General features: G+C 35.8%; 4 protein-coding genes and 1 long non-coding RNA gene across 7 annotated transcripts; all 5 read right to left on the bottom strand.

Moving 5' to 3' along the window:
- Window positions 1–65,437: 65,437 nt before the first annotated feature.
- LOC138710451 (uncharacterized) lies at window positions 65,438–72,555 on the bottom strand. Its single transcript, XR_011335242.1, has 2 exons — window positions 70,927–72,555; window positions 65,438–66,827 (listed from the first exon to the last, which is right to left on the bottom strand). It is a non-coding gene; the product is annotated as an uncharacterized lncRNA (long non-coding RNA).
- A 10,050-nt stretch (window positions 72,556–82,605) lies between these two features.
- Window positions 82,606–145,923, bottom strand: SA1 (stromal antigen). 2 transcript variants are annotated; one of them, XM_069841348.1, is made up of 22 exons: window positions 145,837–145,923; window positions 136,476–136,667; window positions 136,043–136,302; window positions 133,518–133,684; window positions 130,037–130,210; window positions 126,097–126,301; window positions 119,558–119,783; window positions 117,916–118,069; window positions 115,765–115,913; window positions 111,366–111,588; window positions 104,676–104,894; window positions 103,170–103,352; window positions 102,159–102,371; window positions 101,475–101,636; window positions 98,272–98,460; window positions 97,757–97,910; window positions 96,042–96,175; window positions 95,790–95,960; window positions 93,888–94,096; window positions 91,150–91,313; window positions 86,614–86,677; window positions 82,606–83,998 (listed from the first exon to the last, which is right to left on the bottom strand). In XM_069841348.1, exons 2-22 carry the CDS (start codon window positions 136,643–136,645, stop codon window positions 83,992–83,994), a joined length of 3,597 nt encoding a protein of 1,198 aa, XP_069697449.1. In that variant the 5' UTR covers window positions 136,646–136,667; window positions 145,837–145,923; the 3' UTR covers window positions 82,606–83,991. The 2 variants fall into 2 exon arrangements, with proteins under 2 accessions (XP_069697449.1, XP_069697450.1); XM_069841349.1 differs by having other exon boundaries at window positions 83,860–83,998; window positions 86,614–86,674.
- Window positions 145,924–154,983: 9,060 nt separating this feature from the next.
- LanA (laminin subunit alpha) lies at window positions 154,984–430,587 on the bottom strand. Of its 2 annotated transcripts, none has more exons than XM_069841346.1 (54): window positions 430,320–430,587; window positions 370,663–370,809; window positions 350,309–350,436; window positions 331,306–331,414; window positions 328,291–328,461; window positions 326,253–326,466; window positions 324,349–324,558; window positions 323,454–323,726; window positions 320,071–320,208; window positions 316,984–317,256; window positions 310,841–310,975; window positions 310,383–310,547; window positions 309,386–309,544; window positions 305,093–305,349; window positions 301,155–301,430; window positions 299,391–299,600; window positions 296,140–296,445; window positions 293,755–293,907; window positions 289,006–289,183; window positions 288,767–288,924; window positions 284,546–284,702; window positions 279,993–280,229; window positions 278,616–278,778; window positions 275,351–275,471; window positions 270,192–270,356; window positions 269,165–269,408; window positions 263,147–263,384; window positions 257,965–258,193; window positions 256,409–256,536; window positions 253,924–254,048; window positions 250,965–251,138; window positions 247,651–247,781; window positions 244,022–244,172; window positions 236,532–236,758; window positions 227,858–228,025; window positions 226,606–226,815; window positions 221,177–221,692; window positions 218,749–219,092; window positions 213,137–213,332; window positions 206,506–206,672; window positions 204,756–205,070; window positions 203,413–203,697; window positions 195,496–195,706; window positions 193,559–193,723; window positions 193,234–193,401; window positions 188,438–188,757; window positions 179,843–180,087; window positions 179,228–179,338; window positions 177,207–177,362; window positions 171,008–171,174; window positions 168,615–168,860; window positions 160,352–160,505; window positions 159,350–159,577; window positions 154,984–156,094 (listed from the first exon to the last, which is right to left on the bottom strand). In XM_069841346.1, exons 1-54 carry the CDS (start codon window positions 430,530–430,532, stop codon window positions 155,820–155,822), a joined length of 11,010 nt encoding a protein of 3,669 aa, XP_069697447.1. In that variant the 5' UTR covers window positions 430,533–430,587; the 3' UTR covers window positions 154,984–155,819. The 2 variants fall into 2 exon arrangements, with proteins under 2 accessions (XP_069697447.1, XP_069697448.1); XM_069841347.1 differs by having other exon boundaries at window positions 155,680–156,094; window positions 177,207–177,359.
- A 15,737-nt stretch (window positions 430,588–446,324) lies between these two features.
- Window positions 446,325–500,560, bottom strand: LOC138710447 (solute carrier family 66 member 3). Its single transcript, XM_069841345.1, has 4 exons — window positions 500,010–500,560; window positions 472,041–472,263; window positions 456,811–456,931; window positions 446,325–448,407 (listed from the first exon to the last, which is right to left on the bottom strand). Exons 1-4 carry the CDS (start codon window positions 500,156–500,158, stop codon window positions 448,280–448,282), a joined length of 621 nt encoding a protein of 206 aa, XP_069697446.1. The 5' UTR covers window positions 500,159–500,560; the 3' UTR covers window positions 446,325–448,279.
- A 13,225-nt stretch (window positions 500,561–513,785) lies between these two features.
- Window positions 513,786–562,960, bottom strand: LOC138710446 (uncharacterized). The gene is made up of 10 exons (XM_069841344.1): window positions 561,475–562,960; window positions 558,396–558,614; window positions 552,571–552,886; window positions 541,756–542,153; window positions 537,173–537,343; window positions 534,581–534,686; window positions 532,592–532,756; window positions 528,802–529,084; window positions 526,221–526,416; window positions 513,786–518,529 (listed from the first exon to the last, which is right to left on the bottom strand). Exons 1-10 carry the CDS (start codon window positions 562,338–562,340, stop codon window positions 518,217–518,219), a joined length of 3,033 nt encoding a protein of 1,010 aa, XP_069697445.1. The 5' UTR covers window positions 562,341–562,960; the 3' UTR covers window positions 513,786–518,216.
- Window positions 562,961–563,555: the final 595 nt, after the last annotated feature.

Raw genomic sequence — 563,555 nt, 5'->3', positions numbered from 1 at the left:
TTCCTTCAACAAATGCATTTATTAATTAAATATCTCCATATTAACGTTAAGACTTCATTATACTCATATTTAACATCTAATAAAATTGTGTTCCATTATGTTTACGATTACAACTGGCTGTTTCTCTCTAGAATGCAAGGGGACGAATCCATTGCATGCGTCAATTCTGCTGTATGGATGCCTTCTGTGACTTCATTAAATTCATATTCAAATCTCAGTATCCTCGATATTGATTAATTCATATGAATATTATCCAGGCTACTTTTGACTAGGTGAAAAGAGAATTTTGTGTTCAGAAGGTACCCAGCTACTCTAATTCAACTAGTTAGGTCAGAGTTTTCAGCCACACCCAACACTCGAAATCGAATGAAGAGTTTCAGCACTCAACTCTACCCTGACGCATGCCGATAGATTCAGTGAAGAGGTCGTATTTATAGTTTAACAATAATTCAATTAGTAATCGTGATTAAACGTCTTATTTCATTCCAGTTATATTTCTGTGTATTTTATCATGCTCGTTTTACAATGTTCTACCCAATTACACTTCACTGTATACCAGTAATATTAGACGTTTGATTTTAAGACATTAAGTTGATAATTCACAAAATTTGGAAGAATTATTACAGACCTCTCCACTATACTGCTTTATGTCCGCCTCTGGCTGAACCACATGGTTGCCAAGTCTCATACAGCCTGTCGATGCACTGCGCTACCAATGCAACCCCGCACATTGGCACGTCTTACAACTAACATCCTGACAAATAGTGTGTGCCTAACAACCTGACATAACGACGCGCGGGAAGGAAAAACCACAACACAAACAAAACAATGCAGTACAATACTACGTCCTTAATTGTGCAGTGACATCTCTAATCAGGCCAGCCAACTTGACGCTTAAGAACTAAAAACCCTAAGCGGAACTACAACCACCTTGCAGTGATGGTTCGCGAATTTCTCTGAATGGTTCAGCCAGTGACCCTTACTGATCATAAAGCAGCAGAAAGTGACAAAGTGTGCAACCCTACTATTCGTGGAGATCTCGCAGGGGATCCTTTTCAATTGGGCTGCAGTTGAAACTGGTGGTCAGTAGTCCACTTGAGGTCTTTGCGATGGATCCTGAAAATAAATCAGTAGACATTTACCTATTCGATTATCAATGTCGTAAACTGCTTCCTAATGGTGAGAAACTAATTTCATACGTCATATTACCGCACTTTTAAACATACAGCTACAATAAGCTCCGTATCATTAGTGAATCTTATTTTTTTTTAAGATATTTCAGATTTATCCATGTAATTTTGTACTTATTGGATCCTAGACCTAGAATCTTAGAATTTATAGAAAAAATTAGTAAAGAAATGCCCTCCAATTCAAGAAAACTGTTGAAAATTTAAAAATTTATATTAAGCACTTGGTTATTGGTGAATATTTAAGCTATTATGCAATTGTAATTTTAAAATTATTGTGTTGAATCCACCCCTGAGCACGAAATCACTTTCAGGGGAATGCTAGAATTTTTGCATATTTTTTTTTAGTTAAAAACTAAACATGAATTAATATTACATTAAGTAACCGAAAATATTTTAAAGGAAAATTTTAAGCAAAATTAATATCTGAATACAAAGGTAATTTGCTAGGAGACGTTGCATATAGACCACTTTTACACTAAACCTAACCTTAATTTTTCCTTAATCTGTGACAAGTTACGTTAGGTTAGTGTTTTAGTATACGTTGTATATACTAAGGTTAGGTTTAGTGTAAACGTGGTCTATATGCAACGACGTCTTCTATCATATTACCAAAACACAACACTAGTTAAGTGCAAACTTCTATGTCCTAAGCGCAAGAATCTTCAGAACTGCAACAAAACAAGTTTTCTGTATATCTGAACTTCTAAATTATGTTTCAGCATGGCTCAAAGTTAAATCAGAAATTTATTTTGCTTTCTTTTGTTCACATATAAAGCAAATTTAATATAGGCTACAACAGCTTTACTACTGCATTCCTGAAATATTGGTTTTCAAGACTTTAAATGTTTTGCATTTACACCAATTATATATTTTGAGAGTTTTAAAAGAGCAGTGTTCGGAAATATAAAACGGAGCTTACTTGGGAATCTTCAGTTTTCCTGTTCAGAGTTCAGGATCTGTAGTAAGGCCTACACATCGCTTGAAGTTTTCAGGCTGTCAGTTTCAGGATCTATGATGCATATCCTAGAAGAGAGGTCAAAGAGCGGTTAGCGAGATACTGGTAAATCTGTACCAAACGTTTGTCAATATAACATATCGAGGATCAGCAAGAGATTAAGTTTCGTTTTTGGAGGTTCCTGGCTTGCCCCACATTATGCGTTCTCTGGTAGGCATACCAAAAACCTGAACCCAAACCTAACTTGTCACTCATCCTCTACAATGTCCACTATATTGACAAACTTTTTCTACCAATATGTTTGTAATTTTGTATCATGAATCCATGAGTGTGTAGCGATATCTTACCTCAATCATCCTATCAGTTTTTCAATCAGCAGGTCCGATATTGTTAATCTCAGGAGCATGCTGGATATGTTTGCCGTCAGGGTTGCTAATATAAATTTCGACTAACATTCGAGACCGCGTACATTGTGCTAACATTTCAATCTACCGTAAATCTTATTCCAAACAAGAGTTAGAGTTAATTCAACGAAATAAAGGTAATTTATCAACTTCACCTTTCCACCAGATTTTACATAAAAATGAAGCTAGCAATAAAGTTCTGGTTTTCTTCTCAGGTCTCAACACTTCACGAAAGTTTCAATAACTGAAATACTAACAAACTGCTTCTCTTAGTACTAGTAATTTAACACTGAGTGAACAGATTTTATTATTTTTTTTCGCAATTATCGTTGGCACTATTACGAAGATCTAAATTTTGTGTATGAACTAGGTTCGAGTCAATTAGACCAACATTTAAATATTCTTGAAACCTGATCCTTTCAATTAATATTGAAATTAGTAATAAGCTTATCAAGTGCCAATCTATGATTTATATACCGGTACTACTAAGTTAGAAAGTTCGAGAATTCAACACAAATCTCTAACAAGTGAAAGGTTCCCGTATAAACCAACTCATGATTTCATAATTCAGAGACTGCCATTACTACAGCAAAATTTTGAATTTCGTTTGCTACAGAGTTCCACATATACCTGTATTCTTTATGATCTGAAAGTCAAAATCCAGGAAATTAACAATGAATAGAACGATTTTAAATCACATTCAATGCCTGATACTTCATCTGTTCAAAATGTGCGCCAGCGATTATTAAATGGGTTAATTGCATTGTATCATTTGAGAGCAGATCAACCATCCACCTTAGATCATAGAACTACAGACTAGGAGACAAAGTACTGCAACTACATTAATGTTACAACCAAAGCTACAACAAACAAAACACCAAAGACAATAAGAAATCATTAGTCCCTCTAAGTGTACTTTGATGAAGTATAAACATCGAATGTGATTCAGTGTCAAACCACATTTTATTGGCACTCAAATGGAAAATTTTGAAATTAAACGCTAGCAAATTGTTACTTCGCAAGTTTCATTGCTACGTAGGAGAATAACAGAAGTTCCAGTCGCAGCTCTGATTACATATTCATCGAATGAAAACTTAGTAACACATGGAATTAAACTTTGCAATTTCGTAGTAAATGCTGCGTTTTATGAAGTTAAACTAACGGCGTAATAATATTTAGTGAAAATTTATTTCAAGAAACTAAGATATAGAGACTGGTGTATAAATTTACAGCGGTTGTTCTGGAAAGTTCGTATGTTTTTTTCCTTGTCAAATTTATATATATTCCTGTTGAATGGGAATTTACTTTCAACTTAATGAGAAGAATTCTAGACAACCACATTTAAAATATCGAAAGAACGTATGTTTACAAAATATGTATCCTAATACCACGCTAAAATTTTGCATCTTATGTAGCTATCACATAAATTAATTAATTTTAAAAAATCAGAAGCAATTTATGAACTTTCAAAAAGGCACAAATACCCGAACAGCAAATATATCTCGCTCCGAAGTCTCTAGATCACAGACTAACTGGTTCTTCGGATCTCACGAACTTAATGCCACGAGCTAAAAACCTGGACTGAACGATCAGTGCCGAAGGCAGTGTCCACCTGGATATCATTCCGATTACGATGTTCAATTTGTATAATGTCACGTGATTTTCAACTAATCCTCTTGCTCGATGTATTCATATAAAATATGTTACTTGTCTTAGTTAATGTTTAATCGTAAATTAAACTTATTAATTATTTCAAATTATAAATAATAAATATTTCATATACAGATTGATGTTATTCTTCATAAATAAACCAAATATTAGAACCAGCTTTCTCGACAGTAACGCCCTTTGAAATTACTGCGTGTTAAGTGTGTACTACACATTTTTCTAAATATGAATTCTTGACGTATTGCCACTGTTCATGAATGTTTAAACGTTTCCAGTCACTTTTATTGTATTTAATAATCTTGTAGAAACATTTCACTAGTTGTTAATTTCTTCTACCATTCTTTATTATATCCACATGAAGGAAATACAATAATGCCGCTAATTATGTCACAGACAAATATCAAGAACATAAGAACTACAGTCTTCATAATCTAATTTTAAAAACAAAAACATTTAATTTATTATTATTATTATTATTATTATTATTATTATTATTATTATTATTGTTGTCAGGTTTAACATTATCCTACGCCCATTTTCAGGATGCTATAGCCTTCCTCCATTCTTCTACATTCTCTCATATGCCATCTTCCAATCCCCTTTCTCTTATTATTCTAATTATTGCTTGTGTCCATGACAATTTTGGTCTTCCCCTCTTCCTTTTTCCCAATGGAATTAATTCATACATTTTCTTCAGCAATCTATTTTCTGTCATCCTCTTCATATGACCAAACCACCGTAATTGTTTTGTTTTAATAATTATTATAGCTTACTGTACAAGCGATATATTCCTAATTTTGTCCTTCCTTGATACTCTTGCAGATCTCTTCCAGAAATCCATCTCTGTAGAATGTAGTTTTTAGACTGTCCTTGAGTTTAAAATAATGTAGGCCTATTTACTTTATATAGCCTATGTAAAGACACGCGGAGAAAATTATTCATGTTTGGGAACCATGTTTCAAGATTTTCCGTCTTCCAAAATGCGTTTTATAATCCAACAGCATTTTTCATAATCTAATCGTGGTTGAAGCCTTACATAATTATGAAACATATGAATGTCCTAAATTATTGTCATGCGACGATTAATAATTAATAATAATAATAATAATAATAATAATAATAATAATAATAATAATAATAATAATAATAATAATTAGGGCTTATAAATTTTAGTTATCATATTTTATATAGAATAAAAAGATATTAGTCCCGCAACGTTTTTGCGTGGTTTAACTCAACATGCCTTGGACTAGCGTTCCGGAATGAACGGTGGTTCGAGTCCTCATGTGGAAAGAAATTTTCTTATACCAGTTTATGAGACCGGTGCCCACCCAGTATCATGGCGAATTTGGGGAGCTACGATAGGTAATGAGATCCCGTTACGAAACCAGCTGTAACGGCTGGGAAGACCATAGTGCTGTCAACACATCATCCCGTCCTCTGTGGATATTTATTTACATCTACTGAGGCATGTGAACCTGAGATCAGTCGGTTTGGACCATCTATGGGCTTTCGTGCCTCGTATTATTACATTATTTAATACCCTCGCAGTGTTCATTAAGGTAGGATGTGTTTATATTTTTTACTGAATGACAGATGCAGAATCTGAGTTCTGTATCGTCTCTAACACAAGTGAAAGCAAACAACGGGGAACCTCGTTACTAGTGTTACTCTCATTGTCCTTTGTGATTATGGATTCGTTGCGTAGTTGAGAAACTTTGGGTATCTTTCCATCTTTGACACGGTGTAAGAAAACAAATGTATCAAACAGTAATAAAATAGTTCTGTAACTACGTGGAGATACCATGAATAAGTGATTATTGTTGTTGTTTAGTCAACTGTCCGAAGACAGATCTGAACTTCTTATGTGGTACCAACATGGCATCATTTATGAGGCAACTAGGCCAGGAGATAATGGGGTAGGCTGGCCAGTTCCTTTCCCCCTACATTGCATACATCGCCGACTAGCTACATATTACGCTGGTCAGACTTCAGATGCATATCATGTAAATGTTTTTCCTCTGACATATATCATCAAGTGAGATGTACTGCCTGATAACAGATGTATGTACGTATCAGCCTAGAATATATATGTAACAGATAACTCATCGCTATGTTAAAATCGGCAGTACTTTGAAGAGAACAACCGCCAGGATCGCCACCCGTCCGCCGTAAACGAACACGAGATGGCAGTACAGTCGCTAATGCAATTCAAATGGAAATTATGACGTAACTTCTTATGTAACAACTAGATGGCAGCGTAGTAAACCTGACAAAAGTTAACGTCAAAGCCTATAAAGCCGACCTATCTGTTACATTATGATCTAGGGTATCAGCCAGAACCTCAACAAGAGTTTTATTATTATTATTATTATTATTATTATTATTATTATTATTATTATTATTATTATTATTATTATTATTATTATTATTTTCTCGTTGGTAACTCTCTAGCATCAAGAAGACGCTTTATGGTTACGCTAACAGATGGAGTTATTTGTCAACAATGTGACGCTGAAACGTGTGTTCAGGTTACTGTCCAGCGACAGTCCTGATGTATTTTATATTTTTGATGATTGGTTAATTGATATTAACCCGGCACACTCACAATCACACTCACATTCATAGAAATTTCCACACTCTAGGCACCTAGGTAATTTTTCTTCTTCAAGAAAAATTCACCGAGAGCCGAGCCCGGGAATCGAACCCGCAGCCAGCACGCTAACCAACAGACCACGGAGACAGTCTATTATTATTATTATTATTATTATTATTATTATTATTATTATTATTATTCGGTCAGAGGATTTCTGAATATGCCTTTTTGTATTACAAGAGAAAATATACATCAGAATATGTTCACAAAATGCAATTTTTATACTGAAATAGGAAAGCATGCATGCAATGTAAATAAATCTTAAAATATGCAATCATATGCACTATAACAAGTATGAACTGAATGATTACAGTAGACTCTTCTAAGTTCGACTGAACAGAATTGAAACTTCAGTCTAATAAGGGTAGTAGGTGTGGCAGTTGAAATGAATACAAATTCTTATTTGTTATCCATCAACGAATACAGTAGTGTACTTGCATTTCCTACCCGCCCCGAGACTTCGTATGCGCTTCTAGTACCACAGTGGGTTTCGACAGTTCCGTCTTACACACTGCACAATTCTCAAATAGAGACAGAAGAGTTCATTAATTTAAAATCAGTGATTAAATATAGATGTCCTAATCAATACAACATTCCGTTTTGCTATAACAAAAGTATCACTACAGTACAAGACACAGAACCAATTCCCATTCAAATGGCGAACCCATTTCTTAGTGCCCGTATAGGAGCGTGTCTAATTCTCCCACGTAAGCAGTCGAACTATGGGATGTCGAACTTAAGAGCTTCCACTGTACTATTGGCATGATAATCGAAGAAAACCATATTTCCATAATTACATTAGTTTGCATGCAATATGCATTTGCATATTATAAATCCGGGTTCTATTAATAAATAACTAAGCCATAAAGATTAGTGAACCAAATAATAGAAGGTATCTAATTTGGCCCAAAATATCACTTTGCCCAATTTAGGTAAAAATGTCCTGTTTCTGGCGTAAATGTCCTGTAAGTCGTTTGACAGTCGGAACACAAAAATTCAGATTTCTGGTACTGACTCATTATTAGTGAAAAAATGTGTCGTTCACCAATACCAGCATGGAAAACTTGCTGAGTTATAGCTAATCAATCATCCATATTGGAAAGATTTTGCAGAAGAGCAGCAGAGTACGGCCTTCAACTTCAAAAGAAGCCTACAAAACTGTAAATTATTTTACAATAATAATACTAATAATAATAATAATAATAATAATAATAATAATAATTATTATTATTATTATTATTATTATTATTATTATTATTATTATTATTATTAACTAATTCGCAATATAAATATGAATCATAATAATGAATGGATGAATGAATGAATGAATGAATGCATAAATCTGCATGTTACTATAGCATATACCAAAGGTCTCCAAAAAGCGTATCGTCATTCATGCTCTCGATGCTGCCCGCCGAACACAGTGTGCTGTAAGGCTAGAGAAGGGGGAGAGACTCGTACCTCAACAGATGGGAGCGGTCAGTGGGGGATCGCGGCAACGGTCTGCTTAGGTTTACAAATAATAACATCAAAAGAATAAGAAATATCATACGTTTGTATATTATTTTGACATACTATGAAGCTTCTGCTGCTATTGACACAAGTCATTGCAAATTCAACCTCTTCTGTTCTATGGTGCCTTTCAGTGCCTGGAAAAGATCTTCTCCAGTCGTATTTTGTAATTACATCTACAAGACATTCAGACACAGTAAAATGTTCATTAACTCCTCGGATGAAATTGGCTAGGTGAGCTTTGTCATTTCTATCTGTGCTTTTGTCCAATGCAAGTGAGTAAGCTACAAACTGGTTAATTGTGGTTTCGACTTCAGATTCAATTACATTTACAATCTTGAAATTCGTTCTCTGAACTGTAATTGTAAACAATTTAATTTTCTTAAACTTTGACTTTGTTCTGGACACAGTATTTTAGTAACGTCCTGTAGGCACGATTTTACAAATGATGCTTCTGTAAAGAGCTTAATTAATTTTCCAATATTCCAAGCTAGAACATAGCTAGCAAGAAGCTTTTTTTGTTTAAGTCTGAGGACACATGTGTGATTTGTGTTTGTATTTTATTATTTTATATTTATCAAAATATTTGTAGGCCTACGCACTTCACCTAAAATTAAACGAAAAACTACATGTTTGTCATGAGGAACTGAGTGTAAACGTTTTGTAATATACTGATTATTATGTATTACCAACTGTTATACAGATAGCCCCAAAATAAATTATTTTCACTTGTCCAACATGCCTGTAATTGTATGATATTCTTTGTGAAGAGTCGAGTATTGTCGTCGCATGTTGAATTTTAACACACCCTTAAGAATTTTCAAACAAATTAAGCATTTCACATTCTCCCCACTAACACAAAATATTTCTTTTCCCTTTCATCCTTGAATGTACTACGTCCATGATTAGAAGACATTGTGAAACGATGGAACACTCCGACCAACACAATGATAATGGCAGTCCGCCACTGCTCTTCGTTTGCGCATAAACACTGAGTACAGTACAGGTGGAGATGGGTGAGACGGAGCGCGCTCATAACGTATTGGCTTCGGTTCCGTTCAGGGGCTTACTCGCGAGTACGGTTTTGGAGACGTCTGATTTAGACTCTTAATGCAGGCATGGAGGGGAGGACTGTTGTGGATGTGTGGATGCTAATATTCACTCACCCCACAACGCTGGGCTCTGAACTGCTCGTTGTTTACACTGTGTTCCGTAGTAGTAGGAGTAAGGGACGTCAGTGGCGCGCTGGCTATTGCAGTACACATGTCATAAGTTTTATAATAAAAATATCACATGTCAATTACTTATCAGCTTTTTAAAAGAAGGTCTTTATAGTTCAAAAATGTACTAGTCCTGATAATTAATACATCATAGTATTAAATTAAACAGAGTTCAATACTGAATTATGAGGACAGTCACTTCCGTGATGGAGATCGCCTACATCTCTGATTATTTATAACAAGTCTTTCTAAGGTAAATTAACATTTAAGTATCATTCACAACAAAAGTTAAGACAAAGTTAGAAGTTAAACTAAAAAAAAATAATAATTCAAGAATAATGTTGTCATTCACAATAAAATCTAACGTAGATAATAAACAATGAAAAAATATAACAGAAGACTAGCGGAATGGGTATGTGCGGGAACAGTTCAACTAAATTTGACATATACGATATAGGTCTATTCTTTTAAATAAATGCATATCATAGTTACGTTCATTCAGGTTGAAATTCTATTGTAATTGTTTTCCAGATATTTTCCTTCAATTGTACTTCTTTATATGAATAAAATTGTGCTCTTTTTTTGTCGTAGGACATTATGCCGTTGAAGTAAAATTATCCACTTTTCGTCAAATGACGTCATTTTCTCAACGCAGATTTTTCATCCGTGATTGGATCTCTCTGATTAATTACACTAAAAATTATACGTGAAAGCCTGAAGTTTACACGATCGTAAAATGTCTATTTTTTCTGCAATTCTTCGAGTAATATATTTATTGTGAATGTCTTCATTAATAATATTTTCCGTATAAGCTTTGAAGCTAACATTTTCATTTTAATGACCTTGAACACTTGAAAATTGACAGAAAATGGTTTGTTAGACGATAAAGTCTACATCTTTTAAAAAAATTCTTCACAGACATAACCACCATTCATCCAAAAAATTTAGCGATGGGGAAAGTTTCACTGGGTACAATTCCTTGCCTTATTATACGGGGACATCATTTTATTTGTTCTTCAATTTTTATTGTACCTGACTTTTGAATGTACTTCACTCCCACCCCTTCTATTAATGAAGTTCAACTGTCCTCCATAAAGATCCAAGACCGCATATACAGTCATAGTAGCCTTACGGTCATAGTAAACAGTACGTTCCAAAAATATGTTCGCGTTTTCCAGTGACGAAAGAGCTTTTAATATTGCATAATTTTCCATTTGCCTACGTCGCATCCCGGTTTCCCCCACTGCTTCTATTCGCCTCTCTATAAATGCTAGTGGCTGGGCTGTCTTAACTCTTTTCTGGGAACATTAATTTCTGTTAGGAATTGGACGTCTACGTAATATTATACCCATACAATTGTTGAAAATAACTTAAATAAAAGGGCCTTGTTAAGTAATTAACTGTCACGTGATTTCCTCCCTTTCCACGACGCTGCGACGTAACCACTTGGACGGACAGTAGATAGCATGTCTGAGTAATTTTATCTTTTCGGATCGGGCAGAAGTGAAGATTGAATTTACAGTACGTAAGGTCTCTTTTATAGAGTAGGTACAGAATTACTTCAACATGAGTTACTGATACGAAGTACGAACCTGGTAATTTGAATTACGTACAATAATCTATAGTGCGATAATATGCACATTAGAATTGAAGCCTGTATCGAAATGAAGGGCCACCATTTTCAAAAATGTGTTCAAATATCCATATTATGATTATTTATTTTTCAATTTAACTTCATTCTCTATATTGTACGCTAATGTGTTGTAGACAGTATAATATACACTGCATAATGAATACAACCGCATGGAAAGCTCAGTTCGTGAGTAAAAACACTCACTGTTAATACTGTACTGTATTTTGATTAAACAAAAACCTAATGAAAATTATCAAACTCAAAATCGCGATATTTCCTAGTTTCCGTAATTGGATGAACTACTTTTCTTCCCTCCTACACCTAGTAAAGTGATTTGTTTGTATATTACGCCAGTATCATCGAACTCCAGTCGTGGAAGGGCGTAGCAAACGGCGTTGATCCAGAAGTATATTAATATTAAAAATGTTAGTAAAAATAAAATGATGTCCCTGTATAAAAGTAGGCCTAAAGGAAATAAAATGCAATGTAATGTAAATCCTGAAAGTAGCAATAAAGTTCAATAATTTTTTTCACGATATTTCCCTTCGCTTCTTTCTTTTTTTCTTTCATTCTTACTTCGATTTATTTCATACTAACACCGACATATTGTCATCGGTGAATGGGATATAATTGACGGGGTGAGAATGATATAGTGGGCCTAAACCACACAGACAAGATTTTACAGGAGAGCTTATTGAAGCTCTGGGTGCTATGCATAGACATTTTGCTAGCCCGAGCTACGAGCGTGCTAAACTAGCCCTGGCTATCGACTGATTACTTGTACAGGATTCATATCATATCATATCGCTAACACAGGTTTATGAATACGAAAAACTTCAGTTCGCTGATCATCCACCGGAAGCCCGCGTTAAGAATGTCTATGAATATGGCCCCAGAGTCCAATGCTATTAGATGCGGTATCATAATTTCTTCGGCGTATACTTACGTCATTTGTTGAATAATTTTTTCATATTTTCCTAGCAGCTTCCTCATATACATACAGTACTCTTGCGATGGTGACTAGTAATTTCGAGCTAGAGCTCTTTTATGCCCGCTGCGCGCGCGCGGAGCTCTTTTACCTGTAAACATTGCTAAAGGATGTACAGATCTTAGAACACAGCGCATCATGACGGAACGGAAGCGCTTAAAGCTTTCAAGGAAGAGTGGAAGATACAATATTTATGCTTCGAACATGGTGATGAAGTCCAGTGTTTTTTGTGTAAAAAAATATCATTTGCAAAAAAAGCTACATAAAACGGCATTATGAGACGCAACATGAAAAAAATATAGGCATTATTCAGGAGAAGAGAGAAATACAGTAAATTGAATTCGGAATTGATATCGAAGGTAAATTAATTTACATTTAGGTCAGTAGATTGTATCTAGATTCCTTTTATTTCTTTATTTTAAATGTATTGTTCATGTTTCATTTGTTGCTTGTTTCTGGATATTTACTTTTATTAGACTACGTGTTTCTTTAATTTAGAAATAATATTTTATCTTTGATTGCACTTTAACTTATACTATTACTAAACTCAAAAAAGCTAATTCACTTTTATTCCAATAACTATTTTCAAGATTTTGAGCAAATATGAACTAAACATTTTGAAAACTTTGATGCAAGGAGCTTTTTAGTAACGCCAATATAAAATATACTTAAAAATATAATTTCAAAACTATTAGACCTAATTGCACCAAATTTTGTACAGATTATATTATTATAGATCTGTTTATATAGTTTAAATATCACAAATTTTGGCCGAAAATTGTGGAAGTTTTAAAAATCATACATATACCCTTAAATGATTGACCCCAAAAATTACGATGGTTCTCAATATCTTAATTTAATCAATTTGTTTTTTCGTGTTACGTACATCTCACAAATCACTCTAAGAAAACTCATTACATAATCACGACTGGAGAGTAAGGACTACATTTTCACAATCACATAATCAATATACTCTATTTCAATCAATATTGTCATTATTATTTTTTCAACAAATACTCAAAAGTACTTAGAGATCACACATGTCGAGCAGGTAGACCCTATTAGTTTCTCCTAAGCAATGAAGTGAAGTATTTACATAATAAATAATTGCTTTTAACAAGAAAATGGTTTACATACAATTAACTTTTCCTATTTCTCTTTTTGTTCCTAAAAAACCCTTCCCTTTGCGATTTGTTTATAAATGTACATGTATATTAAACAATTGAATAATTTAATAATTTCAAGGGAAAAATTGTTCCGGGGCCGGGTATCGATCCCGGGACCTCTGGTTGAACGTACCAGCGCTCTACCAACTGAGCTACCCGGGAACTCCACCCGACACCGTCCCAACTTTTCCCTTTATATCCACACAGCTCGCGTGGGCTGACGAAACGCCAGAGACCCACATCGAGTGCACACAATCTCTGTGTGACTTGGAATTGTGGTTTTCTGTTAACGTACACAGTGACGTATATATTATGCAATTTAATTAAAATTAGGCTGTAGAGTTTATTTTAAATTTTACAATATTTTGTTTAACGTGAAATGAGCAGTATTCATTCTCCGTTCTCTAATACAGTTTAAACACAAAAATGAAAATATATATCATACATGCTTTTCCTACGAGTTTAAAAGCAATGGAACGGTGGGCCTCTGTTTACTTTGAATAGTTGGTATAAATAATAAGTAAACAAAACTTAAACAATTAAGTTTTACCCTACCGTCGAAAGTATGATAGGGTCGATTGTCTCTTGGGTGAGGTGGTACAAAAGAAAACACTCCACATAAATAATCAACTATTTGCTTACATTTATTAATTAACACTTCTGGAAATTGGAAAATGAACAAAAAGTCTGCAGTAGAAATACAGTCACCGATATTTCACCAATGCATCGAAACTGGCTTGCCACTAAAGGTCACTGAACTGGCATTCACCATTACACACACTAGTAACACCATCTATACCCACAGATTGTAAGTATAAGTAACTTGCCAGACAAGTCCAAACTTGTCGAAAGTGGCAGAAAGCACTAATACAAAACCAAACATAACCAATGTGATATATACTTGACGAATGCCAGCTTATTCATGAATTATCTAATACTTTATATGAAATCAAATATACTACTACTAGTCAAAAGAAACTTACAATTACTGATGTATAAAAACCCGTTATGATTCCTGGTAGGACAGTCTCGAAACCAAACAACAATGGTCTCTCTTCAACTCTCACGCCTCCATAATCACACAGCATACCACACCACAGCTCGGCCACGTTTCTGCCTGTAGTAAGGCACAATCCTCGATCGAGCCCCGACTACAGCAGTACACATCCCTGCCCGGACTGGGTTATCCGTGATCCCATCACAGATAGTCGCTAAACAAAAACCCTCAGCTCTCCACGGCTGCCACACAACCATACTCTTCGAGCGTCTCCCCCAAACTGCACCGCGTCAAGGGTCCCCGTCAGGATAACCGACGCTAATTAATAATTAATGTGAATAGGACCAATGAAAATCTAAAACCATGTCACGTGATAACTTAAATTCGCTCCTTATACGTGAGAAATAAGAGACCATGAATGGCGGAAAGAAAACAAGCTATCTATAAAAGGAAGAAAGAGACCTAAAATGGCGGAATAGAATGCCTTTTATGAGAAGTAAGGGCAACTAACAACAACAAAATGACATAAATAAGGAAGAAAAAAGAAAAGAAAGAAAGAAATACAGAGTGCCGAAACTAAAACGGCACAGATTCCCCCCCCCCTCCGAAACCGGCGCAGTTCCTCAACAGCGCCAAGCTCTCGTCTAACAACACAGCGTGGACTAGTGAACGTCAAAGGAACAACACCCGGACATGTCCCACAACATGTCCCGGGTTTCTGCACCTTCCAGGCGCACAACCAGCACTGACGCCACTGCTGTAAAATCCAGACGGCCGCACGTAAATGGTCTAGATCACCTGTGTTCGCGGGCTGAGCCGGGACCCCACCGTACTCCCCCACGACCCACCTGACCTTTCAGCATGACTACAGTCCGTCGTAGTTAGCCAAAGCAACCAATCTCCACCGATCCTCGGACCTCTGGGTTGTAAACATAGCTCGCTTTCACACATGGCGTAGCCGGGCAAAATAATCCACACATGGCGTAATGAGGGAAAATGATCCACACACTAGCTGTAACCCTCAAAAAGGAACAGAAAAGGAGAAGAAGAAAAAGGAAAGAAAAGAAAGTAGAAAGAAAGGAACATCACAAAGGAGAGGAGAATAGAAGAGAAAAAGATTAATAATATAAGGAGCGAAAAGGAAAATGAATACATAACTCCGCGAGTGAACGGCCCTAAAAATAATAAACCCGAGCGGGGATAGTACTTAAATGCAAACCTAGAGTGAAATACATACGTAATAATACAGAACAAGGAAAGAATAAATGTACATCAATACATAAATGTGAACGGAATATTCAAAACTCGAAAGTGAGCGAAAAGTTAATGAACAATACAACAATGTAAGTAATGCTTTTTCACTTGCTTTAACAGTATTCAGTCCTCATTTCACTGCCTATACACGATACAACAATGTAAATAATCCTCCTTCACTTGCTTTAACAGTTTTCAGTCTCGTTTCACTGCCTATACACGGTACAACAATGTAAATAATCCTCCTTCACTTGCTTTAATAGTTTTCAGTCCTCATTTCACTGCCTAAACACGATACAACAATGTAAATAATCCTCCTTCACTTGCTTTAACAGTTTTCAGTCCTCATTTCACTGCCTATACACGATACAACAATGTAAATAATCCTCCTTCACATGCTTTAACAGTTTTCAGTCCTCATTTCACTGCCTATACACGATACAACAATGTAAATAATCCTCCTTCACTTGCTTTAACAGTTTTCAGTCCTCATTTCACTGCCTAAACACGATACAACAATGTAAATAATCCTCCTTCACATGCTTTAACAGTTTTCAGTCCTCATTTCACTGCCTATACACGATACAACAATGTAAATAATCCTCCTTCACATGCTTTAACAGTTTTCAGTCCTCATTTCACTGCCTATACACGATACAACAATGTAAATAATCCTCCTTCACTTGCTTTAACAGTTTTCAGTCCTCATTTCACTGCCTATACACGATACAACAATGTAAATAATCCTCCTTCGCTTGCTTTAACAGTTTTCAGTCCTCATTTCACTGCCTAAACACGATACAACAATGTAAATAATCCTCCTTCACTTGCTTTAATAGTTTTCAGTCCTCATTTCACTGCCTATACACGATACAACAATGTAAATAATCCTCCTTCACATGCTTTAACAGTTTTCAGTCCTCATTTCACTGCCTATACACGATACAACAATGTAAATAATCCTCCTTCACTTGCTTTAACAGTTTTCAGTCCTCATTTCACTGCCTAAACACGATACAACAATGTAAATAATCCTCCTTCACATGCTTTAACAGTTTTCAGTCCTCATTTTACTGCCTATACACGATACAACAATGTAAATAATCCTCCTTCACATGCTTTAACAGTTTTCAGTCCTCATTTCACTGCCTATACACGATACAACAATGTAAATAATCCTCCTTCACTTGCTTTAACAGTTTTCAGTCCTCATTTCACTGCCTATACACGATACAACAATGTAAATAATCCTCCTTCGCTTGCTTTAACAGTTTTCAGTCCTCATTTCACTGCCTAAACACGATACAACAATGTAAATAATCCTCCTTCACTTGCTTTAATAGTTTTCAGTCCTCATTTCACTGCCTATACACGATACAACAATGTAAATAATCCTCCTTCACATGCTTTAACAGTTTTCAGTCCTCATTTCACTGCCTATACACGATATAACAATGTAAATAATCCTCCTTCACTTGCTTTAACAGTTTTCAGTCCTCATTTCACTGCCTATACACGATATAACAATGTAAATAATCCTCCTTCACTTGCTTTAACAGTTTTCAGTCCTCATTTCACTGCCTATACACGATACAACAATGTAAATAATCCTCCTTCACTTGCTTTAACAGTTTTCAGTCCTCATTTCACTGCCTATACACGATATAACAATGTAAATAATCCTCCTTCACTTGCTTTAACAGTTTTCAGTCCTCATTTCACTGCCTATACACGATACAACAATGTAAATAATCCTCCTTCACTTGCTTTAACAGTTTTCAGTCCTCATTTCACTGCCTATACACGATATAACAATGTAAATAATCCTCCTTCACTTGCTTTAACAGTTTTGAGTCCTCATTTCACTGCCTATACACGATACAACAATGTAAATAATCCTCCTTCACTTGCTTTAACAGTTTTCAGTCCTCATTTCACTGCCTATACACGATATAACAATGTAAATAATCCTCCTTCACTTGCTTTAACAGTTTTCAGTCCTCATTTCACTGCCTATACACGATACAACAATGTAAATAATCCTCCTTCACATGCTTTAACAGTTTTCAGTCCTCATTTCACTGCCTATACACGATATAACAATGTAAATAATCCTCCTTCACTTGCTTTAACAGTTTTCAGTCCTCATTTCACTGCCTATACACGATACAACAATGTAAATAATCCTCCTTCACATGCTTTAACAGTTTTCAGTCCTCGTTTCACTGCCTAGCTTAGTAAGTTTTGCAAGCTTTTGTTCTTCTTTTCTTGCAGCTTTACCTAATGCATAGCAGTTTTAACACACGTTAACTTTATAGAAAAGTCGTCTGTCACTACTAAGTCTCTTGGACGACGATCCTGATCAGTCCACAACACCAACGTCTGTAATATCGGAACGCCCTTCGCCGCTACCGAGTCTCTCGAACGACGAATCCGACCAGACCATCACACACACAAAAAAAAACCCTTTTCCCTTTACAAAACCTCAGGGAAAAAGGTGTCCATTTTAGATAGCCTCTTACTTCATGCATGGACTACAGGGGGGGGGGGTTATTCTTTCATCACCCGAGCCCTCCACGGGTTTGGTGTCCAGGGGAAAAACAGCTAACCATGTGGCTGGTGGCGCGCACCCCCCACTTTCTTAAGCTGAGAAACGTGGGCACGGAGGGGGTCTCCCTGAGGACCACACAATTTAACCGTAACCGGAGAATCGAAGGATGAGATGCGGAAAGGCCCCCTATATCTATATGCTAATTTGCCTGAAAAACCTTTAGCACGATTACTAATAGGGTGATCCTGTAAATACACCTCATCCCCTACCACAAAATGGACTTGTAGACGAGAGCGATTATACATATCTGCTCTATTCTGATAACCCAATCGAAGATTGCGCTTAGCTTTATTCCACAAGCGTCGCAAAGAAATCGGATCAGGGGAGTCTGGCAACAGTTCGTTGAGAGACCACAAGTTACTAAGAGGAGAGTTGGGAGCATACCCCATCATTAAAGCAAACGATACCTGCTTGTGGGCTTCATGACGTGCAGTATTAAAAGCGAATTGTAACCAAAACAACTGAGAATCCCACAAAACCTGTTTCTCTGCATGAAAAGCAATCAAAGCCGACCGCAAATTCCTATTAACTCTTTCAGCCTGAGATGGATTAGGGTAATGTGGGACAGTAGTAATATGAGAAATACCAGCATCAAAACAAAACCTTTTAAATTCTCTAGACACAAACTGAGGGCCATTATCAGAAACCAAAAACACCGGGCAACCAAAGGAAGCAATAATACTCTTCAATACAGTTAGTAAGCCTCTCGTAGTAGCTTCCCAGAGGGGAAATAATCAACAAAATTTAGAAAAAGCATCGACCACCGTCAAAATATACGTATTGCCTATCTTAGAGCGAGGAAAACTACCCACAAAATTAACGAATAACTTCTGCATAGGGCGATCCGCCAAAGATGAAGCAAGTTGGCCATATTTAGTTCTCAAAGCCGTTTTACTCAAACCACAAATTTTGCACGCCTTAACATATTGAGAGACTTGGTTACCCATACCTTTCCAAGTGAACTGTTCCCTGATTTTACTCAAAGTTTTATAAATGCCCAAATGTCCCCCAGGGAGTGAATCATGGTAATATTTCAAAACGGCGGGGACTAATTCATTGGGTACTACGACCTTCGGCTTCTGATCACTTTTAGTGGCATAGCAAAGAATGTCCTCCCTCAACTCATGAGGTGTCATATCATCTCCTTGCTGAATACGTTCACAAATTGGTCCAAGTTCAGGATCGCGGCGTTGAGCCTCCTTAACACCTTGAAACAAAAAGGGCACTTCACATAACACCGGAAGTACTACAAGAGGAGCACTCTGTACCGGCGGAACAATACTGCCCTGTTCGTCAAACATCCTGGATAGGGTATCAGCCACCACATTTTGCGTCCCCCTAACATGTTCAACGGTAAAACGGAACGCGGAAATCTCAAAGCCCATCTGGCCAAACAGCCAGACTTACGCGGGCGAGCCAAAACCCAACTCAAAGCTTGGTTATCAATCTGCAAAATAAACTGGCTATGTTCCAAATACATCCCAAACTTTTCAACCCCGAATAACACAGCCAAGGCTTCTAATTCGTACACCGACTACTTTCTTTCCTGATCAGACAAGGTACGAGAAGCATAGGCGACCGCACGCAACCCCTCCTCAGAATCCTGCAACAATACGGCGGCTACTGCACTACCGCACGCATCCGTCTGTAAAACAAATGTCTTACGAAAATCTGCCATAGCCAATACCGGGGAACTAGCAATAGCTTGCTTAAGAGACTGAAAGGCAACCTGCTGTTCGTGATCCCAACGAAATTTGGCTCCTTTTTTACTTAGCCGATTCAAAGGCTCCGCCAATTCAGAAAACTTGGGAATAAACTTAGAAAAAAATACCATACCCACAAAACGAGCAACAGCCTTAACATTCTTGGAGGGAGGAAAATCCCTAATAGCCAAGGTACGTTCAGGATCGATCATAACACCCTCTTGCTTGACCAAATGTCCAAGAAATTTTAAGGTGCTTGCAGGAAAAATCACCTTAGAAGGCTTAACCGTAAGACCAGCCGACCTAAGTCTATCCAACACTTCCCTGACATGACATAAATGCTCGTCAAAAAATATTTAAATTTAACATCGGAAAAGATAGAGTCCAGTAAACGTGCTAATACTTGAGCACCCGTAGCAATCCAAAAGGTACCCTACAAAACTCATATAAGTTCCAATCAGTAGCAAAGGCTGTATAACGGCATGACTCTTCCTTAAGCGGAATCTGATGGTAGGCACTATTAAGGTCAAAAGTAGTAAAGTATTTGGCCCCGCTAAATCAATGAAAAGCAGCATGTATGTCAGGAAGGGGAACCGATTCAATACTCATCTTACTATTAAGTAACCGAAAATCAACAACAGGCCTGAAATCTCCTTCCTTTTTCGGAACCAAAAATACAGGCGACGAGTAGTTGGATTTGGAAAGACGAATGATCCCCTTACTCAGCATTTCTTGAATCTTCTCCTTCATACACTGCATACGCGGTGGGGAAAGGCGATAAGGATGTAGGCGAACAGGTTCATAATCTTGCAGAATAATTTCATGTTCGATCATGGTGGTCAAGCCCAAATGATTACAAACACATCGGGAAATTCTGCGACAAGTTGGCGTAACTGATCATCCTGGTCATGCCTTAAATGACCCAAATCAACCTCTTGACTGTTCACTTCATACAACTGGAAAAAAGGGTCAGCAGATGTCCCAACTGGAAGAAGATTGGGTACCTTTAACTGACTAGTAAAAGGGAATTTGTCTAACGGGGAGAACTTAAAATAAAACTCCTCCCGAGAAATATCCACCATAAGCCCCGTCTTCGCCATGAAATCAGTACCAAAGATGGCGGGGCAAATCAAATCTTCGACTACCCAAAAGTTAAATTTCCAAACGAACTGTCCAATCTGTACTCTCAACATAACACGGCCACATACAGAAAATGACTGGGAAATATCTGAGAACAATTTCATGTCTCCAGGAATAATCTCCCATCCCTTCTTACGCGCTAATTCCGAGCTAACTAAAGAAACAACACTGCCTGTGTCCAACAACACCTCCACGAGCTCTTTGCCTAACTGAACAATGGTAACCGGGCATTGGCCATGAGCAGAGGCACATATTCCACGAGACACCATCGCGAGCGAGAAATTTTTTCGTTTCTATATATATATATATATATATATATATATATATATATATATATATAATTTTAATGTACCGAAGTACATATGATATTTCCATGCAGATATTCTGCGTCATCATACGATGACAGAGTAATGACGTGATTTAAGACGGGGCTTATTCCGTCGGATTCCGGCCAACTAGTCACTCATAACGAGTGCACCTCAGCACATATGTGGACTTCAGTCCTACGTTCATAGACATCTATGACGTAGTGGAGAGGGCGGTCACTAGAGGGAACCCAAGAGTTGGAACTTATATATATTATTTTAATGTACCGAAGTACATATGATATTTCCATGCAGATATTCTGCGTCATCATACGATGACAGAGTAATGACGTGATTTAAGACGGCGCTTATTCCGTCGGATTCCGGCCAACTAGTCACTCATAACGAGTGCACCTCAGCACATATGTGGACTTCAGTCCTACGTTCATAGACATCTATGACGTAGTGGAGAGGGCGGTCACTAGAGGGAACCCAAGAGTTGGAACTTAAACTGAGATGATTCTGTTCTACGCCGGGGTGGGTATCCGGTTGTGGCTTAGTGGATAAAGCATCAGCACGTACACCTGAAAACCCGGGTTCAAATCCCGGCGCCGGAGAGAATTTTTCTCCGTTCCATTACTCTTTCATCGTTTTACGTTTATGCTTACTCGGGTTTTTAAAACCCGGTCTTAGTGATTGCGATGAAGTAGCAGAATTTTCACCGTACGCTGACTCTGCGCACCACGACCCCGTTGACCACACTCGCGAGCAAAGTGACCTACCTTTTACAAGCAAAACACCTATTGACTTGTTCAGAGCCGGATGATCTATCTGAGGTGGCTTCCACCAAGATACGACCATCCAATATCCCATGGCTCCGCACACATAGAGCATCTAACTGAATAAAATTCTGCGGGCGGTCGACCGCCAGGTATTGAGCCCTGACCTCAGGATCGCGAGCACCCAATAACACAGCATCAACTATTTGCTTTTCAGAAAGCCCCGCCACAAAAACCTTTTCAATGACCTTCAATTCTTCAGCGTATTCTAGTAGAGTCTCCGTATCACTTTGTTTACGGTAAAAATATTCCCCAAAAAGACGATGGCGGGACTTATCAGGTATAAACTCCCTCAAAATACTCTGGTGGAAATCGTGTAAGGACTTTTCCTCTTCAATGGCTGTCAAAACTCTATTAGTTAACACGCCGTCCACGAAAGGAAAAAAAAAATCTAATAATGAAACTCCGACACTGAGCTACCCCGAACAGCACCGGATCGAACCTTCCTCCTTCAATGTTTCCCTTTGTGGCCTGACTCCAAGTTAGGCATATATGTTGACGTTTATGTCCAATGTCAACTCCCATTATATTAGGGGCGCACTCAGCTGAGTGACTTGTTTGGCCGGGATTCCGCAGTTATATGCCCTGCTACCTGTGAGAATATTATGGATTTATTAATTTGTCCTCCAGAATAATATCTGTAATATTGAAAATTAATATTTGAGGAGAAAAATTCGCTCCGGCGCCGGGGATCGAACCGGGCCCTTGGTTCTACGTACCAAGCGCTCTGACCACTGAGCTACGCCGAATTCAATCCATAGCACCGGATAGAACCTTCCTCCTTCAATGTTTCCCTTTGTGGCCTGACTCCAAGTTAGGCATATATGTTGACGTTTATGTCCAATGTCAACTGCCATTATACTAGGGGCGTAGCTCATTTTTCTCCTCAAATATTAATTGTCAATATTACAGATATTATTTTGTAGGACAAGTGAATAAATCCATAATATTCTTTTCTTAACGCTCAGAATTTGCTTGAAGCTCACTGCACTTCCACTATAACACACTGCACACCCATTATAAATCACTTGAGATTCATTATGTTTCTCTGCTTACTCACTGTACTTGTAAAATAACAAAATAGTGTCCATAATATACTACCGTCTGTTAGTAAAGTCCTTAAGCCTATTTTTAAATAAGTTTTTGGTTATTATCAAAGTCTTTTGAACTCGTAAATCTGCAGGTAGAGCATTCCAGTCCTTGATAGTACGATTGAGAAAAGAAAACTTTCCAAGCTTCCATAATGTAGCGCCATTGTTTCGCTGTAATAGTAATCTTAAAGGAAAGAAACTAAATATAGAACTTCACAGTTTCTTCAACATGAATCAATTGTAATATATTTTACAGCTTGGGCTACGAAAGAATGATGATGTTTCCGTTTCCGATCATTCACCCAGTGAACACCAAAGTGATGAAGACCACATCAGTCCTCTGCTGTCCTCCGACGATGACAGTCAAGATTACTCGGAGATAGAAAGCATGGATAGCGCTGACTACGATCGAGAACCATCCCTCGAAGAAGTAAAAGCAATGTTGGAAACATCACAAAAAAATACATTAGTGTAAAAAAACAGGCTGCAGAACAAGAATGCTACATTAAAACCTTACAGGAGGAAGTCAACAGGCAAATAAAACTATCCGACAAACTGTTTGCAGTGATAAAGAAAGACAAAGACGAAATTGCCACCTTAAAATCCCGTATAGAAAAACTGCAACAGGTAAGCACTGTCAATAAGGGACAAGTACACACGCACATTTTCTTTAGTTTAAGCACTGAAACCCTCTTTCTGCATTATTGAAGCACTCATAGTATCGTTAAACGCATTTTAAGAAATTAAACATTGATGTAGATTGAATTACAAGGAAGATTTTGTTAGTTTGTACCTGTCCTGTTCTGGAAAATAAGCAAATTCATTACAGTTAGTTCTATATTCTTATTTTTTGGCTTTCGACTATGCAGTAATAATTTACTGTAGATCTAATATTTAAAGGAGAGGAAAGAATGAAGATAGAAAATATCTCTGCTCTAGAGTTTTGTAGTTGTATTTAGACTCATTACGTTTGTAAACAGTAGTAAAATAATTTATTGTTTGTCATTAGCGACTCTCAGTTGTTATAAGTCACCTTTACATTTTGTTTTACTACCTACATTAGGATAGAGGTGTAATGTCCTCTTATTAGGTGTTGATAACATGTCAATAGAGAATAGAAACAGAACAGAAAAACTGTACTGTGATTAGTGGCTGCTTGTGGATTTTATTCTGGGAAAGCTCAAACATAGAAATTAAAACAAACTAGGAACAGTGACAACTCTGTTAACCATATAGCAAAGTAAGGCCAACCTTATTACTTACTTGTAGTGGAACTTCTGCCTCCGGTGCTTTTCACTAACGAACTACACCACATTCCTGTTGAACTCTGGGTTACATACCATGTTATTCTCAATAGATAATATTCCTAAAGCTGTTAGCCTGTCCTCCATCATATAATTTCTTGAAAACAGAGAAGTCGCAAACACATACGAACCCAGTTATCTCTATAAAATAGTGACGGAAACTAACGTAGTAAAACCGTTTAAAGTAGTTCTCATGAGTTGTTGAAATTGCTATAACATTCAAACTGTGCAAATGAGATCATCACTACTATAAACCTTTATTTCCAAAATTGTCAGCATCACCAGATTCACCAGACTTAGCATGCACCTAGGTGAAAGAATCATACAGTGAGAGTGAGAGTAGCCTAAGACAAAAAGTGTCTAAGTTATTCGACCAGCAATGTTTGAAGTTAGTTCCTCACTGAGTTCTATGTCAGATGAAAAAAGACAGATTTGAAGATCATGATTCCATTTTAGGTTAAGGAAGGAAATGTTGGATACTATTTACACATTTTAGGTAACAAATAGAACGCAGCGCCCACGAAATGTTTATGAGACTTAGTACTTTCATAAATTGTGAATGTTTTTATCAAAGTGTGTTAATTTTAGTGGTATCATCAAACCATTCATAAATATTGTCAAAAGTTGTCAAATGTGCCTCTAATTTATTTCTGGGAACTGAAATTTAAAAATTGTTTAAGTCAGAAAGTTTTTGATTTCCAGTCACGAATTATGTTTTTGAATTATAAAAGTCTAATTTTTTTCCTGGCTTATTTTAAATCTTTGTGAATTGCCCACAGTCTCATTTTCACAGCATGATGCCTGGATTTCCAGATGTGAACCGTCCACTTGAGAGGACAAGATGACTAAAAGGACCTCTTTCATTTAATTACCTAAATTTATTATTGAAGAGACTACAACAGAAAAATGTTATAATGAGGAACCATCTTGAATGTTTTTCACTTAAATTAAGTGTATTTTTAACAGAATCCATTTCGAAAGATATCATGAAGAGCAACCATTTTGAATCATTTCACTGAAATTATAAATTTTATATGAAATGAAACAACAATTTCTTTGTTATTTTGTGTGAAATAACTGAAAAAGTTGTTTTTTCTTGTTATACACAAATTTATTTGTCATTTTTTTGCAAATTATGCACGTTTTTGCCTTGCAGCCAATATATTTTTGCTTCATCCTTCTTCTTTCACATCTTGAAAGACAGGCAAATGATTCAATCCATCATATCGCACATCCGCTATTGGCCTCAGATCGAATAAGTGGGTCGGGTATTGTATGTGAGCTTAAATGCACAGATAAATAGTATTACTACTGTTATTATTATTATTATTATTATTATTATTATTATTATTATTATTATTATTATTATTATTATTATTATTAATTTTTTATTATTATTGTTATTGCCCCTGCTAATACTACTCATCCATACTTACAAAATACAAAGTGGAGTAAGATGCAAGTAAGACAACTAACATTTTAAGAAGAAAAAATAAAAAAGCAGTGCGCTCTGAGGGAACAGAAAGGCCTTCAATAATTACCGAGGTAAACGTTTTTTGAATGCCAGCAGGCGCGGCTCGTCTTTAGGTTCACTAGTTCACTGAACCCCCTGTTTCTTGAAGCCACTCATTCTCTTCATAATTAAGAGTAACTATAGAAAGAAACTGCTGGATGTTCGGCTTCTTTTGGTTAGACCGTTAGAGCATAAGTGAGTTATAGCCAGTGAAGTCGGGCGAAATAGTTGCATCTGGGGGTTCATGCTCAGACAAGAACCAGCTAGACCTTTTAAAACAGCCTGCGGCAGTGGGAACACGCTAAGAAGTACGCAGTTGTCGCCAACGAAATCTGTGGCTCCAACACTGTCCTTCTCTGTCACTCACATTACCCTCGTCTGTCATTCACACTTCTCTCTCTAAAGCAAGAGGGCTATCCAGCTTGCCTAAATAGAACAAGTTTCTCTTCTGTTAACAGTTTAGAAGGGATGAGTGCGGGGGAGGACTAGCTCATGAATTTGTAAGAAATGTTGTTTTTAGCGAAGCACTGAAGCAGTTATACAACATTGTATTCCCGCGGCGCGAACTTCTGTATAAGTACCTACCGATACTAATAGTGAAACCAATGTTATTGTAAATACGTTTTACGTAAGAAAGTGTGTTTCTAGCAATAATAAAACGTGTGATTTGTAATGGTGGAAAATAGCGTTATATGCTTTACGTAAGGACGTTGTGCGTTTTTAACTAGGCCTATAATAAAAACTTGTGATTTGTAATGGCTGAAAATAGTGTTAATGTTCTCCAGACAACAAACTTTTCAACTCTTCCATTAGAAAAGAAACTTGAAATAAAGGCTCTGGGAGGACCACTTCCACTTTTATCAATTTCTCAGGATCGATCATGTAAGGGGTAAATCATTTCGTAGAGTGTTCAGGCTTCAAATTTATGAACGAAATAACTGGATCTGTGGATGTGAAGTGACAAACAAATTGTTCTGTTTCCCGTGTTTCCTCTTTGCTAAGAAAGTGATGCTAGTTGGGTTAAAACAGGAGTGTGTGATTTAAGTCATCTCACTCAAAAAATTAAAAAAAAACACGAAGAATATGTGGTTCATAAGAATGAAACATTGGACATGGATAAATATATAATATGATGCGAAACTTACTGAGTTTCTCGTAACACATACTAGAGGCGCTGTTGTAGAATTTGATCTTGCTGCCATCTGTTTGTGGGAGGGGCGTTATTACATCTAGCAGCGCACCAAGTAGCGAAAAGAGTAATTACTCCATGCATTTAGCAGCGCAGCTGGTGACGAAAATGTTAAACTGTGCAGAAAGTATTCCCTCCCACCCTCATCGATATTCAAAACTAACCCAATTTAAAATAAAACATTTACATTTTTATTCCTCACAGCAACTTCTACTGAAAATTCTTACCGGAGCCAACAGGAAGCTAAAAGATACTATCTATTTTACACTACCCGATTAAAATATAACCAGACAGAGACAAAAAATAAAGCAAAAGGTTAGACAATTGGGATTGTATTCTTTGGGTATTTATTGCACAGCACAATGGAAAAGTCTGCAAGAACTACTTAGATAGTTCAATTTATTACATTACTCAACAACACTATTTTTACAACGTCCATAAACATCACTGTTTAACATACACTGCTTATACACACACGTATCACCTTATGTTCACTTATCAGCAATTTTCAGTCCGCCATATCTGGTTCTCGACTCCTCGACTCTCCCGTACAGCAATATCTCGAACGGATAAATAGAGAACTCTGGGTAATGTACCCAACACGTAGTTCTAATGTTCACCATCTACGTCGTTGGGCGCTGATCACCTTATTTCAGACCCCCAAATCCAGATGGTGCTGACCGCAGTTTCGCATCCTATTATATATTTATCCATGCATTGGATCTGTCATTGCTTGGAAAAACAGATATCAGGGAACAACTCGACACTGCGTTCAGGAGAAATATTGAAAGTCATAATGACGTGGTGAGAAAAAATCGGTATGTGTTATTGAAAATTATCGATTGTTTCATTTTTTGTGGTGAATTTGAATTAGCACTGCTAGAACATGATGAAAAAACATCATCATCAAACCCGGAGATCTTTAGAGGTTTAATCAATTTCACATCTGGGTTACAAATCACATTTTGGCAGCAAATCTTTTTGACTCGAAACACTTTCCAAATTATAATAAAATGTTCGCCGAGAAAAATCTGAAATCTGTACTAGAAACATATCCATTTCTTAAATTATAACAACTGAAATCTGAGTTGCAAGTGATCTATATGAGAAATGACTTCAGAAATGTGTCCGGTGTCGTTGGTCTTTTGCAATTCCTCATCAAAAATAACGTGGTAGTGTCACTCAGTGAAGTGTCGAAGCGCCTGAAAATAATAGCAACAGTACCTATGTCTACCTCGGAAGCAGAAAGATGTTTTTCTACATTAAAGCGGGTGAAAACGTTTCTTCGAAATACGATGGAGGAAGAACGTCTAACGACCTTAGCAATGCTATCCATTGAAAAATCCATGGTTACGGATTGTGTGGATTTCAACGAGAGAGTGATCAACATATTTTCAACAAACATTCAACAGCAACATCATCCTCTTCCGAATTACGGGTTAGGTGAGTATTTGATTCTTACAGTTTGATTTTATGTTTATTTTTTTCTGAAAACGAGTTCATGTACACGAAAACAGTAATGCTATAAATTAACGTCGTAACTTATTTATGAATACCGATATTCAATATGTGAACCCCCAACATCAAATCTCACGAGCCGCTACTGAATGCCAAGTATAAAATTTATGCCTAAATAATAAAAAGATGATTGAATATTGTATCATTAGTACTAACCAACGAAATATAGCATGGATTCGAGAAGAGGAAGATCTTGCTCCGATTTTGTGTTTATTCTAAAGCAAATAATACAGAAAAGAAGACAATGTACATGCTATTTGTCGATTATGTGACAGTGGGTCTATGTCTAGAAATTCGTTTATCTCGTCAATTTCATTTACTTCTGCAGTATTGGTTGTCCACAAATTCTTATGGAATTCCAGCCTTATTTGACCCGTATATTACTAATATTCGTCATGTCCTCGTCTTCTTTATTCAGCTGTTTCATAGCTTTACATGCTATACTTGAATTTCCATATATCTATATCTTATATATGAAAATCAATGTGTCTATGTATGTTTGTATGTACTCAATACAAATCTAGACGCTTTGACCGATATTTGCCAAAGTTTGCACATTTAACCTTCATAATCCGGAGAAGAACATGGGCTACATTAAAATTGTACAGATGGACGTTAAATTATTGAAAACACTAAAAATTAGAAATAAATACGCCGTGTATAATATTAAAATGGTCGATTCAACAGTCAATTGTCTTTTATTAACGTCATTCTGTCACCTCTTCTTCTGCAATGTTTTATTGAAATATTAAATTAAAATTACGTAATTATGAGAGACGATCTCTTGATTGAATGTATGATGTGGCAATAATATACAATATAATATGGCACAATACACAGTTTTGTTTAATATTGAAGAATTCAAAATCAAACATAATAGGCAGCAAACATGAACTGCCGCTACTTCATAACTCGTAAATTCAACCTCCTCCAGTACATAGCCGTCAGCAGCGTAGTAGTAAGGTAGAAGACTTTAGTGTAGGGGGACCCAGGTTCGAACCTAGCTTAAATTGACTTTTTTTATTTTGATAATTTATTTACATAATTTTAAATACGTCATTTTATTTTAACTCGATATAAAGGTGGTTTTATGACATAAATAATAAATCCGCAAGTCAATTATTCCTTATGTTCTTACCTCTTCTTTCGTTGCTATTCGTAGCGGTAAAGTTAAAGACTTTGGTATATTCCAACCCGGGTTCGAACTTGAGATTAATTTCTTTTTATTATTATTTTGATAATTTATTTACATTATTTTAGATACTTACTTACGTACTTACTTACTTACTTACTTACTGGCTTTTAAGGAACCCGGAGGTTCATTGCCGCCCTCACATAAGCCCGCCATTGGTCCCTATCCTGAGCAAGATTAATCCAGTCTCTACCATCATATCCCACCTCCCTCAAATCCATTTTAATATTATCTTCCCATCTACGTCTCGGCCTCCCCAAAGGTCTTTTTCCCTCCGGCCTCCCAACTAACACTCTATATGGATTTCTGGATTCGCCCATACGTGCTACATGTCCTGCTCATCTCAAACGTCTGAATTTTATGTTCCTACTTATGTCAGGTGAAGAATACAATGCGTGCAGCTCTGCATTGTGCAACTTCCTCCATTCTCCTGTAACTTCATCCCTCTTAGCCCCAAATATTTTCCTAAGAACCTTATTCTCAAACACCCTTAATCTCTGTTTCTCTCTCAAAGTGAGAGTCCAAGTTTCACAACCATACAGAACAACCGGTAATATAACTGTTTTATAAATTCTAACTTTCAGATTTTTTTACAGAAGACTAGATGACACAAGCTTCTCAACCGAATAATAACACGCATTTCCCATATTTATTCTGTGTTTTATTTCCTCCCGAGTGTCATTTATATTTGTTACTGTTGCTCCAAGATATTTGAATTTTTCCACCTATTCGAAAGATAAATCTCCAATTTTTATATTTCCATTTCGTACAATATTCTGGTCACGAGACATAATCATATACTTAGTCTTTTCGGGATTTACTTCCAACCCTATCACTTTACTTGCTTCAACTAGAATTTCCGCGTTTTCCCTTATCGTTTGTGGAGTTTCTCCTAGCATATTCACGTCATCCGCATAGACAATAAGCTGATGTAACCCATTCAATTACAAACCCTGTCTATTATCCTGAACTTTCCTAATGGCATATTCTAGAGCGAAGTTAAAAAGTGACGGTGATAGTGCATCTCCCTGCTTTAGCCCGCAGTGAATTGGAAAAGCATCAGATAGAAACTGAGCTATACGGACTCTGCTGTAAGTTTCACTAAGACACATTTTAATTAATCGGACTGGTTCCTTGGGAATACCAAATTCAATAAGAATATTATATAAAACTTCTACATTATTTTAGATACGTTATTTTATTTTAATCCGAAATAAAGAGAGTTTTACTACGTAAATAATAAATCCGAAAGCCAATTTTATTCTTCCTTATTTCTGTTGTATTCAGCACCGACTTTTATGAAGCCGTGACAAAAATAACACAATTAAATAACATTGTTGATATATTATGAAAGGCAAAATCTAGAAAATTGATACAGTAAGTAGCTATTATACAATGCAGGACCATATTATGAGTTTCTCAATACAGTTGTATGCAGGCTGTGTTTTATCCAATTGAATTCTTGAATTCTTTGAAATCGAATTAACATTGCCATACGAAATCCACGTATAACAAATTGGAAGTCTATTACATGTAGTTGGCCATGTGTAATAAATTAGTAGGCCTTTTAAAAAAGAAGATTATCTACTGATTATTGCTAACTAATGTGTGATGGTATTGATCTTCAAATAATGGATTAGTATACTAGAGAAAAGAAGATTTTATGTACTGAACTGTATGGAAACATTTATTTAAGAGAGGTAAGAGACTTATTTGCTGGACTCTTTCCTAGTAGAAGAGTTTCATCTAATAATACGACCAGACTTGTGTCAACTTAATGATATGGTTAAATTAAAATTACGCAAATGAGGGACGATCTCTTGGTTGAATGTGTCATGTAGTATGAATATACAATATAATATGGCATAAAACACATTTTTGTTTAATATTTAAGAATTAAAAATTAAACATAATAGGCAGCAAACATGAAAGCATTCATAGCACGTAATTCAACCGCTTTACTATATAACCCTCTGTAGCGTAGTGGTAAAGTGAAAGGCTTTGGTGTATCCAAGCCGGGTTGGAACCTGTGACAATTTTTTTTATTATTTTGACTATTACACTCTTACTACGTCATACTACTTTTGACCAATAAAACGGTACGAAAGGACGTATTTCAACCAATCATGGCTGCTTATCGCACAATTTTATCGCGTCCCTAGCATTTGTTTAATTTTATCGCGTCCCTAGCATTTGTTTAATTTTATCGCGTCCCTAGCATTTGTTTCTTTGTTTGCCAACATTTGAAACTGCGCTGGTCTGGACGTCAAAAATATATATAAAATTACAAAACGCTCCAGTCGATGCACAGCAGTTTCAAATATGACTTGCATTGGCATTCAAGAACAAGAATTAATAAAAATCACTGATCATACCTATGCATCTTCTGAAATCCGATTTACAAATAAATGAAGAGCACCATTCGGAAATCCTGAATAAGTTGAATACACCATGTAGGCCTAAATCAACGAGTTCCAATTCTATCATGCACACGTCCAATATAACATCAATTGAACCACCAACCACATTCAAATTTGAAAATTGTACATTCAATAATTATTCCTTTTAAAATTATTCATTCGGAAATCCTGAATAAGTTGAATACACCATGTAGGCCTAAATCAACGAGTTCCACTTCTATTACGCACACGTCCAATATAACATCAATTGAACCACCAACCACATTCAAATTTGAAAATTGTACATTCAATAATTATTCCTTTTAAAATTATTCATGTTTATTTTTTATGTCATCGTCGTTAATTAAAACTTTTCTAACACTTGTGTATATTAGTTAGGTTATGTTATAGCTTCTGCTCTGAGAGGATAAAAAGAATTTCTGCTACATGATATTATGGATAGTCACGTATCAGAGATTGTTTAATATTAAGATTTATTGAATAGTAATCATTACAGTGTCTGTATAAAGACACTACTGCCATCTAGCATGCATCTAGCGTAATATTTGTAATGTTGAGATGGTACAATAATACATTTGAAGACAGTTGTATTTTCGTAAGTCAATTAATATTTTATTGTATTGGAGTACTTCGTTACTTCTAATCTTTATATACTTCCTTCTAATCTTGTAATAGTCAATTAAATCCCACTCGAGTTTTGATTTTCTCTAGATAAATCAAAACGTCTAGTGAGATTACTGTTGATAATTTAGTAAGTAACATTATTTTAGATACATTATTTTATTTTAATCCGAAGTAAAGGCGGTTATACTACATAGATAATAAATCCGTAAGTCAATTTTTCCTTATTTCTGTTGTGTTCATCACCGAATTTCATGACGCCATGGAAAAACTGACACAAAATTAAATAACATTGTTGATATATTATGAAAGGCAAAATCTAGAAAATTAATACAGTAAGTAGCTATTACACAGTGCAGGACCATATTATGAGTTTCTCAATACAGTTGTATGCAGGCTGGAATTCTTGAATTCTTTAAAGCCGAATTAACATTGCCATAAGAAATCCATGTATAACAAATTGACAGTTTAATTTCATGTAGCTGGCCATGTGTAATAAATTAGTAGGCCTTTTAGAAAAGAAGACGATCTACAGATTATTGTTAACTAAAATTCTGCATGGTGGTACTGATATTAAAATAGTGGATTATTATACTAGAGAAAAGAAGATTTATTTTATTGAACTGTATGGAAACATTTCTTTAAGAGAGGTAAGAGACCTATTTGCTGCACTCTTTCCTGGTAGAAGAGTTTCATCTCACAATACGATCAGACTTGTGTAAAGTTAATAATATGGTTAATTGTTCTTTATTTGTGTCTTTGACAAAAAAATCTTCAACATTAAATACACAACTGAAATTATAGTAGTAACACCATGATTTTGAATCGCCTAACCTAAAACTGATAATATGTTGTCAAAGGATTATGTATGATAAGTCGGCAGTATTCAATAGACAGTCTTCTTTTCTACAAGGCTTACTAATTTATTACACATACACATGACCAGCTACATAAAATTCCACTTTTAATTTTTTATACATGAATTTCTTATGGCAATGTTAATTCCCTATGTACTATAGTTTGAAATAGACATGGTATATATTTATCAGTGGCGGGTACTTGACTGTTCGTCATATATACATACGAAGTCAGCAGTGTAGACCAATTAAGCGACAAGAGTTTTCTAGCCTAATATTTCTTATAACGTTCATTTATTTCTTTTACCAAAAACTTTAGAAATAGCACTTAAAAGGAATAAAAATATAGCATTGATTTTAGATCCCACCATTCACTTCGAAAGGAACACCACCCAGGCGGAGGAAGTAAATGTTGATAAAAAGGCTTTGTACGAATCCTGTATGCCATTCCTGTCAGAAAAATATAAAATTTCAATTAATCAATGGATTGTGAGAGGCCTCCTATTTGAAGCAAGAGGTACCCTACCAAAATTCACCGGTGGTGTCCTTCTAAAGTCTAAAAATTAATTTCTATGAAATTCAAAACTTCTAATTAAAATTCTTAAAGATTATGTCCAAATAATAAATTACCACTTATATGTAAAGTTAAAGTAATTTTTCTTTCATTTGTTAATAACACTGTATTAATTTTAATCTTAATCTTCAAATTTGTTTGTAAATTTACTCGTGTTATTGTATTATTGCATTTTAGATCCTTGTGGTCGCACCCAGTGGAGGACAGACGATTTATTAAAAAAAAAAAACTCTCTATCTCTCTCTCTCTCCCTCTCTCTCTCTTTTTCCCCTCCTCCTCCCCCTCCCCCTTCCTCTCCCTCTCTCTCTCATAAATTAATCGTGTGGTTATCATTGGACTTTGACTTTTATATACATATTAGACTACGTGGAGGACATTAATCGTGTGGATTATATTGGACTTTGACTGTTACTTATTGGATATCACATACAGTTGGCTATGGTCATTGATAGTAGTCTATTAGCAATGAGCCAACTTTGAAAATTCTAATCAAATGGCTCAAAAAAGCGGAAATCTATAGGTAAAATCAATTTGAATTAAAAAAAATAAACTACGGCGGGCATTCGAGACTCCAGAACAGCGGGAAACCCGACTAGACCAAATGCGAGAAGCCACTAAATCTAGAGCGACAGAAACCCTGGAGCAACGGGAGACCCGACTACAGAAAATACGAGCTTCAGCCAGTACATCTAGGGCGACGGAGACTCTGGAGCAACGGCAGACTCGACTACACAAAATGCGAGCTACAGCCAGTACGTCTAGGGCGACGGAAATTCTGGAGCAATGGGAGACCCGACTGCAGCAAATGCGAGCTACAGAGACTACGTCTAGGGCGAAGGAAACTCTGGAGCAACATAATACCAGACTCGAGGATAAACGGATCTGATCTGTCGAAGCCAGGCGAGTATTTAGACATGCTGACTTAATGTTAGAGGCTTTTCATTATGATCCGGTTTTAGATTACCAAAATCATCCTAAAGTTACTATTGGAAAAATTGATAAAATATGTAGTTACTGCTCAGCTAAAAAATTTAGAAGTGAACCTCCAGGAATGTGCTGCAGCAATGGTAAAGTTAGGCTTCCACCTCTGGTTTTTCCGCCGAATGAATTTCTGTCGTACATGTGTGGGACTACAGCTGAATCGAAACATTTCCTGCAAAACATTAGAAGATATAACTCAGGTTTTCAGATGACATCTTTCGGCGCAACTTCTATAGTTGAAGAAACAGGTTTCATGCCCACTTTCAAAGTTCAAGGCCAAATTTACCACAAAGCTGGTTCGATTCTTCCTGTACCAGATGAAAATCCCAAGTTTTTACAGATTTATTTTATGAGGGATGAAAAACTTGAAGCAGACCGACGATGTGACAATATTCCTGGTACAGTACGGGATATTGTTTTAAATATACAGAAGATTTTACACGAACATAATTACCTGATTTTAATGTTTAAAACAGCACTGGAGCGAATGCCGACAGATGAATATAAGGTCGTCATTCGCGCGGACAAGGGACCAGCAGGCGAACATGAACGTCGCTTCAATGCTCCTCAAATTAGTAAAGTAGCCATTGTAATGGTAGGCAACGAGTCCGATCGACGAGATATAATTATTCAGCGGCGCGGTAGGGGACTGCAATGGATTGCGGAAACACAGCGCTCTTACGACGCTCTGCAGTACCCGTTGATATTCTTTCGAGAAGAGGATGGATACCATTTTAACATCATGCGAACTGACCCTACTACAGGTAGAGCTACTCATAAGAAAGTTTCTGCTATGGACTTCTACGCATACAGAATAATGATAAGAGAAGGATCGCCTAACCACATCCTAAACTGCCGTCAGCTTTCCCATCAATTTATCGTCGATATGTACGCCAAAATTGAAAGTGAGCGACTTCTCTACATACGGCTGAACCAGATGAAACTTCGAGTGGATGAGTATATTCACTTAAGCGATGCCGTAGCCAACGATGGAAATGTTGCACATATTGGCAAGATGGTAATTCTACCTGCCACTTTCACAGGAAGCCCAAGACACATGCATGAATATGCTCAAGATGCAATGACATACGTTCGAACGTATGGGCGTCCCGACCTTTTCATCACGTTCACATGTAATCCAATTTGGCCTGAGATTAAAGACGAACTCATATTCGGTCAGGCACCGATTGATCGACATGATTTAACAGCAAGGGTTTTCAAACAAAACCTGATAAAGTTGACAGATGTCTTAACAAAGAGCCATATCTTTGGGAACTGTCTGTGTTGGATGTACTCCATTGAGTGGCAAAAGAGAGGTCTGCCTCACGCTCATATACTGCTATGGCTGAAGAAAAAAATCCGCCCAACACAGATCGACAGCGTTATTTCTGCTGAGTTCCCTAGCCCAGAGCAAGATCCCAATCTGTTCGAGGTAGTGAAAAAGAACATGATCCACGGGCCGTGTGGACAGCTCAACCATAACGCAGTATGTATGAAGGATGGGAAGTGCACCAAAAAATATCCCAGAGATTTAATCAGGGAAATCCAGTCTGGTGATGATGGATATCCTCGGTACAGGAGACGAGCACCGACCGACGGAGGATTCACTGCCACACTGATAATGAAAGGCAACACAGAAGTCGAAGTGGACAATAAATGGGCTGTTCCTTACTCTCCACTACTTTCAAAGATGTTCCAGGCTCACATCAACGTAGAATATTGCAACTCGATAAAATCAATCAAGCACATATGTAAATATGTATACAAGGGTAGCGATATGGCTGTGTTCGGACTGGCCAATGAAAACAAAATGGACGAAATTACACAATATCACATTAGTGAATCTCAAGTGATTTATAATGGGTGTGCAGATTCATATTGCGCGTTAACATGTCACCCAAATAATTGTGTCAGTAATATCTTTAACTCTACGCATACGATTCCCACCCTCGTAGCTCAGAATGCTCGTATGAAGAAGTCCTAGTTATCAGTGCATTTGCTATATTCCCTAGTGATGCAGAAATCACCTTGAAATACCTTTAATTTTTCCAATACATACAGTACCGGTAGGCTCTACCTTCAACATAAGAAATCGTCGATAGAGGGGGTAATAGCACAGCCAGCAAAGGGACCCCACCACAGTAAGCTATGGAAATAAGTGGGTGTAAAACAGAGTCACTTGGATCATTGACATCCCGACATTGTGCATTAGTGCATTGTACTATGTTGTAAATACCTAAAAGTAAGTTATATTTAAACTCCAAACTTTTTTGGGGAGCGCAGGTTGATAATGTTACGGGTAAAATGTGGAGGACACTTCACTTTATTATGAGAATCTTGAAAAAGGCTAGCCTCAAATCGATGGAAATAGCATATCTAACGTTAGTGCGACCATTAATGGAATACGGAACTACATGTTGGGATCCCTATGGAATATATCAGATAAATTCCTTACAAAGAATCTAGTATAGGGCAGCTAAATTTGTTAAAGGTAAAAGAGGGGACGGGACTGAAACGATAAAAGAACTTAAATGGAAAACAGAAGTAGAAAAACTAGAATAACACCATTGTACACAGCACACCTAAGACAAAAAGCATGGGTAGACATAACGGCTCGGTTAGAGAAGCCAACGTACTATGATAGGAACGATCATGAGTTTAAAATCAATTGTAGGAAACAGAAAACGGATGTAGGTAAATTCTCATTTTTAAATCGAACTATAAATGATTGGAATGACCTATTTGCAACGATCTTTAAGGCATGTCCTTCATTAAGGAGATTTAAAAATAAATTAAATAGTTGAGTACAAAGTGCAAATTAAAAAAAGAGACGTTACATTACATGTTACTTAAGGTAACATCTTAATCTTGCTCAGGATAGGGACCAATGGCGGGCTTATGTGAGGGCGGCAATGAACCTCCGGGTTCCTTAAAACCCAATAAGTAAGACAAGTAATTAATGTGGATTCTTTATGTTATGGAGGACCCAGTATTGTGCTATGAATGCTGAGGAAAACTCACAGATTGTCGGCTTAGGCAGAAAGTAGAGTGTGAAAGAAGCTAGATAAAGAGATTATGTTTTAGATATAACTAAAGATCTATATTTTCTTTGATCCTGAATGAGAGCCTAGATCATACATACTTGGGTTGGATAAAAAGTAATGGCAACAGTTCGATATTTCTGACATGGCTTTATTCACAGGAGTACAACATTTACGTACCTTCTATATAGTCGCCCCCCTTATTTATTACCTTTTGCCAAATGTTTGGAAAGCGTCGTACACCATCAGCGCGTCCATCTTTGTTGATGTTCCATATTGACCACCCTAAAGCACGGATAAGTTCATCTCTGGTATTGTACCAGGTCCCTCGCAGTGGTTCTTTCACTTTGGTGAAAAGATCATAATCGCATGGATCATATCGGGTGAGTACGGTGGATGTTCCAGTAGTCCGCGTTTTCCTTCTGCCTTGGAGGTACAGCGTGGTGCAGTATTACCCCATCAATGTTATACACCACAATGAACATCTCCTTCACAGCACTTTGTGTAGGGCGCACTTTCTTTGGACGAGGAGAACCAGGATGCTTCCATTCATTTGATTGGCGTTTCAAGTTTGGTTCATACCAGCGAGTCCAGGTTTCATCCATAGCGACGATTCGTCCAAGAAAGTCGTCACCTTTCCTTTGGTACCGGTGCAACAAGGCCTTCCCGGAACGCTTTAACCCATCGTGCCACTGTGCGATATGGCAACGTGCATCGGCACATGCTTCACGCAGTCCCTGAAAACATTCTTGTGCACTACGACTTCGTGCCATTTCAATTTTGATCCAGAAACGTTGCTCTAGTTTTGTAAGCATGGTCTTAGGGCGCTCGCACTATCCCTATGAAAGTGAACGTTCTACACACTGCAGTAGATAGCTACTGTCACCGCTGGCTGCACTAATTCATCTAACAGTCCTTGTTCATGTCCACACAGCTGGCAGCTTTCGAACGCACCATCGTCACGTGACAGCAGTGTTGCCATTACTTTTTATCCAACCTATGTATATGGTCTAGGATGAGAGCGACAATTTTAACGCTGAGGTATAAAGATGGCTCGAGTCCAGAATGCAGAATTTCGCTACTATGTTTCTCTGCTTACTCACTGTACTTGTAAAATAACAAAATAGTGTCCATAATATACTACCGTCTGTTAGTAAAGTCCTTAAGCCTATTTTTAAATAAGTTTTTGGTTATTATCAAAGTCTTTTGAACTCGTAAATCTACAGGTAGAGCATTCCAGTCCCTGATAGCACGATTGAGGAAAGAAAACTTTCCAAGCTTCCATAATGTAGCACCATTGTTTCGCTGTAATAGTAAACTTAAAGGAAAGAAACTAAATCTAGAACTTCACAGTTTCTTCAACATGAATAAATTGTAATATATTTTACAGCTTGGGCTACGAAAGAATGATGATGGTTCCGTTTCCGATCATGCACCCAGGGAACACCAAAGTGATGAAGACCACATCAGTCCTCTGCCGTCCTCCGTCAATGACAGTCAAGATTACTAGGAGATAGAAAGCATGGATAGCGTCGACTACAATCGAGAACCATCCCTCGAAGAAGTAAAAGCAATGTTGGAAACATCACAAAAAAATGCATTAGTGTAAAAAAACAGGCTGCATAACAAGAATGCTACATAAAAACCTTACAGGAGGAAGTCAACAGGCAAATAAAACTATCCGACAAACTGTTTGCAGTGATAAAGAAAGACAAAAGACGAAATTGCCGCCTTAAAATCCCGTATAGAAAAACTGCAACAGGTAAGCACTGTCAATAAGGGACAAGTAAACACGCACATTTTCTTTATTTTAAGCACTGAAACTCTCTTTCTGCATTATTGTAGCACTTATAGTATCGTTAAACGCATTTTAAGAAATTAAACATTGATGTAGATTGAATTACAAGGAAGATTTTGTTAGTTTGTACCTGTCCTGTTCTGGAAAATAAGCAAATTCATTACAGTTAGTTCTATATTCTTATTTTTTGGCTTTCCACTATGCTGTAATAATTTACTGTAGGTCTAATATTTAAAGAAGAAGAAAGAATGAAGATAGAAAATATCTCTGCCTTAGATTTTGTAGTTGTATTTACGTTTGTAAACAGTAGTAAAATAATTTATTGTTTGTCATTAGCGACTCTCAAGTGTTATCAGTCACGTTTACATTTTGTTTTACTACCTACATTAGGTCTTGATAACATGACAATAGAGAATATAAACAGAACAGAAAAACTGTACTGTGATTACTGGCTGCTTGAGGATTTTATTCTGGGAAAGCTCAAACATAGAAATTAAAACAAACTAGGAACAGTGACAAATCTGTATATCCATATAGCAAAGTAAGTGTCAACCTTATTACTAACTTGTAGTGGAACTTCTGCCTCCGGTGCTTTTCACTAACGAACTACACCACATTCCTGTTGAACTCTGGGTTACATACAGCGGCGGATTTTCAGCGGAGGCAGAGCCTCCCCTAATATTTTACCAGAACACAATATGGCAGTAATAATTTCAGGTGAATTAAGATCACAGACAAGTTACAGCAAATGACGAACTTTTTTCTTTTATATTAATTTTATTATTCACTACGACTAAGATGTAAGTTACGTAAAGTCGACCACATTCAGTTGGTGATGCCCGCTCACTATATTGTAGATAATACAAATAATTCGTACTGAAAAATAACAGATAGCGCTGTAACCTGTATAGTCGACATCTAGCAGCCTGCTGTGTCTATTCGAGAGCGGGAGAAAGGAGTCGGCTACCTGACGCTACTCCCCGGTAACCATGACAACAGCAGTTCAACCAATAAGATAGCTGGTTAGAAGAGTATTTAAACTTAACTAGAACGCGCGAGGGGAGCCGATTTGGAGACGTCCTACCCACCGCTGACAAGTGTACTGGTTATGGTTTCGGCTGTATTGGGAAGCTCTCTCTCTTTCTCTGTTCTTGGTTTTAGAAAATTGAGTCACGTTTTCTCTCCCTACGTAAAAGTTTTCATTTACGTTGTTAGATTTTCTCTTGTTTGCGGGTGTTCTTGTTATTTTATTCTTTTGTGTTACAAGATGTATTTACTTATACATTATTTTAAATATATCGAGAGTTTAGAAATAAATCCAGATTTGTCTCTAGCTTCTTCTAGTAGCAGTTATTCAGTATGTTGTGACCTATTTGATTGGTTTGCGAAGAAAGAGGAACATCAAGTTAATTTGCTGTAAAATTAGACTATGTAATACTAATGAGCAAGCCCCGGATTTTTAGGTTCGAATCAATTTTGTTGCAATCTCGTTACTCTCGAAATATTGCTTTTCTTATTCGTTTTATGTAGCAAAGAGTAACATTCTTAAATTCAGTATGATCTAAAAGACCTAATTCGTAGGTTAGGACTTAGAGTGTCCTAAAGAGAGGCAATCTTTACCAAGCCGTTGTAATATATTAACAGTATGTTGTTTATTTTCATTCTTTTCCCGTAAAATCATATAAATTCCTAAACATAAGATTTAAAATCCTAAAACATAAATTGGCAAACCTAATTTTAATTTCCTAAAATCTATAAATTCTGCGCTTGACGTCACAGGCCGTATATTTTTATATTCGCATCTTGGCCTCCTCAACTTTCAAACCTACCATCCGCTACTGTTACATACCATGTTATTCTCAATAGATAAAATTCCTAAAGCTGTTAGCCTGTCCTCCATCATACAATTTCTTGAAAACAGAGAAGTAGCAAACACATACGAACCCAGTTATCTCTATAAAATAGTGACGGAAACTAATGTAGTAAAACCGTTTAAAGCAGTTCTCATGAGTTGTTGAAATTGCTATAACATTCAAACTGTGCCAGATGAGATCATCACTACTATAAACCTTTATTTCCAAAATTGTCAGCATCACCAGATTCACCAGACTTAGCATGCACCTAGGTGAAAGAATCATACAGTGAGTGTGAGAGTAGCCTAAGACAAAAAGTGTCTAAGTTATTCGACCAGCAATGTTTGAAGTTAGTTCCTCACTGAGGTCTATGTCAGATGAAAAAAAGATAGATTTGAAGACCATGATTCCATATTAGGTTAAAGAAGGAAATATGGAATGCACATTTTAGGTAACAAATAGAACGCGCAGCCCCTACGATATGTTTATGAGACTTAGTAGCCTACTTTTATAAATTTTGAATGTTTTTATCTCAGTGTGTTAATTTTAGTGGTATCATCAAACCAATGATTAAGATTGTCAAAGGGGTATCTGTCGGATACAGGGGGGAGAGCCATTAATCCTTCCCATTGAAGGCTTTAAGGAACCAACCTGGACAAATACCCAATGTCCCATCCCTACCTTCCCGTGGTGCAGCTGTTAGTAAGCATAATTTTACGAGCTGAACTAAAGGGAGGGGCTACTCATCCATTAGCACTGGTCAGCTTGATGAGTTAATGACTGAATTTGGTATAATTTTCCTCTATCCAATACCTAATTCCCTCTTTACCCTTTCCTATCCATTCCTCTGACTGAGCTCTTACTTTCTTCGACCCCAACGGCATTAGAGCATTCGAGGCCTAGGGGTTCATTTCACTTTCCTTCCTCCTCTTTCTACTTTTCTGTTCCTAGTGCTGACCTGCTATGGCACTAAAATCGTCCTCCAGTGGCTTAAGGAGGGAAAGCTGGTGATCAACAAGATCTCCCAGCTAGGTCCAATGGACCCGTCGACCAACAGCAGGTGTGGTCCTCCAGACATTCTGGGGGTTGTGAGTGAATGAAGTAGCCACCAAAACGTTAAAATATGGTGTTCACTTAAATCGGCTACAACTTGCTATTTTCACTCCAATATGAAATGAGTACCATTAAGGTAAAATTATCCGGAGGTAAAATAGTCCTCCAATCGGATCTCCGGGCGGGGACTACTTTAATGGTACAGAATCAACTAAACATCTTACAATGGAATGCTGGCGGTATAACATCAGCTAAGAAGACTGAACTAGCCAATATACTCTCAGATAATAATGTAGATATCTTCCTTATTCAAGAAGCAAACCTTAATGCTGACCAATTAAAATATTTTGATTTTAAAGGTTTTAATATGAAACTGTTACCCAAAGGTAGACAGATCAGTAGTGGAATTCTCGTAGGTATATCAAAGAAATTAATTACAAATTTTCAAATCATAAAAGAAATGGATAATCAAGACAAATTAGAATTAATAAGAATTGAAGTATGCAAAAATCAACAACATTTCAAAATCTACAGTGCCTATAACCCATCTAATAATCCTCTTGATCTAACTTTGTTTGATATACAAACTAAAACTATCATAATTGGTGACTTTAACACCCACTCCCAACTTTGGGGCTACAATAATGTAAACCAACCTGAAAAAATGATCATGGACCTTCTAAATACTACAACCGCAGAACTTGTCTACAGAAAAGAAGACTTTTCATACATTATTCTGGTTCTGGTACAAATCCAGACTTGTTACTAGTAACATCAGATATCCATCACGAAACCAAGAAAAAAATAATTGAACACTCTGGATCTGGCCATAGAGTCATCATTGCTTCTATCCATCTCCACCAAAACCGACGAAAAGAACCTTACAATAATAAAACAACATGGAATTTTAAGAAAGCAGATTGGAAACTATTTACTACAGAACTAGATGAACACCTCAAGCTCAACACACCACTAATGGAATATACAAACTCAAATAGATTGAACAAATATTTCTGTGAATCTATTCTTAAAATTGCAAAAAAGCACATTCCACGAGGGAAACCAAAAAAATACACCCCATTCTGGACACAAAACCTGAATTTATTGAAACAAGATAGAGATAAAGCAAGAACCAAAGCAGAACATAGCAAAACACCAGAAGATACTCAAGATTAGAGGAAGAAGACTGCCATTCTTAAAAAAGCAATCATAACAGCAAAAAAGAACAGTTTTAATAAATTTATTGAAAATATTAATTACAGAACTGACAGCGCTAAAACACATAAATTTCTGAAGAATATTTCCAATACACAGGAAAATACTAGCCAACCTATTATTCATAATAACAAAACGCTAACAGATAGTAGAGATATAGCAAACGCATTTAATAAACACTACTCAAACTCTCACAGATTACATTCCAATATCAAAAAAACTGACAAATTTATCAAAAGAGAATTACATAAAAATAATAAGAACAATATTACTAGCAATATCACAAAACCTGAAATATTTCATCAAAATTTTACTCCCAAAGAATTAACTATAGCTATACAAAATTTAAAAACCAAAAAATCTCCTGGCCCCGACAACATTCATTCTGAATTGTTTAAACATATGGGGGAAAAAGCCAAGTCTGTACTTTTATCCCTTTTCAATTTATCATGGAACACCTCAATTCCTGCAGCTTGGAAAAAAGCAATCATTGTACCAATTCACAAAAAAGGAAAACCTGCTCATAATGTTAATAGTAATCGACCAATACCACTATTAAGCATGATAGCAAAAACCATGGAGTCCATGATCTCCAACAGATTAACTTGGTATTTAGAATCTCAAAATCTTTTATCACCAAGAAAAGCCGGCTTTCAACAACTACACTCTACTAATGAACAAGTCATACGCCTCGGCCAAGAAATAAAAGATAGTTTTAACTAGAAAGAAGATACCTTGGCAATATTTATTGACTTTCGGTTAGCATATGACTCTGTTTGGAGAAATAAATCATTACTAAAACTCCAAAAATTAGGTATCTCCAGCAATATGTTCAGATGGATATCAGAATTCCTTAATCAGAGATTCATTGCCACTAAATTCAATAACTCACTTTCTAGTTACAGACAAACATATCAAGGTCTACCTCAGGGCGCTGTCCTCAGCACAACTTTATTCAATATTTATATAAATTACTTACTTACTTACATACTGGCTTTTAAGGAACCCGGAGGTTCATTGCCGCCCTCACATAAGCCCGCCATTGGTCCCTATCCTGAGCAAGATTAATCCATTCTCTATCATCATATCCCACCTCCCTCAAATCCATTTTAATATTATCTTCCCACCTACGTCTCGGCCTCCCTAAAGGTCTTTTTCCCCTCCGTCCTCCCAAGTAACACTCTATATGGATTTCTGGATTCGCCCATACGTGCTACATGCCCTGCCCATCTCAAATGTCTGGATTTACGCCCATACGTGCTACATGCCCTGCCCATCTCAAATGTCTGGATTTAATGTTCCTAATTATGTCAGGTGAAGAATACAATGTTTGCAGTTCTGTGTTGTGTAACTTTCTCCATTCTCCTGTAACGTCATCCCTCTTAGCCCCAAATATTTTCCTAAGCACCTTATTCTCAAACACCCTTAACCTATGTTCCTCTCTCAAAGTGAGAGTCCAAGTTTCATAGTTTCAAAACCATAAAGAACAACCAGTAATGTAACTGTTTTATAAATTCTAACTTTCAGATTTTTTGACAGCAGACTGGATGATAAAAGCTTTTCAACCGAATAATAACAGGCATTTCCCATATTTATTCTGTGTTTCATTTCCTCCCGAGTATCATTTATATTTGTTACTGTTGCTCCAAGATATTTGAACTTCTCCACCTCTTCAAAAGATAAATTTCCAATTCTTATATTTCCATTTCGTTCAATATTCTGGTCACGAGACATAATCATATACTTTGTCTTTTCGGGATTTACTTCCAAACCTATCTCTCTACTTGCTTCAAGTAAAATTCCCGTATTTTCCCTAATCGTTTGTGGATTTTCTCCTAACATATTCACGTCATCCGCATAGACAAGCAGCTGATGTAACCCATTCAATTCTAAACCCTCTCTGTTATCCTGAACTTTCCTAATGGCATACTCTAGAGCAAAGTTAAAAAGTAAAGGTGTTAGTGCATCTCCTTGTTTTAGCCCACATTGAATTGGAAAAGCATCTGACAGAAACTGACCTATACAAACTCTGCTGTACATTTCACTGAGACACATTTTAATTAATCGAACTAGTTTCTTGGGAATACCAAATTCAATAAGAATATCATATAAAACTTCTCTCTTAACCGAGTCATATGCCTTTTTGAAATCTATGAATAACTGATGTACTGTACCCTTATACTCCCATTTTTTCTCCATTATCTGTCGAATACAATACAGTGTCAAATTACAGCATTACCGTAAAATGGGGTGAATAGGATCAGTGGGGGGGGAATAGGATCAAAACTTTATTCTTGGTTATAAAGTTTGTTATAAACTGCAATTGAGCGGGAAGACAGTCATTGCTTACTAGAACAATAATAGTAACCAATGACTGTGATCCCGCTCAAGTACAGTTTATAACAAACTTTATAACGAAGAATAAAGTTTTGATCCTATTCCCCCCCCCCACCACTGATCCTATTCACCCCATTTTACGGTATGCATTATTACGGTATTTCTCGTAGGAAAATTGTTTGTAATTTTTATATTTTCGCCATGAAATTTACGACATTTCATGCAGGGCACATGCCCAGGTGCCATTAAGATAATGGAAGAACACTGCAGGAATTCGCTGTGGTTAAATAGAACCAAAGAGCTGTGATTTCTGATAATTGGAGTGATCGTAATTTTCAAGCCAGCAAGTCGATGTTGGGTCTTATAATAGAGCCAGTATGATAATTTTACATGAGTCGTAGTTTTCTGGATGTCTTCTGTACTATGTCGACTGATATGTGTCAAGGAGTTCATATCTGTCTAAGCAGTCAATGAGTTATGTGTGAGCTATTCTCTCTGATGCCTTCGACAAAGCAGGTAGCATGTTAATTAGTGGATAGACTTTGGAGGTTGTAGGCATTTTAACTTTGGATATCTGGAGTACAAAGTTAGTCTGGATGTCAAAAATGTGTATCGTGTTGTGACTTCACAGAATATCACAGGACATTGTGCGTGAGGAAGGTGTTATTCGTGTGTTGTATTGGTTGAAATATCGTGACTGTGAGAAATTGTTATAGCTAATTTAGGCATCACACTTGCATAGTACTCTTTTCCTCCATATAGCATTATGGTGTATATGTACGATTATAAGATGGAAACCATTCATCATCTCGCGCTTTTGTTTCCTTGTAGTCCCTAATTAGTAATCTTGGAAGGAAGAAACTAAATAATTATAGTACTACCGATTCTTCAATGTGAATTGTAAATTCCTTTACAGTTCCTAAATCCACCCTGTTTGCATATGCCATTTCCATACATCTGAGATAAGCCCGCCGCCCCCGCCAGCTGCCAGTCTCCAGTCGTCAGCACCAGCCACCAGCCAGCCGTCGTCTGCCGCCAGCCGCCCATCGCCCACTTCCCACTGCCAGCCGCCTGCGACAGCGCCCCTGAATTGGAGTTCCTGTGATCCCGACAAGAGAATAAGTCCCCTCTATTGAATTCATAGTAAAAATTATGACTGTTTGACCTTAATCACAGCAACAATTTAATATCAATTTCACTTTAATATTCATTCTACACTAACACAGTACTTAATAAAAGTTGTTAAAATGTTTGTTTTATTTAACGACCCTCGCAACTGCAGTGGTTATATCAGCGTCACCGGATGTGCCGGAATTTTGTCCCACAGGAGTTCTTTTACATGCCAGTCAATCTACTTACATGAGCCTGTCGCATTTAAGCACACTTAAATGCCATCCACCTGGCCCAGGATCGAACCCGCAACCTTGGGCATAGAAGGCCAGCGCTATACCAACTCGCCAACCAGGTCGACATTAAAAGTTCAGAGTAAAGAAGGTAAACTTGTGATTACTAAACGAAGCAGTAAAGCAAGTGAACAGCTTCAAAAACCTGGGTGTAGGGGAGAGGGAGGTAGGTTAGCTCAAATTTTACGTTTCATTTTTTTACTGTAATTTGCATAGCATTTTATGAAATCCTCAAAGATGGTCGTTCTGCATGGGCCTTTGACTATGTGGAAGGAAGTTTGAATTTAGTTTTCACCACGATTTAAATTAGAAATTTTGTAATATTTTGAAACGTGCAGATTGAGTCAACTTACCTCGCCCTGGAGGCATGTTGACACATGGTGTGGGGTAAATTGTTAAATGAGAGCAAATTGCATAAAAAATTATTACTTTTTTAGTTTAGAATGTATTTTTTTTTACACTGGCAAATGTTTCAATATCATGAACATACATAAGATATAACCATGGAGTTAAACGTTCAGACAAAAGAACTGAATGCTATAAAAACAAGACAGACAAATTAATTTTGAACTTGTAAAAGACTATGGTATATATCGTATTGTTTTATTCAGAAATATCTGAGAAGCATTTTAAGCAAACAAAGTTCCCGTTTCCATCTGGACACACTTTAAATTTTATGGAAAGTGCTGGATTTGCAGTAAAATACCTGTCATTTGGCAGAACACTATGTAAGTTATATTAACTCAGATTACGTCCTGCTGATAGGCAAAGTAGATATTCACGTGAAGACAATAAGAGGAAGACAGTTGACGAAATTTAACATGGAGAAACTGAAGAATGTAAAGGAAAGAAGAAAATTTGAAGCAAATTTTCACGAGAAAATTGCTGCATTAGAATCCACATTTAAGAACAGTAATGAGTACTGGAGACATCTAAAGAGATGTATACAGACAACAGGAGAAGAAGCAATAGATACAGAGAAGGTATGAGAATTAAGACACCTTGTGTCACAGGGAATATGTTGGAGAAAATGGAATAAAGGAGAAAATGAAAAAACATACACACAGAAGGTAGAGGGAACTAAATAACGAACTAAGAAGAGAAACTGATAAGGCGAAGGAAAAAAGATGAAAGAAAAATGTGAAGAAACTGGGGATCTAGACACGAAAGGAAGATGTGATGTAATGTACCGAGAAGTAAAATGTTTGGTCTTCATAACTAAGAACAGGAAATCTAAAAAAAAAAAGAAATAGAAGAAAAAAATTTAAAATATTATATTGTCATCTCTGAACACCTTTTCTAATATACATTTTTTTTTTCCTCAGTAAAAGAGATATCAGATCTTAAAGGAAAGAGAAAATCAAGAATGCCTCTCCCATGCAGACATTCCATGCTTCATGACGGAAGCATTCATATTACAAACTATTATTATCTATACATTATCAATCACAATTTTTCATCACACATTTTGAACGTTAATACATTCAACATATAGCATACACTTATAACAAATTAAGCGACTTCTTCCATCAGGGACAACACTATTCAGTACTGACCCAGAGGATCCTGGTGTTCCCTCTTGGTTAGGTATTTGTGGGTTATGCTGTTCAATACTTGTGTCCGAATAGAACTATTGTAGGCCTACCAATACTTAATTGAATCTTCGTTGCGTGGTTTGCGTCGACTGCTGTAATGTGTGAGCCGGCACACTGAAGATCATGGCTTCATTAAAGATCGGACATCCTCTCTCCTTTCTTCGTGGAAGTTTTCTTCTTGTGAACTTTCTTCCCGTGCAGGTACCGTAGGCTACACATTAAATGAGAAAGATTTCATCCATCGAAATAAAGTTAGGAAATGATCTCAGGATGGAGGCAGCATTCCCTCGCTGAACTGCTATTCCAATGCGTTGATGAAGGAAATTGATACATCTAGGATCGCCGGTATGAGACAATAGGCCTGTACCAATTTGGGTCAGTAGATCTTTAGCGTCTCTACACCACGGACCAAAGATCTCAACTGCAAAAGCGACGAAGATGTAATTTGATGTTAAATGTTCATATTTGCGTCGTTTAGCATGATAAGAGGATTCAGCAGCAGATCCGGCACAATTGACAGAAGATTTTAAATGGGAAAGGGCTAATGTATCTACACATGTAAAATCCCAGATGAGTGATTTACCTTTGGACCAAGGAATTAATGTCAAGCCGTCAGGTCGTTTACCATCCGACTGGCTAATACCAGATGGTTCAAGAAGAGTTGGAATGTCACAGGAGGTTAAAGATCTACTAATGATGTTGTTAATAGCAGAATGCTTAGGAATGTGACCTTTACTTCTGGCACAGCTTAACCTCCTCTGTCCTTAGGTATCATATATGATACCTCAGCTCTTTATTCATTTGTCATTCGTTATGTGCGTATATAGATCCGTGACCTGAGGTATCATATTCTATACCATCTGCGCTCTCTGCCTATCATTTGTTTTTGTTAATTTTTCTAGCCACTAGATGTCACCAGCTGATTGAATTTATCATTTCGTCTAGTCAGCAGCATGGCGGAGAAAAGCAAAGGTAATTGTTGATTTGTTACATGTTAAATGAAAGAACTTTATTTGTTGATACATTCTTACATATTAACAATTCACCTAATAATAATAGAAACATTGTTAGTCTTTTCAGATAGGCGTACAACACTGTTTTTTATGAGGTATCATTGGTGATACCTTCGGTCACTAGCATGACTTTTTATAAATCCCATTACTATAATTTTGTGTAGTAGATATGCGTGATATCTGCTATTCCATGCTTGTATAATTCAAAATATCATTCTTTACAATATAGTAATCTTCACTATGTGCTCTATATCATTATGAGAATGTGAGGTTATGTTTGATTTATTTTAGCCTTGACTACGAACGAAATAACTGAACTTGTCAACAACATCAATCCCAATGATTCTGACTTTGAGATTGAGGACGAAGAAGACAATGATGAAGATATCATAATTCCTAGACCTCCAACTCCTGTGATCGATGAAAGTTCATCTGATTCTGAAGATGAGTCGCTAACTCTTGCGGAGATACAACGAAGGGCCGTTATTTGGAGGCACAAAAATGTGTAAGTTGTTAGAAATTGTGACTAAACATATCTACAGCTACAAATAGAGGGAAATGGAAATAAGTATTATATTCTTATAAAATTTTGTTTTTTGTTCTTTTTTTTTTTTTTTTTTTTTTTTTTTTTTTTTAGATTCCAGTCGCCATTGACTTTTGAGAATGTTTCATCACCTGAGCTATCAGAAGTAAAGGATCCTTTCGAGTACTTCAGTAAGCACCTGCGACCTTCATTTTTTGATGAAATGGCGCATTCACAAATTTGAAGCATGTATCTCTAACCGGGAAATCTCTAAACTGCACTGGACGAGACATTAGAAAGTTTTGGGGCGTTAGTATTGTAGCTGTGCTCTTGGGGTTCCCAAGACTAAGGATGTGTTGGGAGAGCAGAACCCGCTGGTAGCAGAAAATATGGCCAGAGATAGATTTTATTTGCTTCGCAGAAGTATTAAGGTTGTTGATGACAACGCTGTTCCTCAGGATCAAAAGCAGGACAGTTTTTGGAAGGTGAGACCAATGTTAAACAGTATTAGAGATGCATGTCTACAACATCGCAGAACTAAAAATGTTTCAGTCGATGAACAGATGATTCCATTTCACGGACATGTGCGCATGCGCCAATATATCAAAGGAAAGCCACATCCTGTGGGATTGAAGAATTTTGTTTTGTCAACCCCTTCTGGCCTACCTCTTGACTTCATGATGTATGAAGGAAAAGGAAAGGAAATATATTCAGAGAAAAGCACTGTTCCAGAAAAGCTTGATGTGGGTGGGCGAGTTGTTCTGAAACTTGCAGATTCTTTGCCACCTGGGTCGTCTATTTTCATAGATAGTTATTTTACGTCTGTTGAGATACTTGATTGCTTGATCCTAAGAAACATTTCGGCAACTGGAACTATAATGGTTAGTCGTGTACCAAAAAAGGTTCAATTAAAAATGACACTGATATGAAGAAAGAAGGTAGGAGTAGCTACGATCAAGTGGTGAGAAATGATGACAAACTAGCTCTCCTCAAGTGGTTTGACAATAGGGCCATTTTTCTGGCATCAACAGAATTCGGCGTGGAACCAGTAGAAGACTGTAAGCGCTGGTCAAAAAAGGATAAGGCTTACATTCAAATTCCTCACCCTGCAACAGTGAAGATGTACAATTCATACATGGGGGGAGTTGATCTCTTGGATAGGGTGTTGGGAAAGTATGCCATGAGAGGGAGGACAAAAAAATGGACAATTCGTGTCATTCATCATTTCTTTGATTTTGCTATTGCAGCAGCCTGGCTTGAATACAGGCAGGCTGCTATGGAATCTGGTTGGGCAAAAAAAGATATTTTATCCTATTTCGGTTTGAGGTGGCAGAAAAACTGATATATTTTGATGGAAAGAACGTAGCCATTCATGATGAATTAGACGAACAGGAAGATGAAGAGGAAAAGGAGGATGAAGAAGACAGTGATGGATCTTCCAGAAGGAAGCGTCCTAGAACACCAAAAGCTTTACCACCCAGGGCTGCTAGATTGGACCAGGCCTTACATTTACCACAGATGACGAATAAAGAACAAACAAATAAGTCGAAATGTTGAGCTCCTGGTTGTAAGTCTTTGACATTTGTCAGATGCACAGAATGCAAAATGTTTTTGTGTTTTACAACAGAACGGAACTGTTTCTTGGAATTTCATAAAAAATGATTTCTAACATTTCGTTTTTTGTATGTATGGGACATGCAACCACTTATGCATATATACTAAACTATTTTTGGACTACTTATAAATTTATATCATCATGAATATTGAGAATTTGACTATATTGTATTTTGTAATACATATTTTGTTTATTTTTATATATAATTAATTATGATAATAAATATATCTAAATGTTCAATTGTATTAAAGTCTGCAATAATGTATTCTACATTTTTTTTTTTCAGTATTTGTAAGCAATTTGTATGCATTTTTGTAAAATAAATAAAAGTAAATGGATTCAAAATAGTGTCCTGTAGTTAACCAAAAAGTCCTCATAAAATCCTGAGGTATCATATATGATACCTAGCATAAAACAAGATCAGAGATCGTGACAAAAATTCTGACTGGTAAAAGTTTGTATTTGTATCACCAAAAACCCAATAAATGATATTTAAACACTTTTATAATTGTAAACTTGTCTCGGGACTGAAGAGGTTAAGGCATTATGTCCAAAGGAATCCACGATCCCTCCGCATATACATTGGTGTACATGGCAAATTTTGCAGCCTCATACTGCTGTGCAATTAAGTGAAACGTACAGAACAAACATTCTCAAACATACCGGGTAATCAAGAAGTGAGAAAAAATCGTGAAATTATTTTTTAAAAATATTGATTGTATCAAATTTTGTGGCCAATATGAACTTCCCCTTAGGGGACATGATGAAAAAACGATTCGAAGAACCCTGATGTGTTTCGTGGGTTGCTACAGTTCTTGAGTAATCTAAACGAGCCTCTCAAAAATCATTTGGAACATGCCACTGTTTAAGGTTATTCTAAGACAATTCAGATTGAACTAGTGGATTGTAAGTTGAGTGTCTGCCGATCTGAAATTCAGACTGAAATCGATAGTACCGGTATTAGTTTTTCTTAGGGATTAGCAAATGGTCCCACAGACATCTCCCAACTAAGTCAGGAAGTTTTGGTTTTTCGATATGTAGTGCATTTATTTTTGTCCTATACTTATTAGTAATGGTATCAAGAAGTGAAATTTGTATGTACCGAAATCTACTGCAGCTCTCCCAATCCACAAGATCACGAGCCGCCACTGCTAATATGTGTAGAAATATAGGAAGAACTTCCTGCTGCGGATGGGGTAATATCCAGCGAATAATCTTCTGATGTATGACATCTCGAAACGTGGGTATTGAAGCCTCGATGAATAAAAGATTTACCACATAAATTACAAGTCACTGAAGAAGTGTTAGTAGATTCAGAAGGAGTAGACAGAGGGATGTTGATTGACATCACTGATAAATTAAAGTAAAACGCGTAAATAAACTAAACGAAAACGGAATGAAATTAATTAGTTAATAATTGTAAGCACTGTTGCTATGTAAAATCAACAAGTCTGTAAAGTCACTAGAAAACACACTGAATTTCTTGAATATTCACATGATAAAAAACATTCCTAATACATACATGAAGAAACAAAATAAGTAAGTCTTCAGATAATCAAGAGTTAATCCAGTTAAGGATATTGATCACATAATAATAAACGTTTGAAATGAAAGAGAAAACAAAGCACACATTATTAAATCATGGCCTTCTAGATAAATAATATCTGATTTTATATGATTTATTCTCACACGAAACTCTCATTCAACGGATGAAATTAAATACGGTAATTTGCAAACCGAATTATTTACGCAAATAATAATAGGTCTATTTTATTATTATAAAATACAGCAATAAGGCATTATTATCTTTCCTTGTAATGAAGTTCAAAAACAAACTGATATCTATCACGGCATACTAAATTCTATTGCCAACTTCTCATAGCGGAAATAAGTAACAACAATACTTAACCTCAAAAGTAAGATAAGCTGAAATGTTACATCGCCTTACACATACTTCCGTAATATACTATTGTCGAGTACTAAATAATGAAGAAGGTGAGCAAATCATAATGTTATCAACTTACAGTACAGTTACAGCAATTATAACAAACGAGTACCTATATGAACATTTGTGGAGCATAACTCAGCTTGATGAAGTATTAATATAATAATTTTCAGTTGTATTTTCTGTCAAGTCTCAAAGCTTTGGCTTCTTCCCGGATTCGATCTGGCGGGCGTGTGCCTCACGTCATTCCATTCATCCTGTTTCCGCGTCACTTTCCGCACGTTTTCTCCAAGGTTTCATCCTCCTGTCTAAATGTCCGGGGTTCCTATCTTCGCGCACGTTTAACAGACATCTTGTCGGAAGTCAAACCGCTCGCTCACTCTTCGAAATCTTTTCTTGGTTAGCTATACTCAAAGCCTCCTCGTTCCTAGAAGACAGCTCGGTTTCTTGCTAGTTACGAGCTTAGTCGCCGAAGCAGAGTCATTTCCAGACAACCGATACAATGATAGACTTATTCCAACACAAAATGGAAATCGATAAATAACTTCGTTTGTACCATTTTAGGTGTTATATGAACTTCAAAATCTTTCAGCTCAGTGCAAGATTGCGGACTAGAGATGAACAACGAGCGAGAATGCAAGACTAACAGCGCCCGCAAAGCCAAAAACCCGCACGACAGTATTGCCTGTCGTTGATTGCTTGTAATCAAACGTTCAAAACATTGGGATTTGGGAATGATCAACTCTAGAACGTCAAGCAGCCTTCAATCGCCACAGTTGTTTATACCAAACTGAACTTTTATCTGTTTTGGCAACTTTTTATATGTAGGTATAAACAACCAAGTAGCCTATTTGAAACGTCATCTCTACCTTTCAGAGATTTACTGATGACTTGTTAAACAACAGTATGCAGATTTTCAGTGTGATTTATTTCCCAAAAGTCTGGATTTGTTCAATTAAAAATTTTGTTTCCAAACTACATTCTTCATCTGGTTCATTTACTTTGGCAGTTCTGTATTTTTGTTCGTTTTAATGTTGAAAGTGAACTACCGGTGTCTTCTACTTTCAGACATTATTATTATTATTATTATTATTATTATTATTATTATTATTATTAGTAGTAGTAGTAGTAGTAGTAGTAGTAGTAGTAGTAGTAGTAGTATTATTGTTAGTAGTAGTAGTAGTATTAGTAGTAGTAGTAGTAGTAGTATTAGTAGTAGTAGTAGATTGTCTATATCGCACCACTTTAGTATTTATAATTGTTATTGAACAATACAGTTTTTATTTTGTGCATTCCTTTACAGAGATACATTCCCAGAACATTTACCTTTGATGTAAAAAAGAATCCTTGAATTTGATTTAATATTTTTTAATTAAAATGACATCTTCGAAACACATGTCAATGGTGCCATTTAGGCAACTAGTTTCCTAAATAGCACCTGCGGTTTCTTAAATCGCGCCTCTTTATCTGCAGGGAACAGGATGAAGGAACGCTTTTAATATTGAACATATTGAAGAGTATTTGAATGAATAATGTAATAAATGCAAATTACAAGTTTATTGAAATTAATGAAAGAGAGTAACGCATCTTCAAATGAAATTGAAAAAATAGAGCGTAAATTACGTAACATTTAAACTTTCTGAATGCGTTTTTTATTGTTATACATTTGCCATGTGCTTCACCAGGCAGTTCAGACTGTAAACTGCGTCACCTTTTCTCCACGATTATCTCGAAGCCACCTAAGAACTGCTTCATGATATAGCTGTCTGAAATTATTTGAAGATAGAAGCATCTAAAGGCTGAGTCTATGAGTATTATGACGAGGAAGCTGAAACAGGAGCATACCATTTTCCCGAGATAATCTAGCTTCTACATTTTTGGAATGGGTCGTATAGGTGGACATATAGAAGCAGCACTTTTTTCTATGGCAGGTTTGAATGACAAATAAAATATTTGAGCTATTCGACAAATAGTTCACTGTTGATGTAACCTGACTCAGAGCAAACAAATAACGATCCTGGAGGAACACCAGCTGATAATGAAGGATGCACTGTTTGACGTTTAAAAATTATCACAGTTGGCACAAAATACTTGGTGCGCTTGTAAAACACACACTTGTTGTATTAACGCTCTTTTCACCACTTGATATCGCACCCACCTGATGCATTCCTAGTTCAGTTAAAATTTTTGGGGCCTTCTTTTGTACGGTTAGAATTGCTACAGTTGCTCATATCGCACCGGTGCGAATTAGGGACCTACAAAGTGGTGCGAATTGAGAAACTACGCCATAAGTTATTATTTCCTTCATTCCAGCCTATAATCACCACATGTTCGAAAATCCTACGAAGTTAAATGTTCTTTAATACCCCTTTAAACGAATATCTTAAGATTATGGATTCCTTTGCATACAAATCCGTTATTTAGTTACAAAATGTTAGCTAAATATACATCCACCTGAGCGATTATATTAGATACACTATCACCACGCTGCTGACACAAAGAAGTGACAGAAATCAAGTGACATGGTGGAAGTTCATATGGTATATTGTAACAGTACCACTAGATGCCACACTATTATAGTAACTTGTTTTAAACTAGCAGTGGTGCGATTTAGGAAGCGGTGCGATTTATGCTACTCTACCCCAGTAGTATTAGTAGTAGTATTAGTAGTAGTAGTATTAATAGTGGTAGTAGTAGTATTAGTAGTAGTAGTAGTATTAGTACTATTAGTAGTATTAGTAGTAGTAGTAGTATTAGTAGTAGTAGTAGTAGTAGTATTAGTAGTAGTAGTATTAATAGTGGTAGTAGTAGTATTAGTAGTAGTAGTAGTATTAGTAGTATTAGTACTATTAGTAGTATTAGTAGTAGTAGTAGTATTAGTAGTAGTATTAGTAGTAGTATTAGTAGTAGTAGTATTAATAATGGTAGTAGTAGTAGTAGTATTAGTACTATTAGTAGTATTAGTAGTAGTAGTATTAGTAGTAGTAGTATTAGTATTAGTATTAGTAGTAGTATTAGTAGTATTAATAGTAGTAGTAGTAGTAGTAATAGTATTAGTAGTAGTATTAGTAGTAGTAATAGTATTAGTAGTATCATTAAACTAGTATAGTTCTTAGTTTGTCTTGCCTTAAGACAATCAGTAGCGTTATTCAATACTTTCGAGGAAAAGAGTATGATTAAAATCATTTGTAATGGCGAAATATTCTACTATAAATGGTTAATTATTACTGCTGAATATTGACACATATTACGATTTGCATTACTTAGGATAAAACACACGCAGCAATGCGATTTTAATGTTGCGCGTGCCGAGTTTAGTGTAACGTACTCCCCTCATCCTTCAAGCCAAATCAAATATTATTACATCATTACGAGTAATAAATAAATAATAATTACTACTTGTGATAAGGTACAACTATCACCATAACGGTGTACCGAAGATTTTTCTTTATGTTTTCATTAAACTGACATGTCATGAGTGACGGCAGAAAATACCTCAAGGAAGCGACATTATTAAAAGAGAAATGGGGATCGGGGAGAGCAGATGCGCATGTGCCTATGGGCAAAAAAAAAAAAAAAAAAAAAAAATTGTCCCTGAGAATCCTGAGATATTTGTTTATGATTTGGGAAATTGTCAAATGCGGAAACAATTTCTAATCATATATATTGCTTACTAACTTCCTAATTTAATTTAATTCTAACTCCTAATTTAAAAACTGTTTACACTAAAATATCACATCATTTGCTATTACTATCCACTACAGATTAACCAGGATGCCTATTTATTTCACCACTGCCAGGCGTGCAAGAAAAATCGCACAATTGTACTAATCATGTATTGTGACTGCTGTTTTCATTAGTAAAAATCATAACACTTCAACGTCAATACATTTTTAAGAAAAGAAAGGGAAAAGTTAGGCCCACTTACAAATGATTAAATTATGAATTCAGGGAAATGGAAGATAATACAGTACCGGTACCTTAATTCACTGAAACTTAATAATAATAATAATAATAATAATAATAATAATAATAATAATAATAATAATAAATACGTGAAAGCGTAGACTATAATGTTCATGTAAAATGTTTTAAGTTTCTTTCATTATTTCCGAAATGTTACGGTGTATGAATTGAACAACAGGAAGGTAGTGCCTTTATAATATTATGTAGGCCTAATATCTTTTAATGCCAAGAATGACAGCCATTCATTTTAATATAATTGAGACGTGTAAATTTTTAAATTACGTCTATTGACCATAAAATATTGTACGTAGCATTTAATAAGCAACGGCGAGTCCTTTAAATGTCTCAAATGTCAATGTAATTATTTAAGTGTTCTGCTATGAATCTCTAGAACCGAACAGCGCTCCGAGCAGCGGAATTGGCATTACGAGGGAACCACGTTAGACCCGTATTTCAAGCGCTATGCGCCAGCTTGTATAATCTCGCCCCTGATAATCTCATAAGCAACGGTATCCACACAATACGTCCTTAATCATTGCTTTGGTTTTAGTTACAAATACTACTGCTACTGCAGCTGGTACCTACTACAACTACAAATATTAGTCATAAACGTAACATTTTTATATCATTATTAAATATTCAGAGGAACAGATGCATTATAGGGGCCACCCATCACACATTATGCGCAAAAAAGGTCAGCGGAAGTAATGGTTCGATTAGCGTTTTTAGCCTTCGATATTCGATAAGCATTAAATGCTACCAAATTAAAAAATTGAATAAAATAATTAAACATCTTGTTACTACTCATGTGATTGTAGTTACTTTGTATTATATTTTTGGTCCAGGGAAAATACATTTTACTATTACCGCCGTTATTTCCATTTTGAAGTAGACTACAAGTCAACAATATAAAACTGACGTTAATTTAGAAGTTGGCAACATATTTTATGTCGATTATAACAACAATACATATCGATAGTAGCAATCATACCATTCAACCAATAAGGAGATTGGCCCCTATAATGCATCTGTGCCTATTCAGAATATAGAGTATTCGGACCTTTAAATTGCAGTACAGCGCTTATGGAGTGCGTTGTTGCGACGTCAACTGCAGAAGAGTGCGTGCAAGAATGGCTTATGTGGAATGTCTCTCACACACACATAATTGCGCGCAAGAGTGGCTTATGCGGAACGTCACAACACATTAAATATCTAAAAATTGAAGTTAAATCCAGACTGACATTTACCCAAGATTCATTTATGTAAATTATAGGTTTATTTTGTGCCCTTAAACGTTTTATCTTCCGTAAGTATCTGTGCCTCCAAGTAATACTTCATTGGTTTCGATGAAAGCAGCTTTATTATATTTTCTTAGGTAACGGAAGCCTATGTCAGGCAAGAAATGATACAACGTAGTTCTGAAAAATTGTGGCAAAGAATCGTCTTCACTTACCTTTGTCAGAATTACGTTCAGTGTCGGAGGTATGTTTGCAAATAAAAGAGAATGAACCACTCGACGTACCCAGTCTGTACAATAGTATCATATTTAATTTTTCTCGTGATTTTCTTATGTCCTTCCTTTTTTTGTTTTCTCTTGGAGAGAGTTCGCAAAGGACCCTGTTTTAGTTCCTTCCTGATAGCATATATTGTCGCTTTAGCAGTTTCTCTAACCAAGCTACTCACATTCATTGTCTTTAAAAAAAAAAATTGTCCAGGACGTTCATAACAATGCTGCGTTCCTTCCCCCTAACCTTATTTATGGAACGTTTCTTCTTAATTTCAGAACGAAACAGGATATCCACTCTTTCCTGAATCACCCTAGAACTAAATGAGCTACAGACTTGGGGTTTGTTTTAAAAATAACTTCCATCTTCGAAGGACATTTCTCCCGCTTTGACCCCTTGTAACAGTCAACACCAAAAATGTTTTCTGCTGGCTGAACTTTTCATGTTTTTGTGTAAAAATTTCTGACTATTACTGAAAAGAAAGACATTCTGCATTTTCTTATCATTCAAATGTATATTTTGACTTACGTATGTGGAGAGTGAATGTTTCTTTACAAAGAGGAAAAAGAAAAAGTTTCTAACGGATTTGATATAGGATTTATGACGTGATAAGTTTCGTGCACCGAAGATTTTGCATGTGGGGTAAATTTTCATTATATTGTCATTTTAACCCTTAATTACTATACAAGATATTTTTCATTAACGCCAACAAATGCAACTTCAAATTCTGTACGTAATTATATATTCATGTGTTTTTATAGATTACTATATACTTTACGGAAATGTGGCAACCTCGTTTGATTAGAAAAGGATGGCGCTTATGATGAAATTCATGAGAAGAAAAGAGATAGCGCTTATGATGAAATTCATGAGAAGGAAAGAGACGAATAGATTTCATTCTCTGCTCTATTGCAATTTAAGGTCCGAATACTCTATAAATAAAAGTTAAGTGATAGTGTTTCTGAAAATGCGTCACTTTACATCAGTACTAAGAAAATGCCGTAGCTCAATCGGAATTCAGATGTCAACGTCTCAGGTTCAAATCTTCGTCACTCCTTTTCATTTTATTGCATTACAGCTTAGTATAATGTAGCAATATAAGAAGAAAATGCTAATACTCGTATTATGCAAACCTAACATTATAATTTATATTATTTATATATCTAAAGAAGGATAACAGAATACAAATATAACTTGAATATTATTTATATCGCAAAATAACGTAACAGAATATAAATGATAACTTGAATATTATTTAATATTATTATTTATATCGGTAAAGAACGATAACTTGAATATTATTTATATTGCTAAAGAACAGGAACAGAACATAAATAACTTGTATATTATTTACATCGCTAAAGAACGATAACATAATATAAATGATAACTTGAATATTATTTATATTGCTAAAGAACGGGAATATAATATAAATGATAACTTGAATATTATTTATATCGCTAAAGAACGATAACAGAATATAAATGATAACTTTAATATTATTTATAACGCTAAAGAACGATAACAGAATATAAATGATAACTTGAATATTATTTATATCACTAAAGAACGATAACAAAATACAAATGATAACTTGAATATTATTTATACTGCTAACGAATTATAAAAAAATAAAATTATAACTTAAACAAGGAACTGACAACCTTCGAATCATTAAGCGAGCACTTTATCGCTGCTCTACGAGACGCAAATATCGAATGACTCCTGCTTAAACACCATAGTTCCGAAACTGCTTCAAGTATGCATCTACAAGCCATTCATTGTGTAACATCACCGTGATCAGAAGTAGACTTTGAATATATTCACTGTTCACGAGTGCGGTCACTTTTTTTTTTGACAGCTGTACATCCGTTAAGTAGGCAACACTACGACGATCTAGGCCTTCAAAGCCCATAAGGCTAATCAATCTGGTTTAGGCTATATGATCTGGGTTATTACTTAGCTCTTATTTTTAAGAAAAAAAATATATAATATTCTTAATGGTTTAGTAAAGTAGGCCTATTCCAATTTTGCTACGGAAATTTGATTAAAAACGTACAATCTTATTCCAATGCAAGCCATTTCTATCATTTACTTTGTAAGTAAGATTTTCTTTATTGTGCATTCAGAAACCCAAATCATATGAAGCTCCTGTTATCTCTAAATAATTTCGGTGTACTTCTGGTGTAATCAAGCATAATTTTCCAAGGATAAATAAATATACAACTAGCACAAACCTAGATTTTCCAGGGCACATAAAACTATTTATAGACCTTACCAAGATTTTGTGGAGCTTATTTTTAATTAGTTTTTACATAATTTAATATTAATTTGGCTTCAAAATGTCAAGTAAATATGTTAACAGTGTTTCTAACTTTTGTTATAAATATGTGTATAGTGAAGTAACTTTTACATCTCAGAAGCGTGAAATTACTTTATTAATAATTATTTCAGTTGTAAAATAGATCAGGATAAACCCTGGTCACTACACATTTCCTATAATTTGTGTGCAGTAAATCTCCGTGGTCGGCTCAATGGTTAATGCCTTTCGTCATTCCCATGATATGGCGAGCACCTGCTAATCACGTGATTGTTATTTTAGCATGGTGCCTCCTCTTCAACATGGAAAGAGAAAGCAGATCATCTACAATCTAATACGAGTATAATAATGGCACACGGAGATGATCTGCGTCGTTCTATCCTACCAAAACATTGCGTACTAGAGCCAGACGAAGACATGAGTCACTGCAAGCACTTCCTCTTCATCAGAAGAAGAATACATTTTCAATATATACACAACAAGGCATTCAAGTTTAAAAAAAAAACCAACCACAACACATTCAAAAATGCTGTTTTCATATTGAGATTTTGCACCACCCGCTCATACTACTGTACTGCTGTGTGTCTGCGCATCCCACATGTACATGTGTGCGATGTCTCATGATCGCAACCTGCTGCAATTTCCAGCAATGTCCTCCCCTCTGTGATAGTCTGTATTCTGTGTGACAAAGCCTTTAATCAGCAGTGAAAGTAGTAAGTGTTGAGAGCTAGTGAAACAAATAGGTTATTTTTATAGTATGTTTTCGAGAGAAAATGAAAATATTAATGTATTTAAAACACATATAGTGGTTTTGTAACTACTTTGAAGAGCATTTCAAATGCCTAAGGATGTGATTGTAGTTACTTACTGGATTTTAAGGAACCCGGAGGTTCATTGCCCCCCTCACATAAGCCCGCCATTGGTCCCTATCCTGAGCAAGATTAATCCATTCTCTATCATAATATCCCACCTCCCTCAAATCCATTTTAATATTATCTTCCCACCTACGTCTCGGCCTCCCTAAAGGTCTTTTTCCCTCTGGCCTCCCAACTAACACTCTATGTGCATTTCTGAATTCGCACATATGTGCTACATGCCCTGCCCATCTCAAACGTCTGGGTTTAATGTTCCCAATTATGTCAGGTGAAGAATACAATGCGTGCAGTTCTGTGTTGTGTAACTTTCTCCATTCTCCTGTAACTTTATCTCTCTTAGCCCCAAATATTTTCCTAAGCACCTTATTCTCAAACACCCTTAATCTATGTTCCTCTCTAAAAGTGACAGTCCAAGTTTCACAACCATACAGAACAACCGGTAATATAACTGTTTTATAAATTCTAACTTTCAGATTTTTTGACAGCAGACTGGATGATAAAAGCTTCTCAACCGAATAATAACAGGCATTTCCCATATTTATTCTGTGTTTAATTTCCTCCCGAGTATCATTTATATTTGTTACTGTTGCTCCAAGATATTTGAACTTCTCCACCTCTTCAAAACATAAATTTCCAATTTTTATATTTCCATTTCGTACAATATTCTCGTCACGAGGCATAATCATATACTTTGTCTTTTCGGGATTTACTTCCAAACCTATCTCTTTACTTACTTCCAGTAAAATTCCCGTCTTTTACCTTATCGTTTGTGGATTTTCTCCTAACATATTCACGTCATCCGCACAGACACACAGCTGATGTAACCCGTTCAATTCCAAACCCTCTCTGTTATCCTGGACTTTCCTAATGGCATACTCTACAAAAAAGTTAAAAACTAAAGGTGATAGTGCATCTCCTTGCTTTAGCCCGCAGTGAATTGGAAACGCATCTGCATGTGTGATGGTAGTTAGAATTTATAAAACAGTTATATTACCGGTTGTTCTGTATGGTTGTGAAACTTGGACTCTCACTTTGAGAGAGGAACAGATATTAAAGGTGTTTGAGAATAAGGTTCTTAGAAAAATATTTGCAACTAACTGTAAGAGGTATGAAGTTACAGGAGAAAGGAGAAAGTTACACAATGCAGAACTGCACGCATTGTATTCTTCACCTGACATAATTAGGAACATTAAATCCAGATGTTTGAGATGGGCAGGGCATGTAGCACGTATGGGCAAATCCAGAAATGCATATAGAGTGTTAGTTGAGAGGCCGGAGGGAAAAAGACCTTTGAGGAAGCTGAGACGTAGATGGGAAGATAATATTAAAATGGATTTGAGGGATTTGGGATATGACGATAGAGACTGGATTAATCTTGGTCAGGACAGGGACCAATGGCGGGCTTATGTGAGGGCGGCAATGAACCTCCAGGTTCCTTGAAAGCGATAAGTAAGTAAGAGTGTGATGGTAATTTAAGAGAAAAAGAAGTGTCACTTGTGCCACATTTTAAGTACTGTCCTGTCACACCCTGCAATGTTGAAAGATCCTTTTTAGCATACAAAATTATTTTTACAGTCAAACATAGACTATAGAAAGTTTAGAAAAAAAATTGGATGTTTATTGTAACTCAAATTGTGGGAAATGAAAGTCTGTGATAGATTAATTTGTAAGGACATAATAGCAATTAATGACACAGTATTTTAACAGTTTCGTTTTTGCTCTTATTTTAACTGTGATACATACTCCAAAATCAATGCACGATTGTTTGGTGAGCCAATTCAGGAATTTTTGTGGCACGTTTTTATTGTTTTACCACTTTTTGTAGCATGGGTGCATGCATATTTTGATAGATTCTGCAAAATGAACATTCTCAATCTAGTAATGAGAATACACATAGAGTTCTTGACACTCATTTATTGTGTATACATAAACAATGACATATAATAATGTTGTACATGCACACATTTTTGTATATAACAAAATAACTTTAGCTGATTATTTAATACAAAATGAAAACATTAATTTTCTATGTTATTTTTAGTATTTAATGCAACAGTTATTGCCATTACTGTTGTTTTACTACATCAGCTTTCTAGTCTGATGCAATCTCGTCTGAAAAAACTTAAAATGTAAGCCTACAATTTCTACTAACATTAAATTTCAATTAATGTACAGTGTCATATATAACAGAACAAATTTTGGAGTCTACAATTATATGAAGGGTTCAGAGCCATAGTAGGCCAAGCGCCATTTATTAAAAACGGAGAGAGCAAGGTTAAAGTTAAGTGAATACCATAGTTTAATGAAGATTGACATATCATTTAGTCTTAATGTGTATACCTTATTTTACTTGCTATATGTTTCCATTGAATTATGATAATAACTTCATTTTAACCCTTGTTTTCTATGGTTTTAGTAAATGGCGCTTGGCCCACTATGGTTCTGAACCCTACATACAATATGGTTTCAGAATGCATATGGCGTCATTTGTACCATTCTCTTTGGATAGATAACCATCATTTTGACAGATCAGAGTAATACTATCTTAACTAGCAGCGCCAATAATGGTAGTTACAATAGTATTGCTCTGAACTGTTGATTTCAAAGATTCTGAAGACTTCTATAATGAAAAAAATGGAACTGGACTGAGAGTGTTAGATATATATTAAAAGGCGTAGGTATAATTGCCTCGTACGAGAGTGACAACAGGATTAACATATTATTCTACTGATTTTAATTGTTAATATTTAATTGACATATAATTTTATGTAAGTCACACTGCAACTTAAAATGCTGTAAATATTAGTCTTAATGTGAAATAGGTACAAAATTCATTGTCATGCAATTTAATTCTATATACTAGTAAAATGGAATTCATCTTTGGGAATGAAAATGAATTTATATGTTGAACATCAAAATCTTGGTTTCCTTTGCACAGATTTGATCATAACAAGGCGAAAATTATGATAAACCAAGAATGCATGTGCAGAATGATTACCTAATATCACAGACTTGTATCAAGATCAGTACACGCACTAAATTTCGACTTTTGTGAGATAAATGATGGCTGATCTCTCTCCCCATATATGTGTGTACTGGTTAGAAAGCTATGCTGTTGCTTTCTACTTAGATTAATTTCGTGTTCCAGTAGAGAAGAAAGACTTGAGCTCCACTCCTCTATTACAGGTTCTTCAAGTATCGATGGTGATGAGGAAGGTCTCTTTCTGGGAGCAGATCTCTTTTTCTTCACAGTATGCACATCCAACTTACTGCAAAATCCAGTAACAGCATAAGATATGAACTCAAACTTCTTGTATCATGTAATACATGCTTCATTTATGTCATAATGCTGATTCCATTCCCAAGCTTTTTATGATAATACACTAAACAGTCAGAAGTAACAGAAGCTTTTGATTATGTCAGTATAGCGCAATACACATCAGAATAAAAAACTGCACTCATTCACTACGAAATGGACAAAAATCTCGCTTTTCCTGGGGGAAAAAGAACCCGAATCTCGAGATTGGTGGCATGCTATGCTACCACCTCAGCCACAACAGAGACAGTTTATTCACTATTTGATATTAAATGTCATAGAGAACAGTAGCAGCCAGTGATCAAAATCCTCAGTGAGGCCAGATGCAACTAGTTTAAGTGCCTCCGATAGGAAATGTTTATTTACGATTATTATTATTATTATTATTAGTCTATTATTATTATTATTACTATTAATGAAAAATGATAAGTTCACTCACCAAATAAGCTGTTATGCTGTGAGTTTCAGTGTGATGAAGCAACCCATATTATGTGTTGAAAATCCCCTTTCTTTTCTTTTTTTCCCTTGACAGCAACAAACAAGGCCAACAGAGAAGTTTATTTTACACCACATTACCACTTAACCATTTATGTTGCCCATACCAGAATGCAATAGAAACTCGCGTTTTAAGATTATCTGTCAGAAAAATTGTCAGCGATGTCGTAGGTATCTCAGTAGGATCTCTCTTTATTTAAAACTTCCTGTCTTTCAATATTATTTCTTCTCGAAAAGGACACTCTAACAATGAATTAACTACACCAGCATTATTTCTCGCATTTGTTTCTGTTTATATTTTCCCGAAATACATAACAACATTGGCCCAGATTCACTACTGTACTACAAAGTACATTAGTACAACACCCTCGCTTGAGTCAAACTAAGGCATAAGAGGAGAGAATAGTGTTGGTCTCTGCCTGCCAAAGAGATGGAATTTTTATTATTTACGGCCTATTTAGGAAGACAAGTCACCATTGCTATTCCCACCCCACTCTAACCTTGAGGAAGGCCCATGGGAGGAGTGAAAGCTGGCCAGGCCACGAGGCCAGACGAATTGTGCCTCAGCTACAACGTTTTAAGCGGAAGCTCAAAGCCCGCGAAAATACAGGAAATGCAGAAACCAGACCCGGCACGAGCGATTCTGGCCTCAGGAACAAATTTTACTGCAAAACAGATCTATATATATCACAAGCTAGACCCGGCACGAGTGATCCTGGCCTCAGGAGCAAATTTTACTGCAAATAGATCTATATACATCACAAAGTTTTCAAATGCTTCTACAGCGATATATACTTCATTCAAATAACTAATACATTATATAAAAACACAAAATTTGATTTTAGTTAAGCCAAGTGACTGAGGCCTGGCCTCGCTTGCCTCAGTCAATCAGCCACCACTGACAGAGAACCACTGAAGGAAATTTGGTAAGAGAAATTAAGGGGATTATACAGGCCCTGTTAAGTGACACTTGACTGTTTGCAATTGCATTGCCAGCTTCTGTCATACAGTTCATAAGAAAGTCTCAAAAGAATCTCTTAAATAGTCACTCATCATTACCACTACTGTAATTTTTATGACAATGATAATTAAAACAAAATACTATCTTAACTTAAAAACATTGTACAGGAAGTGTTACAGGTATATCATTTGGGGTTTTCTAGGTGAAAGCAAATCACCTTCTCCTACGTTTTTCGTCTTGTACAATTCCAGTCTCTCTCAAATTTATAACATGATTATGCATTGTGGCACAACTAAAAACTCTGATGCCTGAAAAATTCTCTAGAAACTTCCTTTATTGAGCAGAGTTAGGAAGCACCCGAGAAACACATAAACATTCATTGCTGTATAGTAAACCGAGAAACACCCATTCCAATAACAAAAACATCAGAAAAGAAAGTCCTTCTTGAACTGATTGTTAGACTCAATAGGGAACTCCATTCCCTTCCTTAATGTTTAAACAAGCTCAATTCTCTTATGTTTATTCTTTGTTATCTTACTCAGTCTACACTGCGTGAGGCACGTAAGTGAAACTCATAAGAGCTGCGTGTGTACCTACCTAAGTGCCACTTAGCAGTAAGAAATAAAACACACACCAGTTTATATATTAATATAGTACTGGTACATATATTAAAAGTCACCTTGCATGCTGATGTGGTTACAATGTTTGTAGATTCGAAGTTCATGGGAATGAACCTACCTGAGGGCGATAAGAAATTCTTAACATGGTTTCCTTCATTATGAAATCCAGGAACTCTTGTTTATTTATGACACATAAAATAACTTTATTCCTGAATAATCAAATTCAAACCTCAATTTAATTATCATTTCTGATTAAAGCTAAAATTTGTTAGTCATTATCCTCGCCTTTTATTCTGCCATTTGGGGTAATGAACTTCGTCTCAAGGTGCGTACACACTTAGGAAACAAACAACGAACAAACGACAACGAATGCATTCGATGATTGAAATCGGAACATGTGTACATCGCAGCAAAGGCAAACTGATCGTTTGGTTTGCCTTCGGAAGTGATCCATCGCTTGTCGGTACATCAAAGGAAGTTGGTATTCATTGTGGGCGGGATTTGCCACTAGTCTGTAGTTCATAGCAGAACACAGCGCTTAGTTCAATTTCACCAACAGGATGTCGAAACTGGAGTGGACGAAAGACGCTGTTATAAAGCTTATTAATACATATAGGGAGCAGGAAAGTTTATGGAATCCCAAGCATCCTACTTACCTCAATAAAGTAAGAAAACATGATGTTTGTGAAGCTATTGGAAAGATGTTCAGCTGCAAGGTAGGCGAGTCAAACACGTGCAAAATTTGAAAATGATTTTTATTTATTTTCAGTGGATACATATTCGTTGTTTATTGTAGGGAGCAGAAGTCAAAAAGAAAATTGAGTCCCTACTGACATCATTCCGAAGGGAAAGACAAAAAGATCTGGAATGGGGAGTGATGAAGTGGAACTTGGTTCACCTATAAACATGTCGTTCCTTTTGGACAAATTCACGCCCAGAAAAAACAAAGTTCCAACCTTGTGCACACAAAATAAATTATTGGCACTGAAAAGTGCCTTTTTGTAAGCACGATGTGCATTCGACAAACACAGACAAATCTCTCTTTTTAGTACGGTATTTTAAGATAATTATTGTCAGTAAAGTATCCATATATTGAAACTTTCCCCTGTCTTGCAGTCATACCTTAACAAAATCTTCCAGTTCAATTATTATAGCTGTACATACTTCTGGAACAATCCTGGTAATCAGCTGTTTCGACACTTTGAATAAATATATTAAACTTGTATACGAATCTCCTGTAGCGAGATATCGAAGTGTTAATGCTAGCCTTTCCTAAATAGGTACAGTATTGCTTCTCGCCAGCCTGTGTCTTTCTTGGAAATTTTGGGCCCTATTTTGCACAGTAATATTTCGAAGTCTGTTTCTGAAATGCGACAGAACTTGTGAAACTGTCCCGATTCCATTTGACATAAATCATGAAGTCAGTGCCTCTATATTGATTGTGACTTTCGTAGAGTGGCGTCTGCCACCATCACCTTTTGGTTTTTTAACTTTCTTTTTGTTAAACTGCCTATAATAACAATGGCTGCACTTGCTATAATAATTATATCTTTGTCTGCCATTATTGCGAATAATCAGCGAACGTGAATGCTTTCTGACCATTTGCTGATGATTTGTACATTGTTCGAAACAGTAAACGAACAACTAAGTTTCGCTTCATCATTCGTTCGCTAAGTGTGTACACACCTTTATAGATATCCTTACTTCAGACATGAAATTCAACATTACACTATCTGGTTCTAACCAGCGAAGTTCTACTTGATGAAACCAATCACTCAATCATATTTACAATATGTACAGGGTACAGAAATTTGGATATTGAAATTGATAAAAATAGAAGACTATGAAATACGTTGAAGTCCTCCTCTATTTGCATACAGCATTATTAATAGAAAATGAAGTATTAATTGAACACAATTGATATCATGGTTTTCTGAATCATGGACACATAAATTACAATACTGTAATAAACTTACGTTCGTCTGCTTGGTATTGCTACCCTCTTATTTCGCAAGGTCCTCTTCAATGACGATCTTTCGGAAGTTTGTTTCCTATCAAGACAATATTATTACAAACAGTAAACATTATTACAAGATAAGATTGTAACAATTGTAAAACAGTCATTTTTCGTTAATATTTTTCTGTCTTAAGAGAAATTTATTTGCTACACACTGCAAAAAATTATTTCCAAAAGTTATAACTGACATTTTTAATGCTACAACATTACCTACATTTTCAGTCACTATTGCCTATTATAATATTTATTAAGAACAGTCATGGATGTGATTAAAATTACTTTTACCTTACAAATTACTCTTAAGTTTAGTGCTTACGCAAACAGTTGTTTGTTTGTGTGTGTGTGTGTGTGTGTGTGTGTGTGTGTGTGTGTGTGTGTGTGTGTGTGTGTGTGTGTGTGTGTGTGTGTGTGTGTGTGTGTGTGTGTGTGTGCGTGAGTTGATAACTTACAGACAATATATAAAATTAAACACTTGTTTCAACATGTCCTGAATTGCCATTCATGAAAGATGGCTGTCATACTACATATTAAATGATCACGACTGTAAGGCCCGGTACACACGAGCGGAATGTCTGCAGAACGGCAGCCGCATGGCAGCCACAACATTGAAGCCATATGAGCAGATGAAAGATGGACGGAAGGAATTGAGGTGGTCACAATGCAGTAGGAGAGACTGGGGATGTTCAATACACATGGACAAAAAATTAATATTATGGCCTTAAATATGCTTCCTGTAGCTTTCTTTACACAGCTACTTAGTTACACACAGCTTATTGACAGTGGCGTAGCATGAAATTTTGAGCAGGGAAAGCTAACTCAAGTGTCTTTCATGTATGAGGAAACATATTACAAAAATATAAATTCAAAATAAATAGTAGTCTATGTCAAGTCAGCAGTCCGAAGATTGGTTGGAACCTCATAAGTAACACCAATAAGGCATGTCTTAAATGGTACGGTAGTAAACTATGATTTCATGGTTTACACATACCTCTAAGAAATAGACACATACAGTATGTATAATTTAGCATTCGCTCATTCCCTATTATATTTAGAGAAATCACAATATTAACGGTCAGTAGATACAGGGTTAGTAAAATTACGTCAATCAACGTTAAAATCTTTATCAAAAGATTATTTTTGACTACATAAATTAGTGTCAGGAACTGTTATTTCACTCATTATTTATTATATCAGCCAAAGTGCACACTAACTTCAACTGAACACAACTCACGAAAGGGATAACTCGGAAGCTAAATTCTTTCCAATGCCAAAGCTAGCTTCTTGCGAGCCTTGCGACCAGGGTAGTTTAGTTAGAAAGGGATGGGAAATCTGTGGGGTGGGTTATACAGAAGAATGCGTGAAAGAAACGAGTTTGTGGAGGGGATTGGAAGCTGGTGTGTGCAGGCTTCATGTTTGCTGCTGCATCACAAACCATCCTGAGCTGCCGCATCACAACATTTAACGTGCACATATAAATTGTATTAAAATTAATAAATAATTTTGTTCATAAGCTGCAGGTTTATTATGGACTTATTAACTGGGGAAGTTGAGCTTTTTAGCTTACATTGACACTACGCCACTGCTTACTGATAACCAGGGAACGGATTTATATGGACTAAAAATATATGAAATATGTAAATATATATGTAGTTATTTTTACCAAAATATGGAATTAAATACGGATTTTTACCAAAATATGGAATTAAATATGGACTTAAAATTATAAAAAAATGACTATGTACGTTAAATATTGGTACATTTTAATCAAACTAAACAAAAAATATAATGGACGTACCTTATCTTCCAATGTAGTTTCAACAAAACACAATTTTTATTGTCTGTTACCATAACAATAGGTTACAAACATTTCTTTCAAGTGCTGAAAAGTGAATCTTCTTCTATTGTCTCTGAGGATAGATTTATACTGACTAAAAGAGCGTTCGACGTCACAAGAAGTAACTGGTACATAATTCAATTTCACAATGTCTGCTGGAGATAAGTCCAAGTTAATCTTCACTGTTGATTCACCACTCATCACAGCAAGAACCTTTTGTAGTTCTTCATATCCAGGGTTTTTTGAAAGTACAGTGTCCACCTTAGCTCTTACTGCATCTGCAACTTTACCTCTACCACGATTCAGTTGTTCCACAGTACTATTTATAATTTCAAAACTTTCAGATAGTGAAAGGTGCCTATTTTGGAGACTTTTGAGCGTTTTTATGATGCATGAAAATGTATGCTGAATGTGAGCTAAGTCATTCTTCACACTTATGTCACAGGTAACTGTTTTCGCAGTATCAATTGAGACTGCATCTTCAGAGTCCAATGCAAGGAGAACATTGTTAATAGAGTCTATATGTTCGGCATAATATTCAACTGCTTCTAGCCATGTACCCCATCTAGTTAAAATTGGCTTGGGTGGCATTGGAATTTCAGGGTACATTTCTTTCAACACGTTAACTCTACTGGGAGCTTTGAGAAATACTTTTTTCACTGATGAAATCAACAAATCTACTTTAGGGAAATTGTCTCTGACCACTTCTGCCACACGATGAAATGCATGCGCCACACAAGTAAAATGAGTCAATTTAGGATATACAACAGATAATGCTTGTCCAGCTTTGACCATATAAGGGGCAGCATCGCTAATAAAGAATAACACATTATCGTACATAATACCCTTTGGCCACAGGATACCCATAGCTTCATTGAACAGTTTAACTATAGTTTTGTTATTGCACTTTTCTAGAACATCACAATGTAAAAGAATTCGTTCAGAATATTGTTCACTTAACAAACCGATAACTACATTACCAACAAGTCTACCTTCTTTGTCGGGAGTCTCATCAATGGAAACCCAAATTGAACTATCTTTAATTTCATCTCTTATCTTCTGTATTGTCTCATCGTAGATGGATGGAGCATACGTCTTCCTAAGTGTTGACTCATCCGGGATTGTATGTTGAGTATATTTTTCAAGGAATTCCCTGAAGACCTTATTCTTTAGTTTGTAGAGAGGAATATCAGCAGAGATGAGAGAACGGCACAGGTCGATGTTAAACTCAGATCTTACATTCGATGTTGTTGGTTGTGTTAAAAACAATTGTCTCTGCTTGGAATTTAGTTGTTTGTTGGCCTGATGTTTACTAGTTGTAATGTGTTGTTGCACCAGGAACTTTTGTGTAGATGATACTGCACACTGACACAAATTACAAAATAATATTTTATTGTCAGTTGATAAACCATCTTCTTTAAATTCTGAAATGTAACTTGTTAGTTTTGATTTTAAATTGACTGAATGACGTACTTTTGGCATATTTACCGTCTTTATAGTATGATTTACAAAACTGAACCTATGTGTACTCTGACTGGCATTTAACTGTTGAGCTGCACAACTGAAGTCTGTTAAAAATTTTAAATTAAATTAATACAGTTTTGTAACTTACTTTCCCATTGTTGATAGGACTGCTAATTTTCAAATAACTCTGATGTTAAAGGGATTACTGAACATGTGTTTAAATCTCTATTGTTGAAATGTATTTTTAAAAGTTAATGGAATTTTGTTTTGTTTTATTGTTAAACCTAATATAATATGGACTGTTTTATATGAAATATGGAAAATATATGGAAATTAACGAAAATATGTACTAAACTCTAAAATATGGAAAAATATGGAAAATAAAAGTAGGATTTTTCAACCCTACACATTGTGAAACATAAAGATAATGCAAAATATAAATTATATTAGCTTTATAAGTAAATATGTATTTACATATAAATCCTTTCCCTGCTGATAACATTAACAAAATACACAATTTAAAAACTTTTTTTTGAACACACAAAAAACAATCAACCTGTATGCAAAGTGTATCAGTCCTCCCTATCATGGAAATATATGATAGTTATTTTATACTCAAATTTCACAAAATTTAAGTGAGATTTTGGTTTACAATGCTAATGATCCATTTTGAAAAGGCATTTCAAAGTTGTACAATGGATTATCATTAACATTTTTGCTAAAGCTAATCAAAATACATTTATCATCTTACATCTATTCCACAGAGTCCTTCGAAACTCCCATTAAAATAAAATAAAATAGCATTTTCATTTTTATCTATAAATGTAGGTGTGAAAGTACAGTATCAATTTGAGAACTGTTAATCACAGAAATATCATCATTTGTGGCGATTTAAATTTTCTGCTACTATCATGTCATGCGAATTTCACAGTCCATCCTTCTACAGGTCCTAACCTAACTGTAAAATGAATCCAAGAAGTCTAGAATTTTTTTTTTTTTTTTTTTTTTTTTGCATGAAACTACGACTGAATCTTCAAATTGTTCTTCAGTTTCTTCCACAGTCATCATCACTCCTATCAGACCTCATTGACGCAATGTCCTCATCTGAACTTGTCATATTTTTCTAGAAAATTTTAGCCAATGATCTAATCAATTTCTTTTTCTTTTCCTGATCAGTTTCAACATCATTCTCTCTTCACCCACTCTTTCCAACACAGCTTCATTTCTTATTTTGTCTGTCCATTTCACACTCCATTCTTCTCCATATCCTCATTTCAAATGCTTTAGTCATTCTCTTCACTTCATCGTAATGTCCATGTTTCTGCTCCATACAATGCCATACTCCACACAAAGCACTTCACTAGTCTCTTATTTCTTTTTCCAGCGTTCCGCATAAGAAGCTTCTTTTTCTAATAAAAGCTTCCTTTGCTATTGCTATCCTCCTTTTGTCTTTCTGGCAGCAGCTCAGAAGGTAGGCTACACCCAAAGTATTTGAAGCTGTCCACTTCTCTACTGCCTCATTTAGTATTCGTACGTTTAACTTCTTTATTTTTCTTCTGACAATCATGATCTGCGTCTGTTTGTAGGAGGGGTAATGAATGCAAATGCAGTTTCACACAGATGACTGATATACATATCACATATCCCCTGTTCACTTGTATCATGCGTCCCCATGCAACACACTAACATTATACTCTTACTCGGAAAGGAATTAGGACAATCAAGGTGTCATGGCTGCTGGACATAATTACTTAAAGGTATGTAGACTGCAATCCCACAAAATGATTACTGGTAAATCTTACTCATATTATTGAAAAATGATGAGGAATATTTTACATAATACTTACTTTGATCGGTCAGGATTGTAATTCTAACTCTAGATCAAATTTTTCAACTCCATACTTGCTACAAATGACAATAAACCACCAAAAGGAAGTTATTATTATTATAACATACGAATCATAGAACAATAATGTCAACGATTGGGCCAAAATTTATCATGTATCATATATCCCCAGTGTCCCCTATTAGTGTACTTCGAAATGCAATTATTGGTGAGAAGAAGAAAGATAAAGTCATTGAGTACATCAATAATCAGCAGCCCTTTATTATAAGGAACTTTTTGTGTGTTGTTTAACGAGTTGCGCGAGGACAAATCATTTGTTTGAATTACTTCAGAAAGTCATTTCCCAGCTTCAATGAATTGTATCTTATTCTGAAACATGTCTTCAGAAAGAATATATTAACTTAGGACTGGTTATACCTCCAATAGAAATGCTTTCTATAACACTTAGGTAACAGAATGTCAATAGTTGTATGCATTTAATTGTTAAATGAAACTGTAATAACCAGTAAGTAATAAGTGCATTTCATTTTGTATTCACTTTGGAAGAGTTTTCCGAAAATAATCATATTAATACTGAGGGTGCCAAAAAAATGTATACACACTTCAAGCAAAGAAAAAAGTATGCTAACATAACAAAGCTGAATTCACACAAACAGAAAATGATGAGCACTAATCATCTTAGACTTTTACAGTTACAACAGTTGCTCAAAATGCCCACCATGGACATCGACACACTTCTGAGCACGTTGAACTACTGTTTGAGCAACGTTTGCGAAAGTGTCCTCAGCGATTGCAGCACATGCCATTTCAATTTCTTCCCGAAGTGCTGCCAGTGTAGCTGGTTTTCTACTGTATACAACATTCTTAAGAATCCCCCATAGACAGTGAGGGAAATGGGAAAAAACCAGAGGCGTTATGCTACCCCAAGATTTTCCCCTGGCATACGATTTAAAAAAAGACATACCCCTCCTTTACAACATACACATATGTGATGTATACAATAAATTGTTTCATGCAGTCAATAACGCAAATCTTTGAAGCTTACGAACACTTTAAATTTATTAATAAAATAATTTCAAGTTACTTCAGTTATTTGCTGGATTATTTTGCAATGTCCACTGAGACTTATCATTTAAAATAATGTTAAAGCTTCAAAGTGCCTTACTTAATTATAAATAAAAAGTGCAACAACAAAAGTGACATAGTCACTAAATTGGCAACAATGACCTCCATAAGCTACAGACCACAGCCTTCTATAATTGAAATACTACCGTTGTAAGCGTTCCAGAAGTTGACTTATCAAATGAACGTGTCTAAATACATGTTGAATACAGTTCCTGAAGGCTCTGGTTTAGATTTACGAAGCAAACAGATAATACTCTTTGTTGTGAAGAAATGTTTAAACAAATTTTTACAGATCACATTTTTTTATGTCATTTTTCACTAACGGTATGTCTTCTGGCTGTAGAAACTAGTGGTGGTATGTATACCATCTCATTTCCCTCACTGCTCATAGGTAAAAGTCCAATGGAGTTAGATCCGGAGATCACGGTAGAAACTCAATCAAACCTCTTCGTCCTATCCACTGCCCTGGAAGATTGTCATCAAGGTACGCACGTACATCTCGGTGGTAATGTGGTGGTGCACCATCCTGTAAAATTCCTCATTTCCATAGAGTGTACGAATGTCAGGTAAGACGGATGTGCGTAACATGTTCAGGTACACTTGGCCAGTTGCTGTTCCATCGAAAAAGAATGGTCCAATTAGACCCATAGATGACACAAACATTAATTCCAGGTAAATTAACAGCCTTTTCCACAAAAACATGTGGATTGTTTGCACACCAGTAGATACAGTTATGCCAGTTAACAGTTCCGTTCAACTTAAATTGTGCCTCGTCGGACCAAACAACTTTCCCTACGAAGGCCTCATCCTTTTGCACCATGTTCCGAAACCACTCACAGTACTGCATTCTCCAAACAGGGTCATCTTCATTTAATGCATGCAAAAGTCTTGGGATGAAAACTTTCAACTTTGCTATTTTAATAATACAACGTACCCTGGTTCTGCTAATCTCAGTCTCATGTGCACATTGCTTTGTAGATTTCCGCGGTGAGCACTCAAAACATTCCAAAACCATAGCCGAGGACGCGGGGCTTGTTGATGTGCGAGATCTCTGAGATCTACCCTTGTAAACATCGCATACGGTATCGTGAGTCTCAAATGTCACGAATGCGTGCAATTGTTAATCGCATTGGTGGTTCTGTTCTGTACTCACATCTCCATTGCCAATGAACTTCAACAACATTCTCGTTCTCCAATACCACTTCACAATTGCTTTCCACTGTTCAAATCTTGGCTCCATTTTGTTGTTGTTGTTGATTGACCTGTCGTGCAGCAATGCTAGCATAAAGAATGTAAGTCTCATCTGTTTACAGACATCATACTACACATTACTGTTGTTTTTCGGTCCAACTTTGAAATATATTAGATATCTCCTGTCAGAGTATGTATACATTTTTTGGTACCCCTCTGTATTTACTGCTTATGTTTTATTTTCAGGAACTGAAAAGTTATCGCTTTTTATTAAACGGTGTATAGAGAAATGAATGAAGTATAACAGAAAATGTAATAAATTAAAATAATTTGTGTATTATGCGGGAAATATGTGACAAGCACTACTTACTAGCAGATTTCCTTTCTGCATCGGAATGTCCCATGCAATTTGAAAAAGTACACAACAAATTTCATACCATGCTGAACATCTTTTATTTCTGTCTTTGTACTCTTCATTTCGAATGTCCCAAATATGTGGCCTTTTCTCAATCTCCATCAGAAACATCTCAACACCAACTTTCTCTACATACGTATCACCAATTAAATCCAAGTACAATGCACAATGCACCACCACATGTTAGAAACTTGCAACAGCCAGTACTACAATAATACACGTCTGGGCCGTGTCAATGGCTCAAGTGCTACAGCACTGGTCTTCCATCAAGGCAACACGGGTTCGATCCCCAGCTGGGTCGTGGACAAAACAGATGTTGCAGAGGGTTTTTCTCGGAGTACTTCTGTTTCCCTCTATCATTTCATCAACACTCTCCACCTCTCCTTCATCTAACATCTGCATTAGTAAAAATAGGTTGGGGTGAATTCTTGGGAGTAGTAAGACCTATGGATGAAAGATTACTGACCATACTATGTTCTGTACCTGAAAATAATGTACAGTTAGTTCTTTCAACCCTCTTGCAATACACATTGTCGTTATTGTTAATCTTCAATTTTCGCCAATAAGAAATATTTAATGAAATGTGGTAAATTTTAAATTTAAATTATGGTTTATTTACCGACGCTCGCAACTGCAGAGGTTATATCTGAAATGTGGTGGCATTTTTGTATTTTTAACAGTGAGAAAAATGAGGGAATTAGGAAGACCAATAATATTTTTGAAGGAAATTATTTTTAGTGTAGTTCTGTATTTTGTGTTCATATATTGTTTTAGTTAAAATTGATTTTGTAAACTTAGTTCTGGAACGTTCTATACAGCAGTCCGCTTTGAAGTGGTCAGACCATTTGAAATTTCAGTTGAAAGTTTGCTTCTGTATAAAAGCAGAGTATAGTCATGGATTTGAAAAGAAATTCCTGAGGAAGTATTCATTATGAAGTACTATTTGCGAAATCTTCTGAAACATTTATTATTTCTTGAAAATATTTGTACAGTCAACAGCACCTCTTCACACATGCACACAAACCCTGTCTCATCTTTATTTGAGAATCAATCTGTTACAATATTACTCATAATGAGCTTATCTCAAGAGCTCACCTGCTTACATGGTAGCACAAAAATAATTTTACTTATATAAAAAAGTGAGGAATATAAATTACATAAGTTGTCCAGATATTGCAAATTGATAGTTATTTATTTACAAAAAAGAAATAAATAATGAATACTTCTTAATGTAAACTATTCGAAAATGAGACACACACGTTTTCATCATTCCAACTTTAAAAATTGGTCTGAGAAGAGAAAATGCTCATAAAAGAGATCACGAACAATTAATTCTGCCCCTTCCTATACCAACTGTTTCAATTCTTTTGTTGGAAATATGGTCACTACATGTATGATGTTAATTGCAAAGTCCATATACACTCAATCATCTACTAGACTTAGGAGAAAATTACCGTATTTACTAGCTTATTAGATTCCTTGCATATAAGACCCCTTCTCTACTTTAAGAGCAAAATGTAAACATATAAATACAAATATATATATGAGCTATTCCATCTCAAATCGACCGAAATATAAAGAAAATTGACCTTGCAATTTTTAAATACAATGAAACTTTTTCTGTCCGTAGATAACAGTGATACAATGCTTTGTGCAAAGTTTGAGGCATCAGAACTTCATAGTGTTTAAATTTAAAATATTTAAATTTATCATATTTTCATAAAATTAGCAACTTTAAACTGTTGTAGCTCCGAAACCCTTTCACTCAATGATCAAAATCATGGTTTATTTTGATGCTGAGAAATTAAAGTTTATATTGACATATAAACAGATTTTCTTACTTATTATGGAAATGGATACATTTAGATTTTTCCTCATTTAGACGCCTTTGCCAATGAAAAAATATTTTTAAAATATATAGTTAGATTCCGCATTGAAAGTACAAATAAACACACATTTTTACTGGTGGTACGTTGATAAGAAAGTATTGAAAATATCAAATAAAGAAAATAATTAGTACGCGCGTGAACTAACCAGCTGACTGTGAGGCGGGAGATAGCCGAGGGAAGCAAGGCCAGGAGACATAAACACGTGATGTGTCGTCTAGCAGCCATGGCTATGCTAGCTTTATCACAGGTTTTCATAAACACAGGAGTAAAATGACAAAAGAAAGAAGACTGCATCCAAACATTTACTAATCAAATGTTGCTATTTCTTGCAGAGAACTTCTACGCCCCCTTCTGTAGAAGAATATGTTTTAGTTTAGTTTGGGGATACTTTTTCTGATATATTTTCTTCTTTTTTACGCCAATCACAGTGAGTGTCTCGTTTAAAGTAGTGAGGTTGTCTTGTCAACACATTCCGTTTCACTCTTACCTGATTCTTCATTATTACTGTTGCTGTTATTACCATTACTCTCAACTTGAACACTACAAGTTGGCTGAACATTTTTTTCTATGACTTCTCTTGAGTGAACTGCGTTATCTAAAGAATGTGACTTATTTACTTTCAATCTGCAATATGTATATAATCAAATTATGTTTTGGTACTTTTCAGGTACGCCAAATTTTTCTGCAACCAAACGGGATACTTTCCGAAGCCCCTTAACATTGATCCTTTTGTGACACGTAAGTTGAGGGGGACTGAAGTAGTGGTCACCTGAGTAAGATTTGTCCTCCATTTTAAGCAACCTGTGAAATAAATTTTGTTACAATATGGAAAATGTTTATATTATGGAAGCGCTCACGAAACACACGCATTTAACTCAATAATTTGATCGATATTGTTTTGAAATACTTTATCTTACCATAATGGTTTCACAAATATGCCTTAACGAATAACTTATAATAATAAATATAAACTTGAAAAATACTGGGTCACAACACTTGCACTCATAAAATGCACACGCAACTTGGCTACTTTTGCTCGCGTACTGGAGACTAAACATGTCACACCGTTGTCTCAGAGGGTGGCATGACTTCTTCTCCCAACGCTCGCTTATCTTCAGCTCTCGACCAGTGTGTGCGGTACTGCGCCGTTCAAGTCCAGGCGTGTGAAAATAATTTATTTAATACCCTCGAAACTTATTGCCGTACTACTAAGCAAACAATGCCGAATCCCTCCTAATAATGCAAGGTTTTTTTTTTCAATATTTTTTTTACATTTTTACAAATGGGCAAAAAGCCTAAAAGTAAGTAAAATCAGATTATCTGTCTCTCTGTATACAATAAAAATAAGACTTACTTAACCTACTAAATGTCAGCTTCAAAATAAGCTCCATTTCAATGTTCTGCAGTAAATGGTTCCAGAGTTCTGAGCACTGAAAGAGGCTTATTTTTCTAAAATATGCTAAATTTGTCACTCAACAATATGCAAACCATTTGACTTTCGATAGTATATTTTTGCAAATGCACTCTCCTCAGCACCTTGTATAAATAGGGAAAAAATTAGAGTATAAAAAAATGCGAGGTTTTTTACTGATCGATTTCATATGGAATAGCCCATATATTAGACCTCTCCGACATATGTGCAATACAAGGCTCCAGGTTCTGAATTCCTTCCTAAGACTCTTGCACAGTAGTGTACATTATCAACTACAAATGCTCATGGAAAGATTGCATGGTAAAACCAACTTCTGAAATCATTCTCTGTCCAATTTTCCCGTTACTTCTTCAATTGTCTCTGCTCTGACAAAGAGGAACAATTCCTCGATCTATCACCTACTGTACTCTTTGTCCTGTTAGTTCTTCCATTGTCACAGCATAGAGAGAGAGAGAGACAATTCTCTTTCTTCTTCTACTGATGGTATTGGTTTCTGAGTACTGTGCTTCATAAGTCAACCATTCAGAGAACGAGATCAGTATCAGTTGCAAATGTAAAAATGAGCAACAACGACCTAGTTATTCTGAGTTATTTAAACTAAACGTGAATGACTTTGCGGAGAAAATGTATTGGCATTTTTAAATTAATTTCTGTTTAGGCCTACCATTACATAACTTTAAAAACTTAATTTCCTTACTGTCTTTTTAATACATGGACATTTAGGACCTCCTGTACTTTTTGCATAAAAATAGGAAAAAGAGGGGTCTAATATTATGCGAGTAAATATGGTAGTTATCAAACTGCTAAAATTTAAATAATTACATTACTATCAAATTATAAAAAAAAAAACTGTTTTCTGAAACATAAGTGTTTACCCTAACCTGATACATTTAAATAATGGGAATACTAGCAAGTAAATTTTTATCAAAATCTCATTGCCTGCATAATGATGACATCAATAATACAAAGTAACAATGACTAGTAAAGTTCACTAGTTTATGGAAAAAGAAAAAAAATCAAAATCAGTAATCTTACATGTTTATCTGCTAATTTAAAAACCGAGTTTCATAAATATTGTATCAACATTCATCTTTGCAGCACTGACATTCTATATTCGACTACAAGAAACGTAAAAAATATAATTAGCAAATATAACAAGCCTAACATGTACTGTGACACAAAATATATACAAGATAGAAATGTGGTAAATATTACAGGTCACTGATTACACCATCAGGAGAAAAATTATTCACCAAATGATCTGGCAAAATAAAATTCAATTTTATACTGAGCACTCCATTAAATGAGGACTGAGGAAATGAGTACTCACCTTACTTATGCAAATGGTTTCAAAAGGATCAAACAGGAAGATTGAGGTGGCAGGAGAATCTTTCAAATGCAAGAGCAAGGTCCTCAAAGAAGTTAACCTTGTGTGTACCAAAGCATAATACACATACAATACCAGGTTACAGATCTAATGCTAAAGAATAGGAAGATGGAGATAGCAGGAGCATCTTTCAAAGGTAGGAGCATGTTCCTTATAAGAAGTTAATCCTGTGTAAACAAGACATAATGCTAAGGAGCATATTCATTTTCAAACCTTAAACACTGGACATTTGAGGTGGGATAACCAAAGTAGTGCCATTTCATAGAACAGCTTAGGATACTGAAAGGAAGTAAGATCTTTAGGAATTTTGGTACAAAGTGTTTTCACACTTGCTTCATATCTTGAATTCAATCCCTCTGGAATATGTACGAAAAGGCAATCTCCATAGCAAACGTTGGTAGGAGGCTGCAGTTATCTGATGACCGGAACAAAACATTACGTCTAGTAACTGGAAGAAAACACACAAGCAGCCCATTAATTACACATTCCTATCCCAGTTGTTTCTTTATTAACTGCAGTATTCAATCCATGAATTTAAACTGCAAACAAATGTAATATGGCTTCAGACTTTTTGTAATTTTTGTTAAAACGACGTTCGATATTTTAAAAGATAAAAATTAATCAGTATCCCCTACCATCCTTCTGGATACTGAAGACTACATATCTATATATATAATTTGAACTGGTAATGGAAATTACGGGAAAATGGCTGAACAGATTTTAACGAATGACCGTCATTTTGAAGCTTGGCATCCAAGGATTTTCAGAGAAATAGTAACTTTCAATGAAGCATTAGTTTTCCTACATAATTTTCCTATTTTCTAAAATCCATCTTTCGTCAAGTTTGAGAACTATCAGAATAAAACAAAACAAACACTACGATAAACAATAGGCTATTACACGAAGGCCATGACCTGCAGGATTGCTGACATATTTAGAGTTCAAATTCAATTGGTTATTTGAAATTTCAAGACTTGCTAAAAATAATTTACAGGTCCGATTTTGCAGTGTGTAATTTTCTGAGTACAGGTATGTATTGGATATTAAAATCTACAAAACGTGAAGTGATTTGATGACATTATTTCCATTAGAAATGAAATATTATTATAGTTAATGCCATGATGTGACTATTCTTCATTAATTATACATATTAAACCTATTATAATGATATGAAAGTGAAACGTTTTGGGGTTATATAAGTAGATGTAGATCTTGATATTTTCTATAATTTACTGAGTGGTGGCTACAAAACTTACGTAAGATAATATTGTTAATAAAAATCAAATTTTTATAGTTATTAATCAAGTGGGGTTGGGTGTTTTTCATATACTTAATGATGGTGTGGTGTAGATATTTATATGCGTCATGCTCTTCAGTATTGGCTCGAGAGAGCGCAAAAATTACAGTTCCTAAGGAAAGACCAAAAGGTATTACTTACTGATAAAATAAGAGACCTACAAACTTACAATCCACAATAACCTGAAATAGCTATTGCTTTACTCCCACATGAAAAACCCACTGATCGTCCTGACATTGTTACTTGCGTTTTCGCGTTGAAACTCAGAACCTAAGGTGGATAGGTTCAAGAAAAAGTATCTGGCATAAAAAATTATTCAGAAGGAGTATGTTTCATTATTATGGAAGCAAATAACTTTCAAAATGTCTGGTATTCTTCATTGAAAATAAATCTGGAAATTTTTTATTTGAATGTCTAATGAACTTAGTTTGTAGCATTTGCTGCACAAGCCACTAGTTTTTACATATTTACAGTTCCTCGCACTATACTAATTTTCGTGAAGTTAATAATTACGACTATAGAATATTAGTGTGATAAAACAACATTTTGGAACTACATTATGTCTCTTTTCAACATTTTCTATTATATTTCCCAACTTCAGATGCATAATAGCTTCTCTAACAATACATATGATGAAAACTTATCACTCTCATCCACCAACAGCAGAGCAAGATGCAAGATGTCATCACATCAGATTGTATGGATAGCAAAATATATTCACTATAATGAATTTCATTATAGCAACTAGAATAAACTAAGTAATAATAATATTTCACTATATTGAATTAAATTATTAACTTTTGTATAGCAGTTTAATTTCAGAGAGGTAATAATTTATGTTATTGCAAATTCCAGTTGTTACCTACAATTGTATGATATGATAAAGTTTCTATCAATGTTAAAATGTACAATTAACTATCAACTGCACAAGACCCATTTAGTTAACATAATTTACAATCTAAAACTTCTATATTCTTAAATATCAACACTAAAACAGCAGTGCATCATGTCACAAAGGTAGAAATATCCAACATTTCAGAGCAGGTTACCTGTTTCATCATAAAAGAAGAGTCTGACTAAACAATAAATAGCTTTTGCCTTCTCTGATACATAGCTCTCGAATGTCGGATATTCTAAGAAATCCATAAATTTCGTATCACATTGATCAAGGACCCTTAAGACATACTTAAGGGTCCATTACACAGCGTAATACTACATGACTTGGTTTTCTTATTAGGAGTTCATAAATATTTTTCTTAATTATATAGTATGCAGTAATAATAGTAATGTTCTGAAAGTTTGGGCAATTTTATAGTTTATGTTGATAAATAATATTGTTGTAGTCAAGAAAATAAACATACACACCTCCCTTATCTTAACATTTGATAGCACCAACTTATACACTACTTCCAAATTACAAGGAAAAAACTCCCTCTCCCCCTCCCTCTCTGGATACTTAGTTCTTTTTTAGCCATATCAGAGATGTCGTAAAATAGTCATGCATGAACCTTAATTGTAAGAGATAGATTTCGAAAATATGCAAATCTCTTTTAAAATCTGAATAACTCAAAAACCATTTGATCATAATGAAACTTACATGCAAGAATACTTATAGAAAGGGGATGAAGTATCCAAAATATAAATTTCACCCATCACATCCCCTTAACCGAAAAACAGTTTTAATAGTTTATGGGGAAAGGTACACTTGTATAAATGCAATATGTATTTCAATAATAATAAGAATACTACAACAATATTACACTTACCCTGTATTGAACTCCTGATCTGATGTAGCCTCTTCAACTTCTTCACCTTGTTCCTCCTCTTCTGCTGTAACAAGGAAAATGTCTTTGCTTGAAAGAAGGGCAGCAACATAAGACAAAAATACAAAGAGAAAATTTACAAAACACAAACTAATACTATATCTGAATGGGAAATTGTGACGAGGGATCTAAGTCACTAAAGTGGTCATTTGGAATTAAACATATTTCTATATTCAATGAGGCTAGTTCTATATTTCAGTGATAAAAGTGGCCTCTGTGAGCCTTTCTATCAATTTAAGATACATTTACGTGGTTTTCCAGGTTTTGTGTAAAAAGGGAGCTGAGTCAATGTGCTATTCCTTAATCCATATCCTCTGTATTCTTGATAAGTTTCACAATCTTCACTCCTATGTTGGGGTCATTCATACTGCTCAGTGACAGGGTTCCAAAGAATTGGAGTTCCTTTCTTTCTAAGATCTCACATTCAAACCATGTTTTGCTATTTGCACAGTCTACAAATGAGATCTCCTTGAAAGAGCTACGCAGTTTATGGATGCTTCCTGAAATGGACTGACTGTCTAGTAATTAATGCAATGATTTATTTATTTACTTACATATTTATTTATTTACTTACTTATTTATTTATTTATTTAGTTATTTATTTATTTAATTAGTTACTTATTTATTTACTTACTTATTTACTTACTTATCAGTTATTTATTTATTTATTTATTTGTCTATAAGAGGACAAAGCCCCAATTACAATAGACAGTACAGATATGTTTAAAAAAACATAAAATTGCATATAACATGAAAAAAGAGATAAAACGGATACAAATGCAAGATACGAGTGTAATTACAAATTAAAAATTAAAAATGAAAAAAAAAAAAAAAAAGCAAATAGATACTACCTAAATAAAAGACACAGATATAGATATAAATGAAAAATAAGAAATAAAAATAAATTAAAAAGGGTTAAGTATATATACCATAGTCAAAAATGTGTGTGTGTTTATCTAATGCTCTGGATTTAACAATGAAGTCATCATCCTTCTTGCTTCCCAATATTTTGATGGAAGGTCCACAGATGTCCTAAGAGTTTCACAATTAGCCAGGTGCTCCATCTCCATGTCCTCTTCTCTGGTGCACATTAAGCATTTAAGTGAATTTAGTACACCAATACGATGGAGATATTTACTGAGGCAATCATGACCAGTAATCAATCTACACATGGCCACGGCAGATTTTCGAGGTAGATCAGGAATTAGTTTTGGATCTTTGAATGATTCTTTCCATTTTGAATTTTGATGTTTTGCCTGTTCGCTGTTACTCATTCTTTTTTTGACTCGTTTTATTGATTCATATGGGAACTTGAAATTTGTTTTTAAGTTGATTTTAGTTCCTTTCTTTGTTAACATATCTGCTTTCTCGTTACCGTTCAGTCCACAGTAGGCCGGGATCCATTGGAAGACCACTTTTTTATTTAGCATTTAAATTTGTTTTACCATGCAATGAATTTCTTTTACTTTTTCCATTTTAGGGGATGTAGTTGAGCTGATGAACTGGATTGCAGCTTTGGAGTCAGACAGGATGACTATGTTTTTGCACTGGTTTAGCCAAACAAATACATTTTGAAGTGATGTATAAATGGCTTCAACTTCGCCATCAAAATTTGTTGTGTACTTGCCAACATTTTTATAAAGCGAAAAGTATTGACAAGTAGCTCCTGCTCCAGCTCCTTCATTTGATCCATGAGAGATCCATCAGTGTAAATGTACAACCAGTCCTTTTGTGGATATTTTCTATTCATTGTTTGTAGGGCAATGGCTTTTGCTACTTTTGGATTTATATCCTTTTTGTTGAAGACTTAATGTAGCTATAATTGGCAAATTACAGAGTAAATATAACACTATGTTAATAAATTCAATATACAGTATTATATAGTAGGCCTAATAGGCTTAATTTATTTATTTAAGAAATTCACTACTGCAGAACATGTGTTCCAATTAGTAGGATATCTGATTATAACTATAACTACCATGCAACATGAATTTAACATATCATGAATCTATTGCTGTATATAACTTTTTCTTGTACATATTGTACGATAACGAAAAATCTAAATCCTCTTTATTTGATAGATGATTGTAATTTCGAAGCATTAATAAAAGTGGAGACATTTTATGAGATTGTGTTTTTGATGTCTGTAAATAAAAGGGAGATCGCTTTCTCAAATTTAGATTTAAATTTATGTTTTCTTCTGTTCAGATGAGAACTTGATTGAGACTTTTGATAAGAGTTTTGCCAAGAATAGTTTATCACTTTTTACTCCTTTTTTCACTAATTTGTCTGCTTTTACATTTCCTTCTATGTTCTGATGGCCTGGCATCCATTATAACTCCACTGTCAGATCCTGTAGAAATTTGAAGACATTCTCACACCAGCTTGGAACTGAATTGGATGTAGTCAAGTGCTTTAAGGGCAGCTTGAATGTCTGAGACTGACCTTTGTAGTCTTCTTCAACTCCCCTTTGGGCACAGGCCAGGATTGCACATTTCTCTGTCTGAAAGACAGTACAATATCTACCTAAACTGAAGAAAAGATTTGTCTTTGGAGATATACTGCGTATTCTTGATCTGCAATGGTCCCTTACACATGAAGCAGTAAGGTGTCACTGGATTGTTTCTGATTTCTGTCTGCTTGACCAGTCTGTTCATGATCCCATTTGAATCTTGAAAGCTCGTTCAAAGCAGTATTCTGTTTCTGATCCCATTTCTAATTCAACACAGCATCCTGAATCAAGTCCACACCAGTGGAGTAACAGTCAGCGCGTCTGGCCGTGAAACCAGGTGGCCCGGGTTCGAATCCTAGTTGGGGCAAGTTACCTGGTTGAGGTTTTTTCTGGGGTTTTCCTCAACCCAAAACGAGCAAATGCTGGGTAACTATCAGTGCTGGACCCCGGACTCATTTCACCGCCATTATTACCTTCAATTCATTCAGACACTAAATAACCTAGATGTTGATACAGCATCATAAAATAACCCAATAAAACAAATAAATCCTGAATCAAGCTGTGACCAAAGCTACAAAGACCCTTTTTTTCAGTTGTCCATGTGAATCAGTCGATAGGCTGCTAGTTTAGCCTCTGCTTTAAGGAATATATGTAGCAATGGTAATCCAAGTAGCCAAGTAGGATGATCATGCCGAAGAGTGAATGTATCTTTGACTGCTCAGGCTGGTACGCTAGATTCTACAAAAAATCGACAATCTCACTCAAAACACAACATAAACTCCGTCAAGAGAGAATGCAATAAAATATCAAATTAGATGGTTTTAGAGTCTGGCCATCGAAATATTTACAAGTTATGTAATAAATGCATAGTCAAAAATAATTTACTTCTTATTAGACTTCATTGGAAAATTCACAGAAAATAATTATTAATAACATTAGCAGATTGTAAAAATGTACCTGAATCAAACATTTTGAAAAGAGCAGTTCTCTTTAATCAGAGGCAAAACATAAAAATGGTGTATGGAGACAAACTGTTTCAAGGTTATTTATTAATTTGTTAATGAACATAGCAGGCAAAGCCCAATTACAATATTCAAGACTGACGAAGTAATTTATAAAACATAAACAAGGAAAAGGAAACTTACTCTTATTAAAAACTGAAAAGTAATGTCTACAAGGGTATGTCTACTATTTTTTTTCGTCGCTATGAATATAGTTAAAAATATTAGTGATAGTACATTGTATTCAGTGAACTTTCTGCTTTCAGTGACGCAAGTTTCTTATCTCTGACAATAGAGAGCTCTGAGTTATAGCCTGAAACATGGCGGCGTGTACCAGCACAATGTCGGTGTGTCTGAAGCAGTGTGCTGTGATCGAGTTTTAACAGCAGAAAATATGCCCCAATAGACATTCATTGGAGATTGAAGACTGTTTATCATGATCAATGCGTTCACATCAGTACTGTGCGACATTTGTCTGCTCGTGCTTATCCTCGCCACTTCCTTTCCTCCCCATCATCCTTTCCTCATCATCCCGTTTCTGGATTTTCAGATCACTCTACAGGCGACCTCCCGGAACTACTGGCTCTCTCGATCGGCCTCCATGGAATGTAGCAAAACGACGTTGGATGGCTTCTGCAATGAGCACCCGAGGCGGACCTACTCGGTGGAGGAGTTTCGCCTCGGACCAACAGGGGCCTTGGGGGAAGTTGCCGAAGCAGGAATGATATATGGATTTCTGTTGGCTGTACGGACCGGTCATTAGGGAGTCATGTGGTTGAGTTGGTGCGCGTAGGGGATCTATGGCACACAACTCCATTCCATATCGAGGGTTAGCGCAATAGATATCAACAGGTTGCTGGGCCATCAGTGCCCCGCCCTCAGTTAAATTCCATTCCATTTCATTCCATTCCAAGTTATAAGATCCAATGCTTGAATGATAACGCTAATGAAGAGAAAGAATGACAGAAGAAACATCTCATTAATACAAAAGAAAACTTTCAAAACAATTTTATTTGATAGTTTTACCTGCATATTCCTTCTTTTTGCGACTATAAGCTCTCTTGGAAGTAACAGGTGGTTGGTCAGTCTCTCCATGCACCAGACTGTTACGATACATAAGCAAAGGCTGCCAGTCCTCACCACGACTAGACGGCATACCAGCAGCAATGCGACGGTCCAGGAAAGTTAAGCTGTCAAAGATTCGTAATTCAAATAAAAAATCAACTCCCAAAAATGTACTAGCATTCATACACTATGCACATACATTACATACATACAAACATACATATATACACTCATCGAAAGAAAAAAATGACCAGTTTAAAGATGTCTTCATGCTGGTCATGTGGTAGAGTTGTACTAAAATTCTGCAGCATACCATCTTTATGATTCTGCCTACTGTTTTCCCTCTCATATACTTTTAGAGCGAACTTAATACTGTTCTAATGTTATCTGTTTCTAATTTAGATACTGATATACACCATAAGCACAAACAGTTTCGACATTTTCCTCTACAATATAATTACTACAAATATTTTATTTTACTTAGACTCCTGTAACCTTCACAAGAAAGAGACAAATCTCGCTAACTTTTAAAGGTGCTCACTATGATTGCACCATATGACACGACACCAGTCGATGCAGTGATGAAACTCTTCCCATACTCTTCTCGGCATAGCATCATCATCAATGTTGTCAACAGTCCTGGTAATCCACAGCCTCAACTCAGCAAGATTGTGTGGTAAGAGTGAAACAAACATGGCTTCTTTTATGTAGCCCCATTTGTTGCTTTCTATGTAAGTGGGACAGTGAAAGCTCACCAAGTGACAATGGACTTTCACAACGATTTTTCCCCCATACGTTCCATTTTAAATAAAAAAAATCTCCCTATAAATTTCTTCATTTGGAGAAGGCCTAGTCTGAGATATGGATTTTCAAAATAATTGCTTAATACTCATATAAATCTATATCTCCATTGCCATCATGAAGAAGAAAATGTTTAAGGCCTAAAATGTTTATGCATTGCCCTAAAAATCAGCAAAGCTTATGAAAACTCAGCTCTTCAAGTGATTTCAAGAAGTATACTTTCCATCTGTCAGTGATCATAGCATTCTTTTGGCAGACTCATGGACCAGTTACCGAGATAGACAGAAAGAATAATTCCAGAAGGTAAAACGATGGAAGTGTTAACAATTCCAAAGCACACAGCTCCGACTGTTCAGCCTCTTGACGATTATGGCTTTAGGTCTTGGAAAAAATTCATTCAGAAGTTCTCTGATAGTATTTTGTTACTGCATCAGATAGATAATGTGATAAAACTGCAGTCCTTAACGCATAATAAGCTTTCATCTCCTAGATATATAAATATGTTTAAATATGGCTGGTATAAAGTCGGGTACCTGGACAACAAACCTGATTTGTCACTCCTATAGAATTCTATTTTCACGTTGATGTGCAGAACTGCTCTAAAGCTGACTGTGAGAAACTTATTTTTCTGAAATGTTCGTGGTACAAAGTTCCACTGTGTTTTGAGTATTTATGCAATTTCGAGTAATTTCAGGTGTGTTTACATTTCCATAATTTCTTCATAGACTATTCTATAGTCATTTTCATGAATATTACCGGCATGTATCTGATGTCATTTTCATAACTTATATTATTTAAGAAGATTTTAACAGTACAGTATGCAGCTAGATTAGATTTATTGCCTAATATATCTAGCACAACAGAGCACTGTTTGCATTAGCTGTTATAGCTCTGTATTGAAGAATTTGAAAAAATCTTATCTAGAAAACTAGGCTTTCTCTGGATGTAGAAATTTATAGGGAGGTTTCTTATTTCAAATGGAACGTATGGGGGAACAATAGTTGTGAAAATTCATTATCACCTGGTGAGCCTTCCTTGTTAACCTTGGGGTGATGTCAACACCAATCTCATCCAAATGTTGATTCCACTCCTCATCGCTCTTTTCTTGATGTCACTACCTCTATCTTCACTCGTCTACTCGGTCTTCCCAGGGGACTGGCTAAGAAGGAACTGTCTCCTGAAGGATGCACTGGAAGGAATGGTGAAAGTAAAGAAGTTCAGAGGAGAAGAAAATATCAGATGACAGAAAACATTAAGATACACAGATTGTATATGGAGACTAAGAGGAAGGCAGAAAATAGGGAAGATTGGAGAATGTTGAGTTTGCAGTGAAAACCTATTCTTGGGGAGAAAACTATGAATGAATGAATGAATGAATGAATGAACGAACGAACGAATGAATGAATGAATCTGTCAAGTCAAATTATAAATTTATGAAGCACTGTTTCTTATGATAACATACTTAACTGATTTATTAATATTTAATTGCAGAAGAATATAATATTAAATAAAAGAATTTTTTTTAATTAAAGATGTACAATACTTACTATCCCACACATAGTTTGGTAACCACCGAATTAATGTTAATGTTATGGTTTATTTAACGACACTCGCAACTGCAGAGGTTATATCAGCGCCGCCGGATGTGCCAGAATTTTGTTCCGCAGGAGTTCTTTTACATGCCAGTAAATCTACTGACATGAACCTGTCGCATTTAAGCACACTACTGAATTAAAACCAGTCATGGTACATAGAGGTCTGACTTCTGAACAAAACTTGAGAAAATATGCTTTCAAAAATATACTTGTCAAACACTTTGAGCAACTACACATAATACACAGATTTTCCTTATTCTGTTCTGATAAAAATAGTATAATTGTAAGTTGAAATATACTTACACAACTCGCTTGTCCTGCTTCAGTAATTTGTTAGTAAACTCAGTCAATATCTCGAGGAAAGGTAAATTTGGTGGTGGGCCTGTAGGGTCTTCACTGTTTTCCAACGGATTCACTGAGAATAGTATACCTTCTCTGTGCAATGCTGTGATGGCTTCACGATTCTTTACTGCATCCAAGCCAAACGAAAGAGCAAACCTCTTCGCCAGTTCCTGCATCATCCAATTAATTTCTTTAAGTATTCATAAATATTTCAGATGTTGCAATATCACTTTTCACTTCATAAACTCGCTAATGTAACAGTCAATTTAAAAACACTTTTCTCAAAATGAATTAAGATAAGAATGAGAAAGATGTGATGGTGTTGGTGGTCCTGCAGCAGCAGGAGTAGTAACAGTAGTAGTAGGAATAGTAACTGTAGTAGTAGGAATAGTAACAGTAGTAGTAGGAATAGTAACTGTAGTAGAGTAGTGGTACCAAAGAATACAACAATAATCACATTAGCTGCTTGACTATGCGGATGACGTGAATATATTAGGAGAAAATCCACAAATGATTAGGGAAAACACAGGAATTTTACTTGAAGCAAGTAAAGAGATAGGTTTGGAAGTAAATCCCGAAAAGACAAAGTATATGATTATGTCTCATGACGAGAATATTCTACGAAATGGAAATATAAAAATAAGAAATGTATCTTTTGAAGAGGTGGAAAAATTTAAATATCCAGTAATAAATATAAATGATACTAGGGAGGAAATTAAACACAGAATAAATATGGGAAATGCCTGTTATTATTCGGTTGAGAAGCTTTTATCATCCAGTCTGCTGTCAAAAAATTTGAAAGTTAGAATTTATAAAACAGTTATATTACCAGTTGTTTTTTATGGCTGTGAAACATGGACTCTCACTTTAAGAGAGGAACATAGGTTAAGGGTGTTTGAGAATAAGGTGCTTAGAAAAATATTTGGGGCTAGGAGGGATGAAGTTACAGGAGAATGGAGAAAATTACACAACTCAGAACTGCATGCATTGTATTCATCACCTGACATAATTAGGAACATTAAATCCAGACATTTGAGATGGGCAGGGCATGTAGCACGTATGGGCGAATCCAGAAATGCATATAGTGTGTTAGTTGGGAGGCTGGAGGGAAAAAGACCTTTGGGGAGGTCGAGACGTAGATGGGAAGATAATATTGAGATGGATTTGAGAAAGGTGGGATATGATGGTGGAGACTGGATTGATCTTGCTCAGGATAGGGACCAATGGCAGGCTTATGTGAGGGCGGCAGTGAACCTCCGGGTTCCTTAAAAGCCAGTAAGTAAGTAAGTAAGTAAGTATTAAACACAATGTGTACAATTTTCTGCCTTTTTTATTTTTTTCTGGAGATCTGGCTTGGCACCTTGCAGAGTGAGGGTGACTGTGGAGTGACGACGACGGTGGTGGTGAGAGGAAACCTGAGAAAACCGAAAAAACCCCACGCACCTGCTTTGTTCACCACAAATTCCTTCACGGCCCAGACAGAGAGGCTAACCACTCAGTCATGGTCGAGGTTAATACTCTGCTTAAAAGACGTTGTGAATTTCTTATTTCGCACCATTAGCTGAATCTGCATTAAATCTTGATTCAAATATGTATTACTGGTATTCTTGGTGCATATTATGAACTCACTGTTCCTTTTCCAAAATATATTTCGTTTTACTGTGTTTTGGTAATTTTTCAAGTCTCCTGCAGAGGTAGCAGTAGCAGTAACTCGAGTAGAATTAACAACATATTTAATAATATTGGCAGCCGTGGTGACAGCAGCAGCAGACCGAAGTTGGAGATGAATAAATGTATTAAGTTTTCATTATACAACTTCAGGTTATTTCTGAATATTTCTCAACTAAACGTAATAAAGCTCACCTTCAGACTGATGAAATCTTCACTCTGTCTGTTGATTCGAGTTCCATCTCTCTGCAGTTCTCGGAACAACATAGTCAAGCTGATTGCCATGGTCCTTGCACAATTTGTCTTGTTAATTTCTCGAGCTTTGCCCAATGTTGCCTTGATGATATCCCCATAATCGTTGTAATACTGTAAATAATAAGACTATTATCATCAGTATATCAGCTATATGAAGAACTGAACTATCTTTGGACAGACAGAGAAACTGACCTTTACATAGTGTTTGAATACATCAGCAGCCACTTTGGTTGGCATCATGTTGTACACAATCAGTTTGCAAAATGATGCCAAGAAATTTCTTCGTTTGTGAAGTTCCTCTATCTTGGAATGTTCATCTTGATCGTCTATAAAACATGAGTGTTATTAACTACTACGACCATCACCACCACCATCACTGCCAATCCTGAAGGTCATTAGCTCTCAAACAAGTTTCTACTGTTCAGTAATATCTTTCACAATTCTCCTACATTTATGCTTCCTAACATCCTGCTTAATGCTAACGAGTTATCTTCTTTTTTTGGGGGTGAAAGGGAAGAAAAAGAGGCAAATTCCTTTTCTCTCAGACTTTCTATACACCAAATCCATAACTCCAAAGCAGCTATTCTATCAATAGTCTCTAAACACACACCTTCATCTCAAACAGCAGAAATAACAAAATGCTCTCTCAATTAATAACACTCAATAAAAGAATTGTATTCCAATGGATACCATCCCATTGTGGAATCCTGGGAAACGAGAATGCGGATGCTTTAGCAAAGAAGGGCAGCACTGCTACTTATAGACCTGTTACTAAATCTACGTATTACTCTGTGAAAAGATTTATTAAATCTACATACTTAGACTTCAATAATAGTAATATGCGTTACAAGAGCGGTATGTTGAAGTTTTCATGTTCGAGGAAAAGTTTGAAAAAGCGAAACGTAGTTGAACGTTTTTAATTTCCGAGAATTGAAAGAAAACATACCGCTCGTGTATTGTACATTATTTTGTGCGAAGATCGTTTATTACATACCTGAAAGAGGAATTTCTAATTAGTTGCAATGAAATCTCCATCTTGGTTTCTGTCTTTTTTTTTTCCCTAGTCTAAGATGATTCTGGAATCTTGTTGATTTTTTCACGGCTTCCTTAATGTTACTTGCATCACGAATGCAGTAACTTTAGTGGAGTGTAGAGTTTACTTAATTTTTGCAAATATTTAAAAACAATAATTAACAGTGCAATTTAGGTGAAATTGCAGTGTAAGTTTCCAATTTATAATTATTACTATACTGGACGTCTCTAAAAATAATATGTTAAAAGCCTAAAGCAGTAAAATCAATATGTCACTTAAGAGGAAAATTGTTATGTGTGTTAGGTTGGGAATATTGAATGTGGAATTTTAGACTTTCCGCGGATTGGTTTTGTGTGGAAACCAAGCAAATATGCACGATCTCGCACAAACAAATTTTGATAACACAATCTCAAAGGAAAAAATGGAACTCCCTGCATCATAATCCACAGTTAATTCCCGATTTACCACGAAAATCGTCTGTAGCTGCATTTAGATTGGCAACAGGCCTTGATTGTTTGGCCAAACACCTGCATAGAATTGAAATAAATCAGTCCCCTAACTGCCCATTGTGCAACTCAAACCAAGAAATGGATTCGGAACACCTCAAAATCTGTGCTTCAGTGGCTGACCATGATAATATCTTTGAAAAATATTAGAGTGCCAAAGGTCAAATGAATTTATTGTCAAACGCCTGGCATTAGAAAACAACAACTTTGATCAAAATCCCTTTCTTAGTGTTGAGAAATAATGAATCGAGCTTGTAAAGATATCATGTAAACATATGCTTAAACCCAACATATTTAAATTTAAAAACAATTAATGATTTGTATTTGTGGAGATGTTAGCTGATTCATATAATTTACAACATACACACCATCATCTTCCATGATGAATACATAATTCTGAATAAAGTCATTGAGCTGCATCTGAAGTCCACGATCTGCTTCATAGACCAATTCAGCCAGCTGAGCATTGCTGCCTAGTTGGTCACTGAACACCACAAGAAGATCACACATTGTCAGGTATGCCTGAAATAAAAAGAATGTTTCCATAACATATATAGTAAGTGTAATACGACAAGGCTGAAAACTTACTCCTACCTGCAATTCCAGTTGCAAGTGTTCACTGAATGCAAGGAATATAAACTGAAAGTCATAGCTTTAGTGGAGATCCACTGTAATTACCTTTACTGTCAAGGATACAGTATGTTAACGGGATACATACTATTTCATACATTACCTATCTTTTAATGCAGAATTCTTAAAAATTAAAAAGTAATTTATATTTCTATAAGCAGGAAGAAACAATATCTTATTTGTAAGTAAATATCTTAGAAAAGATCTCAATAACCGGACAGAACGTAGAACAAAGCATTTTACTGTTACTCACTTCTTCCATGTATGTTTGGTTATGGCCAGACATCAGTATTTCTTTCATTGTGTCCATGAACTTGTCCAATCTTATCTTTAGTTGTTGTAACTGGAAAGACCCATTTGCTCCACTTTCCATCACCTCTTCCAAGTGGTGCAAGTCCCACAGAATTGCAAAGAAACCTGCTGATATGCAGTACCGCACTGCCTGAAAATTAGTATAAATTCTAGAACAATAATGAATCACATATGTATAGATAGCACAAATAAAGAAGGTAGCATTCAATTACAGTGTCTTACTATTCAGTTGGAAGCATCAAGTTAGCATTCTGGCTACTCATCAAGAAGTCCAAGTATTAGTGAGATTAAATTTAGACTACCACCATCTATTAGGTAAACTTTATTTATAATAATAATCCGTGGCACTACAGCCCGTGAAGGGTCTAGACCGACCAGTCGGCTGCTGGTCTCACGCCCACATGTCGAAGCAGAGGTGGACGATCATCCAACCAGTATGGAGGTATCGTGTGGTTAGCATGATGATCCCCCCAGCCATTATAGCTGGCATTCACAACTGGATTTCGCTACCTATCATAGCTATCCAAGTGCATCACGATGCTGGGTGAGCACCGGTCGCATACACTGGCCAAAATTTCATGAGAAAATTTCTTCCCCCATGAGGACTCGAATCAGTGCGTATTCAGTGACGCGAGTCCTAGGCAGGATGCTCGAACCCACGACTTGAGATTAAGAGAAACTTTATTTATAGAGGCAAAAAGTGAATTTCTGATCTATCAAATAACTTCAATGAATAACTAAATTTTCACTAACTTTTTATTATGTATGTACAGGAAACAATCTTGTAAATATAGGTCTATCTTAGACAAAGATGCAAAAAAAAAAAAATTTAATAAAAACAGAACATGTTTATTAAGTTGAAAAAAATAATACGAAGCATTTTGGCACACTTCATATGAAAACAAAATGCCTTTTCTTCATTACTTGTGCCAGTCCATTTTAACTGCCCCTGTTAAGCCTACCTCTACTGAGTCTAATGGAAACATGGCTATCATTTTCTCCAAATGGTAACACCACTTTGAATGACTTTAGATGACTGAAAAGTAATACAGTAAAACATTTTTACATGTTTCACACTTATACATTTTTTCTCCAGTCCCGGCAAAATTCCTATACTTTCCATGTGAATTTATTTTAGTCATATGTTTTACATTTATATGGTTTTTACATTACACAATCGTATTTTAATTCTCAGAAGAGATTGTGCCGGCAGGCCAGAACATTCACGCACGTCTGGGGAGGAAGGAGGCACGTGGGAAGGAGGGTCTGGCGGAGTGAGGCGCAGGACGTCGGGGAAGTTGTGTGCACATCTAGTGCGAAGGGAAGGTGCGGTATGGTGCGGAGCAGGGGGGAATCTGGAAGTTTCGCAAAGCCACCCGAAGACCGATTGTTGTAGAAGCTACGAGACATAGTACATTCGAGAAAGTGTGATTTAGTAAATAAAAAGGGGCACGCAAGTAAGCCGCGAGTTCAGTCTGTGAGTAGCGAGAACAAAGCAAGTTCAGTTTCAGTTGAGCCAGTCTAGTTAGTCAGCTGCGAGAAAGCTAGACTATCCAGTGGAAGTCTTGGGTTCGAAGTACAGTGAACTTAAGTGAGTACTGTGACAGCGTCCAGGTGAGGGCAACGCGTCCAGAAGTCTTGGGTTCGAAGTACAGTGGCAGCATCCAGGTGAGGGCAACGTGTCCAGAAGTCTTGAGTTCGAAGTGCAGTGGACTGTTATCTGGAAGTCTTAGGTTCGACGTACCATGAACTTGAGTGAGTGGGCTAGAAGAACTAGCCAAGGCGAACGAACTGTGAACTGAGAACTGACAGTTTTGTTTGTACATAGTGCTTTGTGAACATTAGTTGAAATTAGGAGTATATTGTTGTTCTTCTCAATAATAAACGTGAATAGTCATTGTCGTTCTGTGGAGTGCAATAACGACTACTGTGTTGCAGTGTTGAGTGGAATACCCATTGTTGACGGGTGTGATTAAAGAAGTAAAAAACCACATTGTTGTTTGAATTAAAAGTTACAATATGAAATGTTCTAAATCTATTTTGCTCGAAATTAGATTTGTCGTAAAAATGTAAGAACGCAAAAATACAGCATGTTGCTTAGATTCATCACACACTAATAGAATTTGAAGACATGTGTAAAAGATATGTACCACATTTTCAGCACAAATACGCAACGAAGACTAAGGAATAATGTAATTTGATAACTCAGCAGCCAAGTGGCCTGTCACAGTGTACAAATAAACATAGGCCTAACGATTTTGATATTCACGTTTCTCCATCCACAGTTTAACTGGCCTTATTAATACTAGTTGGTTTTTTCCACAAGCGGAAATTCTCTCTGGGTTAAATTTGAATGGAGCTGTGCTGTGCTAATGATAAAATCAAATTACTGAAGTTCTACTGAAAGCAAAGAGATCAGTAAAGTGATTTTCATGCTCAAATTTAAAACTTTCCTTCATGACTTACATCTTTAATTACTAACTTTTTTCACAATTTACAATATTTATATAACGATTTTTTTAACGAAATGTAATAGTTTTATTTACCGATTTTGTTGTTGTTTAGTTAACAATCCGAAGACAGGTCTGAACCTCATAAGTGATACCAATAAGGCATTTCTTATGAAGACACTAAGCCAGGAGATAATGGGATAATGTATTTTATTCACTATTTTATGGTGTCCCTAACAATAATAATCATCTCTGAAATCACCAGCTATGAATCTGGCTGCCATTTTGCTTTATTAGGCCTACTAATCACTATCTTCAACAGCAGGAATATGACTGGTTAGAGATTATCGTGGTTAACCTCTTGTTTAAGTCCTAACCAAGAACGATGTACCATAAACATGCCTAACCAGGACTTAAATGGCAATTTTAACTGGTGGTACACTAATTGATGTTCATGCACATGGCCAATAAACTTGTAGTTAAGCTGCACAGGGGAAGGGGATGTCAATGGAACACATTGGGTTTCCTTGGAAGATTTTGAAGCTTTCATAGGTTCCGTGTAATAAAATAGTTTGAGAACCACTGCTTTAGACCGCAAACACGACAATTTACAAACTGCATTAATAACAATTATGTTAGAAAAATTAAAAGTCAAAACAAAATAACAAGAAAATATAAAATAACAGCTACTCACCTCCTCAGGCAACGTTTTATTGCCATCTTTGGCATCACTTATATCCTTAAAGATGGAGTCCCAAATGCCCCAATTACCCAGATTATGACAGTTATAGAAAGTGGCCACTTTCTTCAAGCTGTAGACCACATTGAACGTTTCATCTTCATCAGGGGTTTCCTCCTGAATAACAATAAAATTACTATTACTACACAAGGCAGGAAAACAGCATATGAAAATAACACACTAACTTGCTAATATAAGAATATTGACACTCTTGATATGGATGACCACGATAGCATTGCAACCATCATGGCAGATGAGGACAATTCTGCAGATACAACTGAAAAAGATAAAGATTTCAAACCCTCCACATCTGAAACTGAGCCTTTAAGCAGTAATGTGAGTAAATATTACTACTTTGCATTAACTTAGGTGCATGTCTACCAGCACGCTAATGTTTATTTCTTGGAACTGTACATGACCTTGCCCTTTCCTCCTCTCTCCTTGCGGTCCTAGGCTTCATTCATAACAAAATGTCAATCCTCCAAGCTAACTGCACTTAGAAAACGAACGAGTAATAATTATGGCAATTTTCTAAAGTTGTGGAAAATACTGGCATATCAAAGCAATGTTGATTAAAAAAAAAAAGGAGGGCGCAGAAAATTAGTTCATTATGAAACTTAAAAACAGTGAAAAACTCACCCCTTCAATTAGAGATCGCCACTCATCCACTGCTTCCTTGTACTTATTGACAACCATGTCAATGAGAGTTGAACGAGCCACATCGCAGCGAGTGAATATGGCATTCCCATCAGTACACAGCAGTTCTAGAGTCTTCGCGCATGTCTCCAGCACGTCTGTGTCATGATGCTTTTCCACAATTGACGACATCTTTTTCAACAAGAGATCCAGATTCTGTAATAAAAGTACATTATAATGAAAAATGTATCAATTGCAGGCTACCGGATGTTTACAGAACAAGGAGTTAAGTAAGTAATAATGTTAACTTAACACAGCTGCAAGTATGTGTAACAATTTAGAAAATTATTGCAAGAAATTAGTTTATTGTAAATGTATTAGGGCCTAATGGTAAAAAAGCAGTCCAGAACTATAAAGAAAATGTGAGTAAAAAACTCATTTGCAACTCAACTCAAAACTCAATTTGCAGGACAAAAGAGGCGAATAATAAAATACGGGGGGGGGGGGGGGAGTTGTTATGAATACAATGGAATCTCGATGCATCGTTCCCATCGTTGTTTTCTTGCTTTTTTTGTCCGCTTTTTTTGGTCCCGGAAATAGCCCCATACAAATAACATTGTTTTTCCCTGGTTCCATAGTTTCTCGAACTATCGTTTTATTGCATCATTCATTGAGAAACTGTGAACAGTATATCTTAAGTGGATTGTGGCAGTGATCACGTCCGAGATTTAAATATCTCACGTGTCTCCTGGGTAAAATTCTTTCCAGAGCAAACAAAATGATGACTAAAATAAGTTGTCTATTACCAAACAGGTACCAGAGATGTTGAAAACGTCTATTTCCATGAAAATCTCGAAAAAACCTCTTTATACTTAGTATAACGAGAAAGTAAAAGTATACACAAGATATATATGAGCATAAAACGAATGGAAAATAATGAAAATATAAAAGCATGTAAAAGCACACAAATCTTAACTCCAGCATTTCACACAACTGTTAGTATAAATACTGTACCGTTTCTTGTCTAGATGTTGTGTAGATATCCAATTCAAAATACTGAGGAATGGAAAGCAGGTTTGCCAATTTCTCAGGATCAGCCCGGTATTTATCCAACATAGCAGGTAAAGTCTGGATGTAATGCTCAGTGAGCCGCAGTTTGTCATCCTGTACTTGCTTTATTTCTTTGGCAGACAGAATCTAGACAAGGAATAAACTGTTGTAAATAATTTATCAGGTAATATGATTTTATTTATGAGATTTGGTACCAAAGTAAATCCTTGAATAATTTCGAGGGAAAAATTGTTCCGGGGCCGGGTATCGAACCCGGGACCTTTGGTTAAACGTACCAACGCTCTCCCACTGAGCTACCCGGGAACTCTACCCGACATCGATCCAATTTTTTCCCTCTATATCCACAGACCTCAAAGTGGGCTGACAACAGTCAAGCAACCAACATTTGAGTGCACACTAACTCTGTGTGACTTTAAATTGTGGTTTTCTGTTACATACAGTGACGTGTATTATGCAAATTAAGCTTTCAGGAATAACTCCCTGCAAAGTTAATTTGAATAATTTCGAGGGAAAAATTGTTCCGGGGCCGGGTATCGAACCCAGGACCTTTGGTTAAACGTACCAACGCTCTCCCACTGAGCTACCCGGGAACTCTACCAGACACCGATCCAATTTTTCCCTCTATATCCACAGACCTCAAAGTGGGCTGACAACAGTCAAGCAACCAACATTTGAGTGCACACTAACTCTGTGTGACTTTAAATTGTGGTTTTCTGTTATGTACAGTGACGTGTATTATGCAAATTAAGCTTTCAGGAATAACTCCCTGTAAAGTTAATTTGAATAATTTCGAGGGAAAAATTGTTCCGGGTAGCTCAGTGGGAGAGCATTGGTACGTTTAACCAAAGGTCCCGGGTTCGATACCTGGCCCCGGAACAATTTTTCTCTCGAAATTATTCAAATTAACTTTACAGGGAGTTATTCCTGAAAGCTTAATTTGCAAAGTAAATCCTTGTTTTTTTTTTTTTTTCTTTATTTAAAATGTGGTGCCACATAATATTGTGAGTTTGACTGGTGGCCAATAGACATCTTTATAGTTTCACAATACAGAGTGACAATACAATATTTCATGTAAGTGTAGTAGTGAATGTTTTTGATATTAGTACAAAAAAGGGCTATGATTGAATTCCTTACCATACAAAAAAGGGCTATGACTGAATTCCTTACCACAGAAAGAAACAGTCTGATATCTTTATAAAAGATTCAGGAATATTTCATGCAAATGCCACAATTTTAGCAATTTAAGTTTTTAGAAAAAAATAAGAGGCCTTACTATGGTACCAACCTACGTGACTTCATCAATAACAAATCCAAATAACAATGGAAAGACGTTTCTCTAAGACTCTAAAATGTTACAAAGTAGCTGACAATCATTTCCTGACAATAGTGATGAATTATAACAAGAATCAAATGTCTGACTCCTTTACACTGAAATTTAATCAACCCTACCTTACGAGTAGGTCCACGGCCCACAGGTGGTTCCCCTGTTGCAGCCTGACGAATGCAACAGACCATAATCTCTATCAGACTAGTCTCCTGTCGATCATCTAAAGCTTCCTCTGAAGGTCCTGGCTCCTCCAGTAACAGATCAGTCATGCACTCCCAATCCTTCATCATCTCATTTGACTCAATGAGGGAATCCACCAGATATGCTCCGTGTTCATGAAGCTATCAGAAAATATTAATAAATTGTTGAATCAATTTAAGAATTTATACACAGTAAAATCTCTTTTTCAACGAACCTCTGTGGGACTACTTAAATGCAGGCTGTTCTTGAAGGAGAGTTTCACTTAATACAAGCAAGACACAACGGAGAGTAGAAACTGAAACAACGTTAGAATTCTAAACTTTTCATTAAATGAAAGTCTTCAAATTGTTTATTCAAGACTATAATTAATCTCTGATTAGTTTTCATGAACAATTCAAGACTTGTTTTAAGTTTCAGTAGGATTCTATTTAGATTTTGTAAATACAAATTGGATCTGATAGCTATTTTATTTCAGTAGACCCACAGAGTTAATCAAAAATATAAATGCAATCAGACAATATGAAAGTCTAAATTTGGTCCATTTTGTGCCATTTGACATGAAATGACTATCATGTCATTCCAGTGTCTATTCTGGTTACATGAATTATTTATAAACTATATAAAAAAAACTTGATATACAGCATGCTAGAACATGGCTACTAGCTGCACGAGACATCCAATTTGATGAGGACATTGACTGGTTTTCTTTCTGCAGTATATATTGACTACACCCCAACTCTGGCTACTAGCAACAGGCATCTAATTATTTAATTATTTATTTAATTCTAATTATTTAAGTTTAATAATAATAATAATAATAATATTTATTAATTCTATACACTTGAGCTACATTAGGCATTGCAGCCCGAAAGAGCAGAAGCTCGTGCTCGGGCGCAGTTCAGATCAGTTATACAAAATATATCACAAAATTACGAGAGTTCATTGAGCACAATCACATTAATAAATGGTAAAATACATACAGCATGTAATAACAGGGTCTATATACAAACAGAAAATACAGAAGTACATAAATATTAGAATAACAATTTTTAACTCAATTAGCTTAAACAATTAAATAATTAATCTGATTTGTTTCTTAAATCTATGTGTGTTAAGTGTACTTGACCAACTGACAGCAGTGACCAGAGACCTTTTGAACAAGACAAGGGATGCAGCACGACTGAAGAATTATAAATTTGTATGGACAAGAGACGGTAAGATATTTGCAAGAAAAGATGAAGCCAGCCCCGTGAGTAAAATCACTAATGTTGACGATGTAAATAATTTGTAAATACTATTATGTCGCTAACCACGTTTAATTATACAATATAATTGACTTAAAAATGGCTAGTAATACTATATTAAATGAAATCCATCAGTGCAAATTTAATAACAATAATAACACAATGGTTTTTAACGATTTACTTCACTGCAATGAGTATATTATTACCAATATTCTATCAGATCTTAAAATATTTCACTTAAACATTCGTAGCATCAACAAAAATTTTTCCGAACTCTGTGTTTTACTTAATAATTTTTCCTTTTACTTTGATATTATAGTTCTAACTGAAACCTGGCTTGATCATGACTCTGGCTATGATATTAATGGTTATAAAAAATTTGTTAAAAGTAATAAGTATAATAAATGTGATGGTATAGTTGTATATTTTAAGGAAAACATCGTAGTGTCTTTAAGTGATATTGACATTTCCCATTGCAACGCTATACATTTTCAATTAACACTTATTAATGATACTCTTGTTAACCTAACTGCAATTTACAGATCTCCAAAACTATGCAAAAATGAATTTCTGAAAAATTTTGAAAGCTTCTTGTCAATATACAAAGATTTAAACAACCATGTTATTCTGGGTGACATAAACATTCAAATTTTAGAAAATAGATTAGATAATTTTGGCAACACGTATTTAAATATCATGCATGAATATGAATACGTGAAATACTTAAATTCCATTACTCGTCCATCATCCAATTCATGTCTTGACCATATTTTCCTAAAAACGGGAAATAACTTAAATTTTATACCTGGAGTATATGCAAGCGCAATAACAGATCATTATATGACTTTTGCATTGTTGTCAATCAGTAATAAAAGTATTAGCAGAGAAGCCACTGAACCTTCGGACAATTATAAGCTAATTATAAACCATAAAAGCCTAATATCAAATATTAATAATATTAATTGGGAATCTATATTCTACAATGAAGACGCAGATACATGTTTCGATAATTTTTATAAAATACTCTGTAACCTAATTTGTAAATATTCTAATCATGTCCCTCTCAAATTCTCAAGTAAGTACAAAAAAATGAAACCTTGGATTACCACAGGTATTGTTAAATCAATACGATCTAGGGATAAGTTAGCTAAGCAAGTTAAACGAGACCCACAAAACAATGTTTTATTAAATTACTACAGAAAATATAGAAATATTCTCACTAATGTAATAAGAAATCAGAGAATCAAATATTATTCTGAAAAATTTAGCAAAAATAAAAATAATCCAAAGCAATTTTGGAAGACCATAAACGAAGCTACTGACACCCAATGTAATAAAAATAGTATATTAAAGACAATTATATGTCGAAATGGAAAAACAATTGAAAATAAGGAAACTATCGCAAATGAATTTAACGATCATTTTACTAATGTAAGTCATGACATCATATCTAATATAAAAAAGAAAGTATTTGGTACTCATCACTATAAGCTTTATAATAAAAGTATATCATCTATGTTTATGTTTCCTGTAAACGAATGTGAAATCATTAATATTGTAAACAGTTTAAAAAATAATGTGGCTCCTGGTATTGATGATATTACAACAAATACCCTGAAACTTATTATCGAAGCTATTTCTAAACCACTTGCCTTTATATTTAATTTGTGCATATCTCAAGGTGTATTTCCCTCAGCCCTAAAACATGCTGTGGTGATACCAATTCACAAGTCTGGTGACAAAAATAATCTTAATAATTACAGACCCATTTCACTATTACCCAGTCTCTCTAAGGTATTTGAAAAATGTATAAAAACACGGTTAATAACATTTTTAGAAAAAAAATAAACTACTAAATGATAATCAATTTGGTTTCAGAAAAAATTTGTGCACTGATGATGCTATTATGGCAGTTACCTCAAAAATAATTCAACAATTAGATGTAGGAAATAAATGTCTAGGAATTTTTCTAGACTTACAAAAAGCTTTCGATACGGTCAATCACAGTATACTTTTGAATAAAATGGATAGATTAGGAATTAATGGAATTGCTTTAAAATTATTTAAATCTTACTTAAGTAACAGAACTCAAGCAACTAAAATAAATGATCACCTTAGTAAATCACGTAACATTGATATAGGTGTACCTCAGGGGACGATTTTAGGTCCTGTTTTGTTTTTGATATATATCAACGATTTACTTAAAATTGACATTGAGAAATATTCTGGTACTCTGTATTCTTATGCTGATGATACTGTGGTTATATTTAGCGGTTCGAGTTGGAATGAAACTTATCAAAATTCTAACATTGGTATTAATATTATTAAAGAATGGCTGGATGCTCACTTACTTTCTTTGAACGTTTCTAAAACAAAATTAATACCATTTTCATTAACATCACATGGCCTTGAGCAACTAGAAATAAATAATAATATAAGTATAACTATACATGATTGTAACCTACCTACTTGCTCATGTAACGCTTTGAGTATATCCTCACAAGTTAAATATTTAGGCATTATTATTGACCAACATTTAAAATGGGACAAGCATATCTCCTTTCTGTGTAACAGATTGCGTAGAACAATCCACAAATTTTCCATTCTACGCTCTTATTTACCTGTTTATGTTCTGCGTACTGTGTACTTAGCTCTGTTTCAATCAATAATTCAGTATGGTATTTTAGGTTGGGGAGGAATGGCAAAATCGACTCTCCGTCCTTTAAATCTGCTCCAAAAAAGAATTATCAAAATTTGTCTATATAAACCTTTTGATTACCCAACAAAATTAATTTTTCAGGAATTTGGCGTATCAAATCTAGAACAAATTTATAAACAAAAATTGCTGATTTACTTCCATAAAAACCACAATAAATTTAAATTTGATCCTCATGAATACCAGATGAGACAAAACTACAGTTTCTTTCTAAATACTCCCAAATGCCACACAACTGCTGGATTAAAACACAGCAGAAATTTTGGACCCAAAATATATAATACATTAATTAGAGCTTACAGGCATCTATAATGGACACGATCAAAATACCCCTCATTTCTCGTGAAAAACAACAACTGAATAGACTACAGTGGACTATAGTGGACTTTATCTTGTCAGCAAACAGCTGGATACATTAAGAAGATTGACTGATCGGAGTATTCTGTTTGTCCTTCATTCTACTATCACCTCATGAAGAGGTGCTCCATCTTGCCAGCCAACCATTACAAACACTCTCATACACAATAGGGATTTCACATCTGAAGAGCCACATACGCTGGAAACCGAGATAGAACATACAAGAAAGAAACAGGAAAAGCTAGACAAGTCTTGGATGTTGGACTTCTACAATACAAGTCTCACACTCATGCACAAAGCTAACACTGTGGTCAAAAGGAAGAAGGTAAATACAATAATTGAGAAGGAAAGAAAGAGAAAAAAAACTAGACAGGTCTCTAACTCGGGACCTCTACATTATCAGTCTCATTTCCACATTGAGAAAACATTGCAACCTGACAGAAGCAAGCAGAAACAAACACATCAACTAGAAAGGTAGCAGAACACAACCTTTCCTACCAGTAACTCAACAAAGTTAGAATGTCGTATAATTTGGATTTACTATATTCATTTTTATACAATTAATTTCCACTTGAAACAATATAATCAAAATCTGTGATCTGTCGTAAAAATTGGTATGATGGAGGTATTAAGAGAAATGTTATCAGTTATAGAGTAACGCCATTAAATATGAGGTTCATGGATTCACACTGGCCAAAGACAATGATTCATAATATAACTAAAATTCTTAACTACAGCTTCCTTCAGAAGGTTAGGAAAGCTGGAAGGCCTATGATGTAGATGTACAGAACACAAAGTAAGCCTATCTCTGGATGAAAAGGTTCTCTGTCACTTCTCACTCAAGTCAAAATCCAGTCCTCCTAGTCATTATTCATCCTTATCAATCTATAATCAGAATTAATGAATTTCATCTTAAGGTGCGTACACACTTAGCGAACGAACAATGAACAAACGACAAACGAATACATTCGATAATTGAAATCGGAACATATGTACGTCGCAGCAAATGCAAACTGATGTTTGGTTTGCCTTCGGAAGTGATCCGTCGCTTGTTGGTACATCAAAGGAATTTGGTATTCGTTGTGGACGGGATTTGCCACTAGTTTGTAGTTTGTAGCAGAACGCAGCGCTTAGTTCAATTTCATCAACAGGATGTTGAAACTGGAGTGGACGGAAGACGCTGTTATAAATCTTATTAATGCATATAGGGAGCAGGAAACTTTATGGAATCCCAAAAACATGTTTGGGAAGCTACTGGAAAGATGTTCAGCTCCAGGTAGGCAAGTCAAACACGTGCAAAATTTGAAAATTATTTTTGGTTATTTATTTTTAGTGGATGCATATTTGTTGTTTATTGTAGGGAGAAGAAGTCAAAAAGAAAATTGAGCCCCTACTGACATCATTCCGGAGAGAAAGACAGAAGTCCACAAAAAGATCTGGAATGGGGAGTGATGAAGTGTATGAGTCAACTTGGTTCGTGTATAAACATATGTCGTTTCTTTTGGACAAATTCACGCCCAGAAAAAACAAAGTTCCAACCTTGTGCACACAAAATAAATTATTGGCATTGAAAAGTATTATTATTAGTATTTTAAGACAATTATTGTCAGTGAGGTATCTGTATATTGAAACTTTCCCCCATCTTGCAGTCGTACCTTAATAAAATCTTTCAGTTCCTCAATTATAGCTGTACATAGCCTACTTCTGGAAGAATCCTGGTAGTTAGCTGTTTCGACACTTTGAAAACTATATTAAACTTGTATACGAATCTCCTGTAGAGAGATATCGAAATGTTAATGCTATTCATTCCTGAATAGGTGTTGCTTCTCACCAGCCTGTGTCTTTCTTAGAAATTTTTGGCCTTATTTTGCACAGTAATATTTCGAAGTCTGTTTCTGAAATGCAACAGAAGTTGAGAAACTGTTCCGATTCCATTCGACGTAAATCATGCAGCAAATCAGTGCGTCTATATTGATTGCGACTTTCGTAGAGTGGCGTCTGCCACCATCGCTTTTTTTCTTTAACTTTCTTTTCATTAAACTGCCTATAATAACAGCGGCTGCACTTGCTATAATTATATTTTTGTCTGCCATTATTACGGATAATCAGCGAACGTGAATGTATTCTGACCATTTGCTGATGATTTGTATGTTATTCCAAACAGCGAACAAACAACGAAGTTTCACTTCATCATTCGTTCATTGTTCGTTCGCTAAGTGTGACGCACCTTTACACATACACAATAGAATTCTTCACTTCCAGACACGACCAACGAACATACATGTCCTGCCTACCTCAGACTCGATGAAGAACTGCACCAAATCACGAATGAGTGGAGTATTGGGCAGCCGCTTCTTTCCTCGCTTGGTTCGAATGCCTGCAACTGCTTCTTCATCTGGCACAAAGAGACGTTCATTCAAGAATTCACCTGCCGCCTGTGCCACAGCTCGATGAGAGGAGTACACCAGTTCGTACACATGTTCACAGTCTTTATCTGTTAGAATGTCTCTATGATGCCTGGTAAAATTAAAAGTATTCAATTACAAGGAATTCAAGTCATAATGCACTCAGTGAGGCAATGGACCATAAGCATGGCAGACCTCGATAAGGTTAACGATGACACAGAACAGTGACGTCAAACTCCATATTCCACTGAACCAGGTGGTAACATTAACAAACTCTCACAGATGGCTGTGTAATATGAGGTTAGGTTATTTTGCGATGCTCTATCAACAGCTTAGGTTATTTAGCGTCTGAATGAGATGAAGATGATAATGCCAGTGAAATGAGTCCGGGGTCCAGCACCGAAAATTACCCAGCATTTGCTCATATTGGGTTGAGAGAAAACCCCGGAAAAAATCTTAACCAGGTAACTTGGCCCAACCGGGAATCGAACCCGGGCCACCTGGTTTCGCAGCTAGACGCACTAACCATTACTCCACAGGTGTTGACTGAGTAATATGAGGAAGTAATGTCAGTGTACTGCATAGTGCTACCATTTAAATGAAGCTCGTATTTATGGAGAAATACTAATGCGAAGTATCTCGATTTCATAAATATTCATTACAATATGAAGAATAAACCACAGTCTTACAATACTTAAGATATAGCCATGGACAAAGAAAACAGGATGCGAAATTGCGATCAGCACCATCTATTTCAACAGGAAAAAGTAACAAGGCCAGTGTCCAATGTTGTAGGTGGTGAACATTAGAATTACATCATGTTAAAATTCCGGAAGAAATATGTAGAAAAATTAAGGCAAATATAAAAGTATTATATGTATGTATATGCAGTATATGTTAAACAATGATGTTTACGGACCTTAGATGATTGTTAAAATAGTATTGTTACATATATTGTAAAACAGTGGACAGTAAAAGACAATTTCAATTATTTAACCACTATTGGTTTTCTTTTCTATCCATTTTAGTTGTATTTTAATAAGTTATATTTTAGAAAGTAGTGTAAAAATACAAGTTAGAATTTATAAAATAGTTATGTTACCGGTTGTTCTGTATGGTTCTGAAACTTGGACTCTCACTTTGAGAGAGGAACAGAGGTTAAGGGTGTTCGAGAATAAGGTGCTTAGGAAAATATTTGGGGCTAAGAGGGATGAAGTTACAGGAGAATGGAGAAAGTTACACAACACAGAACTGGACACATAGGAAATGCGTAATTGATAATTGTTGACCGAAACAACACATGGCAGCACAAGAAGAAAGAAAAACACGCTGTTTCCGCTATTTCACTTGTCATTAAGCCATTGTCGGATATAAGTAAATTGTGTTAAATGATCTGAATGTTGAATTTTCAAGTCTATGTGAATTCTGCAGCACTTGGAGGATTATTTAGGTTACGGTGAATCCACAGGAACGGAGCGTAGTAAGAGTACAGCTTGCTTTCAGACGGAATTTTCATTGAAGCACCTACTGACAAAACGATTCTGAAGTGGTATAGAGATTTGTAGCATATGTGATAAAAGGAAAGGTCATTCAGGGAAACGGCCTGTCAGTGCGGAAACTGTAGAACAGGTGTGGGAGGCATTTGTACATAGTCCTCGATAGCTAGATAGTCTGTGGGTAGAGCTAGCCTGTAGTTAAACTTTCTAAATCCACCGTTTCCAAGGTCCTACGTTCTCGTCTGCGATTTCACCCCTACAAACTGCAATTAGTGCATAAGTTGAAACCTGATGACCATGCAAAAGACACGTTTTCTGTGAACATTTATTGACACTAATGATGGAGTGGGAATATCGCCTTGATGTCTGCAACATGACACATGGAGCACACATCGAGTGTCTTTTGAGGTAGTACAAAAATTTTTTAGTTTCTCTTTCTAATGATACCAGTTTCGTATAAATTCGGCAACTGACAGCGATGCTATAGCAGTTTATAACCTCAGAATGGTTCTGCGGACACACTGTACTTTGATTTAGGCTTAGGTCTATATTATACTTTAAATTACGTCAATATACAGTTCAGCTTTAGGCTTATATCATACTTAAAAGTATGTTAATATCTATTTTATTACAAAAACTTAATAATTATAATGATTTTACAGTTAGCTACATATGAAAGTCAAGGGAACTATAATTATTAAAGAGGACAGAAAATATCTATTTATATTTAGACTTAGGCCTATATTGTATTTAAAATTATGTCAATATCTATTTTATTATAGCATACTTATGATAAAACCTAATAATATAAAATGATTTTACATATGAAAGTTAAGGGAACTATAATTATTATCAAAAGGAGGGACAAAGAGAGTTAAGAACGTTGGCAAAGAGTATATTTATTTATTTATTTATTTATTTATTTATTTATTTATTTATTTATTTATGTCTATAACAGGGCAAAGCCCCAATTACAATAGACAGTACAGATTTGTTTAAAAAAAACATAGAATTGCATATAACATGAAAAAAGAGATAAAACAGAAACAAATGCAAGATACAAATGTAATTACAAATTAAAAATTAAAAATGAAAAAAAAAAAAAACAAAAAAAAACAAATAGATAATAAAAAACACAAATATAGATATAAATGAAAAATATCAAATAAAAATAAATTAAAAAGAGTTAAGTATAGATATCATAGCCAAAAATGTAAAATGTAGCTATAATTGGCAAATTACAGAGTAAATATAACACTATGTTAATAAATTCAGTATTCAGTATTATACAGTAGGACTAATAGGCTTAATTTATTTATTTAAGAAATTCACTACTACAGAACATGTGTTCCAATTAGTAGGATATCTGAATATAACTATAACTAACATGCAACTAGAATTTAACATATGAGCCGTTCAGAGCAAAGGTGGTGTAAGTCAAAATTGGATAATGAGGTTTAAAGTAAAATTCTGTAAAATACAGCGCAAAGTAGCAATTAATATGTCGTTCTTGGTATCCACTGAGTACTAACAGTTTAAATAAAGTGAATATTAATTGTTATTTTGCGCTGTATTTTACAGAATGTGTACTTCAACCCTCATTACCCATTCTTGACTTACACCACTTCTGCTCTGAACGGCTCATATCATGAAACTATTGCTGTATATAACTTTTTCTCGTACATATTGTACGATAACGAGAAATCTAAATCCTGTTTATTTGATAGATGATTGTAAGTTCGAAGCATTAATAAAAGTGGAGACATTTTATGAATTGTGTTTTTGATGTCTGTAAATAAAAGAGAGATCGCTTTCTCAAATTTCATTTACCAATATTGAAACTAATTAGCTGTAGAAGATCAGGGTTGTCTATTAAACCATTTATGGTTTTGAACAAATACATTTGTTGTGCTCTTATCCTGAGACTACTGAGAGATGGTACATTAAATTCAACCAGCATGGATTCATAAGATTGAAATATGTTGTAACATGAATGTTTTTTCATATATAGCAGTTTTAGAATTTTATTCTGTACTCTCTCTAGAATGACCGAGTGCGAGTGATAGTGAGGGTTCCAAACTATAGATGCGTATTAAACTATTATATATTTTTAAGACAGTTTCAACATTACTGAAATCTTTTGAGTTTCTGTAGATGAAACCTACCAGTTCGAAGGCTCTATTTGCAATTGTTTTATATGTGTTAAAAAGGATAGGTCATGAGAGATTACCACCTACTGGCAAATTACTTGAAAAAGGCATCAAATCACGTAGTTTCAAAATATCAGGCATACAAGTTACGAAAAGGAGGACATTTCTTGATTTTTTTTTAAATCCACCCGGACCCCGGACAAAGGTCTAAAAAGGAGAACATGTCCAGATAAAAGAGGACGTCTGGTCACCCTAGATATGGACTATGAGAAAGACAACAGTAACTACTATTATAATGACTACAACAAGGACAAAGACGAAGACAAGGACAGCAAGATCCACGACAAGAATCGCGACACGGACCACGACAATTGGAGAGTGCGCATATAAAAAAGAACCAATCACGATTGCAGTGGTACCATGCATTATTGTTTAAAAACTTGAATTTAAAAACATAAGCAGTGCATCCAATCTTACGATCTTTAAAATGAGATGCATTTATTATGCAGGGAATTTTTTTTTTTTAATTTTAACGCGAAAAATTGGGGTGCGTCCATTACGCAAGGGCATCCATTACATGAGTAAATACAGTATAACAAAACTTTTATTTTCTGAATTATAAACTTTTTAAATGATACATACTTCAAGATGCTGATAACTAGACGGACAGCCTGTACTGCTACGTCATACTCTTTATCCAGTGTCATGGCAACAATTCGGTCCTTGAACTTGCTGGTGAAGAGTTCCAACTTGCCTTTCAACTCTTCACTTGCATACAGAGGCTGAAGGGCCTGCATCATAAAAATTAATATACAAAATATTAGTACATTTTAACTCAGTATTCCATTAGAAGGGGGATGATTCCGATAATTTCTAGGTATTTTTAAAATATTCTCGAAAATACAACAAATCATTTGAAACTGTGAATACTTCTTTCTTTGATCCGGTCGAAATTACTGTAAACAAATAATATTATCAACAATCATTATAATTCTCGCAACACTCCAAAAAGATTAAGAATAAAAACTTATTACATAAAAATAAAACAAAAATTGATAAAAAATGAACAATTATAATAAACTAAAAGAAAAAAGTAATAAAAAAGAAAGTCATTACTTAAGTTATTACTGTCTTCATAATAATCCCCCTTGTTATCTCATCCTAACTTCGATATTGAGCTAATACCCATCTGTCAAAAATTAAATTATCTACAAGTGCAAAAACGTCAGTCAATTTGTTGATCGGTCATCGGTCTGTTTGTCTGCCCATGGTAATGTTTGTAGAAGTGGAGATAGTCTATTTTCCTTCTGGCTTCTCATTAGCTGTGTTGGAATATCATTGGATCTTCGGCATGACTTGTGGAAATAAGGCAATTGTAGATCGTTATTCTTGAATAAGTTCATGTTATGTAAATGTCAAAGAAACAAAACCACAGTATCTGGAGGCCATGGTGAAGCTAAGAAAGTTATTCTTGAATAAGTTCATGTTATATAAATGTCAAAGAAACAAAACCACAGTATCTGGAGGCCATGGTGAAGCTAAGAAAGTTATTCTTGAATAAGTTCATGTTATGTAAATGTCAAAGAAACAAAACCACAGCCTCATGGTAAAGTGAATAATCTTATTCTTGTTTAAGTTTATGTTATGTAAATCTCAAAGAAACACATGATTTGAAAATAACTCTTGAATAATAAATTAAGAGAACAAGCAATAGTGTGTAACGAATAGTAAAGAAACAATCAGGAGAAAGATGAACACAATAAAGTTGCATCGAAAATTTATACATCATTTGCTAATAAAAAAATTTTAGATGACAAAAATGTAGTGGTATGAACTCTTTCTACATTGACATCTAACATTCTTGAGACGAACTATCATCATAAAAATCAATCACTGTACAAAAATTCGTTAACACTACTCTGAAATACTTCATTCTTCTAACCTCTATAAAATAATTTCACTCAATTTCATAAGTTTTAGTTAAATTATGAAATTTCCTCATATTTATTTCCTTGTACTATATTAGAAACATCAATTTTCTCTATGTTTCTGCATCTATTCTTATAAGATCCTAAGTTACAATTTATGTCTGACTAATTGATGTGATTAAGCTGTCAAAATTGCAAGTCACTGGCACTTCCACTGTCTTTACAGTCTGATTTATACAAGCTGAAGTCTACTTTTGTTCCTAAACAAAATACTGTAAGAGGTACACTTATTTTCAAATATACATTCGCCTCTTCCATTTTATATTTCAATGACCGAATCTGCGAAGATATCTTTGTATACATATCAACTTTTTCATTTGCATTTGTAGGCACAAAAATTAACAGGTTGCAACATATCTTTGATTAAACTATAATTGGCATTCTGAAAATGAACAAAAATCAGTTTCATTTGGTCGTGCCTTATATATTAAACGAGAATAATCATTTTGATGACATGATGTGTGGGTCCGATAAGCTCTTTTGCAATAATTGAATAGGTATGTCGATCAAATTGCTTATCAAAATCACAATGCTATAATTAGCAAAATATTACAACATTTACAGTGTTAAATGTTTTCGGCACAAACTGCCATCAACTGAACACGTAACAATACAAGAATATGAATATTTCTGTCTGCCCATTTGTAGATGGCAGTTTATGCCGAAAATGTTTAACACTGTAAATGTTGTAATATTTTGCTAATTATAGCATTGTGGGTCTGATAAGCAATTTGACGGACATACCAATTCAATTACTGAGAATAATCATGTTAAATGTACACTTCAGCGATAGCATATATCTTACCTGCAAGCATTTAAGACGAACTTCTCCCACTTTGTCATGAAGAGTCCAACCGATGTATTTCAAATACGAGTCATCAAGAAAATTCTGATGAAATTTCTTCATCCATACACCAATTTCAGCCATACAAATTGCTCGAATCTCAGGCAGGGTGTCCCTAAATATCAATACAAACATCTTTGTTAATTCATAGATAATTTCATGTTACATTGATGTACTCAGGCCTACAGTGATGCAATATTTACAATTTTATCAAGGTTAATTATTTTATTTTGTCACATAATTTTTCTCTGCGTGAATTTTGACGAGAATAAATGGGGGGGAGACTTTAATCTTGATTATTTCTACTCATTTCGTCTCCAAAAATATTCTCATCCTGTCTGCTTATCAGTACTATCAGCTTAAATGCAATACATTAAAGATGGAAGTGATATGGTCCTAATTTTTTTTTCACTGTGTACAGCTTTCTGTGTTATTCAGGTGTGAAGTTAAAATGAAATATTTTATAAATAAAATATAAAATGGCATGCCGCAAACTGCAAGGAGTACAAAATATTTCATTTAACACTACTGACATTAAATGAAATTTTTGTCACCTATTCTGTTGGTGAATAATCTTAATGAAAATCTCATTTTCTGTATAAATTTCATCGAAATTCACTCATTAAACACTACTAAAGTTTACTAAATATACTAAATTTAATTTCTAACACTATACTATAATACTGTACTGTATATCACAGTACATTATTAATTTAATTGGACTAGGAGCCATCCATCAGAAGTCTTGAAATTTAGCTTAGCTTATCTAATTTCTCTGCCAGTTCAAGGGTTTGCTTTGTGGAATAGGTCCAGAAATTGGCATGGTCTTTGAAAGGGCGTGAAGAATCCACTCCCACAACAGTTCATTTATTTTTATGTATCCAGTTGTTTTCTGTTTCCTTTTCATGTCACCATTATTGATCTCAAGCCATTCACTCATGATACGCCCTTTATTTTTCCAAGTTTTCCTTACACTTGAATTTTCCACAACTGAATTTCAACATTATTTCCCATACACTTTGTTTCTATTTTCCTTTAACTCGATAACATTTACTTCATCACTTAATGATATTGCCATATTTTTAAGCAACTTTTTTATCACGAAACCACTACACACGCATTCTGCCCAGCTATGACAGTATACGGGTGTGAAGCATTGAAAATCTTTGAAGGGACTTGTCTGCCTAGTCAACAGGATAATAAAATTTATGACCACCAACACATCCTCGCACCCTTTAAAATTTTGCAAAGAAAACTTGTTTTTATCTTAGTGACTACATATTTCATAAATTCCTTGAAAGCATAAACTATTTCAGAATATAGTTTACAATAAAGTAGTGTGTCCAAAATATTATTTCCATTTTGAACAGTAGCAGACAGTTTCTGTTTCTGCATTGGACAGTTTCCCCCCCCCCCCCCAGGAAAAATTACACATAATATATACGAATTTCGTAAGGAACAATAAATTGTTCCAAAATAGACAGGATTCCGGATTATTCAGGTTCTGTTATTATTTGTTGTAACATTAGAGACTTTGTTCTTATGTATTTTATATCAAAGAGTCAGTTTGAGTTTAAAAACTTTACAATTATGTGCATCTCACCTGTATCTATGCACAAACACAGATTTAAACATGTAAGTGAGCATGTTCTTTATCTCGTCCATGTTTTCTTCCAGTTCTTGTCTCTTAGACATGAGTGATTCTAGGCGGTCGCTGGCTCTCTTATCTCTTGCTTTCTGTCTTTCAGCCTCATACTGTCTCTGAGTGTTATCCAAGTTGACAGACACAGTTAACGCCACATCCACCAAAGCCGTCATCAACTTCATTGCTGCCAAATGTTAAAAAAAAAACGCAACAAATATCAGTACTTTACATAGATAAATGAGATTTTTGAATATATGATGTACAAGTACTTTCTTATACAACTGAAGAACTTAACTGACAAACATCACAAGTTCAAAATTTACTACATTTGACTTTTTACCTGACATATGTTATGTTTTGCATTGACTACCATCCTACAAAAAAGAATTTCGCAAGTCCAGCTCCAAGTCTGTGTTTCTGAGTCATACAAATATTTCAATACTCTTATATTGCAAGCCTTTATAGTATCTTTCCTCTCCTGAAAAATTTAATTCGGTGGACTTGGAATGTTTGTCAATTCGTCTTCAAATAACAAACGAATGGTTGTCCCACTCTGTTTTCAAACGTAATTGTCATAAACTTCATAGCTGTCAATTATTAAAACAGTGTGTGTGGTGACATTATACAACAAATTTTGGACTGCACTATAATAGAAATAATTTACTAAAGCTGAAACTAATATCAAGATCTCTATCTTAAAATCTGCTACCTTAATGAGAACAAATTTTAAAAGTAAAAAGAGACTGATCTCCATTTTCATTTTCACATTTATCATACCAATTCTTACATATACGTACGTACATACATACATACATATTTTATATCTATATTTATATATAATAAAACTTCATTTTAACATTCCTGCTTTTAAGAAATCCCTATTTAAAAGTTATAACTTCAAATGACTCAGGAGAAGTACCATAAAAGCAATGTAATTGATTTCTGCTTTTAAGGAAAATTCACTTTAAAGGAACATATTTCAATCGACCTGCTAATACATATCCTGTTTTAGTAAAATTGTGAACCTATTTCAAACGTTTGTAATTGAATATTTTGAATATTATGGTCACACCAGGTGTGGCACTAGCAGCATTACACTCCAATCAATAGTATGCACCAACATCTCGATTGGGTGTTTGCATACCAAAAAAATTGTAAATTTAATCAAATTACTTACTTACAAATGGCTTTTAGAGAACCCGAAGGTTCACTCTCACCCTCACATGAGTCCACCATTGGTCCCTATCCTGAGCAAGATTAATCCAGTCCCTAACATCATATCCCACCTCCTTCAAATCCATTTTAATATTATCTCCCATCTACGTCTTGGCCTCCCCAAAGATTTTTTTCCCTCAGGTCTTCCAACTAACACTCTATACGCATTTCTGGATTCACCCATAAGTGCTGCAAGCCCTGCCCATCTCAAACGTCTGGATTTAATGTTCATAATTATGTCAGGTGAAGAATACAATATGTACAGTTCTGCGTTGTGTAACTTTCTCCATTCTCCCTCTTAGCCTCAAATATTTTCCTAAGCCCCTTACTCTCGAACACCCTTAACATCTGTTCCTCCCTCAAAGCATGAGCACTGAGTAGCAATAGGGATAATAATTCTACGTACTGGCTGCCTTTACCCCAAAGAAATGCTCCTTATACTCATTTCTGTTAGGGCTGAGTGAGCCAGAAGGCCATAGTGCAACAGGAATGATTAGCTCAATGCAGAAAATCAATAAAATCACTGAGAATCGAACCCGCGACCTTCCAGCTTGCAGTGCAATGTCTTATCTCACTTTTTATTTTACTTATTGCATTGCACAGATCTTACATCAGCATTGTAGCTTTGAAATGTGGAACAAATCAAAAGATATACATTGAGTAGAAGGTATGAGAATACAGAAATTTTGTTAATTCTGTTCTGACCCTTTCCTCCAGGCCTTTCAAAGCTTTAAAAATATTATGCAGTGCATGAATACCATAATTATTACAACTGAGACTAACAGGATGTCGATGGAGATCTGAGTGTCTTGTATTAATATTATGAATGTTTTGATTACTAGTACTAAATATATCTTGGTTTTTAATGTAAAACATTATTAGGGAAAGAATGTACTCACAAGGCAAAGTAGAAAAACTGAGCACTATTATGTGTACAAAATTTGATCACACTGTTTTAACAACATTGAATGCTAGTTTATTTGCTCTATTAAATCATTAATTTATTAGATTTAACACTTTATTAGGAGTCTTTATAAAGTGAACGTATTGTTTACTTAAAATATAAGCACTTGTATCATCTAAAAATAAGATTACTTGGAATAAATTATTTATGGTTGAGGCTAAATCATTAATATGAGGGTCACTACGAAAAGTTTTGAGATATGCCAAAATTATCACAAATAAAATCATTCTGACTGATGCATTTTCTCGAAGTATTCAGCACGACACTATATGCATTTTCACATTCTTGGAAATCACTTTTCAAAGCACTCCTGACATTAATTTTCTTCAAGGACTGTGAGCTCACTTTGTACATTGTAACAACTACTTCAGAACTGGAAAACCTTCTTCTGCACATGCAGTTTTTCACTGTCAAGAAAAGAAAACAATCGCAAGGAGCCAGGGCATGCCTGTAGGGAGAATGAGTCACGAGTTTCACCTCTGTGAACTCCTGGAAGTAGATGGTAACATTGGGCAGATGCGTTGCAATGATGGAGGAGGATTCCTCAGTCCCATTCTTGGCAGTCGTTCAGAAGTTTCTCGAAAATTTTCGGTAGGCAAATTATGGTGTACCAATTAGTGGTAACAGTAGTTTGGTCCTCAAGAAGCACAGTTGCCACATGGCCACTTTTGAAGAAAAAGGTGGCCACCATTTTCTTGCCAACACGTAGAGGCCACTTCAATTTTGTTGATGAAGTGTCATTTGGAAAGATCCACACTGCAACTGATGTTCAGTCTCGGAGTCAAATTGGTAAATCCAGGTTTTGTCACCAGTGACAATGTCAGAAACTTGTCTAGAGCTGGCTCAGTCGAACTTTGCCAGCATTTTTTCGCACTATTCAACATGGGTGAGGTACCCATCAGGACGAAACCTTCCTGATGCAAAGATTATCGTGCAGGATTTTCGACACTGTCGGTGATCCAATCTGCAAGGTTGCTTCAATGTCTTTCAATGTCATGCACACAATTGTTTTTGTAGAATATTTCTTCCACAGCAGAAATACTTTCTTCAATTACTGCATTGCTGGAAACTCAATCCTCTCGTCTTTCAGCGCAGTCCTGCCCCTTCTAAATTCTTGAAACCATCAAGAAAAAATTGTTGCACAGAAAGGAGCAATGGCATATGCAGAATTTTGTCGGGGGGGGGGGGGGGGGGTATTATTAAAATTGTTTACAATTTACATGATCGGTAGTTTAAATTTTATGTTTTATTATTATTATTATTATTATTATTATTATTATTATTATTATTATTAATATGTCACGGTACATTTATTCATATTATACTATGTTCTAATACAACATACTCGTGAATATCCTTACAAAATCTTTGAAATGTAACTTTTTCACAGCCATCCAATTTTTAACAAACTTTAACTTCTGTATAATTTTCTGTAATAAAAAATGCTTGTGTCATTATTACACTTACACAATAATCTCATATATATAGTCAATAGTTGTTTCTACATGATAGGTAAGACACTTTACGTAACAGGAAAATCCATGGAAACAATAAAATACATTGAAATAAATTTAATTAAACACAATAATGCAACATGGAACTCACCAAGGATCAAGAATGAAACTATCATGATGAATATATTGAAGGAGGTGTAGGAGGACTATGCCTTATGTCGATGTAGATTTTGTTACTCTGACAGTGAAAAATTAGAGACGGGGAAACGATTATGGATAAAAAAATACTCAAGTGTAAATATGTAGTTTTTTTTTTAGGTTAAAGGAGAAGTCCAAAACCCAGTACCCCACCCCTTTGCCTATGCCCCTTGAAAGAAGCAAGGTCCACACACTTTTAAAATCGTACAAAATAATCGCTCAAAAGTATGTATGTATTTATTAACACTACAATTGGGTATACACCTGGTGGCAGTGATATATAATATACAATAATAACATTACAATAATTATATTCATAAAAATAATTACAGCAATATAATTAAATTGATGCAATAAACCTAGTACTATAAATAAAAATTATGCTATAATAACGCCTACAATACGCGAAAGTAAATCTAACTTATAAGCACTTCTATTAAACCCAACTATTACCAACTTAAGTAATTACATATCACCTTAATTAATTACATATCAACTTAATTACATATAATCTTAATTAAATACATATCAACTTAATTAATTACATGACACAATTTAGATAATTACACTGCACCTACAATTACATTTTCAGTCTAATCTTCTCAACCTTTCTTAAAATGTATTGTTTTGTATTGTAAAGTGTTCTCTTTATAACTCCATTTCAGCAACTGAGATAGCATGCACAGGGTTATTTTTCCTCATCTTGCTTGAATACGAGGTAATAAGAGGATCGCTACCTGCTACCAGTTTACTCACAGAGGATGAAGCTACCCCATGTTTGAATTCATTTATGTGTATCAGCTTTTACTTTCAAGTATCTCAAAACTTTCATAGTGACCTCTGTATAAACTAGAAACAATAATGGACCTAAAATTTATCCCTGGGGAGCTCCGTGTGTAATATCTCTAAATTCTGAGTGGTTAACTTTGTGACTACAGTAAAATCCCTCGTATCTGGCATCCAAATAATTGGCAATACCAAAACAACAACAAAAAATAGTCATTCATGCAAAAGGGAAGAGCTGTACGAAGATGTGAGTGGTTTTCGTGGATCACACATGCCACATATTGTGTTTACTCTTTACATTGTTCACGCGTGAAAACAGACAGAAACCCCTGTTATGTCCCTGAAGTAGATTGGGTAGCATCGGTAAGCTGTCACTTGGACCTTGCAAAACAATGTGTAGAGACAATATCTTTAAATTTACCACTTGAACTCGCCTGTTTCGAAGGGGTGTTGGATGAGTCTAAATAGGAAAGTGTGAAATTCTCTGTTCCTACAGCGCGTAAAAGTTTCAGTTGAGTGATAGATAATATCATGGCTATTACTGCTAAATGCTGCTGTTGCACAATGAATTCTGCAAAACGCAAGCAAAATGTTCTTATGCTCAAATCAATGAGTGCCACCCCTGATTACATACGCTACTTCGTCTTCATAGTTGCGACATTGGCTATACTGCTTTTCACGTCACATGACTCACAAACTGTCATTAGGTTACGAAAACTTTTAGTATTTTTTACACTATTATGTATTACTATAATTATGAAGTGATGAATGTACATTACTGTATTCAGTACTAAAAATTAACACTGTATGTATTTAAAAATTTTGTTTTTAAATATCTATACGAAAATTACTAAATTTCAACATGGAAAAAATGTTTGTGCAGTACAGTGTGTCTTTACATAACCTATAAATGTATTTTCCAATTATCCAGCAAAATCAGTTATCCAACACTGGCTTTATCCCACAGTTGCTGGGTACGAGGAATTCTACTGTATCTGGTATATTTATTTCCATTTTTTTTTTATTTATTAAGTAAGATGTAAACCAACCTAAGGTCTCAATCTTAATACCATAAAACTTCAATTTATCAATATATTGTGATCTACATAGTCAAATCCTGTAACTGAATCACAAAATATGCACTTAATATGTAATTAAAGAATTACGTACTTCATCTACAACTTGTAAATTCAAATTTCCCTAAAAATTAATATATTGTTGGATTCCGAGTAATAATATATCTATTATACATTCATATATAACTTTCTCAAACACCTGAAAATTTTTTGTTAATAATGATATGGGTCTATACGAAATAATTAGCAACAGTAGATTTATATTCGTTTTTGTATACCGGTTTTACAATTGAGTATTTGAGTCCTTCTGGGAAAATACCACATTACAATAACAAATTGCATAAATAACTTGGAGGGGAAATTTTCAGAACAGGCTTTTAGAACTTTACTTGGTATTTCACATCTAGGGGATTTTTTTTAGACGTTTTATCACATACACAATTTTTGCTGCAATAGTTAGAATAAATTTGAGACCTGGAAATTCAGTGTTAATGTACCTAGCTAATTGTGAAATCTTTTGCACAATCTTGAATATTTAAGTTGTCAATAATATTTACATAGGTTATTAAAGGAATTCTTTCGTGGAACAGAAAGATATAACTCCATATTTTACATCATCTTTCACCAGTAATTTGTAACATACAACATCATACCTTTGTGGAATTTGCCCCAGTTTTAGGATTCTGATTCTCTTTTTACCATAACATGTTTATTTCTTGGTTTATTACTTATGGGTTTAGTTACGAATTCTCTTCTTTTATGTAGTAATATAAATAATCTTCAACCAAAGTAACATTCACTTACCTGCAAGTGTAGCAGTATGTCTGAATGCCCGAACTTGAGAGTCAGACAAGCCAGTGAGCAGAGAAATAACATTGTCCATTAGATACTGATCATAGATTATTGAATACTGGCATTGTTTTACCAAGATTTGTACAAAATCGCAGAAGTTGTTGCGGAACTTTTTCCAAGTCTGACCTGTCATGATGAGAGGATACTCTCCACTTTCCTACAACAGGAGAAAAACTGAATGTTATAAAAAAACACACACATCCTATTACAGTGCCAAATTATTCATACAAACACAATTTCAAATCAAAATTCGAAAGAAATTTCAAGAAATCAGTGATAATAAATCTTGGTTAGTATTGCTTACCGAAAAAGAACATTCATCCCTCCTCTGGCAAACTAGCGAAAGTGACAAATTAGTGACCCTGCACTTAAGATCTATATTTTCACTTTTGCTAGTTTGCCAGAGGAGGGACGATATAGCTACCTAATTCTCGACATGATTCAGTAGCAAAAATTTCGAATGCTAACTGGCCATGACTGCTTAGCAGCACACTGTTTAAAATTGGAATTTTTCGTTCACCAAAAGGCATCTTGTGTAACCTAGAAGACTCTTGATGAATCAAGAACATCTATGAAAATGTCCAGCTCTGGCATCACATCTTCTGGATTTGGACTCTAAATTATACTGCGAATCTAAAAGGCGAATGGAGAACTTCAAAGTGCCTGGGCAATAGATATTACTACTACTACATATCTTATTTCAATATGCTGAGGTAGTAGTGGATGTCTGAAATTAATGCTTCGAAGTAAATGGAGAATCAGGGAGCAAAAGAGATGTAGAGGAGGAGAATAAGAGCAGGACTAAGGTAAATTAGAGAAAGTAAGAAGAAATAGAAAAAGAGCACAAATAAGAATAAATAAATCCTAACTGTAATTTTTCATATGATTCATATAATTACGAACTTCTCTAACAGCAACTGTTTGTTAATATAACTATCCTGGGAAAAAAAAGACATGCTGTAACAATTTATTATACAAAGAGATCCAATTCATAATTTCAGATTGGTTATAGCCACATCAAAGCAAATAAGAAGAAAACAATCCTAACTATAATTTTTCACGTGATTCATATAATTACAAACTTCTGTAACTAAAACTGTTTGTTAGTACAAGGAAAAAAAAAAAAACCAATACTGTAACAATTCAAAGAGACCCAATTCATAATTTGAGATCTGTTACAGCACATATCAAAGCTATAAGTTATCGGCACTTGCATCACTTGCTCCCATTATCAGCTGATAAGTAGCATATGATCATAGTCAAACTAACACAATGGCAAGCACAGTATTAGGCACATTTTTAGTAGAAACTTATTCACAGAATAAAACTGTAAAACATGTTAAAAAGTGCAGTCGTAAGTTCAATCACAGATATCCAGAATCTTTCATACCAACAAAATCATATAGTCACGCATTTATTCAAAAGTAGCATAATAAGGGTTGTGTTAAAAAAAAAATCAAGAAGTTTACTGGCAGCAGAAAAGTCTGTTGGTATGAATGCAAGATTATCCTCCTATACTATACTTCACACATGATTATGATATAAGATGTATATGCAGAGACCTAAAGTATGGTATATTGTATATCTACCAAAAACACAGTGCACACTGCTGCAGTTAAGCAGCATGGAAGAAAATACGAGCCTATTATGAAATCACTGGCTATGCCTGCCCACATGTTCACTGAAAATCTTACTTAATGGCTCCTCACAAATGCAGTGCAGGGATTTGCATCAGCCCATGCATGACTATTCCAACAATTAACATTCCATCTCTAATTCAACATGTTTCATCAGTGAAAAACACATAGACCTATGCAGGAAAGTGAGGGCAGTCCACACAGTGCTGCAGTAACCATTGACTGAACACGACGCAAGGAACGAAGTCAACAGGAGTCAAAGCAAGAACTTTCTGTGGATTGTAGGCGTGCAGCTACTGTTCCTGTAGTACTTACCAAACAGTACTATGCACGGCACAGTACACGTGCTACTGCTCAAGTGCTTATTGAAGGCTGGGACCACTAATAGCAGACAAATACAAGCTTGATTTTATGTTATTCTTCTTCTTCTTCTTCTTCCTTTCAAGTATTAGGCCAAATGGCCTGTTACGATCTCACAGTTGAATTTTCAATCCAGCACTTCTTTGGACGACTGAGAGATCTCTTCCCGTTTGGACGATAGTGGAGCATGACTTTTGAGATTCTATCTCTACGCATGCGATGCAGATGATTTATCCAGTTGTTATGATAATGTTTTACGTGATTAATTACAGATTCTAGTTGTAATTCTTCCATTACATCTTCATTGCGTTTGTGATCCCATTTCGTATATCCCGCTGTAAATCTCATAAATTTCATTTCATTAGCCGTTATTCTTTCGTGTTTCTTCCTGAATGTCCATGCCTTACTGCCGTAACAAAGTACAGGTCTCGCCAATGTCTTGTAAAGACGAATTCGAGTATGCCTTTGTACTAGGGAAGGTTTCATAATGTTGTTAATTATTCCCATTGTTTTGGTGTATTTAGAAATTTTCTGTGAAATGTCTACTTCATCGAAAAAAGATAATGTATATCCAAGATATGTAAAATAATTTATCCTTTCTAATAGTTTTGAATCTAAACATATTTTGCTAAGCACAGGGTATTTTCCTCAGAAAGCCATAATTTTAGTTTTTTCTTTATTGATTTTCATATCATATTTAATTCCAATTTTGTTCAAATTAAAAATTGAACGTTGTGATTCATCTTCTGAGGGTGCCACCAGAGCTAAATCGTCTGCAAAAAGTAATGAATCTAGCTATAAATGTCTATTGAGTTGTATATATCCAAGAGGCAATTGTTTCCATTCTCTAATAATTTGATTCATATATATATATATATATAATAAATAGCAACGGTGAAAGGCCGCGGCTTGTCTTACTCCTGTATGAATTTCTGTCCAATGCAATAATTTATTGTCACACCTTACTGCAATTAGATTTGTTTTATAGATATCATATATGTTTGCTATAAGTTGTGGAACATGGTCTGTGGCTAATACATTTAATAATTTATTTCTGTTCACCCTATCAAATGCCTTTTCCAAATCAATGAAAGCAATATGTGTTTCTAAGTTGAATTCCCGGTGCTTTTCCATCAATAATTTTAATGTAAAATATCCATCGCAACATGATCTTCCTTTTCGGAAGCCATTTTGTTGATTTTATGTTATTACTGACTAATATTTAAATGTACTTTAAAAGCTTTTATAAGAAAAGGACAAAATTAAATTTTTATTAAAATTACAAGAAGGAAACTAATGGCACTATCTCATTCAAAACAGTACATGAATGGGTTATTTATGAAAGGGCCTAAGTCTTGAATACTAAATTGTTAGCAATTTAAGAAAAACTGCTTACAGGGTGAAATTTTGAAATTAAGGCTGAAATAAAAATTGTATCATAAATTCTACTAAGCATTAGAGTGTGAAACTTAGTCCTCTTCATATCTAAATCGATGTATCTATACCCAAAGAGCAGTTATTACATTACAAACTCATTTTCACAAAATTAGCGACTTAGGCCCTTTCATAAATAACCCATTCACATATAGTCAGCAAACTAAATAAAGATTTGGCAAAATTTAATTGGAACTCTTACCTATGTTAAAATGCGCATTTGTTAGTTTTCATCTCAATCTATTACCCTTTCATAGCCAGCAATGGTTTATATCATACAGGTATTATCAACACAAAAATGGAACTCTTCATATCACAAAGCCCAAGTTTAACATGAACATTTTGAAACAACAGAAGTGTCATTTCTTTCCGCAAATTCCATTACACATTAACTACTTTGCATAAATTAAAAAACTGAAACTAGACATAATGTTCAAAATTCACTACCAGTAATTACCTACCTCATCAAATTCTTCTGTCATCTTTCTTATAATAGCGGCATGTTCCATCGATGCCTGCATAGAAGATGTGATTTTTCCTTTACATCCAGAAGCATTGATAAAGAACTGCATGAGTGACAGAAGGGCTGCATCTCGATTCACTTTATAACTCTCAATCCAATCGTCCACAACAGCCTGCGACATAAAAACATAACATAATAAATTCAAGTATTGTGAACACAGATTTTAAAAATATAATTTACATCTGCAATTCATTGACAGTGACAGTCGCAACAGCAGCAGCAGCAACAAATTTCTCTGTCATTTTTCTTATATTAGCCACATATTCTATCGATGCCTGCAGAGAAGATGTGATTTTTTCCATTACATCCAGATGTATTGGATTAATGACAAAAGGACTGCATCTCAATTCACTTTGTAACTCTCAATCCAATCATCCACAACCAGCCACATAAAAACATATTAACATATAGATTCAGAAGCTGTGAACAGAAATTTCAAAACTGTAATTGACATTTGCAATTAATTGCTGCCACTTGCCAACTGATCCAGACATATGGCATATTGTAAACCAGTGAGTAGACTCAGAAAGAGATAGGAAATCAGTAATTTCACTAAAAAAAATTAATACAATCAGTACAGATCAAAGACTTACAGGCTTACACCTTGAAATGGACAAATGATGAAGATAACGATGATGATAATGTTGTTCAGTCAACTGTCAGAAGACAGTGAGATGTACTGCTTGATAGCAGATGTACATATCAGCCAGAACCTTCATCGGAGATGATGTGAAAATTAAAAAATTTAATTCACCTCATAGTAAGTCAACGGAAAAAGAGTTCGAGGCAGAAGAAGATATTAGATGATAGACGACATTAAGATACATGGATCATATGTGGAGACAAAGACGAAGACAGAAAATAGGAAAGATTGGAGAAAGCTGAGTTTCCAGTGAAAAACCTGTCCTTGGTAGAACGCTAAGAATGAAATAAATAGTAACATCAGACCTGAAGACTTACTGCCAACCTACGTATGGGATTCATTTATGATTACTAGCTTTGTGGAACATTTGTTATAGGAATAACAAGGAAATGCACTATGGATCAGAATTCAAATCTAGCGGGAAAAAATTAATTTTCATCTGGAATGTTTTCTGTTACAAACAGTATTGCAATCATATCGCAAATTGTGAAATTGCTTGCATTACATCTCAATAATTTTTCATTTCTCAGCTTTTGGAAATTGTTGCTGTTCAGTCAACTGTCCGAAGACAGGTCTGAACCTCACAAGGGTTATCGAGAAGGTATCACTTATGAGGCGACTAGGCCAGGAGATAATGGGGTAGTGTAACCAGTTCCTTTCCCTCTCCATCGCATACATCGCCGATTAGCTACATATTACACTAATCAGACTTCAGATGCATACAAACAATTGTTCTTCCTCTGACACACATCGACAAGTGAGTTGTACTGCCTGATAATAGATGTACATATCAGTCAGAACCTCAATCAGAGAATTTTTGGACATTACAAAATTAAACCAATTTTTAAGAAATTTCGAATATGAAATTATAAAAAATATTTCCATCTTTTCTCACTAGATCTAGATGTAACTCTCGTCATTATCACCACTGTCATCATGGTGGTCACTGTCCTCATACTCTTCCTCCTCCTGCTCGTCCTCCTAGTCTTCAACAACTATGTGTTGAGGTGCACAGAGAACTGTTGGTTCATTAGTAGTAGAGTTGTGGGATTTAATTGATTAATCTGATGGATTAATCGATCAATTTCTATTGTAAGATTAACTGATCAAAAACATTTAATTGAACAATCAAGTCGATTAAAATTAATCAGTTGTACTTGATATTATTATTTTGTTAATGCAAACTCAGAGTAAAAATTCCGACAATTTCGTCTCTCAGAAATTGCTTACTTCAAACATGATAAAACCGTTATTTTGTAACTGAAAAGCAGGTAGCAGGTAGCATAGGGCAAATCCTTGCACAGATATGAGGACAGTGACCTGGTCTACCCCTATCGCAAGTTGAAACATGATGCGAAACCCTTATTAAGTTTGTCAGCTCATCTTCCTAGCATATGAAATACATACTTTTGCGGATTTCGTCCCCCTCATCCCTTAGCCATGGTTACATTGTGTGCAAGTGAGAGAGTAACTATCTTCTTCTCTTTCTCAAATTTTGTAACCAGATTACAATAGAGGCCAGTCTGCTGTTCTGTTAGTTTCTTTACTGAGTTTCTAAATCAAACTTGTGTGTTTAGTTTGCTAAAGAAAAAAAATCAGATTTCTGCAGTCTGTGAAAAAAGTGAAAACTCCATTATGTCATAGGCCTATGAGAATTTGAGAAGTAAGATCGGTGAAATGTTTGGATTTAAATTGAACGATCATGGAGAAGTGCTTGACAGAAAAAAAAATTTCGTGTTTAGTGATGCAGGAAATATTGTTACTAAATGTAGAGCAGCACTTAATTCGGAACATTTGAATGCACTCACATGTTTAAAACCGTGGATAAAAAAACTCTCCCTCTCCCTTCCCCCCTCCTCTCTCCCTCTCCCCCCTCTCTCAATCTCTCTCTCCCTCCCTCCCTCAAATGTACTAACATAACTATCTTACGTAGCAGGAAATCATCACCAATACCCTATGTGCAATCACAATTCGGGATTTTAAGGAAATGAAGGACTGTGCGAGATATGTTCTACATTCATTAACACACAATCAATGACAGCTCTGAACTGCACACTGCAGGGAACTCATTAAGACCGCTGAAAATATATCCAACATCTTGAGTTCGACTATTACAGATGACAAGTGTTTCCAATATAACTCTGAAGCAAAATGAAGTGTGGAGCGGATATTAGCAATATCTCCACAAACAACCAACAAATTCAATCAAGAAAGATCAAACAATATTCATGAATGTCTACAATAATAAAGAAAATGTGAACAGAGTTCATGCCCAGTTACTGCTGCCTACTATCTGAACAGTCTGAAATGTTGCTCCAGAGAATCTGTCGTGTATGCCTAACTTGGGGAACAGTTTATTCCCATTGCATCACAAGCTAGCCACAAGGCTCTCATACTCAGGGAGATTTTGGCCATCAGAAAAATTTATGTAGTCCTGCAGGCATTGAATTCATTGGCCATATGACTACTTTTTAACTACAAAACTCAAAGCATGACTGAAATGGTTGTTAGCTTTATGATGAAGACATTATTCAAAGGGCACAGCCTGCTACTATTCTTTCTAGTCACTTCATGATCATGTATGCAGTGCGTAAGTGCAACAGGAAGCCACTTTGCATGAACTATGCTCTCACAAATGGAATCTTTTCTTTCCAACTTCAGTCCTGTTTTCCAATTTCCACACTGTGTACAATAATATTAAATACCAGTATATGAAATGGGCAAATAAACGATATAGTCTACAAAAGAAAAGAAGTGAAAATTGCAAAACACAAACCTGTAACGACACTTTCCCCTGTCTAATGATATAGTACAAACTGTTCTCATCCTCAGCCATTAATTCCGAAATGGGCTTCCTGCCTGGACGACGTTTCTTAGGCTCTTCTACTGCCAAGCCACCTCGGCGAGTGGTAACTATTGTAGTTGTAATTGGTGCGGGAGTGGCTGAAACATAAATATGTTACATCAAACCATTTTACTCACAGATACAAACTGCCTGCTACTTTCTACTCAACCCAGTTCTTGTTTTATATCTAAACATAAACTTAAATTTGTCGTAAGTAATTCATGGAAATCTTTGAAAATCCTACGATTCTTAGCTGAAGTAGTTCACAACTTTAGGTATGAATTTAGATATAGTTATTGTTATTTCGAACTAGAAACTGATGAGAATATATGGCCTGCACCGATCTTTCGATATAATTTTTTTTTGCAAAGAAAATCATCAAGAATTAGGAGAAAATCATCACCTGCTGCAATTTTAGAAAGCTTTCAATAAATTGCCTCAATTTTCTCGAAAAAAAAATTAATTTAATGTACAGTTCCAGAAACAAAAAAAAAAAAAAAAAGACTCTATTCTTGAAGCTTCTTACAGAGCATGATTCACACCACAATGCTTTAGTAACAGTTTTCAATCCAGTATTATATGAATAATATTACAGGAAGGTATTTCACAACTAATGCAAAAATCACGAAATTAATCTGGAAATAAGATCAAATTAATGCCTAAGAGTCATTATGTAGCAAACACAAACTAGTACGACAACTCTAATTATGACAATTCACCAAAAAACATTCTGACAGTTCTGTGTTCGCATGCTTGCTCGCATATTACAAAGTTCAGACTTCAGATACTGTTGAGAGATGAGTTTTTTTTTTAATTAATTATGCAGGTTAATTTTGTTTACCATCATTCTGTTTTATTGCACAATTTATAAATAAAATAAAAGACAAACATATCCCACACAGTACAACATTTGCAACTTTCGACATAACCTATACACAAACAAACCCATAAAAGATATACTACAGATACTAGAACAAATGCTCAAAAACAACACACCACAAGAACACTTTAAAGAAATCATACAAATCACAGACATAATCACAAAACAGAACTACTTCACATACAATAACAAATATTACACTCAAATCGAAGGCCTACCCATGGGATCACCCATTTCCAGCATACTAGCAGAAATATTCTTACACCACATAGAACAGACATACATACTGAACAAAGACAACAACAAACACGCAGACAACATCATATATTGGCACAGATACGTAGATGACATACTAATACTATACAAAGGAAATAAAAGACAAATCCAAAACCTACATCAACACATAAACAAAAGACACCCAAAGCTACACTACACATTAGAAATTGAAAACAACAAATCCATAAATTTTCTAGACATCACAATAACAAAAGTAAACAACAAACACACATTCAAAGTATACAGAAAACCCACAACAACTACACACATACAACACAAACAAGCTGCATTCCGAACAATGGTACACAGACTACTCAACATACCAATGAACCACCATGATTACAAAGAAGAGCTAAACACAATCAAATACATAGCACCCTAACATAATAACCAACATAATACGTAAGACAAAACATAACCACAAAAGACATAAGAATACAACACAAGCACAAGAACACAAAAAATACATGACACTAACATACGAAAACAAAAACACACACAAAAACATCTCAACACACAAACAAACAAATACAACCACACAGAAGTATACAAACTCAAATGTAACACTTGCAACAACTTCTACATAGGTCAGACAGGCAGATCATTTCAAACACGTTACAAAGAACACATCACAGCCATAACAAAATTACAAAACACCTCCACATATGCAGAACACATCACAAATGCTAACTACACCTACAGAGACATCAACACAGACATGGAAATACTACACATCCAACCAAAAAGCCAGAAATTAAACACACTAGAACAATATGAAATATACAGACACACAAAAACACACTCCAATGAAATTCTCAACACACAACTCAATTTCAGAACACACACACTCTTTGACTCCTCCTTACACCACACGAACACACCCCCACAGGAAACAAAACAAGAGGCATCAAGACCAGCAACGACCAGTTCTGAAGATGACCCATAAATAGGTCGAAACATGTAAACAAGGTATGTTAGAATTTAACACAAGAAAGTCTTATCATACATATTCCGAAGTGATACAGTGTTAAAAGTTGTGTAATCAAGATGTATAATTTATAAATATTAACTTACAATTAAGAATAAATCAATTTTCATTTCAACTTTTCAAATCCCTTTCGCGTTATGATAACAATGTAAAATAAATTTCAGTAACTGCCACGTGTGTACCACTGCTTTGTAACACTGAGCATGTACAATACTTTGAATCTGGAATTTAAACAATTCAGGCAGGTCATTATTTTTCTGGAACTGTATATACTGGTACATTGAAAGTAAGTATTACAGCTACAGTGCAAACCTGGAGGAGGGGGAGGAGCAGCAGCTGCTGCCGCAGCTCGAACACGTGCACGTGTCACACGAGCACGAGTCACCATGTTGGCAGGTGTGGGTGGTTGGTCGTATTGGCCTGTTTGTTCATAACTAGGAAGTGTCTGCTGTTGCTGCTGCAGCTCGAACTGTTGTGTCTGCTGTGCTTGTTGTTCATATAACTGCTGCTGTTGGAATGCCTGCCCTGCTGCTGCTGCTTCAGCATATTCATTTCCAGTATACATGTCCGATCTGCAATCACATGAATAGCCACACTAAAGGCTTGCTCCAATCAGCTGTGTCATTACAGGTTAACGCCAATGTGCTTGAACTTCTGTTCAAAATGTAGTAACCATGAGCTACGAAACAATTAAAAAGTAATCGTGGTAAAAATATAATTATACACAAAGAATATTTTGACTCACCCTGTATGAAGAGGAGTGGCAGGCTGATTACTGTAAGGAGTATAGGGTGTATATGGTTCTTGTAACTCAGTTCCACTTCCATCCATCGGTGTCATCGGAGTCATTGGCGACTCATACTCAGGAGGCGGTGGCTCATCCATCCGTATCCTTTTCCCTCCTCGCCGCTGCATTGTGACTATTTGATCCACTTATCTATAAAAAATAAAAGTATCACATTATAAATTATAACGCAAAGTTCTCTTCTTTACAACACCTCATAAAATCCTCTATGTATAAGAATATAAAAGATAAATTCGTGCACCAAAGAAATGTAAAAATTAAATTTTATCAATAATAAAAACAGCACCAATTTCGTAAAGAAGCACGAAAATGACGATAAAAGATCCTCACTCAAAACAAAAAAAATGAATCTATGACATTCCTGCCAGTTGTTTCGACCCAACAGGTCTTCTAATGAAGTCTAGGTTATTGAACATTATTAATAAATTAATCTTATTGATTGCTCCACACTCAAAATCATCTCAATAGTTAGGCCTACACAAAAATCTATGAATTGGAGCATGCAACTTGTAAACAGCGTACTGATGTGTTAAGTGGCAGATAAGGCCAGTAACGATATAAAAACAAAATGCTGACAATACTTTGTTAACAATCTTAACTATCACAAGTCAACACACAGTCCAAAATCTGCTTTCTCTAGTCAATGTGATTCATTTATCTATTGTTGTATTATAATATTGTATTTGCAGGGGGTTCGATCAATGACCCTATCACTTCAATTCTTCAGATCGTTTGTGCTACCCCTATATATTAATCTCTCAGCCATCCTGACCTCTTGAAGAACACATAATGTCCTTGAGGGAGACTTACCTACTGTTAGATTTCGGAGATTTATGAATCAGGCCTATCCTTATACTGCTTGTTTGAGGCCTGTATAAATATGCAGGAGATCTATTTCAAGAAAGATTACTAAGATTTCTAAACAGAATATATCTGACTGCCACTTTACCGGAAGAATGGAAAAATAGTATAATTATTCCCATATATAAAACAGGAGATAAACAATGTTGAAAACTATAGAGGGATTAGTATCCTCAACACATGTTATAAGATATTTAGTAGGATTTTAAATGAAAAATTAAAAAAACATGCTGAAACTTTCCTTCTGGAGTGTCAAAATGGCTTTAGAAAAGGCAGATCATGTGTAGATCCATTATTTAGTATCAAACTATTGTTGGAAAAAAGAAGAGAATTTAATTTAGAAACCCATATAGCTTTTATTGATTTTGTGAAAGCTTTTGATAAAGTCCGAAGAGACCTTTTATTCGACATATTACAAGAAAAAAATATTCCAAATTTGCTATTACAAAATACAATAGAAATCTACACAGACAGCAAAATAAGTGTCAAAATAAATAACTGTATATCCGAAAGAAAATTAGTTAATAATGGAGTTCGACAAGGTTGTCCACTATCACCAACTTTATTTAATATTTATATAAATGAAATTATTTTAAAATGGAACCAAATCTACACATCAGGAATCAAAATAACCAGTGCTCTAACATTAAATACCTTACTCTATGCCGATGATCAAGTCACAATTTCCAATTCAGAGGATAATTTACAAAGAGGATTGTATACATTAAATAAAATATTAAAAGATTTTGGGATGGAAATTTCAGCACAAAAATCAAAAGTAATGGCATTTTTAGGACAAGACCCAGTGAGAAGTAAGATAATACACAATAACCAATGCCTCGAACAAGTGCAAAATTTCAATTATCTGGGTTGTGAAATATCTTATCAAAATGAAAAAGATGTGAACAAGAAAATTACCAAATTTACACAAATTCTAGGAATAATAAACAATACATTAAAAGCTAAATTAGTACAAAAATCTACAAGAATAAAAATATATAATACACTAGCATTACCCACCCTTCTATACGGAAGCGAGATTTGGACATTAAAGAAAAAAGACATGAACAGAATCAAAGCAAAGGAAATGAAATTTTTCAGGAGGACAGCAGGATATACTCTTTTAGACCGAAAAAGGAATGAAGAAATTTTAGAACAATTAGAAGTAGAGTCAGTAGAAGAAAAAATCAGCAGATATAAATTCAATTGGCTAGATCATGTAAGAAGAATGGAAAATTCAAGAATCCCAAAAATTATGATGCAATATAAACCTAGAGGACATCGTCGACCAGGAAGACCGTTCAGAAGACTGCTAGATGGGGCCGAAACAGGTCTACAGAGGCCTAATTCGTGAAGGATGATGATGATGATGATGATGATGATGATGATGATGAATCAGGCCTACAAACCCACATCCACTCTCGTATACTTGGTTGCATTCTTAAATTTTAATGCATATAAATCTGATGTCTGGTAATTACAATGACCAGCATAAAAAAGGTAACACAATTTAATACTACATTTAAACATTTTCCCACTGTTCCTACCATATTCTTATTAAGAGCAGTATTTTCTTCTCCAGTTAATGGGATTTCCTTTATCAGAGAGTGGTTTAAGACAATTTCACCAGCCATCACAGCAACAGACTGTTCTGTGTAATAAATGTTGATCTTCCAGCAATAAAGTTTATGACTTGTTAACAATTTCGTTTTTTTAAGTTTCTAGGTACCCCCAGGAACAAGCATAAAAAGAAAAATATCCCTCAAGGACAAATACTATCTGTGACCAAAGTCTGAAGGGATCGCCATGTCACTACTGTAAAGGTATAAAAGGTATCCCCGTCACACGCCATAAAGGCACTAGGGGATGTGGAGGTAGAGCCCCATGCTTTCCATGACCTCGGCACCACGTTCTGACTGCCTTTTACCCCTGGGAAAGATCCAGTACTCAATTTTATAGGAGGCTGAGTGATCCTTACGGCCGTTCTGAAAGTTTGGCAATGAGAAAAATCCCGTCACCACTTGGGATAGAACCCTGAACCTTCCAGTCCGTAGCCAGCTGCTGTGACTACTGTAGAACATGAAATTCAAGGCAATATAGTCTCTGTCAGTGAGAACAATAACAAAAAGACTAGTTAAATCAGATCTCATCTCTACAAAACCAAACAACGATCTCTTACTGACACAGCAACATCAAGATAGAGTAGCATTGGTGGCTTATTCTCTTCACTGAGGAGTCAAGATTCAGTCTAATACCACTTGATGGAAAAGAGCGGTTATAATGTAAAACTAGAGACCATTATTCCTCTTGTATCAAGACAGCAGGTCACTAATACTCTTCTGTTCACAGTGATGTTAATGAGAGAAAAGACATTTCCAATGTTGATATATTATCAGCAGGAAATCACTGTCTGATCTTCTAGAAATAGGGTCTGCCTCCATCAGTCTTCTTCGTATTGATCAAAATAATTAACATTAAAGGTTCGTTGAATTCTAGTAAAGATGCGGTATGACCAAGAGACAATATTTGTTCGATTGATACTGTATTTGACACACATTCATTAAGGGTGGTATTCATAGACATTTCGCAGCACGCGCTACGAGCGTACTAAGCTAGCCCCTGCTATCCACTGGTTACTAGTACAGAATTCAAATCATATCCTATCGCTAACACTGGTTTATGAATACGAAAAACGCTGATAATATACCGAAAACCTGCGCTAAAAATGTCTATGAATACGGCCCTAAAAGTTAAAAAAAACTTGCAGCCCTCAAATTAACACTTTCAAATAATTAGTGAAATGCTGAATTCTCCGTCTTTTGAGTTTACCAATACAAACAGAACACTTGGAATACCATGTAATGTAGGCTACCGGTACTGGGATATATAACAAATTCAAGTGAAAAAAAAAAAAATCCGAAAAAACTCAGAATATGAAATTTGCTATAAAACGACGCAATAGTAATAATTCGCGAATGTGTTCATATTTCGCTATTAGAACTCTATTTCGCGATTTGTCGCGATTGTTTTATCCACAATTTATTAATCAAAGACATTTAATTCGTAAATATTAGTAAAAATCTATTAAAATATCCAAAAGTCGCTACCGCTAGATAGCATCATGGGTATTAACAGCAACAAACCTAGACGTCATTGTGATGTGTATGTATACATTGACGCTTGCAGTAGTCCTTTGTTTATTGCTTGGCAAACATGTCGTTTTCCCAAGAGCAATGAGTTTTCATTGTTGAACATTATTTTTCCAGTCGTTCTTATGCACATGTTGCAGACGAATTTTATAGGAATTATCCGGATATGGCAGTGCCTAACAGTTCGACCATAACGAGATTAATCGCGTGTTTTATGGAATGTAGATCAGAGCTTCTTGACAATGATGAACGTGATTGTTGGTCCCGGCAGGACAATAACACATGTCACACATCTAATGAAACCATACAGTTTTTGCGCGAGTTTTTTGGTGAGCGTATCATTTCTCAAATATTATGGCCCCCACGTTCCCCCGATTTGACGTCCCCAGATTTCTTCCTGTGGAGTTATCTTAAAGGATGGGTATACAAAAACAGGCTGCACACTCTGAAGGGACTAAAGAGGAACATAACAATGGAGATTAATAACATCATCATACGCGTGCTCAAAAAAGTGGCCACAAATATCGTAGAAAGAGTTTGTACATGCATTACTGAATGGGGCTGCCATTTTCAGCATATGCTGTGAAAAATGATGTAATTCTTGTGAAAACTGATAGAAGCAAACTTAATAAATTCAACTTTATAAATACATGTGAATGTATTAAGATGTGCGCGACTTTTGAATCGCTCTGTATTTTGTCGTGATTTTCGTGATCTCCATAAATACCCATCCCTGCTCATCAGTAATTGGAGCTATGAAATCTGAAGATATAGAACAATATGTTAACCTTCAAAATTGACATTGGTATTCCAGTACCTTCTTTATATTTTTTAAATACTGTAATATTTTACGACTATATGATTATGTCTCGTGATCAGAACATTGTACGAAATGAAAATATAAAAATAGGAAATTTATCCTTTGAAGAGACTGAAACACTCAAATATCTTGGAGCAACAGTAACAAATATAAATGACACTCGGAACGAAATTAAATGCAGAATGCATATGGGAAATTCGGTTATTATTCGGTTGAGAAGTTTTTGTGATCCAGTCTGCTCTCAAAAAACTCAAAGTTAGAACTTACAACAGTTATATTACCAGTTGTTCTGTACAGTTGTAAAACTTGAACTCTCACTTTGAGAGAGGAACAGGGGTTAAGGGTGTTCGACAATAAGGTGCTTAGGAAAATATTTAGGACTAAGAGGGATGAAGTTACAGGCAAATGGAGAAAGTTACACAACGCAGAACTGCATGCATTGTAATCTTTACCTGACATAATTAGGAACATTAAATCCAGACGTTTGAGATGGGCAGGGATGTAGCACATATGGGGGGAATCCAGAAATGCATAGTGTTGGGAGGCTGGGGGAAAAAGACCTTTGGGGAGGCCGAGAAATAGATGGGAGGATAATATTAAAATGGATTTGAGGGAAGTGAAATATGATAGTAAAGACCAGGGTTGGCATGTTTAAAACAAAACGTTTTAAACAAAGTGTTCAAAATTGTTTAAAACAGTATCTGTTGGTGAAAACATTTTAAATGCAACGTTTAACACTAATATGAAGATATTAATTTTTAAGCCAACAGAATCCTCTGTTATGTTTATTATTTATTTCTCCATTAGTAATAAACAATGTTCAAAATTATATCATCAAAACATAGCCTATCCATTTTTTTTTCTTACAATTTATTTCTCTCGTTTTCTAGTTGTTTTATTTTATCCTACTTGTTTACAATATAAAATCATGTTTGCCTTCTATTCAGGCCTTCATAAAATGTACAGTTATGAATTTACAGTCGTGCTCCTGACTTTATGGAGCCAAACTTTAACTTTTTCCTAAACAAATATTATTACTAATAAGGAATTCTTGTAGGATATATATTTAGTGCAAACAATCTCAATACTGATATCTGCATGTGGGCCTATTATTTGAAGCAGGTTTTGTTATACAGTAAAACCCCGATAAGACACTGTTCAAGGGACCGGGTGTAAAACGCGTATTAACTGGGACCACGTCATGAAAGGTAATACAGTATTACTCCATTATGGAATTACTGTACTGTACATCAAAGATATTTACAATATGTACTGTACTTAATTCTTTCAGAAAAAAAAAAGCCATTTATAGTTGTTTGCCGTGTGCATGTTCTCCAAGTCCTCATGTTTACCACACTTCAGTTTCTGCACTTACATCCTTCCAATGTCACAGCTGTAGTGATTGAGTCGCGATTTTTTTATTATCGTTCTTAATGTCGATGATGGGATTTCTAATGCATCAGAGAGTTGTTTCTGAGCAAGAGTACTGTTCTCATCGTACTTTCGTAAGATTTCCAATTTTTCCGACACAGAAAAGGCTTTTCGTTTAACACTCTTTGAAATCACATTCACAGGCACTTCAATACACAAAAGAACAACAAACTGTCCAGCAAAAATTTCCAGAATTTTATTGAGGCCGAGTGAGCAATGTTGTTTTAGAGAAAAGGTTAGCAAGAGGGTGAGGTATTGTAACTGTATGTAGGCTTTAACCACACAGATAAGGAGTCGAGTAAGAGAGCGTAACATGAGGATGGGATATACTAAGGTACGAAGTATGAAGGATTAAATGCGCAGGTAAAGGGTCGAATACCAATACTTTTCAGGTTAATGGCACCAGTGAGTTCATTGCTGAAAATTACATCGAAAATATTCCACAAAAACAGTGTATTATGCGGGACTTAAGCTCAACAAACAGGGTATTTTATAAAGGCGTTATATATGAAATATGCAGGGACTGGACAAAAAAAAAATGTATTACACGGAATAGCGTAATAAGCAGGCGCATCTTATCGAGGTTTTACTGTATTTATAAGAAATCTACTGAAAAAGAATTTTAAGATGTTTAAATTATAAAATATTCTAGTTTCTTTTTTTTTTTTACTTTTATACAAATTTTGCCTAAAATTTCAAAATGAAAAACTGAGCTATAAAATAAAATTTTGAAAGTACATCACAGGGTACTAATTTTTCCTCTTGTACCACTATTAAACCACCAAACACCACTTCTACTTCATGAAATGTTTTGATTGTTGAGTGCACGAAAAAGACATGCAAGTTTGGCAACCTTCTCTTCGATCATGATCGTTTGCTCACTAATTGATAGTCAACAGCGACAATATATGAAAGCTGAAATCTGGATATTCAGTTTGATCGGAAATGTGGCTTTGTGTTTCTGTTGTGTGATTCAAGTAATTAATGGTAAATCCAAAGTAATCGGTGTCTTAATTATGCTGTCTAAAAATTTAGGAAAGTGAAATTCTGATGATGAGGAACCTCCATTAAAAAAAATTGTCGAATTAAGAAACGAACAACATAATACATACTCGAGAACACCTGCACTACGTCTGCAAGGTCAACAAGTAAGCAAGCAGGTTTGCGGCAAATGAATGGGGGCTCACTCATAGGAAAAATCCCATGCTGCAGTGGAAAGCATAACTGGTCGCACTGTATAAGGCATAAAAAAAGCCTAAACTAACCTAACCTGTCACAGATTCGTATATGCAAGACATAGTATGAGTGAACATTAGTGTGAAACTTTCGTAATGTCGCCAAAGTTATGTTGGTATGAGAGGTGAGCCACTTGAAGATGCATAAGCGAAGTGGGAAGGGAACTACCTCAGCGTTCATTTAACTCATAGCAGTGCCATATTGTATTCCAGGGAAATACTCGTCTTTTACAAAAACACTCGTAAAAAATAAGAAGTGGCGATGATATGCTAAATATTTAATAAATCCTAACTTCTCAATAATCTAAGGCCTATCTCCTCATCAAATCTTACATAACCTTGACACACAGTAAAATCCCATCCTGTCACTAACCTATATCATCAAACCCTACCTAACATTCTTGACAGTAATCAATCTCATAAATTTATGTATTAACTCAAATCTCAAAAAGAAATAATAAAATTGCAATAACTTATCCACATAAAATTCATAAATATAATTGCTACAAAACACCACTACTTAACTAAAAACAACAAAATCACAAACAATGCACCTATTCCAGGTACATAGAACAGAGATAATTACCCCGGTAGCACACTAATATTAATATAAAGCACATAATAAAGCAAAACGATTGCTTCTGTGGGTCAGTATACTGGCTTCCAGATCTGGAGGTCCCAGATTCGATTCCCAGACTCAGCTCACGAGAAATATCCCTTAAAGAAGAAAAGCTCCCTGGGCGTCTAGAGTCTAGAAATTTGTGTGAATGTGAGTGTGATTGCGAGTGTACCGGGTTATTATCCTCAAATATAAAAACACAATATACCAGAACTGCCGCTCAGTTAATATGCTTAGGCTATGAGAGTGTGTTAGCACTGATTTAGCACTGATTCACACCATAACTAATGTGAACGAAAGATTCAAGTAATAGTCCTAAAATATAGGCTAAATGAAATTACTAGCCAGTTATATATGCAATGGAGGTGAAAAGAAACTGGTCACCCTACCCAATTATCTCCTTAGTTGCCTCATGAGTGAAGCCTTATTTGTGTCACTTATAAGGTTCCAACCTGTCTTCCCACAGTTGACTAAACAAGAAGGCAATATTTGGTAAGTGATAATAGCAGCTTTGGCGTTGTATTATTGGTCCAGGGAAAATAACTCGAGTCTTTTACAAACACTCGCAGCAGCTATAATTATTTAACGCTTTGACTAAGTTAACCAAATGTAAAATGTGACTAACAATCGATTGCCACGGTGATAGAGTTAGGCCTACATTAGTTTTATTAATATTGGAGTGCAAGAGATCAAATGACTTTATTGTCAAACGCCTGGCATTAGAAAACAACAAGCATTACTTTTATTTTCTGCATTAAGCCTAATTACCAGAAGAGGGCCAATCTTCAATGTTGTCCCACATCACACACGGGACTGACTGATTCAAGTTTCTTTATGGGTTAAATTTACGAAGGGACAGCTAAGTGACATTAAGCTGAGGTATGTGATAAGGTTAGTGGGTTAGTTGAGGGGGTTAAACGAGCGTTGAGGGAATTATTTAAGTGATATGAGGCCGAGGAATTGTATAGTGTAGGGAAATACCGTTCACCCCAGAAGAATCTACTACTTACAACAGTATTACTGATGTTTCAGGCGTACATGTCGCGATCATGTCACTTCCAGTCGTTGTTTATCAAACAGCATATAAAATTAAAGGTTCCACCCCAGTACACCAAGTGCGCGTCACCCCCCCCCCGAATCTAACAGAACCCCCAAAACTTAAAGCATTCAAATTAAGCATAGTTACCTGATAACGAATATTAAATCAGAACTGATATCACTTTACATTTCTCCCACAAACAACTCTACACCATTACCGCTTAAACTGTCAGAGTTGCCAGTGAATGAAAGCAAAATTTCCCTATATCCTATTCAGAATTTTCCCCAAAATTAGGATTATAGCACAGTCTAATAGATACAGTCACGCAACTCATACGTATAAAATATGCCAACATTTCACAGCTGGCGCGACAGTAGCCCTCTAGCGGCAGGCAAGTTAAAAGTGTGCGCACGACATATGATAACACATCAGAAAACGGGTTTTGCGTAATTTATTTTATATTTTTATGCTATACAATAAGTGTATATGGTTCTTATTAATTCTACTTTAGAATCCTGGAAGAATTTCACACGCAGTTAATCTACAAGTTTCAGAAGCTGGGAATAAACGTAATTCTTTCGGCTCCTTACAACTGAATCATGGCCCTGATCACGTATCATAGTTTGAAATAATATAATTGTTCGTTGCTTGGTCGGTTAATTCAATTCATTCCTAAATATATTTATGAATCATTTGAACTTTGTATTTCCTGTGAGAAGAGTAAAAATTAGTAGCTTCAAAATTCTAGGGAATATCTCGTAAGGTACATCGCGTGGTGAACTCCTCTCCCTATTTCCTGAGAAATTAACGATTTTGCATACCGCAAATTGGGGTAAACTCGGCCGCTGAGGTAAACTTTAAAATATAGAAATGGGGAGGATTTAAACATTAATATGAAGTTCATTATTTTTACATTTCTTAAGAACCGGTATTTCCTTTATTATTTTGAGTCACAAATAGTGCTGATGTTATGGTTTACATTTTTATGGCAAGTTTACCGCATTTTACATTACAGTTCCATTTTTCACACATAATGCCTAATTTTAACATATCCTACCTACAGTATATAATACGTAATTTACATGCACTTACTGTTAATATGACGTAGGTGAGAACAAATAAATGAACACACAATTTTGTTGAAAAAATTGTAACTTCAACTCAGAAAATGTAGGCCTAATTTTATTTTCAGAGCAGAAGTGGTGTAAGTCAAAAATGGGTAATGAGGGGTTAAAGTAAACATTCTGTAAAACACAGTGCAAAGCGGCAGTTAATATTGAATGTATTTAAACTATTAATAGTCAGTGAATAGCACGAAGGATATATTAATTGCTACTTTGCGCTGTATTTTACAGAATTTTTACTTTAAACCTCATTACCTGATTTTCACTTGCACACTTCTGCACTGAATGGCTCAAATAATCACTGGGAATGTAAAATCAACACCAATAACAGTCATGCAAATTATTACAGAAAATATTGCTTTTTATATTAAATTTAAAATAGCTCTTTTATTTCTTGAGAACTTAATACGTCTGCCATATGAATCTACACCAACACATCAGAAATTTATCGACACAGTCTGGATTTATTCAAAAAGTGAATATTTTGCAAAAGGATTACTATACTCCATGAATTCTTGCAAAATTAACACCATGATACCTACTTGAATGCTATATAACATTCAACTTTTGAAAAATATAAAAAAAAAAACACGAATACAATAATTATGGAATTACTTGCATTAAAAACTGTAGATAGGAATGGTTACACATTTACACATATGATCTCTGCAAAACAATAATATACTGTAACAGGTAATTACTTTGTTTTTATTTAAACTGTCCTTCCTGACATACAAATAGGTAACTGATAAGTAATAAAATAATGTTTTATAGAACACAATACGTAGGCTACGTACAACGTGGATTATTGGTTATGACTGGGTTATGGTTTTCTCTTGGTCTTTAAGGAATCTGAAGAACGACAAATTCGGAGATTTAAACTTGTTGTTATTGCAATTTTCGTCATTGCACACATTGCCTTTATTCCGACGCATGATTAAAACTTTATTATAACATCTCGCATCCCTTTAAAGCACGTGGTGGCTTGCCTGCCGCTTGGGCGCTAGTGTCGCGAACGTTGGCAAAAAAAGTGTTGAAGTTGCGCGACTGTATATATTAGGCTGTGATTATAAAGTGGCCAAGTTGACGAGAGGCTCGGGGCAGGATCATCGTATAGCAATACACTTTTTGATTCTTTTCCTCCCTTTCTCATATATGTTGCCTACCCCCTAGATCATAGATCTAGGTGCCTACGAAAATATATTACAAATTATTATTGAACTATTTAGAATAACCTTTCAACACAAAGGTAAAGTACGGTGAGTAAATAAATAATTCAGTACATAGGATTTATTTGTCTATGCATAGGATCGTGATTTTGCATGTGGTGATATCTGGTAACAGTTGGCAACACTTACAAGGCGGCAATATTTACTGTTTGGGAACTGTGATGTGACTCTCACCATAGTTAGTGTTAACAAAACCAGTACTATCATTACTGGTCATAGGTTCGAAACTTGCTTCCTGTCAATGTCAGGTTTATGTCATTCAAAATTTTCCGCTAAACTGGAGAATTAGCACGGTAGCTTTCAACCGTGCCGTTACGTTTACCACGAAATTTAACTAAATACACAATGTCGCCAACATAAGAACATGATATGTGTGGCGTCGTTAGGAGAATTTTTTTTCTCTCTCTACTCCTTCGTTTTGAACATTACTGAGAGATAGCACCACTGTTAGCTGTATTTGCGTAAATATTGCGATGCGAGTAGATTATGTGGCTTATCTGAGAGGCTCGGGACAAAAACAGTTTTGCTGTAGCGCATGCGCGGATCTCGTGCAGTGGGAGCGTGATCCTTACTTGAATTTATTTTCGCGTGTACATTGCAGATCAAATGAAGAAGATCCTTTCTTGCTACGGTTACACATCTTGCATATACGAAAGTTAGGTTTGGTTAGTTTAGGTTTTTATTAACCAAGTCCGCGCATGTGCAGGCAAGAATTGTGCCTTTCTGTCCTTTTCTTCTGGAAATGTTTCACTGTGTAAAGTGTCCATTTTATCTCGAACTAAAATATCTGTCGCATTTTCTTTTGTTTCATCACGGCCGAATTGATGTATCTCTTTGGTATCAATGTTTCTAGTCGGTCATGCCCTTTATGATAGTTTTTGTTTCATAATATTGATAAATAATAATATAATGAAAGTGGTGAATATTTTCATGGTCCCTAAAATTTCTTTTTGTAAGAGGCTAGTTATTTTTCTCTAGGTCACAAATAAAACGGCAATGCAGTCATAATTACGTACTTGACACTTTGGCGAACATTAACCGGACATTTACTTTCAGTCATTTGAATGATATTCCGTGAAACACACCTTTTTTTGTTCTTCATTTCATTGTGATAACCTACTTTAAGATCTTACTACATCTGCATTTTCTTTTAATGCATTCAAAACACAGCCAATATACTACATAAACTTGTACTTGACTAATGGAGTGATTTATTTAAGAACATTCACTACCACCATTTCGACTGTCTTTTGTTTGACATGGCTCAATACGGCCCGGTTACTAGTGGCCAGTGAGTAAAGTCAACTACCAACATTGCTCTACCATGCATATTATCCAGTTGTTCCAAATTTTTCTCAACCAGCTAGAGACAAAAGTAGCCAACATAATTAGTATCAAGTGATTGGTCATTAGACTGTTCTCTAAAAACACTCCCATTCATTGTCCTAAGATAGCCACTGTTAAAGTAGGGGATATAAAATACCAAATGAAGTAATTTTGACTCATAGATTTTAATTATTCTAGGTATAACTGACTTGAACAATATGTTCCAGAGAATTAAAAAGAAATATTCTGTGTTACAAACAAAGCTGCGTCTGTGACTCTCTGCAGTCTTCCAGCCAAGCAGCCATATTTGATCCCTGACCTGGTCCTGATGGAATTTGTGGTGAATAAAGCAACACTGTGGAGGATTTTCTTCAGTGTACTCTATCACTCTACCAACACTCTCCACCTTCCTCTCATTTCATATATCATCTGCAATATTATAAAACAGGTTGGAATGAAGTCTTGGGGTTAGTACAGATCTTCAATGCTGAGACAGGGTTTAAGAATTTGGGACCTCGTTCTGTCAGAACTGAGCAGGATGGCTCGTCTGTTAGCATTGGATGCACGAGTCTTACCCAGGTCACCCATTGAACTTGGAAATTTCTTACCATATATAGGAAACACAATGGGCCAATTAGTGCCTAGATGCATGAGTCCTGTTCTGTATGCGGCCCTCGAGAAAACATGCCAAGTACACATCAACAATATGCTAAATTTGACAGTGTTGGTTTAGACGAACATACAAACAGAATTGGATTCATAAGATATAGACGGCCTGTCCACTTCCTTATACTATGGTCTAACCACACAGCATTGCCATTTTTAAATGAATATGTGAAAGTTGCACAACATATTTTATCAAAATGAAATGTTACTGAATTTTCCATGTGCACTCAGGAGGCCCTTTCTCCTATGGGATTCTTAGTCTTCCACATAGATGTCCAATTGTAACTCGTACAAGATAACCCTTGGCGTCAGCAAACTGCAGCACATATTCTTTAAGGTGGTTTTTCCTCTTTTATATGGAAAGTTGTTGACCTTAGCAAAGCATACTTGACGTGCAATATTTCCTGGTTCTATAGGCATTTGGACACCCATGTTGTTGTTATCTAATGGCAGGCATTTGACAGTAAAGTCATTTGATCTCTTGCACTCCAATATTTTTCAAAGATATTATCATGACCAGCCACTGAAGCACAGATTTTGAGGTGTTCCGAATCCATTTTTTGATTTGAATTGCACAATGGGCAGTTAGGGGACCGATATATTCCAATTATTCTATGCAGGTGCTTGGCCAAACAGTCATGGCCTGTTGCCAATCTAAATGCAGCTACAGACGATTTGCGTGGTAAATCGGAAATTAACTGTGGATTATGATGCACAGAGTTCCATTTTTTCCTTTGAGATTGTGTTATCAAATTTTGTTTGTTGAAGTCTAGGTATGTAGATTTAATAAATCTTTTCACAGAGTAATACGTAGATTTAGTAACAGGTCTGCCCTTCTTTGCTAAAGCATTCTCGTTTCCCAGGATTCCACAATGGGATGGTATCCATTGGAATACAATTCTTTCATTGAGTGTTATTAATTGAGAGAGCATTTTAGTTATTTCTGCTGTTTGAGATGAAGGTATGTGTCTAGAGACTACTGATAGAATAGCTGCTTTGGAGTCTGACAATATAACTGCATTCTTAAATTTATTGATGTGGCATAGAAGATTCCTGAGACTTTCATTTATTGCAATGATTTCTCCATCAAAACTTGTTGTTCCATATCCAAGAGATCTATAAAGTGAGAAGAGACAGCACGTGACACCTGCACCTGCACCTTGTTCCCTGGAGATCAAGGATCCATCGGTGTATAAATGAAGCCAGTTTTGTGGAGGGTACCTAATATTAATTGTCTCTAAAGACAATTGTTTCATTATTTCAGTGTTTACTTCTGATTTCAGTATATCTTCTGTTAAATTTAGATTATACCCATTCTATATTTAACAGAGTTAAAGGGTTTGGTTTAAGTTGTAAATTTTCTTTTAAATTTGGGATATTGATTTTCTGTTTTAATTCTTGAACCACGGATATGAAACTTTTTTGAGTTTTTAATCTACAGAGAGGACTGTATGAATGCCAATTGTTTCCTGGTAATCTGATAAATTTTTCATATTGGATCAGTGCTTTTTCTTCTATTGCCATTTTGATGTTGTTAATATTAGTGAGGAATCTCATAGAATCTATTGGAGTTGTTTTGATTCCATCAGTAATGAGCCTGAGAGCTTGGTTTTGAGCATGTTCTATTTCGTTTATGAAAGGTGAAGTAAATAAAATTTCTCCACAGTATGCCAGCACTGGCTGTATAAATATTTTGCATGTAGTGTTCAAAGTATTTCTAGAGCATCCCCATTTATTTTCTGCTAGTCTTTTCAGAAGGGAGAATCTTTTACGAGCTTTTTCCGAAATTTACACTTTAATGTAGAGTATGGTATACTTCGATGTCAATAGTTTGCAAATTTTTTATACAGTATAACCCCGTTAATGTGTTTATCAAGGGACTGTGGTCTTCAAGCGTAATTACGGGACTGTGTTATAGACAGAAATGATTTATGAAATGGGGAAAAGATTTAGATACCACTTCATAGGAACATATTTTATTGTGCATAAGTTATAGTGCAAAATGAAAATAAGAGCTCATTCGAAATGAAAATATCTTTGGTTGTTTGCTGTTCACTTCATACACTGCTAGGAGCAACACTAATGTATTTTCGAAACTGATACAAGGGCTTCGTTTGGTGTGGGGACACTTTCATCCACAGATTCAATTTCCTCATAACTATCTTCATCTTGGACAGTAGTGGCAGCATCCACAACCATGTCGTCAACACTGAGGATTTCTCAGGTCACTAGACCTTTGTCAACTGACACAAAATCCTCTATGTTAACTTTCGTTCGGTGTGGGGACACTTTCCTCTGCAGATTCAATTTCCTCATCACTGTCTTCATCTTGGCCGGTAGTGGTAGCATGATCCACAATCATGTCGTCAATATCGCGGATTTCTGAGGTCACTAGACCATTGTCAACTGACACAAAATCCTCCTTGTTAACTTTCGTTTGGAGTGGGGACACTTTCCTCTGCAGATTCAATTTCCTCATCACTATCTTCATCTTGGCCAGTAGTGGTGGTATGATTTGCAATCATGTCGTCAACATCGCGGATTTCTGAGGTCACTAGACCATTGTCAACTGACACAAAATCCTCCTTGTTAACTTTCGTTTGGAGTGGGGACACTTTCCTCTGCAGATTCAATTTCCTCATCACTATCTTCATCTTGGCCAGTAGTGGTAGTATGATTTGCAATCATGTCGTCAACATCGCGGATTTCTGAGGTCACTAGACCATTGTCAACTGACACAAAATCCTCCTTGTTAACTTTCGTTTGGAGTGGGGACACTTTCCTCTGCAGATTCAATTTCCTCATCACTATCTTCATCTTGGCCAGTAGTGGTAGTATGATTTGCAATCATGTCGTCAACATCGCGGATTTCTGAGGTCACTAGACCATTGTCAACTGACACAAAATCCTCTATGTTAACTTTCGTTTGGTGTGGGGACACTTTCCTCTGCAGATTCAATTTCCTCATCACTATCTTCATTTTGGCCAGTAGTGGTAGTATGATTTGCAATCATGTCGTCAACATCGCGGATTTCTGAGGTCACTAGATCATTGTCAACTGACACAAAATCCTCTATGTTAACTTTCGTTTGGTGTGGGGACACTTTCCTCTGCAGATTCAATTTCCTCATCACTATCTTCATCTTGGCCAGTAGTGGTAGTATGATTTGCAATCATGTCGTCAACATCGCGGATTTCTGAGGTCACTAGATCATTGTCAACTGACACATAATCCTCCATGTTAACTTCACCCAACTTCTCCTGTACAGCAGCCCAATCCTCGTCATCATCCATGACGAAAGGGGCATTCATCTCACAGGTTGTTATCCCATTTTGCACTGCAAACTTACTGCACATTCCACAGAATTCAAAGGATACTAAATTTTACAGAAATGACAGGGATGTACTGACAGGGAGCCTTTTGAGTATTAAAATGCTTTCATACAAAGGAAAGTACCAGTAAGTGCAATTCTGGCAGTGCCTATTGGAGGGTTCTTTCAGGTAGAAGGTGAAATTTATTTCTTGTACTCGTGGTGCAGTGACCCTCAGTATAGTCTCAGCACCGCATTTTTTCACCATGTGTTTAAAACATTACAAGTTTCGCAATTTAAGCTTATATGGAATTTTTTACTCATTTCCGATCCAAAAAAAATCACTAATGGCCTTTTGTGGTAAATACCCAATACCAAGCAAAATTTGTTTAAATAACACAATTTTGGAAAGAGTTAATGAGTTTAATTATTTAGGATATAAACTTTCTTTTGTTGAAAATTTGGATTTATCAGAGAAAATTGTAAAATTCAACAAATCAATGGGCATCATTAATAGAGTTTTAAAACATTCATTACTACAAAAATCAACTTGTACTCGTCTTTATCAAATAATAGCTCGAACAGTCTTATGTTATGGGAGTGAAGCGTGGACTATAAGGACAAAAGATGAAAGCAGACTAACAGCTTGCGAGATGAGATTCATGCACCAAACAGCTGGCTACACTAAATGGAATCGAAAGAAAAAAGAAGATATCCTTCAAGAACTTAATGTGTCATCAATACTGGACTATATCTTCAGATATCAGTTAAAATGGAAGAAACACGTCTCAAGAATGGTTTCATCCAGGATCCCTAAGGCAATAAATGAAGTATCGTCCAAATGGGAAATGGTCACTTGGTCGACCTATGAAAAGATGGCAAGAAAATCGCTTTTTTCAGGCCGTAACAGTTCTTTTGGGACTAGTACTTGACAGGATGTTGATGATGATTATGATGATGATGAAAAAAATCACTACAAGCGAGACTTGGAAGTGTTACGAGAGAGCAAAATGATGCAGGATTTTATATGGAATGACCAGTGACTGTAAAAAAAGAGTGTAATGAACGGGATATTGTTATAAATGGGAGCATATTAACGAGGTTTTACTGTATTTCCAAATTGTACAAGAGAGTCAGAATATCACATGAGGAAGTATATATTTCCACAATAGGTGACTACAAATAACTGAACATAGATGTTAACAGATTCAAGAAACAAAGCATTAAAAGAATGTATTCCAGACATACAGTAACAAAGCATTTGTACAAACATGAGAACGTTCCTTTTGCACTATTAATAATTAGGTACAGTATTGAAGTTATGATAAGAAAATACAATGGAGATTGAATGACAAAGTACAAAAATACAATATAGCAATAATAATAATCGAATTGCTTTAATACTTAAAATAGCAAGTTCTACATTAAAAAAGCCTACATTTTACGAGCTAAATACAGTTTTTGGTTTCTTGCGACTGGAATTAAAAAAGTCAAATCAGAATTTACAGTACACAATAAAGGTTGTCATTTTGAGCTTCTCTTCTTTCTGTAAAATGGTTTTTATTTCAATCAATCTGAACTAAATTCAGTGATAGAAAATGATTGAAACACTTGTGTTTAACTCAAATATTAACACACATATAAATGTGACGCAATAAAAATAATGTTTATTTCCGCACTTTCCCCCATCTGGCATTTACAGTACCTACGAAGCTGTCTTCGCCAATACTTTCAATTACCAAATTAAATACAAACAGAATGATGTCCATGTAACATACAATACTGAAGACAGAAAATAATTGCTTTCCAGTGAGTTATGAAATAATTTATTTTTGTGGTTTTTTTTTTATTTTTGGTTAACAATATCTTCTTTTATTATGTTACAGTGTCCAGTTACTGCTATAGTACAAACTCATATCACAATAGGAATAAATGTAACTTTTTTGTATTTTACTAGAATGAACTTAACTAATGAATAAAGAACTCTAACGCAATGACCTTTAAAGGAAGAAGAAAATGAGTTTAATAAGCACATAAATATGCAGGTTGTTCTGAAATTTCGTGTTACATTTTACAATCTAAGCACGCAAAGAGAAGAAAGTCAATGTCAGTACGTTAAATAGCATGATAGGCTATAATGGTAACTTGTGAAGTGTTATTTCAGAAAGAATTCGAACATTTTTTAACGAATTTTAATATAGTACAGTGATTTAGAACTGATGTTAAGTGACGCAAAAATAAACTATATTATGACTTGCATGATACATAAAGATGTCACACTTGAGGTATCCACACATGAAATAAAAAAGTTGTAGCTACAGCAATACTGTTCTAGGTAAGTACTTCTAGAGTATGAAAGAACAAAAATAAATTACTTCATAATCAAAATTATCTCAGAAGTAGAATGTGAAATATTCGTTGTCTCTGGTGATAATGACGTTAAATGACAACCTTTTTGCAATGTTATTCTAAGCCTATGTTGTTGGACAGACGCTGACTTTCACATCACCACGTGCATGAGAAGCGTCCAGCTTCTCACGAACTTCATTAATCATGAAATTGCGAATACAACCCACATAGAATTCTCTTGTCTGTAATCCACGGAGTCGTCGTTCAGGAAGAGTTCTATTGTAGTTACCAACAATGAGAGCATCGCGAGTGTCAGTTGATGACGAACCAGGAATACCAATGCCCGGGTCAACTGATGATTTATCTACTGACAGCGTTACTACATTCTTTGATTTCACAGCTGAAAACATGAAAAACATATGATAGAATACGATATACAATAACAGATACAGTAGCGTGCAATTTAATCCGAACACGACATATTTTTACATTTTCTGTCATTGTTGGCCTCACAGCTGCTCATACCGCTTTAATTGACATCTGTAGTACGTGTAATTCCATTGTTGAAGGTCTGTCATTTTTTTTATAATATGTGACATTTTGCCTGTCGTTTTGTACTTATAAGCATTTCAGTTGTGTTGAAGACTTAATACTGCAATCCTGTGTACATTCTGTCGTCTTCACAAATGGATACAACTCCACGAAAACGGTCTAAAATTATAACATTAGCAGAGCATTCTTCTATGACACTGAGGCAAATTGCTGCAGAATTTCACATCGGTTTGGCTACTGTTAATTCGATCATAAAACGATACAGGGAGACTGGATCCATCACACCCCAGAAAAAAGGAAACTGTGGCCGGAAAAGGAAGACTTCACGTGCAGATGATCGTTTAATTGTCAGGAAAAGTAAATTAAATCCTAGACTAACTGCTATTGACTTAACCCGCGAGTTAATGGCTACCACTGGGGCGAATATTCACGTCACAACAGTGCGGCGTAGGCTTTTGGAAGCTGGACGAAGGGCTTGTAAGCCTATTAAGAAGCAACTGCTAACCCCTGTTATGTGCAAAAAACGCTTAATGTGGGCAAAATTACATCAACACTGGACAGTGAATGACTGGAAAAATGTACTTTTTTCCGATGAGTCTCATTTCGAGGTACACGGCCACCGTGTTTCTTACGTACGGAAAGGATCCGAAAAAGTAACAGCAGCTCATCTCCAAAAAGCACCCAAATACCCCCCTAAAGTAATGTTTTGGGGTTGTTTTACACATGAAGGGCCTGGAGCATTAATACCTATCAAGGGAATGATGAATTCTGACAAATATATTCACTTATTGGAAACCAGAATCGTACCCCAGCTGCAAAAATCATTTCCGGATGGCAGAGGTGTGTTCCAACAAGACCTGGCACCATGCCATACATCTCGAAAAACTACAGAATTCTTCAACAAGAAGAATATTCAGGTACCCCCTGGCCAGGCAACTCACCCGACATCAACCCCATTGAGAACTTGTGGTCAATTTGCAAAAGAAGAATGCAAAAAATGGATTGTTCTACAAAGGAGAAAATGATTTCTGCCCTCATTGGTGTATGGTTTCACGATGAAGAAATGAAGAATATTTGTGGGAAATTAGTGGAATCCATGCCAAATCGTCTCAGAGCTGTTATTAGGAACAAGGGAGGCCACATAGATTACTGAGGTATGTCTTAGATCCTTTTTTTTTTTATCCCGTTTGAGTGTTTTTGCATAAGTAATTACGTTGTTCGGATTAATTTGCACGCTACTGTATATCTGTGTGTGTTTGTGTGTAGATTACATCAGAAAGTACTGTACAGTGAAACTTCCCAATAGTGGGCACCTCCGGGGAAAAATTAAATCTCCATTATTGAGAAGTGTCCGCTATTTAGAAAATCTTTAGTATGTATACAGTACATTAACATTTCTCACACATATTCAACACTATATTTTACAGTATAGTACAGTAGACAGTGTATTGTTTACAATATTCATCCAGAGAGAAATCGCATCAGTAAATGTTTTGTAAATGAAATAAAAATCAGTCACTGTACAATTTACCTTACACAAAGAAATCTAGAATTGCATTCACAGTGTATGATTTTAAAATAACATCCTTGTTTTTCATAATTTCACTAACCTGAGTTTTTCCCACATTAAACTTTGTGGCCAGCTCACGAACACTTAATTTCTCCTTCTCACTATGCTTCACAATATCCACTTTCTCTTTTAGTGACAAACGTTTACGTTTTTGTGACATTCTTAATGTGACTGTACTTCTGAACACTCAAACTAAGAAAGTACGGACTGCTCACGTTCAGTATCATAATTGACAACTGTACTGCTTACCTTCAATAAAGTACAAGAACGTTTAAATGCACGATAATGATTGTTGCAAAGAATTCTGTTAGAATTCCATTTAATTTACAACCGTCTGGATGATAAAAGTTTCTCAACCGAATAATAACAGGCATTTCCCATATTTATTCTGTTTTTAATTTCCTTCCGAGTATTATTTATATTTGTTACTGTTGCTCCCAGGTATTTGAATTTTTCCACTTCTTCAAAAGAAAAATTTCCAATTTTTATATTTCCATATCGTACAATATTCTCGTCACGAGACTTAATCATATACTTTGTCTTTTTGGGATTTATTTCCACACCTATCTCTTTACTTGCTTGAAGTAAAATTCCCGTGTTTTCCCTAATCATTTGTGGATTTTCTCCTAATATATTCACGACTTCAATAGCACTACCATATTAAAAATATAATTTTATATATAAAATATGGAACGAAAGTCATATTTTCATATTCTGTTTGTAAAAATAAGGTTGTTAATAAGAATTAGGCTTCTGGGTAATCCACCGTGTCCTGGAACTTGACATTTCCAACATGTCGGAACTACATACAGGTTCCATCATCAGGGCATATAAATAAGACCAAAGGGTCGTCTACTCTGTTGGGATCATTACGCAAGGCCAATCCAGTCGACTGAACTAATCCAGATTAGCCTGGCATAAAGAGTAGGCAACTTCTGTAATCTTATCTATGGTGATGAAAAAGAAAGAAGATTAAGGCAGTGATATTATTATTGCAATAATGGTGGTGATGGTGGTGGTGGTGGTGGTGGTGGTGGTTGTGGTGGTGGTGGTAGTGGTGGTCAGTAGGAGAAGGAGAACAACAATGAAACAAGTAATGAAAACTGTAGTTCATTTATTAAACAAAGTAATATTATATTAAATAATTTAAAAAATCGGCCTGGGTGGCACAGTCGGTATAGTGCTGGCCTTTGTGCTCGAGATTGCGGTTTCGATCCCAGCCCAGGTCAATAGCATTTAAGTGTGTTTAAATGTGATAGGCTCATGTCAGTAGATTTTCTGGCATGTAAAAGAAGTCCTATGGGACAAAGTTCTGGCACACTGGCGACGCTGATATAATCTCAGCAGTTGCGAGCATCGTTAAATAAAACATAATTTTTATAATTTTAAAATAGTATCACTATTCCTGCAGGGATTAGGTATTACGTCCGGTAGCTTGTTACAGTTTCCTGCCAGCAGTTTCTTAATAATTTAAGGGCTGTGCATGTTCTCAGTATAAATAATTAAGTCTCTAACTTAAAATACTTTGAATACCTTGTATAGTGTGCCAATTGCCATCACAGAAGTAGTGTTCATGTGGAGGTGTAAATTGGGCTGAAATAGCACCCTTCCCATTGTCTACACTGAACTTCATTACACCATTCACCATCTGCAGCAGTAGAAAGTCGCGTTTGCCATGTACTGACAGTAAAACTCCTGAAGTTTTTCGAGGTTTGATATCCATCATGATATCAATTGAAACACCCACTCTGAAGTTTGGACCTGTAAGGCGAAGAAATGCAAGTAGTACAATTGTAAGAATAATACAATGCCTTTTATGTCAGTTACAGTTGCAAATCACATCATGATACAGTGGTGAAGAAAATATAACAGAATCTGGATCTTGGACATTTGGATTCTGATCCTGAAATGAACAGAGAAATCAACTTTAAACTTCTTCCTACGTACTTCTATTTTAAAATAACACTATTTCCCTTAGGATTATTTCCAGCACGGTATTTCGAAATACTGAGAAGTACTCTCGTGATAATGAGATGCAAATTAAAACTTCGGAATATGTATGGTAAGACTTTCCTGTGTTAAATTTCAACATATCTCGTTTACATGTTTCGACCTATTTATGGGTCATCTTCAGAACTGGTCGTTGTTGGTCTTGGCGGGTGTATTCCTGTGGTATTGTGTAGAGTCAAAGAGTGTGTGTGTTTTGAAACTGAGTTGTGTGTTGAGAATTTCAATGCGGTGTGTTTTTGTGTGTCTGTATATTTCATATTGTTCTAGTATGTTTAGTTTCTGGTTTTTTGGTTGGATGTGTAGTATTTCCATGTCTGTGTTGATGTCTCTGTAGGTGTGGTTAGCATTTGTGATGTGTTCTGCATATGTGGAGGTGTCTTGTAATTTTGTTATGGCTGTGATGTAAACAAGGTACGTTAGAATTTAACACAAGACAGTCTTATCATACATATTCCGAGTGATACAGTGTTAAAAGTTGTGTAATCTAGATGTATAACTGTTTGTATCGTAACACTTAATACTTACTAGCAACGATGTGCCCTCCTGTGTGTGGGAAGAACACACCAGGTTCCACTTTATCGGAGCATGGAATAACACCCACAGAACGTAATAGATCAGTCAGTGGCTTTCCATTTAAGGCAATATTTCGCAGACAACCTTCAAATGAGGTGTTCACATTCTGTAAGAAAATTTTACAGACAAGTTAGAAAAATAAATACACTGAAGTAACGAAGTAAAAACTAAGACTATACTGGTGCTTTTCTTATTTGTTGTGAATTTTTTAAAAAGAAGAGTTAAATAGTATTTAGGATACACTTAGAAGTAAGTTTGTTTAGTACTGTGCCTAGTAAGTTGAATTTTCTTATTTATTTTATTATTGTGCCTTACTAACAGAATTATCTGTAATTAAACATTACATAATCCTATGTGTCTATATATTGGAGTTGTCTCATAAGATTGTTCTTTTTTATCGTAAGTTTCATCTATTCCGCCTGAAGACACTCTACCCTCTGTACAGCCGCTTCCACCGTATATAGTCCATACTACAGAACGTCCATATGATAAAACCTCCATAAGGTCAAAATGTCCATATTGTCAAAATGTCCATATGGTGAAAATGTCCATGTACTAAATGTCCATACGACAGAAAGATCATATGATAAAACATTCGTAAGGTGAAAATGTCCATAGTGTCAAACGTCCATAATGTCCAAGTTCAAAGGAAAATTCTGCTTGAATAGAACACAATAAATTTTATTCCATAACTCGTACAAATAAGTTATTAATCATCGGGAACAGGAGCCCCACTTTTAAGATGGTAACCGATACTTTTAAGGTAGCTATATGAGAATTTCTCCATTTTCTTTGTGCCTGTTGTAGTTTCTCATAATCTGAAGAATTTGTCTTTGATTCGTCAAATACATTTTATTCACCGGCTCTTTAATTTGTGTATGCCCCCCTCTTGCTTGCAATATTTGTCTCCAAATTTCATTTCCTTCATGCTTTAGGCACTGTATAAATCGCCAAATGGATGGATGATGTCCAGTCGATGCTCTCCCTCTTGCCTTAACACAGTTCAAGATGCACTCTACTTCTATACCTGCTTCATCGGCACTGTAAATGCTTATCTGTGCCATCCCGCAAAACCCAAATGTTATCCAGGTTGCTGTTAGTTATCATTGCAGCATTACAAATTTTCTTTCCCTGCATCACCAATATATTTTTGTCCTATCTCTATTAAAGTCATGACGTTGGTACAGGTACCCACGAAAAGAAAGAAGTGGCTTACTCTTCTGTGATGGCACTAACTGAGGATTTCGTTCCATCTTCAAAAATTTCAGTTCTGGTTAGTTTTGTACTTGAAAATTTTTACATAGATTACTATAACTACTTGAACAATGGATATAGTGTACATTATGAAGCTATGGACATTATGACTCTGGACATCAGAGTGAAGTGGATATTATAGAACTATGAACATTTTGACTCTGGACAATTTAACATGGACATTTTCAACGTGGACATTATTTCATGGACATTATAATCCTGGACTTTATGTCTGGTAACGTACAGCCAAATTATCATAGCTGCCCAAACACCTTGCGACATAGGGCTCAACAACCAGGTCCACTATTGGATACATCAGTACGTGTTTGTGATTGACGTTGGATGCATATGATGGAATTGTGGATGTTTACAAAAAAATAACATGGAAGGCAAAAAGGAACATTTTCGGCATTTTATGCAGCTTTATTATCGTGAGGGGAGAACCATCTCACAAACCAAATGAAAAAATTTGTGCTGTTTACGGAGAATATGGAGTGATGGATCAGGCATGTCAAAAGTGGAGCTGGAAATTTCTCCCTACAAAACAAACCTTTACCTCTGATTGAGGTTCTGGCTGATATTGATGCTATCAACTGGTCAGGTCGTAAAATTCGTAAACACTTAAGAAATGACGCATTCCAAACTTGGACAAACCATACCTTGCGTGGTAAAGGGATTATTGTTTATAGTGATCTCCCCAAGGCTAACTCATGGGTAAGCAATCGAAAGGGCCTATCTTCCTCAGAATGGACCAATGCTTTAAAAATGTCAAGCAATATTTTGGCGGTTCGTGCAATACCGGGCAGAACTCTAAGCACAACCCACTGCCGTCATCCAGACTGTAGTGAGCTTGAAACACTTGAACACGTGCTTGGACAATGCCCTAAAGGCGAGCTGCTGATCAATGCTAGGCATCATCGTGTACGACATGCTTTGGTGACATCGTTAAAAACTTTAAATTGGGCGATTCATGAGGAAGTACAGTGTGTATCATCAGATGGTGCTTTCAGATGGGCAGACATTATTGCTATTAATGGACGCTTAAAACGGGCTCTTGTTGTTGACCCTACTATCCATTTCGAAAGGAACCTAAATCAAGCCACCGAAGTTGATATTGAGAAGAAGTCCATATATGAACCTTGTCTGCCGTATCTTTCTCAAAAGTACAACGTCCCTCTTAAACAATGGTCTGTCATTGGTTTGCTGTTTGGCAGTAGAAGTTCTATTACAAAATTCACATGGAATTATCTTAAGGAACTTCACATTCCTTTTGATTATGTAATGTCTATTCTTATAAATATTATCAAGGATTCCCTTCAAATATTACATCATCATCTCTATTTCAATTAATCCACTTATATTTGCCTTAAACAATTAACTTTCTTTTTTCTTTAATGTATCACATCACATTATATTGTACATGTTTATTGCATTCAGGACCCTTGTGGTCACTCAAATTCTTTGAGCTGATGTCTATGATTTAGAAAATATATTATCAGGCAGTACATCTCACTTGACGATATGTGTCAGAGGAAGAACAATTGTTTGTATGCATGTGAAGTCTGATTAGTGAAATATGTAGCTACTCGGCGATGTATGCATTGGAGGGGGAAAGGAACTGGCCACCCTACCCATTATCTCCTGGCCTAGTTGCCTCATGAGTGATGCCTTATTGATGTAACTTATGAGGTTCAAACCTGTCTTCGGACAGTTGACTAAACAACAAAAAGACAAACCTCGCACTGGACGACCTGTGATTACAGACTGGAAAGAATAAAGGATATTATTTGGATGAAAACTCGAGAGATGGCAAAGGAGCTGAACTTATCTCATATTAGTGTAGTGTGGCATTTGAAGAAACTTGGTTACGTAAATCTTGGTGATATATGGATTCTGCACGAACTGAGTGAAGAGAATTTGGTTCAGCACATATCCATCTATGATTCCTTAATGCAGAGCTGGGCATCAAGAGCGAATTCTGCTCTCTCACGGGGAGCCATATGACTTCTCTTCAAACCCTTTCTTCCCCGTCAAACACCGCGCAGCATTGATGCTATGACAGATGAATATTAAGCGTCCTTGTTTAGAGTTTGGATTCACTCCCAATGCCTAGCCCTGCCTTAATGGGACGCTATCAAAATGATCCTTTTCTGAAACAGCTGATCACAGGAGATGAAAAGTGGATTATGTACGACACGACCAAAAGAGAAAATCATGGCGCAAAAAAGGGGAACCACCATTACCAGTTCCTAAACCTGAGCTTTATCCAAGGAAGGTTATGATATGCATTTGGTGGGATTGGAAAGAAATTCTGTATGACGAATTTCTTCCTACTGGTGAAAAATACTGTTCTCAGTTGAATGTAGCCATTGAAGAGAAAAGACCGGAATTGGCAAATAGTGGTGGAGTCGTCTTTCAGCACGACAATGGCAGATCACATACTTCTATGGCGACGCATCAAAAAGTTGTGGAATTCTGACTGGGATGTATTATCTCTATTCTCTAGACACTGCTTTTCTGACTTTATCTATTCAGATCCCTGCAGAATTTCCTTAATGGCGAACGCCTCACTTCCTTGGAATGCTGCAGACTCAACAAGGAACAGTTCATCAACCAGAAAATCGTCAAATTTAGGAAAAATGGAATTTATAAGCTTCCAGAAAATTGGGTATATACTGCCTATAATAATGGTTCATACTGTACAAAATAAAGTTTGTTTACAAAACTTTACTGTCTTCTCTGCTTTCAAAGACCTTGTGTTTAATGTTTTGTAAATAAGTTTCACATTGTATCACAGATTGCTCGGCAACTTCTCTGTTGTAGCTGTGCTGGGTTAGTGGTTGAAACGTAACAAAGCAAATGCATTTATAAGACAACCCCAATACATGTAATTGCGCGCGCGCGCGCGCGCGCGCGCGCGCACACGCACACGCACGCACGCACGCACGCACGCACGCACGCACGCACGCACGCACGCACGCACGCACGCACGCACGCACGCACGCACGCACGCACGCACGCACGCACGCACGCACGCACGCACGCACGCACGCACGCACGCACACACACACACACACACACACACACACACACACACACACACACACACACACACACACACACACACACACACACACACACACACACACACACACACACACACACACACACACACACACACACACACACACACACACACACACACACACACACACACACACACACACACACACACACACACACACACACACACACACACACACACACACACACACACACACACACACACACACACACACACACACACACACACACACACACACACACACACACACACACACACACACACACACACACACACACACACACACACACACACACACACACACACACACACACACACACACACACACACACACACACACACACACACACACACACACACACACACACACACACACACACACACACACACACACACACACACACACACACACACACACACACACACACACACACACACACACACACACACACACACACACACACACACACACACACACACACACACACACACACACACACACACACACACACACACACACACACACACACACACACACACACACACACACACACACACACACACACACACACACACACACACACACACACACACACACACACACACACACACACACACACACACACACACACACACACACACACACACACACACACACACACACACACACACACACACACACACACACACACACACACACACACACACACACACACACACACACACACACACACACACACACACACACACACACACACACACACACACACACACACACACACACACACACACACACACACACACACACACACACACACACACACACACACACACACACACACACACACACACACACACACACACACACACACACACACACACACACACACACACACACACACACACACACACACACACACACACACACACACACACACACACACACACACACACACACACACACACACACACACACACACACACACACACACACACACACACACACACACACACACACACACACACACACACACACACACACACACACACACACACACACACACACACACACACACACACACACACACACACACACACACACACACACACACACACACACACACACACACACACACACACACACACACACACACACACACACACACACACACACACACACACACACACACACACACACACACACACACACACACACACACACACACACACACACACACACACACACACACACACACACACACACACACACACACACACACACACACACACACACACACACACACACACACACACACACACACACACACACACACACACACACACACACACACACACACACACACACACACACACACACACACACACACACACACACACACACACACACACACACACACACACACACACACACACACACACACACACACACACACACACACACACACACACACACACACACACACACACACACACACACACACACACACACACACACACACACACACACACACACACACACACACACACACACACACACACACACACACACACACACACACACACACACACACACACACACACACACACACACACACACACACACACACACACACACACACACACACACACACACACACACACACACACACACACACACACACACACACACACACACACACACACACACACACACACACACACACACACACACACACACACACACACACACACACACACACACACACACACACACACACACACACACACACACACACACACACACACACACACACACACACACACACACACACACACACACACACACACACACACACACACAGAAATATGTTGTTGTTTTCTCATGCCAGGCATTTGACAATAAAGTCATTTGACCTCTTGCACTCCAATATTTTTTAAAGATATTGTCATGGTCAGTCACTGAAGCATAGATTTTGGGCAAGTTGTAGCCGATTGTACTGTCCTGGATAGAACAGTGGCTCAGAGCCATTTGTGTAATTGAGGACCGTTTTTGCAAAACTTGCTAACTGCAAAATTTGCAAAATTGGGATTTTGATGGATTCGTTAACATAAGGCAGGCCTCTACATGATGTTCAAAGCGTCTTAGTGAAATTGGGTTATTTCTCTTCATTGTAGTGTGTCAAAGTGTGATCGTTTTTTCAAAACTTGCTTTCTCCTATTAGTAAGACATACAGCAAAACTTGCTTACTATAGTGTTTTGTCTCTCCTGTAAAATTTAGTTTTTTCAGTTAGCAAGTTTTGCAAAAACGGTCCTCAATTACTCGTAAGAAATAATAAAAAGTGAAAATTGTATACGTAATCTTTGCTTTCCACCTGCATGTTATCTGTTTTAAGGTCAGGATAGCTCAGTCAATGAAACACCTAGGTAAGGACTGGAAGAGAAGGAAAATAATTTTGCCCTTTGTCATAACTTCCAGAATGCTTCTGAGATTCATTCTACTTACATGAAATGAACAATGAGGTTCGCTTTCAGAGGAAAATCGTAAAACAGCGAACACTAAGCTCTGCCCACGACCCCTTTCCACTTTTCCCCTACAAGCTCACCACACTCTCTAGCAGGAAACAGTGGAAATAGTGGTTTGGGGTGGGGTGACATCTAGTGGAGGAAAGTGGAACAGAAAGATTGAATGCGGCATCTACGAAGCAAAAGACGAACTTCGTTCTGTTTCTCTCTGTCTCTCTCTCTCTCTCTTTTTCCAGCCTCTCCTTCTCTCTTCCTTGCTTGATGTCTCTTTTTTTTTTTTTTTTTCTTATGACTTTGCAGAGGGCAGTATTCGATCTATTGATCTTCCTAACAAAACGCACGCACGCTTTTTGGTCACGCTTTAGACCTCTCGGCTACCGAGATTATGAATCTATTTATGTTCAAGGGAACTGCCATAACGTATTGCAGAAATGCAATGTGGCACGGGGGACAATGACCGAATAGAGTGGGTAGAAAGTGGCGGGCTTGTGAATTTAGCTTGGTAGGGGTTGACTGCGGGAGTGGCATAAGTGTTAACGCATCTGGTAGAGCTTCATTGTGTCCGTGTCCAGCTTCGAGTACAGACGGAACCACGTGTAGTGATGAACAGTCACATGGCGGGTCCTGATTACAGCAAACGAGGCTCTGGTGACTATTGTGTTACTTCGAGGACAGTGCACAGTTAACAGATGAGTGTTGTTTTATTCAAAGTATGTGTTAGCTTGAGGAAAAAACTTATATATGAAACATAAATATGAAATACGTGCGAGGCGGTAGGCAGTGATCCACCAGTGTTGTTTTATTCAAAGTATGTGTTAGTTCGAGGAAAAAACGTAGTGTCTAATGCACATTACATGTGGTTGTTGTCTAATGCAAATAAATTTGGTTGTATTGTGTTGTGTTGTAAAATATGAAATACGTGCGAGGCGGTAGGCAGTGATCCACCGAAGTGGGGTAGACAGTACAGAGCGAGAGCAGGCGAGCGAAGTGCCGAGCAGCAAGGGTGGGGATAACTTCCCCTACTGCCGTTCACTGTTTTACGATTTATCCACTTTCAGAAAAAAAAAACAGTAGTGAGATAGTTCACCCACTAATACCAAGGGAATTCTATCTACTGCCACTCTTTGAGTCCTCTTTGTCTGTAATTTCAACTATTACAGTAACATGATGCCTTAACTCTGCTATTCCAATGACCAACTTCACAATGTCTTAGGTAGCCAGTGTAGGAGGCTAGATTAAGTCACAAAAATGTAGAATTTCCTTATTTCTCGCATGATTATCAATTACAAGAGTGCTCCTATTATATTAATGACAAAGTATTTTGGACATATCACTGTTCTTAATACCCTTACCTTAACATTGAACTTTGCTTCGCCTGATACATTCGGTGAAATACCACCAATGTAATATGGTGATACTATGTTTATTGATTTTGTAGCACCTTTAGAAGAGCCTTCCCCCACAATATTTTTATCAATAATAAGTTTTCCAGAAGTGTGCATTCGATTGAAAGTAACTGAGTGCCATTGTCCATCATTGTAAGTATCTTCACTCATCATTGTTGACGATCCTGAACCACAGTTAAATCCATAGTGTACCTGAAATATAACAAAATTAATAGAGAAATACTTCAAACAAGCAAACTGATGCACAAATGTAATTTATACAGCGTGTCTCTGTCAAATGTTTTTCGTCCGCTCAGCAGCTTTCATATGCATAGCAACGGTACACGTACCAGCCATGCAGTACAAATGACAAGATGTTACTCACAGCAGCCTTTACATTGACAACCAAACGTAAATGTCCTGCAGCACATCTATACAAAATAAGCATTTACATATCCAAGAAGTACACCATTTGCAAGGGAAAAGACACCTTGATGACACCTTCTAAGACGCAAAAAAAATTTAATCAAGACCTCCTTAACCTACTTACAACTCAAGCTGGTTCTCAAAACCATCAGTCTACAAACACAGCCAGGAAATTAAAATGAAATAGACAATATAAAATCAGTTTCGACAATTTTTATAGACTTATAGCTACTTATGATTCAGTCTAGAATGTAAACTACTAGATGAAATGCAGAAGATAGGTATAAAAGGTACGAAACATGCTCAAACTGTTCAACAAGTTCAAAGATTTTATGCCAACAGATATGAAGATGTAATACTGGTAGGCCTGTCCAATTTCAAATAACCAAGAAAAGGCCTAGGCTATTCCAAGGTACTGTGTTTAGAATGATCAATATAATTATTCATAAAAATGCAATGAAATTCACAAGGAAAGTGAAAACAAAAATGGAATCTTCCACTTAAAGAGAAGAATCCTGGCCCAAACTGACCCAAAACTAACACCGCTACAGTATTCAGACTATATACTGGTACAGGTCACGATTGCTTGGCTTCACATCTACACAAACTAACATTTATATCTCTCTGAACTGTATACTCTATAGTCAACACGACTCATTGATGGATAGAATGATAACATTTACTACAGTGCAGAGCAATTTGCAGCACAGACCTGTCTACGTGCTAACAGGATGCAAAAAAAAAAAAAAAGAGTTCCGGTCCTTTTTTTTTTTTCAAAATTCAGTTCACTGTGCAGTGATAAAGCATTTCCCACATAACTCAAAAACTATCCAACATTCTGTGATGAAATTTTTTGTGTGTATTTATGCATGTCATATCTACAATATGATGCAAGATCACTTCTCTACCTTTGATAGTTTGTCTGATAAAAAATAAATTCATTTAAAAAAGAAAATGGTCAAATATCAGTATTTTCTTCTAACACAAAAAAAATATATATATTATTTATTAAGGAATGTAGTTGAAAGATCATGACATTGTAAACATGAGATTCAGCAATAAAATACAAGAGAGAGAACATGAAAAAGTTAACAAGTTTATGAGTTATGAGGGAAATGCTTCATCACTGCACAGTGAACTGCCAACATTTTGAATTTTGTACAAGATACAGTAATGGAGGAAAAAAATGTTGAATATTTCCAAAAATTTTATTGCTGTAAGCTGCACCTAACCCCTTAAGAGCCTTATATTGCGATGCTCGAAAGCAAGTGACATGATCAGCAACTGTCTAATTATATTCGTACTTGTATATAAACAAAAACGATCTCAGGAATCATTAAGACAAAATTGCCCACATATAAAATTCAGTTTTATAGAATTATTTTTATTAAATCATATTTTGTCATTAGGAAATTTGGAGAAATAGATGTACTGTATACGGCGTGTCTTTTATCTACAATTAAAACTATTATAATAGGTATTTGATAGATAGCCAAATTAGGAAACAACGCAGTTTTTAGTTCAATATTTTTGTATGAGTCTTGTTGGGTAATGGATCTGTTTTGTGATCCACTTTTACATTAATTTCAGTAAACTTCAAATTCCAATAATTATGTAATAACATTGTAAAGTATATTACAAGAATCCTTTCTTTCACTTTAATTTAAAAAGAATCTCAATATTTAACATACCGGTAATACGAACTTACTAATAAAAGTTCACAAATCCTTTTCAACTTCAGAGGCAACGCTTTCGATGTCAACCAAAAAACTACAAAGTAATTAAATGAATTCAGAAGATGACTGATATAACATCGAAACTAGTCAATCAGGTAAAATAACACCATAATTTAAATATTAATACAGTGAAGTTGTTATTTATTTAATATAAATAACTTAATAGTTCATCAGTAAATAAATTAAAACCATACATACCTTGCCTTGCTTCATATACAAAGCTATGAAGTCAATATGACGTTCATCACCTACATAAAATATTATGCCTTCCTCAGAGGAAGTCTTGAAATCAAGTGAGAAATCATATCTCATTCTAATGCGGCCTGAGTTAGCTGTGTACTCTTGTCGGCTTCCGAAAACCGTTCCTTCAACAGAAATATATAAATTATATTAGCATTCAGTGATTTATAATAATAAAATATTAATTTTGAAACTTTCATCTACAGTACAAGAAAATCTGACAATGCTAACACAATATGTTCTATTGTTTGTAATACTTCACACAGTAATGATATTACACACAAAATCCATTACAATATTCTGATAAAGGACATTTTTATTTATTAAAAAGTTGATAATTTCAAGAAGTAAGAGTCAGTAAGCAATGCTTTTGTTTTGTCTCCTGCTGTTGGTCAAGTATGAGAATGTTTGAACACTAATAAAATTGTCTTTCTGCTATTGTCTTACCATTTTTCAGTGATTTTATTGGTTTATAAACTAGCTAGCAGTGGCGAAGCTCTTAAGAAGCTTTTAAGGCTTAGCCTAACCAAAAAAAATTTGAGTAATTATTCCTAGTAAGAGTAGGTCTATAAGTTCGTAATAACAATCTATCGTAACACTTGGTTGCACTCCAATCCTTCCATATATTAAGTTCACTGTTGGTAGTCATTCCAGTATGGAGAGAGTAGTGCAAGCTGCAAGGCTTGTGACAAAAGCCTCTAAAGGTATGGTTACGACTTGCTAGCTTGAGAGAGGACCGGGGAAGGGATATCGATTCGTTACTATACAACTCCGTATGAAATGAGGCTAGTCTTTCATCACAATATTACGTTGTGCTATATTGGTATTCTCTGAAAGCGCTGTATTGTTGAGTTTAGTTTACTCAAAAGTGCATGCATGTGTGTGTTACATATTCATTTTGCATAAAATGGCTCATACCGAGACAACATTGAGATCATTATTGTAGAATTAAAAGAGAAACCATTTTCAAGTTGGACAGATGAAACAAAATAGGGTTACAAAGGGAGGAGATCGATATAATTTCTGTCAATGATATATATTTTCTCACTCAGATTTGTGTGAGATTTCAATAAACATGTTTAGTTCAGTCTCAGATAATAACCATATCTGTAATGCCTAGTACTTTTTAAAATGTACTGTTCATAATATTTACAATCCAACTCCAGAACCCAAAAAGTCCACTAGGGCTTATACCTCGAGGAGGAGGAGGAGGAGGAGAAGAAATTGCTTACAATGTAACCTACAATATCATTGTATGAAATACAGGGTGTCCGGGAAAGACCTGATGAAAAAGAAGTAATTATATATCTGAAACTATTACAATTATTACCTCAATGTTTTCACAATTAGAAATAGTAACTCAATAAGTTTTGTTACGTAGCAGCATGTTACGCGTGTGTGCATACCATTGCGCGAGGAGAAAACGAGAAAAAGCTCGTTCTGCACAGCGTATGTAGTCAGTCTTGCTCTGAGAGCTAGGAATGCAAATTGTGCGTGTATCAAGTGAACAACCGAACAATGCTTACCACAGTAGAGGAAGCAGAATGCGTTTTATGGCTGGCTGAACTTAAGTCAGTCAGCGTGTACAACGTCGTTTCCAAATGGACAAGAGCTCACAGTGACAGGAGACACATACCTGGATATTCTGCGAAATTACGCTGTCCTACAACTACCACCAGAAACAGTGTTTCAACAGGACGGAGGAAACCCCCCCCCCACACTATGCTAACCATGTGCGCGCTTTTCTCGATGACACATCCCCTGACTGTTGGATTGGAAGAGGTGGGCCTATGTCATGGCCACCACGGTCGCCGGACATGACCACACTGAATTTCTTTCTGTGGGATTTCGTGAAAGACGAAGTGTATCGTACTCCTGTGACCGTTATTGCAGACTTACGTGGCCGAATTTACGAAGCAATAAGACTAGTCACATTGGAGATGCTTTTGCGTGTGTGGCAGGAGATTGAGTATCACCTGGACATAGCCCGGGCCACAAATGGTGCCCATATAGAGGTACATTAAAACTTACTGTGTTTCTCTTTGTTAATGTGTAAACATCACGACAATAAATGCAATAGTTTCACAGATATAGTTATTTCTTTTTCATCAGGTCTTTCTCGGACACCCTGTATTCGACAAAAAAATCCTCAACCATATCCGTGGGTGTAACAAATCATTTTCATAATCACAATTTAAGTAGGGTCTATTTAGTGAAAATACTGAACATCATAGCGATACCAGAAATTACAGAATTGATTTTATTTCGTAAATAAATGCAATCAGAGTGAAGTACGGAATATTATATTCAGTAATAATAACTGATTACGAGTCAAAAGGTTTTGGATGGATTAATTACGTCTAAATATAAATCCCACAAGGGTAGCTGCCCTTCAGTAAGGGTTGCCAAAACACATAGCATACTAAGCCCATAAAAATAGAAATTTGTATTATTCATATTATTATTATTATTATTATTATTATTATTATTATTATTATTATTATTATTATTATTACTACTACTACTACTACTACTACTACTACTACTATTATTACTACTTTCAAAAGGAAGCTATCCTTGGGAAGGTAAGTTCATTCAATAATTATTAATAATCAAATACAATATAAAGTAATTTAGATGAACAGGTGATTACGTAAAATCTGAACAGAATAGTTCATTATGTCTATAGCAATAATTTTCCAAATTTTTAAAGGAATTCCAAAAGACTTAAAGACTTAAAACAGTGAACTGAGAATTTCCTTCTACAAAATATGAATGTGTACGTACATGTACATTAAAATTATTCATACATCCTTCATGGCATTTGTATAAATAAGAAATTTATTTTTAGCTTGCAAAATTTCTATAATATATGAATAAAGGTGTGGTAACACATCACTACTTTTGCAGCGACATAGTACAAAATACTGTGCAATTTGCATACTGTAATCTGTGAACAACAGTGCAACTCGGAAAACAGTGGCTACCAAACAAGTTGTTAGCAACTTTTTCATGTTGCGACATGTGAATTAGGTTCTCTGGATTGCAGCCACAACATTTTTATAATAGTTTTGTTGAATTTTTTGGAGCAGTTGAAAACAGTGTTGCCAACCAAATGTCACAATAATAATTTATATTGTTTCTATACACGCATATTAATGTCACGCCATCATGTTTACGAGAATGAGCTATTTGGTATTAACAAATACATTCAACAATCAATACTGATATGGAAAACTGCAGTTAAGCTGTGACTGCAAAAGTGGTGCCTTGTGTGTGAACTGACTTGCAACCATCTGTCGCAACTTTTGCAGCTCTTCATTTGCGCAGCACGAAAAGTAGCACACTGCATGCCACCTTTTACTTGTGTGAACACAAAGCGTAAATTTTTCAACTGCAGTAGAAAATCTTAGTAAGCATAATGATAGAGATATATAGTCAATATAATGTAATATAATCTAATTTTTATTTAGAGTTCAGTCTAAATGACATATCATAGTTTAAAATCAATAACACTTACAAAAGTAAATGATCATTGTATATTATAAGATTGAAATGCAAACGTTTTCGCCCTTGGGCATCATCAGACATTTGACTCACAATATCTTATACAATTTTTACTATATATTAGCTGTGAAATATGTAACAGGTAATTTATGTACATTAATAAACAACTATTTGCATGGTTAACTCTATGGTAAGTAACAATCTGAAAATTTAAATGAATGCAGATATTAAAATTATATGTGATAAAATTGTAACTAAAATGTAATATTGGTCTTATATTTCTTAATTATAAAATTGTAATCATTAAAACAACATAATAAAATCATATGATTCCTCTTAAACTTCATAATAGGCCAATATACTTCTTTTAGTTGAATGTTTGTAGTGCGAGATTGATCTCACTGTTTTGGCAATCCATCCAATAGTGGAATCGATTCTGTAATATAATTATTATGAGCAAATATTACTAATATTTGAATATATTAGTAATATAATTATTATGAGCAAATATTACTAATATTTAAATATATTAGTAATATAATTATTATGAGCAAATATTACTAATATTTGAATATATTAGTAATATAATTATTATGAGCAAATATTACTAATATTTGAATATATTAGTAATATTTGCTCATAATAATTATATTACAGAATCGATTCCCCTATTGGATGGATTGCCAAAACAGTGAGATCAATACTCGCACTACAAACATTCAACTAACAGAAATATATTGGCCTATTATGAAGTTTAAGAGGAATCATATGATTTTATTATGTTGTTTTAATGATCACAATTTTATAATTAAGAAATATAAGACCAATATTACATTTTAATTACAATTTTATCACATATAATTTTAATATCTGCATTCATTTAAATTTTCAGATTGTTACTTACCATAGAGTTAACCATGCAAATAGTTGTTTATTAATGTACACAAGATTGTAAACATAAATTACCTGGTACGTATTTCACAGCTAATATATAGTAAAAATTGTATAAGATATTGTGAGTCAAATGTCTGATGATGCCCAAGGGCGAAAACGTTTGCATTTCAATGTTATAATAAACAATGATCACTTAATTTTGTAAGTGTTATTGATTTTAAACCATGATACGTCATTTAGACTGAACTCTAAATAAAAATTAGATTATATTGCAGTAGAAAAGCTGTGCAGAAAAAGTAGTGATGTGTAACCGTACCTTAAATTACTTCATGTCATACACAAACTACGAGGGTCAGTCAAATGAAAACGAGAAAGAATTTTTTCTCTGCAGAGGAATTTTATTTCTCAAAATAATCTTCACCCACCAGTGTTTAGGCACTTATCCCACCTGCTCACCAGATTTTTGATACCTTGTTCATAAAAGTCTTTTGGCTGCTGGTGACACCACTGCTGCACTGTCTCAATCACGTAACCATCCGCTGCAAACTGGTGCCTTTCACTTTTGAGCTTGCCGAAAATCTAGAAGTCGCAAGGTGACAGGTCAGGGCTTTAAGGGGGATGTTCGAGCACTTCCCAGCATAGGTCCCGAATTGTGTCCATGGTGTGCCGAGCTGTGTGTGGTAGCGCACTGTCATGTAACAAAATGACACCTTCATGAAAATGTCCAGGTCGCTTGTTTTTGATGGCACAAAGCAATTCAGTATGGAGGATTTCGGAGTATTGAGTGGAAGTGACAGATTCTCCCTCTCCATGAAGTGGCAGAGTAATGGACCCTCTGAGTCATAGAACAGCATGAGCATCACGTTGCCTGTGGATGTGAAATTTCTGAACTTTTTTGGGCATGGTGATGTGTCATGCTTCCACTGCATGCTATGTCGCTTGCTCTGTGGTTTGTAGTGCTTGCACCATGTTTCATTCACTGTCACAATACGTTCCAAGAAAGCCTGCCCCTCCTGTTCATAATGCATCAGATGTTGCAAACTCAGTCCCATTCGCTGTTGTTTCTGCTCACCTGTGAGACATTTTGGTACCCACTTTATGGTACTTCAATCGGTCGTGGATTATTGTGTATGCAGATCCATGATTGATATTGAGGTTTTGAGCCACTTCGTCCACTGTACACCTCCGATCTGCCCACATGAGATTGTCTGTTGCAACAACATTTTCTTCCTTGATGACCGTGCGGAACTGGTCAGGGCGTGGGTCATCCTCCAATGATGTTTGCCCTTGTTGGTATCGCTTTGTCCACTCATACATTCGGACGCGTGACATGTAGTTATCCACGTACACCTTCTTCATACGGCGATAAATTTCATTTGGTGAAACGCCTTCAGTGGCTAGAAACTGCACCACACTACGCTGAGAAAACTTGGACGCTTCCATTACTGTGAACGTCATCTTCTTCTTGCTGCTGCGCATGCAGATTGATTAACCTTGGGCAATACAGCTCTCAATCAGTATATCAACTCCAAAACTTTCCCCTATGGCAGCGCAGCCGATTTCTCATTTTCATTTGACTGACTCTTGTACAATTTCCAAAGCTGTAATTGAACATTGCTTTGCAAGCCATTAAATGGAGACAGTTTATTCCCTTCTGCACTACATTAATGGAGAAATGATATATTACAAATATGATCTTTCGTTACATATTCATCATAAGAAAACAATACCTATTATAAAGAAGCAAGTTACATACCAAATCTAAAACCATCTGCTGAGGAAACTTCAGTATCATTGACTGGCTCCAATGGCAGGAGGCATCTTTCTGCTGGTGTGGGTGCAGGAGTTGGAAGAGTTGGAGGAGGTGGAGTTATTTCTTCTTCTGGCTCTGGCTTTTCAACTTCATGCTCTTCTGAGGAAAAAAAAAATTTGCAATATATAATTAACATACCATACCACGAAGTTAAATCTGTGTCCATGAGAAGCTAGCAGTTGGCTCTCGTCGAGTGTAGACGTGTTCCTCCTTCATGTCTGTTGTACTGAATTGTAAGCATTGTAAATTAAAAGTGGTCAGTGCAGTGAAATGTAAGAAATGTTCAAGTTCTTTTCATATTAACTGTGCAAAAAAATGTGCTAATGTGTCTATTACTGGATGATTCTACTGTAATATGTTGCGACATTACTGGTAATAGAAACAGCAGTTAATTGAACTGTGAGTATAGTGGTTTGTGTGATGCTTTAAATGATCTTGTCGATAGTAATAACAATGTTGACATTTGTATTGTTCAATACTTATTGTCTCAAAAGGACTGTGTAATAGACGAAAATAACGTTACGTGATAAAATAATGTTACTGAAGCAACATGTGACCGTGCTAACAAATTGTATCAACTGTAAGGTGCTGCCATGCAGAGGGTTACTCACCCACTCAAGCAGGAGTCGGATGCGGCTGGCCGATGCCTTACTTGAACCAACTAAGGTTTACAAACCTACTATTATACAAAATTTGAGATAGTGCCGCAAGAAGCATAAAGAAGAAAATACAAGAGGTTTTTCAATTGTAGTTTTTTCAACAAAAATTAATGTTTCTATACCTGACCTCAGTCTTTATATAAGCTAAAACAGACATCTCTTCTAGCCGACCACTAGTCTGAGATTGCTCTTTTACATTTCCAAGGGCTGTCAAATGTGTTTGCAATATCTAACAGTGGTGACATAAAGCAGTAAAAAACATACAATATCTGAGGTAACTAAAAAAGGCACGTGATTCTTTATATGACTCTACTGTATGCTGTACTGCCAAATGCGATGAATGTGCTGAACAAGGGACATAAAATGCACAAGAAGAAATATTTTTATCCTGTGCCTGTAGCCCACTATACACTTCGGTCTAATTATCAGCATTATAATAACACTATAAAGGTATCTCTGTTATAGGCCACAGGTCAGCAAGAGGTTAATGCTCACCTTTGCAGACAATTAGCATTAGTAGCAGTTAGGATTGATCGAACCTGTAACTTTCCAACTTGAAACACAACACACAACCACAGCACTACCACGCACTCCGTATATAAAATTAATTTACGAGCCACTCGCTTTTCATGTGTAATATCTGACTTTTAACATCCGCCAGATTAAGTATAAAAGATCAGTTTTGCTGTCCCTAAAAATCTGCCGCCCCAGGCCATGCACAAATACGCCCCTGCCTCTGACATACTCATATGTTTGGTTAAAATGTTTGTCATTGCAACTTCAATAGTCTGAACGGAATCAAGGCAGCATTACTGGGTGAGTGGATACAATCCAACTAGGAGAGGGACCCTTGTGGTCAGCATGCCATGATGCATGGAAGCCGTCTTCATCATCATAAGTGATAAGACTCAATATCAGCGCAAGGTAAATGCACAGTGACAGTATGAAAAGTTTCAGTGACATAATCGTGTGTTAAGGCCCCAATAACTAAAAATGCATTCCTTGAAATTTGCAAAAAATCACAGATTTAGAATTTAAGACAATTGCAAGCATAAACAATTTTTATAACGGGAATAACGTGCCCAGGGCACATGCTAACTTTGTTTCATGTTAAGTTATTGGGTACCAGTAATCTAAAAATAAGGTTTAAGATAAAAATATTAGACTACATTAAAAAAAATTAGTGATCACTTCTTGTTGGCCAGTGTATTTCCTCAATTTTAATTTTCCACAAAATTTAATTCATATTTGTATCATGGAAATTTGTATTTTCTTTCCATCGGTGCAATCAAATATTACATATACCTGGTGTTTCTGGACGAACAACTGGAGTTTCCTCCACTGGAACACTTGAAGTTGGTTGTGGTTCTGGTTCTGGTATAATAGGCAAATCATCTATCTTGGGAATTGTTGGGGCTGAAATTAAATACGATTATATTATTTATTTTAATCAATACGGAATCAACCTAAAGAAATAAACTAGTATCTACAATATAAGTGATATAACTGTTAACAGGAAAATGTTTCCTGTGTGCATTTCTTTCCACAAAAGGTAACATTCAAAAAGCCATGTTACATAATCCGCTTAGTACAACTCTAATATACCGGTAATGTGATATCACAGTCTAGTATATACAGTCACGAAGCTCAATACGTAGTAAATATGCATCCATAGATAGTTGCTCACCACTAGGATCGCTACTATTGCCCCATTACAGACAATGCGAAATAATACCGGCACAGTCTATTGTTCCTAGCACCCTCAAAACTCAAGCTTCGTGACTGTATACTGGTATACTAGACTGTGGTAAGATCAAGTCCATAAATCTATATTTTATGCCACAAGAATTCAAATGAACGTAACTATTTAATATTACAAAATAAATAATTCAATGCCAGTCACTAAACTGAGACACATACCTGAAGATCTGCTTGGTGCTACAGTTGCCTGATCAGCCGAAGGACATTTTCCTAGAATTGCACCTCTTCTATCTGTTGCATTGGCAAAGTTAATAAATACTCCATTAACAGTGGCGTCCCCTAAACAGCCAATAAATGGATTCGTAGTAGCTACAGTGCCTGGGGCTGCTGTATGTTCATCTGGTAAGCCACCAAAGTAGTAATTACCATACATGAAGTGAAGTGTTTGTGGCTCTGCATCAGACCTATGCAAACATGAAACGTATAAAGTGAGTTTAGTGAATATCGCAATAAAGTCATCAGTTTAAATTTAAAATCTGCACTCGCATTGAAAAATCACAATTCACCAGTGTCAGAATAGAAAAATTTTACTTTCGCCAGGTCACTTTTCTCAAGCACGAAAGTCTGCTCTTATGAATATGCCAGTATGTCAAAGTATCAAACAGTTATCAACATGGACATGACAGAAATTTAGCTTGCACAAACATACCGCAGTTAATATTAAACAACATAGAGATCCTTTGTAGACAAAACTCATGTGTGACAAATTCACATAATTGCAAACACTTCTGGAAAAAAGCTGTAACTGACTTCTTACTTATAGCACGGGCATATTTTATGGTCTATTATTTTCATTATACTTACTTACAAATGGCTTTTAGAGAACCCAGAGGTTCATTGTCACTCACACATAAGCCTGCCATCGATCCCTATCCTGAGCAAGATTAATCCAGTTTCTACCATCACATGCCACTTCCTTCAAATCTAATTTAATATTGTTCTCTCATCTACGTCTCGGCTTCTTCAAAGGTCTTTTTCCCTCAGATCTCTCAACTAACACTCTATATGCATTTCTGGATTCATCATATGTGCTACATGCCCTGCCCATCACAAACACCTAGATTTATTATTCCTAATTATGTTAGGTGACGAATACAATGAATGCAGTTCTGTGTTGTGTAACTTCATCCCTCTTAGCGCCAAATATTTTCATACACACCTTATTCTCAAATACCCTTAACCTCTGTTCCTCTCTCAAAGTGAGAGTCCAAGTTTCACAACCATACAGAACAACTGGTAATATATATATATTCTTTCAGTTTTTTAAAGCAGACTGGTTGACAAAAGCTTCTCAACCGAACAATAGCAGGTATTTCCCATATTTATTCTGCATTTAATTTCCTCTCGAGTGTCATTTACATTTGTTTTTTATTTTAGTAGGTTATTTTACGACGCTTTATCAACATCTGAGGTTATTTAGCATCTGAATGAGATGAAGGTGATAATGCCGGTGAAATGAGTCCGGGGTCCAACACCGAAAGTTACCCAGCATTTGCTCATATTGGGTTGAGGGAAAACCCCGGAAAAAACCTCAACCAGGTAACTTGCCCCGACTGGGAATCGAACCCGGGCCACCTGGTTTCGCGGCCAGACGCGCTGACCGTTACTCCACAGGTGTGGACTTTACATTTGTTACTGTTGCTCTAATGTATTTGAATTTTTCCACCTCTTCAAAAAATAAATTTTCAATTTTTATATTTCCATTTCGTATTATGTTCTGGTCACAAGACATAACCATATATATTGGTTATTGCTGTTATTATTATTACCAGTATTGTATTTCATTTGTATTCTTGTATTCATCTGTTTTTATATTTTATGTCAAATATTATTTTATTTTATGTCTATTGCAACAAACTGTTGCTCATGACATTAATAAACGATTGAGTGATTGATTGATTGAATAGACGTCAGATGTATTGTGCTGGAATGTGGATTAAGTAGTTTCCCTTATAAAACATAACATTACAGTTTCTTCTGTTATTAATGAATGGGTTCAATGGCTCATAGTGTTCTTGTATACTTTCGATATCGACCTTCAGCTTTCTATGTGAAAATGTCGCTGTTTCAATTGCTCCATGTTGTTACCTACAATAATAAAAGAATGATACATTGATCGACTGATCGATAAATTGATTTAGTAATTAAAACATGGTTCCAACAGATCCCCGTAATATGCAGAACAACCACTCAGTAAGGAGAAATTTCACTTGGATTGAGCATACCTTAAATATTAACCTATTGGATCAGAATTTCACACACATTAGTTTTAAGTCAGGGATAATAGACTGGAGGGGTGGGAAGGACGTATTTTAAAACTTAAAAAATAGGGACCACTCTAATATATATATATATATAGAGGTTCAGGGTCGGTTTAAGAAATTTTGGGACCCTCTGCAAGGTTTTATTATGGGGCTTCCACGTTTTACTTCAGATCAATCTAACCCAACTTATTCTTTTTTTCTCTCTCTCTCTTGTGCAGAGGAGGGACTCGAAGGCTTACACAGCAGTCTGAGACTTATTGTGTTTACCACTCCTATTCTGTGATTGGGTAGCCAAATGACTGCGCTCTTGTACAAGTACAGCATGCTGCACCGTAAACTTAACCCAGGCTATTGTATGGGTGATGATGATATATGAATTAATGATGGTGAAATGAGTCCGAGGTCCAATGCCTGAAGTTACCCAGCAATTCTGCTTCAATTGGTTGAGGGAAAACCACGGAAAAAACCCCAACCAGGTAATTTGTCCCAACCAGGATTTGAACCCGGACCTGCTCGTTTCATAGCCAGACATGCTGACCATTACTCCACAGTGGTGCACTAATCTATTCTTAGTCCAGAATGTTCAGATTATTACACAATATGCCACCAGTAATTTAGTCTCAGAAACTATATTTTAGGCACTAAGGTAATATTGTTGTACCTACATCAGTAATTATTACAATGGCATAGATTTCCTCAGTGAAACGGGATACAAACATATCAAATCCAACACATTCCTAATATTCAAAGTAAATTATTTCTATTAAAGAAATCTCAAAAGACTAGTCTACTCTCATTAAATCAAAATTACAAAATACTAATTACAGCATGCAGAATTTGAAAAGAGCAAAAGAAAGAGCTAAATCCAGCTTAGCATATTTCATGCATTTTGTACTTTCTTACTTTTAGAATCTTATGTTGCAAATTTGGGAATATAAAGCGTAGCCTGAATTATTCTTAAAAATTATTTTTAAGCAATTTACATAAAATTTGTATCATATATACATACACATATACCATTACAAAATTTATAAAATGAAGTTTATATTCTTTTTTAGCTTTTTTGAATTTTAGGAAATTACCGGTACTCATTTCAATCAGCAAACATCTTCAGTAACTTAATCAATGCCCAGGAACATGCTCCCTGTCTTTCCGCAGCTATTACAGAAAGGACCTTTTAGTCGTTCCTCACTCATAAAAGATCTCAAGTAACTTCAGCTTAGAAAAGCTCTGTTCTGCAGAAGCTACTCTCAATGCAACTGTCACATTTGGGAAAATGTCTTCCAAATGCTATGAAGTACCAGTACTGTTAGATAACTGTTGATATTTTGTGATGACATGGGGAATAGCACTTCCATTTCATTAGCAAAGATCTGATGCCCTTATATTTTCTGACTTTTGTTTCGTGTCTTTAAGAGCATCTGTAAGAGCATATGCTGGTCTTCCTTATTTCTTGTCAAATTTTAATGTCACAAATAACACTCAACATATCACAGCAATGACTTAGCTGTCAAAAAAAAAAAAAAAAAAAAACGTTCGTGCCTACGAGCTATCAATCCTAGCCTCCCATCTGGTTTCAGAATGAGTTTTCAGTGTCAAGTGTACAGTCTTAGAAAAAAGTTTTGTGGCACAGATACTTTATAAGTCCCAGAAAGGAGGCAATTTATATGATTAAAGAATGAGCAACCTGGTTCACAAGAGAAGAACTAGTTAAAATTAGTTTTGTTTCGTTGTATGTCTGATCATGCGCACTGCCTCCTTTCTGGGACTTGCTGTATAAAGTATGTGACAAAACTTTTTTCTAAGACTGTACACGAGTAGTCTGAATATTCCAGCACTTCACAGATGCAGAAAATAAAATGAACATTCTTTATACTACACCAAATAAATTTAGTACAAATACTGAAGATTCAGCTGCATCACAAACAACAGAGCTCATATTTTGAGCACAGCAAGATATACAGGATCTGGCAAAACAAATATCTGACTTTTTAGGCTGGCAGTAACTGTGGCAAATATGGTCACGCAGTAGCAGTAGGATTGAGAATGAACGCCATTATTGATGCCATTTCAGTAGCAATGGATCCATGGAAAGCATCACACGGGCATTTGCCATGGAGATGTTTTTCAAAACAAATGATTCAGTAGTTCTTATGCAGCATAGGTTCCGACAACATTTCAATGTGGATAGACATGAGTAGGGCTAGGATTTTGATGACCTATAAATCATGAAAAAATGTCCTAAAAACAATGCATTTATGACCTAAAATCTTAAAAAAAAAAAATGCCCTTAAAATTAATCTTACATAATTGGCTTAGTATGAAAAGAGGTTTTATACTACTTAATATTTAGACTAACAATTAAATTAAATTCTAGTACTAACATTTAAGTTTATTGAATTTTACACAATTTTTCTAAGTAGTACACTTTAATTAATTATTTTACCTGATGTAGTTCCATGTAGTCCACCACAAGGCCATTTTTATCCAGAACTAGCAGGTATAGAGGAGTCTATATTGAAGAGGTTATTTGCAGATGATATAGTTTTATGGACTTCCGGATCTTACAGACATAGAGACAAAATTCAAAATTCTGCTCTAAAAGCTCTAAATCAACTACATGAATGGAATACATCAAATTTGATGACACTCAATTTAAGCAAAAGTAACTACCAAATATTTTCACTCGGTAAAAAAGAAAGAGAATTCAATATCCTATACAATGGCCAACACCTTCCTAGGACTTATGAATCCAAATATCTTGGAGTTATTTTCGATAGTATGTTAACATGGAGCAACCATTTGAAATACATTTCTGAAAAAGCTCGTAAAAGATTCTCCCTTCTAAAAAGACTAGCTGGAAAGAAATGGGGATGCTCTAGGAATACTTTGAACACTACATACAAAATGTTTATACAGCCAGTGCTAACATACTGCGGAGAAATTTTAATTACTCCACCTTTCATAAACGACATGAATATGTTCAAAACCAAGCTCTCAGACTCATTACTGGTGGAATCAAAACAACGCCAATAGATTCTATGAGATTCCTCACTAATATTAACAGCATCAAAATGACAATAGAAGAAAAAGCACTGATTCAATATGAAAAACTTATCAGATTACCAGGTAACAATTGGCATTCATACAGTCCTCTTTGTAGATTGAAAACTCAAAAAAGTTTCATATTCATTGTTCAAGAATTAAAACAGAAAATCAATATCCCGAATTTAAAAGAAAACTTACAAATTAAACCAAACCCTTTAACTCTATTAAATATAGAATATAATCTAAATTTAACAGAAGAAATCCTGAAATCAGAAGTAAACACTGAAATACTGAAACAATTGTCTTTAGAGACAATTAATATTAGGTACCCTCCACAAAACTGGCTTCATTTATACACCGACGGATCCTTGATCTCCAGAGAACAAGGTGCCGGTGCAGGTGTTACGTGCTGTCTCTTCTCACTTTATAGATCTCTTGGATATGGAACAACAAGTTTTGATGGTGAAATCATTGCAATAAGTGAATGTCTCAGGAATCTTCTATGCCACATCAATAAATTTAGGAATGCAGTTATATTGTCAGACTCCAAAGCAGCTATTCTATCAGTAGTCTTTAGACACACACCTTCATCTCAAACAGCAGAAATAACTAAAATGCTCTCTCAATTAATAACACTCAATGAAAGAATTGTATTCCAATGGATACCATCCCATTGTGGAATCCTGGGAAACGAGAATGCGGATGCTTTAGCAAAGAAGGCCAGACCTGTTACTAAATCTACGTATTACTCTGTGAAAAGATTTATTAAATCTACATACTTAGACTTCAACAAACAAAATTTGATAACTCAATCCCAAGGGAAAAAATGGAACTCTCTGCATCAAAATCCACAGTTAATTCCCGATTTACCACGAAAATCGTCTGTAGCTGCATTTAGATTGGCAACAGGCCATGATTGTTTGGCCAAACACCTGCATAGAATTGGAATATATCAGTCCCCTAACTGCCCATTGTGCAACTCAAACCAAGAAATGGATTCGGAACACCTCAAAATCTGTGCTTCAGTGGCTAGTCATGATAATATCTTTGAAAAATATTGGAGTGCAAGAGGTCAAATGACTTTATTGTCAAATGCCTGGCATTAGAAAACGAAAACAACAACAACAACAACAACATATTGAAGAGGTGGTTGGACTGATCCATTACATGGGGTGTACTACGTTAAAATGGCAATATTTGTGTAGAAAAACGATTAAAATGTTATACAAAATGATGGGAATAAATGGATAAAATATGTAGAGAAAATATCAAAGGAAATAAACATTATTGTACATTAAAAAGCCTACATTCTAAGATTATTTTACATTAATGGGATTTATGGCCAAAATTAAATGAAAATGCCTAAAAATAACCGAATAAAACAAAAAATGCTCTTATGAGTTGAAACAGGCAAAAAGTGCAAAGAAATGCCCTAACAAATGTGTCTTAAAACACTCAGTTTATCACATAACATATAAATACTAAAGTAGCTATGTTTCTGGCTTAATAGAAAAAAAGATTAAATTTCATCAAAATCCTAGCCCTAGACATAAGCGAGTTCCCAGCCATAACACAATTTACTGTGGGTAAACAATTTCAGAACGACTTCTTCAGCATCAAATTATAAATCAAAAGGATGGACAAACACCGTTCTTATGCCAGAGACATGGTAGGCAGGGCAGTGCTGAACTTCAGAGTCATGCTCCAGGAGTGCATTAGAAAAAACGCACGTCATTTGAAGGGTTAATTTTCAAAATCTCATTTCGTTCTTTTGCATCAGTAAATGGCAATAATGCCTCTTTTCGAATAAAGAATAAAAACCAACGTACATTAAAATAGAACTGTTTTGTCTTATTTCAAAAACCATCAGATTTTTTTGCCAGACCCTGTATAACGAGCTCTTTGGTTTTCTTGAAGAGTACGAACTTGTATTCCACTCTTTCTTTCCCTTTCATGTCGCTTCCATTGTTTTATGCCAGGAAGACAGTTTCAGCGGGAAATTCAACCTGTTTTTACTGATAATGCTTTTGCAGGAGGATTATGAAGGTGCCCGCCGCAGCTGCTGGGGCTCTTAAACAAACCCTGTATAGGTCATAAAGTTTACGTCAATCTTGCCCAATGCCTCACTCTCCCCAGCCCTTGTTATAATTTGAAGTTGGCACCACTGATGGTGAAAACAATAACTAGCACAGTTGTAAAGTGATATGAACGAGAAATAGTTTTGATTGAACTCTCTCACTCGGAAACAGAGTGAATTTATCCGTTTTAACTTTTCATCACAGGATCCACAGCACTTAATTTCCTAAGAATTAAACTGGAATAACCAAGTAACCCATATTACCAAAAAAGTGCTTTCCATACTACATTTCTTAAACAGCATTCGAAAATTCCTCCCGCTATCACTCAAGAAAATACTAGTGGAAACACTAGTAATGCCCCACTTCGATTATTATGATTTTCTACTGACTGACCTCAATGTCAATCAGTCGCAAAAATTACAACGTGTTCATAATTATTGTGTTCGCTTCGTCTGCGATGTCCGTCATGCTGACCACATTACCCCATTCTTCCAAACTCTAAACTGGCTATGGCTTAACGAACGTAGAAATTTTCATTCTCTTGTTCTCCTTTTCCAAGTCCTTCACACCTCTACACCTACCTGCCTTGCCTCCCGTTTCAGTTACCTGTCATCATATCATAATCTCTTCACACGCACGCAAAATAGCCGCATACTAGCCATACCAACACATAAGAAATCATCGTATTCATCATCATATACAATCTCGCTCTCATGCTTGTGGAATACCCTACCCAGTGACATCAAAGACTGTCGGAATTTAGTAGCGTTCAAAAGCAAACTTATTAAGCATTTTCTTACTGTGTAGGGTAGGTTTAATTTTTACTTAATTAATAAAAAAAAAGTTTCTCTCTTCTTAACTTTTACAATAAACTGTCTAGCTTTTATTAATCAGTTAATCTTTTAATACTTTGATTTTTATTATATTTGTAAATTTAATATTAATTGTAATTATAATTGTAATTGTATTCTTAATATTGTAGTTGTAATCCCCTGATAGAGGGGAAGAGAAGGCCTGATGGCCTTATCTCTACCAAGTTAAATAAATAAATAAACAAACAAACAAACAAACAAACAAACAAATAAACAAATAAATAAATACATAAATAAATAAAATGTAACGTCAAGTCTGGGGTACCTAACCATAAAGAATGACTTTGATATTCTTTCTGCATTCTGAACTTTGCACTTAATTACTCGAATAACGTGAGAGAATGATGAAATTCAGAGAAATCTTCAGTCAGACATATTCCATGATGATAGATCACTCTTTTCTTTTTATTTTACATTAAAAGCTACAGAGAATAAGTATGGCTGTGTATAATTAATATGGACTGACATTATACTACATTTTATTTGGCTTACCTGACTGTATCATAATCATCTATATCAAGGCGTAGCCCTGTACTCTCGTGGGTAGCACTGACTACGTGCCATTGGTTGTCATTATAGCGCAAGGAGTCACTGGTCACAAGCTCCTCTCCCTGACTGCGCATCACTAGGCCTCCATCGATCAGAGCCAGGGATACCGCAGCCTTACCATGTCGGTCCGCTCCATAGAACAACAGACCTGAGCTAGCAACAGTCTTGAACTTGAGATTGAGTTGCAGGAAGTTGTCAGCTGACCCGTTAGGCCATCTCACATACCCTGGTTCAGCTGCATCGAAAGCAACTGAGCTGGCAAACTGTTGAGCGGAAGAAAATTTTACTTTATGATTTAGAAAGAATTCTATTAATCATAAAGAAATAAAAGAACAAATATTTTGTTTATTTCAAATATTGAATAGATTACAAGTTTTAGGAAAAGAAAATCGTAATTCTAATATATAAATATATTGGAAGACCAAACATCAATCTCACAGATGTGTCGTAAGTATCATAAAATCTTCAGAAAAGAAAAAAATGAAATCATACTGAATATTTTGTCTTACTTTTTTTCTAGATTTTACTCAATTTCACTTTTATAGAGCCAACCATTTGTTTAGTCCATGTTGAATCTTTCGTACACCACTTTTAACACTTGAATATAAATAATTGATTAAATGGCGATCTTACTCGTGTTAATTATGTAAGCATGTGTGGCTTACAGCTGTTTCGGTGCTACTTGACACCATCCTCAGAGTCTACTAGATCTTGGCGCTATCTCAACTTCGCTGCCTGCTGTGTGGGTGTGTTCGTGTGATGAAGAATTGTGTCAAATAGTGTGTGTGTTCTGAAATTGATCTGTGTGTTGAGAATTTGATTAGGGTGTGTTTTAGTGTGTCTGTATATTTCATATTGTTCTAGTGTGTTGCGTTTTTGGTTTTTGGGTTGTATGTGTAGGATTTCCATGTCTGAATTTATGTTACTGTATGTGTGGTTAGCATTAGTTATGTGTTCGGCATATGTAGATGTATTGTAGATCATTACAAACTCGATACAAAGAACACATTAAAGCAATAACCAGAGGGTACAATACATCTACATATGCCGAACACATAACTAATGCTAACCACACATACAATAACATAAATTCAGACATGGAAATCCTACACATACAACCCAAAAACCAAAAACTCAACACACTAGAACAATATGAAATATGTTGTTGTTTTCTAATGTCAGGCGTTTGACAATAAAGTCATTTGACCTCTTGCACTCCAATATTTTTCAAAGATATTATCATGACTAGCCACTGAAGCACAGATTTTGAGGTGTTCCGAATCCATTTCTTGGTTTGAGTTGCACACGTTAAATGGCAAGTTGTAGCCGATTTAAGTGAACACCATATTTTAACGTTTTGGTGGCTACTTCATTCACACACAACCCCCAGAATGTCTGGAGGACCACACCTGCTGCTGTTGGTCGATGGGTCCATTGGACCTAGCTGGGAGATCTTGTTGATCACCAGCTTTCCCTCCTTAAGCCACTGGAGGACGATTTTAGTGCCATAGCAGGTCAGCACTAGGAACAGAAAAGTAGAAAGAGGAGGAAGGAAAGGGAAATGAACCCCTAGGCCTCGAATGCTCTAATGCCGTTGGGGTCGAAGAAAGTAAGAGTTCAGTCAGAGGACTGGATAGGAAAGAGTAAAGAGGGAATTAGGTATTGGATAGAGGAAAATTATACCAAATTCAGTCATTAACTCATCAAGCTGACCAGTGCTAATGGATGAGTAGCCCCACCCTTTAGTTCAGCTCGTAAAATTATGCTTACTAACAGCTGCACCACGGGAAGGTAGGGATGGGACATTGGATATTTGTTCAGGTTGGTTCCTTAAAGCCTTCAATGGGAAGGATTAATGGCTCTCCTCCCTGTATCCGACAGATACCCTTTTGCAGCCACAATATGAAATATACAGACACACTAAAACACACCCTAATCAAATTCTCAACACACAGATCAATTTCAGAACACACACACTATTTGACACAACTCTTCATCACACAAACACACCCACACAACAGGCAGCGAAGTTGAGATAGCGCCGAGATCTAGTAGACTCTGAGGATGGTGTCAAGTAGCACCGAAACAGCTGTAAGCCACACATGCTTACATAATTAACACGAGTAAGATCGCCATTTAATCAATTATTTACATTTGTTTGGCTCCGCTCCCATTAGAGAATGGTGGCAGCATCAGGTAGCTGCGTACACCAAAACATGGCCTACTCAAGGTCAGCATAATCACGTACACTACACAGGACTGATTAGTCAGTGCAGTGCTATTGCATTTAGTATTCAAATTTAACTTCTCTACGTGTATGTGCTGTTTGAGTCATGACCTACCAGAATAAAGAATTTTCATTTGTTTTAACTTTATAAAAAAACAATCACCTGCTCAGTACCATAGAGAAAACAGTTCGTAAAATAGTGAACAAAGTACAGACTACAGGATGAGTATTGGACAAGAAATAAAATCAGACGTCACATTATAACAGAGGAAAATCTTCATGATACTGGTGCTTGATTACAACAATTGACACAAAAATCTCTCTCTTAAGCTGCTCAATAAGTGGGATCAGGTATACTGTATATTGGCACAGTCCACTACAAAATTACTGAAATTTCACTTATGAAAGATTACTAAAGTGCAAGCCTTATACCCCAGGGACAGGGGCGGTTCCTCGGGTATTTTTTTATATAATCTTAAAAATGCGTATTTATTAGGCATAATATTAAGTTACTTGCCTTCCCGTGGTGTCCCCTGGAAGCAAATTTGCCGCAAATTGAGTACAACTATAGGCGTAAGAAGCAGCAGTACAAGAAAAAAAACTGCTCTTCTTAGAGCAAAAAAAAAAAAAGGAAGAACAACCAACATCTTGCAGTGGAATGCTGGAGGATTATCAACAGCTACAGTAACAGAATCGATGAACGAAGCTGTAAAACATGACATAGACGTTTTTATAATTAATGAAGCGAACATTAGCCCACAGAACGAACAATTTATCAATCACACCTGGATACAACCAACACATGTTATACAAATCCAGACAAACAGCCGGTGGAATCCTTGTTGGAAGCAAAACAAACCTCACCACCAGTGGCGTATACTGGTTAAAGGGTTTGGGCTACCGCTGACCCTATTATTACACAAAATATATCTAACAATTACTTTAATTTTAATTACTATGGTAAAACTAATAATACAAAATTATTACATTATGTTATATTATAAACTTTTTCTTTTGTAATTTCCTTGGGCTACCCCCGGTAGCCCGCAAAATACGCCCCTGCTCACCACAAATTTTTCAGTTATGAAGAGAATGAATGAACATGATACATCTGAAATAGTAAAAATTAATGTATGGAAAGAGAACTACCATTCAAAAATCTATGGCATATATAGTCCACCAGATAAACATATGAATTTAGATCTCCCAGATTTAACTCATAATACAGTAATAGTGGGAGATTTTAATGCAGCTTCTCCAGATTGGGGCTATGCATATAAAAATAACCCAGGTAAAATAGCAGAAGAATTTTTAGCATCCAATGCTGTAGAAATACTATTCATCCAACAAGATGCACAAACATATCTTCATTGTAATGGGGATGGAATAAATCCTGACCTAGCCATTGTTTCAACAAACCTAATGAATATCTCAACCCGCAACGTAGGAGACATGGGAACAGAATACAGAGCAGTCATTACGAAGGTCATAAGAACACACATCAATGCACCTAAAGAAAACAAAACCACATGGAACTTCAAAAAAGCAAACAGGGAGAAATATAAAACGGAAATAGAGGCAGACATTAAAAGATTAAAAATTGAAGGCAAACCAAGAGACGAACTAAGAAATCTTACCAACATAACAATGAGACGGGAAAAGGCTAATGTACCTAGAGTAGAATGTAAAAACTACAAGTCTTTTTGGAACACAGAACAGAACTTGATACAATAAAAACAGAAAGAAACAGATTAAGGAAAGTAGTATATATATATATATATATATATATATATATATATATATATATATATATATAACATGTAATTACATAGGAATGACTCCTGTTTCCATCTTCCATTCTGTTCAGTAATGAAACCAATTTTTACGTTAATGGCCAAGTCAATAAGCAAAATTGGTGGTACTGGAGTGACACCAACCCCAATTGGATGGATCCATAAAATGCAGAGAGTATGAAAGTTGATGGTTTGGTGTGGCATATGGAAATAACAATAATTGTTGGTAATTTCATTGCTGAAAGACACAAGGAAATGCTTGAAGAGAATGTTTTCCTGAATGTTATGAATGAATAAGGGAATTTACCCGACACATTTCAACAAGACGGTGCTCCACCAAATGCATTCGTGGTTAACAGTTTCCAGAAAGGTGATTAAGTCGTTGAGGTTCTGTTGAATAACCACCATGGTCGCCAGACCTAACACCTCAGATTTTTACTTGTGGGGGACCACCATGTATGCTGAGAAAATTAACAGCATGAACCACCTCAAAGAAGGATCATATATCTCTTTATATATACGTATATAAATCTCACAATTATGTAGACATGAAGTTACAGAATCTTAAGAAAAGAAGAAATAACATAATACCTATTATTAGTAGCACGAGTTTCATTGTATGATACAGAGCATTTAATTATATAGGCCAACAATACTTTATAGCATGATAATAAATTAATAACGATTTTAATTCAAACATATGAGTAAGAAGAACAAACCTGTGCCGGACAACCAGGAGTCACTCCAAATGCTTCCACGTTCTGACTTAAATCAACTGGTGTTCCATCAATGTATACATTATCAATACAGCCCTCGAATCCAATATTTGTGACAGGTTTAAATGGCTGCTGTCCTGGATATCCACCCACATAAATATGCTCTGACACCTGGAAAATAAATACATAAATAAACAGACAGACAGAGACATATAGACAGACAGATAAATAAGTAACTAAGTAAGTAACTAAATATATGAATAAATAAATTATAATACACAAATATATGCAATAGCAATATTGTAAATTCTTGGAGATGACTACTGACCTGCAATTGTGTTGCCGTCCCAGGTGCAACGTCTTGGAACTCTTGCACATCATCAATTTTGAGAGCACCTCTCTCTTTCTCACGTCCAGCATCTACTCTGTGCCAATTTCCATCATTGTAAGTATTGTGAGATATTATTTCCAGCTTTCCATGACCGAGGTTATACTGTAATAAAGAATCATTGATTATTTCACAAATTATAAAACTAGTCAGCGTAAATTTATTGTTTTGTTTATTGACGGGCTACATTACAGACATGTACTGAAACTACAGATATTTTACATAGTTCGTAACTGTCTTAACAACATTTTAATATCTTCAGTTAAAAGGTTTAATAATATTTTAATAAAAATGTAACAAAATGAAATATATTGTTAAAAGTACCTATTGTATTTACTGATTGCTGTACATCTTAAAACAGATCTAACTTCAGGTCTATTTTAAAAAAGGTTCAAATTAACTCTAGACGGATACAAGCCTTAGGCTTATTGTGTGACGAATTTAGTTAAAGCATTCCGTGAATCCAGCAATTTTGAGGTCATAAAGTTTTTCTTTTTAAGTACCGGTAATGTCTAAACCCACTTATCCTACTTATTTATGAAATATGTAAAATTAACTATTTATTTAATATTTAGAAAATTTGCATGTCCACAGATGTGAAAGGATGATCTTAGCAAACTCAAAATCTCGGACTTCAATAGCAATGATCTTGCCAATATATTAAACAATAACGAAAACAATTTGCTTCCAATACAATATGGCTGGCCAGTAATAACCAAGGCGTGGAACAGTCACTCTTCTGCATTCTAGCGGTTTTTCTATAGGCCTACAGTAATAAATTTGTCCACCAACGTGGACGTTAGATTAGGTACCTATTTGATTAAATTAGACCTACATATTAATTTATATTTGAAATATTGTAAAATAGTTATAATAATATTCAGTGATAAGTTATTTCTCAAAAAAGGAAATGTGTCTTATACACCAGCAAATACAGTAAATATTCTTATTAAACACTTCCCAATGCAAGACTTCTAGAGTCTAACCTCAAATATATTCACCACAAACTTTGAATTCTGAGCAGTAGATAGTTCTACAGGATAACTCCACCACGATACTGTCCCCCCACCCCCCTTAACTTCATATATTATATGGAGGATTCGAAGCCACAACTTTGACTTCAAACAATATAAAGTTATCGTAACTATTGTGTACACAATGGCTGGCGAATTATAAATGTACGGTACCTGAAATAACAAGATACTTACCAGCACATAACAATTTTAAATTTTTGGATACCGGTATTAGATAAAATTAATTGAAACCAGCTTTGTAATATTACATTTTTAAGTAAACAAATTGTGGAAAATTTAAGCTATCCCATAACAATAATAAAAAATAGTTTGTAAGTGCAAAGCTAACTTTTATTTCTTGATCTAATTATTAGTTAATTAAATTTGCAAGTAAAATATGCTCCCTTTCTTACTATATAAATGACTACTTTATATCTTGAAATGAATGCAGGGAGCTAAGTAAGTGTATACCTCTGTTGAAATATCTCTATTCTGTTAATTTCGTTACAGTCATAATACCGTAACATAAGTTATATTTAGATATTTTGCTAGTTTTTTGTCGTACACTTCAAATATTCTGAAATGAAGAACTACAACCTCATTTGATACTTCGATGTGTTCTGAGTAACAAATCCTCTCACTGAGTCGCTCAATTTTACGTTCCTGAACTTAAGTATGATGTGTAGACAACACTTATAACTTATGTTTGATCAATTAATTAAGTACCATCATCATACAATGGTCTTTCTACCATGTCTTTATACTATTTAGAAATTCTGTAAAACTGACTGTATAAGAAATTGATTACTAGTACAATGTATTTTAGAGACGTTCCATAAATAAATTTCTAACTCAGTAATATACCTGGTATACAACATTTCCTTCTCGCAACTCCACTGACAGAAATGTGCGTCCTTTACCAGCGAGGAACAGTAATCCATTAGGTGATGTAGTCTTGAATGATAATTGCACGGAAGAGCGTTCACGCATGCTGTACTGTTTGCTGCTCACAATGGCATAACCATTACCATCAAAACGATATCCTGTGCTGGGTTGCAAATTAACCAAATTATCCCTGCAAACAAGAAATTAACATCACACATGGAGTTTCGTTTGTCCCTACATTTTTTAAGTACCAGTATGACAACATTTTAAAATACTTTTACCGATGCTTTATCTTATAAATTCTTTTGTGAGAACTAGCAACATTTAATTTGTTCCTATGAAGTTTTCGCTTCCTTAAATATACTTATAAATACATAAATATTATCCATCTTGATTACACAACTTTTAACACTGTATCACTTCGGAATATGTATGATAAGACTTTCTTGTGTTAAATTTTAACGTACCTTGTTTACATGTTTCGACCTATTTATGGGTCATCTTCAGAATATTATCATTAATTTACTTATATTTTCTTCCCACCACTTTTATTTTGTTTTTTTTTTATCATTATTTATTTCGCATCTGTTTTCAGCTCAAATGATTATTAAGATACAGTATGAGGTTCATACTATTTTACTGAGGAATGCATTGCAGTTCTGCTTACAGGTTGAAGATAAGACAGTGATTATGAAAAACTGGTGGAATAATGGCAGGGGAACATTAAAATCTGCCAAACATCACCTATGTTTGGATAAGCTTCAGGGCTTCTACCGCATTGTCTTGGTGTTATTGGCTGACGTTTCGACCGCTGTGTTGTGGCCATCTTCAGAGCAGTTGTTGGATAAGGAAATAGTCTACCAGTACTTATATATATATATATATACACATAGTAGTCTCGATTGGGGGGGGGGGGTACTTGCTGTGATAGGTCGTAGGTTCTCCTTCTGGCATCTGATTGGTCCTACGTGGTCCAATCCGGTTGAGGTCTGTATGAAGGGGAGTATTCATATAACACCAAGACAACGCGGTAGAAGCCCTGAAGCTTATCCACACACCATGTACACCAGCCGCGGAAGCCTATGCGAACAATCACCTATGTTTACTTAGACTCTCTGAGACTTGACCCTGGGTCTCCAAGTGGAAAGTCGATCTCTAGCAGCTTTAGTTAACAGTTGGCCCACTTTTTTAAAAACTAAAATGAAGATATATTACATCAAAATTCTTCGTAAGTATTTTAAATGTAGCATCAATATCACCATGGCATGGCGCGTCCTCAGGTTGCGGATAGAGGAGACGGCCTCCAGATATGGAGGGTAGCTGCGAATATATTGAATAAGCAGTCATGGACAGCCGATAAGGGGTGGTCCTCCAGCTTGGGGGTTGGGCGAAGGGCTAACAACCCATCACCGTAAAAAAACAGCTTGTTACGAAACCTAACAGTAAGAAAACAGACGTTTGAGATGGGCAGGACATGTAGCACGTATGGGCGAATCCAGAAATGCATATAGAGTGTTAGTTGGGAGGCCGGAGGGCAAAAGACCTTTGGGGAGGCCGAGACGTAGATGGGAAGATAATATTAAAATGGATTTGAGGGAGGTAGGATATGATGGTAGAGACTGGATTAATCTTGCTCAGGATAGGGACCAATGGCGGGCTTATGTGAGGGCGGCAATGAACCACCGGGTTCCTTAAAAGCAAGTAAGTAAGTAAGCATCAGTAATATATGCCTCTGATGTGACAATGAATATATTATAACTATTAAAATTCGTTCAAGCAAGGTGGCTCAGTGATAAACACTGGACTCACATTCGGAAGGTTCAGAGTTCAAATTCCTGGGACGGCCATTTTAATAGTTTTTTTAGTGATTTCCTCGATCATTAAATTAATTAGGAGTCTGTTATTTAAAAGGTAGATGCCAGACTAAGGTTACTAGATTATTTTAATTAAATGTAAGACACAATGGCTAAAAATTTAGGACACTGCACCAAAATATAGGACACTGTGTGATAATACAGGAAAATTGAAAATACAATTAAAAGGTATACAGGGTGATTCACGAGGAAAGGTAAAAAATTTAGTACCGCTATACAATATCTTAGGCCATTTTGAGTGAAAAAATTCATATGAACTTAGGTCCATTTTCGAACGATGGCAGACCTAGATGCATTTTTTTTGGTAAAACGTCTTGTCCCAATGTGAATCAGACGTTACCATATGCTGCTGACGTGAGATATGAGACAAGGTCACAGATCGCAATGAATGACGTAACATTGGAATCTGCATTGTGAGCGACGTGGATAAGTTCATTCACCTCACAAACTGGGTGATGGGGCATTACAAATGTCCAATGTAATGGCACAGATCCCGCGCATAACACAAATACACTATCTCTTATCAGCTCACAGCAGTTCAGTCTTCTACTTACAGTACCGGTACAGTATTATACAGGTTCAGTTATCGAAGTTAAGTTGTGTTTTTCAAGATGCCTTCTAAATTTTCGACTGCAGAATACGCCGATATTGTGTATGTTTATGGAAGTTCCTTGTGTGCCATCGCTGAATATGAATGACACTTTCTGAACAGAAGAGTACCATATCGAAGAGTATTTACTGTCTATGGGATTGGATGAAAGACTTGGTATGCCAAAGGAAAGTGAAAACGAGAGAGGCGCTAATCAAAAGTATTTTGGTTGCTGCACACCACATAAAGAACAGCCACGTGCAACTCTTCCGAGTAACTAGCGCGATTCACGACTGAGCGCAACAATGTATTAAAGCAGAAGAAGGTACCTTTGAAAATGTGCGAAAACATCTACCCCGACATCTAGAATATTAGGTATATATGCATGAATATAAACTTTAAATTTGTCCTTTATCTGTCTCTAAAGGCGAGTTAGTACAATGAAATCCCAGAAGTGTTTGTGAAATCAAAGAGCCAGATCTCCGTAACTGTTCGAAAACGGACCCATATTCATATGAACTTTTTGACTCAGAATGACTTCAGAATTCACATCCCAAATTTTTTAACTTTCCTCGTGAATCACCCTGTACGGTATATCATAAAATACATATTATATTTTCTTAAAATATTCAAACACAAAGAATAACAACTATGAATGAACCTAATCAATTGTACTTCTCTTAAAAACTAATGTTATGCAAAACAACAGGTTTCTTTGAAATGTAATAATGAAACTGCACAACTGAAGTTTTAAAATTTAGTCGTGTTAAAATAACAATAGGATGTCAGACTTCATTATAAAAAATCCCGTTATATTAATTTCATTAATTTAGGGAGACTCGCAATGACTTGTACAGTATCACCAGACACTCTACGGGACATGTGGGGAATAGCAGGTGAGCAAAAATTAAAGTTAGGATACGCTATTTGGTAATGAAAAATAGAACTTTCTTTTATGTGCCTCTTCCCTCTCCTTCTCGCTCCTTCTCTCTTCCTCTCACTCTCTCTTTCTCTGCCTCCTTATTACTTCGCCGAAGGTTGGTTTCGATCTGATGAACCTGCCTACTGGACATGCTAACAGTAAATGAGCTGCATGCTAAGCATCTGAGCTAACAAGACGAGATGCGAGATGAGGGAAAATGATTCTACTTAAGTTCACTGTACTGTGCACCAGAGAAGAGGACATGGAGATGGAGCACCTGGCTAATTGTGAAACTCTTAGGACATTTGTGGACCTTCCATCAAAATATTGGGAAGCAAGAAGGATGATGACTTCATTGTTAAATCCAGAGCATCACACACGCGCACGCGCACGCACGCACGCACGCACGCACACACACACACACACACACACACACACACACACACACACACACACACACACACACACACACACACACACACACACACTTAAGTTCACTGTGGAATGACGAGAAATGGCAGGGAAATCTTCCATTGTCTGTTGGTTCGTAAGGGTGGGGGTGAAAAGAGAAAATAAATGCACGTCACATACCACATCCCAGTTTCTGTGACAACGTGGTTCAGTAATTCCGAACTAACAATTATTAGTTGTGTGTTTATTTTACGAAGTATTATTTTAGTAGGTGTCCAATAAAACCCCTACTATTTGTGCTGTTATTTTACTGGGGATGTGTCCAATGTACATTTATACTTGTGCCATAATTTTGCGTACGTCTTTATATTACGAAGTGTGGATGTGTCGAATGCACATCACTAGTCTTTATTTTATTTAATGATGTTCTCGGTCGCTGGGTATGAGTGGGGAACCGGTACAGTAGCGGCGAGAGTGTAGATAAGTGGAACCAGCAACAGCCATTGCGTATGTACCATAATTTATCGTAATAATTCGGCAGCCCATAAATATATTTAAATATTATTTTATAAGCTTTGCAGTGGAGCCAACTTATATGGCCCTGCGGGGCCCAAACCCCCAATAAGTTGTTTATTATTATTATTATTATTATTATTATTATTATTATTATTATTATTATTATTATTATTATTAATGATATTTATTTTACCTTATAACTCAAGTTTTTGAGCCCACATAATGTTTTCCAAAAGTTGGCGCCACTAAAGCTTTGCAATAGAAACATAGGCATGTGTTGCTGGAGGACAGAGCTGGTGCTCTGTGTTCATTTCTCTCTGTTGTAAACATGTATACTTTTTTTCTAAAGCATCACTGAATTTATATTTTCTTTTTTGCATCTTGATGCAAGTATTACAACTGAACCAATACTCATAAGTTTTGTGCTTCAGTACTCTGCAATGGTCAAAAGGCAGTGAACCAGTACCGGTACAGTGTTTGCATTTTTGTCCACTCGAACATGCTTCGCACGACCATTGCACTACTGCATATTTTTTACTTACTGCCATGATAGCAAAGACTTTGAATGACTATGATCTTTGATGATAGTCATGTTGAATTGTAGCTAATTTCGTTCTTTCCCGAGTCACTAATGTTAAAAATGTTATGTTTTATTTAACGACGCTCGCAACTGACGAGGTTATATCAGCGTCACCTGTGTTCCGAAATTTTGTCCGCAAGAATTTTTTTACATGTCAGTAAATCTACTGATATGAGCCTGTTGCATTTAAGCACACTTAAATGCCATCGACCTGGCCCTGGATCGAACCCGCGACCTCGGGCATAGTCGAGTCACTAATCCATTTTAATACTGATGAATGTATGTTTCTCAAATGTATGATATTAAAGATTTTTCAGAAATTCCCCCCGGACATCGGACAGAAGGTTAAAAAGCAGGGCATGTCCGGGATTTTCTGGACGTCTGGTAACCCTATGCCAGATTGGTTCCATTTGCACTACAAAAACATAGGCCTACAGATAATATTTCCTAACTGACTGTATTTGATGTACTGGTCGACAGATGGCAGCAATCTAATGTATCAATAACAATGTACCACTCCAAACAGAGTCAAGTCGTGAAATGACCTAAGAGTTAAAGTGACTATAAATAAAACCTAAGATAAAAAAAAAATTCTACCAATGGAAGTATAGATGAGATGTAGGAATAAATTACTGTAAAATAATACAAGTCAGAATATTTGTTTTTAATCTGACACTTCTGTTTAAAATCTTACAATACTTAAACTCTGAAGTTTATGCAAAGTATAGGTACAGATATTTCATGTTGAATCTTTCGTACACTACTTTTAACACTTGAATATAAATATTTGATTAAATGGCCGTTTAATCAAATATTTACAGATATTTATCACGTCTTCGTTAAAAGAAGGTCAGCAGTTGTTATTGCGCTCGTACTAATTTTACTCAAGCCTGTCCACTTTCAGTTCGTAGCCAACTTAACACAAAAAAACTCTTTATTTTTTTGTGAAAGGAAAAATACACATTCTTCAAAGTAAGTTATTCACGTTTTTTGCGGTTTTTAATAATGAATATTATGTACGTAGGTCTATTTACTATCAAGTTCTAGCATCCTGTCTTTTAAGTAGGCCTAACTGTACTGTATAAGATTTCAGTATTTTCGTTGTTGTTGTTGTTTTTTTTTTTTTTTCATTGATACAACACACTACCGGTATTCCTAACATTTGAGTTTTAGATGTGTCTGGATCTCACTGATTCTAGCAATATCTGAAAATAAATGTAGGAACGAAGTAAAAATTCGCGCAACATCAATCCAAAGTCTCATGGGACTAGTTTATAATGGTACCCCAAAAAATAAAAGACCTCAATACCCACAAAATCAGAGGCCCATCAGTCTCTTATCAACAGCTGGCAAGATTTTTGAATGGGTAATATTAAACGCAGAATCGACTAACAACTCATTAAGCTGTAAGTCTGGCAGAGATAATAACGAAAACATTCAACTTGGGAGCTATCTTTCTAGACATAGCAAAAGTTTAAGATTCAGTTTGACACACAGAATTGGTTTTCCGACAATTACTGGACTTCCAGATGTCACTGTAAAGATTATTGTTTCCTATTTGCCAGGCAGAACATATCAAATAAAAGAAGGATTAGTCTGTTCAAAACCCTTGACATGAAAGCTGGCATCCCACAAGACTCTGAACTTGGTCTGCTTCTGTACAATATTTACTGTACGCAGTAAATTTATCAACATATAGCTTAATGTTTAAAAGACGAAAACAGTATGTTTCACACAAATGTCGCTAAAAAGAGTTTCCCAGTTATATATTTATGATCGTGTTTTGCAGAACAGAAAAACCACCAAATATCCAGGTGTAATCTTAGACAGAAAGTTAAACTGACAGAAACATTTCCGGTACCTACAGGTATTCTAAAGGTAAGGCCATGGGTCGAACAGTACATTTCCCCCTGCTCAAATCTGGAGCAATATCAATAAATCACAAATTGTTGCTTTATAGATCCTTGAACCTTACAATATTAACATATGCTGCTCCAGCATGGGCGAAGCCTTTACAAGTTGCCCAGATGACTTTGATGGCTCTGATTGGTACACTGATTCACGAAGACCTAGAGGTTAAATATCTGTCTGTAATTTTGAAAAACCTTATACAGAAATTCTACTCACGTCTTGACAAGAGTCCCAATCCCATAGTGTGGCAAATTGGACAATATACTGGTACCGGTAATGTAAATCAATTTGTAAAATACAGGACTCCAAAAATGGCTCTGAATCCCTGAAATTGATCATTGTTCTAAGTATGTGTGTTTAATTATTATTGTACAAATGTACGGGTATTTTTATATTGTGTTTATGTAGATGTTTTATAAATGTGTTAATTTTATATATTGTATCTATTATGCCATTATATCTTGTTTTCAGTGTATTTTAAGTTTTTGTTCTCCTAATTTGTTAGGCGAATAATGTAATAATTTATGTAAAAATAACAATTATTGTACGCTATAGTCAGAAATTTTTAATATTCCATGCTATGTCTAATATTATAAGAATAATAAAAAAGGTACTCATTAGTATAGCAGATGCCGTGACTTCACTGTCCTATGTGTATCTTATCACCACAGGTTTCGTGTAGTTGGCTAAGACTAAAACTCGTACCTACTACTAAGAAGTTTTCCAGTATAATGTAAAAGGAATTAAATAAATTACTATGAAACATGAGCGTCTTGTAAAAGTTCTGTATGATTTCAAGGATATTTTTTTTTTAATTTACAGTTAAAAATAGATAAAACAATGCTAGAAATTTGTGAAAAATAAGTAGATTAAAATTACAAAAAATCAATGAAGTTCTTTGCTGAATATTATATATCGAAACAGATTACGATATTTAGATACTCGTACTGCTATTCGTTATTTTATTTGCAATATAATGTTCTATTAATCAGCTGTACAACTCTTTTTAAGGCCTCTTAGTGTTCAACTTTGTTTACTTCTGTGACAAACCTGCCCAGAATATTTCTTTTAAAAAATCAGTTCTAAGACTCACCTTTCTATAGCACCATTTTCATTGTTCTCTGCATCGACAAAGTTCCATAACGAAACAGGAGTGTTGCCTACAACCAGGTCTTCCATTTCTCCTTCAAATGATTGATACTTGACATCGGGCTGCATAGCGAAAGTCGTTGGATAACCCCCAACAAACAGCTTAGACAATTCTTGATCCAAATTGAAGATAGAAGTTGTTCCAGGCAGGATCATCTCATTGACGTGTCTCTTCTCTCTGCCATCAGCCACTTCTTCCCGAATAATCAGCTTGACACTCTTTCCTGTCCTGTATATAAACCAAACTGAAAACTAGTTCGCACACTTAATTTGAGATAGTTACTTCCAATGCTGTTCATGAAGCCCTATTACTGAGAACTGGAACATGGAACATGGCAAAATCTAAACCCGTGAAGGAATACTACTTCCAAAGGAAATAGTAATATGATTATTTTGTTGTTGAAGACGAAAGAATTGCTTGTTTACTGTGTCCCATCCAATTCATCTCCACTCGTCATTTCAATATTAAACTACATTTCAACAAAGTCCATATTAAGAATTATGGAATGCACAAACTTTCGGGTAAGTTCATTATTACGAACTGTATATTGATTATTTATTTATATAACTTACTGTAAAATTAAGGACGTCACTCGTTGTGTTCATTTTGAATTGAAATTAATAGTGACTTTCAAGGTTCATTACTTAAATGCTATAAATTTATGTTTCCGTAGGTGATGATAGGAGGAAAGTTTTCGAAAATATAAAACAGATTAGGTGCAAAGAAATCTCAAAGAAACTACCGACAGGAAATCTAGCATAATTGTAAAACTTGAAACGAGATAATGCATTACCGGTATAAAAACAATGAATTTATTACAATCCTTTTTGAAAATTACATGCCACCACTGATGGACCTTTGATGACACGGAAGTCAATCATCCCCAATAGAAGTGGAGTGAGGCTGACGTCATATTTCCCCTTCTTACGAGTTCTGCAGGCCTGGTCTAACATATCAGTAATGAATTTTGCCTTAAAGGCATTTCGAACTCAACACTACCAGGCTTGCAGAATTAAGTGACTTTTTTGTGGAACATAACTCGAGACAATGGCAACCAACACCATCAGACATATAGAACAACTTAAGAACATAGGTCTACTTAAAAATAGCAGCTCTCATTTAAAAGTAATAAACTTTCTGATGATAAGTATTACTGTACCATTTTTTACTCATTTCTCTGAAATTTTGGAGTGATAAAATTAAACTAAAAATTAAAATATAACAAGACATCTAAAATAGCTTAAACTCACCATTCTTATGTTCAAGAGCTATTTTGGTCCACTTACCTTTCAATAATTGCTTGATACCATATATTATCTGATACCAGTTTGTCACTGTTAATTCTCTGTGTGCCCGATCCAAGATCAATTGTAAGAACTGGATAGCCATTTTCAATTTCAAGTGCCATGAAGTCGTCACTGCGGACTCTGCGCATTTTTCGGTGTGTACCAAGCTCATTGCCGAGATACAACAAAAAGCCATAGCGCTGACTTGTCTTGAAATAGACAGAAACCTTAGTAGATGTCGCCAATTGTGAAAGGCTCTCTGGATTACGCAATTCTAGTGATGTATTTTGCGCAAATGTGACGCCCACTTTGATCCTGAAAAAACAGAATCACTGTTATTTACTTACTTATCATGTGAGAGCAGAATCACCACAAAGGGGTGGCAAATGCATAGGGGCCTGAAATACCCGCTATTAATAAAAAAAACCTATTCGGAATCTAATACTAATTCATTAATAACTGTAATAAATTACACTTGAATGAATTATCTTAGAAACTCACTTGGCCTTTGCTGACTATGAAAAAGCTTTTGATTATGTACGCTGGCAGATAATGTATAGAAGAGGGTATCCTAATCATTTCATAAACATATTGAAAAGTATCTACAGAAACACGACAATTAGCATTAATACTGGACACGGGAAATATAGCAAGGATATTTCAATTAATCAAGATGTAAGACAAAGCTGTAGTATTTCACCAAGTTTGTTTTTAATATATATGGACGACATTGTTAGAGAATGGAACAGTAGATCACCTAATGGTATTAAAATCACTCTTAATTTTAATATTAAGACGATGCTATTTGCAGATGACCAGGTTTTGATAAATAAAAGTGAAGATGATCTACTGTAACAGCAGTACTAGTAGTTATGTTGTATGGATCAGAGACATGGACTCTCACAAGCAATGCCAGAAAGAAATTGCAAGCATCTGAAATGAAGTTTCTAAGATTGGTCAAGGGTTGCATTTGGCTAGATAGAATTAAGAATGACGATATAAGAAGCAAATTAAATGTGGTATCACTGGAAGAAAATATTCGTAATTTTAGAGAGCAGTGGATTGAACATCTAGAGAGAATGGATAGCAACCGAATTCAAAAGACGAATAGGCTATTAACATATAGACCAAAAGGAAAAAGAGACCAAGGAAGACCAAGGAAACGTTGGAAGGGGTCACTGTGAAAAGCTGGAACAGGCTTCAAGCCTAATCCCTGAAGTGAAGAAGAAGAAGAAGAAGAAGAAGAAGAAGAAGAAGAAGAAGAAGAAGAAGAAGAAGAAGAAGAAGAAGAATTATCTCTTAACATTTTCAACTTTTGTACAACAGAATATCATTTTTCTCCCTTTCAGCTTTCACCCAGTGTCCCACATTTGTTTATTACCTATCATTTCTTCCCTTGTCATAGTATACTACAGCATAGAGTCATCCAAATCCAATCTATAAGATCAGGTGTGTGTACTAAGTGAGATGTAAGGTGGGCGAACTCACATGTATGGAGGCTCAGTGTTATCATGCCCTTGCCCAATAATTATTCATAACCCCTTACATCAGCTCTGAGAAAACAATTTATATAACCTTATGATGTGAAATAACAGAAAATTGTTTTCTGTATTAATTGATAAGTTGTTGACTGAAATTATAAAACTATTCACTATTATAGGTATATTAATATATTGAGTTTTATACGCCACTTCAATAGATATTTTTCTCACTTTTAACATTAACGTACTGTACATGTTGTTATTCTTACCTGTTTGCCACATCTCTGGCCATAGAAATTTTTTGTCTGAGGGCCTCTATCTGCGCTTTGATGTCACCACCTGTTGTATCTAATTCATTTTTTCGATTACTAAGGTGGTCAATCAAATTCTCTATGTCCGGTCTGACACTGTTCACTCGCTGGAGATTGTTGGTAGCCTGGAATATAAATTTATCCATAATTAAGTATTCAGAAGCATGACACAGATATTATGTCTTGTTTTCAGGGCAGTGATACTGCGATTTGCAAGCATTTAAGTGTTCCTATTTTAAAGATCAACTTGTAGTTTCAAAATCTGAGTACTCCATATAAAATATGACGAAAACTAAATAAAAATAGTTTCCAGGCCTGAATGTAGGCCTATAGGTACTTTATTTTGTTCACAACCATGTAGTTTCGCTTTATTTAGCACACAGAAATTTCGTCCATTCTTTTTCGTCCATAGACAATCCGTCCATTTTTAATATTGTCCTTTAACATTATAAGTCCACAAATATTTTGTTTACTTTCTTCGGTCCATAGATTTATGCCCATTTTTTAAAAGTCGATTTAAAGTTTTATTCACTTTTTTTTTTTTTTTTTTCAAAAAATTAACTAAAATACATAATTGCAAATAATGGAGAATAATTTTATTTTTGTATGAACCTTGTATTCTTTTTTTTTTATTTTATTAATTGAAGTAATACAAAGTTTATACAGAAATATTAATAGATATTACGAATGCAATCAGTAACAAAGCTAAAATTAATCAAGGCATGAAACAAGGCTGCCCATTATCATCAGCACTTTTAACACACACACACGCACGCACGCACGCACGCACGCACACACACACACACACACACACACACCTGCCTTTATTATCTTACGGTGCTCCAGTATGGATCGAAAGTCTCCAGAAACAATCGAATCGGATGAAATTAATAAGGGTCCAGCGGTTAATAAATCTGAAAATCGCGAAAGCATTCAGAACAACATCTACGGAAGCACTCTGCATGATAACAGGCATGACACCTATTATAATCAAATTACAGGAGATAGCCAAAGCCTACAATGTCCTAAAAAGAAAAGAAAATGTCAACGTGGATACTGTGCTACCACTAAAGGAATGACCTCATCCAGCAAATTTCAATGGCACAGAGGATGTCGTCGATCTGCAAAAGATTACGCTCTGGAAATATATCCTGATGGCAGCAAGTCCAAGGATGGAGTTGGCTCAGGAATCGTGGTGCTACTCGATGGTCAGATATCTCAACAATTACAATACAAGCTTGATGACAAATGCTCTAACAATCATGCGGAACAACTTGCAATCCTGAAGGCACTAGAAACAGTACCAGAAATGCAACAGAACTTCAATTCTCCTAAAACTCTAGCTTTATATACTGACAGCAAAATTACACTAGACTCGCTAAAAAATACCAGTAATCACAACAGCTTAATAGAAAATATCAGGCAGATATTGAGCTATCTGAAAAGCAACAACTGAACGGTAGCATTCTCGTGGGTCAAGGCTCACATCGGTATATATGGCAATGAATTAGCAAACCATCTTGCTAAACAAGCTGCCAGAAGTGACGAGCCCGTATCCTTCAACAAGATGCCGAAGACCGAAGTACTGAAGACACTACGAGAAGAGAGCATGAGGAGTTGGGAACGAGAATGGCGAGCTACAAATAACGGAGCTGTAACAAAGAAGTACTTTCCACGCATCGCAGAGAGACTAGTTATGAAAATTCCAATTACATCGGGACTCACAACCATGGTCACAGGACACGGAAGAATAAGGGCCTACTTCTATAGATTCCAAATAACACCAGATGCAACTTGTCCCTGTGAAGGAGGAGATCAAACCGTCGGCCATCTTCTGCTCGAATGTTCCAAATACAATATGGAAAGGCAAACACTGCGGAGAAACATAATAACCAAGTGAGGAATTTGGCCACCAGTTAAAAGAGACCTAACAAAAAAAATTCTTAAAAGACTTTTGCAAATTTGTGAATTTGATTGACTTTAATTCAATTGACATCACAAACAATTAAAGCAGAATAGAACACATAGTAGTAATAAGCATATATCTGTACATAGCAGGGGCGGCTCTACAATAAGAACTGCAGAGTTGCAGAACCGCCATTTAAATGGACCTGAAAAAATTAAAATGTAAAACGTGCTTTTATGTAATCTAGTTCATTGTTTCATTTATTTTTCCAATTCATTCTCCTTAGATTCGAGATTTTACTGTCTGTAGGAGCCTTGAACTGCTCGAGAATTTTAGCTGTAGTGTACTTTTCGGATCTGTGATTGGCAGTTCCTGAAGCTCAACGTAGGGTAGTCGGCAGCAGAAAACTGGTTTTCTTCACCGTCCCATAAGACTGCATTAGAGCTGCAACCGAAACAGCTCTCTCCGAAAATACAAAAGAACCGTCAACACCCTCATCTCTTTATGACCTGCGTTAGAACACACAGGCCTGGACTACTGTATATCATTACAGTTCCAGTGTGTTAAGTACTGTGAGTGGTGTGATGTGATTAATCAGTGTGTCTAAGGAAATATTTTATATTAAAAATGAATGAAATGAACACCTAATCGACCAACCTTTTTCGAAATTAAAAGAGAAATTGCATGTTAACTTAGGAAATTTGGACGTCCTGCACAAAATTTAAATATTGAAATTTCTGGAAAGAGTCGAGGAAATCATGTAGCCTATTAGTAATTTTAATACCGAAATGTGTAATGGCAACGATTGGTTTTTTGCTGCGCTCATGAAAACGCTTTCTGTATTCTGTTTAGAGGAGAAAATACATGGACAAACACCGGAGCGAAGGATTTAGTTAATTTGACTTAAAAAACTAGAAAAGCTTGTGGGGCACATCTCCACTACGTGACTAGTTGTACCAGGTGGGAGAGGTGTAGCGCATGGATGGTTGGAGTACATTTCAGGTGCATAGTCAACTTCGAGAAGGGGTTGTAATTACACACGCGCGCGCGCGCGCGCACGCACGCACGCACGCACGCACGCACGCACGCACACACACACACACAAAAAATACTGGTAGAGGGGAAGAGAAGGCCTGATGGCCTTATCTCTACCAGGTTAAATAAATAAATAAATTATATATATATATATATATATATATATATATATATATATATATAGACTCACATGCAAACATTCTCATGGGGGCAAATAAAAAAGATAACTTTTTTCTTCCACCATGTTATTGATGTCAAAACAAGTGCTTATTCAAATTTTGGCCACTTGAATGCAATTACGGGGTTTGCGGTTTCCATGCTAGTAGAAGCCAATGTGTGCTATATGCCAGGACTTTGAAGGAGGCATAAAATTGTAGCATTAACAAACAATACCTTTTCCCATTTAAGCATATACAACATCATCATCATCATCATCATCATCATCATCATCATCATCATCCAAATAAGTATAAGGCCCAAGGTCTGTTACGGTCTCAGTGAGTCATTCTGGGTCCACTTTTTTTTTATGTTGGACAGCCCAAAGATCTTTAAGCATAAGTGAAGAATTCTAAAGACATTACAATGGCACATTTACTTACTCCATTTATAAAAACAACATAATATAATCAGTTCCACTCCTTCAGTAAAAATGGAAATAGAGCATGTGAAATAGATCATGGTGATGTGAAAATCGTGATATGTGTAAGAAGTCCATTGTGTCACATATCAAGATACACATCTCCATAGTCAGGTACAAAGTGAATGAGATGAAACACCACCGCAGTTCAAGGAAACCTAGTTAGTGGCAAGAATGTACACTGTACAGAGGTCCCCAAAAAATTGCCGGCTGGAGTTTTGTAAATCTCAGAAATGTGGATATGTGCATGCACAGGAATGCCTGAGCTGAGTACACAAGAGAATATGTTTTTAAAGGCTTATGTCTTAAGAGTTTCTATGTGCACTAATAAGGGATAAATCATTTCTTTCCAACACTCTGTATTGTAACAAAGATGAATAGTGGTTTTTTAAAATATCAATATACTGCTTGTTATGGTAGATTCGAAATGCCCCCTGCAGTAAACATACTTACTTAGGCAAATGCCCACAAGGCTACAGAGTAGCTCAGTAGCAGAGCTTCAGCTCTATAATCTTTTCGTCATGATTACCATTGGCTATTAATGGAGAAAAATTCGTTCCGCCACCGGGAATCGAACCCAGGGCCCCCAGTTCCATGCACTGGGCGCTCTAACCACTGAGCTACATCGAGGTTCAATCCATAGCACCGGATCGAATCTTTCTCCTTTGGTATTTTTCCTTAGTGGCCTTACTCCATGTTGTTAAAATGTTATGTTTTATTTAACGACGCTCGCAACTGCAGAGGTTATATCAGGGTCGCTGGATGTGCCGGAATTTTGTCCCGCAGGAGTTCTTTTACATGCCAGTAAATCTACTGACATGAGCCTGTCGCATTTAAGCACACTTAAATGCCATCGACCTGGCCCGGGATCGAACCCGCAACCTTGGGCATAGAAGGCCAGCGCTATACCAACTTGCCAACCAGGTCGACTTACTCCACGTTCAAAATATATATTGACACATATATTAAGTCAACAGTCATTCATCACACATGGAGCACACTCATATGAGTGACTTGGTGGCCGAGACTCCATAGTATATATGCACTGTTGGACGAATGATCTACGTAAAGATTAATTTTGGTCCTACAGAATTATCTGTTATGGTTACCATTGGTTAAAATGAAGAAAAATTCGCTTGGTGCCAGGGATTGAATCCGGGACCCCCAGTTCTATGCACTGGGCACTCTAACCATTGAGCTACGCTGAGGCTCAATCCACAGCAATGGATCAAATCTATCTCCTTTGGTATTTGATACGGCGATAACAAACTTACCTGGAAAACTCATATTTCCAAATTGATCAATAGAATAACTAGCTGTTTAAATCTACTGAAGTACTGTACTTGGAAGCAAATGAGGATGCTACAGGTCAACCTTGAATCTAACATATAAGATGTGCATACATCCTGTCATGACATACCAGTACTGATCTTAAGTATTGATAACTGCAATTGACCAAAACCTGAATGAACTAGAATTAGTCATAATCAGGCGCCTATTTTATCACTGGGATGAAGACCATATCCATTGATGCTACTTTTTACTTTTTATTGCAGGAAAAGTGTTATAGAAGAAAAGTCTTTAGTTCTCTATAAGAAACTTTTAAGATTGCCAAATAACATATATTGGATTGGAATATGTATGAAAATACTAAAAGTAACCTTAAGACCGAGGTATGTACAGACACAGAAACAAAATTTGGGCCACCTGAATTTTCCAACTTCCAGTTATAACTGAGCATGCGCAGTATGCTATAACTGGAACTTGTGAAATTCAGGTGGCCCAAATTTAGTTTCTGAGTCTGTAAAAAAGCCTCCATTGAAAAAAATGCCAGGTAATCTCTCACCCTCACCAAACAATCTGACTTCAGTACTCATCTCAATAACAATATATAGAAGAAATATTTTAGTTTTTCTTTAGGTACAAGTACTTTCCAAAAATTAAATCTTTTGTTTATTTTCTTACTGCACATACATACAAGTGTATGTAGCCTATAATGTTGATTTAAAAAAAAAAAAACCTGAAAATGTAGGTCCAGTATTAACAGATCAAAGTATTAAAATGGTCCATAAATAATGTAAAATAAAAATATGCAAGATGGACTAAAATATGCCTGGATATCATGATATAACGGATGAAACATAAAATGGACGATTTTTAAGAGTGGACATACTGGTAAATACTGTAAATGAATAAAACTGTTGTGGACATAAAATTCATGTGGACTACAATCACAAGTGGACGTAAATACTGTGGATGGAATATCACTGGACAATCTGTTTGAGAATCTAAAAATAGTATATACGGGTAATCATATGTGGTCTAAAACAGTTTATTCTTTGCAATGAAGTTTTACATGTATGTACATGTGAAAACATATGAATACGCTCATTAACATACTTGTTTCCTCTGCATAAGTTCGAAATTTTTATGTTCTATTGTTCCCAATGTTTTCTTTTGCAGAAATTTAATTAGGCTACTGTTGCTGGTTCTCTCAGTTTTATTCACTGCTCACTCAGTACCTGTATGAAATAAGAGAGAGAACTGTCTCCTCAAAACTAATACCAATATCCATGAAATTTGTGATGTTTTGTGGATACTTGAAGTTAATAAATAAAATTATCTCTGGAGCTTAGTAAAGTTAAACAGGAAATGTTGTGTAACAGTGGCGTGCAATATTAAATGCTAATACAATTTTTCACGAAATGGTGCAGAATTTAAAAAATGGATGATATTTAGTTATTATGGATTGGAGTTCACAATTCCCATTAGCACATATTTCTTATGAAGTATATTTGTCATGTTTGTGATACTGAAAACATAACGTTAATGTCCAGTCGAAAATATTGGGTATTACAGCAACAGGCTTTTTTTTAGACAACGAATCACATGTTTTAGTAGAAATACATGCTTACAATACAGTCTCATATAAATAAAAAAAACTCCAAGTTTGTGTTGGAAATGTTACAAAATTAAATACTCATAAAAGGAAATGCTCTTAGTCTGTTTACCTGAAATGTCAGCTTACTGGTATCTTCCACTTCTCTGGGAAGTTTGTGAGCCTGCTCTACTTGTTTCGGCAGATCCAATAATATATCTCGAATATTGTTCAAAGCAGACTGTGCAATCTGATCTGCATCATCAGACTGACCCATTGCTTCCTGTGCCTCTGGAGCCTGAGATTCATATGGTATTCTCTGCAGAGCTCTAAATGAGAAAATTGAAATTGTACTTTAGATTGCTTAAACTTCTGTAATAGTTTTATTAATATAGGTACAATTAAGAAACCTTGGGTCACAAGGAAAATGTTACAGAAGATGTAAGAAAGGAGAAAATGGGAAAACATGAACATAGAAGAAAGTTGAAGAAACTACAAGAAACTAAACAACGAACTAAGAAAAAAAACTGATATGGCGAAGGAAGGCTGGATGAAAGAGAAGTGTAAAGAAATAGAGGATCTAGAGAGAAAAAGAAGATATGACTTAATGTACCGCGAAGTAGAATGTTTAGACTTCACAAACAAGAACAGGAAATCCATATGGTTGATAGAAGACGAAATTGGAAATGAAATAACAGACAAACCAGGAACACTGAACACATGACCGAAACATGTAGAAGAGTTATACGAGACAGGGAATCGTCCAGATGACTTAGCTATAGAAGACGAAGCAACTGTATCAGAAGACGAAAAAGGATTTTCGATTTTAAGGAAGAAGTTTAACTAGCACTTGGGGAAATGAAGAATGGGAAAGCAGCAGGAGTTGATGGAATCCCCACTGAATTAGTGAAATGCTTGGGTGAAGACAAGAAGGAAATTGTATCATTATGTAACGAAGTATGTGAAAAAGGTGAATGGCCTTAAGATTTTATGGAGACAGTGTTACTTCCAATACCGAAGAAAAATAATGCCAAAAAATGTAAACAGTTCAGAACTATTAGACACATTGCACTCGGTGAAGATTTTCCTGCGAATACTGAATCAGCATTTATATTCTAAGATGGAAGGAGAGTTCAAAGAAGAGCACTTTGGCTTCAGGAAGGGAAAAGGTACGAGAGATGCAATTGGACTGCTAAGAACAATTGGTGAAAGATACTTAGAGAAGAATAAAGAAGTGTATATAATATTTGTGGACTTAGAAAAGGCTTTTGACAGAGTCGATTAGAATAAACTGATGGAGGTCCTAAAGAAAATTGGTGTGGATTGGAAAGCGAGAAGGCTGTTCAGTAATCTTTATATGAAACAACGAATCAAAGTCAGGAAAGGAGAAGAAATGTCAGAAGGAAGTGAAATAGGGAGAACAGTATGAGAAGAATGCTCTTTATCATCTACCCTGTTCAACATCTACTTGAAGGATTTAATGAAGAACTTTTCAGAATATGGAAGAGGTGATAGTAGGAGGAAGAATAAAGTACATGAAATTTGCTTATGATATAGCATTGTTAGCAGAAGAGGAAACGATACTAAGTGATTTGCTACTGGAGCTAAATGACAGCTGTGAGCAGTATTGGATGAAGATACTGTAAATGCCAAGAAGACGAATATTATGATTATTGGAAGAAAAATAAAGAAGGTAAACATGCGTATTCTAATACTTGAGATGTACTATAAGTAGTAACATGAGCTGCTGCCAGGAAGTCAAAAGGAGGTTAGTAGTGGAAAAGGAAGCTTTTAATAGGAAAAGAAGCATCTTCTGAGGACCCCTGAAAAAAGAACTAAGGAAGAGACTTGTGAAGTGACTTGTGACTTGTATGAAGTGTAGCATTGTATAGGGCAAATACATGGACATTACGGCGAAGTGAAGAGAAGCGACCAGAAGCATTTGAAATGTGAATGTGGAGAAGAATGAAGCATGTGAAACGAACAGACAGAATAAGAAATGAAGCTGGAAAGAGTGCGTGAATTCAGAATGATGCTGAAACTGATCAGGAAGAGACCAAGGGATTGGTTGGGTCATTGGCAGAGAAGAAACTGCCTACTGGTGAATGGGAGAAGAGTTTGGGGCAGAAGAAACTATCATATGATAGACGATATTAAGATATATGGATTATATGCGGAGGCTAAGAGAAAAGCAGAAAATAAGAAAGATTGGAGAATGCTGAGTTTGCAGTGAAAGACCTGCATTTGCGCAGAAAACTATGAATGAATAAGATGTTCTCAACAAGATATGTATGAAATTGTAGTAGGTGAATCAGTAAATATGGTGAAGTATCAGTAGAACAGAGAAAAATTCTCTCCAGCACTGGGACTTGAACCTGGATTTCCAGCTTTACATGCTGGCACTTTATGCACGAAGCCACACCGGATTCAAGTTCTAATGCCGGATTAAATCCCCTCATTTTAAGTTCTATCTACTGTGTTTCCCTTTGTTGGCCTACCCTCGTGTGCCGTGTGTATGTGACAGTAGACACAGTGTCCAACCACAAGTACAGAGGTGCACTCATTACGAGTGACTAAGTGGCCGGGGTCTGACGAAACTTGGCACCATCTTGAATCACAAAGCATGTAAAGCTGGAAACCCGGGTTCGAGTCCCGGTGCCGAGAGAATTTTTCTCCATTCTACTGATATTTCACAGTATGGATATGCAGAATTACTGCACTGAAACTCATATGTATTTCGGTACATCATAGCAATACAACCAGTAAATTTTTAGCAGTGATACTGGCGGTAATGATCTTGAAAATGGTGATTGCAGCAGCATCAACAATAGCAGCAGTGATGGAGAAAGATCGAAGAAAGCAAAGTTTCGTTATACTGTCATATGACATCATTTTTGTCTGCCATTGCACTTGTAGAGCCACAACTGAGGCTTTGGCAATTGTGTGCGAGAAGTCAAAGTGTAGTTGTATGTTTGTGTTGGTGCATTTGTATTTAATAATCACTAAGCGTAAAATAATCCAGTTTAGACATTCTATTGAATAAAGAGTGATTAAGTACACTTCCAGAAACAAAACATAACCGATTTTGATGGCTAAATGTCTGGACTTGAGTACAGTTGGTATATAAAATTTATATATTTTCTTTCATTACCATATTATTGTTTTTAGATGTCTCTATGTGTTAAAAACAAACCAGATGGAATGGTAGGTAAGGTATGTTAAGATAAAGGTACCCCTGGGCACTGTGCAGCATATGGTAAAGCTCACATGCATTCTTGACCTTGGCATGAGGAGAATGTGATATCGTCAAAACGAAGCTCCAATCGCCTCTTTCCTTTTGAAAGGACTGGTGCTCAATTTGATAAGATGCTGGTGCACTCTGTAGCCATTCTGGAAGTTATGGTCACGAGAAAAATACTGCCACCACCCAGGTACACAACTGGAATCTCTGAGTCATTAGTTCACTGCTCTATCAACTGAGCTATATACTATGGCTGCAAAAAGGGTATCTGTCAGATACAGGGGGAGAGCCATTAATCCTTCCCATTGAAGGCTTTAAGAAATCAATCTGAACAAATACCCAGTGTCCCATCCCTACCTTCCCATGGTGTAGCTGTTAGTAAGCATAATTTTACAAGTTGAACTAAAGGGAGGGGCTACTCATCAATTAGCACTGGTCAGCTTGATGAGTTAATGACTGATTTGGTATAATTTTCCTCTATTCAATACCTAATTCCCTCTTTACCCTTTCCTATCCAGTTCTCTGACTGAACTCTTACTTTCTTCGACCCTGACAGCATTAGACATTCGAGGCCTAGGGGTTCATTTCACTTTTCTTCCTCCTCTTTCTACTTTTCTGTTCCTAGTGCTGACCTGCTATGGCACTAAAATCGTCCTCCAGTGGCTTAAGGAGGGAAAGTTGGTGATCAACAAGATCTCCCAGCTAGGTCCAATGGACCTGTCGACCAACAGTAGGTGTGGTCCTCCAGACATCCTAGGGGTTGTGTGTGAATGAAGTAGCCACCAAAACGTTAAAATATGGTGTTCACTTAAACCGGCTACAACTTGCCATTTAACATATTGGAGTGCATTAGAAAACAACAACAACAACATATACTACGATTTCAGATGCAATTCTGTCAACATGCAATTCCTTTTGAGACAATTAAATAAAGTTTGAACTGAAATACAAACATTTAATATGAAAAATACTCTTTATAACGAGCAAAAAGTTTACCAAGCACATTCTCACACTTATAAGAAGAATACAAAGACAGCATATTTCACATGTTATGATAAATCAGCCAGTCAATCAATGCGGAGTACAACACAATTCGGTCACTTCTGTACTTCGTCAATGATGTCCCTAACCATTTTCATAATTTCTCTTATTCTTGCGTTTGCTACTTTATCCATTCTTGTTCTTCTGCAACATCTTCTTAAAAAAATCCATTTCAGTAGCCAAACGTTTCTTCTTAAGTCTCTGCTTTACGCCCCATACTTCTGCGCTATATACACTCTAGACCTTGCTTTTGTATATTTGTTTCTTTGTACTTTTCTGTATGCATTTCTCCCATAAAATACAGGGTTATTCAAAAAGAAAGAGCAGATTTCAAATATTTATTTTAAACAAACTACAAACAGTAGAAACACTCGCCGCACACCATTGGATAGAGGAAGGTTTAAAGTTTTACAGTCCATGAGGTTGCAAGCACTCAACATGCGCATCAAACATCAAAATGGTGGTCCATTTCTTGCCACACAAGAATCAACTGGTCCCTAATTATGGAATTCACGGTTCCAACAATTCGATATCGTAGATCTTGAAGAGTAGCAGGGAGGTGTGGTACAAACACCCTGTCTTTTATGCACCTCACAGATAAAAATCACAGGGGTAAGGTCGGGGAGCCACACACGATGAACACGATCTTCTCCACCTCTTCCAATCCAAAATCCTGGAATGGTGTCATTCGGATAATAATCCACTAAAAAAAAGTTCATACATTTTCTTTACAGAAACGGCGCAAAAAACATTCAACTTTGGTGAGTTCTTGCATGTTCAACGACTACGCAAGGATTTTCAGTCCCTCAAATTCGGACTGGCGAATAACTGTGGTGGACAGGTCGTTGCTGTTTCCGCTTTGGTTATGACCTCGGATCGAGCATTGCGTGTAACCAAACGTTAAAAAAAAAAAAAATTGAATCTTCCTCTATCCATTGGTGTGCGGTAAATGCTTCTAGTGTTTATACTTCGTTTAAAATAAATATTTGAAATCTGCTCTTTCTTTTTGAATAGCCCTATAGAATTTAAACATCTTGTCAAACTTCTGCCTTTATTTATTTTGTTTCCTATTTCTTCATTAATACTGCCATCTTTATTAATTACAACACCTAAATATTCGCATTTTTCCACTCCTTTTATTTCTTCATATTCTAACTGAAGATTATTTATTGTTAAAGTTTATAACATGATATAATAGGATCCCATTACATCTCAAATTAGTTAGCTGATGATACTAAAACGATTGGTCTTAGAACTCTTGCAAATCTTGTTAGACATGTAGCCTAGTAAGTGGGTATGAGTGTGATAAAGAGAACAAACAGAGGAAGACAAGAGAATTAGAACCACAACAAAAAAACGGATACAGTACAAAAACTATTAAGAAAAAAAGGACAAGAACACAACAAGAATAAGAATTAAAATAATAAAACTATGTAACCATAGCAAAAAGAATTTAATCTTACCTATTAATTCGTTTGTCACCCTCATCGCTCTTGAGGTTCATCTGTCGTACCTCTTCTACACTATCTCTAGCTTTCTCAAGATGAGGCATTAGTTCCCTTTGGGCCTGGTCCAACGTGCCTCGCGCATTTTGAAGTAATTCAGAAGAGCGAGCTTCAGATTCACCTGTACGAACATCCAGCCCTTGTGACAGATCAGTGGCATTCTCAGCAGCATTTCCTGCATCTTGGGCAGCCGCAAGGGCCTCCTCAATGGCGGTCACAATATTGCTATATGCATTGGCTGCATCAATAGCATTACCTGAAGAGCTATTAGATTCTTTGAACAGGTCTTCCAATTCTCTGGCCTGAAAAAGATTAATGACTCATTTATAAAATAAAAAGCAATACCACAGTTCGGTACTGTCCACATAAAAGTACTAATTTCTTCATTTGCTCTTTTTATCAACGCAAAAATGAACTATACAGTATTACTCCTTTTCACAGTTAAAACTATTAAGCTTAGGTAAGCGAGTAGGTAACTATTGGCTACAAGAGAATAAGTTCAAATCTGGATACAAGGAAGGGATGAATAGAGATAGATCAAAGCTAATTCAGCCCGTTGAAAATCTTTGTTTTATTTTCTTGGACAATTATTCACTTTCATTTTATGTGAATCATCATGGACTAATCATTAAATCTGCCATCAAAACTGATACAGTGTATGTTTCCCTCAATAAAAACCCTTATACAAAACTCTGTGTTTGTCAGAATTCCTTTACAATTTTTACTTTTCTTATATAAAAAAACCTTCACTGAGACAATTTATCAACTACTACCTAATTTAATATTGCACAGAATAACCAAAATTATAGGTATTCAGAATTGCAAGACACTTGACAAAGAAAACTTTCACTTTCTCTTGAATATTGGGTCTTTCCCTGGGTTGAAAGGTGGTCAGAGCATGTTGCTGACCACACCACCTCATGCTAGTGCCGCGGTTATGTAAGGATAGAGCTCTAGATCCATGCCCTCCATGTGTCTTCATGACGTATAAAGGGCATACCTTTACTTTCAGTGTATTTAAGTAATCCTCGTTTATAGAGTCGCTATCATGCTTGCCACTAGACCCCAGGTTCAAATCTGACTGAGTGTGATGAATTTTTCAGATCAAGGCTTCTTTTGGAGGAGGAGTGAAGCTAGATATCATGTTGTGTAGTTTCATATCCATGGTTCAAGAATTAAAACAGAAAATCAATATCCCGAATTTAAAAGAAAACTTACAAATTAAACCAAACCCTTTAACTCTATTAAATATAGAGTATAATCTAAATTTAACAGAAGAAATACTGAAATCAGAAGTAAACACTGAACAGACAATTAATATTAGGTACCCTCCACAAAACTGGCTTCATTTATACACCGACAGATCCTTGATCTCCAGAGAACAAGGTGCCGGTGCAGGTGTTACGTGCTGTTTCTTCTCACTTTATAGATCTCTTGGATATGGAACAACAAGTTTTGATGGAGAAATCATTGCAATAAGTGAAAGTCTCAGGAATCTTCTACATCACATCAATAAATTTAAGAATGCAGTTATATTGTCAGACTCCAAAGCAGCTATTCTATCAATAGTCTCTAAACATACACAGCAGAAATAACTAGAATGCTCTCTCAATTAATATCACTCAATAAAAGAATTGTATTCCAATGGATACCATCCCATTGTGGAATCCTGGGAAACGAGAATGCGGATGCACTAGCAAAGAAGGGCAGCACTGCTACTTACAGACCTGTTACTAAATCTACATATTACTCCGTGAAAAGATTTATTAAATCTACATACTTAGACTTCAACAAACAAAATTTGATAACACAATCTCAAGGGAAAAAATGAAACTCTCTGCATCATAATCCACAGTTAATTCCCGATTTACCACGAAAATAGTCTGTAGCTGCATTTAGATTGGCAACAGGCCATGACTGTTTGGCCAAACACCTGCATAGACTTGGAATATATCAGTCCCCTAACTGCCCATTGTGAAACTCAAACCAAGAAATGGATTCGGAACACCTCAAAATCTGTGCTTCATTGGCTGACTATGATAATATCTTTGAAAAATATTGGAGTGCAAGAGGTCAAATGACTTTATTGTCATACGCCTGGCATTAGAAAACAACAACAACAGATTTACAACACAGGTGTAATTTGGCAACCATTTTTCGCCTAAGAAACACATGTGCCTGCAAGTATGTCAGACTTTAGAGAAGTAGAAGATTCTAGCACTGATGTGAAGGTTCTGAAGATTTCTATAAAAATTCTAAAAATTTGTAAGTTATAGATATCAGATATCTAGTGACATACAAAAAAACAAAAGGCTGAATTGAATCTTAATCTTCATCTACACAGAATTTGTTACAAAAATAGCAGAATAATAAACACAGCACTCACCTTGTTTTCAAGCTTCTGGGCATGTTCATCAGCTTTCCGTACAGACTTCTGCACCTCATAGAGCTCCAACTGATTTGTCTCCAATGTCTCGTTTAGCCTATCTCTTGCTCCTTGTCCTTGCTGTGCTTCTTGAAACAATTTGTCATATCCATCCCTTGAATCTCCGAGCAGTGAAGAAGCATTCTTGAGAAGTTCCTTAGCTTCTTCCAAAGTGTGATTTGCGTCAAGTGTAAGATTCTTCACTTTATCAACTGTATTTACGACCTTGGAATTGTTGTTGGCAACATTTAGTATCTGGGCTTCATTGGCTTTATTAATGGCACTTGTAGTATGATTACGCAGATCTTCCAGTTTGTCATCGAAGGACTCAATTTTAACACGAAGGTCCTCGAAAGCTTTACTCTGATTATGGACAGGAACAGAGAAGCTGCGCATCTTGGCAAGAAGACTATTAGCCTTGTCGAGCTCCAATTCAGCCTCGGTTTGTCTAATTGAGAAGTCTCTCTTTTGTATTTCCTGCAAACATTGATATTCATATTTATTTCAATAGTTATGATTTAACATTACCGGTACTGGTAACATCTTCACATTCACATAATATTTATATTTTAATAATGATATTATAATACAATTATTTACAGAATTTTTCCCATTTTTAAGGTATTTTGATCGCAACTCTTAATTGTGAGATGTGGTGTGAAACTTAATAACTAGCATTTTGTCATATAGTGAAATACCGGTAATTATAATACAGTCTTCGTCATCAAAGTAAAAGAAAGTTTGCCACAAACAGGTTATGGATATGATGAAATGGTAAATAAAGTTCTGAAAGCTTTTTTAGAAATAATTTCTCCTCCTTTGAGCTATTTATGCAATTTGTCAATAAAATATGATATTTTCCCAGAAAGACTCAAATGCCCATCAGTAAAACATATGTACAAAAAGGGAGATAATTCTACTATTGCTAATTAGGACATAGCCATATCACTTTCAACAGCATTTTCAAAAGTGTTTGAGAAAGTTATATAATAACTTATATCATTTGGAATTTAACAGCAGAGCAGTTTGAAATGCAGCTCAGATTAGTGGATGAAGTACTGAAATTACATGTTGAAGGAATATTTTGTGATTTAACTGTGTAGATAACAAGCAAGATATACCGGTAATGATATAATATGATATGATTTAGTACAATCACATTGTACACTGTATATGTTAAATGATTGATTAAATGGCAAACTTACTAGTGTTAAATTATATAAGCTCGTGTGGCTTACAGCTGTTTCGGTGTATCCTTCACACCATCATCAGAGCCTACTAGATCCCGGCGTCATCTCGATATCACTGCCTGTTGTAGGGGTGCGTTTGCGTGTTGAAAAGTGGAGTCGAATAGTGTGTGTGTTCTGAAATTGATTTGTGTGTTGAGGATTTGATTAGGGTGTGTTTTAGTATGTCTGTATATTTCATATTGTTCTAGTGTGTTGAGTTTTCGGTTTTTGGGTTGTATGTGTAGGATTTCCATGTCTGTATTTATGTTATTGTATGTATGGTTAGCATTAGTTATGTGTTCGGCATGTGTAGATGTATTGTGTCCTCTGGTTATTGCTTTAATGTGTTCTTTGTAGCGTGTTTGGAATGATCTACCTGTCTGTCCAACGTAGAACTTGTCGCAACTATTACATGTGAGTTTGTATACACCTGTGTGGTTGTATTTATTTGTTTGTGTTGCTTGTGTGTTGAGATGTCTTTGTAGTGTGTTTTCTGTTCTGTATGCTATGTTGCATTTTTGCTTTCTGAATGAAGATGCGATCTTATGTGTGCTTTTGTTTTCGTATGTTAGTGTGATGTATTTCTTGAGTTCTTGTGTTTGTGTTGTGTTTTGTGTGTTTGTTAAGTTTTTGTTTTGTCTTTCTTATGATGTTGTCTATTATGTTTGGATTGTATCCGTTTTCTTGTGCTACGTATTTGATTGTGTTCACTTCTTCATTGTAGTGTTGTTGGCTCATGGGTATGTTGAGTAATCTGTGTACCATTGGCAGTGATGTCGAGATGACGCCGGGATCTAGTAGGCTCTGATGATGGTGTGAAGGATATACCGAAACAGCTGTAAGCCACACGAGCTTATATAATTTAACACTAGTAAGTTTGCCATTTAATCAGTCATTTATATTTAAGTGTTAAAAGTAGTGTACGCAAGATTCAAGATGTATATGTTCAATTATGTTTAATGTATTTAATAGTTACTTACATGTAAATTTATATATATATATATATATATATATATATATATATATATAAATTTACATATATATATATATATGTATATAAATTTACATGCCATTAATATATATATATATATATATATATATATATATATATATATATTAATGGCTTGTGCAGCAAATGCTGTAGACTAAGTTAATTAGAAGTTTAAATAATGATTTTTCAGATTTATTTTCCAGTAGAATCCCATATATTCTGAGAGTTACTTGCTTCCATAATAATGAAACATGCTCCATGAAAGATGTAACATTGAAAGTAACATAATAACTCAATGAAGTGTAAGCTTGTCAAAAATATATCTTTTTAAAAAAACTTCACTCTGAATGGATTTTATGCCTAATGCTTTTTCTTAGACATATCAATCTTCATTTCTTTGAGTTTCAATGCGAAAAGGCAAGCAATAATGTCAAGATGATCAGCGGTTTTTTTTTCATGTGGGATTAAAGTAGTAGCTATTTCAGATCATTGCGTATTGTTCGACAGAATGTGACATTTTGGAATATATTAGATACCAGTGAATGCTGGACATCATTTTGGCCACGTTAAAATGTTAGCATAATATTATGTTCAATCAATGACGTATTTATTGGCCATAAGCTCGTAAAGAGTTTTATTGTTACTCGCTAAAGATCAGAGATGTAAGTCATTTATGTATTATCCCACATATTTTCAACAGTAAAGGCTGTTGTGGGCAATCCACTGATGAGATGCTGAAAATAAGGTGAATGCTATAGCAGAGCTGTAGAATCGTATAATAATATCCTAAGTAAAATTATTCGTAAAAAATCATTAGCTGTTCAAGCATTTTATTTGTTGCTAGTTGCGGGAAATAAACCAACTAATCATGTCAGCAAGAAATGAAATGGGCTGCTATTCTTCGTACAGTAAAATGATGTACCGGTACAGTAAAATGATGTACCGGTACTTGGCAAAGTTCAAGAATCTGATCAATTAAACTAAAAGAATATGATATTAATTTTGATATAACTTACCAGTACGAGTAGTTTGAAGATGTAGCTAAAATAAGAAGAATGACTCAATTACTAATGCCTCTTCCATAGTAGGCCTACTGCACTACTACCTAAGATAATTAGAGAATTACGAATAAATTCTATACCACACCACCATTAATAAATGAAAAAGATTCACACCACTTGACTTATAACTATAAAAGTATTTAATTTTTTATAACAATAATGTCTCACATAAGTTTTGTAGCTTTCAGTAACATAATATGTAATAATATGTAATATGTCTATATTATAGATATAGACGTTACTCAAAAAAATTATAGAAATGAAGATTTTAATGTAAGATATCCTCTACATTTACTTACATAACCTCAAAAGGTTTCACTTTCATATCATAAATAATAGTATTGTGTATAATTAGTGACAAATACTCACAACATGGAATTACCTGTAATATTTAATTTTTAATGGTGATAATGTCAACACATCTTGTTGAGTTTTGTAGTTTTTAATAACCTTTACACAGCTGTACTAAGAAAATTATAGAACAGAGAATCAGATCTGTAAATTCATGATAATATAACCTTCGCAAGTGTGTCCTCAGGTTGTGGATAGAGGTGACGGCCTCCAGATATGGAGGGTAGCTGCGAATATATTGAACTGTGTACAGCCGATAAGGAGTGGTCCTCCAGCTTGAGGATTGGGCGAAGGGCTAACAACCCATCACCGTAAAAAACAGCTTGTTACGAATCCATACAATAAGTCTCGGAATGGGACTGATTCTCTGGCACGACCACAGCAAAGGAATAAGGTTATGAGGTTTGGTATGTGGAACATAACTAGTCTTTGTAGAACGGGGGGGGGGGGGGTAACATTAGTAGCAAAAGAACTACTCGTGGGAGTACAAGAGGTTAGGTTAGATGGGAATGGCATATAAATGACACTCGGGAAGAAATTAAACACAGAATAAATATGGGAAATGCCTATTATTCAGTTAAGAAGCTTTTGTCGTCTAGTCTGCTATCAAAAAATCTGAAAGTTAGAATTTATAAAACAGTTATATTACCAGTTGTTCTGTATGGTCGTAAAACTTGGACTCTCACTTTGAGAAAGAAACAGAGATTAAGGGTGTTTGAGAATAAGGTTCTTAGGAAAATATTTGGGACTAAGAGGGATGAAGTTACAGGAGAATGGAGAAAGTTACACAATGCAGAACTGCACACATTGTTTTCTTCACCTGACATAATTAGGAACATTAAATCGAGACGTTTGAGATGAGCAGGGTATGTAGCACGTAGAGGCGAATCCAGAAATGCATATAGAGTGTTATTTGGGAGACCAGAGGGAAAAAGACCTTTGGGAAGGCCGAGACGTAGATGGGAGGATAATATTAAAATGGATTTGAGGGAGGTAGGATATGATGATAGAGACTGGATTAATCTTGCACAGGATAGGGACCGATGGCGGGCTTATTTGAGGGCTGCAATGAACCTGCGGGTTCCTTAAAAACCATTTGTAAATAAGTAAGTAAGTAAGTATAACCTTCGCAATGAGTTTTTAATTTTTTTTCAGAAAATTACACACATGAAGATCGACGTATTGGCATTATGATCTCAGAGAATCTGTTGACAATCCTGGAGTCATGGCCTCCATGATAATGTATATTTTACTCTTTTGTCTTATTCTGAAAAGCTATTAGTTCTCAAAACTGAAGACAATGAATTTTGGAAAATAGGAAAATTATGTAGGAAAATTGACATTTCACTGAAAACTATTATTTTCCCGCACATCCCTGGATGCTAAGCTTTAAAATGAGGGGTCACTCATTAAAATCCGTTCAGACGTTTTCCCGTAATTTCCATTATCAATTGAGATACCTTTTCATAGCATTAATATAAAAACTTTCTTCATTTCTTCGGAATAACTTTATGCAGGTTTTCTAGTTTTTCCCCACATCCCTCACTCAGGAGTAACGATTTTATGAACAACATATTCATCTAAATAACATACATACAGTACTGGTACACATAAAACGCAGCAGACATGGTTATTTTAGAACATGCGACTTTGTTTGGATGTTCTGCATGTAAATATATCCTAAAACATTTCTGAACAAAAGAAACTTTGAAGGGAATTGACAAATTTAACTTAAGGAAAATGCACGTTGATACATACACTAAGTATTGCTTGTGCTTCCAGGAGAGCTGAATCAATCTGTGGGCTGGAACCACCTTCAAGGCTGAATGCCAGAGAACTCACTTCTCCTACGACTTGAAGAGCTGCTGCCACAGTACGTTGTACGAGCTCCTCCACTTCTAGAGCATTTATTCGAAGAGTATCAGCTTCTGGTGGCATTGCGTCCCCAGACACCATGACATAATTTGCCTGTAAATATTGATAAGCAAATGGAAGTTCATTTTGAGTCCTAGTCCCAAAATATTTCGGCAATCAAATATTATTCTGATGCTCCCAGTGACTAAGAGTACTGCTGGAGAAAGAAAGCAACAGAATTCTTATGAAAGTACAAATCTGCAGATAAGTCCCCTGATGTTATAAGAAAAATTATTTTATTACTTGAAACATTACAGGAGATGGTATTAATAGAAAACAAGTTTAATGAGGTTTCCTTGTTAAAAAGGCAGAAAATGTTCAATCAGATGTGTGATAAATATTCTGCTTTACGGACCTGAAGCATGAGGAAGCGTTAAAAGAAATTAAGAAAATATACTTTCAGTCGAAATGGACGTGTTGCACAGAAGCTGTATTATGTCCAGAATAAGGGGATGAATGGAAGAACATGGAGAAATAACATGAAAAGTTAAAATAAAAGAAACAATAATAAAAGATATGTAACTAAAAATGGACATACTAGAAGAATGGAATAGTTTAGGTCGATCACCTTTATAATGAAATGAAAACCAATGGGTAAGAAAAGAAGAGGAAGATTACTGAGTGAATGGAGTGAAGATACGATTGGATCCATGAAAGAAAAGAGAAACAGAAGAAAATAGGTGGCAAAATAAAAGAGGACCTTGTCTGAAAGAAATGGCTATAGTAGTTTTAAGAAACTTACTTAAAATATTATGTGTTTGTTTTCGATTATTGTGTTCTTTATTATGTTGGGAGATCATTTTAAAGTTCTTTGATGTCATTATCGAAACTTTCTTCAGCAGCAGCAGCAGGAGCAGGAGCAGGAGCAGCAGCAGCAGCAGCAGCAGGAGCAGCAGCAACAGTAGGAGCAGCAGCAGCAGCAGGGGCAGCAGCAGCAGGAGCAGCAGCAGCAGCAGCAGGAGCAGCAGCAGCAGCAGGAGCAGCAGCAGCAGGAGCAGCAGCAGCAGCAGTAATAGTACTATATACCTACTTTTGGTCACCTCAGTATATTACAAGATCAAGAATGAAAATTCTCTTACAGTACTTGTCAATTTACCTTCCGATTGAGATTCTTAGCATCCTGTTCAAGACTCTCAAGTTCTTGTGTGATGGGCCGCAGATCTACAAGTAAGGGATCCAAAATCTTCACTTGTGGAGCAAGTTGGTTAGCTGTTGAGTTAATATATACCAATCGCTGATGAGTAAAGTAGCCCACTGCTATCGTCTGGAAGTATAAACGGCAATATGAGGTTCTAATAATGACAAGGAAAAGTAAGTTAAACAATATGAACACATTACAATACAAAAAATGTTACAGTAAGTATTTAATAAACAATTCACAATCCATAATATGCAATTATGAAATCGAATTAATTGAGCAGCTTAATATAGTACACTATTCATTTAACTGCCTTCTATAACACAAGTCTATATTTAACTTGTTTTTCACATTGGAGAGATTGTTCAGAAATAACAACAGCAAGGCAGTAGTGGAATTGAAAACAAGAAATTAAACTGACATAATACGGCAGTAGTGGAATTGAAAACAAGAAATTAAACTGATATAACAAGACAGTAGTGGAACTGAAAACAAGAAATTAAACTGACATAATAAGGCAGTAGTGGAATTGAAAACAAGAAATTAAACTGACATAACAAGACAGTAGTGGAACTGAAAACAAGAAATTAAACTGACATAATAAGGCAGTAGTGGAACTGAAAACAAGAAATTAAACTGACATAATAAGGCAGTAGTGGAATTGAAAACAAGAAATTAAACTGACATAACAAGACAGTAGTGGAACTGAAAACAAGAAATTAAACTGACATAATAAGGCAGTAGTGGAACTGAAAACAAGAAATTAAACTGACATAATAAGGCAGTAGTGGAATTGAAAACAAGAAATGAAACTGACATAACAAGACAGTAGTGGAACTGAAAACAAGAAATTAAACTGACATAATAAGGCAGTAGTGGAACTGAAAACAAGAAATTAAACTGACATAATAAGGCAGTAGTGGAATTGAAAACAAGAAATTAAACTGACATAATAAGGCAGTAGTGGAATTGAAAACAAGAAATTAAACTGATATAACAAGACAGTAGTGGAACTGAAAACAAGAAATTAAACTGACATAATAAGGCAGTAGTGGAATTGAAAACAAGAAATTAAACTGACATAATAAGGCAGTAGTGGAATTGAAAACAAGAAATTAAACTGATATAACAAGACAGTAGTGGAACTGAAAACAAGAAATTGAACTGACATAATAAGGCAGTAGTGGAACTGAAAACAAGAAATTAAACGACATAATAGGGCAGTAGTGGAATTGAAAACGAAAAATTAAACTGACATAAGAACAACAAGGCACTACTGGAACTGAAAACAAGAAATTAAACTGACATAAGTAGTGGAATTGAAAACAAAAAAATTAAACTGACATAACAACAAGGCAGTAGTGGAATTGAAAACAAAAAATTTGAACTGACAAAATAAGGCAGTAGTGGAATTGAAAACAAGAAATTAAACTGACATAACAACAAAAGGCAGTAGTGAAACTGAAAACAGCAGAGAAAACCAAAGTATTTCATGGAAGGTAGCTTAACAACTACGTTTACCATCAAAACTGTCACAGGATCTTTCAAGAATCAAAACTCGTCTATTTGTAAGAAATTAACAGATGACTTGGTGGCTGATTTGTCACTCTTCTCATTTAAGCCCTTGAAAGGATATAAATTTAGAAGGCCTTCAAGAGGGAGAGAAATGGGAGGAAATGCATAGGGGTCCATAAGTTTAAGAACTCTAAGCTCTTTTACCTACCATACATCTGGCACATCGCAAAAGTAGGCCTTTACTACAGCACAGGTTTGCTCTAGCCCAACTTGAAGTTATTAAGAAAGAGAGTATAACTTTGTTTGAAGTTGATGTAAGATTAAGAACTTATAATGGATGTGCAGTAAATATACCACACTCGATTTAGTTTGTTCTGGTTCCCAAAAATGAAACAAAAAAAAAAATCGAGTTCAAATAACTGTGGCTATTTAGAAAAATATTTCTAAAGTAAATAGCTTTCATTGAGGACAAGCAAGTACCAGTCAAGATAATGTACCAGTACTTTCTCAAAAATGTGAATGGATGTGTAGGAGACGGCCTCCAGATATGGAGGGTAGCTGCGAATATAGAATAAGCAGTCGTGGACAGCCGATAAGGGGTGGTCCTCCAGCTTGGGGATTGGGCGAAGGGCTAACAACCCATCACCGTAAAAAAACAGCTTGTTACGAAACCTAACAGTAAGCCTCGGAATGGGACTGATTCTCCAGCACGACCACAGCAAAGGAAAAAGGTTATATGATTTGGTACATGGAACGTAACTAGTCTTTATAGAACAGGAGGGGTAACATTAGTAGCAAAAGAACTAGCTAGATATAGAATAGACTTCGTGGGAGTACAAGAGGTTAGGTTAGATGGGAATGGCATATCAAAAATAGGCTATTACTTATTGTATTATGGGGAAGGAAACAATAATCACCAATTAGGAACAGGATTCTTTGTACATAACAGAATAAAATAAGCAGTAAAAAAGGTCGAATTTATCAGTGACAGGTTATCGTATTTAGTACTTAAGGGTAGATGGTGCGATATCGTAGTTATAAATGCTCACGCCCCTACAGAAGAGAAAGACGACGATATAAAGGATAGCTTCTATGAGGAATTGGAACATACTTTTAATCAGTTCCCTAGATATCACATGAAAGTTTCATTGGGGGATTTCAATGCTAAAGTAGGACGGGAGGATATTTTTAGACCAACTATTGGAAAAGAGAGCCTGCACGTATGTAGTAATGACAATGGAGATAGGTTAGTCAACTTTGCCACATCAAAAAATTTAATTGTCAAGAGTACAACATTCCCCCATAAGGATATACATAAATATACGTGGACTTCTCCAGACGGAATGACACATAACCAGATAGATCACATCTTGGTAGATAAAAGAAGGCACACTAGTATAATAGACATTCGAACTTTCAGGGGGGCAGACTGTAATTCTGACCATTATTTGGTAATTGGAGAATTAAGAGAAAGACTATCAGTAGCTAAGCGAGTAGAGCAACAAGCTAATATTAGTAGATTCAATATTCTGAAATTAAAGGACGAGGAAACAAAGCAACGTTATCAAGTTGAAATTTCAAATAGGTTTGCTGCTTTAGCAACTGCTGACGAAGCTGAGGAAGAGTTAGATGTTAATAGCGTGTGGGACAATATCCGAGATAATATCAAAATTGCAGCTGAGCAGAGCATAGGTTATCATGAAACTCAGAAAAAGAAACCATGGTTTGATGAAGATTGTTCCATTGCAGTAGATAGAAGGAAACAGGCAAAATTGAAATTCTTACAGAATCCAATTGTGGAGAATAGAGATCATTATTTCAATGAAAGACGGGAAGCAAGTCGTACATTTAGGAATAAAAAGAGAGATTACTTGAAGGAAAAACTGAATGAGGTAGAAACAAATAGTAAGAATAAAAACATTCGAGATTTATATTAGGGTATAAGGGAATTTAAAAATGGATATCAGGCAAGGGTAAACGTGATCAAGGATGAGAATGGTGACTTGCTTGCAGACTCTCATTCAATCTTGAACAGATGGAAAAACTATTTTGGGCAACTACTAAATATACATAGGCCAAATAGAAATGATCGGGACGGAATTTTTTTTTTTTTTTTTTTTTTTTCCTTGGGGATTTAGTGAAGTGGGCAGGCAGAGTAACTATCTCATGCCACCATGTTTTAGATTGCTACCAGTGCACTTCATTAGAACCAGGTACCCAGCTTCGAAGCCGTTAGCCCTGTGAACTTACAATATATTTATGTTCCCCTATTATCATAATTCAGGGTTTGTATCTAAGAAATTAGCAAGTTCTTTGTGATAGTAGAAGAGAAAGAGTGGGGGATGGGAAATTGAAATACAAACTGCTGAGCCATTTATACCGGAACCCACACTTTCTGAAGTCGAAATTGCGATAGAAAATCTGAAAAAGTACAAGTCTCCAGGTATTGATCAAATTCCTGCAGAATTAATACAAGAGGGTGGAAGGGCAGTATCTAGCGAAATTTATAAACTTGTACTTGCAATTTGGGAAAAGGAAATTGTACCAGAACAATGGAAGGAGTCCATAATCGTACCTATTTTTAAGAAGGGGGAAGTAACTTTCGAGAAATATTACTTTTGTTGACGTCGTACAAAATTTTGTCGAATATCCTTTTGAGAAGATTAACTCCATATGTAGATGAAATTATTGGGGACCATCAGTGTGGTTTTAGACGTTATAGATCGACTATTGATCAGATTTTTTGTATTCGACAGATATTGGAGAAAAAATGGGAGTATAAGGATACAGTGCATCAGTTATTCATGGATTTCAAAAAAGCGTATGACTCGGTTAAGAGAGAAGTTTTATATAATATTCTTATTGAATTTGGTATTCCCAAGAAACTAGTTCGATTAATTAAAATGTGTCTTAGTGAAATTTACAGCAGAGTCCGTATAGGCCATTTTCTATCTGATGCTTTTCCAATTCACTGCAGGCTAAAGCAGGGAGATGCACTATCACCTTTACTTTTTAACTTCCCTCTAGAATATGCCATTAGGAAAGTTCAGGATAACACAGAGGGTTTGGAATTGAACGGGTTACATCAGCTTCTTGTCTATGCGGATGACGTGAATATGTTAGGAGAAAATCCACAAACAATTAGGGAAAACACGAAAAATCTGCTTGAAGCAAGTAAAGCGATAGGTTTGGAAGTAAATCCGGAAAAGACAAAGTATATGATTATGTCTCGTGACCAGAATATTGTACGAAATGGAATTATAAAAATTGGAGATTTATCCTTCGAAGAGGTGGAAAAATTCAAATATCTTGGAGCAACAGTAACAAATCTAAATGACACTCGGGAGGAAATTAAACACAGAATAAATATGGGAAATGCGTGTTATTATTCGGCTGAGAAGCTTTTATCATCTAGTCTTCTGTCAAAAAGTCTGAAAGTTAGAATTTATAAAACAGTTATATTACCGGTTGTTCTGTATGGTTGTGAAACTTGGACTCTCACATTGAGAGAGGAACAGAGATTAAGGGTGTTTGAGAATAAGGTTCTTAGGAAAATATTTGGGGCTAAAAGGGATGAAGTTACAGGAGAATGGAGAAAGTTACACAACGCAGAGCTGCACGCATTGTATACTTCACCTGACATAATTAGGAACATAAAATCCAGACGTTTGAGATGGGCAGGACATGTAGCACATATGGGCGAATCCAGAAACGCATATATAGTGTTAGTTGGGAGGCCGGAGGGAAAAAGACCTTTGGGGAGGCCGAGACGTAGATGGGGAGATAATATTAAAATGGATTTGAGGGAGGTAGGATATGATGGTAGAGACTGGATTAATCTTGCTCAGGATAGGGACCAATGGCGGGCTTATGTGAGGGCGGCAATGAACCTACGGGTTCCTTAAAAGCCAGTAAGTAAGTAAGGATGTGTAAAATAACAGACGACCTCGAAAAATTAAGAAGTGATAGTCCAAGCGTATTATTGAAAATAATGTTTTAACAGGTTCCCTAAAATGCCTGATAACCTCCCAAATGATGAAAGAAGGGCCTTCCGAAAACAGTTTTCCTTTCAAAACTCAAGAACAGTTGTCAATAAACTTGTGTTCTAGTTTTTGACATTGTCAAAGTGTTTAAAATAATAGAGTTAAGAATGCAATAACATTACAAATTAATAATTGGTAAGCTAAAGTAATACTAAATAAATAAGAACAACGATTACAAAGGACCACATATATAAGGTGGATCAAAAGTCACTTTCCCCAATATTCGTTCTCAGGTTTCATACTTGCAGGGTGCAAATTAAGATTTCTGATGAGGGAGGATATAATCCTAGATAGAGAATACCATATATAAAATTATTATCGTCCTCATTCGATATGGCTCAATGTTTGGTTGCACTGAGTTGCTTGTCTTGCATCTTGATCATAACAATAATTATATTCATAAGCAGACTTATGAGATAAGATGTGTAATTGCTAAGTTATTGATTGCTGTCAGCTTGCCGGTGATGATAATACATCAATATTATTTTCTTTGCTTACTTTATACCTTATAAAGTATACTCGTATTAAAACAAAAAAATTATATTTTGTGAGGAGGGGATAGAAGTTATCCCCGGGCAGGGATGTTAATATGAATTTATGAGAGAGGGATAACTTTCCAACAGGGGGGAAATCCCCCATCCCCCCCGATAATTTTCATTCTTGTACACATATACAGATGTCGTAACTTGAACAAACGAATAGTTGGTGTAATAAGTGGTGGGTTGGCAATCATGTTCAAGCATCAACTGTTTTTAACGACGTCATGTATTGAAAACAACCCTCGTTTTGCCAATATCCAGTTAATACGACAACAGGATGGAACACGACCTCATTTTGGTGTAGGAGTGAGGGACTTCTTGAACCAGCAATTCCATGAATGGATCGGCTGTCATGGCACAACAGAATGATCACCCAGATCATGCAATCTGACGCCATGTGATTTTTCGCTGTGAGTAGCTTGAAAAATGATGTTTTTGCTCAGAAACTGCATCAGTTGCGACAAATGACCGAACAGTCATTCGTGAAAATCAATTAAAATCGTGAGTTATGTTCTGTCATCTGTAAATCAGTGTCTAAGCATTGTGAATTATGCATTGATTAAAGTTCTCGTTAACACTTTATTAAAACCATAAAATTTACTTAGTCTTACGTTAAAAAAAGTGTAAAATTGTTAAAAAAGGCATATACCTTCGACAGACGGCCAGTTTCAACGCTGTGTCACGTCATCTTCAGTGTCTCTTGAACCACTGGTGATCTTGATTCTATTATGTGCATTTGTCGATGGTAGGGGTGGGGGTGTGTTGTTCCTATGGTGGGGGCTGGCTGTTTGTGTGTTATGATGTATTATGACGTCGAATAATGTGTATGTATTGAACTGCAATTGTGTGTTAAGTATATATTGTGGATATACTATTGTATTCTTATATATTTCGTACTGTTCTAGGATGTTTAACTATGAACTTTTTGGTGTGATGTGTGAAATTTCCATATCTGTTTCTATATTATTGTAGTCATGATTATTGTTGATAATGTGGTCTGCATAATTTGATGTGATGTAGGGTTTGGTTATAGCTTTAATATGTTCATTATATCTTGTGCGAAAGGATCTTCCTGTCTGTCCTATGTAAAAATGTGGGCAACTATTGCATTTTAATTTGTAAACTCCAGTTGAATTATATTTATTGAACATATTAAAGCTATAACCAAACCCTACATCACATCAAATTATGCAGACCACATTATCAACAATAATCATGACTACAATAATATAGAAACAGATATGGAAATTTTACACATCACACCAAAAAGTTCACAATTAAACATCCTAGAACAGTACGAAATATATAAGAATACAATAGCATACCCACAATATATACTTAACACGCAATTGCAGTTCAATACACACACACTATTCGACGTCATAATACATCATAACACACAAACAGCCAGCCCCCACCATAGGAACAACACACCCCCACCCCTACCATCGACAAATGCACATCATAGAGTCAAGATCACCAGTGGTTCAAGAGACATTGAAGATGACGTGACATAGCGTTGAAACGGGCTGTCTGTCCAAGGTATATGCTTTTTTTAACAATTTTACACTTTTTTAACGTAAGACTAAGTAATCTTCATCTTACGATGTTTGGTGACGTATACACGTCCGTTGATGTGACATATTAATGAATTTAAATACTATTATAGTCACAATCATGCCATGGTATGAAAGAAAAATTTCACAACCTCGAGCGGGAATCGAACCTGCGACTTCCTGTTCTCCGGTCAGGCGCTCTACCACTGAGCTATCGAGTTCGTCTCACGCCAAAGGCTTGGAATTATCCTTTCATACTGGCGACTCTGTTATAGAGTACTGTCCATAGCGTCTGATCTAGTCAGTACTGCTTATGAGTTGAAAGAAACTTTTACAAATGTAATCTTCATCTTACGATGTTTGGTGACGTATACACGTCCGTTGATGTGACATATTAATGAATTTAAATACTATTATAGTCACAATCATGCCATGGTAATAGTATTTAAATTCGATTTCATGGTATCACGAAGAGAAAATCGCAGAGAAAGTGAGACATGGTAGTTTTGAAACAAAATGTAAATACACTGTCCATCACAAAACCAAGAAAATATCCTTTCAAGATCAATGAGCTTCAACAAAATAAATGATGACATGTTTTACAACAATTTGGAAGATGTAGGCCTATATATTTAAATAGCTTTATCTGCATTGGTTTGCTTCTTTAATTGCTCTACAAATCATTATAATATTCAAAATACTTGACAATCATTTTAACAATTAAAACAGTTTCAAGTGAGGCACAAGTACAATGCTGCATAGGGGCCCATAAATCCTCTCTCAGCCCTGTTCACAGGGACAAAGGTAAAAGAAGAATTTTTATTAAATATTTATTAATTATTATTTGTTAGTTTATTATTATGATTTCGTGATGAACAGCCGAACTTCTTTTAAAATTCTTTCCGCAAATATTTAATTGAGAATCACCAGTAAACTGGACACTAGCTTCCCTCAGTTAGAGATTTTCTGATTTACTCACCTCAAATTCGATGGCCACTGGGTCAAGGTATTCCCTCAGTTCATCAGTGACATCAAGTAGGTCATGAATACAACTGTCACACTCGAAGCACCCTTCGTCCTCCTTTAGTACCCAACGATATGGACAGTGGTCGCACTTCTCTCCAATCACACCAGGCAGACACTCACATTGTCCAGTTGTTGGATTACAGCCAAATCCCAAGGAATAATCAGTGTTACATCCACAAGCTGTAAAAACAAGAAGCATCACTCAGCCATCCCAACTCTAAAATAATGTACAAACTTTAAAATTATTACTTCTTATAAGCAGGCTTAGGGTCCGAGACAACTTAAGAATGAAGTTAAGTTACAGTGCAACAGTGGAGGGGAAACTGTTGTACGTTTAGCATAGTGTACCTTTGAACATTTTTTGTCTTTCAATTTTTGCTGCTACCTAGAGGACTCAAACTGAAGTAGATTGTAGAGAAAGCAGCTAAGTAGGTCTGGTCGTAGTTTCAGTTTGATTTACTGCAAATTGTGAATTCCGTGGACAAAAGAAATTTTTTTAGTGCCAAAAGTAAACATTTCGTTCATTGATATAATGTTTTCTAACACAAAACCAGATTGTATTTGTTAATATCTTTCAAGTACGGTGTGTTCCCTATCATCTGGTGAGTAAGAACATATTTAAATTTCCATGATTTACTCGAATTTGTAGTTTTGGGAGCCATATTTGTTTAAAAATGCACCCTCTTGTACCTTTGAACACAAAACATCTTATTAATTGATTAAGCCGCACAAACTTACATAATTAACACGAGTAAGTCCGCTAGTTAATCAATTAATTATATTCAAGTGTTAAAAGTAGTGTACGCAAGAATCAAAATGGACAAAACATCTTGTACTGTGGAACATGTTCCAAAGTACACGATACTATCGGTTTTGGTTTTTGTTTTATTTTAAGATTATGTCACGAAGTAAGTCTGGAGTTAAGAGGCCCCAATCGATCCGGATGCCTTGAAGAAATCTGTTGAAGCAGTTATTGCTCCTCCAGGAAATAAAATCTCAATCAGAGAAGCCTGCTCTGGTTTATGATGGCAGATACATTTTAAATATGATTGTCAGTTTTTACAGCTATATTCCCACCTATATATCATGTGTTTCAACATACAAGAGGGTATGTTCCAAGGTACATGAACCTGTTGTACCTTTGAACACATTACATATCCCTTCAATTTACTTTTTCCATCTTTAATAGGTCTGTAAAACAGGAAAATACATATAGAAAATAGTAAAGAAATCTTCAATGATTATTTCAAGCATTTTTTCATTTAAAAAATTTCATTTCCCAAAATAAAAAAAAAAATAAAATATGAAAAGTGTTTAAAGGTACAACAGTCTCCCCTACAAATGAAGTGGGTAAGTTTTGTTTACCTGTGCGTTAGTGTACAGTCCGATTCGTGATCAGAAGTACAGTATTCTTCCGTCTCTCCCTAAGAAACGAACTCAGACCATCACAGTGCATTTTCATTTCATAGTGAACAGTTTTTTCGAACCAGTTGCAAGTATGTACATGGTTATTCATTGTACCGGTACTGTTAATGCCTTCAACGTCGCCGAGGGACATGAAAATTTGTGAGGTATGTATCCTACTTCATTTTCCACCATTACTGTTATCAGTAGAATATAACGCAGCACATTGACGTCGTTGTTTACATTCACAGTATGTCTGTCTACTATGTTCAAGGAACTCTATAGTCAAGTTGTGCATACATTGGTTGCTAAAGTGTCCCGGATCCTAAGCCTGTCTATAAGTCATATACTGCATTGTAAACATATGTTGCATAGTCTTCACCTTAAGAAGATAGCATTTTTTAACGTTGATTACAATTTATTATTTCCCCTGACACGATGATTGTACTAAAATATTTTCAAATATTCCCGATAAAAAAATTTCAAAATAGTTAAGTTAAATTTCCATTCAAACAAATGCAATAGTTGAATAGTGCAAAAATTATATGAAATCTCACTTCCTAAAGAAAATATATTCTTAAATGACAACCCAATAGAATCTGTTAACATTCCATTTAATTTAGAACTTAATGAACCAATCAACAAAAATACAGAAACCAGTATAACCACTCTTATATGGTACAAGATGAAGAGAGTGACATTGGAGGGGACTACCTAGTGCCCACATGGAGAGGAAGCAAAGGTCGTGGGTTCAAGCAACTTACGAGATAAGTTGACAATAAACTTTCTGCAGGCGAATCTTCAGTCTGCATAAACAGAGCTGTTCTATACATGATGCTAAGAGATATTAAAGTGACCCTTACATAACCCTGGGTGTGTAAGAGACAAGTTAAAGGTATGAGAAGCTCGGGTGGTGTAATATTGCACATCTGAACCTACTCCTTGTACTATGTACTGGGTATATACATAGGTTGTAACTTTAATAATGGCAACTATTTATTTATTACGGATATACAAGTGATACATCTGTGAAACTTCTACAGTCCTTCAATGTAGTAACCAGCATTGTCTACAACTCGTTGCCAGCGATGTGGAAGTCGTAATATCCCTGTAGCAGCTTCTGTTCTGTTGATGTTTCTGATGGACCACCCTACTGCCTGCAGAATATCAAGAACGTCTGGAATCGAACGTCACAAAGTGGTTCCTTCATCTTTGGGATTAAGTCATGATCACAGGGGCTTAAGTCCGGTGAATGTGGTGGATGGAAAAGTACTTCCCACACCCAGCGACGGTACAAATCAGCTACAGGGTGTGCCGTGTGCGCCCTTGTGTTATCCTGTGTTAGGCAATTCTTTAGAATACAAAACACAGTCATATGCAATATTCCTATCTCCTGGGCTAACTCACGTACCGTCTGTCGTCGATCGTTGTTTAACAGCACGGAAACGGCTTGCAATTCCTCTTCACTAAAACTTGGACGATCCGGCCGAGCCATGTTTTCCACATGGTCACGCCCCTCATTGAAGGCTCGAACCCACCTCGCCACAGTCCTATATGGTAAAGCTGTTTCTCCACATGCCTCAACAAAACCGTCATGACATTGTCATGCTGTATGACCACGGTCAAATTGAATTTTGAACCAAGATTGCTGTTCCTGCTTTGTAAACATGGCGAAACACAACCGCTTAGAGCTGTAACTAACAGCAGACTAACTTCAACTCTCCACAGCGCATGCGCTGTGAGTCAGATGGAAGAGTTCTTTTAGGGGGGAGGAGGGCAGACAAGACTAACATGTGGTAAAAGTGACAACAATTAACTCTGTCTCGTTTCGCTTTTACAGCAGTGTTGCCAATATTAAAGTTACACCCCACATATTACAAAATATCAATGCACTCTTGCTAGCTGACTCCTGTAGCAGAGATGTAGTGGCTGTTTGCATTGACTTCTATTATAAGGAATTCCTAAAGAACTTAGTACTGTAGATCGTTCTGCCCACTTTCCACATGTGCCTGTAGAGTCACTCCCTGAATAATTATTTGCTAGACTTGTGATATATTATGAAGGAAGAGGACTGCCGCTACTCGTAAGATATGATGCCAATTCCCACCATTAACTCAGCTAGGTGGCTCTACTCGAATCCCTGAGGCAACTGGGCTGAGAGTTATAGAGGCTCGGTACCAACCTTCTACACATAAAAACATAAGAAGTTATTGATCTTACTCTTTGTTCTCAGGTTATAAGAGATAAGATTCACGAATGGCATGTGTCCTTTCTCAGCTTATTGTCAGATTATTGGCACGAACTCTATAAGCTGGGATTTGAATCTAGCTTTAATGATAGCTATAAAAATCCCAGACTGGCAAATTGGGACCTCCTCCAATAGGAATTAAAGAGCACTGTGGCGACTTTTCCGGCATTCGATTATGCCAATGAGTTGGAGCTAGAGGCATCTATACAGGCCTTGATCATCATTCAAACTTACTGGGAAAGTTGTCTTGTTTCTCAGAGAAATAGCAATTTTTAAATATACTTGTGGACCAAGAATTTGGAAAAACAATGAGGTTCATTATAAAGACTATTCAATAAAGCCAGAAGAACTAATCTTCAATCCAACTGGAAGGCTTACATGTTCTTCAGAAAAGATTTTAAATGTAAAATTAGGAAATAAAAGAAGGAAGCCTGGTAAAACTGCTGCGAGGAGATAAATGCGTTGGCTCCTGCAACAAGACTCTCCAAAATCACATTAAAAGATTTGTCCGCCAGTTTGGGACCTATATCCTATATTCTTCCTAATGATAAATTTGCCATCACAATCGAAAAGACATTAAAAGATCTGACGAAAGAGTATTTCTCTGGTGATGAGATTGAGCAAGATACAACAGAAAGAGAGGTCAAATGAGGACCACGACATGTAGACTTCAAAACAGCCTCTAAACTTACATCCTTTCAAGGGCTTAAATAGAAAATTGGTACCTTTTACTCTTTGAATCAGCAAACCAATTATAAGAATATTCAGATCCTGCACTGCAATTGAATATGTTCCGAGATGTTGGAGGAATGCAAGGATTGTGTTCATACCAAAGGCAGGAAAAAGTGTTTTTATCTAGGCTAAATCCTATCGACCAATTAGTCTATCAACTTTTATGTTAAACACAATGGAAAAATTTGTTGACAGATATATAAAAAATGTTCCGAAAGTGCATCCACTTCATCATAGACACTATGCCTTTCAATCTGGTAAAACCACTCAGACTGCCCTTCATCATCTTCTTTCAAGGCTTCAAGGATTGGTTATTCAGGGACACAGTGCATTGGGATTTCTCTTGACGTTAAAGGAGGGTTTGATAATATAAGGTGGAGCAAAATGTATGGTACAAAAAGAACAATGAATTATAGAAGAATGTTTACGTACCCAGCAATGCAGTTTATTTCCAAACAAATGCATATATTTTGCCATTACTTTAATGCCAACAGATGCTTATTTTTTTTTTTCAATTACATTCGGTAAATGCCCTCCTTCATTCACTTCACAAATGTGTAGCAACTCAGGAAACTATCCATCACACATGCCAACATGTCGTGTGGAATGGCTGCAATTTCATCATGGATGGAAGCCTGTAATTCCGCAGTTGTCTCCTTGCGAGTGGAATAAACCTCCTCCCCAAGCCCCAAAAAATAAATCTGAAACTTATAAGTCCGGGGCTCTGGAGGGACAGTGGATGTTACCAAAGTGTGAAATGAGTCAGCCCGGAAATAGCTGTCCCAATATATTTATGCTGATATTGGCTGTGTAGGCAGTAGCCCCATCTTGCTGGAACCATGTGTCAAGATGTCCTATCCTTCTTAATTCGGGTATCAGAAAGGTGTTGATCATTTGAAGATATAATTCTGAGTTAACAGTAATGGTTCTGCTCTGGAGATCGTCGAAAAAGTATGGGCCAATAATTCTAAATCTGGCTACACCGTACCACACTGTAACTTTAGGGCTGTGCAGTGGAGTTTCCTGAAGCAACTGAAGTTTGGTGTCTAACCAATACCGGAAGTTTTGCTTGTTGACAAATCCGGTTAAATGGAAATGTGCTTCATCTGACATAAGCAAATTAAGCAGAATATTTCTATTCTCATCTGCCGGTCAATTGTACGTAACTCATGAACAATTTGCAGCTTATATGGATGGAATTTGAAATCTGCTTTCAATATCCGGTGAAGCGATTGCCAGCTGATTTGTATTGTCAGCAAATGTTGGCGGATTGAGTGCTGTGGACTTTGCTGCATTTCTGCTCAAACATGATTGACATTCTCAGGCATTTGGACAGTTCTTGGCCTACCTGACGATTTCTTATTTTCCACTTTTCCATGTTTCCTCCAAGACTGGACCCATCACACAATTGTCCCTTTGTCAGGAACACGATGATAACATGTCCTTGGCAAAAGAAATGCTGAACTGCGATTACACTATTTAAACGAATAAAGCTTCCACAACCTGGATGCATATTTGCATGGACCACCGATTCATCACAAATGAAATAGCAGACCTCCCAGAAAAAACAAACAATTCCAAAGCTGCTGTTGCTAGGTACTGTTATGCAGCATTGTATTATGTAAATGTACCATACATTTTGCTCCACTTTGTACATCCTTCGACTCTATATGACTGAATAGCTATAGACAGAAGAGCTATCGAGAACATCTTAAACAGGTGGATAAGAACATTACTATCTCAGTGAGTTGTTAAAGCATGTATAAATGACAATTTAGCAACTATGTCTCTTACAAGCGGATTCCCACAGGGAGATATTGTCCACCCGTATTGTCGTGTCTTGTGATAGATGACCTAATAATATAGGCTGAATTTTATATTCAGGTCTACGTATTACTCTGTGAAAAGATTTATTAAATCTACATACTTAGACTTCAACAAACAAAATTTGATAACACAATCTCAAGGGAAAAAACGCAACTCTCTGCATTATAACCCACAGTTAATTCCCAATTTACCACGAAAATCGTCTGTAGCTGCATTTAGATTGGCAACAGGCCATGATTGTTTGGCCAAACATCTGCATAGAATTGGAATATAGGCTATCAGGCCCCTAACTGCCCATTGTGCAACTCAAACCAAGAAATGGATTCGAAACACCTCAAAATCTGTGCTTCAGTGGCTGACCATGATAATATCTTTGAAAAATATTGGAGTGCAAGAGGTCAAATGACTTTATTGTCAAACGCCTGGCATTAGAAAACAACAACAATATATTCAGGTCTATACTGATGATCTAGCCATATTAACTCTTAGACGTCAAGTTAGCAAGCTGTTTAAACTTGAGAAAGAAGCCTTAGGTAGGGTGTGGGCTTGGAGCAAAAGAGAAAGATTAAGCATAAACACAAATAAAACCGAAATGGAAATCAGCATAAAAAATGAGCTAGTAAGACATTAGCTTTCAATTTATCAGAAATCATGCAGAGTGGTGGAATTAGTGATATTCGGGTTGCAGACATTCTTCATGAAAACTAAAATTTAACAAAAGAAAATCTGTTATCAATTAGTAATGTTAACGTCTTTAGCAAATGCTTAAAAATGTCATACAGTACTATTTGTAAAATTTTATGCAAACTTCTGAAAATGTATCCTTATAAATGGCAAATGATATTTGAAGTGAAGGAAGCTGATTAAGAAGAGAGATACAACTTCTCATAACGTATATTAACTCAGTTGGGAAATTAATAATTCAATTATTGAAATGGTTATCTAAAATACGTGGACAGATGAGGCTCACTTCTCTCAATGATGAAGTCAATAATATTCGCAATTGTCAAATATGGACAACAGGCTAAATGCCATTCTTCCCACATTCCACAGCTCAATTTGTTTGGCAGTTATATTAATTTCAACTAAGTTAGCTATATTATAATAACCCTATACATACTATATTAGACGTTCAAATTGCTAGGAAGTATCAGATGCAGTTGGCCAGAGAGCAAACAAATAAAGAAACAGTAATCGTTTGAATGTATTCAAAACGTATTTTTGAAACTTACACACACATCCGTGTTCACTGTAGTTCCAATACCCAGACTGACAACGTTCACATGTGCGACCTGTAACACCTGGTTTGCAAAGACATTGTCCATTTGTGTCATCACAGTATGAATTCTCTGATGCAAGTTGGCAATCGCATGGCAAACATCCCTAAAACACAATATTTCTTATTAAATTCTTCATTAAAAAATTAAACAAAACTTTAACTCCTAATAACAATAAATTCTACATATAATTACAAAAATACTTTAAAAATCGATACATATATTAATTAGGACTCTAAAAAACAATAATTATAAGAATAGTACTTGTAATACAATATTAAAAAAGCATATTAAATGATTATTCAATTTTCCTAATATTCTATTAATTAATTATTAATAATTGATCTCAAATAATTTATACAGTAACCACAAAGTTTCTTGGTTTGAAACTGGATAACCACTTGAATTGGAAAACATATATAGATTATATTACTCATAAATTGTGCTCTTTAATTATGTATAAAAATCCTTATTTTCTCTTGAAGATATAAACATCCTGAAAATGGCATACTATAATGAAATATATACCAGTATTAATATTCTGGACTAACTCATTTCAAGCTAAACCATGGTCGACTCTGGTAGAAGATCGGAAGGTGGAAACTTGGCAACATGTGCATAGGCATCAGTCTTCTTACGAGCACGTGGTGTATGCAATTTAAGCCTTGCTTTCGCATATTGAAGAGTATTTACAATTTATGCTGAGTTTTTCTTTTTAAGTTTTGGCATGAAATCAGCCAAGTATAGATTTGTAAAATGGTCCTCGGAAACATTTGAAACAGTAGATGATATAGAACCAGAAAGAAACGAAATGATAGATGTACCGGTAGCTCCATTTTTTAGAATTAGCCAAGACCCTGATACTTTAGCTTTGAAACTGATACATCCAGCCTTCTGAACATATTAGTTTATTGCTCTATTAGAGTCGACCATGGCTAAACACATAATGATAGGTGTATATAGAAGATCATGTAAAAAGATTTTACAAAATTTAGAAGTCTCGACTTCAGGCTACCTTGTGAGTATATTATTATTTCCCTGATGACACTTTATGTTAAAAGTCAATATACTGGGTGTTCATTTCAAAGTGTGTCATGACGTCACTGTTGTGAGTCAGCGATTTGAAGCGAGTTTCAGCTTTTATGTCAGAGAAGTTGCCTATTATTCAAGGCGTTCAATCTGAACTTGAGAATGTGTACGGTACAACTTGAACGTCGTAGCAACAGATGGCGGTCTGTACGGTCTGTGTGCCACTATAACCTCTTTCGAAGTGTGTTTTGCGCGGGCAAGTCGTACGCGGGGTATTTTTTATCATCGCTTGCGTACGGTAACATTCCACAAAACAAATCAAATGCTCCGTGTCCATGTTGACCGTCCAAATTTAATGTCAACAAATATGTAAGAAATCGTCTTAACCCTCTCGCCATATCCCGACAGTAAGAAAAAAGCTCACCTCAGTACGTGCTTCCAAACAGTTCACATTCCTGCCACTATCGGCGTTACAGTACGTATCGGTACGTACCGGTACTCTTCAGAATTAACGCCGTACTTGCTAGGCAACTTCTCTGGCACATAGGTAATGCGCCTTTGCGGAAGTGTAGGAAGATTGAATTCTCTAGGCTCATCGGCTAGCCACATGGCGACATACGGCGAAACATGACACATTTTGAACTGAACACCCAGTAGTTTTAGTAGTAATCAGAACATTATAATTTTAATATAAGATACAAATCAGATCTTCATCTACCCTTTGTTAGTCTCGATTATTAAAAAAATGGAAGAAAAAGACGTAGTCTACTATTTATGTATTACAGTCTTCAATGCATTTTTGAAGGGCCAAGAAAAAAAAAGTTTACAACAGAATGACTAACATTTCTCCATATTCATAATTTCTTCTAAACTGAAGAATTATTATTGTTGTTAACTAATAATGAATTCTTGGCAATAAAGCTATTAACTCTTTTGCTCTCTAACACAGGAGGGTCATGTAGTAAAAAAAAATATATACCGTAACTGTTTTAATGTATGCACCATATGTTTATGTTATGGTGTTTATATTGCCTACCTGCAACCCCAAACTATCTGAAGATTGTTTATGCTTCTAAAATTTTTAATATATGTAATATAATATATTAAAAAAATGTGTTTAGTTTGTTCTTATTTGAAGGGTTCAGAACCATAGTGGGTCAAGCGCCATTTACTAAAACCATAGAAAACAAGGGTTAAAATGGAGTTATTACCATAATTCAATGGGAACAAATAGCAAGTAATATAAAGTATACACATTAAAACTAAATGATATGTCAATCTTCATTAAACTATGGTATTCGCTTAACTTTAATCCTTGTTTTCTCCATTTTTAATAAATGGTGCTTGGCCCACTATGGCTCTGAACTCTTCATTCAATGTAAATTATTCTGGGTGATAGGTCGTAAAAAGAATTTGAGCCTAATGTAATTGAATGCAGTGGTGTCCGGTAACTCGCTGCAGTAAAACAAGTGATCTATTTATCAATGCGTAAAAGAAAAATAAATGCAGCTGTTAAGGCATAATAATAGTGTGTGATTTTTAGTTTATTTTAAAATATTATTGTGAGAAGTATACACATTTCTCTATGTTAGACATTTACGAAATTAGTAATCTGAAGAAAATGAAGCCCATCAAAACATGTTATATATCTATAACGAGAAATTCCAAATTGTAGACATATTACATGGATAAATATATAATAGGATGCGAAACTGCGGTCAGCACCATCTGGCAGCAGGGGGATCAAATAAGATCTCAGCGCCCAACGTCGTAGGTGGTGAACATTAGAACTACGTGTTGGGTACCCAGAGTTCTCTATCTATCCGTTCGAGAAGTTGGCAGCCAGAAACTTGCTAATAAGTGAACATAAAGTGATACTACGTGTGTATAAGCAATGTGTGTTAAACAGTGATGTTTATGGACGTTGTAAAAATAGTGTTGTTGAATGTATTGTAAAGTAATAGTAATATAATAAATTGAACTATCTAAGTAGTTCTTGCAGACTTTTCCATTGTGCTGTACAATAAATACCCAAAGAATACAATCCCAATTATCTAACCTTTTGCTTTATTTTTTTGTCTCTTTCTGGTTATATTTTAATTGGGTAGTGTAAAATAGATCGTCTCTTTTATCTTCCTGTTAGCTCCGGTAAGAATTTTCATTAGAAGATGCTGTGAGGAATAAAAATGTAAATGTTATATTTTAAATTGGGTTAGTTTTTAATATCGATGAGGGTGGGAGGGAATACTTTCTGCGCAGTTTAACATTTTCGTCACCAGGTGCGCTACTAAATGCATGGAGTAGGTTAATTAGTTACTCTTTTCGCTACTTGGTGCGCTGCTAGATGTAATAACGCCCCTCCTCCCAACAGGTGGCAGCAAGATCAATTTTTACAACAGCGCCTCTAGTATGTGTTACGGGAAACTCAGTAAGTTTCGCATCCTATTATATATTCATCCATGCATATTATATATAATAAGTACCGAACAAGTCACGGCACAATAACATTTCAATAACATCACAAGTTAACAAAGAACATAATTTCATTTACAAACCTGACAAGACTTAAAGCCATAATGTTCTGGTTGGCAACGATCACACTTCCCTCCAATCACATTTTCACGACAGTTACATTGCCCTGTATAGCTGTCACACTCCCTTGTACCACATGTATCACAGTCGCAAGCTGTAAATAAATGATCCATAAACTTTATTGTCTCTTCGTATTATTAATTTTTTTTTAATTATGGTTTATTTAATGATGCTTACAACTGCCGAGGCTATATCAGCATCACTGGTGTGCAGGAGTTCTTTTACATGCCAGTAAATCTACTGACATGAGCCTGTCGCATTTAAGCACACCTAAATGCCATAGATCTGGGCCAGGATCGAACCCGCAACCTTGAGCACAGAAGGCCAGTGCTATACTGACTGCGCTACTCTTCATATTATGGTCCAACAAAAACATATTTCTAACACAATGTCTCTTCCATCTTCTTTTTTACTTTCTCATTACACACAATATAAAGAGGAAGTATAGCTGATATTGCAAAAAACACTTTCAAGATTTTCGAGGAAATACACATTTTCAGTTTCCCTGATGTCAAGAAAATGGTTGTGAGGAGACTGATCGTCCGTCCATTCATTCTTCCATCCCTATTTCCATCCGTCCGTCCTTCCATTCATATGTCCGTCCATCTGTCCATCAATTCAGTCATCTATCTATCCATCTGTGTATGTTCTCCTAAATTATTGGGCGTATTTTGTTTACATTCAGCATTTACAAATCAATGTTTGCAGTAATCGTGCAAATGAACTATAATAATTTCAATAAAAAACTTAATTGGTCATCTGAAAAAAAAAATACAATGATGATTCACTTAAGATTCGGTGGATGGTTTTCTTTGTGATTTTTTGTATTACATAGAAAACCCCGGTACATGAGAAAATTAATTTAGTATCAATAAAAAAAGCTCTCCTAAGAGAAATTACTTAGTTTTCATTGTGAATTTAACAAAAAGTTCCAAGCCTGCTGGTGATGAATAGTTAAGGAAGAGCCAGAGAGCTCTTTATTTTTGAAATGATTACAGCTTGGTTGTAAAAATATTTGTTAATAGTAAGTGAAAGAATGAAACAAGATGCTAAATTTTCCAAATGAAAAGGCATGAATTTGTTCAAAGTCTCGTAAAACAAACTACCTAAGTAATTACTATTAACATTTACTGTATACCACTCTTAATTCCGATTTTCGTAAACATAACATTAATGAGCATATTAAAAATGATTACAGACAGTATCTGTAGGCCTTGGACTCTCAGGAAAAGTACAAAAGTAGACAAAGAGCATGTAGGATGAGATTCATGCACAGGACAGCTGGCTACACCAATTGAGAACAGAAGAAGAATGAAGAGGTGTTGGTCCAAGCTTCTCTTTCATACATAAGCCTCGCCAATGTTTTATAAGCCTTGATTTTTGTATGTTCTTCTTCTCCAATTTCTATCCCGTATTCCTCAGAAATAAGTTGTAATTGAAAAACAGAAGAGGCAACTTCAGAATCTACAATTCTGTTAGTAAAGACACTAATGCCATGCATACCTAAGTTTTATTAACCATTCTTAAATTTATTTTTGAAGTATTGTTAACAATTAAGGCTTCCTATGTCATAATATAAATATAGGTACCTAGTTTTTATTTATTATTTTTTTTTTATTTCAGTTGTAAAGTATTGTTAATAATAACTGAAGTACGGCCGTAACAACACTGTAAGCAGAATTTTTAAAAGATTTACAAAAACAATGAAAAACTAAATAGAAAGCAGAGTTAGTGCATTTTTATCTTGGAATCTCATTGTTCACAAATTTGTTGCTTACAGCGTTGTTACAGCCCATGCTTCAATTCATCTGATGTCACAATACCAACCAGGTAATCAGTAAGGAGCGGATTTCTATGTAATTAAATATTCTTTTTGCAAAGTTAAAAATTCCGAACATGAAGTTTCAAGTTTAAAACCAGAATTTTATTTCACATAAAAACACATATTTTCACAAAAAAATTATGTAAATACATACTTTCAGGAAATCTATTATAAACACATACATCTTGGAGATTTTTTTTACTTAAATAATTTTTTACAAGAAATTTTAAATATTTTAAAACTAAATCAATTATATCACTCAGAAGTACGTTATCTTTTTTAAGAATTCTTGGTTGCTTCGTGTTTCTAATCGCTGTGTGGTGTATCCGTGTTCCATTTTTGTAACAGTATCGCCTCAAGTTCTGAGAACTGCTAGGCAGCATATCAGTGTTATTATTAGAGAATAAATTAACATGGACAAGCAGGAGAGATCTTGCAACACATAATTAGGAATGTTTATTGTTGCTGAAAATGATTTCATTCCACACTTTGTTTGTGAAACACAACAGATAAGAGCTTGGGTATGAACATTATTTAATTTAAACAAATCTCTCGCAAGTAAGGCAGTATATCTTGTTGTGATTCCCTGTTATTGGGCTTCGTCAATCGATATCCTTCAAGATAAACTGAAATATGGTTGTTTAAAAAACGATTTGGCTTTCCTATTAGCAAATCTAAGCTTTTTGTGTGACATCATAAAAAAACTCGAAACATCCGAAAACCTGTTGTCTGAAACAGGGAGGTGCGTGCCGTGGAAATTAAACTAGATTTGCTACCAGATTCAGAAGCACAATTACTAAGGGACAAATTCCAGAATGTGTTTGGGAAAAACAGTGGATATAAAAAAAACGTGTAAGGTTGCTCAAGTATTGGAGGGTGTGCCTGTAGGTGAAATTGACTGTGTTTGTGTTTGTGACATTTCTCTCTTTAAATATGCATGTCTGATATCCTGTGATGTGGAAAGATAGTTTTCACAGTACAAGTCGTTGTTCAGAGATAATCGGCATGCATTTGTGATGGAGAATTTGGAGATGACCTTTGTTGTTCACTGCAATTCTCGGCCAACTACTAGCAACTGATACAGAAGTGTGATTGGTGAGTACCTAGTAACATTTTTTTTTTTCCAAGCTAAGTAAGGTATTTTTGTTATATTAAAAAAAAAAATTTTTTTTTTTATTTTTAGCAAATATTTTCGTACTAGTAATCAGGCCATGTCAATGCAGAAGTCTCGCTTACTAGTTCCTTGACTAGGCTGATATCATTAATGGGATTCACCATCCTACTGGAGGGACTTACAAAAACAAAAAGGGAGAAAAGAGGACGTGATTTACTAAAACTCATGAGAATGTATCTCAATGTATCCCTAATGGTAATATTTTGAAGCTAGATAGGAAACTGAAGAATATACAAACATACTTTCACATGCTATTATATACACTAGAATGTTAATCTTACTTTGACAATCCTTGAGGAGTACAGCATCACCAAAATAACCAGGTGCACATAAGTTACAAGCCATGCCATATGTGTTGTTGAGACAGCGTAGACAATCTCCTGTTACTGAATCACATGATCCCGGATCTTCAGGATTGATATTTCCCGAGCACGAACATGGTTTGCAGTAGTCACCTATAATGGATGCAAATATTATACATTAGTTGTTGAATTCTGCAATTATTACAAAAGCATTATTTTATGACGATCACCACACCATAACAGGTGAGAATAGTAGCCAGGTCAAGAACCCACATATTGACGTAAAAGGAAGTGTGAAGATGATAACATAACATGGAAATAAAATAGTAACGTGATCGTGCACTGTAAGGTGAATCCGAGTTTTCGGAGAGCAGCAGTAAGGGCAGCGCACTCCAACAGAAATGCGGACAAGAATGTTGTTGTTGTTGTGGTTGTTGTTGTTTTCTAATGCCAGGCATTTGACAATAAAGTCATTTGACCTCTTGCACTCCAATATTTTTCAAAGATATTATCATGACCAGCCACCGAAGCACAGATTTTGAGGTGTTCCGAATCCATTTCTTGGTTTGAGTTGCACAATGGGCAGTTAGGGGACTGATATATTCCAGTTCTATGCAGGTGTTTGGCCAAACAATCATGGCCTGTTGCCAATCTAAATGCAGCTACAGACGATTTTCATGGTAAATCGGGAATTAACTGTGGATTTTGATGCAGAGAGTTCCATTTTTTCCCATGGGATTGTGTTATCAAATTTTGTTTGTTGAAGTCTAAGTATGAAGATTTAATAAATCTTTTCACAGAGTAATATGTAGATTTAGTAACAGGTCTGTAAGTAGCAGTGTTGCCCTTCTTTGCTAAAGCATCCACATTCTCGTTTCCCAGAACTCCACAGTGGGATGGTATCCATTGGAATACAATTCTTTTATTGAGTGATATTAATTGAGAGAGCATTTTAGTTATTTCTGCTGTTTGAGATGAAGGTGTGTGTTTAGAGACTATTGATAGAATAGCTGCTTTGGAGTCTGACAATATAACTGCATTTTTAAATTTACTGATGTGGCATAGAAGATTCCTGAGACTTTCACTTATTGCAATGATTTCTCCATCAAAACTTGTTGTTCCATACCCAAGAGATCTATAAAGTGAGAAGAAACAGCACGTAACACCTGCACCGGCACCTTGTTCTCTGGAGATCAAGGATCCGACAGTGTATAAATGAAGCCAGTTTTGTGGAGGGTATCTAATATTAATTGTCTCTAAAGACAATTGTTTTAGTATTTCAGTGTTTACTTCTGATTTCAGTATTTCTTCTGTTAAATTTAGATTATATTCCATATTTAATAGAGTTAAAGGATTTGGTTTAATTTGTAGGTTTTCTTTTAAATTCGGGATATTGATTTTCTGTTTTAATTCTTGAACAATGGATATGAAACTTTTTTGAGTTTTCAATCTACAGAGAGGACTGTATGAATGCCAATTGTTTCCTGGTAATCTAATAAGTTTTTCATATTGAATCAATGCTTTTTCTTCTATTGTCATTTTGATGCTGTTAATATTAGTGAGGAATCTCATAGAATCTATTGGAGTTGTTTTGATTCCACCAGTAATGAGTCTGAGAGCTTGGTTTTGAACATATTCTATGTCGTTTATGAAAGGTGAAGTAATTAAAATTTCTCCGCAGTATGTCAACACTGGCTGTATAAACATTTTGTATGTAGCGTTCAAAGTATTCCTAGAGCATCCCCATTTCTTTCCTGCTAGTCTTTTTAGAAGGGAGAATCTTTTACGAGCTTTTTCAGAAATGTATTTCAAATGGTTGCTCCATGTTAACTTACTATCGAAAATAACTCCAAGATATTTGGATTCATAAGTCCTAGGAAGGTGTTGGCCATTGTATTGGATATTGAATTCTCTTTCTTTTTTACCAAGTGAAAATATTTGGTAGTTACTTTTGCTTAAATTGAGTGTCATCAAATTTGATGTATTCCATTCATGTAGTTGAGTTAGAGCTTTAAGAGCAGAATTTTGAATTCTGTCTCTATGTCTGTAAGATCCGGAAGTCCACAAAACTATATCATCTGCAAATAGTGCTGTTTTCATGTTTGATTCCTCTAATAGGAAGGGTAAGTCATTTATATAAATATTGAATAAAGTTGTGCTGAGGACAGCGCCCTGAGGTAGACCTCGATATGTTTGTCTGTAACTAGAAAGTGAGTTATTGAATTTAGTGGCAATGTAACAAGGAACACAGGCACTAGCAAAGAGGCGAGTGGGGAAAAAAAGAGAAACCAGGAGTCGGAAAGTGATAGAAAGGGGGGAAATGAGAGTAATAAGGGTGCGAGTATAAGTGAAAATCTAGTATATGCAAATGAAAGTGTTGGGAGGGAGGGAGGGGAATACAAGAGGAAGAGAAGAAACCATTCAGAACAGTATCAGCATAGATAACCCATTTATAGATTCAGTGAGTGTTAGAGATCATGAAATTGAAAGGAAAGAAGAAATACGTAGGAAGAAAAACAGAGAAAGAAATAAGGCTGAGATGAACAGTAAAGAAAGGTCAGAACTTGTGACAGCTACGGATATGGATATTAACATTTTAGAGATATTAAATGCGACTGAAAAATGTGGGGATGCGATCAAGAAGTGTAACTGAAGTGGAACTTAAAAAAGATCGAGAAGTATAAGGAAGAGAATAATCAAACGATAAGAGAAAGAGTAAAAGTAGTTACGTGAGTGAGAATAGTGAGGAAGGAATTGGGGTAAACTCGATTACTGTGAAAATGAGTGAAAATAGGAAGAGTGGAACAGGAGTATTCTGCGAAAACCTATCACCCAGCATCATCTTTGTCCATCACAAATTCCACTTTGACTCTGCGATTCAAAACCAGGTTACCAGCGTGGAAAGCATTAAATTCTATTAGCATTGAAAATATCTTACCTGGTACCTCTGGGCTGCCATAGAAACCAGCTGCACAAGATTGACAACGTGTACCATAATATCCCTCAATACAGTTACAGCTAATACGTGTACCATCATGGCTAAGGTCACAACTTGTGGCAAAACTGAAATGAAAGGGAATAATTAATCAATTAATATACATATAACTATTAAAACACTATATTTATTATTATTATTATTATTATTATTATTATTATTATTATTGTTATCGTTATTATCATCATTATTATTATATGACAAATGCAGAGAAATTGCATGATTTGGAGAAGGTAAAACTGTTTTGAAATGTTCTATATAATTACATGTTAATGAAAATTATATGGATGTTCACAGGTTTTTTAAAAGAACGTGTATAAATTCGTATTATGGGTTATATATTGTCATAGTTATCAAATTCATTTATGTACCACCGAGAAAGAAAATAAACATTTTAAAATAATTAGTTTTACTGAATTATGCGTGTTGTTACATTTAATTTAACAACATTCTATGATACTACTGTTATTTCATAATTTTATTTTTATTCCATTACTATGTCCTACTTCGATGAATGTTTCATGAAGGCAATCCTACTTCACTGAACACACTTTAAATAGGAATTTTGTTACACTAATAATTTGGTACCCACAGGTATGTAAGTTATTTGTACCATATTACATAATATACTGCAGAAAGTTATTGATAATACAAGTACATGTATAACACGTAGACATTATGTACCACAGCAACAGAGGCTCTTGGAAGACACTAAATGGTTGAAGAAAAAGGCACCAAAATAAATTTGGCTAGCAGCAGCTTATGTCAGAGCATATCAGTTTCAAAGAGTGAACATTGAAATACAACTTTCAAGCAAATAAGGTCATTTTTAGAAATACTTCTACATTGCTGACATCCTTTAGAGATATCGTAATCAAATTTATTATGAATCACAATAAACAAATCAACCCACTGCATATTTTACAACATGTTTAAACATCTAACTTTTTATTCATACCAAGAAAAGTTCATTATTTAGTACTAAATTTGTGTAGTATCAACAGAAGTGTTATTAAAAATCCCTTCCTTAGAACTTTTATAAATTGAACAGTGGTAAACAATAAAGAACTTTTCTGCATTAGTATTTAATTTATTATTTATTAAATGCAGAGGCTGTTAATCGCAGTCATTAGTCTAAGAACAAAGACAAAGATGAGTACAAAATTTAATATTAAAAAAAAAGTAAAAATAAAATTAAAACAGAGGTTAAACCCAATTCCTGTTAATTAACAGAAGTTTCAAAGGAGGTTCATCTTCTCTCTTGCCTCCCAGTATCTTATCTGTGCACTGAAATGGCTCCTAACAATAGTGGACAAGTAGGCAGATGTTGTAGTCCATAAAGCTGCCTTGGTTACACAGCATGCAATCTGGGCTGTGAAGAATACCGATGCAGTGAACATGCTTGGTTGCGATGTGGAATGTTGCTACTACATTCTTTCTAGGCCAATGATGTGGGATTCATTTTATAGCATCCTTCCAATCGCTTTTTATTTTCTATATTCTTGGTTTTTTTATGAATTTCAGTTTTGGACTTACTGTAAGGTAGTTTGCTAGAATATGATTGAAGAACTCACATTTTGTCTTTCGTTTCTTGTGAAATTCATTATACCAGAATCTCCGTTATTTAAGTTAAGTTACTGAAGATTTCCAGAGTATGGTGTATGATCAGGAATTTGCTGAAGAAAAAAAAAATCGTTTCCCATGACACATACAATCGATCAAGAGACTGGCAAAGACAGACAACGATGCTTGGGCTACAGTTTGTGGTAAAAAAGAGAGATACTTTTATCAGGTCCACACTGGATACAAGAAAGCTACTTCAATCCTGTGAGAAGAAAGCAGATTATTTTTCTGAAGAGCAAAATTAAAATAAATATAGAATAAACAAACAGTAGTAGGTGGGTGGATGTATGGAATTCGTTAGCAGTCATCTCCCTGTGGTGAATTTTGGGTTGATGCAACCTGGAATATATTTGTACCTTTTATTTTACATTCCTGCCATCTCCTGGAAATTAAAAATAATACTCCTTTTATTTTATCTCTCAATAATAACAAATTGTAGCAGCCTGCATCAAGCAATGACCTGCAAATATACTTATGTTAGAAAAAATAAGATAATCGAATAGAACCCCTCTGCAGTTCAGTTAAAAGTGCTTCTAGAAGATCCAAGTTTTTGTGCGAAAAGTTAGCACCATTATGCAACTTTTGCGAACCCTTAAATTTTTTATTTTGGAAAAAAAAAAAATTTAGTCTTTTCCGATATGCCCTACTGTACATGTAATAACAAAACGAATGAGAATGGCCAAGATTTATTTTTCATGAGGCATAATGGAAGAGTCCCAAGAATTTACGAAATTAAATGCTATTCTGGTTTGCACAGGTCCATTTCAAACCCTAGAGAAAAATGACCAATTTGCAATATACTCACTTGTTTGATGTCAATGGCAGTGGACAAGCGCAGATTAAGCAATCAAATGGTGACCCTTGAGTAGCATCTCCATGGTAACCAACAGCACAGAGTTCACAGTGATCACCTGTGGTATTATGTTTGCAGTCCTAAAAGAAACATAATCGTAAGTTTTCTGTATTCATTATTTGCCATATTTACAATTTCAAAGTGAAAATATAGTGTTATAGACTAAGTGGAAACCATTTGGACAAGTTAAGGTCATAAATTATTCTCTACATACAAGTTTACAGTATGAGAGGTGTATTAGTTGCTACACTTTCATATAACGAGTAAAATATCAGCTGTTGCAGATCTCTAAGTCTGATGCTAGATCAGACATCTCGCACATCAGATTTTTCACCAAATTATATGAATATCTTTCAACCCCCTTATGATTTAATGGCTGAACTTATCGTACTTCCAAGTACTGTAACTAAGTAAATGGAAATGTAATGTTTTGAGGTATATAATTAGGAAATACTTTTGTGTATTCAATCTATTGTCTCCCTGTGTAGTGGACTATTTAAAAAAATTAATTTAGTTTAACAAATCATAATGGATCTCTTAGCTCACTACTTAAATAATCTATTAATGTTGTTGTTTTCTAATGCCAGGCGTTTGACAATAAAGTCATTTGACCTCTTGCACTCCAATATTTTTCAAAGATATTATCATGGCCAGCCACTGAAGCACAGATTTTGAGGTGTTCCGAATCCATTTCTTGGTTTGAGTTGCGCAATGGGCAGTTAGGGGACTGATATATTCCAATTCTATGCAGGTGTTTGGCCAAACAGTCATGGCCTGTTGCCAATCTAAATGCAGCTACAGACGATTTTCGTGGTAAATCGGGAATTAACTGTGGATTATGATGCAGATTGTATTATCAAATTTTTTTTGTTGAAGTCTAAGTATGTAGATTTAATAAATCTTTTCACAGAGTAATACGTAGATTTAGTAACAGGTCTGTAAGTGGCAGTGCTGCCCTTCTTTGCTAAAGCATCCGCATTCTCGTTTCCCAGGATTCCATTCTCATAGAAGGGTGGATATAATCGCCATCAATAGAAGAACTCAGAAAGTGATGTTCTTAGACCCTCTGATATGCTTTGAGCAAGACACAAATCATGCACAGCAAGCTAAATACCTTAATGGAAAATATGGCATTCCTGCTTCACAACTGGAGTGTTACAGCTTATTTGGAGCGAGGAGATGTCTACTAAAATTCACATGTAGTATCCTTAAATCTCTTAATATTCCCTTTTAAGAGATATAGAAGATTGTGATGGAAATTCTGAAGGCTTCTCTTCAAATCCTACACTAGCATTTATATGTAAACACAATTTTTTGAGATGCATATAGTGAATAATTATTTTTTTCCTACCAAATTTTCATTGTACTGTAATTGTCATGTTTGTAATTCTGCATTCCAGTCATCAACCTTACTTGAGAATGGATGATCCTGAATAAATCTTAGTAGTAATAATAACAAAAGAAACTGTCTTTAATACATCTAAAAATCAACATCTATTCATACTTACATAACAAATTCCTGTGACTTGGTCACAGGTGTCAGAATGCCCGTGGCATTGACAAGGTACACAGTATCCTCCATATGGCCCAGTCTGGGAGCGGTAATATCCAGAAGCACAGTCTTCACAAGACAGCCCTTTATAAGGCTGGGGACACTGACATTGCTCTACTGCCATTGCCTTGCTAGTATTAGGATTGTAACCCTCCAGAGCAATGTCCAGTGTCACATGTCCCAATCTAAAATCATTATGAAAAAACAATTAAAGGTAAATTCCTCACATTTTCTCAATCTATCTTGTATGTAGTAAATAATAACTATTGAAAAGTTATATATATTGATTACACAACTTTTAACAATGTATCACTTCGGAATATGTATGGTAAGAATTTTTGTTAAATTCTAACGTACCTTGTTTACATGTTTCGACCTGGAACAATAGGAAATATACAGAAACACGAAAACACACCCCAACGAAATTCTCAACACACAACTCAATTTCAGAACACACACACTCTTTGACTCTACATTATACCACACGAACACACCCTCACAGGAAACAAAACAAGAGGTGCCAAGACCAACAACGACCAGTTCTGAGGATGACCGATAAATAGATCGAAATATGTAAACAAGGTATGTTAAAATTTAACACAAGAAAGTCTTATCATACATATTCCTATATTAAAAAGTTATTTTAAGGAAACTATGTTAAAGTAAATATGTAGATAACACTAAAAGTACAGTGTTTATATGAACATACTTATGATATTTAGCTTCTACCTAATTAAATAAAGTACCGTAACTCTACATTATTTAGTATACGGTAACAAAAAGCTCTTATGTGCTAAAAGCTTTTCTGAAAAATGTACATTTTAAGGCACGCACTTGATAAGCAATAATAAAGTTTCGGTGGGCAACCAATTACGATTAACTGTAACAATTAGATGTATTTATTTACACAAAGGCGACAATCATTGGAAAGATAATAATATTTTGGTCAGTGGAGCGAAAACATAGGTAATTTAGGTTTAATTTTATTTGAAAACTGTAATAGTGCCGAAAAGTTGTCTTTTGCAGAGACATTTAATATAACAGTTTTGATTTTCTGATTGACCAACATCACGAGGGCTCTACCCAGCCTTATATTTTAGAAATCTTTCGTAAATTCCGTAAATTTATTTACTAGTAAAACTCGAATATACTGTGTCTTTACATAGTAATATTTTAATTCACTGATTAATAAAAATACATTATTTAATCCCATAAAAAAGAGAGGAAGTCACAAAAGCAGTCACAAAATAGGAACTACTGATACAGAAATAAGGGCAAGAAAACCTGGTTTCTTACTTCTTCACATAAACTGAATTTCTTAAATAATGCAACGAAAAATGTTAATCTATTATGTTTTCGAGATTTTAAATTTCTTCAGTAATTTTACGTAGTTAATAATAAATGGATATCTTGTAAATTAAAATTTAATCCTCACAATAACAAATATAAAACTAGAATAATACTATTAAAAAATATAAGTTACATATTATGAAGTCATGACAATTATTTATATAAAGAGTAAGAATAAAATCACCCCTGTGGTGACTGAGTGGTCAGACCTTTAGCCAGTCATGCAGGCGGCCCAGGTTCGAGTCCTGGTCAGGCCCGGAATTTTTTATTGAAAAATCCATAGCGACATTTGTGGCAGACGAGGATTTTTCTCAGGGTTCTCCCATTTTTCCCTATATTAGGTATTTACGTCATTCCATCAACATTTCTTCATTTCGTCATCATTCCATAGCATTCTCCAATCGCTGGCTGGTGATGCACGGAGAGGGCTTGTCTAGGAATGTGGGGGATTGTTTGCTCGAAACTTGGGTACGCAGCGAACGTTAATGTAATTAGCCGGTGTGGGTTTGGAGAGGTGCCTTTTTTGAGGGTTAGCACAATAGATCGTAACAAGTCACTGTGCTGGACCATAGTGCCCCCTCCTATAAATTCCAAATTCCAGAGGAAAATTACATCTCTCTGCTATTTCACATAAATTGGATGCTTAAACAAGATTAACAAAAATTATAACTAACATTTAGTATAATACTTTTTAATTTTTCTACATTGTATCCTGATTTTGTTTTTGCCTGGGTAAAACTGCTCTTGAATCAATTCGTGCTGTTATAAATTCATCCCTGTTTTTTTTAATATAATAATTATACTGAAACTGAAAGCTTCAGCCACAAGCTTCACACACCTCTCAACTGACTGAGTGTGACAAGGAAATCAAGGAAACTCCAACGTCGAAATTTCTGGATCATTGATCAATACTTCGATGTCTTCTTCTGACATAATTACTGAATAGATTGCTGCTTTCAGTTCGTCATTCAGGCACTGTCAATACTGGATTAGATTGAATTCATTCTTTGCTCCATAAGTATAGGAAGAATTTATTTTAATATTGTACCATGTGGGTATATAGACTTGAACAATGTAAGTTGCAATAATTACTAAATTGCGCGATGGGTTCTCTTTGCCAATGTAGAGGTGCAATATAAGATTAGCAGTTGTAAGCAATCGAGCATGTGAAATTTCCTCTGAACTTTATAATGCCAGATCTGATGGACAGTTCCCAGAAACAAAGGTATTTCTGATAGGTACTGAGATAATAGACTTACTTATATTTGTAGTAAATATTTCTTAGTTGAAGAAAATTAAGTCACAACAGGCAGCAATTCACAGCACTCTAATTCTTTCCTTATACTACCAGAGTATTATTTTTAGTCCTGCAGTACCTCCATCAAGAAACTCAAACACATGACAAAGAGAAAACTCATTTATATGTAGTTGGTACGTAAGTCACCTAAGTGGGTGTTCAAATTCAAACTCTGTAAGAATCATATAACTTCAATTTTGTATGTTGTGTAACTGCCATACCATCACAACCAATTGCTAAAACACTATCTGAATTGATGCCTGACTTCAGAAAATAAATGATAGATTTTGCAATATTCTGTCCCAAACTAGATGATGATATAATATGTTCCAAACATTCGGATCCTGACACCTTAAGTATATATATATATATATATATATATATATATATATATATATATATATACACTGCTCCTTTACCACTCTTGGTTTAAATGCATTTTAAATATTTCCTTGACATAGTATTTTATCTTTTCTATCAATCCTTTCACGTTTACGGTAGTAACTGTAAAATCACTTTGTAATTTGGAACAATTCTTTCGATGGGGCCCTTCAGACTTTATTCCTGTCAATAACAAAATCTGATTTCGCTTGTGATGGGCTCTATGGCTTCTAATACAGCTGATGTAATTACTACAGCTGAATAATAAGAGACACCAAAACAGTTGCATATTTTGACACAGTAGGAAAAGGCACCTGAATTTTTTTACATTTGTGAATCATTCCCATTGGGTTTTCAGTTAAATGAAGAGGATTCAAATAGATTCAACAATGAACATGATCAAATTATTTTCATTTTGTATGAAATTATTATTATTATTATATATGATCAAATTAATTATTAACTGGTTCACAATTGCAAAAATTGAAGAAAATGGCTTCTTTACTTAAAGATTTGTACATATACTTGAACTTTGAAGCTTCGTAAATATTATTTAAAATGGTAGACATTTTACAGAATAATAATACTATATAAGTCACAACTTTTGGCATAATCGAATTCAAATTTTCAATTTTTCACTCCACCCTAGTGTGCACTACTCCCCATTTCGTTTGGTTGATAAGCCTTTCCCCTTTACTCACACTCTCTACCATCAGTGAAGGGGAAGATGCTACTGTCCATCTAATAAACGTTCGACTAATTGACTTTCAACACAGTGACAAATTTTATTATAGAAAATTTTTACCGGTAAATAATCTATATTTCGAAAGTCTATACTAAGCATTTGCATTTCATTTTTGTTGCTGTTTATATCAAATGGCACATTAAAAAACTACTGACAACAGAAGATAAATGTTTTCTTCATCACTATTTGCTACTCTACAGCATACACAATGGGACAATCTGCACTGTGTCACTTCCTCATGACTTCATAACACAAACTAACATTCCTTCATTTAATTAATTATTAGTTGAAAATATTATAAGAATTGCACTAGAATATACTCAAACATCTGTGTGGCTGTATTTTATATTCACTTATCTGCTTTATTTTATATTTTATTTTCTATTGTGTACAGCTTGGGGGTGCAGGTATAAGAAGTAACAGCTACCGGTCTGTCGCTGGTGTAAAATTCATTCACAGAAACTTCAGAGTGGACATAAGTACAGCTTATCATGTGCAACAAGCTTAATATACACTTCAGTGATAAAATGTAAATGTAGTTAATACTGTAATGCATTCATTCATAGTTTACTGTCCAAGGGCAGGTCTTTCACTGCAAACCCAGCACTCTCAAATCTTCCCAATTTTCTGCCTTCCTCTTCATCTCTGCATATGATTCATATATCTTAATGTTATCTATTATCTGATATCTTCTTCTCGTTCACGGTTCCTTCCAGTGCATCCTTCAGTAGACAGTTTTTTCTCAGCCAATGACCCAGGCAATTTCTTTTTTCTCTTTCTGATCAGTTTCAGCATTATTCTTTCTTCACTCACGCTTACAACTCATTTCTTATTCTGTCTGTCCGTTCACACGCTCCATTCTTCTCCAGATAAACATTTCAAGTACTCTGGGCAATGAACCAGCCCTGCTAGGGTTTTTTTTTTTTTTTTTTTTAGCTCATGGGCACTTTTCATTAAATAAGTTTCCGTTTCTATTGATTTTCAAACATATTCTGGCAGAATAAAATAACATCCAGGGATAATTAAGGCGAGACACGAAGCAAGCCAAGCATTTCAAGGATAATCCCACCAAATCTAAGAAAGATGGCAAAAGTTATTTAACTATTACTGGTATGCAGACAGGAAGCATACATATGAACCTTTTGTTAATATCAGTCGTCTGTATTCATGATGTAGTCATGTATCTCTTAACTGAGAATGATAAGAGAAAACTTATTAATCAAATATATTATTGACCTGTACAAAGTAACTTCTTTAGAATCTGTGCAGTCTTCCTTCATTCATAAGACATCGCAATGCTTCATAAATATTTACTATATAATGACACCTAAATATGTCTATACTACGCTACCTTTATAAACCTACCTCGAAGTAACGCTAGATTCCCAGTAGCTGGCTCTGATATAGATGGCCTGTAATTTCTGCAGAACTTGCATAAGTTGCTCCCTAGTTGCGGAGAAACCCGTGGGTAGTACAAAATTTGATTCCACAATATCAAGAGATGCTCGGTAGTTAGTCGCAGCAGCTGGTTGCTCCAATGCAAAGTGCAACAGATACAGATCACTGCTGTACAATATCACGTCCGGCCTACTTATTGCCTTTCCTGTAACAGAGAGGTCAGAATATTTTTGACATACGAGTAATTTGAAATTGTATTCTATACAATCATAAAAATCCTGATACTGCCTTACACACAAAATATAGGATTGCTACAGCAACGTGTTTGTTTTTGTGCATGCAATAATATTTTGTTTGGGTTTGACAATTTTAGCGAATTAACTGAAGTAAAAAGGTGTTTTTTATTAATTTCTATTTGTGAAAAAAAAATGGTATTATCTCTGCAAACTCGTATCGGACTTATTCAATGTTGTTACGAATATGGACGCAGTTTTTAGCAGATTTTCGATAGTTACATATCCTATACTGGTACTGTAGTTTGAATTTGTTCTAGAGGCAAAGAAATTAGGAAGAGTACAATGGAAACAGTTGTAACAGTTGCTGAAATTTTACAAGAAATAGAGAATATTGCTTCTGAGAACCACTATAACTTACAGTATGCAGTGTCAATAAAGTAGCAAGACGTCTGGAGATCAACAGCACAACAGTATGGCGAATCCTAAAGGGAAAACTTAAATTGTATCGATATAAAATGCTAATTTGTCGAAATGAAAGAAAGGGATAAAGTTGAAAGAAATGATTTTGCTAAGTGAATGATACAAATTTAGGTGGATTCACAATGGCTTGATAATGTCTTTCGAATTAATGTAGCACATATCCAAATCGACGGTGGTGTGAACAGTTATAATTGTACGATTTTGTCTTTAATAATCTGCATTCAGCTATCCAACAAGAACTTTGCGATTTGAAAGTTACTGTTTGGTGTAATTTCAAAAGTCATTTCATAATACGCCGTGGAAAAAACAAAAATAATAGCATTCTGTGGCAAAGAACCTGTACGAAGCAAAATTTATATAAATGTTAACATTTCAGAAAGGGTTAATGAATTCAATTATCTTGGCTTCAAGCTTTCCTTTCTACCTCATCTAGATATCTCACTAAAAATTTTTAAATTCAATAAATCTGCAGGCATCATCACAGTATAATGAAACCTTCTTTAGTCCAGAGACATACCCGCACTCGTCTGTACAAGACCTTAGCAAGACCTGTCCTTTGTTACGGCAGCGAAGTTTGGACCTTACGAAAAAGTGATGAAAATAAAATTACTGCCAGTGAAATGAAGTTTATGTGCTGAACAGCAGGATACACTAAATGGGATCATAAAAGAAATGAAGACATCTTACAAGAACTGGGAATGGAACCTGTACTGCAGTATACTGTATTCATCAATATCAAGACAACTGGTTTCACAATGTCAAGTGTATGCCTAGAACAAGAATTTCTTGAGTGATCTTGAACTACGGACTAAGAGGGAAAAGATCACTGGGTCGCCCTGTGAAGAGATGGCGGGAAAACTTTTGCAGACCAGAACAGTCCTTCTAGGACTATCACCTGTTAGGAAGATGATTTTATAATACGACCATACTTTTTTGAAGAGATAGAAGATGTACTAACAAAAAGTGTTGCAGTTAATGGACAACATTATTGGAATATATACAGGGTTAGTTAAAAGTCCCGCACCACCTAAATAACTTTTGAAGCAGTGGTTCAGCAACATGAAACTTGGTATGTGGGGATAACCATATACTAAGAACTCAATAATGGTATTACCGAGTTTTTTCTACTTCCGGTTTAACCGGAAGTAACTCCAACTCTCTTATTTTAAATGGAACACCCAATATATATTTTTTTTATTTTTGAATAGTGCTCATTAAGAGTTTTTCAAAAATTACCCACACTTGATACTTCTGTACAAATTCAGTGTTGATAAATCAAGAAAACAGAAAAGTGTATCGAATATTAAAATAATAAATGCACTACCTAAATAACTTTTGAAGCATACGGTTCAGTGATCTGAAACTTGGTATGTGAGGATAACCATATACAAAGAAGTCAATAATGGTATTACGAGTTTTTTCTACTTCCGGATTAACCGGAAGTAACTCCAACTCTCTTATTTTAAATGGAACACCCAATATATATATATATATATATATATATATATATATTTTTAATAAAGCTCATTAAGAGCTTTTCAAAAATTACCCACACTTGATACTTCTGTACAAATTCAGTGTTGCTAAATAAAAATTGGAAGTAGTGCAAGATATTCCTAAAGCCTGGTTAAATCATTTCTTAAATGGTTTCTCTGATCGAGTGACACATTGTAAAGCAGCTGAGGGCTACCAATTTGAACACATAATTTAGAAGGTGAGATAGCTTTGTTTTGTTTTTGTTAAGGAAGGAGTATTTTATTATTTTAATATTCGATACACTTTTCTGTTTTCTTGACTTAGCAACACTGAATTTGTAAAGACGTATTGAGTGTGGGTAATTTTTGAAAAGCTCTTAATGAGCACTATTCAAAAATAAAAAAAATATATTGGGTGTTCTATTTAAAATAAGAGAGTTGCAGTTGCTTCCGGTTAAACCGGAAGTAGAAAAAACTCGGTAATACCACAGTCTAATACTTACAGTCGCGCAACTTCAACACTTTTTTTGCCAACATTCGCGACACTAGCGCCCAAGCGGCAGGCAAGGCACTGGTAATAGGGTTGATGCAATTTCGTTCAGCCAGCACATGCTTTAAAGGGATGCGAGATGTTATAAACGTTTTAATCATGCGTCGGAACAAAGGCAATGTGTGCAATGACGAAAATTCCAGTAACAACAAGTTTAAATCTCCGAATTTGTCGTTCTTCAGATTCCCTAAAGACCAAGAGAAAATCACAAATCAGTCATAACCAATAATCCACGTTGTAGGTAGCCTACGTATTGTGTTCTATAAAACATTTATTAGTTATCAGTTACCTATTTGTATGTCAAAGTAGATACCTGTTACAGTATATTATTTTTTTGCAGAGATCATATGTGTAAATGTGTAACCATTCCGATTTTGGATAATGTATCTAGAGTTTTTAATGCAAGTAATTCCATAATTTTTGTATTCGTGTTTATTTATTTATATTTTTCAGAAGTTGAATGTTATATTGCATTCAAGTAGGGATCATGGTGTTAATTTTTCAAGAATTAATGGAGTATTGTAATCCTTTTGCGAAATATTCACTTCTTGAATAAATCCGGACTGTGTCGATAAAATTTCTGATGTGTTGGTGTAGATTCATGTGGCAGACGTATTAAGTTCTCAAGAAATAAAAGAGCCTTTTTAAATTTAATATGAAAAGAAATCTTTTCTGTAATAATTTGCATGACTGTTAACTGTTATTGGTGTTGATTTTACATTCCCAGTGATTATTTGAGCCGTTCAGAGCAGAAGTGGTGTTAAAGTAAAAATTCTGTAAAATACAGCGCAAAGTAGCAATTAATATATCCTTCGTGCTATTCACTGACTACTAATAGTTTAAATAAATTCAATATTAACTGCTACTTTGCGCTGTATTTTACAGAATGTTTACTTTAACCCTCATTACCCATTTTTGACTTACACCACTTCTGCTCTGAAAATAAAATTAGGCCTACATTTTCGGAGTTAATATTGAAGTTACAATTTTTTCAACAAAATTGTGTGTTCATTTATTTGTTCTCACCTACGTCATATTAACAGTAAGTGCATGTAAATTACGTATTATATAGGTAGGATAAGTTAAAATTAAGCTTATGTGTGAAAACTGGAAATGTAATGTAAAATGCGGTAAACTTGCCATAAAGATTTACACCATAATATCAGCACTATTTGTGACTCAAAATAATAAAGGAAATACCGGTTCTTAAGAAATGGAAAAATAACGAACTTCATAAATCAATGTCACATTAAGGTTTAAATCCTCCCCTTTTTTATTTTCAAGTTTACCTCAGCGGCCGAGTTTACCCCAATTTGTGATATGGAAAATAGTTAATTTCTCAGGAAATAGGGAGAGGAGTTCACCACGCGATGTACCCTACGACATATGGCCTACAATTTTGAAGCTACTAATTTTGACTCTTCTCACAGTAAACATAGAGTTCCAATGATTCATATATATATTTAGGAATGAATTGAATTAACCGTCCACGTACGAACAATTATATTATTTCAAAGCATGATACGTGATCAGGGCCAAGATTCAGTTGTAAGGAGCAGAAAGAATTACGTTTATTCCCAGCTTCTGAAACTTGTAGATTAACTGCGTGTGAAATTCTTCTAGGATTCTAAAGTAAAATTAATAAGAACATATACACTTACTGTATAGCATAAAAATATAAAATAAATTACGCAAAACCCGTTTTCTGATGTGTTATCATATGTCGTGTTCACACTGTTAACTTGCCTGCCGCTAGAGGGCTACTGTTGCGCCAGCTGTCAAATTTTGGCATATTTTATACGTATGAGTTGCGTGACTGTAAGTATTAGACTGTGGTAATACCATTATTGAGTTCTTAGCATATGGTTATCCTCACATACTAAGTTTCATATCACTGAACCGTATGCTTCAAAAGTTATTTAGGTGGTGCGTTTATTATTTTAATATTCGATACACTTTTCTGTTTCCTTGACTTAGTAACACTGAATTTGTATAGAAGTATCGAGTGTGCGTAATTTTTTAAAAACCCTTAATGAGCTTTATTCAAAAATAAAAAAAAATATATTGGGTGTTCCATTTAAAATAAGAGAGTTGGAGTTACTTCCGGTTAAACCGGAAGTAGAAAAAACTCGGTAATACCATTATTGACTTCTTAGTATATGGTTATCCTCACATACCAAGTTTCATGTCACTGAACCGTATGCTTCAAAAGTTATTTAGGTGGTGTGGGACTTTTAACTAACCCTGTATATTTCATGATTATGTGATACCAGATCTACGAGTTCAATACATCATATCCATGCAGAATGGTGCTCCTCCCCACATTTTAGCCCAGTAAAAGAATTTTCATGTAATACTTTTGGTGACCATACTCTGAGTAGACAATTTCATGTAACTTAGCCTGCAAGATTGCTAGATATTAACCCTGAGGATTATAGGCTATCTGAAGAAAATAACGTTTCTGGCCAGACGACAATTCATCAGTTGAAGGAATCACTCATGGGATGTGAAATCAGACAGAAAAAAAATTCGCATTTTTTAAAAGTAGGTAGTGCAATAGTTTTCATGATATTAAATGTTGAACGCAATATATTTTTCTGACTGTCAACTCTTTTGAGGAAGATTACTCATAAACTATTAAAGATAGGATCCCCAGATATTCACAATTGGAAAGATAATTTAAGTAGAGCAAAATTATAACTGTTTGAAGAATCCAATTATGTATATACATATACTTGAAATATATTTATAAAATTTGACCTATTTCCTCCGATCAAAAAAATATTTTGAAAGTCATTAGGGCTGCCTCTTCGAAGCAAAAGACGGATTGTGTTTCCAAAGCTTCGGGATCATTCCTGTAAGTATATTAAAAGGAAATTTATTTGCTTAGTTTTCGGAAGTTACACCTCAATTTTATGCAGTCATCCAGGACCTGCACTAACTGGTTCGATATCCACTATTGAGTCACCGTAGCCTCTGTGTTTTAACACAAACTATTTTCTAAAATTAAAATTCCCAAACAGCAAGATACTGTCAGATTGTCAAATACGTGTCAAGGAATAACCAACCTTCTGCCATCGAAGATAGAAAATCACTGCACAGTCTATTGATTAGTGCTCTCATAGTTCTTTAATTAAATTATATATTATTGTTGTTCTCATCTTTAGTTTCTAAATTACATTAAAAATCAGAGAGCCATTGATTCTCAGAACATGAGATAAAATAAGTCTACATAATCAAATACCATAAAGTCCAGTGGTATAGAAAATAGTATAGTTGAGTGCTCCTCCATATGCAGTGAGTTTGTTCCCGAGGTACACTGGTGGAGCAGAAAAGTATACTATATTGTTGAAAGTTTCATCAGTTGTCAAGTCCACTCCAATGTCCTGGCTTGAATCCAGTTTCTCTGGCTCAACTTCTAGCTCCTCAATGTTGACTGTTTTCTCAACATTTGCAGTTACTAGATTCCAGTCATCCATATCTAGCACCTGAAACACAACCATGAGATATGAGAAACACATCATATTATTTAAGAAGAGAAGTACAACAAATAAAACAGGACATACGGATTTCAACAAATTGTTGAAAGTTCTGGAGGAGTACGTGTTATTCAGAGTAACATGACTGATGTGGTTGATCAACGGAATTAAGTTACATTATTTAGCTCATTAATTCAACTTTGGTTTGTAATTACTTATCAAACCATAATCTGATGAATATTTATTATCACACTCTTTAATAATAATAATAATAATAATAATAATAATAATAATAATAATAATAATCCATAGCACTACAGCCTGTGAAGGGCCTAGACCAACTAGCCGGCTGCTGGCCTCACGCCCACATGTCAAAGCAGAGCTGGACAATCATCCAACCAGAATGGAGGTATTGTGTGGTTAGCACGATGATCCCCCCAGCCGTTATAGCTGGCTTTTGCAACCAGATTTCGCTACCTATTGTAGCTCCCCAAGTGCATCACTATGCTGTGTGGGCACCAGTCCCATACACTGGCCGAAATTTCAGAGAAAATTTCTTCCCCCATGAGGACTCGAACCAAGAGGTCCACATTGTGGCATTGAGAATACTTATTTCGTACTTCGTCACGTGAAATGTTTAGTGTTCTAGAATGCACGTGAAGCTTACGTAATTTATTGTCTGTATGTAGACTACTGTACTTAAAAATAATTACTGAATTACCAAAAAATAAAATTAACGAGTCAGAGCATAAATTATTATCCCTAAATTTGTCGAATCAATTGACAATTTACCTGGGCTCTGTATAGCTGTGAACTGGAGCAGCGTGTTGTCTTTCCAGAACAAAAGCATTTGGTACAGCCATCAGGATTCTGTTCTTGAATGTTGAATGTACCTTCCTTACACAAATCACATGCTTGTCCCTCAACATTAGGCTTGCAATAACACTCCGCTGAAAACTGAATTACATACACAACTATTAGTACCTGCTGATGCAGATAAACTTATGAAAGAGAATCGCATATTTCAACTCTGTTATTCTGATAAAATATTATAAAAATAAATTCGAACAATTGAAAATTCGTAACATTAACATCCCAAGTCACTATTTGAGTGGGAATTGTGTATGGGTTAAATTATTTTTAATCAATCTGGATAGTAATAGGCTACATAAACAAACAGAAAGGAACAAACTTCAATTCGCTAATTCACAACAGGAAATACATTAGGTCTACCAATCGAAGTACATAATAGATGGCAACGTATTTGCAAGCTGTCTGGAGAGAATTACTGAACAAGCATTTTCTTATAGGCCTAATATTCTCAGCTGTTTAAATCTCAGAAGTACTTAAATAAAATTCATTGAACTTTGTTAATCATCCTTCAAAATAAAACCTCGAAGCATTGGGTAAAACCACTGGATTAATAATTACAATTAATTGATGAACTAGTGGACTTACTCGTGTTAAATATGTAATATTTGTCCGGCTTACAGTTGTTTCCATGTTTCACGCACCATCATCAGAGCCTACTAGATCGCGGCGTCATCTCGAACTTCTCTGCCTGTTAGGAGGGTGTGTTTTATTGTTGGAAGGTGTTGAAGTGTGGAGTCGAATAGTGTGTGTGTACTGAAATTGATCTGTGTGTTGAGGATTTGATCGGGGTGTGTTTTAGTGTGTTTGTATATTTCGTATTGTTCTAGTGTGTTGAGTTTTTGGTTCTTGGATTGTGTGTGTAGGATTTCCATGTCCGTATTTATGTTATTGCATGTATGGTTAGTATTGGTTATGTGATCGGCGTATGTAGATGTATTGTGTCCTCTGGTTATAGCTTTAATATATACAATAACATAAATACGGACATGGAAATCCTACACACACAACCCAAGAACCAAAAACTCAACACACTAGAACAATACGAAATATACAAACACACTAAAACACACCCCGATCAAATCCTCAACACACAGATCAATTTCAGTACACACACACTATTCGACTCCACACTTCAACACCTTCCAACAATAAAACACACCCTCCTAACAGGCAGAGAAGTTCGAGATGACGCCGCGATCTAGTAGGCTCTGATGATGGTGCGTGAAGCACTGAAACAGCTGTAAGCCGGACAAATATTACATATTTAACATGAGTAAGTCCACTAGTTCATCAATCAATTATATTCAAGTGTTAAAAGTGGTGTACGCAAGATTCAAATTGGATAATAATTACAACGTATACTTCTTTATGTAAGTGTAACTCCTAGATCAGCATGCGATGTAATGCTGTAAATTACATATTATGGATCATTCTTAATGTCTTCATTAAAAAATGAGTTGCTTAATACACACAGGGTAGTATTACCTACAGATTTTACAAGAGCATAATTTAAATTTTTAATTTGGCACTCAAAAAAACTGCAGAATAATTCATAAACGTACTAAAGCAATATTCTTAATACTCTGTTCCAGTGTTAAATTTGCTCAATTTAAGTGTGCTGTTTCGAAACCATTATAATTACTCACTCGAAGTCGGTGTGTGACAGGTGCAAACAGACAATATGTGCTCTTAGTTTACTATTACTATATTACGAAACAAGTTTGTAATGTTATACTTTATGGCACGACTTCCTAATTTTGACGAGTGCAATAACTGTATAACATTATAAACGTGTTTCATTTGTTTGTACGACAGCATTATAAAATAATTAATAAAGAAATACGAGGCGTGTTCTTAAAGTAAGTTCCAAAAGGGTGCAGTAAGTAAACGGGAAGATATTTACAAACCATTTTTGTTGCATTTATCGAGTCGTGGCACAAGTCTTTCTATCCCCTCATTGTAGAATTCGCCCGCCTGCAATGTGAACCACCCCTGCACTGCTGTTTTCACTTCATCGTCGCCATCAAAACGTTGACCACCGAGGAACTTCTTGAGGTGCAGGAAGAGATGAAAGTCACTTGGAGTCAAATCCGGGCTGTAGGGGGGATGGTCAATTTGTTCTCAGCCAAATTTTGAGATGAGATTTTGGGTGTCATGAGCTGTGTGTGGCCGAGCGTTGTCATGAAACAACACAACTCCGTCGGCCAGCATCCCACGTCTCTTGTTCTGAATTGAGCGACGAAGCTTCTTCAAGGTCTGACAATAGGTTTCTCTATTAATGGTTTCACCCCGAGGCAAGAATTCGATGAGTAGGACTCCTTTTCTGTCCCAAAAAACAGTGCACATGATCTTGCGTGTTGCCATGGTTTGTTTGGATTTCTTTTTCCTTGGCATGCAGTGTGCCTCCATTCCATGGACTGCTGCTTCGATTCAGGTGTCATGTGAGACACCCAAGTCTCGTCACCTGTCACGATATGGTCAAGAAGCTCATCGCCTTGCTCACTGTAACGTGTGAGAAAGCTCAATGCACTGGAAGCTCGTTTGGTTTTGTGTTCCTCGGTGAGCATCTTGGGTACCATAACCATCGTGAGCACAATTTTCGATATCGTAATCGATCTGTCACAATTTTGTAGAGAACATTTATGGAAAATTCAAGGAAAGCGAAGAAATTGTGAACCTCCTGTCCTTATGAATTTTTTCATCGACAGCAAGCACCAAATCGTCATTGATCAAAGATGGCCAACCGGTACGCTGCTCGTCATGCACAGAGATGCGGCTCTCGTTGAACTTCCTAGCCCATCTCCTAACCATTCCATCATTAATGGCACCATCACAAAGTTGACGATGAATGTCAGCTGGTTTGATGTTTCTCACATTCAAGAAACGGATAACAGACCGCATCTCGCAGTCGGCGGGGTGCTTGATCACTTTAAACATTTCAACTGATCACAACTAACCACACACACGGACTGAAGCTCTGAAACTGCATGCACAGCTTGCCTGAGGACTGAAGAAGAAAACACGCATGCGCAAAATAACGATTGCAGCGATGCGAAGGCTATAATTGAAAACGGAACTTACTTTAAGAACACGCCTCGTAACATCAAATTTGTAATGATGGGTAGTTTGAAATCATGGTCTATGAAGGAAGGTTGCTATGACATCAATGATGTATTAAATATTATAGCAGAGCAAACCGTTTCATAATAGATTTGTTCCAGCATGGTTCAGAATCGATTCTGAATTACTGCTCATGCACAGAAGTTCAATGTGCATTCCAACATAACTTTGACTGATTCAGAATCGGTTCTGAACTCCCAGCTTTTTGTTCCAATGTGCTTTGGAACTCATTCAGAACAAATGAAATTGGTACTCGATTAAGAGCAGGAACGGGAATTCTGTACTGCACATCTTGAAAGAACAGTTCAAGAAACGTTCTAACAACGTACAATCTCGAGCTAGTTCTGAGGCATACTCAACTGGTGTAGGCATCAAAAGATGTATTGGTATTAGTTTGTGACGCATTCTGAATTGCTTGTTGAAATAAACCTCTTATTACTTTTATGGCACAAGTTAAGTCGTCATAGAAATCATGACGTTTTATGTAGAGATTAATTTTTTGGTCCTACAGAATTATCTGTGTTAGTTGCCATTTGTTATTAACAGAGAAAAATTCGCTCCGGCGCTGAGGATCGAACCCGGGTCTCCCAGTTCTATGCACTGGGCGCTCTAACCACAGAGCTACGCTGAAGTTCAACCAACTGCACCGGATCGAATCCTGCTCCTTTTCCCATAATGACCTTACTCCATGTTCGACTTATATATTGGCATATATTTTAAGTCAACAGTCATCACAGAACCAAAGGAGAAGGATTCGATTCGGTGTGGTGGGTTGAACTTCGGCGTATCTGAGTGGTTAGAGCGCCCACTGCATAGAACTGGGAGATCCGGGTTCGATTCTCGGCGCTTGAGTGAATTTTTCTCTGTCAATAACATGTTGTTTTAGTTGACATGGTAATATTTTATGGCAGTGGTACAATAATGTGGCTTTTTTTAAGTTTATTTATACATGCTACAACATCTGAGGTCAAATCGCATGTGTAGGATTTTTGCGTGTATGAATAGGCTGTTTTTACTATTCAACGCACTCCTGTTTTCTATTGTGTGTTACAGATGGCTTGTGTTCATGTAATTTTATTGATTTCTAGATTTTTTATTTATTCTTTTTTTTTTTTGTGTGGCATATCATGCACGATTTTCACTAACGAGAAAGACTGTTTATAATCCTGAATACAAAAAATAGCTTTAATACACCATTTCCGATAATAATAATTTTTAAATCATTGTGAGCTTTTATAATGATTGTGAGTTTTTATAAAAGGACACAGACATTATTTCACTTCTTGAATTACTGGATAAGTTATCATTCTGCACCATCTTTGTATTTTTATCTCATGTAATGTCTTTCATTTCTATTTCTACCCTTTTATTAAGTTCTACATTAGTGAAGTGCCTACTATGATGTCATGCAGTTACATTTTAAGTAGGATAAGAATGTTTATTAAGGTTAGTAATACACATTTCCTGGTTTATAAAATATTCCCCTTTAACTTTAGTACAGCTCGATTCAACATTATTGGCCCCTGTCCTTTGTTGTTTGGCTAGTGAGCGAGCTGTGTGTTGCGTCATAAGAAAGTAATTTAATCACAAATGTGAGGGAAGAGGGAAGAGGAAGAATGAAAGTAATATCTATGTTCGTAGCTGAGGGTCACTCATGTCAAGAAAATATAAGTCATCATGACATCGTTTAGTCAACAGACTTAATGGTTAGTAACGGGATGTGTGGAAGAATATTGTGTTTTTAAGGCGGAGTGTACTGCAACATGATAAGAAGGAAGTGTTCGGTGTTATGACTGCGCGGCCTGATCTGTGTGACCCAGCCCACCATTAGTGATGAGTAATTCACTCTTAGTCTATCTACTTACTTTTTCAGGGGCCAAAATCCCTGAATCAAGCTGTACACGCCTTAAAATTTCTATTTCATGCAGTACAATTTTCAAACTTCGCTTGTAAGGTACCTGATCACATATTTCATGTGTTGTTCCTCTGAGATCACAATCACACTGTTGGCAGTAAGGGAAACCATGGTGCCCTGCCATGCAACGATCACATGTCCTACCCATTACATTTGGTTTGCATCTGAAAATATAATAAGAATTTGTTCAGTTATAATAATGGAAAGATGTAGCATAATTTCGTATATGCTGTGAGGCAAAAACGAAAGCTATTCTTTTACTTCTTTGTTAAAAGACTAGGTACTAATTTCTTCAATACAAATAATACTGAAACTTCATTTCAAATATTTTCTTGTAATTGTAAACAAATTTAATTCATGATTTATGTAATATATTTTTCTTCATATATAGGTCTAATTTATAGTTTACTGTGTTTCACTTGAGCAAGATTTTCAATTAAATGGCTAATAAAGAAACTTGACTTAAAAAAATATGCCATAATTACGGTATACTGTTATAATATTTTGTCTGATTATACACAACATGACAATTGAATCAGTCATTTAAGAAAGGGCTCAATTCCACTTTTTTTCCAAATTGAGTTTTCTACGTCTATTTGTTCCTAGATGGTAGACCCATCTATTCAGTATGAAATGGACTCAATTCAGCAATATAGTATTGGAGAATCAAGCTGACCCATATATCGTTCATTTTAGAAATGGCTCAATTCCTGGAGTGGAGACCTTTCTAAACTGAATTCATCTGACATTTTGTGTCAGCATTTAAGAACTTATTTTATCTGACAGTAATAGATATAATAAACAAGATTATGTTCAAGCAATGCAATGCAAAATGGAGACAGTTACAGAAGTGTGTTTCTTCAGGCAAAAAATGACTCTCGACTCAGTGCCAGGAAAATTTATGAGATGTTTAAAGAGAAATATCTCGATACTACTTTAAATACTAGTACTATCTAAATTATTTCTATGACAATTTTAACAGGCCACAAATTGACACCTGCATAACTTGTGAAGAGCTTCTCGTTAAAATTAGAAGCCCTACTTTAAATGATCATGCTAGAACGGTGACAGCAGCAGAGCTCATGATTCATAAACGTAGACCCCACAAGTTCTTCACATGCATGAAACGGAGAAAAGAAAGGTGGCTGGAAAGTAACAGTGTCTTATCACTGTGCTTTGATTTCATACAAAATTTGGCTCTTCCATGCATCCGTGTGCAAGATGTATTTTATCTTAGACAACTTTGGGTTAATGTATTCAACATTCACAATATTGCAAATGGCCACTGTGTCATGTATGTTTATCACGAAGGATTAGTGAAGAAAAAAGGAAATGATGTGTGTTCATTTATTTTGGACTATATTAAAAATCACATGCCGAGAAGTGTTACTGAATTTAATTTGTACTCAGATGGATGTGTTGGACAAAATAAGAACCCTGGTATGGTTATAATGTGTGCTGCATTAGTTCAAACTCAAAAGTGTAACAAAATAACTCATTTCTTCCCTCTTAGAGGGGACTTAATTCTTGCGACAGGGACTTTGGCTCCATCATGAGTGGTTCAACTTCCAACGCATAAAGCTTATGACAGCAACGTGCCTATACATTTTAAAAAGATTACAGATTTGAAGAGACGTATGCGTTATATCCAACAAGAGCACAAAGGCTTCTATGAAGAAATTTTAGCTTAGCCTACATGCAGTGCTGATGTTATGAGTGAACTCATTGAAGTGTTTACTTCGGTAGTGTGAGACTAAAGTTAATTCAATGATACAAATTATTTTGTTTAATGTTTTGAACTAATTTTGATGTCTTTTTATTTAATAATATTGTAATTGCTACAAAAGAAATTATATAATAAACTTAACCATATCCATCATGTTAAATTTCAGTGCAGTCAGTTTTGAAAGGTCTCAACTCCATGACTTTCATCTTAAAATTACCGATATTTAATTAACGACAACACAAGGTTACACATAAAAAATATCAAACACTTCTAGTACAATAATTTAGACTAAAAAATAAATTAAAAGTAATACATTGTAAGAGAAAAGATGTTTTTTCGCTGTACTGAAAATTTTACTTTTTTGCCATTGAGCCCTTTCTTAAATGACTGATTCAATTATGAAATGAGCATTGTTGTTGTTTAGTCGAAGACAGATCTGAAAACCAACAAGGCACCACTCATAAGGCAACTAGGCCAGGAGATAACCATCAACTATTTCTCAGACATAAATACCTACAGTAGAACTTCTTTTTAACGAATCTCTAAGGGATTACTTTTCTTTTCTTTAAATAGGGGTTTTCCTTAGAACAGAGTTCACATAAAATGTGATGGAAAGGCTAAATAACTAGTACTAACATGTCGTTATTTAATTTTTTTATTGGGTTATTTTACGACGCTGTATCAACATCTAGGTTATTTAGCGTCTGAATGATATGAAGGTGATAATGCCGGTGAAATGAGTCCGTGGTTCAGCACCGAAAGTTACCCAGCATTTGCTCGTATTGGGTTGAAGGAAAACCCCGGAAAAAACCTCAACCAGGTAACTTGCCCCGAACGGGATTCGAACCCAGGCCACCTGGTTTCGCAGCCAGACGTGCTGATCATTTAATTAAGCCCTTAATTATTATTTACAATACATTTCATTATAATATTTTCTAACTTCACAAATGGTGAGGCACGAATGTTTTTCCATTTGGTTGAACCTAACCACACTGAAACTAGGCAGTGAAAATTTCTTTTTTCTTCTTCATTATTCAACATAATGAAGTAGTTAGCAAATCATGCTTTTTTACCACATGTGATAGTGTTATTTGAGGAACATCCCTTATTATTTTCACTTTCAGTCCCATAGTTCACTTCTTCCATTTACTCCCCATTATAATAATGCATAAACAGCATAAACTAGCAACAATAAAACTTGGAAACAGGATCCACACAACTTCTGAGAATAAAGCAAGCCAAGATATGCAAAGCAACAAGAACATAAAAAATGATAAAGAATAATGCTGCTGCATGGCACTGCATTACTATCAATTGAGATGTGTTATTGAATATCCTGGTACTATTGATTATTTATAGAATGTCAAGGTGATATTTCAGGCTTCGTTATCACAAAATCCACTTGAAAAGTATTCCTTCAAAGGAGGATTTTCCTTAAATCGGGTTTCCTTAAAAGCGGGAATTAATTACATTATTCTTATGGTAATTTGGCTGGGACTTAACAGATTATTCTTAAAAAATGGGAACGTTAAAACGGGGTTTTACTATATTTTCTTCTTTTACAGGAATTAATTATACTTACTCGCAGCTGCCATTAAAGAGATCACATTGTAAGTTCCCACGCGCTACACCCAATGGCACACAGTTGCACTCCTCGCAACCAATTATCGGATCAAATCCATAAGTGTACGCAATACACTGGTTACACTTTTCACCTGTCACCCTCGGTGGACAAATACATTCCCCTACAAGCACAAAAAAGACATTCTTTACCAAAAGTAATTAATATCCTTACCGGTATTTCTCAAAATCCGTATGGCTCAGTAATCAACTAAAGCAAGGCCATTTTCTGCTAGAATGTTCTGGAACGACATTTTGTAACCTTGTCTCAAAAATTGCTCTACTAACACCCAAATTACAATCGTCAATCAGTCTAGTATCTAAAGCATCATAAGAAGTATGTAACTGGTTTATTAGTTAATTTACAGTGTTTCATCTAGATCGCAAAAAGTGGCGAACTAATTCATTTAAGATATTTCTTTCTCCACTAATTCTGTAACAGTTTTATTTATTGTTACCTGCCACTGTAACAACGTCAGTGATATGAATGGATAGTTTGGTTCAGAGAGAAAAAAAGTCAAAGACCAATTTTTAACATTTTAAATTATACATACATGTGCAAATTATTAGACTCAGTACCACATTTTTTACATTTTCATAATTATCATGAATTACTGGCCACAAAATAATTCTGTAGGACTCTTTTTTCCACAACTGAGGGACTGGTTCCGTGATGGTGAATGTGTCTTCATGCAGGATGGAGCACCCTGTCACAAAGCCAGATCAGTAACTAATTTTCTGGCTGAAAATAATGTAGACGTCCTTCCATGGCCAGGTAACAGCCCAGACGCAAATCCAATTGAAAATCATTGGTCTATCATAAAGAGAAAACTAAAAAAAAAAACGACGATTACCATCAAGGTGGACCTCATAGAATCACTTATCCAAATATGGCACAGGGATGAAGACTTCAGGAAACAATGTGAAAATCTCATGAACAGCATGCCAAACCGCATAAAATTGATGATAAAAGAACAAAGGATTTCATACTAAATATTAATTGTTGCAAACAGTGTGTAATAATTGAGTTTTGTAGAATAAATGTTACTTGAATCATATATATTATTGTTTGAGTTTAATAATTTGCACACGTCTGTATGTATAATTACAATATGTAGTGAGTGAGTGAGTGAGTGAGAGAGAGAGAGAGAGTGAGAGTGAGAGTGAGAGTGAGAGTGAGAGTGAGAGTGAGAGTGAGTGAATGAGTGCGTGTGCGTGCGTGCGTGTGTGTGTGTGTGTGTGTGTGTGTGGTTGCATGCATGTGCATGGAATTCGTAAACATAATAGACCAACAGCCCAATCTGGGATGTAGATAATGATAATGACTTAGTGTCCATACCTGTGTAAGTTTCACAAAGTGCTGTTGAAGGACAATCACAGGGCTTGCAATCAGGGAAGCCATAAAAACCAGTGCGGCATGCTTCACATTGTCGCCCAATAACGTTTGGCTTACAAGGACATTGGCCACCAAATTTTTCACATTCAAAACTGAGAGACCCATAAAAGTCACACTGACATGGCAAAGCTCCATTATTGTAATCTGCCGTCAGAGAGAACACTGCATCTCGGCAGAAACCTGAAAATAAAATTTATATTAATAACAATATCCAATCATTAACTATTTAGCCTGCTCAGTTTCATTTATTTCTTTGTATATTTAATTATTTGCGTATTTATTTCTCTGGTTTTCTGTTTGTGTGGTGGTTGTTTATTTATTTTCAAGTACTGGAAAATAAAAGGTGTTAAACAAAATATTGATTATGATCTTAACACCTAATTCTCTCACATTTATCATACTCTTAACACACAATTCTCTCACATTTTTCATACCAACATTGCTTCATAAATGTGATAGTAACATAACAGAGGTATAATATGTCTCATTGTTTCACATCTATTAATCAAACCATGTATGATGAGTATATAAAATTTAGTGTACTTTGTTAAGTATGAACCTAAAACAAATTATAATGTAAGAAAAAACCTTAATTCAAAATCAAAGGTAAAAGAGAAAAATCAAGAACGCAATTTTCACAATTACGTGGAAGATATATGGTATGAGACCCCACCAGGAATCAAATCTGGGCCAGCTAGTCTGAAAACAGACACGCTACCACAGAGCTAACTCGGTGAATAAACTAGAGATCCATAAGGTACTTTTTTTTACATCATCTGTTTGAGGAATGAATTGCTTGTTCTCTATTGTTTACAGGAGTTTAAAGATAAGACTGTTTGAATTGGTGAAGTTTATGAGTGGCAGTGGCCTGCAAATGAGACTAAAAGAAATGTATAAACTTCCTAAACTGATTGCCACAATTCCTACAACAGCTACGGCTAAACATTTTCTGCGCTGATGAGGATGAATATGTACTGCAGTCCAACTCAAGGACAAGAAAGTTCATCTTCGCTAGCAGTGTTGTCAATTGAGAAAGCTTTACTTGATGACTTAAAAATTCGACTGCATTTTATGATAATGTGTGAATCGACGTTTAATTACAGCTCCTGTATATATCTAATATTGAAATGAATGGTTGTTATTATGGCTATTAAATCAGATGTAGAAGGTAAACTGGATATGGTCGATTTGCGCAGTGAAAGCGTAATAATAATCAATACAGTACTTTAAACAACATGATATATAATTTAACTGAAGTATAAAAGAATTACAAATATGCACAATGAAGTGATTAACATGAGTTAACAGAACATGTATGGTGAAAAATAATAACAACGATAACATTAATGAATACTCAGACTAACACTTAATGGCTGCCCATTCATACAATACATCCTATCAGGCTACTTCCAGCACGAAGCCATGTATGATATATTAATTATAATTATGGCGTAAACTAATGAGATGAGGAAAGTAAATTGAATGATATCAAAACAGCCAGTCAATATTATACCCATTTAATAAATCTCTGTTCATACTCGAAACACATCCCTGTGACCTGGAACTTTCTAGAATGATACCTTACAATCAACACGTAACTTCCCCCTACTCGAAATTTCGTAGAACTCTATCGCTACTCTCCATGACAGCATACACAACACTATTTCCTTATCAAACAACAACCCTCAAACAATATTCTCCATCTATTATCTTCAATAACCATTATGCCACCAATATAATCTTCATTATATGATTATGCCGAAGCAGATTTCCGAGAGAATTAAATAATATCTTTCACTATTAACAACATGACTATGGCGACAACAAATTTCCAAATATATTGACTAATATCTCTCCTCACTGAGAGCACAATATTAAAGAATAGCTCTCACTGTTAACAACATGACTATGCCGACGACAAATTTCCAAAAGACTCTGAATATTGAATGTATGTTAACTAATGACTAGGCGAAGTATATATACTGAAAGATCACTATCAATGCTAACTACATGACTACAGCAAGCAGATTTCCGAGCATCCTGAATATTTAATATATGAACATATGAATATATATATTTATTGAACGATCGGTATCACTGCTAACTACACAACTATGGTGAGGCAGATTTCCAAGTGTCTGAATACTAAATATTATGTTAACTAATATGTTTCACTGTTAACTACATGACTACAGCGAGGCAGATTTCTGAGTGTCTGAATACTAAATATTATGTTAACTAATATCTTTCACTATGAACTACGTGACTATGGCGAGGCAGATTTCCGAGTATATTAACTGACTAGACAAAGTATATATTGAATGATCACTATCGCTGCTAACTAAATGACTACAGTGGGGCAATTTCCGAGTATATCGCAATACTGTTAACTACATGACTACGGCAAGGCAGATTTCCGAGTGTCGTAGCAACCTAACTATCCAAGAAACCTCGCTTTCGCCCTCTCTTGCATACCCATCATACAATGCTGCCCAATAGGAAAAAGAGATGGTAAATGCCCGCAGTATAGGTGGAGCCCATGTGGAATAAGCTGTTCAAGCGATCGAGCCGGCGTGCACGGCTCATGTGATACAGAAGTTTATTTAGAAGAACAGGAGGACAGACTTTATATTCAAGTGAAAAAGTGTGTGTACGTATGTGCGGGTGCGGGTGTGCGCATGTGCGGGTGTGCGCGTGTGCGGGTGTGCGCGTGTGCGGGTGCGCGCGTGTGCGGGTGTGCGCGTGTGGGTGTGCGCGTGTAGGTGTGCGCGTGTGAGTGTGCGCGTGTGCGGATGCGGGTGTGCGTGTGCGGGTGCGCGTGTGTGGGTGTGTGCGAGTGCGGGTGTGCGCGGGTGCGGGTGTGCGCGTGTGCGGGTGTGCGCGTGTGCGGGTGTGCGCGTGTGGGTGTGCGCGTGTGCGGGTGCGCGCGTGTGCGGGTGTGCGCGGGTACGGGTGTGCGCGTGTGGGTGTGCGCGTATGCGCGTGTACGGGTGTGCGCGTGTGGATGTGCGCGTGCGGGTGTGCGCGTGTGGGTGTGCGGGTGTGCGCGTGTGGGTGTGCGGGTGTGAGTGTGCGCGTGTGGGTGTGCGCGTGTGAGTGTGCGCGTGTGCGGGTGTGCGCGTGTACGGGTGCGGGTGTGCGCGTGTGTGGGTGTGCGCGTGTGAGGGTGCGGGTGTGCGAGTGTGCGCGTGTGCGGGTTGCGCGTGTGCGGTTGCGGGTGTGAGCGTGTGCGGGTGCGGGTGTGCGTGTCAAATACCTACCCACTTTACTTGCATGATTCATGTTCGTCAAAAGTGGTTATGATGATTAATTGCTTCGATTAATTACTCCATGACACATTTCCAAGTAAGTTTATACAGTGTGTCCCAATTAAACTGTCCTACTTTCAAATTGTGGTAACAAATAATGTGAGCAGATTTTTGTGTTTTCTAGGTGGCATATGGTAAGGTACCTCTTCAAGTTTTGGCGATTTTTTTTTTTCACAAGCAATGACAGGTAGCAGTTTTGACAGTAGTAAGTGTGAAAATGGCTTCGGATGCAGAGAAATCTCAAGTTGTGTGGCTCATTATGGTGCAACGACACTTCCATGTGTGTGTAATAGGTGCCCATTTGATGTGAAAAGAATTAAAGTATGGAAAGCTAAGAATGACTAAGAGGCATGATGGTGGCTACTCGAGGATGTCTGAATGAAGAAAATGTGCAGAGTATCACCAACGCATTTGAAAGAAACCACCAGAAATCCATTCGTATTCTTGATTACTTCCTGTGGGGTATGTCAAGGATAAAGTGTATGTGACTACATTGAGAACCTTGCAGCAGCTACGTGAGCACATTAGAGCTGACATCATAACGGCCACATCAGACATGCTGTAGGCAACTTAGCATCAAAATGAATAACATCTGGACTTTCTTCATGTGTCTTCTGGACACATTTGGAGGGGATCTGATTTTTTTGTAAGAACTTGGTGACTGTTGCTTTCAATGCGAGTAAGTTTTATTTTGATACATCATATATCGCCAAAGATACAGACCAATGAAATTAGGGTGTTTCAATTGAGACACTCTGTATTTCAGTTGCATTATGTAAATATATTTATTGTGTTTAGATAATCTCTTGGAATATGTAATGGGCTTTTTAATAGTGGATACTTATTTTTTTTATTCACATCAAAAATAAATATTGTGACTATGTTGTTTAGAGATAAAGATATTATTATAAGTATAACTTTAACCATGCCCAAACATTTTTGCCAGGATTCGTCATGTTCATGCTTTCATTACAATGCTACTTTGATATGCCATTATAACTAAGTACCGGTATCAAAATAGAAATACCACTTGCTATTACAGAAACATTTAAACGCTACACTTTACTGAAGTAATGTTCCTTTGACTACACATATTGTGAAACTATGAAAAATATACCGTGTCCGTAAAACTCATTATCTTTTACATTGCATTCGTTGCACAATATGAAAAAAATGTGACTATGGTACCTTCAGTAAAATTGTCCACAAAATAGTGATTTTGTCCGCACTCTTTGATAAATGTCCCAGTATGGTCCACAGGTTCTTCAGCCAACACATTTTCTGAGTAATGTTCTTCTGGAATCACCAAAACATAATCGAGCCACACTCCTTTGTGACTTGCTTCCTGTAATGAAAAATGTTTAAGATTTCAGCATTGTAGAACACTTTGGAGAGATTACTGTAATGAAAGAGCTATGATTCAATTTCGTTACAATACCAGGTTCTTCAAAAACTAAATAATACTACAAACTTGTCATTTTCAAATTTGGAAAAGGTGATGGTGTATTTCGTTATAAGTGACTAATCTTATACATGGATAGCAAGGTCCTGAACTATAAACTACACATCTTCATGATAGATTAAGTAATTGCTTCAATATAAAAAAGGTTCATGAAAGAGATATTATGGAAAAAGAATAAATATGAAGCAGAAAAATCATATAACTTATTCACTGAAATATGGAGTAGCTTTTACAAATCTCAACTTACCTTTTGAAACTAAAGAATTACTATTGTCTTTGGCATACGGTACCATACCAGCACTACAATTGATATGATAAAAATAATATGAGGGCTATTCAGAAATCAACTTCTGATTGTCGATTGTGGATTGCTAGATCATTGCAGGAAGATGGTGCTTGCACAGTAGTCACGAATAAAGACATAATAATCTTCCCTTGCATCGCGCACTCATTTCCGTTCAGTAGTCTGTGAGAAACAGTTGTTCATAATGGACGCAATTATTACTCATCCCACAAGTTGTGAGGTCCGTTCAGTTATTTGATTTCTTCACGCAGAAAAAGTTAACGCTACTGAGATTCACCATTGACTGTGTCGTGTTTATGGCAACATTATGAGTGATAGTGCTGCACGGGATCGGTGCAGAAAATTTAAGAATGGGCGTGACGATTTACATAATGAGGGAGGTCAAGGATGACATTCAATTGTGACTGATGAACTCATTCAACAAATTGAACAATCTGTGCGTGAAAGACGTCGTTTCACAATTTCTGAACTCTCTGAAAATTTCCCACAAATTTCAAGGACAAGTCTCTATGAAATTGTTATGGCAGGGCAGGTTTCCACAAATTTTGTGCACAATGGGTGCCGAAAAATCTCACTGACCAGCACGAAGCTCAGAGAATGACTTCAGCCTTAATGTTCCTTCAGTGTTACCACAATGATGGTAATCAATTTCTGGAGAGATTCGTGACAGGAGATGAGACATGGGTACAGTTCGTGAATGCTGAGACCAAAGAACTGTCAAAGCAGTGGATGCACACCCAATCCCCAAACAAGCCAAAAAAATTCAAACAAATATTCTCGAACCGAAAGATGATGGCTACAGTTTCTTGGGATCATAAAAGAGTATTGTTGACAGAGTTTACGGTAACTGGGACCACAATATGCCACAGATATTTATTGTGAAATGCTAAAGAAGCTTCGAAGAGCAATCCAAAACAAATGCCGCGGATTGCTCTCCAAGGATGTCATTCTTCTTCATGACAATGCGAGGCCCCATACTGCTGCTCGCACAAAGGTTTTATTGGACAAGTTCACATGGGAAACTTTCGAACATCCCCCTACAGTCCAGACTTGGCGCCGAGCGATTACTGTACCACCTCTTTCCCAAGATGAAGAACTGGTTAGCCACTCAGCTCTTCAATGACAACGAGGAGCTCATGGACAGAGTGAAAACCTGGCTGAGTACACAGGCGGCATTCTTTTATGAAGAAGGAATACACAAGCTAGTCCCACGCTATGACAAGTGCTTGAATTTATACGGTGACTATGTTGAAAAATAGTGTCGCTATCCAGGAACGTTTTCCAGGCAATAAATAGTTTGTAACATTGTTTGTGTGTGTGTGTTTTTTTTTTGTAGCCAATCGAAAGTTGATTTCTGAATAGCCCTCGTAATTATTCGAAAATCTGTACATATTTACTTTACATAATTTCTGTATTTCTTATTTAACTAAGCTCTAATTTCAACTAAAAAGTAAGGAAATTTTGAAAATAAAACCTAGTATGCAGAAAGGCGCTGTCTACAACACAACCACTTTCTTTGACTCTACTTTACCAATTGTTCTCAAGCATTCCTATATTATTTTCAATAAAAAGTCCTTCCCATAAAGAATGCACAAAATTAAATTTTGCAAATCTTGTCAGATATGTGTCAAGAATAAAGGGCGGAAGAATATAAAGAACAGTTTGGCAACATATGAAATTCTTACTCCCAAAACATGAAAAAATATGACATTTTCTTGAAAAAAATATTCACAATACGAAATGAATGTCTGTTAGTGTTGTCAACCTCAACACCTGTAAGTTTGTTACAAAAATACCGAAATTCAGCTACAAATACTAAAATTAAGCTGCACTCAAAACCAGAAGATGTCATATAAACAAATAACAATAAAACATAAGCCCCCGATTTTAAAGACTAGCTCTTACCACGAATATCTATCTCACTGTCAACTTGTAGTAACATTTTGTGCAAAATATTGTAAACAATGTGTCAACAGAAGTCTACTCATAAAGAGCGGTACATCTGAAAATGGTTTAGAGAGAGTCCTTGCTACAGATTTGAAGTTGAAAGACGGATGAATTGGAGGTGTCATTTATTGAGGTGACACCGGATTATTTTTGTTGGGTAGATAATCCCTTAAAAAAAAAAAAAAAAAAAAAAAGAAAGAAAGAAAGAAAGAAAAAAAAAGCAAATGTGTACGCAAATTCACAAATACAGCAATTCCTCAGTTAGGTAACAGACGCTATTCACATAGCTGGAGAGTAGAACTGAAAACAGTAATGCTTTCCTCGCTATAAATGAGGGTCAGTGTTTGGAATTGAGTCCGTAACCTCGACTGACCTCCATATTTTATATGTTTTTGTAATTTTATTGAGGACACCTCACAGCTATTAAAGTGTGAGAATATAAATTTGATACAAGAATGTGTTTACACATAAAGGTGAGTATTCTCAGATGGTCACTCAATCGAATCTCATTTCGGCTATATTTAGACATTTGACTACGACCATTCTGCTGCACGCTATGTGACTAAAAATTAAGCTACCGGTACATTTAGCCACATTCAACTATGGTTGACAACACTCGGGTCTGTACAGCATACTGGGAACTGGCTATGATATTATAATAGGTTGCTTGTGATTGGAAATAATTTGAACATGGTACGACACTGGATATGACATATGTCGTTAGTTCTTTAATAAAATCGAAGCTTGTCTCCAAAACCTTCCAGTAGGTTAGAAATGCATCAAAGGAATACTGATGCTGAGCAGTATGAACAAATCTTGATATTTGTTCGTAATACGAAAATTTTTACAAAATATTATGAAATATTAAAAAATAAATATCCCCCAGTTTGATTCTACTCATGACGAAACATAAAAATTATGATTTCCAATACTCTACGATTAATGGCGTAAAATCTGAAATTGCATACTGCTCTACCATGCAAGCAACGAAATTCAGGAAACAGATAATCAGTCACCATTACTGAAGAAAGTAGTGACATTGCTTACAGACTTCAAATGTATGCATTTTTGGGCTTTCATGGTGACTGTGGTCAGAATTATGCTTTTGAATATCCCACTGTTTCCTCGAACTTGACATTAGCAATGTTTCAGATCTACATATAGGTTCCATCAGCAGGGCAGAGAGGTATGACCAGACAGTTGCCTATTCTGTAGGGCTTGTTACATCTGGTTACATAATTAATTCTGGATTAATAATACTGATTATTTTATTTATTAATATTTTATTAGCACAGAGAAGAAAAATCTAATCATTGGGTCTCAAAAATAAATAGTTAACTAATACAATCTGTGGAATATTACCCATAGTTAGGGAATGAAAATAACGCAATTGCGATAAATGCGATAAAAATGCACTAGGTGTGTATAATGTTCTTGAAAATTTATAAAATAAGATTACAATAAGTTCTAAATTCGTTGTTCATCCACTGAATGTGCAACAGCCTCGACATACATTGACTCATTTTCTTAGAATGTTTGAAAATAGCACTTATATCTTTATTTACTTCAAATCTTCAAATAACAAATGATAATATTGATTCATACAATTTAAGCAGTTAAGGATCAAACAGAAAAACTGTGAACATTCAAAATATCATTGTATGATTGATAATTGTTCCTAAAATTCTGAACAAACCTTCAATGTAAAGACGAAGTTTTCTGTCAGTTGAAAGAAAGAATTTCCATCAGCCTGTCTGACAATGGAGCGACATCCTGAATTAGAGGGGCAATGTTGAACAGGAAGTTTTGCTTCGTAGAACTGACCATTATGTACCAAAACTTCCATATCAAATTCTGGAAGAAAAAATTATATATACATGAGTTGATTCTGATGAACTTCAAAACAAACACAGTTACGGAAATCTGATTACTTACTTGGATGATCAGGCTGATAGTAATGGACAACGAACACATATTGTCCAGGATGAGGCACCTTCCCACTGACATCAATCATGGAATCTCTATGATCCAAGTAAACAAGTCCCGTGATATTATCATATACTCCAGGCAAGATTTTAGCTAATTGTTGTTCATTTCCATACTCAAACTCCACCTGCAATGACAAATTGCAATTTTAATTTAATTAAAACGAGTTTATCCTATAAATAAAAAGTTAGCTTACATTTTCTGGTATATAAGATGCACTTCTTACTTAAAAAAATATAGCTTAAAATCAGGATGCATCTTTATACTGAAGATAAAGACAGATTTTAACCTGAGAATTCATTCGACTGAAGTAGATAGTAAGCATTAATATAATATGCATAGCACTTCTTTTAACAGTACTTGCATACATGTCATATGGGAATTACAAGCGAGCTGATTTCCGTATTTCCACTAGCTTTTCCGGTTGTAAGTGGCATATTTTCTGTTAGCTTCACTAAGCAACATAACATAATCAATCATTTCAATTATATAAATGTATTGCATGTCCTGATTCGTTATCAAGATACACAAAAATACATTTCAATCTTTTTATAAAGACTTTAAAATGAATGACATTTGGGGAAGATCCACAGAATTTATCATGGGAGTAGAAGAAGAATATATAGAACATTGCGAAAAATTTAAGGATAGTGTTTAAGAATTGATGTTACAGCAGATGAATATGATAATATAGAAATGAGGCACTCAGAAGCAAAGTGATACAAGTGACAATTTTTTAAAAAGTGAGATAAGTGTATATTCTAAATCTTAATGTCATTTCTGTTCAGAGAAAAAGAAATATAAGTGCAGTTCCATGTTGGCCTTACTATTGTATTACAATGTTTACAGAGTTTTGACTAAGAGGTAAACTAATACAAGTGCGTTGTTTACATAGTGTTGTTGAGTTTCTTCTGTTTATGACTAATTCATTTGCCATAACAGAGAGAGGTAATATATTACAACGCTGACTTTTCGAAACATCTTCGTGGAAGGCCTGCACACATTGAGCTGGACCAACTATACAGTGATCCGATAAGGATAACTTTTGCTAAGTGGAGCAACTTGCAAGAGCTAAAGAAATTCATCCCAGCCACACACCAGGGAGGGGCCTATAATAAGGACTGCAGGACGTGGACGTGGAAGAGGAAATTCGAGGAATACTTGCGGTAGTAGGCCTACAGATGCACTTCATGACAGAAACACAGATGTTGCAGCAGAGAGAGATGTGACTTATTCAGATGAGACTAGTGACGTAATGGACAGCGACTAAGGCTGAATTTCATTTAAAAATAAAAATTTTCTTAACCTTCTTCTTTCGGTTATACAGATACATTTTGTGTTATAATATAATAATAAGAAGGCTCAAATGCTGTTAAGACAGGAATGTTTCAATGTTGTAAGCAATGTTCTTGGTCTTGTTTTAAATAATATACAATAATTACTGAAAACTCTTGCACTTATATTACTTCTCCACAAAAATATTTCCGTGGGAAAACAATACAAGTGACTTACTTACTGGCTTTTAAGGAACCCGGAGGTTCATTGCCACCCTCACACAAGCCCGCCATTGGTCCCTATTCTGAGCAAGACTAATCCAGTCTCCATCATCACATCCCACCTCCCTCAAATCCATTTTAATATTATCTTCCCATCTACGTCTCGGCCTCCCTAAAGGTCTTTTTCCCTCTGGCCTCCCAACTAACACTTTATATGCATTTCTGGATTCGTCCATACGTGCTACATACTCTGCCTATTTCAAACGTCTGGATTTAATGTTCCTAATTATGTCAGGTGAAGAATACAATGCGTGAAGTTCTGTGTTGTGTAACTTTCTCCATTCTCCTGTAACTTCATCCCTCTTAGCCCCAAATATTTTCCTAAGCACCTTATTCTCAAACGCCCTTAACCTATGTTCCTCTCTCAAAGTGAGAGTCCAAGTTTCACAACCATAAAGAACAACCGGTAATATAACTGTTTTATAAATTCTAACTTTCAGATTTTTTGACAGCAGACTGGATGATAAAATCTTCTCAACAGAATAATAAGACATTTCCCATATTTATTCTGTGTTTAATTTCTCCCCGAGTATCATTTATATTTGTTACTGTTGCTCCAAGATATTTGAACTTCTCCACCGCTTCAAAAGATAAATTTCCAATTTTTATATTTCCATTTCGTACAATATTCCCGTCACGAGACATAATCATACACTCTGTCTTTTCGGGATTTACTTCCAAACCTATCTCTTTACTTGCCTCCAGTAAAATTCCCGTGTTTTCCCTAATCGTTTGTGGATTTTCTCCTAACATATTCATGTCATCCGCATAGACAAGCAGCTGATGTAACCCATTCAATTCCAAGCCCTCTCTGTTATCCTGGACTAATACAAGTGACTTTGGACCCTATTTTACCCAAACCTTAAACTGTTTTAGAAAAGATAATTTCTATTTAGAAGTTAAAAAATATAGGCACCAACATATACAACTGTAAATTTACAGCAACTTACTCCTGTAATAGATTTTTTAATTTCCTGTTCAACTTCAAAGTCATTTATCTCAAAACTTACTAAACGTCACTTGTATCACTTTGCTTCTGGTGCCTCAAATATCAATGGGCATATAAGAAAATGAAGAATGAATAATATCAACTTTAAATGAAGCATTATTATAATAAAGAAAATTTAAAATCTAATTTATAACTCGACAGTGTTTCTTTCAGAAGTAGTTAATCTGGAGCAATCTATACTTAATAGATATCCTAAATATTTTCCAGCAAACTAGCAACTGTTCGAATGAAACCACCACCACCACCATTGCCAACATGACAATGACACTGACTACTACTACATCATCACCAATTTCAAATAAAGAATTTTTTTAAAGCGAGAAGGAAATGTATGTTTACTTTCAAGAGTAATATACAAGCCTGTGAAGTTAAAAGGTAACTATGCTGCAGTAGTCGACATATCACGAATCTGGTCAATGTGTGCATTATTAATTTTATTTCGGAATATGTATGATAAGAACTTTCTTGTGTTAAATATTAACGCACCTTGTTAACATGTTTCGACCTATTTTCGGTAATCAAGATGTATAGTATTAATTTTATATTCCATTTTTTTAGTTTTAGTAACTGGTAAAATTTTATAAAAGCATCCATCTCGGTTATTTTTGAAAACACATTTTATTAGATATTAAGTGCTTGGGACAATAATGTTGTTGTTGTTTTCTAGTGCCAGGCATTTGACAATAAAGTCATTTGACCTCTTCCACTCCAATATTTTTCAAAGATAAGGGGCAATAATGTTCTGCAATGCTAACAATATTATTCTATTCAGTTTCAGCATTACTTCTAATTTCATATTGGAGGGGTTAAATGGCAAGTTGTAGCCGATTTAAGTGAACACCATATTTTAACGTTTTGGTGGGTACTTCATCCACACACAACCACCAGAATGTCTGGAGGACCACACCTGCTGTTGGTCGACAGGTCTACTAGACCTGTTTCAGCATTACATTAATGAAAAAAAATATATATATATATATATATATATATATATATATATATATATATATATATATATATACTGTAAATACAAAAATTATTTGTGTCTTAGCATATTATTTCTGAAATATTTAGCTACAAATATATGTAAACATTAATGTTATGCACTAAGATTCACAACATTTTTTTAAACCAAATATTCATTATTAATTTATATAACACAAACTACGAAAATATTGTAGACGAAACCTTTATTAATATAAAACAGGGAGTAGTCAAGAGAAATGCAAAACTTTAAACAACTTCCAAATTTTCATAACGCAGAGCCCACAATCTCAACATTTTCATTATAATTATCATTAATGCAAGTCTCAGTTCAATTAAAAGGGGCACAAAACACAAGGATACCAGTACCTACTAAAAATATTTATTTTCTCATATCCATCTACACTACTGCCATAATTCCACTTGTGAATAGAAATTGATACCAGTATTTGTAGTTTTTGAGTTAGCATAAAAATTAAAAATATATTCAATTTCTTCATTATATTCATAAAGTAAATAGTTTCAGTACGTAACACATGATGAATGTATTTCCCAACAGCACTTAATCAAAACAATGCTTTCCCATAAAAAGACAATATATTGACACTTTTCCACAGGTTTCTCTGTTTTGTAACCTGCTACATCATGATTGAAGATATTTACCTCCACTCATATTAAAGTTAAAGTTCGTATTCAAATTCATCACTTATAATATATTATAACTTAATCTTTTCATACATATTCACATGGGACTTGTGAATTTTATTGCTGCCATGTCGACTTTTGTATGTTTATGCTGTATGATTTTTCTTGATACAAGAATAGAAGAATTAACAATCAGCAATTATCATCAATGATAACTTTACAGAATTAAGTAATGTAGCAGACGAAAACTATCTCAGGGATTATTACAAAACTATCACAAAAATGTGACATGGTGCATTATTGCTCCAAATCCTTCAAGTACAGTATAAAGTAAACACATGTAAAATCAGCGAACCTAAAAGCATGCAATTGTTGGAGAAATTATTAATTAGTTATGTGGCTGAACCATACTCAAAACACTTAACGAAAATATCACATTAAATTTTGCACCTAACTTTTGTCTTGTTACTACATGCTAATTAATTACTAAGAAGTCTTTCAAACCTTTTTAGAATCAGGAGGTGTCAAGAAGAGAGACTGGATGCATTTTCCATTTTTTCTAACACAGGCAGGTTTTGGCTGCTGATAATCAAGAGACCACTGATCGAATGGGATTGCCACCAAAGATTCAATAGCAACATTGGTGTTGTTTTCTCCCTGTAAGAATAATGCAATTAAGATCAATACAACCTCTTTGAAAACCAATATCACAACTTAAAGATAAAGACTGTTGCAGTGCTTTTACAAATGATTTAAATAAACTGAAGTTCTAGGAGATCTTCATAAGGGTTCTCTGACACTGTGTTTAAATTAAGGGATTTCTTTCTTCAGGGTCTTTTCCATTGAAACTGAATTATATTTCGCATGTACCGCATGTTATTTATGTTACTGATGAGGCTCAGATAAAAATTCAAAACCAAATCCTGAAATATGTATAGAAATGTGAACAAAATTTACTAAAATATGCAGTATAACAACGCAATTACAATTTTATTATCTAATATAACAGATTCGACATCATACTCATGCCTGTACCTTATTGTCTGCTGTTGCAATATGTGACGAAAGTCATTCTGAAATTGTCCTTTGTAAGATTTTTCGTTTATCAGTGATGAATGTTTCATACAGTAAGGCAGCAGTGGCGAAAATGCGACTTGGGAGCACATTGTGGCTCGCAATGATAGCTGTGCTTTTCTCTTGCTTCCTACCACCCCTAACTCCACCTTCTCACTCACTGGAGTCAAACTCCATTCCATTTATATTTGTCTATGACCTGCGAGTGGCATATCGTCGCAGTGTCTCTCTCGAAACCATGTACCTCTACAAAAACGAAAGTTTCAAGTAGAATGGAAGGACGCATTTTTTTGCTGCTAATATGATGAGAATATTAACTGTATGATTTTTTCACAAGTATTACGAGGAAAATGGTTGTATAACATAAAACGACATTATACTACTGTACATGTCACTCATGAAAGATTAAAAGGTTAAGTGTTATTATTATTATTATTATTATTATTATTATTATTATCATCATCATCATCATCACCACCACCACCACCACCACCATCATTATTATTATTATTATTATTATTATCATCATCATCATCATCATCTCTGTACGTCGACCCTTTTTCAGCAGATGTACGAATAATACGGTTAGATCTTCAATTTAAACTCATAGATTTATTTACAACGTAATGTTAGAAGAAAGATAGATGATTGTAAGGACTTGACAAATGTTGAACTTTCGAATCTTTGCCAAAAAATAAATATCCGAAGCTTCATTCTTTCGCTTGCTCTGTTGAAGCCATGTTCGCTACAACTTACGTTTGTGAAAAATTATTTTCAAGATTGAAAACAGTAAAAACCAAATTTAGATCACGACTGACAGACAAATACCTTTGTAATCAACTATGACTGGCAGTAAGTAACATAATTTCTGATTTTGAAACTCTGTCGCAGAGACATTCTGAAGATCGTTAATTTTAGGTTGTGATAATGTGTCCTATGTTTTCTTATTAATTTCTTTCTTCGTTACACGTACTAAACATTAGTTCGTAACCTTATAGTGTATAAAATTATATTTATAAGGCTAAGGAAAATGAAAATCCGTTAACAAGTCAGACAGTTGCTTCACTTCCCCTTCAAGTGTCCGCTTCCCTCCATAGGTGCTATGCACGTTGCAGGTTACACAGTGGCTCGGCGCACGATTACATTTTCGCAATGGCTGCAGTAAGGAATATTTTTTCTACGTCACAACAGTTACTGGTACCTGTATATTACAGGAATTGAAGAGAGCAAGGCTGCCAAATATACATATAGATCAAGTATAATGAATTTAATGCGGTTTTTCATCTATGGGAATAAAATACCTATATCTTTAATAAATCTAAGTTTTTAAACGAGACAATGTAATTGAAAATTGGTCATTTATATGTAGCATGCAATTTGCATATGCAGACGAAACTATGAAGTGTTTCTTTGCACAGGTAATCAGTTAAGCAGGAATCAAAACGACCCCTAAGCATAGCTCTGGATCAGCAGACAAACATGCTATTGACTCAGCTATGCGGGTGACTCATAGATATCTTAATTATAAGACATATTTCAGTGTAACTATGATCAATGTTAAATTTTATAAAAAAACTATTACTTTATTCCTGCCTGTCAGATGTTATGCTTTTCTTCTTATTTTCTTCCCTTTTCCCTTCTTTTCTTCTATCAGTAGCTTACGTATCTACATAGTGAAGAGTTTAAATCTACCCCCAAAAATGAATACGTTTTATTTACTTTTCATTAAACATTTCTTAAAACTTCACATACTCATTTTATGAAGAAAAAATAGATGATACAATTATTTCATGCTGCAGAATACTTCAGACATACCTTTATCACTGGGTTAATAAAGTTGGTATCAAATTTGAACACAGCAATACGGCCTTGTCTATCCGTCACTGCTTGTCTGCAAAGAGATGTGTATGGACAAGCATACAATGTAGCCCGTCCCTTGTCTCTTCCTCTTTGTGTTCTTGTTTCCAGATGAACAGTTGTAGTAGACTGATTATTCATGGGAGTTAAATAATTTATGAGCAGCACATGACGTCCAGGTTTTGACACACGTAGATCAAGATAAATTTCAGGTTGATGCTTGTTCAGCAATGGAAGGTCAGTGATATTCAACTCTCTCAGGTGCTAAAATTCAAAATAAGTTTTAAAAAAGTAAAGTGAATGTATTTCAATATACAAAGAAAATAATTAAAAAATTTGGTGAAACTTGAAAAGAAGTAAGTGCAATAGTGGCACACGAAAAAGTCATGAAATCACTGCTATCTGTCGCAGATTTTGAGGCTATGACACAGACCTCGAAGCTATCTGTCACAGATCTCGGTCTGTTACTTCAATGATCACTCAAGAAACCCTTTAATCCGGGAAAAATGAAGAAAAACTTGCAATAAAAATTAGTTTTCATTATCATGTTAAAAAAATGTGCATAATAACATATCCAAAGTTCACTCCATTTAGTGCTTGGAAAATCGACATCTTAAAAAAATGGATTTATCTCGTAAATGGATGCATGTAAGTGAATTTTTCATAAATACAGAGAAAAAGATGACAAAATTTTACACAAATTCGATGTTTTTTTTTTTTTTTGGTAGAGGGAATAACCAAAAATATATTGTTGATTGTACTGACACTACAGAACTGCTCCATAATAACTTACCAGTACTGTTTTTACTCAAGCATTAATGTAAATAATAGTCACATTATTACTAGGTATTTCTTCTTAAAGCATTGGAGAGATTAGTGGATAGGCACATTTGGAACAAAGTCTGAAGGATTTTCCTTTACACAAGTACCAATTTGCCTATCTGCCAGGTAAATCTACAGAAACAGTGCTTCATTATGTTGTCTCATCTATTGAGAAGGCGCTGGCTTTTAAGGAAATTGCCATTGGAGCATTTGTAGATAGAGAAGGAGCATTTGATAAAACTTCACGTGAAGTGGTATCAAAAGCCCTTCAAGAGCATAATTCCCTACACTCATCTGTCGATGGACACACTTTTTGCTAGAAAATAGGCAAATTACCATGAGCTATTTGGGGAAATGCTAAAAGTGACTATGGCCAGGGGCTGTGCTCAAGGTGGCATTCTTTCGCTCCCGCTTTGGAACCTGGTTGTGGATGCCTTGTTGCAGGAACTCAATGGTGCTGGGTATTTTACCATCGGATTTGCAGATGATATTGCAGTAATTGTTAAAGGGACATTTCCTAATACAGTCTTCGAAGTGCTTCAAGTTACACTGAAAAAGATTGAAGCCTGGTGCAACAGAAATAAAACGGTAGTGGTACCTTTCACTAGAATGAGGTCTATAGGGAACTTGAACGAACCTACTCTTTTCGGTGAGAGGGTACCCTACTCTTCACAAGTTAAGTATCTAGGATTCATCCTGGACAAGAGATTAACTTGGAAAAAGCATCTAGATTACTGCATTGCCAAGTCCTACAGGAATGGAAACAAGATAAAAACATATGTTCTTCAACAGGCCAAATCTGGTGTACAGATGGTTTCAAGAATAAGAGAGGATCAGGATCCGGAATTCATGGGGAAGCTCCAAAGTGTGACATTTGTTTACCCCTGGGTAGCAATACCACAGAATTCCAGGCTGAAACACATGCAATTGAAACATGCATCCAGGAATGCATATGTCAATTTGGAAAAGAACATTTAAATTCTAAAAGTGAATGACTAGAGAGTGATTTCTCAGGACAGAAATCAGTAGCGAAATATTGTTTATTTAGCAGCAAAAAATCTCAATGGCTTGTGAAAGCTTCATAATAATTTATTATTCAATGCATAAGTCACAATCGAGAAGAATTTTTTGTCCTCGTTTAAATTATTCAGTAACATTTCAACAGAACATGGAGTTAAAACAATTTCCAAAGCAATTCATATTTAGGTCAGCTGCAGTGTCATTTATCATTTAATTTTGAATCTTAAAATACTGAATTCCCTTGTTTAACAACAAAATCTGTAGACAGATAGCAATGGTGATGCAAACAAATGCTATTTTCACATGCATGTGGCACATATGAAAGTATACCACATATTCCATTTCAATTTCGATTAGCTCAGCTATACAAAATTGTCTTATATCTATAACTATCTATTAAAAACTTCATTTGTAACTAAATATGTAGTCTTCATTTCTCTATATACACTTTTAACACTTATATATATCACTGATTAATTACCAACTTCTTTACTGTGTTAATATTTAGGATTTACCTTGCTTGACTAGTTTCAAAGTCTTGTACTTCATTGTCCAAAGCCTAGTGGAGATCCCACGCTATATTCTGGTTTCCAGGAAGCCAACTAGTCAAGCAAGGTAAATCATAAATATTACCACAGTAAAGAAGTTGGTAATTAATCAGTAAATATGTATTAAATCCATTTTGGTACATCTCCCGAACATGTGAACCACCACTGCTCGTTCCTCCACCTAAAGAAAAATTTTGATGATGAGAAAAGAGGAAAGGGTTTTAGGATGGGGAGGGGAGCCACTTGTGATGAAATGAAAGAAACAGAGGTTAAATTAAAAATTTGATAACTAGATGTCTCTTGCATCTACTCCTTCAGAATTCTGTTCACTTTTCCCTTCTATCCAATTCTTTCTCATCTCTCTCTTCAACACCAAGTGAAAGCCCATACCAAAGATTACTCTCGAAGGAAACAGTACTTTGACATAATATGCAATCGTGTGTTGGACTTCAATAGTGAAGCTTTCGTTTGTGATGTGCAATGGTATTGGGGAAGAGGGGACTGGTCGGAGTTTGTACAGTGAACATGAGGGAGGAGAGAAATGGGAGAACCTTCTTCAGTCAATATGGTGTAGCTACAGTACTCAGTAAGAATGTACAGGTAAATGTCTTTCCACCGTTATGCTGAAACTATTTGCAAGGCGTAAGGAAAATCACGTATTTATCAGTTTATAGACCTTGCAAAAGGCATTTAAAAAATACAAAATTTCTGCTTTTTTGGTTCACTTGTCCGAAAGAATTACCTTCATTTTTATCTAACATTTACATTGATTATGTAAAGAAAACAATAAAGTATATAGGAGTAGTAATGAGAGGTTACCTCGTCATCACGGAAGTACACGTGTAGTGGCTCACGCTCCTCATTCACAATGCCATACCCTCCGCTTGCACGTACCATATCAAACTGTGTAAGATTCGGATAGCGGAAATGACGACACAGTCCCTTACTGCCAACTTCACATGGAGTGTAGACTTGATCTATTAGTACTGTTGCTTCATAGTATGCAGCAGGTAATAATACAAAATAATCCTAAACACACATAATTATAAATTAATGAGTACTCTATTGTTCTCCCCTACCACAAAAGAAACTTCCATCCATGCAAACAATGTACCATATGTGTTATCCAGGAATTAATATATTATGTTCCTTTGAATTATGCACTCATGATCATAATTCTGAACTAACAAGTTACAAGATATTCTACAAGTAGGCCTACTATATATCAGTCTATGTAGATTTTCTTTCTGTTTTATATGAAAAAGTTTTTATTTTAAGCAGGAGGAAAAATTTTCTTACTGCTTATAAAAATTGCAAATCATCAGCTTACTTCTAAAACCCCATTAAATCCAATTTTTTCCGCAATTTCGAAATCTGTATATATTTTTAAAATGCGTCTACTGATAACACCTCGTAAATATGCAAATGTTTCTATATTTTATACATAACAAATCGTCGTTGTCCCTGCAATAACTCCTATGTGCAAAATATAAAATTTTTCAGTAGGAAGAAAAAACACATTTATTCATCCTATGGCAGTCGTACATAGGAGACTATGAATTCTTACATTTTCGAAACAAAGAAATATAATTACATATAGGATATTTTATTATTTGCTGTATCACTATTTAAGTTATTTAATAGAGCAAAAATCTGAAAATTGATAAATATGTCACATAGGAGTTATTGCAGGAACAACGACGAAATGTATAACAGTTTTAGCTGAGGTATAAAAAGAATAAGAAATTATTTTGCTCTTTTGTGCAATTTCCTCAAATGTAGTTACAAGGGTTTTAAAGTAAGCCAATGATATGAATAAAGGTCAATTGTTTCAACACTTCGACAATAATTCAATTAATGGCAGTTTGTACCCTGTGTTAATAATGTAAGACTACACTACCAGCATAAAAATATTCAAACATCAGTGTAAAATCTTAGAATCAGAATGTCTGGTTTTCCAGTGGGCAAGTAACAATAATATTGTAAATTTTTTGTAGGTCTAGAGATGGAACCAAGTCTTGCTGAAGAAGAATATAAGATATCTATTTCTCCACTTTATGAAGAAATATTTGCACTCTGAATACACACACGTCTTATTAGAATGATTGGAAAACTCAAAATGACTGAGAATATGCCATACATGTATGATGTAGTTTGATCTTCATGTGCTAGGAACCAATATTACTGAGAAACTGCCTTGTATTGTTCACGTTAGACTAGGATACCCAGTATGATTAAGTATTTTGTGTGAAAAATTAGTTATATAACTTACACTTACTTGAATCTTATAATTTATACGTAAAAGTAAGAATTTTTACTTTTGGGACAATAAGAATAAATTACTGATACTGTGTGAAATATGGAAGGATGATTTGTATTTTGGCATACTGCAAATGGTTTCATTTATAGACATCTTTTTCAATGACATTTAAAGAAAATAAAATACCTATAAACAAATATATAACTGATTACATAATAAACTAAACTGTTAGAGAATGAGTAACACACAATCTATAATGAGGAAATATGTAGTAATGTTTTCATTACACCGTGTATTTTCAAAGCAAACATTTTTATACTTACCAAGAATAAATTCTTTTCTGTTTTAATGCTCACAGACCAATGTCCAGGATTCATAACAAGAGGAGAGGGAATATTTCCTGACGGACCAGCAACTGTGGTGAAGACAGGTTCACGAGATGGCTTGAATTGCACCAAGAAATTCTGTTCTATTTCGTTGGGATTGTCAGGTGTAATTGTAATGGCTCCCAGAATTGGCTCTGGATTTCGATTCACATAGCGAAGCACCATGCGATAAAGGGATGGCTTTTTGATGTCCACATCCTGAATGATCTCATTCTAAAACAAATCACCACCAACTTTCGTAAGTATTACATAACATTGCAATTTTAATGTAACTCTAATTTCACTTACTGTTTCATGGATAAGTACAAAGAAATATATTTTGATGCCATAAAATACATTAGCAGCTTATATTGTAATAAACACAAGTTTAGAATGAATTACTTATCTTATTCAATTAGTAAGGTACCTTAACAATTCTCAATCAACTTACATGACTATCTAGCGCCAATGGAGTTGATAATGAAATGGCATTTCGCGAAATGAACTTGAGAATTCGCCATAGGATTACCTAACACTCACCTTATAGTTATGAAAAACCTTGGGACGGGGGGGGGGGGGGATCAACCAGACAAGCAGGATTAGAACCCATTTGTAACCAAAGCTTCAGAGCACTGAGTCCTGCTCGATAACCCCAACACCGCGTGAATGGCCATTATTCTTCTTAAAATTGTTATAAATAAATTTACTATTACGTACCAGTATTAATATTTATATAATCTCGTATTATAAATCCTTAGGTTACAGAGCTACAAATTTTGATGGAGAAGTTGAAGCGATGTCCAGTCTTTTCCTCTAAACCCACTGTGTGTGACAAATATTGGATTTAATAGCTTTATTGCCAAGAACTCAGCGCTAGATAATAACAATATATTTACATACAGTAAATTGATCTTCTTAAATAATATTAATACTTATCTTATAGCAAATCATTTATGAACAGCAAATTATTATTCATCTTCTAAAATAGTACAGTACTAAAGCTAACATAGAGCAAATCATTAAACACCCAATAGTTATTTACTCTGAACCAATACTTATCTACAGCACATCATTACTAATATTTTTAAAATAGTTATTTACTCCATATTAATACGGTATTTACATTTAGCAAATCATTATTGATCTTCTTAAAATAGTACTAAAACTAACATAGAGCAAATCATTACTAATATTTTTAAAATAGTTACTTACGCCATATTAATACTTACATACAGCAAATCATTATTGATCTTCTTAAAATAATTATCGGAATTTACTTACTTCGTATTAATACTTTCATACAGCAAACCATTCCTGATCGTTTTAAAATAATTACCGAAATTTACTCTATATTAATACCTGTACTGGTACTTATATATAGCAAATCATTACTGAGCTTCTTAAAATAGTTACCGGTATTCACTTAATATCAGTGCTAACAAATAGCAAATCATTAAGCCTACCGTTCTTTTTAAAATAATTATTTACTCCACATTAAAAGCCCCTATTCACATACCGGTACAGCAAATTATTCAAGTCAGCTTCACAGGCAGCTATACCTAAAAGCCAGATTTGCATTACTAATCTTCTTGAAATAGATCATTAATTACTACTTCGTGTTAATATAGCAAATCATGATGCTATCATCAAATTTGACAAGTTATACATTTTACTCTACCTAATTTAACCTTACATTGTACACACTAGGTGCACAAATGGCGGGATTCTAGTGACGCATCAGCAAAATGCTGGGAATCGACCTAAGATAGCATAGGACCTCAGACTGAAAATATTCATGCCCATTGTACTCACACCATAATCTTCACACTAGGTCTATAGTGACTTTTAAGAGCTGTGTGGGACTACATTTTAAAATGATACACATTCAGATAATATTCAAAGTTATTAATACGATGATGTGGAGTTTGCACAGCATAAAGACAGAAAACATTAAAGAACTGTGAGAAGACTGCTCCATAGTCACAAACCAAAAAAACCAACCCATCTGCATTAAATTAATACCGTGTCCATATCCATGTGTGTGTGTTTTTTTTTTCAAACTTCTTTGACTGCATGTCCCATTACACCTATAGTAATACTACATGCTGATCTTTCTTAACATTGTTATTAATACGATGAAAGAGTAATGGAACAGAGAAAAATTCTCTCTGGCACAAGGATTTGAACCCGGGTTTTCAGCTCTATGTGCTGATGCTTTATCCACTAAGTCACACCGGATATCACCCCGGCGTCGGACAGAATCGTCTCAGATTAAGCTCCAACTCTTGGGTTCCCTCTAGTGGCCGCCCTCTGCACTACGTCATAGATGTCTATGAACGTAGGACCGAAGTCCACACATGTGCTGAGGTGCACTCGTTATGAGTGACTATTTGGCCAGGATCCGACGGATCCGTTCCATTACTTTTTCATCGTATGATGACGCAGAATATCTGCATGGAAATATCATATGTACTTCGGTACATTAAAATAATATATATGATATGCGTAAATCACTTCGTGATTTAAGACGGCGCTTATTCCTTCGGATCCCGGCCAAATAGTCACTCATAACGAGTGCACCTCAGCACATGTGTGGACTTCGGTCCTACGTTCATAGACATCTATGACGTAGTGCAGAGGGCGGCCACTAGAGGGAACCCAAGAGTTGGAGCTTAATCTGAGACGATTCTGTCCGACGCCGGGGTGGTATCCGGTGTGACTTAGTGGATAAAGCATCAGCAGGTAGAGCTGAAAACCCGGGTTCAAAACCCGGCACTGGAGAGAATTTTTCTCCGTTCCATTACTCTTTCATCGTATGATGACGCAGAATATCTGCATGGAAATATCATATATGTACTTCGGTACATTAAAATAATATATTGTTATTAATTATCAATTCCATCCTTAGTTTAATGTCTTGCTGTCACATAATTGTACCGATGACTGAATGTTGTTATTTTGTACTGTATAACTGTATAACTTTTTTCTTTTTGTTTGTTTTAAACTACTAGGCATAACAGACTCACCAATAGAGTAGGCTAACCATTCAAGTTTTGTTCACATGGTCCTTATGATGTAATCCACAAATAGTCCAAAATGTCAGAGATATTAAGTCTTAACAAATGGTTGGAAGCCCCTAATTCGTCTTCTGAGCACAATCTCCATAAAAGTTATTTATTCTTTAGTCAGTTATTTGATATTAACTACGGAGTTATTTAGCATCACTGGAATTGATAATGGCGAGATGAGGCCGAGGATTCATCAGGGATTATCTAATATTCGTCTTAAAGTTGAATGAAACCTCAGAAAAAATTCAATCAGGTAATAAGCCCAAGTGATAATCGAATCCAAACCTGAGTACAGCTCTGGATCAGCAGGCAAACACACTACTGTCTGAGCTACGCCAATGGCTACAATGTTAATAACAACACTGATGATAGCAGTAACAGTGTAACTGGTGGTGGTAGTGGTGATGATGATGATGATGATGATGATGATGATGATGATGATGGTGATGATGATGATGATGATGATGATGATGATGATGATGATGATTCCTTAAATGAGTCATTTTAAGTCAAACTGTTGTTTCAAATTATCAATTTAACACATTTCCATTTATTCAAGATTAAGTTCTATATAAGGAGTTGATTCTTAATAAAAATATTGGAATAATTATAAACAATTAATTTAATTACCTTTTATGCTGTTCACGTATCAGATTATAAAACCAATGACATTGTAAATGTACAGATTATGTTACATCAAAGAAAATAGACAATCTAATCAGTACTGCTTAGTACATTCAGTCACACAGATAGACTGCTTTATATCACATGTGCATCAGCTTTTTTCTATCAAGAATTTAAACATGCAAAAATAAATTGTCTATTCACCTGCAGCTGAGAAAATACAGCATAGCCCTTCCAAGAATAATCTCTGAAGTCGCTTTCATTAAAGCCATATCTGACTGGAGTGTTGGCGGGTGTATGACCATCTTCTGCTTCGTATTGATGCTGATATAATGTCGGAAAGTAGTGTGTTTGTAATGGTTCCTTACATGTTCGCCCATTGATTCTTGGGCGACATGTGCATTGTCCAGTTTCCGTATCACATATGTTGTTGACAGAACCACCAATATCACAACCACAATCTAAAAGCAATAAACATTTTATTTATCATACTAAACTAGAGTTAGTTGCTGTTATCTGTTCATTAAATACAATATTAAATAGATAATGCTCAGTCTCTCAATCCAGTACCAGTATAATGGTGAAAGTTTTAGGGGACTAGAGAGTGATAGTAGTCTCATTTCATTTTAAGAATAAAGTATAGTATCTTAATTGCTCTAAGACTAGTAACATAGATAAGTGTGTGTGTCTGAGATGGTATTTGAAATTTATAATCAACATTCTCGAAAGTCGTTAATACCCACATGTTTACCAACATGTCACAATTTCTTTTGACTTTATTTCTCCTATTGTCCTCATTCTCCAACTTCTCTCGCCATTTCCTAACTCAGTCTTCTTGTATAGATTTTTAAGTGATGATAATTAGGCTCAGGATGTCGTCCTAAATGACTATTCTGTACATCCTGCAGCTATCTTGCATGTATAACATATAAATATGACAAGCTGCCACTATTGGGAGGCTGAAGGCTCGAGATATTCAATCCGTCAAGGCAGTAGAGTTGGTTCGTATGCCAGATTTAAAGGAGGTTCCTCGTGAAGAAAGCAGAACAATCGAGGCCAAGTTTCATACGATTATGAAGAGAAACTGTCTGGGATGAATTTGATTCAATTGCACATGTCCTAAAAGGCAAATATACCTCAACTCCGGTAGTGCAAAATCTAGAGTAACTGACATATTTCAAATATTATCCGCTCACATTCTGTGAGAAGGTGGAGAGGAGTTTCTCTCAGTTCCGAAATATATTTTTAGATAGCCATTCCTAAAAGTAGATCGTTTTTAACAGTAGATAAACGTGTTATAAATAGTAGCACACAAAAAGTACTTTTACCACTAGTGAGGGAAGTATTTTAACACTAATGCTCAACTGTCTGCACCAATTACCAATTGTTTCCCACCAGATGACATGCAGCCTGATCAATAAAGCGGTTCAAATAGTGCTAGTCGTACTTTTAGAAATGGCTGTTTTTTGCTAAGAGACATACACATATTAAATACAGTAGCGTGCAAATTAATCCGAACAACGTAATTCCTTATGCAAAAACACTCAAACGGGATATAAAAGGATCTAAGATATACCTCAGTAATCTATGTGGCGTCCCTTGTTCCTAATAACAGCTCTGAGACGATTTGGCATGGATTCCACTAATTTCCCACAAATATTCTTCATTTCTTCATCGCGAAACCATACACCAATGAGGGCAGAAATCATCTTCTCCTTTGTAGAACAATCCATTTTTTGCATTCTTCTTTTGCAAATTGACCACAAGTTCATAATAGGGTTGATGTCAGGTGAGTTGCCTGGCCAGGGGAGTACCTGAATATTCTTCTTGTTGAAGAATTCTGTAGTTTTTCGAGACGTATGGCATGGTGCCAGGTCTTGTTGGAACACACCTCTGCCATCCGGAAATGATTTTTGCAGCTGGGGTACGATTCTGGTTTCCAATAAGTGAATATATTTGTCAGAATTCATCATTCCCTTGATAGGTATTAATGCTCCAGGCCTTCATATGTAAAACAACCCCAAAACATTACTTTAGGGGGGTATTTGGGTGCTTGTTGGAGATGAGCTGCTGTTACTTTTTTTTATCCTTTCCGTACGTAAGAAACACGGTGGCCGTGGACCTCGAAACGAGACTCATCGGAAAAAAGTACATTCTTCCAGTCATTCACTGTCCAGTGTTGATGTAATTTTGCCCACATTAAGCGTTTTTTGCACATAACAGGGGTTAGCAGTTGCTTCTTAATAGGCTTACGAGCCCTTCGTCCAGCTTCCAAAAGCCTACGCCGCACTGTTGTGACGTGAACATTCGCCCCAGTGGTAGCCATTAACTCGCGGGTTAAGTCGATAGCAGTTAGTCTAGGATTTAATTTACTTTTCCTGACAATTAAACGATCATCTGCACGTGAAGTCTTCCTTTTCCGGCCACAGTTTCCTTTTTTCTGGGGTGTGATGGATCCAGTCTCCCTGTATCGTTTTATGATCGAATTAACAGTAGCCAAACCGATGTGAAATTCTGCAGCAATTTGCCTCAGTGTCATAGAAGAATGCTCTGCTAATGTTATAATTTTAGACCATTTTCGTGGAGTTGTATCCATTTGTGAAGACGACAGAATGTACACAGGATTGCAGTATTAAGTCTTCAACACAACTGAAATGCTTATAAGTACAAAACGACAGGCAAAATGTCACATATTATAAAAAAAATAATAACGACAGACCTTCAACAATGGAATTACACATATTACAGATGTCAATTAAAGCGGTATGAGCAGCTGTGAGGCCAACAATGACAGAAAATGTAAAAATATGTCGTGTTCAGATTAATTTGCACGCTACTGTACATTGCTTCAACAACTATTTTTATTTCAGTTTTCAGACTTTCACAGTGACTATGATTAGAATTAAGCTTTTGGGAATTCACTGTGGCCTGGAACTTGACATTTCTGATATACTTTTAAGTCGATTTTGTGATAATGAAGCCCAAAATATCGAATCGACTTTCAATAATCAATATTACCAGCATATTCGATAGTGCATCTCAATCGATAGTAATGCAGTGCCATGTGGCAGCATTATTCTTTATAGTTTTTTATGATTTTGCTTTGCGTTGCTTTCACAGAGTGGTTGCTTTACTTGCTTTGTTCTCGCGAGTTGTGTAGATCCTCTTTCCAAGATTTTTTGTTAGTTTATTCTGTTTATGCATCGTTATGATGGTGACTAAATGAAGAAATTAACTACTGGATGGAAAGTGAAAATAATAAGGGATATCGAGGTTAATCCTCAAATAACACTATCACATATGGAAATTGGCATGGTTTGCTAACTACTTCATTATGAGGAATAATGAAGAAGAAAGAAAAAATTTTCAATGTCAAGTTTCAGTGCAGTTTGGGTTCAACCAAATGGAAAAACTTTAGTGCCTCATCATTACAGAAAAGAAAAAGAAAAATATGCCTTAATAAACCTCTTGATTATCCTTCAGGGCTACTGCATTCAAAATTCAAAGTATTTGACTTCCATCAAATTTATAACAATGTATTATTGAATTTCGTACATAAAAATCAAAATATATTTAATTTATATTCACATAAATATAAAACCAAAAGATCAGACAACATATGCTTGACAGTTCCTAAACGTACTACAACTGTAGCATATAATCACAGTAGCAACTTCAGCCCAAGGCTTTATAACATGATAATAGATAAATTCCCAAACATACAATTTGCTAATGCTCCTTATTTAAAAAAATCTATTAAAAAAATTACTGTTAACAGAGAAAATTTAAACTTCAATTATTGTGATATCAGAGTTTTTTCTTCTTCTTTTTTCTATTTTTTTTTTACTCTGTTATTTAATAAAATGTCTGTGTCATTATGTGGAAAGCCCCCTGAGCACGAGTATGTAACTTACTCTTTCTGGGGGTGCTAGAGTGTTTTTATATAAAAAATAATCAATATGTATCTTCGTTCTGGCAATAAAATATTATTATTATTATTATTATCATTATTATTATTACTATTACGATTATTATTATTATTATTATTATTATTATTATTATTTGAAGAGTTACAAAATAATGTAATGAAACGTATTATAAATAATAATTGTAGGCTTAATTAAATGAGTATAATGTTTGGTCTATAACAGGTAACACACATGTTAGTACTAGTTAAGGCTGGTTCACAATAAACCGGGAATGGAAGCGACGAGAACGAGAACGGAAATGTTGTTAAAATAAATGTATTTAAATGTAAGCATTCACAATTAATTATTGTGAATGCTCACATTTAAATACATTTATTTTAACAATATTTCTGTTCTCATTCTCGTTGTCGCTTCCGTTCCCGGTTTATTGTGAACCAGCCTTTACTTTAGCCTTTCCTTCCCATTTTATGTAAACTGGTACTTAAAGATAATCCCTATTTAAAGAAAAAAAAGTAATACCTCAGAGATTCGTTAAAATGAGGTTCTACTGTAGTATCTATTTTCTTACCACTGCATCCAAATAAGTTGCTTTCAACAAGATTATAAGTTCCAGGACTGCAAGTTTCACACCTACGTGATGACACAAGCGGTTTACACATACATTGCCCTGTCTTTGTATCACACACACCCAAGCCACCCATCACTCCAGGGACATGGCAATCACATTCTGAAAAACAAAATAACACAAACTTTCAAGGCTCAAACAGCGTAACTCTGCACACATGAGACGTCTAAAATGTTCATAATTTCTTTACAAACATTTTCTTCAGGCAAATTTCATCACAAATCCAACTTGTTTCAAATTTAAAAAGAAACTCTATATAAACCAACTCAGTTCTTCAAATTATTTAACGTAACTTCTAACCTACAATAATTTACAAGATCATGGTTAATTAATTAATAATTGAGTTGATAGTAACTTTCTATACATCAGACCTTCAATACTACATAAAAATGGACTTTTTAAGTTACACACCATGAAAAGTATTTGAATTCAATTTCCTATTACCAAAAGTGTGACTAATATGTAATTCTGATCGACAATAAAATGAGTATTGAATCAAAATTACCAAAGGTACAGTCCCAGAAACAAAATTTGGGCCACCTGAATTTTCCAAGTTCCAGTTATAACATACTGCGCATGCTCAGTGCTTACTTGGAAAATTCAGGTGACCCAAATTTTGTTTCTGGGTCTGTACTAAATCACACTCCATGTTACTTGAAGTGCAGGTTCTGAAAGTCGAATTGATATGTACTTTTATAGGTTGTCTTTTACAATATGCGAATTTTGAATTAATCATATGTCCAAAGATAGGAAAGCTAAGCAGGTAATGGAAATGCAAATTGAGGGACGAATAGAAAGAGTAAAACCTAGGATTAAGTAAGAGTATGCAATGAAAGAATGGCACATAACAGTGTTTATGAGTGTATCCAAATAGATTTACAAATTTGATACTCTGATACAGTGGCGTTAAAAAATAAACTTAAATGTGACCAATTCTGACCTTCACAGCCATCTGGGTTCGTAGCCTGCAGGTTCCAGTACAGTGGTCTACATTCATTGCAGATTCGTCCATGGACTCGATCCTTACATTTGCAGAGTTCCCCAGGAGGTAGTGTTCCACAACCCGTAAATGTCGCAGGCACACCAGCAGGGTCGCAGTTGCATTCTGTTGGGTGTAACATGTATGTATCAAGACTTCACTTACATCTGATTCCAGTATTAATTATTTATTGCCATACGATTCTATATTTTCCATTTGAGCACTACTTACACATAAAATAAAAATAAACAAGATGAAGATAACATTAAATGAAAATTCAATAAATTAAAGCATAACCATATACAGCAATAAGAGAAACTCTTAAGTAATTGCTAAGGAAAAGTTATTTATTAAGTGTAATTGTAATTAATAACTTGATTTGGAATAAGAACACTCTAAACTTGAAGTTTATACATTACCTTCACAATTAGGATAATTATAGAAACCTTCCTTGCACTTCTCACATCGGTAGCCATCAAAATTGTCTTTGCACTGACATTTTCCTTCAGTATCACATGAAATACCAATTGATCCTGTGACTTCACAGTTGCAGACTGAAATAAAAATAAAAAAGATGAGAACAATTACTGAACACATTTATTTTTTCACACTGTTCATTTATTCAGTCCTTTTTTTCCTTCCTTTTTAAATTCTCAGTATTACAAGAAGTAAATAAAAGTAATGCTGCAAAAAATGTATTTCAATATTTTAAAGAAACTACACATAATGAGCATTTCTGATTGAAAAAGAAGTGATTTTTGACATGTCTATCTGTCTATATAGACAGACAACGAATCTTTCTAAATGTGTAATGGATTTCATTTACATTCAGTGGCAGCTCACCCATAAAGACTGCAGTCCTACCCAAAATTTTAAAGAAAAGTACCGTATTTGAAAAACTTTTATGGAAATATGTACATTCTTTAAAGATAGGCTTATATAAATAAATTCTTATTAAGACTTATAATAAGAATTTATTCATAGTGTTTTCTGCCTAAGAGCAGGGCTTTCACTGCAAACCCGGCATTCTTCAATCTTTCAGACTTCCTCTTTGTCTCCGCATATGATCCATATATCTTAATGTCGTCTTTCATCTGATATCTTCTTCTGTCCGAATTCTTCTCTCATTCACCATTCCTTCCAGTGCATCCTTCAGTAGGCAGTTTTTTCTTAGTCAGTGACCCAACCAATTGCTTTTTCTCTTCCTGATCAGTTTCAGCATTATTCTCTCTTCACCCACTCTTTCCAACACAGCTTCATTTCTTAGAATAAGAATAGTGTTAAATATATGCAAAATATCAGTTTCTCATCGTTAACATTTGCAGAGAAGAGTGAAATCAAGAGCTTAGGCCTTAAAAGTTCTGATTTAGTTATTTGTCAGCCATCATCAAGCAGAAATAGCTTATTATGAAAATTTTAATCCCTTTATTCTAAGCATAAGTGATAGTGTGGCTGTTGTAAAAAAAATTCACTATTTTGCTTTCTGTGCTCATTATTTGGAGGTGATGCAACTTGGACAAAAGCTGAAGTGAATGATTTAAAACATTCAGACGAGAAAGGTAAAAAAAAACACGAAGATTCTGCGAAATATATGAATAATGTCAGCTATGTTGGGAAAAGTAAACATTGCACATCAGCTAAACGACCTTACAGACAGACAACAAACAAACAAACAAACAAAATGATAAAGTGAGGCAAAATCAACAAATTCTCCCGAAAATCATTCACTGCATCAAATTTTGCGGAAAATTTGAACTTCTGATACGTGTTCATGATGGAACCTCACAGTCATCTATAGCACTTTCAGAATAAGTCAATAGAGTTGATCTGAATGAAGAGGGGGGAGAACAACGGTGAATTGTTCAATGATTGAGCTGTTTGGACTTTTTCCATTGCTAATTGTCAAAATTATAACCCAACGTGTTCTTCTTTCTATTCTATATATTTTATGTTACAACAGCTTATGACATTGTGTGTTCCATCTTTATATTTCACACTGATCTGACAGTACTGGTAAGTATTATTGTTCAAAATGTAGCATACAAAAGAAAACAGTTCACGTCTGAATTTCAAAAGAAACTATCCCTGTTTACACAGAGGGACTTCAGAGCAAAATATGTTATTTGTTGGAAGCTTAAGTCTTAAGTGATAACACACGAGCCAATTGACATACAGATTCTATTTTTCTACAGTCAGCTTCAGACTTTTTAGCTCTATCGAATCATATAGTTCAAAATTCATCCTTAGTTATAAATATTGTGCATGCAAGGAAGAAAGTAATATACTACGAGGGCTATTCATAAAGTAACTTCAGTTTATTTTTTACAAATCTGCGAATGACGTTACAGTATTGGGTTACAATACGTTTGAAAGTATAGACTCTAGTTTATTTTTCCACATAGTTTCCAGTCACACTGAGACATTTGTCGTAGCATTTGACGAGCTTTGAAATTTTGCTATCGTAGAATTAAGCCGCCCGCGACTGAAGCCAACCTACGACGCTGGTTTTCAACTCTTTGTCATCGTCAAAGCGCTTCGAGCCAAGCCACGTCTTCATGTGCATGAAGAGATGATAATCACTAGGCGCCAAATCTGGGCTATAGGGAGAGTGATCCAATACTTCCCAGTTGAACTCTTGCAGTTTGGTCGCAGTACGACGCGCTGTATGTGGCCGGGCATTGTCATGCAGGAAAATCATCCCAGAGCTCAACATGCTACGACGTTTGTTTTGAATGACTCTTTTCAAGTTTGTTAGTGTTTTATAGTAACGCTCAGCATTAATTGTGGCATTCCTCGCCAAGAACTCCACTAACAAAATTCCTTTTCTGTCCCAGAAGACAGTTGCCATGTTTGACGACACTTTGTGGGTTTTTTCGGGGAGTGAGTATGACCCCACTGCATTGATTGAAGCTTTGAATGAAATGAAATGCGCACAATGTGCATGGGATTTGTAGCTTAGTCTTTGCAGAAGTTTGTGAGCGAGGTTTTCCTTTCACGGCAGTTTTCAACATGATATCGTCCACATGGCTTCTGACACAGTTCACACACACATTCGTCATTGGGTTCGTGGTATCTCTTGGTGGCACAGATCTTATGGTGAAAACCATGTGCTGCATAACGGGTCACTATCTGTCTCAGTTCGTAGTTTGTGTTTGCCCAGTATCTGGTTGTCATGGCGTCTGATATATAGATCTCGCACCAGATGGCATTCTTCTTTCCTCTGAGTACTTCAAGGGCTTTCTCGTATGCAATTGATTGAAGCTTTGTTTCTGCATTCACATATCGCACCCAAGTCTCATCTCCTGTCACAATCTGATCGAGAAAAGCATCACCTTCTCTTTCGTAATGCTCAAGAAAGGACAGTGCTGCTCCCATCTGCTGAGCCTTTTGTTCCTCAGAAAGGAGTTTAGGCATCTATCTGGCAGAAAGTTTCCGGTAGCCCAAATCTTCGGTAATCACTTTGTACAGAAGAGTACGACTAATCTGTGGAATATCCTCACTAAGCTCCGACATGGTGAACCTGCAGTTTGCTCTAACCCTTTCGTCAACCAAACGAACCAGATCTGCATTCACGATACTCGGTCGACCACTTCTCTCTTCATCATGGACCTTGGTTCGCCCATTTTTGAACATATGGCACCATTGTCTTACACCACCTTCTCATTACGTCTGGCCCATAAACTTCACAAAGTTGGCGATGGATTTCACTAGCTTTACAGTTTTTGGCCACAAGAAATCTTATTACAGAATGTACCTCACACATGATGGGACTTACCACACATTTTGACAGCACGTGGCTCAGAGAGGAACAAAGACACGACCTTGACTCTACCGATGCTCGACGTGTACTGGTTCATGGTACATTCCACCACAAGAGCGGCGCCACTGTCTCTGTTGTAACGCACGCTATATGAAAACGTTAGTTACTTTATGAATAGCCTTCGTAATTATGATGCATCAGTGAGACTTCGTAACGATTTAACTAGGCAACACCACTTCACTATCATTGGCTAGCCAACACATACCGACTTGAACTAGACCTGCCTCATATGCCTTCTTATTCTGAAAATGCTTTAATCCTGACATGCTTCAAGGATTGTTGGTATTTGCTGGAGAGTTAGACGAGTATCTCAGAAGTCATTCACTGAACTCCGAAGTGTTTAGGGGAACTTCCAAGAATATTCAAAATAAATTTATAGACTGTATCCTCGATAAAATGTGTGCTGAAATTAAGTAATCTCAATTTTTGTAAGTAATGTTAGATGATACAACTTATGTATCAGGTCATACATAGCAAATTATTGTTTTCCATTATGAAATGGGCGGTAGTGTGTATGTATCAGGTCAAATGAAGCAAGTTATTGTTTTCCATTATGAACTGGATGGTAGTGTAGTGAGGATTTTTTAATTCAGAAGTCCAAGATGCTGAAGGATTACCAGAATGCATTTTTTAGAACAGTTCAATATAGTTACGGAAAAAAATGGTATGCAGCCAATTGAAGGGGTGAGAATGAGATAGTCCAAATACACACTTTTAACAAAAATTGTTTTTTGTGCGAGTTCATTTCTTACACATATGGGGCAGCTACTAGTAAAATATAACAACTTTTACTCAATAAATAATGTAAATAGGATGCTGGAGGAATTATGATACCCCACCTAACAGCACTGGACTCAGTAAAAGCAATTCTGCAGGACATATATATATATATATATATATCCCACAAGGGTAGCTGCCCTTCAGTAAGGGTTGCCAAAAGACACAGCATACTAAACAAATAAAAATAAAAATTTTCAAATGGAAGCTACCCTTGGGAAAGTACGTTTATTCAATAATTATTAATAATCAGATAGAATAAAAAGAAATTTAGGTGTATAGGTGATAACGTAAAATCTGAACAGAATATTTCATTACGTCTACAGCAATAATTTTCAAAATTTTTAAAGGAATTCCAAAAGACTTAAATACTTCAACTGAGAATTTTGGAATTGTTCCCCTTGCTCCAAACAATAATCCAAAGACTTCAATCTGTCCTTGTATATGATAATAATCCCTATAGTAGCCTATTCAATTGTATGGTCATAGATGGTCTTCTTTTCTTCATGTACTGCTATTGGTTGTTCAACTGCAGTTTCAAAGTGCATGGTGGGATCGATGATAATTGCTGTGTCATTTCCTCTATCAATGGCAATGATGTCAACTCGCAGAGAACTTCCATCTTTTGCAAGGCAGTGGACTTCTTGGTGAACGTCGTAAAAGGAAGGAAGACTTTTAGCCATAAGATCTCGTATTGCATGGTGTTTAGTATTCTGAATGAGAGTTCCATGTTGGCAGAATCCCAGGATGTGGGGTAAGGTTTCTATCTCAGTGCAATGTCTGCATTGGGAGCCATCCTGAGACCGACCTGGCATGGCACGCATGTTTGATACTTGTCCTATCATTTTAATTGCCTCCTTCCACTCAGATACAGAGAGACCATCTCTTGTTTTTATCCAACCATTAGCTGGCGTGTATTCCTGAAATAATGACACACCTCTGCCTTTCTCCTTGAGTGTGCACCAATTTTTATATTCCTCAGTTCTGAGAAGTATGAGTGGTACTGTGGTAGTGACATACACAATAGAATGTCTGCCGCTAAAATAAATAGTAATAATGTAATGCCCATGCCAAATAAGAAAGTAATAGATAAGATAAAGTATATTACTGAAGTATCCAGTTTTGTCCATATTAAGTAAATAAGTGATACTAACGTAGTGCATATAGTAAATAAATTATATTTAGTGTCCATATTAAATACAGTGTAAGTTTCTTAGGAATTCATACATTTCCTGTTGTTGATCGTACTGATGTGTCGATCATGTCCTGGTTTTGTGTTTCTTCATTATGGCAACCTTATTTCTACACTACTGTTAATTCTTGTGCCAAAGAAGTCTTGTTTGGCATATGTATTTAATTTATTTTCTCTCAAGTCAACAAAGAACATAGTTTTGGACTCGAAATACCATTACTTGCAACTACCATTCTGCTTAGTAACTATGCTTTTCCATTATTTACTTTCAAAATCACAATATTGAGATGTACAGTACATGAAATTTATACTATTCCACAGTGAGATTATCTGTTCACATGTCAGTTTTTCACATTAGTCCCTGACCACAACTACACTGTAGTTTGTTGCCAAACTGTGTTAGACAAGACTGGTTAAATAAGAGTGAATTATTCATGCATATCAAAAGTTTATATTTAGGAAATCTTACCTTATTTACAGCAGGTGTTGAAAACGACCTCCTTCATGCACACACTCTTTGACTTCAACTGACCCCTAAATCTAAGCAACAAGAATTTAATCTACTGCCTTTATCTCTACGAATAAGCTGTTGTACTGAGGTTGTTTTACATGGTTTTAATATAAGCAATTTTGTGGCATTTCGTGTTGACAATTTAGATACTCTAATCTAGTGGTCGTCAGCACTCGCTGAAATGCTTAACAGGTAAGCAGTGCCCCATCGTGCAGCAGGAAGAGGGAGTATACAAGTAACATAAAAGTTGCTGAATACTTACAGAGACAATCTGGATACTGGTAATATCCAGGGCTGCACTGGTCACATGTTCGTCCGGCAAAATTGAAGAGGCAAGTACACTTCCCTGAAGAATCACATACTGTAGAGGAACTGCCAACCTCAGTGCAATTACAAGGTCTGCAGTTGGGGTAACCGTAGTAGCCTGGAGTACACTGATCACATCGTTCTCCGAAGTAACCTTCTTTGCATAAGCATCTTCCAGAAGATTTGTCACACACACCAGCAAGTGTCCCTCTCACGTCGCAGTTGCAGTCTGAATAAGAAACGATTATTAAATTATTATTGCTATATTAAATTTTAACACTTTAAGTCCGGAGGTATTTAAATATCTAGCATACTTCTGAGCCTTTGCTTTTAAATGCCCATGCTACAAAAAATGTTGTGAGATGGAAGCATTTGACATAGGGACATCTATTTTTTACCATGAATATCAGATGAAATGAAGTATTGAATGGTTAAGAATTTACATCAGAATTGCAGTTGGTTTTTTCGATAAAAAATCCCAAATTTGAACATGCATTCAGGATGCGGGCATACTAGTACTACCACCAGGTTCTTGGTGACTTAAATTCTAGACATACTAATACTACCACCAGGTTTAAAACGTTAACAGGATTGTGGGAAAGTAGGATTTTTCAATTTACTATAAAATTCTTGAACATCCAAAACATTAGCCCAAAACACTTCTCTAGAATGCAATGATACGTGAAACAGAAAGTGAACCATTTTAAGGATGATCACTGTGATCAGTTTGACGCTTGTGGTGATTGATTTTCGCCACACCTGTTTCTTTTCTTAATTTATCTTGTATTAATTTTTTTTTCTGGTTAATGCTTTGTGATGTCTTTTCATTCTCTTTGTAGTTCCTTCTTTTCCTTATAGATGGCTCTCTCTTTGGTTTTCTATTTTTCCTGCTAAGTTCTCTACCTTATTTATATACAGGAAAATGTGATTATCTTGGTTTTGGGTTTGAGATTTACAATCTGATTTACTGGCAATGAGCACCCTCGTTGTTTGCTGGTTTCAAAATTGAACCATTCTTGTGTTTGCCTGTGTGATGCACTGCTGGCTGTTGGGAAGTCTTATCGCTACCAGCAATGAGCTAGAAACTCTTAACTCGTTGCTACCAGTCGAGAGAGCAGATGGGTAGTCGATCAACATACCAGGGCAGAGTTGAGAGAGGAGTTGACTGGCGTAGTGGGAGATGAACTCGTAACAGTCATGAGTTAACATTGGAGTAACCGACCAAGGTTCGACGCTGGTCTGGCAGGGTTCTATGTTTTGGTCCATTCACGGGGATCACTCTCTGCCACTTGTATGGGAGAGTGGTGGTGAGACCTTGGCATCAGTTGTGATTCCATATTCTACATTTTTATATGGTGGATTCACCAGTAATCGCGGAGATTCTACAGTTAGTGGTAATGTGTATACCCTTTACTCTCACGAATGATTGGTAAAGTGAAGCATTGTTCCATGAGGCCTAGGAACAAAATTTAAGTGATACAGGCAAAAGACAAGTATCAGTCATTCTATTTATTGTAGGAAAGTGTTTTAAGACGTGATTAGTTACGACCAGAACTATTCTGCTGATATTAACACAGAAACTCTAATTTTAATAGGCCTATGCATTTCCCTCTTTGAGTACAGTGGCAGTTGGTTCAGTTCTAGGGTTAGGTCTTTGTATTTTTGTGTATGTTATCTTTCAACTCTCATACATGGATGGTAAAGGTAGCAAGTGACTTTTCTATTGTTCGATTTTTATGCCACTTTTGGCAAGTGTGAGAGTATTGAATATATTTTTAAGAGTTTCTATTACACGTTTTCTTTATTATAATGTAATTTAAGTTATAGTTTTGAGCTAGCTTATTTTCTGACTCTTCATTTTAATAAATTGTTATTGTTAAGGTAAATGAGTTGTCATTTATTTTTCCTTCATCCAACAAGGCACTTCGAACGTGGCCAAGTTTCAGGGACGTAACCTGCATCGCATCTCATGCTTATCACTTGATATTTTGTTTGTTATAGAAGAAACAGTCTATATTTGACTAAACTGTGTAGATGATGAAGAAGAAGACGATAATGATGATGACGATGATTATTATTTATAATTTTTTATTATATAAACTCATGGCCAAGAATGAAGTATTATGCTCCCCATAAAATTTAAAGTATTCAGGTCAATATCTTTTGAATTATTGCATTCATACAATAATATTTCACAATTACATGAAGTGGCATCTGGGAATCTTGATACGTAGTAATGTACAAAAGATTCCCAGTACATTTACAGTTATGTAAGCTCACGATGATATTAACATTTGACAAGATCATGTTTTAATACATTTTATGATTAGTATTTGTCACCATGTTACATTTCTTGTATTATCTTTTTAATATGATCTATGTTATTCCCAATATGAGGTTAAGTTTTGTTATTGATTTTAGATAGATATTTGCTCTTATCTTGTACCTGAAGATGACCCATGAGGGTGAAAACGTTAGTACTAGAACTTAATAAGATGTGAAACATAAATTGTTTGTTTTATATAATTATTAGTGTCTAAGCCATAAGATTGAATAAACATTTGAATTTATTGATATATATTATTATCAATTAAATACTAGTTAATATTTTCGTACACCGAAAGTATTTCAACAAAATGACAACACTAAAAACTTTTACCTCTATTAGACATAAATAAAAAATTCAATAAGAAAGGCCAGCTTTCCCTAACAATTAACAAATTTAGCCCTAGAAAAGCCAATAGTATTCTATACTAATATAACAATAATTACTGTATTGTAAAAGTTTTTATTTAGCATCTATGTTCTTTGTACTGAAATTTTTACTTAGAAATGAATAAACGTAATGTGATCATTAATTCCAGACCAATGTGCACATTAAGATGATACACGTACTATGCTCTAAGAATAGGCTGGTTTTGTGAGAATGCGCACATTTCTTCTGCAATCGTCAATCAGACAAGTCTTATACTATGAACATCACAAGTAATGAAAAATTAACTTTGTAGAAAAAGAAAAGGAAACTAAATAAATTTAAACTTACAAAGACACTCAGGATAGTTGTAGTAGCCGTCACCACACTGATCACATGTGCGGCCTCCATAATTGTTCTTACAAGCACACTGTCCTGACTCAACTCCACAGACGTCTGACAGAGATCCCTGCTCGTTGCAGTCACACGCTAGAAACATGAACCAGTGTCAGCAAAAAGGAAATAGGTAACAGAAGTCACAATATTAGCATATTTCTACAGAAAAATTTAATAAGAATCAGTTAATTTCATATTACGATCAAAGTTTGTATTTGTAGGTTCAAACTGAACATAATCAGAAATACACAATAAAAACGACAAGCATTATAACTGAATTGCATGATATGTGTACAATAGGGTGTCCCTTATTTTCCGACTTCAACATTTTTTAATGCCCACCTTCCAATTTTGTTCGAATGACTCTAAAACATGTCCACACAAAAATTTGTTGTGATTGAAGCATTATAATCCATGCCGACTGGAGTGCGAACTTGCATGAAGAACATGTCTGGACTTGTCATGTTGAGTCAGGCCTTGGCCTGTCAGTACCTGCAGTACAGTCAGTTCTTCATTTGTTATCGATTGTGTTGCAAGTATTTTCGGGTTGCTACTCTAACATAATGTCACATCAATTATGCAGTGCCAGGGAACGTGTGTTTTTTTAATAGGTGATATAAAACACCAAATAACTGGACACAAATTACCATCAAATAGACAAGTGCTAGAAGTTTTATTTTATAACATACAGGAGATAAGATTAACTCTTAGTGAAAGTGCTAATCTTGTGGTTCGTGAGTGCGTTATATTTCCGGAGAAAGGAAGAATTCCGACAAGAGCTATTCAGCATTGTTCACAAAAACTTATTAACTTGCATTCGGAGTGGAGAAATTGCAAAAAAAAAAAAAAAAAAAAAAACGCAAAGAAGTGTGCAGACATTTTTAAGTGCCGTGAAGAGAAATTTATAAACAATTTGGACAATCTATTTGATATCGCACTTGCCAATACTCTACACACAAAGTTGGAAGAAGACAAGATGTTTTTACTTCGACAGCAAGAGCCAGGACATAAAGGCTACCTTGCAGGGGTAGACAGAAAACCCGCGGATAAAAACAAAGGGCGAGGCAAAGAAAATTAGAAGAAGAGAAAAGGCAAATGAGACAACAGTGTGCAGCATATACTTCTACATCTTCTGCTGTACCTCCTTTTTCATCATCTGAAGATTCAGATAAGGCATTTCCAAGTTTAGATGAAATCGATGTTGGTCAGTTTTTAGGAGAGATTTCTGAGAGTACATCAATGCACAACACACAAGGCGAGGTACCAAAAATTTTATCACTACAAAATTAGTGGCTGCTTTGGATAGATGTCAGCTGAGTGTAAGAGATTCTGTATACATCCTTCAGGCGACAGCAGAGGCACTTGGCCACAATACTGAAGAGTTCCCTATTAATAAATCTTCTATTCATCGTATCAGACAGAAGATTAGAAGAGAATGTTCTGAAATAATTAAATCCGCTTTCAAGAATGATATCCCTGCAATTCTTACTGTTCATTGGAATGGTAAACTGTTGCCCGCATTAAATGTCAGAGACTCAAAAGAAGAAAGGCTTCCAATCGTTGTTACATTTGGGGACAGTGAGCAGCTCTTGGCATTCCAAAATTACAGAATAGTTCTGGTAAAGAGCAAGCAAATGCTGTTTGGAATGCATTAACGTATTACAGTTTCTATTTCTACCTGTGGTAATATACAATCGTAATGTTATTTGTATTCACTTTTAGGTTATACTGTGCTACATTTTTTATTAATTTCGTATGTTACGCACTTTAGGCTACATTATTACTATGATAAGCGTTTGATATATTGATGCTCTCGAAGTCATATAATCGATCATTTTCAATATTACTTGAATGTTTGATGTCGAAATTGGCTGTGAATATAACATGGGATGTCAAGTACCGGTAGTTATGATTTTTCCCCTAAAATTTTTTCCTTACATATAATACACACCCTAGATTTTTAATCCAAAAATTAATCTATTACACGAGGAAATACGGTAGTTCTAGTAGCACCTACTGAGAATCATCTTCAGTACCCAGTACACAATTGAACACTGCAAGTGAAAAATAGAAAAAAATATGACGTGGAAATAAATATATAAAAAATAAAAACAAATAAAAAACATAGCATTTTGCGGGAAATATCCTATCTGAAATAAAATTTGCATAAAAAATAAGTTAATTAAAAGAAAAAAGATTTTACAGATTATCTTGGACACAAATCATAATTTTTTTATGAATCAGATATGTCTCATAAAATGTGAAAATATAATAAAACAGTAAGAATTATTAACAGAACATTGTATTCTTCACCTGACATAATTAGGAACATTAAATCCAGACGTTTGAGATGGGCAGGGCATGTAGCACGTATGGGCGAATCCAGAAATGCATATAGAGTGTTAGAGTGTTAGTTGGGAGGCCGGACGGAAAAAGACCTTTGGGAAGGCCGAGACGTAGATGGGAAGATAATATTAAAATGGATTTGAGGGAGGTGGGATATGATGGTGGAGACTGGATTAATCTTGCTCAGGATAGGGACCAATGGCGGGCTTATGTGAGGGCGGCAATGAACCTCTGGGTTCCTTAAAAGCCAGTAAGTAAGTATATTGAAACTTTTCCTGACACAACAAGACACGAGAATAAGATGTGGCTTGGTCAATTACAAATTAAGACGTTTATCAAATTACACTAAATAAAATACGTTCTATGAGAACAATCGTGACAATTTACTTGCTGGGATCATACAAGAAACGAAGATGTCATGCAGAAACTTCAGTTATAACCAGTTATACATTTTATAAATACTGTAATTACCAGCTCTAATGGAAAAACCATATACAATGAATGGATCCATATTGAATACCAAAAGTCATGCTTCATTTCCGTTCGCATGACAACAGTTCCTTAAGCTGTGCAACGAAGAGAAAAGCTGAATATTCAGCACTGAGATCGTAACATGTCATTGAGCCTTATACTTGAATGGAAGAAGAAAAAGAAGATGATGATGATGATTATGAAAAAATTATACACCATTCATAAAGCTAAAATAATGCAAAATTCCACTGAATATCTAAAGTTTCTCATTTCTTGTGTCATCTCTATATTACTAAATTAAAATGTTACTACTTATAAGGCATGGGTCCTCACGACCAGTAGAAGATCCTTATATTATTACTGGACAAATCTTAACAGTTTTATACTTCTTGTATTATATTATACACCCAATAACAACAAAAATATGAGATAATCTAAATAATTAAAGTTAAAAAGCTTTAAAGAAAAGTATATGTCCTCTTTTATTGAAGTTAAAATATAAACATCAATAAATTACTTACAAAGACATTCAGGGAAACTATAGAATCCATCTTGACACTTATCGCAGAATTTCCCTCCATAATTGGGTTTACAGGGGCACTGTCCCCCACTAGATTCACAGTGAAAGCCTCTGGTACCATTAAGATGACATTCACACGGTTTACATTCTGGATAGCCAAAGTAGCCGAAACTGCAACTGTCACAATTTGGAGGTGTGAACTCAACTCGACATTCACAGCGACCTGTTCCTTCTTCACAGTTCCCAGTTGAGTAAAAGAAGTCGCACTGACAAGCTGAAAGAAAAATGAAACTTTAAAAATAATGCAATCGAAACACGACCACTTTTATAACAAATCATTATATTCCAGTTAAATTTAGACAAGTAAATAACATACTACTCGTATTGTTAACATAAACTAAGGCATACTCTGGAATAATAACTTACCGGTAACATACGTTATGTCGTTTTTTTATTTCCAGCATATATTGAACCCTTAATAACACAACTGCCTCCTAATAAAATATTACTTCCCTCCAACAAAAACAGTGCCATCTAAAAACATTTGAATGTCGTTCTGTGTAATGCTATTATAATAGATCTCAAATGTTTGAAGCTCTGTATCTCAAATTCAAGAGTTCGTAGTTCAAGTTCATGTTCCAGAAAACGACTCAATTTTAAATTATGCAAAATTAAAAAGTGGAATATGAAGGTAAACTAGACATCTCTCTAAATGATTAGGCCTATACAAATGTTACAGGTATTATTAAAATGTTAAGATGTTTACAAGTACAGTAATCTATATGCGGTATTTAAATTTAAATCATACATTTATTTCTACTAACCTGATATGGAATACAAAAAAGTATTAAAAATAACACAACCTGCACATAATAAACATGAGAGTATAAACTTACGATAACAAACATCAGTTTCATTAAGATTCTTCCCGAATGGACGATAGAAACCAGGCTTGCATCTGTCACAATTGATTCCCTCAGTGTTGTCTCGACAATTCTGACAGACACCACCGCCCTCATAATGTCCATGGATGTCTAACGAACGGTGCTCCCTGTCCACCTCAGGGTCGTATGTACATTCTTCAGTGTGTCCAAAACAGTTGCAAGCTGAAAATTCAAATCATTTTCATTTAGAACTCAATAAATTACCAGAAACAAAAATTGAAATAATTTAGCCATTTAAGAAACAAATCAGAGGAGCATAAAAGCTGTCACGTTTGATGGGTTGGCTGCCTTCGTTAATAATCCAAGTAGGAAAGAAGTTTTACAGTAACTATAGTCTACCAAAGCATCGAGCATCTCTTTCATTTTACTCGAACTTTATTAGAGATTGATTATAAATGATTACATAAAATATGTGTTGGATTTCAATGTCTTCAAATATAACGGAGAACTTCTTAAACATCTGTCAGTGTGACTCTATCATTCTATTTCTGACAGTGGAATTCTGAAGCAATATTTGTTAATTCTCTGATAAAGTGAGAGGTAATTGTGAATATTAAAACAGGAGAGGAACAGCTACAAAAGTTTTTCTGCAACCATTTATTTCAGAGACAGAGTTACTTTGTATAAGTACTACACGAGACCATGGCTTTAGTTCGCTTCCAAATAGTCATAAGCCATATCAAAGATTTTTATCATCCTTGGCTGAATCAATTGGAAACTACAGTAAAACCTCGATAAGACGTGCCCGCTTATTACGCTATCCCGTGTAATACGCTTTTTTTCTCTCCGGTCCCTGCACATTTCATATATAACACCTTTATAAAATACCCCGTTTGTTGCGCTCAAGTCCCGCATAATACGCTGCTTTTGTGGAATATTTTCGATGTAATTTTCAGAAATGTACAGTAACAGCAATAAAACATCTTGGTCATTGAACTCACTGGTGCCATTAACCTGAAAAGTATTGGTATTCGACCCTTTACCTGCGCATTTAAACCTTCATACTTCATACCTTAGTATACCCCACCCTCTTGTTATGTTCTCTTATTCGACTCCTTGTCTGCGTGGTAAAAGCCTACATACAATTACAATACTTCGCCCTCTTGCTAACCCTCTCTCAAACAACATTCCTCACTCGGCCGTAATAAAATTCTGGAAATTTTTGCTCGGTAGTTTGTTGTCCTTTTGTGTATTGAAGTGTCTGTGAATGTGATTACAATAAATGTTAAACGAAAAGCCCTTTCTGTGTCGGAAAAATTGGAAATCTTACGAAAGTACGATGAGAACAGTACTCTTACTCAGAAACAACTCTCTGATGCATTAGGAATCCCATCATCAACATTAAGAACGATAATAAAAAATCGTGACAATCACTACAGCTACGATGTTGGGAGGATGTAATCGCAGAAAGTGAAGTGTGGTAAACATGAGGACTTGGAGAACACGCACATGGCAAACAACTGTAAATGGCTTTTTTTTTCGAAAGAATTAAGTACAGTACTGGTACATATTGTAAATGTCTTTGATGTACAGTACAATACAATAATTACATAATGGAGTAATACTGTATTACCTTCAATGAATCATGTATTTTAATAAAGGAAAATGCTAATAGATACTGTATATAAGTCAAAATTAGTACACCAGCCTAATATGCGGTCCCGGTTAATATGTGTTTTACACCCGGTCCCTTAAACAGCGTCTTATCGGGGTTTTACTGTACTTGATGTGCCACGACTCTGCTTACAAAACATGACAAAGAAGAATGTGTGATTAATAATGTACTCTTTCGTTACTCTTTATGTCCCTGCAACTGTCCTGTTACACAATAATATCTCCTTAATTATTATACTCACGTTCACACACAAATGGTTGGTTACTCTTTGACTGCCTCCAAGCCTTTTGTTGGAAGCCAGGACAACAAGTATCACAGTTCCCACCACATGTGTGATGCTGGCAACGACATAGCAGCTTATATGGATCATCAGGGTCTGTGATATCACAGGTGTCAGCATGACCATTACACATGCATCGTCCGCCAATACTGATGTCTTTAATGGAATAGAAATACTGTAATATAAAAGTAATTATATGTACATATGCTCATAGTGCTACACTGAATCATTATGGTGATGACTCAATTGCCAATATTGAACAGTAGTGCAATTATTGGCTTTAGTGTTATTTTACTCACGTATGTACTAATACACGTAAAATATTAGTCACAACAGAAGACTGGGCTAAACTAGCGCAGTGATAGTTCCCTTTGTACTCTGCTTATATACGAATCTATGACAGATTAGATTTGGTTAGTTTAGGCTTTTGTTATGTCTTGCATATATGGTCAATTCCATCGCCACAAAAAATCCCTTACAAATTCAACGATTTTCACTTGCGAAATCACTAAAACTACCTGTGCGCTAGTTTCTCTGTAGACTGCATCATTATGATGATCAGTATTACAATTACTGGTTACAATATAAACATGATTCACATATATATAGCCTACTGGTAACTCGTGTTATGAACAACTGGTATAACAACATTCAATGGGGGGGGGGGGGTGAAACTTGCTTGAGATATTTTGTTACTTGTAGAATAACTCTTCTCGGGTTCTCAGCCAGGTGAGTTGGAGATTTGCTTTCAAGCTTTCGATGCTTTCAGGGAATGAAGAAGATGGCAGAGCTAGTCATCGAAAGCTTGGAAGCTAATCTCCAACTCACCTGGCTGAGAACCCGAGAAGAGTTATTCTACATCAAATGCCGGGAAAACCTCACGTCGTACATTTTGTTACTTGTACAGCAACTCTATTTTAGATACAAATACTGAATTACCGTACATTAAATAGCTTGCAATGGAAACTAAAACTTCAAATAATATTCAACATACGATAAGATATGAGTCATCTTAAATCATATTTTAAAACCCTGTCAATAAAATTATTTGAACTTATTTACATATGCATTTAAAACACTCATTCTATCATGAAAGAAAATTTTCATCTTTTCGTCATTACTTAATTTTTGTAATAATTTTAATGTTCTAAATTCTCGTGCTTTGACTCTGGGGAAGAAATAAAAAAATCACTATAATTTCAAGGTAATGGAAGGTACCATTTGCACAGTTACGAGTTTTTATGTAATAATAGAAAGGATCTGATTGAAAAACTATTAGCAAAAGCACTACAATGCAACTGTGTTAACTTAAAAATATTACAAACAAAGCTTGCTACTAATGATATGCAAATGAAAAATATAAAAATAATATCATCGCTGCACCTCCAAATTCACTACTATGTGTTTTTAAAAATATTTTGCAGGACAAAGAAAGAAGCATTGCCACTTTTAAATCCATTGACTTTCAAAGCCACTTTCGGTATAATTTCAACATTTGTCTTGTAATGAAAGTAGCTATGAAGATGAAGGGAATTAAAAGTGACAATGCTTTTTTCTTTCTCCTGCAAAATCTTGCTAAAAACACATAGCAGATTTTGGAGGCACTGCGACAATATGAAATTATCACAGTAAATAAACAATAAGTACCAGTAACATATTTCACTGTCCATTGTATGTTATTCAGAACTGTGTAAGTGTACAGTAACCATAAGAAATAATAATGCAATACCGGTACTGCATTAAATTGACTCTTGGACAATAAGTACTGCTGTAACACAACTCTCAACTTTGTAACTATAAATAATTATTTTATAGAAAATATGTTGCTTTTCAGAAAAATTATGTAGGAAAAGAGAATTAACTGTTGAAGAAATGAATTCCACTTCATAACAAGATTGTTATCTTTTTTTTTTTTTTTGCTGCTATATTGCAAAAAGTAAGTTGTTCTAATGTGTTAAAGTGTACATTTGAAACAACTTCAAATTATAAAAACACTTACTCGTCGAGTGACAGTGGGATCTTGGCGAGCTACAGACATAAGGTGACCAAGCAGTGTTTTAGTTCTCAGAAAACGAAGACGAACGTTGGTAGCTCTTGTCCACTCTTGAAGTACTGTTGAGTTGAAAAAGTCATTTGCAGACGGTCGATTGTTTAACAAGGACACTACAATCTGTAATCAGAAAATAAAAAAAATTATGTTTGCAATTTAAACTTTATTTGAAGGTGAAACCCAGTGACGAAATCTCAATGCAATTGAGTGAACAGGTTGTTTCCTAAAGTAATACGAGGCGCATCCAGAAAGTAAGTTTCCCGATTTTTTCCCCTTGAAAGTATACGTAATTAGCCATGTCAATTGCACATGCGCAACAGATCTATGACGTATCAATCATATGCCAGCCGGACAGGTCCCGCCTGGTTCCAGTAGCATGGCAGCAGTGGTCCGAAATGGAAGCTCTTATTCCTTCTCCCCCACCTGCGAGGTTCGGTCGGTGATAAAGTTCTTTAATGCACAAAGCATTGCGCCAATTGAAATTCATCGGCAGCTCTGTCAGGTCTATGGGCTGAACATCATGAGTAAGCAGATGGTGCGTCGCTGATGTAGGCAGTTTTCCGAAGGTCGTCAAAGTGTCCATGATGAAGAGCGCAGTGGGCGACCATCCCTCATCAATGATGATTGTGTTGAGCTGGTGCGGCAGTGCATCATGGAGAACCGTCGCTTCACGATTACGGAGCTGAGCAGCCATTTTTCGCAGATATCGCGATCCTTGTTGCATGAGATTGTCACTAAGCACCTGCTGTTCAAAAAAGTGTGTGCCAGGTGGGTGCCGAAAAACCTGACACCCGAATATAAAATGCAACATTTAGGAGCAGCACTGACAGGATCGTCACTTAGATTTCGCACTTCACCCCGGAAACCAAGCAGCAATCATAGCATTGGCAGCATAGTGGATCTCCGGTCAGGGCGAAATTTAAACAGACGCTGTCGGTATGGAAAGTGATGTGCACGGTGTTCTGGGACAGGAAGGGCATTCTGCTCATTGACCTTCCAAGAGGTGAAACAGTGAATGCTGACCGTTACTGTGAAACACTGCGAAAATTGCGACGTGCCATTCAAAACAAGAGGCGTGGAATGCTTACTGCAGGTGTTGTGCTCCTCCATGACAATGCTCGTCCACATACAGCTCGGCGCACAGCAGCTGTTTTGACAGAATTTGGCTGGGAGTTGTTTGATCATCCACCCTACAGTCCTGATCTTGCTCCCAGCGATTTTCACGTTTTCTTGCACCTCAAGAAATTCCTGTCCACCGGTGAGTGATTTGGTAACTACGAAGAGCTGAAGACGTCTGTCACAAGCTGGTTCCATTCACAGGCGGCAGAGTTCTATGACAGAGGGATACAAAAGTTGATCCCACAATATGACAAGTGTCTCAATTCTGATGGTGGCTATGTTGAAAAATAGCTGAAACATTGCTGTACCTGTTGCCAATAAATGTTTTCCTGAAAGTATGTTTTCTTTTTTTTTTTTTAATAGGGAAACTTACTTTCTGGATGCGCCTCGTATATCAGTCTAAATTTTGTATCCTTCATTGTTTTCAAATTTGCCGCATTCCATCTCAACAAGCAGTCTCTTCCTTCTACAGATCGTTTCTTTCTTTTGCCTGTCCTAGTTACAGTGCAAAGAATACTTTGGAGAATGATATTCCTAGCGTGCAGAAGCTGTATTTAGTTCCTATAAGGTAGGCACTCACTTACTGGAAAAAATTCGTTCGTTGTGTTCTGATTTTTATTATAGTAGTATCGCTCACTTGGCTGCATTTCGAATGAATCATCAAATAGTGTTGTAATTTACCACTAGAGCGCATTATTTCATTGTAGTGTTCTGAACTGAACCTATCCTGCTACAAAAGTTTAATCATCAAGCATAAACAATAAAACCCAAGCAAATCTGGTTTTCAGGTAGTAGCTCCCTGTAAAGCAGCTTTGAATAATTTCAAGGAAAAATTGTTCCGGGGCCGGGTATCGATCCAGGGACCCCTCGCTTAGCGCGCGAATGCTCTACCGACTGAGCTACCCAGGAACTATACACGACACAACTCAAATGAGCTGACAAGAAGCCAGAACTCAACTATGAGTGCACACAAATACTGTATGACTTAAATTGTGGCTTTCCTGGAGGTACATTCTGGAGGGAGAATTTTGAGGGTTTTAAGAGGGAATTTTGACTTGTGCTGTGTTTGCTGAATGTTGACTCTTGTGGACTCACTTTTTTCACTACTCTTTTCATTTTAACTTTTCCAATTTCAGCTACGAAAACGTTTATATTTTCATTTTGTCGTGGCACACCAATGAATCACCAGTTGAAAAATGCCTGGTCTAGAAGAATGGCTAATGATTAATGAGCGATCCGGTAACAAGTCACCACACCAATATATCAATTTTCTTATTATCACAAAATTATTACATCTAACAGTCCACAGTATTTCTAAAATTTGTTTCGAATATACATAGTAGAACTCAGTGACAAATCTGTATCACTGTACCACTAGCCTATACCCAGGATTGTAAATTGCACTTGCCGTGTATTTGCATTCATGCTGAAGATTTTGTAAATAGAGCATAAATCTGATCTCTACATACATTACTAACTTCAATATTAAATTAGATATACGTAACAAGAATTGCATTCTTACATAATCCCCTGGTTATGTATAATGCTGTTTCATTACAGAGATTATGAGCATGCATGGCAATTCCTGACAACGGCAGCATGACTTGATGTGTATTTTCTTTCATTACACATAGTGCAGCATTGTAGAATACATACATACACGTGGTCACTTACATGAAGTGTATTTTCTAGTTTTTCTCATCCAACATGTAAGAGAAAAAATACTAACTGCATTTAGCATTTAACAGTTTCAATTAGCACTAAGTTCTAGAGATATGTCCTATGCATTAAAATGAAGTATTATTGTATAATTTAAATACTGTATAAATTCTAGTTATTGTTTACCTCACCGCCCTCCAAGGGGACTACTTTCGAGTACTGAGTCTCACAAACGACGGAATCATCTCTAGTGATAGGCTGCAGGCTTTCTCGTCCAAAGTACGTCTCACAGTCTCTGTAACAAATCAAGCATCAAATAGTATATTATAGCATATTATTTAAGTAAGTTATGTTAAATTATTTATAGAACCTTAGTTACAGGCTTAGGCTCAGGGAATGTGCCAGGATTTTTAATCTGGGTGGGCAGAGGTGGGGCGAGACATTAGCTTGGGGGAAGGGGTGGGGGGGGCTACGTTAAAATGTAAAATGTAATTGTGAAGTGTTAATCTTGTAATAAGGCAACTATTCTTGTTTGGAAAATGTCCATGTATTTACATACATATTTAATAATTTTTATAAATTAATATATATTATATAGAGGGATTACAATTTATCATATTTATTAATTTTGTCAGCAATAAAAAAATTATAACTTGCATGCCTCAGTAGGAATGCTAGCTTCAAATTTGTTTAAGATGGAGTCCTTGTTGAGATTCTTGGTTAATTCCCTTTCAATGCAAAGAATTACTTGGCTGCCTAAGGGCTCATCTGTCATTCGGTTAGAAGATTTACTGTAAATAACTTCAGCCTCATTAGAAAAAGCGCTTTACATCCAGAAACTCCACCTTTCTTAGCATATGAAGTTCTAAAACCATCTGCCTAGCATTACTACTGTGATACATATAGTGTTCAAGTGAAACTTCTTCCTAAGACAATAAGTAGCTATGAATCTAAAATTGAGTGAGAAGAATTTTTTTTAAATGATTTCAGTTAGCTTTTCATGAAATATATGAACTATATAATAGCTGTTATTGCATTGACAATTCCATCTTCTAGTGGTTCGTATGAACGTTCATTTTTGTGTATGCGGAATATAAGAACATACCTCCATAACCGAATGACAGATGAGCCCTTAGGCAGCCAAGTAATTCTTTGCATTGAAAGGGAATTAACCAAGAATCTCAACAAGGTAACTTGTCCCGACCGAGAATCGAACCCGGACTACCTGGTTTCGCGGCCAGATACGCTAGCCGTTACTCCACATGTGTGAACTTTTTGATAATACAAGGGAAAATAAATAAATACTTAAAGAAATGTTACTTGTACCAAAAAAATAACGATGTACTTTCGCAATGTACACTATTCCAATCAATTAACCATTATGTACAGTTGTCAAAAGAAAAAGTGGCCGCTCTCTAGAAGCAAAGTTCCCTTAGGGGCTTAGGGTATCTTAAGCTACAATTCGGAGAGAGGCGATGTTACATGCCGTTAGACCACGTTGTCTGATATCTACAGTTATAATTTAAATAAATGAAAGAGCACCAATGTGCATTGATGTGGTGGGTTATCTACTGTTCCCTACTATACTCTGTCAGGGATCGTGTTCTTTTAGTGCAAATCGAGAAGTGGTATCGTTCACATAGCTAAAGTTATAATTGATGTATTGGGTGTTCTGCTTTATAGCGTAATGGTAGTGTTCCGGCCTAATATTCTTAAGGTCCTGTGTTCGAATATAACGTAGTCCTTTTTATGTTTTTTTGTTTTGTTTTGTTTTGTTTTTAAGAGAGAGAGAAAATATACATAATTGCTCCTGTCTCTTTTATGATTATTTTAGTAATTAACATCAGGTTCATGAATGTATTATGCCGTGACTTTATCATTATTTATTATGACATTATGGCTGCAAATGGAAAGAAAAAAAGATTTTATTCTCAACAAAAATATCTTTCTTGGCATAAACAAAACAAACTTACTGGCGTCTGCCTTAGAACATTCAATAATTAAGCTTCAAAAAACTAAAACGAAAAGCCAAGATTTAACATTTAGTCTATCTTCCCCATATCTCGATCACATCTTGCAGTCGAGTGGGCATGGAATCGACTAGTTTTTGCAAATAGTGACTGTTCTCTGATACGACGTTCCAGGCATCCTGGACATACATACATTAAGTATTCTGCCCATGGACAAGTCTTTCACTGCAAACCTAGCATTCTCCAATCGTTTCTATTTCCTGCGTTCCTCTGAGTCTCCGCATATGATCCACATATCTTACTGTCGTCTATTATTCTTCTCAACCAGTGACCCAACCATTTCCTTTTTCTCTTTCTAATCAGTTTCAGCATCATTCTTTCTTCACCCACTTTTTCCAACACAACTTCATTTCTTATTCTGTTTGTCCACTTCACACGCTTGTCCATATCTACATCCACATTTCAAATGCTTCTATTAGTTTCTCTTCATTTCGTCGTAATGTCCATGTTTCTTCCCCATACAATGCCACACTCCACACAAAGCACTTCACTAGTCTCTTCCTTAGTTATTTTTCCAGAGGTCCGCAGAAGATGCTCCTTTTTCTATTAAAAGCTTCCTTTGCTCCTGTTTGCTGTTTTTCATGGGAAGGATAAACGCGGTAACTTCCCGTCTCTTTCACATCTTATTAGATCCCAGAGGGCCCAAGCGTAGAGATGAGGAGAGTGGATTTGACTAATTGGGCCTTTCGGACTCCATCGAAATTCACCACAAGGGTTAAATATTAAATCTATCAGGATTTTTGACCCGATCAGAGACCGGGAAATCCCAATTAGCCTTTGCCTCCCGCATCCTTGACTAGCTTCTACAAATCATCAGAAAATCTTGGAGGGGGATTGGGCTAATTTTTCCGCAAATGTTTCTATACTTGTGCCCTTGTAGCTCAGTCGGAAGAACGTCGGAATTTAGATGTCAACGTCTCAGGTTCAGTTCCTCGTCACTTCTTTTCATTTTATTGTACACTAGTACAATGTAATAATATAAAAAGAAAAAACTAACATCAGTATTGTGAAACTGAATTGTTCCAAACCTAATATTAAATTTATGTTATTTATATCGCTGAAGAGCGATAAATGAATAAACATAACTTGAATATTATTTATATCGCTAAAGAAGGATAACAATATAAATAACTTGAATACCATTTATAAATTCAAAATATAAATGATAAACATCGGTTTGTTTAATTAATATAGGATATTTTATAATAATAATAATTAATTATTTAAATAAAATAACCTATTTTACAAAGAAAAATGGTTATTTATACTACTACTTACAAAAAATACAGATTATTTATATCACGAAAGAACAATAACATAATAGCCTATAAATAACTTGAATAATATTTATAACGCTAAAAAACGAAAACAGAACACAAATAAAAGCATAACTTGAATATTATTTATATCGCTAAAGAACGATAACAGGATACAAAAAATTATAACGTGAATATTACTTATATCGCTAAAAGAGCGATAACAAAATATAAATAACTTGAATATTATTTACATAGATAAAGAACGATAACAGAATATAAATGATAATTTGAGTATTATTTATATCGCTAAATAACGATTAAAAAATAAAATGAAATCTTGAACAAGGTCCGAACTCACAACCTTCGAATCATTAAACGAGCACTCTACCACTGGTCTACAAGACGCAAATAGGAATAATTCCATAGTTCCGAAACTGCTTCTATAAGGACATGCATTGTGTAACATTGCCGTGATCCGAAGTGGATTTAGAAAATATTCGCTGTTCATGAGTGCGGCCACTTTTTTTTTTTTGACAATGTACAGTAGCTAGAAAATTGACAATGTTTTGCTGTTTTATGTTGTTTCACCTCTAACGTGAAATGTCTAGAATATCACATACATTTTAATCTCATGTGATTATCTGTCGTGCTTTTCTATAAATATTTCAGATGCCTAGGAATGTAATTTGAACCTGGCCAGTCAGCATAATATTGGGCTTGAGTGCACAATACCTGAGCGGGCATGTGGTAATTGCGTAGAAGACGCCAGCTGTTCACATATGCCACTTTTGAACTAGTCTTACATCTCGTAGGCATTTCACTGGTAACTAGGATACTTTTATGTATGTTTGTTATGCATTATGTTGGTTTTTGACGGTTCAGGAATAATATAGACAGGATATGGCGAAGGTATCTTGCGGGCAGCTGGGGCTTGCCCCAGCTGTATCTTATGCTAAATGCAATGAATATCGTCTTTGCAGGTAGAGGAAGCGATATAAATATATAATTATAATTTATATAGATAATATGTAATTTTAGTGCTAGATAATAAGACAATATTTTAGTGCTCACCTTATATCTAATTCGCGTCTTCATTCGTATTTTTGAATTGTCAATTTAATGTTTTGAAGTAATAAAACACTATTAACATTAACCTATACGGATATCGTTCGTAAAATTGAAGTAGGGGCACTGTACTGACGGTTCACTGTTTACTGTTGATTTCACTCAATGCTGGTTAACCGTGTCGTGTTAAGAGAACATCTGCTTAATCCAAATACCGTCGGTATTTGCTTAAACCACAGTACACGAAGAAGTATTCTTCTTATACTGTGCTTAAACCCTGGTTCAAATACTAGGAATTAACATCGTTGTTGATGCCATCTAGTGTGGAGTTTCTATTAATGAAGGTGTATTTATGTTGGAGATTCAGAGGCGTATTTAGGCCTAGGCAGATTAGGTAGCTGCCTAGGGCGGGAGATTTGAAGGGGCGGCTTTTAATCTAGTAGGGGAAAAGTGGAAGGGGTCATGGGTGGGGCTTCTACGTTCGCTATATTGCGATTTGCCCCCCCCCCTTCTTTTAATGTTTATTTTAAATTTTATTCATAACTGTTTAAAAACGTACATGAACTTAAACGCACAATGAAAAGGATATAACATTAACATTGGCATAAATCAGTTCAAATTTAATCAACGGTCTGCCAGCGGAAAAAGAACAGTGTTTCAATAATAGTGTCACAATGCGATCATAGCACTTTTTTTCTGTGTTATGCCCTCTCACCGTGAGAGTCTCACGTGATAACATTAAAGAACTTACGGGTATTATATTACGATACCACAGTCTAGTATATAGTCACGAAGCATGAGTTTTGGGGTTGCTAGGAACAATTGACTGTGCCGGTACTATTTCGCATTGTCTGTAATGAGGCTACATTAGCGATCCTAGTGGGTAGCAACTATCTATGGATGCATATTTACTACGTATTGAGCTTCGTGACTGTATAATATACTAAGACTGTGATGATACGTTAGGAAGGCAAATCTCGTTGCTCGCAATCATAAGCTTTGTGATGACTGATGAGAGACGCCGCTAACTGTCATAAGAGTAGTCAATAATGCCCATTCAGACTTGAATTCAAAGAAAATACCGCCAGCCATTGTAGCAGTAGGACGCTTGGCAGTTCAGTTTAATTTGACACGGTAAAGAGTGCAGTTGTTTTATAGAACATTATTGAGTGTTGATACTGACTACTCTTATGACATAGTTAGCGGCGTATTCTACCTATGTGATTATATTTTAATATTCATTATAATGAGTGACAGTCGGAAAAAGCTAAGTGGTCCTCAATACTGGAAACACCTCTGATTGAGGTTCTGGCTGATATGTAAATCTATTGCAAATCTAGTCTTTCAGGTAAAGCTTTCTGTACAGCAGATTTGAATAATTTCAAGGGAAAAATTGTTCCGGGGCCGGGTATCGATCCCGGGACCTCTGGTTGAACGTACCAGCGCTCTCCCAACTGAGCTACCCGGGAACTCCACCCGACACCGTCTCAATGTAAATCTATTATCACACAGTACATCTCGCTTGACGATACGTGTCAGAGGAAGAACTACATCTGAAATCAGATTAGTGTAATGTGTAGCTAGTCAGCGATGTATGCAATGGAGGGGAAAAGTAACTGGTTACCCTACCCCATTATCTCCTGGCCTAGTTGCCTTATGAGTGATATCTTGATGGTGTCACTTGTGGGGTCCAGACCTGTCTTCGACAGTTGACTAAACGACAATACCGGAAACTCGCGAAAGACAAGACAATAAAAATGAGGAAATTGTGAGAAAAGTACAAAAACACAGCCAGCTTGTTCCAGTTCGAACATCAGAGTGTAATAATGTGGTGAGCAGTAGGTAGGTATGGAAAATAGTGAAGTGTGTGGTTTATCTGAGTCAGGCGTTTTCGATATTAGAAACAGTAATAACGCGGAATCGATTATTTCAGTTTGTCCAAATGATGCATATAGGGCGAAATTAGAGGCGGAAATATTTTTCTCTGCCTAAAGGCGTCAAGTAGCTAGATTCACACCTGTGGAGATTTAGAGGTTGTTCTTTCAAATTGACTTTGTAGCATAGTGGTAAGCTGCAGAAACTACTATAACTACAGAGAACAAGCTAAGAATGTAAATTACGCAAATAAAATAAGAATATAAACAGAGGAAACTACTGACATAATACTATAATAAAGTATGAGGATGTAAATACAATTAGGCCAAGTACAAAAATCTATGAAAAAATGCAGAAACATACCTTTAACATAATACGTAACGAAGCACATCATTATCCATTAAGTATGTGCCAATTAGCGTAAACTCAATCAGTGAACTTTAAATCCTGTAAATACGAAGTGAAAAGAAAAATGTTTGTAACTAATTTATTACAAAAGATATTAATAAACAAACCTTGAAAACTAACAAAACGAATATATTATAATATATTATGACCAGGGAAAGGATTTATATGTAAATACATATTTACTTATAAAGCTAATATAATTTATATTTTGCATTATCTTTATGTTTCACAATGTGTAGGGTTGAAAAATCCTACTTTTATTTTCCATATTTTTCCATATTTTAGAGTTTAGTACATATTTTCGTTAATTTCCATATATTTTCCATATTTCATATAAAACAGTCCATATTATATTAGGTTTAACAATAAAACAAAACAAAATTCCATTAACTTTTAAAAATACATTTCAACAATAGAGATTTAAACACATGTTCAGTAATCCCTTTAACATCAGAGTTATTTGAAAATTAGCAGTCCTATCAACAATGGGAAAGTAAGTTACAAAACTGTATTAATTTAATTTAAAATTTTTAACAGACTTCAGTTGTGCAGCTCAACAGTTAAATGCCAGTCAGAGTACACATAGGTTCAGTTTTGTAAATCATACTATAAAGACGGTAAATATGCCAAAAGTAAGTCATTCAGTCAATTTAAAATCAAAACTAACAAGTTACATTTCAGAATTTAAAGAAGATGGTTTATCAACTGACAATAAAATATTATTTTGTAATTTGTGTCAGTGTGCAGTATCATCTACACAAAAGTTCCTGGTGCAACAACACATTACAACTAGTAAACATCAGGCCAACAAACAACTAAATTCCAAGCAGAGACAATTGTTTTTAACACAACCAACAACATCGAATGTAAGATCTGAGTTTAACATCGACCTGTGCCGTTCTCTCATCTCTGCTGATATTCCTCTCTACAAACTAAAGAATAAGGTCTTCAGGGAATTCCTTGAAAAATATACTCAACATACAATCCCGGATGAGTCAACACTTAGGAAGACGTATGCTCCATCCATCTACGATGAGACAATACAGAAGATAAGAGATGAAATTAAAGATAGTTCAATTTGGGTTTCCATTGATGAGACTCCCGACAAAGAAGGTAGACTTGTTGGTAATGTAGTTATCGGTTTGTTAAGTGAACAATATTCTGAACGAATTCTTTTACATTGTGATGTTCTAGAAAAGTGCAATAACAAAACTATAGTTAAACTGTTCAACGAAGCTATGGGTATCCTGTGGCCAAAGGGTATTATGTACGATAATGTGTTATTCTTTATTAGCAATGCTGCCCCTTATATGGTCAAAGCTGGACAAGCATTATCTGTTGTATATCCTAAATTGACTCATTTTACTTGTGTGGCGCATGCATTTCATCGTGTGGCAGAAGTGGTCAGAGACAATTTCCCTAAAGTAGATTTGTTGATTTCATCAGTGAAAAAAGTATTTCTCAAAGCTCCCAGTAGAGTTAACGTGTTGAAAGAAATGTACCCTGAAATTCCATTGCCACCAAAGCCAATTTTAACTAGATGGGGTACATGGCTAGAAGCAGTTGAATATTATGCCGAACATATAGACTCTATTAACAATGTTCTCCTTGCATTGGACTCTGAAGATGCAGTCTCAATTGATACTGCGAAAACAGTTACCTGTGACATAAGTGTGAAGAATGACTTAGCTCACATTCAGCATACATTTTCATGCATCATAAAAACGCTCAAAAGTCTCCAAAATAGGCACCTTTCACTATCTGAAAGTTTTGAAATTATAAATAGTACTGTGGAACAACTGAATCGTGGTAGAGGTAAAGTTGCAGATGCAGTAAGAGCTAAGGTGGACACTGTACTTTCAAAAAACCCTGGATATGAAGAACTACAAAAGGTTGTTGCTGTGATGAGTGGTGAATCAACAGTGAAGATTAACTTGGACTTATCCCCAGCAGACATTGTGAAATTGAATTATGTACCAGTTACTTCTTGTGACGTCGAACGCTCTTTTAGTCAGTATAAATCTATCCTCAGAGACAATAGAAGAAGATTCACTTTTCAGCACTTGAAAGAAATGTTTGTAACCTATTGTTATGGTAACAGACAATAAAAATTGTGTTTTGTTGAAACTACATTGGAAGATAAGGTACGTCCATTATATTTTTTGTTTAGTTTGATTAAAATGTACCAATATTTAACGTACATAGTCATTTTTTTATAATTTTAAGTCCATATTTAATTCCATATTTTGGTAAAAATCCATATTTAATTCCATATTTTGGTAAAAATAACTACATATATATTTACATATTTCATATATTTTTAGTCCATATAAATCCGTTCCCTGATTATGACATAAATGTATGTAAAAGAGAAGCATAATAACTTATTCAAGATTAATGGAACTAATTGATAACAGCATATTGTTAGCACAGAGAATGAAAAATCAAATCACTGAGTCTCAGAACTAGAAGCTACAGTATATGATGAGCGCAATAGTAATTTACTCAAGAAGCAATCAATGGCCTGAACCGCTGTAAAAAACTAAGATCGTGGATAACTAAGTCGTTGTAGCAGAGTATTAGTATTAATACAGCAAGAAACTCCATGTTAATAGTGCTATGACAACCTGCCACCTTAACATCATTAGCGCTTAATGTGACGAATAACTATAACTACATGCTCATCATATTTATTAACTTGGGAAAATAAACACACCACAAAATATGTAAAGAATTTGCACACTTTTTGTTAAGTTTATTTATACAATCTTTAATATCTGTGATCATCTTCATCATCATCCTCACCCATTCCCTACATTACACTTACACGAACATTTAACATACACTCACCCTAGTGTACGACATAATTCTTCACAGATACACATCATACGTAATGTGGCCCACCGAAGTGGTGTCAATTTGAAAATGCGTCAGTCCTGCCATCTATCCGCAATATGTGGAACTTGAATCACGCAAAGTAACGTGGGTAGGCATCAGACACACAGACATATGTGGTCATATCGCGTATGTAGAATCTTTGGGTACATCAGCAGGCCGTTCTTATTGTTGTTGAGTTCCTCTTTCTATTGTCGTGTGTTATAGATGGTTTCTGTGCATGTAACTGATTTTAGATTTTTTTATTAGTGACAGAGGCGGTGATGAATCATATGTCCATTTTCAGTCCAACATTTGCCATTGTGACTGAGGCTCATGAAAAACCTCAGAAATCGCCGACCAAGGGATTTAAACCCAGAACTCCTAAATATGAGTCTCAAACGTTATCGTCTGAGCCACCTCGCTCGGTTTAGAGATGCACATTATTGCATGTATCACATCTTAATATTAAATAGAGGAACAATATGGAAAGCACCAAATTTTACTTGAGAATTGGCAATAACGTAATGTGCCACCTAACCTATAATTACGTATATTATTATTATTATTATTATTATTATTATTATTATTATTATTATTATTATTATTATTATTATTATTATTTGATCCACATTTTATCTTAATGTCGTCTATCATCCGATTTCTTCTTCTGCTCCGAACTTTTCTCCCGTTCACCATTCCTTCCAGTGCATCCTTCAGGAGGAAGTTTCTTCTCAGCCAGTGATCTACCCAATTCCTTTTTCTCTTCCTGATCAGTTTCAGCATCAATCTTGATTCGCCCACTCTTTCCAATACAACTTCATTTCTTATTCTGTCTATCCATTTCACGTTCTGCATTCTTCTCAAACCCATATTTCAAATGCTTCTAATTGCTTCTCTTCACTTTGTCGTAATGCCCATGTTTCTTTCCCGTACAATGTTACACTCCAGCAAAGCACTTCACTAGTCTCTTCCTTAGTTCTTTCTCCACTATCACTATTATTATTATTATTATTATTATTATTAGTATTATTATTATTATTATTATTATTATTATTATTATTATTATTATTATTATTATATGGAATGAATGTGTCTTGTTTCATTTTCCTGCCATTCCACTTCAAAACGAACAAGATTTGATACCGTATTACTATCTCTGATTTTTTAAAACCTTTTCGAGTACGTTTAACACTTCACTTAGTCTTGGGCTCAAATGAAAGGAAAAAATACGAGGCGCGTCCATAAAGTAACTTTCCCACTCGCCCCACAGCTAGCAAACCATATGTTGCGCGAAGCGACTGCGTGTACGTGATAGAGTAATGTCCTGGCATGGCGCATGCGCTAGCGAAACTTCCCGAGTGCTCTCAGTAGCTTCATTGCATTGGTTGTTGCTGTAGATAAGTTTCAGTAGGACGCCAAAATGTGCATGACGAGGAGCGCAGTGGGAGGCCAACCATCATTACAGACGACCTTGTGAACCAACGCACCATCTGCTTGCTCGTGACGTTAGGCCCATAGACCTGCCACAGTTGACGATCAATTTCAATTGGCGCTATGCCCTGTGCATTCAAGAACTTTATCACTGACAGCACTTCACACGCGGCGGGAGCTGGAATAGGAGAGTCCATCTTCAACCAATGCAACAAAGCTACTGAGAGCACTCGGGAAGTTCCGCTAGCTCATGCGCCATGCCAGGACATTACTCTAGCACGTACACGCAGTCGCTTCGCGCTACATTTGGTTTGCTAGCTGTGGGACGAGTTGGAAAGTTACTTTATGGACGCGCCTCGTATATATTTATTACTATCGGAATTTATATGCAATAAAAATACGGAAATATTAATGCATTTACTAATTTAAAATGCAATATATGCACTGAAAATTTAAAAAAATGTTGTTTTATTTAACGACGCTCGCAACTGCCGAGGTTATATCAGCGTCGCCGGATGTGCCGGAATTTTGTCCCGCAGGAGTTCTTTTACATGCCAGTAAATCTACTGACATGAGCCTGTCGCATTTAAGCACACTTAAATGCCATCGACCTGGCCCGGGATCGAACCCGCAACCTTGGGCATAGAAGGTCAGCGCTATACCAACTCGCCAATCAGGTCGACCTGAAAAGTTATATTTCGGGATTTATTCCTGGGTGGTCAGGAACTTTGAGATAAGCACATTACATTAGCGGACTTCTCTTGAAGTGTTGCGGGTTTGATTCCCACCTTGGGAACAGGCATTGTTTGAGTGTAGTGAAAGTGAAGAAAAAGACATTGAAAATATTGACCAATACGATAAATCGGTATGAGAAATTTAGACATGCAGAAAATGTGTCATATACGCTCCTTAAATTATGCACCAACATCTATATGTAGTCGACCGGTTGGCGAGTTGGTATAGCGCTGGCCTTCTACGCCTAAGGTTGCGGGTTCGATCCCGGGCCAGGTCGATGGCATTTAAGTGTGCTTAAATGCGACAGGGTCATGTCAGTAGATTTACTGGCATGTAAAAGAACTATTGCGGGACAAAATTCCGGCACATCCGGTTACGCTGATATAACCTCTGCAGTTGCGAGCGTCGTTAAATAAACCATGACTTTAACTCTATATGTAGGCCTACTATAAAACTTTCGTTATCGGTTCCCAATAGCATGAAACGAATGTGCTAAGTGCAAAAATGTCTAGCTTTATTTATATTTTTGAAACTTGCCTACTTACCTACTCCAAACAGTTACAGAAAGTTATCATTTAAGTACAGATATATCATTGTCTAAATCCAAAGTTATGGCTTTTCAAGGAAGGTATCCGGTGAGATCTAAAATAGTATTAAATATTATATTAAATATTACGTGACATCTCTTATGATGAAGATTAAAGATCTGGAATAAAAAAAAACTATCAAGATTCACAACACATGTGTGGAACTATTTGTAGAACACTGAAAAAGAAAGCTAAGAAAGATACCATGTCTGCCAATGCCATTTCTAAATTATCTCAGGATCGCTTCTATTTTCTATTTCTTTTCCCAGTTTTTGATTTTGTCTGCAGCACGCTGTCTCTTCTTGCGCACTTTCTTCCTTCCATTTTTCTTCTGACAACTTTCACCTGTTTGGAACTTAGATTAATCATTGCTTTGGGTGGAGGAACTAGATTATCAAGAATAAGTTCACCATTATTTAGTTCTTGAACTAGATGTTATGTTTTATTTAACGACGCTCGCAACTGCAGAGGTTATATCAGCGTCGCCGGATGTGCCGGAATTTTGTCCCGCAGTTCTTTTACATGCCAGTAAATTTACTTCATGAACTAGATTCTCTTCAATCAATTCATCACTAAATACAAGAGGAGTCACCAATTCTTGGAAATGTTCCAATTCCTTTGCTGCTTTGAATTCTGGACGCCTATTTCTGATATGGTCTCTCCACTTTTATGTACTACTTTCTTATCCATTTTGTTTATTTTATCAATCATTTTGATTTTACCTTCATTCTCTAGGCTTAAATGAATTTCATTTCTGCTTCTTTAAAACTTCTGTTGCGTCAATACTTTGTTCTATTCTCTCTCTTCTTCTCTTCTCGCATCCTCTTTTCCTCTTCAATCATTCTTCTTGGCTACCTTAGTGATTCGGGACGGAACAGGTAAGAGCCATATTTGTAAGGTAATGGTAAATGTTATACCTATTTAAATGTAATTTCATTTGAATTTAATTTGTCTAACTTGGGCTAAAACTTTGTCAAAAAACAAATTATACATGGTTGAGTAAAAATGAATAGAAATACCATTGGTATGGCGAAGCGTCATTGGCATGGACAAAATACATCCAAGCTAATGACTAGTGACGTCCATGCCTATGACAAAGTACCCATATTTGATTTGTCTCTTTTAAAGATTAGGTTGTACTGGCCCTAGGTTTGGCCTCTTGACATTGAACATTTCAATACCAGTAAATAAATGTATTATGTTATCAGAAGTTTACTATTATTACATTCGCATAGTCCAGTAATGTCAAAGCAAGCGCATTTTTCTGACCTCGACGCAGTGCGCGGGCAGCAAGCCCTAAGTATGGAAAGAGGAAGGGTTGTGTATATGAATAAGCAACCTGTTGAATTAAGAAAACAGTGGTGCACAAACTTCAAACGGAACGTGAAATTTTATGTTGTTATTTTTATATGGCTTCTTTCTGTTTAAATATTATCTGTAGACTATTGTCTGTAAAACAAAAGTACTAACACTGATTTCTTAATATTGCACTTGTGTTTTAAATCTTAATAACATAAGAGAGAGTCGAGAAGGAATATTCACTTAAATTCCATAGTAGTATAATATCATACTGTATTAAGTGGATGAAACACATCATTCATAAAGAAAGTGATATTCCAAAGAAAGAGACTGAGTATGACATGATAAGTTGGGATTTATGTTGATGGTATCTTTAGCCTTACAAAAGTAATCAATAAACTAATCAAAACAATATTACAGTACAAAGCAAAGTTACCTAGGTACTGTATCTGTTTTAAGTGTAACTAATATTACATAACAAAACTCTTATCGCATTATGCTTTTAAGGTGATATTTGTGAGCAACTTCCTATCATTAGAATATTAAATTATTTTCTCGAAATCTGCTGAAGCTATAGAGCTGACATTTTTACAACACATGGGCACGTATCTTTTGCTTATGATGTAACAGTAGTTGCTTTGTTAATTTATTTCCTTACAAACAATTTCCAAGCGAATATTTTCAAAATTTTCAATACACTATCTCAGTAATACGTATATACGGTATATTAGATTTACGAAAACATTCTGTAAGGCTACTAAATAAATAGGCCTATACCTGAAAATTTCACTTTTCTATGCGAAAAGTTGAGAAAATATTTCTTTTCAATAAAAAAGTCAAACTTGTGAAAAATGAGTATTAAAATTAAAACTTACATTCTTATAATGCACTCATACTTCTCAGGCAAATCTAAAAATTAACACGGATACAGTTTTAATAAGCCCTTTATCTATTGAATCAGTGCTGGCCATCCCTGAATATAGCTCGACTAAGCGGCATACACCACCTCTTTCCTCTGTCTCTTTCCTTTCCGCTGTAAAGTGCTCAGGCTCTCCTGGGCTCTAAAGCGCGCGCTTGCTCCCGTGGGCATCAATTGACATGCCTGGCATAGTCCATACTAATGACAAACAATTTGTATACTAACTTCAGTTTCGTAAGAAACATATTTGTAGAAATATCAGTCTCACAAGCTTCATACACAAAATACTGTTATTCACTGTGGCTTCGATCAGTGCTATCACACATACTTTTAAACCTTACTTACTTACAAATATGGCTTTTAGGGAACCCGGAGATTCATTGCCGCCCTCACATAAGCCCGCCATTGGTCCCTATCCTGAGCAAGATTAATCCAGTCCGTAGCATCATATCCCACCTCCCTCTAATCAGTTTTAATATTATCCTCCCATCTACGTCTCGGCCTCCCCAAAGCTATTTTTCCCTCCGGCCTCCCAATTAACACTCTATACGCATTTCTGGATTCACCCATGCGTGCTGCATGCACTGCCACAGAAGAAAAATAGGCCTACCTCTTCCTTCCTACCTTCCTATGGTCATATTAAATTCATCCATGCTAATGACATAGAACTTGGGAGACAACGTTTTAGACCTCTCATTGCTTTTTATTGATGAAAAATTACTCTTTATTGAAGTAAAAATACGTTTACTTTAGAAAAATAATATAACATTTATAAAAATATTTTAATTGATCTTCAACAGATCATGTGAGAAACGTCCATGCTAATGACTATTCTTCGTTGAATTGCCACACGCACTATGCAATCAGGTTGCTGATGTACTGTAGTATAGAGGAGGTGAGCGGCCGCCCGGTCTGGTAGTATAAGCAGTTCATGTTAAGAGTTGAGACCGGTCTAAATAGATAGAGCAGCTACAGCTAATGTATACCTATGTAAGCACTTGTTTTTGCATTACTGTGGTTGGAATAGTCAAAGCTTAACATTTTTTCAGTGCAGACAAGAATTCAATCAAACATACTACAATGAGAGTGTTGCTGTTCCAAATAATTGCCCCTGGAATACCCTTACCCCCGCAGCCAGTCTTGACCCGTTGGGGAACGTGGTTGGATGCTGTTAATTATTATGCAGGACATTACGGAAAAATAATGGACGTAATTTATGCATTGGATAGCACAGACAGTTCCGCTGTAAAATCATTGCCTTTTGAACAGCTATTGGAAGATATTCTGTTTATTGATTCTAATTTTAAAATCGTGTCCAAAAGCATCCTGTTAGAATCGTCTAAACTACAGCTCTCAGAAGCCCTTAATATAGTGGATAAAATATCACAAACCGTTATCCAAAATAACAATTCACTAATTTAAGAAAAAATGAAATGTAAGTTGAGAAACATTGTTGCTAAAAAATTCTGCCTATTCACAACTTCGTACTATAAACGATGTACTATCAGGTCACGACAAGACATCTGAAGTTGGTGTACTAAAAAGTAGTGACTTTCCGTTCTTCAAATATGTACGTATTAGATCGTATGATGTTGTGCGTACATTTTCCCAAAATAAAAATTGTTTGTGACCATCGGAGGAGGTTACTTTGCAGTCGCTCAAAATGTACGTAACTCTTCACTGCAATGCACATATTCAAGGATGATGTGAGTATCTTACATTAAATTTTAAGAGTTAATATATCTCACTACAAAATATTTGTGTATTTACATGTTTAGATATTTCCTGCTTCAATGATCATTCATTATATTTCTTGAATGCAGGATACAGGTTTTATTGTGACCGCAGTATACTGCTCAGTGTTTACATTAGAGGAATACTCTATCCTTTGCACGCCCCCTTCTCATACAGTCTATATCGCGTGCGCAGTAAACCTTGCGATTCTCGTGGCAATTCCACGAAGTCTACTAATGACATATATATATATATATATATATATATATATATATATATATATATATACAGGGCGCGTTACTTAAGCCGTTCATTTTTGCTTAGGCAGCCCAAATAACAGTCGAGGCATGTGGGAGGTATTTAATGGTTTCGTAGGCGGAATCAGGGGTGGGTGTAACGTTCACTGACTTCATCATGTGAATGTTATGAATTTTAGTTTTCGTATGGTAATTTTGTGTTAAACACATACTCTCAATCTATTATGTTAGTTATTTATTTTCTTTCTCCTTTCCAACGTTTATTCCAGTCTTTGATAATGTTTTATCGAGTCATTTGCTTTTCTTATAGTTCCTGTAACATCGTTTTCTTAATACGCAAGTTATATGCAATTCTTCAATTAATTTATTTGTTTTATTTCATTCGGAATAAGCAACGTATCTTGAAAGAACAGACATTCAGAAGTTTAATACAATTTTTTTTAATTTATTTCAATAGGTATATTCTGAATAACATGTCACGCCTATTGACATTACCATGAGAATGTCAAAATCTGGGTAGACCAAGAAAATAGTTGGATTCAGACTGTGACAGACCATTTATGATCTAAGATATACGAGATTGATAACAACTCGCATGGAGTTGGACGATGTCGACGTAGTTTGCTTGCTGGAACATCTTATATTTAATTCATCCCTCGCTATCTTTCACTTTTGCTATTACGACTTCAGATATTTAAACCGTGAATGGTTACCAACAGTAGAATTTGAGGTTATATAGCTACTGCTGTGAAACATTCTTGTTTATAATATGTTGCGATGGATTGCGTATTTACATTTTAAAGTAGTTTTAATTAGAATATTCCAGAATCACTTGGAATCGAAGTTCGAAATTAAAAAGTACGAAAAAAAGGATCGAGTATCGAACCCTCTCAGGCAGTCGAAACATTCAAAACGAACACATCGCTGTAGCTAAGAGCCATGAACTATCCCCGAGAGATCCGCATATTGCAAAAGTTTGTCTCTTTACTCAGACATGACTATGTCTATTTATTATTTAGCTGTTCTGAATCATTACTTAAACTAAAATACAAGCGCTACGAGTTAGAGAATTTCAACGACAAAAAGTAATGTTTGTTAATCTCTAGGCCTAGTCGTGTTGTGCGTCATGCCATGTATGTATATATATATATATATATATATATATATATATATATATATATATATATATATATATAACATTTTGAGAAAACTACAGCACCTATCACGATGGGAAATGTCTCATTCAATTCCTTATCAACTCAAGAAATTTGTAAAAATACTGAAAACTTGAAACATTTATTTATACATTTTATAACTTAACAAATATAAATAAGAAATGCATTATAAAGAAGGCTCACGTTTCCTTCGTAAGGATTCAGTTTTCTTCGTTAATCATAAGGCATGCGTATCAAAAAGGCTTTGGTTTCGTTTGCAAAGGATACATAAGCGGTACACCGAAGCACTTATTCCAATTCAGTTGGTAATATATTGGTCTGCGTACTGGATGTCTTCACACAGAGCTGGAGTTCAAGTATTGATAAATGAAATTTTTTTTATTGTTAAATTTACTTTATCGGACCTTATTTAGTAAGATATTTTGTAATATAATTTGATTTATTAATTACTGCTGTGTTTAATGATATTAGGTTTTCGAAGTAGTAGCAAGTTAGCTGGTATAGATGGCTTCATTAGAGGATTACAGATTCTGAATAGTGTCAGTAATGGGAGGCTTTGTGTAGACCACTGCCTGCTGGATCATTAACAAGAGATAGCTTGAATTTAGAATTTAATTTATATCATAATCTATCACATTTTTCATGTTTTTCTGTTACTTTTAATTTTAAATAAGATAAATTATATTTGAAATTAAAAAAAAACACTTTGCTCATTTTCACAACTTAATATGTAACAATTTTAATAACAATTAACAATTTATTATTATATTATTGCAGTTCCTACATTGAAGATGCGGTAGCATACAGCACCAAAACATGTTTTTATTTTAACTTTTTAATAAGTTTTATAAATATGATCAAACAACTGTAATATTGTCTTTTATTTATTATCATATTGAATCAATGAACACTGTAAGAATTTTGACCGTAGCATTTCTCAATATTGTAAACATGTTTAATTTCATATTATGTCGGCTTCATTTTATTACAAGATTGGTAATAGGCGGTAGGTCTCTCTATAATAAAGATATAACATTGTTATAATTCGAACGTGTCACAGCACCAAGCAAAGGGATTATATTGAAGGAGAGGTAGGAGGACTATACCTTATGTCGATGTAGATTTTGTTACTCTGACAGTGAAAAATTAGAGGAGGAAAAACGATTATGGTTAAAAAAATATACAAATCTAAATATGTCATTTTTTTTTAATTCGGGGGGGGGGTTAACCCCGATAACCCCTCTCCTTATGTACAATTCTGACTTCTGATATGGCGTCACCCTAACCATCCTCAGGATTGCTACTGGAATTACTGTACCGTAGGTCTAGTAACCGAGTGAGTTCGAGATTCCCGATTGCCATCTTACAATCTCTGAATAACCACTGTAGTTCGAAAAAAGCGTTCAATAAAGAATTGCAATGCGACAGTTGACTAAACAAAATGTGATACAAAAACAGGTACAAATAGTGCACAATTTAGCATTGAAATGTGTTACACCATCCGACATGCGTAAAATGTAATGCCGCTTGCGACGTACCCAGGTGTGTCAGCGAAGTACTGCCAGGGTTGGTAAGTCTCTCCATTATCAACAGATTTTTCCAGCACCCACACTCCAGGTCGAGGAGAGTTCGCCATTTTGATGAACACATAGGCGACATGGAACTCCTGAAAATAATAAACATGAATATTAATAATGTTTCTGTGTTGTAGGCTAAATGAGCAACATTGCTTTCACTTCTTTAAGTACTGTAGCGTAGTCACTCAGATACGAAGTGGTGTCGAGAAGTAGACGTCGTAAAACATGTGTAACAAGCGACGTGAACACTGCGATGTTTCACTGTCAAGCACAACAAGCATAGCGAACGCCACAATACCAAGAAGGACTGCATACAGAGTGATTCAGACCACCCGTAACAGTCACTTATTTCGGAAACTAATGCATTAAAATTTTCGAAAAAAAAAAAATTTATTACTAAGCCACATGTGAACTTTCACCTGAGCTTAATTTCATCAATCCGCTCTAAGAGGAAGTAGGGTCAGTGGCGTATCACTTTAAAATCTCAAATGGGAGTATGGGTCAAATAGGGTACCACTTGATAGAGCTCTTCAAAACAAACAACTTTCATAGGAAACGTTTTTATTAATTCCTATTCTTTCAATGAGAAAACGTACGAAAAAGCAATAGGTGATTCGGACCACACTAAGTCATTTATTTCGGAATCTAGTGCATTAAAATGTTTGAGACAAAAATATTTATTACTAAACCACATGTGAACTTTCACTTGAGCTTGATTTCACTAATCAGCTCTAACAGGAAGTGGAGTCAGTGGCGTATCACTTTAAAATTTCAAATGGGAGTCCCGGTCAAATAAGGTACCATTTGATAGAGCTCTTCAAAACAAACAACTTTCATAGGAAACGTTTTTACCAGTTCCTACTTTTTCAATGAGAAAACGTACAAAAAGATATTGCCATCAATATTGAGAAATGTTAAAAGACGAAAATGTAAACAAGACAATTAATGTTGACATTTTACTGAAAGACTGAACAATTCCATTAATATTTATAAATGTTCAAACTGTCTGCCGTTCTGAGCAGCACACACCCGTACTCTTCTTCTAACACTGTCAGTGACCCGTAACACTTCGGCGTGGTCAAGTGACTGGCAGGTCTCCCGGATTCGCTGTTTTATGTCATCTCTTATTGTGGGACAGTCTTGTTAAACGATGTTTTCTAACCGTCCCCAAAAATAGAGTTAATTGTCAGGTAAAATCTGTCGCTTTCATCGCTGTATTCTTTGCACAGATGAAGCGACATTCAAGAGAAATGGCGATGTCAATATCCATAATGGTTACTACTAGTCTCAAGTCAATCGTCTCTGGCTGAGAGAAGTGGACAACCAGCATAGGTGGAGTGTCAATATCTAGTGTGGCATCTTCGGACACCGAATGATTGGACCTCATTTCTTTGAAGGTGCTCTGAATAGTGTCATGTAGGCTGACTTCCTGAAGAACATCCTCAACCAACTTTTGGAGGACGTACCACTGGCAACACGAGCAGTAATGTGGCTTCGCAGGATGGTTGCCCAACTCATTTCTCTTTGGTGGCACGTGATACAGCCAATCAGCTCTTCGCTGGGCGATGGATTGGGAGATGCGGTTCTGTGGCATGGCCAGCACTATCTCCTGACTTGAATCCTTTGGATTTCTATTCTTGGGAACGGTTAAAAACATCGTTTATCAAGACTGTTCCACATTAAGAGATGACATAAAACAGCGAATCCGGGAGACCTGCCAGTCACTTGACCACGTCAAAGTGTTACGAGTCACTGACAGTGTTAGAAGAAGAGTACGGGTGTGTGCTGCTCAGAACGGCAGACAGTTTGAACATTTATAAATATTAATGGAATTGCCCAGTCTTTCAGTAAAAGTCAACATTAATTGTCTTGCTTACATTTTCGTCTTTTAACATTTCTCAATATTGATGGCAATATCTTTTTGTACGTTTTCTCATTGAAAGAGTAGGAATTAGTAAAAACGTTTCCTATGAAAGTTGTTTGTTTTGAAGAGCTCTATCAAATGGTACCCTATTTGACCCGGACTCCCATTTGAAATTTTAAAGTGATACGCCACTGAGCCTACTTCCTGTTAGAACTGATTAATGAAATCAAGCTGAAATGAAAGTTCACATGTGGTTTAGTAATAAATATTTTTGTCTCGAAAATTTTAATGCACTAGATTCCGAAATAAATGACTTAGTGTGGTCCGAATCACCTATTGCTTTTTCGTACGTTTTCTCATTGAAAGAATAGGAATTAATAAAAACGTTTCCTATGAAAGTTGTTTGTTTTGAAGAGCTCTATCAAATGGTATCATATTTGACCCATACTCCCATTTGAAATGTTAAAGTAATACGCCACTGACCCTACTTCCTGTTAGAGCTGATTGATGAAATTAAGCTCAAGTGAAAGTTCACATGTGGTTTAGTCATAAATATTTTTTTCTCGAAAATTTTAATCCACTAGTTTCCGAAATAAGTGACTGTTACGGGTGGTCTGAATCACTCTGTATATTTCGTCCAAATACAAATTGTAGTCCGCGTAAGTAGTAGGTATGTACTTGTAGCCTCCTAGAACTATTCGTGCACATAGCCGATAGTCCACCGGTGCATACATACTTGGTTTATATGACCGTTTGCTCATGCCACGCGACCAAAATCTAGTATGATATAGTCACTGCCTGCTGGATCGCATCTTATGCTGCGTAACTGCCTGCTCATTCCTCTTTCTTAGCATTGAGTTTTGCATGGAGTATTATTGTCTAGTTTCGACGCTAGAGCGCAGCAAATAACTGCCGTTGGTTTGGCTGTGCTAAGTGTGCAGAGTGAATCATAATTTTTAATTTTAAGTCTTAGAAGTAATTACAGTGTACGTAAGTAACTGTTTATTAACTATATGGTTTTTTCTTTAAAATATATTGGAAATAAGAAATACTCGAGTTAAAATGCATTTAATTTAATATTGTTTTATAAACAAAATTTTTGTATAGTAGATATAAAACTTGGTTTCCTAAACATAACAATATTAATTACAATGGTGTAAGTTTTTCCTATTAAGATCTTATTTAAGCTAATTTATTGTCATTTTAAGTTTAACTTATATGTCATTTTAGTAGACTATTTAAGACGCTTTATCAACATCTAAGGTTATTTAGCGTCTGAATGAGATGAAGGTGATAATGCCGGTGAAATGAGTCCGGGGTCCAGCACCGAAAGTTACCCAGGATTTGCTCATATTGGGTTGAGGGGAAAACCCCGGAGAAAAAACCTCAAGCAGGTAACTTGGCCCGACCGGGAATCGAACCCGGGACACCTGGTTTCGCAATCAGACGCGCTGACCGTTACTCCACAGGTGTGGACAACTTATACGTCATTTATGGTATTACAGCAACATGAAATGGAAAGGATAAGAACACTATATCTCGTAAAACACATTAACTTATAACTTAATATTTTCAAAAGTATGGGGGTAAATGATCTGTTGCAGTATTTTACTCAGCATTTCTTTTCGGGAAGGGGAGGATTTTTTTTTTAATGAGCGCAACATTTATCATACTTCGAATGGGCCTTTTTATATACGGAGAAGTTACTTTCTGCCAATACTGAACTTAATAAAGCAGTAGGCCTAGTGTCTTATAGCATTTCCGTGGACTGAAGAAACTGCTATTTTACAAGCAGGAAGTTACCACTATATTGTCGTTAATTAGAATGGTGATTTCCAATAATCTCTTAGCTCGGTTACAGGAAGCATATATTTCTTCGTAAATATGCTTAAACTTGTTTAAATATTTTATATCAGTTTCAGACATTATTTTTATTACGTTAATTGATTTTAATAATAATTTCAGTAAACGACTAAAGCAAGTATAGGCCTACTTGCATAACTGTATTTATTATATGATGCAAATCCGTTAATTCGAACTTGTGTTTGGATGTAATATAGCTTAGAAAAAAATAAGTTTTAAGTTCAGTATTAATATTATTACATATTAAGCAACCATACGATGCGATCCAGCAGGCAGTGGCTATAGTAAATGTACCATTAACCTTACGTCTACGGCACCGAAACCGCCAGCCCTGCTAATGAGATTTCAGATGTATACAAACAATAAGCAATTGTTCTTCCTCTGACACTTATCGTCAAGTGAGATGTAGGCCTTCTGCCCGATAATAAATGAGCCGTTCAGAGCAAAAGTGGTGTAAGTAAAAATTGGGTAATGAGGTTTAAAGTAAAAATTCTGTAAAGTACAGCGCAAAGTAGAAGTTAATATGTCCTTCGTGCTATCCACTGACTACTAATAGTTTAAATGAATTGAATATTAATTGATACTTTGCGCTGTACTTTACAGAATATTTACTTTGAACCTCATTACCCATTTTTGACTTACACGACTTCTGCTGTGAACGGCTCAAATGTACATATCAGCTAGAACCTCAATCAGAGAACTACGTAAACGTTAGGCCTATGTTTATAAATATAGGTATTCATTATGCGATTTATCTTTTTATAACATGGGCAAGAAGGAAAGAACTGAGACAAGCCTGGAACATTTTCCAGAGAGAGTTCATTCAGTTCACTTCATGTGACAAAGAGTTCGCGAGATATTCGTTCCTTTTCTAAAAGTGTAGAACAAAGTGGATGTAAACGTATTAGTAATAATGAAGAACCTGATAATACTATGGATAGTAGTGTAAGTGTTGGTGCATCTACTATTATTGCGGATAAGGACATTCATCCCATAACTAGTGACGATACAAGTGATGGTAAATGGCGAAGTGAGCAAATTTAATATGAAGCAACCTATAGAATCATCGACAGCACACTCTCTAGTTCATTAGAGAATCTTAGAAACTTGTTCGGTCCACCGCTAACGGCTATCTTGTCTGATCGTGAAACGAGCGGATTCGGATTTAAATCCTGGTTGGGACAAGCTACTTTGTTGAAGTTTTTTTCGAGGTTTCCCCTCAACTCAATGAAGCAGAATTTCTGGATAACTTTCGGCGTTGGACCTCTGACTCATTTCACCATCATCATTACACTTCCACTCTTTCATGATCATTTCCATTCCCTATGGCCTTAACTCTGCCAGTATAAATAAATTATTATTATTATTATTATTATTATTATTATTATTATTATTATTGTTGTTATTATTAAAATTACGATGAACGGACGGACTTGGAGGCTACATGCATGTTTGGTTACCAGCGAGGAAATTGAATATAATTTGTAGAACCACTCTTGTTACGAAAAGATTATTTAAATACTGAACGTATAATTGCTTTCACAACGTTTCAGATCCCATTGAATTTTCTGTTACGAACGTTCATAATAGTAATACCTGATAGAATACTATTAATTATGAATAAGATACTATAAAGGTATTTCTTAAGTTACGAATAGCCGGGCTAAATGGAAGAAATTTGCTTTTAAAAAGGACTGCTTTTAGCGTAACAAATACTGTGAATTCCTAGCAGAGTCCGTGCATATCCACGGACTCTGGCGCTTAGCAGTAACAGCGCCGCGTTGCGGCGGATCCGTGTAAACTCACAGAGTGCGCACACTATTTCTTCTATTCGTCCTGCCCCGGACATTCAATTTGTCTGTATTTTAATACTAAAATTGAGTACTGAATTATTGTATTTATCAACTACTTAAGAGATGAAGCACCTAACACAATTTTAGGTACACTAATTTCATAGGAGTGGTATGGTAAAGGTTTTGTCTAAAATTAAGGAAAGTAGATGTGCTAAATTGAAATCCCAATATAAATTATTTTTTATTAAACCTCAAAATAGCTTCCATTCTAAACTTGAAATGTTGACGCGAACAGATTATGTTAACATGTAAAATTCTCTTCACATTAAAATAACACAGTTTTGTAATTATTTCTGCAATATATTATGCAACAAGAAGTAAACGGAACTTATAACACATTACACTAAATAAAGCTTAGCAATGATAAGCAATAAAGTTATAATATTTCACTGAGCTCCATACAATGAAATAGAAAACCCGAAGGTCTAGATCGAAAACGCATTGACTGTGCCGTATTTCGCATTTTTGTGAAAAGTTCGTTATCGGTTGTAATAACTGTAAATGGCTAAAATACAATAATTTGAATAATAATATGGGACAAGGAGACGTCTGTAGTACTATAAATTATAAGAAAAATAGGTTAGAGTTATCCTTCCGAAAGGTCCAGAAAGGTGAGTTTATAGAATATAATATATATTTTATGAAAATAATATATAAACCTCATGTATTTCATATTTAAATGGTGGAAGGAAGGTGTTAATTTTTTCAAAAGAACACGATATCGAAAGTACAATACATTTTATGGTCTGCTAGGGAAAGAGTCTGTGGTGAGGCGATAGTAGCGATCTTGGTGGTGAGCAACTATCTATGGATGCATATTTCAACGGTTTACGTTTGCATATTTAGTAAGTATTAAGCTTCGTTACTATATATACTAGACTGTGGTAGAACTAAGAAGAGTGACAGACTTAGGTTAGGTTTCCAACATGAAGCACGATGCAACAGCGTGGTGTGAAGAAGCTGGCCGCGCGAGCGACATCCTACTCCCACATCCTGTGCAATTAAGACACTTCCTGCCGCAGGGGTGGATGATAAGATAACAGCATAATATCGTGAATCATAGACTCAACAGCATCTCAAGAAGAAACAACAGCGCCTGTCCCTTTCAGTGTGTTCGAAATTTATTGTTGCAGATGGCCCCGTTCGTTGGCTTGCGCCTGGGCGCAAAGTCCACGCAGCATGCACAGACGACTGATCTCTCCCCTATATTATTTATCAAAACCGATGGATGGCCTGGCTTCTCGACGACTGGATTAGGGACGGGACGCATCTACGCATCCTCTCTTGTACGGAAGAGGGACCCGAAGGCTTGCACTGTAGCCTGAGGCTTATTGTGCATGCATATTATAACCTATTACTTGAAATCAGTATTCTCGCACTTTTGCATAAAAAGAATATTTTTGTCTCACAGAACGAGAATTCTTTTACAAAGTGCAACTCTACATATCGTCGTTGTTCCTGCAATAACTCCTATGTGCAAAATATACAATTCTTCAGTAGGAGGAAAAAACACATTTATTCATCCTATGGCAGCCGTACATAGGGGATTGTGAATTCTTACATTTTCGAAAGAAAGAAATATAATTATATATAGGCGATTTTATTATTTGCTGTATCACTATTTAAGTTATTTAATAGAGCAAAAATCTGAAAATCGATAAATATGTCACATAGGAGTTATTGCAGGAACAACGACAACATGCTTTTATGCTATTGTAAGTTCGAGCAGAAGTCGGACGTTTTTTGACTTGCAACAATACAAAATCCAAACTATTCAGTAATTTCAGTAGGCATAATTCAGATCGAGATGACGTTCTCTCTCATACATCCTGTGTGACTATGCCAGAACACTTCTTCTACATCCAGCACAGAATGTGCCCTTGCACAAAGGATTTCTTTGTTTACCCCTGGAATCACTTGTCTATTATAGCGTACAATATTTTTTTTTTGTAGTGGCTCAGCATCTGAAATTGCGAAAAAAAATTTCGGATGATAATATACGTTTAAAAAAATATATGCTATACTAGTAGCCCCACAATTTCTTATTCCAAAGCACCATGCTTCGACAGTTATATATATACTCGTATAATAAAAATTTAAATTATGGTTTATTTAACGACGCTCGCAACTGCAGAGGTTATATCACCGTCGGCGGTGTGCCGGAATTTTGTCTCGTAGGAATTCTTTTATATCCCAGTAAATCTACTGACATGAGCCTGTCGCATTTAAACACACTTAAATGCCATCGATCTGCGCCGGGATCGAACCCGCAACCTCGAGCATACAAGGCCAGCGCTATACCAAGTACGCTACCGAGGCCGACTATATATTATATATATATATGTGTGTGTGTGTGTGTGTGTATATATATACTTACTTACCTAAGGCTTTTAGAGAACCCGGAGGATCATTCCTCCCTCACTTAAGCCCGCCATCGGTCCCTATCCTAAGCAAGATTAATCCAGTCCCTGCCATTATAACCCATCTCCCTCAAATCCATTTTAATATTATCCTCCCATCTACGTCTCGGCCTTCCGAAATATCTTTTTCTCTCAGGTCTTCCAACTATCCAAATGCATTTCTGAATTCGTCCATATGTGCTACGTGTTCTGCCCATCTCAAACGTCTAGATTTAATGTTCATAATTATGTTAGGTTAAGAATACAATACAATGCGTGCAGTTCTGGGTTGTGTAACGCACTCCATTCTCCTGTAACTTCATCCCTCTTAGCCCCAAATATTTTTCTAAGCATCTTATCTTCAAACACCCTTAACCTCTGTTTATATATATATATTACCCAACAGAAAGCGTCAAAATTCTATAAGAAAAAGAAATCCTCAATGAAATATTTACAATTTAATTCGCGATTAATTACATTATATGAAGGCTTCGTTTTAGCTTCAGTCATACAGTTCAGAACTAACATCGCTACCGTTTAACCACAGTTTAGTATATACAGTTACGAAGCTTGGGATGATGTTTTGCATTTCTCGCGATAGTTGCTTGGAGCGCTGTGAGTACTAGGAACAATAGACTGTGTCACCAGCGTATAGATAATAATATAATCCCTATTCGCTGGTGTCACTGCCATCGTAAGGCAGACCATGTGACTCGCTTAACTCGCGTTTCAACCATATAAATTAGTTGAAATGCATAAAGAGTAACACATATTTCTCTAAAATGTAGTGTAATTCCATTAATAAAATTTAAAACAATGATTATGATACACTTCAGACATAATTCACTTGCGAGTTAAGGTGTAATATTATTTTTGGTGTGAAAATTGCGTTGTTTGTATGTGTAATGCCTGCCTTTATTTCGATTAAATATCGCGAAATTCTTGTACATAAATTTATGGACGATTCAATAATTGTCAGTTGCACCGCACGGATATTTAGATATGTTGAACTTATAGGTTATGTTTACTGTACGAGTTGCCCTTTTCTGTCTAATTTTAGTGGTCTCCAATGCCCTGCCATTACATGTATGTTATGCCATATGGAAATTATAGGGTATGTTTACTATATTTAACTTATATTCCTATATTCGCAATTATAGATTATAATTAAACATAGTGTTATGTATATTTTGCACATTCAATTTGTCTGCATTTTAATACTACAATTGAGTACTGAATTATTCTATTTATCTACCACCTAAGAGACAAAATAACACAATCGTACGTACACTAATTTCATAGGAGTGGTATGGTAAATTTTCTGTCTACAAATATTAAGGAAGGTAGATGTGCTAAATTAAAATCACAATATAAATTATTTTTTATTAAACCTCAAAATAGCTTCCATTCTAAACTTAAAATGTTGATGCGAACAGATTATGTTAACATGTAAAATTCTCTTGACATTAAAATAACACAGTTTTGTAATTATTTCAGCAACATATTCAACAAGAAGTAAACGGGACTTATGGACACATTACACTAAATAAAACTTAGCAATGATACGCAATAAAGTTATAATATATTATTTCACTGAGCTCCATACACTGAAATAGAGAACCCGAACATACATTATAACCTGGTCTAGATCGAAAAGGGGTTGACTGTGCCGTATTTCGCAATATTGTGAAAAGTTGTGTAAACTGTGAAATGTTCATTATCTGTTGTAATAACTGTATTATGGCTAAAATACAATAATTTGAATAATAATGTGGGACAAGGAGACGTTTGTTGCACTATAAATTGTAAGAAAAAGAGGTCAGAGGTATCCTTCTTCCGAAAGATCCATGAAGGTGAGTTTATAAAATATAATATATGCTTTATGAAAATAATATATGAACCTTATGTATTTTATATTTCAATAGTGGAAAAAAAGGTGTTCATTTTTTCAAAAGAACACGATATCGAAAGTACAATACGTTTTATCGACTGCTAGGGAAATAGTCTGTGATTAGGCGATAGTAGCGATCCTGGTGGTTAGCAACTATCTATGGATGCATATTTAGTAAGTATTGAGCTTCGTGACTGTATATACTAGACTGTGGTTTAACATCGGCTTAATATTCTCCTAGGAAAGAAGACGGTCGAAGCATGGTACTGTTAACAGTGCCGATTCCTTTTTCTAGTGCCGGGATCTACATCCTTGTCTCCCTGTACAAACACGCGATCTGTATGCGGCCAACCAGTAGGCCTACTTTACAGAGAACTCTAGACTTAGAACTCAGTTTCCCCCCCCCCCCCCATTATCGTGTTGGCTGTAGTGCAAACCGACCCCACAAAGTAGAGAAATGGGAAGCAGGGGAGCAGAAGGAAAAGAAGAAGAACGTGTGTGTATTAGAGCACTTGTTGCAGATTCTTTGAGGCACGGCAGTTTTGTTTATTCTTGCAAGCACATCATTTCACCGCTGAGAGGATGGATGTGCCGCAGTAGCAGGCGGCGCGAAGTGAACGTCACAAAGCTGACATAATCGCCATGTGCTCCTCAGCTGTTTCTGTTCCCATGAGGCATGGCCTCATCCTTCATATTTAGAAATGACTGTCGTAATGATGTCTACAAAGTTCGTGGCAGTTGCTCTTCTGAGCCGGAAAGCTGGAATCATAGCAATGCCGCCAATAAACAGACGGTTACAGCTGAGCTCGTGGTAGTCTTTGTCTTGACTTCTATCATCGGTTATCACTTGATTGACATGTAGCTAGCCGTGCACGACACTAATTGGGCTCCCCAGACAGAAGTCCGAGTGTCGAGCAGCCAAATCATCCTATCATGTATCTATTATTTTGAGTAATAAATTTCCTCTTTAAGTTCAACATGTCACCACAACAGAAACGGAATTCGCAACGCCGTGTCAGACTAGCAGAAGCCTCAGTTCTTATATCCGAAGACTGTGAGAATCCCCCAGTTTCAGGGCCGCATTTAGGTATAGTGCCGCCTCTAGGCAGTGCTAAAATTTGCCGCCCCCACCCAACTCTCACAAACAGTTTATGAGCAGCAATTATACATGTCAAGTTTAGTTTAAATTAGTTTTAAATGAAATGTTACAATTCAGAAAACAGTAAGTTATATTACTGGAATCAAAATACATGCATCTTACTTATGAATTACAAAGATTTCCTTCGCACTTTTTCACAGAGAAAGCACTGAGGATCATTAAAGTCGATGACGAAGCACATCAGACTCGATGCAAAGAAATATATTCAAGCTTATTCATTGTTGAAACAAAATTGATTTGTGAAAGGCAGGCTGTATTTATTTTTAAGCATTGGTTTTGTTGGTGGTGACTATTTCTTACTTCGATAGGAAGTATAAGTCAATTGAAAAATAAACTCCAACTCTTTGCGAAATAAACCTTTCCTATCGAATTATAGCCTATAGTGCACATGCTGGAGAGTGATTAAATAGTATTGTTGACGATATATTATATTGAGAATGTAACTGAGAGTTGTGGTTACTATTCATAGCGATAATAATAATAATAATAATAATAATAATAATAATAATAATAATAATAATAACATAATAATAATAATAATAATAATAATGCATATTATAGAAAAAGAATTTTGGCCGTAGAAATGGATTATTTGAGACGAAGTGCTAGAGTCTCCCGCTTGGACCACATTACAAATGAAGAAATTAGGCATAGAATGGATGCTGAAGAGACAGTGTTAAATAAAATAGAAAATAAGAGTTTGAAGTGGTTTGGTCATCTGATGAGAATGGGCGAAGATAGATGGCCTAAACAAATTTACTAGTGGAAATCTCCAGGAAGAAGAGGAAGAGGTAGACCAAAAAGAACTTGGGACAACGAAGTAATGGAGGTCATGCACAAGAGGGGGTTGAGGACTGAAGACGCACAAGACAGAAGGCTTTGGAGGATTGGCACAGGAAGACGGCAGTAGCTGTAGAATCCTGAATATATAATAATAATAATAATAATAATAATAATAATAATAATAATAATAATAATAATAATAATTGACCCATATCCAATTTGATTTTCAACAATGCATTCTTGTTTATACAAGCAGTTAAATTTAAGCAGTTTTATAGTATGATAACGTGATACCGGCATTACAATATAACTACAGACTAGTCAGTGACGAAACTCAATACGTAGGGAATATGCATCCAATGACAGTTGAACTTAGTTGTTAGCCACTAGGATCGCTACTATCGCACAGTCTTAAATCACAGTAATATATTAGGTTAATATTTTTTAAAATAAACTAAAATGTTTGCACATGAAATCGAAACTCATTTCATTTTTCTACTTTTCACTGAAGTGAAATTTTGAATTACATGTGAATAGTCCGGATCATTTGCATGGGATTTTAGACGACACTAAAGTATTTCCAGTCGTTACGCCCCTGAGAAGATAATGCTGTCATTGAGGTCGAAAAAAGTCGGCAAGCAAAATAATATAATTACCCTATCTCGATTTTTAGAATATACGTACGAGTACAAGCCAACGTCGATCCTGTTTCTCTTTACTGCTTGAAATCCTGAAATAGTGGATAGGCGAAAAGTCTCTTATTGACGTCCAATGGAAACACAGCATTTCCTTCGCGAACGGATCCTTTTTGACAATTTTGAGCCTTTCCTTGTCCTGAATTGGATGTGGCCAATTTCCAGGGTCAGCGCTATTAAAAGTTGAACCTGTTGCATTAACGTTTTCATTAGAAGACGCACCACCAGTGTCACTGTTTATATTACCGGTACTTCATTAGATAGATTGTACTCACATTTATTTGTAGAAGTGGAGGGTTCTTGAAGGGTCAGTTCATCACTTCTCGCAGAAGCTCAGTTACGGCACTGTTTCGTCGATCTTAATGTAATCAACATTGAACCGCAAAACTGCATCCTCAATTGCTCTGTCGCCGCCCGTTTTTGCCTTTGTAAATGGCCTGATTCGAATTTTCTGCTACCTCTGTCGCGTTATCTCCCGGACATCACAGCGAAAATACAACACGGTAAGGTTAAAAAAAGAAAGATAACTCTCTTGAGAAAGTATAACTGAATAAACAACACCGGAACTTTACCGCAATAAGAACGAACCTTACTTGTCAGTCAGATGTTAACTGTGCTACTGCTTGTAACATAAATATGGCTCATTAGAATTTATGTTGTGTGACAATGTGAGGTAATTTTATATTCATTATTAGGTAATGGAATATTTATGAACTTTATAATTAAAGAAAATACACATTTATTGGCGTTGTGTACGTGTTTTGAACATTTAAAATTTAATTTAACAATTTGTGATAATTATTTCAGCTTTATCATTATTAAATTTATAATGATTCCTCATTGTTGATCTAACGTGGGCATGGAGCAGAATGGATGAAAATACGAATTCCAAGGAAGCCGATCGAGTGAGAAGGAATGAATGAATGGATTGTTGACTGTACTTTGAAAGCTAGACTCTGATGTCAATGATTATTATTAGGGCAAGGATTTTGATTGTTTTAGTTGGTTATTTAACGACGCTGTATCAACTACTAGTTTATTTAGCGTCGATGGGATTGGTGATAGCGAGATGATGCCGAGGATTCGCCATAGATTACCTTGCATTCACATTACGGTTGGGGAAAACCTCGGAAAAAACCCAACCAGGTAATCAGCCCAAGCGGGGATCGAACCCGTGCCCGGACGCAACTTTAGACCGGCAGGCAAACGCCTTAACCGACTGAGCCACGCCGGTGGCTGAAGATTTTGATGAAATTGCATCTTTTTCCTAGTAAGCCAGAAACATAGCTGCTTTAGTATTTATATGTTATGTGATAAACTGAGTGTCTTAAGACATATTTGTTAGGGCATATTTTTGCATTTTTTGCCAGTTTCAACTCATAAGAGCAGCTTTTGTTTTAGTAGGTCATTTTTAGGCATTTTCATTTAATTTTGGCCATAAATCCCCATTATTAATGTAAAATGTTTATTTCCTTTCATATTTTCTTTACATATTTTTTCCATTAATACTCATTATTTTGTATAATATTTTAATCATTTTTCTACACAAATATTGCCATTTTAACATAGTACACCCCATGTAATGAATCAATCCAACCACCCCTTCAATATAGACTCCTCTATACCTGCTAATTCCGGATAAGAGTGGCCTTGTGGCAGACTACATGGCAACTAAAAGTAAAGTAAATCCATGGCGCTACAGCCCATGAAGGGCTAAGACTGACCAGCCGACTGCTGACCTCACGTTCACATGCCGACGCAGAGGTGAACGATCATACATGGAAACTACATCAGGTAAAACAATTAATTAATTAATTAATTAAACGACATAGAAAAAATTATGTAAAATTTAATTTAATTACTAGTCTAAATATTAAGTACCGGTAGTACAAAACCTCTTTTCCTACTAATCCAATTATGTAAGATCAACTTTTAGGGCATTTTTGAAAGATTTAAATAAATAAATAAATCTGTACTGTAAATATTTTGTAATAAAATAGATATTGACGTAATTTAAAGTATAATATAGGCCTAAGCCTAAATCTAAGCAGCCACCGGCGTAGCTCAGTAGACTAAGGCTTCGATTCGGAGCTGCGCTCGGACGCGGGTTCGATCCCCACTTGGATTGATTACCTGGTTGGGTTTTTTCCGAGGTTTTTTCCAACCGTAAGGCAAATGTCAAGTAATCTATGGCGAATCCTCGGCCTCATTTCGCTATCACCAATCCAGTACACGCTAAATAACCTAGTAGTTGATACAGCGTCGTTAAATAACCAAGTATAAAATAAATAAATAAATATAAGTACATAACATTTTCTGTCCTCTTTTTTCGAACAATGTCCTCCTTTCCGAAGCACTGTGTCCTCTTTTTTATCGATGTGAATGTGGTCACCCTATGCATAAGTATGCAGACATTAATTGAAAACAATGAAGAATTTATTCGTTTCGTGGTATTTTCTGACGAAGTCACTTTTCATCTTTCTGGTAAGGTGAACAGACATAACCTCAGAATCTGGGATCAGAAAATCCACGTACCTACATGGAACTTGACTATAGGCTTGATGTGTGCCGTATTACCAAGCGGGGACACATTGAACATCTTTAAGGTAAGGAACTAAACGTTTTGAGTTTCTCTTTCTATTGTACTATTTTCATGCATCTCAGATTCATAGAACGTAAATTACATGTGTTCGAAATCAGACAGGTCTTTCGTAGGAGCCCGTGTATTTTTGTGTAAGATTTCTCGGGGTACTTGTTTTGCTCTGCTATATAATTAAAAATAATCCTTGTCACATAATGTAGCAGCAATGATGACTACGGCACAGTACTACATTTTCCAGGAAGTCGACTCCAATGTTTAAATAAATTACACCTATCACTAAGGAGCGGATTCCTATATAATTAAATATTCTTTTTGCGTGTGATAAAACACAATTAACAAAGTTAAAAATTCCGAACATGAAGTTTCAAGTTTAAAACCAGAATTTTATTTCACATAAAACACATATTTTCACAAAAAATTATGTAAATACATATTTTCAGGAAATCTATTATAAACACATAAATCTTGGAGATTTTTTTACTTAAATAAATTTTTTACAAGAACTTTTAAATATTTTAAAACTAAATTAATTATATCACTCAGAAGTACGTTATCTTTTTAAGAATTCTTGGTTGCTTCGTGTTTCTATGGGCTGTGTGGTGTATCCGTGATCCATTTTTGTAATAGTATCGCCTCAAGTTCTGAGAACTGCTAGGCAGCATATCAGTGTTATTATTGGAGAATAAATTAACATGGACAAGGAGGAGAGATCTTGTAACACATAATTAGGAATGTTTATTGTTACTGTAGATGATTTCATTCCACGCTTTGTTTGTGGAACACAACAGATAAGAGCTGGGTATGAACATTATTTAATTGAAACAAATCTCTCGCCTCTCGCTCATGTCTATCAAGTAAGGCAATATATCTTGTTGTGATTCCCTGTTATCGGGCTTCGTCAATCGATATCCTTCAAGATATACTGAAAGATAGTTGTTTAAAAAACGATTTGGCTTTCCTATTAGCAAATCTAAGCTTTTTGTGTGACACCATAAAAAAAACTCGAAACATCCAAAAACCTGTTGTCTGAAACAGGGGGGTGCGTGCCGTGGAAGTTAAACTAGACTCGCTACCAGGTTCAGAAGCACAATTAGTAAGGGACAAATTCCAGAATGTGTTTGGGAAAAACAGTGGATATAAAAAAAGTGTAAAGTTGCTCAAGTATTGGAGGATGTGCCTGTAGGTGAAATTGACGGTGTAGGTGTTTGTGACATTCCTCTCTTTAAATATGCACGTCTGACGACCTGTGATGTGGAAAGATCGTTTTCACAGTATAAGTCGTTGTTCAGAGATAATGGGCATGCATTTGTGATGGAGAATTTTGAGATGACCTTTGTTGTTCACTGCAATTTTCGACCAACTACTAGCACTCAAGTGTGGTTGGTGAGTATCTAGTAACATTTTTTTTAAGCTAAGTAAGGTATTTTTGTCATATTAAAAAAATATATATATTTTTTTATTTTTAGCAAATATTTTCGTACTTTTCAGCACATTAAAAATAAATATATTTAAATTTTTTAGCACATAAAAATCCGCTCCCTACCTATCACACTACTGAACAAATAATCAGAGAATTTTTAGAGTTGACTCCGAAGCATGAGCATTCGGATTTGGTACAATACAAGCAATGAGATCCCAGAATTGGAAAATATAAAATGAATATTTTTCATCGGTCAAAAAGCAATCCTGTTTCAAAGTACGCGAAATTTACTTAACAAAGACAAAGAAATTTCAGTTATTGAAACTTCATATTCTCTTATAATGATTATTGTGTATGTCGGACATGAGTCACATGACACTTAATCCAGCTTGTCATGTTGTAGACTACTGATTACGAAATATGCTGAGAAAAAGATTTTTAATGTTATCTGAGAACGATCAGTCTTCTGTTTTTGTGCAGATTCTTTTCGAAGCTCCTTCATATAATTGGCCCAGATGAAGCAAGAGCTTTATTTTGTGTTAGGAGAGTTTTAACCTCGTCTATTCAGCGAAGTGCCTACAACAGACAGGAATGCATGTCGTAATGCTGATGCACAAATGTTCAGCATCTGGGGGCAACGCAGCTGTTGCTGCCGAGAGAGGATGTGGCGCCACAATACTCCACTTACACATGTATGTGAGTTCCACTCCACACCACGCTGCGAGTCGCATTACACCTACTTTCATGCTGTTTGCACATATGAACCCAACGAAAATATACAACTTGAACAATGTAAGATAATGCAACGACGTATGTTTAAAAAGGGTCTAATATTTTAAGAGGTAGTAGAGCCCGTCAAAAGAAATAAAAAAAGTCTAATAAACATGTGTCCTGAAGTTAATACCACAGTCTAATAGACTGTGTTAATACTTTTCGAGATATTAGAACTTACTTGCTCAGAGCATTGTAGATGATGCGGTCAGGCAGCAATCATAGTAGGCCTACTTCTAACCATGTGCTTCTATTTACGTTCCTTTTTTCTTATGATGGACGGAGAATACATACATACATGCATACATACATACATACATACATACATGCATACATACATACATACATACATACATACATACATACATACATACATACATACATACATACATACATACATACATACATCCATCAGGAACAGTTATTATAAGCAAAGTATGACACATTATTGTAATTTTAAATGTAAATTAACCCAGGCATGTATATAGAAATTTCAATCTTATAAGTGTAGGATTAAATTTAGTTAAGGTGATGTGTAAATTCAACTCTCATATTATGAAAAAGCATATTGTAGCATAATATTGTAATTACATATGTAAATTATTTAGTATAATGCACGTAATATTACTATGTAATGGGGCATGCAGTTGATGTTCTCAATAAAAATACATACATACATACATACATACATACATACATACATACATACATACATACATACATACATACATACATACATACATACATACATACATACAAAAAGAATGGGCCAACTCTTGGTCGATAGAAATGCTAAGTTCTATCACGCGGTTCACTCGTGTAAACGTAACACACTGCAAGGCATTGCTGTGGTGTCTCTTCAAGTCGTCCGTCGATAATGTAGTAAACCTTACGAGCAGTGTGTGGCCCAGTGGTAAGAAGTCTGACATCCCTACCGGAGGTTGTGAGTTCGTCTCCCGCTACGGTAAGATTATTATTATTTTTTTATTTTAACTTTTACTTAATTTATTAGTTTAAATGTGAAATGGCATTCCCGGTACGGTAAAATTATTATTATTATTTTTTTAACTTTTACTTAATTTATTAGTTTAAATGTGAAATGGCATTTGTTAACAAACTTCGTTATGCCTGCCTGCCTTGTAAAAATATTATTGCTCATCACCTGTGGGCTATTAATAGGTGAGACCTGGCCTGTACAAACAAAAATACTTGTTTCGCATCCTAAAAAACAGGACGCATATCAAACACAAATAAATAATTAAATTAAGAAAAACAAACAGTTTTTTAATATACTAACAAAACAAGGCCTGTGGTGGGGACTAGTATCTCGTCCACAAACGACCTGCGTCAACAACTGCCCTCATTCTGCGCAGCATGGAGTCCACAAGATTATGGAACAGGTCTAAATTCTTGGCCATCTCCTCCCACGCATCTACAACTCTGTCCCACAATTCCTCAGGTGTCCGAACGGGTGGTTGTTCTGCCCAATTAGAGCGTAGGATCCTTTTGACTGCAGCCCAGAAATTTTGAATCGGATTCATATCTGGTGAATTTGGAGGCCAGTCGACTGGGTCGACATCACGCCTCCTCGTAAATCATCTTTGAATCCGGTTGGCGGTGTGTATCGGATGATTATCCTGCTGGAAGAAAAGTGTTCCTTCTGGATATCGTTTTCGGGCGGAAGGGATCATTAAATTTGCTAAAATGTGTTCGTAGACTTATGCTGTAAACAGCCCGTGGATGCGTTCCAGAAGTCCTGCCCCATCGTATGACATCCACCCCCAACACGCGACCCTCACGCAACACGACTTGTTAATTCGTCTCACTAAGTGTTCATCGTATCGGTGGCCATTCATATAGTAAAGTAGGGTAGTACTATCGTTGCTATTGGAGACAATTACCTCGTCGGAGAAAATGACATTTCTCCAATCGAAGTCCTGTCGGAGAGTAGCATACGCAGAATAACCTATGCGAACCTGGGCAATGAGTTATTGTTTCTGTGCCATCTTCAAATGTATTGACGAGACAGAACGTTGTATTAGCAAATTGCAGTATTGCTTGAAAGAGAGAGGGAGGTTTATTATTTATTAGAGTTTGGGCATATTCTAAGAGATCTCGCCACATAATTATAGCTTTGCGAGACACATATGATGGCAAATTTGTAATTAAAAAAGAAGATTGGGGGAGATTCGAACGTTGAGATACTACTATGAACTTGTTCAATAGACCAATGCCGTACCGACTTACGCTACTGTGACTGTTAATATTGGTTCGGCATAATACCTGGTTTTCCTGTTCATATTCGCTCCGGTTGATTTTGTATTTATTAATTTTATTATTATTTCACTCCTCAAGGGCCCTGATGTATCTAGAATCAACCCGCCATTCGATTTTATTACATATTTTAGACTCTTAAACAAAATACAGCAAATTTAAATGGTTTAATTATGTGTTACCTGTGAACTATGGCTTTGACGAGACGAGCAAGCGCAATGTTACGTCTCTGGAACTTAGAAATTGTCGGCCGGACCATTCTTTTTGCCGCTAAGTGTACATACATACATACATACATACATACATACATACATAAATACATACACACATACATACAGTCCACACCTGTGGAGTAACGATTAGCGCGTCTGGCGTCTCGGTCGGGGCAAGTTACTTGGTTGAGGTTTTTTCCGGGGTTTTCCCTCAACCCATGAGCAAATGCTGGGTAACTTTCGGTGCTGGACCTGGGATTCATTTCACCGGTATTATCACCTTCAGCTCATTCAGACGCTAAATAACCTAAGATGTTGATAAAGCGTCGTAAAATAACTTACTAAAATAAAACATACATACATACATACATACATACATACATACATACATACATACATACATACATACATACATACATGTAACCAGTCAGGTGTTCCGAAATGTTGGAGATCCTTTATTCCATGCAAGGTGAAAACCATACATCTCATCATGCGCCACAAATCTGTTATTTATTTAAATCGGACTCACCTGTCCCAGGTCGATGGTGAGATTGACCTCGTTGTACTTAACCCCCCGAGAAAGCGGTGGGCTCTGCCACCATGTTTCCGCACCATCCACAGCATACTGTGCGGGATGCGTCTTGTCAGGCTGGCTGAGGTCGCAGTAATCGCACACCTGGGGAATAAAATAGTCCAGAGTTATGATAGTGTCTATTATTTGGAAGTGCAGCATCGGCACACTTCTAATGAAGGAATGACGTGATCGTAACGTGCAGAGCGTAATTCTTTACCATAGAGCAGGGCTTCCCAAACTACGGCCCGCGGGCCGGATCAGGCCCGCAAGCTACTTTTATTCGGCCCATTTACTAACTTTAAAAAAAATTAAAAGCTAATAAAAGAAGGAAAAAAAGATTAATTTATTCACGAATTCGATCGATGAAATCAAATCAGAGGCCCAGATTGTTAAACAAATTGCTCATAACTGTGATAATTATGTTGCTATGATATAGGCTACTGGTCGCATGCGTTGGGTTGTCCAACCAAAGCGCGAAGTGTGGCAACAGAGCAAAGAGAGATTGCACCGCAGTAAGCTGACAACGACTTCTTTCGGTACACGCTCACACATAATAGAGCAGTGGAAATGTGAAGTGGTAAATATTATCTAGTTAAGAATAGTATTAGCACTCTGAGTTAATCCACAAGCATTTACTAGTAGTTCTTACAGCGTAACTTTTAATTAGGCTATGGCAGGGAAAGAAAAAAAGAAGAGAAAATGGACAGTGAATGTTGTGTGTTTAAACAACAATGGAGTTGGAACTATTTTATGATTCAAACTGGAAATAAAGTAATTAGGCCTATGCCTGATTTGTAACGAATCAGTTGCTGGCTTTAAAGAATGTAATATTCGCAAGCATTATGAAATCAAACACTTTTCAAAATGTTCACAATTTACGAGGAAGTTACGGGATGATAAATTTGAACCAATGAAGGGTGGACTATCATCTTAAAAAAAAAAAAAAACAGAGGTCTGACAATGAAGCAGCAACAGTGGCTAGTTTCGCATGAACTGGCGAAAAGGACAAAATCTTTTAGTGATGGTAAATTTATTAAAACGTGCATGAAATGGCGGCAAAGGAGATTTGTCCTGAGAAAGTAGATTTATTTAAGAACATTAGCCTTTTAGTAGCCTACATACAGTTGTTCGCAGAGTGGAATATATTGCCAAAAACATAACTTGCCAGTTGTAGGAAAAAAAGAAAACAGTTTGAAAGTATAGGTTTTAGGTCAATAAAACACAAAGCTTGAATACTAATGTTGTTTATGAGCTTTGTTTATTAGACTTAATTTAAACTTGCGTGACTTGGCCCGCGATTCTTTCTCGGATGGTTAATGTGGCCCTAGCTATGAAAAGTTTGGCAAGCCCTGGCATAGAGTAATCAGTCATTCGGTTCTTCTTGAATTAACGTCAAGTCTAATGACCGCCTTGTATGTACATTATTACATTTACTGAACAGTTTTCAATTTTCTGTATCTACTATCCCCCTGCATAGAGAATAGAGGAAGTGAGTCTGTTGCATTGTGAACAATAAGTTTTAACGATTTCTTTCGCCTCGAAATAAAAATAAATATCTCTTACTAATTCGTGTACAGTAGTGGCAAAAAAACTGGACCGACCCTTGTAGCTGATTTAAGAGCCTTGTTCACTCCAGAGCACGATAGACTGGTAACTAAGACTTTCGTGGTTCGAATCCTGCCTGTGAAGGAATTTTTTTTTTGTTCCTTATGCAAATTTATTCCAAATGTTTTTCGATTGCAGCGATATTTTACTACTTAATTAACTTATTATTCCCAGAACATGAATTTTACCAGCAATCGAAAAGTAGAGGGAATAAATTTGAGTAAGGAACAAAAAAAAGTTTCCTTCCCAGGCAGCATTCGAACCACGAAAGTCTTAGTTACAAGTATATTGTGCTCTGGAGTGAACAAGGCTTTGAAATCAGCTACAAGGGTCGGTCCGGTTTTTTTTGCCACTACTGTACATTGAATTCGAATTTAATTCCAAAATATGCCATCACTGACCATTTTCCGGGGATACCAGATTGCATTATTTTCTTCTATATTTTTGTTTACATAGTCGGCCTGGTTGTCGCAGTTGGTATAGCGCTGGCATTCTATGCCCGAGGTTGCGAGTTCGATCCCGGGCCAGGTCGATGGCATTTAAATGTGTTTAATTGCGACAGCCTCATGTCAGTAGATATACTGGCATGTAAAAGAACTCCTGCGGGACAAAATTCTGGCACACAGGTGACGCTGATATAACCTCGGCAGTTGCGAGCGTCGTTAAATAAAACATAACATTTAACATTTTTTTTGTTCCATATTTTCACTCTCACAAAGAAAAGTGATCTATTCAAAGCATTCTAAATAGGTAGTCAATTTTCATTGGAAAGGATGCACAGAATAGGAGTCGCAGCATTTCAGTCACCAAAATTAATTCTCTTACATGCATATACTAATTACAACAACGTAGGCCTATAATTTATTCTACTTAAAGTTTTAACATGATTTTCTGGAAGATTTTTGGTGGAAAGAAATTCAGGTGGGAGTCACATTGCACCCAAATCCCATTAATATATTTTCCACTAGTTCGGTTCAGTTATCTGCCATAAAATTTCTTTCACTCAGTCTCGGATGCCTTTATACATTAATTTAATACTGAAATTAACTCACATTTTGGTCCATTGCTCTAAAAAAAGTTTTTCCATGAATGCTAACTTCAAATGGAATGGTGGTAGGGAAGTTTTATTACGATCTAATTGAATAGTTCTTCGCACTTACTTCTCCTGAACTAAACTTTTTCTCAAAGGCTACTCTTTGACATAGTTATGATTCTTCCCGAATGTCCCGTTCAAAAAACAATAAAGCTTAGTGTACCTCGATTGCATTACGTTTAGAAGCCTAATGACTGGTAATTTATGTTTAGAATAGTTCTCAGCTTTCAGAATAATATCCCTTTTCTGACGTGTTTCTTTCATATTTACAGTATAAACTATGTAACAATACGACTTTTAGACGGCTTAGAATAGCCTAAGAAGAGACGAGCTTATGTCTCATTTAGGTAGGATATGTATGTATGTATGTATGTATGTATATACTCGTATATACCTAACTGATACATAAGCTCGTTTACATCATTATAATAAAACAACTATACATTTACTTTTTAAAAATATGATAGACAACTATGACCGGCTGTAGAAAATGCCATCACTACTGTCAAGAACATTGTTGTTAAATGAAATTTAGTTATTTTGCAGGATTATCTATATATAATTTGAACTGGTAATGGAAATTACGGGAAAACGGCTGGACGGATTTTAATAAGTGATCCCTCATTTTGAAGCTTGGAACTCAAAGTTTTTCGAAAAAATAGTAGTTTTCAGTGAAATGGCAATTTTTAAACATAATTTTCCTATTTTCCAAAATCCATCTGTCGTCAGTTTTGAGAACTAGCTAATAGCATTCACGGCCGACTAGATATAACCTTCGCTTTTTTGTAAAGGGGAAGCGAAGCGAGCATCAAGTCTGCCGTGTTGCATTTCAGAATAAAACAAAAAACATACTACAGTAAACAATATTACACGAAGGCCATGACCTGCAAGAATGCTGACATATTTAGAGCTCAAATTAAATTGGTTATTAAAAACTTAAATTACTAAAAATAATTTACAGGTTCGATTCTGTGGGGTGTAATTTTCTGGGTACAGCTGTGTATTGGATATTAAAAACTACAAAACTTGAGGTGGTTTGATGACATTATTACCATTAGAAATGAAATATTATTGTAGTTAATGCCATGATGTGACTATTTTTCATTAATTAAACATATTAATGCTATATTGATGATATGAAAGTGAAACGTTTTGGGGTTATATAAGTAGATGTAGAGAACGACTTAAATTAGATTTTGATTTCTATATTTTACTGAGTGGCGGCTATATAGTATATGTTAATGAAAGCTATAAAACTTACGTAAGATAATAATATTATTAAAAATCAAGTATTTTTATAATTATTAATCAAGTGGGGTTGGGTCTTTTTCATATATTTAATGACGGTATGGTGGTTCTCTTCAGTATTGCCTCGAGAGAGAGTATCTTTCATTGTTATGGCAGCAAATAACTTTCCGAATGTCTGGTATTCTTCATTGAAAATAAATCTGAAAAATGTTTATTTGAACGTCTAATGAACTTATTTTGCAGCATTTGCTGCACAAGCCACTAGTTTAACTCTAATTGTGAAATTAAATGTTTTTTTTGGGATCCTAGAAACTTAGAATCGGAGTCACGAGTGAAGAAAGTTCCAGCGTCAGGAGAAGAGTTCAAGGTTCAGTTGGCGCAATGTCAGTCGAACGACTAGAACATTGCCTTTCCGCGCTGGTAACCCTTGTTCGAATCCCGGTGGACTGAACTGAAAGCTGTGGTGGAAAAATCGGGGTTTGGTGGCACGATTTCAAGAGAATAATTACTCTCGTTTCATACCGGTATTCCACTATTGCTCCATTAAACATCATTATGCAGTGCTATATACTTCGCCTTCCATAGTGCACTAAGGCGGCTTGTGTATTGGAATTAGATTCTTTTACTCTGGCGACATTTTCAGTACGGATTTCAGCTTTTGTTTTTTATAAGTATGAAGTAAAACTGAAATTCCTACGCTATGGGAAGAAAAACATTCTCACAGGCAGTGAAATGGCAAATTGGAAGAATGCACAAGTCAGGAAGGAGCCAAACACAGATCTGTGCAGAATTATTTAATGTGAGTGTGCATTGTGTTCGAAACAAAATTGAAACTTTTTAAGAAAACCAAGTGTAGCAGAGAAGTATCAAAAAGAACGCCCGCGTATGGCAATAATAATAATAACAATAATAATAATAATAATAATAATAATAATATTCATAATAATACATTTCATTTTTCCTGGCAGAGTTAAGATCTTGAGGTTAAACAGAACTTGAAAGCTAACTTGACGTGAAGTGAGCAGATGAACTGCGTCCAGACGTCTCACTACTTCAGGACTGATGTTCACGATTGCGGCGGCAAGCCTCAGCTCTACATAGTTCGTACAGTTTCCTCGTGTACAAAATGTGAACTTCGGGATGTGGAGCACTGTGCTGTTTAATTCCCTCAGAAACGCTCAGTGAACACTCTCCTGCTTATAATCTTGTCAAAACATATTCATATAATGATTTTGAAGAGCTTTTCTTTTCGAGCATTAATTCAAATAACTCTTTACGAGTCACTGAAGGCCGCTCTTGTTGGCCATTACCAAAAATAAAAATAAAAATAAATTGAAAAAAGGAAAGGCGCGTTGACAGTTAAACCGCAATATGAGGTTTAAAGTCCAAATGTTGTTTTGTATTTTGGCCACAAAAATTCCGTGTGAGTGTCGATTTCTTTAAATCTTCGTATAAAAATGAACTTCAATAATTTCGAACATTATTATTACAATATTATATGAAATAAATTAATTGAACTTTATATAAACCAAAAATATCTACCTTTGAGCAGACTTTCCACGTGGAATTTAAATATATATATATAGCTTAAGCAGAACACAGAACGATCTTCCCTTGCATCGCTCCAACGCACAATGGGGTCCGGACCGCCCGAGCATTTATCAATCATAACTTCCGCTATGTATTTACTGTTGTTAATTTTTCCTAATTCCTTTCTGCATTGCGAATTTCTGAAGTGCAGACATCTAGTTAGTGCTTACAGACTAGAAACACCAATTTCAGTGACTTTGAAAAAAAAAATTCCAGCTGGAATGAGATTCTGGCCCACTGTGAGGTGTATGGTTTAAATGGCAAAATCACTGATGGCATGTCTTGGGAACTTCCATTAGTGTAGAAAAGTGAAGGAGATGAAATTGTGAAAACGAGTCTATTTTGTGACACAGGAAGAAGAAAAAGCTTTTACAACAGGCCAATCCAACTGACTGGAATATGCAGATACCATGTTCATGAATAGAGATTCGATGATCGAAACGTGGTGTTGTTCATGTGCATTTATCGAACTACTTTAACTGTGAAGGAAGTGACACTTAATTGTTTTGGTTTGGATTTGAGGTCGAGACGACGTGAAGGCTGCGATCATAATCTAGTTGTGATGTCGACAAGTCAGTCTACTTGAATTGCGCTGATCTCAGCATCAATTACTGCCTATGTGTGTACAGCCTACACCAAATATCACTCTACTTCCTTGCAAGTCTGCAGTTCCAGCTTTGCACGGATATTCCTGTATGTTGAATATACAGGGACATCATTTCATTTTTACTTCAATTTTTATTGTAACTGAGTTTTTGAATGTACTTCACTCCCACCCCTTCTACTAATGAAGTTCAACCGTCCTCCACACAGACCCAAGACCGCATATACAGTCATAGTAGCCTTACGGTCATAGTAAACAGTACGTTCCAAAAATATGCTCGCGTTTTCCAGTGACGAAAGAGCTTTCAATATTGCATCATTTTCGCACAGGTACTGTCGTCCATTTGCCTACGTCGTATCCCGCTTTCCCCCACCAAGCTTTTATTCGCCAGCTAGTGGCTGGGCTGTCTTAGCTCTTTTCTGATAACATTAATTTCTATTAGGAATTGGACGTCTACGTAATATTATACAACTGTTTAAAATAACTTAAATAAAAGGGCCTCGTTAAGTAATTAACTGTCACGTGATTTCCTCCCTTTCTACGACCCTACGACATAACCACTTAGACGGACAGTAGATAACATGTCTGAGTAATTTTATCTGTGCGTGTCGGGCAGAAGTGAAGATTGAATTTACAGTACGTAAGGTACTCTTTTATAGAGTAGGTACAGAATTATTTCAACATGAGTTATTAGTAAGAAGAATGAAACTGGTAATTGGGATTAGGTACAATAGTCTATATTGCGATAATATGCACATTAGAGCTGAAGCCTGTAACGAAATGAACGGCCATCATTTAAAAAAAAAATGTGTTTAAATATCCATATTATGATTATTTTTCAATTTAACTTCATTCTCTATATTGTATGCTAATGTGCTGTAGACAGTATAATATACATTGCATAATGAATACGTCCACATGGACAGCTTAGTTCGTGAGTAAAAACACTTATTGTTAATACTGTACTTTATTTTGATTAAACAAAAACCTACTGAAAATGATCAAACTCAAAAGAGCAATATTTCCTAGTTTACGTAAATGGATGAACTACTTTTCTTCCCTCCTATACCTAGTAAAGTGATTTGTTTGTATATTACGCAGTATCATCGAACTCCAATCGTGGAAGGGGGTAGCAAACGGCTTTGATCCAGAGGTATAGGCAAGTTAATATTAAAAATGTTGGTAAAAATAAAATGATGTCCCTGTACCGTATGACAGATTAACATACAGTCGTGTTTAACGTAATTCACGCAAGAACGGGAAAACATTCTTTTGAGACGAAACAGGTCCGACAAGGCCAAGTCGATAATGATGATGAAGATGAAGAAGATGATAATAAAGATGATCTTTTCTTAAGGACATACATGTTGTGCTACTTTAACGAGGCACTTTTCAACAAATTCTCCTTTCGTATAAGGGATTTTTGCCTTAGCAATTTCCTGTACAACTTCATAGCTCGCCTCAAAAATGGTTTTCCTCATGAATTTTGGCCCGGTTGTTATATCTGGTTTACTGTTGATTGTATTTTATTTATTTCTATCATAAACTTACTTTTTAGTTTTATCACTTGATTTAGAAATTATGTGTGAAGTGAGTCGTAGAACTTAAAAATGTTGGTCTGACATTGCTCAAGAGAAATATCGTATATAGTCTCATGTTGCAGTTCGAGTGAAGACATTTGCTTCAACTTACCTTCCTCAATCTTCATTTTCAAACAAGACCTTCTAAGAAAAATATATAGAAATACGGAATTAAAATTTGGAGCGAGTCTTGATGGGAGTCCATCACCTGTATGTAGGCAACAATTTCACACGACTGTTCACAAGTACAAGTGCAGCATATTATAGAGACAGGAGTTCTTGTTTACTGCACATGCGCAGAGTGTTGTGCGCAAAACATACAATCAAAGAGCTCCAAATTTTATTTCCGTATCTGTAAATAGCTAGACCAGGCCTGCAGAACTGTAGCTTCTGAGAGACTGCTATACTCCCCTTTCTTACCCCACCCACCTTTTCTACCAGCGCGGTCATGACGTTCTAGTTACGCTCGGCTGCATTAACATTCATTCGCGGCGGCAGGTATACAATACGCTTTTAAGAATTACAAATGAACAGATAATAAATGTTTAGGAACATACCTTTTTGAAAATAAGAGAAAAATGAATGAGGGAAATAAATAAATTAAAATACATGTAAAATAAATTTTAAAATATATATGTGCATATAATGTAAAAAGGTCTACCTGTGTATATATCGTCCTATTACTAGTAAAGCCGATTAAATCCACTTTTTGTGTAAAATAAGTTAAGTACATCCCCGACATGTCTTTCCGTGCTCTGTATTTTACTAAAATGAAATAAGTCCGAAATGTTGCTTGCAGGCAACAAACCAATTACTTTATTTGAAAAATTTATTATGATTTTTCGTGCATTAATAAAGTTTTAATTCCTGTTTTTACAAAACTTGTATTACTCATCTTAACAGGTTTTACTAATAATAGGACGATAAATAAATTGTACGTTGATAATAAGTGATAGCTATATGACCGGATGTCAATGCTGTCATTCAACATTGTAACGCACTCCAGCAAATAAATAAATAAATAAATAAATAAATAAATAAATAAATAAATAAATAAACGAATGAACGAACAAACGAACAAACGAACAAACAAACAAACAAATCAATAAATAAATAAATATATATATATAAGTAAATACTTAAGTAAATAAGTAAGAAAGTAAATAAATAAATAAGTAAATAAATAAATATATATAAGTAAATACTTAAGTAAATAAGTAAGTAAGAAAGTAAGAAAGTAAATAAATAAGTAAATAAATAAGTTAAAAGTACATAAGTAAGTAAATAAGTAGGCCTAAATAAGTAAGTAAATAAGTAAATAACTAAGTAAATAAGTAAACAAACAAACAAAGAAACAAACTAATAATACTCGTACTGCAGTTTAAAGAGAACTGGAACATGGCAAAATATAAACCCGTGAAGGAATACTACTTCCAAAGGAAATAGGAATATGATTATTTTTTTTTGTTGAAGACGAAAGAATTGCTTGTTTACTGTGTCCCATCCAATTTATTTCCACTCGTCATTTCAATATTGAACCACATTTCAACAAAGACCATATTAAGAATTATGGAATGCACAGACTTTCGGGTAAGTTCATTATTACAAACTGTATATTGATTATTTATTTATATACTGTAAAATTAAGGACGTCACTCGTTATGTTCATTTTGAATTGAAATTAAAAGTGACCTTCAAGGTTCATTACTTAAATGCTATACATTTATGTTTCCGTCGGTGATGATAGGAGGAGAGTTTTCGAAAATCTAAAATAGGTTAGGTGCAAAGAAATCTAAAAGAAACTACCGACAGGAAATCTAGCATAATTGTAAACCTTGAAACGAGATAACGCATTATAAAAACAATGAATTTATTACAATCCTTTTTGAAAATTACATGCCGCCGCTGATGGACCTTTGACGTCCAGCGAAAGTAAATAACTCTACGCGGAAGTCGATCATCCCCAATAGAAGTGGAGTGAGGCTGACGTCATATTTCCCCTACTTACAAGTTCTGCACTAGAACTAGACTAACTGATGAATAAGGAACGGATTTATATGGACTAAAAATATATGAAATATGTAAATATATATGTAGTTATTTTTACCAAAATATGGAATTAAATATGGATTTTTACCAAAATATGGAATTAAATATGGACTTAAAATTATAAAAAAAATGACTATGTACGTTAAATATTGGTACATTTTAATCAAACTAAACAAAAAATATAATGGACGTACCTTATCTTCCAATGTAGTTTCAACAAAACACAATTTTTATTGTCTGTTACCATAACAATAGGTTACAAACATTTCTTTCAAGTGCTGAAAAGTGAATCTTCTTCTATTGTCTCTGAGGATAGATTTATACTGACTAAAAGAGCGTTCGACGTCACAAGAAGTAACTGGTACATAATTCAATTTCACAATGTCTGCTGGGGATAAGTCCAAGTTAATCTTCACTGTTGATTCACCACTCATCACAGCAACAACCTTTTGTAGTTCTTCATATCCAGGGTTTTTTGAAAGTACAGTGTCCACCTTAGCTCTTACTGCATCTGCAACTTTACCTCTACCACGATTCAGTTGTTCCACAGTACTATTTATAATTTCAAAACTTTCAGATAGTGAAAGGTGCCTATTTTGGAGACTTTTGAGCGTTTTTATGATGCATGAAAATGTATGCTGAATGTGAGCTAAGTCATTCTTCACACTTATGTCACAGGTAACTGTTTTCGCAGTATCAATTGAGACTGCATCTTCAGAGTCCAATGCAAGGAGAACATTGTTAATAGAGTCTATATGTTCGGCATAATATTCAACTGCTTCTAGCCATGTGCCCCATCTAGTTAAAATTGGCTTTGGTGGCAATGGAATTTCAGGGTACATTTCTTTCAACACGTTAACTCTACTGGGAGCTTTGAGAAATACTTTTTTCACTGATGAAATCAACAAATCTACTTTAGGGAAATTGTCTCTGACCACTTCTGCCACACGATGAAATGCATGCGCCACACAAGTAAAATGAGTCAATTTAGGATATACAACAGATAATGCTTGTCCAGCTTTGACCATATAAGGGGCAGCATCGCTAATAAAGAATAACACATTATCGTACATAATACCCTTTGGCCACAGGATACCCATAGCTTCGTTGAACAGTTTAACTATAGTTTTGTTATTGCACTTTTCTAGAACATCACAATGTAAAAGAATTCGTTCAGAATATTGTTCACTTAACAAACCGATAACTACATTACCAACAAGTCTACCTTCTTTGTCGGGAGTCTCATCAATGGAAACCCAAATTGAACTATCTTTAATTTCATCTCTTATCTTCTGTATTGTCTCATCGTAGATGGATGGAGCATACGTCTTCCTAAGTGTTGACTCATCCGGGATTGTATGTTGAGTATATTTTTCAAGGAATTCCCTGAAGACCTTATTCTTTAGTTTGTAGAGAGGAATATCAGCAGAGATGAGAGAACGGCACAGGTCGATGTTAAACTCAGATCTTACATTCGATGTTGTTGGTTGTGTTAAAAACAATTGTCTCTGCTTGGAATTTAGTTGTTTGTTGGCCTGATGTTTACTAGTTGTAATGTGTTGTTGCACCAGGAACTTTTGTGTAGATGATACTGCACACTGACACAAATTACAAAATAATATTTTATTGTCAGTTGATAAACCATCTTCTTTAAATTCTGAAATGTAACTTGTTAGTTTTGATTTTAAATTGACTGAATGACGTACTTTTGGCATATTTACCGTCTTTATAGTATGATTTACAAAACTGAACCTATGTGTACTCTGACTGGCATTTAACTGTTGAGCTGCACAACTGAAGTCTGTTAAAAATTTTAAATTAAATTAATACAGTTTTGTAACTTACTTTCCCATTGTTGATAGGACTGCTAATTTTCAAATAACTCTGATGTTAAAGGGATTACTGAACATGTGTTTAAATCTCTATTGTTGAAATGTATTTTTAAAAGTTAATGGAATTTTGTTTTGTTTTATTGTTAAACCTAATATAATATGGACTGTTTTATATGAAATATGGAAAATATATGGAAATTAACGAAAATATGTACTAAACTCTAAAATATGGAAAAATATGGAAAATAAAAGTAGGATTTTTCAACCCTACACATTGTGAAACATAAAGATAATGCAAAATATAAATTATATTAGCTTTATAAGTAAATATGTATTTACATATAAATCCTTTCCCTGCTGATGAACATTTGGAATCATGTATTTGAATGTCTTAACAGTTATTCAGAAAACTTCAAAGCTATTGTTGAGAAAAGTTTCTGCCAATTTCCACACTAAGCGGGAAGATGATTTTATTGGAACTTTCAGTTTTTTACAATTGCAATAAGTTCATTTCAATAACCATTTAATTATGTAGCTTTAAAAGATTTTGTTGTCGCCATGGTAATGGAACTTCCCGGAAATAAAGAATGGCATGGTAATTGTGATTATTGTAAGGGCAGCTCATTATAAAATACGAGAACTTCCAACAGATCACCAAAGCTTCGAGGTTGCCTGTCCCTGCGTTAAGTGATTCAGCTAGCGATAGTGAATCGTTTGGACTACAGTCATGCGAGGAATTAGGGTGGGTCCAAAAGGCTCTAAAGCCTGGTACACATGACAAGGCGCACAGCGCAACACCCAACACAACGTGCAACAAGAGTGTGTACGATAGGAAGCGACAATAATTTCGAAGCGATCCATCAGTTGTCCGTGAGCATGGAAGCATTTCAGTTAGCTGTGGCAAGTGACGCTCTTGTATTAATTCACAAAATTCTTGAAACCACGAAGACTATGGAAAACAGATGCTCTATTCAAGGAGTAATAGTCTAGATTTATATTACAGCGGTGTATCGAAGAACATATTATGATATTTCCATGAAGGAATTCTGCGTTATCATATGATGAAGAATCGGTGGAGCGGAGAAAAATTCTCTCCGGCACTGGGATTCGAACCCGGGTTTTCAGCTCTACATGCTGACGCTCTATCCACTAAGCTACGCCGGATTCCAATTCCGATGCAGGATTGAATCCTCTCAGTTTAAGCTCCACCTCTTTTGAAGGGTCGGTGGAGCGGAGAAAAATTCTCTCCGGCACCGGGATTCGAACCTGGGTTTTCAGTTCTACGTGCTGATGCTCTATCCACTAAGCCACATCGGATTCCAATTCCGATGCCGGATTGAATCCTCTCAGTTTAAGCTCCACCACATTAGTGTGTTGGACATTATGCCACTGTCACACATCTGTGACACAGTGCATGAGGGTTGGCCACTAAAGGGAAACTAAGAGGTGGAACTTAAAACTGAGAGGATTCAATCCGGCATCGGAATTGGAATCCGGATAGAGCGTGAGCACGTAGAGCCGAAAACCCAGGTTCGAATCCCGGTGTCGGAGAGAATTTTTCTCCGCTCTACCGATCTTTCATCATAGTCTAGATTTATTAGTTTTTATTTGGTTATTTAATGACGCTGTATCAACCACCAGGATATCTAATTGGTAATAGAGAGATAGTAGGCCTATTTGGCGAGATGAGTCCGATATTTTGCATAGAATTACCTGACACTCTAACATTCGCTTTAGGCCTACAGTTGGAGAAAACCCCACAAAGAAACTAACAGCCACTGACGTAGCTCAGGCGGCATGCGCGTTTACCTATTGATCAAGATCTACGCTTGGGCGTAGGTTCGATACTCTTCTGCGCTGATTACCTGCTTAGGTTCTTTCGGAGGTTTTCCCTAATCGTAACCCAAGGCGAATGTCAGATAATCCATGGCAAATCGTCGACCTCATCTTGCTATCATAAATTCTATTGACGTTAAATAACCTAGTGGTTGATACAGCATCGTTAAATAAGCAACTAAAATATCAAAATAAACAGGTACCGGTAATGAGCCCAAGCGCGATTCGAACACAGATCCAAGTTCAGCTTGGTACAGAATGCAAGCGCGCTACTGTCCGAGCTACGCCGATGGCTGCCGGCTTCTTGATTTTGAGATCACAAGAAATGAGTGGGAAGTACAAACACTTCGCATGTGTAGCACTGATTGTCAACATTGCTCAATTTAATTTGGCTACAAACCGCGAAAACATACACAAATATCAGATAACCCATACTGGTCCAAGATGAACATGCAGTGACACTTCGCTTGTCAGATAGTGGAGCCTCATTTGTTACTTCGTAATACTTTTTTTTAAATCTGTAAAGAGCACATCAGTCAGGTTATCCCAGAGGTTTGTTCGGCGTTGATTGCAGAATTAAAAATAGACTACACTTCCAGTTCTTTTCCTTTCTCTCGCCTAATGTTATTTTGTTGTTGCAGTTCTCACCACTAGTTTCCATAATTGTTTCTTTCGCCTCTCTCTTTCCAAGCATCCTGATTAATGTATTTTTAGTAGAAGTAATTTCGACTTATAAGATTTTATACAGCGTCATTCATTTTCTTTGTACACTTATACAAAGGACAAAGAATTACTTCATTCCATAAAACTATTGTCATTATGAGGAAAGTGCAGACACGCAACCATCACACTGAACTGAGCTCACACGTGTATTAATAATTTCTTTGTTTTCGCAACAAAACAGACGACAAACGGGTCGTGGTGCGGACCAAGGAAAATAGAACGGTGTCGTATCGGACTCGCTGGTGGTCCACATGTTGCGCTGCACGCCACGCTGTGTTGTGTACGCGGCTCACAAAGCCGTAGCGGACATGAAGTGACAACTCGTCTGCAGCTTTCGGCAGTTCCAGTTAGGGTAGAGTTATCTCTCTTTCCATTCCGCCCTAGGCGAGGCTTTTCCATTCCCGTTGTAAACAAGAACGACACGACGTATTTGAAAGCGAGATTAGGGTGCCCACGTAGGCGTATTTTGGACAAATTGCGTCTCGTGCGACTGATTTTCCCAAACATATTGAGCAGCGATTGGATGGTAAACAATTGACTTTGAAAGCAGAGTTACACTGTGTATGTAATTGAGCGAGCGACATTAGCATCAAGAATCTCACTAGCTCTTCAGGTCACGATGCTGTGGCATGGACTGAAAATAAAGGTTAAGTACTTCCTCAAGGTTTATACTTACGAGTATGTGCACTTCCTGTGATTATATACTCGTAGAACATACTCATTTTCGTAGCAATAAAGACATTCTATCTAACACGAATATATACTCATCTCTACAGCCTTCTTGATCGTTTAAAAGTTAGTATATACTCATGTTACCTATCCTCTTTGACCACATTGCAAGGTTGCTCAGTTTTTTACAGACTTTTACATGCTATCTGCATGTTGTAGTGTTTTACGTTTTGCTTTTTGTAAATTTTAATAATGGATAAATAAATGAATAATTAATTAAGTAAATAAATGAAATAATTAATAAAATAAATTAATTAAACAATTTAATTAATTAATTACTTAAATTAAATAAATAAATACATAAATTAAATAAATAAATTTAATAAATAAATGTAATTAATTAATTAATTAAATAAGTATATAAGTAATTAAATTAATTAATTAAATAATTAAGTAAATAAATTAAATTAATTTAATACATAAAATAAATTAATTAAATAAATAAAATAAATAATTAAATAAATAACGAGATAAATAAATAAATAAAATTAATTAATTAAATAAATGAATAAATAAGTAAGTAAATAAATATGAAAGAGAGAGTGAATCAGATAAGTAACGTTAATAAAACAGGAAACAAGAAAATACTACGTACTGGAAAATCGTTATTACGGGATGTTGGATAGAGATTACAATCCATTTCTAGAATTCCAGTTATGCTAATTGTATTTTTTATTATGGAGCAGTTATATATCATTTTAAAGTTACAAGTAATTGCATTTTGCAATTCAAATTTTACAAAATAAACTGTAATCGTTAATTATATTTAACAATACAATCTAACCTTATAATTTGATAGCCATTCATATTCTTATAGGTTATGTTTTTTATGAAGAACAAATAGGGGAGGTCGGAGCAAATTCGGCACGTTAAGCTGAACATTCACATAAGTACAATAAAAATGCAATTTATGTTTCAAAATTTTAATGATAAATCCATTTGATATATTTATATTATGTATGTGGATTAGAATTTTAAAAAGTGAAGCACTGAATTAAACACAAAAATAATTAAAGATGCTACAATTGCCGAAGTTGCCCCACACTCTGGGGCAACTTCGTCAGTATTTGTATCGTCGACAAAAAAGCTTATTTCCAAGTTCAGCTTTGATTTACAATATAACAAACTCGTATAGGACTAAATTTAACATCTGAACATATCACAAATGAAGTGCCCGAATACATTTTTCATTTCTGTACTGTTCGTATGCCTATCATATGTGTGGCTAATCTTTGTTTAGACAATTTTCTGACTTCATGAAAGCCTCAAGTCAGGTAGAGCCAGCCATCTTCTTGTCTGTGTTGAAAGGATGGTCTATACGATTGGATTCTGCGAATTCGAAGGCTAATCTTCGAAATTGCACTCTAGATTTTCCGAAAAACTGCGTTGGTCCAAACTTTTATCGTATAGATATACAGGCCCTTGTTCCATGGTGGAGTAAGGCAGTTGAAAGGGAAAGGGATTATGTGGAAAAGTGACATTTTGTTCCTAAAGAATGTATCTACGTCCTGTGAAAATAGTGTAACTGTAGGATAAAAATGTAATTTTTAAATGTTATGCATTACTTTTGGAGTGACCCTCGAATAATTGTTTTAAATTGCTTTAAATGTTATGATTGCTTATTTTATATAATCAACAAACAATACAGAAACCCTATCTTCTTTCTTTTTTCCATGGGGAAAGATCGACAGCTTACTGCCGAATTTGCCCCAATTGGCAAGAAAAAATTATTAATCAGTACCCTTAGTAGGGGCTTGCAATCGGCTTGCCAAGCTCATAGTCTGATACAGATTTAGTCGTTCTAAATAATGATGCCACTCACTAATATCGTCAATGTTATTGTTACGGGTTCTTTAAGACATTCAATATCATAACTATAATAAGCTATGAGTTAAAAAAATATATTTACCTGTCAGAACTGCAAATATCTCTCCATACCACACAAGCGTTATTCACAGAAAGCGGCATGTTTTCTCAATATACTACCCTCTAAACAAGCCTTTATTTGCTCAGGTCTTCGAAACAAATGTTATGACGAAGTTGCCCCTAATGCCGAACTTACCCCGACCTCCCCTACGTGTTTAACCAATTTCACATTCACTTTTGTGAAGCGTTAAAGGCTTCTGAAATTCACGTCTTTTTCTATATTTTTCCATGAGGCACTACATCGTTCATAAATTATGCCATTTCTTTTTAATTTAACTTTAAACTGAACACAAATCAACAAATACTCAGAATTGAGCCTGCTACAAACCATACTCAGAATAACATGAGAACGAACTTATAAATATGAGAATATACTAGTTTTTATTCTTATCGAGCATGAGTATATATTCTGTACAAGATGGACACTTGAGTATATTCTACTATGCTTCTATGTTATGAGTATGTAATAAAAATGAGTAGGTACTCAAATGTTTTTATTCTTACTAACAAGAGTATTTACTAAAAAAAAGTCCAGTATATACTATATACTCATGTTTATTCTTACCACCGCATCAACAATATATTAACAACGTTTGTAAGGAAAAGGAATAAAAGTGATTTCCCAAAGCTGTGATGATACAATGAAGCTAATGTCATGAGTGGCAGGTATGCATGCATATTTTAAGGTGCACTCTACACGGTTCAACTTTTCTTTGAAGTTTACACATTCAAACAATGCATGCAAGATATATATATACTGTATATATATATATATATATATATATATATATATATATATATATGAACGTAGTGAAGATGATGTACACAACGGCGCACCAAATAGATACAAAATCATGCATCCTAATTTAACGTACGTTTTAAACTTGATTCTTTCAATATTCTTCCCAGATTCCAACCGTACGCGCATGGAAAATTGAAACATACAGATTCAGCTATAGAGTAATATTCCTTTGCTTACTGTTAAGTGTGCGAAGCTGCAGAAAGATGTAAGTTTTGTGTGCTGGATAATGGTAACTTTAAAATCTATAAAAGAAATTTCCCCGGAGAAGCTTTGGAGAATATTACTGACCGTTAACCACTTTTACAAAAAAAAATTAAAGCAAGATTAGGACTGCAATATTTGAAGATCTCGGTGCAAAAAACCGGCCAAGTCCAGAAATGAAAATTTTAGAAGAGATAAAAAACAAAAACTTTCCACAAAATTTGAATGTCAATTAATTTCGAATTGATTTTTTACACAATAATTTAGGAAATTCGTAGGTATATTTATGTGGTTAACAATATTCTTGTTAGTTCTCTTTCATCCATAGATTTTTTAAATGGTGGACTTGAATGTTTTTGTCCCGAAAATATAACACATTTCTTTGTCATGTTTGAACTTCAATTATTTCTTGTTTGAAAATAAATCTACGAAACTTTCTCCAATCTCAGGGTGAGTTCTCGTTGAGGGATTAATCAATGCATATTATAGAGCATATATACTATACATATATATATGTATATATATATATCGTCGTTGTTCCTGCAATAACTTCTATGTAACATATTTATCGATTTTCAGATTTTTGCTCTATTAAATAACTTAAATAGTGATACAGCAAATAATAAAATGTCCTATATGTAATTATATTTCTTTCTTTCGAAAATTTAAAAATTCACAATCCCCTTTGTATGTATACCATAGGATGAATAAATGTGTAGTTTCCTCCTACTGAAAAATTGTATATTTTGCACACAGGAGTTATTGCAGGAACAACGATGATATATATATATATATATATATATATATATATATATATATATATATATATATATTTTTTTTCAAACAATTATTATTGTACTATATTTTAAAGCTTAAAGTGTTTAGTGGAGCCAATAAGAGTAAGCTTATAATAGTTTTCTTAACTTTGTTATTTAACGACCCTGTATCAACTACTGGGTTATTTAGCTCGATGAAATTGGTGATAGTGAAATGGTATTTTGGCAAGATGAGGCTGAGGATTCACCACAGATTATCTGAAATTTGCCTTACGGTTGGGGAAAGTCTCGGAAAAAACCAAGCAGTTAATCAGCCCAAACGGGAATCGAACCCGCGCCCGAGTGCAGCTCTGGATCACCAGGCAAACGCGCTACTATTATCAGATCTTGGGGAAACCAAAGATGTAGTTAAAATTGGTACTGAAATATAGGACGGTAGGAAAGGAATATTAACCTATATTCTATCTAGCGGGAAGTTCTGTTTTTTGACGCAAATCAGTGAAACATTCACGTTTTTTTCAACTGTAGAGAAGTTAGGGCCTACTAAAAGTCAGTCTTGACAGATTCTAGAACAAAAGTGTGCAGCATATATTTATCTATGCAGTGCATACCTAACGTCGACTTGGAAAAAAATTGGACTTGACCTGTTTTTGCACCGAGGTCTTCATTTCTATGGACGAGATGACTTCCATAAAGCTAATAAAATGATAGATCTTACAAGATTGTTCATAGAGAACAATTTCTTGGAGTGTTTTTTTAATGAACTTTCGCGCTTTCTAAAAGCAATAATTATAACCACTGTATGACTACGGTTGAAATTAAAGCGGCTACACACGACCCAATCTGTAGGGTCCGATTTGCAGGGAGGTTGGGTCGGACGAATTGGTTCTGTTCTCCACACGACCCAACCTGCAGTAAGCTGATCCGCTCCGATGTGAAAAGATATATCATGGCTCGTTCACTTTCCAAGTTTCAAAAAATTGGAATTGCATTGAGTTTGTTGTTACAGAACGATAAACAGGTACTATATGAAAAAAAAAAATCCGATTAAAAATAAATAAATAAATAAATATATATATATATATATATATATATATATATATATATATATTCAAGATTCAAAATGTTGACAGTTCACTGTGCAGTGATGAAGCGTTTCCCTCATAACTTAAAAACTTGTTAACTTTTCATGTTCTCTCTTTTTTTTATTTTATTGCTGAAACTCATGTTTACAATATCATGCTCTTTCAACTACAGTCCTTAATAATTTTTTTTTTTTTTGTGAAATAGAAAATACTGATGTTTGACCACTTTTTAAAGTGAATTTATTTTAATCAGACAATCTATCAACGGTAGAGAAGTGATCTTGCATCATATTGTAGATATGGCATGCATAAATACACACAAAAAATTTCATCACAGAATGTTGGATAGTTTTTTAGTTATATGGGAAATGCATTATCACTGCACAGTGAAACTGAAGTTTGAAAAAAAAAAGTAAATAATTTTTTTAACCGTAAAAATATTTTTTTTCATATAGCAGAAGGACAGTTGTCTATGCGGATGACGTGAATTTGTTAGGAGAAAATCCACAAACGATTAGGCAAAACACGGAAATTTTACTTGAAGCAAGTAAAGAGATAGGTTTGGAAGTAAATCCCGAAAAGACAAAGTATATGATTATGTCCCGTGACGAGAATATTGTACGAAATGGAAATATAAAAACTGGAAATTTATCTTTTGAAGAGGTGGAGAAGTTCAAATATCTGGGAGCAACAGTAACAAATATAAATGATACTCGGGAGGAAATTTAACACATAATAAATATGGGAAATGCCTGTTATTATTCGGTTGAGAAACGTTTATCATCCAGTCTGCTGTCGAAAAATTTGAAAGTTAGAATTTATAAAACAGTTATATTACCGGTTGTTCTGTATGGTTGTGAAACTTGGACTCTCACTTTGAGAGAGGAACAGAAATTGAGGGTGTTTGAGAATAGGGTGCTTGGGAGGGTATTTGGGGCTGGGAGGGGTGGAGTTGCGGGAGAGTGGAGAAAGTTACACAACGCAGAACTGCACGCATTGTATTCTTCACCTGACATAATTAGGAACATTAAATCCAGACGTTTGAGATGGGCAGGGCATGTAGCACGTATGGGCGAATCCAGAAATGCATATAGAGTGTTAGTTGGGAGACCTGAGGGAAAAAGACCTTTAGGGAGGCCGAGACGTAGATGGGAAGATAATATTAAAATGGATTTGAGAGAGGTGGGATATGATGATAGAGAATGGATTAATTTTGCTCAGGATAGGAACCAATGGCGGGCTTATGTGAGGGCGGCAATGAACCTCCGGGTTCCTTAAAAGCCAGTAAGTAAGCAGAAGGACAGTGTTTTACACATACTAATTTTCATTATTGTACATGATACAGTAAAGGAGGAAAAAAATGTTTGATATTTCCAAAATTTTAGTGCTGTAAGCTGTACCTAACCTCTTAAAAAATAAGAAAACATTTAAACTCTTCTCATATTTTCGGCAAAGCATAGGTATGCATATAGATAAAGTTGATCCTACTGTGTTGGCATTCTGTGCACTACATAATTTGTATTTTTCGAAAAGAATATCTAAAGCCTGATTACGCATATCTCTGTTCAGATAATTTGCGTTTGAAATATCCCATAAACAAGGCATATATTTATACAGTTCAAAAATATCCCTCCACACTTCTTTCTCTTTTTCCGTCACTTCACGTCGCACTCACTGTCACTGCTCTCAGTTCTTCATAAACGCCACTTCTGCAAGCTGCAACTGACAAGAAATCAGCTCGATTGTGCTACACACGACCCAACTTGCAGGGTGCTGGAATGGGGGAGTCGGCAGATTGGGTGGCTGCCCGAACCAACCACCCGACACGAGGTTTGTTGTAGAGATGGAAAAAAAATCACTAGCAGCGATTTCTCACCGGTGATTAATAAATCACTTTCACTCCAGTGAGTGAGCTGTTCATTAACCAGTGAAACAGTGATCGAACTGTGATTTCACTGCAACATGAAACTACTGTCACGTATACTGTACATACAGTGATTAAACTCTCTCCTTGTTCTCAAAATATAGCAACCAACGAGTTAGAAAGAGAAGACAACTCGTTGATAGCAACAGACTGTGATATAGCCACAGTCTAATATATATATATATCTATTAGACTGTGATATAGCTGAATCTCTTCCATTGCAGTCTTCTTCCATCTGTTGCACAAGTTTTGAACTGCTTGGCAAAATCCTTTACTGGCACCCAAGTTCATTGATCTAGGCTGGCACCTAGTGGCCAAGAAAATAGACTTCCCTTCACCTTGAATGACGTCATTAGCGGAAAATTTCAATACCCGCGAAGGCCGCGAATTCAAAAGGACCAATATTTAGCCACTGGCGACAGTTTTGATTTGGTGAAATAAAGGACGCTAATTTGTATATCACATGATCGTAATTCTATTGGATTTTCATTAGTTAATATTGTGAATTTTATTAGTTACAACAATGTAATTTATTCGTCACAACAATAATTCCTTTCTACAATTCACCTTAAACGCTCTCGCCAACAATTGGATTTTCACTCAACAAAGTATTCGTTATAGCACTCCACCGACGACAATGACAATTTACTTGGACTATTACGCACAACAATGAACTGTTAATCTTAACTAATATTTACAAAGCACTATTTACAAATCAGAACGATCAGTTCTCAGTTCACAGTTCTTCTATCTCAGTCACTCGAGTATCTCACAGTATCTCGAACCACAGACCTTCAGAGACAGTTCACTGTACTCGAACTCGGGTCCCTCCAACTGCGGTCCACTGCACTCGAACTCAGGTCCCTCCAACTGCGGTCCACTGCACTCGAACTCAGGCCTTCGGCTGCTGACGCAGTTGCGGACGCACACTCGAGTCGAACTCCGGTACACAAGACTGGCTTCCTTGCTCTGGCTTTCTCACTGACTGAATAACTGAAAACTCAGAAACTGCTGTCGTTCCTTCGCGTCCGTAATTTATAACCACAGCGACGTAGCCTCGAAGGTTCCACCCGTCTCTAGAGATGGCATTCCAGAAAAAGCCAGAGGCCTCTCCTCTCTACCAGCACCAGATGCGCGCGCACTCTCGCTCCACTCTCTCGCCGCGCGCCATCACAAAGTGCTCCGCGCGATCTTCTCTCTTGCGGGACGCTGGTCGTGAGTTCGAATCTCACGTCGCTGTCACAATATGTATTAATACTATGCAAAACATATTAAAATATGCTAATTGTATGCTGTCATTACGTTAATATAAGCAAACTAATGTTAAAATATGCCAATATTCTGAAATAAAACTCCCTCATCCAAAACAAATTTCTGAAATGTCCACTCAAATTTCACTCACATATTTATGACAAATATAGCCTATGCAATTGCATTAACTTCCAATCTTTGGTAATTGTTGACTTACAAAGTTAATTTTGTAAAAAGAAATATTATTGTAGTAATTTCAGTTAGTTAATTTTGTAAATATATGTTATTGTAGAGATTTCACCAAGTTCATTTTGTAAATAAATGTTACTGTAGTAATTTCTCCATAATTCTCCAGATTAACTGTACCACAGATAGATAGACTTTTTAACGTTTATATACAAATAGTATGGAAAACAAATTAAAATATGCTTATATTATGATATTATAGTATGCAAAACATTGCTCGAATATGTCAATATAATGAAATAAAATTCACTCATCCAAAACAAAAATTCTTGAAATGTCTACTCAATAAATTTCACTTACGACATTTACATACAGATAAGTAATTGCATGAATTTCTATCTCTGGTAATTATTTATGTAAGTAAATTTTTTAAATAAATGTTGTTACAGTGATTTAACCGTAGTAATTATTATTGATTTCATGTTATTTTATGGTATGTTCTCCAGAAGAACTACACTCTCTTTACTATTTGCAACATAACCTGCAAGCGGTCCAGGATAATTACTAGAGAAATAGTTTCCTAGTATTGCGTCTTGGACCTGTCGAGTGTTATATTGGTAAGCAGTGGGAGGGAGGGCTACAACAGTGCATTAGAATATACAGGTAAGTATGAAACGATTTTTATGTTGAATGTATTGCTACATAGGTCTACACGATAGCTGTTGTATTTATGGGAGCTAACTAAACCACGTGTACATCACAATATACATCTCACAGAAGCCAGTGAAGTCAAAGAAAATTGAGCCTTATTGAGTGTAGCTTTTCTGGAGAATTACTAATATTATTTGCAGTTTACTGTAGTAGTTTAACGATACTGTGGAATGTGGAAAAAATAAAAAGGACTGAGGCGATGTTCGTTAAGGTTAATATAAGAAAGTAAGCCTACTTTGTTCAATCACTCTTACCAGTTTATTTTAATCCTACCAAATGAAAATTACATATTTAATTTAAGTTAAATATTTTTTTAATTCCGCAAACATTTTCAACTAATATGTCTGATTTCACTGTAACATTTTTTTCTAGACCACTTTCGCTAAACTAGTGCTGAGGTAGTTCCCCTTTGTACTCCGCTTGTACACCTTGCAAAGCCCTATACTATCTATGATGGGTTAGGTTAGTTGAAGCTTTTATTATTCCTTGCATATACGATTAACTGTATCTCCACAAACATACTCCCTCATAAATTAAATGATTTTCGCTTCCAAAATCACCTCAGCTAACACAACTTAATTTATAGATTCAGGGCCAACCCAGCGCGAAAAGTCTTTTCTCTCCACTGAATGTATCCATTTCTTATCCCTTCATTATTTTGAATTTGACACCAACGCATTTCACGATCATAATCACATTCACCAACAATTTCATTAAAAACAGTTGGAGTACTGGTATTTCGTAGTGAGAAATCACTCCAATTTCCAATCGCCGAATCGCCACCACTCACTAGATCACTGCACCAGTGATCAGCTGTTGCAAGACAGCTCGTCGTAATCACAGGCAGTTGAAAATCGCTTCAAATCACTGGATCACTACTTTAAATCACCGTGATTGAAAAAGAACTATCACTGCTTCACCGGTGAGTGAAAAATCACGTTTTACCCCATCACTAGTTTGTTGTCCCAGCAAGCCTACACACCACCCGATCGGCAGGGTCTCTGCAAATCGGACCCTGAAGATTGGGTCGTGTGTAGCCGCTAGATAATCTGGAACAATGACACTATGTAGGCCTCCATGAATGTAATTCGCGCGGTGCAGTTTCCTTTTATACTGAAATTCATTCTTTTCAGCGACATTAGAAACTAAATCTTTATGCCAGAATTATTGTGGATTTAAAGTAAATAAATGTAATAATAATAATAATAATAATAATAATAATAGTAAACGTAATGGTAATAATAGGGAAATTTTACAAACCAAACAAAGTAATATGGGCGCGTTACAACTCTGCAGGTAAACTACGTCTTCAACTTACGTAATGGTGTACACAGGAATAAACAATTTCACTAATTTGTACAAAAGATTCTCTCAAATTCTAATTTTACAATAAACTTTTGGACTGTATTGTCGCCTTTTAAGATTTAAAACCACGTTTATTCATTCCAAACAGTTATATTACCGGTTGTTCTTTATGGTTGTGAAACTTGGACTCTGACTTTGAGAAAGGAACAGAGGTTAAGAGAGTTTGAGAATAAGGTGCTTAGGAAAATATTTGGAGCTAAGAGGGATGAAGTTACAGGAGAATGGAGAAAGTTACACAACGTAGAACTGCATGCATTGTATTCTTCACCTGACATAATTGGAAATATTAAATCTAAACGTTTGAGATGAGCAGGACATGTAGTACGTATGGGCGAATCCAGAAATGGATATAGAGTGTTAGTTTTTTTTTGTTTTAGTTGGTTATTTAACGACGCTGTATCAACTACTAGGTTATTTAGCGTCGATGAGATAGATAATAGCGAGATGGTATTTGGCGTGATGAGGCCGAGGATTCGCCGTAGATTACCTGGCATTCTCCTTACGGTTGGGAAAAATCTCGGAAAAACTCCAACCTGGTAATCAGCCCAAGCGGGGATCGAAATTGCGCCCGAACGCAACTTCAGACCGTCAGGCAAGCGCCTTAACCGACTGAGCCACGCCGGTGGCCGAGTGTTAGTTGAGAGGCCGGAGGGAAAAAGACCTTTGGGGAGGCCGAGACGTAGAAGGGAGAATAGTATAAAAATGGTTTTGAGGGAGGTGGGATGTGATGGTAGAAACTGGATTAATCTTGCTCAGGATAGGAACTGATGGCGGGCTTATGTGAGGGCGGCAATGAACCTCCTGGTTCCTTAAAAGCCATAAGTAAGTAAGTAAGTTTATTCCGGTTTATTCATTCCATCAATTATGATGGATTTCTATAACATTTCGGAAATCACATGAAATAAACTTTGCCTATTGAAATAATTTTGTAAATTAAAAAAAAAAATAGTCCAGAGAAACATTTATACAATGTGGCAATTTATTTTTTAACTGCTACATCCGTTGACTCCATTTTAGAAAAAAATGCAGAAAAACATAAAAAATTGGTGTTAGCATTAAATAAATAATCATTGATTGGGCTGCTGATCCGGAGCTGCGTTCGGGCTTGGGTTGGATCCCCCTTTGGTCTCATTGAATGGTTTCTTCCGAGGTTTTCCCCAGCCGTGGGACTGAAGCCGGATGGTCTATGGCGAGTCCTCGGCATCAATCCCTTTGATTTGATTACCTGGTTGGGTTTTTCCGATGTTTTCCCCAACCAAAAGGCAAATGCCGGGTAATCTTTTGGCGAATCCTCGGACTTCACCTCATCTCACTACATCTCACCAAAATATTGTAGAAATTATAATTGTAATATTGTAAAATTTTGACTTGTTCCACATCTTAAAGCTTCATTGCTCATGTAAGATCTATGGAATAAAATAAATGAATGAATGTAGTAGCTTCAATAAAGTTGGTATTGACTGATTATGTAGTTTAAATTATTTAGCAAACTAGTGAGCATGTGCTTGCAGGATCCTTACCCTATTAGACTGGACCACATTTCAACACAATTTCAAATGCCTTTAGACATCAGCAAACAAGAATATCAAGTTTCAGGAAATCATAATAATAAAAGCTGGTGGATTCTGAGTATGGAAGGATGCGGCTCGACTTGGGTGAGACAGGCAATAAAATTCTTCGAACTACCGCGAGGAAAGACGATTATGCTGTTCTGCAAAACACGACGCCTACGCTGTTGCAGGGCTGCACAGAGTGCAATCGACTTGACGTGTCTTGAGATGACGTCTGCTGGCTATTTCACGGCATACCTGATCTAATATATAGTTCGGATTAGTTTATTTAATACCCTGAGGGTGAAACCTAACCATTTTCCCTCTATTAATTAATATATATGCTAGTGGATTATAGTGACTTTCTAGTTGCCAAGTTGACTTTGTTTCGAATTTCGAGTACTGAGAAATACAACTGGCAGCTATTTCCTATTGTACGTTATCAGTAGAGCCCGGATGTTTGGCAAAATACCTTTTTTACTAGGTGAAAATAAATCATTATTTGCATAGATATAAATGTGATTTGGAGTAAATCAAAGTGATAGGGCCAATTTTTAGTGTGCCTATTTTGACTTTTTTAAGGTGTTTCTTACGAACAAATGCCATTTTTGTAATTTTAAAGCAATATTTCTTGTTTATTTGCAATTTGCTAATTAAATGTAACGTGTAAGAAATTTAAATATTTGAAACAATGACTAACTTTATTAACAACAGTAAATCAAAAGTAATTTATTCCGGTGTTTAATCTGCTAATAACCTGCTTTAATACTGCTGGTGTAATATGAATAATGATCGACAATCCACAATCTATACTAATAATAAATCTGTAGCCGAAATTTTTCTGTTAATTTTCGATTTTCCAAAAATAATTGGTCCTAACATATATAATTAACCACCCTGAAACCGAAAATCGCTTTTTTGAAATTTTTGTTTGTATGTCTGTCTGTATGTTTGTTACCTTTTCACGCGATAATGGCTGAACCGATTTCGATGAAAATTGGAATACAAATTAAGTTCGTTGTAACTTAGATTTTAGGCTATATGGCATTCAAAATACTTTATTTAAAAGGGGGGTTATAAGGAGGCCTGAATTAAATAAATCGAAATATCTCGCTTATTATTGATTTTTGTGAAAATGTTACATAACAAAAGTTTCTTTAAAAATAATTTGCGATAAGCTTTATTTCTTGAAAACTTTTGATAGGACTGATATTTAATGAGATAACTGAGTTTTAAAATTAAAATAACTGCCACCTAAGGCCGTGTAATGAATTAAAAAACAAATGTCTTCGTCTATAAGGGGTTTTTGGACAGCAACAATCAAAAGCTATGAAAGATAGCCTACAGAGAATGTTTCTGTGTTTGTATGAAGTAATATCGGAAGCTAAATTAACCGATTTGTATAATTAATTATTATTTCACCATTGGAAAGTGTAGTTTCTCTAGATGGACATAATGCTATAATGTTATTACAGTAACTTCTGATATAATATAATATAATATAATATAATATAATATAATATAATATAATATAATATAATATAATATAATATGTAATATTATATAATATAATTTAAGTTATTTGAAGGGTTCACAACCATAGTGGGCCAAGCGCCATTTACTGAATACGTAGAAAACAAGGATTAAAATTAAGTTATTACCATAATTCAATGGAAACCTATAACAAGTAAAATAAAATATACACATTAAATCTAAATGATGTCAATCTTCATTAAACTATGGTTGCATGTAATAAAAATTAAGAAAGAGGTTAAAGGAATTGTCATTGCACCAAATGAGTGTCTCTGGACCAAAATGATCGCATTTTAATTATTTGGATGCAATTTAAATTAAGTAACATATTAAACGATTTATCCTTCTATCAAACACGAATGTTCCCTGGATCAAACGTCCTATTTTAATTATGTAATTACTTTATATTTATTTCTAACGGGTGCAGCGGAGCGCACGGGTACGGCTGGTTACAAATATAATAATTATTATCATGTCTTCACGATACCAACAATCAGCTTTATAATAATTTTAAATATTAAGCTCGTTCTCATAGAAGTTGTCACGTAGCATTTTCAATTGTTTGCTTTCATATTTTCAAATTTTACTGTTACAATTTTGTGCTATTATCGCCGCGCTCTCATGGTTAACATGTCGGCATCATACAATAACGTGCGGTGTGCTTTTAAAACATAATTTTGCCGACCGATTGTTGCTCTGTAGGTTTCACTCTAAGCGTCACGTTGTCACGTCTACTTCCTCGATAAGAATAAGCCCTAGTTTGTTATATTGTTAATATACGAGTACGTTAACATTCTTAACTCTTAATAATAACTCTTTAATAATAATTTTTAATCACATACCTTAATGTTCATCCTCAGCACAAGACATTGCAACCTCGGTTTTAGTCCACGTGGATTAGGCAAGTAGGTGTTATTTAATAATGGAAGCAGCTTATTGGTTGCAATATTGAAATTGAGGCGAGTAATTGGAGCAGCGACATAAGAAATTGAAAACAATAATGCAATTAAATTTCAAAGACCTGCCGAATGTTAACCATGAGAGCGCGGCGATAATACTCGTGTTTATTATTGTAGGAGAAAAAAAATTGAATGAGGAATAGTCAGTTACTGTCGGGTGACAGAAGGTATAAGATCGGTTAACTAGAATGCCTAAATTCAGTAAACCATTGAAAAGTAAACTTCATGCTTATGCTAGTGAGTTTGGTGCTCATGTGTTTGCAACCGATGGAACAGTTTTGTTATGTAAGGTTTGTGAAAAGACAGTTAATCACGATAAAAAAAAGTATTTTATAAGTCAACATGTGTCACCTACGAATGTTGATATAATTTAAATTTATTGCTAAAATATATTATGCCTTTTTAAAATGTATAATGCCTTTTTTTTTTTTTTTTTTTGCTTGCCTATTTTAACTGTTATAAATGGCTAACCATCCTGGCTCTAGTTATCAGTAATAATTCGGTTTGCAGTAGAAAGAAACATGAAAAGAAAGCGCCTAGACTTGTAAATTAATAATTAGTAATATCGGTATTAATATTAATATAAACACATAATTCAGTTGTGTTGCGTTCTGATTCCAGTTCAACACTAAGTATATTCAGGTAAATGTAATTAAAAAGAAAAGTAACTTATAGATCTACAGTACTTGATATGAAACATGCACGTGGCTTACGGACAGAAGTATATTTCACATTTTTACGAATTTATTTCGTGTTTAGAATTTTATTAAAATGTCGAAGAGAGGAACTAGCTTGGTAACGATTTCTCTGAGAAAGAAAGTGCTTGTCATTCATGAGGTTATAATTAAAATGTAACCCTAAAATGTACTGAAGAAATTCATTCCTTCATTTAGTGTTCTGTCCAAGGGCAGATCTTTCACTGCAACCCAACGTCCTCCAGTCTTTCCTATTTTCTGTATTCCTATTTTTCTTTCCTCATATGATCCATATATCTTAATGTCGTCCATCATCTGATATCTTCTTCTACTCCAAACTCTTCTCCCGTTCACCATTCCTTCCAGTGCATCCTTGAGCAGGCAGTTTCTTCTCAGCCAGTGAACCAAACAATTCCTTTTCCTCTTCCTGTTCAATTTCAGCATCATTCTTTCTTCACCCACTCTTTTCAACACAGCTTCATTTCTTATTCTATCTGTCTACTTCACGCGTTCCATTCTCCTCCATATCCACATTTCAAGTGCTTCTATTCGCTTCTCTTCACTTCGTCGTAATGTCCACGTTTCTGCCCATACAATGCCACGCTCCATAAGAAGTACTTAAGACGTTAAAAAAGGAATTATGCGCGCAGAGACAGCAATTATAACGAGAATAACAACATTATTAGAGTAAGTATTTTTAAATACGCTGTACATTTCAAAGTGTATTCTGTTTTCTGAATTCATACTAATTAATTTCACGTGATCAAACAAAATACATTTTTAGGTTAGGTCTCATGAATCGTGAACTGTTTAGTCAAAGCAATGAATTTCATGTTGTCAGACAAAACACATTTTAATATTAGATCATACTAACATATCCTACTAATTACCAACATAATATGCGAGAAGTCCAAGAGGAAAATATAATATTTCACAAATATTGAACGATTTAGAAAAACTTCCCAACATAAAGATGCAGGCGCGGATCTAGAATTTAATAATAGGGGGGGCTAATAATAATTGAGGGGCTGGGTGCAAGAAGGGCATTTTAGAGGATGTGCCCTTTTTGAGTAAAACGCTTTATTGTGATCTCTGATCTGTTATGCATATGATCACAAAGTTGTAGCTCAATACTGTAATCATAGAGGCCAGGAGTACAGGTACACAAAATGTAAAGGCATGCATAGATAACATTATTACGGTTTGAGTTTCCGACATCAATTTTCTCTAAACTTGCATTTGAGAGAAGTGCCTTTCTTGCACCAACCCCTCAATTAACATATGAATACAGTAGTATAATCATTACACAGAACAATGGGATTAAAAATAAATAAATAAACCACAACAATATTGTCACTCTTAGGTTCTAAGTCTTCAGTTAGTTCTAATTCTAAAGGAAATGGTGACTGGAATAGAAAGTCGATTAAATGTTACTTACAGTTTAACGAAGCTGAAGTCGTCTGGGATGTTTTACTTTGGTTAACCTCTTCAACAATTTTCTTTTCAATAATGGTGCCACAACAGTTTATGAGATCGTTTTGCGTTGTTTTACTTGTTAGAGAAGAGTTTTTTGGGGGCATTTTTAAGATGAATATGCAGAATCTGATCACCGGCATCAACGCGATATTTAAGAAGCTCCCTGGAATTACCTTCGTTTTGATTTTCGCTTTTTAAGTCAATCGCACCATCATCCCTGTGTCCTCTTAATGGAATATTTTGTCGGCCGCACAAAATAATTGTTTTTACTATTGGGACAAGTTTCATCCTGTTTTCGCGCATTGTTTGTAACACTTCATTATTCAATTGAACCAGAATGTTCTCTACCTTACCTTCAAACATTCGTTTAAAGTTGTCACATTTTAAGAGAGCAGTTTTGTTATAACTGTTCTCTGAATGTCTCCTGAATATTTCAGAGGCCTTTTTGAATTTTCTTAGAGATTTTGTAACTAAATTGTGTAACGTAAGTTTGCTTCGCCCTCCCTCTTTAGTTCCGAATAAAACGCACACGTGACAGAACGCACCTTCATCCTTCTTACTGTAAGAGAGCCATGGAAATCTTTTAAGCCACGCATGCTGAAATTGTCTAGACTGTCCCGATTCTAGTGTCCTCGGAAATGGATATTTTTCGTCTGGAACCCATGGATTTGTTAGAGCTTTGTATTTTATCTCGTCACTGCATATTTCTTTTTCCACTAAGCAACCAATATCTAATACATTATGAGTCGTCGAACTAGCGTCATCACTTTCACCGCACATAACCGATTCCCTGTTACGGTATTAACAGGCATACATTTTTCTTCATCAGTTGTATCATTGTCATCCGTACTGCACTTTTCTTTCACTTCACCACACGGCTTCTTGAAAAATTGTAAGATATTTGTTTGAAACTTACGTTCCGACATTTTATAATTCCTTATAACTGTTACACTAAATAATTCACCTGTGCAGACTGATCACTTCTCGTCTCAATTCAGAAGTCGAATGTAGTGGCTATTGTAAAGTACGATAACAAAGATATTGGTAGCAGCCTAGCTACAGTGTGGTAGGGGTGGTTACCGTTAGATTTCCGTTCCGAAGTCCGAGCTATTGTTAAACCCCATGGTAACGACCCCTAAGGAATGCGACCACTTACCTGATCTATTCACTGCGAACTGTAAAGAGAGTTTGTATGTCAAAGTAAAATAGCAAAATAATATGAAGTTTAGAGAGTGAAGAAATCATAGAAGTTATATGAATGAAAAAATAATGCTTTGTACATTTTAAATAAAAAAAGTCTTTGAAATGATAGGGGGGTCTATAGCCCCCCAGACCCCCCCTTGTATCCGCGCCTGTAAAGATGTGATGTGCTAAATAAATAAATATGTAAGACAATGTTATTGTTAATACTATATTATTATTATTATTATTATTATTATTATTATACATAGCATTGTGATTTTACACTTTTAGTGGTATCATTTATTAGTTGGAAACACTGAAGAGATGACGAAATTAACCTTAGAAGAGTTAGAACTATTCTTATGTGATCCTCACTATAACATTACACAATACAGTAACCTGAATATTACATTACCAAACATTGGGATGTCGCATACGACGTTTACATGAAGTTAAACTGTATCATGACTAAGCTTTACCCAACATGCAGTAAGCTTATGTGTATATTTACTAAACAATGTGTCACATTCTGAACATAGCGATGAATGTTTGAGGAGAACTCGTAAATGCGATAAGCTTAATAATAATCCGTAGGGTGACAGACCATGAAGAGTCGAGTCGACCAGCCGACTACTGACCACAAGTCCACATGCATGCCTCAGCAGAGGTGAACGATCATCCAACCAGAACGGGGGTATCGCGTGGTGAGCACGATGAACTTTTCCAGCAGTCATAGCTGTTTTTTGAAACAGGATTTCGCTAAATAATGTAGCTTCCCAAATTCATCACGATGCTGGGTGGGGACTGATCCAATACACTGGCCGAAATTTCCTTTGTCACGAGGACTCGAACCAGCGGACATTCCGTAACATGAGTCCAGGGGCCTGTTTCACAATGTTTACAAGCTTTGTAAATTGTAAACTTTGCTTGTGAATTGTAAACTTCTGTTTCACAATCTTTGTTTGTAATGTTGAACTTACCAAAGGAAATCAAATCTTTACAAATTAAATTTTGAGCACTTTACAAGTATTCTGTTTCACAATGAAGGGTAATTCTACAAACGTGTAAACTTTTCTTGTAAAGTTAGCACATTTTTCTACAATAGCTCTGAGATGTGTAAAGTTTAATATTGCAACAAATTCCGAATAAATACAATAAAGATATATTTATTAAATTAATTTTTGAGTAACTGGGTAATATTAAGAATTAAACTAGTGCAGTTTTGATGTTATTAAGTAGTTCTAACGACTCAGACGAAAATATTGAATTTTGGCCTGATCAAACAAAGACATAACTTATCTGATTCATGGTATAGAAAGAAATATTCGAGAAATCTCCATCAGGGAACATATTGTGTATAGAAGGAGACCGTAATACTTTACGTCTGTTACTGGACTTAGTTTCTGGACGTCGACTTGCATAGTTCACACTCCCCAAGTAAAAGAATTAGCTCTTTCGCCTCACCTGATATCTTTTTTTATTAACTACTAGGTTATTTAGCGTGATGAGACCGAGGATTCGCCATAGATTACCTAAAATTAGCCTTATGGTTGGAGAAAGCCTCGGAAAAAACCCCAACCAAGTAATCAGCTCAGGCGGGAATCGAACCCACGCCCGAGCGCAACTCCCGGGCGGCAGGCAAACGCGCTACCGCCTGAGCTATGCCGGTGGCCCTAATTGTTCCAACTATGTTAGCCAACAAGTAGAAAAACACTGTAGTTTAGAGGTATCTCATACAAAAGAGGGAACGAATTATAAACTATGTGATAGCGACCGCGATGATCCCTTAAAAAAATGTCATATTTAGTGAACGCAAATTATGGTGATCTCAACTCAACTCAGCCAGCGTTATTAGCAATATACATATTTTTTATTGAGTAACACTTTTGTTATATTAACGCCTGCCTGTCGCTTTCTTTCAATTTGTTTTCCATGAAAAAGTATCTGAGTAATGAATTAAATTGGTGGGTTAGCCCAGTTATTATTGATAACGCTGTCACGCTTCAACAGTAGAGGCGTTTCTTTACACAATACATGGCAACTGGTGTAAAAAGCATCCTTCGACATGCATGCTTCACACTTGAGCGATCGTTGGTCGCGCTATTTCAATATCGGTACATCTGCAGCAGGACAATGATACGAAACAAGTGCAAGTCGTCCCCACTAACCATCCGCTCTGCATTCCACGGCAATTTCCGGAGAGTTCCTCCCACCCATCCCAGTTGCTGAAGGGAATGTAACACTGCGACGTATTGGGGAGGAATTGGCTGCTGAGATTTGAGAAGAGCGCGGAACGGAAATATTTCGCATTTCCTTATCTTCACAGCAGCGCCATGTTGCCAAGCAATATCCTTCACCCCTGCACACATCCTAGACATTCTGTCCGACATCGTTAACATAAGCATGAACGGTCCAGTCAGTTATCAGTTCATCACTAAGCAGTCCACGGTTCGATTCCGGTCAGGTTATATGATATTCATGGTAGGTTTTCTCCTAGTACTTCGATGTCCCCTGCAGTTCTCATTATCGTCGTATCATCTCATCGTGTTAAAGAACTTCCGTCACATACTGCAGCTGTGTGGATGGAATGTGACCCCGGCCTGCGCGTCTGGCCAGAAGTCGTTAACTGGGAAGCCATTGCAAATATGACCAGTACAAACTGAATTTCGCGGTGCTCCCTTCAGCGTATTAAATCGTTTGTACTGTAGGCTACAGCCAGGGCTGGGCAAAATACTGACATCCAAGTATTTCAAATACAAATACAAAATACTTCAAAAAATTGTATTTGAAATACAAATACAAAATACTTTTAAAAAATTAACCAAAATACATTTGCAAATCAAGATTTCAGGTATAACTCCCTGTAAAGTTGATTTGAATAATTTCGAGGGAAAAATTGTTCCGGAGCCGGGTATCGAACCCGGGACCTTTGGTTTAACGTACCAATGCTCTCCCGGGGAGTTCCCGAGTAGCTCAGTGGTAGAGCATTGGTACGTTAAACCAAAGGTCCCGGGTTCGATACCCGGCTCCGGAACAATTTTTCCCTCGAAATTATTCAAAATACATTTGTATTTCAAATACTCAAAATACATTCGTATTTCAAATACTCGATACAATATATAGACCTAAAGAAATAAGAATATTACTGAAAATTTAAAATATTATATTAACATTAAAAGTATTTTACCTCAAAGTTTTATATAAACACTATAACTGAACATTCTTCCTTTACCCAGTCAGCAATGAAATTATGCTACATATGAATAATTACGGCTCCCTTTCAAAAAACCAGTTTCTCAAGAAGTTTATCAGATAAGGATCCCTTTGCTTGTGAATGAATAAATCCTGCAAAACAGAACAGTCTTTCTGCAGGCGCAGAGGAACACAAACCTGTATTATACTTTATAAAAGCTTGTTTGACTGTTGGCTAATTCCCTAGAGTGCACAGGGTTGTCCCTTTGCCATTGAAGAATTGTATGAGCTCATACTCCGCAGTAGACAAGTTCTTTTCTTTTTGCTTTTCAAAGTCTGTTGTACTTGAGTTGAAAACATAAGAATTGTTTTCGTCTTCATCGTCTGAACTGACGAAAGGTGTAGCAGAGAACTGCTCAGCTGATTTCACACACATATTCTGTATCCTCTTATCATTTGGTGAGGCAATGTCAGGTAGTCATCCATCTTAAATTATGGATGGAAGCAAGCTGCCAAAATAGCTCAATATACTTCTGGAGTCAGATCAAATATCGCTTTAAATCTTGATGAAAGCGACTGATTAGGATTGGAGTTACTTGGAATAGATGGTGTAGATTGCTAGATAACAGAATATGTCATCTGTTTTTGAGGGAAATTAATGTGGACAAAAGTTGGCCGTAATAGCACGTCTTCTCATTTTGCATTAAATCAAGGGCTACGGCAATGGGTTTCAGAACTGCACAATATTCTTCAAGGTACTGAAACTCAACATCTTTGAAGGTTGGCAATCTCAGTTTTTCACATATACTGTTTATCTCATGTTTGAATTGCAATATTTGAGAGATTGAGTCATATAGATAATTCCATCGAGTTGGGTAAGGAAACTTTAATGAATATTTCAAGACATGTGATCTAATTTCTGAGGATTTGGGTGTCTTAGACGCATTCCATAATGCTGGACATTTAGCAAGTGTTGGGTGGTGGATCCTTGATGCTGTTGGAGATTACTTTATGGCATTAAGGAAATCAGTTGTGGCAAGAAAACTAAGTGTATGGCTAGCACATCTGAAATGGGTAGGCAAATAAGACAAAAGTTCATTCTTCAAATCCAAATTCAAAACTTGAAGAACAAGAACAAGAAGAAAAAAGTATTTTGAGTATTTTAAATACAAAATACATTTAAATACAAAACACAAAATACTTTCGATAATCCTTACAAATTACAAAATACAAATGTATTTCAAATACTGCCCAGCACTGCCTACAGTTGTTCCTTTGTAATTCGTTCTGCTTGAATATATAAACGGTATACAGAACAGTAAATTAATACCTATTAACTATGAATGAATGAATGGCAATAAAATTATTAGGTTGAAAAGTTTCCGAAAATCGATGTTTTTCATCCAAGTGAAGCCTCAACTTCGCGGAGAAATTAATTAGAATCAAAAAACTGCTGTAGTATGCGGGAGTAGATGGGAAAGATCAAGAAGTGATTAGTGCTGCTTCTGAAAACAGTGAATGTTGTAACTAGAGCCCGGATGTTTGGCAAAATGCCTTTTTTTACTGGGTGGAATTTAGATCATTATTTTCATAGATATAAATGTGATTTGGGGTAAATCAAAGTGATAGGGCCTATTTTTATTTTGCCTATTTTGCCTTTTTTAAGGTGTTTCTTACTAAATCAATAATAAATGCCTTTTTTTGTCAACTTAAAGCAATATTTCTTGTTTATTTGCAATTTTCTTATTAATTGTAATTTAATGTGTATGAAATTTATATATATGAGACAAAGACTAACTTTACCAACAATACTAAATAAAAATAATTTATTTCGATGCTTAACACTATTCGCGAACTATTTTGTGACATTAGTATCATATAACACTGGGGTCGACATGACCCCCACGCGACTACTTAAATGTTAATCTGCTAACTTTAATACTATTGGTGTAATATGAATAATGATAGACAATATGCAGTTACAAAATAATGTCTTCACGATACCAACAATCAACTTTATAATTTTAAATATTAAACTCGTTCTCATAGAAGTTGTCACGTAGCATTTTCAATTGTTTGCTTTCATATTTTCAAATCTTACTGTTACCTTGTGCTACTCGTGTTTATTATTGTAGGAGAAAGAAATTTGAGTGAGGAACAGTCAGTTATTGTCGGGTGACAGAAAGTATAAGATCAGTTAGCTAGAATACCTAAATTCAGTAAACCATTGCAAAGCAAACTTCATGCTTACGTTAGTGAATTTGGTGCCCATATGTCTTCAACCTATTGAACAGTTTTATTATGTAAGGTTTGTGAAAAGAATACGATGAAAGAGTAATGGAACGGAGAAAAATTCTCTCCGTTCCATTACTCTTTCATCGTATGATGACGCAGAATATCTGCATGGAAATATCATATGTACTTCGGTACATTAAAATAATATATTGTGAAAAGAAGTTAATCACAAAAAGAATTATTTAATAAGTCAATATGTGTCAACTACGAAGTAAATATGTGATTTATGTTGATATAATTTAAATTTATTGCAAAAATATATTACGTCTTTTTAAAATTTATAATGCCTTTTTCAAAATTTATTGTCCCTTTTGTTACGTTTTTATTGCCTTTTTGCCTGCCTATTTTAACTGTTATAAATGCCTAAAATTATAACAATTCAGAAGTTCAGGAAGAGTGTGTGATATTAAATGATGAACTTGTGTGAACATGTTCTCCTTCCAGAACGGTAGATGATGAAACTAAAATTGTTCTCAGGCAAACCTTGTAAGAAGCCGTCAGGGCCATTTTCAAGAGATGAAAAAATAAAAGATCTTCTGTACTGAGCATTATTGCCTATATATACACATAAGCGGGACAAGTTTAAAGATTCCGGTTGTGCTACTCTCCCACATTAAATGATGTTCATTGCAAGGTGCGTTGGTTTGGAGCTGAAAATCCACAGACTGCGTGGAGTTGTGCTTGCATGAACGATTGGCACGACCTAAGCAAAAGAGATCAAATTACATGAGACCAATACTTCTCACTGAGTCCATGTGTGTGACCTGTAGTAGCCACATGGAGAAACAATAAAGCTTTTCATGAGTTTATAAAATCTAAAAGGACATGATCATGGGTGGGCAACTCGTGCTCTCAAAGTGTCAACACAACCTCAGTGCAGGTAGAATGGACTCTGTACTAGTTGTAGTATTTTTATGCGGTTCTTGCAAGACTCAACGTTTGCTCGCGTCTGCAGTTAGTGGCGGCTCGTTTTAAGTCAAAAATAATATAATCCCCAGGTCATTTCCCTTTAGTGATGAGTTGAAAGAGAAAGATTTTTTTTATTAAGAAGGGAGGTAAAGCTTGTATTATGTTCTATTACACTTTCTTAGCTACGCATGACATTTTATGTTACAAATAAACACAGTGAAGGTTTTTAGTAAAGAAATACTGTCCAGATCTGCTTTAGAACAGCTAAAGGTAAAAATGGGAGATCAACAAAGTGAAACTGATATCAAATATCGTTAGCACGTTGTGCGTGCGAGTTACAGAATTGCACGACATATGATCGACTAGCTAAGAGCATTTATGGATAAATTTGAAATGTGGCAGTATCATGTAGAACATAGACAACTTCACTTTCTTTGACTATAAACAGTCTTCAAGAATGATAAGAAAATCTTCTTATAAAATATAAAACCCTACTTCAAGACCTACAGCAGAATTACTGGTAAGTTTGTAGAAACAGTGACAATTGACAAAGAATCGAGATTTTTCTTAAATCATTTTGGCTTACAGCCGATAGAAAATTCTGTAAGTTTATAGCATGAATTATAAATCTACGGAACAGCACGCCACTCAGATTCCAGCGAAATCAGGAATCGAACTGTTCGTAATGCTGCCTAAGTCAGAATTTCCAAATATAGGGGAGAGTTGGGTAGTATCGGACATCGGGTAATATCGGACAGTGAGTTTCTTTCATCTACAACCAGATGATAGTACCTGAATGACATGGTTACGTTTCTGTGATGTCGCATACAGTTACGTAACCACGTCATTCAGGTACTACCATCTCTGGTATATGAAAGAAACGCACTGTCCGATATTACCCGATGTCCGATACTACCCAACTCTCCCCTACTCTTTGCTTCCATATATACTGCATGTGCTTGAAACAAAGTTTAATACAAGAAAGAAATGTAAAAGCTCTCATGTACAAAAATAGCTCAGAAGTAAGTTTATTTCATCTGCCGCGACATGTAAAAAAATACTTCCTTGAATTTATGATTATTTGCGAATACAGACTATTACCTTTCTGAGAACAGAGGAATACTTTTCAATGTATAAATACTTGCAAATTTTCGCATTCCATGTTTCAAATAAGACATATAATAAGAAATATTAACAAATAGTGTAATAATAAATAAGTGTTGCAGCTATATTTGTTGTATCTTGAAAAGGTTGTATTCAGTTTGTGTCTAAACTAATTTACAAAGCTAGGAAATAATATAATTTTGTTATGTGTTTAGGTACAGTCTGTCTAAAATTACTATAATTATTGTACCACGCGTCATTCTGAAATTCAAATCATGGAGTAGATATCACGATCACCTGGATGAGCCGCCAGAGCGCACCGTGGCTTTTGCAGCGAAACTACAAACAACTTGTAACTGCTGTGGCTGGCTCCGTCTGCCTTTCTCTATTTCAAGGTTTTTTTTTTTAGCATTTTGTGAGCACGAGTTGCCCATCCATGTGATGTGACTGGAACTTTTAATTACATCAGCTTGCAGTCCACGGCCATCGAAAAAATACTGCGGCTAGAGAAGGAAATTGTGGAAATTTAAAAATAATACTATTGATTATTTACTGGCTCAGTATGACTCTTTATTTAAGTAAACCACATATTTTCCATGACAAAAGCACAACGAAGTATCTGAGTTCTAGTATTCAAAACGAAAATATTGTGCTCTTATGTGATTCTGACTTGGAGGAAATAATTAATAATCAACTATTATTATCTACAGGGTGTATCGAAAATGGTGGGCAAAACTTGGTATGGATTCCTATATGTAGAGAAGGAAAAAATATAATTATAAATATCTGTTATATCAACATGAGCTTGGAAATGCTTGGTACCGCGTTATAGTGGTTACAAATACACTAAAGCATGTTTGTTTGTTGGAATTAGTTTATTAATGATGCAGTCTGTGTACATTTGCTTACAGGAACTGTTCAAAATGTTCTTATTCTGCCTGAATACAGACCACAGCTCGTCATGTCATTTACCTCAGGACATTCTCCCAATGCCTGGGATAGCTCGTGTTGTCTGACAGCATTCCGGAATTCGCTGACGAAGAGCTTCTACATCATTCCCAGAGGTCGAATACACTAGCACCTTCAAGTGCCCCCATAGGTAGAAGTCCAGTGGTTGAGATCTGGTGAGAGTGGGGGCCAAGCAATTGGTCAATACCTGAAGTTTTTCCCCACCATTTCGATACAACCAGTATAATTTTGGATAGTCTACAACTGCTGATATATCGAGAACAGAACAACTTAGTGTAATAATTATGTACCTGAATTTAACTTAAATAAAATTATGACAAAAGCATTGAAATTAAGGAATCGTTTTTTTTTAGGATTTTTAATGTTACAGAACACAGTGCAGAACATTTCCAAATGGATGTAATAAAAATCCCAAATAACAACGGCATCAATATGGGAAATTGCAGGGATCAGGACTGTGATGGAACTGCAAACACGTGTGGTAAATATCCAGGTTCACAACCTCGTATAAGAAGTCATGTGTCATTCAGTCATAGTTTTCTGCACAAGGCAGGTCCTTCACTGTAAACCCAGCATTCTCCAATCTTCCCCATTTTCCGCTTTCCTCTTACTCTCCGCATACGATCCCTTCTATCATTTGAAATCTCCTGCCCCGAAAGTTTCTCCCGTTCACCATTTCTTTTGGTGTATCCTTCAGTAAGCAGTTTATTCTCAGCCAATGACGCAGCCAATTTCTTTTTCTCTTCCAAATCAGTTTCAGTATTATTATTTCTTCACCCACTCTTTCTAACACAGCGATAGATAGCGAAATCCGGTTGCGAAAGCCAGCTATAACAGCTGGGGGGTTCATCGATATCTCCCTTCTGGTTGGATGATCGTCTACCTCTGCTTCGGCATGTGAACGTGCGCCCAGCAGTCGGCTGGTGGGTCTGGGCTTTTCATGGACTGTGGCGCCACGAATTATTATTATTATTTTATTGACTATAATACTGTCATCTTGCCTGTACTGTTTTTTCCTTATCAGAATCTGGTCACCCTATTGTAAGTGGGTATCACAAAGCAAGCTCACCGGCTGTAATTGTAGTAACGTTAGATTAATTTAAAGCTTAAAGGTATTGAACCTTTTACATGTAATTAAGGGAAGATATACAGGTTTGCGAACTAAAAAAATTAGGGAAATTCAATATTTTTTTCTCACCAACTAATTACTCTTTCGCCTTGCAATTTGACATGTTCAGTATTCACTGCTTCTGCAATTATAGACTATTTTCAGATTTACTAAATGTTTCACCATTATGAGTAAGTATCATAAAAAAGGCCGTTTTGATGCACTGATGTGCCGTTTTTATGATAATGTCCACAAATATGAATATTTCTGGGCCATTCTTCTTTCTATTTATTTCTGAATGTCCAATGAACAATGTGAACTACGATCTTCGAAAAGTCTACAATAGAAGTATTTCTTTTTAATTTAATATGAAAAGTTAAATTTTTAATGTTTTTAGTTTTTTTCAATAAACTATAAATGTTATAGCAATAATTTGTAGTTCATCTTATTTACAAATATCAAAGACAGTTGCATGCAAATTTTTTTTGCGGTGTCTTAAAAACTTAATGAGTTATCACAAAAATGATTTTGAAAAATACAAGTTACGGGAAATGAGCGTTAAATATACCTTATTATTATTATTATTATTATTATTATTATTATTATTATTATTATTATTATTATTATTAAATATCTGTGCAAAAGAACCCTAATTCACCAAGCGGTATGCTAGGGTTTTAAATTTGGTTATACGGTATACTATATATACATACATATATATATTACTACTTATTTTATGTAAACAGATAATGATGAAAAATAGCTCTACAGGCTTTTAAAGATGAAGTTTAACAAATCTATAAACTCTCTGTAGCAACAGGGTTTTTTTATCACTTCACATAGTGGAGTCCTGTACTCGGTGTTACAGTCCAGATGTGTCTTTAGTTGAAATCTCTTTACCTCAATAATGGTGCAGTCAAACAGAAGGTGTTTCACACTGTGAAGGTCTTCGCGGCAGGAGCATGTAGAATCGCTGTCTGCTGGAATGTTGAATCTGTCGAAGTAAGTTCCAAATTTCCCATGTCCAGAAAGAAACTGCATTGTTACGAAAGTAGGTTTGAAGTGTTGGCTTTTTGAGTCGGTCGTGGATTGTTGGGAAGTAGGTGTCTCTTGTTAGTGATCCGGTTGTGCATGTCTAGTGTTCCAGTGTTGATGAAACTGTTGTCGTATTTGTTTCTTGATATATGATATTGGTTGTAGAGTGTAGGTCGAAGTTTCGCTGCTGGAGGCTGCTGCTTTCGCTAGCTCATCAGCTCTTTCATTTCCTCTTACACCATTGTGTCCACGGACCCAAGTGAGGCATATGTGCTGCGAGTACGTTTGAAGTAATTCCCTTGCCTCTATCGCTAATGGGTGACGGATGCACTTGTGAGCGATGCAGTGAAGGGCAGCTTGGGAGTCACTAAATATGCGCGCTGTTTTCATTCTTAATGCACCATTTCATAGCTTCATTAATTGTTAGAAGTTCTGCCTGAAAAACTCTGCAATAAGGAGACAGTTTTATCTTGGTGGAAAATATTTCATTATCACTGTGGTAGGCAACAAATGCGCAGCCTACTTGTTCTTCCAGTTGATTACTTTTGTGTCGTGATCCATCTGTATATATGTGGTAGTCGTGTGTCGAGGAGCAGGTGAGGAGGAGTTGTTCTTTTGATGGAATGCTTGGGTGGCCCACTGCTATGCGATCCGCTAACTGTTCAATATTGTGGTTGTTGAATGTTGTAGTGGAGTTTTTTTCGATTTTTCTTTAAGTCAGATAATTGAGCTCAGTAGATTCCAGTAAGATCTAATGGTTCAATAGCTGCGATGACTTGAGATGCATCAGTTGATACAGTTCGGTAAGCTCGAGTAATCCTCAGTAGAAAGCCTCTTTGGATTTTTGCTAATTTTGTTTTGGCCCATTGTTTATGTAGTATGTCCTGGAAGGCAGATGCGCAGTGTAGAATTGAAGGTTCTACAGCTCCTCTGTATATAACACGTAGTATGTCCTTATACCTTATGTGTGGAGAGCTACAGGGACATCATTTCATTTTTACTTCAATTTTTATTGTACCTGAGTTTTTGAATGTACTTCATTCCCACCCCCTCTACTAGTAAACTTCCAACTGTTCTCCACACAGAACCAAGGACGCGTATGCAGTACTGAGTAGGTGAGAATAGTAGGTTCCAGAAATATGTTCGCGTTTTCCAGTGACGAAAGAGCTTTCAATATTGAATCATATTTTCGCACAGGTACTGTCGTCCGTTTGCCTACGTCGCATCCTGGTTTCCCCCACCTGCTTCTGTTCGCCCCTGTGTAAAGTCTAGTAGCTGGGCTGTCTTAGCTCTTTTCTGAAAACATTAATTTCTGTTAGGAATTGGACGTCTACGTAATATTATGCAACTGTGTAAAATAACTTAAATAAAAGGGCCTCGTTAAGTAATTAACTGTCACGTGATTTCTCCCCCTTTCTACGACCCTGCGACAAAACCACTTGAACGGACAGTAGATAGCATTTCTGAGTAATTTTATCTTTTCGGATCGGGCAGAAGTGAAGATTAAATTTACAGTACGTAAGGTACTCTTTTTTTATAGAGCAGGTATAGAATTATTTCAACATGAGTTACTCGTACGAAGGACGAAACTGGTAATTGGAATTAGGTACAATAGTCTATAGTGCGATAATATGCACAAAAAGAACTGAAGCCTGTATCGAAATGAACGGCCACCATTTTCAAAAATGTGTTTAAATATCCATATTATGATTATTTTTCAATTTAACTTCATTCTCTATATTGTACGCTAATGCGCTGTAACAATACAATATACACTGCATAATTAATACGTCCGAATGGATAGTTCAATTCGTGAGTAAAAACACAAAGTGTTAATACAGTACAGTATTTTGATTAAACAAAAACCTAATGAAAATGATCAAACTCAAAATTGTGATATTTCCTAGTTTATATAAATGGATGAACTACTTTTCTTCCCTCCTATACCTAGTAAAGTGATTTGTATTTTACGCCAGTATCATCGAACTCCAGTCGTGGAAGGGGGAGCAAGCGGTGTTTCCGGTTCTAGACCTTTAATCCAAAGATATAGCCAGGTTGATATTAAAAATGTTAGTACAAATAAAATGATGTCCCTGTATAGGCGTATGTTCGCACGTTTATGGTCATAGGCTACATACCAAAATATTGTATATATCGTAACAATTCTTTCACTGACATAAAGATAAATGTCCAATCTATATATAAACATAATAAATCGCAAAATGACTTTTTTACCCTCAAACCTGTATTATTTATCCTTAATTAATCACAAATTTTCTAAAAAAAAAAAAAAAAAAGTATGTGTGTAGCTATGAATATTTATAAGGAGTTCATTCATCTCAGGTCTTCGTGAAAGGGGTTCATGAGTCGAAAGAGTTTGGGAGCCACTGGTGCATCTCATTATAGCCATTGGTTTGGAAAGTAAACATACCTAACCGAGTTATAAGTTTTCACCCCTACTCAGTTGCATCGATAGGCTACATGGCGATCATTGTCACGTTTTAGCAGAACAAGCTTTCATGATACTGCATGTTGCAATCTGCCTGATGAAGACAGCAGTGAGTACCGTGTGTTAAACTGTAAACACATCCACGAAATCAAAGACTCAATATGGAACAGACGAAATCTTTTTGTGTGCACTTTTGTTATTGTACTCGGAGCATGAATAGACAGTCCACGTGCAGTGCCAGCAGTAGTCCACCTATCGCCATTCATTCGCAAGACCTTGTCCTTGACCATTCTTAAGGCTGTTGTTAAGTGGGGGTGTAGAAGCGAAAGTCTGGTGATTTCATTTTAGAATAACAATGTCCAGGCGCTCTCTCAGGGTGGGAGAAGCAGTAGGGACAACCGCTCATACTAAAAAGTCGCACTTTTTTACTTTTTAATGTATCATATAGTGCAGTTTTAAACATAATTTTAAAGCTGTGTATATTTTTCATATGCGTTTGTTTCGGTACAATAAAATTATGTCGCGGAAGTTAAATGGACTCTTTGTTGTCTGTTTGCAGTGTTGCCATATTTAGCGATAAGTCGCTAAATCTAGGGAATTTTGAATCAGTCTCGGCGACAAATTTTGTAAAATACGATTAGCGACTTTTCTGCTGATTTTTGTATTCTTCCACTTTTTCCTTTCTTTTAAGTTAAAACATTCAACTGAAGTCGTGCACTTCTTAGTTTTAGAAGAGGCATGGGTGCATGACTGAGTAGTTTAATGATTCATACGTGAAAGCCCTGATCTCATATATTTCTGATCAGGGTGAAAGATGCTGATTCAATGATTCTCACGGGTTAGATATCTCTCTCAATGCTACTGCTCCAACACCCATAAATGGCGGCAACTTTGATTGTCACGTGACGAGTAGTGAGCTCCAACTAAAGACCTCCCCACACCGACGCGAAATATTCGCACCGGTGGCGAATGTTTCGCTTCGCAAAGTTGCCACTGTCTCAGTGTACATTGCGGTATATGAGTGTGCCCACACCGACGGCGACGCGGAAGTATCGCCGGACGTCTGCGAATCTGCAGCGTTGAAATTTAGATTCGCCGCCTGCGCGGTTTTTTTCGCTACCGCCGCGAATTTTTTGATAGTGTTCTGTGAGAAATTGTAAGGAAACATCCAGTTTTATACGATTTATTCTTGAGGATTACAAGTAAGTAAGGGAAAAGGGCAATATGAGATGCAATCCAATTGGAATTTAATGAAAGTGGTAAGTTATTCACATCTTTAACATATCTTAAGAGAAAAATTCTAGCCTACATACGGCCTGTCTATAAGGAATGATTTCATATTCGCATCTTTGTTGACTTTTATCAGTCCTTCAGAATATCATAGCATTGTTTAGTACAGAAATGTATTTCTAGAGAACCTATCTATATAAACTTTGCGTCATTTAACATCTTACTAAGGTTTAGTAGTTCAAAGTTAATAATTTTCTTAGTTTAGGAAGGGTTTCATTCTTAAAAGCAAACATGTAAGCCTATATTTAATAGTAATGTTTTATCAAAACTAATCTCATTCATATTTTATTCCTATGAAATACTCTAGGAATTTTTGTATTAGCTAGTACAGAAGAGTTGTTTCAATAAAATAAATAGGCCTATTAATTGTTTTCATTAAACCTTACGGATTCGCGCTGTATCTCCTAACATTAGTACTCGCGTTTAGTGTCACTACAGCTCAATCAATAATAATCAATGTTTTGGACTTAAGCTAATATTTTTATTTTATTACGCGATATTTGTCTACAAAATGTTAAAATAACCGACTTGCAATTAATTTTTAAATATTAAATACATTATAGGATTGTTGTTTAGTCAATTTTCCGAAGAAAAGTCTGAACCTCACAAATGATACCAAGAAGACACCACTTATGAGGCAACTAGGCCAGGAGATAATGGAGTAGGGTGGCCAGTTCCTTTCCCCCTCCATTTCATACATCGCCGAAAAAATTAGCAAAAATCTACACCTAGCAGACACTGCTTCACACTTACACTTACACATAAACAGGATAATTTTATTAACTATACGCGAATATCACTACTTGTGGGACAAACCCCTCCCAGATTTTAGACTTGGCATCATCACTTGTCTTCCTTCTCTTGAAGGACGTATTATAACAGAATAAAAGAAAAGTTTGAAAAGAGGAGACGAAGTAGAGTCTCTTCTGTTTTCGAGATTTCGTTACGCACTTAACACACGTGTATTGTATACTATTTTTGCACGATCATATATTTAGAACTACAAATACTGTATTAATTTTATGATACTTTCTGCGTTGAGAGCGCATTTTAGTGAATGTAGCCATTATACATTTAAGGGAGTAGTAGTTTGCTAAAAAGTTTAATAAAAGTCAGTATGGTTTTCTTTTTGTATCTAATGATGAAAAAAACATGAAAAATATGTTATTGAGGGGGTTTAGACGTATTATATTACATTATAATAGAAATGCGGACAATTAAAGTATAATAATTGTTTCCAAATGTGAACGTATTGATTTCACGGCACTGAAATGATTTATATCGTGTTAGGAGTTTGTTGAACGTACTCTCATCAATTCCTAGAAAATTGCTAAATGACCGAGAATCTTCCAATGTCATCTCTCTGAGAAGGAATAAAAAATATATTACTAATAAAGGATCTTTTATTTTCAATTATTTATATGTCCTGGGATGGTAATTCATGTTATGAGGGATTCTCTAAATATTCGTTTCACAGGTAATTTATCTTTTCAGATATCTTTAACTTCTTGTTTCTGATGCACTTTTGTATTTTTCTACGTGGACTTCACTTTCTCACCCACATTTCTTTCTTTTTTCTATGTGTTCTCTCCTCCAGAGCTCTAAGTTCTTTGACAACGTTTGCAACCGCAAGCACAACATCTAAGACTAAATACTAGGTATCATCGTTCGCCATTTTGATTCTTTTCTTTTAATAATGTAATTAAATGTATTCTAATATTTCAATTACATTTATTTTAATATTGTAACTATAATATTTATATTAATATTGTGATTACATTTATTTTAAATTGTATTTACATTTTAATTACATTTATTTTAATATTTATTGTCACATTTCAAAACACATACGAGTAATTAAAACAATTTAAGCAATGGAAGTATTTTGTAAGCGGATTTGAAATCAGAGCAAAGATTTCTGTATTAGCAGACAAGAGGTTGTCTTAAGTTCTTCGCCAAGTAAAAAAATACTCTTTCCTTTAACTCGCCGTAACTTGAAAACCAGTAAAGATTTTGAATAGCGGCAACTTTTAAAAGTAATTTCCATTCTTTCTCAACATTTCATTCGCTTTGACCCCCCATCTAACGTGAAAAATAAAAAAGTTTACCGCTAACCACTTCTGAAGGTCTAAATGTCTATTTTCAACAGATCACTTCCAAATTAGTATCTCCCCCCCCCCCCCCGCGTTTTAAAAACAATTTTGATTTCAAAATTTGTTCCATGCTTTCCTCAGACATTGACCTGCCAACCATAAAAATAACAGTGCCATTGATTGACTATCATAGGAGCCACGGCTGCGAATATTTCGCGTTGGTGTGGGGAGGCCTTAATTCTTGGTTCTTCCTCGCAACGCGGAGGTTTTCCACTCCGAACCGCCTGCGGCAATTGAGTTTTGGAATGTTGTGCAGACAGTTCGTGTGAAGCAAATGAGACTGTAGTTTTTGCTGGTTTTAATATATTTCAATATATAAGATTTAAAAAATATTAGGTTTCACAAAAAATAATTGTGGTCAAATGCTTGGGCGAAAATGTCCACACTTACAATTTGTCAATGATCGGATCAAGTGCAGTGTATTCACAATCAGCTGTTACCACAGCTTCCACCTCCACATCACAGCCGTTAACAACACAACCAGACTCTGCAGAAGAGGGTGACGACGAGGAAATTATATTTTTCTCCGCATATGTATCTTTTTCTTATTTTTATTTAGTGACATTTATTAATTTTTAGCGATAGTTCTGTGGATTTTTTAACATTCACTACAATTACACCACTCTATGTTGTTATTTCAGTTCTCAAGTGGACTGCATTCTGGTACTTCTACGCTAATTCCTTCTTAAGTTCGAACTAGTGCGGTTTAATTCCGGCCATTAGCTTAGAAATACTGATTCAAATGAAAGCTGTGACACGCACAGCTATTTAATATTGCTTAGTGTTTGTTTACACGCGTTTAGTCTGGGCTGCTGTTATGTCATCGCTTGTAACATGCAATATTAAACAGTAGCAATAAAGAGTGAACCACATCGAAGAACATCGCGTCGCCCCCTACCCCGTTGTTCTTCACTCAGTGTCAGCTTTCATGATAAAATAAATAAGTAGGTATTTTTTTAATCGAACAAGGTCTTTAAATTAATGTAAACACGTCACTGAAACTGTTCACGATATGTGCTAGTACAGATAACAGATGTAAGGAACCCTGCAGCAATAAAATTGTCATAGTTATCTTGGTAATAAAGCAAAATAAACAGAGAAGGAAATGTGTGGGCGTGAAACAGATTTCAAGAAGAGACGGAGAAGGGGGGGGGGCGGCCTTTTAGATAAAAGTTCTTTGTTCCGTTGGTTACATAAGCTTACTAACAATGCAAGCCATATGCAGTAATATAACAACATGGAATAAACATGTGTCATTGATTCGATAGCAAGGTTCTTACTTTCTTGTGCTAGGATATATTAAATTAAGTTGGATTAGGTTAAGTTAGATTTCATGCGAAAACGCAAGTAACAATATCAGGATAATCAGCGGGTTTTTCATGTGGGAGTAAAGCAGTAGCTATTTCAGGTCATTGTAGGTGAGAGTTAAAAAAATGTCAGGTTTGCCACACCATCTTGGTATAGCTGCTGCATGTTTGGTGAAATGCCCTGAAATGTAGAAGTCAGTATCACTATTTTTCCTGCTAAAAGATCTTGCTGAAGTCATCGGGAGACTACAAAATCATATAGGCCTCTTATTTTATCAGTAAGTAATGCCTTTTGGTTTTTCCTTAGAAATTGTAATCTTTGCACTTCCTTCCGAAAATATTGGTCTACTAAATATTGCTGGATTAACTTGTGTGACTAATGAATGTGTGAGAAATGAACATCTTGAACTGTACTGATATGCATTCCAACAGCTAGGTTAAGATTATTTATATTTGTGATAGAAGGATTATAAGAAAGTGAACTGTATAAGCAATCCCGATGATGTTTCCAATTTGTAGTTGTCTTCCCAATCTTTCGAAAAATTGTAGCTGCAGGATTGTGGTCCAGGATTAACAGAACAGGATTGTGATCTGACGTTAAAGCAGATAGGGATTCAATAAACAGAGGAGTAAGATTGCTATTGATTAGAGCAATATCAATTATACAGGGTCATTCACGACGAAAGGTAAAAAATTTAGGATATGATATCTTAGGCCATTTTGAGTGAAAAAGTTCATATGAACATAGGTCCGTTTTCGAACGATGGAGGAGCTAGATGCATTTTTTTGGTAAAACGTCTCGCCCCAATGTGAATCAGACGTTACCATATGCTGCTGACGTGGGAACGTGAGACAAGGTCAAGGTCGCAATGAATGACGTAACATTGGAATCTGCATTGTGAACGATGTAGATAGGAGGAAGAAACCGGGCGGTGGGGCATTACAAATGTCCAATCACCTGCCCTTGTCTGATGTAATGACACAGATAACACAAATAGCCTACACTATCATCATTTCACAGCAGTCCAGTCAGCTACCTACAGTACAGTAGTTATACAGGTACAGTTATCGGAAGCGTTAAGTTGTGTTTTTCAAGATGCCTTATAAATTTTCGACTACAGAATACGCCGATATTGTGTATGTTTATGGTTTGTGTGATGGAAGTTCCTTGCGTGCCGTCGCTGTATATGAACGACGCTTTCCGAACAGAAGGCTACCATATCGAAGAATACTTACTGTCTATGGGGTTGGATGAAAGACTTGGTATAACAAAGAAAGAGGGAAACGAGAGAGGCGCTAATCGACCGTATTTTGGATGCGGCATAGAGAACAGTTACGTGCAACTCTCCCGCGCGATGAGCGCGATTCATGCCCGAGCGCAACAGTGCATTGAAGCAGAAGGCGGTACCTTTGAAAATGTGCGAAAACATCGACCCCGACGTCTAGAATATTAGGTATGTATGCATACATGAATATAAACTTTAAATTTGTCTGTTATCTGTCTCTAAATGCGAGTTAGTAAAATGGAAGTTTTTGTGAAATGAAAGAGCCATATCTCCGTAACCGTTCGAAAACGGACCTACATTCATATGAACTTTTTGACTCAGAATGACTTCAGAATTCACATCCTAAATTGTTTACCTTTCTTCGTGAATCACCCTGTATCTGGTCTATGCCTGTTATTGTAAGGATAATGGATGGGGTTGTATGGCGCTATCACCATATTCCCATTTTGTGCTGCGTGGGATTCTAGGATTTTGCTTCAGTTAGTAGTTAATTAAGAGTTCCAGATCGTATTCTTGGCGTTAAAATTCCCGGCATGTGCATAGAAGCAGGTTGATGAAGAGTTTCAAGATCAGAAAGTAAGAGAGGCTTGGAAGGAATAACATATATACAGTAGATCCAAGCTGAAGCGTAGTTACATCATTCACAGGAATGGAAATCAATGTTCCCTCCATTTCAGTAAATGGAGGCGTCGAGACGGAGGTATGATGTAAACTCAGTTTCATAATAACTGCTGTACCCCCATGAGGCGCGATTCATGGTTCCTACAGTATATGTAACGTAATTTCGTAGACTGAGTTTCTTGTTTGGTGTTTGATGAGTTTCATTAGAAAGAGAACATCAACGTCTTCTAAAAATATTGGAAGAATATCTATAGGCTATCTCTAAAAATACCATTTGCTTCTAAAAATAAATACAATACATAATGGTTTATTGATGGAAGCCATTTTAGGATTTCTATTTTTCAAAAAGAGAGGTACATTCTTCTAGAATAGCACTGAATTTACTTGAAGTGTCAGTTTGGTTATTCACTTTAAACATGTTATAACCTACTTACGTTTCCCCCCCCCCCAAAAAAAAGAATAATATTAAGTTCATTTATAAATGACCAGAGGCAACCGGCGTGGCTCAGTCGGTTAAGGCGTTTGCCTGCCGGTCTGAAATTGCGTTCGGATGCGGGTTCGATCCCCGCTTGGGTTGATTACCTGGGTGCTTTTCCGAGGTTTTCTCCAAACTTAAGGTGAATGCCAGGTAATCTATGGCGAATCCTCGTCCTCATCTCGTCAAATACCATCTCGCTATCACCACTCACATCGACGCTAAATAACCTAGTAGTTGATACAGCGTCGTTAAATAACCAACTAAAAAAAAAAGACCAGATTTCACTTAAATCTTGTAGAAAGGAATTCGAACCAGCAGGTTGATTATCGGTATATTGTTCAAATCTTGAAAAACTCGAAACAATTCGGTTAGTTGCTGGAAGACGCGGAAAAATGGTTGAGTTTGCGATATCTGGACGACGTTCGGAGCGATCTTTGTCACGCGCATTGCCATTGACGTACGCTTGTCGCTTTATGCATGTTCGAGAGTTTGCTGTATGATTCCCGTCACAATTTGCACATCTAGGTAGTTGATTTGAAGACATTGTACATTCACTGTATAAGCGTTCACCACCACATTTCACGCACTTAGGAGACACATAATGCGCGATTGCTTTATGTCCGAAACCCTGGCATTTGTGACATTGTAACGGACCTGACAAACTGACATAATCTTCAATTGTAACTTTAATATGAAATAAACCAGTTAAGTTAAGAATGTTTGGTGCATCCAGCAGGACGTAAACAGAAATTACCCACAAAGGGAAAAATTCATGGCACTGTCAGCCTGTATCAGCATTTTCTCTTCTCCTCTTGATTTGTCTGATAGATTCTAATGGGAAGTTCTGTAATTTGCGTTCACTTTCAATATCTGATGTAGCAATGTCCATGGCAAGACCCCTAATCACTACTTTACGAGTCTTCGGAGGTGCAAGAGGAAAAACATAGAATTGATAACTATTATCCTTGAGGTAGGAAACCACGGTTAAATAGTCACATTCTGATAAAGTATAAATTTTGATACTTTGCGGACAATATTGAGCAGTTACTTTGTCCTGTTATTGAGACTTTAGATTTTGTCGTACTGCAAAATAGTTAAACCTTGAAACGACTATTATTGGATGAGGATTCTTCTGTGCAGATTTGCTGTTGCCCGATTTGACAGTGGCACAAGTCGCACGAACATCCGTTGAGTTTGTAGAGCAGTGGTGACCAAAACTCGAACGCCATTGATTACACGCGAGAGACAATCTATTGAAGTAAAGGAACGGGGGAGAGATTCTTGGCATGAAAACTACAACCAGTGGTGGTTCGTGCACTAACATTGAGTTCTTCATCAACCCGCTAATAAAATCGCAAGCTTTGCTGTATCAGTAATGTCACTACTGCCATCAAGAGCCAATAAAATATATATATATTTTTTTTGCTTTTTTTTTATATTCCTCATGAACACAATCAGAAATCTCCTGAATTCTCTTCTGGATATTTAGTCGAGAAAGCGGAGTTCTTCCAAATTAATTAACAACTTTCACTGGACAAATTATTTCAGCCACCTTGATCATTACGCTTTTAAAAAATCTCCTCCGTTGGAAGGCTTAAGAGAACGAGCTATTTCGTTCGCCACTAGATAGCTGGCTTCCTTGCATTTATTTAGGTCATCTTTCTCTTCATGACGATGATTTAAGGCTGATTTCAATTCTTGGAGTTTAATAGCTCGTTTCATTATTATTATTATTATTATTATTATTATTATTATTATTATTAAATCAATAACTAGTAAATAACTGATAATAGTCATCAAAAGATTAAAAAAAATTAAAATGGAGATATGGCGTAGTCTAGTAATTATTTTATACGCCAAGGGAAGATGTAGGCCTATATATTCAGGCACGTTTATAAAAGTTATGGTAACACTTGCTGATTAATAATAATAATAATAATAATAATAATAATAATAATAATAATAATAATAATACCTATTATGCCTGTGTATTCAGCGTAATGCCCTGTAATATCGCTTCTATATACTATTACTAATTGAACCGTTGAGCAAAGCAACATATTACACTTTCTCCGACAGAACAACGAATAAATTCCTCTTCCCATTCTGTACGAAACCTTCTGTTCCTGCTAGAGACAGAGGGTTTATAGAGCGACATGGTACCGACACTGCCTACCTTCAGTACGTGAGCAATACAGAGAGCAATGTACAGGAAACTCCCCTTACTAATATGAATGTCTTTGATTACACGATGTAATCACGATACCCAGTTTGGTCACCGCTGTTGTAGAGATAGTGTTTGTATTTTGACTAACGCTAGCTTGAGCAATAGTTGTAGTAAGTTCGTTGAATTTGTCGTTATTTTTCTGCTGTTACGAAGTCTGGCAATCCTACTGCAGTGATTAAGGGACGGAATGCTGCTGCTAATACTTATGTACACATCACAGCTTGCAATGAATTAAAACTGATTAATTTCATACTTGGTGCTTTTTCTAGGCATCTTTAACAAAGCATTATTGGAAACAATATTGTCACAAAATTACCGTATCTGCATGATTCATTCATAGTGTTCTGCCCAAGGACAGGTCTTTCACTGCAAACCCAGCATTCTCCAGTCTTTCCTATTTTCAGCCTTCCTCTTAGTCTCCGCATATGATCCATATATCTTAATATCGTCTATTCTTTGATATCTTCTTCTGCTCCGAACTCTTCTCCCGTTCACCATTCCTTCCAGTGAATCCTTCAGGAGGCAATTTCTTCTCAGCCAGTGACCCAGCCAATTCCTTTTTCACTTTCTGATCAGTTTCATCATCATTCTTTCTTCACCCACTCTTTCCAACACAGCTTCGTTTTTTATTCTGTCTGTGCATTTCACACGCTCCATTCTTCTAAATATCCACATTTCAAATGCTTTAGTCGCTTCTCTTCACTTCGTCGTAATATTCATGTTTCTTCCCCATATAATACTAAACTCCACAGATAGCACTTCACTAGTCTCTTATGCAGTTCTTCTTCAAGAGGTCATCAGAAAATGCTTCTTTTTTCTATTAAAAACTTTCTTTGCCATTCCTATCCTCCTTTTCACTTCCTGGCACCAGCTCATGTTACTGCTTTTAGTACACCCCAAATCGGCATGATTTGTGTAATAATTGAATAGATCATTAGAAAAAGGGCCCAACTCCACTTTTTTTTTAAATTCACTTTTTTGCATATAAACATACTAGATGTAAGCGCGCATCTGTTGAGTGGAAAAGTGTCCCGCTGAACCAACTCTAAGCATGCTAAAATTACTGTTAAAATATGGGTTGACTAGAAAAAGGTCCCATTTCCAGGATATGGGACGTTCTTCTGTTCACTCAATGATGCATTCCCTCTTCTCACTTTAAGACTTCCTGTTTATCTTGCCGTTGTTTTGCTGCGACATTGTTGACTTGCGTAATCGTATTGCTTACTCATTGTCAACTTCATAATATTATTATTAATACCTGCAAGACAGAATTTGAAGGAAAGTATAACCTTAAAAGTAGGTACATTCAAGTGCGTAAATTTACTTGTCTGCTTGTGTAATGGAAAATTTTTCATTGCTCACTAAATTTCGGCCAGTGTATGAAATTAGCTAGCAAGTTACTATAAAATATACTGTTGCCGAAAACATTAAATAAATAAAACATATTTCGGTGGTTTAGAAAAAAAAGAATTCAGATTTCTCATCAATAAAATATGGAGATTAAAAAAACTACCGCGGACAGACTAACATCCTACCTTTTAGCCCGAGGTCTGACATGTCGGTTACATCAAAGCCTTCGTCTAACAGTTTATTCTAAAATAGGTACAATAACAAAAACTAATTAGGGCGAAACAAGCAGTGCAGTGGCGTGTTATTTGCAGACAATTTTACAGATTCTGTGGAGGCTAAATTTTGGAAATGCGGTTGATTAGTTCTTAACAGTTGGGCTTCATGTAATCCTTAAAAAGATCCGAAACCATCTCACACCGTTCCACACCTCCATTTCATTTTGTTAATGAAATAAGAGTATCAAATGTAAACAACTTTAACTGACCATTTATCGTCGGAGACAATGATAAATGAAAAATTCACTGTTGTTGATATCAAAGGATTTATGATCAAAGACTATGTTTCTGCATTTTGTGTACCGTATTTCAAAAAAGTTGTAACAAATAAAGTTATGAATTTCAAATAACAAAATATAAGGAGTTTGTATTTAGGGACCAACATAAAGATAGTGTGGAGACATGAGGGTGAGAAATTTCAGTTATAAAACCCGGTATTAAAACAGTACCTTTTCCAACACAGCCTTTGTATAGGCCCTACCACAATGCTACCTATAAATGCAAATAAACTCAAAGATGTTCTTAAACTCACAAAGTACATTAATAAATAAAGTTCTCTTGTCTATTATAGAAACTATATCATTACTGCAGACGACAAGTAAGATATTATGATGATTTTTCATTGCACATAACTGCATATTTTTGTTCCTCAGTTTCTAAATGTGATACATAGTTTGTATGTAACTAGTAGTTAATTGTTTTAATGCAATGATAGCAGAATAAAATTTTTTTCCCCCCAATTTCCATTTTTTATGTCGTCTAAACTAATTCAGTAGAAAAAGGGCCCAAATTCGCAGAATTAATAAATATGTATTTAATAAACTAAAGCAAGTAGAACATTCAAACATTACATGCAAGTGTGTGGATACCCTATCTACCATGAGAGAAAAAATCATTGAGCTCTGCAAATTACAAGAAGTCACTATTCTTTTCTTGTCTCTCCTGAAAAATTTAGAATTGTGGATTTGGGCCCTTTTTCTAATGACCTATTCAATTTAAATAAGTCAACAGCTCGTTTTTTATTAAGTTTACTTAACTCCTGTTCCTGTCATCCCTCCATTTGAAATTCATTGTACAAAATATTATTTGCAGTGAAAGGCCTGCCTTTGGGCAGAATACTATGAACGAATGAATGAATGATCGGTGTAGGTAAGCTAAAAATGATTATTTAACACGCGAAATTAAAAGGTAAAACATTTTAAAGTGAACGCAAAACGCACATTTCCCTTCATTTAGTATATGCAAGACATAGCAAAAGCCTAAACTAACCTAACCTAATCTGTCACAGATTCCCGCACTGTAGAACTTAGAAAACTGCAACTTGGAAGTTTCAGTGTCAGGTGCTATAGAATATTCGAGATTTTTAAGTAACGTGAAGAGTTCGGGGCAGAAGAAGATATCAAATAATAATAGACGACATTAAGATATATGGATCATATGCGGAGACTAAGAGGAAGGCAGAAAATAGGAAAGACTGCAGAATTGCAGTGAAAGACCTGCCTATGAGTAGAACACTATGAATGAATGAATGAATGAATGAATGAATGAATGATCGGTGTAGGTAAGCTAAAAATGATTAGCTATTTAACACGCGAAATTAAAAGGTAAAACATTTTAAAGTGAACGCGAAATGCACATTTCACTTTATTTAGTATATGCAAGACATAGCAAAAGCCTAAACTAAACTAACCTAACCTAATCTGTCACAGATTTCCGCACTGTAGAACTTAGAAAAATGCAACTTTGCTATAGAATAGTCGAGATTTTTAAGTAACGTGAAGATTAACTTACTTATTTTTAGGGTTACCATGAGAAGAAATTCTATAGGAGGACAATATGGAATCTATAATAATAAGAGGACATTGCTGAAAAAAGGAGGACGTTTTAAAAATTTGTAGGAACAAAAGCCAAGATAAAAACAATGGCTCGCCTTAGTCAGTTTTCTCACTAGTTGCTGGACCAGTATTACATCTGTATCCTACTTATCGGTGGAGCCCACTTTGTGTACAAGAACCTGAAGGGACCAACTTATATCTTGTAACAAATAACTATGGAACTGTTTACAGGACATGTCCTTGAAATTATATTTCACCATGATGATACCTCTGACTGTCTCCGTTAGCATGCGATTTCGTTCTTTTGCCCATTGAGCATATATTAGGGAAAATACTCTCTCAGCACTTTCATTGTGACTTGGGATAAATAAATAGAATTGATTCTGAGAAAGTTTCAGTGCTCGCAGAACTATTGGAATTGAAAAATTTGCATCATTGTTTATCTAAACTTAAATATTTGTCAAAATTAACTTGATTGACATATCTTTGTAGATTCCAGAATAAAATTGATGGTCAATGTTACTTATTTCCCGCCCACTATAGAGACATAGGCCAATTTTACACATATTTAGTATAACTTGTTGCTTCTTTGACAGGTTAGGTTTGGTTAGTTTAGGTTTTTGTTATAGCCTACCTTGCATATATGATTATAGTGCAACATTGGCAGTGATAAAAGTGAAATATTCGTTCAGTGGGCGTTGGATACTCTACATTCACCAAATTGATAAAATAGCTTAGAATCAGGAATAGTGACATGTTTAGAGCGTATGAATTCAATGAATGTCAATAGGTTATCATATTTTATGTCTTTTTTATGTACTCCAGCTTCAACAATTGAAAGCAGTTAAATTCTTACAAAGGTTTTCACCATTTGCTGAGATATTCTATGTATAATATCGCACATTATTGAATATTCATATTAATTCTAGATGAAATGCGAAATGCCAAACATTTCAATTTTTTTTTAAATGCCTGCCTGACAGGATAAAATGATTAAAAAAGAGGACATGTCCTCCTTTTGCCGGACGGATGGTAATACTACTTATTTTTTCTAATTTGAATTTAAATATTTAAAATAATTCTCATTAATAACTGAAACAAGGAACATTTGCCTACGGTACCTATTTCATACCGCACGCGGAACAAAAAATAACAGTACCGTACTATTCCTTAAAAAACCGCACGTCTGGCAACCCTAAGCATGTGAGGTGGACTCACCTGGCCCTGTATGAGATTCACGTGCACGTCTTGATCCGCATTGGCACCCACGAGCTTGCAGTAGAGTTCCGGCTCCTGTATCTCTTCGCCACAGGTGGCGGTGGCGTAGATGCGGCGCCCCTCTGCGAGGTTGAAGTAGGGCGGTGTGAGGATGACACCCAGAGTGTCCGCAACGCCGAGCAAGGCTACCGCGCACAGCAGCCACATCCGCATCACGTCCTGCCCGTACCGCGGCCGGCTACACACTGAGTACTGACCGGCCCGGCTGTCTGCCTGCAGCTAGGCCAGCGCTGCTCTGCTCATCCTCCACCCCCGCAAACCGCTTCCTCGACATGATATGACAGCATCCATGCAGTTTACAGAAGATATGTTCCACCCCTCAGGGTTGACTTGACATTATGAAGTCAGCACTGCAGGCTATTCTTTCCGGGGGGCCAAAGGACAATTTTTAAGAAATACGCGACGTACTTCTCTCACCGTCTCACTGTGGGACGGATTGCGATTCTAGCCGGAACAAAATCTAATATTGATAAATTCCTTTCGAATCGTTGAAAATAGCAAAATGAAGGTAAATTATAGTGACATTTGATGAAATATTTGTATGAGAATTATTATTTTAGTATAGAATGCCTATTTATTAAAAAGGAATCGTACGGTAATAGAAAGTGCATACAACTAATGCAAATAAAACATTAAAATAAATAGAAATTATTTTACAGACTACTATGAAGAGAAAAGTAATATATGTAGTATATTTTATGACTCATGTTTAGAAATCTGAAGCGTCTGTTGTATCCCCAGAAGTGTCGGATCCGCTAGCGCTACTGTCGTCCTCATCTTGAGGTTGCAGTTAAGCAGTGCTGTTGTTGGCACTCACATGTGGTACTTGTAGTAGTTTAATTACCTCAAATTAATTTTTGATTTTCTAGTATTTGGACGTCGATTGATCTGGGATATGATGGGATCAGAAGATACTAACAACATGTGTAGGACAAATAAGTTTCTCTCACGAGGACACTTCCTAGCGTGGTTTAACCTGTACTTTTGTAAATGTTTGTGTCTTGCCTCTTGAGCATCTTCAGATAACATCCCAATAGGAAGTAATGCAGTTTCTGCAATTTTTCCTACATGTATAAGTATTTTATGCACGCTGGATGGCATGTAGTACCATGGATATATCTATTGTACATAAATGGGCTGTATCATTGGTGTACTTCTCAAACGCCTCAATATACTGTATATTGAATATCCACATGAAATGGTGCATAAAATTACAGAAAATCTGTGAATAAAGTCTTACTATTGCCCGTAATATTGGCTGTAATTTGTGGGTTTTCAAAAAAACCAAAGTGCTATATTGCCATCATTTGATGTCCCAGGGCCACCAGATTTCGGTTTGTCAATAAGAAGACCTAATTGTGAGCGAACTCTAGAAATAAGCCCCTGTTTTCTAGCTTCAAAAATATCTTTGTTGTTGCCTCTGACCTGCCAAGAACAATGTTTTTTAGAAAATAATCCGTTTTACGGTGACACTGCATCCAATGTCTGTTAAAATTACTTCGAATATTTTTCAAAATATTACGAATGCATTTCTCACTATTAGAATCACATGTTCCAATACATAATTTGTTAAAAACATATCTATATAGTTCATCCAAGTCGCCACTTTTATTGGGAAGTATTGGAAATAGATCACGGCGCGAAATCACCGGTAGCGGTTCCGAGTCTGAAAAAAATTAACCACATGCAGAGCGGTCAGTAGGAGCAAATGAAACTACGTTAGTCTTAAAGTGCACACTTAAACCTACATTCTTACATAAAAATAAATGTGACTCTGTGTGACCCTCCTATTATAAGTCAACGTTTACTTTGAGAAATAGTTTTAAAAATCGCATTTCCCGCCGTTCAGTTAACATGCCGTTTCTAAAAATTCAAAGTTATAATGAACATAAAATTTATATAATAATTATCTACCAACCTTGTTCTTCATTTTCCATTTCAGAATCACAAAAAGTTTCACTCCCAGATCACAGAAAACAAGCTTGCTTCTTACACTATTTCAGCGTGGCTGAGCAATAAAACTGGTTACGGAGGGGAATCCTCGTCAACATCATTGTGTGACGTCCGTATGTTTAGTGTCAAAGCTTCTTTCTCATAGATAAGCATTCTGTGAATCATTAGGAACAACTTGAGACAGGACACGCATAAAAATGAGAACATGTGAAAATTGATTTTGTTCCGGCTAGATTCGCAATCCGTCCCACTGTGCGTCTGTCTAATTATGGAACTGCAAGGAAAGATATTCAAGTCCACACCTGTGGAGTAACGGCTAGCGCGTCTGGCCGCGAAACCAGGTGACCCGGGTTCGATTCCCGGTCTGAGCAAGTTACCTGGTTGAGGTTTTTTCCGGGGTTTTCCCTCAACCCAATTTGAGCAAATGCTGGGTAACTTTCGGACTCATTTCACCGGCATTATCACCTTCATCTCATTCAGACGCTAAATAACCTAAGCTGTTCATAAAGCGTCGTAAAATAACCTATTTAAAAAATAAAAAGAAATTCAATCTACATCCATTTATTCTGCCAGTGATTAAAAGCAGGAGTGTATTTCAGACTTGGCGGACCCTGGCGACGACAGGGCACATTTCTGATTTTAATATTATCGCCAAATTTTGCATTTATAAAAATATACCTAATATTTTATTCATAGTGAAGTCTACTCTGCAGTTCTAATAATCTGTTTGTCTTTGCTAACAGGAAGACGCTACAATTTCGTTTTTTATGTCACCAACTGGTTCTGCTAAAAAAAATTGCATGTGGTGAAAAAAAAGTTGCTTGTTTGTGTTATTGTTCAGTCAACTGTCCGAAGATACGTCTAGACCTCACAAGTGATACCAACAAGGTACCACTTATGAGGCAACCAGGCCAGGAGATAATGGGGTAGGTTGGTGAGTTGCTTTCCCTCTCCATTGCATACATCGCCGATTATCTACATAGAGATTTCAGAAGCATACAAACAATTATTGTTCTTCCTCTGACACATATCGTCAAGCGAGACGTTCTGCCTGATAATAGATGTACTTGTCAGCCATAACCTCAGTCAGAGGTAAATGCTTGTTAGTACAATGTATGAATTTTTCCTACAGTTCATTAGTATGTTGGCTAATATTTTAATCACGTGTATTACTCTCACTTCCACATACTGCTACTACTACTATTCTGCTACGTATAGCAATAATAATAATAATAATAATAATAATAATAATAATAATAATAATAATAATAATATGATGATGATTATGATGATGATGATGATGATTTACAAGTTGCATTTATTTTATCTAGATTCTAACTCATGTGGTGGTGGTGGTGATGATGATGATGATGATGATGATGATGATTATTATTATTATTATTATTATTATTATTATTATTATTATACTATCAGACCGCGGATCTTTAGGAAAAACATTTATTTTTCTATTGATAACGTAACTTAGTATTTACACGTTTCATGAATATTTACACTTAAAAATACTATTCGAGAGTGCTTAAAACAGCCTGTTTTGACATTTTCCCCTGTTTTTGCTTATTTCAACTAGACAGCTGAAATTTTAATTTCTCTCTCTCGATCTCTGTGAGCGGAGGAGCGCTTCTACATTGTATCCGTAAAGTCATGGTGCAGTTTTGAACACTTACAATGGCTAAACGAAACGAAACCAAAGGATGAAACTTACAATACCTTGAAGAGTATGTGAAAGAGTTTTTGAGCATAAATTTCAATTTTGTGCGCGCGCAGGTAATGATGCAACACAACAACGAAACGAATCACGCCATTTAGTGAAGATGTGAATGGTGCAAAGGAAAGTTCAATGCGTCCTGTGGCTTCCAAAACTTGAATCCGTGATGCGTGTTCGTTGTGAATATCGTCGCGTGTATAATGAAGAGCTGCAGACTATGACGTCAACCAACTACCTTGACATGTTGCAATGTATGAAGTTCCACAAACTCAATATGAAGGCGAAAGTGTCATCTTTCAACAAGATGGTGCTCCTCCACAATACGTCAACATTGTTCGCGAGTTTCTGGATACATTTCCCCAGCAGTGGATAGGAAGGGGAAGATGGTACGCATGGCCACCACGATCGCCGGACCTAATGTCTTTAGACTTTTACTTGTGTACAGTGTTCGTATCAACGAAATTGGCTATTTAAAATAGAGAATCAGAGACGCTATTCACTCTGTTACACCTGATATCCTTAGTCGTGTGTGGAATGAATTAGAATATCGTTTAGATGTATGTAGAGCAACAAACGGAAGCCATATCGAACTGCACTAAACAGGTGTGCAAACTTGGAGAGATTTTCTTTCATTTGCTGAAGGTTTCACATTTCTATCTTGTTTCATTGCTTTTGTGTGACCGTTCAAAACTGCAGTATGACTTTACGAACACAGTATTGATTGCTTGACAACAGCTAACTTTACTGACAATGGGCGAGAAAAGAGTTTCGTAAAAAATTTAGAAATTCATTATCTAGCTGTATGCAACAGTCTTTCCTTCAGTTGAGTTTAAGTTTTCAAATCAGTGCAGTGGCGATAATGCCAAAAGTAGCGAGTTCAAAGCAAGCCGTATAAGGCAGTGGCTTCAAGAATTTCCTAAATTTTCGACAGATGAAAAAATTATATTATGTAAAATATGTAACAAAGAGGTTAGTTGTTGTTGTTATTCAGTCAACTGTCCGAAGACAGGTCTGAATCTCATAAGTGATACCAACAAGGCACCATTTATGAGGTAACTAGGCCAGGAGATAATGGGGTAGGATGGGCAGTTCCTCTCCCCCTCCATTGCATACAACACCGATTAGCTAGTTACATATTACACTAATCAGACTTCAGATGTATACAAACAACTGTTCTTCCTCTGACATATATCGTCAAGTGAGATGTACTGTCTGATAATAGATGAGAGTTTAATTGTTATGTTTTATTTTTTCGTAGTTATTTCTTGACTTTATTTCAGAGTTACGATTTTGTTTTCACGACATTATTAGATGAATGCGTTAGGACTAATATTAAAGTAAGCAAATAGGCCTATCAAGTAGATGGACATTAATTTCAAATTATTTAAATTAAATATCAATAGTTTGCTACCTGCACTCTACGTAGGATCTTCTTCTTTTTTGAGCTTTCTAGTGATAAAAAGTCTCATTTAATTCAGCATACAGTCCACACCTGTGGAGTAACGGTTAGCGCGTCTAGCCGCGAAACTAGGTGGCCCGGGTTCGATTCCTGGGCGGGGCAAGTTACTTGGTTGAGGTTTTACCGGGGTTTTCCCTCAACCCAATATGAGCAAATGCTGGGTAACTTTCGGTGTTGGACCCCGGACTCATTTCACCTTCATCTCATTCAGACGCTGAATAACCTAAGCTGTTGATAAAGCGTCGTAAAATAACCTACTAAAATAAAATAAATAAAATTCAGCATACACAAAGAGCGCTACATAAGGCAAACGCCGAACACAAATCTAAACTTAAGCAAACTCTTTTGATACAACCATCTGAAAAATCCAGCAAAAAGAATCAGTTTTACACTGACTTATGTCATGCCGTTGTGACCATAGACAAATAAATAGAGGTTGTGACAGCTACCATTCCATTTCGGAAACCAGAAAATCCAACATTCCAAGAGTTTCTTGAAAAATACTGCCACCAATCAGTTCCTTCTGAGTCGACGGTGCGCAAAAATTACTTGGATTCAACCTACAATGATGCAATGAACAGAATTCGACAAGATATTGGAGACTCACATATCTGGATATCAGTTGACGAAACGACTGAGATTTTGGTCGATACATGCGAATTTGGTTGTCGGGGAATTGAATCCAGATGTTCTATCCCGAGTTTACCTGATATGCACGCAGCAATTTTCTAAAGACAAATCAGGAAACAATCGGATAATTTGTCAACAATGGACTGAAAGCAATATATCCAAACCATTCTGTCACGCAGGCGACCCGGGTTCGAGTCCCGGTCAGGTCTGGGATTTTTCATTGAAAAATCTATAGTGACACTTGTGGCAGACAAGGTCGCGACGGCGGTTTTTCTCAGGGTTCTCCCGTTTTTCCCCATATTAGGCATCTACATCATTCCGTCACCATTTCTCCATTTCGTCTTCATTACATAATATTCCCCGATCGCCGGCTGGCGACGCACGAAGGAGGCTGGCCTAGTAACGAGTGGGGTGACTTGCTTGAAACCTGTTTACTCAGCGAACCTTAATGTAGTCAGCCGGTGTGGATTTGGGAATGCGCCTAGCTTTTGAGGGTTAGCGCAATAGATCGTAAAAGGTCGCAGTGCTGGGCCATAGTGTCCCCCTCCCGTAAATTCCATTCCAATATATCCATATAATATTGACGAAAACAAACATAACGATTTTTCCTTACGTTATCATTCTGTCTTTCAATATTCTGCCTGAAAGCTGAGCCAAGCTGTTGCCTAATTTCTGTTCTTCCAAGGACTGATAAATCTAGGCAAGCATTCTTATGAGCCAGCCGCGGCTCATCATTAGGTTGACTGGTTCACTGAACCCCCTGTCTCTTGATGCTACTCATTCATTGCATAATAGACATTTATGCTCGACCATGCCGAAATGTAGTAATTATACACCTGGTAGCAGACCTTTAATGCATGTCATTAAAGTACACCTACTCATTAAAGGTCAGGTCTTTCAGCCAATGACGACTCAGGTTACAACTGTTCAGCCAATGACAGGTCAGCTTTCTACCGTTATAAAACCGCAAGTATCGATTATTCTCGGATATGCAATCGAAAGAGAATTAGCGAAAAGTCACGGAGGCTGGAAATCCAATACTGTCGCAGAAGGTTATGTTCTGTTACTATAATAATTAGCGTTAATTGTAAATAATATTCAAATAAATTCAATTTGTCATCTCGTTTTTCAATGTCTAATTTAATTTCAATGTTATCTCTGTAGGTTCTTATGGCCTAGCAAGGTCAATGTGGACATCTGTTCCTCGGAAAAAATCAATACTTTCGCGTCTGCGCACATCTCACAACATACGGGACATTGCTAAAAATTAATAATATCAAGTTAGAAATATGGTCGAGCATAAAAAGTCGTATGAAACTCGCCTATAATGGTAATTAAGAAGCTCGTATGAAAATTATGAAACTCGCTTGCGCTCATTTCATAAATATCCATACTCACTTCTTAATTACCTTCATTATAGGCTCGTTGCATAATGTACTATTCTAAGGGTAACTGCAGAAATGAAATCGCTGAATGTCCAGTTCCTTTTGGTTAGAGTATAAAGGAACTGTAGCCAGTAAAGTCGGGTGGAATATTGTAGCGAGTGGCATCTCGGGGTTCATTCTCAGAAGTGAACCAGCAAGAGCTGCTGAAACAGCCTGCGACGGTGGGAAAATGTGAAGAAATAGAGGGAAAGTGTGTTAAAAAAAAACGCCGTAGTCGCCACCGAAAATCGTGGCTCCAATACTGCCTTTCTCTGTCACATACACTAGCCTTCTCTGTCATTTAAACTTCTCTCTCTCTCTCTCTCTCTCTCTCTCTCTCTCTCTCTCCAAAGCTACCTACGGAATGGGCTTCTCTTTTGTGGACACTTCAGAGGGAACAGCGGTCAGGAAGGATTTCCCCATGAATCTGTCAGCAAATATGCTGTCTTTAGCATACAGTAGCAGTTGTAAGGTTATGTTCCCGCTGCGTGGACATACTGGACATCTGTATACTAGTGATGCCAATATTATTGGAAATACGTTTTACAGAAGAACGTATTTTTCTAATAAGGACGGAACATTCATATCACGTGAAATCCTAGTGATTTTTCGTTACTGAGAGCTTTCGAATCGTAAAGAAAAAAAAAAAAGAAAAAAATTATAAAGATTACTCAATTGACGTCCAATAGATGCGTTCACTAACCAAAAAAGGCTAGACTATTGTTGCAATTTCGGTGGTACCTGAATCACCAATATTATCTTGTGACGGTCCTAAGTGCCACACTGTTTGACGTCGTATGTCATCTATGGGTACATTTTTCTTGAAAACTTTCTTAAATTTGTTTTTCATTAACCACATATTTATAATTTTCTTCAACTAAACATTAATTTGAAGTACTTTGTCCTTATTCTCTTATAATATTACAAGTGCATTATTAATTATCATTACATTATTTTGTTTTTATTACATTTATTATTATTATTATTATTGTTGTTGTTTAGAAAGATTCGAGATTCAGAAGATTCGAGGGATTAGAGAACTTTTAGGATTCGTCCCACCTCTAGCTTGTAACAATAATAAAACGGCGAGGACACTAAGAAGAAGGCAACAAAATATAAAAGATTGGGGAATGATGGGTTTGCAGTAAAAAATCTGCCTTTGGGAAGAAAACTATGAATGAAGGAATTTGGCGGAAAATGGTGTTGTTGTATTCCAAAAAATTACCTTTTCGACTCTTACGTTAGAAAAAAAACTTTAAATAAAAGTTCTTGGGAGTCCTCTTCCACTTTTAAAAATGTCTTAGGACCAAATATGTAAGAATACATACAGCGTCCGAACCTCAAATTTATGAAAGAAATAACTGAATTGGATCAGTGAATGTATAGTCACAAGCAAATTGTTAAGTTTCCCGAATTTAATCTCTGCTGAGAGAGTGATACCAGTTGGTTGAAAACAAGGGCGTGATTTTAAAAAAATCGAACACAAATAATAATTGAAAAAACACGAAGAATGTATGGTTCATAAGAATTCAACCATAGATCTATCAATATTTGAAAAAAAGATATATCAGGGAAGAACTCGACATTGCATTCAGGAGGAATACTGAAAGGCATAATGACTTGGTGAAAAAAAAAAAGGATTTCAACGAGAGTGATCGTATTTTCAACAAAATAGAGAGCAGTGGCGGCTGGTGTTTCAAAATTTTGTTCGTTTACTTACTTACTACAAAATATTAGGCTTATCGTGCTACAGTCGTAAAAATTTTCAAAAACTCACCTATTTATTTCCACAATGTTTTCCCAGAAGAGTCTCTTCGTAGTGTCATTAGAGCGTATCCGTTCATACATGAAAGGAATATTCGCACTGAACTTTCAGTTATTTATGGCACTGACGAGTTCAGAAACATTTCAGGCTGTGTGTCTCTAATGGAATTTTTCAGAGACAACAATTTTCATGTTCAACTTTCGGCGAGTGTACAAAATTACTAGAAATTTTACTAACAATCCCTATGACGACTTCAGAGGCTGAAAGGTGTTTTCCTACTCTCCTCCGAACAAAACACAAGGAAAACAGGACAAAGGTTTTCTTATTTCACAGCCACATTAACCACTGAAACTTCTCGTACGCGTCAAAATTGGTTTTTCTGTTAAACGACCTGGTTTTGGTTTTCACACACTGCGAAATTTCAAGGTTCGGAGTCGATCTACCAAGACGCTTAATCTCACACTTATCTTCTAAGCTGCGCGTTGAAAATGAATGTTCTATTAAAGATTGAATTATATTAATCTTAACTAGGGTCTATTTAATATAGTAGAATAACACAAACAACACAATTTATTAAAATAGCTTCTTACGCGTCACCACGTGCTCTCAACCAACTCGACTCAAGTAACTGCAGTGAAATGGAAAGCAAAAACACCAATAAAATACAAGCTCACCCTCTACCCTAAAAAAACTTGTTTTCGCACCTAACTGCAGTTGTAGGGCGGGCATGTTCTGTTTGACTCATTCATTGTCACTCATCAGCTACTGCCATCTGTTTCCATTTCCAAAGCTCCTTTACCTTCCTGTTCGTTTATCAACAGCTTACAATCCACACTGGACAACACCCCTCTCATCCCCTCGCCCCGAAGAGATACCCAAGATCAAGCCAGTCTCCATAAGAAGTACTGTCGTTTACTTTGGCAAGTCAACGATGAGGCTCCTACAAACGATTCTAGTTGGATGAGAAACTTACTACAGTAGATCATACCAATCGTGTACTTGTTAGACCACAATAATTTAACTTGTATTTTAAACCAAAATATCCGTACATTTTTTTAGGTGTAGCGCAAACTTGCTACAACCTTAAGGAGCCGCGCCTGATAGAGAGAAGGGTAGTTTTTCAGTACAAAATTCAACAGTAACATCATCCTCTTCTGCATCATTGCGTTATATGAGTGTTTTTATTCTTATAATCTTATTGTATATGTAATATAATAACATTAGTTTTTCGTGAACATGAACTTGTTCCCAAATAGAAAAATAATGTTGTGACTATTGAATATTCATTATGTGAACCCCCAACATCAAATCCCATGAGCCGCCACTGTTATAAGCAATAGTGCATGTTCAGCTCGTATCTTTACCCTTAGCAAATAGCAGGCATGGGAAACAAAATTTATTTGTAGATTCACAACAGCAAATTCAGCTGTTTCTTTCATATATTTTATATTTTTACATTAAAAGCCCTCTGCAAAATGTCTTACCTCGGCTTGTTTGTGCTTGCTTTAAATCGAGTTTAAGTAATGGCCTTCCAAGCTACTTTATTTTACACTTATCTTCCAAGATTAAAACTGAAAAATTAATTTGTAAAATATATTGAACACTATTCATTTTGTTTGGTAACGAACACTGGTCACACTCACAGATTAATATATCAAGACTAAAACACCAAGAACGACCATTCTTACGTTTCCGCCATAACGTGTCGGCTCTCACTATTATGTCACTGGACAGCTGCGCTCAGCAGAGTGCGCAGTGCACTGGTCTTCTTACCAGCACATGCACAGGTTTTCCCTGCAGCATTCCCCCTTACCTTTAGCCCTACACGCAAGTCCAGAAGCTGGCTCGGCGAGGTTCAGAAGAGAAATTGAACTTCGTCAGGGGCGTATTTTGCGGACTACCGGGGCTACCGGCGGTAGCCCAAGGAAATTACAAAAGAAAAAGTTTATAATATAACATAATGTAATAATTTTGTATTATTAGTTTTACCACAGTAATTAAAATTAAAGTAATTGTTAGATTTATATGCGCTCTCTGCTCTCGAAAAGAAACATGTTGTCAAGGCGGCATCGCTGGAGAAACCGCTTGCTACGTGAGGTAGCCTGTGACCGTACGGCGCACGCTGTCCTGTCGCACAACTGCCCATCCCCCCCGCTCTGTTTCCATCGTGCAGTGTAGGCGGGTGAGTTGCCGCTCTCGTGATCGGTTTCTTCGCAGGCGCGAAGCAGCAATACACTTAGCACGCTAGCTCATGAATGTGATTGTGTTCTTGCAGTGCAGTATTTTAAATTTGTGATTTGTTCGAGTGTCTAAGAGTTATATTAATTGTGAATTATTAAGTTTTTAATTTCCCAATTAAGTGATATTGTGAAAAATATGGAGAGGTTTGTGTTGAAAATGACTGTGAAATAGAAGGTTTATTAAGTGCCTTTTAACCGTCGTACATACAACGAGGAAGTTGAAATTGTGATAATGGAAAGACCAACTCCTGAGTTAAATTTATCCATGGACGTAAAAGAAAAACAGCGTGAGTACACACGCCATTTCACTTCAACATCATATGGTAAGTGGAATTGGTTGTGTGGTAGTTCTAAACTGTCTAAACTATTTTGCTGGCCATGTTTGTTATATAGCCGCGAAACTAATGTGTGGTCAAAAGAGGGTTTTCTAATATCAATTCCCTTCGAACAGCAGTCCTAAAACACGACAAATCAAAAGCTCATATTTGTAATAGCATGAACTTTGCAAACTTTGGGAAGACAAGAATTGATTTACAGCTAGATAAGCAAAAAGCTCTACATATCAACTAACACAATGCTCCTGCGGAAAAAAAAAAATCGGGAGATTTTACTGCGTCTTATTAACGCAGTCTGCTTTCTAGGAAAACAAGAATTGGCTTTTCGGGATCATAATGAGAGTGTGGAATCAGACAATAGAGGAAATTATATTGAATATTTAAGTTCCTTAAGTGAATTTGACCATTTACTGGCCAATCATCTTGAGAGTTCAACAGAATTCCGTGGTACTTCTCCCGCAATTCAGAATTACTTAATATTTGCTATAAGTGGGGTTATGATAACATAAAATCTGAAATAGAAGAAGCACCTTTTCCGGCCATTGTTGTTGATGAAACAAGTGACTGCTCTAATCAGAGTCAATTGCCCACTGTTTTAAGATACGTCAATAGTAATGCCAAAGTTCAAGAACGGTTTATAGGATTCACAAATGTCAGTTCAGGCAAAACTGCTGCTGCTTGGTTTCAGCATGTGGAAGGTGTTATAGCAGAATACAATGTCGGCAATAAGTTAATTGCACAGACATACGATGGTGCTTCAGTTATGGCGGGAAATATTAATGGCTTAAAAACAAAAGTTCAAGGAAAGTATCCTCAAGCACTATTTGTCCATTGTTACAGCCATGTTCTCAATTTAGTTTTGCAACAAACTACTTCATCCATTCCAGAATGCCGCATTTTTTTTTCAAAACACTGTCGGGTTTAACTGCATTTTTCTCATCATCTTCTAAAAGATCAGAAAAACTCAAGAATTTATGAAAAAGAAACTCCCAAAAGTAGCACCAACTAGGTGCAATTTTACATCTCGGCTTGTAAATACAGTAAAGGAATACAGAGAACAACTGACTGCTTTCTTTGAAAATATCATTTGTAATGACTCTGAAGAAAACTGGGTTGATGATGTAATTGTGCAGGCTCAAGGATATTTGTATTTTTTTCACACAGTTTCAGAATATATTTCTTCTTGAAGTCTATGCTAGAGTGTTCGCACATACAGATGTGCTCTACAATATTCTTCAGACAAAAAGTCTAGACATAGCATACTGCTTGCAAGAGGTATCAAAGTTAAAAAATACTATATTCGAGTTCAGACATAGTGGGTTCCCGTCCATATGGAGCAATATGGAAAATGAAAATTCTTCAGCCAATACAATGGAACCACCATTAAAGCGAAGAAAAGGAGATGATGAATTGAAATACAGGCAGCTGTACTACAGCATACTAGATCGTATGCACATGGAAATTACTGACAGATTTTCTGATTATGGAAAGCTTCAGTTCACATATCTTCTAGATTCTCAAAAATTTTCTGCTTATAGAGAAAACTTCCCGAATGAGGCACTAAACAAATTATTTCAGTCCTATAACAGTCACTTTGATCAAGTACGTTTGAAAAATGAATTAAGTGTAATATATTCAGCAGAAGTCTTTGATTTTTCGAACAAACCTATCCATGAAATATTATCTGCCATATATGAAAACCAGCTAAACCAAGTTATTCCTGAAGTCCTTAAATTGGCAACATTAATTGTGACAATACCAGCTACGTCAGCATCAGTAGAAAGAACATTTTCTGCGTTGAAGAGAATAAAATCCTACTGTAGATCAACTCATACACAAGAACGTTTATCCGGCTTGGCACTGATGTCCATTGAAAAGTCATTTCTACAGAAACTTCGCAAGCGGCCCAACTGTAATTTCAATGACGAAGTCATCAAAGCATTTTCGTCCCAATCAAGACGTCTGGAATTCATATATAAATAGGTAAGGAATTTTATTATAGGGATTTTAAAATATATTTTGTGTAATAATAGGGTCAGTGGTAGCCCAGGCCCTTAAACCAGTATACGCCACTGAACTTCGTAAGCATGTATTCGATCTCTGCGATTCATAGGGTTTCATATGACAAAAATACATCACAGCCGCAAGTAAACTTATTAAAGATGAGCAAAGAATGATAGTGTAAATTATAAATTTATTAAAACAATTAAATTGCTTTTCCTTGTGATTCCCTGAACCATTGAATGCGTAGGACTCATAATATAATATTAGACCTGTTATTATGTGTTAACTATAACTAACCAAATGTACAGAACATTAATACATACATACGTACAAAAAAAAAGTACATCTTCTAAAACGCATTGTTAATAAAATTGTTATTGTACTCGTAAGAGCCACTGCAAATATATTTTGGTAATCGGCATTTTCTATCCATTGCATTACATCAGCGTTTCTCAAATTATGGTCCGCGGACCACCTGTGGTCCTCGAGGTCTGTCCTTGTGGTCCTTCAAAAAAGGCAAAAGAAAAAATAAAATTCAAACGAATTGCGTATCACTCTATAGCTGAAAATCTCAGAGATTGGAAATGACACATGGCAATTGCCTTTCATTTTTTCTCCCAGTATTGACATTTTATGAAATTTATTACCCTATCCGTCTACTGACTTCCCACTCTACTCTCAACAACAAAAGAGGGATTTAAAGCACTATGAATGTGGTGTTTGTCTCCATCTTTTCTCTGCACATCTGGTGCCGCGCCTGTAACCCAGCCAGGGACCACCCAAATTCGTAACAGAGGAACGAACCTTTTTATGTGTTGATGACTTTCTTAATAGTTTTGCCGACACCCAGTCTGCACATTGAAATGGTCACGTACTGTATGTCGTACACCAATATTACAACTCTGAGGTCACAATTTGAAACTTATTTTCCAAGTAAATATGACGAATTTTCATGAGTTCGTGATCACTTTTATTGCGATATTGAAACTAACCCACTTTCATTGAGTGAAAGAGAACAGTTAATTGAACTCTCGAATGAGACTGGACTTACAATGAAATTCAAAGCGGAAGGTATGGTTAATTTCTGGACAGCATCACAAGTGAAAAGAGAATATAATGAACTGTACAATGGTGTTTTAGAGATTATAATTCAGTTTGCTTCTACGTATCTGTGTGAGAAAGGGTTTTCATCACTAACTCTAATAAAAACAAAATAGGCTACGGAAATCAACTCGATGTATGTGCCAATCTCCGACTTAAGCTTACCAGCATACAGTACGTGCAAATATAGAACTGTGCAAGAATCGGCAGGCTCATCCATCTCATTAATGTGAGAACCAAAATTTATTTTCTTTTAGTTAATAAGTTAAAGATTATACCTTGAATTATTAAAGAAACAAAAATGAATTTTCTTCTATTAACATTAGCTTAATTAGTTAATAATTTAAAATTAATTTAATTTAATTAATTTTCATTAATTAATTCTATTTTAAAATACAAGTATACTGGTATTAAAATATGCTACTAAAATTATAAACTTGCTTTCGAAGGGAACAAGAGTAAGATGGTCCGTGAAACTGTTTTGACTTAAAAAAGTGGTCCCCACTTCAAAAAAGTTTGAGAAATGCTGCATTACATGATTCACCACAGGTAGTCAATTTTCATATTGAGCTGAAGAAAATTCTCGTTCTATTTTTTCAATCAAGGAATTACCAACAATGTAGTGTAAATGTGTGAGTAGGAATAATGGCTATAATTTAATCTCTCCTGTTTTCTTACTTAGAGGCTAACAAGAGTATTGGTCCACACCTGTGGAGTAACAGCTAGCGCATCTGGCCGCGAAACCAGGTGGCCCAGGTTCGATTCCTGTCGGGGCAAGTTACCTGGTTGAGGATTTTTCCGAGGTTTTCCCTCAACCCAATATGAGCAAATGCTGGGTAACTTTCGGTGCTGGACCCCGGACTCATTTCACCAGCATTATCACCTTCATCTCATTCAGACGCTAAATAACCAAAGATGTTGATAAAGCGTCGTAAAATAACCTACTAAAATAATAATAATAAAAAAAGAACAAGAGTATCTTATATCAATTTCGTATGTACAAAATTGATTGCGCTGTTGACAGAAGTTTACACTTGGTGTTCTGCCTCATTTACTAATTTTCTGTTCCTTTGTCTGACCTGCTCACTCCCTGGAATGAATACTGAATTATTAACTGAGAACCGCTGTCTAGAGTACTTTCATAATGAAATACTTTACTAACATATTCAACAAGGTATCCAAGAAGTTTGAAACATGTAAGTTTCAAAAGAATAATATCAATGCATGTAGAGTATAACGAAATGTGTAATGTGTAAGCTAATCTGCAAGATAAAAGTGGGTTCAAGTTGAAAAAAATTAGAACCAACACATGTTTCTATCAACTTATTTTATTGCACTTAAATGCTGAATCCATGATTGGAGAGGTTCAAATTAACCTATACAGTAATTACAGTATTTTATCATTAATTCACTTTGTTCATTGTAATATCTAGTTTTATCTTCATGTTTTATTATGCGAAGCTCTGAAAAAACTATCAAGCCCATCTCTGATTTTATTGAAAATAAGTTTGAAACAGATTCATACTCACTGAAGGGCAATACTGGTACATTAGGGAACAAACTTCATTCGAAGGAAAATAAATGAGTTTGAAGTGAATGGAGTTTGTAACACATTGTAGGACCCTTCCAAAGGGTATTAACTATTCAAATTCAGTTACGATTGCAGGTGGACTTAATTGGTTTTGTTTCACTCCTATAATACATTTGTAATAAATTATATATAATACAGAAAATAAATTGAAGGGTTATTTATGTTTCATTGGTACAGTATGCATTAGCAGAGGAAGGGAAAAAAAAAAAAAAAAATGTATGTACATGTAATTTTTATTAGCTAAATGTTACAGGAACTATGTGAAAGCAACTGTACAAAGAAAATATAAATAAGGTATCTAAAACTGGCATTATGAAGTAAAGATGTTCTCAAATATATAATTTCTCTTTCCACAACTATGAAACAACATTTTTTGCCCTATTGCAGAGTTTCGTATAGAGGGAAAGTACAACAGGCAACGGGACAAAATTTCCACTGATATTCGTTCTTAATCTTGAAGAAGAAATAAACAATATATTATCGTATTAAAAACGCTTTTAAAACATTTAGTTAAATAAAACTGCTTCCATAAGTATACATGATGCAACTGTAACTGTAAATCAATTATTCATATTCTACAGAGCATTGTTTAAAATTTATTTTCTTTCATCAGTGGTAGTCTAAAATTGCTACTCGCGTATGTATATAAAAATTTTAAATTATTATTATTTCACTGTCATATTCTTCCACCCATCCAACACTCTGCAGTGACAACATGAAGTGCAAAGTCACCTCAAATCACTTTGTCATGGCTATGGTAACTCTGCTTCCTCCAGCAACCATAAATTCTTCTCAAAAGGAAAAACAAGTATGTCATGTAAAGCACCATTTTGAAGTGTGTGTAGATATGCTAAATACTGAAAAGTTATTTTTCATTCTTTAAATTATTATGGATTACCTACAACTGATCTACAGAGCGATCCAAAAGTCGCGCACATTAAAATTATAGTGTCTATATTGAGTAGTGCAGTTGGAAAGTGCTATCAGCTACCACCAGATAGCATCATGGTTATTAACAGCAACAAATCTAGACGTCATTATGATGTGTATGTATACACTGACGCTTGCAGTAGTCCTTTGTTTATTGCTCGGCAAACATGTCGTTTTCCCAAGAGCAACGAGTTTTCATTGTTCAACATTATTTTTGCAGTCGTTCTTATGCACGTGATGTAGGCGAATTTCGTAGGAATTATCCGGATGTGGCAGTGCCTAATAATTCGAGCATAACGAGATTAATCGCCCGTTTTAAGGAATGTGGATCAGTGCTTCTTGACAATGATAAACGTGATTGTTGTTCCAGCAGGACAGTGCCACATGTTACACATCTAATTAAAACCATGCAGTTTTTGCGCGAGTTTTTTGGAGAGCATATAATTTCCCAAGGATTATGGCCCCCACGTTCCCCCGATTTGACGTCTCCAGATTTTTTTCCTGTGGGGTTATCTTAAAGGAAGGGTATACAAAAACAGGCCGCACACTCTGGAGGAACTAATAAGGAATATAACAACGGAGATTAACAACATCAGTGTACGCATGCTCAAAAAAGTGGCTGCAAACATGGTAAAAAGAATTCGTACATGCATTACTGAACGGGGCTATATGCATTATTAAGATGTTCGCGACTTTTGGATCACTCTGTATTATATACAGAAATTAGCTACAAGAACTTGAATTAAGATTTCTTTGGATTTTTATAATACATGGCGGAAAACATTATTGAACTACTTAGAAAAACAGATACAGAAAAGTTGACCAGAAGTGTCACGTCTGCAGAATCCATGTAGATGGTGAAAACTCTAGCTGTAACAGTGAAAATGACACCAATTTAATCAGTGCTCCCATTATTCAATGTATGAACTATTACTATTAATGCCAGAGTTATTTACTTGCGTTTATCTCACTACACGGAGTAATTTTATATTTTAGACTACAAACAAGAGACAGAAAATAAGATGTTTATATTCAAGCTACTGCACTAAACTGTGGATGTGCATTAAGAAAAATCATAATCATTGCAACGTCTGCAAACTAATGCACAACATTCCAGAGAAGTCAAAGCAATATAGCAGCAGCAGCAGCAGTTTTATTTTGCCTGGCAGAGTTAAGGACGTAAGTGACAATGAACATAGACATGCAGATAAGTGTTTGGGCCTCTGGAGACAGCTGACAACAAGTAATTCACCCAGCATGAAATACTAAACGTATTTAAGAGCTTCAACCCACAGAAAAACTCTGGTGAAGATGGAATAAGTAACGAGATATTACTGAGTCTTCATGCTGTTTCCCTAATCTGTTATCGGAAGTGTACAATAATTCCTTAAAGAAAGGGAATTTTCCAGTGCAATGGAAAAGATCACAAATCATTCCTATAATAATGCCAGGAAAAGAACAGAGGCTACAGGCTACAGAATACAGGCTAATAAGCTTGATAAACGTTGGTGGAAAGCTACTTGAGAAGTTTCTGATAGATGTCATCATGCTTTCACCAATCATTTAATGAATCATAACCAGTTGGAATTCATGCCTCAAAAGAGAACTGTCGATGCGGCTATGGCAGCAAAACAGTTCACTGAGCAAACATCAAGAGAATGGTACTGCAATCGCAGCAAGCTTAGCTGCCAAAGGAGCTTATGATGTGGCTTAAAGCCAAGCTTCCTTCTTAATCTACAAGAACTCAAATGTCATGCAAATTTATTATATAGACTGACCCTCAGTTATTTCAGTAATAGATAAGCAACTCTTCAAACAAGTTCATGTTAAATTACAAAAGATGTGAACAAAGGATGTCCTCAAGGATCTTAGGCTTTTGAAACATTTTGTACAACTCAGTACTCAACTTAGGATACTATAATCACTCACAAGCATGTATGATACGAAGTGACTTTATTCGGTATTTGCTGGTGTCTTTGATAGCAGTTGGGTAAATTCGCTCCATGTAAGATTTGTGAATAAATCTGCTACTTCGAAATTATAGTGATTAAAGTTCACAGGTCTCAACTTTACTCACTATTCACTAACCAATTTATTTGCTCGTTAATACAAGTCCCTCTGTGTCACTTATAACAGCAAATAAAGTAGCTAGCACATGATACCAAATTGGCAGGAAATGATCACTGCGGGTTTTCTGCTGCTTCTGGCAAGTGAGCGAAATAAAAGTGCTAACAGAAACAAAAAAAAAAAAAAAAGGGTAAGAAAATGTATGGATTATGAGGAGGGATAAATATGGTGCATCTGCACACCTTTTTAAAGAATAGTCTTGCAAAGATCCTTCCTCCTACAGAAATATTTTGAGAATGACAAACAAAATTGAAAACTGTTGAAGATAAAATGAGAAGACAGAACACCATTATGAGAATGCCCATCACACTGTGGACAAAAACCTGAATTAACATTGCGTTTCTTGGCAACAGGTGACAGCTTAATATCTTTCGAATACCTATTTGCTTTCCATACTACAATCCTTAAACAGCATTCGAAAATTTCTCCCGCTGTCACCCCCCCCCCCCAAAAAAATAGGGAAACACTAGTAATGCCCCACTCTGATTACTGTGATTTTCTTCTGACTGACCTCAATATCAACCAGTCGCAAAGATTACGTGTTCATAATTCTTGTGTTCGCTTTGCCTGCAATATCCATTGTGCTGACCATATTACCCAATCCTTCCAAACTCTAAACTGGCTATAGCTTAATAAATGTACAAATTTTCATTCCCTTGTTCTCCTTTCTACGTCCTTCACACTTATACATCTACCTTGCCTTCCGCTTCAGTTACCTATCATCATATCACACTACATACGCACACAAAACAGCCGTATACTAGCCATACCAACACGTAAGACATCATCGTTCACTATATTGCTATCGCGCTTGTGGAATACCCTGCCCAGTGACATCAGAGACTGTCGGAATTTAATAGTATTCAAGAACAAACTTATTGAGCATCTTCTTACTGCATAGAGTGCAATATACGCTCTTGTACATATTGTACTGATATTTGTACAATTCTTATTTTTAGATATTTCGTCATTTTCTTTAATCACTAATATATTAGGTAGTCAGTATCTGCATTAGTATTTTTGTACCCATTGTGATCTTAACTTTTAGCATGTGTATGTGTGTGTTTTTTTTTATCTGTATTTGTAATCTTATTTCTATTTCTTATTTACTACTTCTCTCTACATTTGCTTACAGACAGACAGACAAATAGATTGATAATTTAATGTCATTCAGCAAATATACAGCCCATAGACAACGTCAAAATACAAATATATAACACTTCTGGATTTAACGTTCCTAATTTTATTATGTCAGGTGAAGAATACAATGCATGCAGTTCTGTGTTGCGTAACTTTCTCCATTCTCCTGTAACTTCATCCCTCTTAGCCCCAAATATTTTCCTAAGAACCTTACTCTCAAATACCCTTAATTTCTGTTCCTCTCTCAAAGTGAGAGTCCAAGTTTCACAACCATACAGAACAACCGGTAATATAGCTGTTTTATAAATCCTTTCAGATTTTTTGACAGCAGACTAGATGACAAAAGCTTCTCAACCGAATAATAACAGGCATCTCGCATATTTATTCTGCGTTTAATTTCCTCCTGAGTGTCATTTATATTTGTTACTGTTGCTCCAAGATATCTGAATTTTTCCACCTCTTCGAAAAATAAATCTCCAATTTTTATAGTTTCATTTCATACAATATTCTGGTCACGAGCCATAATCATATACTTTGTCTTTTCGGGATTTACTTCCAAACCTATCGCTTTACTTGCTTCAAGCAGATTTTTCGTGTTTTCCCTAATCGTTTGTGGATTTTCTCTTAACATATTCACGTCATCCGCATAGACAAGAAGCTGATGTAACCCATTCAATTCCAAACCCTCTCTGTTATCCTGGACTTTCCTAATGGCATATTCTAGAGCGAAGTTAAAAAGTAAAGGTGATAGTGCATCTCCTTGCTTTAGCCCGCAGTGAACTGGAAAAACATAAGAAACTGGTCTATATGGACTCTGCTGTAAGTTTCATTAAGACACATTTTAATTACTCGAACTAGTTTCTTGGAAATACCAAATTCAATAAGAATATTACATAAAACTTCTCTCTTAACCGAATCATATGCCTCTTTGAAGTCTATGAATAACTGATGTACTGTACCCTTATACTTCCATTTTTTCTCCAATATCTATCAAATACAAAAAAATCTATTACGCCTAAAATCACACTGATGATCCGTAATAATTTCATCTACATCTGGAGTTCTACATCTGGAGTTAATCTTCTCAAAAGGATATTCGACAAAATTTTGTAGGAAGTCAACAACAGTAATATTCCTCGAAAGTTACTACAGTTAGTCTTGTCCCCCTTCTTAAAAATAGGTACCATTATGGACTCCTTCCATTGTTCTGGTACAATTTCCTTTTCCCAAATAGCAAGTACAAGCTTATAAATTTTGTTAGATAATGCGCTTCCACCCTCCTGTATTAATTCTGTTGGAATTTGATCAATACCTGGAGACTTGTACTTTTTCAGATTTTGTATCGCAATTTTGACTTCAGAAAGCGTCGGTTCGGATATAAATGGCTCAGTAGTTTGTATCTGAATTTCGTTCTCATCATTTCTATTTGGCCTATGTATATTTAGTAGTTGTCCAAAATAGTTTTTCCATCTGTTCAGGATTGAATGAGAATCTGCAAGCAAGTCACCATTCTCATCCTTGAACACATGTACCCTTGCCTGATATCAGTTTTTAAATTCCTTTATACCTTTATAAAAATCTCGAATGTTTTTATTCTTACTATTTGTTTCTACCCCATTCAGCTTTTCCTTCAAGTAATCTCTCTTTTTATTCCTAAGTGTATGACTTGCTTCCCATCTTTCATTGAAATAATTATCTCTATTCTCCTCAATTGGATCCTGTAAGAATTTCAATATTGCCTGTTTCCTTCTATCTACTACAATGGAACAATCTTCATCAAACCATGGTTTCTTTTCCTTAGTTTCATAATAACCTATACTCTGCTCAGCTGCAATTTTGATATTATCTCGGATATTCTGCCACATGTTATTAACATCTAACTCTTCCTCAACTTCGTCGGAAGTTGCTAAAGTGGCAAACCTATTTGAAATTTTGACCTGATAACATTGCTTAGTTTTCTCGTCCTTTAATTTCAGAATATTGAATCTACTAATATTAGTTTGTTGCTCTATTTGCTTGGCTACTAATAGTCTTTCTCTTAATTCTCCAATTACCAAATAATGGTCAGAATTACAGTCTGCCCCCCTGAAAGTTCGAATGTCTACTATACTAGTATGTCTTCGTTTATCTATCAAGATGTGATCTATTTGGTTGTGTGTCATTCCATCTGGAGAAGTCCAAGTATTTTTTTTTAATTTTATTTGGTTATTTAACGACGCTGTATCAACTACGAGGTTATTTAGCGTCGATGAGATTGGTGATAGCGAGATGATATTTGGCGAGATGAGACTGAGGATTCGCTATAGATTACCTTGCATTCACATTACGGTTGGGGAAAAAACCCAACCAGGTAATCAGCCCAAGCGGGGATCGAACCCGCGCCCGAACGCAACTTCAGACCGGCAGGCAAGCGCCTTAACCGACTGAGCCACGCCGGTGGCTGAAGTCCAAGTATATTTATGTGTATCGTTATGGGGGAATGTTCTACTTTTGACAATTAAATTTTTTGATGTGGCAAAGTTGACTAACCTAACTCCATTGTCATTACTACTTACGTGTAGGCTCTCTTTTCCAATTGTTGGTTTAAAAATATCCTCCCGTCCTACTTTAGCGTTGAAATCCCCCAATAAAATTTTCATGTGATATCTAGATAACTGATCAAAAGTGTGTTCCAATTCCTCATACAAGCTATCCTTTATATGGTCGTCTTTCTCTTCTGCAGGGGCGTGAGCATTTATAACTATGATATTGCACCATCTACACTTAAGTACTAAATACGATAACCTGTCACTGATAAATTCGACCTTTTTTACTATCTATTTTATTCTTTTATGAACAAAGAATCCTGTTCCTAATTGGTGATTATTGTTTCCTTCCCCATAATACAACAAGTAATCTTCTATTTGTGATATGCCATTCCCATCTAACCTAACCTCTTGTACTCCCACGAGGTCTATTCTATATCTAGTTAGTTCTTTTGCTACTAATGTTACCCCACCTGTTCTATAAAGACTAGTTAAGTTCCAAGTACCAAATCTCAAAACCTTATTCCTTTGCTGTGGTCGTGCCAGAGTCAGTCCCATTCTGAGGCTTATTGTTTGGTTTTGTAACAAGCTGTTTTTTACGGTGATGGGTTGTTAGCCCTTCGTCCAACCCCCAAGCTGGAGGACCACCCCTTATCGGCTGTCCACGACTGCTTATTCAATATATTCGCAGCAACCCTCCATATCTGGAGGCCGTCTCCTCTATCCGCAACCTGAGGACGTGCCATGCCGTGGTGATAGGGACCCACAATACATGGAATAATTCTTATTAGCAATCAAAAATATGTTCATTTCAGATTTTAAAAAGAAATTACACTAACTACATATCTCGTAAACTATCCAGAATAACAGTTCATATCAAGTAACTTATATTGTATGAAGAAGAGCGGGAATGTTTGTCCATCATCTTCCCAAGACATTCTACACAGGCATTTGTCATGCAGTGCTAACACAAGAACAAACTTTTTTTAAATGGCAAATGCTGCCGCACCATTACAATACAACACAATATGCAGTATATAACAACATAATGACGATATTTTTCCGCATGTATAACTGTGAGTATATTAATCTAAAAAAGTATTTGATACGTTTTACTTAAAAATTACATAGCCATTACATAATAAAGAAAAATCTTTTCACCTATCAAAATAAAGATAATCTCTTGATCTTCCATTAGACCATGATCATAAAATTTGAATAAATGGAACTCGTTATATGATTAATTAAAGGGAGCAGAATGTGTTAATTACCGAAAATATTTGCAATTAATATCTAGAAAAATATATAATATATTTATTTCGAGGTAAACACAGAAAAGAAATCTAATTATTTATTACTTATAATGTCACCAGACATCCTGTTTTCAATGGAACATTCACGTTTTAGACCTTCTGCCCTGGTATCCCGATAGTTTTTGTTAGGACGCCTATTTGTCTCATTCTGTTAGAAAATACAAAAAGAAATCTTGCTGTGCAATCTCCCAAAATAGAATGATGTTGAAATGTGTATAGATATTGTTACAAACGATCCTAGTGATTCGAACATTGATGGCAAAGCCATTTTCAGTCAATTTGTTTACGTGAAAAGTTTTTTTTTTTTTTTTGCCAGAATAAACAATATATGAAGATCAGAGAAAATACTGAATTGAAGGCATTGTTAAAAACCAAAGTTAATTTCAAATACAGTTTCCTTGATTTCTTCGAATTTTTAAAGAATAATTAGAAATTTCTTACAGTAATTCAATCACCAGAAAAATGTGCGAAACACGAGTGTTATGATAATGAGTAGGCTGTAATTTTGTGTTTTGTTTTATGAATGATATAATTTTGTTCTGTGTTTATAATTTTGTTATATATATGATAAATCTTAACAGTTTTAATGTCTACTTTGTGTTTACATTGTTTTAAAATTAGAGAATTAAACATATATATTTGTGGTACTGATTAGGAGAAGTTTTCTGGGAAGATGTAGTATGTTCTTTGTAAGTGTTTCAAAAAAAAAATCAGATGTGTCGAGGTGAAGTTTTGTCCGAATTTGTTTGATTTGATGTGGAATGGCTCAATGTTAAAATTATTATATGTTATGTTCATCCTTCACTAGATGAAATGACTTGTAGGTACTGGATATAAACACAATCTGTCCATTGATTTAGGAAAAATAAGCTATGCATAAATGAACAAACATCACGACCAGAACCACTTTTTCGTTATCAGATATGCAAAAAATGTATAATTAATGTGATAATTTTGAAATTGAATTTTTTTTGCAGCACCACAATATTTTCTTTATTCTCTGTATAACAGGGGCGAATGCTAGTCACGAAAGTTAGGCTTGCTCTTTTATTCATAGGGGAAGATGGGAGGATATAATAATTCATAATTAATAAAAATAATTAGACTCACATAAATAATTTATTTTATAATTATGAAATCATTATGAGTCATGGAGTCCAAGGTTGCGGGTTCGATCCCGGGCCAGGTCGATGGCATTTAAGTGTGCTTAAATGCGACAGGCTCATGTCAGTAGATTTACTGGCATCTGCGGGACAAAATTCCGGCACATACGGCGACGCTGATATAACCCCTGCAGTTGCGAGCGTCGTTAAATAAAACATAACATTTAACACATTTATGAGTCATGGATCATATTCGCTTATCAGATGTAGAAGTTCAGTTTATTTAGTTTTTTCGACCCTGCCAACCAATGCACATTGTTGTATTGAGCTGCACTGAACGAGCACATATATTCTCTATAATGTCTGTCTTCTCTTGAATAGTCCTTCGGGAAAATGGATTTAATAATAAGGTTTCAATGACACACAATTCCGAACTCACTGCAATACTTCAAATTAATATTTAAGAATTAATAATACATGCAGCAGCTAACATATGCATTCCGCTCATACAATTACATTGCACTCGCAAATCATAGCACATTCCCGCTGCCAATACTGCTCTGTGTAATGTTAAATAGTCGTTGGTGTAGCTCTCGGACCAGAGCTTCAAACACATAAAAGACGCATGTGCGTCTAGGACGGACCAAGGAGGAAGGCACTTGTGCGCACATCATATTCTCGTTATTTCTACGTCTTTCCTGTAGCTCCAAGAAACGAGCAAGCGTTGCGATACTTGCGGTGTGCAACCTGCGGATGGTATTACGCCTAAACAGTATTCCAAAAATCAAAATAAATTTTAATGTACGTAACGCCATTTTGAGAAATACACATTCTACGAAAATATTGGGCTTGCGCAACAAGCCTAGCATGCCCTGAGAAATCGCCCCTGCTGTATAACGAGAAAGTAAAATCAAAACAGTATAAGAATAAACAGATACATTGCTACAGATAAAATTACCAATGTCAGTTGATACATACTGAGAAGACAAAATTCTTTCAGTAGCTTAATATGAAGGAATGTGTAGCACTTAATTATACTCTTTTTAAGTATCTCAATAAACTTACTGAAATTGGTAAAGGCTGACAGAAACCAGGTAAGTATGCTGACAGACTCCGCATTTTTTGTTCTCAAAATCTCTATCAGCTGCACAACTTTACTTGATGCTGATACTGGTGTACACATTGGCTAGAACAAAATACATCATACAAAACATACAACAATATGTTTATGTGATCTGAAAAAAAAAAAAAAAAAAAAAAAACAAACTATATAAAATTTTCATAAACAGAAATGCTTTTCATGAACACAATGTGTTTTCTCAACACATATCACCATCTTTACAAGATACTGGATCAAAAATATTTAACAACAGCAACAATACCGATACATGGGGTGGCCTCTGCATTCTTATTTTTATGGTTTTTCCAAGAGAGTAAGGCTGGTATTACACTATCAAAGTTCACGACAAGCATATGATAAAATATTTGACTAAAGGGAAGGCCACTTAAATGCTGGCGAGAGACTGTAATAGGCCATTGGCCTAATACGTGAGAGGCTGCAAAAATACCTCGCCTCTGGAATTCGTTACCTAATGATGTCAGGGACTGCCGGACTTTATCATAATCCAAAATTAAATTGGAAAATGTTGTCTTATTTAATGCTTTTTAGGTATTGCTAGAAGTGTTGATTTGTGTGTTTTTTTACTCTATATTAAAATTGCAAGTTTCTTGTTTAGGCCTATGTTAGTTAATTAGTTAGGATACAATTGAATCGGTCAGAGCTAAAAGGCATTATGTCAGTTCTTACAACTTTCCAGGAGAAGGAAAAAATGTTATATTTTCGAAAGATTTTTTTGTACACATTTTTCACTCATTCAGTATTGTAGAGTACCGACAGACACAACGTTTACAATAATGGATAACTATTTAGAGTTGCTTAATCATTTACAAATAATTATTATATAAAACTGACATAATGCCTTTTAGCACGGAAATTGATTTCCAATAATGGAATCAGTTTGAAATTTTATATAACTCTATTTTTATTCACCGAAATATGGTTATTAAATATGAAACAGTGTTGGGAAGTAGTCTGCTGTGTTTATCCAGTACCGGTACTAATACAAAACAACATAATTCAATTCTTGAACTATAGGTACTCAAAATTAATAACAAATACCCACTAGATAATAACAGGTTTACTTGTATGAAAAGTTGTCAACATAGGTTATTAAAAAAATTAGCAAAAATAAAAGCTTTTCAAATACATTACATGTTATATTCTCTATCCATTACTGATCTGCTATAATCTCCTCCCCTGGCGGCAGTATCTCCTGCAGCCTACTTCAGAATTTTTTCTTGCCTTAGGTTTCACACATTTAACTAATATTTAAATATCCTGTATCTTTTTAGAATTGGTTCGTACTTTTCCATCATAATATTCTTTATCTTGAAACTTTGTACAAAGAATGTTTAACTCTGACTTTCTCAGAGAGAGTGTGTGTTTCATTGAAGAAACTGTAAAATCTGAAACATACAGGTGTTAAAAAAGTGTCCATTATTTTAGGAGGTGATAATGTGCATCAAAACAAGAAAATAATGTCTAATAGATATGAGTCCTACAACACATATTTTCTGAGCTCTGTGCACTTGTTCATAGGAGATGCTCAACGTGACGTCCATTTATGGCAATGCATTTCTCTGTCCTACAATACAGCAGGCTACCAGATAATCATATCGTAGTTGACACCCCTGGCATGAAATACTGATACATCGCAAGGAATACTGAAAACAAAAGTCTGGTTGCGGATTTGAGCAGAGTTCTGCAGAGATGGTGTTGTGAATTTTCATAATCAGCATGTGTGGGCTGATGAAGAGTCCCATGCAGTTGAAGAAACAAGGCATCAGCACCGACTCTCAATCAACGTATGGGCAGGTGTTCTTGGTGACAGATTAATAGGGCCATACGTGCTACCACAGAGATTAACTGGGAATGGTTATTAGGACTTTCTTATTAACGTATTGAACCAAATTACAAAGAGTGAGTGATTCCTTACGTCGAAGGGCAGAGAAATGCATTGCCATGAATGGACATCACACTGAGCACCTCTTATGAACAAGTGTTCAGATCTCAGAAAGTATGTGTTGTGGGACCCATGTTCATTAGACATTATTTTCTTGTTTTGATGCATACTAGCACCTCCTAAAATATTGTATACTTCTTTTAACACATGTATAAACTGTTTAAAATATGCAGGAGAGAATACTTGCTTTTGTTTCTTTCAAGTAATTTAGTTTCATTAGAGATAGCGGATTTTTTTAATAGTTTAGGCCACCAGGTATCGAAATTTAATATTTCACCTTGGTCCAAAACATGAATTTCAACTTACGTCTTGCTATTTGCAGCAAGTTCTACATATTCTTGGGATTTGTGCGCTCTGTCAAACCTGTCACATGACAGATAAGAATGCCTGTGTTCAGGAAATCTATGTGTTATTGTATTAAATCTTCCTTTGACTGTTAAAAATATGCACATTTTTATCATGGTGTGGTTTTTGTTTTGTAGGTATTAAACTTATCAGAATATAGTTTCTTTTTCATCTTCACCAAAATGTTTCAAAACATCAAAATCGGATGTATTTCTTCATAAATTCTATAGTACGAAATTAAGTGATGTAATTTGTAATATTATATTTGCACTAACTTGTAGACTTCTCCTGTTTTCATTTACTTGTTGTCCACCATTAATTTACATCAGCCAAGCCTTTAACAATAGCATTTTGACATCATTTCTTTTATGACTAGAGTAATTTCTTTTCCTTTTTGGAGACATTTCTCACAAAATCACCACACAAACATAAACTATAACACACAATATAACTAACAGAATAAGTATTGAAAATTAAAAAGAATATGTTCATTGTTGAGTGTGATATTTACACGTGAAATCATAACAAGCGCGAGTCATTTTACCTCAGTGCTGCCACACAGCTCACAATGTCTGGCGCTGAATGGCATGTTGTCAGTGACATAATGCTTTTCTCCTCAGTACGCCCTGGTATGAATAGTGATTCCTAGCATAAGGAGAAGTCTGACAAAATTCTTTTCTTCACCGTTTGATGCAACTTACTTTTAAACCTCTAATTAAATAAAAACATAAAAATGGGATTTTTTGACATAATGCCTTTTAGCTCCGACCGATTCAATTAATTATGATACTTAATCACTCATTTAAAGTTTGTGTGACTGCAACCTGTGTATATTTTTGTGTGCCTTTACTTTGTTTATAGTGTTTTTTTTTTCCTTTTTATTTCTATTATTGTATTTGTATTTCTGGTGGTGTGGAAGAGAAGGCTTGATGGCCTTAACTACACCAGAATATATTATTTTAATGTACCGAAGTACATATGATATTTCCATGCAGATATTCTAAGTTCTCCGTTCCATTACTCTTTCATCGTACACCAGAATAAATAAATAAATAAATAAATAAATAAATAAATAATAAATGCTTATTCCACTTATTTTTTGTACAGATATCATGTTGTATGTTGAAACATCGTGTCAAATATATATATATTACAGTAGGTATATGAAGAGTATAGAGAAAAAAATCGAAGTCACAATTCTCATGAGGATGATGTCATCATCTAATTCAATATATACAGTCACGAAGCTTGAGTTTATGAGGGTACTAGGAACAATAGACTGTGTAGATACTATTTCGTATTGTCTGTAATGAGGCGATAGTAGCGATCCTAGTGGTTAGCTGGTTAGCTATGGATGCAAATTTACTACGTATTGAGCTTCATGACTGTATATACTAGACTGTGATATTACTACAAAATTTTGGCGTTTTTCTTATCAAAACTGGTAAATGAGAATTATAAAGGAGATAGGTAGTCATCCTTTCCTACTTTTTCATTAGGAACATCAATAAACTTTGCATTAATATACTGAATTAGAAGATGAAATCATTCTTAAGAGAACTGTAACTTTGACTGTTTTTCCCCTGTACTCTTCACATACTATATAAATATATATAGGTTTCAATGTTTTTGACATTTTCCGATTGCCCTTCTCCATTCTTCCCTATCACATCATAGATAAAAACAACAAAAAAAAGCACATTGTTCAACTTGTGTAGTTTCATTATCTGGGTTCTATATACTCTTACTGTGTTTCATTGTTATATGCTTGTGACTGAACAGCACAGAGCAAATCAATCATCTGCAGCTTCATAACAAGTCAAGTACTGGCACATTAAACAAAAATACATATACATTTATTAAAATTCCTCATTGAAAGTAACTTATTAGTTATTATAAACAAATACTGAATGGCAAGATTATACATCAAATTTCAGAGTGATCGAAATAAATGGAATTTTCATGTGACGTGTCATTGGTTGTTATTCTGTCTTGCAACTTCCAATTTCGATTTGTTGGTGATTATTGAGTTACATGTGGTGTTTGTTAAGAAGAGAAGATCTTGAGGATAAAATTTCTTCGGCAAAGTAAATTTATGTGAAACACCACATATGTTAGTGTTACTATTCTATTATCTGTGCATTCCAGCTCAAAGGCTTTGTGGAGACATTTTGAATTATGACAAATAAGTACAGGGATAAAAGGAATAGATGTTCCACAGAACTCATAAAAGTGAGATTTAAAACCCCGAATTTTAATTAGCGTTATTCATGTTTTTAATCAATTAAGACAGATTCAATATTGTAAAGTAATGTTAAAAAAAAAATGAAATATTAATATTCTTAATATATTTTGTATTACCTGAAAATTATAGCCTACAGTAATGTAAAGAATGTAGCTTTAGTAAAATGTATACTTTTCCAGAAATCTTTAATGGCATTGACTAATCAAGCAACATATATAATACCTTTTCAATTGTAACTTCCTAAATATGAATCCTGAGTAGCAAATGGCTACCGGTACTAAATCTTGACAATAAAAACAGGCTACTAAATTCAATATGAATGCTTTACATGTATAAGAATATGGTAATGTTGTAGCATCGCATTGGTGCACATGAAGTTCTATCAAAATTCTGCGCAATTTTCTTAAGAGAAATGTCACTCCTCATCTTGTCCCTTATTGGCATTCTAAAAACCTGATAACCCTAAGAGCTGTCTGAAGAATGTCATAATAAAGCAATGCACAAATTACTACAGTTCATTGCCGAGAATAAACCCAGTTCTAGCTTTAAGAAATGTTTCAACTGACAGAGATAACAGTGATCATTATTCTGAAAGAAATGTTTCAACTGAAAGAGTTAATAGTGGACATTTCAACAATTTTATTATTGCTCTGTATCAAGACGGTTTTCGCATAAGAAAGCATACACAATTTCTGCAGATGTAACTAGCTAAGAAAGAATTTCCAGTTTCGGTTTCTATTAACTGATAAACTTTTGGTGAAACTTTAGGCAGAAGAATACATTTTATGACGTTACAAAGAAGTTTCTTCAGAGAGAAAGTAGAATGGACTTGAACTTCAGTGGAAATGTGTAAAGGAATATTTGCTACAGAACTGTGATTTACCTATTTTTAGAAATACGTTATTTCATATTTTAATCCAATTCTATCAATGTACAATAAAAGAAGTATTACCTTTCTATTTTATGTGGTATGAGTGTGAGTCAGTACTATTTATGCAACACATCTTCATCTAAAACCCAGGGTATGCTAGTGCTAGTTATTTACTTCTAGATTACTGCACATCAGTTCATTATAGAAAGAGTACAACTGAAGACGATGTTTACACGTGAAATATGCATTATGTCAAAAAATTTCTCATGCTTCCTCTGTACTTGCCCAGCAGTAGGTAGATCTATATTATAAAGGTCTCTTTATTTATATATATATATATATATATATATATATATATAGTCGGACCATCGGATCTGTGTCCCAGTAAGATATGCGAACTGAACTCAGCCTCGGTAATTCATTTCTCTCCCTGCATTCCTATCTCTCTCTTTTCTATCTCTCTCCGTTTCTCTCCTCCACTATTCACAATTTTGAGCTTTCTTGCAGGACAGTTTATTTGTACTTGCAGTCCAGTGTTAACAACTCAATATGAATACTGTAGCACGGAGTGGCAAAAGAAATATTATTAAGCAAGTACGTAATAGCATTTTGTGATTAAGAGAAACAAACAGGTCAATATCTCTTTTCTATAAATAAGGCAACGAAAAGAGCAGCTGCGATCACAGGTGAGGCTTATTTTATTTCAATTGATTACGTATTAAAATTACTTACTTAACTAATACTGATAATACAATATGTTATGTAATTATATAGGCAGGTCAGAGCGCCGAATAAAAAAAATCAGGAGAGAGGGAGTCTGTGCAGGAGATGAAAAGGTAGAATTACCAGGGAAGAACAGACCAAGAGAATCTTTAATTCTTGTAAACGATATGAACCGATGTATTTTAAGAAGAAAGATAGGCCTACAAGAATTGTATACCGTGCAGAAAGAAGTTCCGACATTGACTAAATTACTGAAGGTTGCGAGAGAAGCAATAATTTCCAAGGTTGGAGAGAAACGCTACGGAAAGTGATTCGAGACATGGGATTTAGGTTTAAAAATTGTATAAATACAAGATGTATTTTGATTGAAAGAAATGATATTGTAGCATGGAGGACCAGTTATTTATGACACCGTTTGATGGAAGTTTGGCAACATCCCTATTCGGCAAGGTTCGTGGTCTGCTGTTTGACGTGGTGGGAGGAAAGCGGGTGGAATGGAGTGAGTACAGGCATTAACTTTTTCAAGAATGACGACAGCGCTGAAGGGACACAGATCCGATGGTCCGACAATATATATATATATATATATATATATATTTTTTGTTCTCTAGAAGTAATGCACCAAAACTGCAGTGTAGACTGCTCTGACAACTTAGAACAGCTATGATGATTAATAACACTGGGCTACAAATTTTGATTTTCCAATCATTGCATGAACTTTGAGATGTGATATAAAATATTTCAGGTGTGCTGAATCCAAATCTGCAGTGGGTTCTTATGTATCACATCAGAATTTTTGGCAAATTGGATATCTATGTAATACTCAATGGCCAAATTTATAAATTTCGTGAGATATGCTTTCTTTATTTTATTTTGTTTTAACCTGCAAAATAATTATGCATTCACTGTCCTAGATAACTGAAGATGTAATATAACCACAATTTCTGGTCTCTTATCCAAGTTATACGATTATAATAAAAATTAATATAATTAAGAAACTGAAAAATCACAAAAATTTCACCATCATATTTAGGAATCAATCCATCCAAAATATTTTCTCAGAACACCTGCCATGGCATTCGGAAAACTTAAAAAACGAACACAAACGACTTATGGTCAAAAACATGCACAAAGAAAAAAAAAAAGAAAAACAAAAACGGATAAATACTATACCTGCTCTCAGAAACAGAAAAAAAAAAAAAAAAACATATGTGATGTAATATGCATGTGAGAAGCTGATGACAGTTGCCACTTCTGGAAATGTATATTATAATACATACAATGATGAGGAATATGTACAGTGATTCAACAACAGAGATTACTTTAAAATCTCCACACACTTGTTACTTATGTTCTTGATATTTCATATTTGTTAACAGTAGTTCCTCATTTACATAATATTCTTTCAGATGCTGTGAAAACTGAGGCAGTATTTATATAGTTTAAGTAGTGTGGCATTAGTACGGGTAATGCATTGGATTGTGCAGAGAACAATTTGTTGTAAGAGGACTCAGACTGTGATTTAGAAGAGGTTTCAAGTGACTCTTCAGTTAGCTCTGGAGATGAATTTCTGGCTTTTAACGAACAATATTAAAAGATATTCTTTTCTAGTTAGATTAGGTATTTACTGAAAGTAAACCTATGTATTAGACCTACTTTAAATTTGAAATACAGTAAATTCATTATAAATTAATATTCAGTGATAGAGTTTTTTCTCTAAAAAATGTGTACAAAAAAGGTGGTGCATCTTATACTTCGATAAATAAGGTAATTAAAAAGTTGACTGTCAAAACATATTAAAAATAGGAAATAAAAAACTTTCAATTTGTTTTTAAAAAGGCAATAAAAATCAAAAGTAGGAACTTATTCTCAAAATAGGAGCAAGAGCTGGACTAGATAAAATAAACATTGGCCCTATCACTGATAACTTAAAACTCATTTGAATCTACATAACTCTGACATACCATATCAACCCAGTAATAAAAAACATTTTGCCAAACGTCTACTTATTGCGTAATTGATAATATCATACACAAGAAGGAAGTAAGGATAATAGCAAATGTTAGCCAATAGTTGCATTAGTACTTACAGTACAAGAAACAAAACTGCACAAATATACAATAACACAAGTTCTGCTTTAAAATAAACACATTTACAATATATACAAATTTTCTTTATATACAAGGTGGTCCACATAAAATGTTACAAGTGAGTTTTTCTCAAATAGATGCTGATTTTTCCAAATCTGATTGGAGGAGGAAACCTTTCAGATTATGACATGAATGGCATTCCATTGGGTCCCATTCATGGAGCATAGTGGGGGGCAGCTCTGATATTTTGAATAGAATTATGTTTTTTTTTAGTGGATATTCTGCTTCTCTCAACAAATGGGACAACGTTTGTTTGAAATATTTTTCAGCTCTCCTAAAATTCTCTTTCTCTTACAGCCTTCCCATAGAACAGAGAATGGCATGTTTGCAACTTCTTGGCCAGTAGTGGGCAGAAAGTATGCTGTGGGATGACTGACATAACTTACAGCTTATATTTTTTATATTAATGATTAGGTAATGAAGATTAAGTACAACAAAATCCACATCATATGACAATAAAATCATTGTGTCATTGTAAAGCACTGAGATATTATTATTAACACTTCTTTACTAAATTAAAATCAGAATGAACTTGGAGGATCAGTATCCATACAACATATCATGCATACACAGGAAGTTAGTGTAACTATTTGCAAGGTATTTGTAGTAGTGTCGTGCAATGTTCAAACATGAGAGGGAACATCAAGATACTACAAGCTTCGTCCTACTCCTTAGGCTTCCAACAGTACGTGAAAATGAAACATGTAAACTAAAGTAACCGAGTCTGTTGAAAACCAGTCAGAGGCCTTATGTTCGGTACAAGTTTGCAGAGTCTCTGTAGAACCAAAGCTCCCTTTGTGTTTGTTCAATCTTTCCCCTTCCTAACATATGTTCGGTGCCTTTCTCCTTAGTTCCTCCTCTCCCTGCGTCTTTATGCTTTAGCTGCATAAGGATGTCAGGCACATATCTTGCGAAGTTACGCACAGTAATGAGTATGGGTAATTTTTCTTATTCTTATTATGACTAAACATTCACAAAAATATACGTGTAAATGTTCAGAGAGAAGAAACCAGGTCATTACAAGTTTTGTCTTATTTCATATGAAAACTAATAGCAAGACAAGTGCTCAAATGCTTAAGCAGTTTAAAACAGTGTCTGCAATGTACGAACATGAGAGTGTCAACCAAGATTTTACAAATTTCGTCTTATTTCATATGAAAAACTAATCGCAAGATCTGTGCTAAAATTCTTAAGTGGTTAAAACATGAAGGGATGGGAGTGGATGACAGTGAATTTTTTTATAACAAGGTGGAACAAACACGACAAGCCTCCTTCTGCAGAGTGAATATTGGGGAATATCGAACTTCACTATATTTGACAAACCTGAACAGAACACATAACGCTAGTTTAAAGTATGAAAGGATGGGAGAGAAGGACAACAAATATTTTCATAATATTGGCGAACAAACATGATAGGCCTCCTCCTGCAAAGCGAACATCGCAAATATCGAACTTTGCTATAATCAACAAAATGAACCGAACATAGTGTCCGTCATGCACGATGATATTGTGTAGTATGAAAATGGAATAATTTATTTTATGCTCGACCATGCCGAAATGTAGTAATTATACACCTGGTAGCAGTCCTTTAATGCATGTCATTAAAGTACACCTACTCATTAAAGTACAGGTGTTCAGCCAATGACAATTCAGCTTACAGGTGTTCAGCCAATGACAAGTCAGCTTTGTACCGTTATAAAACCGCAAGTATCGATTATTCTCGGATATGCAATCGAAAGAGAATTAGCGAAAAGTCACAGAGGCTGGAAATCCAATACTGTCGCAGAAGGTTATGTTCTGTTATAATAATTAGCGTTAATTGTAAATAATATTCAAATAAATTCAATTTGTCATCTCGTTTTTCAATGTGGAATTCAATAATCAAGGTTAGCTATATCAAGTTTAACGGGATTACATCAAGGTCAGTGACATTATTGTTCCTCGGAAAAAAATCAATACTTTCGCGTCTGCGCACATCTCACAATTCACGACCTAGAACAAGGTCACTTCCGATCTTGTCAGATACAAATAAAATGTATACATCTGAATAATTTCAAGTTAGAAATATGGTCGAGCATAAAAAGTCGTATGAAACTCGCCTATAATGGTAATTAAGAAGCTCATATGAAAATTATGAAACTTGCTTGCGCTCGTTTCATAAACATCCATACTCGCTTCTTAATTACTCTCATTATAGGCTCGTTGCATAATGTACTATTATTTAACAGGTTGGATAGTATGTTATAATTATGTATATTATGAAAATGAAAACATTTAATACGTTGCATATTATTATTATCTTTATTAACAGAGTGTAATTATATATAGTATGGGTTAATCTTGCTCAGTATAAGGACCATCTTATGTGAGGGTGACAATGAACCTCTGGGTTCTCTAAAAGCCAAATGTAAGTAAGTATGAAAATTATCTTTTTTCTATCTATTAACAGATAGGCTACTCTAAGTTCAATAGGGTGTAATATGAAAAGGAAATAATCTTATTTATTCTCAGGTTGGATATTGCAAGCTACAACGAATTATGTGTAGTATGAAAATGAAATATATTTTATTTATTAACAGAGTGGATATTATAAGTTATAATGATGTGTATTATGAAAATTAAATCATTTATTTATATGGACTTATACAATTACTGAGCAACTGTGATTTATTCGAACATTATGTGAAGAATGTAATCTTAGCTACGTTTTGTCGGTAACTGGTATAGTAAAAACTGTCATATATTTTTAAAATAAAATGTGATTTACTGGTACCTATATGTACGTATATTTCTGTGGATGTTTAATGATACTTTTGTAATAAAAATTAGCTGTCCTTATATCTAAATAAAACTTCACAAGATTTGTTTTAAAATCCTTACACAGCTAAAAGAAAGAAGGGTTGAGTGGGCTAGATAGATCCACTTCTTTAAAGCAGATTTAGGATCTTGTCACACTTGACAAACTTGAACTGAATATAGCACTTGAAATGCACGACACTAATTTTTAGTGGTTAGAAAAACTGTGCTAGAAAGAGTGAATGAAGGAAGAATAATGTTGAATCTCATCAGGAAGAGAAAAACAAGTAATTGGCTGGGTCACTGCTAAGAAGAATTGCTTACTGAAGGATACACTAGAAGGAATTGTGAGCAGAAGAAATGTTTGGATGATAAACAACATTAAGATATATGGGTCTATGTGGAGACTAAGGGAAAGGCGAAAAAGAAGGAAGATTGAAGAATGCTGAGCTTGTAGTGAAGGATCTGCCCTTGAGTATAAAACTATGAATGAATGGAGATATGTTACTGACCAACTTTAGTTGGCGTACATAGGCAGAAACACGCACTAGACAAACACTGTTTAAGGTGATCCTAATTTTAAAATATGGAGTGGTGAAGACTAAAGTTCTAGTTCAATCTGGCAACGTTTGTTGAGAAATGACACCTGCCAGACACAAGGACAGTAATTCTCTACCTTCTCTATAACATGGCATGATATGTGTGCAGGCTATTCCATATGAAATCGATCAGTAAAAAACCTCGCATTTTTTTATACTCTAATTTTTTCCCTATTTATACAAAGTGCTGAGGAGAGTGCATTTTCAAAAATATACTATCGAAAGTCAAATGGTTTTCGTATTGTTGAGCGACACATTTAGCGTATTTTATAAAAACAAGCCTCTTTCAGCACTCAGAATTCTGGAACCATTTAATGCAGAACAGTGAATGAGACTTCATTTTGAAGCTAACATTTGGTAGGTTATGTTAAGAAGTAGTCATTTTTATTATATACAGAGAGACAGATAATCTGATTTTACTTACTTCTAGGCTTTTTGCCAATCTGTAAAAATGTAAAAAAATATTGAGAAAAAACCTTGCATTATTAAGAGGGATTCGGCATTGTTTACTTAGTGGTATGGCAATAAGTTTCGAGGGTATTAAATAGATTATTTTCACATGCCTGGACTTGAACGGCGCAGCACCGCACGCACTGGCCGAGAGCTGAAGATAAGCGAGCGTTGGGCGTCATTTTACTCCTGTGTTTATGAAAACCTGTGATAAAGCTAGCACAGCCATGACTGCTAGACGACACATCACGTGTTTATGTCTCCTGGCCTTGCTTACCTTGGTTAGCTCCCGCCTCACAGTCAGCTGGTTAGTTCATGCGCGTACTATTTATTTCCTTTATTTGATATTTTCAATACTTTCTTATCAACTTGCCATCAGTAAAAAATATTTGTTTATTTGTACTTTCAATGCGGAATCTATCTATGTTTAAAATATTTTTTCCTTGGCAAAGGCGTCTTAATGAGGAAAAATATAAATTTCTCCATTTCCATAAAAAGTAAGAAAATTTGTTTATATGACAATATAAACTTTAATTTCTCAGCATCAAAATAAACCATGATTTTGATCATTGGGTGAAAGGGTTTCGGAGCTGCAACAGTTTGAAGTTGCTAATTTTATGAAAATACGATAAATTTAAATATTTTTAATTTAAACACTATGAAGTTCTGATGCCTCAAACTTTGCACAAAGCATTGTATCACAGTTCTCTACGTACAAAAAAAGTTTCATTGTATTTAGAAATTGTAAGGTCAATTTTCTCTATATTTCGGTCGATTTGAGATGGAATAGCTCGTACATGTAACTATCAAGAGGTAATGAGCTATCTGGAGTGGGTCACTGTTTAGTCAGTGAACTCACTTAATGCTGTATTAAACTATGGACTGTCACACAGTGCATGCATGTTGCTATTAAACATACAATAAGGTACGAAATAATACATAACAAAAATTTCCAAGAGAATCCAAACTTATATGCCTACAAACATGCAATTTGGGCTTAAGTGCACAATACCGGAGCGGGCGTGTGGTAATTGCATAGAAGACGCCAGCTGTTCACATATGCCACTTTTGAACTACTCTTACATCTCATAGGCATTACTGTTAACTCTGATACTTTTATGTATGTTTGTTATGCATTATGTTGGTTTTTGACGATTCAGGAATAATATAGAAGGATTATGGCGAAGGTATCTAGGGGGCAGGGGGGCTTGCCCCTGCTATAAGCCCCCGGCTGTATTGTAAATGCAATGAATACCATCTTTGCGGATAGAGGAAGCATTGACACACAAATATATATAGATAATATGTAATTTTAGTGCTAGATATGTCATTTTAGTGCTCACCTTATATCTAATTCGTGTCTTCATTCGTACTTTTGAATTGTCAATGTGATGTTTTGAAGTAATAAAACATTATTAACATTATGGTCTGTGGATAAGCTTCGGGGCTTCTACCGCGTTGTCTTGGTGTTCGTGGCAGACGTTTCGACCGCTGTGTTGTGGTCATCTTCAGAGCAGTTGGATAAGGAAATAGTCTGCGAGCTAATATATATATATATATATATATATATATATATATATATATATATATATATATAGTAGTCTCGATGGGGGGAGTACTTTCGGTGATTGGTCGTAGGTTCTCCTTCTGGCATCGAATCGCCATCGAATTCGACAATATCAAGATAATAGATAAAGAAGACAACTTATTCAGAAGACTGGTCAAAGAAGCCTTCCACATCAAACAACATCCCAACATCAACAAGAACGAGGGGTTACAACCAACAACTCATGGGGAAGTCTATTCCAAGATCATACTTAGGAATGAGAAACCAGGTCTCCACATATGTACACGGCGCCCCCCCCTTCATCTGGACATCGGGCACGGTATCAAGGTCACTCTTTCGGACCTTATGAGGGCCAGTATTTAATATGAATACTCCCCTTCATACAGACCTCAATGGATTGGACAACGAAGGACCAATCAGATGCCAGAAGGAGAACCTACTACCAATCATCGAAAGTACTCCCCCCATCGAGACTACTATATGAAGAGTCCACTGCAAGAATGATGGATGTCATTTGGAACACATTTTGCAGGAGAAGCAATTGAAAGTTTGAAATGCTTAGCACTCAAAGCGTAACTGTGATTTTCCGATCATTACTGGACAATGACTATCAGTGTTAATGCCATATAACTCTGTATGTAAATTCTATATGTCTTAAGCTATGCGCATTGTCAGTCTTGGTTCATTTTCGACAAAAAAGTGACATCCATCATTCTTGCAGTGGACTCTTCATATATATACGAGCTCGCAGACTATTTCCTTATCCAACTTGCTCTAAAGATGACCACAACACAGCGGTCGAAACGTCAGCCACCAACACCAAGACAACGCGGTAGAAGCTCCGAAGCTTATCCACAGATCATGTACACCAGCCGTGGAAGCCTATGGGAACATTATTAACATTAACATATAGGGATATCGTTCGCAAAATTGAAGTAGGTACACTGCACTGATGGTTCACTGTTTATTGTCGATTTCACTCAATGCTGGTTAACTCTGTTGTGTTAAGGGAACGTCTGCTTAAACCCTGTTTTCAAATACTCTGAATTAACATCGTTGTTGATGCCACCTAGTGTGGGTTTTTTTTTAATAAAGGTGTATTTATGTTGGAGATTAGAAGTTGTTCTTTCAACTTGACTTTGTAGCATAGTGGTTAAGCTACTGAAGCTACTAGTGTGTATAGTTGTAGGTTCTAGGATCAAATCCCGCTTAGGAAAGTTAAGTAATTTAAAAATACAATATGCATTGTAGTCAGTTTAATGTAAGTTAAATATAAATTATGTGTGAAATAAATGACATTGATATAAGATATAAAATAGATGATAAAATATGACAGACAGGAGAGTAGGAGGAGAAGAGAACAGGAGTGTAATTTCGTTTTTGTTTCCAAGTAAATTCATCCTCCGGTATTGTGCACTTGTTCCGCAATTTGTTTCCTTAGAGTTCTGAATAAAAATTATACTTACTGCAAGAACTGCTAAGATAGTTTTGGGAAGAAGGCCAGACAAAAAGGCACCAGTAACTCCTAAGTACAGTCCAAAACAAGCAAAGCTGTTTGTACCAAGTAATCCCATATATTTCAGCACCAAAAATATAAGGATAATTTCTTGGACTAAAATGATGGGATATTCCATATACGAAAGGAGAGCGTAATTGTTACAGTAATTGTAACATGTCATGATAGTATAGCTGAAATCAGAAACACATGTTATTTTACAAAGAACATAAGCAAAGCTGCCATCACCACTCCAAGGTTATTCATACAGAATGGTTATTTAGAAAGGAAAAGATATCATAGGTGAATAAGATGTTAATGAAGCACAGCAACTAAATAAGCTTTATTAACAATTTGAACTTAGATACCCACAATAATTTATCTGCCTTAAAACTACATTAAGCATTACGGCTGAATACTATTATCTGTAAAACAATGTACTACATGCCACCAGATTTACAACACAGATAAAACCAACAAAAGTGAACACACCAGAACAGAAGGTATAAATATTTTATCCATGTTGAATCTTTCGTACACTACTTTTAACACTTGAATATAAATAAGTGATTAAATGGCGATCTTACTCGTGTTAATTGTGTAAGCATGTACGGCTTACAGCTGTTTCAGTGCTTCTTCACACCATCCTCAGAGTCTACTAGATCTCGGCGTCATCTCGAACTTTGCTGCCTGTTGTGAGTGTGTTCAATTGTTGAAAAGTGTTGAAATGTGGTGTCAAATAGTGTGTGTGTTCTGAAATTGATCTGTGTGTTGAGAATTTGATTATGGTGTGTTTTAATGTGTCTGTATATTTCATATTGTTCTAGTGTGTCGAGTTTTTGGGTTGTATGTGTAGGATTTCCATGTCTGTATTTATGTTATTGTATGTGTGGTTAGCATTAGTTATGTGTTCGGCATATGTAGAGGTATTGTGTCCTCTGGTTATTGCTTCATTGCGACAGTTTCTACATTGGACAGACAGGCAGATCATTCCAAACTCGATACAAAGAACACATTAAAGCAATAACCAGAGGACACAATACATCTACATATGCCGAACACATAACTAATGCTAACCACACATACAATAACATACAGACATGGAAATCCTACACATACAACTCAAAAACTCAACACACTAGAACAATATGAAATATACAGACACACTAAAACACACCCTGATCAAATTCTCAACACACACATCAATTTCAGAACACACACACTATTTGACACCACATTTCAACACTTTTCAACAATCGAATTCACCCACACAACAGGCAGCGAAGTTCGAGATGACGCCGAGATCTAGTAGACTCTGAGGATGGTGTGAAGAAGCACCAAAACAGCTGTAAGCCATACATACTTACACAATTATCACGAGTAAGATCGTTATTTAATCAATTATAAATATTTTATTTTCTGACCGACTCAAAGTCCGTTTTAAAATACTGTTTATTGTAATATGGTCAGAATCATTCCACTCACATTCAGAACCTTAAGGATGTAGTTCTAAATAAGAGATAATGCAATGATGGATTATCTAGACAAACTGTAGCTTCTTCCATTGTTGGTGAAGTTCTACAAAAAATCACGTTTCGAAGGTTGGATTGTCCCTCATTTTCAGGTGACCACAGGATGAGAAGAATTTTCTATCACATAATAGAACTACCATCATAATGATGTAACAGGCAATATGATCCTGTACATGAAATTTTATGTCAAAACAATATAACTTACTCATACGCAAAGAATATTCCAACAAATTTACAGACACAGCTATCAACAAAACACGTGGAAATAGTGACCATTTTTCTTCTGAACTCTTGACGAGCATCATAATTCTATACAGCAAAATCACATTTAAAACATTAATTAGTATCTAAACAATAGAAAAAATTTCAAATCTGACAACACATTTAATCTTCTTTTCAGCAAAAAATCGAAACCGAAATTTTTAGTAGTGGCGTAGCATCAATGTAAGCTAAAAGGAACTCCATAATAAACCTGCAGTTTATGAACAAAATTATTTATTAATTTTAATACAATTTATATTTACGCGTTAAATGTTGTGATGCGGCAGCTCAGGATGATTTGTGATGCAGCAGTAAACACCAGCTTCCAATCTACTCCACTGCACTACAAGCAGACTGGTTTCTTTCACATTCTTCTGTGTAACCTACCCCGCAGATTTTTCCATCCCTTTCTAACTAAACTGCCCTGGTCGCAAGGCTCCCAAGAAGCTAGCTTTAACATTGAAAAGAATTTAGCTTCCGAATTATCCCTTTCGTGAGTTTTGTTCAGTTGAAGTGTTAGTGTGCACTGTGGCTGATATAATAAATATGAGTGAAATAACAGTTCCTGACATTAATTTATGTAGACAAAAATAATCTTTTGATAAAGATTTTAACGTTGATTGACGTAATTATACTAACACTGTATCTAATGACTGCTAATATTGTGATTTCTCTAAATATGACAGGGAGTGAGCTAATGTTAAATTAGACGTATGTCTATTTATTAGAGATATGTGTAAACCATGAAATCATATTTTACTATGTACCATTTGAGGTGATACCTTATTGGTGTTCCTTATGAGGTTCCAACCAATCTTCGGACTGCTGACTTGACATTGATTACTATTTATTTTAAGACTGTATTTTTGCAATACGTTTCCTCATACATGAAATACAACTTGAGTTAGCTTCGACTGCTCAAAATTTCATGCTATGCCACTGATTTTTAGATATCAGAGACTAATTACATTGTACTGTACACTTAACGGCAAAAAGAATGGGCCAACTCTCGGTCGATAGAAATGCTAAGTTCTATCGCCCGGTTTACTCATGTAAACACAACACACTGCAAGGCATTACTGTGTTGTCTCTTCATTGAAAGTCATCCGTCTATAATATATTAAACCTTACGAGCTGTGTGTGGCCCAGTGGTAAGATGTCTCACTTCCATACCAGAGGTTGAGAGTTCACCTCTCAGTATGGTAAATTTTATATATATATATATATATATATATATATATATATATATATATATTTTAATTAATTTATTAGTTTAAATGTGAAATGGCATTTGTTCATAAACTTCGTTATGCCTGCCTTGTAAAAATATTATTGCCCATAACCTGTGAGTATTAATAGGCGAGACCTGGCCTGTATAAACAAAAATACTTGTTCTAAAAAAATCGGACGCATATCAAACATAAATAATAATTAAATAAACAAAAAAAAAAAAAAACAAACAATTTAATATATTAACAAAAAAGGCCTGTGGTGGGGACTAGTATCTCGTCCACAAAACACCTGCGTCAATAACTGCCCTCATTCTGCGCAGCATGGAGTCCACAAGATTATTGAACAGGTCTAAATTCATGGCCACCTCCTCCCACGCATCTAGAACTCTGTCCCACAATTCGTCAGCTGTCCGAACAGGTGGTTGTTCTGCCCACTTCGAGCATAGGATCCGTTTGACTGCAGCCCACAAATTTTAAATCCGATTCATATCTGGTGATTTTGGAGGCCAGTCGACCAGGTCGATATCAGGCCTATTCCTAAACCATCTTTGAATCTGGTTGGCGGTGTGTACCAGGTGATTATTCTGCTGGAAGAAAAGTGTTCCTTCTGGATATCATTCTCGGGTGGAAGGGATCATTACATTTGCCAAAATGTGTTCGTAGACTTCTGCCATAAACCAACCGTGGATGCATTCCAAAAGTCCTATCCCATCATATGACATCCATTCCCAACACGCGACTCGACCTGTTAAGTCATCCCATGAAGCGTTCATCATATCGGTGGCCATCCATATGATAAACTAGGCAGGACCATTGTTGCCAATGGAGACAATTACCTCATCGGAGAAAATTACATTTCTCCAATCGAAGTCCTGTCGGAGAGTAGCATAAGCTAGACGGTCCACGGCATGCTCCATCGTCAAATTTTCTCCCCTGACAGCTCGGCAACACCGTATGCGACGCTCTTATTGTCTTTCTGCCATCTTCAAGCGTAACGACGAGACAAAGTTTTAACAACAGACAGGAGTATTGCTTGGAAGAGAGAGAGAGGTTTATTATTTCTTAGAGTTTGGGCATATTCTAAGAGATGTTGCCACATAAATATAGCTTTGCGAGACGTATATGATGGCACATTTGTAATTTAAAAAAAATAGATTATGGGAGATTTGAACCTTGAGCTATTATTATTAACATGCTCAATAGACCAATGCCGTAACGACTTACACTACTATGACTGTTAACATCGTTTCGGCATAATACTTGGTTTTCCTGTTCATATTTGCTTCGGTTGATCTTGTATTTATCAATTTTATTATTATTTCACTGTTCAAAGGCCCTGATATATCTAGAATCAAACCTCCATTCGATTTTATAACATATTTTAAACTCTTAAACAAAATACAGCAAATTTAAATTTAATTATGCGTTACCTGGTGAACTACGGCTTTGACGAGACGAGCATGCGCAATGTTATGTCTCTGGAATTCAGAAATTGTCGGCCGGCCCATTCTTTTTGCTGTTAAGTGCACATCGGCTTCCATTAAAATAATGGAAGCACTTATTGATACATACCTCCACTTTTCTTTTACTCTCTTACTCCTTCCTTTTGTATTTAGTGCCATGGAATCCTCATATTTTTTGTTCATTACTTTAGTATCCCAATTGCCAGTCAGTCACGTGGATTTAGCAAATTTGTAACTACCCCTATGAATAGGATAGCCTTCTTACACCTTTGCTCTCCTAAGGACGAAAATAGGTTCAATCTTCGAAACATTGTGACTTTTTATACTTTACTAGCATTGGGAGAAGTTCAAGCTACAGTTATTGATAACTGTTTATCTGTAAATGTTATCAATAATTTCAAACTACATTCAACTTATATGGGTCATATTGACGTCCATCAATATCATATCCTTCCCTTTATTGCATTTATAACAGAGTTATAAATTCCTAACAGTGAGTAGTTTCAATACTAATGTAGTAAATGTCACAAGAATTATTTCCTTCATGTAAAATATTCTCATAGTAACAGCTAAAATGCCGTGTCCATACTAGTTAAGTATTTAAAATGTAGTATGATTATGTCCAGATAAAGGATTGTTTAATAATGTAATTGAGAAAAAAAATTAAAGAAACACTTGATATTATCAAAACTTCTTAATTTATATCTAACTTTATATTTCCTTAAATATGATTGCATAATTACTCCAGTCCAGTAAATCAGTCAGGTCTGTTACATCATTTTGTTATTATGGATACACAGATGAAAAAGAAATCCCACAGATGTCAGCACAAGCCAGGATGATGTACAGTGACTGTAGGATTTCTTGTTAAGGCAAGGGTCCATGTGACCTGGAACTTGTTATGACATGTGTCTTTATTGACACCACCAAATAAATAAATAAAATGACTGTAGGATGGTACACAAAGAGCCATCTTGATTGTACTGCCACAGTATACTGTGGTACTGCTATGTTCATTTTGATTTGTTGAGTTTGAGTGTCATGCTCTTGCTTTGTGTTTTAGTTTAAGCGTGCATTTTTACTCTGTCAGATCTGTTTGTGTTGTGTTTTCCACAAATAACAACATATAAAGTCAAGACCAAGAGGACATAATAGTGCAGTAGTTAAATTGCTATTTTGAAGATTTTTAAGCAAAATAATTTTCGGTTAGCACATGCTTATGTTTACTTTGTCACGTCTGTTACCTGCCAGATCTGTTACTCCATGTCATGTCTGTTACCTTATACAAAACAGTGCCTTAATTTTTTTCTAATTATCTATCATGAAAAAGCTAAGGCTCAAATATCTTTGCCTTATGGGCAATGTACTAAAATAACTGTCATTGAAAGAATGCTTTTCTGTTAGTTACTGAAGAAGTTATTACACTTATATTATCTTAGGTAACAGATCTGGGTGAAGGTTACTTATGATATTAAGATATTTAAAACATTTGTTCGTTTTTGATCTGAAGTTAGTTCTGCTACTATTCTAAGATCCATGCATTGTTTAAAGAATAACTGATATAAAAAATAAAGTAATTCTCCATGTTGAATCTTTCGTACACTACTTTTAACACTTGAATATAAATAATTGATTACATGGCGATCTTACTCGTGTTAATTATGTAAGCAGAGTAGGCTCTGAGGATGGTGTCAAGTAGCACCAAAACAGCTGTACGCCACACATGCTTACATAATTAACACAAGTAAGATCGCCATTTAATCAATTATTTAAAGACATTCTATTTCTATAAAAGATCCACTGTCTTGTCCTGTAACACACTTGACATTTAGCCGTGCCATCAAAGATTCATTGATACTTGTAGAGAATTCTGTAAACCAAAGTGAGTGTACTGTGGCACATGCCGCATTTTGTTTAGTCTTTACATTGTTCACGTGTGAAAACAGACAGAAAACCCCGTTATGTCCCTGGAGTAGATTGGGTAGCATCAGTAAGCTGCCACTTGGGCCTTGCAAACAATGTGCAGACACAGTATCTTTAAATTTACCACTGAACTCGCCCGTTTCGAAGAGGTGTTAGACGAATCTAAATAGGAAAGTGTGAAATTTTCTGTTCCCACAGCACGTAAAAGTTTCATTCAAGTGACAGATAGTATATATAAACGAGAAGACATTAGAGATGTGTTACAGAGGTTCAAATCATCGAGCACTACTTCATCATCATTAGGGACCGGATTTTTATGTAATTACATATTATATTCCTTTCAACCTAACCGTATCTTGTAATTACCATTAGTATATTAAAATTTGATACTACATATTTTTACATATTTACCGCACATTACATATTATGGCTTGATATTACATAAATTTACATATTTAGGGGTTTTATTCATTTTTACTTCTCTAAAAGGGGGGGGGGGAATTCTGCTGGGGAAGTTTACAATTTGAAATACACAGATTTAAAAAGCATTTTTACCTACCCAAGAAAGGATATATTTCGAGACGAAACATAACGTCCTTAGTTCCAGGAAGTAATAGAGGCACTCACCCCATACTGCCCACTGTAAATATGAGTGAACAAAAGGCAACCTTTCTTATACAACCACCTTGTATTGTAAAAATTACTCAGAAAGTAGCATTGCCTTCATGCAGTGGAGTGGGATGAGGGCGGCATGATTTGTCTCGAACTATAATTGTTCTGCACACGTCTTAACAAGTCGTTGCCATGCAATTTGCAACCTTACCCACCCTCTTCCTAGTCCTTCCAGAGAAAACCCGTGTCAAGTCTGACATGAGCTGCAATAAAGTAGCCGACTTTTGAAAATAAGCTGGAGTAAAGGAACAAACTGGAAAGATGTCGAAAGATTTAAATAAATAGCTTTTCAGGTTATTGCTTGACCTCTTTACTTTAAATTTAGTAGACCTATACAGAAATGGGATTTTCTGAGGAATTATAAAGTATGGTTCTCAGCTGGAATAATCTTACTCTTCTGAATGAGACAGGAATGTCACTTTTCAAACAGTTTGTTAATGCCTATAGTTTGAGGTTTTAATAGGTACTTTGTTTCTTACAGGGACCAGCTAAAATGCATATGTCCCACATCTCCTCTTATTTCCTCCTAATCCAGTAAAGTGAAACAGTGCTTGCAGTACTGTTGTGTCATTCATTTCACTCAGTTCTCTAGTTTTAGTACTTACAGTATAAAGTGCAAGTGAGTTTATCTACTGCTTTTAATTAACTAAAATGATCCCTGTATCTTCAACCTTAACGACAAAAATAAAATCATGGATTGCGATGGACGAAGCTTTCACTACAGATGGAAAAATAGTAATGTGTCAAGTGTGAGGTAAAAAAAGTCGGGTGCTCTATAAAATCACAACTGGAGAGTCTTACCTATCTTATACCTGTCAGATATTGATATTAAATATTTTCATGATTTTACATATTTTGGTACATATTCAGCTTATTTTTCTTACATAAATATGTACATATTTCACACCTTGATATTACATAAAAATCCGGTCCCTAACCATCATAGTTGCGATGTTGGCCACACTACTCTTCACGTCACTTGGCTGCTATTTAAAATTTTCATAAGATTGGGAAAACGTTTAGTAGGCTATTTTTTACGCTATTAGCCTATGTATTACAATAATTATGAACTGATGAATGTAAATTACTGTATTCAGTACTAAAAATAAACATTGTACGTATTTCAAATCTTTATTTCTAAATATCTATATGAAAATTATTAAATTTCAACATGGAAAAAAATGTTTGTGCAGTACAGTATGTCTTTTACACAACCTATAAACGTATTTTCCAATTATCTGGCAAATTCAGTTATCTGGCACTGGCTTTGTCTCACAGTTGCCAGATACGAGGAATTCTACTGTACAATTTTCCTAGTCCCCAGTAATTTGTTGTAACAAGGTTCGATTGTACAATAATAAATGTATGTTGTTATTGAAGGAACAAAAGAAATGAATGAATGTAAACATACTTCTATTATGTACAAAAATAATATAAAATAAACAATAAACATGATAAATAGATAAATGTTGATGAATACATAAATAAATAAATACCGTACATCAATATTTCTCCAAATTAGTATAATATTCCTTGAAAAGGCTTCGTCAAATGTGCAAAACTTGTTTATTTTTTATTTCATCATGAAATACAAATACTTTGCAAAACTTGGAAAGTGAAAAATGAAACGTGAAAAGTTGCAAAGTTTAACGATAAAATAGGATGCAGAAAAGGTCGTTTTGAACATGCAAAACCAAGAAAAGTGTTACAACTTTTTTTTGTGGAGAAGTCACATGTATTTCATTTTGAAAAAAAAAAATGCTAGTAGAACCACAGTTCCAAGATATTCTTCATATAAATAAGTGTACTAATCTTAAAATAAATTTCGAGAATGTGAAAGAACACAAAGTAGGCTATTATGTTTGAAAGAAGAAATGTACTGATATAGTGTATGTCTACATCATAGCTAAACTTTGTTAATATAGCTTTTGAATCTGACATAATGGAGTATTGATGGTGCTGCATCACAGTATATGACGTCACATTCATTAGATTATATTATAATGTATATGGGTGATTCTACAATTAGGGGACAGTTTCATGTCTTAGCTCAGTAAAACTGTTTACTGTACTGGCAGAGAAATTAAAAAAATTTTTCCATAAATGATGGTCTACACCCCTTCAGTTATTACCCCTAAGTGTCTTGGAAAACTGCAAAATAGAAAGAAAAAAAATATTATATGTGCAATTTGTCATTAGCATGGATGTCTCTCACATGGCCTGTTGAAGATCAAATGAAATATTTTCCCAAATGTCATTTTATTTTTCTGAAGTAAACATATGTTTAATAATTAATATTTGTTATAAGGAGTAATTTATAAAACAGTTATATTACCGGTTGTTCTTTATGGTTGTGAAACTTGCACTCTCAATTTGAGAGAGGAACAGAGATTAAGGGTGTTTGAGAATAAGGTGCTTAGGAAAATATTTAGAGCTAAGAGGGATGAAGTTACAGGAGAATGGAGAAAGTTAAACAACACAGAACTGCACGCATTCTATTCTTCACCTAACATAATTAGGAACATTAAATCCAGACGTCTGAGGTGGGCAGGGCATGTAGTATGAATGAGCGAATCCAGAAATGCATATAGTGTTAGTTGGGAGGCTGGAGGGAAAAAGACCTTTGGGGAAGCCGAGACGTAGAGGGGAGGATAATATTAAAATGGATTTGAGGGAGGTGGGATATGATGATAGAGAATGGATTAATCTAGCTCAGGATAGGGACCGATGGTGGGCTTATGTGAGGGCAGCAATGAACCACCACAACCACAACCACCACCACCACCGTCCTGCTGCATTAACAAAAAAAAAACTTCCAAGTTTGGCCACTTGATATTTGGGAACTGGAAAAAGGAATAAATCATTGTGAACTGGACTGATAATGTTTCAACAGTCATTTGTGAAATACTATATGTCAACACTAAACCCAATTTTCTGTCGTCTTCTGCAAATTACATGACAACTATTAAAATTTAATTCGAACATAGGACTAGGCTTGTATGTGCAAAGTACTTTGAATACACATTTACAACACAATCAACACTGTCAAAAATGTTATTCGTTCACATTAGTTGATTAATATTGAAGTGTGACTTTGAAAACGTCAAGATCCACACCTATGGAGTAACGGTTAACATGTCTGGCTGCAAAACCAGATGACTTGGATTCCAATCCCAGTTGGGACAAGTTACCTGGTTGAGGTTTTTTTGGGGCTTTCCCTCAACTCAATATGAGCAAATGCTGGGATGTTGAGACAGCGTCATACACTGACCTACTTAAAGAAAAGTTCATTTTTTAATTTGCATTACTACTTTCCATCAGAGCTATTAACTCTTGTTAGGGTCTGATTTCTCACTTCATGGCAAAACTTGTGAAGTGTAGTTTCCAACACAGGACATTATGATGAGAGATGACGAAAATTCACGTATTACTTGGAGTTCAAAACTAGGACCATAGTACCCAGCATTGACAAAGTTGCATCTTTTCTTATTTCTTATATAATAGCACTGCAGTTTGGGGGTACAAAGGTAAAGAAATATATTTTGGGAGGTAAGCAAAAAAAAAAAAAAAAGATTGAATACCACTGTGTTAGAGGCTTAATACTACTACTGTCTGACAGAAATAATAGCAGCAACTGACAAACGATTGCAAAATGTCTAGTTGGCTTTGTGTCAAGTTTCTTTCCAATAGTGCAATGTCCCCGTTATAGAACAATTCGACCTTCACTCAAAGCATTCTTACTTAGGCCCTGGGACTTCTGAATTAACTGTTTTTTGAACCAAGTTCAAGTTGTTGCTATTCATTCAAGACAACCTACTCACTTTCTTCTTATGTAGAAAAGAATGAATTTGGGTCCACATATTACTAATACGGCTCCTGAACTTTTACCCACGGGGAAAGTGACATGTGTCAAACGAATATTAGTAGGCCTATATTGCGAAGTTTTTGATCATATCTTTTTTTCTACATTCTTCTTTCCTTCAACTGTGGGGTGTCACTTGTTATAGTCGTGACGCTGTTATTCCCGGCGTGACTCCTTCTCTTTGCTTACGTCTTAGAAAGTCAATGTTCTATAAAGGCTAGGTAGGTAGTATCGTTCGCCATTTTTGGTCTTTCATTGCTGAGCTACCAGACGAGGGATCTATTTCCCACACCGTTAAACATTATCATGTCGTAGCTCCTATGAGCTACTGTAATTCAGCAAATAATTGAGCGGAAAATAACGTCCTCGCGTCCTTTTTGCGAATGCCAACGAAAGAGCCAAAATGGCGGGCGATTATATATGAAGTATTTATCCAGCCTTAGGAAATGCTTAACATCTTCATCAGCAAATCACAAGACGCACACATTTAAATGTAGCTGACCTACAATGTGATTGGCTGCTGGAAATTAGAGTGACGGGACTATTATGTAAATATTGGAAAGTCAGTTTATTTTCAATAATGTACAAGATAAAATAGATGCAGTATTGTTTTACCTTCAACAGTGTACTCAAATACATAAACCAAGATACAGAGAAGCCAGAAATAACAGACTTCTACATGGAAAGTGAAACCTTCGGACTGCTTTTCTCAACACTACATTCTGGCAAACAGATCGCCAGCTTTTGCAGACAACATTCTAGCTGCTTCACATTTATTTATTTATTATGCAAGTGATCTTTTGTGTAACTACTAAATTATTTACTTAAGGAAATGAGAATTTTACCCGACTTTCACAGCAATCTCGCAATTCGGTAAGAATGCCATTAACTTTGGTTTGCTCTAAGCCTGGCCCAGGACACATTGCATGGGTTTTCCTTATTAGTTGTTGCACTATACTGGCGACACAACTCTGCAGTCAATCTGTCAATCTCAGTTAGTCAGCTGCTGAACTGTATTCACAAATATATAATTTTTAACCGTCTTAAATACACAGTACAGCACTTTCTTTATTGAAACATATCTACAGAACAAGTTGTTAAAGTTGTCTTTACAAAGTTTCAGTGACATTTTCCAGAGATTACACAACCATCGAAATATTTTGTTGGTATTTATTAATAAGTGGCAAGAAATAAGTTCAATACTTGATAAGAAGAAACGTTGCTGTGTAACAATTGAGGCTATCAAATGCAAAACTCGCCTTATCCAGGTAAAGTGATTTGTCAGAAAACAGGAAAAACCGTTATGGATATGGACAGTTTTGCATTTGATAGTAGTTTTCTGAGCTCTATGGAAGAGGAATTAGACAAGTTTTGCACAAACCGACTATATCAATAGATAGAGAGCTGCAAGAAGTACAACATTCCATATGCAACTTACTATTTTTTTTTTTTTAATTTTGGATAAGGCGAGTTTTGCACTTGATAGCCTCAATTAGTACATTGGGTTTTTCCAGCTTCATGTACAGAATACAATGGAGGACATTTTGAGCAGCTACACTGAAATTAAGATAAGATTCCTTCTCTCCATTTTCTTAAAAGTGCACTAATTATGCGAAACATCACTTGTCAGACTGTAATACTGTGAAATGGCAGGGATGTTATCTATGAGAATTAGCAATCTGCTTGCCAGACTGTAGCGCTGAGAGACATCAGGAGTGCTGGTCCCCTAGGTTTGACTCCACCTTAATAGCACAAAAGAGGAAGTGGACAGCTTGGACCAAATGACACATTGCTACACAATGGCATGCAAAACTGAAGGTGGCCATTAAGTTTTTCTATGGGTTGTTAGAGCAAGCAGGGAAAAATGTAATGATATTGTTCATGGCAGGAATTACAAACACTGAAAAAAATTACAATAAAATTTCTATATGTACTTGATCTTCAACTAGCATACCAATGTATGAAAAAAACTAGCAAAAACTTGCCTACATAGCTTTGCTCAAACATTCAAGGCGTGTTAAACATTGAAGTAGGCAAGAATAAGGCAGAACTCCCAAACAAAATCAACAGAAGGCCAAATATCACCTTCGTCCAAGAGCAAAAGATATAAAAAGTAAAGTCTGGAATCTGTATATCTTGGGTCGTTACTGCATGCACTGACCTGCAGTTGCACGTTGAAGTTATCCTTTGTACAAATAATTAGGTTAGACTGGTTAGTCTCTAGATCAGTAGAGAGTTTGATTAGGGCACAATTATCTCTTGTACAAAAGATTAGGTTAGCTTGGCTTAGCTAGCTCCAAGTTGAGTTACAGGGTTAGAGGGTATGGTTAGGGAATAATCTGTCTCTAGGAGGAATGATTAGGTTAGCTTAGCTAACATTACTGTGGCACCCATCTGGAACATTCTAGTTGAGTCGGGAGTGTACATGCACATCCAGCAGAAAGGAAGGCATGGGGAGGTGAGGCTCGAGCTTCGGAAGGTGCTGAAGCTTGGTACGGGGTGAGGGGAAGGAAAACTACGGTGACGGCATGGAGCAGTGCGGAGTGAGAGGGAAGAAAAGTGACTGCGATTGGACAGAAGTAAGGAAGCATCTAGAGACAGATTGTTGTGGGCTTGGGTTCGACGTACAGTGAACTTGAGTGCGTGAGCTAGAAGAATTAGCCAAAGCGAACGAACTGTGAACTGACAGTTTGTTCTGCACATAGTGCTCTGTGAACATTCGTTGAAATTAGTAGTACACTGTTGTTCTTTTCAATAAATCACATGTATTGTCATTGTCTCTGTGTGGAGTGCAATAACGACTACTGTGTTGCTGTGTTGAGTAGAATTCACATTGTTGACAGGTGTGTGGGTTAAAGGTAGAAATAAAAGTTACTTTACTTTGGTTGGAATGTAATGGAGTGAGATGGGTTGTTCTTCAGACATACGTGAGGGAAGAGGGGAAGGTGTATACAATATTGTATACAACCTTGTTATGAATCTGACTATCGTACATACTGTGTGTCAAATTGGTTGAAAAACCAAAACTACAACCCGTAAAATAATTTTTCGTGGGTGAGATATATGATAACTTGACAACCACGTCATTGTACTCTTTGACTTGAAAATGCTTCTATTGACGTGTGGCAATTGACATCACCTGAAAGTATGCAGCCCATATTGCACCGTGCTCAGCACTCATATGCTAGAAGTGTATTGACTGCACATACACATTGATTGCAGGCTGTGAAACACGAAGTCCTGTCCAGTGAACATATCAGATCATGGCCACTGTTCCCATGCTTCTGAAGTGAGCTGTGCTCAGACTCTATATTCATATAAATCGCCAGTTGCCAGCAAGGCAACAGTTAGTTCTAAAGCAGCGACAATATAGAATATTGATAATTATAATACATTGAAAAGAATGTTTTACTCAACATTTCTTACCTGCCTTTCTTATATTCTTCTCTCAATTTCTTTTTATTCATCTGCTGCTACTGAACTATTCTGATAATATTATAACAGAAAGGAAATGTAAGTTAACTTTGGATTGCTGGCTACTTTGCAGAGATGTAATCCACCTCCTGCCTTATCTCAGTTCACTCATTTTCATGAAGTTGTTTTGTGTCATATAGTTTAATCTTGCATTTGGTTCGTGTTATGCTCAAGGAACTAAAACATAGTGTTTTTAAGTAGGTTATTTTACGACGCTTTATCAACAGCTTAGGTTATTTAGCATCTGAATGAGATAAAGGTGATAATGCCAGTGAAATGAGTCCGAGGTCCAACACCGAAAGTTACCCAACATTTGCTCATATTGGGTTGAGGGAAAACCCCAGAAAAAACATCAACCAAGTAACTTGCCCCGACCGGGAATCGAACCCGGGCCACCTGGTTTCGCAGCTAGACACGCTAACCGTTACTCCACAGGTGTGGACATATAAATAGTGTTGAAAACTTAATAACTACGCCGCTTTCTCTTAGAACATTAGAAGAAAAGGTGGAAATAAAAATGTTGAGATTACTTTCTGTTATGAATCTGGCACAAAAAGCAAAAGGCGAAAGGGTTTGTGATTATACACGACAATTCAATATTATGATGATTATAGCTAGGTAAATGGCTGTAACATTAGAAATGGCTTATTTTGTTTTTCATGCTTACTGAGGTGACTAGTCTTGGCTATATGACTGAATTATAAGAAAACATGAGTGTAACAGAAAACATATTGATAATGTGATGAGTCTTAATATTTTAGGGAGAACAAACATTTGAACTATGTTGTGTCACATGTACCATGAAAAATAAATAAATAAAAATAAGTTGAAAAGAACAAATATATTCTATCAAGAGCTTTGAACTGGCTTTATGTGACCATGATGAAAGTGAGGAATCAGAAAATCCAGGTGTTTTTCGTGGACTAATTGAAGTCCAACAGTGCTGTGAAAGAACACTAATTCCAATAACGTGTTTAAAGGAATATCGAAAACTATACAAAATAAACTACTACAGTGTATGTTAGAAATTAGCCCAGAAAAAATCTGAGAAATTAATAAAGCAGAATACACTGCAGTAATGACTAACAATCAATGTTTCACAACATGCTCCATGCTCAGTTAACTTAACTGTGATTGTCAATGCAAAATACCGTTAAGTTAATTTAAGGTTATTAAACCTTTTGCTTGGAATTAAATTTTATGCATGTCTACTGTATGTACATTTAAAAGTCAGTGGTTCATCCAACTCAGATCATTGTGGAAGGGTTTCGCAAGTCGAAAAAGGTTGGGACTGCTGTTGTAGGGTATCAGAGAAGAAATATTTTGAACATGTTTTCAAATACTATGCTTTTCATTTATAAAGGATGTGTCAATGAGTCTGTTTTTTTTTTCAAATGGTACCATGTATTTATTTCGCCATTTTTGGATTCTTCAGTTCTCAGTACGTAAAAAAATCATATTTTTTTTTTACCATTTATAAACTACTGTTTTGTAAAAATTACCTCCTTTGATGACAATGTATGTGTACTGAACAAAGGGAAATTTTAATGCTTTAATACATCAATGTGAGGAGGCTCTGGATTAAATAATTGCAGACAAAAGCAAGCAGAAACATGTGAATAAAGCTAAGAAAAAACAACTGAATAACAATATTAATGTTATTTAAATTTATAATTTAAAAAAAGACATATTGTAGGATATGCACCATTGAAATTTAACTGCAATAGTAATACAAACTTGGATTTTAAAGCAAAAAAGACCATTAAAACCAAATTTAGCATTGTTGTGTTGTTTCACGTGTTGATTTCAGTTCACAAAAGATGCTAGACAATGCATAAATCTATCTTTGAAATTGTTTAATGTTCTCAGCAATACTGTTTGACTGATCTGCTGTATTTCATCCCTGATTCTTCGTTTTATGTCTTTCAGGTCTCGTGGTCGATCCTAGTAGACTCTCCAATTCAAATATCCCTGTAAGAAAAAAATCTAATGGCTTCAGATCAGGAGATTTTGGCGGCCATCCAATACTTCCTCTTCTGCCTATCCATCTTCCTGGAAATATTTGATTTAAATAATTCACCACTTCCCTTCCATAATGTGCAGAGACACATCTTGCTGAAATAAGATATCATCTTGAATTCCTCCTCCTTCTCCAGGGAATAAAGTACCACAAGCTGGAATTATTTCATTCTGCAGAAGATTTAAATACAGTTCAGAATTTAAGTTGCAATCAATGAAAAATGCGCCTATAAATCTGCCATCAATTATACCAGATCACACATTTACTTTTTGTGTATGGTGTTCCAACGGGGATTCTCTTTAGCACAGTAATGGCCAGGATAAGAATTAATGGGGGGAATGAGGGGATCCCCCCCCATTGGAAAGTTATCCCCCTCTCATAAATTCATATTAACATCCCTACCAGGGATAACTTCTATCCTTCCCCTCACAAAATATAATTGTTTTAATAAGAGTATAATATTATGTACTTTAGAAAGTATGAAGTACGCAAAGAAAATAATATTGATAATTATCATTACCGGTAAACTGACAACAATCAGTTACTTAGGAATTACACATCTTATCTCTTAAGCCTGCTCATGAATATAATTATTATTATGATCAGGATGCAAGACAAGCAACTCAGTGCGACCAAGCTATATCAAATGAGGATAATAATTTTATGTATATTATTCCCTATCTAGGATTCTGTCCCACCCCCCCCCCCTCATCAGAAGTCTTAATTCGACCCTGGTAATGGCAGTTGTGACGATTTACATTACCATTTAAACAGAAAGTAGCTTCATTGGAGAATATGATTTTTTTCACGAGGTTAGGGTTCTGGCTGAGCATGTGACTTAGGATTTCAGCAAACTGAATACGTCTATGAAAGTCATCTCTCATCTTCACTGAGTTCTTGCAGCATATGTACCTTATATAGCTGCCATTTGACTGCCTCCATTATGTTGCATATGGATTTTTTGTTGACATCATGGTAAACTGCAAGTTGACAAGTCGATAAATGTGGGTTTCCTTCCACTGCTAATACAATATCAAGAGCTTTTTCACCATCTGTAGTTTGTTTTGGCCTTCCAGACTTTGGCTTATTTATAACACTTCCAGTTTCATTGAACTTTCTTAAAATTTTAGATACCGTAGAATCAGTAATGTCCCTTTCTGGATGCATTTCATTAAATAAGACACAAACCTCTTCTTGCATCCTCTTCCTATCACCATAGCCGATCATCATTAGTATTTCAATTTGTTGTCTTTCTGTAAGATTTCCAGTGATTAATTACTTTCAGGACGGTAATGGAATCAAATAACCATTGTTATTCAATTGTTTTTTCTTAACTTTATTCACTTGTTTCTATTAACTTTTGTCTGCAATTGTTAAATCCAAAGCATTCTCAAATTAATGTACCGAAGCATTAAAATTCCCCTTTGTTCAGTACACATAAATTGCCATCAAAGAAGGTAAATTTTACAAAACAATAGTTTATAAGTGGTAAAAAAAATATGATTTTGTACGTACTGAGACCTGAAGAATCCAAAAATGTTGGCTATGGGCTTGTCCCTGTATGTGCCAAACCCAGTATGCTGCTTTCTGTGTCAACGGTTCAGACATATGCAGAAGAGCTCTGTCCGACATGTAGGAAATGCTTGTGTTAAGTTAGTAGCATACTCACAACTCAAAACACAACATTATCTTCTTCTGGTGAAAAAGTTACTGAGTTTACAGATTTGATTCAAGAATCACCAAGTAGACTGAACACCAGTACACTTCAGTTAGACATATTCCCTATGCAATTGCACTCAGTTCCTAGGCACAGTCGATTGGTTGCAGCAAAGCTAAAGTATCGATCAGCAGTACAAGCACTTTAAACTAAAATCAATCAAATCTATGATAACTTACTGAATTAGCAATTGAACGAGAACTTGAGACAACAGAAGAGAACACACAAGAGAAAGTACAACATTATGACGAGTTAATGGGCAAATTCAGTGGTGGCTTTTGTGGTAGTGCCAGTGTGCCATGCCACCACCAATGAAAGAAACAAAAAATAATATCCTAAAAAGCAGTTGAACTAGTTTATTTATACATATTTTATTCGTATTTCATCTGAACAAGCGCGCACACAGATCGGGACACACTCTTGTAGCGTTTCTCCAAACGTTGGAGCCAGTTCAGTGTGGCACTGTCTGTGTCCATATAACACTGTACAAAAGGCTACTGATTCTAGTTTATATGCGTTTCTTATGACAGACACTGAGCCGAATTCAATTTGACTCAGTAGTTAACATTCTGCCCGCTAGAACGCAGTAATGCAGAAATTTTGCTAGATGGCAGGGTTGTTGGAAACATTAGACAGGGAACCATCAAGCGCAGACTTGCACTAAAACACAAGTTAAAGTTCCACGCCAAATCTTAATGTAATGTTGCCAATTCAAAACTAATGCACACAACTTGGATTTGAATGTGTAAATTATTATTCATTTAACTAAATTAAATGCAGAGATAGTCAGTCATGGTTCTTTTTAGAAAAATAAATATTTTTTTTCATATTATGTAACAATCGTTTGAGATGGGGAGGGCATGTAGCACGTATGTGCGAATCCAGAAATGCATATAGTGTTACTTGGGAGGCAGAAAAGAAAATGACCTTTGGGGAGGCCGAGACGTAGATGGGAGGATAATATTAAAATATTGTAAAAAATTGCAGAAAATTACTAAATTGTAAAACTGTAAAAATTGTAATATTGTAAAATTTTGACTTGTTCCACATCTTAAAGCTTCATTGCTCATGTAAGATCTATGGAATATAATAAATGAATGATTTGAGAGAGATGGGATATGATGATAGAGAGTGGATTAATCTTGCACAGGACAGGGACCAAAGGCGGGCTTATGTTGTAAATAAGTATTATGTAACACTATTTGTTAATGTTGTGTAATATTGGTTTTATTTCGCGGCAACTAAATATCGCTACACTGTTGCTACAGTATTGATACTTTTATTAATGATACATGAGATCTGTGCAGGACATGAACATGTGTTATTCAGGCTGCTGCCTTGGATACATCAGCCTGTTAAATAAAGTGCAAACGTGTTCATTTATTATCTGTATCACTGTTCATCTCGTGTGTTTTTGCCAGTAATTTTACTAGTTATAAAAGTTATTTGTATTTGACTTAACAATACTGTGAAAGTTTTGGATTATCTGTATCTGTAAATTTCGTTATTAGTTTCGGAAATGTTATTGTAACTGTTACTAGCTGCATTATTAACTGCACACCTGGTAAAATAGCTGGTTTAATTAATGTGTTTTATTTAACGTAATGTAAACGTGAGTTGTGATTATCACTTTCACTAGGGTGATTTGCATACAACCTATTTTCATTTTTGGCACCACCACCAGAATGCCTCACCGGCCGCCAGTGGGCAAATTCAAGATAAAAATAAACATGCCAACATCCGAGAAGGATGGTACTATTGTCGTAACCTAGAAATAAAGTTAATGAAATGTTTGACGTTTCTGAGTTTATGATATGCCAAGCACGTGCACTTGTGACTGAGAAAGGTATTCTAGCATTGCCAAACCAAGGAAAGATAAGAGGCTATCAAAAGAGACAACAAAGAAAGTGATTGATTTTTACTTGGATGATACAATTCAAGAATAATGCCCAGAATGAAAGACAAGTACGGTAAGCATAAGTAAAAATGTTTATAAACAAAAACAGCTTGTTTTAAGCAATCTGTCACAGCTGCATTCTTTGTTCAAAACAATATTCCCTCACAACAAGATAGGTTTATTTAAATTTGCAATCCTCAGACCTAAAGAGTGTGTGCTTGCAGGATCTTCAGGTACACATGCTGTCTCTGTGTGTGTGTAATCCATCAGAATGTTCAGTTGCTTCTGGAAAGTTGGAAGGAACTTACCATGATTTGATTAAACTAGTTACTTGTGACATACATAACAGAATTTGCAGGCTACACTTTGTGAAAAGTGCCATAGCAATTTTGATCTAAAAAACATATCCAACAACAATTCCCAAAAGACTTTGATCCTGATGAACCAATCCAGTACAGACAATGGGTAGCAACAGATAGAATAAATGTAGTTGTTGAAGTAAGCACTTTCTCTGAATTCTATGATTTACTAATACAGAAAATTGAAAAAAATCATTCCACATTCATTTATAGCAAAAGCAGTCTTCTTACTTGAAAATGTTAAAACAGAACCTGGATAATGAATCATCTATCATTTTAATGGATTTCAGTGAAAACTACAGTTTTGTAATTCAAGACGAGGATCAAGGGTTTCATTGGAACACATGTAGCTGAACACTTCATGTTGCAGTGGTATATTACAAGAAAAATTAAAGACTTTATTGAAAGTGCTTGTGCCTAAATTCTGATGAATGGATCATGATGTATCTTTCCTTTACCAAACTCAAAAGATCATAATCAATTTCTTGAAAACAGAGTTAAAACTGTAGAATATTTCTCAGATGGTCGTGCTGCTCAGTACAAGAACTGCAAGAATTTCATTAATATGTGTAATCATGAAGCAGACTTTGGTATGAAATAATGTTTTTTATTTCTAATGACAGGTGTTTGACAAAGTCATTTGACCTCCTCCACTCCAATATTTTTCAAAGATATTATCATGCTCAGCCACTAAAGCACAGATTTTGAGGTGTTCCGAATCCATTTCTTGGTTTGAGTTGCACAATGGGCAGTTAGGGGACTGATATATTCAAATTCTATGCAGGTGTTTGGTCAAACAGTCATGGCCTGTTGCCAATCTAAATGCAGCTACAGACGATTTTCGTGATAAATCGGGAATTAACTGTGGATTATGATGCAGAGAGTTCCATTTTTTCCCTTGAGATTGTGTTATCAAATTTTGTTTGTTGAAGTCTAAGTATGTAGATTTAATAAATCTTTTCACAGAGTAATACGTAGATTTAGTAACAGGTCTGTAAGTAGCAATGCTGCCCTTCTTTGCTAAAGCATCCGCATTCTCGTTTCCCAGGATTCCACAATGGAATGGTATCCATTGGAATACAATTATTTTATCGAGTGATATTAATTGAGAGAGCATTTTAGTTATTTCTGCTGTTTGAGATGAAGGTGTGTGTTTAGAGACTACTGATAGAATAGCTGCTTTGGAGTCTGACAATATAACTGCATTCTTAAATTTATTGATGTGGCATAGAAGATTCCTGAGACTTTCACTTATTGCATGATTTCTCCATCAAAATTCGTTGTTCCATATCCAAGAGATCTATAAAGTGAGAAGAGACAGCACGTAACACCTGCACCGGCACCTTGTTCTTTGGAGATCAAGGATCCGTCGGTGTATAAATGAAGCCAGTTTTGTGGAGGGTACCTAATATTAGTTGTCTCTAAGGACAAATGTATGAAATGTAAATGTAAATGGTCATTTTTTGTTATTAGCCATGGAAAATCTCCTTGTGATGAAATTGGGGGTATTTTGAAAAGGTCGGTTACCAAAGCCAGTTTACAAAGGTCATTTAATGAACAAATAACCACTGCATCACAAGTGTTCAACTTTTGCAAGGAAAATCTCAAGGAGATTACTGTTTTTTTTTTGTAACAAAAGAGGAAATAGTTCAAGTCCGAAATGATCTCACTAAATGGTTTGGATATACAAAAAAAAAAAACATTCCTGGGACATGCTACAGGCATCAATTTGTGCCTTTGTCTACATATGAAATTGGACCAAAGTGATTAAGTTCTGATCAAGACTACAGCGTGATATTTGACATAGAGTGAAACCCCGATAAGAAGCTGTTCAAGGGACCGGGTGTAAACTGGATATTAGGCGGGTATACTAATTTTGACTTATATACAGTATCTATTAGCATTTTTCTTTATTGAAATACATCATTCATGAAAGGCAGTACAGTATTACTCCATCATGTAATTACTGTACGTCAAAGACATTTACAATGTGTACTGTACTTAATTCTTTCGAAAAAAAAAAAAGTCATTTATAGTTGTTTGCCGTGTGCATGTTTTGCAAGTCCTATGTTTACTACAGTTCAGTTTCCTGCGCTTACATCCTACTGACATCGCAGCTATACCGATTGAGTCGCGATTTTTTATTATCGTTCTTAATATTGATGATGGGATTCCTAATGGATCAGAGAGTTGTTTCTGAGTAAGAGTACTGTTCTCATCGTACTTTCGTAAGATTTCCAATTTTTTCGACACAGAAAGCGCTTTTTGTTTAACACTCATTGTAATCACATTCACCGACACTTCAATACACTAAAGGACAACAAACTGGCCAGCAAAAATTTCCAGAATTTTATTACAGCCGAGTGAGGAATGCTGTTTGAGAGAGAGGGTTAGGAAGGTACTGTAACTGTATGTAGACTTTAACCGTGCAGGTAAGGAGTCGAATAAGAGAGCATAACAAGAGGGTGGGGTATACTAAGGCATGAAGTATGAAAGTTTAAATGCGCAGGTAAAGGGTCGAATACCAATACTTTTCAGGTTAATGGCACCAGTGAGTTCAATGACCAAGATGTTCCATTGCTGTTAGAGTACATTGCTGAAAATTACATTGAAAATATTCCACAAAAACAGCGTATTATGCAGGACTTGAGCGCAACAAATGGGGTATTTTATAAAGGCGTTAGTCTACATATGAAATGTTCAGGGACCGGACAAAAAAAGCGTATTACATGGGATAGCATAATAAACAGGCGCGTCTTATCGAGGTTTTACTGTATTTAAACCTGTTGTGAATCCAAATTTCAAGGCAAATTCTTATATTGCTTGTGTGTACGAATCTTTGTGGTATGTGAGTTTTATTTAAAAAGTTAATTATAAAGAAGGTGATGCTACAATAAAAGTCACGCATCCACATGGGTCCTCCCCATCATTTTATTGGCCTGACATGACAGCTGTGAAGTTCCATTTTCAAACATTTTGTGCCAAATTGATTTTTTTTAGTAGGTTATTTTACGACGCTTTATCAACATCTCGGTTATTTAGCGTCTGAATGATATGAAGGTGATAATGCTTGTGAAATGAGTCCGTGGTCCAGCACCGAAAGTTACCCAGCATTTGCTCGTATTGGGTTGAGGGAAAACCCCGGAAAAAACCTCAACCAGGTTCTGCAACTGGTACTGATGATTTTAATTTATTTATTTTGTGGTTTATGGATGGACAGAATAGAAGAATGTGTTCCAGATCTTCATCATGATTATTACATCACAGACAAGTAGGATTATCAGAAATGTGAAATCGGTGTAGGTACAATTGAGTGACAATATGACCTGTTCTGGCTCTTGTTAAAAATTTTTGAACATGTCTGGGCAAGTTTTTGTACATTTCCAGGTCATTTGGTTTCTTTTGTACAGACTGTAAAATTTTTCCTTTGTCAGAAGAGAGCCAATTGCTGATCCATAGGTTTAATTTTTCCTTTGTCAGAAGAGAGCCAATTGTTGATCCATAGGTTTGTAAAATGAGACTTTACTGAAGCAAAAGCACTGGATAGAGATATCACTTGAAGAGGTCTTGGTTGCAAATATGTTGCCTGTTTTGCAATATTATGGACTTTCTCATTTCCAGGTATACCACAATGACTAGGTATCCATTGAAATGTTATTTTCTTTTGGAGTTCTTTTAGTTTACTTAGTTGTTTCTGAATTGGAATAATTCTATGTGCATATAGGTTTGGTACATATTTAATTATATTAAATATAGCCCCCTTGGCATCGGTAAGTATGCAAATAGATTTTTCAGAAATTTGAGTAACACACTGAAGAGCAGCATCAATAGCTAGCAATTCAGTGTCAAGACTGGAGGAGGATGAACATGGTATGAAATAACTTTCTTGATATTTTGGAATATAATACCCTGCTCCTGATGTCCCATTATTAGGATTTAGAGATCCATCTGTATAAATCTGAAGGTGATCCTTATATGTGCTGCAGAGAGTTCCAAGGCATCTAACTTGAGAATGTATGGAGGATCATTTTTGGAATGATTTCCTGGAATTTGTATGCTATGTTCTGGAATCACCCATTGGAACAACTGGATAATACGCACGGCAGACCAATATCGATAGTCGACTCTACTCGTTGGCCACTAGTCACCGGGCCGTACCGAGCCGTATCAAACAAAATATAATCGAAATGGTGGTAGTCAAATTCGCGACTATATTCTTAAATAATTCACTCCATTAGTCAAGTTCAAGGTTTTATGTAGTACAACGGCGGTTTTTTGAATGCATTAAAAGAAAATGAAGATGTAATAAGATAATAAACTAGGTTATCACAAGGAAATTAACAGGAAAAAAGGTGTGTTTCACGGAATACAATTAAAATGACGGAAAGTAAATTTCCGGTTAATGTTCGCCAAAGCGTAAAGTACGTAATTATGACGGCGTTGCTGTTTTATTTCTGGCCTATAGAAAAATACCCAGCCTTTTACGAAAAAAAATTTAAGGACCATGAAATTATTCACCGCTTTCATTATAGGCCTATTATTTTTTAACAATATTACGAATCAAAATCTGTCATATTATATAATTTTAACTACTACATGGACGAATCAAATCAAGCTAATCTAACCAAAGCTAACCTAACCTAACCAAAGCTAACCTAACCTAACCTAACCTAACCAAAGCTAAGCTAACCTAACCAAAACTAATCTAACCTAACCAAAGCTAATCTAACCTAACCTAAGCTAAGCTAATCTAAGCTAACCTAACATAACATAACCTTCGTAAATGCAAGGCCTGTAACCGGAGCAAGAAGGGATCTCAATCATTTAATCTGCAAGTACACACAAAAATAAATTCAAGTAAGGATCACGCTCCCACTGCATGAGAAGTCCGCGCATGCGCTACAGCAAAACTGTTTCTGTCCCGAGCCTCTCATCTAAGGCACTCGTCATAATTTACTCGCAATATTTACGCAAATACACATTGTCGCTAACAGTGGTGCTATCTCTCAATAATGTTCAGAACGAAGGAGGTAGACAGAGAGAGAAAAAATTTCTCCCGCCAACTACGCCACACACCAACGTCATGTTCTTATGTTGGTGACATTGTGTATTTACTTAAATTTGGTGGTAAACGTAACGGCACGGTTCAAAGTGACCGTGCTAATTCTCCAGTATAGCGCACCCATTTCCATGGAGGAATTTCGTTCACAACTGGAGTTTTAGCAATGAGTGTGTCTGTGATATAGATTGGTATTTCTTCTTTTTTTATTTGATAGAAATTACACAGGATATCATCTGACAGTTTGAAGAACATCTGAGATCTGGATGAGGCTTGCAATTTTAAATGTATTTTTAGATCCTTTTGTAATATATAGTGTCTCCATATTTCTTTCGATGTCAAGGGAATGTTTAGTGCATATGAAAGAGTAGCGTCTCTGCCATACGATCTAAAATAAGTGCTCATTATTTGTTTCCTAATTTTATAAGTTACGACTATGAATTCGACTCTAACAAGAGAATTGAAGCCAAACTGTCTCAGTTTTGCAAAATTACAATTTATACACATTTTGAGAAATGTTGTGCCTTACACTTCTATATATCTCTGCCAAAAAGTAAGTTGTTGTAATTTCCCCATTATAAATTTTTTGTCAACAAATATAGCACTGTGTTATTACTATACATAATTTTCAGCATTTTCTAAGGTGTGGCACTTTGGAAAAAAAGATAATTCATTTCCAATAAACAAAAAAAAAAAATAATAATAATAATTCATTTCCAATAAACAAAAAAAAAAAAAAAAAAAAAATCCTAAAAAAAAAAAAAAAGGTAGAAGTGCCATAGTAATTTAAACGTGCAATTTTTATAATCTCCAATATAAATCTCAGTTACAGAACAAGTTTAATAAAAATCCAATAATTAGGCCTACATTGGAAACTGTGGCACTATTGTAATTTTTTCAACAGCTAACATGCGACTACATTGATAACAATATTACTATTTTCTACTTCAACGACTTCACGGATTTCAATAATTTAAAGGAAGCCATTCACTAAGGTGTGTAACACATATGCAAAGGCTCAGCAAAATTAGAAACAGTAGATGACATGCTCCAGACAAATTCACATGGAATGACCCCCAAGGTATTTTATGAATTTCCTATAACTTAGTGCCAGGTACATAAGTAACCTTCACCAAATACTTAAATAATGGTAGATAGAAAAGAATTTAAGTCGGTTAGTAAGGTAAGATAGATACTAATGATAATATTTATAAGCTATGAATATAAATAAAATGGGATGATTACATACTATAATAGTTATGATGAGACCAGAATACAGAAATGTGATCGTCCACAATGACGTAGATGTAGGCCTATGTTGACTGACAAATATCATATCTTAATATAATTTTTTTAAGATAATGTGTTTTGCAATTTATTCCACGTGAAAAAGATGAAAGCGATATCAGCATTCAGCAGGTCATAAGTGTTCTGAAACTTCCAGCAATAACGGAAACTGGAAGTAGGTTTATTTAAGTATTCGACTAGAACTTTGATCTACAAACATATCACGGCACCTTTCTATTTTAAACTGGAAATAATTTTATTTATTTTTAGTACAAGCTATATTTTTGCTGATTGTTTCTGTAGTCAGTTTATCATTTGATCAATGTTACTTATGTCCCGTCCACTATAGAGACATAGGCCAATTTTACACATATTTAGTATAACTTGTCGCTTCTTTGACAGGTTAGGTTTGGTTAGTTTAGGTTGTTATAGTCTACCTTGCATATACGATTATAGCGCAACATTGGCAGTGATAAAAGTGAAATATTCGTTCAGTGAGCGTTGGATACTCTACATTCACCGAAAAAAGTTATAGGCTATGTCACATGTAATATCTGTGAAAACTGATTTTATAATGGTAAAAAGAAACCAAAATGTAACATCCGTGACATATGGAATGGCTGATGTGAAGTTTTGTGTATCCTTTCTAGTGTTAAATACCTATAGGCCTATACTTAACATATGCACCATCTTTTAGATAACCTTCACATTCCATTGAATTCAATTTCTGGTTTTAAAAGCATCTTTAATTAAGTCCTGATATCTGTTTAACATGAAACTTCCCATGAAACAACTCTCCAAAGTGTTGTGTGAATCTATTAAAATCGGAATAGGTGAACACGTCCTAAATAAAAGAAATTTTATTTGTAGGCTATGCTTACATGAAATCAAGCACTTCGAGCTCCAGTACGGAGAAGAGATATCAAATAGGTCTATTTCTACATGATTATCGTTGTTGGTATGGTACGTCATTCAGAAAATGAACGTTGCTAACGAGAAAGCCTTTCTTTCTCGTTAGCTACGGAAAATGGATTGTTGTCGTAGTAGTAGTATCTCTATTCAGTCTATGCTAGTAGTATTGAATCAAATATATAGGCCTACCAAACTCCCTAAACTTAGACACTTACTAATTCAATTCAAAATATGATTAATCATACATATAACATGTCTTACAAGCCTTACCTTGTCAACTCCAAAAGCAATGCATATAAATTTATGCCAACAGTTGACTTCAATTTAACGAGGTTAATAATTTGTGGAATTTTTAAGATAAGACACAATGATATTGTTATAATACTTAAAATGTCTGCTATTATCTCCAATGCACCCATATTTATTTTATCTTACACTCTTCTAAAACAGGTATGATTTACCAACAAGAGTTGTCAATAAAAACATTGCAAGTCCTGAAGAATCAAAGTAGGCATTGCCTAATATTACTAAAAATATAACACTTTTCTAGGGTTTGTATAACCTTGACAACATGTTGGCATTATGCCAAAACAAATTACACTTCACAGAAGAGAGTTCTGACTTAATTACTTGGCACAAACATCTACAATTCAAAACGGAATAGCATACTTTTCCAAAAACCACTATCGCAAATTTAAATCCCCTTTCATTTGTTTTACGTCACCTAGCAACCAGAACTCAGAGATAATCGACCACTCTATAGTTGCATAATTGCTTGAACATGGTCGGAACAAGCACAGTGTTCGGCAACTACAACACTTTTTCTTCCAACACTAGACAGCTGATGCGACAGTAGCGCTTCAGCGGCAGGCAAGTGTAGAGTACTACCACAGTCTAGTATATACAGTCGCGAAGTTCAATACGTAGTAGATATATAACATTAGATAGTTGCTCACCACTAGGATCGCTAATATCGCCTCATTACGGGCAATGCAAAATAGTACCGTCACGGCCTATTGTTCTAGCACCCTCAAAACTCAAGCTTCGTGACTATATAGTTGACTGTGGTACTACAGTAGCGGCCCGCGGTTACAAAGGTTGGCAGTTCTGCATGAAAAATGTATTTAGCAAACGCATATGCTGTTTATTGCATCTAAATCGGATAACGCGTGTAATTACAGCCCCCCTCCCTCAACGTTGACTGTGCACCCGAAATTGTACTCCAACCATCCCCGTGCCCTACAACTCTGCCACCTGGCACAACTAGTCACATAGTAGAAATGTGCCCCACATTTTGATACCTGAGTGAACAACCATCAGGAACTTTTTATCTTCGAACGCTTTTAACTCTTACTAGCAAACTTTTCTAGCCTACACCCGTACCGGCGGTTGACGGAATTATAAAACAGACAGCTGGGAGTTCCTACAGATTTGCAATAATGTATCGTAACTTGACCAGTTTGTGAACATATTTGTTGCATTATTAAATTTAATTCTTTGGAATAACAGCGCAAGAAATGAGATGTGGGACACAATACAAATTCTCCGTGTTTCCCACTCACTACGTTAGCCCCGCCATTAACCAGCACAATTAATTTATGTGGTTCAATTATGACTGAATTTCCGTTAAGCCTATATTCCAAGAAGATAGTTTGCACCAAACTTTCAGCGTCATGTTTTGCTGGCAATGAAGAGAAATTTCCAATACTTTTATTGCTATCCAGCATCGCACCGGATTAGGAGCGTTGCGTCACGGCGGCCGACGTCGAGGAACGCCAACCGAAGTCACCCGAGCGACGGAGACGAGGAGTGCCCACCTGCTGGTCCTGCGGCGAACCTTGACATTTAAGGAGAGACTGTGACCGATCTGGTTACAGACAGGAACACTACAGCAGTCCGATGCGAGGAGGGGCACGTCGGCGCCGTCATCACCATCCCCTCGGCTGATCTTGAAGACGGTTAACAGAAGATGCGACGATGGGCTGATTGCTGACGGATGGATAAGAGGTCGCCCATGCAGAGTACTGGTAGACACCGGAGCGTCGCTCACTATCGCCAGGCCGGAAGTCGTGCGTGGCCTACCTGGGAGGACGCCGCTACGCCGATATGAGCTTCGTATTGCTTCAGGCAAGAGCTTGCCCATCCAGAAAGAGGTTTTCCTGGATTTGACCTTGGGAAAGAGGAGACTGGAGATGTGGGTGTTCGTCGCCAAAATCAATGAAGACGTCATCCTGGGACTCGACGCCATGAGGATCTTCGATGCAACGGTGGACGTCCGGCGCCGTATCCTCCGTTTTGGTCGGGATGAAGTGTTCCCGAGGGACGTCGAAGACCAATCCATGCCCAGCAGACTCACTTTGCAGAATCAAGAGATAATCCCAGCAGGCTGCGAGATGGTGGTGACGGCACGACTGGATGGACAGCCTAAGAGAAACCTGCTCTTCGAGTCGCAAATAACTCCAATAGATGGGGTTTATGTTGCCAGATCCCTACTCCCGAACCAGATGGTGGTACCAGTGAGGGTGCTGAATGTCCCCAATCGGGACAAGGAGGTGCCTAGTGGAACTGTACTAGGTAGCGTCGAGCCGGTAATGTCAGTGACGTCTCTGGAGGATAAGGAGGAGCGCCAGCGACCACGTCGAGAACTAGACCCATCACTGAAAGAGCTGGCTCGAGAATTGACGGAGAATTTAAGCAAAGCAGAAAGAAGACAAGTCAATGATCTATTGACAGAGTTTCAGGACGTGTTCAGCCTGTCTGAAAATGACTACGGGAGAACGGAGAAAGTTCAGCACCGCATCGACACCGGAGATGCTCATCCAATCAGATAACCTCCTCGACACGTCCCTCTAGCTAAACAGAGGGAGATTGACAGCCAACTGGAAGGCATGAAAGCAAGAGGGGTCATCTAGGAATCCGACAGCCTTTGGTCATCACCTGTGGTGCTAGTGAAGAAGAAGAACGGGGACCTGCGTTTCTGCGTGGACTACAGAAGATTGAATGACGTCACCAAGAAGAACTGCTTTCCCCTTCCACGAATTGACAACACCTTAGACACCCTGGCAGGAGCAGAGTGGTTCTCAACGTTGGATCTCAAGTCAGGGTACTGGCAGGTGGCGCTACATCCTGAGGACAAGGAGAAAACGGCATTCTCTACAGGCCAGGGTCTATGGCAGTTCACCGTTATGCCGTTCGGCCTCTGGAATGCCCCGGCTACATTCCAGAGACTAATGGAGTCCATAATGAGAGGCCTGACATACGTCACCTGTTCACTGTACCTTGATGACGTCATCGTGGTCGGCAAGACTTTCGGCGAACAACTGTCGAACCTGAGGAAAGTGTTCGAGAGACTGCGACAAGCCAGGCTGAAGTTGAACCCGAAGAAATGTCATCTGTTCCAGAAGAAGGTCAGCTACCTGGGGCACGTAGTAGGGACCAACGGAGTGGCCACGGACCCGGAGAAGCTGCATTCCGTCAGAGGATGGCCGACACCGAGGGACAAGCAGGAGTTGCGCCGCTTTCTCGGCCTCTGCACTTATTACAGAAGGTTCATAGTTGGGTACGCCAACATCGCTAAGCCTCTAACCCAGCTGACCGAGGAGAAACGACAATTCCAATGGACGGACGAGGCGGAGTCATCCTTCCAATTGCTGAAAGAGACGCTCTGCACTGCTCCTGTACTCGGATACCCCATCCCTGGAAGGAAGTTCACGCTCGACACGGACACTAGCAACGTAGGCATCGGCGGAGTACTCTCTCAGGAACAGGACGGGCAAGAGAGGGTGATTGCCTACTTCAGCCGAACACTCTCCAAGGCTGAAATAAACTACTGCGTGACACGTAGAGAACTTCTTGCCATTGTGGAAGCCCTAAAGTATTTCTACAAATATTCGTATGGCCAGGAATTCCATCTGAGGACAGACCATTCTGCACTCACCTGGCTATTGGGCTTCAAGAATCTGGAGGGGCAAACTGCCCGTTGGCTTCAACGTCTGCAGGAGTACAACTTCACCTCCGAACACTGCCAAGGGAAGAAACATTCCAACGTTGGTGCCCTATCACGATACCCGTGCCCGGATGGCTGCAGACACTGTCTGAAAGTAGAAGAGCGAGATGGCGCCCACGCAGTCCGAGCAATTGCCGCCCAGCCGAGCCCAGGATGGGATAACGCCGCCATAAGGAGGGAGCAGTTGGACCCAAACATTGTACAGCTACTGCGTGATGTGGAGTCCAGTCAGAAACCAGTGTGGGCCGATATCGCCAACCGTAGCAACACTTACAAGAGCTACTGGGCCCATTGAGAATCCTACACTGTCAAGGACGGTATCCTGAAGAGGATTTGGGAGTCAGTCGATGGTAGGACCCGAATAGAACTTGTCCTGCCCAGGAGCAAGCTGAAGGAAGTGCTGGAGGAGACTCATGCTGACGTGACTGGAGGCCATCTGGGAGCCAACAAGACGCTGGACAAGTTAAGACAGAGGGTCTACTGGCTGCATCAGAGAACCGACACGGAACAATGGTGCCGAAGGTGCGAAACGTGTGCAGCCAGTCGCGGACCAAGGACACGCAGCAGGGGAGCCATGCAGCAGTACAACGTGGGAGCTCCTTTTTTGAGAGAATCGCCATGGACGTTGCTGGACCATTCCCAGCCATAACGTGGGAGCTCCTTTTGAGAGAATCGCCATGGACGTTGCTGGACCATTCCCAGCCATGGATCGAGGGAATCGCTACCTGCTAGTAGCCATGGATTACTTCACAAAATAGCCAGAAGTATTCGCGATTTCCAACCAAGAGGCTTCGACGTTGGCAGACGCACTGCTTGACAACTTCATCTGCCGATTCGTTGTGCCCTGGGAACTGCATAGTGATCAGAGGCGCAACTTCGAATCCAACCTGATGAGAGAATTGTTCGGAGCGTCTGGGGATGCATAAAACCAGGACCACTCCCCTCCACCCACAGTCCGACGGCATGGTGGAACGCTACATCAAAACCGTGGAAGAGCACCTGCGGAAGGTGGTGTCCAACCATCAGCGAGACTGGGATGCCAGAGTCCCACTGTTCCTCTTGGCCTACAGAGCTTCGGTCTACGATACAACAGGGATGACACCGGCAAACATGGTCTTCGGGAGAGCTGCGCCTGCCCTGTGATCTTAAGTTTGTCATGCCACCCAGCGCCGACCAGCCAGCGACTGACTACAGGGCAGAACTGACCGAGAAGTTGAATGGAGTCCTTCAACTGGCTAGAGAGGACCTCAAGAAGGCCAGCGACAGGATGAAAGTGCGTTACGACAGACTAGTCACCTCTGCAGAATTCCAGGAGGGCGACCTGGTGTGGCTGTATCGACCAACAAGGACCAAAGGAAAATCACCGAACCTGCAGCGTGCCTGGGATGGACCCTACCGCGTGGTAACCCGGATCAACGACGTGTTGTACCGCATCCAGCGATAACCCAGGGGGAAGACGATGGTGGTGCACCTGGACCGACTAGCGGCTTACCACGGGACTGTCCGGGACGAACAATCCTAAAGAGGGAGCAATGTGGCAGCAGGCCGAACATTCTAGTCGTACCTGGCCACGTGGGGAAGTTTCGCGCGCATCCGGCAGGAGAAAGGAGGCGCGCAGGGAGAAAGGAAGGCGAGCTTCAGTGGGCACTGGGTCACGGCGGGAGGAAAGGAGAGGGAAAGCTGCGAGACGCTGGCCACTGTGCGGGGTGAGAAAGGAAGGAGAAAACCGACTGCGACGGACGTGAAGGAAACGTCTGGAGTCCGAGTGATGGGGAGGCCCAGAAAGTTTGCAAGCCAAGCGAACCGTTTGCTGTAGAAACTTCGAGGATCGAAGTTTCGAGAAGTGTGACCTAACAAATAAAAGCGAGCAGCCTTCGAGTCGGTCAAGCCAGTTTAGTTTGGACAGCCAGTTCAGTTTGTGAATCAGCAGCGTCCAGGAGGAAGCAACGCGTCCGGGAGTCTTGGGTTCGACGTGCCGTGAACTTGAGTAACTGTGGCAGCGTCCAGGAGAAAGCAACGCGTCTGGAAGTCTTGGGTTCAACGTGCAGAGAACTTGAGTAACTGTGGCAGCGCCCAGGCGGAAGCAACGCGTCCGGAAGTCTTGGGTTCGACATGCCATGAACTTGAATAACTGTGGCAGCGTCCAGGCAGAAGCAACGCGTCCGGGGTCTTGGGTTCGACGTGCCGTGAACTTGAGTAACTGTGGCAGCGTGCAGGCGGAAGCAACGCGTCTGAAAGTCTTGGGTTCGAAGTGCACCGTGAACTTGAGTGAGTGAGCTAGAAGAACTAGCCTAGGCGAACGAACTGAAAACTGAGAACTGGCAGTTTTGTTGTACATAGTGCTTTGTGAACATTAGTTGAGATTAGGAGTAGATTGTTGTTCTTCTCAATAATCTGCATGAATTGTCATTGTTGTCTGTGGAGTGCAATAACGAATACTGTGTTGAGTGGAATACCCATTGTTGACGGGTGTGTTTAAACTCAGAAATAAAAAGTCATTATTGTTTAATAAAAGTAACATTATTGTTGAGTTAAAAATTACAATATGAAGGTATACAGACTGAAATATTAATAGAACAAGTGACAAAATACTTTTCCACCAAGCAATTAAATACAGATCTAAGTGTCAGAGAGATTTGAAATGAAGACCAGAAAGCAGTGGTTAGATCAATTCTGAGATTAGGAATAAATATTCAAGATCCCACCATGTTACAAGAAAAAAGTAGATGATATCTTTGTAAGCCATAGATATACCATTATTATTAAGGTGTATGTTTGATCCTCATTTAGGGCGTAGATCTATCTATTTCATGTTCTACATTATCTCAAGTAAAGAGTGTGCATCACACTGACCCGAAGTTTCATCATTATATCTGTTCTGTTAAGCCTGGTACACACACTCATGCTTTTCGATCATTTTCTTGTACAGTCTTAACCTTTTGCAGCATAGTGGTTATTCAGAACCACCTGTTTCTTTCTTTCTAAATTTTATGGCACAGATATTCCATCAAGGAACCACCTCTTGAGTATACATAAAGATGCCATCTGTGTTTTGAAATTGTGTGCAGAGTTAAAATGTTGAAAAAATTGATTGAAGCTTTGTTATGATCCATGATATGAAAAACATAAAAAATTAATTTATGCTTCAAAGGGTTAAGTTGTAATGCACGATGGAACCCAATTAATTCCACAGACACTCTGCTTATGAGATCGTTTTACCTTCAGTTATGAAATATAAACATGGCTGACATGCAGAAATTATCTGCTACTGCAATGGCTGATCTTATAATTAAAAACAAAGAGAAGGAAATATTTAGGAAATTAACTGTGAAAAAAGTGGTTGTTGAAGGAAACAGAGTTAATTCACTTTAAAATGGTGACTCCCATATTGAAGAACAAGACAATAAAATGAGCAAAACAATAACACCTCATTAACGTCTTAGTGTTTCATTATGCTTTTTAACAGCAGAAAGAAGTTACGAAAGATTCACATATTTTTGTGTTATATCCATCCAATTTTGGGGGAAATTATACCAGATACTTGTGCTGCTACTTATGAGGGGCTCAAAAGAAAAATACCTCTGACTGAAGTTCTGCTGATATGTACAGTCTTAGAAAAAAGTTTTGTCACACAGATACTTTATAAGTTCCAGGAAGGAAGTGCACATGATGAGAGGATAAGCGACCTGGTTCACAAGAGGACATTCTCTGCCTACAAAAACATATTGACTGACAAGCCCAGGAATCTCACAGAAATCAATTTAGAAATGTTGTTAACTGGGAAAAAAAAAAAAAAAAAAAAAAAAAAAAAAAAAAAAAAAAAAGTGAAATATATGGAACAAAAATGAAAGTGCATATTTTAATGTATTTTTTGCTTGATCATGCATGTTTCATAGTTTGATAGCGCATGAATGCGTGCATATTTTGGAATTTTATAGTGCATGAAATTCTCGTCTCAACTTATCACTATAGGATTGCAACAGACTAAACATAGCGCTTCCATTCCAGCTTTGTAAATGGCATCATTGTTCCACACCCACTAACTGATAACAAGAGGTGTGACAAAGAGGTGTCGACCTCGGTAGCACAGTGGGTATAGCACTGGCCTTCTATGCTCGAGGTTGCGGGTTCGATCCTGGCCCAGGTCGATGGCATTTAAGTGTGCTTAAATGTGACAGGCTCGTGTGAGTAGATTTACTGGCATGTGAAAGAACTCCTGCAGAACAAAATTTCGGCATACTGGCGACGCTGATATAACCTTGGCAGTTGCGAGTGTCATTAAATAAACCATAATTTTTTTTAAGACAGAGGTAGGCCATTTTACACTTTAACATTGACCTGATATATGCCAACATAGTACGAGTACAACAATACTATATTACACTATCTATAGTAAGACTCAGTTCAGATTCCAGATCACTGCTTGTGAAAAAGTAATTTCCTTCTTCCTCTTCTTTATTTCGGGGAGGAGGAGGGGGCAATTGATCCTCCTTATCCTTATTAATTAAATCTCAAGGACACAGCATTATCAATCTATGAAACATATGCAATAGTATATTATGACACAAGGTTGGGAAATGCTTTTTACAAAATCGAGGAAAAGTTTGAAAAACTCGCTGTGCTCATTTTTCAATTTCCGAGATTTTGTAATGCACTGCACAAACGTGTATTGTACAACATTTTTTGTACGATTATATTTGAAAAATTGCAAGTGCAATATATTTTGCATTGAAAATTTAAAGCAATATTATTCCAAAGCCTTCACAAAACTGCACTGTAATGGTAACTAAGTAACAATAAGTGCACTGTAATTTGTCTATTTCAGTATAGTTTCATGTTATATAGTATGGTTTCCCTAGCAACAAGTTTCTGCGTGGAAATTCTAACTTTCAAGGCCTAACAACAACTGTAAATACAGCAAAAAAACATGATCGTGCAAAAAAGATTTTAATATGCATAGTATGTTATTTTTGTATTTTTATGCTATGCTATTGTAGAAAGTGGACAACTTCAAATACTTGGGGTTGGATGGGCTTACAGGAGCGAAGGAATTAATAAGCTACTTAGATAAAAGTGAGAACGATGTTAACAGAAATCCCAACAGACGAAACAAGAGTGGAGAAGGAAAACCTAGTTTGGAAGAAGTTACAGGAGCCAGAGAGGATGCTGTTAGGGGAGGTGGACCACAGGCTACCAGGGAGGGTAGTCCGAGGGGCTCGAGTGGATGTAGAGCAAGAAGGAGTGGTTTTGGAGCAACTAATGAGGTCAGTGCAAGTGAAGATCTGGTGACAGTCTGGTGGAAGTTCGTGGTGCTTGAGAGGAAGTGAAATGTCTACTGTAAGGAGAAGCGTTGCTGAATCAAACGATGAGGTCGATGCAGGTGACGAACATATGCTCAGAGGTAAAATAACACATAGGAACTTTAATAGAAATAGATATGAACAATCTAATTCGAATAAGGATATAGTTACTGAAAGAATTTACTCGCTAAGAGATAGGCAGCAACAATGAATAACCTTTCCTGCTATTAGAAAAATTAATAATTAATTAAGTAAGAATGGTAGACATATTAAAAAAAAATAAATAAGATTTATTAGTGTCGAAGTTTTAATAAATAAAATTGAAAATAATACTTTTATGAATTTATTAAGTAATAACGGCGTAAATTATTACAGCTGATAAAAAGTGATAAAAAGATTAAGACGTTATAAATTGGTAAATATTATTCTTTAAATTTGACAGGATGGTACTAAGTTATAAAAGTATTAGAAACATAATAGCAATGAATGTAAATGAGTGCGTGCGATTGAATTGATTAAAGTGGAATTTATGTTATCATGTAATTAGATTGACAAATAATGTGTTTAAATAAGTAAGCTGACAGCTGTAATGAGGTTACGTCGAAGATTTTGCTGACAAGTGTAAGCACGAGGTTAGACACTGCCCTACATATCCACACAGAATGTACTGATTCAGCTATTCTGTTTGTTCTCATATTGTCGGCATCTGCTAACCTCTATGCGATATTTATTACATGAAATAGTTAAGTATTGTGTAAACGAGGAACTGAAATTTAAATATAAATATGACTGTGGTAAAAGATAATTAGATGAATATAGCAGCAGGGACGATTTATATACACTTGTTTATTATAGAATTAAAAAAAAAAAAAGAAAAGAAATGAGAATTTCAATCTTAGCATGTAAACAAGTTTTGAATGTGTAAAATAAGTGCGATAGGGTGAAAACTTGCACTAAAACCAGAAGTAAGTGTAAGTTAAGCCAACATAAGTTGAATAATTATATGATAGAAAATTTGTTATTAAATTGTGTAAATATTGTGTATTATCATTATTTGTGAATGTATCAGTTTTAAGATTAAGTTTATGTACTTTTGAACTATTAATAAATAATATCAATATCAAATACTTGGAGTGTACTATAAGCAGTAACATGAGCTGCCTCCAGAAAATCAAAAGGAGTACAGAATGGCAAAGGAAGCTTTCAACAGAAAAAGGAGAAATCTGGTCACCTTACTTGTGCAACATTTACACCATGACACTAATGATGAAGAAGTAATGTATTGATATTTCTCAGAGAAAAAGAGAAACGAAAATAATAGGCCAAGCTTATCCTCTTCTATCATTCCTCATTTATAAACGTAAGGAGTATGTATGTCATTCTCAATATGAAAAGAAAAACTGGCGAGTTATTAGTTCTATTAAGAAATTATACATACCTATATGCATATAATACTGGGTTGGTGCATAAGTTCGTAGCATCAGTCCCCTAACTGCCCATTGTGCAACTCAAACCAAGAAATGGATTCGGAACACCTCAAAATCTGTGCTTTGGTGGCTGGCCATGATAATATCTTTGAAAAATATTGGAGTGCAAGTAGTCAAATGACTTTATTGTCAAACACCTGGCATTAGAAAACAACAACAACAACATAATTAAGTATTTTACGTTAACAGATAGCAGAGAAACATTACTATTTATCTCTTCTGTGTCAAACTATCAGCTTCCATTACATAAAACATTATCTTCAGATGCCAGGAGCCTCAGATCTTCACCTCTAAAGCCCAGCGTGCACACAGCTGCACTAGTGGAATATGAGTCATACCACACCGGGGCACGTAGCAACCGAATCGGCCGAAATCGATACAACACAGGAGATGGTGTTTACGGCATAGACTGTAAAATGGCGGGATTGTGTAACTTCCAAATCCGCATATGAGATGATGATAATGTATAATAAAGTGAATTCAAAACATTAGTCATAAAAAAAACTATTTTCAAAGGTAAAAATCATTGCCCTCATTTTATGACATTACAAGAAAACTTACCAATATGGAGAGCTGAATTTGAGTTTAAAAGAATTTTAAAACCAACACAGATGACTTACTTACAGTTCCAGTTTCTTCTGCATATGATATTAGTGCGTATAGTGCACCAAAATGAAAACTAAATGTATATTTAATATTATAAAGTATGAAGAATTTATAATTGCCAAACGTATATAGTATTTATCTTCCATTATTACTATAAACTGCCACGTGAATATATTGCTAGTAATTTTTAAAAGAATCCCACATTGTACCTCTAATCTGCTGAGTTTTAAGTTATTAATTAGGCCTATATTATATCGTTTTAGAAGTTGAATGTTTAATGTAGGATTCACAGTGCATTGGTAACACCTCCATGTTAACCTCTGTCATATATTTTTTTCTTCTTTTAATCGAGAGTTGAAGAGCACATCTTAAATAAAATCTCACTTGCTTAAGCATTTTTCGAACCAATAAGTGAAACCTATATTCTTCAAGAGCTTATGTTTAACATACAATTTTGGAATTTTGGAGTAGAGTTTTGTCACTTCAGTTCTGCACCATACCATTGTAGTAAAAGGCATCAGGCCTCCACTTATATTACAGAAAGAGTGCTGGTTCAAGTCGTCATGGGGGGGGGAAACTTTCTCATAAAATTTCGGCTAATGTATGGGACTGATACCCACTCAGCATCTAGGAGCTACAGTATGTATTGAAATCTGTTTCTAACTATAATGACTGGAGGGATCATCGTGCTAATCACATGATTTCTCATATTGATTGCATGATGTTCACCTCTGCTGAGGCATGTGGACGTGAAGCCAGTAGTTAGCGGGTTGGCATTGGCCCTTTATTGAGCTGTAGCACCCAACCATAAATCTCTGAAACTCTGTCTTACTTTCTTTCTTTCCCTTCATGTGTGAAAGCATTTTCAACATTGACAGTCATCAAGGCAAAATAATGATGTGACGAAAATAGAAAATCAGTTTAGAATGGGTATATTAAAATTCCAATTTTAATTAGAATTTGTATTCTTTGCAGAAGCCAGATTGATTCTATTAATTCGAAAATGAAGCAACATTAATCTTCATTTGCACTTATTATGGCAGAGAGAATGAAAAACTGTCAGGATATGAGTTTGAATCTGCAGTATGCAGTAAAGGAAGTTAACATTTTAACCATTTGTAATGGTGTATTCCTGACAGTAAAAATGGAACAATACACCACAGATTTTTTAAACATGATCATTGTTTTTTTTTTCTTATGCAATTATCAATCTTCTTAATGTATCCAGCTGTTTGCTGACAACATAAAGTCCACTATAGTCCACTGTAGTCTATTCAGTTGTTTTTCACGAGAAATGAGGGGTATTTTGATCGGTGTTCATTTTATAACATTTTTATTTGATTGAATATCCTTAATATTTATGGGCTTTGTTTTTTTTTATTTCTTCTTTGGTTATTTTGTATAGTGATGATTATATAAATGGGGACATGAAAAATGTTAAATGTTATGTTTTATTTAACGATGCTCGCAACTGCAGAGGTTATATCAGCGTCGCCGGATGTGCCGGAATTTTGTCCCGCAGGAGTTCTTTTACATGCCAGTAAATATACTGACATGAGCCTGTCGCATTTAAGCACACTTAAATGCCATCGACCTGGCCCGGGATCGAACCCGCAACCTTCGGCATAGAAGGCCAGCACTATACCAACTCGCCAACCAGGTCGACTAGGGGACATGAATGTTAATCGATTTATAGATGCCTGTTGCTAGTAGCCAGAGTTGGGGTGTAGTCAATATATACTGCAGGCTGTGTCTTCTGCAACTGGTACAGATGATTTTAATTTACTTCTTTTGTGGTTTATGGATGGACAGTATAGAAGAATGTGTTCTGGATCTTCATCATGATTATTACACCACAGACAAGTAGGATTATCAGAAATGTGAAATCAGTGTAGGTACAATTGAGTGACAATGTGACCTGTTCTAGCTCTTGTTAAAAATGTCTGAACACGTCTGGGCAAGTTCTTGTACATTTCCAGGTCATTTGGTTTCTTTTGTACAGACTGTAAAATTTTTCCTTCGTCAGAAGAGAGCCAATTGTTGATCCATAGGTTTGTAAAATGAGACTTCACTGAAGCAAAAGCAATGGATAGAGATATCACTTCAAGAAGTCTTGGTTGCAAATATGTTGCCTGTTTTGCAATATTATCGACTTTCTCGTTTCCAGGTATACCACAATGACTAGGTATCCATTGAAATGTTATTTCCTTTTGGAGTTCTTTTAGTTTACTTAGTTGTTTCTGAATTGGAATAATTCTATGTGCATATAGGTTTGGTACATATTTAATTATATTAAATATAGCCCCCTTGGAATCGGTAAGTATACAAATAGATTTTTCAGAAATTTGAGTAACACACTGAAGAGCAGCATAAATAGCTAGCAATTCAGTGTCAAGACTGGAGGAGGATGAACATGGTATGAAATAACTTTCTTGATATTTTGGAATATAATAACCTGCTCCTGATGTCCCATTATTAGGATTTAGAGATCCATCTGTATAAATTTGAAGGTGATCCTTACATGTGCTGCAATTATGTTTATAACAGAACTAACCCTAATTGTTTATGCATATCATATTGATCTACAATATGTAAATTTAATGGAGAATTAGGCAGCATATTACACAAATAATTATCAGAATACAAGTGTGATAAATAGTAATGGTATATTATAATGACATGTAATGATACAAACATTTATTGTCCTTTAACAAGAATAAAGCATGACTGAAATAAAGGTTCATTCGAATCAGCAATGTAGAAAATTTGTTAAGTACAGGGCAATTCTAAATTAATGAAACAACTTTACGTATTTAGTATAAAGAAACTATTAAATTTAAGAAGTGATTTACGCATATCATATATATATTATTTTAATGTACCGAAGTACATATGATATTTCCATGCAGATATGATATGCGTAAATCACTTCGTGATTTAAGACGGTGCTTAATCAGTCGGATCCCGGCCAACTAGTCACTCATAACGAGTGCACCTCAGCACATGTGTGGACTTTAGTCCTACGTTCATAGACATCTATGACGTAGTGCAGAGGGCGGCCACTAGAGTGAACCCAAGAGTTGGAACTTAAACTGAGACGATTCTGTCCGACGCCGGGGTGGGTATCCGGTGTGGCTTAGTGGATAAAGCATCAGCTCGTTGAGCTGAAAACCCGGGTTCAAATCCCGGCGCTGGACAGAGTTTTTCTCCGTTCCATTACTCTTTCATCGTATGATGACGCAGAATATCTGCATTGAAATATCATATGTACTTTGGTACATTAAAATAATATATACCGGTATATATATATCTCAAAAGTTTACTTACATCACAAACATTCAATGTGGGAATGTCATATGTCCAGATGATAGTCAAGTTCTTGCCATGCATAGGCCAATTATGATTTCAGTGAGCTATCGTAACTATGAAATACATAGGTTGGATAAAAAGTTATGGCAACACTGCTGTCACATGACGAAGGTGTGTTTGAGAGCTGCCAGCTGTGTGGACATGAACAAGGACTGTTGGATGAGTTAGTGCAGCCAGCGGCCACAGTACTCTGCCAATCTACTGCAGTGTGTAGAATGTTGACTTTCATAGGAATAGTGCGAGCGCCCTAAGATCATGTTTACAAAATTAGAGCAACGTTCCTGCATCAAAATTGAAGTGGAATGAGGTCGTAGTGCACAAGAATGTTTTGAGGGACTGCATGAAGTATGTGCCGATGCAGCATTGCCATATCGCACAGTGGCATGATGGGTTAAAGCGTTCCGGGAAGGCAGGGATGCCGTTCAGGACAACCTCCGTACAGGACGACTCCACGTGGAGAACAACAGTTCAACTCCTTGCTTCCCTTTGGATGCTGATCGTCAATGGACTGCTCGTGAGTTAGCAGTGGAAGTCGGAGTATTTCACAAAACTATGCTCCACATTCTGCACGACATTATGGCTTACCAAAAAACTGCAGCGCGCTGGATACCCCACGAAATTTCCGAGGTGCAACAATGGCGCTGCTATGCAGTCGGACAGGCCTTGTTGGACCGGTACAAAAGGGAAAGTGACGACTTTCTGGAACGAATCGTCGCTATGGACGAAACCTGGTCTCGCTCGTACGAACCAAACTTCAAATGCCAGTCAAAGGAATGGAAGCATCCAGGTTCTTCTCGTCCGAATAAAGTGCGCCCTACACAAAGTGCTGTGAAGGTGATGTTCATTGTGGCATATGACATTGATGGAGTAATATTGCACCATGCTGTACCTCCAAGGCAGACGGTAAAAACGGACTACTACTGCACATTCCTGCAACACCACCTCGTCTAGCCCTCAGGAGAAAACAACAACACTTGGTGATACAGATCCCCATCATTCTTCATGACAATGCAAGGAGTCAAATCGCTGCTGCTGTCAAGGACCTCTTGCATCGCTGGCAATGGGAGATTCACCCGATATGAGTGCATGCGATTACGATCTCTTCGCCAAAATGAAGAACCACTGTGAGGGACCTGGTGTAATACCAGAGATGAACTTAGCCATGCTATAGGGCGGTCAATACAGAACATCAACAAAGATCGACGTGCTGATGGTGTATGACGCCTTTCAAACATTTGGCAAAAAGTAATAAATAAGGGGGGGGGGCGACTATATTGAAGGTACGTAAATGTTGTATCCCTATGAATAAAGCCGTGTCAGAAATATCGAACTGTTCCCATTACTTTTTATCCAACCTTAGTTATTTTGTGGCAGAGATGACACATAAACAGCATCCTTTACATACATCCACAGGGAATAAGATGAGGTGACCTGAGTGGCCAATTGTCAGATCATTGCGAGTAGCAAGGCCAATCCAATGGGGTGATAAAGGAGTGGTGCCCCATCTTGCTGGAGTTCTCCTCTAATTACGGGATTAGGAACTGCTGCAGCATATCAAGGTAGATTACCTCACATATGATGCTTTCAAATAAGAAAAATGGTTATGGATTTTTATACCATGACCGCAGTGCACACAGTAATAGCACCCTGACCAAATGTAAGGTTGTAGCACATGCTCACCAAGTGTAGATGTAAACTTTGAGAGTTTTGCTATGCACTGATGTCTAACACGTTCTTCTATTACTGTATTTACCTTTATAATGGATGCCCCCACATAATGGACACACTCGAATTTTTCGCATTAAAATTTAAAATAAAAGTTTCCCGCATAATAGACGCATCCCATTTTAAACAAAGATCGTTTTAATAACATCGAAAGTCGTAAGACTGAATGCACTGCTTATGTTTAAATTCAAGTTTTTAAACAACAATGCAACCACTGCAATTATGACTGGTTATTTTTTTTAGGTGCGCAAAATATAGGTACTCTCCAATTAATAATGCAGTATTCTTAGGACATCTACAGCAATCAGTTGTGTTGATAAAATTGTGTTTTGACAATGGATAAGAACCGACCAAAATATTCAAGTTATATAGCAGGTTTTAAGCTGAAAGATATCAAGGTGGCGCATTTTTTTTTTTTCGCTAAAATTTTTTCCTTTCTAGTTTTTTGTTATAAAAATCGAAAAAAAAAAAAAAAGTGCGTCTATTACGTGGGTAAATACGGTATAAATAGTTTCTTCATACTAAATACATAAATTTGTTAATTCATTTACAAGGAACAACTGGATAATAAGCACGGCAGAGCAATGTCGGTAGTCGACGTTACTTGCTGGCCACTAGTCACCAGGCCGTACCAAATCGTATCAAACAAAAGATAATCGAAATGGTGGTAGTGAAATTCGCGACTATATTCTTAAATAAATCATTCCATTAATCAAATACAAGGTTTATGTAGTACAATGGCGGTGTTTTGAATGCATTAAAAGAAAATGCACATGTAGTAAGACTTTAAAGTAGGTTATCACAACGAAATGGAGAGGAAAAAAAGGTCTGTTTCACGGAATATCATTCAAATGACAGAAAGTAAATTTCCGGTCAATGTTCGCCAAAGCGTTAAGTACGTAATTATGACCGCGTTCCCATTTTATTTGTGACCTAGGGAAAAATACGTAGCCTTTTACGAAAAAGAAATTTTAGGGGCCATGAAATTATTCACCGCTTTCATTATATTATTGTTTATCAATATTACGAAACAAAAACTGTCATAAAGGCCATGACCGACTAGAAACATTGATACCAAAGAGATAAACCAATTCGGCCTTGATGAAACAAAAGAAAATGCGACAGATATTTTAGTTTGAGATAAAATGGGCACTTTACAACACATAGTGAAACGTTTCCAGAAGGAAATGACAAAAAGGTACAATTCTTGCCTGTCTGTGTATGCGCGGATTTGGTTAATAAAAACCTAAACTAACCAAACCTAACCTTCATATATGCAAGGTGTGTAACCGGAACAAGAAGGAATCTTCTTCATTTGATCTGTAATGTACACGCAAAAATAAATTTAAGTAAGGATCATGCTCCCACTGCATCAGAGGTCCGCGCATACGCTACAGCAAAACTGTTTCTGTCCCAACCCTCTCATCCAAGCAACATAATCTACTCGCAATATTTACGCAAATACATCTTGCCACTAACAGTGGTGCTACCTCTCAGTAATGTTCAGAACGAAGGAGGTAGAGAGAGAAAAAAAAAACAAATTTCTCCTTCTGACGACGCCACACACCAATGTCATGTTCTTATGTTGGCAACATTGTGTATTGAATTAAATTTGGTGGTAAATGTAATGGCACAGTTCAAAGCTACCATGCTAATTCTCCAGTTTAGCGCATTTAGAATTGCCCTGTATAATATCTAGATTTCAATGAAAAGTTATAACCATTCAATTCATTATTCAAATAACTGCAATTTGTTTTGTCAAAGAGAAAATAAAGCACAGGAATGATATAAATATTACCAACTGGTGAATGCATTCATAAACACTAAGATATAAAAAGTTTAACAAGATATGAAAACTTTTACTCCATTACATATAATACATAATTTTAGAAGAAACAAAACTAAAATAAATCTGTTCAATATGTACATATTAGTATAAATGAACATTTATAAAACGTAAAATAGAGAAGACGTAAACACACTATCAGGATGACTCCCTCTCTCCTCCTGTTTCTGAGCTGATCTTCACCATATATTTAGCTACAGAATCCATATTTTCTCTCTGCAGTGCCTTGTACAATTCACCAAAAGTACATTTCTTTAACTTACGGCCTTTCCATTCCATCAGCATCTGATAAGCACATTCACGGAAGCCAATTGATTGGTAGGAGTGTTCTAAATTCACTAAGACCTGCTCTTCAATTCCCAGGGATCTTCCAAGGTTGCGCCAGTCTTTCCGCACTATCTTCGCTGTTATCCTCCACAAATCTTTATCATTGAGCTTCTTTGTATTGTTCCTAAAAAAATAATAATCCTTTCAGTTAAATATATTACTGTTACTAAGTTCTTTTTTATAGCATTTTCACAAACTTAACATGATTAAAACAGAGGCCTTAAAAAAGTTCGTTTAAAAAAAAAACACATGGTTGGGTGGTCTAATGTTGGGCAGATGATGATGTGATTCACTCTGTTGCACTCCAATATTTACTAGAGTTGATGGCAATTTGGAAGACGGTAATCTGCTAGCGTTTGCGTCGAGAGAAACAGATAGAGAGAGCAAGGCAGCGTACAACATTGCCACATCGTACTTCACGTGCACGTGCGATACAAATAGCACAGGAGAGAATTTAAATTATCAAAAGACAATAATGAACTTAGCCATTGATTACTGTAAGCATGACACCAAACAAACCCTGTTTCTTTCACTAACAATATTCTTTGCACGGTTCTCAATCCCACACCACATGCTTCTGCAGTCATTTCTTGCATGTTGGCAACGTTGAAACCAGCATCAAAATGGCCGACAGCATTCTGCTCGTCAACGTTTTTGAAATAATTATACATCTTAAACACTATTTTCCATGCCTGCCTGTGCAATACTTGTCTTTTTACAGTCTCTTCTTCCATTTATTTATCTTACACACACACAGTAAATGTTAGTTTTACTTATTCAGTGTACTGAAACACTCACACGTGAACAAATGAACTCGCAAAGTACTTGTTACAGACTGTTTCCGATTGGTTCTATTGTACAAGCTTGTGACATCACATGCCAGAAATGCTATGGTGCATATAGCAGCCGACCGACTTCCGAACTGCCGTCTAGTCTAGAAAGACTAGAAAATTGAAATGAATTTCTCTAACAGAAACTCTTTGCAATAATGGTGGGTATGTACTGCTCTATGAGATCTGTTTCATGCAGTGGCCTTGCATCATGCTGGCCAGATGATCAAGCAGTCTACTAGTGCAGGCTGAAAACTTGACAAGAATGACGACAGAATGCATATGAACATCCAGTTATTTGAATTACTTTAGAGTGCAGGTTAATATTATTATTACCCTAATTGATTATTTTTGTAGGTTATTTTACGATGCTTTATCAACAGCTTAGGTTATTTAGCATCTGAATGAGATGAAGGTGATAATGCCGCTGAAATTAATCCGGGGTCCAGCACCAATAGTTACCCAGCATTTGCTCATATTGGGTTGAGGGAAAACCCCAGAAAAACCTCAACCAGGTAACTTGCCCTGACCAGGAATTGAACCCAGGCCACCTGGTTTCGCGGCCAGACCCGCTAACCATTACTCCACAATGTGGACCCTATTGTTTCTATTTGTATCATTAACCAACATATTTATGGAAATTAGTAGGGCTAGGATTTTGATGAAATTGCATCTTTTTTCTAGTAAGCCAGAAAGATAGCCGCTTTAGTATTTATATGTTACTAGCTGAAAGCACCCGGCATTGCCCGAGTTGTTCTTTTTGCTTCTTTTTTTTTTTTAATTAAACTGGTTGTACCAAAGAATCAATATATACATATATCATTTAATTTATATTGGAAGATTTTTTACCCCTTGACTTCTGCATGCCTATTTTTTTAATAGGACTTGAGAAACTCTATCTCACAAATTCAGAACATATTAGGCCTATATTAATTCTTATTTCATACACAGAATACAGATACAATATAAACTCGCAATAAGTCATTTTTTAACATAGAGACTAATATTCTGAGAGACATATACCAGCTTTTTTTTTATAAATTAAGAGATTATTCCCACAACGCATAACATACTACATTGGCAACGTGATTATACAGTTAGAATTTCGCAGTAACACATTTTCGGACATGAACAACAATATTTTGAGAGACGTATGATATTATTTTTATTTTTACTGTCTGACCTGACAGTGTTATTTTCAGTCGGCTTACGTACATTCACATACTACATTAGCAATATGACAAAAGTATCATTGGATTTCTTTTTGATGTGTGTAAAATCTTTTTTTTTTCCTACTTCTTTGTACAAAATATAGTTGAGAATGTGAAAAACACGGAATTTTTAAGTTAATGTTTGCAACTTTGAGCGACTGTCCTTGAGCTTAATTTTAATATGACCATTACAAATGCTAGTCGCACTGAAATTGCTGTTACTTAAAATCGAAACGCATGTTAGTGGGTATCATAAGAATGTGTGGATAAAAACATCTTCTTTCGTTTTGCCAGTTAATATTGTCACTTCTATTACTACGTCCTGAATGAGTTTTTTCACACCAATTCTTGTTTCATTGCATAATTTTGGTGGTCAGTATTTCACAATAGTACTATTGGTGATTCAATATTAAGTATTAAATTATAATGATAGCAATCCTTGTGGTTTCAAAGAATTCAGTTGGATACAACACAGTCTGCTCACTATGTACAACTGCATTGAGAAATTCATAATACGTTCCTGGGCTGAGTAAAGATACTGCATGAATGATCTAGTTTTAGCCTTCGCGATCTGTAACAACAATGTAATTTAATTTCGTGTTAAAATTTCCAAGGCCTCGTGAAAGTCGATGTTGAATACAACAGACAATAATAAAAGAACAATTGACTGTAGAAGATTTTGTATTTTAATATTATACATGAAGATTTGATCTATTTATTTTTATATTTTATAATTTTAATCAATTTAACTTCCATTTGCACAATTTTAATGTAGCCTATGTTCTTCTCCTGGTTATGAAGGTTAAATGTGCAAACTTTGGCACATATTGGTCAAAGCGTGTAGATTTGTATAGAGAACATACACACATACATACATACATACCCACATTCAATTTTATATATTAAGATGTGATAAACTGAGTGTTTAAGACATATTTGTTAGGGCATTTTGTTTTGCATTTTTTGCCTGTTTCAACTCATAAGAGCATCTTTTGTGTTATTCGGACATTTTTGAGGCATTTTCATTTAATTTTGGCCACAAATCCCCATTATTAATATAAAATAATGTTTATTTCCTTTGATATTTTGTCTACTTATTTTGTCCATTAATACCCTTTATTTTTTACTTGGTTATTTAACGACGCTGTACCAACTACGAGGTTATTTAGCGTCGATGGAGTTGGTGATAGTGATATGATATTTGGCGAGATGAGGCCGAGGATTCGCCATAGATTACCTGACATTTGCTTTACGGTTGGAAAAAACCTCGGAAAAAACCCAACGAGACAATCAACCCAAACGGGAATTGAACACACCCGAGCGCAACTCCGATCGGCAGGAAAGCACCTTAACCGACCGAGCTACGCCGGTGGCTAATACCCATTATTTCATATAATATATTAATCGTTTTTCTACACAAATATTGCCCTTTTAACGTAGTACACCCCATGTAATGGATCAGTCCAACCATCCCTTCAATATAGACTCGTGTATACTTGCTAATTCCGTATAAGAGTGGCCGTGTGATGGCTACATGGAAACTACATCAGGTAAAATAATTAATTAAAGTGTACCACTTAGAAAAAATTATGTAAAATTAAATAAATTTAAATGTTGGTACTAGAATTTAATTTAATTATTAGTCTAAATATTAAGTAGCACAAAACTCCTTTTCCTACTAAGCCAATTTAGAATGTAAGATCAATTTTTAGGGCATTTTTGAAAGATTTTTAGGTCATAAATGCATTGTTTTTAGGACTTTTTTTTAATGATTTATAGGTCATCAAAATCCCAGCCCTAGAAATTAGATTTTGATTTACTGACTTCATTCATATTGTAAACTTCAATTAATTATTGTAAAATTTTTACAAGTCAGTGTAATTTATACAGTAAACTATGTACCACTGCAACTCCTTAGCAGCCTCATTTTGGAATAAAGTTCTCTACCACCACATTACTCAAGGAACAGCTACGAGAAAAAGTGCAGTCGAAATTAATCAATATTTTAACGAATCTGTACATTAATTTACACAACCTAAAGCAATTTGAAGTTACAGGAGAATGGAGAAAATTACACAACGCAGAACGCATTGTATTCTGCACTTAACATAATTAGGAACCTTAAATCTGTGAGTAGCATCAACTTCATCTTTTAAAATTATAATCTGTAAGGGGTTATTCTAACTTGGTCAATGGGAAGTTCCTAGTGGTTGTCTACTGAAGGACATGTTGAACTTACATCTTGACATCAACCAGTTACATTTCAATTCTCCTTCCTAAATTTGTAACAAATAGTGAATAGGATAATTCCAAAAGCAATGATCAATTAAAGTGATCAAAACAAAATAAATTCGATTTATAGCATTAAATGCTTCTTTTGACAAATACTATTCTTTCAGTATTGTTTCATGTTTCCAACAATACAAAAAATTTATCCAGAAAAGGAGTCTGTCATCAGAAGTGATTTTTTCTTCTCCCTCCCTCCCTCCAAAATATCACAATAAGTATATAACGCTTTAAAGCTTGAAGTGACTTTCTAATGAGTAGGGTGGGGGTTTTGATGACCTATAAATCATAAAAAAAATGTCCTAAAAACAATGCATTTATGACCTAAAAATCTTTCAAAAATGCCCTAAAAATTGATCTTACATTCTAAATTGGCTTAGTAGGAAAAGGAGTTTTGTGCTACTTAATATTTAGAATAGTAATTAAATTAAATTCTAGTACCAACATTTAAATTTATTTAATTTTACATAATTTTTTCTAAGTGGTACACTTTAATTCATTATTTTACCTGATGTAGTTTTCGTGTAGCCCATCACAAGGCCACTCTTATAAGGAATTAGCAAGTATATACGAGTCTATATTGAAGGGATGGTTGGACTGATCCATTACATGGGGTGTACTAACATTAAAAGGGCAATATTTGTATAGAAAAACGATTAAAATATTATACAAAATAATGGGTATTAGCTACCGGCATAGCTCGGTCAGTTAAGGTGCTTTCCTGCCGATCGGAGTTGCACTCGGGCGTGTTCGATTCCCGTTTGGGCTGATTGTCTCGTTGGGTTTTTTCCGAGGCTTTTTCCAACCATAAGGCAAATGTCAGGTAATCTATGGCGAATCCTCGGCCTCATCTCACCAAATATCATATCACTATCACCAACTCCATCGACGCTAAATAACCTCGTAGTTGGTACAGTGTCGTTAAATAACCAAGTAAAAAATAAAGGGTATTAATGGACAATGTAGACAAAATATCAAAGGAAATAAACATTATTTTATATTAATAATGGGGATTTGTGGCCAAAATTAAATGAAAATGCCTAAAAATGTCCGAATAACACAAAAGATGCTCTTATGAGTTGAAACAGGCAAAAAAATGCAAAAAAATGCCCTAACAAATATGCCTTAAAACACTCAGTTTATCACACAACATATAAATACTAAAGCAGCTATCTTTCTGGCTTACTAGAAAAAAGATGCAATTTCATCAAAATCCTAGCCCTACTAATGACCTTACTGCCCGTGTGCACCATTCTCGATTAAAATTTGACCACGGTTAAATCGGCACTTGACCATCTTCAATGCCAATTTGCAGAGTATCAATCTCGATCAAAGTTAAACAAGCGAGTTGATAATGATCAAATTTGATCATGGCTGTGGGACCGATTATCTTGAATTGAACATGGTCAAGTCGAGAAAACCAAAATGGCGGCACGATTTGATGTACTTGATGGAATTGAAGATGAAATGATGTATCCTGAACACGCAAATCACTGCGGAAATAACAGAATTGGTGTTATTGTAGTAAGAGTAAGTTTGTAGATGAATAATAAAAATGTTTTTTTTTTTCTCAAACTAGACTAATGTTTTATATATGTTTCTGCTTTAGAAGATCGGGACTTTACTTGAGGACAAAATATTATTTAGGCCTAACTGTCCAATTTTGTTAACATAATAATAAAGTAGTTATTCTAAAAACTAAATGACCATTTTGTAGAATGCGAGATTATCACTTATTAGCTATAGATTTGCCATTTGAAACTATTAGGACCTAATGACGTTTTGGACAATTAGGCTATTTACGCTTGAATTAAGAGAAATTACACGGATACCTTCCTTTCCCTCTTACTCCAAAATTCCAACCTTGTGAACACAAAATGTTGTTGTCTAGTGCCTTGCATCTGGCAATGAAGCCATTAGCAGTCGTGCTTTCCAATACTTTTGAACTGTAGTTTCTTCTGATCTTAATGCTTCACAGGTCTTCAAGTGGTCTTCATTCATTTCTGCTGGATCGTTACACAGGACACATATGGGTGAAGCTGAGATACCTATTCTGTAGAGATGACTTGCTAGACAGTCATGATTTGTCAATAGTCTGAAGGCTGCAACTGCCGTTTTCCTTGGTCTCTGGGGAATTATATCTGGGTTGGAAAGTAGTGTAATCCATTTTTTGTCTTTAGCATTTGATTCTATTTCTTGTAGGTATGAATGAGAAAATTTTGTAATGATCAAGGGTTTTATTGAGGAATATGAGAAATTAACACAAAATAAATGGATAAATTTCAGAACAAGGATACTTTCCTTTCCCTCTTACTCCAAAATTCCAATCTTGTGCACACAAAATAAAATGGCACTAAAAACTTCCTTTTCGTATGCATGATGATGCGTATTCGACATGCACAGACGAATTACTTTTTTTTAAATTTTAAAATAATTGTTAGCAAGGTATCCGTATACTGAAATTTTTCCAAATAAATTATTGTCTTTTCGTAAGTAAGATGATGAGTATTCGATAAACACATACAAATCTGCTCTTTTTAGTAGCCTATTTCAAGATAATTGTCAGTGAAGTATCCGTATACTGAAATTTTCCCAATCATTATCAATAATATGAAATAACCACTGTATAATTTACGTCACAAATTATGTGGAATTATGTAAACACGTATAACTCATGTTGAATTGTGAGGTTAAATCCAACCAAGTAGCCTGCTTTTCTCTTAGAGAACTTCCGTTAGTACTTTTATTCTCTAATATGAATGCAGAATTGCTAACGAGTTCTAAAAGAATTCCCACTTTGAACTGTGAAAAGTTCGGTGCTCTTTTATTTTTTTCTTCCATGATTATTGAAACTTGTTATTTGAAACCAACAAGTTAGACTAACTCGTTGTTTGAAACAGTCCGACAAACAAAAATGAAGCGATAATTGACAGAGTGCGTTCGTTCGCTGTTTTATACACGGTAACCTAGCGCTTAGATGATTCTTCTCAAGCGAGCTTACTGTCAGCTGACGGTACTGAGTTGATCGAGGGAAAATGTCGGTGCACCGCATCTGTAACTTGATCATTGTCAAGAATTAATCATATTTCCGTGATTGCTGATAAATGGGCTAGATGATCGAGAATGGTGCACACGGCCATACATTTCTTACATGAGGTATTTGATGGGGGGGGGGAGGCGGGAGAAGTGAATGAACTGTTACAGCAGACCTCAAACAAATTTCCACTCTAGAATATTTTCTGTAATATCTAATATGAACAACATTACTAAGAGAACTTCAGACTTTCTGAAGGCAAGGCAAAACATATTGGAAGTGAAATGAATGTGTCCAATACATATGTTATGATACAGTGGGACAGTGTGTACATACAGATGGAAAGCACGACTTTTTTCAGTATCAAGAATGCTGGAAATGTGTCTGTCCATTAAAAAGTGTTTCAGACAATTTAATTATGTTCATAATGTGTATAAAAGTATTATATTCTTACCTATGTTTTTCTGTCGACATACTGTTTTCTCTTTTTGACATTTCTTTATCACTGTCATCGTCAGGACCACTGGACGAGCTTGAGATAGTTTCTGAGATGTCAGAAAACTTACGTCGTTTTGCTGCGCCACCACTCTTGTTATTGGAACTAGGACGTGAACGTTTCTTTCCTTTATTCTCTGTATCATTGGTAGATTCTGTAATTAATATTAAAATTCGAAATCAGGTTGTTACAAGTGTAAAATAAAATGGCATAAAACAGTGAAAGTTAAATTCTCTATGAACATGAAAGTTAACATGCCAAAAAATCCATATATCTGAGTTCTGTAGAGCAGTGTTTCACAATCTTCTTCTCCTCCTCCTCGAGGCACACCAAAACTACTCATGGTTCAACATGGCACATCAAAATGTTAATTCCCTCAAAAGTATATGTTATGTCACTGTATTTACTTACTTAAAAATGGCTTCTAGAGAAACAGGAGATTCACTGTCGCCCTCACATAAACCCATCTGTCCCTACCCTGAGCAATCAGAAGGCTGATATAAATACACTTCTTTAATTCATTAATTAAATTTTGTCTTAAAATTTAATTAAGCCTTGGTCGCCTATTTCAAACTTTTGTTTGTCAATGGTGACCTGCCGATCGCAAATTTCATGCCCTGTTTACGGCATACTATTCTTCTTCCCTCTCTTCTTTTTTATTTACTCTCTTTATTTGCTTCCAGTGATTAGCTGATTTGTTCTAGAGAATGTGCTACAGTGATGGCTGACGAGATCTCCTCATACAGTGATGATGAAGAAACAGTAGGATGACAGAAGCAATTGGAGTACCATGAGAAAATTTTCTCCAACACCATCTTTATCCTCCCTAAATTCCATTTGAGCTAATGAGAATATGAATCCATAAGCCAACACTTAAGCAATTCAGCTAAGTGTGTGCCAGTATTAATGTTTACATAATGTCTTCACGTTAGTGAATGAGAGTTAACAAGCAAACTTTTTCACAGAGATTATTATTACACTAATATGTTTTATATCTACGAATACATATTACAGTGAAATGACGCTATTACAAACGCCGCAATTACGGATTTTTCAGAATAACGAAATGATTTTTTAATCCCCGCCATTTTACCATTAATTTACATGTTAAAAATGTTCAATTTAAAGAATGTGTAAGTAACGAACTATTCAGTTTAACATAATAATAATTCATTCCACTACAAAAAAAAAAAGTTATTTTAACAAAATTAGGCCTAATAAGTAGTTAAAAATTACTTAAAACAAATTCGAAAGAAAATAAAATCAATGAGTTATAGTTCTGTCACTCTAATTTCTGGCAGCTAATCACATAGCTCGGCTACATTTAAACGTGTACGTCTTGTAATTCGCTGATGAAGATGTTATGCATTTCCTAAGGCTGGATAAATACTTAATATAATCGCCCGCCATTTTGGCTCTTTCATTGGCGTTCGCAGAAAGCATGCGAGGAGGTTATTTGCCACTCAATTATTTGCTGAATTACAGTGCATTTGATTTATTATCATAGGAGCTACGACATGATAATGTTTAACGGTGTGGCAAATAGATTCCTCGTGTGGTAGCTCTGCAACGAAAGAACAAAAATGGCGAATGATACTACCTACCTAGACTTTATAGAGCCTTCACTTCCTAGGACGTAATCAAGGAGGAGGAGTCACGCCAGGAATAACAGTGTCGCGACTATATCACTAGGCACTGGTCACCATTGGTTTCAGTGAGTTTTCTGAATACACTTCGTAGACACAATTGTTGTGGTTTGAATTTATATTTAAATGAATCAATTTAACAAAATCGTACATTTGAAAGCAGTTTGTTCCTAAACATTATTGAGGGAAGAAGTAAAGAAGCAGGTATGGCAGAAAAAAAGACAAGAAAGCAGTTTTCACTAGACAAGAAGAGAAAAATCATTGAAGAAGTAGACAGAGGAAAGAAGAAAAGCGAAGTTGCAAGAAAATATGGCATAAGTGCACCGTCACTTTCAACGTTTCTCAAAGACAAAGTAAAAATTGAGAAAAGTATTGAATCTGACGCCACTGGGCCTCAAACAAAGAAGAAGTCAAACTGTTAAAATAATATGTATTTCTGTACCAATCTCAAAGGTAATATTTCTAGTAATTGATACAGAACGCAATCTCATAGATCTTAACATTTCGAGAAATCAATTCGACAAGATTGCTGTAAATGTAACAACATCTAACCTATATAACCCTGTTCAACATATTTTTTGCTCTGTAGAACTTAATTTTTGGTCCTAACAAGGCCATAATGAGTAAAAAATATTGCAAAATATGCAAGAATAATTATTCAGTTGTCGAATATGCATAATCATCATTATAGTACCAATTCTTATTGAAGTTGCAATATAATATGGATATACAGTAAAACCTAACCCAGGTACAGTATCTGTTATTCTATAATATGTGACACAATTTGTAGGGAAATTTAATCAATTTTCGGTTTAACGAAATTTCACTATAAAGAATATAATTACAGTATACCCTCGAGTTCGTTATACTGGCATTTCACTGCATAGTCTTACCTGAATCAGAATCATTATTAACTTTGCCCCAGGGTCTGTACCCCCAGAATGACCGTTTTCCTCCTTTATCTGCAGAACCTTGCGAAGAAGATGCCTGACTATCTGAACCGCGAGAGCCACCAGAATGACTACTGCTGCCACCTTCACTATTGGAGCCAGAGAAACCAGCATTATTCAGTCGAAGATCACGACTCACTGCATACAAAGCCTGAATGAATTCCTCTGGAGTTCCACCACGGCTGTTATATAGGTTCATCATTGACAGGAATGGATCTGGTGAATACTGAAAGTAACAAGTCAGTGCTCATTGTTATCATCAAAAGTTAAATTTAATTTCGTACAATTTTGCTATAGTTTAAATTTAATTCATGAATCATATCAATCATAATTTGTCTAGAAAATGTTAAAGAATATACACAAAAGCGTTCCATAATGTCTGAAAAGCAACATAAATATTGCCAGCAAAGAGGGAGAAATATAATTGCTATTAAACCAATGGAAGAGATCTCATTTCACGCTTATCTTGAAGTTGGGCAGTCTCAAGTGTTTTACCCCTGCCCAACTTCAAGATAAGCATAGAATGAGACCTCTGCCACTGGTTGAATAGCAATTATACTTCTCTCCTCCTCTGCCAAAAATATTTATGTTGCCTGTCAGACATTATGGAACGAAGTATAGTGAGATACATTTACTTCATTCAAACATCATCCACAGGCAATGGCTCCACATAATATATTTGCCACTGCTTCCTTCATATGAAAAAAATTGGTCATGTAAGCATTGCAAAGTTTTCTCCAAATAACCCAATTAACATGCTTACTAAACATATGCCCTCTGGAAAATGATACTACAAAAAGTCACAAACATAACACATACCTTGTAACAATTCAGTTTTTATCATGTTACAGTAAAATCCCTCGTATCCGGCACCCAAATAACAGGCAATACCAAAACAACGGCACTTTTGGCTAGGCCAAAAAAAAAAAAAAAAGTCATTCATGCGAAAGGGAAGAGTCAAACGAAGATGTGAGTGCCTTTCAAGGATCACACATGCCACATATCTGTTTACTCTTTACATTGTTCACACGTGAAAACAAAGACAAAAAAAAACTCACTATGTCCCTGGAGTATATCGGATAGCATCAGTAAGCTGTCACTTAGACCTTGCAAACAATCCACAGAGACGATATCTTTAAATTTACCACTTGAACTCGCCCGTTTCGAAGGGGTGTAGGGTGTTGGATGAGTCTAAAGAGGAAAGTGTGAAATTCTCTGTTCCTACAGCGTGCAAAAATTTCATTTGAGTGATAGATAGTATCATGACTATTACTGCTAAGCACTGCTGTTGCACAATGGATTCCGCAAAACACAAGTGAAATATTCTTACACTCAAATCATCAAGCGTTACTTCGTCATCTTCATATTTGCGACATTAGCTACACTGCTCTTCACATTACATGACTCACATGACCGCCATTTAAAATTGTCATAAGGTTATGAAAATTTTGGTATTTTTTTTTTTCGCTATTATGTATTACTGTATTACAATAAACTAGCATTAAACATTAATAAAACTAACATAATTCAATTTAAAGCCACTTCAAATTTAATCTCTGAAACATTGGACACAACTATCAACAATATACCTCTGCTAGAAACATCAACAACCAAATTTCTTGGTTTGCATATTAATAATACAATAAATTGGAAAAATCATATCAAAGAAATAACCCCCAAACTTAGCTCAGCATGCTTCGCAATTAGGTCGTTACAACAATTTCTAAACAGCAGTATCTTAAAGACAATATATTTTGCCTATTTTCATTCCATTATGTCCTACAGAATAATATTTTGGGGAAATTCTGCAGATAGTAAAAATATATTCTTATTACAAAAAAGAGCCATTAGAATAATAGTTGGAGCAAAGGCTAGAGAATCATGTAGATTATTTTTAAAAAAATTAGAGATTCTAACCTTAACAAATCAATTCATATACTCTACAATAAATTTCCTCTTATGTAATAAAGAAAATTTTCCAACTAACTCAGCCATACATAGTATAAATACCCGCAGAAGGAATGATTTTCATACGCCATCATCAAATTTATCATGCTTTCAAAGGGGAGTACGTTACATGGCGATAAAAATGTTCAATAGTCTTCCTGAAGACATTAAGAATCATAGTCAAAACCCTGCATTATTTAAGGTAAAACTAAAAAATTACTTAATATCTCACACTGCCTATTCTCTAGATGAATTCTGACATTTCACAGTACTGTCTAAATATTATAATACTATTAAATGGTAAACATATTACATTGTATAAAATATTATTGTTATTAAGGTATTAATTCTGTACATATTTCATATTTGCATTTTATTGTTAAACGTAAGAATTGGACATGTTCTTTATTCTATGCTATATAGCAAATGTAAGAATATTATGGAATGAATAAATCTATCTATCTATCTTATGAACTGATGAATGTACATTACCATATTCAGTATTAAAAATAAATATTGTACATATTTCAAAACTTTATTTTTAAATATCTATATGAAAATTACTAAATTTCAACATGGAAAAAAATGTTTGTGCAGCACAATATGTCATTACATAACATACAAACATATTTTTCAATTATCCGGCACAATCAGTTATCTGCCACTGGCTTTGTCCCACAGTTGCCGGATACGAGGAATTGTACTGTATCAATAACATTCCTGTCTGTAATTTATAACATACAGAAATGAAATTGTATAATTACTGTCACCCAAATAAGAAAATTTAACTTCCATTTTCTGCACTGCATAGAAAACACTTTTTGTAATAAAAAATACTTATGTCTTCTAAGACATACTCTATGGAAGTGATTCTCAATGGGGGACCATAGTCCTCTGAATCTCCAAAGAGAAGTTAATGCAACAGGCTGCAAACAAAATAATACTGTATTTACCCACGTAATAGATGCACTTTTTTTTCGATTTTTATAACAAAAAAACCAGGGTGCATCCTTTATGCGAGGAAAAAAAAAAAAAAAAGAAAAAAAACACCTATTAAAGTGTGTCAGCTCGAATGCTGAAATAATCAATAAAATATGTAATGATATATAGGCCATGACTAATTTATATATCAATTACATCGCACTTAAGACGATCGATAGTTAGCAGCAGTTGTATAAACAGCTAACATTAATTCATTGACGAAGATGGCACTTAGCAGAATTAGATTTTCCATGCCACAAATATAGAAATAAAGTTAATATTGTGACTTAAGAGTATCCAGAATGAGACAAACTTTGCAAAACAACAGCTGCAAAGCAACATCAACAATCACATTGACAGTCTTATGGGAAGTATAAAAAAAAAAAAAAAGTTGGTTTCACTTTTCATAGAAAAGACGTAATGAAATATAAACTAACTTCGTATTTATGTATTTTCAAATTATATTAAAAAACTGAAACTAAAATTTAATAACACTATCAATTTATTAAGGATGTTTAATTCACTACATTATGCAAATATTTAATGAGTAGAACTTGTTGACCAGTCTAAATTATGTAAAACATTTTAGGCAGTCCGCCAAAATAAAGTACGAACTTCAAGCTGGTTCATGACACCTGAAACTTTGAGAAACACTAGCAAAGATAATGCTTTAAATCGCTTGGGCATTAGAATTGTCTACAACAGGTTGATAACTAAGAATTTATGTCTTAATTTATAATTTTAAAGAATCTCATTTTCACATCATACTGACTACAATGGAAGTCTTAAATTATACTTAACTTACTTGCAATTTGCTCTTGATCTCACTTTTGGTGAAACCAATGTATTGAGCAAATTTTCTCCAGTTGTTTCCTTCTGTGATTTGTAAAGAAGATGCCAACTCCTTCATTGCAAACACAGTCCAGCGTTCGCAACCCACTGGCAATGATACCTCACTTTCAAAGCCAGTCTGTCAATAGAAAAGAAAATCACCATCATGTTTCATGTTCTTGTCTTACACATCATGCTCCCAGTAAAATAGCATCTTAACTCGATAATTGTGATTTGTAAAGATATGCTATTTCCTAATAAAATGCTGCTGTAAAAATATTTTAATAACTAGGAACCAAAATCTTTGATAATTTACTACTTTAATATTAGAATTTCATATCTCCAACTAGTAGAACAGCACTGGAAATAATTTACGAAAGTAATACATGATTTTCGACTTACGACAATATTTTACTGGGTGTGAGACATGCATACCTAAAAAACGAAAAATTCTAAAGATTGTAGTAAGTGAAAATGATATTATCCATAATTTATACTAATAAATTGCAAAGAACAATTCTTTCTCCAACAAGTACACAAAGGAAGTACAACAAAATTTGCTCACTTAAAAAGTTACATGTGACAGAACTGATACCCACAGTTAATTTAATTTCGTGTTGTGTTATGATTATCTGTTTACAATGATCCCCTTCCCATTTATGTTCGCAAAGTTATATTCAAGCAGATTGAGAAAATATTCATTCTAATATAAAATAATATTCACGTAATTATTAGTTGATATAGAAAAACATTGTATGTTACTAAAAGTTGTTTATAATCCTTTAAGGCAGTGGTCGTCAGCACTCGCTGAAATGGGTAATGGGTAAGCAGTGCTTCGTAATATTCCCCATAGTGCAGCAGAAAGAGGGAGGGAGCATACCCGCCAGCAGCCGCAGATGCACCATAGTGCAGTCTCTTATCCTCGGGTAAGAGATGCTAGCCTGAGGGTGCACTGTGCTGATGACTGCTGCTTAAGGTATATCATTACTGTATGTGAATGGCGTAATGTGATATTTTCAGAAGAAACAACGATAGCACTTAGGCCAGATACACGACAAGAAAAGATGTGGAAATGTAAAAATGGTGGTAGTGTAATGTTTTGGGCTGGATTAATATATGTCGCACACCTGAAGCTCAGATACCCATTCAAGGGAGATGGGATGCCCAAAGGTACACACTGATGAAGTTCCTTGGGCTTATTCAACCATTTAAAGACCAATATTGTTTTTGTCGATGATAATGCTCACCCTCATTGTAGAGAATCAAACAAATGAATTGGTCAGCATAATCATCATATATGAATTACATTGAGCTTATGCAGAAAATGTAGAAAATCGCTGTTTTTAACCGTCCATAAACCTTCAGACATTTCTCAGCCTCATTAAGAGCTGTCCAGATGAAATGAAACTTTTTTCCTGAAGATATCAATACACTGATCAAAAGCAAGCCACAACATGTTAAGTAACTGAACAAGGCCATTCACATTACTAAGACACAGAAAAAAAAAAAAAAAAAAACCTTTAATAATAAGAGAAAACAAAAACGTGAGTTTTGATACATTGTTGTTAATTTATTTTTGATACTGGGAAGAAAAAAATTAGTTTGTAACACTTTCCAGGTTGTCTATGTGATAAAATAAATTTTGCAACTAATTATTTCATTGCTATTTTTTTATATAAACATCTGCACGTATAAGTTGGTAAAAGCAGTTTCCAGATTTATACACTACAGTTACCAGTACACACAAAGAGTGTATGACTGAATTAATACAGTTTGTATACAGCACATCTCTCGAATGACAAAATATTATTTCCTTCCAACAAACACAGTACTCTCTAGAAACATATGAATGTCTTAATTACTTTTACCTAAGTATGACGAAGTTAAAAAATGTTATCAATGCAAATAAAACCCACCTTCAAATTACTGTATGAAACAGAGTACTGGAAACATCATAACTTACCTTATGGAGATTGAACTCAAACAAAGGGTCTTTGCTTCCAGTGATTATTCTCTCCACAATGACTTTTCCGAATGTACCTCGTTCAACATTTACATTAGGCTTGAACCTAAGAATTATAAGTAAATAAATTAATAAAGCAGCATTACAAATTAATCTTTTTTTTGGAAAACGTATTATATGTCTTTCACATGTTAAATTTTATGTTACCTTGTTAACATGTTTCGGCCTGCTATTGGCCAGCATCAGAACTAGTTGTTGCTGGTCTTGGCACCTTTTGTTTTGTTTCCTGTGGGGGTGTGTTTGTGTAGTGTAATGTGGAGTCAAAGAGTGTGTGCGTTCTGAAATTGAGTTGTGTGTTGAGAATTTCATTCGGATGTGTTTTTGTGTGTTTGTATATTTCGTATTGTTCTAGTGTGTCTAGTTTTTGGCTTTTTGGTTGAATGTGTAGAATTTCCATATCTGTGTTGATGTCTCTGTATGTGTGGTTAGCATTTGTGATGTGTTCTGCATATATGGAAGTGTTTTGTAATTTTGTTATGGCTGTGATGTATTCTTTGTAACAGTTTGAAATGATCTGCCTGTCTGTCCTATGTAGAAGTTGTTGCAGGTGTTACATTTGAATTCGTATATGCCTGTGTGGTTGTATTTGTTTGTGTTGTTTGTGTGTTGAGATGTTTTTGTAGAGTATTATTTGTTCTCTATGCGATATTGTAATTTAATTTCTTGAATGAGGTTGCAGACACAGAAAAACACATCCAAATGAAATTCTCAACACACAACTCAATTTCAGAACACACACACTCTCTGACTCCACATTACACTACACAAACAAACCCACACAGGAAACAAAACAAAAGGCGCCAAGATCAGCAACAACCAGTTGTGATGATGGCCAATAGCAGGCCGAAACATGTTAACAAGGTAACATAAAATTTAACACGTGAAAGACATATAATGTGTTTTCCAAAGTGATATAGTGTTAAAAGTTGTGTAATCAAGATGTAGAATCTTTTTTATAATGTGCACTCCATAGGAAAAAATCAGCAATGTATTCATACTATAATTCTAAATTCATTCACTTCAAGTCTTCACGTGAAAAATATTGATCTTACTGTTAAAAAGAAATCTGAATAAAATTGATAATGTGAGGGAAAATTAAATTCAACAAAAAAGTCGTTTTCCCTTCAGTCCCTTTAGAAGGGACATATACAGCATATAGTGTAGTGTGAGCTTTTCAGTCCCAGATTAAAACATAAATGCTTTAGGAATAACAGGGGGTGTTACCAATCACTGTTTTAATTCTACCATAATAAAATGTTAGTTTCTATATGACTACAGTACATTTAAAACAACATATCTAATAAGAACTTACAACTCATCAGACTAAATGTACGATATTAAGTCTTTTCAAACAGAAAGTTTTGGCTGTAGCCTATATTTACTAAACAAAGTAATATAATCAAACATAACACAAATTAGCACTGAAATTTAGGTTTAAAATATGTTCAATTCAAATTCAGATCTCTCTTTTTGTTAGTGGAACCAGGTAAGATATTTATTTATTTTATTGCTAGCAAGTATGAAATGAATACAAGTTAATACAATGTAAGATAAACTAGCCCACTCCTGAATGAGTAAGACTCGTGCTCAGGAGGGGATTCCAATATAGACAAAAATAAAATTAAAACTGAGAGCGAATACAGATTAAAATAGTGTTTAATATGTTTACACTCAAACTATAAATCCAATACAGTTTTTTTTTATTTTTTATTAATTTGGAGAGGATTCGTGGTTAAAATAATATTGGAATAAAATTTGTTTAATAATCTGGGAACTTGACTCATGCTATGATAAAAAGCTGCATTGGTTTTACATTTTGGTTCAGACTAACGCAGAGAATTCATATTTTTAGTTCTATATTTATGTATATACCTTGCAAAGTTATTAAAATTTCTATGAAAATATTTTAATAAAATAAAATAATAGGCTACATTTGTTTAATGTTGAAAATTTTGAAATGTTTAAACAACAAACTTTTAATACTTTTTTCTGTAGTAAAATTAATGGATAAAGGTTGGATTTATAAGTTCCACCCCAAGTTAATTTAAATGATTTTAATTCAATGCAGTGGCACTTGACTAGAGTCATTGGCCATACAATGACGATAAAACCTAAAATTAAAGAAAACGAAATAAAGTGAACAATGTGCAAGTGAAACTGCGAAGGAGAGGATGGGTAAATAAGAATTATGTCAATTCTTTGATATAAGTGAGATTCATGAATTGAAATCCTGCTGAGAACAATGGATTTGTAAGGATGACAAAAGTCTTAGCATGGTTTCCTTTGGGATGTTTCAGATCATAGATGTGACAGTATGTACAAGGACTGTAGGCCTATCCTGAATGAGCAGTCCATTTTTCACTTCAAAATTCAAATCCAAATCTAATGATTACCATCCTCTCTATCCAGATGTCTGCAATCTAAGAATTGACTATGACAATTCCAAAATAACAGAGTGTAGGAATGCCTTGGCTGATGTTAGAAAATAGTCAGACATAACAATTAAATTGTACTGTTATCAATCTCGCTCACCTGCATGCATATTGCTTCTCAAAGTCCCTCCCTCGAAAGTCAGGCTCTTCTTTCGCCATTTCTTTGTCCTCTCCAGCTTCAACATCAGCATCAAACATTTGTGATCTTAAACGAATTAGAATCCGACCTGGGCGTACCAACTTGGGTTTCAAACTCGAACCCACACGATGCCTATAGAAGAACATCAAGCAACTCTATAATGTTTCTCACCTTCACGTAACAAATTATAAATCATTTTGATTATTATAATGTAAAAACGTTTACATCTAACAACACATTACAGTAATGTAACACATAGAAAAAGGCTGTAGAAATAAAATGATAAAGATACAATGTGCAACATGCTTTGTACAGTTGATGAACTAATGCGTGTCTGAATCTAACATGGGTTATTTTTTTACGACGCTGTATCAACATCTAGGTTATTTAGCGTCTGAATGATATGAAGGTGATAATGCCGGTGAAATGAGTCCGGGGTCCAGCACCGAAAGTTACCCAGCATTTGCTCGTATTGGGTTGAGGGAAAACCCCAGAAAAAACCTCAACCAGGTAACTTGCCCCAACCGGGATTCGAACCCGGGCCACCTGGTTTCGCAGCCAGACGCGCTGACCGTTACTCCACAGGTGTGGACTCTAACATGGGTCACACATGCGGTTTCTTGGTATTTATTGGTTTCTAGCACATGAAGGTCATACTATATCACACGTGTATGGTGTGTTCTCGGTCAGTCTGAGTCAGTATCTCTTTAAAAAGTGTGTATTAGAGCTAAGTTTAGGTTTTCTTTGGAATATTGTATGTTCATATATGATCCTTATCTATAAACAGAGTCTAAGAAAATAGTAGGTTGGGGGGGGGGGGGGGTTCAAGATATCAATAGGAAGTGAAGTAAAGTAAAGGGAGGATATAAGTGTGGGGTCAGTATTGGAGAAGTGGGGAAATATAGATAGGTAGGCTTGTGAACGAGAGGTGACAAGATACATTTAAAGAGAACATAAGTGAAAAAGAGAAGGAAGTAAGTTATGACTTGCATAAATTTGCTATGTAATAAGGTGGGATGGCACTGTATACAAAACATGTGAAGTCCCATCTCACCGGAAGTAAGTGCTTAACGACAAATATATATCATATCATATCATATACAGAGTCTGTTCATCAAGACGATTCTGAAAAAAAGGTTGTGAATAACATGCAAGAAGAACAAATGGATTCATATCATATTTTCTTCTCTGACAAGGCTTGGTTGTACCTCTACATCTATATGTAAATTCATGAAGTTATTGCTGCTGCTCCAATGAAAAAAAAAACAGACATTATTCACAAGATTCCTCTAGATGAGAAGAAAGTTGGTGCACGATGTGCCATGAGCAGGGAAAGAATTATTGGGCCATATTTTTTAAGATGTCAGAATGAAGTGAAATAGGGAGAGAAGTACGACAAGGATGCCCTTTATCACCTACCCTCTTCAACATCTACTTGGAGGATTTAGCGAAGACTTGTTTTCAGAACATGAGAGGGGTGATCATAGGAGGAAGAAGAATAGCTAGCATAAGATTTGCTGATGAAATAGCATTGTTAGCAGAATGGGATGAAGATAAATGCACGCAAGACGAAGACCATGATTATCGGAAGAAAAATAAAATAAAATAAAGAAGGTAAAGTACGAATTCTAAATAAGGGAGTAGAGTAAGTGGACAGCTTCAAATACTTGGGATGTACTACAAGCAGTAACATGAGCTACTGCCAGGAAGTCAAAAGGAGAGTAGCAATGGTAAAGGAAGCTTTTAATAGAAAAAGGAGCATTTTCTGCGGACCTCTGAAAAAAAGAATTAAGGAAGAGACTAGTGAAGTGGTCTGTCTGGAGTGTGGCATTATACAGGGATAGAAACATGGACATTACGACAAAGTGAAAAGAAGCGACTAGAAACATTTGAAATGAGGATATGGAGAAGAATGGAGTATGTGAAATGGACAGACAGAATAAGAAATGCAGCTGTGTTGGAAAGAGTGGGTGAAGCAAGAATGATGCTGAAACTATCAAGGAAGAGAAAACAAAATTGGTTGAGTCACTGGCTGAGAAGAAACTGCCTATTGAAGGACGCACTGGAAGGAATGGTAAACGGGAAAAAAGTTCGGGACAGAAGAAGATATCAGATGATAGATAACATTAAGATTACATTGGATCATATGCAGAGACTAAGAGGAAGGCAGAAAATAGGAAAGATTGGAGAAAGCTGGGTTTACAGTGAAGGACCTGCCCTTGGGCAGAAAACTATGAATGAATGAATTTTTTAAGAAACAATTTATTAATACCAACAGATATGTGAATATGAATTTACATCCCTTTTTATGAGATAATCAAGATGGAATGAAATTTTGCGTTCTTTCATCAAGATTCCACCATCGCATATAAAGTAAATGTTTCCGTAGAATAAATTGACCAAGTTTTCCAGGTCAGAATCATTAGTGTTAATTTATGACCCACTTCATTGACAATCTAACCTTTGTGAGTTTTGTCTTCAAGGTTCAATAAAAAAATAAAGTGTACAGGGCAAACCCACACACCTCGAATGATCTCAAACATAACATTCGTCAGGAGATTGCTTCTATTTCTCAATGGGAACTTAAGATAGTGATGGAGAACATGTTAAACAAGTGCAAAAAATGTGCATGCACGCACGCACGCACACAGAGTGAACTGAATCTACATTCCTGGAAGTTCGAAAAAATTAGAGGTGAAAAAAGCCACACTTGTGGATAAGGGTATAAAAACTATCACTGTCATGGATCCCTTTCAAAAACATTTGTTTGGTAGCTCACTGATACTTCGTAATTTACTGTTAGCATTATCAATTTTCATTATTTGTAGTAGCCTAGGGTTGATCCAGCTTTCTCTTACCCATAATAATAGAGTGAGCGAGTTCACAACCCCAACATCCAAATTTCTTTGCAGGGTTGGAAATACTATTCACAGACAATTAGGCATGATAATGGATTACAACAATATATTGTGGGTCCCTATCATCACGGCATGGCACGTCCTCAGGTTATGGTTAGAGGAGATGGCCTCCAGATATGGAGGGTAGCTGCGAATATACTGAATAAGCAGTCGTGGACAGCTGATAAGGGGTGGTTCTCCAGCTTGGGGGTTGGGTAAAGGGCTAACAATCCATCACCATAAAAAAAAAGCTTGTTACGAATCCATACAATAAGGATGGGAGGATAATATTAAAATGGATTTGAGGGAGGTGGGATATGATGATAGAGACTAGATAAATTTTGCCCAGGATACGGACCGATGGCAGGCTTATGTGAGGGTGGCAAATGAACATGCAGGTTCCTTAAAAGCCATTTGTAGAATGTAAGTAATGGATTACAACTAAATTCAATCTATGTTACGGTTTCCTTCCTTATGATTATGACAATCCTATCCATAATAACAACATACCATTCCTCCTTATCTTGTGGCTTTAATTTCCATCTTCTTGCTTTTAAAACCTTGCAACATCCTCTAAATCAGCGGTGGCTAAAATGTAATCGTGCGCCAAGCCACTGTGTAACCTGCAATGTGCATAGCACCTATGGAGGGAGACGGACACCCGAAGGGGAAGTGAAGCAACTGTCTGCTTATTAACGGATTTTCATTTTCCTTACATCAAGCACTTAAATATAATTTTATACAGTACAAGGCTACAAACTAATGTTTAGTACGTGTAATGAAGAAAGAAATGAACAATAAATGAACAATATCACAACCTAAAATTAACTGTCTTCAGAATGTCTCTGCAACAAAGTATCAAAATGAGGAATTATGTCACTTACTGCCAGTCGTAGTTGATCACAAAGATATTTGTCTGTCAATCGTGATCTAAATTTGGTTTTTACTATTTTAATTGATGAAAATAATTTTTCACAAACGTAAGTTGTAGAGAACATGGCTTCAACAGAGCAAGCGAAAGAATGAAGCTTTGGATATTTATTTTTTGGCAAAGATTTGAAAGTTCAACATTTGTCAAGTCCTTACATCTAGCTTTCATTTGACATCACATAGTAAATCAGTGAGTTCAAATTGAAGAGCTAACTGCATTATTCGTACATCTGCTGAAAAAAGGTCGACGTACAGAGATGATTATGACGATGATGATGATGATAACAACAACAATAACACTTAACCTTTTAATGTTTCATCAGTAACATGTAGTATAATGTCGTTTTATGTTATACAACCGTTTTCCTCGTAATACTTGTAAACAAATCATACATTTAATATTCTCATCATATTGACAGCAAAAAAAATGCGTCCTCCCATCCTACTTGGAACTTTCGTACATGGTTTCGAGAGAGACATATGCTATTTGCAGGTCAGAGACAAATACAAATGGAATGGAGTTTGACTCCAGTGAGTGAGAGGGTGGAGGTTGGCGGAGGTTAGAAGCAAGCGAAATGCACAGCTATCACTGCGAGCCACAATGTTTCGCGAGTCACGTTCTCGCCACGGCTGCTCTAAATCATCCAATACCTTGAAACATAATCCAACTCATCCAACAATTTGCTTTCAAATTTCACTCAAAGTAAAGTTTCCTACCTATAATTGGTAGCTTCTGGCAACCTCTTATCAGATCTGTAACAGATGACTTCTAAACCAAATCTGTTGTCTCCAGCACTTTCCTCCATGAAGGCTTGGCACATCATGGAGAACGAGATGTATGGATAGAAATATGACATGCCCATCTTGGCTTCATAAAGTGACGTCGCTAAAATGTCCCAAACAACTTTGAAGAAAGAAAAATGATGAACAGTAAATGAAACAACAGGAACAGAACAGCTGGTAGATGTGTTTGGTAATGTAAGTGGAACATTCATTCTCCTCCAGATCATCGGTTCATCCTCACGCGTTGAACTCTGCCATACACCAAGTCTGGCCTGCGATCCAAACCTTCGTACAATTTCGTAGTAGTCTGGTACAGGTAACACCACTCTCACCTAAAAAACAAAAAAAAAGAAATCCAAGTTTACAAAACTGAAGTCATAAACTCATGATCTTCGATTTCTGTGAACTACAATAAGAATTTGTATTATATCACGAAGCTCCTATGGAAAGAAGTTCTAAAAATATTAATAATAAAAAAATTTGGTTATGATTTTATTTTTTACACGATCAAAATAACATTACATTGATAAGAAGAGTGAAGCCATTTCTTACTGGCAAAAAACATAATTATATTAGGAAGGAAAGGTAGACATCCGAGAAGTCACATTCTTAAAATAACCTCAAACTTCAATGAATCGAAACTAAGATTCTAGGAGATAATGTTTTATTTTCTAGTGTCAGTCATCTGTCCAGATAAGGTACCTGAATGATTAATATTAAGATCATAGAAGATATATCTGTGGTAAATATGATGTCATTTGCGCAGCCTTGCTGATGTCATGTAGACAACAGAGAGTACTGGAGTGGTGAACAGTCCGAACTCTTAACTTTGTAGTCTGTGTGAGTAAAGCGCTATTGGAATGCCTGTGATAAACTGTCATAATCAGGGTTGTCATACTGTATCGTGTTTGTTTACATAATGATTTGATCTTATTTTCAGATTAATTTCGTGCTTTTTATATTAATTGTGAAATACCTTCCTGTAATACTTTTCAAATAATTACTTACTTACTTACTTACTCCTGAGCTTCACGGTCCTCTGAGAACCTTAGCTTCCTTCATAATAGTTGCCCATGCCTCTCTATCTTCTGCTGTTTTTCTGCATCTTTTAACCTTCATTTCCCTCAAATCGTTTTCAACAGCATCTAACCATCTTGTTCTAGGCCTGCCTCTTCTTCTTATGCCCTCAATTTTCCCATTTAGGGCCTTCTTTACCAATTTATCCTCCTTCATTCTTATAACATGCCCTATCCATTGCAGTCTTTTCTTTTGTATATCGCCAACTATATCAATATCTTTGTATAACTTTTGTAACTCATAATTTGTTCTAATTCTCCATATGTCGTTTATTTTCAGAGGTCCATAGATTTTTCTTAATTTTCCTTTCCCATGTATTTAACAGTAGCATGTCAGCTTGTGACATGGTCCATACCTCACTCCCATATGTAACTACTGGTTTAATTAATGCTTTATAAATTTTAATTTTAACCTTTTTACTTACTGCTCTTGATTTAAACACGTTCCTTAACATCTGTTTCCAGCCGCATTCCTATTTTCAATTTCTTCTCCTATTTCATTTTTAGATGTGATTAAGGTTCCAAGGTATTTAAAACTAGTTACTTCTTCGAATCTCATATTTCTAAATTTTAATGGTTCTTGTCTTGTATTTTCTATGTTCTTATTAATCCTCATGTACTTAGTTTTTGTCTCGTTTATAATCAGCCCTGCTTTCACTGCTTCCTCATTAAATTGTTCCAACACTTCTTGGATCGCTCTCACTGATTTACCTAGTATTAAAACATCATCTGCATAAGTTTTCAAATAATACTGGGTTGAAAACAGTTGTTACGAGGCGCATCCAGAAAGTAAGTTTCCCTATTTTTTTAAAAAAAAAAAAAGAACACATACTTTCAGGAAAACATTTATTGGCAAAAGGTACAGCAATGTTTCAGCTATTTTAAAACATAGCCACCATAAGAATTGAGACACTTGTCGTATCGTGGGATCAACTTTTGTATCCCTCTGTCGTAGAACTCTGCCGCCTGTGAATGGAACCAGTGTGTGACAGATGTCTTCAGCTCTTCGTCGTTCCAAAACGCTCATCGGAGGACAGCAATTTCTTGAGGTGCAAGAAAACGTGAAAATCGCTGGGAGCAAGATCAGGACTGTAGGGTGGATGATCAAACAACTCCCAGCCAAATTCCGTCAAAACAGCTGCTGTGTGCCGAGCTGTATGTGGACGAGCATTGTCATGGAGGAGCACAACACCTGCAGTAAGCATTCCACACCTCTTGTTTTGAATGGCACGTCGCAATTTTCGCAATGTTTCACAGTAATGGTCAGCGTTCACTGTTTCACCGCTTGGAAGGAAGTCAATGAGCAGAATGCCCTTCCTGTCCCAGAACACCATGCACATCACTTTCCGTACCGACAGCGTCTGTTTGAATTTCGTCCTGACTGGAGATCCACTATGCCGCAAATGTATTGACTGCTACTTGGTTTCCGGGGTGAAGTGCGAAATCCAAGTCTCATCGCCCGTGACGATCCTGTCGAGGAACTCGTCGCCATCATCATGACACCGTTGCAGAAATGTCAGTGCTGCTCCTAAACGTTGCATTTTGTGTTCGGGTGTCAGGTTTTTCGGCACCCACCTGGCACACACTTTTTTGAACAGCAGGTGCTTAGTGACAATCTCATGCAACAAGGATCGCGATATCTGCGGAAAATGGCTGCTCAGCTCCATAATCGTGAAGCGACGGTTCTCCATGATGCACTGCCGTGCCAGCTCAACACGATCATCATTGATGAGGGATGGTCGCCCACTGCGCTCTTCATCATGGACACTTTGACGACCTTCGGAAAACTGCCTACACCAGCGACGCACCATCTGCTTACTCATGATGTTCGGCCCATAGATCTGACAGAGCTGCCGATGAATTTCAATTGGCGCAATGCTTTGTGCATTAAAGAACTTTATCACCGACCGAACCTCACAGGCGGCGGGAGAAAGAATAAGAGCTTCCATTTCGGACCACTGCTTCCATGCTACTAGCACCAGGCGGGACCTGTCTGGCTGGCATATGATTGATACGTCATAGATCTGTTAAGCATGCGCAATTGACACGGCTAATTACGTTTACTTTCAAGGGGAAAAAATCGGGAAACTTACTTTCCAGATGTGCCTCGTAAATCATCATTGTGTGAATCGTGCTCTGTAAGGAGCTTCAAAAGTCGGGCAATTTTTTTTTGTTTCTGGGACTGTACTGTATGTTCAATGCAGCTGACATACACCAAATACATACACTAAGAAGTCACTAAACAGTCACTTACTATATTGGTACACTGAAAACGTAACAAGCCTAAAAATGCAGCCACTATATGGATACTTGTGTGCCAGACATCTTCAATGAGTTCCTAGAAGAGGTCTGCTGATGTTTATACAGTCTAGCCAACATGAATATTTTACATATGCTCGTCCATCAAATGCCACTCCTGGATAGGCAGTGCTGGACAGTTCACCAGCATAAGTCTATGTTACTGGTATCAGTGGCGCCAACTTATATGGGCCCGTGGGCCTGAGCCCACTCAATAATTAGTCGTATTATTATTATTTTAGTTATGAATAGGCCCATTTAGCACTATGCAAAGTACTTAGAGGCATTTCTTTGCCCATAGTTCTCTCATTCTTTGGCTGTGGACTTATTTTCTTTCTTCAGTCCAAGTTGTTCCAGTCTTTTTCGTCGGTTTTTCCTCTTTGTCAACTTGCCATTTTATAAACTTTGATTCCAAAGATCTCTCTGTTTAAGATGTCTTCTTGTGTGATTCTTGCTATTTTAAGGTATTTTTCATTTCGGCAATCCATTTTATAGTATCTGTTTGTGCTTTACTCTTATTTTCATAAAATTAAACTATTCGTTTTGTGAGTCTGTTGGGGTTCATTCTTTTGATATGTCCGTAAACTTTTAACCTTTTTTTTTCAATGTCACTTGTGTTACTTTTTCTTGTTTACTTTTCAGTCTGTGTATTGTTCACCTATGACTTTTGGGCCTAAAATTTTCCTTAAAATTTGCGTTTTTTTTTTTTTCAATGTTTTCGACATCTGCTTTTCTATTCAAAATTAACGTTTCAAGAGACATTCTAATATGTTTGGATATGCACATTTTATTTTAAATATATTCAGTGAGCCGAAATGCTGTCTCCATTTTTTTGGCATCTAATTTTGTTCACTTTTGTTTCAACTCCAATTTCTTAATCATTTCGCCGAGTTATTTACATTGTGGGACTTGTTTAATTTTACCATACAGTGAAACCTCTCCTTACGGACACCCCCAAGATACGGACAGATTTTTATGTCCCAACTGAAATAATATAGAAATAATGATAAATTTAACTCTCGTTTACGGACACTTTCAGACACGGACACAAACAGCTGTTTCACAGTCCTAAAGCTTGCTTTAGCTCTTGACTGCCGACAGAACTTGGATTTCAAGACTAATGTGTTACAAAAATGGAAAATTTAGTACAAAAATTCCGTAACATGAAAGAAGACAATAGCCCTAAGGGTCTCGTAGGTTACCACTAGCCCAGCCGGCTACCCCTTGTTAGCTGAAAACGAGTGGATAAACAAAGTCATAAAATTTAACCTGTCTGATAGGTTCAAGATTTCCGCAATCGTGAAATTGTATTTGACACATGATAGGGTTAGTAGAATTATTCTCTTCACTTCAGTCAGTTCTGTTTGGAGAGACATGGCACCTGAACGTAAAGGTTAAGTTGAAAACTGTAAATTATAGTAGTGCATAACTGTAGACCTAGAATAAAATTGCATGGCACGGTACTGTATTTTCCTTTTTCGGTCTTATCTACTGTAGTTCAAAGTTGCAAATAATTTACTGCGTACACTGTATTTAGAATTAAACTACAGTAATACATTTCATTTAAAGCGTGAAGGGATACATAATGCATATTATAAAAACTGTTAGATTGGGGAGTCTCCCTCCCAATAAAGGACACCTCCCAGATGCGGACAGATTGTTATGTTCCTTTGGTATCCACAAATGAGAGGTTTCACTGTATTTGGTTTTCATATACTTTGGTGCTTCCAGGTAACGTATTCTGTTTTTTCAAAGGATATCTGGAGACTGATTTTCTCCGCGATTTCTTTTTTGGCGTTTTTTTTTCTTTTAACAGTTCAATCTGATTTTTCAGCTGTTATGACGTCATGAGGTAAAATTGTTAAGTCATCTGCAAATGCTAGACAATCTATCTTTAATTTTCCTCTGCCTAATGTGATTGGTTGATTAATTTTGAGGACTGTTTTTTGTTTACACCACTCTTGTATTACTTTTTCAAGTATATTGTTGAAAAGTAATGGAGAGAGTCCATCTTCTTGTCTTACTCCTGTTTTTACTTCGAAAGGTTCTGAAATTTCCCCCATAAACTTAACTTTGGACTTCGTATTTGTCAGTGCCACTTTTATCTCCCTCGTGGGTAATGTTGTGGTGAGGGGGGCTTAAACTTGTTGTTTTAATTAATATTTAATATTTGAGGAGAAAAATTCGCTCTGGCGCCGGGGATCAAATCCGGGTCCTTGGTTCTACATACCAAGCGCTATGACCACTGAGCTACATCGAATTCAATCCACAGCACCAGATCGAGCCTCGTTTGGTATGTAGAACCAAGGACCCGGGTTTGATCCCTGGCGCCAGAGCGAATTTTTCTCCTCAAATATTAATTGTAAATATTACAGATATTGTTCTGTAAGGACAAATTAATAAATCTATAATATCATAGCTAGCAGTGCATATGTCTGTACAGATTACTGAGCACTTAACTGTGGATTCCCGGCCAAACAAGTCACTCAGCTGAGTGCGCTCCTAGTATAATGGCAGTTGACATCGGACATATACGTCAACATATATACCTAAACTTGGAGTCAGCCCACAAAGGGAAACATTGAAGGAAGAAGGTTCGATCCGGTGCTGTGGATTGAATTCGGCGTAGCTCAGTGGTCAGAGCTCTTGGTACGTAAAACCAAAGACCAGGGTTCGATCCCCGGCGCCGGAGCGAATTTTTATCCTCAAATATTAATTGTCAATATTATAGATATTATTCTGTAAGGACAAATTAATAAATCTATAATATTGTTGTTTTAAGCTAACAAGTAACAAAGAGGTACCCACAGAAGCTGCATTAACACCAACACAGTCTCACTATATTTTTCATTGCTTATGATACATGGAGTCCCTCAGTATTTCTTTTTTGATTGCAAGAGTTTTGCACCCTTATTAAACCATTATTATTATTATTATTATTATTATTATTATTATTATTATTATTATTATTATTATTATACTACTGGTATTCCCAAGAAACTAGTTCGATTAATTAAAATATATCTCAGTGAAACATACAGCAGAGTTCATATAGGTCAGTTTCTGTTAGATGCGTTTCCAATTCACTGTGGGCTAAAGCAAGGAGATGCACTATCACCTTTACTTTTTAACTTTGCTCTAGAGTATGCCATTAGGAAGTCCAGGATAACAGATAGGGTTTGGAATTGAACGGGTTACATCAGCTGCTTGTCTATGCGGATGACGTGAATATGTTAGGAGAAAATCCACAAACGATTAGGGAATTTTACTGGAAGCAAGTAAAGAGATAGGTTTGGAAGTAAATCCCGAAAAGACAAAGTATATGATTATGTCTCGTGACGAGAATATTGTACGAAAAGGATATATAAAAATTGGAAATTTATCTTTTGAAGAGATGGAGAAGTTCAAATATCTTGGAGCAACAGTAACAAATATAAATGATACTCGGGAGGAAATTAAACGCAGAATAAATATGGGAAATGCCTGTTATTATTCGGTTGAGAAGCTTTTCTCCAGTCTGCTGTCAAAAAATCTGAAAGTTAGAATTTATAAAACAGTTATATTACCGGTTGTTCTTTATGGTTGTGAAACTTGGACTCTCACTTTGAGAGAGGAACATAGGTTAAGGGTGTTTGAGAATAAGGTGCTCAGGAAAATATTTGGGGCTAAGACGGATGAAGTTACAGGAGAATGGAGAAAGTTATATAACGCAGAACTGCACACACTGTATTCTTCACCTGACATAATTAGGAACATTAAATCCAGACGTTTGAGATGGGCAGGGCATGTAGCACATATGGGCAAATCCAGAAATGCATATAGAGTGTTAGTTGGGAGGCCAGGAGAAAAAAAAACACCTTTAGGGAGGCCGAGACGAAGATGGAAAGATAATATTAAAATGGATTTGAGGGAGGTGGGATATGATGATAGAGACTGGATTAATCTTGCTCAAGATAGGGACCTATGGCGAGCTTATGTGAGGGCGGAAATGAACCTCCGGGTTCCTTAAAAGCCAGTAAGTATTATTATTATTATTATTATTATTATTATTATTATTATTATTATTATTATTATGTATGAGATTTATTTATTTTAACTTATAACTCGTGTTTGAGCCCACTCAATGTTTTCCAAAAGTTGGCACCACTGATTGGTATGCCATGTTGGTTACTGGAGATTGACAAAGTGGATCGATCAAATGATTCACTTCAGATGTCCTACAGAATCACCGGCTAGGAGACCACTGCAGTATACTACTGAACTGCACAATAGCAAATGGCAGCAAACTGCACAAGGATTAAATACTACTATTACTGCTACTACCACTGCCTGGCTGGCTGGCTTGCTTTACGAAGGCTGGCCCTGTCCATGAGTCTGTACGTGTAGACAAGCTTTGGCCCATTGAGTGCTTTACATATAGGATGATTGTCCAAGTCCGACAGGTAGCCCGAGTGGCAGTCATGAATTCTATGCTGACAAATGGACCATCCTGCCTCAGCTCCTGATAAAGCCAGGTCCCATTTTTCGGATGGGTAGCCTGATAAGCCCCAGGGGCACGGAGCCCCAAGCCCTTTCTGATGAGCTGAAGATGATGACAGGTGAGTCTCAGCCCCTGATAGAGCCAGGTACCGTCCACATACAAGTACCCTGATAAGCCCCAGGGGCCCAGAGCCCTATCAGCTTCAGAAGCCCGTCTATTTTTTCTATTTGCGGATGATAGATGAAATGAAGGGGAGGTGGAGAATGCTGATGGAATCATAAAGAGGGGAATGGGAGTACCCCGAGAAAAACCCTTTGCAATGTCTGCTTTGTCCAACACAAATTCCATCACTATCTAACCGAGGAACGAACTCAGGCCACCTCAATGGAAAACCAGCATGCTAACACTTGAGCCACAGATGTGGCAAACTACTGCTACCACTATTACATTCGGACTGTGTGCTAGATTGCAGGTTAAGTGAAGAAAAGTAATGAACAATGTGATACGGACAAGTGTATCCACTAAACAGATAGTCATTTGGAGGATGTCATTTCCAACAAGTAATGGTTATAAGTTTAATGTTATGTTATGTTTTATTTAACGACGCTCGCAACTGCAGAGGTTATATCAGCGTCGCCGGATGTGCTGGAATTTTGTCCCGCAGGAGTTCTTTTACATGCCAGCAAATCTACTGACATGAGCCTGTCGCATTTAAGCACACTTAAATGCCATCGAACTGGCCCGGGATCGAACCCGCAACCTTGGGCATAGAAGGCCAGCGCTATACCAACTCGCCAACCAGGTCGACGTTATAAGTTTATTTGAGAATGATAACCTAGACTTCGGTGAGAGAATTGTATCATGAAGGACATCAGAAAGCTTGGAGTTATGAACTGGTGGATGGTGGCCAAGGATAGGGACTCATGGCGAAGGATCCTGAAAGAATCCGAGGCTTGTCCTGCGCTGTAATGCTACTGACGACGATGATGAAAAAACTAAGTTTTCATTTCAGATTGCATTTGACCCATAAATTTCCCATAACGAAGCACAGAAGGAATAGAGGGAAACAATTGACTAGCGCCATGGAAACTATAAATTCATTATCAAAATAAACGAAAATATTATAAGCCTCTCAACAAGGAAGTTTAACTAAATATGATCCAAGAAATGAGAAATTCAGAGGAAGAAGCTCGAGGAAGTCAAGACTGCTTATTTTGGGCTACAGTGCAGTGGCGGTGGCAGTGGCAGTAGCCAGTGGCAGTGGCAGTGATGGTGATGGATGAGGAAACTGATGATAAGATCTATGGCCATGTGCACCATTCTTGATCATCTAGCCTGTTTATCAGCAATCACGGAAACATGGTTAATTCTTGACAATGATCAAGTTACAGATGCGGTGCACCGACATTTTCCCTCAATCAACTCAGTACCATCAGCTGACGGTACGCTCGCTTGAGAAGAATCATCTGAGCACTAGGTTACCGCGTATAAAACAGCGAACGAACGCACTCTGTCAATTATCGCTTCGTTTTTGTTTGTCGGACTGTCCATGCAGTTTTCAAATAACAAGTTTCAATAATCATGGAAGAAAAAAAGAAAAGAGCACCGAACTTCTCACAGTTCGAAGTGGGAATTCTTTTAGAACTCGTCAGCAATTCTGCATCCATATTAAAGAATAAAAGTACTGACGGAAGTTCTCTAAGAGAAAAGCAGGCTACTTGGTTGTATTTAACCTCACAATTCAACATGAGTTATACGTGTTTACATAATTCCACATAATTTGTAACGTAATTTATACAGTAGTTATTTCATATTATTGATAATAATTGGGAAAATTTCAGTATACGGATACCTCACTGACAATTATCTTGAAATAGGCTACTACAAAGAGCAGATTTGTATGTGTCGAAAGCTCATCATTTTGCTTACAAAAAGACACATTTCAGTGCCAATAATTTATTTGGGAAAATTTCAGTATACGGATACCTCGCTAACAATTATTTAAAAAAAAAAAAAAAAAAAGCAATTCGTCTGTGTATGTCGAATACGCATCATCATACATAAGAAAAGGAAGTTTTTAGTGCCAATTTATTTTGTGTGCACAAGGTTGGAATTCTGGAGTAAGAGGGAAAGGAAAGTATCCTTGTTCTGAAATTTATCCATTTATTTTGTGTTCACAAGGTTGGAATTTTGGAGTAAGAGGGAAAGGAAGGTATCCGTGTAATTTCTCTTAATTCAAGCATAAATAGCCTAATGGTCCAAAACGTCATGTAGGTTCTAATAGTTTCAAATGGGAAATCTATAGCTAATAAGTGATAATCTCGCATTCTACAAAATGGTCATTTAGTTTTACTATATTACTACCGGCATAGACTAACTACTTTATTATTATGTTAACAAAATTGGACAATTAGGAATAAATAATATTTTGTCCTCAAGTAACATATATAAAACATTAGTCTATTTTAAGAAAAAAAAAACATTTTTATTATTCATCTACAAACTTACTCTTTCTACAATAACACCAATTCTGTTATTTCTGCAGTGATTTGCATGTTCAAGATACATCATTTCATCTTCAATTCCATCAAGTACGTCAAATCATGTCGCCATTTTGGTTTCTCGACTTGACCATGTTCAATTCAAGATAATCGGTCCCACACCCATGATCAAATTTGATCATCATCAACTCACTTGTTTCACTTTGATCGAGATTGATACTCCGCAAATTGGCATTGAAGATGGTCAAGTGCCGACTTAACCATGGTTAAATTTTAATCGAGAATGGTGCACACGGGCACTAGTAATATACAATACCTCAACAAGATGATCAATATTGCTAAACTCATTCTTCATAAAAGAAAATCACAGAATGTATTGTAATAAAATATTTACCGGCTGTTGACTGGTGCTAAACTTGTGTCCATGTGGTCCAAGCATAATTATAGGTGATGCTAAAGCTCTCTGTCTACGAAACAGCCCTTCTTCGTCAAATACAGGAGGGTCTGCATCATACAGGACACGAATATAAGCATCCAGATCTTGATCTAGACAGCCACGTGGGAACTGCACTTCCACACCTGGAATCTCAGGCAATATCAGCCGTCCACCAGTGCGACACCTAATTCGTTTCATCACTTCAGGATATGGTTCTTCCAGAATGACAGTGAACAGACTAAAATGGCCTGCAGTAATCACAAGACAGCCATTTCTGTAAAAAAAATTGCACAAATATTTCAATTCTTACAGCAAAGACGTGTAAACTGCAGATATGATTTTCAGGTTTCATTCATTTACATATCTTTTCTAAAAAGCATATCTATTCAGCTGTAGGACCCCCCTCCCCTTATACCTGTAAGGCCCCCACCTTCTATAGTTTCCCCTCCCTTTAGTTTTGAACGTCAAAATATAACATTTTAAAAAATTCTTGGAAATTGACTAATTCCTTCCTACAGCTATGCTAAATCTGGCAATGTTACCTGCCCTTAACTTCTGCGAAAAAATTCTTACAAGATAATCTGACAGCAGCAGCAGAAGGGATAATAGTAGGTATTTTATCTGATGATACACACAAACCATTACTAGCCAATATTATGGATTTATTAAATTGTCCTACAGAATAATATCTGTAATATTGACAATTAATATTTGAGAAGAAAAATTCGCTCCAGCGCCAGGGATCGAACCCGGGTCCTTGGTTCTATGAACCAAGTACTCTGACCACTGAGCTACACCGAATTCAATCCACAGTACTGGATCGAACCTTCCTTCTTCAATGTTACCCTTTGTGGCCTGACTCCAAGTTAGGCATATATTTTGACGTATATGTCTAGTGTCAACTGTCATTATACTAGGAGTGCACTCAGTTGAGTGACTTATTTGGCCGGGATTCCACGGTTATGATGCACTGCTGGCTATGAGAAACACTGAAGGAGGAAGGTTCGATCCGGTGTTGTGGATTGAATTCGGCGTAGCTCAGTGGTCAGAGCGCTTGGTACGTAGAACCAAGGACCTGGGTTCAATCCCCGGCGCCGGAGCGAATTTTTCTCCTCAAATATTGTCAACATTACAGAGATTATTCTTTAGGACAAATTCATAAATCCATAATATTCTCATAGCTACCAGTGCATCATAACTGCGGAATCTCGGCCAAATAAGTCACTCAACTGAGTGCACTCCTAGTATAATGGCAGTTGACACTAGACATATATGTCAACATATATGCCTAACTTTGAGTCAGGCCACAAAGGGAAACATTGAAGGAGGAAGGTTCTATCCGGTGCTGTGGATTGAATTCGGCATAGCTCAGTGGTCAGAGTGCTTGGTACGTAGAACCAAGGATCCGGGTTCGATTCCCGACGCCGGAGCGAATTTTTCTCCTCAAATATTAATTGTAAATATTAATTACTAGCCAAATTATTAATTTTTAGTACTTTCAAAAAATTATTTTATTACCACTGCAAAAAACTGACGAGATATTTGCTGCATAGGCCTAAACAGAAATAAAAGACAGGACTAGTATGAAAACTGAAGTTCTGCTGCACATATACATTCCAATTAAGGGAAATAAAACTGATTCCATATACACTGACAAGAAAAAAGGCTTAAATTAATTAATCAAAAAACGCAACACTTGCAGAAATTTGAAAATTCAAATTATGTCAATTTTAACTGTTTTATTAAAATCATCTGTAGCTGCATTTAGATTGGCAACAGGCCATGACTGTTTGGCCAAACACCTGCATAGAATTGGAATATATCAGTCCCCTAACTACCCATTGTGCAACTCAAACCAAGAAATGGATTCGGAACACCTCAAAATCTGTGCTTCAGTGGCTGACCATGATAATATCTTTGAAAAATATTGGAGCACAAGAGGTAAATGACTTTATTGTCAAACGCCTGGCATTAGAAAACAATAACTGTTATTATGTTCTTATATGGCCATGCTTGTGATAAACAAGTGTTAATTCATGTCCTAGGAGGAAAAAATTGCGTACTGGAATGTTCGTGACACCTTCTCTGTTACTTCATCTATTTATTGGTAAACAATTTAAAGTTTATGGCCCTGACAGAAAGAACCAAAAAAATGTTCTAAAACTATAATTTCGTTTCTGTCTATGCTGCAATTCTGTGATATTCTACTCAGTTGTAAACAACATTTAAGAGCTCTGAGATGTCAGGCTTGCATTCATTTTGCTGGAATAGACAAATGGGGAAGAGTTTTATTCTAAATGAGTCCTGATTCAGCTTCAGATTCCCAGATGAACGACAAAAGACATGAAAGAGGATGTGAGGAAGGTATTTTCCATGCACTTTTCATCAAGGATAGCATTTTGTGGCACTTCAGTGAATATGTGGACAGGCATCAGCTTGGCTGCCCAAACAGACCACGTCTTTGTGGAGGAAGGTTCTCTTATGGCACATGGCTACATTGAAGAAATCCTTGGAGAACACATTCTTTCTTTCTATCTATATATTGATGATGATTCCTTGCTCATGTTAGGACAGCCTCATGTGGTATGATGTGTTGTCTAGTAGTCAATGAGGTAGTGATCCAATTCATGCAATGGCCAGCACAGAGTCCGGATCTCAATCAAATTGGGTATATGTGAGATAGTTTAGGAAGAAATGTTCATCATCACGCTACAGAGAATCAAGAAGAGCTACAGGAATTTCTCAAAGTAGAATGGGCGCACATCCTCCAAGTGGAAAATATAGCACTCAACAGAAGGATGCCCCAGAGGCCACATGCTGTCACTGAAGCCAAGTTGGGAACATGCAGTTTTAAAAGTGGCTGAAAGTGTGATGGTAAACAAACGCCAGAAAAATCGCGAGAATACGGCTGTCTTGTGCGAAAAATGTTCTTCATGAACATTAAATTTCATGGGGAGGGCGAGAGGGAAGATAAATGATGGCGTCCACACCTGTGGAGTAATGGTCAGCGCGTCTGGCCGCAAAATCAGGTGGGCCGGGTTCGAATCCCGGTCGGGGCAAGTTGTCTGGTTAAGGTTTTTTCCGGGGTTTTCCCTCAACCCAATACGAGCAAATGCTGGGTAACTTTCGGTGCTGGACCCCGGACTCATTTCACCAGCATTATCACCTTCATTTAATTCAGACGCTAAATAACCTGAGATGTTGCTACAGCGTCATAAAATAACCCAATAAAATATAAAAAAATAAATGATGGCCTACCAATATCTTATCAGCTATCACTATGAATAATTTGTTAAAATTATTTTTTTCAGTGAAAATTAAATTGAATACTTCAGAACAGCGAAATGAACAAAAATAAAAGCATGCTAATTCTGAAGTTCAGTGCAAAAATCCTGTATCCTCAAACACTTAGATAATGTTTTTATAGGAATCTAAACTATTTACTTAGGCCTATCTTTCCTCTTATTGTGACTGTTGTGTAGGTCTAAGTATCCACATCAGAGATAGAAGAGAGATGACAACATACTGCATTACTATTACATACAATGGTTACAATTTTCTTTAACTTTGATTTTCTCAGAACATAAAAAATAGCTGCTCCAGAGTTTTCACCATCTGCACTGGGAAAGGCATTCAAGAAAGTTGATAGAAATATGCCTCGGTCTCCAAGGAAGCAGAGGGCTACGGTTGTAAAATTAGCCACAAAATACGGTGTTCCATTAGAAAATAAAGTATTACCTATTAAGAGGGAGAGAATTTCTGATGATGTAACTAATCTCATTACAGAATTTTATGTAAATGATGAAATCAGTCGTGTTGATCCAAGTCTGAAGGGTGTCTCATCACAAAGATTCATCACAACAGCATGACGACATCTTCTCTATCCAATTAGGGAAGTCCATAGTCTTTTCACAGAGAAATATCCAAACAAGAAAGTTGGTCGAAGCAAGTTTGCCTCTTTGCGCCCTCCATATGTGAAACCATATAGGGATATGCCACATAATGTGTGTGTGTATGCCACATCCATGAGAATTTCTCTAACCTTCATGAGAAGATTTCAGGTGTCCTGCCAGGATTTGGAGCATCCATTAAAGACTTCATACAAATACATGTCTGTGACCAGTCCAAGTATAGATGCATGAACTCAGTGTGTGAGTGTTCTAATAAACTTTCAACATTTTTGGATAAAGAAATTAGAGATGATCCAACTATTGAATTTCGACAGTGGATGGTGAGTGACAATCGTTATGAAAACTGTATAATTAAGGAAAACCTGACTGAAGCCTTAGCCAGGCTAAAAATTATGATTCCGAAATTCCTCCTTCACGTTTTTCTGCAAAAGCAAACACAGATGGCATTCAGTGAAGCTCATCAGAATGCAAGTGCTAAATCTGTAGTACTGCAGGTGGACTTTGCCGAGAATTACATCTGTCAGTACCAGGATGAAATACAGTCGGCACACTGGAATAATCCACAAGTAGCAGTATTCACTGCAGTATTGTGATTGCAGGAGTGAAAGCTATGCCATTGTGTCTGACAATACATCGCATGACCGATACACTGTTGCTCAGTTTTTACGTGTAATAATTTCTGACCATCGAAAGAAAAATGAAGAGGTGAAGAATATTCATATATTTTCTGATGGGTGTGCTGGACAATTCAAGTGGAAATATAACTTTTCAAACATTACTCTTCTCAAAGAACAGTTCAATCTGTCCAATCTGACTTGGACATTCTTTGCCACTTCACATAGCAAAGGTGCCGTTGATGGTATTGGTGCTGTAGTGAAACGAAATGTTTGGAACTTGGTTAGAGCCAGAAAGGTAACCGTGCGAGATGCTGAAACATTTTCTCGAGCCTGTAGCACATTCAAAGTAAATGTGCTTCTTGTTAAGAGTGTGGAAATAAATTTGTGAGGCAGGAACTGGATAAAGCTTGGGAAAATGTTCTACCTGTTCTGGGCACACAAAAAATTCATCATGTGATTGCTGTGTCAGCCTATAAGATCAAATATAAATATTTTCCGCAGGACTCCAGTGAACTGAAAGAATATCTTCGCCCTGAAGTCCGTAAGAGGCAGAGAAAGCGTTCATCACAAGTTGTTCATCACAAGTAAAGAAGAGTGTGTTCCTAGTTGTAAGAACACTTGTCTTGCACATCAAATAGAAAATGCAATTGGAAGTCACACTACTGACGCACATTATATTCTGAAATATATTTTTTTTTATTAAAATAGTTGTAGTTAATTAAACAAAACATTATGCAAGATACATTGAAAGACCCATATTTGTGTATTCAATCACTGTAATTAGTCCAACATTTTCAATTTTGCAGTAACATATCAAATTCTTTTCTACTACTTCACATCAATCTAAAAATTGTCACACTACTGATGTGTAAAAAAATAAAGGTAGGATTAATTATGTTTGATTGTTGTTAACAAAATTCTGTACATGACTTTGCAAGTTCTCAAAGAGTAAGCTTATATACATACATTTGGTAAATGAGATTAATAAGAAATAACTTGCTAAATTTCATACAATAACAAAAAATGTGTCACACTACTGACGGTGGACGTTCCTGCCATCTGCCCTGGTACAAGGTTTTTGCAGTGCACTACAGAATTTATTTCAATCAAATAAATAGTGTTTTGTTTTTAAAATCTCAAGTGTTGTGTGTATTTTTTTTTTTTATTCACCAATGTATATTGAAGACACAGACGGATTCCTCAGAATCATTTACAGATTGGAAATTTGGTAAGTAATTAACCTGTAATACCTTACCTGTAAGTGTAATCCTTCCTAGGCAGGCGTTCCCAAAGAGGTGGCTGTCCTTCTGATGTGTTGCTGCACAAGCAAGCAAGCCATGTGTCATCTTGTGGTTCCAATGCCAAAGGGATCACCAGTAATGCAGGAAAAGACTCATAGAACTGAATGCCATGCGGTTCTATTGAGACTACTGGACTGACATGGTGCACTCTCATACCACAGCGCAGGCCCTGCCTAAAATGTTTCAAGTGCAATAGTTTTAATTTTATTTAATGTTTCTTCATCAGTATACATCGAAGTGTATGATGACAAGAGGATATTTCATGGTTTGTGGCATAGCTCCCTCTCACTAGACCCTCAATTTATTACAAGAATATATTACCAAGCGAAAGTTGTAATGTTCAACAAATAGCACTATTATTATTGTTGGGGCCCTAAGCAGCTGCTAGTTTGCTGAGGCAGAAGTTCTAGGGCCAGGAAGTTCATGCATTTGTAGGCCTATATATTTTTCCATTGGCTGTAATTAATTGCTGATTAATTATCTTCACTAATGCTCAACATTTAAGCTTATCAAATCAAATTTTATGTTGCATATATTTGAATATCTTGGCTTTTTTTTATATAAATGCATAACATTTCTTGATATTTATATTATTGTGGCATATTTTCGCGTTTAACTCCTTACAGAGATATTTACTTACTTACTTACAAATGGCTTTTAAGGAACCCGAAGGTTCATTGCCGTCCTCACATACGGCCGCCATTGGTACCTATCCTGTGCAAGACCAATCCAGTCTCCATCATCATATCCCATCTCCCTCAAATCCATTTTAATATTATCCTCCCATCTACGTCTCGGCCCCCCCCAAAGGTCTTTTTCCCTCCGGCCTCCCAACTAACACACTATATCATTTCTGGATTCGCCTATACATGCTACATGCCCTGCCCATCTCAAATGTCTTATAGGCCTATATCCGAGGCTTATTGTAGGGATTCGTAACAAGCCATTTTTTACGGTGATGGGTTGTTAGCCCTTCGCCCAACCCCCAGGCTGGAGGACCACCCCTTATCGACTGTCCACGATTGCTTATTCAATATATTTGCAGCTACCCACCATATCTGGAAGCCGTCTCCTCTATCCGCAACCTGAGGATGTGCCATGCCGTGGTGATAGGGACCCACAATATTACATAGCTGATATTACGTTGCATAAAAATGCATAGTTTGGATTTTTAAAATGAAAGTATCATATTCTGAATATTTAGTTATTTAGATCTTCACCACCTGATATTCTACTTCCCTCCAATCAGTGTTAACACGACAGGGAACATGGCTTCAATCGGTTCTTTACCATGTAGGCCTATAATATCTACAGTCAATTACAGGTACCGTAATTAACTCCTTGGATCCCAGTCATCCTGTCTCTATTGAGATTCCTCACAATGGATTGCAAGCTAATCTTGCTTTTATGTCAGCTCATTTTTGCGAGTTATCTAAAGCAATAACGTCCTTGTAAACAGTAGGCATATCTTTAAATGAGGCATTGCAAGTGTTTGAAAAAAACAATATCCAGCCTAAATTTAGTCCCTGGTAGTGTAGTGAAAAAGCTTAAGGATAAAATAAGTTAGGCCTACATGGTATCAAAACATCCTGGATACGAACAAATGTGCAAAATTAGAGACATTTTAAACAGAAAATCCTCCATTAACCCAAGTGAATTATATATTTCTGTGGAACAGTTAGAAGCATTTAAGTATGTCCCAGTAACATCTTGTGACGCTGAGAGAATCTTTTCAAGATACAAATCCATCTTCAGAGACAACAGACACTCTATCCCTATCGAAAACCTATGCCTTATCATGAACTGCAACCCATCACTTCTTTTGGACAGCGATTCATATGCTTCAACTTCTCAACAATAGGCTAAATGTGGTACCGTAAGTTTAATCTCATTTAGCTTGACCTATAAAGTTTTTACATTTATTGCTTATTATTATTATTATTATTATTATTATTATTATTATTATTATTTATTGGTGATATATCAATAAATATACAATTTTATTAGTGCATATTTATTGCCATTATTTAAGGTTTTTAAAGACATATTTGGATGCATAGGCCTATTTAGATTTTTTAGGGCATGAACTTCCTGGCCCTTGTTATTACAATGAAGTGCAGGCCTACACTGTTAGATAATTTATAAAAAAAATCCTCAGCATTTACTGTATACCTATCTTATTAAATGATACACAACAATGTCTCACATAAAGTGAAAATGTACATAAAATTTGTCAAAATAACCGAGATACGACGATTTTCCCACTTAAATATTTCAAAGCATGTTTACCTTTATAAAAGTTATAACCAAATTAATAATACGTTTGCATATACAAAAACACTCCCAAAAATAATATAGGTTACTTACGAAAAAAAAAAAATATTTGATTAACAATATTTTCACCGTTACAATTAAACATTTACATAGAGATAATAAATTTTACAGGAGAAAAAGTTCGTCCAAAGGGCTGGACTCAGGAAGAGTACCCAAAACACTCATTACATTTCCGCGTTGAATAGCAATACTTAAGCGTTGACGCAAATAAGTAGTGCAACGGCGATCACCAGTAATGGAGATCAAAATTTGGCCGATTTGAGATACCAAAACTTTAGCGTCATGACTCCAAGGGCCGAAGGTACCTGATTTTTTGCAAGACAGAGAATTTTAAAATTGCTCTCCTGTACACTTGCAAAAATGACATATCAAATCCCATGCCGGTCAATGTTACTTATGTCCCGCCCACTATAGAGACATAGGCCAATTTTGCACATATTTAGTATAACTTGTTGCTTCTTTGACAGGTTAGGTTTGGTTAGTTTAGGTTTTTGTTATAGCCTACCTTGCATATACGATTATAGCGCAACATTGGCAGTGATAAAAGTGAAATATTCGTTCAGTGGGCGTTGGATACTCTACATTCACCCAAATGCCTTACCATCACAGCTTAACAGTAGATGGTGTAGGATCTAGGATTGTTAGTTTTGTGGAAACAGAAGGATCTCAAACTGTCGTGGAAACCTAAGCTAAACTCACCTGTACAAATTGTTGTCATCTTCAGCTTTGAGATGTATTTTGAAATCTCCTTGGTAACCGCTACAGTTAATATTTGGTATAATGGCTACGACTTGTTCTGCTTGAATAAGTTTAACGTCCATGTTCTGTTGCACAAAATCCTTTTCCCACTCTTTACACTGCAAATTTGGGATATGATCAGAGACAATGCAGTCAGAGTTCCAACCTGTGTTTGGCAAATCTTCCACAATTGAGTCATCTTGACCACAATCAATTCTCTCCTCTTCATCCACACATGATGATACACTATCACTTAAACTTTCAATGCCACTCACTGAGTCACAGCGAAAACTATCACTAGAACTTATTCGAGATGACAAATCTATTCCCAATGAACAATTCTTTGAATCTTCAGAAGCAGTTCCATAATCGCTAGTGTTGCTAGTACAATCTACTGATACGTAATTGTTGCTAAGCAAACAAAGATCCTTGAGATGATGATATAAGTCGGTACCTGAAGACCCACGCAATAATGATTTCACTTTCTCTCTCGTGATCACACCTGAAGAAATACATCTTGTTTGAAATAGGGATGGGAATTGCACTGCACCAGAATCCTCTATTCCATTTAGATTGGAACAACCGTACATCTGCTGCCATTCTCTTAATAAACCTCTTGTTATTCTTACTGATGAACTAGGCCTATGTCCATACTGATACTTGGTTTTATTTGTATGAGAATCTCCAACTTCTATGGGAGATTTACATCTGTTTCTGAATCTTTTACAATGTGATGATGATTTGTCACTGACATTTTCAAACGCTTCATTTAGACTTCTTTTAGTACGACTAGGCACTTTGAAGGTGTCAAGTTCTCGTGCAGACATGACGACATTGCTTATATTATAATTATTGAAATAAGTTAATGCGAATTTTCAACTAAAATTAAGACTGCATCAATGAACTTTCAATTACCTGTCATTAAAAGTCGGTAGAAACACACTAAAAACAAGCTAGTTAAATGTCTTACTTTGTAATCGGTTTCATACAAAATTGTAATTTACAAAACTGTACAATGACTACTTAGATATCAATTCACACTGTTTTACAATGATATGCTGTCAAAGTACAATAGTACAGAGGAATTTAACCTCACTGTTTATAGTAATTTAATTACTACAAAATTATTTTTTTGACACGTACACTATAATAATGTATATATACAACAAATGCACACTTTAACTTTGATCAACGTCTAAATGAATATCAAGATATAACTTCAAAATATGTAAATGTCTTCTTGAGACCATTCTTCCATACTTCTTATTTACTTCGAAAAGTAAATGACGCCGTTTCCCATAATGGCCAACTGTCAGTTCAATATACAGTTTGTGAAGCGTTTAAAACTTAGCATTAGATACGACATACAATTTTTATACAAACATCTGAGTCACTTGTTCCGACACGCGCCAAAAACTAGAGAACCATATATCAATAATATTAAAAAAATACAGACATATTTCGTACATTTAAATTTACACTTCTGCAAAGTTGGTGCCCTTGCAACCCCACCATTGCAACCACAGCCAGCTATTGTAGAACTTCTATTACGCTTCTCTTAATAATGCTCGTGTTATTCTGTATCTATAGGTACAATGTTGAAACGCAGAGAAAATAGTAAAATCTGAATTATAAGCAATATAGCTTCAGATTAGCAACTTTGGGAACTGTAGGATAGTCGTGAGGGTTAAGAAGTGAAGAAAACTATTTCAGTACGTAGTATAAATATACATTATCAAGAATAATCTTTCATTCTGGTTGCATGTTCGAACAAGTTCACATTAATTGTGACCAATACTACAGTGGCGGCCAGTAGCATACATATATTTTTTTTAGTTATTTAACGACGCTGTATCAACCGTATCAACTACGAGTTTAATTAGTATCGATGGGATTGGTGATAACGAAATGATATTTGGCGAGATGGATTTGCCTTACAGTTGGAGAAAAATTCTGAGAAAACCAACCAGGTGACCAGCCCAAGCGGGAATCAAATTCGCTCCCGAGCGCAATTCCAGATCGGCAGGCAAACGCCTTAGCCG

This window comes from Periplaneta americana, chromosome 12 (assembly GCF_040183065.1).
Source record: "Periplaneta americana isolate PAMFEO1 chromosome 12, P.americana_PAMFEO1_priV1, whole genome shotgun sequence".
Classification (NCBI taxonomy): Eukaryota; Metazoa; Arthropoda; class Insecta; order Blattodea; family Blattidae; genus Periplaneta; species Periplaneta americana.
Note: the sequence above shows the minus strand (reverse complement) of the source record. Positions and strands in the feature narration are given on the sequence as shown.

Coding starts and splice junctions, on each gene's coding strand:
- LOC138710446 (XM_069841344.1), bottom strand. CDS start 562,340: ATGTCTGCACGAGAACTTGACACCTTCAAAGTGCCTAGTCGTACTAAA. Junction 534,687..537,172: donor GAGAAGCAATATGCATGCAG/GTGAGCGAGATT, acceptor TATAATTCTTAG/GTTCAAGCCTAATGTAAATG. Junction 529,085..532,591: donor AGATCAAGAGCAAATTGCAA/GTAAGTTAAGTA, acceptor TGTTACTTTCAG/TATTCACCAGATCCATTCCT.
- LanA (XM_069841346.1), bottom strand. CDS start 430,532: ATGCGGATGTGGCTGCTGTGCGCGGTAGCCTTGCTCGGCGTTGCGGAC. Junction 289,184..293,754: donor CACCTCCTGATTCTAAAAAG/GTTTGAAAGACT, acceptor TTGTCATTGCAG/GTGGAGTTTGAGTATGGAAA. Junction 251,139..253,923: donor TGGCAGCCCAGAGGTACCAG/GTAAGATATTTT, acceptor CATCCATTATAG/GTGACTACTGCAAACCATGT.
- LOC138710447 (XM_069841345.1), bottom strand. CDS start 500,158: ATGGGTGCATTGGAGATAATAGCAGACATTTTAAGTATTATAACAATA. Junction 472,264..500,009: donor TTGCTTTTGGAGTTGACAAG/GTAAGGCTTGTA, acceptor TTCTGATTTCAG/CTATACTATCATGACATGTT. Junction 456,932..472,040: donor CTATCTTAGCAGTTCTTGCA/GTAAGTATAATT, acceptor ATTTTGTTCTAG/CCAATGTGTACACCAGTATC.
- SA1 (XM_069841348.1), bottom strand. CDS start 136,645: ATGCAGCGGCGAGGAGGGAAAAGGATACGGATGGATGAGCCACCGCCT. Junction 118,070..119,557: donor GTGTTTGTGCATAGATACAG/GTGAGATGCACA, acceptor ATTGATATTTAG/GGACACCCTGCCTGAGATTC. Junction 115,914..117,915: donor TTCGTCTTAAATGCTTGCAG/GTAAGATATATG, acceptor TTTATGATGCAG/GCCCTTCAGCCTCTGTATGC.